At 41.2% G+C, this 573,426-nt stretch overlaps 4 protein-coding genes, 5 long non-coding RNA genes and 1 pseudogene across 16 annotated transcripts; 2 read left to right on the top strand and 8 right to left on the bottom strand.

Annotated features, from left to right (window-relative positions):
• Window positions 1-2,654: 2,654 nt before the first annotated feature.
• Window positions 2,655-4,444, bottom strand: LOC144311778 (uncharacterized). Its single transcript, XR_013377301.1, has 3 exons — window positions 4,254-4,444; window positions 3,542-3,708; window positions 2,655-3,014 (listed from the first exon to the last, which is right to left on the bottom strand). It is a non-coding gene; the product is annotated as an uncharacterized LOC144311778 (long non-coding RNA).
• A 33,199-nt stretch (window positions 4,445-37,643) lies between these two features.
• Window positions 37,644-89,899, bottom strand: MAP3K21 (mitogen-activated protein kinase kinase kinase 21). Of its 2 annotated transcripts, none has more exons than XM_077894479.1 (10): window positions 88,826-89,899; window positions 72,317-72,497; window positions 66,259-66,407; window positions 65,253-65,428; window positions 57,262-57,502; window positions 49,839-49,961; window positions 46,072-46,222; window positions 45,616-45,713; window positions 41,692-42,477; window positions 37,644-40,392 (listed from the first exon to the last, which is right to left on the bottom strand). In XM_077894479.1, exons 1-10 carry the CDS (start codon window positions 89,670-89,672, stop codon window positions 40,025-40,027), a joined length of 3,120 nt encoding a protein of 1,039 aa, XP_077750605.1. In that variant the 5' UTR covers window positions 89,673-89,899; the 3' UTR covers window positions 37,644-40,024. The 2 variants fall into 2 exon arrangements, with proteins under 2 accessions (XP_077750605.1, XP_077750604.1); XM_077894478.1 differs by having other exon boundaries at window positions 37,644-40,395.
• Window positions 89,900-91,935: 2,036 nt separating this feature from the next.
• On the bottom strand, window positions 91,936-114,169 carry LOC144312133 (uncharacterized). The gene is made up of 3 exons (XR_013377571.1): window positions 114,139-114,169; window positions 93,966-94,065; window positions 91,936-92,949 (listed from the first exon to the last, which is right to left on the bottom strand). It is a non-coding gene; the product is annotated as an uncharacterized LOC144312133 (long non-coding RNA).
• PCNX2 (pecanex 2) lies at window positions 113,703-402,384 on the top strand. 2 transcript variants are annotated; one of them, XM_077894480.1, is made up of 34 exons: window positions 113,703-113,887; window positions 143,972-144,177; window positions 144,768-144,888; window positions 145,561-145,597; window positions 156,081-157,379; window positions 162,176-162,323; window positions 162,463-162,608; window positions 164,619-164,712; window positions 178,130-178,265; window positions 190,820-190,965; window positions 197,958-198,111; window positions 198,198-198,230; window positions 205,675-205,846; window positions 214,189-214,299; window positions 215,074-215,165; window positions 242,939-243,048; window positions 244,637-244,733; window positions 258,151-258,243; window positions 259,020-259,170; window positions 282,401-282,542; window positions 286,770-286,947; window positions 319,621-319,729; window positions 324,507-324,636; window positions 347,204-347,262; window positions 351,518-351,733; window positions 369,526-369,779; window positions 376,284-376,517; window positions 378,009-378,121; window positions 391,528-391,672; window positions 392,164-392,394; window positions 392,920-393,194; window positions 393,885-394,069; window positions 399,829-400,277; window positions 401,481-402,384. In XM_077894480.1, exons 1-34 carry the CDS (start codon window positions 113,735-113,737, stop codon window positions 401,649-401,651), a joined length of 6,390 nt encoding a protein of 2,129 aa, XP_077750606.1. In that variant the 5' UTR covers window positions 113,703-113,734; the 3' UTR covers window positions 401,652-402,384. The 2 variants fall into 2 exon arrangements, with proteins under 2 accessions (XP_077750606.1, XP_077750607.1); XM_077894481.1 differs by lacking the exons at window positions 205,675-205,846; window positions 214,189-214,299; window positions 215,074-215,165.
• LOC144311978 (glutamyl-tRNA(Gln) amidotransferase subunit A, mitochondrial pseudogene) lies at window positions 154,296-155,868 on the bottom strand (annotated as a pseudogene).
• Window positions 176,792-198,735, bottom strand: LOC144312132 (uncharacterized). Its single transcript, XR_013377570.1, has 3 exons — window positions 198,586-198,735; window positions 197,919-198,102; window positions 176,792-177,077 (listed from the first exon to the last, which is right to left on the bottom strand). It is a non-coding gene; the product is annotated as an uncharacterized LOC144312132 (long non-coding RNA).
• Window positions 402,385-406,793: 4,409 nt separating the features above from the next.
• Window positions 406,794-435,556, bottom strand: NTPCR (nucleoside-triphosphatase, cancer-related). 5 transcript variants are annotated; one of them, XM_077894486.1, is made up of 7 exons: window positions 435,399-435,527; window positions 434,353-434,591; window positions 430,827-430,989; window positions 430,230-430,326; window positions 415,001-415,210; window positions 411,524-411,620; window positions 406,794-407,402 (listed from the first exon to the last, which is right to left on the bottom strand). In XM_077894486.1, exons 3-7 carry the CDS (start codon window positions 430,850-430,852, stop codon window positions 407,185-407,187), a joined length of 648 nt encoding a protein of 215 aa, XP_077750612.1. In that variant the 5' UTR covers window positions 430,853-430,989; window positions 434,353-434,591; window positions 435,399-435,527; the 3' UTR covers window positions 406,794-407,184. The 5 variants fall into 5 exon arrangements, with proteins under 5 accessions (XP_077750612.1, XP_077750613.1, XP_077750608.1 ...); XM_077894487.1 differs by lacking the exon at window positions 434,353-434,591 and adding an exon at window positions 431,265-431,391 and having other exon boundaries at window positions 435,399-435,518; XM_077894482.1 differs by lacking the exon at window positions 434,353-434,591 and having other exon boundaries at window positions 435,399-435,556.
• A 10,876-nt stretch (window positions 435,557-446,432) lies between these two features.
• LOC144312135 (uncharacterized) lies at window positions 446,433-470,583 on the top strand. Its single transcript, XR_013377572.1, has 3 exons — window positions 446,433-446,583; window positions 448,572-448,612; window positions 470,306-470,583. It is a non-coding gene; the product is annotated as an uncharacterized LOC144312135 (long non-coding RNA).
• LOC144312134 (uncharacterized) lies at window positions 461,688-465,395 on the bottom strand. The gene is made up of 2 exons (XM_077894488.1): window positions 464,518-465,395; window positions 461,688-461,826 (listed from the first exon to the last, which is right to left on the bottom strand). The coding sequence occupies exon 1, from the start codon at window positions 465,314-465,316 to the stop codon at window positions 464,582-464,584; it is 735 nt and encodes a 244-aa protein (XP_077750614.1). The 5' UTR covers window positions 465,317-465,395; the 3' UTR covers window positions 461,688-461,826; window positions 464,518-464,581.
• Window positions 470,584-558,922: 88,339 nt separating the features above from the next.
• Window positions 558,923-561,404, bottom strand: LOC144312138 (uncharacterized). 2 transcript variants are annotated; one of them, XR_013377575.1, is made up of 3 exons: window positions 561,197-561,404; window positions 560,428-560,548; window positions 558,923-559,222 (listed from the first exon to the last, which is right to left on the bottom strand). It is a non-coding gene; the product is annotated as an uncharacterized LOC144312138 (long non-coding RNA). The 2 variants fall into 2 exon arrangements; XR_013377574.1 differs by lacking the exon at window positions 561,197-561,404 and having other exon boundaries at window positions 560,428-561,173.
• Between the last annotated feature and the right edge of the window lie 12,022 nt (window positions 561,405-573,426).

The raw sequence follows: 573,426 nt of genomic DNA on the forward strand, positions 1-573,426 counted from the left end.
AAACCATATGATCTCACTCATAAGTGAAATTTAAGAATCAAAACAGAGGAACACCAGAGAAAGGAAAGGAAAAATAAAATAAGATGAAAAATAAATATGATATAGTCAAGTAAATGGATTTTCTCTTCTTTATGATTTCCTTAGTAGCATTTTCTTTTATCTAGCTTACTTTCTTGAATAATAATTCAGTGTATAGAATATGTATGGTGATAAGACTTGCTGGCATGAAAAAAAGTTGTTGCAGAAGAGTATTTACGTACTGGAAAAATAGCCATAGTATATTTAATATGAAAGACCAGGTGATCAAATCATATGTTATGTGTCCTAATTTGGATTTAAAACAATGTGTGGGCAGCCCCGGTGGTTGGCGGTTTAGTGCCGCCTTCAGCTCAGGGCGTGATCCTGGAGACCCGGGTTCGAGTCCCGTGTCAGGCTCCCTTCATGGAGCCTGCTTCTCCCTCTGCCTGTGTCTCTGCTTCTCTCTTTCTCTCTGTCTCTGATGAATGGGTAAATAAAATCTTAAAAAAAAAAAGAAACTTCGAAAACTTTAAAAATAAAATAAAACAATGTGTAAAAATGGGAAAACTATTGGGAAAATATGACCCAAAATACCAGCAGTGATTATATCTCTGAGTATTATGATAATGGGTGAGGTCTTTTCCTACTTTGCAGTGTTCAAAACATTTCAACTTGTATAAAGTGAAACTTTTGTAATTTTAAAGGAACATTTTATCAGCTGTGTTAGCATAGAGGAGGCTGAAAGGATAAATTCTGAAAAGGGATACAGACCTGTGTAATCAAGAGGCCATTGATTCCCGTCAAGGCTACAGTTTCTGTGGAGCTTGGAGAAGACAGATTTGTAAGGGATCTGAATCCCAGCAATTTAGAAGTGGGAGTGTGGCTACAGACCCTTGACACCTGAGACAGAGCAAAGGGAAGAAAATAAATATGATTGCTAGATGTGGCATGGGGTCAAATAAAATAATGCATTTATTTTCCTTTTCTAAGAGGCAGTGAGATTCACTCAAATATTTTTCTTTTCTTCTTTTTTTCCCCTTAAGATCAAGAAGGACCCTGAATGCGGGTTCTTCAGAGACACAGAACTAAGACGATATATGCATAGAAGTATATACAGAGAGAGAAACATAAGAAGGCAGGGATTTATTGGAGGGAATTTGCTCACAGGATTACGGAAGCTGATAAGTCCCAAAGTCTGTAGCTGGCACAGACATGGAGATCTGGAGGACAGGTGTGCAGTTAATTGCAGGTCGGGGTCTGAAGGCCTGAGACTCAGGAGAGCTGATGAGGTAAGTTCCAGTGCAGAGCAGGTAGCTGGAGACCCAGGAAGAGCCCATGTGTCCAGTGGGGTCCAAAGACTAGAGAAACCCGCTGCTCCAGCCCAAGCCAGGTGTGCAGGCAGCAGGATCCCTGTGACTTGGGATGAGGGTCAGCCTTTGGTTCTATTCAGGCCTTCAACGGGTTGGACCGGGGCCCACTCACATAGCAGGGGTGGAGGGCTGGGGGCAGGGCTTCTGCTTTATTCAGTTTACTGAGGCCTATGGGTCACATATAAAACTACCCTCACAGAAATACCAGGATAATATTTGATCAAATATCTTGGCACCCTGAGGCTCTATCAAGTTGATGAGAAAAATTAACTGTCATGGATCTAATAGGTAGAGACTGAATACAGAAGGGAAGACCTGGCTAATAGAAGGGGTTGCAGGGGTAAGATCATAAAGAACAGGGCCTGCGCGTCAAGCAGATGTGTGCAGCACAGGGGTGGCGAGCTAGCTCTGAGGACACTAAAAATCTCTTCTGTTCCAAAATGAGTAATTCTGCTACCTTGAGGGGATGAAAGTGCACTAACTTCATTCCTTTTAAGTGAAATATGAAAGTCTTTACCATTCATTTGCAAAATGACTACTACAGTCACAAGTGAGCTGTTAAAATTCCCAATTGTATTCAGTCTCCGAACAGGAAAGGAGAATCAACAAAGTATCAGTCTCCTCCAGGCTGTGTCTTATGTGGTCATTTTCATCAGATGTTAGTTAATTAAGTTAAATGTATTGCTTATTTAATTAAATATAACTTAAAACCGAAGCCTGAGCATTCTATTGAAATTCATCCCTGAAGCAGATCCAGAGATCACAGATCCCAACTCTGTCTCTGTGGCTATTGCTCCCATGGAGAAAATTAATCCCAAGAATTTGTAAAAGTGTGAAAGTTCTTTATTGTAGGAGAGCAACCCTGAAGCCTGCCTGTACAGGTGAGAAAGTTCATAAGGAAGATGACTTCATAAAATCTTATCAAATGATCCACATGGAACATGGTCGAACATTTTACTCCAAACCTGAAGAATCTCTTTACCAATTAATCTTACTGTCTACTGTTCTTTGAATAATCTAGACTCACTTTTAAACTCCTGCTATACCTAATGGGATACATAGTCTGAGAATGTTTTTTCCCCAAAGAGAATAATTTGAAATTTGTCACATTTGGACATCTGACCTAAGTTACAAACATGAGCATCGGATACTCTTGTGTGTGTTCTGTTTTCTCTGTCCAGTTTGGTTCTCTGTTCATCCCATTTCATCAAATACAGCCTTGGAGATTTATTTGCATATGCCAGAATAAAACCCCCTCAGTGTGGCTTAAGTAAAAGGGAAATATATTTGCTCGCACGGACGGAAAATGCTGGAAGTAGAGCTAACTTTGGACATGGCTAGATTCAAGAGCTTGGATGATATAATCAGGCCTCTGTTGTATTCGTTCCTTGGCTCCGCCTTCCACAAGGCTTCAGTCTGCTTGCACACAGGAGTAGTAGCTGGTTTCAGAAGTTCCAGCTCCTACACTGACTTTATTTTCAAAACCAACGGGAAAAAGGAGGCATCTCTCTTCCTGGGACCCCAGCAAGTCTCATTTCCATTGGTCTGGATTAGGTCACCTGGCCATCCCAGTCCCAGAGGCCGTCAGTATGCCAGGAGGATCTGGTGATGTCAGCCTGCAGGCACCTGTACAGAATCACATAGGTAGAGATACAGAAGGGGACAGGTACAGAAGAAGAAATAAAAGCAAGAGATAATTACTTTGTCTGTGAACACCCCCAGTTGAGGCCAGGCCAGTTCACCGGAGCTAGCTCATAGGCTCATTTCCCTTTAGCCTTGTTATCCCAGTACAGTGGAGACTGAAAATGATTTCATTTATAAAGGGTGGAAGGTATGGGCCACTCTTACTGCATCTTCAGTGGGGAATTTGAGATAGCCTCCTTCCCTTCTCTCCTGGCCACCCTCCTAACTCAATGCCAGTGATGCTGTGCCTTGGCCCGTTTTGTAAATAATATTCATTCATACCTTGCTTCTTTTATTCTCATCCACTGTTGTACCAATTTTTCCTAAACTTACTATTATGTGTGTTTGCATGTCCAACTAACCGCCCTTTCCCTGGATTATACATCCTCCCCTTGGCCCACGCTATTCAGCTGAATGCTTCTCAAGGTCTGAATGGACATGCAGGAGAAAAGGAATCATTGTTCACCTACCTGAGGTCCTTTCAGCTCATCAAACAATAACACGTCTGAGGTGTTTTGGTAAATGTCTACTAGAAGGTCTCCTAGTGCCTTGTGATGTAGGAATCACTCATGGCTGAGAATCTGTGGTAGAGCAATTATACTGATTCTCACTTCCTTGCTCCATCCAGCTGTACAGTCTAAACAACAACAAAGAGGTAATGAGGATCACTAGGGTCAATTTAATAAATTAAAACTCTGCAAAATTTGAGTATTTTTAAAAAATGTAATCGAGGTTTAGCTCCTAAGCTCTATAGAAGAAATGTTAATTATTCTGGAAATCCTGAAATTGTCAGAATTTGTTCAGCTTGACAACATCTTTCCCCCTCTCCACCACCCTCCAAATACATGCCAAAGGATTTACTTACTTAGTGCATTTTAAAATTTTTAATTGATTATACGCTTAAGATTCTTGTGTATTCTTATAATCCTTGAAATGAACTGAAGATACGTCAGATTTTAAAAAGCAAACAAGGACAGGAGTACTACACCAAGCTTCCTTTTTATTCATTTTTAGTGTTTTTTTAAATTCATTTTTAATTTTTTTATCAATCCACAGGAAATTTCAAGTCATCAGATTTATTAAAGGTATGAATAGTTGACACAGCGAATAGTCATTATTGTAACAGTATGTCCACCAATGTAATAAGAAGTAGACAACTTGACAGAATCTTTATTTACTTACCAGCTTCATTATTTATTACACCAGATCTCTTTATATAGGAAGGTGCAATGAAAAGTCCCGTTTCTTTTAAGATTCCGCTTAAGGGATAGAGGCAAGCTTGCTCAGGCTGCTCTGTAAGTGCCACACTTTTCAAAGACTTCTTTAAGAATGCTCTTCTTTTGTGCTTAATAGTCTTTCCTTTTCCACAAACAACATTGAGTAGGGAAAAAATAGAGACAACCTCAACCTTAGTATATAGGTTTGTTTTTTTGGAAACAATCAAGAAGCTGGAGGAAGGGACGCCTGGGTGGCTTAGAGGTTGAGTGCCTGCCTCCGGCTCAGTGTGTGATCCTGGGGTCCTGGGATCAAGTCCCACATTGGTCTCCCTGCATGGAGCCTGCTTCTCCCTCTGCCTATGTCTCTGCCTCTCTCTGTGTATCCCTCATGAATAAATAAATAAAATCTTTTTAAAAAAAAAAAGCTTGAGGAAAATAGAATTGGTGTTTAAAGAGCTAACTCTGAAGCTTGGTAATCACACTTGGCGGTGGGAAAGCTACGTCGCGGAGAGAGCCCCGGAACTCCTTTCTTCTGTTATGATTGATTCTGGAAGAGCCCTCTGTGTCCTAAGTGTCTTAGCCATTGGGGACTTTCTGAAGCTCTTTTTTCTTTTTAAGATTTTATTTATTTCTTCATGAGAGACACAAGGAGAGAGAGAGGCAGAGACACAGGCAGAGGAAGAAGCAGGCTCCACGCAGGGAGCCCCACGTGGGACTTGATCCCGGGTCTCCAGGATCACGCCCTGGGCTAAAGGTGGCGCTAAACCGCTGAGCCACACGGGCTGCCCTGAAGCTTTTGATAAAGGGAATACTTTGCTTATACTAATCTGCTTAAAGAGGGAAATTTTTATTGGAAACTGAGAAGTCAGTGTTGAAGTTTTAGGGTATGAGTTTTGTTTTATTTTGTTTTTAATGGTGGTAAATTTCTATGTTATGTGAAATTTACCATCTTAACCTTTTTGAAGTATAGAATTTAGTGGTTTTAAGTATATTCACTGTGCAATGATTAACCCCCCATCCATTTTCAAGACTCATCACCCCAAACAGAAACTCTATACTCATTAAAAACTAACTCCCCAGCCTCTGGGGGGAATTGAATTTGACTAACCTAGGGACCTCAGGTAAGTGGAATCATACAGTCTTTGTCCTTCTGTGACTGGCTTATTTCACTTAGCATCCTGTCCTCCAGATTGATTCATGTGGAATCTGTCAGAATTTCATTCCTTTTCAAAGCAGAGGAACTTATCCTTTCACCTGTCAATTCATGTTTGGGTCACTTCTACCTCTTGGCTATTGTGAATGATATTGCTATAAACATGCATGTACAAATATCTTTTTGAGTCCTTGCTTTCCATTCTTTTTCAATTCTATTGGGTGTGTACCTAGAAGTGGAATTAATTGATGGATCATATCATAATTCTATTTATAATTTTTTAAGTCACCACCATTCTTTTTTCCATTGGTGCCATTCTACATTCCCACCAGCAGTGCACGAGTGTGTCAATATCTCCTTATTCTCACCAATGTTTATTATTTTCTGGGTTTGTTTGGTGGTAGTGGCTTTTTTTTTCTTTTTTGTTTGTTTGTTTTAATACTAATCCTAATGGATATGAGATGGTCAGGATCACCGATATTTATTATCAAACTTTGTATTGGGATTTTATGTATCACTTTTGTTTAAATATCCCATTTTGCGATTATGATAGTAAGAGCTTAAAAGTCCTAGTATTCTTTATGAAGTCACCAGTCTTCTGGAATGGCTATGACATAAAGAATGGGATCTCAAATCCTTGAAAATTTGAGTTAATCCATTATAATCTTCATTGGGCCACCTTTGAGCAGGAATTTCTCTTAAATAATCTTAATTTTAAAGATTTTTTTTTAGAAAGACAATAATATATTTTAGTTAACAAGTTCTCATTTTTTAACAATTATTGCCGCTGGGAAATTTTTCAAAATGCCCATGATACAATGGAATATTACTCAGCCATTAGAAATGACAAATACCCACCATTTGCTTCAGTGTGGATGGAGCTGGAGGGTATTATACTGAGTGAAGTAAGTCAATCGGAGAAGGACAAACATTATATGTTCTCATTCATTTGGGGAATATAAATAATAGTGAAAGGGAATATAAGGGAAGGGAGAAGAAATTTGTGGGAAATATCAGAAAGGGAGACAGAACATAAAGACTCCTTACTCTGGGAAACGAACTAGGGGTGGTGGAAGGGGTGGAGTGCGGGGGGTGGGGGTGAATGGGTGATGGGCACTGAGGGGGGCACTTGATGGGATGAGCACTGGGTTATTCTGTATGTTGGCAAATTGAACACCAATAAAAAATAAATTTATTATAAAAAATGCCCATGATAAATTTCAGTTCATTTTTGAAATTATGCTCTTATGAAAATAAGATCAGTAAAACCAGAATAAATTTGTTTAATATCACCTGTTTTTTTCAAAGCACCTTCACAAATATTGTCAGGGTAAAACTCACAGCATCTTGTGAGTAAATTACTGAAAGAATCCTAATTTTCCTTTAAAGATAAGGAATTTGGACATCAGAATAAAAAGAGATTCATTTAGATGGCCCTGCTAGTCAAAGTCAAAGTCTAGATTAGGTCTAGAACTTATTCCTATAATTATTTCATACACTTTGTAATGTGAAACATGGTAAAACTGGTATGTACCTCCAGTGGAATCTTATTTTTTTAAAGATTTTATTTATTTCTTCATGAGAGACAGAGAAAGAGAAATAGAGGCAGAGACACAGGCAGAGGGAGAAGCAGGTTCCATACAGGTAGCCCGATGTGGGACTCGATCCCGGGACTCCAGGATCACGCCCTGGGCTGAAGGCAGATGCTAAACCACTGAGCCACCCAGGTGTCCCTCCAGTGGAATCTTAGAAAGAATTATGAGAAAATTTATATGAAGTGTTTAGAATATGCATATTATTTGTGCTGTGTGCCTCATAAGTAGTAAGGACTTAATAAATGTAGTTATAATAATAATTAATATTAGTTTAACCTTATTTATACCACATATGTCACACATTATTCTCTACACTAGTACTAAAAAAATTATTTGACAAAACCTATAGAATATATTTTACTTTATGATGTGATACATAATGTATTTATATAACCCTGAAATGCCTTCATGATAAAATACTAACTGCATGAAATCATTCTTTCTTTTTAAAGATCTTATTTATTTGTCAGAGAGAGAGAGAGCACTAGTAGGGGGGAGCTGCAGAGAGAGAGGAAGTAGCAGTCTACCCCCCTGAGTGGGGAGCCTTACATGGGGCTAGATCCCAGGATCCTGAGATCATGATCTGAGCCAAAGGTAGAAGCTTAACCAACTGAGCCACCCAGGTGCCCCCGGTCTATTCTATTCTATTCTATTCTATTCTATTCTATTCTATTCTATTCTATTCTATTCTATTCTATTCTATTCTATTCTATTAATTTTTTTAAAGGCCAATATGGGCCATCAAGTAAGGATTGCTGGAAAGCATTCTATACAGTTACACACCATGTGTTTTGGACTGGTAGTCTTCTAACAAACATCAGGTGTTTTGGATTCCTCCCTCCCACAGGTGGGTGTCCCAGCTCATTAATACCTTTTCTGGTTCTTGCAATCACTTTCAATGAACTGGAAAAATCCTGGTCTAGACACACTGATAATGATTTGACCAGCTGCCATCAGATGCTGCTCTTGTGAAGGTAGAGGAAGCTCATTGTCTGCTACCTGGAGACACAACTCACAGGTATCTCATGACATTTCATACAGGCAGACACATTTGTATGTTTCCTAAAACTAACAGTTAAGGTAACAATATAAAAATGAGTTATTTTCTGAAATGCATGCACTCAAGAGTTTTTACAACTTGTGATCCAGAAAGTCAAAAGTCAGTTTATTGGTCAGAACATTATCTTTTTTGAATTTGTGTGCTGAAACAGGCTTTCAAAAAAATTTAAAGATGATAGCCGTTATCCAGTCACCCTGTGACTCCTCCCTATGGTGTAAAGATTCAATATGACATGTATGGCAGAGACAGCTTTGTAGACATGGTGGCATTCAGAAGTTATTAGTACCTTGACATGCACACTCTTCATTGCTAGGGACCAAAAAACACAGAGCTGTGGCTGCTCTGTATGAGCAAAGGATTATTGGTGCAAACTGTAGTGAATGGTTTTTGAGCAACAAGAAACTTTTGCTTTTTCTATTGGATAAATAAGGAAGGGATATTCATAAATTATTATGAAGAGCAGACCAAAAATAAGGGCTGTCCTACCTCCCATTTATCCCCTTCTATACCAACAATGGCATATGAAGGAAACACACCTCCCTCCTTCATTCTTCTAATTGGAAAAATGGCCGAGAAGAGTTTACTTGGCCCTCAGTTCTTTGGATAAAGAACTTTCCTTTTCTAGGAAGCTACATTTAAAAATAAAATTGGAAGCACTTTTTTCAAAAGAGAAAATTTTTGTTTTTTTAATTGTCTGATGGATCCCCAAAGAGTTTTACACAAGCAGTACCTGATAGTATGAAAAATACTAAAGGAAACATCCGGAGCTGATTTTTCTTGATATTTTTCTATCCTGGTACTTACACACACACACACACACACATTTTTATATGAAGGAAAAGGTCATTTAGAGCAGTTGGTGTGAATGGGGTCTGTTCTAAACACTAGCATCTCCTAAGCATTGTTTCAGAATGGCTACATACTATCTGATAAAAATCTGTATTGTGTGCTTTTAGATAGGAATATTATTATATAATTAAAGGTAAGTGAGATTAAGTAGAGAACATTTTTTAGTGGAAAGTCTTTTTAATTAGGTTAAGAATCCAAGTAATATGTTATGGTAGTTAGGATGAAGTGTCTTTAACAAAGCAATTCACTTTCACTTCAAATTAAAGAATACAGTTTACCCTTGCCCAACGCATGGGTTAGGACCACCAACCTGAAACCCCCACCATGTAGTGGAAAATCCAGCTATAACTTTTGACTCCCCAAGACTTAACTACTAATAGCCTAGTGTTGTTGACTGGAAGCCTTGCTGATAACATAAATAGTTGATTAACACACATTTTGTATGTGATATGTATTCCATACTGTATTATTATAATAAGGTAAGCTAGACAAAGGAAAATGCTATTAAAAAATCATAAGGAATAGAAAATGCGTTTATAATACTGCACTGTATTTATTGAAAAAAAAAAAAAAACATGTGTAAGTGAACCCAGAACAGTTCAAAACCATGTTGCTCCAGAGTCAGCTGTATTTGTTTGGGATGCTATTGTTTGAAAATCCTTTCAGATCTTTTATTCATTGACATTCATATGTGCAATGAGTAATGATGACTGGAAAGATATTATTATTCTATCCTCAATAATGTATATTGTTTAATAAATATTTGTTCAGTGAATAAATAAAAAATTTGTGTGGTACAACATGGGAAGTATGGAGGATAAACATGGGAATTGGTAGTGAGATAAATTGCTAAGACAGATTCTGAAATCAATTTTTGTGAGTAAATTTAAAAATTAAAAAAGTTTTGTATCTTGAATTTTATTTCTTCCAAACTTTGCCATATTCACCAAGTAGAAAATGGAAGTTTGACACTCTGGGTGAATTTCTCATATGTTTAAAGAGTAATTTCATTGGCAATTAGAGAATGACCCAAATCTTGCTACTCACAATCTGGTCCCCAGAAGAGCAGCATTGCCTTCACCTGGGAGCTAGTTAAAAAGCAGAATTCCAGAATCCACCATAGACCTACAGAATTGGATTTGCATTTTAATAAGATCCCTGGTGATTTATCTGCACATTAAGTTGCACATAAAGAATCGCTGGCCTTAAAGTTTGGCACTGAAGAAGAAAAGAGATTAAAAACAGGGTGACCCATAATGAATATGTTAAAATAATACAGGTGCCATACATGTAGAATACGAAAGTATAAGCCTAAAGTGTCTTTAATTCAGCTTTGATTAATTAAAATTAAGTTGAAGTCAGAGCACCTGGGTGGCTCAGTGGTTGAGCATCTGCCTTGGGCTCAGGTCAGGATCCCTGGTTTCTGGGATTGAGTCCTGATCAGACTCCCCTGCTTCTCCCTCTGCCTATGTCTCTGCCTCTTTCTCCGTGTCTCTTTAAATAAATAAAATCTTTAAAATATATTAAGTTGAATATAAGGGAAGGGAGAAGAAATGTGTGGGAAATATCAGAAAGGGAGACAGAACGTAAAGACTGCTAACTCTGGGAAACGAACTAGGGGTGGTAGAAGGGGAGGAGGGGAGGGGTGGGAGTGAATGGGTGACGGGCACTGGGGGTTATTCTGTATGTTAGTAAATTGAACACCAATAAAAAATAAATTAAAAAAAGTTGAAGTCAAAGACAGCAAGGTTCAAAAATAGGAATCTCGAAAGAATTAGATGCTTTGAAATATGGAAAATATTATGAGAACACAAAAGAATGAGCAGATCTTGAATAGCTAAATATTTGGAAAACACTTATGTAAAAAACATCACACACACACACACACACACACACACACACTGCTGTGCTTCCAACCATGATGGGATAACAGGAATCTAACTTACCCTGCCATACACTTGAAGTTGTCTAAAACATGAAACTCCTGTTTTCAGACATTGACCAGTAGGTTATATTGGGCTGAGAAAAGGGAAACAAATTAAGAGAGTCTGTGAGTCCTTGTGGTTTTGCCTGGAGACACATCCAAGATTCATGGAACAGAAAGGTAGATCCCAAGCACAGCATGGTGGTCTGGCTGAGTTTCAGAGATGAAGACAGGAGTTCGTGGAGGCTGATGGCAGGAAGTTGAATGGCATGATGCTAAGGAGTCAGGAACTGTAAAAAAAAAAAAAAATAAAAGAGCTCCAGAATCCCTTGAATCTTTGCTAAATACTAAGACATCCATATGTGGGATGAAGTTCCATAGAGCCAGGCAAAGAGTAACTGGAGAAATGTGAACTGGACTATGACTAGTGAGGGGTAGAAGAGATATGAAATCTAGATGCTCCTCCCATGCCGTGTTGCCCAAGATCCTTAAATGGGGCATTTGAGGGGACAAGAGAATTACTAGATCTGCTCATCTCTGGATTCTCAAGATGCCTTGACTTCAAAATACATTTTTGAAAGTTAAATACGACTTTTCTCTTTGTCTCAGGCTTGGCTGGGGTCCAAAGGCTGAGAACCAAGGTAAGTGGCAGATAATTGGTCCAGCCAAGGAATGACTTCATACGGGTAAACCTGGAGATGGTTGAAGTGAAGAGTTTAGGGAGTGAAGCTTCTTAGAGTTGAGTGTGTTCTGTTTGTCTTTGTTGCCTGTCTTCTGTTGAGGTTGGGGTGGGGATGCCCCCCATTTTAAATGAGGAGGGCTTCAAAGGAACCATTCAGAGGGCTTGACATGCATCTTTGGCATCTGGGACTGCGGGAACCAGAACTAGTACTTATCTCACCTAAACCCCAAAGGAGAGGAGCCTCGCCAGAACAGTGGGCCTGGACACAGAGCAAGAACACAAGGCTACACTGGGAAGGGACACACCTCTGTAGTATGAAGGGACAAAGTTTCATGTTCCCATGGGCTAGATAGGAAACCTATACATGGAACCTTCCAGGGGCATCTCGAAAGAGACTTTCCAAATGGACTCCTGGAGAGTTGGAGTCTGACAGCTGGAAGTCAGGGACAGGCTGTGGTGGTCAGTCAATGGAGGCTTCTCTGGTGCCAACTGACTGCCATCAAAGGTCCCCAGCAGGGCCATCTCAGAGGAAGCTACCAGAGCCTCCCATTATGAGCAGGTCAGCTTTAAACACTGCTGTGTCAACCAGGCAACCAATACTAATTACAAATGGTCCCAAGAGTAAAATTCCCCTCCCTCTCTCCCCACTGGCCAGTTCCGCGGGGCCAGCAGAGGAGTGGGGGAGAAGTACGCAGGGCTGGGGCAAGAGGAGGAAGCCATGTGGATCTCCCAACTGACACAGTGCTGATCGAGGGAAGGACCAACAGGTACATTGACCAGAAATTTCAGATGGGCATTTTAATACATGAAACACTTGTGAAAGCATCCGATTGGCATGGGATCACATCCAGGGCAGGAAAATGAGTTGGCAGAGTGGGTTGAAATGGTAAGCTGTAAGAAAGAATAAAGTTGCTTTCTACTTACACTCTAGGCACCAGAAAATGAGAATTATCTCCATTTGAACCTCACCTGAGCAATATGCTAGGAATAAGGATATTCATAGGATTTCAACAAAAGTTCTGGAAAGCATCCAAAAATAGACAATTTATTGAAAATAAGTCACACACATAGCTTCTCTTTTCCATTACATTGCATATTATCAAATTCTAGCTCCTCAAGAAAATTTCTCTTTTGCTTCCAAATAATTGAAAGAAACATGCTGAACCTATAGATTACACATGATAATAAAAATGATTTTCATATCAGGTTTGAAACAGGAACTGATACAGACTTTTGAAATTTTGTTCAGAGCAGCAACTTCTGAAATATATTTCCAATTGCCATGTTTTCCCCCAGGGAACTGAACAAAATGTGCAAGACCATGATTTCCTCATTAAAAAAAATGTAGAGAACTCTATCCATTAATGACAATGGGAAGATTTTAAATATTTCATGTAAAGAATGAGAATTCTAGCGATTATCCAAATCAAAGTATTCAGAATATAATGTAGTGAAATTTCAAAAGAACAACATCCCAGATACCTGCAGGCTCTTATGTACACATTTAGCTGTTCAGCAGGAAACTTACAGCTGCATTAACTCTCAAAGATTCCTTCTGTAAGGAGAATATAAATTGCATATCAGAAAACCACATTTCCCATTAAGGGGCTGAGAACCTTAGTTAAATGCAGTTTGGTTTTCAAAGATCGCCAAGAGTTATGATACAGACAAAGGCTAGATGAAGGATGAGCGGTCCACAATGTGCTCATTTATAAAAGAAAAATATTCATCACGGCCATGCAGTTTCAAACTGGTAGCACCAGAAATACAGATTCCAATGTTAGAAGCAGTAATTCCATGAGTCTGCACAGTGTACGCAACTCAGTCCATTAAGCAAGCAACAAAAAGCTCAGCATATGGTTTCAGGTTGAAGTCTGAAGAAGCTTCAAGGGCTCTGCATGTTTTTGAGGGAAATGTTTAACATTACTTTACCGTGGTAAGAGGAGAAAAGTAGTCCTGACAATGGAGGCCAGCCTAGTCCTCTGGCCCAGGTCTAGGAGGTGTTGCCAGCTGGCCCACACTCCGGACTCACTCTTGGTTAAACATGGGCAATATCCCAGAACAGCAGCATCAGACGGGCCTCTCTGTGATGGTGATGGATTTTTTTTTTGTATAATTTTTTATTGGAGTTCGATTTGCCAACATATAGTATAACACCCAGTGCTCATCCCATCAAGTGGCCCCCTCAGTGCCCATCACCCAGTCACCCCAACACCCCACCCACCTCCCCTTCCACTACCCCTTGTTCATTTCCCAGAGTTAGGAGTCTCTCATGTTCTGTCATCCTCACTGATATTTCCCACGCATTTTCTCTCCTTTTCCGTTTATTCCCTTTCACTATTTTTCATATTCCCCAAATGAATGAGACCATGTAATGTTTGTCCTTCTCCGATTGACTTACTTCACTCAGCATAACACCCTCCAGTTCCATCCATGTTGAAGCAAATGGTGGGTATTCATTGTTTCTAATGGCTGAGGAATATTCCATTGTATACATAGACCACATCTTCTTTATCCATTCATCTTTTGATGGACACCGAGGCTCCTTCCACAGTTTGGCTATTGTGGCCATTGCTGCTATAAACATAGGAGTGCAGGTGTCCCAGCGTTTCACTGCATCTGTATCTTTGGGGTAAATCCCCAGCAGTGCAATTGCTGGGTCGCAGGGTAGCTCTATTTTTAACTCTTTGAGGAACCTCCACACAGTTTTCCAGAGTGGCTGCACCAGTTCACATTCCCACCAACAGTGCAAGAAGCGGCCCCTTTCTCCACATCCTCTCCAACATTTGTTGTTTCCTGTCTTGTTGATTTTCCCCATTCTCACTGGTGTGAGGTGGTATCTCATTGTGGATTTGATTTGCATTTCCCTGATGGCAAGTGATGCAGAGCGTTTTCTAATGTGCTTGCTGGCCATGTCTATGTTTTCTTTGGTGAAATTTCTGTTCATATCTTTTGCCCATTTAATGATTGGATTGTTTGTTTCTTTGCTGTTGAGCTTAATAAGATCTTTTTTTCACAGATAAATTTTATTAAACATTTAAAGAAGTTAATAGCTATTCTTCTCAAACCCTTCCAGTAAACAGAAGAGGAAGAAAAGCTTTTAAATTCATTCTACAAAGCCAGCATTATCTTGACAACAAAATCAGACAAAGACACTACAGAGAGAGAAGAGAGAGAGAGAAAGAATTACAGGCCCGTATACCTGATGAACATAAATGGAAAACTCCTCAAAAAAAATTAGCAAACTGAATTCAATGATATGTTAAAAGAATCATTCTTTATGATCAAGGGGGATTTATCCCAGGATGCAAGGGTGTTTTTTGTGTCAGTACCACACTGTCTTGATGTTCACAGCTTTGTAGTACAACTTGAAATCCAGCATTGTGATGCCCCCGGCTCTGGTTTTCTTTTTCAATATTCCCCTGGCTATTCAGGGTCTTTTCTGATTCCACACAAATCTTAAGATGATTTGTTCCAACTCTCTGAAGAAAGTCCATGGTATTTTGATAGGGATTGCATTGAATGTGTAAATTGCCCTGGGTAGCACAGACGTTTTCACAATATTAATTCTTCCAACCCATGAGCATGGAATATTTTTCCATCTCTTTGTGTCTTCCTCAATGTCTTTTAGAAGTGTTTTATAGTTTTTAGGATATAGATCCTTTACCTCTTTGGTTAGGTTTATTCCTAGGTATCTTATGCTTTTGGGTGCAGTTGTAAATGGGATTAACTCCTTAATTTCTTTTTCTTCAGTCTCATTGTTAGTGTATAGAAATGCCACTGATTTCTGGGCATTGATTTTGTATCCTGCCACATTGCCGAATTGCTGTATGAGTTCTAGCAATCTTGGGTGGAGTCCTTGGGTTTTCTATGTACAGTATCATGTCATCTACGAAGAGGGAGAGTTTGACTTCTTCTTTGCCAATTTGAATGCCTTTAATGTCTTTTTGTTGTCTGATTGCTGAGGCTAGGACTTCCAGTACTATGTTGAATAGCAGTGGTGAGAGTGGACATCCCTGTCGTGTTCCTGATCCTAGGGGAAAGGCTCCCAGTGTTTCCCCATGGAGAATGATACTTGCTGCGGGCTTTGCATAGATGGCTTCTAATATGCTGAGGATTGTTGCCTCTATCCCTACACTCTGAAGAGTTTTTTTTTTTTTGAAGAGTTTTGATCAAGAATGGATGCTGTGTTTTGTCAAATGCTTTCTCTGCATCTACTGAGAGGATCATATGGTTCTTGTTTTTTCTCTTGTTGACATGATCCATCACGTTGATTACTTTACAAGTGTTGAGCCAACCTTGCATCCCGGGGATAAATCCCACTTGGTCATGGTGAATAATCTTCTTAATTTACTCTTGGATCCTATTGGCTAGTATCTTGTTGAGAATTTTTGCATCTGTGTTCATCAGGGATATTGGTCTATAATTCTCCTTTTTGGTGGGGTCTTTGTCTGGTTTTGAAATTAAGGTGATGCTGGCCTCATAAAATGAGTTTGGAAGTATTCTGTCGCTTTCTATCTTTCAGAACAGCTTTAGTATAATAGGTATTTTTTCTTCTTTAAACTTTTGATAGAATTCCCCTGGGAAGCCATCTGGCCCTGAATTTTGTGTCTTAGGAGGTTTTTTAATGACTGCTTCAATTTCCTCACTGGTTATTGGCCTATTTTCTATTTCTTCCTATTCCAGTTTTGGTAATTTGTGGTTTTCCAGAATTGGGTACATTTCTTTTAGATTGCCTAACTTATTGGCGTATAGCTGCTTATAATACGTTTTAAAAATTGTATTTCCTTGGTATTGGTTGTGATCTCTCCTTTTTCATTCGTGATTTTATGGAGTCTTTTTTCTTTTTAATAAGGCTGACTAATGGTTTATCTGTCTTATTAATTCTTTCAAAGAACCAACTCCTGCTTTTGTTGATCTGTTCCACAGTTCTTCTGGTCTCTATTTCATTGAGTTCTGCTCGAATCTTTATTAACTTTCTTCTTCTGCTTGATGTAGGTTTTATTTGCCTTTCTTTCTCCAGTTCCGTTAGGTGTGAGGTTAGTTTGTGTATTTTTTTCCAATTTTTTAAGGGATACATGTATTGCGATGTATTTCCCTCTTAGGACTGCTTTTGCTGTATCCCAAAGATTTTGAACGGTTGTATTTTCATTTTCATTAGTTTCCATGAATCTTTCTAATTCTTCTCTAATATCCTGGTTGACCCTTTCATCTTTTAGCAGGATGCTCTTTAACCTCCACGTGTTTAGTTTCTTACAAATCTCTTCTTATGATTGAGTTCTAGTTTCAAAGCATTGTGGTCTGAAGATATGCAGGGGACAATCCCAATCTTTTGGTATCAGTTGAGACCTGATTTGTGACCCAGTATGTGGTCTATTCTGGAGAAAGTTCCATGTGCACTTGAGAAGAATGTGTATTCAGTTACATTCGGATGCAAAGTTCTGTATATATCTGTGAAATCCATCTGGTCCAGTGTATCATTTAAAGCTCTTATTTCTTTGGAGATGTCATGATTAGAAGATCTTTCATTTGCAGAGAGTGTCGTGTTGAAATCTCCCAATATTAGTGTATTATTATCTAAGTATGTCTTAACTTTGGTTACTTGGTTGATATACTTGGCAGCTCCCACATTAGGGGCATAAGTATTCATGATTGTTAGGTCTTCTTCTGGGTAGACCCTTTAAGTATGATATACTGTCCTTCTTCATCTCTTACTACAGTCTTTGGGATAAACTTTAATTTACCTGATATGACGATTCCTACCCCAGATTTCTTTTGAGGGCCATTTGCATGGTAAATTGTTCTCCACCCTTTCACTTTCAGGCTGGAAGTGTCTTTAGGTCTAAAATGAGTCTCTTATAGACAGCAAATAGATGGGTTTTGCTTTTTTATCCAGTCTGAAACCCTGTGTCTTTTGATGGGATCACTTAGCCCACTCACATTTAGAGTTACTACTGAAAAAATATGAATTTAGTGTCATTGTAATACCTATTCAGTCCCTGTTTTTGTGGATTATTTCTTTAGGTTTCCTCTTTCTTTTACAGGGTCCCCCTTAAGATTTTTGCAGAGGTGCTTTGGTGGTCGCATATTCTTTCAGTTTCTGCCTATCTTGGAAGCTCTTTATTTCTCCTATTCTGAATGGGAGCCTTGCTGGATATAGTATTCTTGGCTGCATGTTCTTCTCATTTAGGACTCTGAATATATCCTGCCATCCCTTTCTGGTCTGCCAGGTCTCTGTGGAGAGGTCTGCTGTTAATCTAATATTTCTCCCCATATAAGTTAAGGATCTCTTGTCTCTTGCTGCTTTAAGGATTTTCTCTTTGGAGTTTGCAAGTTTCACTATTAAATGTCAAGGTGTTGAGTGCTTTTTATTGATTTTTTTTGGGGGGGACCTCTCTATCTCCTGAATCTGAATGCCTGTTTCCTTCCCCAAATTAGGGAAATTCTCAGCTATGATTTGTTCAAATCATGTTTGAACAAATTCGTAGGTATTTGGTGCTCTCTGGAACCCCAATTATATGTAGATTTTTCCTTCTGAGTCTATCATTTATTTTCCTTAACCTTTCCTCATGGTCTTTTAATTGTTTTTTCTCTTTTTTCCTCAGCTTCCTTCCTTGCCATCAACTTATCTTCTATGTCACTCACTTGTTCTTCTACCTCATCAACCCTCATCGTTAGGACCTCCAGTTTGGATTGCATCTCATTTAATTGATTTTTAATTTAAGCCTGATTAGATCTAAATTCTGCAGTCATGAAGTCATAAAGTCCCTTGGTTCCTTCATGCTTTTTTCCAGAGCCACCAGTAGCTTTATAATTGTGCTTCTGAATTGGCTTTCTGACATCGAATTGTAATCCAAATTCTGTAACTCTGTGGCAGAGAGTACAGTTTCTGATTCTTTCTTTTGTGGTGAGATCTTCTTTCTAGTCATTTTGCTCAGTGCAGAGTGGCTGTATGAGCAGGCTGCGTCAAGAAAATCAACCATGACCTAAGTAAATTTCACCCTAGATGATTCTTGATACAAATGAAATCCTTTCTCTCTGCAGCATTCCAGCTGTTCTCTCTTTAAATCTCAGGTCGAATTCGTAGGTTTTTCAGGATGGTTTGAAAGTTATCTAGGTAAGTTGGTGGGGTCAGGTGAGTTGAGGACCCCTACTCCTCTGCCATCTTGCCCCGCCTCCTGGGATGGTGATGGATTATGACTCAGACAAGACTATTCTGTAATCACGTCTGAGCACACACAAACAGGCACATTGTTTAAGCCACAAAAACAGAACTCCTCCTGCTGCCTGGCAGCAGGCACTCCACAGCAAAGCCCTGCTTCCTCAACCCTCCCTAGCATCAGACTAGAGGCTGTAAATCCTCTCTAGCCCCTCCCACAGTTCCCCATGGGGTGCATTCTCCCTCTGGGCCAGGAGTAAGATACCCAACTTGCTTAATTACAAGTGTGTCTGGTCTTTGGCCAGAGGACAAATCTGGACGGGGTGTCATTTACACTCAATGAAACACACCTACCTCAAATACACCCACTTTCGATGAATTTGGACCAATGTCCACATCCATGCAACTACCACCAAATAAAGATGCAGAACATTTTTTGTTATCACTTTGTGCCACTTCCCAGTCAAACCTCACACCAGCTTTAGGAGCAGGCAACCTAACCTGCCAACTATGGTCGAGAATATACTCATGCTGTGTGTACTTTTCTCTGCCTGTCTTCTTCCTTTTAGTGTTATTGATAATAGACATTTTCTCTTTTTTTCCAACAGATAAGGTTTCACCTCTTTTCTTTGTCATATTGCACAAACTGAGATCTCTTTGGTAATACCAAATGGAAGTGACCAGAGTGGTCATATTTACATTTTTTGCTGATCCCAGGCTATCACCATTAACTGTGATATTAGCTATAGATTTTCATGGATTTTCATTATCAGACTGAGGGGTTCCTTTACAAATTCACTCAGAGTTTTTACTATTAACAAGTGATGAACTTTGTCAAATGTTTTTTATACATCTATTAAGATGATCTATGGGGTGTAAAAGTTTTCATCTGTTAATATGGCGAATTACAGTCATCAATTTTTTAATGTTGGCTCAACATTCAAAACAATCGATGTTTGTAATCCCAGAATAAATCCCTATTTGATATATGACCCTATTCATTACTTTGCTGAATTTGATTTGCTAATACTTTGTAAAAGATTTTCGTATGGATTTTTTTAAAAAGATTTTATTCACTTATTTATGAGAGACCCACAGAGAGAGGCAGAGACACAGGCAGAGGGAGAAGCAGACTCCCTACAGAGAGCCTAATGCGGAACTCGATCCCAGGACCCCAGGATCATGACCTGAGCTAAAGGCAGACTGAATCACAGAGGGGTCCTTTTTTTGTATTGATATTAATGAGGGACATTGATGTATTTTCTTGGAAAGCCTTTGATTTTTGTATGATAGAATGCAGATCTTTTCTAGAAAATGAATTGGGAAACATTCTTTACTGCTCAGTGTTCTGGGTTTTTTTAAAAGAATTTGTTTTGGATTGATATTCTTTCTTTTAAGATTTTATTTATTTATTCATGAGAGACAGAGAGAGAGAGGCAGAGACACAGGCAGAGGGAGAAGCAGGCTCCATGCAGGGAGCCTAATGTGGGACTGGATCCTGGATCCTCAGGATCACCCCCTGAGCCAAAGGTAGATGTTCAAACGCTGAGCCACCCAGGCATCCTGATATTATTTCTTTCTAAAATATTTGATAAGCTCATCAATAAAGACATCTGAATCTAGAGATTATGTATGGGAAGATTATAATCATGACTTCAATTTATTCAACTAATACAGGTCAGGTTTTCTATTTATTTTTGAGTCCGTTTTGGTAATTGTGGCTTTCAAGGCATTTGTCCATTTCATTTAGCCCATTTCAAATTTATTCCCATAATGTTATCCATAATATTTCCTTATTCTTTTCATATCTGTCAGATCAATAATATCCCCTAGTTCACTCAATATGAGTAATTTTCTCATCTCATTTTTTAAAAGATTCATCAATTCTATTTTTTTTTTCAAAAACTAGCTCTGGTTTTTTTGATTTTCCATATTCCATTCTTTTCTATTTCACTGATTTCCACCCATTGGCTACTGTGAATAATGCTATTATGAATCTGGGTGGTGTGTTAATATCTGTTCTAGCCCCTGCCCTCAATTCTTTTGGATAATATCCAGAGGTGGAATTGCTGGATCTTATCGTAATTTTATTTGTTATTTTTAAGGAATCATCATACTGTTTTCCATAACAGCTCCACCATATTGCATTCCTACCAGTGGTATGCAAGATTTCCAATTTATTCACATTCTCACAAACACTTCTTTTCTTCTCTTCTCCTCTTCCCTACTTCTCCTTCCCCTTCTTCTTCTCCTTCTTCCTTTCCTCCTCCTCTTCTTTATTCTTCATCTTCATCTCTTCCTCATCTTCTTCTTCCTAATAGCTATTCAAATAGGTCTAAAATGAAATCTCACTCTGGTTTTGATTTGCATTTCCCTAATGACTTCTTTTCATGTGCTTATTGGCCATTTGTTTATATTCTTTGGAGAGACATCTATTCCAGTTTTAATTTTTTTTAAATTGCTTTTTAATTGCTTTATTGTTGTTGTTGAGTTGCTGGAGTTCTTAATATATTCTGCATTAACCCCTTATCAGATATATGACTTGCAAATATTTTCTTCCATTATGTAGGTTGTTTTTTTCAATCTGTTGATAGTGTCTATTATGTATTTTTATATCTTTTATTTCTAGTTTTATAATGTTCATGTTTCCCCTTAAATCACTGAGCATATTATGCACACATATAAAAGCTTTTTTTTAACATCCTTACCTGCTAATTCTATCATCTCTGTCATTTATGGATATGTTTCTAATTATTTTATGTCCTGGTGATGCATTGTATTTTCCTGTTTCTTATCATGCGGTTAATTTAAAAAATTGGATTCCGGACATCGTGGGTTTTATATTGCTGAACTCTAAATTTTGTTGTATTTTTTTAAAGAGATTGGGCTTTGTCCTGTCAGGTCTTTTTTTGCAGATCATTTTGGCCCTTTGGAAACTTGTTTTTAAACATTTTTAAGATGGCTTTAAGGTAGCCTTTACCTAGGGCTAGTTCAGCTCCTCTGTTAAAGGCCCTTCTGTGGTCTCTACTGAATGTCTGTTTTCAGTACGGTCTTTCCATTGTGGATGGTGGGAACATAAATGATCCTCAGACCTAGAGGTGATTAGGCTTACAGTTCCCTAGCAGTTACTATTTAACTGGAAGCTGTTTTTGGTTTGGCTCATGGAGCTTTACTCTATACATGTGCAAACTGGTATTTAGCAAAAAACTTAAGAGGAATTTGGAGACCACATATAAATTAGCTTATTTTGTGCAGAGGCACGAACTTCTGACATCTGTGCATCTATACTTGAATTTCCCCTAATTGTTAACACTATTTGGGAGGATTATGACCTTGTACTTTATATTTTTAAAATCAATTTTTGCATATCTTCTGATATAAAATTATACAATCATGTTATTATTACGGCACACATGCTCTATGTTGAAATAGTTGCTCGAGAAAAGTGAGTATCTACGTGGCTTTTGTTCTCAGTAAAGTGAAAATTCAGCAGATGAATGTATGACAATTCAAAGTATAATAACTTTAGCATTTCCTGTAAGTTTGGAGTTTCCTTTGGGCCTATTTTTTTATTTATCATATGAAATTGGTATAATCATTAGATATTATTAGTAAGCCAATTTAAAGTAAAATAATTTCTATTATTCCTTTCTTAAGCTGCTAGGTCAACTTAATTAAAATGCATTCTGAGATTGCAAGGCTTACTTTTGGCAAAAATATATATTTGCTGTCTCTTATGTGTGAGTGAGGATTTTCTCAATTTATGTTCAACTAAAACTATTGAGATAAATTATATACTATCACTAATTTAAAATAGCAACTGTTAAAAAAATAAAAATAAATAAAAAATAAAAAAATAAAATAAAATAGCAACTGTTACTGAAACTCCAGTTTAAAATTTTGTGTTCTTTAAGGAGGACTTATAGTTCTCATTCACTGGTTTTATAACAAATACATGTTGTAATTTTACATACTCAGTATTTTACTGATAAAAAATTTAAAATCTATATTACTAGAGTACTAAATAAAATTTCACTTAATAAAAAAGGTCTCGCTGCTGAAACAAAAAGGTTAGAAAATATGGAACTTCAATTTGCTTTCTTTGAAGTCTCTAATTTCTGACTGGTTTTGAGGAAGAGTCTAAGACACCATACTGGGGAAAAAGAAATAGAAAAAAAATGTTTCCTTGTCATGATTTGAAAAATCATGACAGTTGACTCTTAAACAAGGTGAGGGTTACTCCCACATAATCAGAAAATTTGCATTTAACCCCCATATGGTCAGAAATCTGCTCAATTTAACTTCTGACTCCTTAATAACTACTAATAGTCTACTTTTGACCAGAAGTCTTATTGATTACATAGTTAACACCTATTTTGTAAATTATATGCAACATATACTAAAGTGGGCTAGAGAAAAGGAAATATTAAGAAAATCATAAATAAAACACATTTACAGTACTGTGGTATTAAAAATCTACATAAGTAGATCTATAAGTGGATGCATACAGTCCAAATCCATATTGTTCAATGGTCAACTATAATGTAATTCCACTGATCTTATTTTTTGTTGTTACAGAAAGTTCAATTGAAATTAGAAGAAAAATAGCTTTGATAGTTCAGTCACCAAAAGCTATCATGTTGATGTCATGTAAATGTCATGTAAGTGCCTTCAAACAATAAAAGTAGATAAAATTCTATAGAAATATGTGACAAAGTGGAAAAGATACATTGACTTACACATTAAAATCAATGTCTTTATATGATATCTAAGAAATATTTGATGATCTATAAATGGACATCAGAATTTCCCCAATTATATCAAAATATTGTATATATGTGTGCTTCTTCCAGGGAGAGGGCCCATGAATTCCATCAGATACTCAGAGAAGCCAGTGCCCCAGAATGTTAGGTATTGTTCACTTTTTAACTTTAAAAAGATAGCTTACAAATCTGTATCCAGAATTATGAATTATGCATACCTATGACCAGTAATTTCCACACAAGGCAATCATTTGATGTATGCAAAAAATTTAATAAGAATAATGGTCAACATTTATTGACAGTTTACTCTGTGCCAGGTACTGTGCTACACATTTGCATGCATTATGTCATTTAATCCTTACTAAATTGTTGAAGATAGGTACTACTGTTGTTATATCATTTTACAGACTAGGAGAATAAGACTGGAGTTTATGAAACTCCCTCAAAAGCACCCAGTTAGTTAGTGGTAGCATTGCGAAGATTTGAAGCCACGTAATTTGATTTTATGTCTGGACTCTAAACAATCACATGGTGTTGAAAAAGAATGCCTATCATATTGTTTCACATAATGGTGATAAATAGTAAATTATGATACAGCCATAATACAGAATATTCTATAGCCCTTAAAACTCGTGTTGTAGGAAACAATTTATTGACAATCGAAATGTTCTGGATGGAAGGCTGCATGAAAAAGTGAGTATAGTATGTTTTGTTTTTATAGACCTGTTCATGAATCTCTAGATAACTGGAATGAAAACTGGAAAATTTGCATGAAGCAGTAACCTATGGTTATCTCTGGGTGGTATCACTGTGCATTTTTGTCTTTGTGTTTTACCACTGGTTTCATATTTTCTCAGTTAAGCCTGGATTTCTTTTGTGATGATAAAGAGTTTATTTAGCAGTTGCGCTTTAGATTGCCAATCAAGTCATACAGAGCACACCAATAGTGTTATTTCACAAAATTCATCCATCTCAGTGGACAGCGGGGAGGTGTGTGGATAAAATGGGGCATTTAAAATGTGGTTTATGCAACCCTGCCACTTCTTGAACCTTCTGGGTTTGGAGGAAGTGTATGGAAAGAGACCTCTAATATGTGATGTCCATCACAAGAAAGTGAATATAGTTAGCACACGTAAAGCCAGTAACTATCTTTAAAAGGAGAAAGGTATTGCTTGACTTTACTTTTAATAATGGTAAAATTCTTGGGAACATATAATGGAATTGAAAGAGCTGATATACAGTCAGGAGTCAGATCAGTAGAACATGGGGTGTTGGCCTAAAAACACAGTGATGCCACCAATTAAAACACCTTTGGACATCACTCTTACAGGCTTTCACACTGGGCACACTTTAAAAAAAAAAGTTAACTTCCAGAGAGAAAGGAATTACGCTTGCCCAGAACATTTCAGGATAATTTCCAATGGTTAAATGCACCAAAGAGTATTGTAAACACAGTGTCATGACCAAAACAAATTAAGAGAGATTCCTACCATGATCTCCTATGTATTTTTATGATGCATAAGAGGGATTAGAATCTTTAACCAGTATTGAGTATTAGCATATTCCTTTTTTAAATACTACTGTTAATGAGGAAAATGTTAAAATTAAACGTTTTAAAAATCACCCTTCCTATATCCTGTAAGCATAAGATAACGACCAGAGGTCAAGGCAAGTTATTGTCCAGGGGGTTCCCTCTGTACTCTGCCTTTGTTTTGGGTGCTACCTACCTTTGAAGGTGAACAATTTTGCTGAGCTAAATGATTGTGGTGTTGGGTCTATGAGTATCTGTGTGTGTATGAGTACATGTGTATGAATATGTGTGTTCTGTATGTAAGTTTAAGTGCCCATTGTATTTATGTGTGAGTATGCATTACGTGCTTAAGTATGTGTTTATGTTGTATGAGTCATGTATTTGTGTGTTTAAGTGTGTTGTTTGTGTATATAAATGTTGTAAATGGTATGTATTGCGTGTATATGTTATATCTTGTGTGTACTGTGTGTATAAGTGTGCACATGTTGAGTGTATAGGTATGTTGTTGTGAATACTTATTTTTTTTATCTTTCAAGTTTTTATTTAGATTCTAGTTAGTAACATATAGTATAATATCAGTTTCAGGAGTAGAGTTGAAATTTATTGCTTACATATAACACCTAGCACTCATCACAACAGATACCCTCCTTAATCCTCATCATCCATTTAACCCATCCCCCCACTCCAGTAACCCTCAGTTTATTCTCTATAATTAAGAGTCTGTTTTGCTTTATGGTTTGCCTCCTTTCTTTTCTTTCCTCTATATTCATCTTATTTGTTTCTCAAATTCCACATATGAGTAAAATCATATGGTATTTGTCTTTCTCTGGCTGATTTTGCTTCATGTAATACACTCTAGCTCCATCCACCTCTTTGCAAATGACAAGAATTCATTCTTTTTGATGGCTGAGTAATATTCTGTTCCATATATATACTAAATTTTCTTTATCCATTCGTCAGTTGGTGCACATTTGGGCTCTTTCCATAATTTGTCAACTGTTGATAATGCTGCTATAAACATCTGGGTGATGTGCCCCTTTGAATCAATATTATTGTGTTGTGCATATGTAAATATGCATGTCTCATATGCTCCCACGGTGTTCATTACAGGATATAGTATGTGGTTAGTTTGTATTAATTAAGTGAATTGTAGGGAATATCTTTTAAAAGTTGAATTAACAAACTGTGTTATATTAGTCTGAGGTGTATAATGGGCAACATTTCTTAAGTAGATATTTTTGATGGGTTTTGGATTGGTTTGAACAATGGGGGAATTCTGTTTTCAGCCGGCATCTAACCGTGGGGGAGCACCTACTTGAGACATTTTGGTTCAATTCTGCCTGGAATGCCTATAAACATTTGGAGACTTGATGTAGTTTGCAGCTGTAAAATGTCCTTGTCTATTTGGAACAGACATATTTAAAAAGATCACTTTATAAAGATCATCTTCTTGTTGGTGTGTAACCATCACTGAAAAAATCATTTTCCTTTGCTCCCTTCACTTTCCCAATACTTTCCCAAATCACATCCATTATTTTTCCTTTTTCTTCTAAGGGTATAGATTTGGCTACAATTTTTCAAATAATCAAGCTATGTTGGGTTTCCTGGTCTGTAAAATACTATGTATATAGTGCCATCTACTGTGCAGAAAGCAGAAAATCCAATGCAGATATTCAAATGGCAGTCAATTTTTGAAACAGGTACTTTGGCTTTGGGTGATAAAGAGATTGGAGAAACACTTACCAATTCATTGATTTGAATCGCATTTGCACTTCTTATAAATAACTGCCTGTTTCAGAAGAAAAGACTTGGCTTATTGAAAATGTCAGTACTTATTAAGCCATAAGATGTAGAGATTTTTCTAGTTATTAGTTAGAGCTTTTACACGACCAAGGGTCATTATAACTCACATGATCAAACACATTTAAAAGAATACCCTTTTGTTCTTATAGAAGTTTTGTTTCTCAATAAATATTTTCCAATAGACTAATGTAATAAAATTAGATATGGATTTCATGTGGAAAACATTCCTTAATAATTGACTTAAAACTTTTTGGAGAGATGAGAGAATGTCTTCTGACTTTCTGACCTCCAGAGTGAAAAAATTGTACCTCCTTATTGTTCTTGTCAACAACCCATTTTGGGCGATCTCTACAGATGTGTCCTAGTGGTATCTCTTGGTACTAAACAAACAATGGTAGGCTGGACCACCACCAGGAGGAAGACGATATCACCACAGAGATCCAGCAGCCATATGTAGGGAGTGGCAGAGACAAGATGGCCATCAATGCCTGAACTAGTTGTTTGAGATCAGATAACACTAAAAATAGCATTAGTTCTCTATCATACAGTTTTAGGAATCGAGAACTTGTATATGCGGCTCATGCCATTATGCTGTATCTTTACCCTCTAGGAAAGAACAGAAAGGAGGGGGTGGTAACAGAGGGCAGTGGGCTCTGGGTCACGGTACTATATTCCTCTGAAAGAGCTCCTTTGGGATTTTTCAGGTAGGCAGAACTCAACAGGGCTGCTTCTTCTTCTTCTTTTTTTTTTTTTTTTGATAACTTTATTTTTTATTGGTGTTCGATTTGCCAACATACAGAATAACACCCAGTGCTCATCCTGTCACCAGTGCCCACCACCCAGTCATCCCCACCCCCCATCCTCCTCCCCTTCCACCACCCCTAGTTCGTTTCCCAGAGTTAGCAGTCTTTATGTTCTGTCTCCCTTTCTGATATTTCCTACCCATTTCTTCTCCCTTCCCTTCTATTCCTTTCACTATTATTTATATTCCCCAAATGAATGAGACCATATAATGTTTGTCCTTCTCCGACTGACTTATTTCACTCAGCATAATAGCCTCCAGCTCCATCCACGTTGAAGCAAATGGTGGGTATTTGTCGTTTCTAATGGCTGAGTAATATTCCATTGTACACATAAACCACATCTTCTTTATCCATTCATCTTTCGATGGACACCGAGGCTCCTTCCACAGTTTGGCTATTGTGGACATTGCTGCTAGAAACATCGGGGTGCAGGTGTCCCGGCGTTTCACTGCATGTGTACCCAATAGTGTAATTGCTGGGTCGTAGGGGAGGTCTATTTTTAACTCTTTGAGGAACCTCCACATAGTTTTCCAGAGTGGCTGCACCATTTCACATTCTCACCAACAGTGTTAAGAGGGTTCCCTTTTCTCAGCATCCTCTCCAACATTTGTGGTTTCCTGCCTTGTTAATTTTCCCCATTCTCACTGGTGTGTGGTTTCCTGCCTTGTTAATTTTCCCCATTCTCACTGGTGGTATCTCATTGCTCTTTTGATTTGTATTTCCCTGATGGCAAGTGATGCGGAGCATTTTCTCATGTGCATCTTGGCCATGTCTATGTCTTCCTCTGTGAGATTTCTCTTCATGTCTTTTGCCCATTTCATGATTGGATTGTTTGTTTCTTTGGTGTTGAGTTTCAAAAGTTCTTTATAGATTTTGGAAACTAGCCCTTTATCTGATACGTCATTTGCAAATATCTTCTCCCATTCTGTAGGTTGTCTTTTAGTTTTGTTGACTGGATCCTTTGCTGTGCAAAAGCTTCTTATCTTGATGAAGTCCCAATAGTTCATTTTTGCTTTTGTTTCTTTTGCCTTCGTGGATGTATCTTGCATGAAGTTACTGTGGCTGAGTTCAAAAAGGGTGTTGCCTGTGTTCTCCTCTAGGATTTGGATGGAATCTTGTCTCACATTTAGATCTTTCATCCATTTTGAGTTTATCTTTGTGTATGGTGCAAGAGAGTGGTCTAGTTTCATTCTTCTGCATGTGGATGTCCAATTTTCCCAGCACCATTTATTGAAGAGACTGTCTTTCTTCCAGTGGATAGTCTTTCCTCCTTTGTCAAATATTAGTTGCCCATAAAGTTCAGGGTCCACTTCTGGGTTCTCTATTCTGTTCCATTGATCTATGTGTCTGTTTTTGTGCCAGTACCACACTGTCTTGATGACCACAGCTTTGTAGTACAACATGAAATCTGGCATTGTGATGCCCCCAGATATGGTTTTCTTTTTTAAAATTCCCCTGGTTATTTGGGGTCTTTTCTGATTCCACACAAATCTTAAAATAATTTGTTCTAACTCTCTGAAGAAAGTCCATGGTATTTTGATAGGGATTGCATTAAACGTGTACATTGCCCTGGGTAACACTGACATTTTCACAATATTAATTCTGCCAATCCATGAGCATGGAATATTTTTCCGTCTCTTTGTGTCTTCTTCAATTTCTTTCAGAAGTGTTCTGTAGTTTTTAGGGTATAGATCCTTTACCTCTTTGGTTAGGGTTGTTCCTAGGTATCTTATGCTTTTGGGTGCAATTGTAAATGGGATTGACTCCTTAATTTCTCTTTCTTCAGTCTCATTGTTAGTGTATAGAAATGCCACTGACTTCTGGGCATTGATTTTGTATCCTGCCACACTGCCAAATTGCTGTATGAATTCTAGCAATCTTGGGGTGGAGTCTTTTGGGTTTTCTATGTAGAGTATCATTTCATTGGCAAAGAGGGAGAGTTTGACTTCTTCTTTGCCAATTAGAATGCCTTTTGTGTCTTTTTGTTGTCTGATTGCTTAGGCTAGGACTTCTAGTACTATGTTGAATAGCAGTGGTGAGAGTGGACATCCCTGTCTTGTTCCTGATCTTAGGGGAAAGGCTCCCAGTGCTTCCCAATTGAGAATGATATTTGCTGTGGGCTTTTCAATATGGCTTTTAAGATGTTGAGAAATGTTCCCTCTATCCCTACACTTTGAAGAGTTTTGATCAGGAATGGATGCTGTATTTTGTCAGATGCTTTCTCTGCATCTATTGAGAGGATCATATGGTTCTTGTTTTTTCTCTTGCTAATATGATGAATCACATCGATTGTTTTACGTGTTGAACCAGGCTTGCATCCCGTGGATAAATCCTACTTGGTCATGGTGAATAATCTTCTTAATGTACTCTTGGATCCTATTGGCTAGTATCTTGTTGAGAATTTTTGCATCCATGTTCATCAGGGATATTGGTCTGTAATTCTCCTTTTTGGTGGGGTCTTTGGTTTTGGAATTAAGGTGATGCTGGCCTCATAGAACGAATTTGGAAGTACTCCATCTTTTTCTATCTTTCCAAACAGCTTTAGGAGAATAGGTATGGTTTCTTCTTTAACGTTTGATAGAATTCCCCTGGGAAGCCATCTGGCCCTGGATTCTTATGTCTTGGGAGGTTTTTGATGACTGCTTCAATTTCCTCCCTGGTTATTGGCCTGTTCAGGTTTTCTATTTCTTCCAGTTCCAGTTTTGGTAGTTTGTGGTTTTCCAGAAATGCGTCCATTTCTTCTAGATTGCCTAATTTATTGGCATATAGCTGCTCATAATATGTTTTTAAAATCATTTGTATTTCCTAGGTGTTGGTAGTGATCTCTCCTTTCTCATTCATGATTTTATTAATTTGAGTCTTCTCTCTCTTCTTTTTAATAAGGCTGGCTAATGGTTTATCAAATGGTTTATCAATCTTATTAATTCTTTCAAAGAACCAACTCCTGGTTTTGTTGATCTCTTCCACAGTTCTTCTGGTCTCGATTTGGTTGAGTTCTGCTCGAATCTTTATTAACTCTCTTCTTCTGCTGGGTGTAGGATCTATTTGCTGTTTTTTCTCTAGCTCCTTTAGGTGTAAGGTTAGCTTTTGTATTTGAGTTCTTTCCAGTTTTTGGATGGTTGCTTGTATGGCAATGTATTTCCCCCTCAGGACTGCTTTTGCTGCATCCCAAAGATTTTGAACAGTTGTATCTTCATTCTCATTAGTTTCCATGAATCTTTTTAATTCTTCCTTAATTTCCTGGTTGACCCTTTCATCTTTTAGCAGGATGGTCCTTAACTTCCATGTGTTTGAGGTCCTTCCAAACTTCTTGTTGTGATTTAGTTCTAATTTCAAGGCACTATGGTCTGAGAATATGCAGGGGATGATCCCAATCTTTTGGTATTGATTCAGACCTGATTTGTGACCCAATATGTGGTCTATTCTGGAGAAAGTTCCATGTGCACTTGAGAAGAATGTGTATTCAGTTGCGTTTGGATGTAAAGTTCTGTAGATATCTGTGAAATCCATCTGGTCCAGTGTATCATTTAAAGCTCTTGTTTCTTTGGAGATGTTGTGCTTAGAAGACCTATCGAGTGTAAAAAGTGCTAGACTGAAGTCACCAAGTATAAGTGTATTATTATCTAAGTATGTCTTAACTTTGGTTATTAATTGATTGATATATTTGGCAGCTCCCACATTCGGGGCATATATATTGATGATTGTTAAGTCCTCTTGTTGGATAGATCCTTTAAGTATGATATAGTGTCCCTCTTCATCTCTCACTACAGTCTTCGGGGTAAATTTTAGTTTATCTGATATAAGGATGGCTACCCCTTCTTTCTTTTGAGGACCATTTGAATGGTAAATGGTTCTCCAACCTTTTATTTTCAGGCTGTAGGTGTCCTTCTGTCTAAAATCAGTCTCTTGTAGACAGCAAATAGATGGGTCCTGCTTTTTTATCCAGTCTGACACCCTGTGCCTTTTGGTGGGGTCATTAAGCCCATTCACATTCAGAGTTACTATTGAAAGATATGAGTTCAGTGTCATCATGATACCTATTCGGTCCCTGTTTTGTGGATTGTTCCATTGGACTTCTTCTTAAAGGGGAATTTTAAGAGTCCCCCTTAAAATTTCTTGCAGAGCTGGTTTGGAGGTCACATATTCTTTCAGTTCCTGCCTGCCTTGGAAGCTCTTTATCTCACCTTCTATTCTGAATGACAGCCTTGCTGGATAAAGTATTCTTGGCTGCATGTTTGTCTCATTTAGGACCCTGAATATATCCTGCCAGCCCTTTTTGGACTGCCAGGTCTCTGTGGAGGGGTCTGCTGTTAATCTGATATTTCTCCCCATATAAGTTAGGGATTTCCTGTCTCTTGCTGCTTTAAGGATCTTCTCTTTATCTTTGGAATTTGCAAGCTTCACTATTAAATGTCAAAGTGTTGAACAGTTTTTATTGATTTTTTTGGGGGGGGATCTCTCTATTTCCTGGATCTGAATGCCTGTTTCCCTTCCCAGATTAGGAAAGTTTTCAGCTATGACTTGTTCAAATACATATTCTGGACCTCTGTCCCTTTCGGCGCCCTCAGGAACCCCAATTAAATGTAGATTTTTCTTCCTCAGGCTGTCACTTATTTCCCTTAATCTATCCTCATGATATTTTAATTGTTTGTCTCTTTTTTCCTCAGTTTCCCTCTTTGCCATCAACTTGTCTTCTATGTCACTCACTCATTCTTCCACCTCGTTAACCCTGGTCGTTAGGACTTCTAGTTTGGATTGCATCTCATTCAATTGATTTTTAATTTCTGCCTGATTGGATCTAAATTCTGCAGTCACGAAGTCTCTTGAGTCCTTTATGCTTTTTTCTAGAGCCACCACTAGCTTTATAATAGTGCTTCTGAATTGGCTTTCTGACATTGAATTGTAATCCAAATTTTGTAACTCTGTGAGAGATAGGACTGTTTCTGATTCTTTTTTTTTTTTTTTTTTTTTTTTTTGAGGTGAGGTTTTCCTTCTAGTCATTTTGCTCAGTGCAGAGTGGCCAAAAACAAGTTGTATTGGGAAAAGGAGAAAAGGAGAGAAGAGAAAGAAGGAAAGAAAAAGAAAAAAGAAAAAAGAAAAAAGGAAGAAAAAAGAGAAAAAAAGAAAAAAAGAGAGAGGAAAAGAAAAAAAGGAAAAAAGGGGGGGCTGAAGCAAACAGAAATCAAAAAACAAAAACAAAAACAAAAAACAGGGCGAGTATTCTCTGATTCTGTATACTGCAAGTCCCTCGACTTCCCCTGGAACTTTCTAGTGCTGCTTGGTCAATAATTTGTTTTTCTGGGATCCCTGGGTGGCGCAGCGTTTAGCGCCTGGCTTTGGCCGGGGGCGTGATCCTGGAGACCCGGGATCGAGTCCCACGTCGGGCTCCCGGTTCATGGAGCCTGCTTCTCCCTCTGCCTGTGTCTCTGCCTCTCTCTCTGTGTGTGTGTGTGACTATCATAAATAAATAAAAAAAATTTTTTTTTTAAATTTGTTTTTCCCCTGTCTAGCTGGTGTTCTGGGGGAGGGGCCTGCTGTGCTGATTTTCTGGTGTTAGCACTTGGGGGCGCTGCTCAGCCCCCTGCCTGGTGCAGGGCTCAGTGAGTGATGTTTATCCTGTTTATCCAGTGAGCCCACTGTGAGGCTCAGTGGGGGGTGCTTTATCCTGTGAGGCCCCAGGAGGAACAACAACAGTAGCAGCGGTCAGCTCTCCAGCTCTTGAGTCAGCTCCTGCAGTAACTACGGAGCTCTCCGCCTGCAGGGGCCTGGATACTCCTGGGCGGCTGCTGATCTGCTCAGCTGGGGCAGGAGCACCCTTGCTGTCCTGGGCCCTCCCGGCCTCTGCCTGTCCCAGGGGAAGGCCGGATCCTGGGCTGTGTCCCGGTGCCCTGTGCTCCAGGGCCTGCGCTGTTGGATTTGCGCTCCTGGCCAGGAAGCCCCCTCTCCGCGGAGCTGCCGCCCGAGCCCCTCCGAGCTGCTCCCGGGTCCAGCCGTGTGCCATCTGCAGCCCTTTAGGGAGCTCGGCACACTCTCCCGGTGCGCAGTTGCTCTGTTAGTGTCCCAGGGAGCCCGAGGGCATCCCCGCCCTCCTGGGGTCCTGCTCCAACTCCCTGCGAGCGCCTTTCCCCCCAGGAAGATTGGTGCAGCTCCTGCTTCTCCGGGTCAGGCTCTCCTGTCCTGGGGACACTCGCCCTGGCCTTAGCCCGGCTCCTCGCGGGGCCCCTCCCCCTTGGAGGCCTTTTGTTTATTTCTCCCCCCGCCACCCCCTCCCCCCGTCTTCCTACCTTGATAGAAGCGCGAACTCTTCTCACTGTAGCATTCCAGCTGTTCTCTCTTTATCTCAGATTTTCAGGATGATTTGAAGGTTACCTAGGTAATTTGGTAGGGACAGGTGACTTGGGGACCCTACTCTTCTGCCATCTTGCCCGCCTCTCTGCTTCTTTTAATACAACTGATGAGCACCCACTTCCAGTTAGGATGGATATCTGTGCTGATGGGTCCCCCAAGTGGGCCAATTCTCAGATAATATTAACTTATTAAGTTTTGTTATGGATCAGGAAAGGTTTTTGAGAAGCTACCACATGATCTTCCACTGTTTTCTCTTCTTCAGGTCTTTTTTTTTAAATATTTGATTTATTTAGTCATGAGAGACACACAGAGAGAGGCAGAGACAGGCAGAAGGAGAAACAGGCTCCTCGAAGAGACTCTGATACAAAATTCTATCTCAGGTCCCCAGAATCACAACCTGAACCAAAGGCAAACACTTAACCACTGACCCACCCAAGCACCCCACCTCTCTGCGTCTTTTTTACAATGAGTTGTCTGGCCTCTTTGTATTATTTGCTCTTTCACCTTTTCCAGACAGCTTTTTCCAGCTTGCTTCTCTTTAAATTGTTCATTAGAGCCATTCAACACCTTCCAGTATCAGTAAAATTCAGTTGAATCCAGAATCTCTCTCAAACTCCAGTTTCTTTGTCAAATTTTAGCTCCACCTGCCAGTTGGATGTCTATAGAGTTTTTGGTTGCTCAGAACTGCAAACCGCGCTTGTCCAAAAAACACCCTCAATTGATCTAAGTGCCGATTCTTCTCTCAATACCTCAGTTCTTGTGGATGGCCCTCCACCTCCCAGGTGGTTACCTGTTCTGCCCTACCTGACTTCCTGAGCTTCCTTGCCTCCCACAGCCAACAGTCCCCCCAGCTTGGATATCAGAAACTTGGTCTCGTTTTCCTTTTCCTCTTTGGTCTTGCTGGTGTATCTGATGAAATCTACTCTGTGGCTCTAGTTCTGCCCTTGATATTACACACAACTGTCATATTTAATATTTCAAAACATGTTCCAGTCTGTAAAGGAATGAATTGTGCCCCCCCAAGGTTGTATATTGAAACCCTAATGCCCGATATCTCTGAATGTGACTGTATTTGAAGGTAGGGTCTTTGCAGAGGTAATCAAGTAAAAATGAGTCACTAGAGTGAGCCCTAATGCAGTACGATGGGTGTCCTTACTAAAAAAGGGAATTGAGATGCAGAAATTTACAGAGGGAAAACTAAAGACACAGAAAGATCAACAAGTCAATTAGAGGCCTCAGAAGAAACCAACCCTGCCAACATCTTGGTCTCAAAATTCTGCCTTCAAACTCAAGCTACAACATCAATTCTTACCTGGGTCTCTGGCCTGCTTGGCTTGCCTTGCAGAATTCAAATATCCCAGCCCCAAATCATTGGAGCCAATTCCTTCTCATACGTCTGTGTGTGTGTGTGTGTGTGTGTGTGTGTGTGTGTGTTAGTTCTGGTTCTCTGGAGAACCCTAATATACATTCCAAACTGAAACCGCTAATTGTTCCTTTATAATGCAAAATACCATGCCAAATCCTTAGCCTAGTATTCAAAGTCCTCCACAGTAATGCCCCAAAGTTGCATTCCAACTATAGTTTATACTACTTTCTTTCAACTATCCTTTGATCAACATGTTAACAGTAACATCTATTGAAAATCAACTATTTAACAGTTAACAAACTTTTTAAACCTCAAAGCATAGGCTGGACTCAGACTGGATTCAGATCCAGCAATTTTCTTGGTCTCCTTAAGCTTTAGTTTCTTTATCTGTAAAATGGGAATCGTTCATCCAATTATTCTAAAAATAGTTATTGAACAACTGTAAGTGACATAAGTGTATCTATTACATAGCTAGACATTGTAGAATAGCTGTTCAGGGGGAGTCCTGAATCTCCTTTGTGCTGGTGCTGTTTACTGAGAGGAAGGCTGAGGGAAGAGCAGATTTAAGGAAGGTAGTGAATCAAGAATGTTGGGCCATGCTTCGGTTGAGATGCCCCTTAGATATACAAGGAGAGATGAGAAGAAAGCAGCAGAAAATATATTAAATGGAGTTCTAAGATTAGGACAAGGCTGGTGATAGAAAACCGAGAGTGATTTGCCTTGGTAGGCATTTAGGCCCATGGGATAAACAACATAAATTTTGATGTGTGGTGTTTTATAAGCCACTAGGAGAAAAGCTTCCAAAGGAGTTAGTGATCACCTTTGTGAATTATACAAAAGATTCCACTTATGGGATGGCTATTTGAGGAGCGTACTGGTGAATTTAGAGCCTCTGGAAACATCTTAAGGGCACACAATAAGAGTCTGTGACATTTGAGCTATGACTTATTCCCTCCACCTGACCCCACCCCCTACCCAGCTTGGCTTGACATTCCAATCAGGTTTGGCCAAAAAGACAAGACTCTCTCCTGTCTCCCTTAGCTCCCAATCAATGCGGCAGGTATTTCAACGGGAGGTATAGGACACCAGCACTTCTCATCCTCTCCAACTCTGTATTTAAGAGGCTAAATTCCTAGTGAGTGTGACCAAGAAGAAAAGGCTTCCCTTCCTCCATCCAGCTCCCACTCACGGGGATAAGGCTCTACCCCAGTAAGAATATTGGATTCCTAAATGTTTTTACATGAGCTCACTTGGAGGGCACTGGTTCTACTCTGGGAGAAGCAAGCCAAGAAGATCACAAGTTATCACTCCACCCAGTGCCCAGCATATAGCTGATGTTTTGCTCCAGGCTGGAGGTGTTACACATTTACAGAGCTGCAAATTTTTCACCAAAGGAACTAATTTTATTTAAAACACATGTGGGAGATTTCAAGCCTAGAGCATTCTCAAAAACCATGGCTTCTCTTAATTAAGCACAATAAGCTAAACCACAGTTCAGCTGCTTTAACAGAGAATCAGGCAAGAAGGCATCTAGTAAAATCGTGCTTGGGGTCAGAACCAAAGCTTTAAAGACTGGCCCTAAATTATCCATGCCTGAAATTAATTGATATAGACTGTGGAGCAATTTTGTAGCCCAGGCATAATAAAAAAAATAATAGAGCAACCAGTCAGCCATTATTGGAACCTAACAGCTGGGTGTAATACCAAAACAAAGTACACAGCTTAACAGAGAAATCAGTGGAAGAGATGGTCAATGGGAATTTGTGCTAAAACTGTCATCCCAGGGTAGTCATGTGCAGAACAAGGCTCTATCTTCTGAGGAATGACACCAAAGGTCTCATACTGTAGGGGAAAAGAGACTTCACTAAAATAGTCTTGCCAAATCACAACCAACCAACCAACCAACCAAATACAAACAACAAAGCAAACCTGGAGAGGGGATGAGGGAAATCATTATCCACAATTACTACAATGTACTTCCTAAAATGTTTTCAACAACAAAAACAAAAATATGAGATATGCAAAGAAACAGGAAAGTAGGACTTTTATACTAGGGAAGAAAGGAGGCAACAGAAATGGCTCCTGAAAGATTTCAGACTAGATGGGTAAATCTTTAAAAAAATAAATAAAATTTTAAAAAAGTATTTAACCCTATGGCTCACTGAGTGATCTGCAGTTTAATGAAGTTAGCAGGCTAATACCTGGCTATTAAGCATCCATGATCTTTACTAATGTACTTTTTCTTATTAAATACAAAATAAACCACTACAAACTATAGTCACAATCATCAGAACGAAGCCAATGAGAAAGTAGACTAGCTATAGAAAAAAAGTTTATTAAAAAAATAGACAACTTATGTAAACATCTTTTTCAGTCACAAGGCTTCATAATACAGCATAACAGGCTCTGGCCTTCAATTTCTGCAGTGGGAGCACCTTCAATGTTGGTTAATAGTAAGTAATCAGCATAACTTCTCTTTCAATGAGCTAGTAAGTCTCTATGAAAATAAATAACCAGATTCTGCTAAGTATACTAATACACACAAAATCACAAATGTACAACAGATTTCAGCAAAAAACAACTATTTGCTACAACATGAGATTGAATCCTTGTATCGCAATTATCTTTTTAATGCAGCTTCATTTCTAAATTCATCATAATGTAGAGTTGACTACAATGAAGCAACATGGGGAAGGAATGGAGTAGAGGGACAAGACAGATGAACACCCACAACTACCCCTCACTCACACACACATACGCAAACGCATGTGCACAGACACATGGGTACACACACACACACACGATGTTTTGGCAGAAGCGAAACTGAGGAAGTTTCTATACTTCTTTCATGTACTATTTTAGGCGTGTACTTTCTTTACTTTTAGCAGGAAATACATGCCCCCAAATGACTGAATAGGTATGAAGTAGCCAACCATAGTTTTAAATGTGATACAATTTTGAGGAAACCAAATTTGGATTTCTAACTTCACCAATCTGTCAAAAGTGAAGCCAAATCATAGAATGGACCATAATACCACAAAACGAAGCTAAGTACCTGAGATTTTGCTGCCAGAATTTTAAAGACAGATTGTTTTCCTTGGGGTAGAATGCACTTATGTTAATATAATCCTTTCATGCTCTGTTCACCATCTGCTGGGACATATCTATGTCACTATGATGTTTCAAGTGGCCAAATAATATCATTTTCTTTTTTCTGCTATATGTAGATATTTTGTCACAGCTGATTTAAATTGCTGACATTTCAGTTATTCAGTAAGCCTTAACCAAGGTAAAATTTTAAATGAAATGTCAAGTGACATTTACAATTTAGTTTTTCCTTGTATGCAAAATTTTAAGTATTAATTGCCATCCAAAATAACCACATTCTAGTGACAGAAGGGAAGCATAATGAATTTAACAAAAGAAACCCAGATAAATTTACAAGCTCCTGGATAGCCATTTCTGTAGTTTAATAATTTAGTAGTCGATTTGTATCATAGATGTATGATTTTATAAAACGACTCATAAAATCATTTAAAATCCTGATCTGCTACCCCAAATCCATTTAAAAGACCATATCTGAAAATAATCTATATTTGTCATTTCTGCCATGTCAGCTTATCTTCGCAGATGTCTAACATTTATCCACCATTTACTGAAATGTGAAGATAACGATAAAATACTTATATTCTAACAGTGTTGCTGTTTCTTGATTTGGCAGTGTTTCTCTCTAACGGTATTTGGGATTATTAGAATAATCACAAATATATAGAGAGAAAAATAAGATTAAATGACATGAATGTTTACAATATGTGACACATCTGTCACTTATTTTTTAAAAATCCTACTACAAAATGAAAAAGCTTTATATTCTGGATACCAAATAAATGGCTACTGATGAAACAAGAACTTTTTCTACAGGAAGCACCGACAGATTAGCCTTGCTCAGGTGGACATAATGTGGTCTTAGCCAAATGTCCACGACTGACTTTTTAAAAATCTGTTTTGGGGTTCTGATGGAAAACATTTTTAGAAGTTACATTCAGTAAAACGTTTCCAGGTTACATTCAGTATAATTTCCTCAAAAAGAGAAACAGGCATAATTTAGGTGATACCTGGACATATTTATGCCTTCCACGCTACTACTGAGCTCAGGCGGTTTCTCTGGGATGCTCTATGTATCCTAGTCAATTTTGTTTTTTTAAATAGATACCTTTACTGACTAATATCACATTATTCTTGGCTTTTTGTTGTACAAATAAAAAAAAGAAATGAAAAGAAAAAGAGAGAGAAGGAAGGAGCGGCAAAAGGGAAGAAAACGAAGGGAGGGACACACCTGGTACCTGGTTCCAATTTGGGTGTCACCAAGAAGAACGTGGCCAACAAATGAAGCACTGTAACTATGCTTACCGGAATTCTACCCAGCACAGCTTTATACCGCTGCTCCTGCCTTGTTTTACATTTGTGTGCATTTCAAGTTCCTAGGTAAGAATCCAGCAGGGGAAAAAAAAATACAGCCAGCTAACAGCAATCACATACATGGTTTTCTAGAAGGCTGACATCCATCAGTACGTTAGTAACACGGCCACAGCTTTCCAACACCCAGCAGCATGAGACAGTTTCAAGGTAGACACAGTGTTTAAGTTTGTTCATCTTAAAAAAAAAAAAAGGGAAGAAAACGCTCGATCAACATAAGGCACTTAAGACAGAAATTCTTTCTCCAGCTGTTGGATAGGCGGTGGGCTAGTCCTGCTCCTCACGGCGCGCAAAGGCACCGCGCTGTCCCTGCTCTGGCCCGCGGCGCCGGCGTCCAGCAGGGAAGGGAGGTGCGCGGCAGTCCTGTCCTTGGCGCCGGTGGGGCCGGGGCCACGCAGGGCGGGCCGGGACTCCGTGCGGCTCCCGAGGGCCGCGAGGTGAGGCCCGGGCACCGTGCTGCCAGCTCTTGGCTTTCTGGGCGGGGCCTTCCCTGGCAGGTGCGCCTGAGGCCCGGCGGAGGAGTGGGGAGCCCCCGGAGCCGGCTCAGGGGGCAGGTCCCAGTCTGCAGAGGCCGTGCTCGGAGTGGCACCAGCTGCTGGAGAGAGAAAAGACAGTGCAGTTAGCGGCTTCTGAGACAGCATCCAGATAAGCAAGGAAGAGGACTGGTCAATTAGGTAATCCCTTTCAAGGGGACTTCAACAAAAAACCCTCAACACAAACGTTTTACAACTACTGGGATGCGAGGTTGGTTGGTTTGTTCAGGAAGAAGTGATGGAAGGTTGGAAAGAGTGTTTCTACCAAGGAAATGGGAACCATAACAACAGCCCGGTCACCTTCGTCGTGCTTGGGCCAATGACAGGCATGACTGTTTAATAATGGGGCAAGTTTCAAGATGGATTAGACTAGAATAAAGGTTTTATAAAAAATGATGGTTGACATGATGAAACTTCACGTTCAGATTATGATCTGAAAAAATGAGTGGCAGCAGGAAAGCAGTTAGAGTTTACATGTTGCCCCTTCTTTCTTGTCCCAAAGAACAGACTCATCACCTCTCTAGCAAATCATTATTGCCTTATGAGTAAGATAAATTGCACAGTTTCTCATGGGATTCTTGTCCTAGGATTTCTCCTTGTGCAATCGTAAATCATAAATTATCAATAGTCTACTGCATTACAAAAGACTAATGAATTTATCTAAAGACAATGGACAATAGACTGAAAAAAATATCAGGTCTGGGTAGGGCGCTGAAAGCAGAGAGAAAGAAACAGAATGAAAACAGTTTGTTTTAATATACTTTACGACTAACCATATAGAATAACATTGTACAACCTAAAAAGCATTTTTCATATACGTGACCTCACTTAATACTCATGACATATATTTCTAATTATTTTTATATACAAAATAAATTAATAGTCAACCCCTGTACAGTGTGCCGTTTGACTCTTACCCCTGCTAAATTCAACCTGAATGTCAGCCAAGCAGTGATGCTAGGTGATGCAGATCACATATCACAGAGGAGGCTAGGTGGTGACTACTTTTATTTCCAGCTCTCCCACTAATCATTGGTTCATATGTGGGCAAATGGCCTGTCCTCTCTACTATGAAGGCCTTGGGGTGGTTATTCTCCACATTCTTGTTCTGTTTCAGTGTGCTCTTATATACTTAAGTTGCCGAACTTGAATTATGCTTTTCCCAGAATTCAAATAATAGTTAAGGTCAAATCAAAGAGTAGGGTAAAATTCAAAGAGCTATACTAACTGGGCAAACAAATTTGTAAATGTAGTCACTTGGAAAAGAAACGAGCCGATGGCCATACAATTTTACATTCTAATCTCTACAGTGGCATTTGACCCAAACTAAGTACTTTGACCCAACTAAGGCAACGTACCTGGGGTCTGAAAAGCATTTCCATCAGACAGGGTTCGTCTGTGATGTGATGCTTGTTCTTTCGAAGAAGCATAATAAGGCACATTCCCATATATCTGCTCTAAGAAAGGAGGAGATGGGCTTTTCCATCTACTATGATCAGTCTCAAGTCTTGGCATAGAAGCTGGCTCACCACTACATCCTCTGATGGCGGCACAAAAATCTGGAGTGGGTGTCTCGGGGTCAGGAGTGATGTGTGTGCTACCTTCAGACAAATCTTCCCCGTCGGTCTGTAGCAAGCACTTTGTGGAAAGAGAGGACATGGACAGAAGGCTCATGGTGCTTGACAGAGGGAGTGGGGGTAGGCTGCTGGCCCTCTCGCCTGTAGATGGTGGCCTTGTACAGGGAATGGCACTGCCTCGGGCCTTGGGAGCCCATTGGAAGATTCCCTCACGTCTCTTCTTTTCTTCTTTGGGCAAGAGTTCTTCAGCAGCCTGTGCTTTATTAAGCTCTCTGATATCCAGTCCCAGAGCTACTGATGCCAACAACATGGAGCAGCCATAGAGAGCAGACTCTGTCTTCTTTCTCTGGGGGGATCTGCTCAGATTACTTGTAGGGGTCACCTGAGGAGTGCTAGCAGCAGGGCTCAAAGAGGGTCCCTCCTCGCAGCTTCCAGGTTCCACTGGATTCTCTCTCTGGCCATCTTTCCAAAGAGGTAGATCAACATAGGCTTGAGCAGGTGATTTTATTTGCTTTGGTTTTCTGTATTCTGATCCGTCAGGGGAAAGTTTTGACTCTTCAGAAGCACCTAAATTCAGATATAAACACATGTTAAATACAGTTTACAGTAAAAATCATTTACCTATAAAATAAAGTTAAAATCTCATAAATATCCTAAGTCAAAGCACATGGAGTCCTTTTCAGTTCAGCAAACCATTCATCCAGAAGGACCCTAAGGAAAGGGAACCTAGGGCACAGAACTCAAGGTTCTCTACAGAGGAACTGGCAAGCACACCATCTGCTGTTCCCTATCCTTCAGAAAATGGTTCTTCGTTAGCAAGGGAAATAAAGTTATTACAGGAAAAAGTCATCAAGATACATTAATGCACACACATACATGTAGGCACTGTAACGTGTCAGATAAAATGTGCCCTTTGCCTCTTCTAAATGTGTCAGGCCCCATTATCTAGAACTCGCCTGTGTACACAAGAATCATCAGGCTCCATATCAGTGGTCCTCAAAGTGTGCTGCCTGGGCCAGAGCGCCTGCATCACCTGGAAACCTGGAGAAATGTGAATTCTTGACCCACTCCAGACTTTGGAATCAGAAATTCTAGGGCTGAAGCCCAGTTGTCTGTGCTTTAATATGCTTTTACTCAAGTTTGGGAGCCACTATTATAGAGGATGATTCTCCGAAGAGGTCCCACAGGGTAACAAAGTGGATCAGCTGAAGAACAAGCTGACATTATCACATAGGTGCTTACCAGTGAATGAATGAAAACAATAAACTCCTTAATCCGTGCTCAAAGCAATCCATGATAGAGCATCTAGTGATTTTTCCAGTATTATGCCCTAGGATGCCTGCAACATTCTCTGGAATCCAGACAAGCCAAGATACCAGCTTCTCCCCCAATAAGCTGGTGGTGCTCTTCTCATCACTGCCTTCCTTGCCTTTGGGGTGCTCTATCTGGCCTCTTTCTACCCTCTAATACTGGCCCCAAGCTCCCTTTTCTTTCAGAAAGCCCTCTCTCAAAGTACCAACTGATGCCAAGGCAGTCTAACGTGGCCCATCCCCCCATACAATCTCAGCTTCCTCTGAACCCCCCTGTTCCATCTTTCACTTTTGTACTTTTACATCACAATCCAGATGTGCATGCCCACAGATGGTAGGCTTCTGCCCACCTGTTTGTCTTTTTAAATTTGGAGGGATCTCCCCTGAATAGTACCTTCATCAAGTAGGCGGGAAACACATTTGAATTAAATGAATATTCATTAAATAGATGCACTGTACATGTAATAGGTAGCAAATTATTAATCCGTAGTTTAAAAACCAAGAATGGGGGATGCTATCAACAAGTGAAATCACTGATTTAAAAGTATATTGAACATTTCCTAATGTATGTTCATGTGTGCCTTTACTTATCAGTAAAACATACTCTTTCCCCCAAAGTGGTCATGAATTTAGGCTAATCCATCATAATCTTCCCTTCTTATGACTGATGATGAGCATCTGCAGCCCCTGGAACCAAGGTAAATATCTGCATAAGATAAAAATTTTGGTGCACTTGGGTGGCTCAGTCAGTTAAGCATCTGCTTTCGGCTCAAGTCATGATCTCAGGGTTCTGGGATTGAGCCCCATGACAAGCTCCCTGCTCAGCGAGGAGTTTGCTTCTTCTACTGCTCCACCTCCCCGCTCATGTTCTCCATTCCACTCTCAAATAAATAAATAAAATCTTAAAAAAATATATCATTTTTAGGATTCACTTAGGCATTTGACAGATGGTGAGTGTTTGCTCTGTTCCAGGCATTGGGAGTGGTAAACAAAACCAATGAAATCCTTGACATTCCAGTTTGGGAATGAAACAGAACACAAACATTACAGGCATCAGGTAGACAAATAAAAATTTCAGGTAAGAGCTATAAACAAGTAAGAATGGGTCATGAGACACAGGGATGGGGTGGGATGCTGCTTCAGCGAAGGTGGTCAGGAAAAGTTTTCAGGAAACACTCGAGCTGAGACACAAATGCTTAGAAGGACAGGACAACACAGACAGGTGGTGGGAGGGGACCTGCAGGTAGGATGGATGAGTGTAAATCTTCTGCTCATTAACCCGTTACGTAAACTTCAAGAGTAAGTAACCTAATGGAGATTGAGCTGAGTCAGCCAAATATATCCTTGTATTTCCTCCAACTGTCCTTCGAAGGATGTATTAATGGGTCAGAACATTCTAAAAATAAATAAATAAAAGAATTAATGGGGGGGGGGAGGAAGACTTCTCTGATTAATCTGTTTAGTCAAAAATAATAAAAAATATACTATAGGAAGAACAGTTTTATTATTATTGTTCCTTAGTCTTCAAACCATATTTGACAATAAATTATAACATGTAATAAGAGGAGAACCTGTTTCATAGGCAAGAGTCAGCATGCAATCATGAATGTGACAACAGGAAGCATTTAGTACCTGTCTTGCATTTACCCAAATGTACTTGTGCATATATTTATACTGAAACCACACCCTCATGACAATGCAAAAAGAGGAAAACTGAATTCGTAAAGTTAAGCATGGCACTGATGAGGAATTCAAGAAATTTACTCAATGTTCTGCTAAAATATCTTTAATTAGGCCCCAGTGTCAAAGGGCCGTCTTAAATTATCAGGTATAAAGACCAATTTTCTCTTCTTTGGCGTTAACAATCCTTAAAGTTTTTCAACATGTCTCTTCAACATTTTAATATCTGAATATTATATTGCCATGATAAATATTAAAAACAATCACAATTCATCTAAATTAGAGATTCCAATGTAATTCTAAGCAGTGGTTTCCCACAGAGAACCTGCTTGACAATATTTCATTCTGTTAAGAGGTGGCAATGTAGCCAAGAGACCATCCCCAAATCTCAGGATGTCCTTTTCTTTCATATTTGCTATCTCCTATTCTACATTAATTTGATTCTACAGAATTAATTATGACACTAATTTTTCTGATAGAGAGTAAGAGTTACAAATTCCCAATAAACAATGTGGAGCCTAATTACTTTTCATCATAAAGATCTACAGAACAGCAAAGAAGTTTTGAGCTTAAGTAGAGGTATAAGCAATGCTACTTCTTGTTAACCTTCTCTATGCTACTTGAATGACCACATGAAACTATTAAAGCAAAGCTTCTAGTACACTCAGATGCTAAGTCTAACTCAAACAAATTCTATTTCCTGAAGCACATTTACCTGGCTGGTCCACAAATAATGATGCCAACGGCATGGTTTTCTGATTCTTTATTATGAGAGTTGACCAAGGACTGTTGCCGTCTGAGAGAGGTCTCATTCTAGAAGAGAAATATGTTTATTTTGATAGAACCATGTGATGTACAAATTAGGTTTTGACAGGTATATATCAACATTTGTTAAGTAGGAAAGAAACTACATTTGTATTGTTCTGAAGGGCTAACAAAGTATAAATAAAACCTTGAAATGAGACAAGAAATATCTCAAAGATTAACTGCTTAACTGCATAGTAACTAATTTTGTAGGATAAAATCATCCTAGAAATTAGATAAATATTCAGATATCTCTGTGCTATTCCAATCACTTTTTAAAAGTTAAGACTGGCCAATGTGGAATTATAAAAGGCACTGCTACCTGTCATAGTATACTCTGAAATGCTCCCAGATCTCACACATTTACCTTTCTTTGCTATCGCTTCTTTCTTTCATTTGAATTGAATTAGGTCCCCAGGTACAACCTTTTTTCTTGAAATTCTTTTTCACATCTTCAAATTCTTCTTGTCGACAGACAGTGTTCCTTCCCCAAGTTTTATTGCTTTCATCTGAAGTTACTAGGCAGAGAGCATCACTCATTAACCAATTGCAAAAAAACCTGAAGTTAAATGAATCAAATCAGTTGTACAACTATCTCACTCAAGATATGTCAACAATGAAGAAATGTGAAAGTGAAGATTTCTTTCTCCCTACTGATGGCAAACTTCTTTCTCTCATTAAATTAGCAAAAATGTGGAATGAGTTAAAAGATAAACTGAACTTAAGGAACAAAGTCTATTTTTAAGCCACAATTTATCATTTACTTATTTTTAAGATTTTATTTATTTAATTTAAGAAGTGACAGAGAGCAGGAGCAGGGAAGGGAAGAGGGAGAACGAGAAGCAGACTCCTTACTGAGCAGGGAGTCAGACACGGGGCTCAATCCTAGGACCCCCAGATGACTTGAGCTGAAGGCAGATGCTTAATTGACAGCTCTCCAGGCACCCCTTAAGTCCCAATTCAATCTGATTTTTCATTAGTCATCACAATTTTGCTCAGCTATCACATCAGTTTGGCTACGTTGCTTTTTAAAACTTCAAACCAGTTTGCAGTTGTCTCCCCTTGGTTTTTCTAATGGCCTCACAGGAAGGTTTGTATACACATTTAATATCCACATCTTGCTGACACACTTACATGATCCTTCTAGCCTAGAAGTGGGCTTGGGCTTGCATGTAATGGATTTGGACACCACTGGGGAAAATAGCTACAGTTACTATAGATTTAGAAAACCAATCCTGTGAGTAGATATTCTAAAGCACAATGTAAAACATTATGACATATCTATAGAGGGGAATACTCCATGGCCATAAGAGATGAGGTTCAGATAAAAATAGAGTAAAATGTCTTATTACATATATTGTATGACTCCATTTTACAAAAAAGTGTTTATGCATGCATATGTATCTGAATATAGCCTTTAGCCAGTCCAACCAGACCATGGGAAGCTTCATAGCCCATTCAACAGGCCTATGTATAGTAACCATATGTTAGGCCAGAAAACATGTCCTGGTAAATACAAGAAGACTGAAATTCTATCGAGTATCTTCTCTGACCACATAGCATGAAGCTAGAAATCAGTAACAGAAGAAAAACTGGAAAACTCATGAACACATGAAAATCAAACAACACTTTTCTGAACAACCAATGGATCAAAGAATAAATTACAGAGGGGGAAAAAAAGGTTTGAGACAAACAAAAATGAAACAAAATACACCAGGACTTATGGGATATAGCTAAAGTAGCTCTAAGAGGAAAGTTCATAGCAGTAAACACCTACAGTAAGCAAGAAAGATCATAAATAAGCAACCTAACTCTACACTTTAAGTAACTAAAGAAAAAATAATGAGCCAAAAGTTAGCAGAATAAAGGAAATAAAGACAACTACAGCTAAAACAAATAAAATAGAGAAAAAAGTGGAAAAGATTAACCCACACTAAGAGTTTGGTTCTTTGAAAAGACCAACAAAATTGACAAATCTTTAGCTAAACCAACCAACAGAAAAAGAGAAAGAACCCAAATGAACAAAATTATAAATGAAAAAGAAGACATTACCACTGATACCACAGAAATTCAAAGGATCCTAAGAAGCTACCAGGAGCAACTATGTGCCAACATAGTGGACACCCTAAAAAATGAAAAAATTCATAGAAATACATAACTTGCCAAGACTGAATCAGCAAGAATTCAAAAATCTGAATGGACCAATTATTAGTAAGGAGATTGAATTAGTAAACAAAAATCTCCCAAAGAAGAAAAGCCCAGGATCAGATGGCTTCACTTCTGGATTTTACCAAACATTTAAAGGAATGAAATACTAGCAAACAAAATTCAGGAGCACATTAAAAGGATCATTCACCATGGTCAGGTGGGATTTATTCCTAGGATGCAAGGATGGTTTAACATATACAAATCAATCAATGTGATACACATTAATAGAATGAAAGAAAAGAATATGGTCATCTCATTAGACACAGAAAAAGCATTTGACAAAATTCAGTATCCATTCATGCTAAAAACTCTTAAAAAATAGGCATAGAAGGAATATATCTCAACATAACAAAGACCATGTATGATGAGCCCATAGCTAAAATCATCTATATGGTGAAAGGTTGACAGTTTTTCTTCTAAGATTAGGAACAAGGGTGCCCACTCTCACCATTCCTATTCCACAAAGTAGTGGGGTCCTAGATAGAGCAATAAGGCAAGAAAAAGAAATAAAAGGTATAAAAACTGGAAAGGAAGAAGAAAATTCTATTTGCAAATGACATTATATATAGAAAATCCTAAAGATTAAAAAAAACAGTAGAGTTTCTATACACTAAGAAACATTTTCTGAAAAGGAAATATAGAAATCAATCCTATTTACAGTAGCATAAAAATAATAAAATACTTAAGAATAAATTTAACAAAGGAAATGAAAGATCTCTATTCTGAAAACTGTAAGATAGGGGCACTTGGGTGGCTCAGTCAGTTAAGCATCTGCTTTTGTCATGATCCTGGGGTCCTGGGATTGAGCCCTGCATTGGGCTGCTCAGATCTGTGCAGCAAGAAATCTGCTTCTCCCTCTGCCCCCACCCTGCTTGTGCTCTCTCTCACTCAAATAAACAAAATCTTTTAAATATTTTTTATAAGATATTAATGAAAGAAATCAGAGAAGACACAAATACAGGAAATGTATCCTATGTTCATGGATTGGAAGAAATAATATTGTTAAAATGTCAATACTACCAATAGCCACCTATAGGTTCAATGCACTCCTATTAAGATTCCAGTGGCCTTTTATACAGGAGTAAAATTTATATAGAATCACAAAAGACCATGAATAGCCAAAGAAATCTTGAGAAAGAAGAACAAAGCAAGAGGTATCACACTCCTCTATTAAGCAATATTATAAAGTTATAGTCATGAAAACAGTATGGTACTGGCATAAAAACAGACAAATAGACCAACAGAACAGAACAGAGAGCCTAGAAGTAAACCCAACCATATATGGTAGACTAATATTTGACAAAGTCACCAAGAATACTAAGTGGAGAAAAGACTCTTCAAAATGCACAGGTAAAAGAATGAAATTGAATCCATATATTACACCATTCATAAAAATTAACTCAAAATAGATTAAAGATTAATAGATTTTCTTAGTATTTTTTTAGCTTACTTTATTATAAGAATACAGTATATAATACATATAGCATGCAAAATATGTGTTGATTGACGGTTTATGTCATCAGTAAAACTTCTAGTCAACAATAGGCTATTAGCAGTTAAGTCTGAGGAGTTAAAAGTAATATGTGGATTTTCAACCACACGGGGTGATGTGAGTGGGAGGGTAATGTTCAGCAGCCCTAACCTCCATGTTGTTTCTGGGTCAACTGAATATACAAATATCAAATAATTATGTCGTATGCCTGAAACTAGTATAATGTTATACATCAATTATATCTCAATGAAAAAAAAAAAGGAAATTAGACAAAGAAACATGAGAACAAATTCTGTTTTCTGAATAGTTGTGACACCTACTGATGTCACGTGTTAGTGAGAGTGAGCTACAATACACCTCTCGTCGCATGGACTCCAAGTCAATTAAGGACAGAAATCCCCACAGGAGCCCCAGTGCCAGGGGAGAAAGCTTACGCTGTATAGCTCGGAGCCGAGGAATCACTGTGGGGCTACTCGGTGGACTGGAGCCATTGCTGTTCAAACTCCTCCGTTTGTCCAAGTTGGGAGAGGCCTGGACAGTGATTTTATGCTGGAAATCTGTTGGATATGCAAAGAAATGAGAATTGAGATTTCACGGTTATAGGCACTATTCACAGGCCCTTGGCCAGCATAAGGCAATAAGAGCAAAGTTTGCCAAAGGGTAAGAAGGATGTATTTCTGGGTCTGTTTCTTCTTATCTTCCGGAGTTCAGGTCAATAAATAATGACCCAGAACCTATGGTACGTTAGGTGCAGTCAGACACATCATCACAAACCATAGAGGCCTTATTGAGTACTCTTAGAACCTAACCATCTTCTAGGGAAGAGGAGTTACCTTCGTGTAGTCTAACATTGTTAAAAACAAATTTGAAAGAGGAAACACCCTGGATTTTAACGAGTCTTGGTTCTGTCACAAACTGTGGACCTCCAACTGGTAAGCAGCCCTTCTGAGCTCGTCTCCTCAAGGTTGGACAGAAACAATCAGTACTGCATAGCACTGCCGTGGTCATTAAAACAGAAAATGCGGGTCCTCAGGGGTTCAGGACATGCTACTCCTCCCCTTTAACCTATCACATTTCTTTACAACCGTCCACTCTTCATCAAACCTAGTATAAAAATACTCCCATCTGTTTCTTTAGGTCTTCATTTCCTGATGAAGGCTCCCTGTCATGTCAAACTTATGTTATATAATTTTTTATGCTTTTTACCCCCCAGTAAAACTGTCCTTGACAGTTTGATTTTCAGACCCAGCCTGGTAAATACCCCTAAAAGGGTCAAGGAAAACTCCCCCAACCCTGGCCCAGTTAAAAGGACTCTGTAGTCCCAAGACCTAACCACCATGTGGGCAACTGTCAGGAAAGCGTATGCCAACAACTATGGGAATATATGGAAGGAAGCATTAATATTACCAGAGGGGAGAGGACTGAGCGTCTGCAAAAAGTTTGTCAACTGTTGGAAAGTTATCAAAACCTCAGGCAGAGGTAAAATAAACTACTGGATGTTCTTTCAGCGCACTGCTGAGCTTAACCTTTGATTTTCTAGTGGCTGTTTTTACAACTTGGTAGGGGCAGAGGTTAATTTATAGATTCTGTCTGGTGATGATGTAAACAATTTCTATCTGGTATGAAAGATGATCCCAAAGGTTATAGTTTATGGCCACACAGAGCACTAACCAGGTCTGTATTTAACTTAGCAATCTAACCTTAACATTCCCTTATTAAATTGCCCATAAATACTCAGCTCCTCAAATCCTCATGGAAACCAATTTTAACTGGTTCTCCTAATTATTAGTGAGTTGGTTAAGAATCTTTGACATAGGGGCAGCCCGGGTGGCTCAGCAGTTTAGCGCCGCCTTCAGCCCAGGGTGTGATCCTGGAGACCCAGGATCGAGTCCCACAACAGGCTTGCTGCATGGAGCCTGCTTCTCCCTCTGCCTGTGTCTCTGTGTCTCTGCCTCTCTGTCTCTCATGAATAAATAAAATTTTTTAAAAAAGAATCTTTGACATATGTTCATATTGTATTTGCAAGGGAGCCATAATTTTCCTTTTTAGGAAAATTATATATATATACTTTTGAAAATTATGCTTTATACTTTTAAAGAACCACCTGGTATTTGAAATGAGGAGGAGCTGGAATTTGGTAGGCGAGACATCTCTTCAACCATTCATGCTAGATATCTGAAAATTTTTAATATTGTCTTCTTTTTCCTGACCCTCCATATCCAAGCAAACCCAAAGTCTCTTGTAAATTCTGTGTCACAGATTCATCTGAGAGCTATAGTTGAGAAATTTAGATTCTAGTTTCTGGAATTAGCAAGCTCCACATCTTAATCCCAGCTTAGCATTTATCAACCACATGAATTTTCAGGAGGCATCTCAGTATCTCCATGTATAAAAATGGAAAATAAGTCATGATTCCTACTTTGTAGGACAGCTATGAACAATTAAATACAAAGAAATATAGAGGGGCGCCTGGGTGGCTCAGTCAGTTAAGCGTCTGCCTTTGGCTCAGGTTATGATCCTGGAGTCTCAGGACTGAGCGCTGCATCGGGTTCCCTGCTCCAAGGGGAGCCTGCTTCTCCCTCTGCCTCTGCCTGCCACTCTCCCTGCTTGTGCTCTGTCAAATAAATAAATACAATCTAAAATAATTATAATAATTTAAAAAAGAAGTATAGAGAATACTTAGCTTGGGGCTCAGGACATAACATAGGCTCGATGCAAGTTAGTGATTCTTTTAGTTCACTGCCACCACCATTCTATGCTGGAGCTGCCACAGTTCCTCTTTTGATCTTCCTGATTTCCACTGGGACCCCTCTGGTCTAGTTCACAACAGCCAGGTGCACATTTTAAAAATGTATGCCATACCATGTCATTCCACCACTGATAACTCTTCAAAGGCTTTGCACTGCTTCTTAAGTTAACAGGGATAAAAATCATAGTACACTCTGGAAGCCTCTGTAAGTCCAAGCCTGGGGTCTTCATGCCTCCAGCTTCATCTTGCCCTGTTCTCCTGTCACTTGCTATGGTCTGAATGAGGGGTCAACAAACTTTTTCTGTAAAGTGCCACATAGGAAATATTTTAGGCACCATGGCCCATACGGCCTCTGTCACAACTACTCATCTCTGCTGATTTAGTGAGAAATCAATCATACATGACACATATATGCGTTCTAATACAAGTTTATTTGTGGAAATGGCATTTTACATTTCATATGATGTTCATGTGCCATGAAACATTCTTATTCTTCTCAAGTATTTAAAAGTACATGAACCATTTTTAGCTGTGGGCTGCACAGAACAGGTGAAGGCTGGACTTTGCCCATGGTGTGCAGTTTGCTGACCCCTGGACAAACCACAGAGGTCTTTTTCAATTCCTGGAGGAACCAAGCCTTCTTTGCATGTGCTCCCTGACTGTTCTCTTCCTTCCCCCTCTGTATTCGCTCAATTCTCAATTTCAGGTCTCAATTTAAATGTAACTACTTTAGGATGATTTCTATGATCTCCTTAGAGCAGGTGACATCTTTCTGCTAATCACTGTTATATGACCCTTCCCTCACAATAGTTAATAATTTTAGCAAGTAAATAAGTAATTATTAGCTTAAGGTTCACATCTCTGCCCCCAGTACAATGTCAGCTCCATCTGAGCAGAGGCTGTACAGTCTCCATCACAGCAGGACCCCACTGCAGGCTGGCACAGTGCCTCACCCATAAAAGGCACTTAGGACATCTTTGCTGAATCAATATTTTCTCTGTTTAAGATTATAAGTAACATAAGGGCAGAGATCATGTTTATTTTTTTGTAATCTCTACTACTTGATCATGGTAAATCTGCAAGTATTTGTTGAATGAGAGAATGGCATAAGGTTTTGCAGCAGAATCAAATTGGAGCTTACGGTCCACAGCTGAGAAATATATAGCAGGGTGTATGGTGGTTTGGAAGAAAAAGCAAGTGAAAATGAAGTACCCAATGGGAGGCTTCTTCCATCTATCAAGTAAGAAAAATTAAAGATCTAACCAGGCAGACTGGAAGTGAAGACTGGTGCAAGAAAACAGTTTAGCAGGACAGGGTGACTGATTGGACTGGGGGATAGGGTGAAAAGTAAAAGAAAGGAATATTCTTACCCATAGATACAAAAGAGTTTATTTTAGATTGAAGTTCAACTAGACCCGTGATATGTCACAACACTTTGGAAGCAAATTCTCTGGAAGACTCTACCCCAGGGCAGGAGGCAGGCGAGCTCTGGCTGCCCTCAGAACTAGAACACAGAACCAACCCACAGCATGTGAATGATAAACCAAGTGGAATAAATGATGGCTAGGTAACCAGCATAGAACATTTGTAAGGCCAAGGAGGAGTAACAAAGATCCAAAACTGGATTTCAACAATACCTAAGGTGCAGAGCGCTTCTGATCTTCTAAAAGAGTCTGACTTCTCTCAAAAAAGTGGCACTCCTTATGTTTTAAACATAAAGAAAAATATCATTTATTATAAATATCCTTGTCTCACCACTATAAAGTGGTGAAAGGTTGACTCTGTCTCAGTTACATGTTTAGGAAACTAGTTGAAGTTATTTTTCTTCATACTTGAGAGAATAATTTTCTCATGACAGATTTTCATGAGGTCCACAGGCTTTTGGATAAAACCTGTGCTAGTATTTTTATTGGCAATGTTTCAGGATAGTGTCAGTGGGAATAATCTTTTTTTGGGGGGGGGGAATAATCATTTTGACTCTGAAAGTAGTAGTAGTTTCCATTTACAGATACCCACTCTCACATTCGCATACCTGAGGCAGATGATTGTGGCAGGCTTTTGGCATTTTGGAAGTGGTTGAGATTGGAATGCTATTGCTTTAGAAACATTCCAACTTCTGAAGGCTTCAAAACCTCTTTGCTTTGTTTTATATGTTCTAAAATCACAACTTTGGTTTTAGATAAACATAATGCAGAGCGAATGATAAAAGTGGTCACAATAGAAAAATATCAACCATGATCACTTTTTTCTTTCCACATATTCCAAGAATTCATAAAATATAATTAAAAAACTCTTGTCTTAGATTACATTGTCTCATTTTGTAAGGATCTATCCTTATTTGGTTAGGCCCTCAAAAAGGACTGCCAGTGGGAAGAACTACATTTGAGTTTTCTAGCTGTCAGTCATCATAGCTATAAATAGCCTAAAATTAAAAGTTATCCTCGTGATTCTGAAAGGACAAAATTATGAGATAATTATTCACATTTAACAACAAGGTTTTGAAAGAGGTACAGGCACAGATATTAAAATTCAGCTTGTAGGAGTCTCAAATCTGTTTCTGAGAAAATTTTTAAACTAGCTACACAGAGGGAAAATTCTTGCAAAGGGGGTTTAAGTAACTTGATATACTGAAAGGAAAGTATCACTGCCATTCAATCTACTGCCTATCAGATGTTTCTTCCTTAATAGTACACCATTAAATAGTACTAACATTGGGTAACCCAAAGAATTTTCTAACAGATAGTAATCTCCTTGAACTTAAGGCAAAGATAATTGCTTTCTCTTCTATACTATGCAAAATTCCTGAAGAAAAAAATAGTATTTTATAGTTATCATTCTTCTCTTTGGATCTTTGGATCTGTATCCTGCTTCATTCTTCTCTTTGGATCTTTGGATATGTATCCTGGGGCACTGTGCAAGTAAAATGTGTGTGTGTGTGTGTGTGTGTGTAGGGAGGTGGGAGGAAGAGTTGGAGGATTCTGAAGAGAAAGTTTCCACACTGTAGCATCACCTTGTGGCCAGAAGAGGTAAAGGCCATGCTAAATTACGGAATTGAATTTCATTCCTTCAAAATGGATTAGGATTACAGCAGATTTGGCAGGTATGGTTTTTTTTTTTTGCGGGGGGGGGGGTTGTATGTTTTAACTGGAATCATTTATTAAGTGCCACAAGGTAAATAAATGTATAACTAAAATTATCATAAAGAGAAATCCAAATGATACAATCCAGGAAAGATACAAATCTAGCAAAAATAGTTAAATACATTCAGTTTCCCTTAAATGAATACAAGATATTGGCCAAATATGATTTGAGAAGAAAAACAGGAGTGAAAGGGGATCTCAGTAATAATGAGTAATAATATTTTTTTCTTTAATCATTCTACCACTGAAGATTAAATAATCACTGGAATGATTTGCTTTTTTCTACCAAGTTTATTCTTCATCGGTTTCTCACTGGCCACCCCCCTCCAAAGTTTCCCAAGGAATCAGGAATATAAGTCAGGATAACATAGTCACAATACAGATAGAAGGCTGATGTAGTTAAGAACTGGAAAAACCGCCTATGAGTGCTTCTCTGAATTGTTCTATCATCTATACTTAAAAGTAGAAGCCTCATCATAAATAAAATAGTCTATCTTAAATCATGTCTTACATACAAGACAGTACAGTCTGTGGTCACCCAAGTTACACTTTGGCTAAAAAGCAAACATCAGAAGAGAACCTGAAAAAGTATCTATTTTCCCCCAGAGGGGTCAAAGGTAAAATGAATAAGGACTCATAGCCTATCCTCACTTCAGCAAACTAAATAATCCATAATGTATACAGTGTACTTGTGATTGTCACATATCAGTGATTTTCTGATCAACTGAGGATTTCTGTAATAACCTAATGTTAAAATGTCACATTATGTTGCAAGCCTTCCAATACTCTGTAGTAAGTAATTTTCCAAGGCAATTTATACACACTTTATATAAAACAAAACTGTTGACAGTTATTTAAAATCAGTTTCCATGCCATTAACAAACATCTTAGGACACCAGCATCCTTAAAGAGACTCTATTATATGATACATATATAGAGAGGAGAAGAGATAGGGAGAACAGAAATAGAGATATTTAATGCACATTCCATAAAAGTGCCACCAGCTCTTGTTCTGCCACCATTCTTCCCCAGTATTAGAAACCACAAAATATGGGGGCAGGGAGGGTATATGGTTTCTCCTTAAATCAAACGTAACATGTAATGTTAAAGAATTTAATTTCACGAATTGATATTTGTTCTTTTCTTTCTTTTTTTTTAATAAAGATTTTATTTATTTATTTGGCCAGGGAGAGAACACAAGTAGGGAGAGCAGAAGGCAGAGGCAGAGAGAGAGAGAAAGAAGCAGACTCCCTGCCAAGCAGGAAATCCAAAAGGAGGCTCCATTCCAGGACCTGGGGATCATGATCTGAGCAGAAGGCAGATAGATGCTTAACCCACTGGGCCACCCAGGCACCCCTGTTTAGTATCTTCTAACACATTACATGTTTAAAACTGTCACAATGTTTTAAAATCCAGGAGGTATAAAAATGAACCAGTAAATCTAGGGAAGCTTTTAAAAATACTTGTGTCTCAGATGAAAACTAACAGGCATAGAATCAAAGTACTTGATACATTTTGTTGAAGGTGCTAACAGCATCTTCAATGTCCCGAATGAAGTCAGTTACCAGATGACATTAGAGATCTTTGTGGAAGCAACTTAATGACAAAATAGAAGTAATTCTGTTGTTCAGGATTTTTTCAACACGCCAGGCAATGCTGGTTCAGTGCCATGAACTAAAAGGAATTCTGCTTGGATTTCAAAAGGAGTCCATCTACTAATCCATTTACATGGAAGCATGCGGAGAGCTAAGGACTGGCCCCGCACAAGGCGCTGATGCTGTTTTGCATGTGAATGAGGACGTGAGTTAGGTCTTGATGTCATGGCCATGAACTGAAGCTAGCCAGTGAAGATCCTTAGCTACCCTTCTAAAATCTCATTCCCCCATCTCTTCCCAGGGCTGAAGGAGCAAAGCTGATTACACAGATGACTTTCAAAATTCTTACGAAACATGAGGACAGAAATCGTACCTGAAGGTAAACTGATCCGATGGCCATCTTTGAGCTTTAACCGACTTCTCCTGAACTTTCCCTTCCTCTTCTTGACATTGGGCTTCTCCTGGTTTAACTGGAATATCAGAATGTTCAGCTCCCGCTCGAGCACGTCAATCTCCCGCTCGGCGAGCTGCTGCTCCCGCCGCCTGAGCAGCGCCTCCTGGGACTTCTGCTGGAGGGCAGCCCGTGTCAGCTCCTCCTCGCGGGACCGCAGCTCCTGGGCAGAGAGCACACGGGGGGCGTGAGCAGGAAGCAGCGTGCCCCAGGGCTTCAGCTCACCCCTGGCCACTCTGCCCCTCCTGGGGGGGCTCTCCGGGCAGTCAGGACAGTCGCGGCTGAGATCTTCCTAGCACAGCACTGGCTTACACCACAACCAAAGTCTTGCATGGGCTCCGTCAAGCACTCTTGGTTCTATGGTCCTCAAAAGGCATCGCAATTATTTTACACCCTGTTTTAACATTTCTTGCTCATCTTCCAGCCTGTGTGATCACCCGACACATGAAATGAACATTAACACAGAGCAACTAAGTACAGGTGTGAATGACCCTTTTCCAAATAGAGCCAAAAGTTAAAGCTTGATTCATTAAAGGATAATTATTCTACTTATAAAAGACTGCAGTTCAGGTTTCTTTGGAAGAACTTTAGGTTATTTAAGAATTGGCTTAGGGACACCTGGCTGGCTCAGCGGTTAAGTGTCTGCCCTCAGCCCAGGGTGTGATCCTGGGTCTCGGGATTGAGTCCCACATTGGGCTCCCTGCATGGAGCCTACTTCTCCCTCTGCCTGTGTCTCTGCCTCTCTATCTCTCTGTGTCTCTCACAAATAAATAAATAAACTGTTTCTTAAAAAAAGGATCCGCTTAGAGATGGAAACATGATGGTGGAGAGATTACAGAGAAAACAAAGCTAATGTGTTAGAAGTAAGCTGACAGCCCAGATCAGAAATGGAAATGAGCATCTCTAAAACAAGTCAATGGAAAATGAACTTTTCAGGACCTCATAAATGAATGCAAAGTATCACTTTAGACATAGATCTAATGAATTAGTTATAAAAGTCCCTCTGTCACAATACTTACTGATTAAAGTCTAACTTTCTTTTGGTTTTGATTTCAGAATTACTTAACTTCATAGAAAATCTCTAAGTCAAAGAACATTGTTTATATGTATTATATAGTATATTCTCACACTGAAGTAAGCTTAGAAAGAAGAAAATGTTATTAATAACAATGAAGAGAAAATACACTTACCGTACTGTACTTATTGAAAAAAGCCACATATAAGCAGACAGTTCAAACCCATGTTGTTCAAGGGTCAACTGTACTTTTGTTCCTATTAGGAAACAGGTATTCAATAGTAAAACCAAGAGCTCTACAAAGTTTTTAAATCACATCTCCATTCTTATTTCATTTCTATCAAATGATCTGTCCTTTACCAGAGACATAAATATTCCTTTTAGTGCTGAACTACTTTTTCTTTTCTTGATTACTCTGCTACGAAACCGAGTACTCACACAGAAATCAAAGCATTTGCAAGCTTTATTTACACTGTTCCAGAAAATTTAATCTTAGGCCATCTTCATACCAATATCTTTGTTAGAAACAGTGGATGCCTTCTCAGATGGAGTTTTAGGCTGTGAGCCCTGGGAGCTCTAAGCAGTGGGCAAACACGTCATACTTTATATAACCAAACCACTTTACACAGCCCACCTCAAGAATACTGATGCATGAAAAAAAAAAAAACAGTATAAAATAAAGCTCATGGAAGAAACAGAGCTGAATTATGGGGCTAAACTATCAACTCTACCAATCCCTTGGACTTTTTATAGATGGGCTCAAAGAATACGTGGAGGATATTTGTCAGTACAATTATCATAGAGGAAAACAAAGAAGATCCTCCTTCTACAAATAAGTAATATCAAGAGGAGTCTAGAAAGCTCCAAAAAAACAAAATGAAAAATTATTCAGATAAAACTAATTCTGAATTTATTATAAATTTACCAAAGTGGGCTGAAATTCACCTTTGAAATTTCCTTAAATTTATTTTTTTTCTAAAAAATCTTCATAAAATTGCAAAAGCAAAGATTTGCTTCAGATCAGTTGATATTCAAGACATTTTTGGTGATAGGTACCAACTGATTCTTATTAATAGATCAGTATTTTTTCATTAAACTGCTTCTGGCATAAATTACTATATATTATGTGAAAAGGAAAAAAAAAGAAAATGGTACATATTAGAAAAAAACTCTGGACTCCATTATTTAACTGATGGCCTTCTCCAACCAGTTTGTCCAAACTAGAGATCCTGCTGTCGTGTATTTGGGAACAGAGGATACTTACTCTTTCCTGTCTGCCCTTTTTGTTAAGATATTACTTTTCAATGGTGTTGTTATCAATTCAATTAGCTATTGTGAAATGACATGGCATGAGGAACAGATAAGGGCAGCAAATTCAACTAGTTTTTTTTTGTGTGTTACTACTAAAAATAATTGAAGAAAAAACCACGTTTAATTCCAGGCCTGAGACTAAAATGTGAATCCTCTGACAATGACTTTATAAATTAAAAAAAAAAAAATCACTTGCCCAAGACTTTATAAGAGAGAGAGAAAGAGAGAGGGAAAAAAAAGCAGCCAAATATTCTTCCTTCTAAGTGAATTTTAAAACATTCAAAAGTAAAAGAAAAAAAAAAAGAGCCTGGGGTATTAGAACCCCATTGAATACTCTGAGATTATGAAGCACACCCAAAAATTCTGCTGGTTGCTGAGATGTCTAAGCAGTAATTTTTGTTTAATTGCTTGGCATGGGCCATTCTAGTAATGGCAAATCCAGATTCCTGGTAGTAGATGTTAATCATTAATGGTGACATGCCTACTCATAGTGGTTCAAAAACAGGTGCATGCACCCAAAGCACAAAGACAGACACAGAAAGATAAGCAGCCAGGAATTTAGGGAGGAACTGTTATCTGTGGCGGCTACAGTTTACTGAGTAATGCAGAGCACAGCCAAGTTACTGACCATTAATTCCAAGTCTGACGCCTCCTACCTTAAGCAATCAGTGAACAAGAAAGGGAGATAGTGCACGTACACTGTGCTTTTGACTCTGTCAAAAAAGATGCACTGAGAAACCTTTGAGGGGGGAAAAAAGCATTATATATTCTCTTTAATTTTAAGGCAAAGGCTCACAAGATACCACAAATGCTGTATTTTCAAGGGGCACTGTATAAAAATAACATAAAAAATAAAAAGCAAAGACCACTAGAGAATAGCTAGAAAATATGAATCCAAATATCCAATAAACTACTATAAACCTCCAAATGGAGAAAGAGAAAAGATGCATTCCTGAAGCACGTTTTTTGACTTTTACACCATGTATATAGTAAGAGTTAACTTACTGGATATGCTTCTCTTCTGTAGTGTCATAAATAATTATCAATAATTAAAATAAATAAATAATAGTTATTAATAATATCACCTCTAGGTTGTAAATCCTATGAATTATTTTTCCTCAAAGTCCACTGTCATTCCCCAAAATCTTTTTCTTTTGCTATTAAACATCTAATCTTAGAATTCCTCAGAAAAATATGGAAAAGTATTTTAAAAAGTCAATATTTTCTCTATCATATTAAGTCAACACAATGTATTAAAGTTTTCAAGAAACTTATTAATAATATCACTATTAATATCACTGAAAGTCATTCTTCAACTCAATGCAAGATTTAAAAAGTAATCTGGTCAGTCATTTTCAAGCATTTTATTGCTTGGAGGAGTCTGATTTACTGAATGCCTGGACCAGGGAATGGTAGTGGCCGCTGGAGCCTGCTCTGGTTCCAGTCAAAGCCACCACTTTCTTTGGCACTTGCTCAGTAACGGGCACTGCTCCGAGCACTCTGCATATACCGCTCAGTAAGCCTCCCACCACCCCAGGGAGACAGCAACCTTATTGGGACATTTGATGGTGAGAAAGCAGGCAGAGAGGGAACAGCCCTGGGTCAGCAAATTGTAGACCTCCAATTCTAGCCAGAGGTCAGGCTCCAGTCTTAACCACTCTGCTCGACTGCTGTAGGTTTCAGCACTCCGCTAAAAATGTGTTTAAAAAAACACGTTTAAAAAAGAGAGGCAGGGAGTCTATCATTGTTTTTAGAATCCATTTAGATATCCCTTAGTCTGCTTGAATCCCTCAAGGGAAGGAAGCTGAGTACAGTCTACCACACCATTATCTGCACTAAACATCTGAAAGTTGTTGATTCAGAGACTACATTTTAATCCTTGGAGCTTTCACCCAAGAAGTTCTACTTCCCAACTCTGAAACAACATGTAGCAGATTTCCTCCCTTCAAGTTCTTCCAGTATGCCAGGGTAGCCCTGAAATTACCATCCCCTTGTGTACCCCTTCTGTTCTTTGCTCAGCTTGGATTCTAGGTTCCTAGGTTCCTTCTCCTGCCTTCCAAGCCATACTTCTTGGGAGGCTCTTTAAAACTTGATTGTTATCAAACCCACCATCGCAGGTTGCATTCATCTGGTTTATATTTTTAAACTTAGAAAATACCGAAAGTTCGAAGAAGGGACTGAATTATCTATGTCTACCACTTGGAAAAAAAAAAAAAAACTTTAGGAAAAAACAAACATGTCAGCAGTTTACATATTTCTCTCTAGTCTTTAATTATTTAAAGTTATGAAATATTTAAAATATACTACAATAAGAGAGAATAGCAAATACCCATGCACTCATCATCAATATTTACTAGATGCTAAGTTTTTACCTTATCCATCTCAGATCTGCTGAAATCCTGTGTGCGGCCAACTCCAATTCTCACCCTTCCCTCCGCAGATCTGCTGTGCCTCATGAGCTTTCTACCCTTCCCTCATGCATGCCTTCACTCTTTGTACATTGGAATGGCACTGCTTTATGTGTTTTATAAATTTACATAAATGGTATCTAATGTAACTCTTCTTCTGCAACTCGTGTTTTCCACTCAACCTTATGTTTGAGATTTATCCGTGTTGAAATCTATAGCTAGAATTCATTCATTTTAACTAGTCTGCCGATTTCCACTGAATCAATATACAGCGGTTGAGGGGTCTATTCCCTGGTAAAGGACACTGAGGCCGTTCCCAGGTTTTCATTTCTACGAACCATGCTGAAGTGACCAACTGAAATTTCCCCATACACATAAGTGGGAGTCTTTCAAGGGCATATAAGCAGAAGTGAAAGAGCTGAGTTGTACACCTCTTTGATGGTATAAGATTCAGGATAGGTCCTAAATTCCTTTTCACTTATAGCAGTAATAATGTGATCACAATACTTGCTAATATCCCTCACTTATTAGAATATATATCAAGAGCATATTAAGAAATTTCATGTGGTTAATTCATTTCATATCTACCTTGTGCTGAGCACTTTCTTTATTCAATGGTGTGGATGAAAATGACCAAGAATAAGAGAGCACAGCTGATGAACTTATAATCTAGTGGAAAAGGCAAACCAAGAACAAGTATACAAGCAAACAGCAATGAAGCAGGACTAAGTGCAGCCTGACAAGAGACGTGTGGGAGGCTATAACACAGTCTATCTGGTAGTTCCTGGTGAGGGAAGGGAGCTTTGAAGGACTGACAGTAAAGGAGCCTGCAATTGTGAGGTGAAACTAAAGCTAGGGAGGGGACAGTACTCTGGACAGAGAATAGAATGTACGCCAAGGCCAAAAATCAAGAGCATAGTATAAGAGGAACTGAAGGAGATTCAGTATGGTTGTGACAAAGGGAGGCTAAATATGTTAGGACAAAGGAAATTAATAAGCAAAAGGGTTTGGCCATTGAAGAAGGATGCTAAGATTTGCACTGTAGAAGGGTCACTGGTGGTGGTGGGGGGGGGAGAAAAGCTGCACTCAGAGCACACAGGTGAAATGCTGACACAATAGTGCAGGTGCTAAGTAAGGACGACAGAGATGAGGGGAGGCATTCCCACTGATGGTCTTTGTCAGATAGGAGGCCACCAGAAACATCTTCAAAGACCTCCGAGACTGGGTACCTATGAGAACAGTAATCCCATTGCCCCCCCCCCAAAAAAAATAGACAAGAAAAGAAAAAGTAGAATGAAGGAAAATTGGGCAGGGGGTGAGGAATAGGTTCTGACGTTAGTGTTGGCCTGGAAAATGGTGCCAAGATACATAGCCAGCCCCTTTTAAAAACTTATCAATAAGATCCCAAATCCCTAGCCTGTAATTCTATGGACCTTAAGGCTATAGACCGTCATATCCATCTTTGTATCCCTGGACTCTAACACTGCTCCCACCACACAGTACACAGTCAACATGTTTGCTGAGGAAACAAAACAATAACACAACATAACCTTGAAACTCAGAACAAGTTCCCCATTAGACACATTTTTAAATTATATGTATTTTTAAGAAAACAATTTGCACTTTTGGGGATACCTATGACACGCCTTGTATTAATTTCCAGTTCAGCAAAACAACAGTAGACATAAGCTACTCATGAACAGAATGTGGGCATACGATGTCTTGGTATCATGTGCAGTATTATATATATTAGCCCAAGAAACACTTGGGCACATCTATTCACACCACAACTTGTTGTTTCCTCTTTTGCCCTGACCTTTGTGCTTGGGTTGACTACAGGCCTTTAGTATTACAGTCAATGGAAAAGTCTTGAGACTTAACAAGGAGCTGCACTACAGAAGTCCAAGTAATTCTAACATAGGAAAGTGATTCTCAACAATGTTTCAATGCCATCAATTTGAATCAGCAAGTGGACTCTATATAGCAAAGCATTACTGCCCTCTTAAAAAGAATTCTACCTTTTTAGAATCACAAAGGTATGAGGTATAAGAATTCCTTCCTGGATAATTACATGGCTTCACAAAGGTTATCAAAAGCTTACAATGTTGTACTTTGTCCAGACATTTATTGCACATACAACAGAATTTAACCTATTGAACAGTTACACACTTGATGAGCAGAATAAACCTCGACTCATCAAAGTGCTCAAGTACTACAAAAGTGTCCTTAAGAAAATAAGTAGTGCTATTTTAATATAGAACCATGCTATAAAGGTGGGGTCCTGCAAGGGCTGTGAGGTGACAGGGCCAGTCTGTCACCAAAGGAGACCATGCAAACTGAACTCACTTCCCAGCTAATCTGCCTGCCAGTGAGGTGTGCCTTCACTGTTCACATTGCACTCTGTACATGGTGATATGAATGCAGAATCAGCACATTTAATATATGTGTGTATTCTGTACTACTTCTTAAAAGATACAAAACACCTAGAACTTAACTCATCATATTAAAAAGTTAAAAAATTACAGTTTCCCAGTTTCTCCAGCAAAGCAATGCCTTAGAGTTAAAATGATGGGTATGTGTATGTGTGTTTGTGTGTTGGGGGAGGGGTCTAGCATAAAGAAAGGCCTGGCAGGGGAGATACCATGATCAAGAAAGGCTTAAAAGACATAACCAAAAACTGTAAAAAAAAAAAATACCCTTGAGACAAACTATAATATTTGAATATAGAATATTATATGATATCAAGAAAACGCTGTTACTTTTTTTAGATTTTAATGGCAAGAAAGTTATTTCTAAAATTCTAACCAGTTGGAGATACATTTGAAGATTTAAGGTAAAATGACATGAGTCAAGGATTTAATTTAAGGTATTCTATTTTAAAAAATGGATGATAATGAGAAAAAGAGATGAACAAAATGACAAGATACTGACAATTATATTTAGTATGCTGGGGTTTTTTTAGATTTTTTTTACTTTGAAAGTTCTCCTAATAAAAAGGTTGCTTCTTTTCTAATCATAAATTTCAAGCGCAGTTCTGTTTTCTTTTAACTGGAAGTTAAGAATCAATAAAGATTCACGCCTGGAAGTCTTTTACAATAATGCTAACAGAGTTCTTGAGTCATGTTTTCCATAATCTACATAAATGTGGGTATATTGTGCAATTAATATATATTTCTCACCTTTTCCTTTGTTCTTAGCTCATCGAACATTTGTTGAATTTCTAGCTTCCAGTCATCTTGCATGGAATGAAAAGATTCCTGAGGCATTTCGGTCATAACTGTCCCTTCAATAGCCGTCAGTTGTTCAAGAATTAAGGCAAATGAGGGACGAATGTGAGGGTCCTGTTGCCAGCATTCTAAAATCAATAAGAACCACATTAATTCCATGTCTCAGTATGGTTTGGATTATCAGCCCATGCTGATTGTGTCTGCTGAAGATTTTAAAAATCAACTGATAATGGTTTGGAAATTTTATTTTACACAGTGACCAGATCGGTGGCATGCATAATATTTACTATTAGGTAAGGCTCTTGTTGTTTATCTTATACAGCATCAGTATGTGGGTGTAAGCAGTCCATGCCTTACCATGAACCCTGTTTCAGGGGCCTAAGCTACTCTGGCCAAGTAATTTATAGATACAGAATTCTAGAACTCAACCCAAGAAAACCGAAGTTTCTAAAAGGTTACAATCATAAGAGAGGTTCTAAGAAATGGCCTAATAATGAAGGAAGGTAACTAGCTGCTTGCAAAAGGAACCAGTTAATTTTTAAAAGACAAGCATCAAACAGATAAGGTCACAGCAAAACCATGCCAGTTAAGATCATGAAACATTTTTGATCATGACGTAGAATTTAAAATAGGAGAATGGAGCCAACTAAATTTGGTCTTCGAATGCTACTAGTGTACTTGGTGAAAACTTTATTACCATTTGGTTGGATTTTATACATAAATGAGTCACTGATAAAACTAGATTGGTTTTTAAAAAGTTACTTAATCCACCAATACTCTACCTGACATCTTGGATTGAAGATAAGGTTTCTAATTCATAAACTAGGATAGTTGCTTAAAAGCATTTAAAAATCAGAATCACAGAAAGTACTGTTTGGGTTAAAAAATACCCAGATGTTCTCCTGAGTGATTCCCCTTGCCAATCCAGAGACACACAGAAACAGGTGTGCACAAATACCTTTCATGAGCTTGGCAAATGGCTCAGGGCAGGTGGATGGAATGGGCAAGGTGAGCTTATTGACTGCTACCCCATAAGCCACAGCGAGCCCATCAATGCCACGGTAGGGGACTTCTCCCGTGAGCAGCTCCCACAGTAGGACTCCGTAGCTGCAAAGCAAAATCGCCATACAGTTAAATAGGCTAAATGATGACTTTTCCTTATGACACAGGTGGTGGGATAAACCCATCAGAGCCCTCATCCAACTCTCATTAAAAATCTTCTCTTCCCACAAAATCCCTAAGTGACACTTATCCTAAGGTGGGAGGTGGGCTCTTCCAGCAAACCGCCCAAACACATACAAGTATACACCTTCTCAGACATCAGCTATGCATCCATTACAGGAATTAAAACTATCGAATGAATAGGAAAAGTGTAGGAGAAATACATAACTGAATTAAACCGGGTCGAGGACCAGGTAACACTTCAATGTGCTGGTTTTAATGTTTCTCCTTCTATCCCATTTTTCTATTATGGAATTAAACCGCTTGAGGATGGTCAGGACACTGAACACTAACTCCACAGAAATCTCATTCTTTGTACCACAGGGCTTAGATGAAACCATGCTGGATATTTTTATTTTATATTTTATATTTTTATTTTATATTTTATATTTTTTATTTTTATTTTAATTGTTTATCTTTCTGCCTCTCCATTAGCATTTTAATGTTTCTACCATACTGTTTAATAGTTAAGGACAAAAAAATCAGCATGGGCCTCCTTGTGCCTGCTGGTGGGACAAAACACATCCTCTTTGTAACTTTGTATCCCTTTGTACCTTAGTTTCTCTTTATCTTTGTCAAAACATAAATACAAATTATCTTTTGTTAATACATAAAACATCAGTCACTCCAGAAGTCCCTTTTGATTTTAAATTGAAACATATAAGCAACAGTCATATTTATTTTTTTTTAATTGTACTAACATAACTAGCATGGTCCTATATACATTTCTAATCTTTGAAAACATCATTAGCTTTAAGTTTCAAAAGAGTTTGAAATTTAAAGGGGTAACTTAATTCTCATTTCTTATGTTTGTTGCTTATATGGAACATTAAAGCATAGTTTTCACAATAGCAGACAGAAGGTAGTAAAATATGCCTAAAGGAAATTCAGAAGAGCTCGAGTAACACACACACACACACACACACTCACAAAACTATTTAAATTTGGCTATGGAATTGACTTCTGGGTCTCACTTGATTCTCTTATGATCTAAAGAGATGTGTAGGGACTCAGAGCTTCACAGCTATAATAGAACAAGCTGTCTATGGAGATCTGGTCTGCAAAGAGCTGGAAACTCTCTGGACTTCAGGTTCAGGTCACCCCAGATATGATAACCTCTCATTTAAAGACCTCTCCATTGGTGCCTATTGGACTCTAGACTATCTATGAAAAAACATTCAGAATAAGAATATAGAAACAACAGAACGTGCCCAGTCAATGGGGATCCTCCAGCTGATGTTTTCTCAGCTCTAAGTGAAGCTGTTCGAGTTCAAGGGTCCTGAGACCAGGCTCCTTCCCTGAGCCGGGGGAGTAACAGGGCACCCGTGGAAGACAACTGAACCTAGAAGCAGCAGACTTGTTTTGGGAGTATCACTACTTACTAGTTATGTCTCCACTCACAAAGTCCTTAACAGCTGATTGTGAATTAACTGATCTGTAAGTAATAGTGATGACTGCTCTACCCTCTCAAAGTAGTGTTTCATACTGAAAAAATGGGGGAAATTTATTTAAAAGTGTTTTTAAATTATATAATACTATAACTATTAGCAATTGAGTTGAAACTAGTATTTTTCAAAGATTAGTGTTAAGAAAAGAAACCTGTTTAGTTTCTTAAAAAATATCTACATTATGGTTCCTTAGCAGAGATACTTTAATTGCAAGAATAAATAAATTTAACTCACAGATCAATCAATAAAAATCACCTCAGAGCAGAGAACATAAAATATCCTTAAGATCACTGAAAACTGTCTAAATTCAAAGCCACTTTTTTGCTATTCTCATTAGCACATAACAAAACTAAAATAAACAATAACAACAACCTAAATTTGCTTCTTGGGAGTCTCAGAGAACAAATAATTCAAAACAGGTCATTTTTCTAGAGAGCAGAGGGCTTACTTTAAAGACCCATATGGGGAAAAAAAACAATGTGGAAAAAATAGAAATATTTTGATGGGACTATTCATAGAATATAATGCATTTTCTTTTGTTCTCTGAAACTGGGTAGGAAATAGTATAAATAAAGCTGCGTCCTGAGAACTCAGGTTGCCTGATAAGCAATGGCTGTGGTTGCAGGAACCTGGCTCCCAGGCCCGGGATATGAGTATGTTACTTACTAGCTTTATAACCCTGAGGAAATTTCTTAATGTCCCAGTGCTTGCTCACCGGCTCTGTGGAAGTGTGGTAATCTCAGGAGATATTGTAAAAATCTAATAGCAACGACTAAATTACTTTGTGCTGTAATAATCAGTAAGGAGGGAAAACAGAGAGATGATCAGTGAATATGCTAGTAAATGTACTAGTTCCTATGCTAGTATACTAGTCCACTGCACAGAGTAAAGTCACCTCTCTTGAATGAAATTATTTTTATGTGCATGTTATAAAAGGAGATTCTAAAGCAAAGAAATGTGCAATTCAGAGAGAGGGCCTTCCTGCCCTTCCGCATCCTGACATCAAGGACTTGAGTATGCTTTAGCAAATTAATGCACTCTACAGGTATGTGGAGATGTTTGGCCCCACAATTAGGTGGCTCTAAAAGTCAGTAGTTTCTACTCCTTTCCACAGAATTTCATGTTTTTTTCCCTCTTCTTATCACCTACCTTGTTTTCAGCTGCCAACTTTTACCAACCTAGAAACCCTCTTCCCTCTTCACTAGCTACTTTACTGAAAATCAGATAATCAACTTGTAAAACAGTTAGAAATAACTGTTTGGTTGGAATAATCCAAACTGTTTGGGATAAGATTTGGAAATAATCAACAAAACTAAAAGGCAACCTATGTAATGGGAGGAGATATCTGCAAATGACATATCTGATAAAGGGTTAGTGTCCAACACTATAAAGAATACCTGATGTATTCTTATATCTTATATAAGGAACTCATCAAACTCAACACTCAAAAAATAAACAATCCAGTCAAGAAATGGGCAGAAGACATGAACAGTTAAGACATCCAAATGGCCAACAGACACATGAAGAGATGCTCAACATCACTCATAACAGGAAAATATAAAACAAAACCACGACAAGATACTACCTCACACCTGTCAGACTGGATGAGATTAATAACACACGAAAAAACAGCTGTTGATAAGATTTTGGAAAAGTGGAACATACGGGAACCGGAAAAAAAGTGAGATGGAAATGAAAAGAAAGAGAAAGAGATGGAAGTGAAAAGAAAGAGAGAGAGGGAAGAAAACCATAAGAGACTTTCAGTGATAGAGAACAAATTAAGGGTTGATGGAAGGAGGTGAGTAGGGGAGGGGCCAAATAGATGAGAAGCATTAAGGGGGGGCACTTGTGATGAGCACTGGGTGTTGTATGTAAGTGATGAATCACTGAATTCTACTCCTGAAACCAAAATATATAAATAAATAGATAGATAAGTAAATCAATAATAAAAATTTATTGATATATAATCACCATAAAAAAAAAGAAACAGATTTTGAGAGATCTCTCCAATGAGTGTATGGACTTAAGGACCCCTGTTTGGGCTAGTTTTAGAATTCTTTTTGCTTATTTCTTGATTTTCCTCAGTTCACAATAGATGAAGTGCTATAAAGCATTTATACAGATAGTCCAGCATTTACACAGTTTGTAACTATACAGTTTATAAAAGGAGCACACAAAGTGAAATGGTTATAGTCTTAAGTAATATTATTTTGTTTTTTTGTTTTTGTTTTCATTTTTTAGTAATGTTACTTTGAATGTAAAACTGATGCATTGATGAATTTATTAGTTGAGTCTTGAAGTATAATTTCTCAAAGGAATCACCTATTTCACTTAAGTATTTTGGTGTTATAGTATGACCCCAAAACTATCATAATTAAATCAAGAAAGACACAATGTTTTATAAGAACACATCTGCTCAGGCTTTACCAGTAGAGTCTAATTCATCAAGTGAGGGATGAGGTTCAAGCCTCTGTGTTTTTCAAAACATTCCTAAGGCACTCTGGAACCCCAACACAGTTGATAAATTTCTTTTTTTTTTTTTTAAGATTCTATTTATTTATTGATGAGAGATACAAAGAGCGAGAGAGGTAGAGACATAGGCAGAGGGAGAAGCGGGCTCCCCGCAAGGAGCCTGATGTGGGACTCGATCCTGGATCTTGGGATCACGCCCTGGGTCAAAGGCAGGCACTCAACTGCTGAGCCACCCAGGCATCCCAGTTAATAAATTTTTTAAAAGCCATAAGTAGAACAATTAAGTTATATTTAAAATGCAGAGGATAAGCTTTAAATTTAAAGGAATTTTTGGGGACTTATACCAACCAACAGGGCTCTGCTACTAACTTGGTATGTGAATTTGAGAGAGTAACTTCTGTTGCATCCAATGGTTAAGGGGGAAAAACAATTTTTGTTGATCACAAATTTGCAAGTCACATCTGAGTTCTCATAGCAATTTTACTACTTATCAGATATAAACTTTTAGCAAATGACATTTTCCCTCTCTGGAGTCTTGACTGCTTCACAACTACTAAGATGGTAAGAATCACAAAGTCAGACACCAGCAAGTGATAGTGATGACATGGAGACGTGGGGCCTTGATGCACTGCTGGTGGGATGAAAGCGGTACAGGTGCTTTGGAAAACAGTCTGTTAGTTGCTCAAATGATGAGTTACTGAAGGGTATAGCAACTTCCTTCCTGGTGCAGACCCAAGGGAATTAAAAACCTGTGTCCCTATAAAAACTTGTTCATGAATGTTCACAGCAGAATTATTCAGAATAGCCAAAAGGTGGAAATGATTCAATGTCTATGAATGGATAAAGAAAATGTGGCTTATCCACTCAATGGAATATTACTTGGCAATAAATAGGAATGAAATTCTCATTCTACAACTTGAACCTTGAAAACATTATGCTAATTGAAGAGGCCAGTCACAAAGGACCACATATTGCATCTATATGAAATGTCCAGAATGAGTAAATCTAAAGATACAAAACATAATATTAATGGTCGCCTGGGACTGAGAGGGATAGGGTGTGGGAGTCGTGGCCAGCCAAGCTGCATGGATTTCTTTTTTGGATTATGAAAATGTTCTAAAAGTTGATTATGGTGATGAGTACATAATTCTATGAATATACTAAAAGCCAGTGTATTGTAAAGTTTAAATGGGTGAGTTGTATGATAGGCAAATTATATCTCAATAAAATCATTAAAAAAAAAAAACAGAAAAAAATCTGGAATTTTAATACTACCTACAGAAGATGAGCATTAAAAAAAGACAAGTAAGCTCCTGGTACACTGTAACAGAGTGATTTTTCTTTGTTGCTCTATTATTGATAGCATCTTTATGTCCCAGTGAGACACAGCTGAATGGAAAATCCAGCTGACTTGGGATCCCATTTGGTCCAGCCCTCTATTCTCAAGCTGGAAGCTTTAATCTTTAGATGATGCAATCTACAAAATGAGGGAGCAGATCTAAATTTCTTTCTCAAGCTTTTTCCATGAAATTACTGTCTGTTAATAATTATGAGAAATCAAAATTTTACATAAAAAAAGAAAGAATGTATTTTTGTTTATGGACAGGCCATGCAAAATCTTGGCATTACCGTTAACTCAAGTCATAATCCGTTTTAATCGAACAAGACGGTTCTCCTATCAAATGGAAGTCATGACAATAAAAACCTCAAGTTACCTGTTCCGTTGTAATTACACCTTGACCAAAGACACAGAATCTTCAAAAAAGATTTTGTATTCTCCATTACACTCAGTTACTGAAAACTCTGACTCATTTAAAGGGAGTGTAGCAACCAGTTTCTGCAGACATCTGTAAAAGCAAAAAGTGTGCTGCTTACCTCCAGATGTCACTTCCTTTAGAAAACAAGGAAGACTTGATGACTTCAGGCGCCATCCAGGCATAGGTGCCTGCTGCACTCATTTTGGTAGTCCTGTGCCATTCTCTCGCCAACCCAAAATCTGTAATCTTCAAAGTTTTATTGCAGAAGTCATCATGCTCTATCCTCTCAAGTAGCAAAACTAAAAATAAAAATAAAAAATAAAAAAAATTGAGAATTAAAAAAAATAAAAACGTGGGGTATTTTCACATTCTTATAATTTTATAGTCACACTGTTTCCTTGGTATTTAAGACAATAATCTTCACTTCAGTCAGCAGAGTAAATGAGAATGGGCTTGTATTTCACTATCTTGCCTTACTTACATCACCCATATCATAATCTTCATCACCAATATCGTAGGCCATTGGTGCCTGCAATTACAATTTTTTTTTGAAAATCCATAGGCACAACACAGCTTAGCACTCTTTATGAATGTTTCTCTTTATGAGAAAGTAAATAATTTCTAGGGGCAAGAAACATTTACTGAGGTATCACAGATAGGATCAGAAGTCTGTGAGAGTTTCCCTAGTAAGAATATAGTGTTTTCTTCCTAGAAGTTAGGTCCTGATGTCAATGCAGAGCCTTTTCTACTGAATGTATTAACGAATATCACAACTGATGTGTTACTATAAATTATTATTATAAAACAGTATCTTACAGTAAACTTGCAAAATGCGTATAGATTTTTTAACTCATAAGGGTATTTTATGAGCTAAGATTGCTTTACTAAAGCTCAAAATATAGCAAGAAGCAAAAACCCTAGAAAAAATCACCCTGGATGCTTGTTTTCCTAGGCCCCAGCCTCCTGACAAAATACAGAATGCTCAAGAACAACTTCCGGGAGCAGACCTCCCGCCAGAGTCAGCCCTGAGCTCTCAGGTAACAGTAGCTATGATAAACACACTTCTCTCTCTCCTCATCTGCACCCAGACACCCTGCCCTTCCCTGCACCTGGGGTTCTTCTCTCCTTCCGACGGTTGATTTTCCCCCTATCACCATGCAGAAAGTTCCTTAGGTTTTCCACATGGCTCTAATGCAGCCCCCCAACCAGGTTCCTCCTTCCCATTTGCCACAAAGTGAAGGGTTTAATCCTACTGTTTCTGCTGACTGACTTATCTCATTCTTTCCTTAAAATCCTGCATTCCAACTTGTGGCTCTGCTGTTCCACTTGACCTGAATCCCCCTTTCCAGTTTCTCTGTCATCATATCACTTCTGGCCTCATGGCCACATACAGGAATGACAGTGGCCCTCATGGGGCCAGATTTACTTTCCTAAAGTGTCATAGCTTTCCTTTATTTTTAAACCTTCCACACACAAACTACTGATATACACAATATGCGTGAATCTCAAAACAGTCATGCTAGGTGAAAGAAGCCAGAAGTAAAAGGTCACATGCTGTGATTCCATAAGTATTCTGGACAGGGAACAGAAATCAGATCAGGGCTTGCCAAATGCTGAGGGCCCAGGCTTCACTGCAAAGCTACACAAGAGAACTTTTTGGGGTGATGCAAATTCTCTGTCTTGGTGATGATGGTAGATTATACATATTTGTCACAACTCATCAAACTGAACACCCTGAGAGGGTGAATTTTGCTGTATGTGAGTTATATGGTAATAAACTCTCATTAAAACAAACACAAACTTCCATGATTCTGTGTAACTCAGAGATAATGTCAGCACTCCAAAATTGGGGTCACCATAGCCTCTACATCTGCACAGCAGCCTACATTTCAAACTATACCATGTGTTTCTTCCACTTAAACTCCTCATCCAGCCCAAATAGTGTCCTTTTGATGAAACTATTGAAATACCCATTAAGCAAAAGAAATGATTCCTGCTTCCATACTCACACGAACCTCACAAAGCATAAGGTACAATAAGTTCTTGTTTTCACCTGTGATTTCTCCTCCAGACTATTAGCTCTGAGAGAGTGAGTGTATGAGTGAGAGACAGAGATAGTGAGAGAGACAGAGATAAAGATAGAGTTGGTAGGGAGAAGAAGATGATGAGGACAAATATGTTCAATTCATATTAATATTCACGTATCTGCTCCATGTCTCATCTTTGTTCAGAGCATATGCTGGATGCTTGTGGATGAACAAAACATGCACGTTCTTATACTTGCCCTTTGCTCATGCCATTCCCACCTAGTAGAAATGACAACAAATTAATAAGAGAGTTGCTAACAAGGGCAGAGTTTCCTATATGCCTTGCATACATCCATTATTTCATCCAATTGTCATAAAAATCCCAGGGCATAGGCCTTCATTCTCAGAGGACAATTTATACTAAAAAAAACCCATAGCAACAGTATGAATCCACTTAGACAATAATCCCAATTTCAGAGTAAATAGGATATATGGGGGATTGCTATTCAGGTTTTACCTTGAAAAATAAAATGAAAGTAAGTCTACTTCATCCTTCTGTTTTTTAAAAAGGGCCGTTTGTGTCATTATTGCAACTACGTGCTAACTCGTAGAAGGATAAAAGCAAAACAGGTGTGGGAGGTCTTTTAGAAGAAATTATCCAAACAAAATTGGAGAAAAGCATAAGACATTCATCTTTTTTGATTTCTGGAACATGATCATAAAGAGGACCATTTCCCCAAATGTTAATTATAAGAATAATTAACATTTACCAAGAACATTCAATTTGTCAAACGCATTTACGCCTATTTTAATCATAAAATCCACACTGCAATACAATACAATAGGTATATTACTACTACTTACTGTCTGTATAGATAAGGAAGCTGCAACACAGGCATTATGTAAGCTGTCCAAGGTCACATGTCTAAGAAGCAGGGAAGCCCCAGCAGTCTCACCCCAGAGGAAGAGACTCCCAACTGCTGTCTACATTGCTCAGGTGAAAAGTTTTTATCAACTTCTCACAAGAGCTTTTTTTATCCTTTGGAGAAATCTCTCTCCATTCAGGTGCTCATTCTCTTCTTTCTGATTTCCTATCATTGGATAATTACCAACTGATGTCAATGGAAGCAGTATGCATAGTGAGGAAGGACGTGCACTCCAGGGCCACAACTGCTTGGTTCGGATTCCCTGCTTCTGTTTCTTTCCCTGTCATGGGAATTGTGATAGCCGGTACATCATGAGGTTGGAGTGAGCAGGAGATGAATACATATCAGCTGCTTAGAACAGTATCTGAAACAGCAGTTTGTGAAGATTACACACACACACACACACACACACACACACACCCTTTTATCAATATATTAGAAAGTGTTTTTAGTAAGTTTTTAAAAATCACTTTCATGGACTTCAGGGAATCTTTTATCTTTTTCAAGACTTAAAAATTTCACTTTGTAATGGATTAGTATTTTATTTGCCAACTCATATTGTCAAATGTTTACAATATTAAACAGCCATAAAAGTCAAAGAGTTAATGCAACTGGAGAGAGCCAACACTAGATTTAGACATGAAGAGGAGTTTGAGTGGGGATTTCCATAAGTTGCCAATACTGAAGAAATACCACTGTGTTGTAACATTTCTTTCCCCAACTGACCTCTAACTATGAGATTCAGAGAGCAAGGACCCCCTGTTCTATGATGGTCAGCTTTAAGGGGGTTTATATTATATGCCTGTCCATTATGATACAGTTGTTAAGTAGCAAGGCCAAAATTCTACCATTTTTCCTACTTGTGATCTCAATGCTGTACCATATGGTACACTGTGTATATACAGTGAAGGATGGAGGGGGAGACTCACTCCTGTTTGGAATAACCTTTTATTCTTTCCATTTATCTACACTCTACCAATTCTCAAGGTCCAGCTTCCTTAGGAAAATCTTCCAGAGCATCCTACAAAATAGTGACTATTTCATTTTTCTAACCACCTATTACCCATATATTATGTTGTTTTGTCCATTATCTTTTTACCTATGACTTATTACCCTAAATTTATATACAAAGCTGCTTAAATCCTATGATCTGAATCTTACAAATTTCCCCTATATCCCCCAATATCATCTAACAAAGTACCCGCTACACTGACTGCTCAACAGAATAGTGGGTATTAGTGATAATTATCACCAGTTCTAATACTAGGAATATTGACTACCATTTATTGATCCTCTTCCATGTATAGTTGTTTGCACACATTTAATATTTCATTTCATCTTCATACCATTCTTTGAAGTGGGAATTGTAATCTCCACAGTTAACAGTCTAGAAATGTTATCAAAAAAGTATGTGGCTAACAATATAGAGCCAGATTTTAGATCCCATCTGCAAATGACTTCCCCAGGCTTCTGCAAATTTGATAAAGCTACTGCTTGTAAGAAGGGGACAAAACAACCAGAAATTTCATTTTGTAGATCACTTAAGAGATTAATTTTTGAATTTTCCTTCCTTCCACATCAGCTTAGGGTAAATTTTTTTTCTCAGTCCTTACTCCTCACAAATATCAAAAAACCCAAAAATCTAATCCCTCAAAAACCTAAATATTTAAACCACAGAAACAAACAAAAAAAAATCAAATTAACCAGGTACTTCAGCAGCAGTATTACATTTTTCCGCTATACTACTGATTTCACTTTTGAAAAAAGTTTATTTATTTGAGGGAGAGAGAGCATGAGCGGGGGCAGAGGGAGAGGGAGAAGTAGACTCTTGGCTGAGCAGGGAGCCTGATGGGGGACTCAATCCCAGGACCCGGGGATCATAACTTGAGTTGATGATAGTAGATGCTCAACCAACTGAGCCACTCAGGCACCCCCTAATTTCACTTTTAAACAATGGTTATTCTTATCACCAAAAAGAACCCCAAATTAATGATCAAAATGGCTTGCAGTTCTATTGAACTCTGTTTTCCAAGACATTTTCATATGTGTTTTCACTCTTAGAAACATCCACATAGGAAGGCACAAGGAAGCACTGATTAAAACAAGAATAAAACTGGGATCCCTGGGTGGCGCAGTGGTTTGGCGCCTGCCTTTGGCCCAGGGCACGATCCTGGAGACCCGGGATCGAATCCCACATCAGGCTCCCGGTGCATGGAGCCTGCTTCTCCCTCTGCCTGTGTCTCTGCCTCTCTCTCTCTCTCTGTGACTATCATAAATAAATAAAATAAAATAAATTAAAAAAAAAAAAAGAATAAAACAAGAATAAAACTGATTGTCCAGACAGCCCTGGGGGCTCAGCCGTTTAGCGCCGCCTTCAGCCCAGGGCGTGATCCTGGAGATCGGGGATCAAGTCCAATGTCGGGCTCCCTGCATGGAGCCTGCTTCTCCCTCTGCCTGTGTCTCTGCTCTCTCTCTCTCTTTCTCTGAATAAATAAATAAAATATTAAAAAAAAAAAAACTGATTGCCCCTCTCCCAGCAGAACCCAGGAAGGCCTGGCAGCCCTTGAGAAGCAAAGCCAACAATGCCCCATAATCAGTGAAAACAGAAATAAAAGTGGGAACTAAAACTGAAATATTTAAAATTGATTGCTTTCTAAATACATGTCAGGGCACAATGTGCTAGAGCAGCCACAGTACTGACAGTTTTAGAACACCTCCCCTGTCCTCCCCTCAGCCCAAATTTCCACAGGAGCTAAGAGCCTCCACACTTTCAACAGAAAACAAGTTAAAATAACATTGTGAATGTCAAACGTTTGGAGTTCCATGAAAGCCCCATTGTTTTGGATTCAATTTCAGAGGTGTTCAGCAGAATTCCTGAAATTCCTTATCTTTTGGGCAAAGTGACCGAAACCAAAAATAGCCAGAGTCCTGACAGGTAGATTCAGGCACCTGGCCAGGTTTCAGCCTAAGGGCTCCAGGTTGGCAGCCAACTTCCGCTTCCTGCCCTTGCCCAGAAGAGCCCGAGCGCACCAACCCGCCACCAGCAATCATAATGTACAGACCAGGCAAATAAACTTGTTTGGCCACAGAAATGGTGAATTCTTGTGAGTAACCTAGCGACGCATGTTTGAGCCCCCTTTGTGAGACTTCAGTGAAGATTTCTGACCCTCGTTAGCTCTGTTCTTGAACAATCAGCCTTTACAACCTTGTACTTAGTCTACTTATTCAACCATGAGGCACTTGGTTTTTCCGGCTCCTTTGAAGTAGCACATTGCCATTTTCAGAATTATAGCATATAATGTATATTTTTTTTAAAAAAAGCAATTACACTGTATCCATTCTATTTTCTCAACATTTATGGGATTGCTGTGTCCAAATTCCATTTGAGTCAAATGGGTTAGTTTACATTAATCTTTAACTAGAAATATATTACCCAAAAAAAAAAAGGTCCTAAGAAAGAAAACAGGTTTGAGAAAAGCAAAATGTCAAAGAATATAGTATTAATAAACAGATTTTTCTCACTCTAAGGAAGGTTACTCTGAGAATTTCAAGTCTGAAAACAACTACCTATAGGGAATAAGTGCTAACTTTCTAAGTTTACTGAACAGTACCACATTTCACACATTTCTTTCCATCTATCCCTCACTGGCACCATGTTGCTTCCCCCAACACACATTCCACTCACTCACTCACCAGTCAGTGGAGACAAATGCAAACTGTCCCCCTGGCCTTCAAGCCCCTTTTGGGCCTCATTTGAAATGACCTTTCCAGGTCTTCTTGTGCCCTCCAGGATGAATGCTGCATCCTAACAATTCTGTGTCCTACTGGCCACCTCTGAAAAGCATAATGTTGCTGTATAGAAAGCTCTCCCCTCCCATCCTCCATAAAAGCAACACGGGGTGGGCACCCCACTTCCTGATGGGCATCAGGGCTTCGGCACCGCCTTCCCACCAAGGTGTTAACTGGGAGGGCATTTCAAGTCCATTAGCCTTTGGAATCTCCAATTCCCCCCCCCCCCCCAAAAAAGAACACCTCGCTTCCTCACTCTCCTCCTGCTCCAATATTACAGGAGTCAAACAATACCAGCTCCTTTGGGGGGCCTTCCCCGTGACCTCAGCTAGAAGCTCCCATTTCTAACGCATTGAAGTCGTATCATGATGTCGTATCCTGCTTGTTCCTCTCGTTTCTCTGATTAAATTATAAGCAGCTGGAGGATAGAATTTGCACCTAATTAACCTTATTTACTGATTTACTAAGGCTGCAGAGCAGCTAGCTGCTCTGTAGATATTTGTTAAATGAATGGGTACATCAATGGTGTAAGAGAGGAAAAAGGGAATAGGAAGAAGAATGAGTTATCGGCTTTCTGCCGTGAGGTCAGCAGCTACTACAGAAAACCAGCTCACCTCTGCACTCCTGAGACAGTATTAGGAAATGAAGACTATTTTAAAGAGAATTACAACAGAATAGTTTTTCTGAATTGCTATCTGTCTGCAGCATTTGACACAGCTGATCATTCTTCCCTGAAACACGCTCTTCACTGACCTCCAGAGCATCCAGGGCCCCCTGAGGCTCCCTTTCCTTTTCTGGTTCCTCCTTATCTCACTGATCTCTCATTACGGACTAGGGATGAGGGCCTCAAATCTTGGATATATCTATTCACTCCCCAGATAATCTCTGCCCACCTCAGGGCTTTAAATACCATCCATCGGCAGATGACTCCTAACTGCTGACCTCCGCCCTGGTTTCCCCTCCATCTCTCTCGATGCGCAGCCAGCTTAATCCTGCTACAGAGCATGTCAGATCCCAGACCTCAGTCCAAAACTCTTCAGGGTCATGCTAAAGTCAAAGGTCTCATAAGACCCCGCCTGACCCGAGTCTCCATCCCCCTCAGGTCCTTCAGTCCTCTCCTGTCACGCTGGCCTCCTGCTTTGGAGAGTTTGCAGTTTCTAGTCCCTCTACCACACTGTCCTTCCCCAGGTGACTGTTCCCACTCTCCTTCCGGTTTTCCTGATCAGCACCTTTCCTGGAAGGCCTTCCTCACCCATACAACCAGAACTTCAACTGCTCAGCGCAACAGATTCACCCTCTTCAGCCTGAGTTTTAGTGTTTCTACTGAGCACTTACCCACTCTCCAACATGCTACATCTTTTATTATTTCTTGTTTAACTTTGGTGTTGCTCACCGGAATGTAAATTCCAGGGGCGGGGGGAGGGGAGGGGCGCGGAGATCGCGTTTCTGCTTTGCTCATTACTGAGCACCAAGAGCTGCAGAGGGTTCCTGGCACATAGTAGGCAATCGATAAACAGCTGTCGCATGAATGAATGAGTTAGCTTACTAAATACAAGGAGATGGACTCCTATAAAGAAAATAAGAGACAGGGTCGACTAAAATGAGCTTCATATTGCTCTTGCACCAAAAACAAAAGCCACTGTACAAACCTTTTCATGGACATACACAATGCTCAGTTTCAATGAGAAAACTTCATACATTTCATTGTGTGTGCAAATATAGTTCAACATTTGTGTTACCTTAGTATTTCTACAAAGTAGGTATAAAGCAAACCGAGGGAGAAATTCTTCCACGATGTTCTACACTAATGTACTAGTGAACAGAGAGTCCTTTATGATATTATTTCATTCAACATTTGCAGAAAACTTGAGACTAAACTCCTTCAAATCATCTTAGGCCAGTAATAACTCAAACATTCCTATACGCAATCAAGATACTTCCCCAAGTGGCATGCATGTGATTTGGTCTTTTTCCAATAGCTTAGAAAAGTGACTAGTAATGAAACCTGGTAGTGAAACAGTTACAATAGCAACATAGTACTTCATGCCTCCTCCTTGACCCTCAACTTATCAACCCAAGTTACAAGCAGACCTGCCAAAGCACGCAGATGGCAGCACTCCTACAGAGAACAAAGCTCCAGACTGTTTCCTCATACTGCTGGCTGGCCTGAATCAAGCAAATTAGCCAAATAAAAAAGACCCTCACCCCTACGCAAGATGAATAAATATATGACTACATGGCACTACATATTGCAGAATGACTAATAATGTTCTTAAGGTTACAAAGAGTTGTGGAAAACTTTTAGGTATCAATGAGTTCACACACACACACACACACACACACAAAGGAAATATTCAAAGCACTCAAAGTGTTTCTGAACAATATATAAAAATGAGCATAGTCACCAACTTACACTTAGATTGTGTCTTACAGTTTATTAAATACTTTGACATATATACCAGGTGTCAGCAAACTACGTCCCATGCACCAAATCCAGCCCAATGCCTATTTTCTAAATAAAGTTTTATTGGAACACAGCCACACTCATTTGTTCACATACTGTCTGTAGATGCTTTTGGCTACAATAGCAGAGTTGACCAGTTGCAATAGAGACCTTATGCTCCACAAAGCCAAAACTATTTATTATCTGAATCTTTACAGGAAAAGTGTATCAACCCCAGGAGTACACTATCTCACTTTATCTTCACATCACCCTATTCAGGAAGCCAGGGCCCTGAACCCACAGCTGGTGAGCAGTGGAGTCAGAGGGCAAACCTCAGATACCACAATGACACTATTCATCACCCAATGTCAAAGGGACAAACGCTTAGAGAGCTTCCGTTCCCCAGAAACACAAGCCCATAATAGGCCACCCGTACTCTCACCTGGTGCCTTCAGTGGCAACCGTGCAATTTCATCAGACACTTAACTGGATTTGAGATCCAGGCTGTGTTCATGGAAGGATTTACAGATCAACCCAGATAACCGTAAGAAGAGACCCACAAACCTGGTCCTTTGAATGGCAGCTTCCAAACTTGGCTCTGCATTTAAATCATCCAGAAGCTTTTTAAGAAAATATATTGCTGCATCCAAAGCTCAGATGTATTAATGGATGGATACGGTCAGATTAGTGTTAAAGCAAGTTAGTAAAACAGTAATGGTAGAATCTGTGAGTATGCAGTGAGTATGTAAATGCTCGCTTGAAGTTCCTTCAATTCTGTACTTCAAGATTTTCTAAACAAAATGTCAGGAAAAAAAAATTCATTGCTTGTTCCCAGCCAAGGTCACCTAAATCAGAACATCCAAAAGTGAGGTAGAAATTTTATTTTTTAAAAGCTCATGAGGAGCTTCTGATGCTTTGCTAGGATTAGGAACGATTGCTCTAGAGTGCTATTCTTTGCCAACAGAACTGATCATCTAGCTTAGGGGGTCTCAAAGTATGGTCCAGGGACCCCTGGGCATCCCTAAGGTAGCAGGAGATTAAATACAGAAACAGATATGAACATTCATTTGTCTTCCTATTAAGTGTAGCATCAAAGTCATATGTTGTATGAAGCAATGTCACTCTCCTTCCTAAATTTCTTTTGGAAAAGAAGTTTTTTTTCCCATTGAATATGCCATGTTAACATGTAATGGGTCTGTTATTTTTATATTATTAAATATTTTTATTTTATTTTATTTGGAGGGGAGGGGCAGAGGAAGAAAGAGAGACTCTCAAGCAGATGGTGACACGGGGCTCTATCTTACAACCTTGAGATCGTGACCTGACTGAAACCAAGAGTCAGATGCTTAACTGACTGAGACATCCAGGTGCTCAAATTATTAAATATTTTTATTTTCATCATTTTAAGTTTCAATAGCAATAACCCACATAAATAAAAGCTCTTTGGGGTCCTGATAACAAACATGTGAGAACTGTTCATCCAGGCAATAGATGGAGAAGATAAATGCTCAAGTTCCAGGATTAGAGGCTCTAGATTCAATTCTCTGACAAGCCAAATGAGCTTGATAAAGGAAACTAAACCCTGGCTTTAGTTTCTCCTTCTGTAAAATGGGGATAAAGTACCTACCTCAAAAAGCTGCTGCGAAGAATAAGTGAGGATTGAGGTGGGGCAGTACCCAGTGCCTCATAAACTTTAGATATATGTGAGCCCTTATTCTCAATACAACTATTCCTTGGTTAAAGCACTTGAGAAGAAGCAGTAGTTGAAAAAGAAGAATTTAAAAAAAAAACTAAATTCACACTGATTGGAGGTCTCCTGTACAAATTTGTTTCAAGCTCCAAAATAAAACCAGCCTGTCTAGGAACCCTTCCTCTGCCCCCTAATACCCCTTTATGGAGGTGTTTCACCTTTTGGGAGCTCCTGAGGGCTGAGGAGGGTTTGGAGACAGTCACTTTGATATTTGGAGTGAAAAGTCATCAGCCTGGCATGGTAAATCTGGTCACTGTTTTTTAACTATAGTGAATCAGAGAGAGAAAATGCCCTAAACTAACTCACAAAATGAATATTGATTTTAAAAACTAGGTTCCGGTCATAAATGATAAACAATTTACGTCAAGCCAATGTCTAAGTATTTTAATTTTTACTGCCCTACTGATAATCTATGGTAGTACAGTCATAAAGCAAATTATCTCAAGTTTTTTTTTTTTTTTTTTCGGTACAGATGTTAATCTGTCAGCAGATCAGACCACTTGCCTCCTTAAAACCTCCAGTGGTTGTTAGTATGGCCTTCAAGTCACCCACTCACTGCTGACCACATGCTAAATGCCTGTTTCCTTCCCAGAAAACCCCTTGTCTACCTTTCATTCTAGTTGCACCCAACTACTCTTGGTTCCCTAAAAAAAGCCCTATGTTTTCATGCCAGTTCCACAAATGCATTTGATGGGTTAAAGAAACCTCAAACTTATTTTCCCTCCAGGACTCTGTCCATCTCCAAGAGGAGGATTCAGTAGACAGTATCAGAAGTCAAGAAATTCAGACTCAATGAGGTTATACAACCTGCCGAAGGTCACACAGCTCGTAAATGACGACACCAATGATGGAACACAGGTCTGACAGACTTTGAAGGCAATGCTCCTGCCAGTAACTGCACTATAATACTTGGGTGCTAGCGCAAGAAGAGAAAACAGGGCTTCCGGACACCTTCTGACATGGACAGAATGGTCTTCCCTTCTCCTCTTTCCTTCACTGTGCTTTGATAACACTTGACAATGACTGCAAACATGACTGGATATGTAGAGTGAAGAGTAAATCTGTATAATCCAGAATCAAATAACTGACCCCCCCCCCCCACTTACAACTATAAAAGAAATGAGTGGTGGCCTAGTTATTTTATATATTATTTCATGCAAGCATGAAAATGGTAGGGGACGGCGTGGGGACCATTTGTCATTGCTGCTCTTTTAAAAATATATCCTTTACGGGCACTGGGGGTTATTCTGTATGTTAGTAAATTGAACACAAATAAAAAAAAATAAAAATAAAAATATATCCTTTAAAAAATATATATATATATCCTTTAGCCTTTTTTTTTTTTTCAGAAGCAGATTAGTTCTTGCCACCATTGGGGTATCTATACTGATCTTCTTGTGCCCCTAGAAGTGGGAAGAGGCCATGGCATGAAGCTACATGTCTGGAGTAAAAGATCAGATGAGAGGAGAAAGAAGATGTGTGTTTTTAAACTGATAATAGCGTAATTAATAGCTCCTCCAGATCACTCCAATGAGCTATTTAAGGACCTTATTTGGAAATTACATTTCCTATAATTTTCTCAAAGAGTTCCTTTATTTACACTGTATTAATGAGAAAAACTAAAAAAATTGGATTTCTTTCGTAGTTTGTTTTAGTAAGCGCTCTAACCATTTTTACTATGCATCACTGCATAGCTACTAAGTATAACTATGCCTATTTATTGATTGTAAATGCCATTGCAAATAATAATATATAATAATTATTCGCCAGAAGGTTTAAAAAGATGCTTAATCATTGAAATAAGTATAAAAGTAGCCACCAAAACTTGTGGCTCAGTTTCTCATGGAATGTTAATTTTCCTAAACTGCCACCACGACCACAACAGAGTAAGCAATGTTAAAAAAACAAACATAAATTATGCCATACCATCTTTTTTTCAATTCTGAATTATGCCAGAATAAACAAAACACAGACTAAATTCAAATAATTCAAACCATCCTCAGTAATTTACATATTGTACTAGTTTATCTTCACTCCTCCTTGGTAACTTCCCTGAAAGCCTCTTCTGTTGCTAGCACCCTGGGTAAAACCAATGTGTTGTCTGGTGGGAGCAACCTCCATAGCCTTCACATAGGCTAATTTTAAGTACATCCTCCAGAGCAGTCAAAGTAATCTTGTAAACATAGAATCAGATCCCACGGCTCCTCTGCACAGAATGCTCCTAGCTCTGGACAGACAGCACTCAAAGTGACCCCCATGGGTCATGGCCTCAAGCCATACCATACCTACCTCTATTCCACCTCTGCCTCAGCCTCCCAGCCTTCCCTCCATTCCTCGGGAAGTGGGGCTTATTATTCTTCACCCTCCCTTTGGCCTGGATCTTTGCTTGACTTATTCTTCCTCCTTATCCACATCTATGTTGCACTCCTCAGAGCGGCTTCCATCCATCAACCCAGTCTGATCTGATCGGCACCCTCATCCTCAGCCCCATCACTATCTACCCTGATCATGCGTATTTTCTCAACAGCACTTACTAATATTTGCCACTGCATGACTGTTGTCTATCTTTTCTACTAGACTATGCCCTATGCCAGCGGGGATATTGTCATCTGGTTCGCCACTGTGCCCCCAGGGTCCAGAAGTGATGGTGGGGTGAGGGGAGGGCTCAAGATATATTGAATAAATGCACTGTGATTTTTCTCTCTTCTCTGCATTCACAGAAAACTGGCCATGTTCTCAGGAACCCAAAGTTGCTTCATATTCTTCTCTAGTTGTTGCATATAGATAGACTTAGCAAAATATTTTCTATACACTTTGCATCCTGGGAGTGACAGGGCCTAGCATATTTTAACAACATAAGTAATGCTTAAAATTTGCTAATTTGGTTCAACTTTCAGTCTTTTGCTGTTAGAAAAGGAACAAAGTTGCTTGTGCCATCACAACACAGCTATTATTTCAACATAAACACTGTCTCCCATATATGATAAAACTTTTAAAAAGACCAATGAGAAAAGACCAGGAAAATATGTCAAGAGCCATATCTTCCTATGACAAACTTAAACATTTGTTTTAAACAATAATTTCAATTAGCCTGGTTCCAGGTAGTTTTACACTGGCTCTTTGTGGACTCCAGCATGAAGATAAAATTCAATATTGATTTTTAAAACGTTGTTTACATTATCATTAACTCACTACCACCATTAGCAAATAACCAATAAATTCAAACAAAACACACTGTAATAGAGCTTCATCTGTTCTCAAAAGTCTGAACAAGAAGTTATAGTTTCAAGCACTACAAGAGAATTGTCTTGTAGTGTCTGAATTTATTCATTCAATAACGCCAGAGAGCAAGGATGAGCCAATGTGCTAGGCACTGGGATTTGCACATTTTAGACCCTATGCAAAATGTTCATGTTGTAGTAATTTTAAACTATAGTAATGGTCATATTGTAACAAATATTTGGCTAGGCTAGTGACCAAACCAATTATGTCTTTTCAGAGTGCAACAATTTAAAGCAAGGGAGACCTTGACTAAAATGTTTAGAAATTAAAATGCTCCAGGAAGTTTGGTAATTTCTTTTAAGCCTGAAAAGGCTTTTAAAAACTAAGTTGCAGGATATAACCACCTCCCAATGACATATCTGCCATCTGCACAGTAGTCTATGTTCTGCTGTTCAAGTTTCCTGCTGTCACTGAAAACTATTTAACCATGTTATTATTTGGGGGTCATGTTATTTCTTTTTACTATTTAATAGTATCAGTCCTTTGAAAGTTTTTAATTCATATAAAAAGGTTTATGATTGGAATATGGATTAATCTACCCATCTATGCTTTTACAAACATCAGCAAACATGTTAATAGAACAGATCATATGGACCTCAAACATTATCACAACCCAATAAAACAGACTAAGCATGATGAGGAAAATCATCGTTACAGTCCCTTTTGCTTTTTGGTCTAAGGACCAGTCTAAACCAAGTCATTTGCCTATGTTAGTAATCTGATGTCCTGCAAGAGAATGAGTCTGTAGAATGGCAGATGTTATGTGTATCACAAAACAAATGCCAAGACTGAGAAAGCAATGTTGTTCTTTTTTGCTGTCCTTAAAAGACCTGGTTTTGCAGAAAATAACCAGCAGATAAAGGCTTGCAGGACATCAGTGGGCAGAGAGCTTATGGGACCCACAGAGAGGGCACACAGGTCTCGTTCTATGGCAGCAGGTGAAACACAACTTTCAATGAAAGCACATTTTAGGAAATAAGCACCCATTGGTAGTGAAGACTGTAGGGTTTGAAGTATTTACAAAAATAAGTACATGGAAAACTGCGCTCTTTATTGTAACACAGTCCAAAAGCAAACAATTCCAGAGTCCTTTATGTGGCCTCTGTTCAAACTCTAAGAACACACTCTCTTATGCCATGTCTTGTTTGAATTTGCATCTAACACTTGAGAAGTTGTAATCTAAATTATAAGGTTATAATTTATATTGAGGGTTAGCAGGAGTCATAAAATAACATCTAAAACAAGTATCCAATGCTTGCATGTAGTTACCAACACTTACACATTCTGACTCCCATAATGAAAATGCTATCTTGGTCACTTTCAAGCGACTTTCAGGGCTGAAGAATTGTGAATAGTAAAAGGGATTTACACAAACATAAAACAAATACATCATTTCTTCTTGTCACTCTTCTTTCTGCAGACTTGGGGAAGGACAATGTTTCCGTTTGGGTTAGCACCTGTCCCAGCAGGTTTTACCAGGGTGAAAGACATGCAGCTGTAGTAGGTCAATGCCAGTTCTGGCTGCATTTTTAATCTTTCATGCGATTTCACCCCATCCTAGGAATATCGAAGAACCAAGTTTGAACAGCGATCCCATTACTGTTTTATAAGGTGAAATTTAATAGGATCCATGTTTAGCTCATCTGTCAGTTCTCTACTGACAGCTAGATAATCCACTCTGACTTATAAACCTGTAAACGATACAGGTCAAGTCTTCAAAATTTCAAGTACCTGTGTAAGGACCAAGAGCTTGCTCTGGGCCAGCAAGTGTATATTGGCACAAACTGGTGTTTCTTGTCCCGAGAGGATTCATCAACACTCAAGCCACCAAACCAATGGTAAAGTCATACTTCATGTGCAGAGATGTCTGAATGAAAAAAAAGTCTTTGGAAGTGTCAAAGGACATGAAGCCGTATTTAAAGTGGTAAAGAGAGACTTCAACTCAGCGCTTGTAAGCTGAAGGAAAAGAGTGTGATGAAGCCGAGAGGGGGGGCTGTGGGTTCCTCATAATCTGAGGAAGGTTCCAGTTCGCGCAGATCCAATTGTTGTACCTAAAGGCCAAACAGCACCGCGAGGTTTCCAGAAGATCCAGCTATTTTACAACTGTCTCATCAGCAAGCAAGTCTGATCTGCATTTCTTAAAAAAAAAGGAGCCCCCAAAACAACATAGCAAAGTCAAGATAAGCGTGTCACGTGCCCCAAAGCAAATGACCAGGGTCTAGCTGGACCTCCAGGCCCTGGAAGGGCAGCGCAGGTGGTGCTGCTAGCGCCGGGAGGCTGACCCCGGCCTCCTTCCACCTGGCTCTAGGGTGGGGTGGGGTGGGGAGAGGCCGGCCCAGGGCCAGCAACGAGGTGGGCTTCGCGGGGCAAGGCTGAGTCCCCCAACTCTCCCCGCCGTCGGCCCACTTACTGTTGCTGGACTTGAGGTCCCGATGCAGGATGGGCACGAAGGCCTCCTCGTGCAGGTAGAGCATGCCGCGCGCGATCTGCACCGCCCAGTTGACCAGCACGTGCGGAGGGATGCGGCGCGCGCGGCGCGGGCCGGGCGCGCGCGGGTCGGGGCTGGCGGCGGCGGCGGCCAGGGCGCGGTTGAGCGCTCCGCCGCGGGCGAACTCGAGCACCAAGCAGAGGTGCGGCTGCTGCAGGCACACGCCGCGCAGCTCGATGATGTTGGGGTGCCGCAGCATGGCGAAGAGCCTCGCCTCCCGCCGCACGCTCTCGGCCGCCGCCGCCGCGTCCTGCTCGGGGTCCCGGCGCGCCGCCTTCACCGCCACCTCCTGGCCCTGCCAGGTGGCGCGGTACACCTGCCCGAAGCCGCCGGCGCCGATGAGCTCCTGGAGCTGCAGCCGCGCGAAGTCGACGTGCACGGGCGAGCCGGGCCGGGGCGGCGGCGGCGGCGGCGGCGGCGGGAGGCTGGCGGCCCGGCGGCAGGGCGCCACGTAGTTGGCGGGGAAGATGCCGAGGCGCCGCTGCACCTGGCCGGCCCACCAGCCCTCGTCGCCCGACACGGCGGCGTCCTGGGACAGCACCTCCACCAGCTGGCCGCGCCGCAGGCTCAGCTCGTCCTCGCCGCGCGCCTCGTAGTCGTACAGCGCGGCCCACAGCCCCGCTCCCGCCGAGGCCGAGGCCGAGGCCGAGGCCGAGGCGGAGGCCGAGCCGCCGGAGGAGGCGGACGACGACGACGCGGAGCCAACCGGGCCGCCCCGGCCCGGGGACACCGGCCTGTCAGCCGCACCCTCGGCGCCCGGCCAAGCCATGGGGGGCGGCCGAGGGGCCGACGGCCGTGCGGGGCCGGCCCCTGGCTCAGCCTGCGGGGCGGCCGGGGGCGCGCATGGTCCGGCAAGGAGCGGGGCGTCGGGCTCGGGGACGCGGGGATTCACGGGCCCACTACCCGGAGGCGCCGGCCTCAGCCCCCGTTCCGCCTCGGCCGCCTCTGCTGCTGCAGCGGGCCCCGCGGCCGCGGGCGCTGTCGCACCATGGTGGCGCGCTGGGCCTGCGGCGGGCCTGCGGCTGGCTGGGCCTAGCCGCTGCCCGGCCCCGCCCCCGGGCCCGCCCCCAGGACCCGCCCCCAGGACCCGCCCCCCGCGCAGGCCCGCCCCGCCCCGCCAGGACCCGCCCCCAGGACCCGCCCCCCGCGCCGGCCCGCCCCGCCCCCCAGGACCCGCCCCCAGGACCCGCCCCCCGCGCAGGCCCGCCCCGCCCCCCAGGACCCGCCCCCAGGACCCGCCCCCCGCGCCGGCCCGCCCCGCCCCCGGGCCCGCCCCCAGGACCCGCCCCCCGCGCAGCCCGCCCCGCCCCGCCAGGACCCGCCCCCAGGACCCGCCCCCCGCGCAGGCCCGCCCCGCCCCCTCGGGGCCCGCCCACACCTCCGGTACGCCGCGCCCCCGAGGCCCGGGAGGCAGAGCCCGCTTTGGCTGCACGAGGTCTCCGGGAAAAATTATTTTAAACTAAGCCAAGGGAAAGGCTCTGGGGAGTCCGTGGCTCTCCGAAGGCAGTGCGGCGGCCGAAGAGGACCGGTGCGCCGGGGCGTGACCCGAGGGAGGAGGTTGCGGCGGTGGGACGGTCACTGCGCATCCCAGAGCAGGTAGCCCAGCTCTGGCCCTTTCCAGACTGTGGGCATTGGAAACGCACCGCGCGGCACGGAGCTGAGTAGGTTGCAGATCGCCGCGTAGGGGCTGCAGCCCTATAGGCCCCGAAGCCCCTTCTTCGTGACGGGTAACCCAGCGTTTGCCTTGACTGGTTCCTCCGGTGGGAAAAGGCTGCCTGCCCCCTGTGAACCCGCAGGTTTGGGTTCAGGAAGCCTTGGCCACGACTGAGTGCTAGAGTTCTTGGATGTATCTCTTCCCAGAAATGGCGAATAGAGCAAGACAGTCTGTGCACAGAAGCTCCAGTCGTCCCTGGTGTGCTGACTGGTCGTTTGCCGGCGTGTACCTGGCGCTGCGCGCGGACCAGTTGTGTACACGGACATTCTGGGAAGCAGGGCCTCCACCCTTCTCCGTTCGCTCTGTGCAAGGAACGACAGAGCCTCCGAACACAGATGCAAAGTGAAGCTTTTATGTCTGGGGGCACGGATCATTTCAAGTCTTAGCGATACAGTGGAACTTTGGGATTTTCTTGCAGGATCGTGTTTTCTTCTCTGTCATTTTTTCCATTATTATTATTATTTTTTTTTTTTGAAATCATCTTGACGGGTAGATAGCCCACCTTCTCTCCCTGCGCTACTGAAAGGGCAGAGTGCCCAGACCAGACTCATGGAGACTCATTTCTGTGCCCCATCGTCCCCGTTCTATCCCCATTTACAGTTTCCGCCCTGATCGTGGATCACCTGTCTATACTGATGGAGATGTGGGAAACCCCTTCAGGTTTCAGTACTTCTTATTTAACTAATGTTTAAAGCGATGAGACAAGGAAGAAAGCCTAGTTATAAAAATTCTAAAGAAATGAGAATGCCCTGTAGTAGGCCAGAGTTTTTCAGTGTGTGGGTCCTTTGCCACCAGTGAATGGAGTGAAGGTCTGGGGTTTTATGAGGACAGGGCATATAATAACACAGTGAGAAAGTCACTGCCTTTTCAGTTTTCTTTCATTCCTTCAAATTATACTGGTTACTGGCTGTGTGGTCCTGAACATTGTTTTACATCTTTGTGGCTCGGTCTCCTTATCTGTAAAATGGGAATAATAAGAAATAGTACCTACCTCACAGGGTGGTTGAGAAGACTGAAAGAGGTGATGGATGTAGAGAAGTGGAAGGTGCTGAGCACATAGAAAGTTCTCAAAAGTATTAGCTCTTATTAGTAATATCCCTTTTCAATAAAGAGAGCAAGTGCGTCTGTAGTCAGCCCCTTTGGCTAACATAGTTTCTACAATCATTCTGTTTTTCTAGCACTTACATTTATGGTTGTCTTCTATATATGTTTTTTTTTTCCATTTGCAGCAATGAAATTAAGATTCTTATGCAAACAAATGATATAAAGAAAGACGAGTCAACTTCAAAGAAAACACAATTAAAATAGTACAGTTAGTACATGGATATGGCAAATATGAAGAAGGTGGTACTAGATTGAATGGGGTTGGGAATACAAGGCTGGGAGCAGTGGGGAGCCTTGATGCTTTAGGACAGAGTAGTTATAGGATTAAATTGAGACTGCCTAAAGATGAGATTAGCAAACATGGAAGCAATAAATTTGACTAGGGCAAGGTGAGAAATAAGACAATCAGCAGATAGACCGCTAGGACAGTAAAAGAGAATTAAAGAGGGCTGAAACCTATGGTACCGGCATCAGGAAAGCAATAGACAAGTGCCAGATGCAATATGCAGAGAATAATCGAGAGGACTTCATCACCAATTACAGGCTCACAGCCCCTCCTCCCAATTACAGGCATCCAGAAAGTTCCAGAATTTAGAATTTGGAGGATTTTAATAAAATAACACATATCTTAATATTAACTCTTCCAACTGGGGATGGGACAGCACTCCATGATCAAATACATCGATATTTCTGCCTCCAAATATTAAAATAATCTCACCAGGTGAGGTAAATAAAGACCACAAAGAGCCTCATGACCTTTCAAGTTACATTTTGTTGCCAAATGAGTTCTGATGCCACCTTACAGAATCAGTTTTGGTTTTCGGAGCTTTCTGGTTTTAGAATTTTGGATGAAGGCTTGTGGGAAATGTTCAAGATAACCCCATCCAGGTTTCTAGCTTAAGCAAGTAGGGGCAAGGTAATGATGTCAAATGACCTGGGAAATGGTTTTAGGGAGAAGGTTATTTTTTGACTTGTTGAATTTGGGATGATTTGGGGGCACCTAGTTATATAGTTGGAATATCAGAGAATCAGGGACTCAGAAAGGAAATCATGGGTGGGGGGGCGCCTGGGTGGTCCAGTAGTTGAGCATCTGCCTTCAGCTCAGGTTGTGATCCTGGGGTCCTGGGATCAAGTCTTGCATCCGGCTTCCCGCAGAGAGCCTGCTTCTCCCTCTGCCTGTGTCTCTGCCTCTCTCTCTCTGTGTTTCTCATGAGTAAATAAATAAAATCTAAAAAAAAAAAAAAAAAAAAGGAAAGAAAGAAAGGAAATCAGAGTTGGAGGAAATTGAGTTTTGAAAGTAATTTTCTAAGGCGATGTCTTATGCTATAGAGAACTATTCTAGGCCACGCAGAGAGCAGGGGGACCCAGTGTGTGCCCTTTAGCTGGAAGAAGTCTCTGAGCATCCTTAGTTCTATCACCCTGGCAGACTTCTTGTGCCCTTCAGGGACTCTGCTGCCTGCCAGGACAGCCCTCTCCAGTTCCAGATGGATGAGTCAGTGAGGCCTTTTAACTTAGCTAAGCTTGAGCCCACATTTGACTCATGCACCTGATACTAACAGGAGTACCAAGTGACTATAACTCTCCACACCATCATTCAAGGACCCATCTTGGAGACCCTCCTTGAACCTCCAGCAGTGTGATCCCCTAGGACCTATTGCCTTTTTGGGACCTCTGAGCAACAGATGGGGTCTGCCTGAGCTTGATGATCCTAAAAGTCATCACTTGTTACTGTTGTGTCTTTTTTTAACCACCACCCCCCCTCCACCACCAAATCTTGCAGTTGGGGAAATAGCACAACCTAAAGATATGTGCTCTAACCATGCCCACTCTGTCTTGTGCAGCATGTCTTACCAGGAAGACAGTAACACAAGAAGAGCAGCGTGGAAATACAGAACTTTGGTGACAAACACATTTAAATGGAAGTTGACAAAATAAGAACCAAGAGGAAAAAATTAAAAGGAATCAGGCAAAGAGGACAACAGGCTAGTATGAGGGAAAACAGGGCATGGCTATATGGAATTGGTCTCTTGAAAAATTGTGTCTATCAGTGTTGGTTCTGGAAGGAGAGCCAGTCCTTAAGAATCATCTTCTCTTAGGGAATCTTGCTCTAATCAATTACCACTAACCCTATTATCTTAGGTCAGCAGTTCTCAAAGTGTAGTCTGTGGGCCCCAGGAGAACCCTGAGACTGTTTCAGAGGATCCACGAGGTCAAAATTATTTTCATGATTATACCATGATTTACCTTTTTCACTGTGTTGACATTTGTACCAAAGGTCAGTGTAGCAAATCAAGGAAGTGACACCAAATTGCACAAGTAGTTATTGTATTCTTCAATGTCACGACTTGCAGTAAAAAAAAAAAAAAAAAAAAAAAGTTAGATTCACTTTGAAATATCCTTGATAAAACAGTAAAAACTATTAATTAAATTTTTACTCTTTTTTTTTTTTTTAAAGAGAGAGAGCACATATGCAGTGGGGTTGGGGAGAGTAGGGACAGACAGCGGGAGAAGGAGAGAAAGAAAGAATCTCAAACAGGTTCCATGCTCAGTGCAGAGTCTGATTCAGGGCCTGACATAGAGCTGGAACTCACAACCCCAGGATCATGACCTGAGCCGAAATCAAGAGTTGGACGCTTAATCAACTAAATCACCCAGGTTCCCCAAATCTTCACTCTTGAGTATAGGCCTTTAATGTTCACTGTGATATAATTCTGCTGCATATCCAAATGTGATGGCTGTTTAAGAAAAAACACATGGGAGATCCTTTGAGCTGTTTGTAGACCTAGTCACTTTTTTTCATGGAATACTATTTTTACTTGAAAGAATGAGTGATAAGTTGTAGTTATTCAGAGACATTTCCCAGAAAATGAGCAGAGCAAGACTATCATTTCATGGAAAACCAATGATAGTATCTGTTGCCAATGATAAACTTTGAGCTTCCCAGCAAAAATCAGGATTTTGAAAAACTTGGAGCTTCTTTTATGAGCGCCATAACTTCCCAAGCACTGAAAGTCTTTTCTGATAGGATAGGCAGTGCTATTAACAAATGTGACTTCTTGGTATTGTATAAGGACCTAAACCAACATTTTAAAGATCTGTAGAGCTCAAGGAACCAGTATTTCCCCAAAGACCAATATCTTTTTGGTATCACAAAATCACAAATGGAAAAAAGACCGAAGCAGATTATGATTCATCAATAATGATTTCAGATTCTACATTGTAGCTAAAGTCTCAAAGAATACCACTTGTCCAGTTTTTGAATAATAATCAGAGTATCCATGACTTCCTTGAGAAGGCTATGAAAAATCCTTTTGCCTTAGTAAAGATTAGTGATATTAAGAGGTAGGGCAGTGGAGAGAGATTGGAAGGTGACTATGGTTGGTTTTTCAAAAGATTTTATTTGTTTGTTTTTATTTATTTATTTATTTATTTATTTATTTATTTATTTATTTATTTATTTCTGAGAGAGAGCACGAGCAGGGAGGAGAGCAGAGGGAGAGGCAGAAGCAGGCTCCCCCTGAGTAGGACTCAGGACTCGATTGCAGGACCCTGGGATCATTACCTGAGCCAAAGGTAGATACTTAAGTCACTGAGCCATCCAGGCATTCCAAAGGTAACCATGGTTATAAAACGATGGCATGAGAGACTTATGGGGTGGAAGTGTTCTGTGTCTTAACTGGGATGCTGATCACATGGTTATGCACATGTGAAAAAGTGGTACAGAATTAAATACACACACACACATGCATACACCGATGAATTTAAAACACAAAACTCAAGTGAGTTCACTGGATTTTATCAATGTTGCTGTCCTTGTTGTGATATTGTACTATATAGTTATGCGAGACACCACCATTAGGTAAAATTAGGAGTGGGGTACAGAGACTCTCTCTGTATTATTACTTACAACTTCATGTAAATCTATAATTATCTCAAAATAAAAAGTGGAAAAATGCTTCTGCTTATTCTAATCATATATCTGTACAAGCTGGAATTTCTCCATATATTTCCATAAGCACAATATTTTGCAACAAGTTGAATGCAGAAGCATAGAAGAGAATGCAGCTATCTCCTACTTAGCTGGGTGGAAAAAAGATCTTCAAAAATCTGAAGTGATGCCAGTCAACTTATATATATGTCTCAGCTTGGGGAAAAAATAATATGTGTTTCATAAAAGTATGTTACATGTTGCCATGTAGTGGTTTTGTTGTTATTTTAAAATAAAGCTATAAATGCAGGTTTTATGATTTTTTTCAGTTTTAATTTTCCAATACAGAAATTACTGGTAGGAAAAAAAAGAAATTACTGATAGTTAGAACACAAGTACGCAAAATATATAAAGATACACAAAACCTTTTTGAGGTCTTCAATAACTTGTAAGTGTGTAAAGGGGTCCTGAGACTTGAGAAGTTTAGAATTGTCCTAGTTAAAGGAAGGATTAAAAAAAAAAATCCCACACACAGTTCTGCTGATTAGGCTTTTATTTAAATGGGTGCACGAGACCCTTTGCTCAGGACCCTAGTGTACTTCTGCCCAGTACAGGCAAATCTGGGACATTTCAAAAACATGGCAGGAGAGGCAATAAGTCCACAAAATAGAAAAACCTTTACATTAAACCAGGAAAACTGGCTTTTTCTCATGGGCTTTGCCTTAGACCTGAAGACAAAAAGCTAAGAGAGTGATGTTGACTCTCCCACTTGCTTTTATTTCCAGTTTTCTACCTGAAGAAACTTCATTAGTTAATAGAAAAGATCATCCCTTTCTTGGCAGAGATGAAATTGTCTACTCTACCCACTGGGTAGCTAGTGGGATTGGCCTAGAGAAATCGCTGGCATTCAATAATTCAGCTTCAGTAGAGCTGAGATGTAGTCTATGATGGCATAAATGAGAGTTGAGAAAGTAAGGTGGTGATAATCTAGAGTGGCCCTTGCCATCGAGGATCTGGGAGCCAAGACTAACAGATTCCAGAAAATAGCCGTCTGCGAGAGGGCCGTATTTTGTGGAATGTGTGGAATGGCAGAGCAGTTGAAAGATGTGAGGATCAGTGAGAAAAGAGGCTGTTTGCGAGGTGACCGGCAGTTCCAGGTTCCCAGACCCTGGCTATTGAGATGACTCAACTGCAGGACAGGATTTTGTCTTGGGAAGAGCTGAGAAAGAAGACCGATTAGAAAGAACTTTAAAGATGCACTGGGGGGTCTGGGTGAGGAGAAGTGAGAAACTCTGGAGAGGTGGGAAGGAAAAAAACATTCCCCCCAAGAACTGTGTGTGTGAATTCTTTAAAAAATGGGCAAATATTTGAGATTAAGAGGTGGGATTAAAACTCTGGGTTTCCCAGAGTTTTTAGTTATTTTTCTAGATAACTTTATACTTTGAGATGTGAAATAAAGAATATTAGGAAGAGTATTAACAGCTCAATTTAATTGCTCCTATCTGGTACTATGCCAATCTTTTTTTTTTTTTTTAAGGATTTTATTTGTTCATTTGAGAAAGAGAGAGAGAGAGCGCCTAGGTGGGGAGAGGAGCAGAAGGAGAAGGAGAAGCAGACTCCCTGCCAAGCAAACAGGAAGCTGATGTGGGTCGATCCCAGTACCCAGAGATCATGACCCAAGCCAAAGGCAGACACTTAACTGACTGAGCCACCCAAGTGCCCCTGTGCCAATCTTTTTAAGACAACTAGCATTTTGATTGATATCCTGGAATTTTGCAAATGACACCTGTTGTTACTTACTCCGATTACGTTTAGGGGATGGTATGTGTGATGTTTTACCAATATGGTATGATTTGGTATAACCTGTCATCAACTGCTGAGCAACAAAATGGACTATGTCACTGTGATTAACAGCAAGCGTTAAACCAGTCCTGGGTTCCAATCCTGACTTTGTCATGACTTGATATTGGATCTTTGCTCTTCCATTGTCTCCTCTGCAACATGGTAGGACAATATATCTTCCTCCTGTCATTGTTTTGAAGATTTATTAAACTACCATACTAAAGCATTAGCACTTAATTAGGGCTAAGAAATGTTAGCTCATATTATTTTAATATGAGTTACTGTTTATGAAGGACCCATTAGAAGAAAAAACAGAAAGCCTATTTACCCTTTTTTTTCCTGTTTCCATTTTGTTTATTTTCCTTTGCCAAAAATCAATTTCATCTGCCAACAAAAGTTAAAATTTTTTTACAAAGTATGGGTGCCTGGGTTGATTGGGCATTTGCCTTCAGCTCAGATAATGACCCCAGGGTCCTGGGATTGAGCCCCATGTTGGGCTCCCCGTTCACTGGGGAGCCTGCTTCTCCCTCTGTCCCTCCCCTTTGCTGTGCTCTCGCTCGCCTGCTCTCTCTGTCTTTCTTAAATGAATAAATACAAAATCTTAAATTGTTTTTTCACAAAGTGGGAAGAATTAAAAGTTGGAATGGTAATTGCTAAGACTCTTGGGAATATCGCATCTCAAAACATAATGCTTTTTGAGCAAACAGAGTTATGAGTATATGTGACAAATTATAAATTTATCCTGATGTCATTAGATTTCGTATTTATCTGTCATGGATTATTCTACAATAAAACCAAGCAACAATACAGATAAGTTGTATTTGAAATAGGACAGAATATAGAGAATGAACAGGCTCATCATTCAACACTTGTTTTTTTGAGTTTCAGCCACTTATCAAGGTACTTGGGCTTAGAATATAACAAAGTTCTTTATCACAATGAAGCTTCTATCTTAGATGCAGTAGATGGGAATTAGAATACATAAATAAATTATGTAGTCTGTTAGAATTTGATAACTGCTATATAAAAATAAAAAGGAGAATGAGAAAACAGATCAGGAATGGGGACAAAGGCGGAATGATCAGGTCCATGTCTTATTCAGTAGGGTGGACAGGGTGGCCTTGTTGATAAGGTGAGATCAGATCAGAAGAAAACTAAAAGGAGATAAAGGAATTTGACAATAATTATCTGGAGAAAAATCAGTTGAACATATACCACAAGGAAGTTCGCAGTACACTTTGACTTTCCTGCCCTCTGGAAGACCCAACTCATGACTTCAACGTTGTAGTTGAGTAACTATAAAAGAAGCATGAGTGAAAAGTCACAAGAAGTACTTTGTGCATGCGTTGAGATTGTCAATTAGCATTTTTCTCTTGCATCTTGTTCTCTGGCTTCCTTTTCATGAACTTAAGAATGCGGGGTTAAATGAGTAATAATACGGTGATGATTACAGCCACAATGCTAAGTTAACACTCATTGATTTGAATTCTAAGTGGTAAAGCTTTGGATTCAGTCTGTGTCTGGTTACTAAACATTCCCAAAGTTTCAGCTGGCTTTTAGCTTTAGCGTAATCGTGAGTTTTAGAATCTCTGTAACTTTAATCACTGCACAAGACTGGAGCCTTGCCTGTCCATGCTTAAAGTTACAGATTACAGTCAGGGCTGCCCAAACGGACAATGAGCTGCTTCACTGAATAACACAACAATGTAAAAATCTGAGTTGCTTCACAAAGCCAAGGTCTTTTTTAAACCCTCCAAGATATCTCTTCTGAAGTCAAGCTACAAAGCTCACGACCTTGGACCTGATATAGGAAGGTTGCCATTCTACCCTGAGTTACCATTTTTGTACATTTTGTCCTATCAATATTTGTTTTATTTATACTTTACTGGACTCTTTTCAAATATAGTGACTAATTCTTCATAACCCGCTAGAAATATAAACAGAGGGCACAGAGACAGAGGTGATTTTTTTAAAAAAGAGCAAGTCATCATTCTAAGATCATAGTGAATAAAACCATAGAATAATGGGTTTATTTTTGGCATGTTTACTTTTTATTAAGGCCAGCAGCTTGCTATTTACATTACGAAACATACAGTAAGTTAATGTTCTTGATCAGAATGTCTGATTCTTGGACTCATGGGTCTGCTTTTATGAGTTGACTTTTCTACTCTGAGTAAACTTACTCTGAGGTTGCTCTTTTATCTTACTCATTATGAAAATGATGGTTTCCTGCATATCAGATCTATTTTCCTGCATATCAGATCTGTAAGCGTCCTAAACCAGACTGGGATAAACAACAAAAGCCAATTTACACACTGACCTTTGTAGTGACCTTGAGCTTTTGTTTATAGTCTCCAATTTTTAAAATCTAGGTATAAAATTAGAAGACTCTTAACCTGCTCCCTTAGGAAGTTGATGAATACCATGAGCATTCATGAAATAACAAAATGAAACCTCTCTTTTGAAATTCTTAGAAGAAAAACACTAAATAGATCCAAGCATTTCTTTCTAATTAATGCTGAAGTGTAGGCCAATTCAGCACTGATCCATGTAGTTGAGGTTTCTCTCATGAAGTGAAGACTTTTACTCAGTCTTTTTAAAATCTCTGCAGAAATGTCTTTAGAACTCTTCAACGAACACAGCTGAACTTCCTTGCTTTAAACACAAATGTGGAACATACCAGTTACAACTACTCTGGTTTAATCCATTCTTGTCATTCCTCATGCCTCAATGTTAGTTTTATTCTCTGCAAGAATTTCCAGGGCTTAAAGCCATAGCATCTGCGTCATGATGTGGACTTCTTGATTTTCTGGGTGTTACTATTACCTTGTTGGTTTGGTTATATTATCCTGAAGGACCTGATCAATGTGAAATCCTTTGAAAACAGTCCTGTGTCCTGTAAATGTAAAGTACGGTTTTGTGGTTGCTACTTAATCACAGGATTATTTGAAGTCTTTCTAATCTTTTCTCAAGTCACTTGATAAAGTTGAGGGATCAGTGAGGGAACGCTTCCAGTAAGTATCTCTTTCAGGGATGTTTTCTTATCTGATAATGCTCTTGGGCAAACTGGTTTTCTAGACTAACAGTAAGAATGCCCTTTAAGAAAAAAAAAAAAAAAACAGCTTCAGCCTTTCAAAGATTGGAAATTAAACATCTTGAAAAAATACTGGCAAATTATGCTGTTTTCAACAGGTAAAATCTGAGCTCTAGCTTCCACTTGTCCTGGATATTGATTCTTCTTAATATTAACCTTTGTATGGAAACCTTGTTTTTTTTCCTACTTAGATGGATTCCAATCCTGCATTAACAGTCTTCTAGTAGGTTATTTTCTCATGATTAGAGGCTTCTGTCTTGTTACATTCACCACATCTAGGATCCATCTAGAAGGAACCTAGAGAATCTTCTGCCTGTATTCTAATGATTATCTATATACATATTTTTAAATTATGCATATAAAAATATACTTTGAAAAGCTAAATTTCTCTTCTACACGCCCTCCAACTCCCCAGCCATGCATTTCTTTGCTGATGAATTAAATTTGTATCTCTCCAGACGTGGATTCGTACAAATCTACATTTATTTATGCATTATTTTAAACCTATTTTCTTTTATTATAACCTAGGTATCATTTGGTAGTAGAACATTGAAAGTTGTCTCTTTCTCTCTGACCACCACATAGTACTCACTGTGCTATACTTTAGTGGTGTCCTTTGATGGGAATTTATGTTGCTTCCAATTTTCTATTGTCACAAAGAGTGCTGCAGGGTCGATCCTCGTACATTTGCCATTCACTTAGGTGCAAGCACACAAGTGGGATAAGTTTCTAGGAGTCAATTATGGAATGAAAGGGTGTGTATACTGCTGTTTTGATAGATTTGGCTAACTGGTCCTCCCTAGAGGTTGTACCACATTGTATTCTCACCACAAAGTGTTTCCCTACATCCTTCTCAACAAAGGGCAAAATGGAGCTTTGCTCTTTGTAAAAAGCAAAGGACAGCTGATAGGGACCACTGATTTTCCATAGTTTTAAACTATATTTCTTACTGTGACTAAGACTGAACATCTTTTCGGATGTTTGAGTCATTTGAATTATCCTTCCTGTGAACTATCTATTCTTTTTCTTTTACCCATTTCTGGTTGGTCTTTTGTTGTTGATTTTTAAGAGGTCTGTATATGTTACATGACTTACCTATATGTCTTAAATATTAGGTTAGAATTACAAACACATTGTGTAACATTGACTGTTTCAGAAGAAGGTGGACAATAGCCATAGACCACAACTAGTGGTCTCCTGTACACATTTTTCATAGCATAATTATTTGAGGCTGTAAATTTGCCTTTGAGCGCTATTTTTTTTGTATCCATGGGTTCTCATATACCATGTTTTTTTTTTTTTATAGATATGTTTATTTATTTGGCGGGGGGGAGGATAACAGGCAGGAGGAGGGGCAAAAGGAGACAAGCAGACTCCCCGCTGAGCAGGGAGCCCAATGTGGGTCTCAATCCCATGACCCTGGGATCACAACCTGAGCCAAAATCATGAGTTGGATGCTTACCTGACTGAGCCACCCAGGCACTCCTGATATACCAAGTTTTTATAATTTTCTAGGTATTCCATTATTGTGACCTTTACCTCTTTTTTTTTTTGGACCAACAGGATTTGAAGAAATAATTTTTTAAAAGATTTTCTTTATTTATTTTGAGAAAGAGAGAGAAAGCATGAGCAAGGGTATGGGTAGAGGGAGAAGCAGGCTTCCCACTCAGCAGGGCGCCCAATGGTGGGGCTCAGACCCAGGACCCTGGGATCATGAAAGCAGATGTTTAACCCACTAAGCCACCCAGGTGTCCCAAGAAATAATTTTCGAAAATTCTAGATGACAGGGGTTGTTTTGTTCTCTAGATGGGTTTTTAGCCTCTACTTTTACTAAATTCAGATTAGAAAATACTATTTGTATTGTTCCTCTTCTTATTGAGATTTTCTTTTATGAGTATATGATCGGATTTATGAATGCTCTGTAAATGTCTGAAATGGTGATATATTCTATCTAAATGGGGTACATAATTGATAAATATCAGTTATGCTACTCATGCCTGTTTTCTTATTTATAAATGGGAATAATTACAGCTCCTACAGCAAAGAGTTGTTTTGTAGACTAAATGAGTTAATGTATATAAAATGCTAATAATAGTGCCTGGCCCAAGGAGACTATTCAGTGGAAGCCATTACTATGTGTTATAAAATTCTGAGATGGTAGCAAAAACTTACATCGATCTTGTCCAAAGAAGTTTGTAACCACGATGTCATCAATTTTTCACTTTATATGATTCTGAAGAAAATTCTGAGGGCCAATCTAATATTTTCTCTTAATAGGTATTTCTTTTCTTTCTTTCTTTCTTTCTTTCTTTCTTTCTTTCTTTCTTCTTTCTTTCTTTCTCTTTCTTCTTTTTTTTTCCTAGTCTACCCAAGATTCTTCATCTTTGACATTTGATAACTTTAGTAGAATCTATCTCTTTTTAAAAAATCACAATTTTAATATAGAGCACTCATTGAGAGAAATGTATAAAACATATATACACAGAGTAATGCATTACTGGAAAGCAAGCACCCTTGTAGTCATGGCCCAGGTAAAAATAAAGAAGATTTTCATGTTCCAGAAACCCTCTGGGTGCTCGTTATCATCATAGCTTCCTCAAAGTTGACAGAACTGGTAAACACCCCAATGGAAAATGAAACCTCAGAATCTAAACATATTCTTCACTATATAGTGTGAAAGTGGTCAGAGGCCTTTAAGTGTATAGTTTGGTTTGGTTTTATGTGGTTTTGTTTTTTTAAAAACTGCTTTATTGAGTATAACTCACACACCATACAGTTCACCCACTGAAAGCACCAGTTCGGAGGTGTTTACTGTGTTCTCAAGTTGTGCAACCAACAGCACTAGAATTCTAGAACATGTTCATCTCCCTGAAAAGGAACCCCAACTCTTTTAATTTCCAACTATTTTTATCTTGGAATTTGAGGTGTGTTTTGTATAACATATCATTTGATTATTCTTTTTAATCCATTCTGCCCATCTGTCTTTTGATTGCAGGTTTAATCTATTCACATTTACTGTAATCATTGATAAGGTAGGACTTATATCTGCCATTTTGGTATTTGTTTTTATATATTCTATGTCTTTTTTGGGGTCTTTATTCCTCCATTACTGCCTTCTTTATTGCTAAATAGATATTTTCTAGTACACCATTTAATTCCCTTATTCCTTCTTTTACTGTAATTTTACATTTAAAAAAATTTTTTTAAAGCAGGCTCCATGCTGGGTGTGGAACCCAATGCAGGGCTCAAACCCACAATCTTGAGATCAAGACCTAAACTGAGATTAAGAGCTGGCCATTTAACTGACTGAGCCACCCAGATGACCCTCTTTTACTGTAATTTTAAAATTTGGGTTCTTAGTGGTTGTACTGGGGATTAAAATCACCACTGTAAAACACTCTAAGTCAGATTAATATTAATTTAATTACAGTCTTATTTAAAAACTTGGCTCCCACATAACTCTGTTCCTTCCCACTTCATTTATGCTATTCTTTTTTTGTACAAATTATATCTTGGTCTATCATGAGCCCTACAGTAGCAGTTTTGTAATTCTTGCTTTATACAGTTGCCTTTTAAAATTTTTATTTATTTATTTATTTATTTTAGAGAGAGAGAGTGAGAGCAAGAGAGAGTGAGCGGAGGGAGGAGCAGAGGGAGAGGGACAAGTAGATTCTGCTGAGTGCAGAGCCCAACGTGGGCCTGGATCCCACTACTCAGACATCATGACCTGAGCCAAAATCCAGAGTCAGCTGCTTAACCAACTGAGCCACCCAGGCACTGCTACAGTTGCCTTTTAAAACAGATAGGAGTGTAAGGGGGTTATGAATGAAAGTGTGTTTATAGTGTGTTTATATTTACCTGGGTAGTTATTTTTGCTGATGTCCCTTATTTCTCTGTGTAGATTCAAGTTATTGTCTTGTGTCCTTTCATTTCAGCCTAAGGGACACTCTTCTATTTTACAGAAATATTTTACAGAAACAGGGGCAGGTTACTGGGCCCCTGTTAAGACAGCACAGACCCCACAGTCTTACCTACGTTCAATAGTTTCTCTTGGATAGATGATTTGCTATTCAATCCGTGGCTTTGGTTAATTTTCAGGGTTCTGAAATGATCGATTTCACATTTCATCATATTTGTGGGAGAGTGAGTACACCGAGGTCCTTACTCTGTGGCTGCAGATGTCATCTGCCTTAGCATCCATCTTGATGTCAGGTGTTTGTTTTTGTTATTGTTTTTGGTCATTTTAGGGTGAGGACCTGATGTACTGTTTTAATGTCCAGGAAAAATCCTCTTTTCTTAAAGTTTCTTTAATTAATTTAGAATATACCTTGGGTTCCAGTATTTTTATTCTGTTCTTCAGCGACACTAATTTGCACAGAAGTTAAGGGGAAAAAATAATGTAATAAATAAATAATAATAGTTACTCTGAAAAAAACACATTATACACTGACTTTCACAGGACATGAACAAATTAAACAGGTGAAAAGTAGAACTGTTATTTTTGGGGACAGGCTTTCTGGAGTACCAAACTCACCCTTTTAAAATCTTTTCCTGCTTTGTAATGAGAGCAATGTTCTATATATGAAGCAGTGTTCTGGTGCCACCTAGTGCTACAAATGACTGAAGGCTACTTGCTTTTTCTTTTTTTCCTTCTTATTCCATCTCCTCCTTCGCAATAGAATACCTACCCCTGAAACTAATAATACACTATATGTTAACTAAATTAAATTTAAATAATGAATTAAAAAATAATACCTACTCTATGAGCATCAGATTTAATCAATGGACGTTTGTGGAATGGACACTGCATCTTAAATGTGCAGATAATCATTCATTTAAAGCACATACAAAGATTTGCAAAACTGACCATATTCTTTGTCATAAGTCAAGTCTCAACAAATTATTGAAGTCATTTAGAGTATGTTCTCTAGAGTTAAATGTAAAATCATATATTATTATAAAATGTTCATTTATATTACTACATATATATTTCTAAAGTGATGTATTTCTAAATAACCCGTGGATTAAGGGAATCCCAATGGAAACTAGAAAGTATTTTGAACTGAACAATTATATATATATGTATATATATAATTATATATATATTATGGAATTTGTGTGAACTAAACAATAACATATATATGTAATTTGTAGAGTGCAACTAGTACCATGGTTAGAGAAAAATTTATAGATTTAATTACACAGGTTTAACTACATAGGTTCAAATTTATATTAGGGGTAGCAAAAACCAAATGAGTGTATCTACCTCAAAATGCTAGAAAAAGAAGAGCAAAGTAAGCTCAAATACAATAAAAACTGGAAAAGCAAATTAAGAATGTAAATCAACAAAATAACAAAGATTTGATAGAGAAGATCAACACAATCAAATATCTGTTCTTTATAAAGACTGGTTAACTTGATAAATCCCTAAGTGATCATGAAATCACAAATAATGGATTTTAGGGATGAAAAGACACACAACATTGTGTATTTTTTTTAAAAAATCACAAGAGGATGATATTAACAACTTTATGCCAATAAAGTAGAAAATTTAGGTGAGATGGACAAATTCTTTTTCAAAGTTTAATTTACCAAAAAGTTGAAAGAAGTGAAATATTTAAATAGACCTAAAATTGTTACAGATACTGCATTCAAAATACATCTTGATTCTTCATCTGGATTAGTTATTCTCTAGGCTCTGTTGTAAGCTGTTACACAGTAATTCTTTCTTATTTTCCTAGAGCTCATTCTTTGTGTTCTATAACTTTCCCTTCCCTAGTGTATTCATTCATTTTGATGAAGTGTATTTTCCAGGAGCTCCAAGAATGAGTACACAAGAGTGTAGTGGGTATTCATGGTGTCCTGTAACACAGAAATTAGGGTCATCCTCAAATGCTTAATTGATTTTAGAATGTTAAACCAACCTTGAATTCCTGGGATAACTCCTACATACTTAGGGTATGTAATATTTTTAATATGTTCTTGGGTTCAGAGTGCCAATATTTGATTGAGGATTTTGCTTTTGTTATAGAGGAATAAAGAATACTCTGTACCTTCCTTTTCCTATCATATCTTCATCTGTTTTGGCATCAGGGAAATATTTGCCTCATAGAATGAGTTAATAAGCATTTTTCCTGAAAATGTTTGTAAGTGATATTCACAAGCTGTGTTAATAACCGAAATTCTCTTCTACTTTCCAGTTTCTCCTCTTCATTAATGCCTTGTTATTTTGTTTTTAATTGGTCCAATATTCCCTCAAATCTCATGGGAAATATTAACTATAATTTTTTAAATATTTATCTATTATTTTGAGAGATGAGAGAGAGCAAGCACATGGGGAGAAGGAGAGGCAGAGGGAGAGAAACTTCAAGCAGACTCCCTGCTGAGCACAGAGACTTATGTGGTGTTTGATCTCATGACCCATGAGATCATGACCTGAGTTAAAACCAAGAGTCAGATGCTCAACTGACTGAGCCACCCAGCCCTCCCTATTAATTACAATTTTAAGGACCTCTTTTGTTTTCTTCATGCATCCTATTTTGGTGGGGACCATTTTCTTAGAATGGTTAGCTTCTGAATTTTTAATTATTTTGAAAATTTAAATTTTTAAATTTTTTGCTCATATTTATAAATGAGGTCCTCTGGAGTAATGAGGATTAATTGTCATTAGCTCTATGAGAGGTAGCTAATACGATCTCTATGACAAATCCTCTTAATCACTATTTTATTTCTGTAACAAATACAACTTCTTCCATTTGCTCACATGCAGAACCTTCTTAGAGGCCAAAGAGTCTTTCATCTAGAATAGTTAGTGAGCAAGAATGAGCCTCACTGGGGCCCATGAACCAGAAGCAGATTGGCAGACAAACAACATGGATCCTTGAGCAGCAAGATGACCTCTTCACTAGTGTTAGTGGGTAGGCATACCAGGATAAAAGCTGGCATGAATACTTTTATCAGCTTTTCCTTGTCCAGCACTATTGACTACTGGTGTTTGTTCACTAGGGTCTGCTTTTTGGCATAGCCATATTGTCATTCTCTGCTGGAACAAACTTCAGGTTGTCAGTATCCATTTGGAGTTGCAATTGATAGGCAAAGTAGTGAAAGAGCCTTGGAAAGCCAAGGACATTAGAAATTTTACTGCTCTGCCAAGCCATCTTACTTCACCTTACCACACTGCTTATGTCATAGTAACCCAAGCAGAGCTGAGTCACTCACTGCCCTCATTCCAGCTAGATGGCCCACATTTGGGGCTGCTAGACAAACATACTTCATTTAGCAGGCAGTTCCTATGGAATGAAGTCTGGATATGCTTCTGGTCATAAAGGGGTGCTGTTCCAGTTCCCATGTAAATTTTAATATTTCAACTCCAATTAATCCCAGTTCCATAATATTTCAGTTTTACATTGCCTCCCTCAGCCCTAGCCAATTAGATCGTGGCCTACACTGAGTGCTGATAGATAGTATGCAAAAATTCTACATAGAAAATGATAAAATGTTATTGGAAGGTCTTAATAAATGAAGGAATACATCTTGTTCATCAAAGGAAAAGCTCAATATTCAGAAGATGCCAATTCTCTAAAAACTGACGAGTGGACTTAGTTATAATCCCAATGAAAATCCCATGTGTGCATATGTGCGTGTGATAGATACACTGACATATATTGACTTGCTGAAAGAAAAGCATCCACACAAGCAGAAACGCATGAAGAAACATGATGTGTGCAAACGTAAGTAGTTTGGGTTTCCAGAGATGAGATGGTAGAAATTCGGTGAAGTCAAGGCTTTATGTGGCACTAAATTGGTTTTTGATTTTTTTTTCTGCAAGTGATAGAAAACATTTTAAGAGGGAGTAACTGGGTTGAATTTATATTTTATATAAATCTCTTTGCCTTTTCCTTCACCTGCCTAGATCTTTACTGCAGGTAATTACATTCCCTGGGTTTCTGTATACTATGGCTTCCAGGTAGGTTTGGCCAATGGAAGTGAGAAGTAGGATATTGGAAGTCTGGAGAAAAGAAGTCAGGGTATTCATGTATTACACCCACTGTTACCCCACCATGCCCCCATTGCCTGTCGTGGGGTTTGCTGAGGCAGCTGCACGTGCTCCAGGCTCCAGCTCTCTCCAGCCTGCACTACCATGGCTCTAACTCCTGTTGCCAATCCTTGACTTCTTGGTTCTGACAGTCCTACTTCCAGTCCTTGGAGCTCTGCTTCTGCTTTTGTTCATCTCCAGCTTCTTTATCATCCATTGCTTACTTTCTCAGCTTTCCCATTTGCCATGTAAAATGATCTCTGAAAGCCAGAGTTGTTTTTTCCCCCTGGGTGTACTTAATTGACATAGGGGGTTAAGTTAGAGATAGGAAAATCCATTAGGAAGCCACTGAGATAGTTCAAGGGAGAAATCTTGAGGACCTTTGGTAGTAAGGACAGAGCAAAGCATATCTAGTTAATGGTCACTTGGAGATAAAATTGATAGGACTTGATGATTGAAGGAGGTGGCAAGAGAGAGAGGGAATCTAAGATAGACCCTGCATTCTAAATGATTAGGTGGCTGCTGGTAGCTTTATTGACTGAGGTCCAAAATACAGAAGGCACAGTAGGAAAAATACCAACAAGAGAGAAGCCAAAGAGTTCATGTGTGAATATGCTGTGGCCTGGGGGTGGGGGGCACCCAAGTGGATGTAAATCTAAAGTTTAGAAAAGAGATCAGGGCTGGATATAGATTACAGATCATCAACACATGCATAATAGTTAAAGCCAGGAGAGTAGATTAAGACTATCCAGGAAAGGCAGAGCAGTGGAGAGGAAACATGCTTTATCTTTCCCCCGGTATTAAAGGCCAATTTGTAGCAGCAGTCTGTGCTAATTGGTTTCAGCATCCTTTCAACCAATCCTTAGATGTTGGGCCATTATCAAATCCTGTATGGAATGCCTTTTCTTAAAGCACAGATCTACAGCTGAACTTTGCAGAGCAACCGTGTCCTCCAGTGGTGAGCTGGTACAAAGAGAGGAGTATTGTGAATTCCTTGCAAATTCTCATTCCTTCTAAAGTGAATCCTAAACTTCAGCAGACAAATCAAATTGTCTGAAAAGATATTTCATAATAAACACATAGTACTATAGAAGGGAAACACTGTGATCTCCAGCTTCCTGTTTAGGTGGATGTCCTTGCCCCTGTTTGTGCATATATTAATCAATCCTTGATGGAAACAAAAAAGCCAGTCTGTTAAAAGGAATGCTTCATTGACTCTGTACCTGCACTTAGATCACATCTACCCTTCATGGTCTCTAAGGAGTAGCTTACTTTGGTTGCCTCTGCTTCTTTGCTACATGTTCACTCTTAAAATATAATGTAATTAGGCATCTGCCCATGTCACTATCTTCAGTCCTGAAGCTGCAGTGGCATAGGTCACTCCTAATGGCAATGTTCAGTCTTTGCATTTGGCTTCTACTATGGCACCTGACCCCATTAACCATTTCCTTTTCGAATTGCTCTTTTCCCTGTATAGTTCCTTGGTGATAACTGGTCCACCTGGGTCTATAATTCTCCTTTCTCCTTTCCTCCTGCCTGTGCCTTTAACCCTTGTGATCCACAGTTTTCCTGCTCTGTACTCCACACTCTTTTCCAGGAGATTGTCTTTCCCTTTTCTTTCTTTCTTTCTTTTTTTTTTTTTTAAGATTCTTTTCTTATTTGAAAAGAGAGAGAGAGAATGCAAGAGTGCACAAGCAGGGGGAACAGCAGGCAGAGGGAGAGGGAGAAGCATAGTCTCCTGCTGAGCAGGGAGCCAAACACAGGGCTAGGTCCCAGGACCCCAGGATCATGACCTGATCCAAAAGCAAATGCTTAACTGAATGAGCCACACAGGGGCTCCTATCATTCCCTTTCATGGAATTCCATGCTGTTCTCCCCCCAGTCTCTAATCCTATTTCAGACATCTCTCCTAACTAAGCTCCAGAACCATACTCACCTTGCCCTGCTTGCCACACCCCCAGGCAACTCAAATTCAGAGTAGTCATTTTTTTCACCCTGCTAAACAGCTTACATTCCATGTCTTGATTAATTTTATAGCATAGTCACCCCACCCTCAAACAGAATGTTACTTTATTATTTTGCTTCTAAATCAAATTGTTTTCCAAGTCCTAAGTCATATTTAATCCCTCAACATCACATCCACTCTTGCTGGCTTCAGTATTCAACATTTCCCCTCTGCACTATTCATGTCACATCTGTGCTTAATGCCTTTCAAGACCTGTCTATTGCCAAGGATAAGTTCAGAAGAATTTCATATGATCCAAGAAACTGACCTTGCAACCTTGGGAGTTCTCAGGGGAAGTTTGAAACTGGCCCCCATACGGAGAGGGCGAGGAGAGACCAAAGAAAGATACAGACCACTCTAGATTGGTAGGTGACAGCTCTTTCCTCCTTTCTTTCTTTCTTTCTTTCTTTCTTTCTTTCTTTCTTTCTTTCTTTCTTTCTTTCTTCTTTCTTTCTCTTTCTTTTTTTTTCAAAGATTTTATTTATTTATCTGAGAGAGATAGAGAGAGAGAGAGAGCACATGTGTGAGTGCATGAGCAAGGGGAGGGCCAGAGGGAGAGGGAGTAGCAGAGTCCTTGGGATCATGACCTGAGCCAAAGGCAGACACTTAATGGACTGAGCCACCCAGGCACCCCGGTGGCAGTTTTAATAAGCAAGGGAACTTATACACATGGCTGGTCTTTGGCGGCCATGAAATGTGTAGATATCTGTACCTACCCGCCAGAATCCTAGTTTATATAGAGGCCTTAACACAGTTCAATTGTGTGAACAGTCCAGATGGCCTCAATAACACATTTCTCTCTCAAGTCCGAATCCTTGATTTGGCTCTCAGAATGAAAAAGGTGGGTAGAACATATATTCCAAGTTTGGGGGTGGGGGTGGGGTATGTGTGTGGGGGTAAGGAGCCTCCATTAGCCCTGGCCCACCTCTCAGGTCAATCAGAGATTACAACCTCCCAATGACCTCCTATAACAGGGTACTTTTTTACATTTCTGTTATAGTACACACTATTTTGTTGCAAGTATTGTTTGATTTGCCTGATTCCTCTTGTAATCTGTGAACTCCTTCATGGTGATAATTATATTTTATCGATATTTACTTCCTCAGTCTTCAACAAAATGAGTGGCAGGTAGTAGGTGCTCAATAAATATTTGATGAATCAGGCACAAATGAATAAGGGCACTCCTTCAGTGCAGGAATGGACCTGTTGCACGGCCATTCCCCCTGGACCCATGCACATGAAAGTGATCCTTTAGTGTGAGTCTTCCTGTGGAGGTGATCAATACATTCATTCATTAAATATTTATAGAGCACCTGGTAGGTTTCAAGCCTCAAGCCATATAACAAGTATCCTCTTGACTTTGAGAAAAATATTATTCCAATATAGAGAGCAGCGTTATTACATTTTGGTTAGTCATTCCTGCAGATTGAATGCAGAGTAGATGAAAAAAATGGTTAATCCGAACAGCATACACACCAGTATGAGACTTCTGCTGTAATCCCATGGATTTACATGTTCCAGGCCTGTGCTTCAGGGTGGATCTTATCTTATTTCATCTCAGCATAGGACGGCTGGCATGCTTTTACTGGGCCTGGCTAAGGCAGCCATAAGCAAATGCTGCTGCACACTGAAACATGGTCCGGACATACACAGGTACACATATCAGAGAAGAGATGTGATGTGTTTGGGACAGAAGATACAGGAAAGGCCTGTTTGGGGACCATAGAATCTTCTAATCCTTGCTCTTGCCCAGAGGCCCTAACTCACACAGGACTTCCTCTGCTCATTCATAAGCAAGACAAGTTCCCCTTTATCTCCTCCCTTTCCAAAATCTGCTATCTTCAAGAATCTGAAACTCATTTACGTGAAGTTATCAATTCCTAAGAATGAAAGTTTCCTTTCCTCACTCTAAAGATGAGTTCCTCTTTATCTGTTTCTTGTCCAAAGCCTGCTTTCAGAAGAGAATTTGAAATTTATCTACTATAAAGTATGAAAAAGTATAAAAACTTAAAGATTACTAGTTCACTGTTACCTTCTAGTGAGTCTTCCTATCTAAACAGTATTGAAAGACTTAGACTAACGTCCTAAAATATTCATTTGATGACTGGGATTATGTTCTAGGCAAAATATAGAAAGACGAGTCTAAATAAGGCTCCTGAAATTATTCCAGGAAAGCAGTTATCTCTGCCAAGTTGGACAACAGAGGGGAAGAGGGGTTAAAGGTCGGGGAGGTAAAAAGGTCAGTGCCAAAGGCCCAGGTAGGCTGACTAGTGGAACATCTGAGATCAGTGGTTCATCAAGGAGAATGACATTGTGCAGGCAGCACACAGGGGGAGAAATTACATTGAGTGGTGTGTGAGAGGAGCTTGGTTACGTAAATGTTTTTGGTGCAGGTGGCAAAGGGGGAAAAGGCAAAAGATTGCGTCTTAATTTAGTTCTTCTGCATGAAAACATCTTTGGTTTTAGATTTATTTCTTCTGCATGAAAACATCTTCGAAAACAACCCCTAATAAGAGGATGGGGAGGAAAAGAGGGGGCAGCGGGCAGAGCCAAAGCCGAGAGGCTGGAGGGACTCAGAAATCCTCCTGACTCTGGGAAACGAACTGGGGGGGGGGGGGGGTGGAAGGGGAGGAGGGCGGGGGGTGGGGGTGACTGGGTGGCGGGCACTGCGGGGGGCACTTGACGGGATGAGCACTGGGTGTTATTCTGTATGTTGGCAAACAGAACACCAGTAAAAAATAAAAAAACAAATAAATCAAAAAAGCGCCCGGGCGCAGGCAGGCCCGTGCGGGATCTGGGCGGGCGCGGGGCGGAGCCTCCGGAGCATCCTCTGAGCGCTCGCCTCTGAGCACCCTGGGAAAATCCTTCCTCGCTCGGACATGGCGCCCACCTGCCCCGCGGCAGCAGCCGGGTCCGGCGCCGCGGTTCGCGGGTCGGGGCAGAGGAGCGGCTCGAGGCTCAGGCGCGGGGCGGAAGGGGGCGGAGGGGGCGGCGGCGGCGGCGGCGGCGGCGGCGGCCGGGGGCGCGGGTGTTAGAGCCCGGGGCGCCCGGGGCGGGGCGGGGCAGGGCAGGGCAGGGCAGGGCAGGGCAGGGCGGCCGGGCGGCAGGCATGGTGTCCCAGGCGCTGCAGCTGCTGCGGCAGGGCGTGTGGGCCGCGCTCACCGGCGGCTGGTACCACGACCCGGAGCACAGCAAGTTCACCAACAGCTGCCACCTCTACCTGTGGCTGTTCCTGCTGCTGCTGCCCCTGGCCCTGCACCTGGTGAGTTGGGGGCGGGGGTCGAGCCGGGGAGACGCGAGGATGGAGGCAGGTGCGGGGGGAGCCACCCGAACCCCGTGTGTGCCTGCTCCCCGACGGAAAGGCTTGGCGGTGCTTCTTAAGGGGTGGGGTTAAGAAGTATCAACGCGCTGTTAGAAGACGAGGAAGTCTCAGGGACGCAGCGTACAGCACGGGGGACTACAGCCAATAATACTGTATTAACTTTGTAAGGTGACCCCGGTACCTGGACTCACCGTGGTGACCATTTCGCTCTGTAGACAGATGTCGAATCTCTGTGTAATACACCACAAACGGATAGAACATTGTGTGTCGGTTCTAGCTCAATTTAAAAGAAAATAGGTGGACCGAAGAAGGTCTTCAGGAATTTGGGACAAGGGAAAGGGGGCCAGGGACTCACTGGCAGCACAAGAAGCAGAAAGGACTTTGGGAGCTCTGAGACTCATTAAGAATTGATGCTGACTGTTAGGATGAGTCAGACGCCGCTTGTCGCTGGCGGATGTTGAACCTGTTTTGTAGGTGGAAAATCCTAGGCCTCTGGCTGGTTAGCTGGGCATGAGAACCAAAATGCAAAATGAATTATTGAAAGCAAACCTGGTTCAGTTGTTGATCTTCTCTCTCCCCTCCCTTCCTGTTTGGCTTTGAGAAGGCAGGTTCAATAAGCAATTACTTAACTTCCAGTTTCTACACTGCTATGTAAAGAAATCTATAGGAAGATACAATAATGGGTAAATCTAATGTATTACAGCACCTGCTTGGGGCTTGACACTTTAATAGGGTTACCATAATTGAGTGCTTGCAGAATAACTGCATAGATGACCTTCTTGGGTAAATTAAATATACCCAATTGAAGCAATGCTTAACCTTACTTGAGAAGCTGTATAGGTAAGGTGCTTCCATGTCTTGTTAAATGTTATGTGCCAAGAATCTAATTTTGATGTGTCTCTTGAAGGACTTTATTCCTAAAATGTAGTTTAATCCTGTTCTCCCCAGCAAAAACCTCAGTCATTTTGCATAGCTGATGGGTTCCAAGTTTGACATTAGAGGTTGTGCATGATTTGGCTCCCATTTACTCTTTCTGGCATTTTATCCAGAGGGTCAGAATTCTGGCTCTAAAGCCAGGCTGCCTTCCTTAAATTTTGGCTCTACCTTTGACCAGTTCTGTGACCTTGGGGAAATCACTAGCCTTATCTTATTTTTCGTGTTCTTGGCTATAAAATGAGAAAAATAATGCTGCCAGATGTACGGTGTTGTTTTGGGCTTAAATGAGACACTGCCCATACAGCCACCCATCCATCTGGCTTGACCTGGGATTGGACTCACACCTGGTTTAAATTTCTGTTTTGCTGCATAGTAGGTATTTGGCCTGATGCTTGATCTATCTAAGCCTTAGTTTTCTCAGCCTTAACATGGATGTGATAATGATCGTATCACAGGAAAAGTAAATAAATTTTCAAATAAAAGGCATGAAGATACAGAAGCTGATCCATGGATGCACTTCAATAAATGTAAATTTCCATCTTCTTCCATGACCTTGTTCATCATTTTTCCCTGGCCTGTAGGTCTTGATGTTTTCTCCTTGCCAGCATAGTTGAGTGATGAGGAACACAAACTTGGGTTCCCATCCTGGTTCTTCTGTTTACTAGCTGTGTGAGCTTGAGCGAGCTTGAGCGAGCTTCAGCTTCCTGGCTTGTCAAGCAGGGACAACAGTACCTCCTTATAGGGCAAATATGAAGGTTAATTGAATGAATTAATGGTTGATTGAATGAATGAATGAAAGTACATCTCAGTACCTAGCACATTGCAACTGCTCAATGTGAACTGGGCTTCCCCCCCACTTTCTCATCATTCACTTGCCAGAATTTCCCCATCCTTCTCTCTCTCAGCTTCCCTGATTTCCATTCAGCCAGAATTTATTTCTCTTCTCTCTTGCCTTTCTACCATTCTGTATTTACTCTTAGTACAAAGCACAATTCTGCTTTGAAACATGTGTTTTACCTCTACTCCTAGATCATGTGCTTTTTGAGGGCATGGGTTTTGATTTTGTTGATTCATCTTGGTTTTTCTTGTTGCATCTAGCAAAATGCCCTGCATTTGGTTAACAATATTCTCATATATAATAAACTGGTGAAAATAAAATCAACCTGCATCTCTTCCTGTTCCATCCAGCATTATATTGTCTACCTCACTACATATTCTGAGTATTTCTGATAATGAAAGCAATATATATATTCCATTTCTCCTACTCCTCAGCAATACCACATTAGCATTTAATGTATATTCCTACAGATTTTTTTTTTTAGGCATATGGTCTCATTTCTACGCAACTCCTTTAAAGATTTGAGGTACGCATGTGATCAGAACCGCTAATTTCTACCTTATTATGCTCTATTGAGTACCTTGATTTCTAACTTGTATTTGTGAATAGGAAATTGCCCTTAGTTAAGTTCCTCTTTAATGCTATTTTAAAACAATTTTTGGCTAGATCTCAAGAGTTTAGAAAGTCAAAAGCCAATACCTTAAATAATTTTATATTGGATTTTTTTTTGGATCAAACCAGTTATACCAAAATTTTTGTATCTTTTTGCCAGTGTGCTTTTAAGTATTACAGAATGATTCTACATGAGTGCATTTGTTGTAATGCTACTTTTTAATATATTTTCCAAAAAAAAATGCAAGTTACCCTTTTATTTCTCTGGTCTTTTGGTCTCTGAAAATGACATTAGCAATAAAAGCTTCTTCTTCATCAGCTGAGGGTTCTGTTCTCCAGATCTTGATGTTTAAATACATTCTTCTGTACTTCAGTGCTGCCTGCAATTGTTAACATCTTTTTCAGTTTGTTTCACTTACAGGAACTTAGTCTGAAAAAGCTACCTGGCTGCTCACTGATAGCAGGGGCTTATTTGACATTCTGTTACTTATGGGGCCCTGGACTTTTCTGATTTTTGCACAATTTGGGTTTAACCATGTTTAATCAATGTTTCCCTACTATAGGGAAAAATCCACCTTTTAATGTAATGGGGACTTGGAGTATATAAGTTAAAACTTTATTATTAATTATTGAGGCAAACTTATCTCTGAGCTCTAGAGTTTACTTAGAGCTGGTTTATAATTCAGAAAGTAGATTATCTTTTAGCTTTTAGCATTTATATACCATTTACCTATTTTTGGGAAAGGCCCAAAGATACATAACTAAAACTGTTACATCAATTTGGATAATTTGGAAAGAGTTTTACTTTGATTTATTAACAGTCCGATTTTCTTTTAGACAAACTGAAACATGCGTTTGTCATTAGAGATATTTAAACTTTCCTTTATCACACATATTCTTGTACTTACCTTTCTGAGATACTGAACAGAAATTCATATGGAGCTTTAGAACAGGAATAGCATGATTCTGACCCCATATAAGTTCTGACAGCACTAGGCTGGGTCAAAAGGCATCCCTGCTTTCCCACCTACCATGTGACTGCTAGTCATTTCACTTCTGCATGCCTTGGCTTTTAGTATCTGTAAAATGAGGAGTATGGGCCCCATTTTATAAATTTAGCAACTGAAGTCTAGATGGAGTACGTTACTTGCCTAAGGTCATCTAGATAACAGGTGGTAAAATCCAGAATTTTACTTAAGATCCTTTTGTATGCATGTCCTTGGCCTTCCCACAACACTGGGCTGCCAGACCCATGTAAGAGCATTGGAATTCCCTAAATACTAGGCCCACATAAAGTGGCATTCTGATTATCCTGGTGATGGTATGATCAATCCGAGTAGACAAAAGAGTTGGGTAGTGGAAAAAAATGAGGTGGAACCTTGATGTTCTTCAAGACCCTTTGCAGGGCAACATTATATATGATTTTCACACAGAAAGCCTGTCTTTTATGTTATGACTCTAGCTTTATGTTTCCTTTCATTTTCCTTTATTTTAGCTAGACTTGCTCTGTTTCCAGTTCTGCTTTTTAATTTAGTGTTGGGGTCTTCCTTTAATAGGAACCACTTCGTTTCCTTTTTTAAATTATTTTTTAATTAAACAAATATTTTATTTATTCATTTGAGAGAGGGAGCACAAGAGAGCAGAAAGCACAAGCAGGGGGAGCAGCAGAGGAAGAGGGAGAAGTAGAGTCCCCACCAAGCAGGGAGTCCAACATGGGACTTGATCCCAGGACCTTGAGACTGTAACCTGAGCCAAAGGCAGATGCCCAACTGACTGAGCCACCCAGGTGCCATGGAACCACTTCATTTCCAATTGCTGTCATTATCAAAGGGGATTATCTATCTTGTGCTAGTGTAGTACTAGACACAAAGTAAGCACTCTATTCAGGCTAGCTGATATTGTTACAACTGGTCAACCACTCTGCTATTATAGTCTATATAATAGTAGACTCCCCCATTTGGGTACATAATTATTTTTCCTTAGGTTTTATATTTCTTTATACCCCTTCTTCCACTCCTACTTTTAACATATAAGATACCTTTGCATGATTATGGAAAGACAGTGAGTGTGTTAAAAAGGTCACCCTTTCCTGGCTCAGGACTTGGGGACTGGACTTCAGCCACCATTCAACCCTGTCAGCTGGTGGAAGCCTTTGTGCAAAGCGCAACCTGCACAACTTTACGTGGCAGGCCTGGCCTGGTCGGCTTGATTGTTGTCACTTTGTTATATGTACTTCATATGCTGCTGTTCCCAAAAGATTACCTCTTATTCTCGTCAGTCCTGGTGTTTATATTTAGTTTCTTCCTAAGGAAGGCTTTTTCTGCCGTTGAATCACATGGATCATACTATCTCTCTTTTGACTTCTGAGAAACTTGATATCTAGTCCTTCTGCCTCTGGTGGTTTATTTATTCTCATCTGACCCTTTCTACTTTCCCATAATTATTCGCATGTCTGAACTTCCTTCCTTCTGCCCTCCCCTGCTTCCTGCCCTCACCTGTCTGCAACAGACAGGGGTTTGAGGTAAAGCAGCTGCACCTTGTGGATGCTTAAAGGCATCCTTTCCTGACCCTGGGCCTCTGCAGAAGTGTAGACCCAAGCCTTCTAGATTTGGGCTCAAAGCCATCCCATGCAGTTGTCTTTAAAATTTTGATGCTCCAGATGGTTGTTTGGACTATGTGTGCAAGGGTCTTGGTTCTGTGAGGGCTTTGCTTTCCTGGTGTCAACCCTTTTACTAGACATGTCCTTCTATCCCTGGAGTATCCCAGGGCAGTCATCTTCAATCTCTCCAAGGTAAAGCAATCTTTCCTGCGTGATGATTGCCACCCTTCTGGGAAACTTCTCCTGTTCATCCTTGTCTTCTTCCACTTAGACACATGGATGTTGTGAGCAGGTTGTGTTTTGTGTCTGTGGCAACAGGATCAGTACCTGCTTTGTCCTGGGGTGTCAGCCTCTGGAGCACCCTACAAAAATAGTGTTCTTTTCCCTTTTCTTTCTGCTCTAGTATTTCAAGTTCATGACTAATTTTCTGGTGGTTAAATTTATGTTTCCCAACCCACCCCCACTTCCCTTAGAGCTTTTTGAGATTTCTCCCAATTAGTAACTAGTTATATTTGGATACTGCTCTCCTCAGATACAGTGTTAATTTTTCCATTTGTGATCTTTAATTCTTGAATATCTTTTTTTTTAATTGTAGAGAATTTGATACTCACCAAGTGATTACTGTTTTCCTGCTTTTGACCTCTTGGTGTCTCAGATGGTTACTTTTAAATATTACCCATTTTATCCTGTCTGAATCTCTTTCCCACATCCTCTGGAAGAAAAAAATGGATTAGCTCTTCATTGTATTCAGATTTTTCCTTGGTTTTTTAGAACTGTTCCCCTTTAATTCTTATTTTATTATCGTTATAAACTATTGGAATAGGCAGTAGCAATGCTCACCAAACACATCTAAGGCAGGCCCTCTCATGTGAGCTTTGCATGCACTCAGCTGCTTCGTCCTCGCAACCAAGAGAGACACTTCCATTATTCCCATTTTATGATTGATGGGTCTTAGCACAGAGAGGGTGACTTACATGCATAAGGATGTGTGGCCAGTTATGATCTAACAGAGTAAGAGTCCTAGCAGTTGGTGCTCTTATCACTGGGCCATTCCACCCAATAAGGTCGTTTCATAACATGGGCATTTATGACCTGCATGTTGGCATGAAGAGATACAAACACTGAAAATGTGCAAAAGACCATCTAGTAAAAAGTTAACTTCCCTTGTCTCTTGTCTCTAGTATCTCATTTGAGAGGCTACCACCATGTACAGTCTCTTGTGTGTTGTTCCAAAGGTATTTTATACACAGGTAGCGGGAAGTTTGGTGTGGGGGTACTGGGTTGAATCATAAAGCAGCCTTCTTTGTCTTCTGTTGCCCTTGTGGTTTGCTCTCCAGATGGTTTTATCTCTACTCCTAAATAAAAGCATGCACAAGCCCCAGGACTTCAGCTTACACGTAATAAAAATCCTATAGTTTCTTTAAGGAACAAAACACAGACTTGGCTGAGATTTCAGAATGTCCAGTTCTGTACAATAACCAAAGCCATCCGGTTATTTCTACAGGCAGGAATGAGTCTAAGGATGACATGCTGTGTCCCATTCTCCTCCTCCTCCACACGTCAGTTGATGTCTCTGATGACTTTAGTCTTGGTGAGCTGGAAGGTTCTTTGTTGACTGGCACAGTGGTAAGCTGGCTCTGGGCTCTGGAATAGAGCACATGTTCTCAGCTAAACCTTTCTGGCAAGGCCCTTCCTCACATTCTTCAGAGACTCTGTTCTCCCTATCAGTGCTCTGTCCCTTGCAGTTCCTTGGGGAAGGCTGCAGCATCTCGGTCCTGCCTGGTTGCTCACTCCTTCCAAAGTTTCTCAGAATTGGCAGTTTACCCCAGCAGCTTCTGTAGAGCCTCTCTACTCTGAGCCCTTTTGGACGTTATTTAAAGCAAACTCCTCCGGACTAGCACACAAAGCCCACGTGAACACTCACATACCCTCTCCCATCAGACCCTGGGAGGGAGGCCAAATTCACACATAGCAACTTCCCCTTTGTTGCTCAGTCAGAGCAGTGAGCCAGATGGTCTCTCATCCTTTAGCTCTTTTTGGAAGGAGCCAGACACCAGTCTACTGTGCTTCCCACACCCCATCCATATTGTGAGGAGACCATACTAGGTCCCTGAGTGGTCCCACTGAAGCTTTTCTGTCTTGATTGTGGCAGGCAAAGACACAGGACTCACTGAATACCATTGGTCCCCTCCAAAAATCTTCACAGATCCTCTCCTTTTGGGTTGTACTGCATCCTCATTTTGGGTGATAGATTTTAGAGTTATCTAATTTACTTCATAACCCATTTAGAAGTTTCTAGATGTGGTTTGCTCCAGAAATTGGTTGGAACCTAATTTTATTCTATCTTGGCTTTTTGGTCAATACTTCCAAATAAATATTTTGTTATACACACATGCAGTCACTTGTCTGTACATATTCCTAGTTTTCTACTTTAGGAGCAAATACCTTGGAGATCAATACACAAAGAACTACATCAGTATTTTTAATGTTTACATATTTCACTGTATAAGTGAAGGGAAATTTGTGTGACCTGTTCCCTATGAAGGATATTTAGATTTTCATATGATATTTAACCTAATGTGAATATTTGGCTATTTGTATTAAGTTTCATTGAGTACTTGAACACATATATATCATTCAGGGTATGTTAGTTTGTGCTGATGTAACAAATTACCTTAAAATTCTCTTTGGCTTTACCAAGTTTATTTTTTATTCACATTATATATCCAACATTATCAGTAGGGGGTGGAGGCATGGTTAGCTGGGAGCCTTGCTCTTTGTAAGCATGTGGGCACCTAGGCTAATAGAACCTCCAATTTGGGTTGGCTAGGGGTCTGCTCCCCATCATCCTCACCCTGGCTGGTCATTGCCAGTTACTGTGATGGAGGGAGGGAGAAAGAGAGGGTCATGCAGTAGCTTTTGAAGGTCTTGCCTGGAAATAGCAAATTCCTCTGCCCTCAGACTTGTCAGGGCAAAGTACATGGTCACACCTAACTCCAAAGGGAGAGAGGAAAGTGCAGTAGTACCTTGTGTCTACGAAGGGATCAGACATATTTGTAGGACAGTACTTATGTCTATGACAGCAAATAAGTGCCAGGTGTTCTGACAACAGAAAAGAACATAGATTGCTAACTCATGAAGATAGCAGATAAAGGCAAACAGACATAAATAAAACAATGATGATTATATGAGAAGTACAAAGTGCTGTAAAATCAAAATGGGAGACCCATATCAGCTTTAGTATTTAGGGAAGTCTTCCCAGGGGAAATGACTTCTGATCTGAGCCCTGACAAATGCCTAAGGAGAAAGCCAAGCAAAAATGGGTAGATTATGAGGAGTTTGGATCTAATTCTCTGTACAGTGAAACACACTGATGCTGGTTTTTCATTTTTGTTTCTTTGTGTGTTTTGGGGGTCAGAATTGAAGTAGCATATTATTTTTTTTATTCCCAAATTTTAATTTTTGCAAAATTTCTTGTGCATAAAAAAGTTGTAAAAATAGTGAATGAATACTTTATATATTCTTCACTTAGATTCAACAATTATTAATATTTTGCCACATTTGCTTCATGGTTTTCTTTTTACATTTATGCATTTTTGATTCTGCTGTATCATTTCAGAATACATTGCAGGCATTAAGACACTTTCTCCCTGGGGCATCTGGGTGGCTCAGTCAGTTAAGCATCCAACTCTTGATTTCAGCTCTGGTCATGATCTCTGAGTCCTGAGATTGAGCCACGAGTCATTCTCCTACATAATTATCATGTGCAAAAGAACTTTTGTTGATCTAATGTTATTGTCTAATGTATAATTCCCATCTAGTTTTGTATTTTCCCAATAATGCCCTACATAGCTGGAGCTTTCTGTTTTGTCTTCCTGTATCCAAAATTAATCAAGGATCATACATTGCTTCTAGTTGTCATGTCTATAAATTGCACTTTATTCTATTTTTTTTATAAATTGCATTTTATTCTAGAGTGAGTTCTTTTTTTTAAAGATTATATTTATTTATTCGAGGGAGAGAGAGCCAAGTGAGAGAGAGAGAGAGAGAGAGTGAGCATGAGCAGGAGAAGGGGTAGAGAGAGAAGCAGAGTCCATACTGCGCAGGGAGCTTGATGCAGGGCTTGATACCAGAACCCCAGGATCATCATCTGAGCCAACAGCAGATGCTTAACCCACTGAGCCACCCAGGTGCCCCTAGAATGAGTTCTTCAAGCCTTTTTGTTTTCTTCTGTGGCATTAAAGGTGTTTTACAGAACTGTTCCTTAATTTAGATATGTTGGATCATTTCCTTGAGATTAGATGTGTGATTATGCTTTTTTTGGGCATGAAATCTGCATAAGTAATGTATCCTTGTCATGCATAACATCACAGGCACGTAATATCATCCCTCCTCAGCACTGTTAAGTTTGGTCATTGGTTAAGGGGCCGTTGGGTACATTAATTTATTATAAAAGTACCTATTTGCCCCCTTTGTATTTAATAAGTAATCTGTGAGGAGAAATCCAGAGGCTGTATAGATTATTGTATTCCCCCAAGTCTTTCACTCAGTAGTGGTAATGTAAATTTATTCTTGTCTAAAATAATTATTGTAATGGTGGTTGCAAAATAGTGATTTTTCTATTTACTGGTATTCTTCTGTAAAGAAAAGGTTTCCCTTTCCCCCTGCTTCTGCACTTTTATTGTGCTTGTTTGTGGTCCTAGATTGTTTTTTAGTTCAATGGGTTAAAATCCATTCCTATGATAATTCTTTTTGATATTCAAATTGCACAGATTTTGGCAAGTGGGACCTTCTTGTTGCAGTTCCTGCATCCTTTGGATCTGTCCCCAGCAGGTTTTGAGGACTTTATTACTTGCTGGCCCAGCAAGGTAGTCCAGGCTTAGCTTATACATACCCCACCCCCAGCCCTGGAAAAAGTAGCCATTTTTCTAAGGAAACTGGGTCCTTTTGTGGGCAATGGCATTTGGAAATCAAGATTGAGGAAAGCAGTAGTTGTGTTCATTACTACTGGATTGTCTTTACTTTGGGTCCTTTTAGTAGACAGAGCTGGGAGATCTTATCTGTCTATCTATCCATCCCTCTATCTATTGAGAGTCTATTCTGAAGCCCTTAATCTGATCCAAGTCAAAGGATTCCTCCTCTTCTTCTATACTTTATCTATTTTTTCCCACATGGAGGACTCTAGTGGTCAAAAATATCATTTTTTCAATCTTGAAATACACACAGGCAATACCACTCCCGATACCACTAAGAAAACAAAAATTTTCAGTAAAATTCAAGATTGCTTTGAGTTTTTATTATTATTCTTTAAGAATATACCAGTAGTGTGTTGGGAGAGTATTGTGTTCTAAAGTTACTTGGATTAATTCTTTGAAAAAAATTTTTAAAGATTTTTGTTTTACTTATTTATTTGAGAAATATATATATATATATATATAGAGAGAGAGAGAGAGAGAAAGACATATATATATATATATATATATATAGAAAGATATAGATATATATCTCTGTAGATATATATCTATATATAGAAAAAGAGAGAGAGAGAGAGCTTAGGGGAGGAGCCAAGGGAGAAGGAGAAGCAGACTCCCCACTTATCAGGGAGCCCAACCAGAGGCTCGATCCCAGGACCCTGAGATCATGACCTGAGCCAAAGGCAGACACTTAACCAACTGAACCACCCAGGCATACCTGAAATTTTTTTCTAAATTGAGATTTAAAATTATATTAGTTTCAAGTGTACAACATAATGATTCAATATTTGTATAGGATTCATTTTTTACTTTTATTTTTCTATTTGTTTTTGTGGTTATGCTGTCAGTTTGATGTATGTTTAGGTCCATCTGTGGGCATATAATTTTATTTTTTTCCCTTCATTCTTGTTGCTCTAATAATTTTGGGAGGTACAAAGCCTTAACATGTTTTTAAAAACACATTTAAAAGATACATTGTTTTACTTTATATTTTCTCTGGCTGTTAGGTAGGAAGTAGATCAGAGAAAGAGCAAGAATAGAAGGGGAATTTCAACGGTGTTTTTAGTAGTCCAGCCAGGAGATGGTGGTGGCATTAAATGGAGGCATGTGAATGTGTTTTCATAAGATTTAGTGATATGTTCTTTTGGGGGATGGAGGAGTGAGGATGAGAGAGGAATCAAAGATGACACCTGGTTGTCTGGTTTGAGCAGCAGGCATATGAGGTACCATTGCCTAGGTAGGAGAGGACCATTGGTAGGAAGAGTTGGGAAACCAAACATCTATTTTTTTAAAAAGATTTATTTATTCATGAGACACACACACACACACACACAGAGAGAGAGAGAGAGAGAGAGGCAGAGACACAGGCAGAGGGAGAAGCAGGCTCCCTGCAGGGAGCCTGATGTGAGACTAGATCTCGGATCCTGGGATCATGCCCTGAGCCAAAGGCAGACACTCAACTGCTGAGCCACCTAGGCATCCCAGGAAACCAAACATCTAATATTAGACATGTTAGTTTGGAGTTTCCTTTTAAATATCAAAGTGGAAATGTTGGGTAGATAGTTGGATATATGTGGGGACTTTAAAGAAGCGATTGTAGCTAGAGATAAGAATTTGAAAATCATCCATTTAGAGATTATATTTACTGTCAAGGGACTGAGTGAAAGCTCCTAGAGAGGATGTGCAGAAAAAGAGATTTGATCTTCAAATCTTTACCTTTCTATGCAGGCACATGGTGATAAATGATACTAACATCTGGATGCTTATTACATTTCAGAAGGTGAGGTCCAAGGAGCTCAGATGTAGGGCAAAGAGGTGGTGTGGGTGGGGCAAGGAAAATATTGGAGACTATGTATCTTGCATTAAATGTTTACCTTTAGAGACATTGACGAGAACATTTTCAGTGACCTGCTGGGGAGTTGAAGCCAGATTGCTATGTGTTTTAGAGACAGGGCGTGAAGGAATGAAGACAGCTGGTAAAGATGGTTCTTTTATGCAAGGAGCAAGGAAATTGCACAATATCTGGAGAGAAGTTTGGATTCAGGAGAGGCTTATCCCTCCACCAACTTTGCAGGAATCTTGAGGGTGGGGATGCAGTTGACTCCCCCTCTGTCGTGGGTGTGTGGTGCTTTATACTCAAGGGATGATTAAACTTCTCTTTCCACTAATGGATCTAACTTGGTAAAAAAGACACATTTTTGGTAGTGCATGTACAGTTTGCACTCAGGCTTATTTCAGTATATTCACCATAACATTGTGGCCAGGCTCCAGATCATTAAAAATGGAGTTTGAAAACCGAGGTGTTAATCTTTGTGTTAGATTTCCTTAAAGTTCAAATTGCTATTTTTTCTAAGATAACCTTTGTTTTATTATTTAGCTGGCAATTATGTATTTTTGTGACATTTGGTAATAGTTATAAACCTTCTTTGCATCATGGGAAACTTGCACTTTAAAAAGAAGACCATTGGATCAAATGAAAATGATTTTAACTCATTTATTGATACTGACTGATCTTAAATATAGAAGGCAAATATAGAAGTTTTGGATTATGAGACACCTGAGTAATTTTTTGTATTGCGTCATGTGTATGTCTTATTTCCTTCCTCCAAATCTTTACCGTCTCAAAAGAAGATAAAGAGAACCAATGCTTATTTGCCATTGGTCTTCCTTATCTTTTGATAACATCTTCTTCCTTTCAAGATGGCAAGATGCTAAGTAATCAGGGAAGAATAAAAATCCCTGAATATAGGAAATATCCCTGAGCAATCCCTGACACAAATATTTTCCTAAGAAAACAGCTGTCTTGGCTTATTTCATAATTATTTTTTCTTATTATGTATTATTATTAATGCTTCTGGTTGTCTATGAAGACAATAAAAACATATGCTCTGTTGCCCTTTGCTCCACCTCAAAACACCGGACCTCAAAATATTTGACCTTTTTTATTCCATGGTTTGATGAATGATGCATAGATGAGGATGATGGTTATGGTGATAACAAGTGACATTAACATTTGCATGCTTATTACATTTCAAAAAATGTATTAATAAAATAATTAACAATCCTGTTAAGAATTTTTATTCCCATTTCACAGAAGAAACAGATTTACAGAGGCTAAATAACTTCCCTAAGTTGCAAAATTGTTAAATTGAGAAACATTTAAAACATATAGACATAAATATTTATTCACTAATATTTTTTAATAACCAGCTGGATACCAGGCTGGATGTTGAGAGTATAATGCAGAACAAGTCAGATGTGGCTCTTGTCCTCATTAGACTTAACCTTACATGGCTCTTATGAATAAGTAAGAATAAATAAAAAGTATATAAACACTTTAAAAAGTGACGTAAGTAGAAAGTTGACACAGAGAAATATACATATGTATATACACATATATCCAGTGAACATATGAATGATTATTTTACTAATAATCCAAGGAATACATATTAAAGTAATGTGATTTGGGCATATCTAGATGGCAGAGACTTAAAAGAGAACACCTAATGTACTTTATTTTTTTTAACGTTTAAAAAAGATTTATTTATTTATTTTAGAGAGGAAGGAGAGAGCATGCATGAGCAGAGGGAGAGGTAGAGGGAGAGCGAGAATCTCAAGCAGACTCCCCACTGAGCAGGGAACCCAATGCTGGGCCTGGTGTCAAGGCCCTAGGATCATGACCTGAGCTGAAATCATGAGTCAGACACTTAACCAACTGAACCACCCAAGCACCCCCATTTAATCTATTTTAAATAAATGGCTATTCTCAAAAATTTAGAGGCATATATGTACAAGGCGAGTCACTGAAGCACTAAATATAACTGCACAGAGTGCTGTGCAGTTATAAAATAAAGTGGGTGAGGAAGTAGGCTACTACGAAAATGATCCTTAGGACCCACTGTTGTGAAAAAAAAAACAGAATTTATGTATAGATTAAAAAGGAGGAGGGAAATATGAATATGAAATCCAGTTGCCTGTGTTTAAAGAAGACACAATGAAAGGATAAATTTTTAAAAATGAATAAAAATAGGCAGAGGGAAAGAATGAAGTAAGGCAACTGAGTTAAAAACAAGAAATGAACTTGTTTCATAGTTTGCTGGCACACTCAAAAAAATATTTCAAATGACTTTAAATATAGAGCTTCTAGGTCTCCTGGGGTATAACAAGGATAAAAAAAGACACAAAGAAATCTAAAATTGAATTAAGTTTTCTAACTGCCCTCAATGAAATTTTATATTTTTATATTATTATTTTTCAATTTTATTTTATATGTATGGGTAAAAAAAATAAGGACTCATGTTATTATTTTGAGGAATCAAGATTTTGGCAGTAAGAGAAAACATAAATCAAATCACAGAAGTTAACATAGAACCTTGTAATCTTTCACTGACTTGGAAATACCTAACTGAAACAACGATTTATTTATTTTTTTAAAGAATACATATTTTCTAGCTCTATTAAAACATGTAGAAACAATAATAACCCAATAAGAATGTGTGAATCTCATACCCGGGTTCTGGGCTCCAAATGACATTTTCTTCCAAAAGGAACAAGGGCTTTTTGGAGAAATGACACATCCCAGGTCTGGGCCAGAAATCGTAGAAGAGGAGTCTAAAGCCAAAGAAGCTATTAAAGAATACTAGAGCTATGTTAAAAGGCTATGGGGGCAAGTTTGTAGATGCCCATCAAAGATGGTTCCATTTGAGCACCCAGGAGATCATAATATGTTGATATGCATTTAGGAGTGGGATGCATCCTATAGGAAGACCAGACATTAATGCTGGAATATGGAAGCTATATAGGATGCCTAAAGGCTCATCTCTACTACCCGGAGCAGCTGCTATTAGTAAAACTTGCTTCCAGACCTGCAACTGGACTGTGATTGGCTGCAGAATGGAACAGACTGAGGGGCGTCTGTGTGTCCAACTGCAAAGGAGTAGAGAACCAGGGTTCTCTAAAAGAAGAGACAATCCTACTCAAATCTCTTGGTTGTCAGAGAACCTTCACTTCTTAGAAATCTCCACTCTCTCTCACAGAAGTGTATCTTATATTCCCAACACCAGACACAATTCTTTTTTTTTTTTTTAAGATTTTATTTACTTATTCATGAGAGAAACACAGAGAGAGGCAGAGACACAGGCAGAGGGAGAAGCAGGCTCCCTGTGGGAAGTCTGATGTGGGACTTGATCCCAGAACCCTGTGATCATGCCTTGAGCCAAAGGCAGACGTTCAGCCACTGAGCCACCCAGGTGCCCCCAGGCTCAATTCTGTAAGACCTTTTCTTGCTCTGATTCTTGAGATTGGAGCCCATGTCCCCCTTTCCAAGTAAACTGCTTCTTAAGGTGCTGGTCTACTTGACATGGTGTCTCTGCTGAGAATCCTTTCTCTCTCCACATATTCTGTACTGATCATCTCAGGAGGACCTGAAAGCAGCCCAGGATGGAAGCCCCAACACCTTGCCATGAGTCAGCAACTTCTCGCGACTTCTCCCTGCACTTAGCTTTGTCAGCTCCTGAGGAAAGCACAGTTTGTCCTTGCCATTGTTCAGGAGCCTTGAGCATGAGGGAGACCAGGGCCCAGTATAACTGCTGAGGCCAAGAAAGGGCACAGTGCTGACCATTCGCCAGGCACTGCAGGATGTACAAAGAGTAGACTCAGCCCTTGCATTCAGGGAGTTTATAATTACCAGAAAGGAGAGTCCATAAAAATGAGATAACCTTCTATGAGTGGCACAAATAATAGCTGATTTGAAAATCCGAGTGCTTAACATATAGTGTACACTAAACCATTTACTAACCAACTAATCAATAAGGAATGGTAAATATAACCAGTGATGTTGCAAAGAACGGTGTCTTCTGCCATCCCTCATCCTGCATTTGTCATTCTTTACTTCCTCGCCTTCTCTGCATGGCTTCATTTCCCCCTTTCTTCTTCTATCTAGTTCTGCATTTCATTATCTTCTCTTTGAGAGTCAAGCCCCTCTGATGGCTTTGTCTGTTGTATCTGTACTAATGGAATATGCCCAGCACCCATGCTTCCCCAACCTCCTGCTCCATTGTGTTGTATCTTTCCAACGTCATGATTGAAGCCCAGCCTCCCCATGCAGCCCTCCACAACATCTCCCCTTCTCCATGATTTTCTTCACTGTGTCTTATTAGACAGCCTCATGCTCAGCCTTACTTGAGTGAGCCCCTCAGTTGTGTGCCACTCTGTATTGTTTGTATGCCACTTTATGTGTGTTCGTTTCAACTCACCATCCAGGCAACTTACTCTTCAAGGCCAATTAGTTTGGGGTTTTTTGCCTTCAGTGGAGGACCCCAGAGCACATCCTTGTTATGCAATGATCAAGAGCCTGGAGGCTTATGGGGGCCTTGCCCTGAAAAGGTTTGGAAAGAATCTAAGAAGTGCTACAGAGAGTTAAGTGTCAGTGTTTGCATTGGGCAGTGATGTGATAAAATGGTGCTTGAGAGGGACTGCCTAGTATACCAGAGAGCAGAGAAGGGAAGAGGAGCAAGCTAGGCCCCAGAGGCCTCCCCACCGGGCTGAGGCATGCCTGAAGGGGCCAAACAGCAGGCCATGGCCTCTAGCCCTTCCTGGGTTCCTGTCTTCATCTCACTCCTTTCTCCTTCCACCTCTCCACAGGGTGGTCAGCTCCATAGAGCTTCTTTCTATCTGAGGCCCCTTTATAGCTTCTGCACCCATTCCCATGGCCTGAAATCTCCCCACTCACCTCTCCAAGTTACCTATATTTCATTCTTCAGTGTTTAAGTTCAATATCAGTTTCATACAGGATTATTTCCTGGCATCCCAAACTAGGTTAGGTCCCCTTGTTGGACAAAAATAATTTTGTAATTAGTTTGTGCTATAACAGATGCTCCTTGAAGACAGACCTTTGCATGTTTTGTTCATGGATCCATCCACCTTGCCAAACACAGCACCTGGCCCAGAGTGTGTATTCAGCACATACTTGTGAGAGGCTGAATGAATAGGTAGGCAGCTTGGTCACTTCTGTGGTCCAGCTAACTGTGTGGGGCTTTTACCTGTAGCTTACTCTGGGCAGCCGACACTTGAGTGGATGCAATTTGATCTTGAAGAGGTCTTCTGGGAGAATCAGCTGACATTCTGAGGAACTGGTCCCACTGAGCCTCTATTTTCAGGCAGAGGGACCTCATGTGTTCATATTTCTCAGATGGAACATGCCATACATAATCTCAAGTGCTATAAATAATAATTACTTTTAAAAAGTGTGGCAAAATACACATAACTTAAAATTTGCCATCTTCATCACTTCTTTTTAAAATTTTTTATTTATTCATTTGAGAAAGAGAGAGAGAGAGAGAATGAGTGTGGGGGTGGAGGAGCTGAGGCAGAAGGAGAATCTGATTCTCCACCCAACAGGAACCCGACATGGGGCTTGATCCAGGACCCCATGATCATGACCTGAGCCAAAGACAGATGCTTACTTAACTGACTGAAACACTCAGGAGCCCCAACTAACTTCACCATTTCTGAGTGTATGGTTCAGTAGTGTTAAGTATATTAATATGGTTGTGCAACCAATCTCAGAAAGTTTTCATCTTGCAAAATTGAAACTCTGTGCTCATTAAATAGCAACTCCCCATTCCCCCTCTGTTGGGTCCCTGGTAATCACTATGTGACTTTCCTTTTCTATAAATTTAACTACTGTGAATTCATCATATAAGTGTAATCACATGGTACTTGGGGATTTTTTGTGATTGGCTTATTTTCCTTAGCATAATGTCCTCAAGATTCATCTGTGGTTGTAATTTGCTTCCTTTTTAAGGCTGAATAATGTTTTATTATATATGTATGTGTGTGTGTGTGTGTATGCAACATTTTGTTTATCATTTTTGCATAGACACTTGGGTGGCTTCCACCTCTTGCTGTTGTGAATAATGCTGCTTATGAACACGGGTGCACAAAAATCTCTTTGAGACCTTGCTTTCACTTCTTTTGGGTTGAAGTGGAATTGCTGGATCATATGGTTATTCTATTTTTAATTTTTGGAGGCACTGCCATACTGTTTTCCATAAATAATAACTTTTTAAAATAAAAAAATGTGAGAACTTACCATATGGTACTTCCTTCCCAGTAGTCACCTTGTAAGATTATTCATTTATTTCAACAATCCTGCCATTGATGCTGGTGGTCTCAAGATGTTTCTTTTAGAGATTTCTTTGGGGTTTTTAATGTTAACATAGGAGAACAAAGATAATAGTTTAATACTTCATATTGTACTTTACAGTTTTTGGAGCAATTTTGTGGAAAATCATAGTTTATGGGATGCCTGGATGACTCAGTGGTTGTCTGCCTTTGGCTCAGGGTGTGATCCTGGGGTCCTGGGATCTAGTTCCTAATTGGGCTCCCTGCAGGGAGCCTGCTTCTCCCTCTGCCTGTGTCTCTGCCTTTCTATGTCTCTCATGAATAAATAAATAAAACCTTAAAAAATTAAAGAAAATCATAGTTTATGTTGTACAGTGGGCATCCACACAGATGATTTCATTAAACTCTACCAGAGAGTAGTCAGAGTCAGTCTCACTCCTCTGTCCAGCCTGCCATGCACACTGATGATCTTGTAGAATTCAGAGAGCAACTTTTTGCTTCCATGCTTAAACAGATTTCTATGCTCTTTTTTCATGGTGGAGATGGAATTCCTCAGTGTCTAGTGTGTGAGACTTTTCACGTGTTATCACTGTGCTCCCACTGAAGTGCCCCTGTGTCTTATTCTGGAATGCGTGCTTTTCCTGGAAGGCTCTGTGCTTCCATGTGGCATGCCTTCTGCCTGCCTTGTGTTAGAGTCCTTCAAGTTCTCAAAGATGACTACTTGCTCTGGAATGATCTCTGTGGCCTCTTACCCCCACCTCTCAGTCTTGGTGGACCAGAATGACAGCACTTGCCACTCTCTCTTGTAATTATCTCCTCATCTGTCCTGACCTTGAACTCTATGAGCATAGGGACTATATTTTTTATCTCTGTGTTTGGTAATCACATATACATTTATGGGCTAAGTAGTTGTTTCCAGTGAGGAGGTCAAGGCTGTACCCCCTCTAGGGACGTTTGGCAATGTCTGGAGACAATTTTGGTAGCCACACTTGAAGGGTTGCTTCTGGAACCTAGCAGCACCAGGGACAGTGCACGGGACAGCTCCCACAACAGAATTACTCAGCCTAAGGTGTCAATAGTACTGGGGTTGAGAAACTCTAGGGTAAAAGAATGAGGTGGATCATTATATAATATCAGTGGGTGATGTCCATGACTCTAGGGGAACTCACTGCAAGGTGGTAATATCTACTCCTTACGTTATAGTTAAGTAGGTGGCTCTAGATTAGGAGAAGTAACTGCCCCCAAGAAGCATTGGTAGTTTTTGTAAGGAGCATTTTGTGGTTCATCTCAACAACTTTATCATAGCGGTATTTCAATTAGACCTCACAATAGTATTTAAAGAGTAGGGGGAAGACATGCTGAACATATTGCACAATTAAAAATTGCTGGACCTCAAACACCAGTAGAACTTCCGTTCTATTGAAAAAACACCATTTTGAACAGGAAGCAGCAGAAGCCCACTGGGCAATCCTTGATAGCTATGGCCTATGGAAGAATCAGACTGAAGACACTTGCCACTGGGTAGAAGGAAAGGATTCTGAGACATACCAATATCCAGTTTCTTCCTAGCATGCTGAAAAACAGGCTGATCAAGGGAAGGTTTGCAAAATCTGTAGGTGGACTTGGAGCCTGTGCAGGGATCCCTTCTAGCTCAGTCTCTCATCTTGAGCTGTGAGCTTGCCATTTCTGTGGTTCAGACAGCATTGCAGCTTCTGCTTATTTGTGAAGCAGAGTGTATAAAGAAAAAGTCTAAATTCAATTCATTTTTGCCTCACTATTCCCTTTTTAAAAAAGATTTTATTTATTCATGAGAGATACAGAGAGAGGGAGAGGCAGAGATACAAGCAGAGGGAGAAGCAGGCTCCTCACAAAGAGCCTGTTGTGGGACTCCATCCTAGGACTCCAGGATCAAGCCCTGGGCCAAAGGCAGATGCTGAACCACCCAGGTGTCCCAGCAGGCAATTCCCTATTGCCTTTCGAAAGCAATATTACTGGCTGATTTTAATCTTTCCATATAATGGATTTTGAAGAATATTGCATAAGAATTAAGAAATGCAATATTTAGATTCATTAAATTTAAATATTAACTGAAACACGTTTGAAATTTCATGACACTAAACATTTTCCCTATCATTTTGTTTTTGTGGGTACTTAAAAACTCAAAGGAATTTAAAATTCCTTACGGAAAATCAATGTGTAAGTTTAGATTTGTATGTCAAATACAAAATTGATCGGATATGGTTTATATTTTGTAAACATTCACATTATTAAATTCTCATTTTAAGTGCAAAATCACAATTTTTTTTTTCTATTAGGAAACACATGACATTGATATTCAATGATATACAAACTCACTATCAGTATAGATTCCTGGCTGAGCTTATCTGTGTCAAGATTGACATCACTTTGCCTTAAATGAGTTTATTGATTGGTTCATCCTGTTTCGCTCAGTATACATTAAACACATAAATGAAATATTACCTCTTACTGTGACCATCTGAAATGGAAATGACAACATGCATCTAGATTTCTTGGCTGTACTAGACATCCATTGACTAAGCCATCCACCATAAATATTCTTTATGAGAAGAGGAGAGAAAGAAGGGATTAGGTAATTGCAGATGCCAGCTTTCTTTCTTTTTAAAAATTTAAATTCAATTAGCCAACATCTAGTGCATCATTAGTTTCAGATGTAGTGTTCAATAATTTATCAGTTGCGTATGACATTCAGTGCTCATCATATCACATGCCCTCCTTAATGCCCATCACCCAGTTACCCCATCCTCCTTCCCCCACCTCTCCAGCAACCCTCAGTTTGTTTCCTATAGTTAAGAGTCTCATTTTGTTCTCCCTCTTTGATGACTTCCCATTCGGTTTTCCTTCCCTTCCCCATGATCCTCTATGCTGTTTCTTATATTCCGTGTATGCGTGAAATCATATGATAATTGTCTTTCTTTGATTGAGTTACTTAACTCAGCATAATACCCTCCAGTTCCATCCAGGTCAATATAAATGGTAACTATTCATCTTTTCTGATAGCTGAATAATATTATATAGCATATATATATTGTCTCTCAATGAAAGACAAGCAGACTCAAATGCAATCAAGTAGCAGGCCCAAGAAAATGTGTGGTATTCTTCTTTTTGTTCATCTTACTTTATATATATATATATATATATATATATATATATATATATACACACACACACATATATACACACACACACACACACACACACATTTCTTAATCCATTCATCTGTCGATGGACATCTTGGTTCTTTCTGGCTATTGTGGACATTGCTGCTATGGACATAGGGGTGCAGATGCCCATTTGGATCACTACAGTTGTATCTTTGGATTGGTAGTGCAATTGCTGAGTTATGGGGCAGCTCTATTTTTAACTTCTTGAGGAACCTCTGTATTGTTTTCCAGAATGGCTGTACCAGCTTACATTCCCACCAACAGTGTAGGAGGGTTTCCCTTTCTTTGCAACCTCAACAACATCCATCATTTCCTGACTTGTTCATCTTAGCCATTCTGACTGTTGTGAGGTGGCATTTCATCGTGGTTTTGATTTGTATTTCCTTGATGCCAAGTGATGTGGAACACTTTTATCATGTGCCTGTTGGCCATTTGTATGTTTTCTTTGGAGAGATACCGGTTCATGTCTTCTGTCCAGTTCTTGATTAAATTATTTGTTTTTTGGATGTTGAGTTTGAGAAGTTCTTTATAGATAGATCTTGGATACTAGCCCTTTCTCTGATATGTCATTTGCAAATATCTTCTCCTATTCTGTACATTGCCTTTTAGTTTTGTTGACTCTTTTCTTTGCTGTGCAGAAGCTTTTTATCTTTATGAAGTCCCAGTAGTTCATTTTCTTTTATTTCTCTTCCTTTTTAGACATGTCTAAAGAAGTTGCTCCAGCTGAGATCAAAGAGGTTTCTGCCTGTGTTCTTTTCTAGGATTTAGATGGATTCCTGTCTCACATTTAGGTCTTTCATCCATTTTGAGTTTATCTTTATGTATAGTGTACGAAAATGGTCCAGTTTCATTCTTCTGCATTTGGCTGTCCAATTTCCCCCCCCCCCACCATTTATTGAAGAGACTGTCCTTTTTCCACTGGATATTCTTTCCCACTTTTTCGAAGATAAGTTGACCATGGCGATGAGGGTCCGTTTCTGGATCCTCCATTCTGTTCCATCGATCTGTGTGTCTGTTTTTGGGCTAGTACCACACTGTCTTGATGATTATAGCTTTGTAATAAAGCTTGAACTCAGGCATTGTGATGCCCCCAGCTTTAGTTTTCTTTTTCAACATTCCTGTGGCTATTCGAGGTCTTTTCTGGTTCCATGCAAATTTTAGGATTATTTGTTCCAGCTCTGAAAAATGTTGATGGTATTTTGATAGAGATTGCACTGAATACATAGATTGCTCTGGGTAGCATAGACATTTTAACAATATTTATTCTTCCAATCCATGAGCATGGAGTATTTTTCCATTTCCTTGTGTCTTCCTCAATTTCTTTGATAAGTGTTCTGTAGTGTTTAGAGTACAGATCCTTTACCTCTTTGGTTAGGTTTATTCCTAGGTATCTTATGATTTTTGGTGCAATTGTAATGAGATTGATATCTTACAGGTACCACCTTTCTAAATGGTTTTCAAAGCAGTCAGAGCCACAGAGATTCTCATTTTAGTGCCCCTGCCTCACATCTACCTGTGCAACCTTCAGCTGTTTTTCTCTCTTATCATTCCCTGTAGCATTGCCTTGTCAATCCAAACATTTGCCATTTCTGTATCCAGCATTCCCCTCATGAAAGCTGCACACAAAGCAGGAGGCCCAGGAGCTCAAAGAAATCAGAGCAGATCTGATAAACAGACAAGCAGACCCAAATGCAGTCAAGTAGCAGGCCCAAGAGAACGTGTGATATTCTTCTTTTTCTTCATCTTACTTTGTAATATAGAGATACAAGTAGGGCTGTTTTTTGGGAACCAGTCATATTTCTTGATTCTACTCACTTCACCATTTTTTGGCCAGTATTATTTTGCAAGGCTGGCCTACTTCTGAGGGTGCTGCATGGAGGGCTCCCTCCCCTATTCTGTCAGGAGTTTCCAACACCGTCTGCCTCCAGGAGTTCTCGGCCACATTCCCAGTATCCTGTGGAGGATACTGCTGAGCTCATTCTAGTTTCAATATAAAATACTAAGTTCCAGATTTTCTGAGAAAGTATTAAATGTGTTTTTTGTTGTTTTTTCATAATGGAACTTCAGGAACTGTTATTTAAGATGTGAAAACCTGTAAATCCCTTCATATATATAAATGCAGAAAAATGATTGTATTTCTCTATCTTGTGGCTTGATTTTTTCCTCTTCCAAGGGAGTTATAGTTTACTTAGATAAGACTCAAAAATCCTACCTGAATGAAGTCATTGGGACTAATGCTTTGACATAACACTTCACATATGTCTACTGAATGAATGAATGAATGAATGAGGAATGGATAGTCAGATGGACAAAGCTCTTCTCTCCTAATTTGACTAAATCATGAACAAGAGGGGATCTCTCTTACCTCTGAAGCAAATAAAGCAACTCAGTTGTTGAGTCTGTACCCTGTCTTTTTAGAATAACCTAGGATCTTCTTTTTTTTTTTTTTTTTTTTAAGATTTTATCTATTTATTTGTGAGAGGCACAGCAGAGACACAGGCAGAGGGAGAGGCAGGCTCAATGCAGGAAGCCCAACGTGGGGCTTGATCCTGGGTCTCCAGGATCAAGCCCTGGGCTGAAGGCGGCACTAAATCTCTGAGCCACCCGGCCTGCTCTAACCTAGGATCTTCTAATAGCCGTGAGCTGGTTAGGCTTCCGGAGATTTGAACGAGGAGGTTCCAAAGCCTGTTTCTGCCCCAGATGACACAGATACCCACACTGGGCAGTTCCTCACAGCCAGAGAGAATATGCTGGCACACAGAAGAACCAGCTGAACACTCCTTGATGGTGCATAAATGTCAGAAACAACAAAAGTGTTATGTTTAGCAGATTAATGATGCCTTATTCGTTAAGCCACGTACTCTGAGTAAAAACATTTTCTAAATTACTTGAATCTTAACCTTAAAGCATGAAAATTCAATTTGCTTTAACCACATTGATAGTTTTACATTTCCCTGCATTCTCTGATTGTATATTGAATATCATTGAACATTTTCTTTGTACTCCTACATATCTTATGTTTTTGTAGTGATGTCCTCAGAGATAGCTGAAGAGTGTGTTTCAGAAAGTGATTACATAAGTGACTTGCTTTTTCATTTTTTTTTTTTGGTACTTTTCCAACACTATTTACACTGTCATTAGGCATGTATTGTTACATTATTGTGGTTACTTCTATTTATTCATCATTTCTCCTTCTAATTCCTGCTATGGGCTAGGATACCATTAGGCATATTTTGTGCCACATAAGTAAATTATGCCTAGAGTAAGAGCACAAAGCTTCCAGCTGATGCTCTAAGTAATCTCAAGGTCATAACCTTCATACATAGACTTGGCAGTCCAGTAAATAGCACCTCCTTTTTCTGAGCTACTTGAAGGAGGCAGTAATCAAACAGATGGAGTTCAGGTATCACCTTTATTGCAAATTTAGTTATTATTTGGAAGTGTGTTATATCTGCAGGTAGGTGAACTTCCTAAACATGAACCCCAGAGTCATGGAACCTTATCTAGCTATTCAGGGGCAGTGTGGAAAGCATTGAGCCTCTCTGACTTAGGACAGATGCTGGAACCTTGTAGTATGGAGAGATGCTGCACAGACACACACCACCTCGATCAGAGTTGGGTTCTGAGACAGGAGAGATGGCATGCCCAATTCCTGCTTCCCCAAAATACTGGTCAAAAATCCCTGAGGAAAGAGCCAGAAGCACAAAGAGGTCAGCATGTAGAGGGAACAGTTCCCTTCCCTACAGAAACCATAGGAGTGGAGAGGAGTTTCTCTATAACAGTGGTGTGCCTTGACTGCCCAGAAGACATTTCAAAAATATTTTCTTCCTAGTCCTTGGTTCTTTGTCAGGTCATTGAAATGGCTAGGTAAGTAGCTTCCAGGTGAGAGGAGACACATGTACTTATCAACTTTGGAAGTATGACTCACTTGTGTTTCAGCTTCCTCATTTTTAAGATGAAAAAAATAACTTCCAGAAGGCTTCTTCAAAATTAGTTTGTGAAAGTAGATTGATGAAGTACCTTTATGAAATACACATTGATAAAAGTTGAACCCCCAAGAGTGCTTTTCTTTATGTCTGCACGTGGAAACCCTCAGAAGTGGTTTATTCTCACTGAACACCAGCATTATTATAGATAGCACTCACTTAGTTAGATTATTGATCTCTCTAGGCTACTCAAGAGATGGACAGTAATAACCCATTAGCCTAAAGTTAAAAACCAGAGTGGTATAAAATGGCACAGCTAGTACAGAAAACAGTATGGAGGTTCCTCAAACAATTAAACATAGAATTGCTAGTTTATCCAGCAATTCCACTTCTGGATATGTATCCAAAAGGATTAAAAGCAGAGTCTTGAAGAGATCTTTGCACACTCATGTTCGTAGCAGCACTATTCACAATAACTGAACTGTGAAAACAATCCAAGTGTCCATCAACAGATGAATGGTTAAACAAAATATGTAACAAGTGAATGCAGCATTATTTAGCCTTATAAAGTAAAGAAAATCTGACCCATGCTACAATATAGCTGGACCCTGAGAACATTATAGGAAGGGAAATAATCAAGTTACCAAAGGACAAATATTGTATGATTCCAATGATATAAAGTACCCAGAAGAATCAGATTCTTAGAGACAGAAAATAGAATATTGGTTGCCAGGGGCTGGGGGAGAAGGAAATGGGGAGTTATTATTTTAATGGGTTTAAATTTTCAGATTGGAGGATAAAGAAGTTCCAGAGATGGATAGTGGTGATGGTTGCACAACAATGTGAATGTACTGACTGCCATTGAACTGCACACTTAAAGATGGTTAAAATGGTAAATTTTAATGTTATATATATTTTACCACAATAAACATATTTAAAAGAGGGCATACACTCTATGAGAGAGGCTGAGCTATGAACCTCAAGGAACAGAGGTAGGTTCCACCTGAGGGGACTGTAGGGGATTTAGTTGTTCACACAGATACTTCTAGATGGCGCCAAATCCCAAGAAATCTAGTTTTGTGAGAAGTGCAAATGACTATTTGTAATTGCTTAGTTGATAACAGCATGTTGTTTTTCTTGAAATTTTATCAGAAAAAGTTTGGTGAAATGAGTTATTTTACTAGTTATATATTTTTTAAAGATTTTATTTATTCATGACACACACACACACACACACACACAGAGGGAGAGAGAGAGAGAGGCAGAGACACAGGCAGAGGGAGAAGCAGGTTCCATCCAGGGAATCTGAGCAGGACTCGATCCTGGAACTCCAGGATCACGCCCTGGGCTGAAGGCAGGCACTAAACCGCTGAGCCATCCATGGATCCCCTTATACTAGTTATCTTTTTTTTTTTTTAAGTTTTTATTTATTTATGATAGTCACAGAGAGAGAGAGAGAGGCAGAGACATAGGCAGAGGGAGAAGCAAGGTCCATGCACCGGGAGCCCGACGTGGGATTCGATCCCGGGTCTCCAGGATCGCGCCCTGGGCCAAAGGTAGGCGCCAAACCGCTGTGCCACCCAGGGATCCCACTAGTTATCTTAATAATATGTCAGAGAACAACATAAAGCATTTCTATGGACAAGGATATAATTTTGAAAAATATTGTCTCTTATTGTTCATTAGAATGTGTTAAAATGATAAGTTCATGGAAACAAAGAAAATATTGTGAGTTCCCTTGTAACAAATAAACCTGTATTCAGAATCTGAATATACCTAATATAGGGTGGGAGTTGAGGGAAATCTGTTATATAAGTTAAAAGTCAATTAAAAACTGCTCATCCACAACACATTTCTTCCCAAATTCTCCTCCTCTCCTTGCAATCATACTTACAAGAACAGAAAATGCTAGAAGCTGGGGATCTTTTGTTGACTGAGCATAATGATGTCAGCAGTAAAATGGCCTTGAAAGTAATTTTCAGTGATGTCCCTGGAAATTGGAGGAGTCTGAGCTGAGATTAATTACAGGGCATTTAAAAAGGGATATTTGGGAGGATTCTAGATTCTATTTGCAGGGTCTTCTGAAGGAAGAGGCTTTAAGTGAGATCAGGGAATTTTGGGAGGAATAATGTGCCATCTGTAGCATGTTGTAAAATTTTTCCTCTCTCCCTGGAAATTTTCAGTAAAATCACTGTCTTTCACTATGGCCTGGTAAGGTCTGTGGGCTTTCTGGGGATGTGACAAAGTCCCAGTAGACCTTCATAAAGATGAGGCAAGGACCTTTTCTTGTGTGGGTTGCAAACTAGATACTAAACCTCATAATTTCTTGCTTTCTCTTCATTTAAACACTACCAAGCCAATTCTATAATCCATATTTATGAGAGTAAACTGAAAAATAGTACTTTTTTTTTCAAAATGAATTATCCCAGTATCCATATGTAGTCTTTTCTCTCTCACCTTCCTTGGTATTCTCTTCTCAATACCTATAATTTGAATGGAAGCTTCCTCATGAAAATGGAACCCCCCATATTAGGTTAATCAGTACTGGCTGCCACAGCAGGCAAAGCCCTGAATTTCAGTGGTTTAATGAGTCAAAGGATTTTTTTTTCTCACTTCTAGTACATGTGCCTCTCAGGTCTGTAAGGGCCTTGTCCCAGAGTCACCTAGATACCCAGGCTGAAGGAAGTTCTGTCATCTTGCAAATGGATATCTAAGAAACACAGCCTCTGAGATTGTCAACTAAAGAGAACAGTGGGATGGAGGAGGCACCTACCTCCTAACTATCTCAGCTTAGAAGTAACACCAGCCATTTCCCCTCTTGGTCCTTTGGCCAAAAGTAGTCACATGGCCCTGGCCTGACTGGAAGAGACGCTGTGAACACATTTCTCGTGGTCTCTGCTAATCAGAGTACTATGAATTGCAAATTGTATTATAATTTAAACAACTTTTGAATATAATTTGTATATGATAGTGTGCTAATTTATTCTCAGGACATTTTCTGGGTTTTATTCTTCCTGTATTAGTTTCTTCAAACTCATTCTCTAGCTTTACCCTAAGTATTTTTAGACCTGAAATATGCAGACATGTTAAGAAAAAGCACTGGAGGGCAGCCTGGGTGGCTCAACGGTTTAGCGCCGCCTTCAGCCCAGGGCCTGATCCTGAAGACACAGGATCTAGTCCCACATCGCGCTCCCTGTGTGGAGCCATTCTCCCTCTGCCTGTGTCTCTGCCTCTCTCTCTCTCTCATGAATGAATAAATAAAATCTTAAAAAAAGAAAATAGGAAAAACATTGGAGACTGTGACCCCTATCGCTCTTTCTCTTTTAATTTCTCTTCGTATTGCTTGAAGTTCATCATAGCTTCTCATCAGGAGGTATGTGTGTAAATGGGAAACTTATCTGCTTCCAGGTAGGTAACCCGACTTTATTTCTCTCTCTCTCTCCCCCTCTCTTCTATCTATCTATCTGTCTATCTAATCTATCATCTATTTTATTTAATAAATCTTTCATTCACTTATTAATTTATATTTATATGTGGACCTTTTCCCCATAAAGTAAAAGCAATTGAGTGATGATGAAAATTCATTTCAGCTTTACTTGTTAAAAGTTTTTCTCTTTCTTTATTCTTTTTTTTGGCTATGTTGTTTTTGGAATGATCTTACCTAGATGATGGATTATCATGGGACTGTGGCATTTGCACAGGCTACTTGGGAGCAGACTTGGACTGGGCCATGTTGTCTACAGGCCTAGCAGGTTCCAGGTCAAAGGAGAGTCTATACTTATCACTGGATTTCTTGAGATCCTTCAGCGATGTGCATTGATAAAAGGATCTTGCTTTTTATGGAGGCTGTCTTTTATATAATCTTGAGACACTGTGATCTATTTTAATCTCCAAAGATAAGAAATTAGTTTAGGAAGGACTAGAGAACCTATAATCATCCATGGTCCTGGGAGAGAACTAGGAAGGTATGTGGGGGATCCTATAGAGTGGGACAATTGCATGGATCCCAGTGATTCTTTTTGTTTCTTGAGAGGATTGGACAGAATTGAACTGTCCTTCACCATGATGTCTATGCTCAGATCCTTCTACACTAATGTCCATATCCTTCTTCCTTTTAGAAGCAGTGTACCTTTTTGTGGCCCCTTGCCTCCGTCAAACCACTAGGGAAATACGTGGCTTGATGGTGTTAACCCAACAGAATATTCCTTCCTTCCTTCTTTCCTTCCCTACTCTCCTGTTGGGTAGTAGGAAGGAAACAAGGAAGGAAGGGGGGGGAGGAAAGAAGGAAAGAAGAAGGAAAGGAGGGAGGGAGAAAGGAAGAAAGAAAGGAAGGAAGGGAGGGGGAAGGGAGGGGATATTACATTAACCTTTCTCTTTCCTTCTTTCCTCTGTTCTAAACAAGGCTTCTTGTGTTTTGTTGACAGAAACAGAATCTCAAAGGCCTTTCTCCTGGCTTTGCTACAAGCAGATATGCAGGAAGGTCAGATCAGGCTATAGAAAAGAACTAATAGAACATGGAAAGGCTCACTATAAAACACCTTTTGTTCTGTGGGGCTACTGCCTGCAAATGAAATGTTGATCTCCAATGCAACTAGTACCAGAATCTGAGAAACAAAAAAGATTTTTTTAAAAAGATAAAAAGATAGCAGCTCTTTCTTCTCAGGTATCACAACCAGGAAAAGTTGTAAAGCCAATAAAATTTGAAATCTTGCCCAATTTGTATTCAGTGAGTAGTCCAACAATGCTTTTAGACTGAAAAACAAAAGATAATCCTGCAAATGAATGAAGTTTTTCTTTCTTTTATCTTCTTTAGGCTTTTCCTCCAAATGCTATCACTGCATTTTTTTACTGCAGTTCAGTGACTGTATTCTTCACAATAATCAAATTGGTCAGTTATCGCCTACACCTCATGTTTGATAAAGGAGAAGTAATTCAGCAGAGGCCCTCCAGAAAGAAAGAAAAACTAAATAAAGACAAAGAGGCCAACAAGGAACATATAACTAATCACAAAATCCCAAGGTAATGTTTCTTGTAATGTGTCAGTTCATAATTTAAATGTTTTAGTTTTGGTTAAATTTTGTTTATGAAAAATTTTGTTTATGAAAATACACAAGCATAGGCAGACCCAAATATGTATATTTTTTTCTACTGAAGCATACACTTAAGTATAAAATTGATATTGATAATCAAGATAGTTTAACTATTAATGTGATCTCATACCATGCTCTGGAGTTCATTTGCATTAGGCCTAGCAGCAAAATATTTTATTTTAGCATTTTTATCTTGTCATTTAAGTGCTTAGTTCATGCCACAGTATTTTCAAAAAGAACATTTATGTTTGTTAATATAGAAGTAATACATTGCACAGAACTGAAATATTAAAAGTGATCTTGAGTGTCATTGTCACTATTCTTGCCCTTATTTCTGAGAGCTCCGTAAGAGGGCATGTCTTATTTTAAAGCAATATTTATTATTCTCCCTTAAGAACAAAATCTGTATACAGTGAATATTACAAAATAGAATCTGGGGAAAGGAATTGGTTTGGGATGAATTGAAGGCATAGTTCTATTTGATAACATCACTGCTTTTGTGTTTTTTACATACATTAGCAATAACAGACAGATTAACAATGGCAAAAAAGAAGAGCCTCATCGAAACCTCTCCACACCTCCCCTCCGCTGCAGCTCCAGAGGGCAAAGTTTAAACTCTCATCACTCATCTGGGCCACTGGTCAGTGTGTTTTTCTCTTTCATTCTGTACTTGTTGTGTAGTGTTGATCCCGTCTAGAATGGGAACATGCAAGGGTAGCAATACTGCCCTTGTGCTTGTGGTGTACCACATCTCACAGTGTGTAGTGACCCCAGGGGAGTCCTTGAACCATGAGATAAACACCAGTCGTGTGCTGGAAGCAGCTCCTCCCCGCCCCTCCTCTGCCAGCTGCCTGCCACTCTGGCCAAAAGAACCTATCAGCAGATCTTGACAGCCCCCACCCTGTCTGTCATTAATTCACCATATTTGCCATGTCTTCCCCTGGAATCAATGGCGCCACTCGACATTAAATCACACCTCTCTCCTGGGAAGTCAATAAATCCCCTTTGCTCTAGATTAACCTTATTGGGCAGTACAAAATAGCACATTCTTCTCTCTCCTTTTTACTTTCTTAATTATCAAACACCCTTTAATCACAGTACAGTGGTCTTGCTTGAATATCTACATGTACCTATATTTTGTATTTATTTTTGCTATCCATTTTATTAGAAACTTTTGCAGCATGGACACTGTGTAGTCTCTTCCCCATGTGCCATTTGGAAAACTAGTAGCTGCTGCTCCATGTCTGCTGACTGCCTGGAGATGGGCACTGAGCTGAGTCATATATTGATTTTTGTTCTTCCATTTATTTAGGAGTTGCCGGCCCAGGAAACAGTGGAAGATCTCAAAGGTAGAGTATTTATTATCACCACTTAATATTTTATCACAGCATTATCTTCAGTGAAGTGATAAAGAATTTTTTTGTGAAACAGAATGCAGGTGAATTAATTCAAAATATGAACTGTGCCTAACACTGCATAGTTTTATTTCATCTTAATTCTTCAACTCTTTTTTTTTTAATTTTTATTTATTTATGATAGTCACAGAGAGAGAGAGAGAGGCAGAGACACAGGCAGAGGGAGAAGCAGGCTCCATGCACCGGGAGCCCGACATGGGATTCGATCCCGGGTCTCCAGGATCGCGCCCTGGGCCAAAGGCAGGCGCTAAACCGCTGCGCCACCCAGGGATCCCAATTCTTCAACTCTTAATTTTGATTTTTTCTCATCAGAATTTGTACATTGTGTCTAATTTTAAATTGTAGTATTTTATTGGATCATAAGTTATTGTCCTTTCTCCAGTTTGTGCTTATCTCATACGGCTCAGAGTAGCAGATAAAAAACAGGATATATTCACCATTAATGTACAAACTTTTTATTCTAGTACTCACACTGAAAAAGGACAGAGGAAATGATATTGCATTCTGTATACTGCATTTCCTTCAGGTTACAAATTTTTTTTCTGGGAACTTTCTCTTAAGCCCTCAGATTTTTATTTTCCTTTTCCACAAAGATTTCATTTTATTATCTTTTGATTGCCTTCAGAAAATTGAGAAAAGAGTTTTTGGAGACCTGAATTAACTACTGCTTTTCTCTGCAATTCTATTTTTTTGTAGTGCTACTACAAAGAGAAATTTAGGCTCTATTTAAATTTTGAAAGTAGTGTAAAATTTTATTTTCAAGAAAACAGCTGAAGTTAGCACTTGAGTAGGAAAATCTAAAAAGAAGTTTCTTTTGTCATTACTTAGCTAAATTCTATGATAATAATGTATAAAGGATTATTCAAATTCTTTTTTTTCTATTACTACTACCAAAATGAAGTGACCATTAAATTTCAAATATTTTGGGATCCCTGGGTGGCGTAGCGGTTTGGCGCCTGCCTTTGGCCCAGGGCGCAATCCTGGAGACCCGGGATCGAATCCCACGTCGGGCTCCCGGTGCATGGAACCTGCTTCTCCCTCTGCCTGTGTCTCTGCCTCATTCTCTCTCTCTCTCTGTGACTATCACAAATAAATAAAAATTAAAAAAAATTTCAAATATTTTAGTTACACACAAGTTTTCGTAACAGTATTATTTTATGTCTAGTTATACACACACACACGCATGCATTATTTTGTTCTATTAGACTACTTATTCCAGATCAAGCTATAAACACCATTACTTTACATCCTTTCAATGTCTGTTCTGGTCTTTTGACTTCACCATTCCAATTGAAACAATTCCTTCCTTCCTTTCTTGTACTAGGAATTACAGTGGAGATTTTGCATGTATCATTTCAGTCTGAGTCATAACAAGTCAACTGTACAGGTGGCATTTAGGCACACAACTGACTGCTAAACCCAATGTTTTTTCAACAACACTGCACTGAAACAATTTTTTTTTTCTATCCTAGTATTCAATTCTTTTCATTGTTAAAAGGTACAATCGCATTCTTTTTGTAACAGGTCTATTCAGATATAATTCAGATGCCATATAATTCACCCATTCAAAGTATATAATTCAAGGGCTTTTAGTATATTCACAGAGCTGTATGTCCATCATCACAATAAATTTCAGAATATTTTCAATACCTTGAAAAGAAACCTGATTGCTTAGTCATATTCCTCAATCTTCCCATCTTTTCCAACCCCAGGCTACCACCAATGTATTTTCTGTCTATGGATTTGCCCATTCTGGACATTTCATCTAATGTGTGATCTCTTGTGACTGGCTCCTTTCAATGAGCATTATGTTTTCACAGTTTATTTAGGTTGTAGCTTGTACCAATGCTTCATTTCATTTCATTGCTAAATTATACTCCTTTAAATGGCTATACCATGTTTTATTTATCCATTTATCAGTTGATGGACTTTGGGATCTTTGCACTTTTTGGCTATTATAAATAATACTTCACTGGACAATCATTGTAGAGTTGTTGTGTGGAAAATGTTTTTTATTTTCTTGGATATATACCTAAGACTGGCATTGTTGAGTCATAAAGTAACTCTCTGTTTCACCATTCAAGGATCTACCAGATTGTTTTAGAAAGCAGGTGCATCATTTTATATTCCCATCATCAATATATGAAGGCCACAATTTCTCCACATCTTTGATGACACTTGTTATTGACTGTGTTTGAATATAACCATTCTAGTGGGTGGGGTGTGGTATCTCACATGGCTTGGATTTGCATGAAATTAGTCATATTTCTAATGACAAATGATATTGATGTTTCATCATCATCGTCTTTAGAGAAATGTCTATTCAAGTCTTTTGCCCCCTTTTTAATCAGATTGTCTTTTTATTGAGGAGTTGTAAGAATTCTTTATATATTTTAGATACAAGTCCTTGATTAGATATATTTGCAAATATTTTCTCCCACTCCGTGGGTTGACTTGTCACTTTCTTATTGAGATCCTTTAAAGTATAGAAGTTTTTAATTTTCATGAAGTCCACTGTATTGTTTTTTGTTGTTATTGTTGCTTGGGCTTTTGGTGTCGTGTGTAAGAAACCATTGCTGAATCTGAGATCATGAAGATTCATTCCTATTTTTTATTTTAAGAGTTTTATAGTGTTAACTCTTGTAATCAGGTCTATGATCCATTTTGAATTAATTTTTGTGTATGATGTGAAGTAAGGGTCTGACTCGATTCTTTTAATGTTTATTTGTTGTCCAGGATCATTCATTGAACAGACTACTTCCCACTTCCCTCCCCCCACTAACTCATCCTGCTGTCCTGTTGAAAATCAATTGTCCATACATATAAGGGTTTATTTTTGGACTTTCTTTTCTGTTCTTTCGGTCTATATATCTACCATTATGCCATCATCGCACCATCTTGATTACAGTAGCTATGTAATAAGCTTTGAAATTGGGAACTGTGAGTCCTCCAACTTATTTTGCTTATTCTGGGTCTTGTATATTTTCATGTGAACTCTCAATTTCTGAAAAAAAGACAGCTGGGATATTGATAAAAATTATATTAAATCTGTAGATAAATTTGAGGAGAATTGCTATCTTAACAATATTACGTTTTCCAATCCATGAACTCGGGATGTCTTTTCATTTATTTGGATCTTTGGATTCTTTTGACAATATTTTGTAGTCCTCAGTGCACGTATTTTGTACTCTTGTTAAATTTATTACTAAGTATTTTATTTTTTTAGATGCTGTTAAAATGGTATTTTCTTAATTTCATTTTAGCTTGTCTATTGCTAATGTATGGAAATAGAATTGATTTTTGAACATGGATTTTATATTGTACAAACTTCCTGAATGTCTATTAGTTCTAATAGTTCTTTAGTGGATTCCTTAGGATTTTCTATGTACAGAATGATATCATCTGTGAACAGAGATCTTTTACTTTACTTCCCTTTCCAATCTAGTTGCCTTTTATTTCTTTTTCTTGAGTAAGTGCCCTGTGTACAATTTCCATTACAATGTTTATTGATGTTGTGAGAGTGGACATCATTGCCTTGTTTCAGATCTTATGGGGAAAGCATTAGGTCTTTCACCATTACATATGATGTTAGTTTTGAGTGTTTCATAAATAGCCTGTATCAGGTTGAAGAAATTCTCTTCCAATCTTAGTTTGTTGAATGTTTTTTTCATGAGAGGGTACTGGATTTTGTCAAAAGCGTTTTTTTTTTTTTTTTTTTTTTACAACTATTGACATAATCATTTAGTTTTTGCCATGGTGTTTTTCTTAACATATATATTTTTTAGTAATATAGTATGTTTTTATAGTTAAAGTGTCAAGGATAGAAAACAAATGACTATATTTGGTTAGATTTCATTGCTAAGCAATATGTTGGGGGAGTCATTTTAGGCCAACTATTTTTCTTGGTTTTCCAGGTAGGAAATTCATTTTGCCATTTTTGCTTAGGGTTAAGCTGGTACTGAGATATGACATGCTAATTTATTCACAAAAGATCCACTTATAGGCCACAGTATGGCTTTATTTTTTTATATGTAATAAGTTGTGGGCGACCAACTTTCTTCTCTTGGCTTTCATAATAGTGCATTTTCCTGAATCTCTTCCCTCTCAGTGTTCTTTGATTGATCCTCCTCTGTTGTTTGACATCTAAATGCTGGAGTACCCTTGGTTTTGGTCTTTGGCCCCTTTCTCTTCTCTAGATACCAGGTCTCCCTTGACAATCTCATATCTAGCTTTAAATACCATCTATATGATTATGTGTGTAAATCTATTTCTTCAGTGTTGACCTCTGTCTGGATTTCAGTCTCATGCATCCAGCTGCTTACACTTATTTCCTCCTGGATAAGATGTCTAATAGTCATATTAAATGGATCACCACTCGATCTCTCAATTGCTATCTCTAAATCTGTATCTCCTCTGGTTTTCTCCTTATCAATAAACACTCGTACCACCAATCTCATTATCAAAGCTTTAAAATCAAGTTCTCATTGGTTTATCTGTCCCTCACTACCCTTAGCTTCCATCTATCATCAAGTCCTGTCAATTCTACTCCAAAACATATTTTAAATTTATATATTTCTCTCCATGTCCACCACAACCACCCAAGTCCAAAACACCATTATTCATCAACTGTAATAGCCTCTTCCCCGTCTCTCTTCTTCAATTTTTTTTTCTCTATAAAGAAGAGGTCTTTTTTCTTTAAGGTTTTATCCATTTATTCATGAAACACACACACACACACACACACACACACACACTCACAGAGGCAGAGAGATAGGCAGAGGGAGAAGCAGGCTCTCTGTGGGGAATCCGACGTGAGACTTGATCCCAGGAATTACAACCTGGGCCAAAGGCAGATGCTCAATCACTGAGCCACCCAGGTGTCCCAAGAAAAGGTCTTGTAGTGCCCTTCTCTTCTTCCGATTTTCTCATGCTTCACCACAGTCTACCCCTCATGCAGGAGGCAGGGTTATTTTTTAAAAACCTAATTCAGGTCATGTGCTCCTTTGAAAAACTTCTTCAGGGTTCAAATTATTCATAGAATAAAACTTAAGCTCCATACTTTTCTTTTATATTTTGGACCCTGCTGGCCTTCCTGATCTTTCTTCCTCTCCTTCTCCCTTCACCTTTTCTACTCCAGCTTCATTGACATTTTCTCTCTTTCTCAAACGTGCCAAACGAGTTCCCATCACAGGGTCTTTGCATTAAATCCATATTTGTTTTAAAACCTGGGGTACTCTTTCCTCTCATCTTGTATGTCAGGAAATGGTCCCATTGGCTTGCTATCTGTACAATCACAGTGGTGTGGTATGGGAGGTAGTGAAGCAATAAAAATGCCTTATGAATATGTCCTATAGATCCAACCCAATGTCCTGTTCCTCAGGCCCTGCCTGGTAGTTTGGATTCCTCCTGCAATATTTTCATTCATTTTCAACAAGTGTACTTGATATTGAGTAGTCATGGAAAGCCTCTTTGATGAGACAACATCCAAGTTGAGATCTGGATGGCAAAGTAAAAGAGCCATCTACATAGATAGAGGGGCCATGTGAGGGAGTAGAGGATTGTCAGATTAGGACTCAGAGGATCTGGGCTGTAGTCCCAGTTCCATCGGTAGCATGGTGAACTTGGACAAGTTTCTTGACTCTTCTGTTCTTCTTTTTCCATGGAAAAGTATCTGCTCTGTACAGTAGGAAAACCTGCATAGGATTGTTACAAAGTAGAATAATCTTCGTTATCATCAACCAACATTCTTGGGTGTGGATAAGATAATTGGCTAGTTTCTTTGGAGGATTTGATGAGTATGAACTATGGTTGTTTTCTAGAACTCTGTACAGTCCAGTTAGGAAGATAATTTAAATCTATATAAATAAAGCTATAGTTTAAAAAGTTTATGGTAAGTAAAATTTATTTCTACAGACATTAATTGCTTAAAGGAGTGCAGAAGAGAGCTTATTTCTGGTTTAGGTGATCATGAGAAATTACATGTTGAAGGAGGGATATGAAAAAGACCTTGAATGAGGTCTTTAGTGGGTGAGGAGAAAGAACATTCCTAGTGGGAGACTTAAGTCCAGAGTTTGCACTAGAATCAAAGGTCTTCTGACTAGAGTAGTGGAGGGCAGGGCCTCTCAATTCTTTCTACCAAAGTACCCCTGAAGGCAGAGGAGAGTGAGTTCTAGGGCTTGTTCTAGGGCTCCTTGTGCCCCCAGAGAATACTCTTCATGATAGTGAATGAAAACTGAGGCTACTTACTGGTTGAATGATCATAAGGCTAGGTAAGAAAGAACAACCAAAAGATTACCCCAGGGTTTTAAGCGTAAGAGGCTTAAAGAGTGGTGGGGTCATTAACAGATACAGGGAAGCTGGAAGAAGGATGAAACTCACTTTCAGCCACCGTCATAAGTATAAATGATTACAGATAAAATTCAGACATGTTTTGAAAATATATGAGTCACGTCAGAAATGTGAGGTTCTTATTGTCCTCAGGTCAAGGCCCCAGCAAGCCCATTGCCAAGTCCTTGGCCTAGCACTTTCCATGTCTTTCCTTGTAGATCCTCATCGCAGCCTTAAGAGGATAGTATAATTAATTCCATTTTACAGATAGGAGGTTGAAGATTAGAGCAGTGGTTCTCCACTGGCAGGTTTTTCTCCCAAAGAATGTTTGATAATATCTGAAGGCATTTTCCATTGTCATAAGTGAGAACAGAGTTACAACTGGCATCAAGTAGGTAGAGGCCAGAGATGCTGCTAAACATCTTACAATGCATAGGACAGCCCCCACAGCAAAGATTTATTTGGTCCAAAATGTCAATAGCACCACAGTTGAGGATCTTGGTTTAGAGGGATTAGATAACTTGTCCAAGGTAACATAACTAGTTAGTAGAAGAGCCAGGACCTCTCTGATAATAAGTCTCAAACATGATATTGAAATCAGTCTGCCTCCCAAAGCCACAAAACAGCAAAATCTAAAAGTCTGAATTATTATTTTAAATGCAGAGATTTTTTCTTTAAAAAAATTTATTTCATATTATACACACATTAAGAAAAGACTGGGGCAAAGATTTTATCATTTGTTTGCTTTTTACATCATGTTAGCTCCTTCAGCTAAGATGGTTTTCCCTTGTTATCAAATAATGCAATTCTCTTTTATGAATTTATTCCTCTTTCAGGGATTCAGAATCAAGATTTATAAGAAGACTAGTGGGCCTGAAAGATTTGATACAAATGTTGTCAGACTGAGTGTTTGGGAGTGGAAAGATCCTGGGAGGAGAGAAAACTATTAATGAAAAAGTAACAAGCAGGTTAACTTCTACCATGCAACATTCCAGGGGCTCTGCAGAAGGTTCCACCACTTAGATTTTTCCGCTCATGTACTTCATAGTTAGAAAAGACTTTTTCCTTACTAAACAAAGTGAATTTATTAAAAAGTAATTCAGCTTTCCACTTATACTTATCAGTAACCTAAGTCCCAAATTAGAAGACCTGATCAACACGGGATGATGATGGCCAAGACAAATCCAATGATGAAATTTTATAGTAGGTAAATGTATGATTTTCATAAATTTTTTTTCCAATTGAATACAGATTGTTAATGTCTCTTTCAGTTCAAGGGACCCAAATAGAGAGCACCTGTAAAGAAAGGTAAGCTAAGGGGATAAAGAAACCATAAGGAATAGAGAATCCAGGGTAAGGGAGGAGGCTATGGACTTTTCTGTCTTCGGCATCCTCACCAAATTATCTACAAGTTTTTTACATTGGATGTACTTGTATATCTTGAAACTTTCTCACTAAAATCATGCTCCACTACCTACCAAGTTTCAAGTCCAATATGGTGTCTTAGGTTACAACAAATGTTTCTAGGACACCAGTGAGTTCATCTGTGAGTGGTAAATAGGAAAATGAAGTCAGTGTAACATGGAATTGTTCTGGTTCGTTGGCATGGGGTTCTGGGATAGCAGAAGTAAAATTTTCACCTTTAGCAAAAAAGGAGAAAGTTTTCAGTTATTGCAGCTCTATTTTTAGAGAAATAAAGAGTGTCTGCACCTGGGCTCTTCCCCAGAGAGACACACCCTCAGTCTTGCTTGACTCTGGGCCACAGCAGGTTGCACTTCCTCCAGGGCTCAGAGCTCAGAAGAGTCAGAAGAGACTCTTTTGTTCTGCACTCAGAAGCAAGTATTTCCATTTTATTGTTTCTGTGCATTTTAACATCCCCTGAGGAGCCTCTACCACATGTTGAATTGCCGATCTGCCTGGCTGTTCAGGTTCTCTCTGGAGGTACAAATTACAGCTCTTATTAGCACTTTGGTTATAAAGATTGTACAAGTTTTGAGAGGCTTATCCCTAAGCTTACTTTTACTCTAAGCTCTGTTCTTATTAATGAACATTTTTGCAGAATGCATCATTTTTCAGGAACATGTATCTTGTGTTAATGGAAAAATCCTGTACTTTACACTTAGTGGGTACTTAATAAATGCTGACAGATGACTTATTAATTAACTATATCACAAGAGTTTTAAAAAGTGATCCCAAGGAATTATTGTGTTGACAATTAACCAAATTATAGGAATTTAGCAAGATATCTGACTTCTCTAGAATATAAAATCTTTAAGTTATTTTAATTTGCATGCTATATTTATCACTAGTGTTTTAGAGAAACAGAAGCTAACTTTACAATTTCAAAGACTGATGAACAATCATCCATTAGTTCTTGAAGCTTAGTAACAAAACTACTTATTTTTCAAACCACTTAACAATTGTAAGAAGCTCCTGGTCATGAAATGCATATCCAATAAACTGTAGTCCTACTGGCAATCCTTGGTTTGAGAGGGCCATAGGGATGGATGCTCACTGCTGGCAATCCTGCCATATTTATAGCCTGTGTAAAAATATTATCCTGGGCACTTCGTGTTCTGTTGTCTTCTTTAATGAACTCTAGGTATGGGACAGCCTCACTTAATGTGGTGGGAGTCAGCAAGACATCTACTCCAGAGTTAAAAACATTCACAAAATCATTAGCAATGAGTTGTCTCACTTTCTGGGCCTTAATGAAATAATTCTTATAGTTTTCTTTCAATAAGAAAAAATTTCCTGGGAAAATTCTTCCTCTCACCGCATCATTAAACCCTTCTCGCCGGGTTGCAGCATACATGGCTTCAGTAGACACATTGATGTCACATCTGTGGCCATATTCTAGCCCATCAAATCTTGCCGTATTTGATGCCACTTCTGATGTACACAATACATGGTAGCAGACAATTGAGTAACTGGGATGGGGCAGGGACTCTTCAATTATTTTGGCCCCCTCAGACTCAAAGAAGTTAGCAGCTTTGGACCAAAGAGATTGCACTTCACTTGATAGTTCTGCAGTAAGATATTCCTTTGGGATTCCTATACATAGTTTATTCACATCTATCAAACTGGGAAGTGTAAATGGTTTAACAGGATCTTGAATTGTGGTAGAATCTTTGGCGTCATGCCCAGCTAGCATACTCAACACAACTTCTGCATCATCCATACATCTGGTTAAGATTCCACATCCATTGAATTCACTAGGGGAATGAGACCATGATGAGAACCTAAGCCATAGCTTGGTTTGAAACCAACAACCCCGTAGTGGGCAGCTGGATTTCTGGTGGATCCTCTTATATCTGGTCCTAAAGCCGCAGAGCTTGTAAATGCTGCTACTGCTGCCATGCTCCCTCCTGAGCTTCCTCCAGTTATAAGCCAATTTGAATCCTCATTCTCACCATGGGCCTTGTGCTTCGTCTTTTCTCTATATTGTTTTGAATAACTCCAGGTTTTTTTAACTGGTCCAAATACACCATCTGTGCTTCCAGATCTCATTGCAAACTCATCTAAATTTGTTTTTCCCATCAGGACAGCTCCCTGATCCAACAACTTCTGAACTATGTAGCATGGTGATACGTAACCTTTCAGCATGTTTGATGCACATGTTATCTCAATGCCTGGCGTGTTAAAGTTGTCTCTTACTGCAATAGAAACTCCATCTAAATCCCCAAGTGAATGACCTTTCTTGTTCTTTTCTCCAATTCTTCAGCTTGCTTTAAGGCTACCTCTTCTGATACAGTAATGCATGCATTTAGAAACTTGGTCTTCTTGTTAAGGGAGAGACATTTTTGACAGAGCTCTGTTGGAGTAATTTGGCCTTGTTTCAGTGCTGCAGAAACTTCTTGGAGGGTTTGGCCCAGCATGGTCCTTGTGCCCAGTCTGCCACCACAGGGCCCAGGTGACAAGAAATGCAGAGATTTTAAGAGCAATTTCACAGTGGGGGTGATATTTTAAAAATAAGCATCCAATCACATGCGTTGCTAGAGCTACTTTTAGCTTTGTTATTATGAGGTCTTGCCCTGGGACATTATTCGTCTGTTTCAGGAATTAATAAAGTTCCTGCTGTTTATTTCAGGTGTCATTCTCTCCGAAGACCAAGCTGTAGCACCAGTGTCATCTACCTCACCTGGTATTAAAAGGGAAAGCTTACCGGCTTGTGAAGAGGACGTGCCAGAAACCACGACCACGCCAGCAGTACCCATGAAACCAGTTGTGGCAGAAACTCGAATCAGTGGTAAAGGGAAGGAGAGAGGAGGCAAGGGGCAGCCCCCTTTCCGCCACAGATCTGAGGGTGGCTTAGTTGAGAAAGAAGCCTTGAAAAAGTTGCCACACTTGTCTTTGTCTCAGTATGACTTATTAGAAACAGATGTTTCTTTCCAGCCTTGGGGGAGTGAGAATTCAGTTCTAAGTCCAGAACCTGTGATCTATGCCCAGGGCTCCTTACGGGAACGGTTGCAGAGCCAATCACCTCCAGACAGCCTGAGCAGCAGCTGCCCTCAGTGCAACACTGTTATTGCCAGACCTGTGCACGAGCCACTGGATGCCTCCCGGCAGGTGGACCCAACCATGAACCAGGAAGTGGACTACTCGGACAGTGAGGTAGCTGTCACTCTTATCGATACTTCTCAGCCTGGAGACCCACTGAGTCTGCATGAACCCATTAAAATCGTCATCACCATGAGCAGTACCCCCAACTCCATGACAGACTTGGAAAGCTCCCTCCACCTGAAGGTCATTGGCACCGAGAGGGCCGGTTTAAAGTCCGATGCTGAGCCAGCTGCCCTGGAGGTGGCCAGTCCTCCCAACACAGAGCAGATGAGAATTCCTGTCATCACCCTTGAGCTCTCTGAGGATGGGGGAGGGGGTGCTATGTGTCCTGAAGGCAATGGAAGTGACAGGACCCCAGAGAGATTGATGGTGGAAGCATCATCCAATCAGTGTTCCGGCTATGAATCTGGGGAGGGGGGCCATGCCACAAAGGATGGCAGTCCTTCCCCAGGAGATTGCTGTGAAACAACTTCCCCATTCACTCCTCAAGTGGTCCCTGAGTCTGAGGGGGTAAGGGATAGCCAGGCTAACCTTGATCCATCATCTTGTAAAACTAGCCATGAAAAGAGACATACCCGGGTTCTCAGTGTGGACAGTGGGACAGATGTCTTCTTGAGCAAAAGTTCCACAGAAGTGATTAATGATAAAGAAAAAACAATGCCAACTTCCAAATCTGACCTAGAGGCTAAGGAAGGACAAATACCAAATGAATCCAACTTCCTAGAATTTGTCTCCCTATTAGAATCAATCAATACTTCCAAGCTGGCAGCATCCAACCAAAGGAATGGCTCAGCAGAGCAGAACAAAGACAGTGGGCTCCTTGGAGGTACGCTTCCACATCAGTTCTATCATGATGACACAAAGAAGGCAGTCCGTATCTTCATGAGCTTCTGTGATTTGGTTTTGCAAATAGCAGAATATTGGGTCATTACTGCTTGGTGGCGTTATTGATAATTGCCAGATGTGCCAATACTAAGCTGTGTGTTGAGCTTATATTAACATTGGCTTACTCTGGCAGGAAATTTAAGGCATAGTAATGAATGTTTGGCTTCCCTAGAAGGTAATAATATTTATTTCCAAGGAAATAAGCAATTGTATTTTATCACCATGACAAGAACTCACAGTAGATTTCTCTCCCTCTATGGAATAGATGCATTCTGGGAAAGTACATTATGGTTTGCCCCCAGAAGGTCCTCATCTACACTATTTTGTCACCATAATTAGTAACAGCAGTGCCTTTCACCCTTAGAGGTGTTCCCAGTTGGAACAATAAATTATATAGTTACTTTCATCTTCATTTGTTTACACTTCATAGAACCTTATGCTATGGGTACTATTATTTCTCTTTTGCAGATGAAGCTCAGAGAGCTTCCCAAGTTAGTCTAGGAGAAGTACCAGAACTGAGCTTTAATCCCAGGTAATCTTGATCCAGAGCCAGTGCTCCTACAAAGTATATTTCCTTTATGAATGTAAGATTCATTTCTTTTCAGGTTGCTTAATATCTCTGGGCTTAATATCCTGACTGGTAAAAGGATGTTACTGGACTAGAGTTTTTACTTTTACTCTTCTTCGTTTAGCTTTAAATGTCCATGTTCCTGTGATTTCTTAGTACGTTTCTGCCTATTTATCTGACAAAATAGTGGCTATATGGTAGGATTGCTTGCTGGCAGTTGTATTGCACATGGCAGCTCATTTTCTTTGTTGGAGCTCGTAGCGCTTAGTGCTAAAATTGTCCCTTTGCTGCCGGCTGTTCCCTGCTCCCTGGGACAGCCAGTGGCCCCTCTGGCTCCATGTTGGCAACTACCAGCAATTTGCTCATTTCTTTTGCTTTTCCGGTACTCTGCCAAAAGGATTGCTGTGCTTGCTAATTGGTTCACCTTTGCTTAAAAACACATTAAGTTTGGGTATTTAACTTATGTAAAGTGAATAATCTTCACTTTACTACGTCTATATATCTAAGATTTTGCATATACAGTAATAATAAGAAAGATCCAGGTAAACATTTTAATAAGCCCAGGCGGTACAAGAAAGTACTGGTTACTTTGAGATAAAAATCTTTCTGATATTGGACCTGGATGTTCATCTGTTTTATGTAAATACTTGTGAATCTAGATTAGCACTGTCCAACAGCAGCTTCTGCAGTGATGAGAATATCCCATATCTACTTGTCCAGGACAGCAGCCACTAGCCACATGTACCTGTCAAACACTTGAAATGGGGATTGTGCAGCTGAGCAACTGAATTTTTAATGTTATTGAATTTAAATAGCCACATGTGGCTACTGGCTACTATACTGGACAGCTCTGATCCATACATGTGTGTCTAACCAGGAAGCAGTGGGTATGATGGACAGAACACTTGCTTTAGGACCTCCAAGCCCATGGCCAAATTTTGGTTTTGCAGTACCAGCTGGGTGAGGTTCAACAACTTACTAAACCTACCTGAGTCTCAGTGTCTTCAATAAAGCAAGAATAACAGTATGTTACAGATTTACTATGAAGATTCAATTGGGAAAATATGTAATAAGTCTTGACCCTTCATCAATTTCAGCCTTTTATTCTGAATTTCCCCTCAGGCCACATGTAAGGTTTATTGATTTGTCACTTAAGTTTCTGCTCTTCTTAAATTTTTCGGCCAATCACATTCTACCTGAATGGTGTATAAAATTGGAAATCTAGGAGTATGCAAAGAAATATGGATGCTCTAAGGTTTACTATGGAAAGAAACAGGCTTGGTTGTAAGGAACTGCAGGTACATCAGGGAGGGAGGAGCTGGAGGGGATTCTGTGCCTCTTCCAGGAAAGGACAGAGGTTTTTAATTGAAGGATGAAAGAGAAGAATGTAACTCTTTTAGTTCTTGGAAGGCAAGAACTAAAGGTGGCAAATTTGATCTGTTTCAGGGGTACCTTAAGTCTGTGAGATCGATAATATCTTCTTGCTTCTGCTCCTCATAATAATTTTTTATGTGTTGTAATCTAAAAACCCAATTTCAGAGTGTATTTCTAAAACAACATGCCAGTGTTGAATGATATCGGCAGTCCAGGCAATATGTCCTCATCTTTCTCCTGCTTCAAAGTGAAATAATGTTTGACTGTTATGTGATTGTAAGATCCATGATTTCCCAGTTCTCTTTATGGAATTCTTATATTACTAACCCAGGTTCTCTCTGCAAGGGGCTTTATGATTATGTTCAGGCTTTGGGTATATACTAAGGTTCTGGGCTCTGGAAAACCATACGCTTATCAGAAGTCTTTAAAACTGTATTTTCATTTTGTTTTATTACACTTTTATTTTACTTTGTGGGAATAAACAAAGACCAATCAAATGACAAGAAACAAGGCTATTATTCAGAGCTTGCTATAACAAGGGAGTCAGCCTCTATTTCCTATGTTTTGGCAGAGACTCAAAGGCAAGCAGAGGATTGGGAAAGCTTCATAGTGGACAGAAAGAAGGCTTCAGGTTTGCTTTGACCAGAGGCTGGGAAGCAAAGGCAGGCTAATTAGAGCATCCTGTGTGATTGATTATGGGAACATATTTGACTTTCTCTGGTTGGAAGGGACAAAAATTAGGGAAGCTCTTAGTAATTAATCAGGTCCTGGCCATTTGGGGCCAATTATTACAGAGGTTATTGTTTGACTTCCCAGACTGTTCACTAGAACTAATGATCTGACTTCCTGCAAGTCTGATTTATACATAGTATGTTGGCTTCCTGGGCTAGTTGTTGTAAATTGTCGGTCAGCATTCTATTTTTATATGTATCATCTGGCCACTACCTATTTCATATTCAGTGTCTTCCAGAATTTCTATGAAAATAATCATGAATGTATGCAGAGATGATTTTTGAAGAATTATCCAAAGTTTGGAAAAATTGGAGCAACCTAAATGTACAACAATAGGGGCCTAGTTTGGTAAATTATGCTGTATCAATGTACTATTACATAATTATCATTTTTAGATGATATAGAAGAATATCTAATCTCATTTAATATTTATAATACTTTAACATAAATATAAAGTCATAAAAGACATCTATTTTATGACTTAATTTTTTATAAAACAAAAAAAGTATACATTCATAGAAAAAAAGACTGGTGTGGTATATATCAAACTGGTTCCTGTATCAGCATGGTGAGGTTAAGAGTGATTTAAATTTTTTTCTTTTCTCTAGTTTTAAATCATATACAATTGATGTGTACCACTTTTATAGAACAGAAAATTCCTATAATGTGTTATTTTAAAGGGGAAAAGGAAAACAAATAGTCCATATGTTGATATATGTAATGTACCCATTTAAGAGAAGGAGAGACTAAAATATGAGACAGACACCTGAACAAATGAGTCCAGATACTTATAACGTGAAGAGGTAGAGTGATCTGCCTTTGCCTTTCTGTAATTTTGTGTGCAATATGATCACTGGCCAAAGCTACTTGTTATGATAGCACTTTCTCACAAATGTGTTTTTTGAAAACTGTGAAAACTTCTATCTTGACAAGCTGTCAAATGAAAGGCAAACATTTTTGTATCAAAGAAATTCTAATGGTAGTTTCACAGATGTGCTGGGAATATTTATCTTTAGGACTCACATAGAAGCCAGCAATGTTTCTCTTGAAGTCTGAGGATGAAAACTTTGTTGTATACATAATGATGTGATTTATACCCCGGGGAAACTAACATAATTTTACTTTTTGAGGGCCCAGACAGATCTTGGTGGGCTTCCCGAACAGCATGTCTTGAAAGGGCCTGTAGGTTCAAACCACTCACTTCTGTTCTTGAGACAATTTATTCAGAAGATAACTCTTGGTATCTTTGGTCTTGGGAATAGAGTGATCATTGTAACCCTAAAAGTGGCTATTGGGGTATATCCTCAGACAACAAAGGGCTGCCCCTTAGGGGTGGATTCCATTGTGCATAATAGTGTAAGCTAAGCCTCTTATTTTGACCAGTGATTTAAGGAGGATTGTAAAAACTCCAATGACCAATCTGTACCTACTAATTTTGGCATTCTTATTCACCTTAAAATGTTCTCAGGACAAGTAGTAAGTGTAGTGTCCTACTGTGTCTTCCACAGGGCCAAGTATACAGTGCCAAGTCAACTATGCCTAATGAGTGTCTATTTTATGAAGGGACTGACTCTACCTTTACCTTGAAAATCCAGACATGGAGATGAGTGAGAAGAAATGATTGATAAGATTTTAAAGTGGTGGATGGCACCTTGCTCTAAACTAGGCAGATTTATTTATGAAATTTATTTTTCATCTGATGCAGTCCATTTATGCATTGAGAACCTTTTAGCCCCAAGTAATCTAAATGGGTGATTTTCAACCAGCTAAGTGGTCACTGGAGTTATTTTAAGGGAATCCCAGCATCTGCACATACAGTAGATAGTTTCCATAGATGTCTAAATAACTAGTCTCCAATATATATGCACTTAGGTTTTTTTTAATATATTTAGGTACTTTCATACTTAGCAAAATTAAAATTTACTTAAACACATTCTAAATTCATTGGAGCTATGTTGATTTTTCTGTCTATCCTTGTTTCAGTTTTGGTAATTTATTTCCAAGTGCTTTCACATTACTTTCTTTTCTAATATTATGCTAACACACAAAGCAATGTTTTTCAGATAACTGCTCCCATGAGAAAAAGGAGGAAATCCAAGAAAGTGAAAAGCCTAATGGACACAATTCCAAGCATGGAAAACCGGACATGCAAAGTCAAGATCACACTAGTACCAGCCCCGTGCTCACTGAGCCTGCCAAGATTACGACCCTGTGAGCATAACTTACTTAACTTAGCTTCGTATTGCTGCAAAGTGTGAAGCAGCTTCATTTTAGTAGCTGCTTCTTTTAATGATTTGTTAGGGATAAGGAGGAGTTCCTAATAGTTTTTGAAACTTCTATATATGTTAAGTTTCCAGGGCAATAGACAAAGACAAATTATCTACAGGGTAACTTCCCAGCAAGATAGTTCTGTCTTGCAAGTCATCAGTGGGCCTGAAACATCTGTGCAAGATGAGATGTCTGTGGATGCTATGCATGTCTTCATTGATGAACACGGTAAGTCTTTAGAGCTCTTCACTAATGAGGAAGAAGGGATAAAGTTGGAGGCTTTCTCATACCCTTGTGGTCTCTTAGCCTCAGTACTAGACTTTGAAACAGGAAGACTTAGGCTTATGATTGCTCACAAATAATGTTCTTAGAGCAGAGGGTGCTCCCTTCTGCATGTAGAGCCTTTGCATGTAGCATGTCTCTGTGCCTACTTTAATTCTAAAGATAGCTCTCCAGGAAAATCTTTCATAGACTTCCCAGACTTAATCAGATTCTTAAGCTTTTTGCTCTCTGAACACCCTGTCCATTTTCTTCTTTGATATTACTATAGCTTCTGATTATTCATTGACTTATAATTTGATTAATGATATTGTTCCCCTTACAACTGAACTTTAGGAAAGCAATGCCTAGGACCTAGTAAATATTTCTTGGGACCCAGTAAATATTTTCTTGTTGAAAATCTGACCTTGATATATATTTTTGGTGCCTTGTTATAAAAAGGATTTAAAGTAGAAAAAGAAAGAAAGAGAAGGAGGAAGGGAGACAGAAAAAAGAAAGAAAGGGAAGAAAGAAGGAATTAATTGGCAAGTTCAAAGTTCTATAGATAAGGGATATAGGTCCTTGTCTTTTGAAGATAAGTCTTTGGCTTAAATCCCTTATAGATCAATTAATGTTCGTTGTTTTACTTTCAAAAGGATTCTAGTTTGGATACTGAATTATATGGCCACCCTTTGTATAGATCAGTAGTTTACGGTTTGATATGCTTTTGCATCTGCAGACATACAAAACAGTTTTTTGCATTATGAAGAACAACACTAACATTTATATCAGAGCCTGGTGGGGTGGGGGGTGCTGTGGTTGTCTTATAATGTGTCTCTTGGTGGGAGGAGCCTTAAATTGAGGTTCAGTCCTTCAGCTCACATTCCAGCTGCTTGTAACCGACGTAGTTAATTATGCCCCTGTGTCACCTGAAGAAGGTACTCCTAAAACCTCTTCTGGGGAGAGACCATTTACATTTACAAAGTGAACTGATTTTCACACCTCAATACCCTGAACCTCTTTAGCAGGCTAATTTAACTCTGCAAATTAATTCCATCTCTTGCTTTTCCTCATTACCAGGCTGACACGCCAGTCAGCGTGCGGTGCCACTGCTCATCTGCGAATTCCAAGGTGGGGATAGTCTCGTGTGCTTCCCCGATCAAAACCACATGCTTGATAAGCCTTTTTCTTTGCACATGATACAAAAAACACTCAGTTACGGCATAATCAGATTATACTGACACATGCTGAAAACATGCAAAACAATGAATTGAAGAGAATACAGCTGACCCTTGAACAACAGGGGTTTCAACTGTGGCAGGTCCACTTATACATGGGGTACAGTAAATACAGTGCAGTACTGTAAATGTATTTTCTTTTCCTTATGACTTTCTTTTTTTTTTTTTATTTATTTATTTTTTTCCTTATGACTTTCTTAATAATGTTTTCTTTTCTCTGGATTACTTTATTATAAGAATACAATATATAAAACATGTAAAATTCAATATATAAAACATGTAACATTCAAACTATCTGCTGATTGACTTTATGTGACGGTAAGGCTTCTGGTCAACTAGCGTGCAGTAGCATGTTAGTAGTTAAGTTTTGGGAGAGTCAAAAGTTATATATGGGTTTTCAACTATGTGGGTGGTCATTGCCTCTGACCTCCAAGTTGTCCAAGGGTCAAATGTATATAAAAATGAATTAAGAGATGGTGCAAATTAGTTGATGAAAAGCAATTAAGTAATAGGTAACTGAGGCAAAGTCGTCTAAGCATATTTTTAGAGAGGTAGATCAAGAAGATATTCTTAGTTAAGTTACACATTCTTTGAAAAAATATAAAGAAGGGATCTAGATTACCAATGATTATTATTAAAACAGCCCAAAATGAGTTCTCTCTAACTTAAAAAAAAATAAGCTGAAATGATCATGGATCAATAATTTTCTAATATTTTCTGCTGACATCTCATGATTTTCTAGGGGAAATTAGATCTTGTTATTTAAAGTCCGGAAATCAGAAAGAAGGCCCTTTACAGCATCAGCCATCAAATTATGACAGTTTCTCTCATGCTCGGTAAGTGGAGGTCTGGTTTCAGGTTTGGGAGCTGTCGCATTGCTGGGGGACATGTAAATTACTCTGACTGTAAATGAAGTGAGGATCCTGGTGTAGAATGAATGTGTTAATCCATTTGTAGGTGTCAAAGCATGTGGGTTTTTCTTGAGAGGAAAAGAAAATCTAATGTAGAAGAAGAATAAAAAATAAACCGAACTGTTTTATAATAGCTGCATCCAAAAATGAATATAAACATGTAAATACAAATAGGAATCCTATGCAAACAATAGTGCTCCCTTCAGATAAAATAGTGATGCAGCTCCAGAACATGTTCTTAAATTCGTTTTGAGGAAAGGACCAGAAATATAGTTCTCATCCATGCTAGTGAAGGCAGGCGTTTTTGTAGATAGGTAATGTAAACATTTGTTCTATTTTCCTTCCTTCAGAATGTATTGAATAACTTTCTAAATTCTGTTAAGCTGATATTAAATTAGCTTGTATATTTGGAACATACCCGGATTGATGGCATCATTGGGCAAGCTGTAAATCTTACTAATGATGGACTGAATTCATTATTTTTTTTATTTTTTTTTTTATTTTTATTTTTTTATTTATTCATAGAGATGCAGAGAGAGAGAGAGAGAGAGGCAGAGACACAGGCAGAGGGAGAAGCAGGCTCCATGAAGGGAGCCTGACGTGGGACTCGATCCAGGGTCCCCAGGATCACGCCCTGGGCTGCAGGCGGCGCTAAACCGCCACCGGGGCTGCCCTGAATTCATTATTTTTTCTGGACTTCAAGATTCTCTTTTTTTATGATTTATTTATTTTAGAGAGAAGGAGAGCACATGTGTGCGTGTACACACATGTGTGAGCAGGGGGAAGGGCAGAGGAAAAGAATCTCAAGCGGACTCCTGGATGAGTGGGGGGCTGGGTGGCACTCAGTCTCGTGACCCTGAGATCATGACCTGATCCCCAAAGAGTCAGATGCTGAGCCACCCAGGTGCCCCTGGACTTCAAGATGCTTTGAGGATAATCCATGTGGACACACTTCAGTTGCTTGCTCTAAGTACATTTTTCATGTACATTTTGTTAGAATTGTATGTATACTTGAAGTCTTATGGGAGTCTTTTGTGGTGTGATTGGAATGCCTTAGGCTTCGTCTCTGGAGAGTTCAAAGGGAGTTATAGGAGCCTTAATTCCAGATCCTGTGGTTTAGTGCTCCTTCCCAAGATCAAAGTTTCCTTAAAGGATATGCCCAGGAAATTCAAGGAGGGCCTAGAAGAAAGTTAGTCTTTGTCCTTGAAGTCTGGTCTCTAGGTGGAATTTTGTTGTGTGCTAGCCGTAGGTGTTCTGTCACTGTTGTCACTGCTGCAGAAGGAGCTGACGTTGGCCATCCTGGAAGATCTGATGGGCGCTGTAGGTGGTGGCTCTCCCAGGCCACACCAACTGGGCCCCGACCCTGAAGCAGTCTGCTGTGTCCAGAGCCACTCTGATGGGGAAATGGGCATGCTCTCCATCGCTTCCACGTCTTCCACTCTTCTAATAAAAATAGACAGAAAACAAAATTCTTCTTCTGTAGCCAAGAAACATCCAGTCTCCCAAGAGGAGAGGGAGGTTTGCTGTCCGCATCTCAGCCCCAGCCGCTGGGACATTTACCTACAGTGACTTGATGGACTTAGGGATCTAGAATGGCAGCTTTCTTAGACCAAATGTTTAATTCTGTGTGAACACAGCTTTGAGAGCTGTCACAGTATTCTGCAGTCCTCTATTGCAAGCTGTAGTGTTCTTAAACTAAATATAGAACAATTATAAGCCCCGTATCTTCTCCCAAAATGAAATTATGAGATTACCTTATTTTGATTTTCCTGGATAAATGTGCTTTACTTTCCCCTTCGGTAAATACTTTCATTGTGTTTGCCGGGAATGCCTGGTAGCATAAGGTCACATATCCAGAGGCTTAAAAAATTAAAAATGTACAGTGTGCAAATCAGAATCAGAGCAAATGTCTGTATTGTTTCCAGTGGGCCCCACCTTCCTAGGCCATGCCACTTGTAGAGGGACCCTTTCACTCCTGTTCTCCCCTCAAGTGCTCTCTCTTTATTAAATTTTCCCAAAGTCTTGTTTCTTTCATTTCCCCTGCATTTCTTCCCCAGATTAGAGGTCTTTTGTGACCTGCCCTCCATTTCTAGAGCTGCCTGGGCTTCAGTTTGCTGTAGGGCATTTACAAGGAGGGCGAGAGCTTTCTGCCAGGTGAGACTGTGGCTGCACGGTACTGCTGGGGCTGCTAACCAAGTTTGTGCTGAGCGCCCCTGCGAAGCCATGTAGGGAGTCTTGGGTCAGTCCTTCCTGAGCTCTGCCTTTTCATCTACGTGCCACAGTTAGACCTACTACCTGCTGCACAGGAGAGAATCCGTGTCGAAGAGGGGGCACCACTGTGGGAATTCTGTTTCATCTAACTGAGAAACCTGATGATTTCAGGGATGTGGTTTCTCCTTCTCCCTCACCCTCCCATTCCTGTGTTTTGACACCACTCTCAAACACCCCACTCTGAGGTGGGGAGATGCCTATAGTAGACCCTTCTCATTTAAGTCCAGCGAGGACAGCATGCTTCTCCCATAAAAACCCCAATATAAGTCTTATTGAGTCTGATTGGTTCTGACTGTGCCATGTTCCCTGAGCCCAATCACCAAGGCACTTATAATTCCAGCTCTGCTGGAATTATAAGTTCCCCCAGAGACAGTTTGGGAGTGGCTCTTCAGAGGGAACTTTGGATGGATGGATGTGGGGCAGCAAAAATCAACAGATGACCCCTGAGGACTCTCTTTCTGGTAAAATGGTTCAATTAGATTAATTACTGACTTCTTTAAAGAGAATAATGATCCGGTTTTGTAAAAGCAGCTTTCCCCTTCAAGAAAAGCTTTATCTAATGTCCCTGGTCATCATTAACATTTCTTTGTGTGAACATGCCAATGGAGAGCTCTTGGCCCGCCGTCTCACATGCCAAGTTCTGTCTTTGACCACTTGTCTCTCCCAAAGGTAATTTGCCAGGGCATTTGTTTTAAGAGCTCTAGGAAAGCATGCCACATAGCCATGCCTATCTTCTCCTTGTCGTGCTTCACAGATAAAATGAACTAATATACATGTTTGCTATCACACGTACAGACTATTGAGACCATGTTCTCTATACTGTCTATGCTTTGAAATAAGTTAGTCATTTAGAGGGAACTTTGTTATGGGGTGTTGTGGCAATTCAATGGCTCATTTGGGCATAGGAGATGTATAGTGCTTCCTGTTTAATGCATGAGAACAAAACTCAAGTCACTTCACTTAGCAAAATTATAGCATTGAAGCGGTTCCCTTGGTAGTTCTGGGAAAGCAGTTAAGGGACTGCCATCTGTTTAACTCATGCTCAGGAAAAATGGCTCAGTGCTGTACAGAGTCAGAGGTGTTCTTCTGGATCTAAACTGTTGTCTGACGCACTTATGATGAATATTCCAACAGTCTCAAAGTCCTCCCCGGATTTGGGGACAATGAAAGCTATGCCACTCATCATGGGAGGCTGATTTATTTGGATTCATAATAAGCCTTGGCTTTTGTGGAAGTTCATGATGTAATGATGATTTGGGTATCTTTGAACTGGTTGTATGAAGGAAACACTATTGTAAATAGGATAAAAACAAGCAGGCTGGTTCAACTGAAACATTTTAATCCCTGCATTAGTGTACCACTATGTGAGGGGTGTGCATCGGGAAAGCTTCATCTATATCTGTAATGGAAAGAGTGATAACAGAGCAGAAGGCAGCTGATAAAGTGCAAGCCTGCAAGTGAGGGTTTTGCCACTTAGAAGGGTCAGGTAAGGTCCCTCATGCCTTACACCTGTGTCCCAACACACCTCTGGTCTTTCTATGGGAAGCTATATTATGGCAGTTCCTGGCCCCAAAGGAAGTATTTCCCTATAATAACTCTGGTAGTGGCAGCCTCCATTTGTTAAATATGTATTATGTGTGAAGTGCTAAGTCATGAATTATCTAATTTCACCTGCACGACAGAGGGGAGATGGGTGATATTCACTCCATTTCACAGAAAAGGAAGTAAGTCTAAGAAACATGCTGAATGTCAGTAGCTCATAAGTGGCCTCTGGACACTTGAATCTCCCTCCCTGCTACTACCCCTCCTCCCGGGGGAGGGGCCTATGACCTCAGAGCTCCTTGGCTTCCAGGAAGGTAGTATAGACAGGAGAAGCTGGTCAGTGTCAGATGGTAGGAGTGGTGGCTACTCCAGTCCACTGGAGGGCATTTATCCTGTCTGCAGAGGGCTGCTGCTTCTCCAGATCAGTAAGCCTGGCCACCAGATTTTCCAGTATTTTCTGCAAGGAGCCAAAAATCTACATTTATTTGTAAAATTCTGTTTTGTTTAATGTTATCAGTTTTAATTTTTTTTAAACACCACAGGCCACTGATGATGTGTGTGGTTGGCTGTGGCCTGTGGACTACTGGTTGTCCACTCCTACTCTGAAGCCCAGGCCTTCACCTGTACCCTGTATCCTCCTGTGGAGCAGCCCTTCCTGCAAACACATGCCATATGGAGATGCCCTTATGTGGTCCCCAGTGCACATGGTCCCCACTGCCTGGGCAGGTCTGCGGTGAGCTCGCTCCTCCAGACTGCTGCTTTACTCCCTCCATCCTTCCTACATTAGTCAACCTTCAGCTCTTCCCTTCTAAGCACCTGCTCTTCTTTGCTTTGAATGCCCTTTTCCATTCAGCTCTACCTTTTGGAGTAATCATCTCTCAAAGCACAAATTACAATCTGTCTCCTTCTACTTCTTTATCTTATCAATCCCTACTGTGAAAATAAAATGACTTTTCCATGTTACCATCAGAGAAGGGCTTATCACATTTATTTGTTTAGGACTCCCATCTCTCCTAGACTGTTCTTGTCTGGAGAAAAATGTGCCTGTAGAGCCCTCACTTAGCTCTCTGTAGGTAGATGTTTGGTACATATTGAATTGAATCAAACTGAATCCTAGGAAATGACACAGATAGCACAGCTGGAGTTCTGGACAGTGCACAGACCAGCTGGGCCTTTAGGGAGAGCAGTTGAGAAGCTGGATAGGATGGGCGGAATCGGGCCACAGGGGCCATGAAGCCTGGTTGGGAAGTTCACACTTTGTTCTACTTGCAGCATGAGCAATTTGACCTATTTGTAGACAGAAACAATCCAATGAACCTGGGATTATAAAGATAACATCAGCAAATAACTCCCTCACCTTGCGATGCTTGGAATGAAAGAGCCAGAAGCACTAGCAGTTTGCCTGGTCATTTGAATACAGAATGTTATCTTCTTTTTGTAAGTGGGAAAATGGACCCCCAGACGCCCAAAACTGAAACTAAAAACCCCCAAAACCCCCAAACCTGTGGAATGACTCTGTTTAAACCCACTCTACGTAGAAATCAGAGATTGCAACTGAGATTAGATTTTCCCTCTTTGTATACCACTCAATCCTGAGGAAGGCTTTCTCAGTCCACATGGAAGGAGGCTGTGATGATACCTCAGGATCCATAGTATCCCGTAGCATATGAGTGTCAGCCGTAGGCTGATCCAGATTTAGGTTCCTGCACTCATATAAACTTTTTGGTTGACATTGAGCAGCTTGTTTAGCCATTTTAGGTATTAGTTTCCTAATCATCGATATCTATAGTACTTAGGACGGTGCCTACCATAAGGAAGGACATTGTTGTTATTACCTGTAACCAGAAGCAGTAGACCAGGGACTCAAGGTCCCTAATGGCCTTGTAGAGCAAAGCATCCTGACTTGACCTAGGTAGAAGCCTTCCCTCTTGTGCTTTTTTGAGTTACTTTATGAGATTTTAAGTGGTTAAGTAGTCTGCATTCTCTCTGTCAACCTGTTGTATTCCAATGTTTTGGCCTCTGTTGTAAATTTAGAGCAGGTTGTTTAATATTGTATACCTAGCTTCTCATGCCATTAAATGTTGAGTTCTCCCACTACAATAAATATAAATTTTGATTTTGAACTTGGAAGGATTCCTGGTTAGGGCTGGTGCTAAGCCATTCAGCCATGCAAGATATTGGAGAGGCAGCTTTTTCTCTGTAAGGCAACTTCAGTGGCTGGGATTGCCTCCAACTAGGCCATTAAACCACTGATTCTTATTATTGGCAAGCAAGCCATTCCTCTTTGCTATTGTTAAGTCCAGTTACCATGTAACAGTTTTATATCCTTGACTCCCAAGCATGAATAGGGAATTGTTTGCAATGTAACTTCCATGTCTCTTTGGGGATTCCTGGAGGAAACCAGGACAGGAAACAAATCTCCCTCTTTGCTGTCACTGTCATTGTGGGAACCCGTGCATTTCTTATTCACTGCCAAAGAAATATAAGCAGCATTTTCCAGTTGCACATAACTGTCCATAAAGCAGGTACCTTTGGTAACACTCTCTAACATAGTTCTGTTTTCCCTAGAACAGCATTTGGAATTGCTATTTAAAAAAAACTTTTAGAGGATAAATTCACTACCCAGTACCTAGGTCTGACTCAGGGGCTCAGAGCCTAAAATGAGCTACTCTATCTAGAAATGTGTAGTCACTAGTTTGCCCAGAAAATCAAAGTTGGCATAGGCTATCTGCTTGGGAAGTTGAAGTACATCTTGTGTCTAAAAGCTTCATTACAGACTGGACTTTTGTTTCTTTCCTCTGTAGGTCTTACAATTAAAGCTTAATAGCTTTTTTCCTTTGTTCAGCAAAGATTTATGGTTCTTTTGTCTATAAATTCTTCCAAGTAACATCACAGAGCTTTCTTCTGAGAAAGCTATATCACCACACTTCAGTACTAATCTGGCTTTTCCAGTGTCATAAACAATCTAATGAAAATGCATACAAAATGCATATTGTTTGATCCCCAGTGAAATCTGATGGAAAGACAAAGTATTTACATTCATTTTGAGCATCTGTTATTCAAAAAGTAGACATGGTAGTCTACTGAATGGAAGACTGATTCTGGAGAATAGTAGTTTAGAGTTTATTTATTTATTTCAGAGAGAGCACATGTGTGCAGAAGCAGGGGGGAGGAGCAGAGGGAGAAGAAGAAGGACAAACCAAATCCTCGAGGAGTGCTGGGCTCCATCCCATGACCCTAAAACCATGACCTGAGCCTAAGCCAATTGTCTGATGCTTAACCGACTGAGCCAACCTGGAGCATACTAGTTTATAGGATTTTTATTGGAGGATTTTTATACTTCAACTAGTTTTTAATTGAAAAAGTAGAGTAGGTTGGGTAATAGTGTACTGATTTACTGATTCACTTATTTTTGGTTTTTATTTGCTTATGAATCATTGTAGTATATATCAAGGCGGATATTGTTCTGGTTATAAACTACACTTATTTTTGGACACTGCTGAGTCTCTAAACCCATTGAGTACTATGCTCTAAAGGGGAATTGAAGCCTTGCACTTACCTTTTGTTGCCTCTTCAGAATTCTTACTCTTTTGTTGATATTACTAGCCTTTCTTGACCTTTATCTTGTTAAAACTTCTCTTACTCTTTGAGATCAATTCTCAGGAAAGCCATTGCAAGCCACAGTCATATGTACCTGGTCCCCAAAGAAGTCAAGTAACAAATAAATTATGTAAAAAATAATTATCTTTTTTAGAGCTCTTATTTCCCCCCATTAGTCAGAAGAAATAGTGGTCCCTTGTTTGGACTAGTGGAGCTAGAGTATGGGGTATTGAAGTTAGTCAATTAGATCTTCAAAATGTGGAGAAAAATGTATGTTCTCCCAATATTGGATATACTCAGTTCTGTGTCCCATTCAAATTTAATGAAAATGTGAAGTCTGGTTATAAATATTTCAGAGTCTGCATATAGCTACATTAATATGTTAACTTGAAAAGGAGAGTTATATGTGTACTACTTTAAATTAAAAAACTTTTGGGGGGATCTGAGTGCTTTTGATCACACAGAAATAGAAGTAGTCTGAAAGAAGCATAGGAGCATCCAGAGGTTTGCCTCTGAAGAGTTTCTGCTATTCAAAATTTCTATGCCCTTTGTCTTTTGTTTTTTAGTTATTACTCTTCTGATCCTTCCACTCTGGTCTTTATTTCATTTTCTTGGACTCATGAGAGAGAGATTAAGTTTTCTTTTCTTTTTTTTTTTTTAATTTTTATTTTATTTTTTTTAATTTTTTTTAAAATTTATTTATGATAGTCACAGAGAGAGAGAGAGAGAGAGAGAGAGAGAGGCAGAGACATAGGCAGAGGGAGAAGCAGGCTCCATGCACCGGGAGCCCGACGTGGGGTTCGATCCTGGGTCTCCAGGATCGCGCCCTGGGCCAAAGGCAGGCGCCAAACCGCTGCGCCACCCAGGGATCCCTCTTTTCTTTTTTTTTTAAAGATTTTATTTATTTATTCATGATAGTCACACACACACAGAGAGAGAGAGAGAGGCAGAGACACAGGCAGAGGGAGAAGCAGGCTCCATGCACCGGGAGCCCGACGTGGGATTCGATCCTGGGTCTCCAGGATCGCGCCCTGGGCCAAAGGCAGGCGCTAAACCGCTGCGCCACCCAGGGATCCCCAGAGATTAAGTTTTCATCCAGGCACTGAGTCATAAAGATGGAAGATTCATGAATTTGCTTCTAGAAAGACTTCTGTTTGGGACACCTGTGTGGCTCGGCGGTTGAGTGTCTGCCTTCGGCTCAGAGCATGATCCCGGGTCCAGGGATGGAGTCCCACATCGGGCTCCCTTGAGGAGCCTGCCTTTCCTCTGCCTACGTCTCTGGCTCTCTCTTTCTGTGTCTCTCATAAATAAATAAATAAATAAAAATAAATAAATAAATAAATAAATAAATAAATAAATAAATAAACAAACAAATAAATAAGGCCTTTGTTCTGAGGCACCATCTCTGAATTCCTGGGAAGAAGGCGGGCCGCACAGTGTGCTTCTGTTTTGGTGGTCACAGCCCTGACTACCACACGGTGGCAGCAGACCCCATGCTCAAGGCCCTGTCTGTCTCCCTCCTTTCGCTCAACTGCGCAGGTGAATTTTACCCTCCAGTGAAAGGAGAGTTCTTTGCAAACTTTAAGTCTAGAATCCATGTTAACATTCAATAAGAAAGCCTATAGTTTTCAAAACAATGTTACTGTATTTAAATATCCAAATATTGAACACGTTGCTTGCTGTGACTTCTATTTTTAAGCTGTTCTTCTGGGTGGCTTGTTCCTATGTCCCCTGAGTAAGCCTGAAAAACAAGAAGGATCGACAGAAAGAGAAGTCCTCCTTCTCTAGATGGTGGGCCATAGTTTTTGGGATCTGGAAAAGATAAAGAATTTCAGGATTTTTTTTTTCCTACAGTAATGGGAAAATATAGAAGAAGCACATGTATTTTGATTGTTACTTGTAGAAACCTAGATGAATGAAAACTGGGGCTACGGTATGGTGGAATGCTGACACCATCAATCTGAGGCTCAGCTCAGCCGGTAGAAGAGTCACCATTCTGGCGCAGTCTAGCTTGCTCCTGGCCCATCTTTATCTCCTTCTAGTGGCTGCTTCTTTGGTAGCTTCTATCATGAGCCACTATTTCTGCTATTGCTCTGAGCTCAATCTAGTTTAAATCAATTTATTGATGCCATCACCCTGAACCACAGTAGCTTACCAGACATTAACCAGACAGTGGGTAATCAAGACCAGATATGCAAGTATTGTTCAACAGTAGTTCAGAATGTAGTTTTACTACAGGGTTGGAATATTACGTTTTAGAGAGTCACTTTCTCTTAAAACTCAGCTCTTTCACATTATATTTATTAATGTGAAGGGAAATCTCTGGCCTTAAGTTAGTAAAACAGAGACTTTTTATTTTTTATGTATTTATTTTATTTTTATTTTTTAAAGGTTTATTTGAAAGAGAGAGAGAGTATGAGAGGGAGGCGCAGAAGGAAAGGGAAAGAATCTCCAGCAGACTCCAGGCTGAGTGTGGAGCCCCCCCAGGGGCTTGACCCTATGACCCCAAGAACACAACCTGAGCCAAAACTGAGAGTCAGACACCCAACTTCCTGCACCATGCAGGTGCTACAGAAACTTTCTAGGTCATTGTGAAGCCCACAATGCACGGCTGAAAAACAAGCAGCAGGTAGTCTGGGAAGACCTGTAAATAGAAGATGGACAGGCATTCTTTAAGAGTTGGTAGGAAGACTCCTGCCCACTGTGTGATTTTTTTTTGTGACATTGTCACCTCTTTGGTTCTTGAGTGGGCAAGCTGGTGCAGGCGGATTACAACCAGGACAGCAGGACTCCAGAGAACAACATCTAAGTGAGGGGAGAAATCTGTTCCAGGTGAGCAGTTCTGCCTAACATTTAATCATCCTCTGCTGGCCAGAGAGGAAGCCCATCTATACATGCCAGGGCAAGCTTTCTGATGAGGACTTACCAATCATAAAGCTACGACAAAGCTAGTAACATCATCATGCTCTGCTTAGAATACTCAACTTTCATAAAAGAGGTTAATGAAGAGGGAACTTAATAAACTGTTTGGATCTCTTTTTATAAAATAGGGTTAGGTGCGAGTTGAGGGCTAGACACTCTCTCCCCATTCATGCTAATAGAGACAACTAAGAATTAATGTTATGTGTATGAAAAGCATAGGAATCATGTTGCTATTTAATATGAAAATAAAGTCAGGTTCTAAATCAACAGAAGGAAAAGAAACAGTAAGGTGTGGCTATTAAGTGTCTACTATATGGGAGATACCATTTGATGGTTTAATACTAGTCTGATTTAATTCTCACAACCTCTACACAGGAGGTATCTTCCCTGTTTTACAGGTGAGAGTTGAGGTAGGACAACAAATGCTTATAGACACAGATAGTAATCCGCAGAGCAATAATTCAAGCCTTGTTCTGTTTAATTCTAGAACTTATCCAAAAGATTTTAAAAAGAAAACCAAACCCTAGATTTTTACATGGGCTTTTAAAATGGCTTCAATTAAGAAACTAAAGTTATTTATTGTTATTATTACTTTACTATCAGAGACATGCTAAGTAACATGCAGATATTAAGCTGAGGTGTATTAACACTTCTTTTGTATCATATTTCCTGGCAGGAAGTACCAGCAGGGGGAGGCTTGCTCTAACACCTGTCTGTTAGACCTTATACAAAAGCCAGGTCTTAGTTTATTTCAGCTGGCAATAGAGGGTGCTATTCGCTTTCTGGGTTTTCGCACAGAAGCACACATTTCTATCCCATTCCTGCCTATTTATAGTCATCATTTACATTATCGATGGCAATGTCACATTAATCTTTTGGTTTTAGTGAAGTTCTGGCATTTGCTAAGATTTAGATTCTCCTGAATTTGTACAAGCAAGGCACTTACAACCCTATTTTATTTCGCTACTGAACAAAAGAATTATAGTATGCAGTGGTTTCTATACAAAGCAAAAAAATTTGAATGAGCATTGCCTTTATAAATTTAACAGTTTTTTTCCTCTGTTAACAAAAGATGTTGCACTACTACAACAGGCAGGAAACAAAAGCATTGTTTGTGAACAGTCATCCAAATAATGGAAGGATGGGACTTTTAAGTTTGCAAACTCCATGCACTTCTTGATTTGCTTCTTAAATCCTGATTTTACCATATGATATTTCTTGAATGGTTCTTTACAGAGACATAAGTGTACCATCAAGTAGTCATGAATTATGTCTGAAAAATGTACAGGAATATGTATGCATGCACACACACACATCTGTGTGTGTGTGTGTGTGTGTGTACAGTGGAACTATTTTAAACACTGTTCCAATGAAATAAGTATTTACATGTTGGTGAATACAGTAGTAGAGGGTAAGGAAAAAGAAAGATCCAAAAACCTGTCAGAGACTTTATAATTAAATATGAGGCTAGAAATCAGAAAGGCATTACATTAGTGTAGCATCTGCATTCTTGAGGCAGTTTGAGCTGCAAGTTCTATAAGACCCCAAAATCACAGCGGGTTAGTAGTCAGGAAGTCCAAAAATATAATCAGTGCAAGGTTGGTTAATTCAGACACTCAATGTTGTCATCAGGAAATGAGTTTCTTTTTCTTGTTTTTTTTTTTTTTTTTTTTTTTTTTTTAGAATTTATTTATTTATTCATGAGAGCTACAGAGAGAAAGACAGAGACATAGGCAGAGGGAGAAGCAGGCTCCATGCCGGGAGCCGGATGTGAGACTCGATCCCGGGACTCCAGGATCACACCCTGGGCTGAAGGCAGGCGTTCAACCGCTGAGCCACCCAAGCGTCCCAGGAAATGAGTTTCTTTTCTTCTCTCAGCTGTGCTCTCCTCAGCCTTGTTTCTCATGGTGACAATGTGGCTGCCCCAGCTCTGATGTTTTTAACTCACACAGCATCTAAAGGCCAGGAGTAAGACAGTGTCTTACTTTTGTTACCTTTTAAGAAACAGAAAAACTTGTACATGAGCTCCCTAATGTCCTCAGCCATCTCCCCTTTGCTCCACAGTGGCCTCTTAGGATATGTTCTCCTTTCCCAAAACCAGGCACTGGCACAGGGTCTATAGGATTAGAGTTATGGTATAAAATGACTAGGATTGACCCCCCGGGACTAGGGAGGCTCCTAGTCTTTTCTAAAGCCATAGTCCTGGATGACTGAATAAAATTAGAGTTATGTCAGCAAGAATTCTATTAGAAATGACTGTAGGGTAGGTAGTCGGTATTGCCCCCTCAAGGTTGTTGGCACCCTGCTAGAAAAGCAGATGGAGAAATGTGTCCTAGTTTTTGCTTCTGAGCCAAAGGAAAGATGCCAGGCTTGAGATTTCTGGAAGAGTTTTATTAATTTACGTCCTGTCAACCTATGCGTGATTAAAGACAATAAAACTATATAAATATAGATTACAACTAATTTAATAATGGCCTCTTTTCCAATTACCTGAGGCATTTCTTGCACCTTGTGTGTGTACTTTCTTGGCTTTGGATGGGGGTGGGGGCGAGGAGGGGATGCGGAGCGAGTTGGGGGCTGGGGGGGCAGCAGAGATGGTAGATAGTTTCTTCCAATTGCTGTCTCTGGAATTGTCCAGACCACTATTTATTGTTTTCACAAAATATGAAGCTAGAAACTATTGCTTCCACCTACCCATCCATTAACTATGTGCAAAATTAAGGTCTTCATCTCTAGGACACCAGGCATCTATCTACCTACCCCCATGCACACCAACTCTGGACTGCCTGAGTAACTTGAATGTGAGCAGGATAATTGCCCTTCTGCATGAGGATAGTATTGCAAATTACAAAATTCCATCCCTTAACTGCATACATAAGGTTGTAACAGTCATAAAGACTTAGCCACTACCTGCATCAGGGATCCCTGGTTTCCTTGTGTTCGCATGTAATGAACAGACAACTTCCATACTTCCATGTAACCAGGGGTTTCTTTTGTCTCTCCTCAGAGAGATACAGATCAGCTCCTCCAGTACCACCACTTCTGAGAGTCAGGATCCTTCTTCTGGAGACCCAGCAGTCAGTGCACTTCAACAGCAGCTGTTACTAATGGTGGCTCGGAGGACCCAATCAGAAACCCCACGGGTACGTTCCAGCATCACTGTGAATGTTCCAGAAGCCTGGATCTTGAAACCTGCTTTGTGGTCACATTACCTAACAGAATAAATCAGGTCTTATCCTGAAGTTTACATTCCTAGGTTGTGGATATATCACTGCATGGTAGCCTATGAACGTGGGAAAAAAATGCCATTTAGATAGCAAGTATCCTTCATTGCTACTAACAGGATTGCCATTGTCTTAATTGCTCTTCCAACCACAGTAGAAATTCATGTACATTGATCTTGGTTTCCAGGATGCACAGACCCCACAAGGGCTTACTTGGTTAGGTTGCCTTTTTTTCTCACCAAGGTTGGAAAAGATCTGAATTTTTATTAATTTATGATGGCCTTATATGTTAAACACTCAGATTCTTAAAAAGAATCTCGACTTGAAGAGAGACTTTATTCTTGGAGCAAATGACATTATCATCAAGGGACTTAAAAGATGAAGGCTCCCATTATTTTACTAAGAGATAACTTACTAATGTTCATTCACTTATTCACTACACCTTTATGAGCATGACTGTGGGAGAGGCAGAGCAAAGAATTCAGAGCAAAAGATCACACGGGAGATAAGACTTACCGCCAGATAGGAACCTAGATCTACAGGGTAAAGTGGGGCATTTCAGACAAAGAAGCTGGAGAAGGCTCCTTAGAAGAGAGGACACCTGGGATAGACTTTGGAGGAAGGTGGCTTCAGTTGGTGTAGGCAGAGGGGTGCTGTCAAGTTAGTGTAAAGTTTCTCCATTGTTGTATTTATCTTCCGTCAGGCAATGTTGTGATTTCTTCTAGACAACCTCACTTACAAAAAAAAAAATGCAGTTTTGTATTTGTTTTTATGATTTATTAACTACATTTTTCTACAAGATGCCTGATGACACAGTGGGTTGAAGTTGGTCAGATGTGTGAAGAAAAGGTCCTGTTACCTTGTAACTGACTACACATTGCTCTGGAGTCCTTACTCCTACTGACTGGGTAGAGAGGTCTGAGAAATGCCAAGCGAGTGGAGTCAGCCTTTCCAGGTTTGAAGGAGCTGCTGTGGGAGCAAGCATCCAGCTAATTCAAAAACTCAGTCTTTAGGGCATTTTTTTCCCCGTCCATGTACCAGTCTCCCCTCCCACTGCTCCCTTCCAGGGCTTCTGTAGTCTAGAAGGAATTTCCTAGTAGCAAGGAGGCAGGTGGACGTGGAAGGCCCCTCTGGCCATGGCTCAGATGCCTGGCCCCATCCTGATCATGGGGTGTGTTGATGGCACCTACAGGGAAATAGCTGCCCTGCCCAGTTAGGGTGTACTACTGGGGTCTCCCAACTGGCTCTGAGGATCTCAGATTCTATGGCTTCCTCCTTCCCAGCACTCTCTTTGGTTTCCTGGTCTTTCCTGTACCTTCACGTGCTCCAGTGGGACTGAACCTCAGCTCACTGTGCCCTGTGCCCAGCCCTACCTCAGTCACCAGTACTAGCTCTCACCCCAAGATGAAGTATGTGGGTTGATGGGGGCCTGGGAAATGCGGGTTTTCTCTGAGAAACTTCCCTGTCACAGGCCTGGGGAAGCTCCAGCTCCCTGCAGCCCTTCCCTGCCTGTCAGTATGGAGAGGAAAGTCACAGAAAAATATCTACATAGTTTGGGAAGATGTGAATATTATTGATTCCATGATTGGTGGAGCCACAGGGAACCTAGGAACTTTGGATTTATCAGAGACACAAACTCACAGGCTTGATATCTAAAAAACAGCCCAGGTAGAGCAGAAACTTGGAAGTAACTAAATATTGCATGAAAAATTCTTTATATTCTTTATATTTAAAGTTCTCTAAGTGGCATATATGACTGTATAAAAAACAATTCATATTTAGCATTGTTAATTATTTAATCAAATTCACTGAAAACTTCAGTCTTTTTAACTTTCAAAATTTTAAGTAAAGTTTAAAAACTTTAAAGCTTTGCTCCATGTAGGTGTGGAAATGGGAGAATGAAGATTGCTGTGCAGGCTCATATTTAGACACTGAAGAAATATTTACAAAGGTCTCATACCAGAAACAATTCTTTACTTCTACTGCTTGGCTTTCCAGATTTAATTGATATCACCAATTAGGTTTTGGCCACCAAATACAAATGAAGTTAGTTTCCTGCTCATTATCCCAAATGTATTTAGTGAAGGGTTATGCGCCATCAGGTGTACAGTGGCAAAAAGACTCAGCTCCTGTCTCCAAGCAGTTTAACTGCTGGTCAACTGATTCAGCTATATGTGATGTAGGTTATGGTCTGGATGGGCTCAGGCGCTGTGGGACACAGGAAGCCTGAGGTTGGGACGCAGGAGGTCAGGGAGGCTTCCTTGGCAAGGTGACAGCTCAACTGAGATGTGGAGGATGAGCTGATGCAAGGCAGGTAAACTGCCTGGATGAAGCCCGGTGATGAGACAGGAAAGCAGGTATGCTCATAGTCCTGGAGTGTGGAGGCATTGCAGTGGTGGCATGAACAGTGGTTCTTAGACAAGTCCAACAAAAAGTAGCAGGAAATAGGGCTCTGAAGACAAGACTGTTTAGTGACTCTCCTTTTTCTCCATCCTCCCTCTTCTGTCCTTCATGGCTGCATGAATGCTTCGAGTGGACTGAGTATCCCCCTGCCACCCACCATGTGCAAACTCCTCACATTGCAACAAGGGACCATATCCTACAGGCTCCAGTGGTGCCCAGGAGGTGGGCCCACACCAGAGAAAAGACCTTGAAATTCTGTCCTGGTACAAATGAATGAAGTAGTCCTGCAGGAGGAGTTCTCAGTGGGGCTGGTCAGCTTGCTTTTATAGGAGGCAGATAGTGGAAGAGGTTCTGCATTATCCCCATGGCTGCAGAGCTTAGTGCCTGAGCACAACGAGGACAGAGCTGGGGGCACACGTAGTGTTGGTGGAATCTGCCCTCTGCCCTCCAGATTAGCACTGAGGGGCATTGAGCATTAGCGGTCACAGCATCCCACGCATCCGTGTCATAAACTGAGACTTCTCTGTGCCTCAGTTTATCCATTATGTACCTCTAAGGTCATCAGGTATAACCTATCAATGCATAATCATGACCTTAAAATTTTACATTACCACTATGTTATATAAGTATTTGAAAAAAATAATAAAAATAAATATTTGAGTAATCACCTTAAAACAACTTTATCACACTACTGGTTGAGAGGCAGGCCCACCCAGTCCACTGAAAGTGTTGGATCCTTGGGAGTCTAGCATTTTCTGCTTCTGATTACCTTCACCTGGATCTGGCTTCAAACCTATTCACCCTGCCCCACATTAAAAATTAGATAGGATTGTATGTGAAAGTACTCTGTAACTGAGGCTTTATATAAGTCTACAGGAGTGGCATTATCATCATTATCATCACCAGGGGTGGCATGGAAGCTGGTGGTTCATTGGTCCTAAACCAATCAATGAGTATTGCAAAGATGTGCACAGCACTGGGTCTGGCTGACGGTCACTCTAGGTTAACGTAGAGGTAGCATTTCCATCACAATTTACTATCATTATAGGATTAATGCAAATGGAAGCTTTCTTCTTTTACCCTATATATCATTTGTATTTTTCCCCCATTATGATGTGTTCATAAATCGCTATTTTTAAATTTAAAACATTTTTAAAAGGTAAAAACATATTCCTGGACCTCTGATTTGCATGAAGTGCTGTATATAATGTTTTATAAACAATTCTGTATATAAAATATTGACATTTACTAGCAGATGAAACAGATGAGCTATCAATTATGATACCTTAACATAATAACTGATCATCTTATGTATTTATTTATTGGAAAGTGCATTTTGACTTAAAAAATGAATATTTGCATACTTTTCATTTATCATGTTCAGAGCTTTTTTTTAAATGTAAGATTTGTTATGATTTTTGGAATTTTGCAAACTCCTTTTTTTTTCTTTTGCAAAATTGTTCAAAACAGGAATTTTGGCTGCTAAATAGAGCCACCGTTATAATAGTATCCCATGTATGCTTTATGTTTTTTATCCTACAAAGTCTTGGTCATATCCAGATTTAACCAGCATTCCATTAGCATATTGGGAACACTAGTTATGTGCAGGGCACACATTAGGTGTCTCATCACATCTCATATTTGGTATCACATTATCTTTATAGAGAATCTTGGAGGTTAGGTATTATTTTCCCTTTGATTTTCCATCTAAGGAAGCCAGTGCAGAAGGTCCTGGTTTTTGGGGCATTGGCTTGACCCCTCCCAGCCCAGCACTCTTTTCACTTTGTCCTTTCGTCACTACTGGGATATCCATTTCTCCTCACCTCCTCCTTAGGAGCTTCCTGTTTGATGTCTCATGAGCCCATTTCTGACACCAAACAGAGTCCCTTTCAACTCCACCTTCCCACTACCGGGTTTGACAGATCTTAGGACGAGCAAGGAAGAGCGTGTGGTGCCTCAGAGACCTAGTGCCTATACTGTATCCTCTTCTCGCCTCTACCTCTCCCTTCAGGAATGTTCAAGACACTTCTGCCCTTCACAGGAGGCCTGCAACTTAAATCCACCCATGTCTGTTGTGATGTTGAGGGTTCTGTAGACCTGGTCACTTACTCCCCTCCATATAACAGGCCCTCCTTTATATTTTAGCTTTTAAATCTGACTTTGAGGATTCTTTTAAATAACATTATTTGATCTTCATTATTGCCTGACCTAATTATTTTTTATCAGTGTCCATTTTCAGATGGTTTCCTTTCTAAATTTGTGTCCTTAATTTGTGTCATCATTATTGGACTCATAGGAATTGCGTCTTGAAGCGTTTTGCTGTACAGGTGGCTTTTGCCTGATCAGTGAGCACTGTCTGAGCTGTGGATTCTCCTGGTTCCCCTAAGTGACACTGCAGAAAGAAATGAGGCTTCAGCATCCCACAGTCCTTTTCCTAGAGTAGGACCTCAGGGAGAAGTGACCTGACCTCTCAGAGACTCAGTTTCTCACATTTTAAATGGGGATAATAGAACCTCCGCAGAGGAGTTCTTGTAAGGTTTTGAGGATTAGAGATGTATATGGCAAAATTATGCCATATAATCAATGGCAATGACTAACATCATCAATTTTTTTTTTTTTGAAGAGAGAGAGAATGTGTGAGTGGGGGTGTGGAGGGGAAGAGGGAGAGAGAGAGAATCTTTAAACAGGCTCCACATGCAGTGAAGGGCCCAAAACGGGCCTCAACTCCTAACCCTGAGATCATGACCTGAGCTAAAATCAAGAGTTGGATGTTTAACCAACTGAGCCACCCAGGCACCCCCAAATTGTTCTTAGTTATTTTGAACTCTTGAAAGTACCATTATTTTGAATGGTAGAACTTTTCAGGTAGCTTGGGGGAGAGGGATGAACCTTTACATTCTTAAATATTTTAATATTGCCTTTAATATTACCAAAAAATATTTCTGAAATGTTCTCTCTCTCTCTCTCTCTCTCTCTATATATATATATATATATATACACACACATAGATATAGATATAAATATATATGTATATTTGCCTATCTTCTTAAGCCAAATATGCTAATCATCATTTAAGTTGTTACTGATAATTCAGATTCATGAAGAGAGTCTTGAATATTATGCTGTAAATATAGATCCATCTGGGGAGTGTGAGCAATGCATTTATCTTGTTTCTGCAAAAGGACTTGTGTTCAACTTACACCCTGCCACCCTATTTTTGCTAATCTCTTTTTTGAAATAGTAGAATAAAATTTGTGAGCCTGGCCTACTGGGTAATGTGACATGGTAATTCTTCAGTAAGGCTTAATTAATGAATCAGAGACAGAAATAGTGTTTTGGCCAGAGACTCAGTCTCCATTGTGAGACCTATCCCAGCCAGCCCTATCATTGCTGATTCTTTCCAGGAGCTCTGCCTGAGACCCTTATTCACTACTTTCTCCAGCCTTAGCTGTCGTGCACACTCCTAAGGCTCACTTCTGTCTCTTTTTCTACATATATAGGCATTGATATGTCTATACTTGTGTATGTGTGTCATGATGTACGCTCATGGTTGGTTTGCTTGTCTATACCCTGGGAGTTGTCAAGCCCCTTTAAGCTAAAAACTCTTATTATTCTTTGAATTCTCAGCATATAGAACTTACAGCATCTGGCTTAGATAATCTCTACAATAAATATTTGTTGGATGAGAGAATAAATGAATGATTGAACTGGTGAGAAAAAATGAATTTGAAATTTGTACCAGAAAACAGGCTATGAATAATTGCTATAACCCACTGAAACATTTAGCTCTGAGGTTCCTTGGTGTCTAAGGCAAAAAAAAAAATGAAGTTCCATGAACCTTATTTTCACATAAAGGAAGTTAAGTTATGGGCTGATTTGTACCTCAGAATTTGGCTGTATTTGGAGAGAGGATCTTTAAGGAGGTAATTAAGTTAAAAAGAGGACATTAGGGTTAGACCTAATCCAATATGGCTGGTATCCTTCTAAGAAGAGGGGATCAGGATGCAGACACACACAAGGGAAAGACCATGGGAGGATGCAGAGAAGATGGTCGTTGACAAGCAGAGGAGAAAGGCCTCAGCAGAAGCCAATCCTTGATCAGACTTCCAGCCCTTAATATATTTCTGTTGTTTTAGCCACCCACTCTGTGGTACTTTGTTGTGGAAGCCCAGGAAAACTGATACAGAAGTCAATCATTTTTTTCTTTGCATTAAATTCTGAGATTTTTTTTAAAACTAGGATTTTTATTTAAGGAGCAATAAATAGCACAGTTTACCAGAATTTTTAATAACTTTTACCAGCGATGTAGATGTCATCTACATGTGATTTTGTTTTTATACTGACTTTCCCTAACAGCAAAGGGTAGACTATTAAACCTCAACTGAGGGACCTTATTTTTCATATAATTCAGAAGAATACTGTCATCTTTGCTGCTGCTTACCCTTGACCTCTTTATGCATCCTCATGAATTCCCACATCACGAATTAGTAAACTGTAGTAGCCCTGTGTGCATCTTTTTTACTGGCCTAACCATGGAACATAAAGGAAAAAAGATCCCTTTAGTGGGGGGAGGTTTACTATAGACCACAAATTCTTTGGCATTAACGGAAGATGCTCTTCTTGCTGACACAACACCATTTCCACTATGTTCTCTTTCACGTCAGAATAGAATCCTGGACACAAGCAGCACTTCCAATTTCAACTTCCCTGTAATAATACAGCCAATCCATCCTGTATATGGCCATCCTGTATGCTGCCTTCATGATGGATCAACTGTCCCTTGAAATGCCTTTTGCATTAATATTTTATAATCTGAATAATAACTTCAGGTTCCATAGCTGAGTCAGTGGATTAGCATCTGGGAACAAAGAGGTGGTAAAATGTGCTTCCTTGGAGAACTCTTCCCTGGTCTCCAGTGAAGCAGGTGTGCTGCCCTTATGCAAGTCAGGCATTTTGACACCAGTGACTTTCACTGAATTAAGAAAAAAACCCTGCCTGAGTATAACCTTCTGCTTTATAAGTCAAAGAGAAATGTGTGCGACCTTTAAAAGACAGCACCACCTCCATGGCTGCTCTTCTGTACTGTCCTTATCCTTTTTTTGGTCTTGGCCCTTCTTCCCAGTCTCCTGTGTCTTCTGTGTGTTAGCCTACAGGAAATTAGAGCCTATTTTAAATCCTTTTTGGAAAAATACAGGGCCAAAGCAAAAAAATAAAAGTACAGATTAGAATGATCTAGCACTTCCACTTCTGGGTATATATTCAAAAGAATCTAAAGCTGGGACTCAAACAAATACCTATATGCCCATGTTCATAACACCATTATTTGCAATAGCCAAGGGCTGGAAGCAACCCAAGTATCCATAGACAGATGAATGAATAAACAAATGTAGTACATCCTTACAATGGAATATTCAGCCCTTAAAAGGAAGGAAGTCTGACACATGCTACAACATGGATGAACCTTAAGGCTATTATGCTAAATGAAATAAGCCAATCACAAAAAGACAAATACTCTATGATTCCACTTATGTGAGGTACCTAGAGTAGTCAAAAACAGAGACAGAAAGTAGAAAGGTGTTTACGAGGGGCTGAGGGCAGAATGGAGAGTTCGTATTTAATGGAGACAGAGTTTTAGTTTGGGAAGATGAAGAAGTTCTAGAGGTCTGTTGTACAACAATATAGATAGTAGTACTGAACTGTACTCTTAAAAATGATGAAGATGGTAAATTCTGTGTTTCTTTTTTAACCACAATTGCAAACAAGATTACAGGTTAGAAATAGAAGATCTACAGGGGGCTGGGGCATCTTGGGAAGTCTCAATAGTAGCAAGAAGTAAAAAAGCAATGGCCAGCAGCAAGGGAGGAAGAAGAGGGATTTGTCTTTTTTTTTAAAAGTTCAACTTAATTAATATATAGTCTATTGTTAATTTCAGGGGTAGAATTTAGTGATTCATTAGTTGCATACAGCACCCAGTGCTCATCACATCACGTGCCCTCCTTAATGCCAGTCACCCAGTTACCCCATCCCCCCAGCCTCCTCCCCTCCAGCGACCCTTAGTTTGTTTTCTAGAATTAAGAGTCTCTTACGGCTTGTCTACCTCTGTGTTTTCATCTTATTTTATTTTTCCTTCCCTTTCCCTATATTCATCTGTTTCTTAAATTCCACGTATGAGTGAAATCATGTGATATTTGTCTTTTCTGACTGACTTATTTCTCTTAGCATAAGACCCTCTAGTTCAATCAACATCATTGCAAATAGCAAGATTTCATTCTTTTTGATAGCTGAGTAATATTCATATATATATATATATATATATATATATATATATATATATATATATGTATATATCACATACTCTTCATCCATTCATGTCAGTGGACATCTCAGCTCTTTCCACAGTTTGGCTATTGTGGACATTGCTGCTATAAACATTGGAGTGCATATGAGGGGCTTTGTTTTTAATGGTCTCTGTGCAAAGAGAATGGCAGACAGCACAGTGTGGGAAGTCTAATGGGAGCCTCTCTACTTAATCTGGACTCCAGGAAGCCGCATACTCCTTTTACGATTAACTAACCACTCCCTTTCAGCACCATCCCCACTAAGGGGATCATGTAGAAAACTACCCCCCTCAAACCTCAGTGTGGATTTGCAGCCCTTCTTCACCCTGGATCACATGGGTGATCCAAGCACCTTACAAAAAGAATTTATTTAAAAATGGTGCTGGGTTGGTATTGCATTCTAGTGCTTAGCAGAAACAAAGGTAAATTTTAATCCAGAAGAACAGAGCTTCAATATTGCTGTCAAAGAATTCACACTAATAAAGACCCAAGGAAAATATGATAAAGTGAAAAGTTATAAAATATAACAGAAAACATGCTGCCATGAATAAGAGCCAGCAAAGTCAACAGAAAGCAGAAACAGACTCTTAATGGATTTAGAAATGGTAATAATTAGATTCAGAATATGGATTAACTATGTCTAATGTGTATAAAGAGATAAAAGGAGAGGTTGAAACTCTAAGTAAGGAGCAGAAGGCCATGTAATGAGCAAGCAGATCTGAAAAAGCACCAGATACTAGAAATGAGCAATAGAATAATAAAAATAAAACTTCAAGGGATTTAACAGGAGATTTGACACATAAGAGTAGAGACAGATTTGAACAAATTATTTAGCTGTAGCACGGAGAGATAGAGAGGAAAAGAGGAAAGAAGGTTAAGAAGCATGGAGGTCTGGGCCAGAAGGACTATTGTACTTCTTGTCAGAGTTCCAGAGGAGACAAGGTAAGACTGGCATAGCAAAAACAATTTAAAATTTAAAGTCTAAGATAACCCTCAGATATAAGCATTCATGTCCTGGCAAATTGATGAGGAAAGGGTGAACATTTCAATAAATGGCACTGGAGCAATAGTTTTCTTTATGGGAAAGAAAATGGACCCTTAGTTCATGAACAAAAATCCCCAGTAGTCTAATAAAGTAAATGTGAAAGTCAAAAGCATATAGTTTTAAGTAAGATGATATAATCAATTAGCCGTAGAAGTCTGGGGTAGGAAGGGATTTGGTAAATAAGGCACAGAGAGCACAAAACTTTTTGGGAAAAAATGGACAAACTATATTTCACTTAAATTAACATCTATTTATCAATAACACCTTAAGGAAAGTGAAAAGACAAACAATAAACTGGGAAAATATCTGTAACATCTATCATTAATAAAGGTCTTGATCATATATGTACATATATTTATAGATACACACACATGCACACATAGACACATATAACTAGTGAAAGACAAGCAACCCAACAGAGAAAAGGATAAATGATTTCATGAAGAAAACTAAAAGTGGACAAAGATGCTTAACTTCATTAATAATGAGGGAAATGCAAATTAGAATAAAATTGCAATATTTTATACATCTGATTAGGCAAAGTTAAAAATTACCTGACACTGTCACATGTTGGTGAGTATGTCAAGCAACATGACATTTACCTGATGTTGGTGGCAGTATAAATTGATAGAATCAGTTTAGAAATCTTATTTTTCCAAAATGTTTTCTAGTGAATTGAACCTTCCCATACCCAGTAATTGCATGTGTGATAGATTTGTACGTTTTCTGGGAAAGTCCATTTGTTTCCTAGGAAAGTTGAACATGTGGTACAGTTGAACATTTGCATTCTTAGCAATTCCATTTCTAAGTGTATGTTAGGTCTGTGTTCTAAAGAATCCTTGCACATATGTACCAGGAGACATTTCCAAAAATGTCCATAGCAGCGTAATAGTAAAAAAAATAAAAAAAAAAGACCCTAAATATCCAATATCCGAAAGTAAAATGGGTAAGCAAATTGTGGCATATCCGTATTCTACTGTCAAAATGGATGCTACAGCTGTAAAACAGCACGATTAGTCTCAGGAAGATAATGTGGAATGGAGGGAAAAAAGGAAAAGGTAAGTTGCAAAAGGATACATATGCTATGATTTCTTATCTACAAAGCTTCAAAAACGTAAAGCTAAATGTATAGAACTTGTGGATGTAAGCATAGTAAAACAGAAAAGAAGAGAGGGAATGATAAGCACAAAATTCAGGACAGTGTTGGAAGAGGATGGGACCAAGGAGTGGCCCACTGGGAATTTCTATGCTGAAGTAAATGCTCCTTTTCTTATAACTGGGTGATAGACACACATCCAATATATATGTGTATATATGTATATATTATATACATTTAAAAGCCGTATATTTGCATTGACTCCATATTTAATAAAAACATGTATTTTTAAAAAGCATGGTACCTAGTGTTATTCAATGTAGAAAAGAATACTCCAGAGTCTTGGGCAGGATGAGCACTGATGCACAGGAGCTTGACAGTGAGAAGGTGTTCAGGTTGCCCTATAGGTTCTATTTAATAGCACAAAAAGGGAAAACCACGTATTTTTTGAAGATGGTTAGGACAGAGGTCAATATTAAATTCATTAGATTCAAAGAGTGTAAGCTTTAGTTTTCTGAGAAATTTAGCAATATGGAACATCTTATTCCTCATTGATAAAAAATAAATGAAATAACTATCAACTGATATTTAATCTCTATTTGTCTCTAATGGAAATGCCATCATAACAGGCTGTTTTAACTACTTATATTTTAGAGATGGTGTCAGGTGTCAGAGGAAATAAATTTTGAGTTTTGCCCTCATAAGTTTTTCTCCATCTTTTCAGTCCTGCGGATCCTTCAGCTTCAGCTCATCAAGTTCTGCATCCCCTCTGCTTTTCTGGTGTAGAGTCCAGCTCTTGTTTTGTATGTGCGGTGCTTGGCCTGGATGTCTGGTTTTGAGTCTGCCCGACAATAGATAGATGTCTAAGGGGTGTTTTCTTACAGGCAATAGGATGCCGTGCATGGACTGTGTCCGCCATCTTCTTCCTTATATTCCTATTCCTGACCTTGTGCCAGGCTCCTAGGAGTTACTCATTAAGTATGTTAGGCAAATCAATCAAGACTTTTTTTTTTCAAAATTCAATTCTTCTCCACGAGATTAGCGCCATCCAGAGATGAATTTGGGGCTAAAACATTTTAAACCTAGAATTAAATTTTCCCCTGTTTGTTTCTGTTTTATTGGTTTAGACTTTTTTCTACAGAGATCTCAGTATTTCTTATATCAGGCCTTACCAATGACTGACAAAATTGACAATGAAAGTCTTTTTACTCTTAGTAAAATTTAAATATTTCGACATTACTTTAAATAACATACCTTTCAAAAATTAAGCCATTTCAAGTCTTTTGTTGAATTCTGATCTTTTAGAGAATTATTTTCATGGCAGTTTCTTGCCCTTAATTAACAGCAGTGCTTTGATGGGAGCAGCATAAATTTAGTGGTACTTTATAATGGAATTGAAGAGTGTTGGTAAGAAAGACTCTTTGTTGATCATTATCTTTCTCTTAGGGTACCCATTTTTATGAAATATGTTGGTTTACATTTCAGAATTTGAACATCTGCTTTTTGTACTTTTGTTATTATGAGGTATATTTATGACAATAACATGTCAGTATAAAACCCTTTCTCTCTTGTTTCTTTTGGTATCTGAAAGCATCTGAGTCAGGATCTGGAAGACTCATCATGTTCTTCAACACAAGGAAAATTTAACCGAGAGCAGTTTTACAAGTTTATCATTTTCCCTGGCAAGTGGATTAAAGTCTGGTACGATCGACTTACTTTGTTGGCGTTACTTGATCGGTAAGCTGCTGAACATGCAAGTGTCCAGATAAAAGATACAATGGGGGCAGAAGAGTGCACTCGCATGCTTGTAAAAAGAAATTGCCACTTGCTCAGGTTCTCTGGAATGTTTTCAAGATGTATACCTTTTGTGCTGCAAACTCAAAGGTGAAGCAGTGAGATCCTGACAACTGAAGACAGTGGGAGATATGAGAATTGGGGAACATGGTTTAGATGTAAGGTTAGCTCTGGGGACAGTGTTATGCATTGGTCTACTCCTGGCTTGCCACTTTTTTTTTTTTTAAGAAGGCTTGAGGTTCCATGGATAGCACAGGCTTGACCAACTAACTGGATGTGGGCCGGGGAAGAGGAGGGCAAGTGAAGCAATATACTTGGAATGTTCATCTTTCCTTTTAAACCCTTTGACTCTTTCACCCCTCTTCTTTCCATTGTTCCTCAAGATGAAATGTGGGGTTGGAGATGTCATCAGTGGATGGGGAGGGAGCAGGGAGGAGCTCTAGTGAGTTAAGGCGCAATGGAGATGGGGGCCGGGTCAGGGTCTTCCCATTTCTACCTCCACCCTCTGATCTCACGATGTACAAAGGACAGGATTTTGATCTCCAGGGGCCATGCAGTTCTGATGGGAGTGTTGATTTGAAAATTCAAGATGCTGTTACTGACGCTGTCATCAGCAAATGCAGAGTTTCACAGTTAAATGCCAGCCAGTGGGGGCAGTGGGAAGGCTGATTCCCTGACTTGCTGTAGTTAGTCCCTCCGTGACTACTTGTTATAGTAATGTTTTAAATGGTGTGATTACATACTAAGAAACTATAGTCATGCAAAATTACGACAGTAAATTCCAGGACCCACAAGTCAAGGAATGGAGTTACAATGGCTTTTCTAACAACACTATGTCACCCCAGGGGCATACACACAAGATGAACGTTTCAAGTGTTACTGAAATAGTCCAAGATAATACATTCTGTTAGATGATGCAGGGTTTTTTTATATTAATTTTATTTTCTGTTAAAAAGGAATATTGGACAACCTGATGTTAACCCTTCATATTAGAGACAAATATTTCTGTCGATTTTCTAGGTGTTATTTCAATCCACTCAGTGACAATAAATTACTGAAAATCTAATTAAGGTCTAAGAAAGGACAACGATGAAGATTATTGAGGTTTTTAAAAGTTTATGTTTTTATAGTTTTAATCACTTCTGTTGCAGGTCACACTGCGACACTGAGTTTGAAGGCAATGTTCAGGGATGTGTAGACATAGCACTATGCCCTGACCCTTGGGCTCCTCAGCTGATGTGGGAGCCTCTGGGGATCAGATCCAGGGCCCACCATTTACTAGTGCTGTGATCTAAAGATGGCTGTGAAACCTCCCTGTGCTTCAATTTCCTGTCTATTAAATCGGGATAATCTATATTCAGGAAGGACTGAATCAAGTTAGCTATAGCAAGTGTCTTTTAAATAATACTTGCTATTATCATTATTATGGCCTGGAATGTGGCCCAGAACCCAGAAAGAAGAGAAATAAATAAAAATAAAATGAAATTTAAAAAAAAAAGAAATTAGGATAGCCAAAGTGGATGTTGTCAAACCCAGACATTAAGATGTAGGCCCTTCACTCATAGGAGAAATCGCCCCATTTTCAGAGCCCATATAAGCCTACTTTCGCATCTATTTGCACACATGGGGATCTGGTTTTCCAGATCAGAGTCAGTTAAGAGGGGAGATAAGACAGCATGATCCCCGAGCTGACAACAAGGACAAAGGAGACCCAAACACTAATCTAGAAAAACCTGGCAGCTTGGGACCTTTGCAGGGAGAGTGTTTTCCCCAAACAGGACTGTGGATCAGAATCACCTGGTAGCTTTGTAAAAATACAGATTCCAGGAGTGAGAAGTCTGCATTTCAGTGGGCCTTGAGTAAGATGTAGGGCACATCTCTCACTAGCTTGCCTTCTTAGGACAGCAGTGATCTGGAAGGTCTGTTTAAGAAGCAGGAATTTACACAATAAATTATAGTTTTTACTCTGATAGTAAAATTTCAAAAGGCATGAATAAATTGCCTTTGATATTCATTGGGAGGACATTATATTTAAGGTCCTACATGGATTAAAGAACTTGAATTGCCAAGTTAAAGTTCATAAAGAAAAAGTATGCATAATAAAAAACAAACAGTACAGGTTGGGCAGGAAGTAGAAGAAACTGGTGAATTACAAGCACTGAAATTGATCTTTGCAATAAACTCCCATAGCTTAAGGACTTCTGCTTGATAATTTTCAACTTTACTCTGGAAAACAGATTGATCTTCCTTGAAAATATTTCCTTCTCTGATCGCACCTTCAAGGTTCCTATGATTACAGCCTTTCATGTTCGCTTTCAGTTTGGCATTCATTCTACTCACATACTTTTTGTCCTTATTCTCCTTTATTCTCTCTCTCTCTCTTTTTAAAATAAAGATCTATTTATTCATTTGAGAGAGAGAGAGAGAGAGAGAGAGGCAGAGAGAGTGAGCGAGCATGTAGGGGGAGGGACAGAGGGACAGGGACAGGGAGAGACTCTCAAGCAGACTCCCTGCAGAGCACAGAGCCAGACCTAGGCAGGGGGCAGGGGTGTGTGCTGGATCCCACAACCCTGAGATCATGACCTGAGCTGAAACCAAGACTTGGATGCTTAACCAACTGAGCCACCCTGGCACCGCTCTTTTACTTTCTCTTATTTTTTATTCTGCTATTACCCCATCTTGCATAATACGTAGGTTTTATTTTCATTTATCTAATTTTCCAGGTTGGCATCTAAAATAAAAAGCTGCCCATCAGGGTGTCATTTCATTCATTTGTTCACTCATTTAACAAATTAAAAAGCCTCCTGCCAAGCACCTGGTCCATGTGAGGCTCTGCACTGGGCACTGAATACATAGAGCAAGGGTGGGAGCAGGCAGGGTGCCTACCCTCACCAAACTGGCATTCTACCGCACAAGGTAAGCTGAGATAGCAGACTGGAATAGGTGCCATGAAGACACACATGAAGGCCTGAGTTAGAGGAAATTGGGGGAGAAATGACACTGATGTCAGAACAGCAGGTGGTTGCAGAAGCATTTTCTGAGGTGAAGCATACCAACGGAGATAGAAACAGAGAAGGAGCTAGCCATGTGACAATGCAAGAAAAGCATTCATGCTCCTCAAATGATCTCGTTGCCATCGTCATCATCTTGAGAATGCGCTCTCATCTCTCCCATCTGGAAAGGTCCTCTTGACCTGCTCTCCTGCCAGCTGCTCTGTCCAGTTTCTGTGTGCTCTGTTGCAGCAGAACTCTGGGAAGAGCTGCCTGCACTTGCTGGCCGCCTCTCTTCTCCCATCAACCGGTTCCGTTCACTCCCGACTCCAAGTCTGCCCTTGTCAAGGTCACCGTTGACCTAACCGTTCAGCCATCATTTTGCTAGACCCATACACAGCCTTTGACAGAGTCAATTCTCCTCTTTGGTGTGCTTTCCTCTCCTGGATTCCAGGACTCAGCCCTTTCTTGGTTTTCATTGTGTCTTGCAGGCTACTCCTTCATAACATAGTCACCTTTGCAGGTAACCTCTGCCTCCCGACCTCTTCATGCTGGAGTCCCCGGGTGCTGCACGCTTGAGAAATGGCCCTTCTCGGTGGGGCTTAGCCTGACCTTCTGCTTAAAATTACAACAGTTCCCTATCCATATGCTTGTAATTCTTACTTTGTTCTATTTATTTTTTGATTGTGCTAATCAACTCCAAATGCTACATAATATACTTAAATTTTTGTGCATATTACTTATTTTATGCCACTGCCCACTGGAAAGAAAGCTCCAGAAGTTTTGTTCACTGAGGTATTATTCCAGATATCTATAGTGCGGAGCAGTCTTACATGAACAAATGAGTCAACTTCCCTTTGCAAACAACTCTCTTTCCAACCTCTGCCATTGATTCTGCCATGATCCTTTCTTCCCCAGACTGACATCTTGAAATCATCTTTATTTCTTCACTCAGCCCTTCATTGTACACAATCCATTCAAGTCCTTCCCGCTCTGGTCTGTATTGTATCTCAAAGTCACATTGCCTTCCCAGTTTCCCAGCCAGGACACTCTTCCAGACCCTAATTACTTCTCCCCTGGAGTGTTGTTTATCGTTGCTCTGCTATTTCCCCTCTAGTGCATCTTGTCAACCTCTGCCAGATAAATCTTTCTACAGTACAGCCTAACCACAGCACTCCTTGCCCAGTGAGTAAACTTTTTAACCTGGTGTTTACATAGAGATGCATGAGAAGCTGTGGGAGTGGAATGATGGGGGCCTGGGGCAGAGGAATGGAGTTCTGCTGGAGGAGAATCTGGGGAAAATATTTTTCAGGAATGTTATTTCCCCCTAATAAGAAAAAAAGTCTGTTAATTTAATTGAAAATTTTGTTTAAAAAAAAATTTTGTTTTTTTTAAAGTTCCTAAGCCTTTAGATTTTTTTAAGTATACATCAAAATGTTATGAGCACACTAAAAAATACATAAAGAATTTTATGGACCTGAACTAACAAAATATATTTAGCTCTATAAAAAGTACACAGTGGAAAACAAACAAACAAAAACCCATAAATTTTCCTTTTTACCAAATATAGTTTGATTCCCCCCAGAAGTTTTTTTTTTAACTTCAGCTTGAACATCATAGTATCTGAGTTCTTCACATTTCTATGCATCTTGATTCTCTACATCTCAATTGTCTGATTAAAAAAATAGGCAAAAGATATGAACAGATACCTCACCAATGAAGGTATACAGAAGGCAAAAAAGCATATGTAATGATACTCCACATCATCATTGAGGAATTGCAAAGGAAAACATCAGTGAGATATATTACACACGTATAAGAATGGCCAAATCCAAACACTGACCACCAAGCGTGGGAAAGGAACTCCCATTCATGGGAATGCAAAATGATAAAGCCGAAGATAACTCAGTGGTTTCTTACAAAACCAAACGTATTTTTACCATATGATTCAGCCAGCATGCTCCTTGGTGCAAATGAATGGAAAACTTAGGTTAACACAAAAACCTGCACATGAATGTTTATAGAAGCTTTATTCATAGTTGTCAAAACTTAGAAACTATTAAGATGTACTTTAATAGATGAATGGCTAAACCATGGTACATCCGTATAGTAAAATACTATTCAGTGATAAAAAGAAAAGAGCTATCAAACCATATAAAGACACACAGGGGGATGCCTGAGTGGCTCAGCAGTTGAGCATCTGCCTGCAGCTCAGGTCATGATCCTGGGGTCCTGGGATCAATTCCCACATCAGGCTCCCTACAGGGAGCCTGCTTCTCCCCCTGCCTATGTCTCTGCCTCTCTCCCTGTGTCTCTCATGAATAAATAAATAAAGACACAAAGGAACCTTAAATGCATATTACTAAGTGAAAGAAACTGACCAGAAAAGGCTACCTGCTGTGTGATTCCAATTATCTGAAATTCTGGAAAAGAAAAATCTGTGGAGACAGTAAAAAGTTTTGTGGTTGCCAGAAGTCGGGGGAAGGCAGGGGTGAACAGGAACAGAGGATTTTTAGGGCAGTAAAAATACTCTGCATGCTACCGTAATAGTGGGTACATTTCACCATGTTTGTCTAAACCCATAGAATGTATGGCAGCAAGAATGAAATAATGATAATGATGTGTCACTGTTGGTTGGCTGATTATAATGAATGTATCACTTTGGTGGGGGATATTGATGGTGGGACAGAATTGTGTGTGTGTGTGTGTGTGCACACATGCGTGTGCTTGCACACACGCGTGCGTTTGCAAGGAGGGACTATGAGGGAACCCTTCTTTTTCCCTTAATTTTGCTGTGAATCTGAAACTGCTCTTAAAAAATAAAGTCTATTCATTTTTTTAAAAAACGCTCACAAGTGCCTACTTGCCAGTTGAAGTAGTTAGTTATGCCTTTATAAAAATAATGTAATGAAGGGACCTATATGTACATAAGAAAACTGGTGAGGCAAAATATGTGCTCAGAATTCTTGGGAATGACCCTTCTACACTCCTGACCATGTGGTCCACACCATGCTCCCTTACTCCATTTCTGCCTCTTCCTCCCATCACTATGTCCTGCATGTTGTCCTCCCATAGAAGTCTTTCACCTCTGAAGTCATAATCCCAGCCACTGATCATCCCCAAATGTTTTGCCAGGCCATCTGAGCACTTTGACCCATCCACCTGCTCCCATCTAGCAACCTCTCCTGTCCTCATTGCCTCCTGATCCTACTTAGTCTACAAGATCCAGCCTTCATCCCCTTGTCTCAGCATCCTCAAGCACCCTTATCTTGTCTTCCTTCACACACAGCAATAGCACCCCCTTCTGGGTGAGCCCACCTCCGCATCTCACACTTCTTACTCTGGGTCCCACAAAACAGAACACCACCCAGTGAGACTGTGGTCATGACACACCTCAGTCAGACCCTCTGCTTGTTAGCTGGAGCTCTCTGGTGGGAGCTCTCCTGGCTCCTGAACCTGGGAAGGAAATTCTGGCCTTAGACCTTGTATCTGGAAGGGATTTCCTGCTTTAGCTAGGTGTTAATGCACCTCCTCCCCCCATTTAAAGGAACCAGTGCAGCTCTTTGTCTTAAAGGCATTTTATGTTGTGCACAGAGTAATTAACTGTTTTCCCCCAGGAGACCCAGTTTAGGGATCAAGGAGACTCAATGGAATTATATTTCATTTATTTCAATGACAGGAAATGGGTTAAAATATGGATTTTGCTTATAAAATACAGAGGGAAAGAAAGAAAGAAGAAAAAGAAAGAAAGAAAGAAAGAAGAAAGAAAGAAAGAAAGAAAAAAGAAAAGAAAAGAAAAGAAAAGAAAAGAAAAGAAAAGAAAAGACCATTTTGTTCCCAAGTATAAAGGCAACTACTCTGCTATCGCTGTCAGTGGTTTCAGAGACGTTTGGGTATTATGCTTACCTTTTATTTCCTTTGTTTTTATTTGTTTATTTTATGCAGAACTGAAGATGTCAAGGAGAACGTGCTGGCAGTTTTACTCATTGTGCTGGTCTCGCTCCTCGGCTTTCTGACATTGAACCAAGGCTTCTGCAAAGACGTGTGGGTGCTCCTCTTCTGCCTCGTCATGGCCAGCTGCCAGTACTCCCTGTTAAAGGCAAGACCACATCTGATTCTTACCATCACTAAGGTATCCTTGAAATCACAAGATGATGACACAGACACTTGTGATTTGTGTTCTAGAGTGTTCAGCCTGACCCCGCCTCGCCAATACACGTAAGTCTCAGATAACAGGCAAGTAGCTTGTCTTGTCTGCTTGTGTTAAAGATAGGGGAACAAAACCTATTCAAGGGGCGAAATATATGTCAGTGTACATATACTCAATGTATAAATAGAAATATGAGTGCATGGTTGCCAGATTCGGGCTCGAGCTGAGAGCGTGGTGTGAGTGCCAGGGGGGTAGCAGGGAGGATACAGAATGCGGATTGCCTTTCCAACCCTGCTGGACTCTAGTCAGGGCCAACCATGCAGCCCAGAGCGGGAAGACTGGCCTCTGCAGTTGGAGTGCCTGCCTTTGTTTCCTGGTTCCTCCCCTTGAATGTGGGACCCTGAGCAGGATATGTCTACTCACCGTGTCTGTGTTTCTCTGCATGTCAGTAAGGATAATGAAAATGCCTGTAGGGATTAAATAATCTATTTAACTTCCTTAAAACGGTGCCTGGAACACAGATGTTGCTGAGCGAGTGGGGGCTATCATTATGGGTAATATTAGTTGTGTAAGCACGAGTCATGAAGCTGATTTGCTGTTCCACATTTTCAAGAGTATTGTTACCTTTCGTCCACATAACTGTGGGCTGACTTAGAGCTGAGATCTGGGCTTGCCATCCTGACCTGTTGGTGCTCTGGCGTCCTGCCATGAGCATGAGATCTGAAGCATGCATGGTTTCCACTGACCCAGCTGCCCTTCCCCTGCAGAGTGCTGGGGGGATGCGGTCTGGCACCCTGGCTACGTGCCTTTGCACCAAGCTCCTGCCTGGCAGGACCTCTCAGCTCTTTGAGAGGACTTTCTTTCCTTTGTTATGGTGAGCTGTGCACACCACCCCACCCGCCCCCACCCACCCAAACCCTTCCAGAGAAAGAAAGCTTGATCTTCCCTCCATTGTGCTTTTAAAAAATTCATATCCAGGATTTAGGACTGCTTTTAAATCTGTGATAGCTCCTGTTTAGCTCATAGTAATTAAGAAAAGCTTATAATTGGACGATCACATGGCATACGTTGCTATCTTGTTAAATTCCTCTGTTCCCCATAATTGGTTTACATATAATACATCTTCTTTTATTCCCGAGTCTGAATGTCAAGATAAGTAGAAGCAGCATAATTAGGGTATTAAGATATATTGTTGTGATTATCGTCAGAAATCTGGGTTAGGTGGTGTGCTCAGGGATGTGGAGCTCTGAAGTTTTTTGCTCAAGCCCACCCTAGATGCCATATCCTCTTTCTGCTTCAGTAAATAAACCCTCCTTTCTAGTAATGGCACTTCAGTGTCACCAGCTTTCCTGGGTGACTTGGGGGAGGGGTGTTATATGCTATTACACACTCATTTCCTGCATGTACCTTCAGCAGTAATGAAGAACATGCTGGGAGAGGTGATGGTGAGTACAGCTGCATAATCCCCGTGGATTTGTCGTGTCTGGTAGCAGCAACCCACTGTCATTTCTCTAAGCTGGAGTTATATTGCCTATAGAGGACTCGGTCAAGCAGCTCTTCTTGTACCTGAGCAAGTATGTGCATAGTGAGATAGTAAGAAATGACTTCTCTTACTGTCATAATAAGACAAAAGTCAGACATGTGTTTATTAACTCACTCACAAAGCTTTCTTGGTAGATTAGCCCCTGATTGGAATTGCCAGTTTGCTAACAGTTCTGGTGGGAAGAAAAAATACAGTAGCTACAAAATGTTTCCTTTTGCCATCTGCCTGAGCCATGTGGGCGTTTAGAAGGCAGATTACAATCTCCAGTTTATAAATGTGAAAACCTCAGAAAGGAGGTGGGCGGGGAGCAAACCAAGTCTGGGCACAAAGGCAGCTCGCAGGCCTGCTGCTGATGTCAGCCCTGGTCATCACATGAACCCAAGTGCTTTCCAAAACTATGCCGCTTATTAACAAATTCGGTCAATTCTTGCTCTTAGAGTGATCGGCTGACTTCTCTGCTTTATTGCCTTCCAGAGCACACAGGTGGCAAATTTTGAGCAAGTGGTTCAAATCAGAATATAGCAAAATAAAAAAATGTATATTTCAGATATAAGTGCAGAATTAATGATGTGCTAATAGATACGGTACAATAGACCCTGGGCACAAAAGAAATGCATCTGATTATAAAAGAAAACAGGTCTTAGGACAGCTTAAAATTTTTTTGATAGTTTGGTTGGAAACTGGCAGCATTTGAGGATCAGAGACTGGCCATATAATAATGGATGATGTGGCTTTTCACTAGCTTACCCAGATCTGTCCAAGACTCTAACTAACAGTAACCACTGATGATCACCTGGAAAGCAAAGTTCAGTAGGATATCTAAAAGGCAACAAAAAACAGGGCATGTCCTGCACAGAGCCAGACTCAGGAGCCTTTCCCAGCACCCACGGGGTCTGAGTGGATGCAGCTGGAGCAGCACCTGGGAATCTGCATGGTGCTGCTGATGGTGATGGTTATCTCAGATGACATGTGAGCAACACTAGGGTAGCATGCATGTTTGGGGATTTGAATCCAGCCTTATCATGTAGAAACCTTGAGATCTTGGGCAAGTTATTTCTCTGTATCTCAGGTTTTTTATATGTAAATGATGAAATCATGAAACCGGATCGTAAGGGGTTTGAACAAGATAATGTGATAATGTCTTCAAGTGCTCAGCACAGTATCTGGTACTGTGGAAGCACTCGACAAACCTTATCAATTATTTGTGGGTAAAATATGGATAATAAGAGCAACCTCAGTTAGATTTGGTGAACAGTAAATTACATAGTATCTATAATGAGCTGAACAGTAGGCCTCAAATACACTAAGTCTCCTTGTTTCCTTGCTCACAGTACATACTCCAAAGAGCAATGGCCATAACTTGTTACGTGTTCTATTCAGTGAACTATGGCTACTATATAATGAAGACATTTGGTACCACTTCCTGTTATATTAAGAATTATTAGGAATGATTTTCTTAAAGATTCTATTTACTTATTTGAGAAAGAGAGAGAGCGCACAAGCAGGGAGAGAGGCAAAAGGAGAGGGAGGAGTAGACTCCCCACTGAGCAGGAAGCCTGATGTGGGATTCTAATCCCAGGACTCTGAAATCATGACTTGAGCCAAAGGCAGATACTTAACCAACTGAGCCACCCGAGTGCCCTGGGAATGATTATTGTAAATAAACTTTTTTATTTTAGAACAGTTTTAGGTTTATAGAACATTTGGGAGGATAGTACAGCGGGTTCCCTTATACCCTACACATTTGTCACAATTACTGAGCCAATATTGATACATTATTAGTAACTAAAGTCCATTTTATTCAGATTTCCTTAGTTTTAACTTAATGTTCTTTTTCTGCTTGAGGACCCCATCCAGGACACCACACTGCATTGAGTTATCGTGACAGCCTTTCAGACATTCCTTATTTTTTGATGACCTTGACAGTTTTGAGGAGTGCTGGTCAGGGATTTTGAAGCAAGCCCCTCAGTAGGGATTTATCTCATGTCTATCTTATGATCAGACTGGGGTTATAGTATGTTGGGAGCAAGACCATAGAGGGCAAGAGCCATTTTCATCATGTCATGTTTTTTTTTTTTTTTTCATCATGTCATGTTGAGGGTACATACTGTCTATGTGACTTATCACTGTCGGTGTTGGCCTCGATTACCTCGTGTTTATCAAGGGAATGATTTTGAGCGACACATAAACATTTCTCAATCCTTAGTCCTAGAAATAAGAAGGTCAACTTAGTCTTGGTGGCTCTTGATTACAAGTTAAATTATATTTATCTCTTTAGTTGTGTGTTTACTTTGGTCAAAAAAAAAAAAAAAAGAAGAAGCATTCTTTAAAGTATGTGCCATTCCAAATTGCCTTCTTTGAATTCTTATCTACTGAATTTTTGCCATGAAAGAGGGGCAGAACTTAGGTCGCCACCCTTCCATCTGTCTTTCACTGCCACTGAGGGAAGTGGTGGGTAAATATGTAAAGTAGGTGGGGACGGAACTGATGGCCCCATGGCCACCCCTCTGAGGAGTACTGTCATCTCCACTTTGCTGCCCCCTGGTTGGATGACCCCATAGACCTATTTGTCACGATTCATGAGCCTGAAAACTGGGAAGTTGCCCTGAAATAAATCATTCCATGAAATGAGATCATCAACTCTATTAAATTATAAGCTGAGTTTAAAGGACCTCATTTGCCTGTGCCTTTATAATTTTTAGACTGGCCAGTCAGATTTCAACGTTATTTAAACTGGATTAGCATTTTACCAGGCAGCTGATAGGAATTATTTGGCCTTTTGATCTCTGCTTATCTCCTACATTGCCTCCTCTGAAATCTTGTGGATTCCCCTGTACACCACAAGTGTGAGTCTCAGAGTACTCACCAGCCCAGGTCTTCTTGGGGATCCACCCCCTATAGGGCATTCCTCCCTTGGCATCACACACAAGGAGAACTCACATGTATCCTTACAAATGCTCACGATGACACTGAAGGGACAGCTGAGTTGCTAATGCTAAAGTAAAGAACTCATCAAGAGGCACAGAGAGAAGAAATCCTAGTAAACAAAACTGCATCATCGCAAGAAACGACACACCCAACTCTTAGGTAGTGATGGGGGTTCAAGTAGGTGAACACAGTGTCCTAGAGTGGCGGGCAGAGCATATGGTTCTAGCTCTCCTCCTTCTCCACCCTCCAGAGCTCTCCTAGGAAAAGTCAACACTCCAAAGCTGTTGCTAATGCTTTCCCCCATACTCTATAGTTGCTTCACAGGAGTGGCGTTCATGTTATGTGTTTAAAGGATGACGATGACGAGTGAGATTTAGTCAGGCTGAGTCCTTGGGCATGGAAGGACCAGCACCAAGTGCACTCTTCTTCCTGGGTGTTGCTGGGAACCAACAACGTCCAGGCTCCAAATCCTTGCTCTGCCACTCTGCTTTCTGTCCAGGAAGCTGGGGGCAAATTTCTTAATTTTGCAAAAAATTAAGGCATAAAGCTTAAGCCTCAGTTTACTCTTGGCAGAATGAGAATAATAAGTACTTCATGGCGTGTACCGAGGATTAGCCCCATGGATGGAATGGTGCCTGGGGCAGGGTAAATGTCAGCTCTTGTTGCCACTGCTGTTCACAGCAGCCAACTAAAATACGGGGCCCCTGAACATAGCTGGATGTAATGTGTACAAACACCATAGGTCCGAGGGGGCCCTTTCCTGCCCTGCAGACTGGGGAAGCAGAGGATGCCTGTGTGCAGAGAGCCTGGAGCTGACACCTGCCCACAGCTGAGATGGGGTGGTGGCAGCAGGGCCCGGCTATGCCCAGCCCTGGTTTACTCACCGCTCAGGCCCAGCTGCACTCCGGATTCTCCCATACCCCATCTTCCTTATAATAGACGCCTGTTGTTGTTGTTGTTGTTGTTGTTGTTTTTCTAACAGTAAGTTTGAAGCATTTGACCAGCCCACTGTCTTGATGAGAGGATAACTCGAATGGCCTCATCCTTTAGCCGCGTGCACCAGCACTCTCCAGAAGCAGGGTTCCTGGAGGTGTTGATAGATTCTTGCACCTTCCCCTTCTGCTGCGCTGCAGCCAGAGCTGGGTGGTGACCTTGTTCTCATGGGTGAAGTTGATGGAAATACAGCTGCACATGCCACCAGCCTCCAAGATGCCCCACTGCTAAAGTTGGGGGCGTCCCCCCACCAGGATATTTTAAAGTTGAAATCACACGAGAAATAGTTGAATGTGTTGTAAAAAAAGACTGGTCAGACTTCACCTGGCAGAGCAAGGGGAATTTTTCTATTGGGAAAAAGAAAAAGCAATCCTCAGGGGTCCGATGATTGACTCACAAGTGAAAGAAGGAATTGGAGAGCTGGGGAATATTTTTAGTTGGTGTTCTTAAGAATCAAAAAATAAATAAAAGTGATGTCTATGCCTCACATTAGTGATATACTTAGAATGGTTTGGGGACCCAAAACATAGAATGAGAAGTGAGGTGAAGCCCTGGCATGATGATGAGGGCAGGCTCTTTGCAAGGGAGCCTTAAGTTTCATCTCATAAATTTCAATGACAAAAAAAGCATTCCACTTCCCATAAATAAAGTTTGACTTGGCAGATTTAAGATGATATCACAAACGTGTTCAAAACCAGACTTTCAATTCCTAGAAAATGTATTTTTAAACTTTTAGGAAAAGGAAGAATCAGGACAGCTCTTAAGGGAGGCAGCTCTTAAATTTTGTATCCTAAATGGTGTCACTTTGGGAGTGTCTCGTATGCTTGTGTATTTGTATACTAAGTAGCTATCTATACCGACCAAGTGATTCTGCTCTTCACTTGATAAGAAATGCATTAAGATTTCACTTAGGCTTTAGTTTCAATTTTTCTTTTAATGCAGAAGAGGTATCCCCAATCCCACTAATCTATGATCCAGTTGAATTCAAAAGGAAATTTCATAAGAGTGCAAATATTCCTTTCAAGACTGAGTCTGGACTCAGGGCCAAACATAGCCAGCCCCCATGGACAGCCTGTGTTTTCCTTCCTATTAAAAGATGGTCTCAGAATAGGACCATTTCTATTATAGAAGCAGTGGCAATTTAAATTGCATTTCTAAATATAACACGTTCAAGGCAGTGACTTTAAAAATCCACATCCGAAACCATATCACTTTAATCTTTACTTTTTGTACCCAAAGTAGCTCATGAATTGCAAAGAATATTCTTCTCCTAATTCATTTTTGTTGGTTTTTTGAACCTTATGAATTGTGCATTGGTTTGTGACATGCAAATTCTTCATTGGCTTTTGCCCTGGAAAGTTTGATGTTGTATCTTTTCCTTAATTTCTTTATCTATCCAAGGAGAGGAATAAAAATGTTTCTACTTCTCCTCATAACAATATTTTGAGAGCTAATATGAGATCTGTTAAGTTTTTGGTCCTCCTCAAAGGAAAGTGTATATAAATGGTGAGGTGTTTTTTTTTTAATTGTATTATTCCCTTGTGCTACACTAAGACATTTTATACTCTCTCTGAGGGTATAACTTTGCACCTGTATTGTCTTGCTTTTGAAGACAAGGAAATCAAAGACCACCACTTATAATTCTGTTTCTTATTAATAGCAGGGCTCAAGTTAGGCCATGTAGAGTGAATATGGCTTATATTAGTTTTGCACTTGAAACGAGCAATAGAAACAGAAGTTTTACTATTAGGGAAGCATGGAATTAGATCCATCTAGATTATATCTAAGGATGGTAATTAAATTTTCAGCTAAATCTTGTTGAGTCTGAGAGATATAACATTCTTTTTGATAGTCTTGTTCTTAACTGCCAGAATAATTATTGGAGATTTTTTTCTTTTCCCGGTGTTTTGTGTATATGAATTATGGTGGGGGGAGAAAATGTGATTTATGGTGTAAGTTGTATAATATGATATGAATTACTGACTATGAAGCTTTTGTCATTTAATCAAAATGATAGGTACCATTCAGAAATTGTGTTTGTTTTCTAGGGACACAACCAAATCATAACATATAGCAGACCAATCTATTTTTGTGTGCTGTGTGGCCTTATTTTGCTTCTTAATACAGGGGCCAAAGCCCGGCACCCTCCCACTTACATTGTCTATGGCCTGAAGCTCTTCTCTCCAAGGTCCCTCCAGTCAGCTAGGGACCTCTTAATAGGTGAGTGAATTTGAGGGTTGTGGGGGACATGGGGAGTGGATAAGTTTCCTCTTTATATTCTGAATTGCTAGCTGGAGAAAACTTATTTGATTATTGGATGAAGAGAGGTGCATTGCTCTCTTGGCTTATACACTTTCAGAAGACGGTCTGGGAGCTGGAGCCCCAAAGCATCCAATAGCAGAATTATTCTAAAGGATGGTGATGTCTATGATAAGCCATAACACTGTAGTATCTGAGGACCGGCTGCTGTGGGGCCTGGTGCGGGGTGTCAGTGGGGCACCCCAGGGGTGAGGGTGGTTTTGTTACCAGGGTGACAGCTTGCCAGAGTGGCACAGACACTCTGGGAATGCCAAAGTGCGCCTGGTTTTCAGTCCAGGTAGAGTCCTAGATACACTGGTCCTCCAGCCTGTCACTGATTTGCTTGGCGAGCCTTAAAGTCTAGGCAGTATTTAATGTGAAGGGCTCCGTTCTCACGGGTAACTCGCACAGGGTCATGGTTAGGCACTTGGCTATGTGAATTCCAGTTCTGCCACTTTGCTAGTTATGTGACCTTGGGAAGAATTCAAGAGTAATATGGGTACAAAATAGTACCTGACTTAGAGGTTGGTGCAAGTTTCCAATGAGTTGGTACATTTAAACATATGGACCACTGCTGGGCACCAGGTATTAGCTGTTATTATCATTATGCAGAGAGGCTACCCCAGCATTGCCTGCGAAGACCTGACTGCCTGCAGCTCTGAGAGTTCTTGTCGTGATATCCAGAGGTTGACATGCATGCCAGCCTGTAATTGACTGTGATCACATTGCCCAAATGAGGTGATAAAGGGCAGCTACCAAAGATACCAGCCCCTAGACCTACCACTTGCCAGCTCAATATCTTACTTAAAGGAGCTTTTCAAAGCCATAGGCCTCGTATCATTCTTTCTGTGGCCCCCATGACAACTCTCTGAGCCAGGGGGAGTGGCATATCTTTGTGTTCCTGATAGGTGAAAACCATGGTAGACATTCCACTCTCTGACTCTCTTTCCCTACCACCATCTGCCCATTCCTCTTTCTGCTGTTTTGGTAGCAAACTATTCCCTCCCCCACACCCAGCTCCCCATAAGCCCGCCTGTATCTGCATCCTCAGCCTTTCTCTTCCTATTACATCAAGTGAGGGGCTGAGTAACTTCTTAATAGCAAAAGGTTAGGCACCATTTTTAAAGATAATCTCTGTGCTCAAGTAGGGAACAGAAACATATTGAGGAAAGAAAAAAACTGATCCCATGATTACACTCCTAGGCAATGCTGCTTGCCCAAGAATATTTGCTACTACTTTTCTGATATTTTTCACTTTACTTTTTTATATTACTTGGAGTTCTGTCAGTTGGAACGCACACACACACACACACACACACACACACACATTTGCATGCACACCCCTCCCCCAAAGAAAGACTTTCAGATACTTTTACTTTCTTATAAATGAGCTCACCCATCTTCCCCCTGAGATTAGCTGCAATGAAAAAGTCAGAGTTTGAGTAGACACAGATGCCCAATCATGGTTGTGCATACTGGAGACAACCCTTTCCTGCTGTCTTCTTGTAAACAGCAGTGCTGGAGTCCAGAGCTCAGGGCATAGGAGGGCCTGGGGATAAGAAGTGGAGAGGGTGGGAAAGCATTTTGGAAAGTGTTCAAGAAACATGTGTCTAAGTCAAAATGTTGCCTCCTCTTTCTGCACCCCACACCCAGTCTTGGGTACCTTGTGGCCATCTTTCCCCAGAAACTGAGGCATGGGTTTGTGTTGATAGAGTTCTACCTATTACAGGTCACAAGGATTTGTGTTTTGACTTTGGCACCTCCTCATCTCATCCTCATGCCCTGCGTTCCTGTTCTGTAGTGCCCCTGACCCCTTGACCATACTAGTTGATGGCCCATTTCCCCTAAGCTTGGCCCCATCTCCATATTTTTCACAGCACCAAACCTAGTTTGCAGTCATCTCCTTCACTTGTGATATTTGACCAATGTCTGTGTCCTTGTTAGCTTCTATGATGCTGGATAAGGGCAAGGCAGATCCCTTGTCTCCTTTCTCACACTGAATCCCTAGTACCCCACACTGTGTCTGGTAAAGACAGGCACTGAAGAAATGTGTGTTGACTGGATGAACCAATGAACACAAAGTATGCTTTAAGTAGTAAGGAAATTAATGTGTGGGTGGACTTTTGGAATACTCATTCCTAAATCAGGGAAAGCTTACCATCATTTTCGGATGTTTGCCTCAACAAATAGTAAGTAGGGACTTAATAAGCATCTCTTGAAGATGACTTGTAGAAAGAGGGAGAAAAGCATGACATACATTCCATTTAGAAATTGTTTTTCTGTACACAGGTGTCCTTCATTTCTCTTTTTCTTTAATTTATTACTGTAAACAAGCCAATGCCATTGAATTCATGGAGTTGTCCTGGCTTAGCAAATATGCCATGACATCAGAATGTGAAATGTTAGTAGGGTTCAAAAAGTCTAAGACTTTAGTGTACTTGGTAAAAGCCTGAGGTTTTGATTTTTAGCAGAAACCCTTGTTCTAAAATAAGCTACTGGCCTGTGTGTATTTTCATTTTATTTTTCTTCAAACCTATTCCATTGAGGAGTGGAGATGGCTCAGGGAATATGGCCTTTCTTACCTTTCTATCTGGGATTCGCTTTCCTTCATTAAAGCTTTTCCTTAATGGATATTTTTGTCTGCTTGTCAACGGTAATGAGTAAAAATAGCAGTAAATAATCTGGCAAGCCAACTAAATGACTTCTGGGATACAGAAAAATGGAAAAATAGAACAATAGCAATCCCTGTAGAGTGAACGTGTTAAACACACTAATTTGCACTGAGCAGGAAAAGATTGTGGAAGAAATTTAGAACAATTGGGAATGAGAAGAAGGTGAGAGAGGTGGATGCTGTTTTTCTGACTCAATGAGGGAAAGCAAGGGCAATTCAAGGTCATTCCTTCTTTATGGAGCCTCTCCATCTGCTGTCCCTCACTACCAAGGGATCTGAGTGCGCATAACTGCTGCCATTATTAGGATCAGAAACTAACAAGGAGAGGAATAAAAATCAGGATAAAACAGAAGATTATTGGGAGGAAAGAATAGTGCAAGTTTCCTCTAGATACCATAGTGAGGTACTGCTAATGAGGGGCTGAGAACATCAGAGATTTATCGTCTCACAGTTCTGGAGGCCAGGAGTCTAAAATCTCTGAAGGCATGAGGGAGGAACCTATACTGGCCTAACTCCTTGGCTCCTAGATGGCTTTGTGCCTGAGTCTGTCCACTTTGTCTTCCCCCTGTGTCCAAATTCCCTGTTTTTTTATAAGGACATCAGGCATATTAGACCAGGGCCTATCCTAATGACCTCATTGTCACCTGATCATGAGTAAAGACAGACCGTATTTATTGCCGAGTACAGTCACATTCAGGTACTGTTTTGGAGGGACACGATTTAATCCTTTTAGCAAGGACCATTTTAGAAAAAGGACAAGAGAGAAACAGGAACTCAGCACAAGGTTCCGACCTTGTTTTCCACCGTGTGGTCAAAGGTGGTATGTGCCTCTCCTGCTGTGAGCCTCCTCTGGTGGATGCCGGGGAATGTGGAATATTTCTTAAGAGTTGTGCCTTATTGCTGATATTTCTGTTATCTGCTGCCCCTCCGGTTTTCTGCTCAACACCATCCACCTCTCAGAGGAAGAGGAGACAGCAGAGGAAGGGGTGCAAGAAAGGAGCAGGGAGTATCCGTGTCTGCTGCTTTCATGTACAGTGCACCCTGCCCTCTCTGCCTCCCTGGGCAGAAGGCTGTGAATATGAGCCAGTGGTGGGACATGAGTCAGGTGGAAATCGGGTGGTGGGAAAGATGGAGAAGCTCCTTGTCATATTGAGTGCAAGGAGAGGAGCATCTTGAAGGCAAGCATCTCAATCAGCTGATAGAACAATGGGAAAAGGTGGGATGTGAGATGCTGATGGGAGGTGAGGGACTTGGGGGCCCAACTTGGGGACACAAGAAGAAAGAGTCAGCAGCAAGGACTTGTCGCTTTTTATAGGCTGAGGGAGGGTGAACTAAAGACAGAAACACTAAGAGTAATATTCTTACATGATTTTTCCTTCTCTGACCCCTCCTATATATTCAGAATACCCCTGTGGGCACTTCTCTTTCATTATAAGGGACAATTTTTTTTCTTTTTATTTTCAGGAGTAAGGTGAAGGAACCTTTGTGTCAGGACTCCTTGCCTTGCTCAGTCAGAGATGGTAACCTCTGGGCTGGAATTTTTAATACTTTCCAATCGGGGTAACTTCAGAGAAAGCCTACAAAAGGAGGCTGGCTTTGTAATTAGCCCACAGATGAGGAGCCAAAAATACCGTACTTCAGTTCTTAGTACGGTATTTCAAAAGGAGCAAGAGCAAAGCTAGAGTGTGCCCTGAGGAACAGAACCACCTGGGCTGCACTGTGTCTGGAGATGGGGCAAAAAATGGGATGTCCAGGGGTGCCCGGGTAGCTCAGTCCATTAAGCATCTGCCTTCAGCTCTGCCTGGAGTCCTGGAATAGAGCCCCATGTCGGGCTCTCTGCTCCACAGGGAACCTGCTTCTCCTTCTCCCTCTGCCTGCTGCTCCCCCTGCTTGTGCTTTCTAGGTCTCTCTCTCTCAAATAAATAAAATCTTAAAAGAGAGAGAGAGAGAGAGAGAGAGAATGGGATGTCCAGCCTAGGGAAGAAATGCTCGGGTGCCAGAGGTACACATGGTGGTGGTTCTCTCACTGTAACCATATTAACTAGTCCCGGCCAATGGTAGCTGGATTACAGCTCACTGCAGCAAAGACATCTAAAATGGTTTGGGTTAGAGCTGCCCAGTGGTAGCACAGGGTTTGCCTAGTGCATGAGTTCCTGACTTGGAAAGAGCTCAGGCAAGAAGTGGCTGTCAGTTGTAGAAGGGCTCCAGGCTCTGCATGGGTCCTCTCAGATCTGAGACTTCGATGTTTTATGTTAGTCCATAGGTCTAACGCCCAACCTACAATAATGCAGCTTCCATAATGCCACCTTTAGAGGTTGGTGGACGTTTTGAGGACTACCTATGGAATGTACCGTCCTCTGCCCAGGGAGACCCCACATTTATCTTCTGTAGGTGCCTTCTATAAAGACTGTTTCCAGGGCCCAAAATAGACCACAGTCAGGATGATTAGTTAACACACAGATACGGCAGGTTAGAGACACATGATGTATGTGTTCACACCAACTCCATTAGGGTCCAGTTGTATTTCCATGTTTTTTTAAATCTGCATGTTTTCACCCCAAACCTGCAACACCAATAGTCATGGGCTAGAATAGTAACAAATATCATTATTCACATTTTAAAAAAGAAACAAGCAAGTTACAATGTTTTTATTTGTAAATGTTGCTTGTAAAGAAATGGAACCATACCAGGAAATTCTGCATTTATGGTAAGTATTAGAGAAAATGAGGAGTAGAAATGAGAGGAAATTATACACCCTCTCAGGGGTATTATGCTAAGAAAAAAAATCTTTGTTCACAGGGAAAATTGCCAACAGCCACAGGGACTTTTCTTTTCTTTTTTTTTTTTACTTTTGGAAAAAGGACAAAATGACCTCAGAAGCTTCAAGTGTGATTTTCTTTCTTTCTTTTTTTTTAATTGGAATTCAATTTGCCAACATATAGTGTAACACCCAGTGCTCATCCCATCAAGTGCCCCCTTCAGTGCCCATCACCCAGTCACCCCATCTCCCGCTCCCCCCCCCCCACTTCGTTCGTTTCTCAGAGGTGGGATTCTCTCAGGTGTGATTTTCTAATTTGCCCTACTAATGCAACAAGCATTTGGCTGCTTTTTTTATTCACATGAGCTGCCACCCAACAGATGAGATGTGTGGTGGCTTCCACGTCACCCTCCTTCCACCTCCCCGGCTTTGATTTTAAAGCCTAGAGCTCTCCTTCTCTAATACATCCTGGAGAGGACCTAGATCGGGGGCTCCTGTTGCCTGCTGCCCCTCCACGGTGGGTGCAGGCAGCTCCAGTTCTACATGGGCAGCACGGCACCGCGCTCCGGGGCTTGCCGTGTTGCTTGCCATCCCATCACCCTCAAGCCATGATTCCCTGCCTCCGTTCTTTCCACTTCCACAGTTGTGGTTTCATTACCTAATGTATTTCTTCGGAGAACACTTCCTTAACTCTGCTTTGCTGAACAGTTTCCAGTATTCAGCTGCCTTTAATTTTATTTCATACCCATACTTTTCCCTGGAGTTCTACATTCTTTTTTTTTTTTTTTTAAGATTTTATTTATTTATTCATGAGAGACACAGAGAGAGAGAGAGAGGCAGAGACACAGGCAGAGGGAGCAGCAGGCTCCTTGCAGGGAGTTCAACGTGGGACTTGATCCCGGGTCTCCAGGATCACTCCTGGGCCGAAGGCAGGGGCTAAACCGCTGAGCCACCCAGGGATCCCCTGGAGTTCTTCATTCTTCCTGTAGTTTTGCCACACACACAGCTCTTGAGAAGGTGAACCAGTGCAATCTCACTGCGCCTTCCATCCACCCCTATCCTGGCCATGAGTACTCCAGAGTATAGGGCAGCATTTCATCTTCATTTCTGGGTTTGAGTCTCAAAGTTGAGAGAAGTAGGAGCAGTCAGTTTGCTTGAAATTATACGGGAATAAAATGTTGGTGCTTCTATATTCTATAATTAAATTTCCACTTATTTCCTTTTTAAACAAATATTTATTTTAAAATTTATTTTAGAGATAGAGAAAGAGTGAGCAGAGGGGAGGTTCAGAGGGAGAGAGATAGAATCCCAAAGCAGACTCAATTGTGGGACTTGATCTCAGGATCCTGAGATTATGACCTGAGCCAAAACCAAGAGTCAACCACCCAACCCACTGAGCCACCCAGGCACCCCAAATTTCTATTTGTTTCTTATATCTTTCACATATCTGTGATCTCTATCCACAAAAACTGAAAGAAATTGCGTCCCATAAAGTTGTGTAAATTGCGTCCCATAAAATACTGATCTGTATTTGTCTTATTGTCTAATTTGATTGAAAAGTGTATTCCTCACAGATGCTCCAGGTTATTACAATATTGTTTAAACTTTGCCACAGAAAGCATTGCAGCAAAATCACCATGTGCATCAAAATATGACTCCAACCCCAGGAGGGTTGGGACAGTTCCTTGGGATTGTGTTTTGGGAAGGATTTGTCCCATATTTACTTTCGAGCCACTATTAGCAAGAGCATGGGATGTACAAATACTCTCGTTTCTACAATTTCACGATATAAAGTTTGCATTTTTGATTTTTCAGAAATAGCTAAAACACCTCCTCCCCCACCTTCCACCATCATCCCCACTCCCACTGTTGACTGCGGTCTACAGACAGTGTTAGCACACAGTTCCAGAGTTCGGGCATATGGGATTTCAAATCAAATTTCCTTAGTTTTATTAAGACTTACCAGTATTAGACTTCATTGACATTCTCCTCAATAAACCGAGACAGAAGACAGATGTATTACAGCAGAAGTAATGGTGTTTCTATGAAACCTAACTTACATAGACTTGAGGAAGAGAGGATGACAGGGATGCAGCTGTAAAATGCAGCTCTAGGACATTTTATTTCCTCTAACAAGTCGTGGAAACCTGGCTTGCAGACGTCTTCTCCAATTGCACTGTTACAATTTTAGGAAGGAGCAGAGCCTTCCTCTGGTCAGGCAGGGCCACCTTCATGTCCCACATGCTCTAGTCCCGAGGAGTCAGGCCCTTAATCACCACCCTCCCTTGTGTGTCTGCAAACCTGGAATTCCCACTGAACTAGAATCTGCAGGTGGTGTTTAGATGTGATGACTCTCCACACCTCAAGTGCTCCAGGTGATAGAAACACAAAATGAGGAGCCCCCGGCTCTAGTTTTTATACCTCCCACTTCCATGCAGGGAGAGATCTGCCCTACCCGTTTAGTTGCCTTTGGCTTTACCCATTCTTGGAGTTTCCCTGTTTCTTCCCCACCCATGTTCCCCAATTGGAAGCCCATTCTTGCAAACTGCAGACCTTTCCACTGCCTCTTTCACCACCCGAGGTCTCTGCTCCGGCCTGGGCTCCCTTGCATTCCTTGCCTGGACCTCTTTCCTCAGATGTGCCCTTTGTTACTTCCATGGGCACATTTCCACTTGGCCTGCAGACCTTCCTCCTGTGGGTGTGAGGAGTTCAGGATTGCCTCCAGGACGTGGGCAGGGGGCTCTGGGTGCTGGAAGGGGGGCAGGCAGGATTGCCTCAGGGACCCGGTGGCCATCAACTGCACACTTACCATCAATTTTGTCTGTTCACTTCCAGTATTTTTATATTGCTTCCCTGCAATTTCCCTCCTTGGGCTCTTCCCGCAGATCGACACTTTCTGCATATATCTTTTGGAACAAATTGACATGCTGTTTTTTGGAGGTTCTGGTAAGCCATTTACATCTTGCTCTTCCTGTAAAGAAGTCTAAAGTTCTGATAAGGGCTGAATGGAATGAGAGTCTGGACAGCTAGGTTTTCTTCATCCTGAGCACTGAGCTACTTCTTGTGTGCACCTGTATGGACAGGGGACCTGTGTCTCCCACCTGTGTGGACCCTCCCTTGACATAGCACTTTAGATTCCAACACCTCACCTAATCCTGACCTGGAGACTTTGTGCAGATTGCTTAACTTTAAAGTTTACTCTTCTCTAAATGGATATAAACACACGGATCTCATAGAGTTGCTGTAAGAATGAAATGAAATTGTACATAAAGCGTTACAGCATAGCTGGTGATCCAGCACTGTTACCACCTCATTACACACAGGCACACAGAGACACACGCGAGCGTGGCTTATTTGTTAGATTGATCTTTCTCACTCTACCCCCACTGTCTTCCATGGAAACCTTCATCTGTGATGTTTCCTTTGGCCAGCAGCTTTCAACTGTAAGCAAGGAGGTTTCCCTACCTCCATACTGGACTTGTTCACACGGTCCTCTAAGAATGTTGCCAAAAATTCCTTTTAAATGTTTTCCTCCAGAATTTTTAATAAATGTCAGTCTCTCTCTCTTTCGCTCTCTCTCTTTATATTAAGTCATCCAGTGCTTTTGACTGATCCCATAAGATATACTCTTTGCTCCTTTGGCAGGAATTTTGTATTTGAAAGGTACAACCATCTCTCTTCACTTTATTGATTGTGAGACTGTTGGTGTTTGTGTTCTAGCTGTTTCTGGGATGACATCGGCTATTTACAGCGTGGCCCGTAGTGCCACCGCCACTGCCCTGCTCCACGTGTTCTGCTTCAGTGCTGTGAAGGTAGGCGTGAGGCCTGAGAGCCTTCTCCCTTCTCTTTCCATTCATTAAATCAACCGGTGGTTTAAGTGAACAAACGTTTTCTTTTAGTTACAAAAGAAATGGGATTTGAGCACATCAGGAGTAGCAGGGCCTGGCGGGTGAGGCCTCAGTGGTATTTGAGGACATCTTCAAATATCTGATTTGCCAGGGAGCACAGAGCCCACATGGTCTGAGTCTCCCCCACATATGTCTCAGGCATGATTACTGACCCCTGCAGGGGCCCCTGCGGAGCATGACGGTCAGCAGGACCTGTGTGTTTACCTTCGAGGCTCTCTGGAATATTGCTCAAAAGATGGTAAAGAGGTAAAATTGCCTGAAGCTTTATGGGCAGAGACAAGAGAGGCTATGATAGCAACAAAACTTTAAAATCTAGAAAACAGATGGCCTATAGATTTATCCAGATGGAGAAAGCTGAAGCTTAGGCTGGCGGCAAGGGAGGTCCAAGAGGATGAAAAAACAGGATGAGCATTAAGTGTAGGAAAACAAAACGTTGTGTCCGAAAAGAAAGGTGACTATTGTGCATGTGTGGTTTGGCTATGGGTAACAGTTTGCATTTGTGGTGCTCAGAATAACCGGTATGTCTATAACGGAAGAATGTGTGGCTGCATGTGTGTATGTGTGTACGAGTGTGAGTGTGAGCATTGGGACTTCCTTTATCTCATCTTCCATACTGGAAAGTCAGCAAATAATATCTAAAACAGAAAAAAGGCTAGAAATAACCAAACAAGCATGTTACCTGAAAATAGGGAGGTACATAGGCATAGAAGAAATGGCTGGAAGGCATTGCCTTCAGGAAGCAGGAGTTTGAGCCACGAGGTGCTATGGGCAGGCGCCACGCCTGCTCATTTGCAGTGTTGGAGAAATGTAGAGCACCCATAATGCCTGAAGGAAGTAATGCACGTAACGTTGTCAGGGCATCCTCATTCAGGAGAAACGTTAGTTACTACTACACATATTTCTTGACCTTATGGACATCCTACATTTCAGTGTTTTAAACAACAGGCACTTCTTTGGTAAAATAAAAATTAAACATAAAAGAACGAATAAAAATAGTGTATTTTTCAAAAGGCTTTTAATATCTGTCAAATGACACTTTTTAGCTAACTTTTTAAAAAGAGTAACTTAAGGGGCACCTGGGTGACTCAGTGGTTGAGCATCTGCCATTGGCTAAGGGCGTGATTCCAGGGTCCTGGGATAGAGTCCTACATCAGGCTCCCTGCATGGGGCCTGCTTCTCCCTCTGCCTGTGTCTCTGCCTCTCTCTCTGTGTGTCTCTCATGAATAAATAAAACCTTGAAAGAAAAAGAGTAACAAAATCTTATTAAATGTATCACTGTGGGTGGCAGAAAGATCATTGTCCACTGTTGTGAAAGAGGATGAGTGCAATGTGATTATTTTTCAGGGCGTTTCTATGGAATCTGTCTTTGATCATCAACAGCATGCTTTCCTCGCTCACTCCTTCCACCCCTTCCATTTAATTTTCTTTTGGATAGAGAAAAGGGAGAAGGAAACTCCTTCTTCTAATACACAAAGGTAATTTACGTGCCAGTGGTGGCCCTGTCACCACATTTATACTACTGTGCAGAACAACATTTACATAACATATTAATGTTTCTGGTCTTCTTTCTTTTGAAATACATTCCTTTATTCTGTCACAGGACCCCAGGTATTTTATCCAGGAAAAGTACTTGGATAGTTATTTTCTGACTCCTTGCACTTCTGAGGACCTCTTTCTACCGCCTTTCGGTAAAACGGCTGCTTATAAAATATTGGGTTGTAAGCTCTTACTTGGCAGGACCCTTTGTATATTACTGACTCCATTGTATTTCAGTGTTTCTTTATACATGTTTATTTCTCATACTTTAAAAAATTTTTAAGATATAAGTGTTTTTAAACTTTTTTTGCTTTTGTTTTTAGTTTTTAGCTTAATTCCAGTTAACATATACTGTTATATTAGTTTCAGGTGCACAATATAGTGATTCAGCACTTCCATAGGACACCCGGTGTTCATCACAAGTGCCCTCCTTTATCCTCATCACCTGTTTCACCCATCCCCCATTCACCTCCCCTCTGGTGACCATCTGTTTGTTCTCTGTAGTTAAAAGTCTATTTCTTGGTTTATCTCTCTCTCATGTTTTTTCCCCTTTGCTTATTTGTTTTGTTTCTTAAATTCCATATATGAGTGAAATCATATGGCTGACTTATTTCCCTTAACTTCCCTTATTTCTCCTAAGTCCATCCATGTCATTGCGAATGGCAAGATTTCATTTTTTATGGCTGAATAATATTCCATTGTATATGTACACCACATTTTCTATAAACATTTATGTAAAGGTATTAGTGTGGATATGTGTTTTTATTTACACTTAGAAAATATCTAGGAGTGGTATTGCTGGGTCAAATGGTTAGTCAGTATTTAATTTTTTAAGAAACTACCAAACTGTTGCCAAAGTATGTAGCAGTTTCAATCCCCTCATAATCTTTGAGATTTCCAAATGCTCCAGATTCTTTCTTTATTAATATTTTAATAGTTTTTTAAAATAGTACTCATTCTATAGTACTCTTATAGTACTCGTCTATGAACTAGTATCTAATTGTAGTTATAATTTGTACTTCTCTAATAATGAATGTTGTTGAGTATGTTTCATATACTTGCTTGCTACTTACTTATGTATCTTCAATGGTGAAAAATCTGTTAAAGTCTTTTGCCCATTAAAAGCTACGTTACATGTTCTAATTGAGATATAAACATTTTTTGCATGTTCTGAATACAAATCTTTTGTCAAATATATATTGCACACGTGTATTTTTCTAGTTCTAGGCTTGTCTATCCATTTCATTAGTAACATTTTTCAAAGAGCAGAACTGTTTAATTATAAGGGAATCCAGTTTTTCAATTATTTATTTTATAGTTTGTACTTTTCATGTCCTATCTAAAAAGTATTTACCTAACACGAGGTCAAAAATATTTTTTCCTAGAAGTTTGATAGTTGTAGCTCTTATGTTTAGATCTGTGATCCACTTTGAATTGATTTTTATGTATTAGATGAAGTAAAGATTGAAGTTCACTAGTACAATTGTTGAAAAGATCAACCTTTCCCCACTAACTTACCTTGGAAGCTTCGTCAAAAACTAATTACTGACTTCCAGTTTCTGGTCCAGTATGTAAGGAGTTTGTTAGTTGTTACTGCATGCTAACAATAAGTAAATAGCTGAACAAGCTAAAAAGTCAACAACTTTTTTTAAATAGAAGGCAGGAAGCAAACAAATTGCTGCTTCTAAATTTGGAGAGACAGATAGATGGATTCAAGGAATCACATCCTACTGGAGCAGGAAGCCAGGAGCAGAAACCTCTGTGGGAATGAGTACCAGGGCAGAAAAACCTGAACTGTAATCAAAGAATTGCTCAATATGGACAACTCTGTGAGTTAATATCTCCAGGAGAACCCAGTCATCAGAGAGACTCCACACTTTTGTGAGTTTTACCTCCAGGAGCTTGAACAGTTTCTCAGAGTGAATATCAGAGAAAACTCCCCTCATTGTTTCAGCAGGTGGAAGGGAAGAGTAAACATTTTGAAGTACATCAGAGCATTGGTCTCTTCTTCTTAACAAGGCCTGCCCTCAAGCTTTCATCATAGCCTAAACTACTAGGATTTTTTTCAGAGCCTAACTAACTTGGAGGAAGGGAAATGGCAAACTCCAGTTGGCTCTAGCCTTTCAAGTGGGCAAAAGGAAATACTAACTCCAATCCAACCCATTCTGGCCATTCTGTCCTGCCTAAGGTGGGAGTGGGACTCAGAAGCACTTATGAAGTTCACAGTCTAGAGGCACAGGGTCACTAAAAGATTAAGAAGTGATCCTAGGACTATAGAATACTTCTTCCCATACACCTTAACACCACATCAGCAAAGACCTGTTTACCACAGTTCATTTTACCGAGTATGTTAAAAATTTTGAGGCATATTTAAGGCATGAAACACAGTTTGAAGGGATAGAACAAGCATCAGAATCAGAGTTAGATATGGTAGGTATGTTGGAATTATCTAATTGGGAATTTAAAATAATTATGATTAATATACTAATGGCTCGAATGGATGAAGTAGAGAGCCTACAAGAAGATGGGCAATGGAAGCAGAAAGATGGAAATTTTACGGAAGACCAAAAGGAAATGCTGGAGATTTTTTAAAAAGCAACATTGTAACAGAAATGAAGAATGCCTTTGATGGTCACAGCTGAGGAAAGAATCTCTGAACTTAAGGTTATATCAATAAAAACTTCCAAAATGAAAAAACAAAGAGAAAAAGACTGAAGAAACAAAATATTCAAGGACTGTGAGACAACTACAAAAGGTGTAACATATGTGTAATGAAAATACCAGAAAGAGAAGAGAGAAAGGGGCAGAAAAAATATTTGAAGTACTAATGACTGCGAATCTCCCCAGATTAATATCAGACACCAAACCACAGACTCAGGAAGCTCAAAAAATGCTAAATAAGATGAATTCAAAAACAACAATAACAACAAAAACAAAAACTAAACCAGTGCATATCATTCAAAATGCTAAAAATCAAAGGCAAAGAAAAAAAATCTTGAAAGAAACCAGAGTAAAAAAAAATCCTTATTTTACCTTTGGAGGAGCAAAGAATTGTATCTGACTTCTCCTTAGGACTTACTATGGACTGGGTTGCTTCCCTCAAATTCACATGTTGAAATTCTAACCCCCAGTAGGATGATATTTGGAGATGGACCTTTGGGACATAATTACGTTTAGATGAGTTCATGAAGGTGGGGCTCTCGTGATGGGATTACACTCCTATGTAATGACACAGAGCATGTGACCATTTGCAAACCAGGAAGAGAGCCTGGATCAGCATCTGACCAACCAGGCCAGCACCATAATCTCTGACCTCCAGATTTCAGAACCATGAGAAATAAATTTATGTTGTTTAAGACAACATATTTAGTGATACACATATCATATTTTGTTATGGCAGCCTGAGCTGATTATGACAGAAAACTATTCAAGCAAGACAAGAGGAGAGTGAAACAGTTAAAGTATTGAGAAAAATAACTCCACCAACCTATAATTCTGTACTCTGAAAAATTATCCTTCAGAAGTGATTTGTTGAAGGAATAAACAACTTTCATTTTTTTTCTAATTGCGGTCATATATTCAAATAAATATAAGTATATAATTATTTTGAGATACTCCCACTACCCATAATGTGGTATAGTGTATTTGAAAGTAGACTTTAAGAAAAAGAAAGAAAGAAAGTACACTCGACTTTACTATAAGTGTATATTACATATACTAGGGCAATCACTAAAAAAATGTTTTTAAAAAAGAAGTATAACTGCAGTATAATTAATAAAGGAGAGAAAAATGAAATCATATAAAATCAATTAAAACCACGAAAAGCAGAAAAAGAGTGGAAGACAAAAATGGGAACAAATACAAATATAGCAGATATTAAACTATATCAGCAATCACTGTACAAATCAATGGTGTAAATACACCAACTGAAAGGCAGAGATGGTAAGAGAGGATCAAAGAACAAGACATGGATATCTATTGTCCAGAAAAAAAACACTTTAAATATAGACACATATATCTGAAAAGTAAAGGGGTGGAGAAATATACCATGCTAACACTAATCAAAAGGAAGCAAGAATAGCTATATTCATTTCAGACTTCAGAGCAATTGAGCAGACTTCAGATTAAGGGAGGTTTTCAGAGATAAAAACTAGCATTACATAATATGGAAAGGATTCATTTTCCCAGAAGATGTAACAATTCTTATTATGTATGCACCTAACAACAAAGCATCAAAATATGTGAAGGGGAAACTGATAAAATTGCAAGGAGAAAAAGATGAATCCACTATCACAGTCAGAGACTTCAACACCTTTCTATCAGAAATGGGCAGATTCAGCAGGCAGAAAATCAGTCAGGGCGTAGTTGGACTCTACAGCATCATTAATCAACTGACTATATTGACACGTATAGACTACTTCATTGAACAACAGCAGAATACATATTCTTTTCAGATTCACATGCAACATTCACCAAGAGAGACCACATTCTGTGCCATAAAACATATAATAACCAATTTAAAAGACTAAAAAGCATACAGTGTCTGCTCTCAATGGAATTAAAAATTCCCAAATATATGGACATTAAGAAACAAATTTCTAAGTAATAGGTCAAAGAAGAAATCTCAAGAAGAATTTAAACAATATTTTGAACTAATTGAAAATGAAAATACAACCTATCAAAACAAGTGGGATTCAGCAAAAGTTACACTTAGAAGGAAAATAGAGCATGGAATGCATATATTGGAAAAGAAGAAAGATCTCAAATCGGTAATTTAAACTTCCTCCTTAGGAAGCTAGAAAAATAAGAGCAAATTAATTCTGAAGTAAACAAAAGAAGGTAAATAATAAAAATTTGAACAAATATCATTGACATTGAAAAATGAAAACTGATAGAGAAAATCTATCTACAAAACAAAGAACTGTTTTAAAAAAAAAAAAAAAGATCAACAAAATCAATAAGCCGATAGCCAGGCCAACAAAGAAAAAAAGAGAGGAGATGCAAATTATTAATTACAGAGAGATATGAGGGACTATTACTACAGATTTCATGGACATTAAAAGAATAATAAAAGAGTATTGTGAATAACTCTATGCCCACGACTTCGATAACCTAGATGAAATTGACCAATTCCTAGAAAGATATAATCTACCAAAAACTCACACAAGAAGAAAGTCTATCTGATTAGGCTTGCATATATTTTATAAACTGAATCAATAATTAACACATTTCTAAAATGAAAAACAACAGGCTTAAATAGGCTCATGAATGAATTCTACCAATTATGCCAATTCTCTACAATCAATTTTAGAAGGTCAGAACCACCCTCACACTAAAGCCAGACAAAAACATTACATGACAAGAAAACTACAGGTCAATAACATGAATAGATGCACAAGTCCTCAACAAGGTATTACCCAGTCAAATCCAACAATGTATGAAAAATATACATCATGGCCAAATGCAACTTATCTGAGATATGCAAGTCTTGTTCAATATTCAAAAATCAATTAATATAATCCATCACATCAACAGGCTAAAGAAGGAAAACTCACATGATCATATCAATAGATGCAAAAAAACATTTGAAAACATCCAGCATCCATTCATGACAAAAACTCCCTGCAAACTAGAAATAGAGGGGAACTTCCTTAACTTGATAAAGAACTTGTACAAAAAACCTATAGCTCACATCATCATGGTGAGAAACTAGGAGTTTTCCCACTAGTATCAGGAAGTTGGTAAGGATGTCCTCTCACTACTCCTTTTTAACCTATCAGAGGTCCTGCCTAATGCAATAAGAAAAGGAAATAAAGGTATATGATTGGGAAGTAAGAAATAAAATCACCTCTTCTCAGATGTCATGATTTTCTATATAGAAAATCAAAAATATGACCACCCAAAACCCCTGGAATTAATGAGTGATTTAGCAAACATTGGAGGATATAAGTTTAATATACAGAAGTTAATCACTTCCCTATACACCAGAAATTAACAAGTGGAATTTGAAACTAAAAGCAAAATTTATATTAGTACCTCCTAAAATGAAATACCTAAATATAAATCTGACAAAATACACGTACAATCTATATGAGGAAATCTACAAAACTCTGATGAACAATATGAAATAATGAAACCAATGGAGAGATATTTCTTGTCTATGGATAGGAACACTCAATATTGTCAAGATGTCAGTCCTTCCAACTTAATCTATAGATTCAATATAATCTCAATCAAAATCCCAGCAAATTATTCTGTGGATATTGACAGACTGATTCTAAAATTTATACACAGAAAAAAGACCTAAAAATGGCCAACTCAATATTGAAGGAGAATAAAGTTGGAGGACTGATGCTACCCAACTTCAAGTCTTAGTAAAAAATTATTATAGTCAAGATAGTGTGGTGTTGGTGAGAGAATAGACAAAGCAATGGTATAGTGCAGAGAGCCCAGAAATAGATCCACATAATTATAGTCAACATACCTTTCACAAAGGAGAAAAACCAACACGAGAGATCAAAGATAGGCTCTTCAACAAATGATGCTTGAACAACTGGACACCCACATGAAAAAAATGAATCTAGACACAGACCTTGCATTCTCTCCTAAATTATCTCAGAAGGCAAAATAGATTTAAATGTAAAATGCAAAAGTATAAAACTCCTAAAAGATAACATAGGAGAAAAAGTAGATGACATTGGTATGCCAATGACTTTTCAGATACAGAATGAAAAGCACAATTCATGAAAGAAAGAATTGATTGGCTGGATTTCATTAAAATTAAAAATGTGTGCTCTGTGAATGATGCTGTCAAGAGAATGAAAAGACAAGCTACACGCTGAGAGAATTTTTGCAAAAAGCCTATCCAATACTGTTATTCAAAAGACAAAGGACTCTTAAAAATCACAATAAGAAAAAATAACTTGATAAATGGATAAAAACCTGAACAGACACCCCACCGATAATGATATACAGATGGCAAATATAATCATGTGAAAATATGTCCAACATCAAATGTCATTAGGGAATTGCAAATTAAAACAACAATAGGATATTACTATGTAGCTATAAGAATAGCCCAAATCTGGAACACTGACAACACCAAATTCTGGCAAGGATGTGCAGCAACAGGAACTCTGGTTCATTTAGTGGGGGTGCAAAATCATATAGCCATTTTGGAAAATGATTTGTCAGTGTCTTTCAAAGGAAACATACTTGTATCATACAATCCAGGAATTGTGCTCCTTGGCATTTACCCGAAGAATTGGAAACTTAAGTCCATGCACAAACCTGTACACAAATGTTTATAGAAACTTTATTAATAATTGCCAAAACTTGGGTACAATCAAGATATTCTATAGTATATGAATGGATAAATAAACAACGGTACATTCAGACAATGGAATATTATTCACTCTCCTCAAAATGAGATATCAAGCATGAAAAAACATAGAAGAATCTTAAATGCATATTCCTAAGTGAAAGAAGCTAATCTGAAAAGACTACATATTGTAAGATTCTAACTCTATGAAATTCTGGAAAAGGCAACACTCTGAAGACAATAAAAGGATCAGCGGTTGCCAGCAGTTAGTTTGGAAAGGATGAATAGGCAAAACATGATAAAAATGCTAAGGACAGTGAAACTACTGTGTATGATACTATAATAATAGATGTCTGTCATTATGCATTTGTCAAAACTTTTAGAATGTACAACACCGAGAGTGAACCCTAATGTAAACTACAGACTTTTGGTGATAATTATTTGTCAATGTAGATTCATCAGTTGTAATAAATGTAGTACTCTTGTGCAAGATTTTGATAGTGAAGGAGGCTGTGTATGTGCAGGTGAAAGGGGTATATGGGATCTCTCTATTTTCTACTCAATTTTGCTGTGAGCCTAAAATTTTGCTATGAAACTCTAAAAACTAAAATCTATTAAATCAATTATCCAGATCTGTATGGGTCTATTTTTGGAGTGTATTTTATTCTGTTGTTCTATATGTCTATCTTTACACCAATAGCACACTATTTTTATTACTGTGCCTTTAAAAGTCTTGAAATAAAATGGTGTGTTTCAACATGATTCCTGTTTTTCAAGAATTTTTAGCTATTATGGATCTTATTTCTTTCAGCATAAGTTTTAGAATGTGTTTGTCAATTCCTACAACAAAAGACTGCAGAAATTTTGAAGAAATTGTATTCAATTTATAGAACAATATGGGGAGAACTGACATAACAATATTGAATCTTCTTATCCACAAACATAATATTGCTCCATTTATTTGAGTCTGTGTTAATTTCTGTTGGGAATTAACCTACAATTACTACATATATTTTTTTTCACATTTATTACTGTTTTATGTGGTTTTTGCTATGTAAGTGGCATTGTGTTATATAATTTAAATTTCTGATTATTCATTGGTAATATATACACTTAATATTACCTGTATATTTAAGCTAGTATCATGAAATCTTGCTAAATACTTGTCCTAGTAGATTTTGTTTGTAGCTTCTTTGGGATTTTCTATATAGATAGTCATGTTATCTGTGAATAAAGACAGTTTGATTTCTTTCTCCAATCCATATGCCTCTGATTTCTTTTTCTTTCTTTATTGCACTGGATAAAATCTCTAGAGCAGTGTGATTAGAACTGCTGAAATCAGATATTCTTGCCATGTTCCCAATCTTGGGGGACAAAACACTCAGTCTTTCACTATTAAATGTAATGTTAGCTGTGGGATTTTTCTAGATTCCTTTTTATAAGACTGAATAATTATCCTTAGATTCCTAGTGTGCTGAGAGTTTTTCATCATTAATGGATATTAAATTTACCATATGCTTTTTCAGCATCTATTGAGAATCATATTAATTTTTCTTTTAATCTGTTGACAAGATGAATTGCACTTTTTGAATGTTTAATTGATCTTGCATTTGAAAGATGAACACCAGTTGGTCATGATATATTGTCCTTTTTATACATTGCTCAATTTTATTTACTAATATTTTGTTGAGAAATACTGTATCTGGAGTCCTGAGGTTTCTAGTTTTCTAACTTTCTTTTCTAGTGATGCTTTGTCTTGTTTTGTTATATGATAATGGCCTCATAAAATGGGTTGGCAAGCATTTATTTTTCCTTTATATTCAAAAATTTTGTATAGAATTAGTATTATTCATTTAAGAAGTATTTAGTGGAACTCACAGGTGAAGCCATTTGGGCCTGGAGTTTTCTTCATGGGAAGGTTTTCAACTAAAATCCAATATATAGAGAATTATTCAGATTATCTACTATTGAAATAGTTGTGTCCTGCAAGGAATTCGTCCATTTTTTCTATATTTTCTATTTATTGACATAAATTTATCCTTAATATTCTTTATTATCTTTTTAATGTTTTATTGTTTATAGTGATATTTCCTCTTTTATTCTCTACATAGGTAACTAGTGCCTTCTCTTTTTTTTTTTTTTTTTTCCCTGATCAGTCTGGGTAGAGTTGTTTTTTTTTTTTTACTTTTAAAATAATAATACTTTATTTTATTGTTGTTTTATTTTAAATGATTTCTGCTCTTTATTATTTCCTTCTTCATGTTTACTTTAGATCTAATTTGTTCTTTTTTTCTTGATCTCTTAAGGCGGATCACACATTATTTTATATTCTTATTAATCAATTATCTTATAAAGAGTTTCAAAATAAGGACAGAGGTATCTGTTTTGTTTAACCTGATTTTTACAATTTCTGTTAACGTACAGTGCTTTCTGCATATCCTTCTTCCTATTTGATGTCATTCTCTTTTTGTCTGAAGAACTTCCTTTAACAAAGCTTATAGTGCAAATCCACTGATAGTGAATTCTTTCAGATTTTGTCTGAAACATTTCTCATTTTCCCTTAATTTTTTGAAAATGTTTCTTGGTACAGAATTCTGCTTTTTTCCTGTTAGTGCTTTAAATATGCTATTAAATATCCCGTTTTCTTTTGAATTGTATAACTTTTGATCAAAATTTGTTATTCTAATATTTGTACCTCTGTTAGTAATGTTTCTTTTTTCTTTGGCTATCATCAAAATTTTCTGGTTTCTTTTCAGCAAATTGACAGTGATATGACTAAGTTTATAGTGTTCATTTTTTAATTTTACTTTAGGTTGTCTGAGCTGTTTTGATCTGGTTTTTTTTTTAATTGATTTTTCCAAGTCCTCAGCCATTGTCTCTTCAAATTTATCTTCTGCCTCATTCTGTTTCTTGTTTCCTCTTGGACCTTCAATTATACATATATTAGATGATTTAATGTTGTTCCACATCTTTTGGATGCTATGTTTTTTTTCCACTCTCTTTTTCTTTGGGTTCTCTTTTGAATAATTTTTATTGGCCTATCTGGAAGTTCATTAATTCTTTTCTCTACTGTGTCTAGTCTGATGATAAGATCAGCAAAGGAATCTTAAAATCTCTTATGGCATGCTTTTTTATCCTTAGAATTTTCATTTGATTCCCACATGTAATTTATATATATATGGTTGTAATTCCTCATCTTTTTGTACATATTTATGTTCATATTTATAAATATTGTCCACCAATTCCTAGATCCTTTCGTACATCAATCATAGTTATTTTGTAGTTGAGATTTTATAAATTACCTGATGTTTTCTTGTTGTCAGAGTGAGAGCTATAGTCATGTGGATTTTTACATCTGAAGTGCAGGAATCACTCTTCAGTATTTTGTTTTAGGAACAAGAATGAGACCAACTTGAATTTTTCCTGAATTCTTAAAGAATTATTTCTTATCTTCTTAAGTTTCAAAGAAAAGCAATAGAATATTACTAGACTTGGTTCTCCTTGGTTGGGTTTTCTGGATATTGTGCCTATTCTCACTTTTCATACTGAAAACTTACAAATGGGAAAAGTTTCCTGCTCTTTTTTTTTTTTTTTTTATTAATGACATTGATTTTATTTACATGACCTGTTGTTTTAGTTTTTCATAGGGTTTCATTTTTGTTTGTCTTTCGTTTCTCTTATTCCTTTTAAAATGATTTCCTCTTTTTATATTTTTCCTTTATTATCTGGAAGAGTTTCTAGAGTTTCTCAAGGCTAAAGCAACAACAATAACAAATATTTGTTAAGAAGTTATTATGAACTAGAAACTACTAATTATTTTACATACTTATATATATAATGTACACAGCATTCCTGTGAGATAAGTATTATTATTATCCTAATTTTATTGAAGTTTGTAACATGGTGTTCGTGTTCTTTATAATTACTTGTTTACCTTTAATGTGTTCATATACTTTTTAATCTCTTAAGTCAGATCCTCTCCAAAAAATATTCTTGCTTTTTTTTTTAAGTAAATATGTTTCAGAAAGCATTTTTAAGTGGTTTCTTTAGAAAAATATGTCATTTTCAGTGTGCCTTTTGTCTTACATTTTCCCGTTTCCTCACAGGTTTTCTTTGACAACCTACTATTGTCTCTATTCTAAGCACAGACTTGTTTTGTTTTTGGTCTCTTAGTATTAAAATTAATTTAGAACCAACATTTAAAATTAGGCCACTTGCTATAAAAATATAACTCTCCTAGTTAAATAATTTGAAGCTGTAACAACACCGGGCTCACAGTCCCGCATGGTAACACCCTGCTAAAATGGAATAGTGAGTCACCACTGTGGCATACTCACAGATCTCATCATGCCCTGTCATGTCATCATTTCTTACACCTGACGCACATACTGCATTTATTTCACCTGTCTGCTCGGATGGACATTAGATTTTGTGACCTCTGTCTTATTAGCCAGGTACAAATTGAGCTGATTTCTGCCAGATAATTTTTAGGCTCCTGAACAATGTTTCTAGAAGTACCTCAGGTCTAAAATACAGGAAGAGAAGAAAGCAAAATAAAACATGTTCCAGTAACATAGTACCAGCTCAGACATGATTTCCCCTGGTAAAGTGTCCTGCTGATGGAGTTTTAGGTGGTTATTTCAGGAAGCTTCATTACAAGCAGTAGATGTGCTTGCGGAAAACCTTCTCTACTCTGACATATGCTCTTTACTCTGACATCTTCACCCATGAACCGGACAAATAAAACCTGATGCTTCCAAGAAAGTGGAGGTCTGCAAATACTACCAGTCCACAAATGTGCAAGTCCAAGTGTCAGGTAGCCTCCCAGCCCCATGGCTGACCTCAATTCCAATTCTCCCACTTCTGATTTAGGTGATAACAGGAGGGGGTATTCCAAATCTTTTCCTGCTTACTTCCCCCAGTACACTACTCTCTCTCTCTCTCTCAAGTGGAAAGTGGGAGCTGATGTCATGTGTTGACCTTCAAACCTTTTTTCAGTGCAGTCTCCTTTATAAGATGAGGTTTCGCATAACTTCTTAGAGCCTGTGGCTTATGTACAGGTACCTTCTACTGATCCTACTGCGGATTTATGTTTTTCCCTTTTTGAGTGTTTTATTGGACATTTCATTGGGAGGGGGAAAGCTGATTCCTTCTGTTTTTCATGCCATTTTGATCAGGGCCCCATACTTCTATACCCTTCTTTGCAACCCTGATTAGCAAACAGCATCTGATGTGTGTGTAATTTTTTTTTTTTTTTTTTTTTTTGTCGATGGAAATGGGAATGTGCAAGTTTTCTGTAACAGGTGTAGGAGCTGAAAAGTTCATGACCACTGCTAACCAGCATATATTTATTTCTTTAGAAATCTTTCTGCCAGGTCCTATAGAGATAGGAAAGGAGAAGTCAGTTCAAAGATGATGACAAGCTGTGGATGATCAGAAAAGAGAAAGTCAGTCTGAGAAGGTGGTCATTCAGCACAGCCTTCAAACATTTTGTCTTTGGCCTAAGAACTCCACCATAGAGTATGCAGTCAAGCATGGGAACCATTTTCATCAGAGTTAGAAATGAATGAGCACGGCAGTTGGACAGAGTATAAGGAAATTAACCTGCTGATGGTGAATGAGGGAGAAGATTGGATATCTGGGCAGTTATCAAAGTTATTGAAAATGTTGAATGTAAGGCTAAAAATACATGCTTTTGATACAGTGGGCATGTTGTGCATCCTCAGAATAGTGGCTACATGAAGGGAAGTTATAGAAAGTCATCCACTCTAAGATGTTGAGTGCCATAGATGAGCTCATGGCCCCAATAGAGATGGAAACAAAATCATTAAAATATCCCACCAATTGATTTCCCAAATTACTCTATGAGTGTACAGATCAAAACCATAACTTTGTGAGTCCCCACCAGCTAAATTATGCTAGCTTTCTCTCTGTTAAATCACATCAACTTGCTCTAAATCTTTGACTTATGGCAAACCTTTGTCTCGTGCCCCATGCTTTTGGGCATGTAGGGCTCATTTGATAGTGAAAAGTAACTCATTGATAATAGAATCATGGTTGAATCTCTGGAAGTCAGAATATTCTTCCAACCTTAAGATGCTCTCTGTGAAGGAACAGCTCATGGGACTTAGATTAATTTCTAAAGGAGAAGTTGTGTGCTCTGAAAAACCCATTTCATTTGACAAGTGCTGAAGGCTCCTTATTACCAGTTCAAATATTATCAAAAGTAACGTACACTCCTGGGATGTTAAATGACTTTTTCTTGCAAAATTCTTAGAGAGTTTCAGAAACTACTGAAGAATCTGACACTCAAAAAGGCAGAAGTTTTTTTGACTTTTTGCCTAGTTGTGATTCATTTGTTATCATCTGTTCAACTTCTCCTAACTCCTTCATATTAGACATTACTAAGTGACCACAACATTGTTCTTACTGAGGTCTGCAGGCTGCCCAAACGGTGCTACAGGCAGCTAGTACTAAGTGATCAAAACTGTCCCAAGAGATTAAATTCACTTACAATCCTGGGCCGAGACTTCTGTTTATTTGTTTTCCATTCTGTTTATGGCATGCTATAAGCCTAAGTAACTTTTGGATCAGAGTAAACAGATATCATTTTGAAAGCACACTGCTAGCTGTGTGATGGGAATGAACACTTCAAAGGCTCTGGAGTTTACTTAGGTGTTGAAACAGGCTTTTTACCAGGTGGAACTGGGGTACTTTGAAGAGATTTATTTCATCTTAGAGAGGTACTGACTTCCCAAGCTCAGCATAGAATAAGCACTGTCTCGATAAGTAGTAAGATCTGTTGTTACAGAGCCTCAATGTTCTATCTATTCGGTATTTTGAAAACATCTTTTGGTAAAAATAGAGCAATTTGCATTTCTCCTTTCTTATTTGTAAGTCTTGCATTTTCTGCTGGTCACAGATTGACTCTCCACTTTAAAATGCAGCACCTATTAAATGCTGTGAATTGAAAGAATGTGGTTAGCAAATTGGCAAGAGAGTCCTTCAGAAAAAAAGAAAAGTTCACCCATCTTCAGCCTAATGCACTTACCCAAAGCTGGGGTTCCACTTCCTGTTTAACGATGCTTTTGTTTATGCCTTTTATGCTTACTCTTTGCATTGCTGGAATTGATTTTCCCCCCTTTTTTCTCTGCTACACCATGATGAATTGATGAGCCCTTGTGAACAATTTCAGCATGTCACCTGCCTTGCCAGAGATAGATTTATTTTATGGGTCTTGATGTATATTTATGTCCTTAATTTTTATTATTCTCATTTGGTAGAAGCAGATTGAGGGATTATGAGTTAATTTTGCCTTCTGGAATATTAATTAGGGGAAAATTTGATTCCCTCTTTAATTTCATATTCTCTTTGAATCATCCAATATGGTAGCAAGTGACATAGAAATGGACTCTTCATCAACTTAAATATTTGACAGTGATATACAGAAATAACCAGAATATTTGCTCCCTGGAGAAATGGCTTAGTCGTTAATTAGCTGGGTTTTCTATATGTCTGAATAAACCATGATTTCTGTTTTTTTTATTACCCCTTACAAAGAGATTCTATTTTATTGATGGTAAGGGGATCCAGAGGTTGAGGCACATTATTATAATTTAATGTTTCCTAGCATCATTAACAACTGCTTGTGAAAGAGGTTTTCCCATATTTTTTCTAGGTACTATAAGGTTGCAGCTAAAACAATGACATTTCCCCTGTGTTCAGGATTTAAAATCTAATTGTAGATGTAATACAAACTCAGAGTCCTAGAATAGTTTTAATTTGGAAATGGACCTTAAATATCCTCTAGCCCAGCCCCTTCATTTTATTATTTAATATGAGAAAATGTGGGTTCAGAGAGAGATTGAGTGACTCACTCAACCTCACATGTCACAGATCCCAGATCTTGTATCTTTTTAGGATTATTTCTGTGCCCTCCTCTTTAGCACATTTGAAGTGTAAATATATTTTATAGCCCAAAGAACAACTCACAGGCATATAAGATACCTTGCAGATCTATGAGACTTTAATTTTTGAAATAATTTCCCAAGTGTTTTCTCATTTGCCCTTTATTACAGCTCTATGTAATACATGAGGAAGATAATAGCATTTCTATATTCTAGCCATGAATGTGAGGCAGAGTGCTTAAGTTATTTGCCTAGGGGCACGTGGCTAATTCACATTGTTTTTTCAATTGTAAAATGGATTAGAAATACCTCAGATGAATGTTGTTAGAAGTAAATGAAATTAAGTTGATAATGTATATAAAGTATCTAACTCAAGGATTCTCATTACATGGTGTGGTGGGCAGAATTCTAAAATTGCCCTAAGACTCCTGCCCCCTGGTGTGCCTATTCTTGAAAATTTCCAGCCCCTGAGGGTAGACAGGACCCTGAGGTGTGATGGGATGTGATTAAGTTACATTATCTGGTAAAGTTGGAGAGATTTTTGCCAATATAAGTAAGGCCCCCTAATCAGCTGACTATATCAAAGGGGAGGTAATCTGGATTAGTCTGATCTAATCAGACCTGTCCCTTAAAAGAAGATCTGGAGGTCAGAGCCAGAAGAAGCCAGGAGAGCCTCCCCTGTTGACTTGGCAGAAGTGAATAGCCATGTTGTGAACAGCTTCTGAGAGGGCCACATGTCAACAACCTGAGAATGGCCTCTCTGAGCTAAAGCGGCCTCCAGCAGATAGCCAGCAAGAATGAGGACATTAATCATATAGCTGCTAGGAACTGCCACCCACTAGTGAGCTTGGAAGAAGACCCCAAGTCTGAGGTAAGGTTGCATCACATGCAGCCTCGCCAACACTGTGATTTCAGCCTTGGGAGATCCTGAACAAAGGATCCAGGCATGCTGTGTGCAGACTCTTAAGCCCTGGAGACCAGGAGGTCATACATTTGTGTTGTTGAAGCCACTAGGTTTGTGGTCATTTGTTATGCTGCAATAGGAAACTAATACAGATGCTAGCTATTGTTAGCAGAACTAGTGGATGGTTATGATAGTCATGAGCATAATGACAATAATGTTAATAGTAAGAAGTTTGAAAATGAAATCCAAGTTTTATTTTGCTTTTATTAGACTGGACTTCAGATTGTTTTTTGGTTAGAATCATGTCACTTCTAGCTGCAAGGGAATGAGAATTACCAGTCTTTTAGCTGTCTGAACAACTGGTAAAGAGGTTATTACTGGTGGGGAAGAAAGGAGAAATAAATGTATATTAGGTAGGCAGCTAGTGCTTTCTATTACACTCCCTTTCCTAGGGAGTTAAAAAGGCATAATTGGTCTGCAAGCCCAATTAACACTGGATTGTCATGACCTTCAAACTTGGCTTGGTTGATGTTGACAGTGGCAATTGACGCTGATTTGGGGAAAACAGAAAGAATAATGATAGTTCAGTTGTTCAAAATGGAAATCAATTGTTGAGTGAAAATCTTAACTCAGGTTTTGGTAGTAGGCACAGAGTATGAAATGGTAAAATCCAGGAAATATAGTGAAATCAATATTAGTAGGATTCAGTGACTGTCTAATTTGGAGTGATAGGGAGAGGGGCAAATGCGTGGAACAGAAAATGCGAGGCCTGGAGTGTGAGCTGTGGTGATCCCAGTAGGCATGGAAGCCTGTGCTTGGACCAGCCATGTCAGAAGGAGTATATTTTTCTCTCTTCCAAAAGCCTGTGGACAGTATTGTCCTTTTAGTGTTCACTCAATATGCATTGCTCCTGTATGTAATCAGTTCTATGTGGAAAATACAGATACCATAACAGCTAGTAAAATATAAGCCTCTGTTTCCTCCTGTTTAAATATGGTACACTAAAAACTAAATGTGATAATACATGTAAAGTGTCCAGTCAAGTCATAGGGGCCATTACTGTGGTTTTTGCTGTTTGTGTGTACATTTAAGCATTCCTAGCTTGACCATGAGCTCCTCAAAATCACAGACTATGGTTTACATATGCTTCTTTTTATATCCTATGCAAAGTCACTCTTACATAAAAGAATTCTACAAATGTTTGGAATGAATAAGTACAGGTAACGGAGAAGAAAGCTGTAGAAGGAAAGTAAATGTTGATATTTTTCAAAAAGTATACATATTTGTGTGTATGTGCTGATGTGTATTTATCTATATTTATCTATGTTCATATGGGCAAGTTTAGATGAATGACACCTATGCATCTGTCTTGCTAGCTCATGATCTCATTTTTCCTTAATGCCTATTCCTAAAACTATAATATTTTCTTGAATCAGAAATATGTGATGTCTTTCAGCAAAATGAAAAAGAATGAAACAAGAAAACTCTTAGTAAACCATGAAGTCTGATTTGTCATATTTTAATAGGATTGTTCATTTATTTATTGAATGCAAAGTGATTACCGACTATGAATTAGACTCAGTGGGGGACTCTGGAGGAGGCAGAGAGTGTTCAAGATCTGAGAGGGACATCAACACATGTCAGGTTGTTGACATGTGGCCCTCTCCAGAAGCTGTTCACAACATGGCTATTCACTTCTTCCAAGCCAACAGCGGAGGCTCTCCTGGCTTCTTCTGGCTCTGGGTGTTGGGGGAGCCCAGAGTGTGCCCTGTGCATGCATGCTCCCAAGTGCTGGTGTCATGGTGCCTTGTGAACCATGTGGGGAGGATGAACAGAGCACACAGTACAAGGACTAGGAGACATAGCTTATCTTACTGAATTTCTGGAACAGTAGGTGCACAGAGTTCCTTCTACTTCAAAACAAGATTCTCATCAAAAGCTGACGTAGAAACAGGACTTATATCAGAGTCAAAGTGATATGATCTAATTCTTATTTTAGGATGTATGAAAGCCTGGATCTTGGGACTGCCCCATGTTTAATGGGGGGCTAAGAAAATCCATTCATTTTTCCTTAAAAAAGAAAGCATGTGACCTGATATGAAGGACTTAGCCAAGTGAGAATTTGGTCTGTTTGCATTCATTTCATAATCAAACACTCAATCTTCTCTGCAAATTCCATCGTAGAGATGTCTAACATTCCCGAGGAAAAAAAAAGGCTGACACTAAGACTCTCTTCAGAGAGAAGCTGAACTTCCCTATGCATTTCATCAAAAGAATTCCCAAATGCATGGGAAATCCACCACAGAATTGTAGGACGATTAGACAGTTTTATTTCTACCTTATAAAAATATTTCAAAACCTGTGGGAGTTTTATGAAGCTAGCACTCATCTATCCATATCATTCCCAAGTCAGGTGCCCTTGAGACATATCTCCAAGCAATTAGGGATGTTAATTTTGAAGCAAACTGTCACATGGTATATACTTCATTATCGGTGAGTGATAGATTGTTTAAAACCTTATCTCCCTCTAAAATCTTCACACACACACACATATATATTTGTATTTTATTTATATATCTTTATATATAAATCTTTATATATATACCTGCATATGTATATAGAGTGTACATGTACATATGTGTGATTGTGTCTGTGTGTATAAATAACATATATTAAATTCAAGACTAATACATATATGTTTAAAATAGAGAAGTTTACTTACAAAAATCCATTAGTAATGTGAGTTAGTACTTCACCTCTTCCATTCTGCTTCTCTTTGTGGAAATGAAACTGAACTATCCTAAGATAAAATACACAGTGCATTTCTTTGTTTCCTTTCAAAGGTCCTCTTTCTTTCAAAAGTTCTCTTCTTCCTCAAATATCAATATTACCTTCTTTATCCCCCAAATAAAGATTAAAATAAAAAGAGCTCAGCTCCTTCTAGAAATGTGGCTGGGATTGCTCCCAATGCAGTGGAAAGCTGTTGCCCATTTCACCAATGGTCTTCTACAGGGCAGGGCAGTGCAGTGCTGCCTGAGAGACTGGGTAGGGGGAGAAGCACAGGCCCTGGAGGGAGGAGCAGGAGGGTGGTGATTAGCAAGGGGGCAGCCTGGACAGCAATCAGAAGATTAAGGAGAAAGGAATAAAAAAAAAAAAATGGGACCAAGGCAGTTTATCTTGTTGCTCTCTCCATCTTAATTCTATAAAATAATTCTGGATAGTTTCTTCTTCTTCTTCTTCTTCTTTTTTTTTTTTAGTTATACTCAATTTGTTTATTAGTTGTGTATGCACTTCACATGCATGTGTATGGACGGTAGATAATGGAGCTGTTAGGCAGTAATCTGTTCTATGCAAGAAAAGCATGAGGAAAGCTTTCAGTAAGCTGCCCTCCCTTCCTTCCGTCCTTCTTTCCTTCCTTTTTTTTTTCCTTCCTGGCATGCTTCAGTCTTTGGTCTCCAAGGAAAATATCTGTGCTTTAAACTAATGCATAAAAAGGAAATGCTAGTATCTCCCTTATTGTAACTTGATATATTCATCAGTGTCAGGAAGTCCTTACATCACATTCAAGTTCCACCGCTGATGCCAAAGCATATTCCCTCTTGTTTGATCATCAGTCGATGGCACCCAACTGCCTCTCTTCCCAGCATGGAGAATTATGGGATGATAAACCCTAAAGGTCATTTCCCTACCATGTATCTCCTCCAAGCTTAACTACTTCCCATTCTTTTATCTATTTCTATAATCTTCATCTGTGTTTTAGGAGCTGTACCTTTAGAATGACACCGAGCGATACCCATACTGCAACATAACCAGTTCCCTGGAAATGTCATGCCTCTTCATGACTTGGAGCACACTCCCCACATTCATTCCTTTTCTCCTTTTGCATCCCAGCTCCTTTTTTGGTCCTCCAGAGGGTGACCCTGAGCTCCTCCCCCAGATTACTTTTTTGGGCTCTGGCTCTGCTGTGTGTCACAGCAAGCCCTTGAACATGCAGTTACCTCAGTAGAAGTCCAGCACCGTCAAACAGGGGAATGAATAAAAACAGCCTATGAAGCCAGGAACTGTTAATCAAATGATCATACAAAAAGTACTAACATTTTTTATGGAAGGTGGTGAGATATGCTCATATTTTGTCCAATTAGCTATATAAACATTTAGGGTAGTGGAGTATACACAGCACTAAGCTAGGGGCTTCATCATGGTCTTCAGACCTTGGGTAAGTCTTTTCCCTTCTTTCTATCTTCTTACTTGATCAATAATTTGAACTGGTGTGTCTTGCTCAGCTATGAGATCTCTTCTGAAGCTAAAATAATTTTTCTTGAAGATAGCATAGTTTTGCAAATTTTGACACCCTGCATATGAAAGAACTCATTTTGATATCCAAGTAGCCAAGTAGCTCTCTCTATATATATACAGTGAGAGTGAGAGTAAGAGTGAGAGAAGAATCTATCTATATCTATATCTGTGTCTGTTGAAAATATGAACAAGGTTAAGAACTTGGAGTTGAGGCTGTTCCCAGTAGAGAGCTGAGGAAGATCCAGGTGGTCTGCCTTTTTACAATCTGCCAAAGTTCAGGTCAGCCCAGGTTCCAAGACTTGATTGTATGAAGATCTGAGATTGGGCTGGAAAACACTCAAAGTTGTGCTTGGAATATGGACCCCTTGTCATCCTTCATCCTACCCTTACTCTGGGCAAAATGCATAGGCCTTCTGGCATCTCTCTACTTTATACTGTTGAAAGAACTATTCATTACTTGTGTCCTGTGGCCACACTGCCGTTTGTTCAGGTCTGACAGTTTAGCCTGAAGCCATTAGTTATGCTTAAAAGAGATCACATGTATGGAGGAGTGAGTACAGATGTTTGCCACCAGATGGAATGGAATGACTTAAAATAATAAATGAGAGGCACCTGTGCATTCAGACAGTGCAGCTTGGGATACTAACACCATGTCTGGGTAAGGTCCCATTCCTATCTCGGAGAAGAGTTCCCCTTTCCCTACTTTCTGTCTGGGCTATAACAACAGAAGGATAAAAGGGATCTACAAAAATCACTGTTTTTCATGGAGAAGACTAAAGGTCAATCTTAAATGTTTTCAGGAAATGTGATTTTGCTGCCGTTCTTAGACCTCTTATATATCTGCCATGGTCTAAATGTCTGTGTTCCCCACAGATTCATATGTTGAAATATTGGCATTCAGGGTGATGGCATTAGGAGTTGGGGGGTCCTCATGAATGGGACTAATGCTTTTATAAAAAAAGACTGAAAAACTCCCTTACTCCTTTCACTGTGTAAGGACACAGCAATAAGGAGCCAGATCTGGAGGGAAAGTAGGTTTTAGCCAGACACCACATATGCTGGAACCTTGATCTGGGATTTCCCAGCCTCCAGAACCCTGAGCAATACATTTCTGCTCTTTATGAGTCTATGATATTTTGTTACAGAAGCCCAATTGGACTGAGTTGGTATTTTAGTAAAGATTATAGTAACAGCAGACATTTATTGAGCATTTCATATACTGGCTACTCTAAGTACTTGACGTATAGTATTATATACAATATTTATAACAACCCAAGGAGTGTGCACTATGAAATTCTCTTAGATAGGGCAACTGAGGCTTTGTGGCTTGCCCAGTGTCTTAGAAAAAACAGCAGAGTTAGGATGGAAGTGTCTTATGCTTGAGCCGATGCTGTGCACTGCACAAGATGGACATCCTGTGTACTTATAGATATGTAAAAAGATCCATGCCATTCCCCTTCTTGAGTCTGCATTATATAGTAAGGAAGTAACAGCTGCTCAGACCCAGTACATTGGTTCCATCCACATTTATTAAATGCCTTTCAGGGCCAGGGGCACAAGGTCTTCAGAATACACTGGGGTAAGGTAGATGAGTCCCTGTTGTCCATGGGCTGGGCCCAGTGGAGGAGTCAGATGTCAATCGAATGGCCACTTATACAGATCTGTCATCACAGACCGAGACAAATGCTGGGAAGTAGAAGGAACAGGGACACCACTCACCTCCTCCTCCACTGTTTCTGACTTGATATTTTTACCATCCACTGGCTTCTTCCAAATGCTATCTTAGCAGGTAAGGAGGAAGGGTCCCTCAGTAACAACCTTTCCTGTTTGCCTTGGAGAGATTTAGTTAAGTCAAGAATAAAAGAGAGAAGGTTAGGTAAAGGGTATTGGGCAGGTAAAGTAGGTAAACTTGATTGTTTAAATAGATTTAGTCCGGATTGAATTTGTTGTCTGAAGACCATCCATCACGGGTACTCCTTTTCCACTCCTGTGCTGCTTTGCAGTGGGCAGGGCTGAAGTTCATATCTCATTGGGTCACGACAGCAATACTTCAAAAAAGGTGCCATTGTTACCTTTCACAGCAGAGGAAGCTGACTACAGAGAAGGGAAGGACCTTCCACAGGCTCATTTTTTCCGGAAAGTGATGAGCCTAGAATCACCTCTGGCCAGGGCTTATTCCCTTGGCATTTTCTCTGTTCCCTGCAGTAACAGTTATTTCCATGGTCGAGGTTACTAAATCCTTCTCAGAGTGATTCCCCGCCTCCCCCCCCCCCCCCCGCCCCAGTATTTGCATATTTGTGGGCTGCATGTAAAAGGAAGGCCTCTACCTTCACAGAATGGTGAATTAAATACACAGCATAGGTAAGGGCAGAGGAATCAATGGAAAGAATAAAATTTTGCAGGTTTTTCCTTCCTGGAAAGCTTTTTGTCTTTGTTTTTGTAATAGCCAAATATGAAGCCTTAGGTGGGAGGCCAGAGCAGGGAGTGGAGTATATGGGAGGAGCGGGGTGGCAGCTCCATCTGCACACAGGCATCCAAAGAGCTGAGAGCTTGGCCTGTCCAGAAGGCCCCAGAGAGGAAGGACCACCTGCTCCTGCATTTCTTCTGTGCAATTAAAAGCCACTTGCTTGACGTACCTCTGCTTCCTGCTCTGCGAGTGCCTAGCGCCTCCTGCCTCACCATAATGTGGCTTGCCATACCTTACTGCAATGTTCCTCCTCTCCCTGTCCCTGAGTCCGCCCCCTCACAAGTGTGCACCTTGGTGCCTGGCATATAGCAGGTAGCCAATAAATGTTTCTTGAATGTACTCTTAGGAAAGAAGAAAGCTCTCAAACTTCAGAATAAGTTTTCTGCTCTTGGGGCTGCTATTTCAAGGAAACATGAGTTCTAAGATCAAAGAATAACCTTTTCTCTGAGAGTCTAATTATGTCATTGGCACTTTACTGCCTGGACGACATTTGATTTAAGCTACTTAATTTTTTCACCTTTTTCTTGCTGGGAATTCTTTCCCACACAGGTCATAGAGGAAGGCCTGATGTAACCGTGAAAACTGAGACCTTGTAGTCACTCACTCACGGACATATTGATGTGCTAACATTTGTGCCAAGTACAGGGGAAAGAGACTCAGGGCTCTTTCCCCTCTGGAGACTGTCCTAAGCACAACTGTGGTCCACAGCTCTGAGATGAGAGAGCAAGTCCTACCCATGCCTACAACTAACTGAAGTGACATATCTTTTGTTCAAGTACAAGTGTTTAAAGGTGTTATTGAGGAACAGAGAAGGGCTCCAATCTGCCTAGGAGGAGGGGAGGCTGTGCCAAGCAGGTGAGACTTCTTATCCTGGGTTCTGAAGCATGGATAGGAGTTCACCAGGTGGAGGAGAGTGGAGTAGGGCCAGAGCACAAGAGCCCTTGTACAGATGGAGCCCTGTGTGTGAAGGCAGTAGGGAGGAAGCAGTGTATCTTTATGGATTTGTTGCTGTGCATATTCTAAATGCAAGGAATGAGGCTGAAAAGTTGGGCTGGGGTCAGATCCCAATTGACCTTTGTTGCTTCCTGTGGAGTAGATTTATTTGGTAGGCAATGAGGAATCACTGGAAAATGCTGAGTAAAGGGCACTAATACGATTGATGTGCTTTTGAGGTGAGAAGGACCGTTCTGTTGCCACGTGGAAAACACATTGTGGGGACTGCAAAATAGGGAGCACCGGGGGGACTGGTGTTTGATCCTCTTGCTATGGAGCTATCAGCAGTAGAACTGGAAAGAGAGATAGTGGAGGCCTTAGCTAGTGAGATGCAATGCAAGAAGGGAGGACTGGACAGGTGTTGAAGGATGTAATGGTGACATGTGAGGATCAGCCTACTGGGGATGAGGGAGAAGAAATATTTCTCCAGATGGCCAGCTTTCTGGCTCAGAGCCCTGCTGTCAGTCACCACGAAGGGGCTGCACTGGACCCTCCTGTATCAAAAACTTTAAAAAATGGCCTGGGGTACAGAAGAGTACCCTTGCAGCCACTCTTGGGTAGTATTGTGTTCTTCGTCTAAAGAGGAGGAAAGTAACCTAGTATTCAAAGGTGTTGAGTGACTTAGCCAAGGCCACATAGCTCATCTGTGGAAGGACCGGGGTTCAGATTGAGGTCTCCCCAGCTCGAAGCCCATGCTGTGATGAGGTGCTGCCCTCATGGGAAGGAAGCTCCAAAGGCAGCAGAGAGGAGCAGAGGACAGGTATTCCCCGCAAATTGTGTGTATTGCGGGAAGGCATCTGCAGGGAATCAGGGATGTCAGGAAGGCTGCCATGGCCCCCTCAGGGTGCTGGGGAAGTTAGAGGAACACTTGGAGTTGGTCTGAGTGGCTTGCAGGTGTCCCTGGGGGAGGCTGCTTACGAGCAGGGTATATGTGGAACCGGTCAGTGTCATCTCCAGCCTATTTAGCTGTTTTGGGGTTCCCAGCCAGCACCAGGGCTGCTCTCTTCATTTCCCCTCCAGATGCTGCTGTCTCAGGCTGCCAGATTCTCATAGTGGGCGAGATAAAGAAATGCATTTAATTTCTAGGGAAATGAGGCCTGTGAAAACAAAACTGCTCCCTCAACTAAGCGTAACATTTGTTTTTCCTGCATATCTTAGCCGTCACAAGTACGAAACCATCACAGTTGACTCATCTATTGGTATATTTTGTTTTAAGTCTAATGAGCAACTCTTCCATCCCTGATGAAACATTTGGTAAGTTAAAGGATCAAAAGGTTGAGAGGTGTTGAAGGCCTGTAGTAGATTTACCTTTTGGAAGGCACCAGTAGATCCTGTCCGTGGACACTGAAGGGCTGAATGTATTGCAGGTTTCTGTGTGTATGACACACGTGTGTGTTGGAAGGTGTGCCAGGTACAGGTGGATAAGAGTGGCTTCCCATGCCCCCCACACCGCTCACAGTGGGGACACATATTGTCTGCATTCTTCTCTTCCACCCAGAGTACAGTGGATTGATCTCTGGCGTCTATGGTACTATCGTGTTAAACCTGAAGTGTCTGGCTCTTTTCTTTTTTTTAAGATCTTATTTATTTGAGAGGGAGAGAAGGAGAAAGAGAGAGAGAGAGCACAAGTACAGAGGAGGGACAGAGGGAGAGGGAGAAGCCGACTCCCCACTGAACAGGGAGCCCGGTGAGGGGCTCGATCCTAGGACCCTGAGATCATGACCTGAGCTGCTCAGGGGCTCAGATGCTTCACTGACTGAGCCACCCAAGTGCCTCTGGCTCTTTCCATTTCAAGCCATTTTTTCTCTTTCTTCAAGGGACTGTCTTTAATTTGTACTGAGTTTCATTCATCCCCCAGTTGATCTCTTATGCCTTGCTTAGGTGTTTTATACCTTTTAACCATTGATTAAATAAACACTAGGAAGTACCGTTCTTATCATTATCTTTACTATGAATTCAAAAGAGGCAACACGTTTAATGTTTCATCTTATAAATCCTAAACTGAATTTCAGAAAAGGATTAAGTAAAAAATAGATTAAGTAAAAAATATTCTCGGAAAAGAGGAAGTAAATGTGTGCAGTTAGTTTGCCCCGTCGCGGCCCGGGCCCTTCCCGTGTCAGAGTGGTCGCGCGTGACCCCGGTGCCCGCGTGTCTGCTGGCGGGGCCGCCTCCGCGCTCCCTGGGCTGTGGGCCCTCCCGGGGCCTGCACCGGCCCCAATGACCCGGTATCCGGTATCCGCTGTCCTCCCGCAGGAACCCTGGAGCACGCAGCACATCCCGGCGCTGTTTTCCGCCTTCTGCGGCCTCTTGGTTGCGCTTTCCTACCACCTGAGCCGGCAGAGCAGCGACCCCTCCGTGCTCCTGTGAGTGAGCAGCAGGGGTGGGGGGGGGGAGGGGGGAGGGGGAGGGGAGGGGAGGGGGGAGGGGAGGGGAGGGGAGGGGGGAGGGGAGGGGAGGGGAGGGGGGAGGGGAGCGGGAGGGCCGCAGCACAGTGCTCCGAGCTGGGACCCTGGCTGCTCACCGCGGACCCGGGGCGGGACGGGGCGGGGGCGGGAGAAACCAATGAAAATCTAGGCTCAGCTCTCAGCAAGTTTTGGAGCAAAATGCACAATGTGGGGAACAGATGACTGCTAGCTCCCAAGGGCTGCTTTTGACTCTCCCTTGGGTGAACGTAGGCAAACTCCCACCTCAGCAAGGGTCCTTTGTGGGTCCATTAGAGCAGCTCCATTGGGCCGTTCCCCTGAGGACAGGAGACCATGGGCATCTCTGAAAGGTTTGCGTTTTGTTCTGCTGCTTTTTGTTCCCAACACAGCTGTGCTGCCTGGGTTCAAAGTGAAATACGCGCCCATATTTAAAACGTATTTAATGACTTTCAGCCACTTGAAATATATTTTTCTATCTCCTCTTTAATCTTTTTTTTTTTTTTTTAAGATTTTATTTATTCATGAGAGACACAGAGAGAGAGGCAGAGACAGAGACATAAGCAGAGGGAGAAGAAGCAGGCTCCATGCAGGGAGCCTGATGTGGGACTGGATCCTGGCACCCGGGGATCACGCCATGAGCCAGAGGCAGACGCTCAACTGCTGAGCCACCCAGGCATTCCTTACCTTTAATCTTATCTTTGAGATCATTGATAAATATGCACTTTGGAAGTGGAAGCGCTTTGTGGGACGCCAAAGTTTCCAACATCAACCAATTGATTGTAATCAGATAATCCGTCATCTCATGTAATTTTTCCGAACTTAACAGAAGATTTTGACTTAAGATAGCTATACCTCTTTGGAAGCCGGAGAAACCATCATTTTAGGCTGCCCACATGTAGCAAAATGGAAGGCACAAGAAGTGAGCAAAGGCTAAACATGATTTGCACAGGGTTTCATGTCAAATATTTTGCTGAAGTGTTGAGTTTTGCTGCCATTTTTTTTTTGTGTGAGGATGAAGCCCTGGTGGGCTGATCAAAATAGAGTCTTGGAGAGCTCAGCCATGGCTGTCTGGGTGCCAGTACCTCTTGAGGTACTTGACTCCTTGAACTAGGAGACTGTACCTTTCCAGGTACTTGAATCCTTGAACTAAGAGGGAATCTGAAAACCAAAGCAGTGTATTTGTGATGACTTGAATATGTACCTCTTTTCCTTTATTATGAATTAATTAGAGAGGCCTTGCTTTTGTCATTTGAGAGTGTGAGGTGTCAGGTGAGGCAGTTTACCTTAAGCATTGTAATATGTGCATTTTTAAAAAAGATATATTTATTTATTTGAGAGACACAGTGAGTGAGAAAGAGAGAGGAGGAGCAGACTCCTCACTGAGCAGGGAGCCCAATGTGGGATTCCATCCTAAGACCCCAGGATCATGACCTGAGCTGAAGGCAGGCATTTAACCAACTGAAACACCCAGGCACCCCAGTATGCACATATTTTAAAAAGTAAAACCTGTGTGTTTATTTCTTTTCAGATCCTTTATTCATTGTAGATTGCTTCCTAAATTTTTACATCAAAACCTGGAAGAGCTGGCCGCAGACCCTCTCCCCAAGAAGATGAAAGATTCAGTGGTGAGATATTTGTATGATATAATGTACGGAAGGGTTTTTGCTTAACATGGTGTGGAACTTGCTGGCAAAGCTCAGGTCCTCAGTGGGGCTCTGGCTAGCTGGGAATGAGGGTCACCAGTGCAGAAACAGGTGCCTTGTCTTGGTCTACAGCTGACACGTGGACTGTTGAGCTGTCTGGTGGGTGTGTGAACCCACTAGAGCCTTTTGAAGGCAGATTGCTGTACATGTCACAGGCAGTCTTGTGGTCCTCAGCTGACAACAGTTGCTTGGATCTTCAAATGAAACAAGTTCAGTCAATTCCGCCCCCTGCTGGCACCATGCAGCAGGCCAGCTGTACACAAGTAAAAGCTTCTGCAATAAACCTTGGGCCAGGCTAGTCCCGGAAGCGCTCCAGGCAGCCCTCTCCACCCCTTATGGCCTCACCCTCGTGCTGAGCTCAGCTTACTCTGCCCACATTCAAGGCTGACATTTGCACAGCCTTTGTTAAGAGCCCTTGGCAGTGATGTTGGAGAAGGGAGCAACTATGTGTTCGTTGGAGCACATGAAGGGAAAAGAAAAGAGTAAAAGAAAGAGGAAAGAACAGAATACAAAAACTGTTAGAGAAGGAGACCCTTTCTTAGTTCAGCAGGAAAATGGTGTGGTGTGGTTCCAAACATTCTTGGAGCAGGTGTAGCCTCTTTGGTATCAACTGCCAAACATTACGACTTTCAAAAGCCATGTTCCTTGATTATATAATCTCCCATTCCTTTGAGTGTTGAGCTTGGAGCGGCCTGCTGTCTCAAAGTCATGCTTTTCCTTGTTTTTTTAGAATGACAAATTGACAGAAAAGCAGTCAATGACTCAGTGATTGCAAGCTCCTCCAGCCAGGAGCCCAGGTCTTGTTTGGCTTGGCCTCCACAGTGCTCACACCTGATGCATAGTCTATTCCATTGAATTTAGGGGAGTTAAACTGCTGTCTGCAATTTCAAGACAATGTGAGAGACTCAGTCAACATGATAACATTTAAAAAAATTCGTCCTCAGCCCCCGGTGCCTTTGAGCGTGGCTGCAGGCAAAGTTGAAACTTCCACGCTTTTTTGCCACCACAAAGGAACCAAAGCACGGTTTCTTTGAATAAGGGCATGGTTTATGAATTTTCAAAGTAGAGGTGTGTTTGCAAGCAGGGCAGGAGGTGAAACGGTGGGGCTGAGGTATGGTCGGCTAAAACGGGAGGAAAACATTTGACACTGAAACATGGCATTAACAACCTGATCTCTAAAGTTGATGCCAAGGAGACTCACGAGGTCAAGCTGACATTCCCAGGTCAGTTTCTCTAAGAGCCAGGGAATGGCCTGATGTTAACCTAAAAGTTTTCCCATGGACATCTGAGAAAGACCGTTCTTCCCAAATGTTCCTAGATTTCATGAACGATGAAGATGCTTTCTGATTTATTGCATTGAAAATAACATGCGAATAATGATGAAATCCGGCAAGAAATTTGCTTGGCAGATGTTGCTAGCATTTCATTAGGATAATTCATGCAGTGCGCTAGGTGTTGCCTTAGTAAGTTTTCATACACTTGGAAATGCTCTGTATAATGCAGAGCACATAAGCTTATAGGTGACATAATGTGATATGTGTGTTCTTTGCTCTGAAAAGTCTTCTGGTTTAAAGATGATAATATTTTAACAGGACTACCAGATTCAGTTTTTACAGTTTGGTATATAAAACCTTTTGTGACCTAGTACAAGATTTCCCTTCTTGTCTCGGATTTTGTCTCTCTTGCTTTCTCTCTCTCCTTAAATTTCACTTCGTATGAGTAGTCCCTAAGGAGCCTGCTTAGATCAGGTTTCCAACCCCTCTTCCTATTCCAATTCATTTGGCCTGTGATGGGGAATCTGCACGTTTATAAGGCTGTCTCTAGAGACTGAGCTTCCAGGGACCTTGATCTAGAAAAAGAAATACCTAGAACTCCATCAGGGGGCTGATACATTCCCATATACCCAATGTGAACTATGCACTCAGTTCATTAACAAAATGCAACAGATTCCTCCTATCCACCGGCCTCAGGAGCCTGGTCATTCTGTTTCTATTCTCACTCATCCTCATCAATCTCAATCCTCTTCACCCATTTCACATATTCACCCATTGGATATGTTACTTCCACTGTATCTATTTTTCTCAATTCCTAGAAGCAAAAAATAAACAACAAAACAACCTTCTTCATTTTTATCTGTACAATTCAAACAGCTTCTTTTTAACCATTGGTTGTTATCATCTAGGTTTTTCAGGGGCCATGCTATATAGAGTTGCTGGATATATAGTGTGGGACCAGGGCTTCTTTTTTTTTTTAAGTTTGGAGCATGAAGCGCTACATAAAATGTCACAATGGATTTAAAACGTTCAATGTGCTAAGTGCCAATATATTTATTAAACATGCATGGAATCACCATTAAAATAGGAAGCCAAGATATTCATATTATTGAATATTGTTTTGGAAGTGCTGGATAGTGTTGTCTTAAAAGAAAAAAAAAGTAGATTACATTATTTTATACATCTAGAATGCACAGAAAAGTTCATTAAAATCAACTGATCAATATGAGAATGCATAAATACCCCTAGAAAATTTAGAAAAGCAAGAGCATTCTAACACATCAGAAGTAAACTTAGACAATATAATGAAAATGTGATCCTACTCATAATAGCAACAAAATATATGAATTGATAATGGGAATGATTTTACAAGTACTGTCAGAAATCAAGGAAACCACAGCAGTCTATTAAAATGTAAATGAAGTTCTGAATAAGTTGTGATAAATAGACATAACCTGATTTTGGATAGGAAGGTTGAGATTTATTAAATGCCAATTCTTTCAAATAAATTTATAGGATTAATATTGTTCAAAACAGTTCTGGAGGAATTATATCCACAACTTGGGGAAATGATTCTAAGGTTCATTTAGAATAGTGATTAATAATAGCTTTAAAAAATCTGAAAAAGAAGACTAAGAAAGAGGAACTTAGTACTTTGGGATTTAAGTATATAATAAAGATTGAGTAATTGGAAAAAAAAAAAGATGCAACTCATCCAAGACTAGAGAATGGGATTAGTGAATCAATAAAACACAAAATGGAGGCAAATTATTTATACAAATGTATTATGTGAAAATTAAATGTCATAATCAAGAATGGATTAATCAGCATATGGTGTGGAGGTCATTGTTTAGTAGTGGGAGAGGAAAAAGAATTCTACATGCTGATTCCTCACCAGACAGCAATATAAGTTAGAAAGACACAGATCAAATGAGAATTTTCCATCTCTGATACTATGCCAAGCTGAATTATTATAGCCAAACTCTCTTCTGATTAAAACTGAGAATTCTGAATAAAGTAAAAAAAAAAAAAGTCCCTCTTCAGTGTGGCACAAAACTGACAAAAGGATAAAGAATTATTAAGTTATAATTTGAGTGAATCAGAGAATGGTGAGGAAGCAGAGCAGGAAGCTTCTTTTGCCTCAAGGACATCTGCTCACCCGGGGGATCCTGATCCTCACTTTTCAGCCTTCAAACTCTGGGGAAGAGAAATTACAGCCCAAAGCTGCCAGAGTGGGTATGCAAAGGGAGACCATTTGCTTGTCAGGCTGGGACACTGAAGCACCCACCCTCAGTGGGAGGATGAACCACAAGAAACCACTTCCAACCTCCTTGGCACCACGGGAGTGCTAGCAGATGCACCTGTGTTGGACAACAACAATTGAGTCCTTGAGATGTTTAGTCTGCAGTGGGCTTTCTTCCAAGTCCTAAAACCTGCATGGCACAAAACCCCTAAATTTAGGAATCGAGTTTGAAGTGGCTCCCAACTGGAAAAACACCTCATGGCCAAACCAAACATGAAGTCTCTCTAGAGGATTCTTTCCTTCTAGGTTTTCAGGTGTTCCCCAAACCAATTTTCTAAGGGAAATGAGCAGCTCTCAATTAAAAAAATAAAATAAAAATAAAACTTGCACAAGGAAACAAGGAACCAGCAGAAACATATCTTCAAGGACATCAAATATTGGAACTATTGGACACAGATTTTGTTCTGTTTTATTATTTAAAAATGTTTTTGAAGATTTTATTTATTTGAGACAGTGTGAGAGAGAGAAAACACGAGACAGAGCATGAGAGAGATTGAGAGCAGAGGGCAGAGGGAGAGGGAGGAGCAGACTCTCCACTGCTCTGAGAGCCCCATGTGGGGCTTGATCCCAGGACCCCAAGATCATGACCTGAGCCAAACGGAGATATTTAACTGACTGAGCCACCCAGGTGTTCCTAGACACAGATTTTAAAACAACTATACTATATATGTGTTTAAAGGAATGAAAGGTAAAATTTATAGACAATAGAAAATATTAAATGATCTTTGTATGTTTGAAAGAACCAAACAGACCTTCCTAAACAAAAAACAAACCAGAAAATAAAGCAGTTTAAGAAAACAAAACAAAACAAAACAAAATACACACATACACACAGGGGGGATTAGACACCTCTGATGAGACAGTGAACTGAAAGACAGAAGAAAGTTTCCAGAATTGCAACACTGACAGACAGAAAATGAAGAAATACAAAATAAAGACAAAGCCATGTGAAAGACAGTAAGAACATCTCACATGTATCTAATCAGAATTTCAGAAAAATGGGAGAGAGACATGAGCATAATCGGTATCTGATGAGATCGCATCTGAGAATTTACCAGAAGTAATGGGAGACACTGATCTAGAGATTCAAGCATACCAGTGAATCACAAGCAGGGTAAAGTGAAGAAAGAATCCACAGTGGACAAACCACCGTGAAACTGCAGACACCAAAGACACAGAGCATGAAACAAAGTGAATGGATTATATTTAAATGAATGACAAACGGAAAGCTCCCTTTATCAAAAGCAATCAAAGAAGCCAGAAGTTTGATGTATTAAATGTTCTGTAAAAAAAAGTAACTGCCGCAGTAGAGTTCTATGCCCAGTGAAAATATCTTCAAAGAAGAAGGGCATCATAAAAATATTTCAGACAGAGAAGCTGAGAGACTCTCGCTAAATGTAATTCTGAGGGATATTCTTCAAACAGTCTCAGATGGAAAGTCTAATTCATGCAAAAATGCAAAGAGAAATTTAAACAAACATTAACCCTATGAAACCAGAATAAGAGGCTAACATACAACTTTGGATGGAAGGAGAAATGGGCTCCAAGACTTAAACTTAGTAATGTCCAGGAGACAAATAAAGATACTGATTAACTTAAGACTGTGATAAGTGAAGTATGCATGTTGGAATGTTTAGTGTAATTGCTAAAGGAATAGAAACACGGTGGTGACTTCCTACTCTGTACAAAGGGAAAAATGGAATGATAAAAATGAGTTCTTCATCAGTAGTGAAATATAATAGGATTCCTGTGTGACACTGCTTAAAAGTCAATTCCAGATAGGCTATAAACCTAAATATGACATAACAAAACCTGAAAGTACTAGAATCATAATAAAGGAAGTTATCTATGATAGTTTTAGTACAGGAAAGAATTTTTTTTTAAGATTTTATTTATTTATTCATGAGGGACACAGAGAGGGAAAGAGAAAGAGAGAGGCAGAGACACAGGCAGAGGGAGAAGCAGGCTCCATGCAGGGAGCCCGATATGGGACTTGATCCCAGGACTCCAGAATCACACCCTGGGCTGAAGGTGGTGCTAAACCACTGAGCCACCTGGGCTGCCCAGGAAATAATTTTTTAAACAAGAAAAAAAAATTGAAGTTCATTAAAATTATGATCTTTGACTCATCAAATACCCAAAAAGAGACTTTAAAAAATAAGCCACAGAATGGGAAACAATTTTTAAAATATTTAGTAGCTAAAACACTAGTGTTGTGCCAAATATAAAATTACTATAAATCAGTAAGAAAAGATATCTCAATGAAAAATGACCAAAAGACTTGTATGTGCACTTCACAAGGAGGAAATAAAAATAGCCAAAACATGAATATGCATGCGAACTAATTAAAAATCAGGAAACCATTTCATACTTACTAGACTGACAAAAAATTAAAAATTCTCACAATATTAAGTGTAAAGCAAGGGGACTCTTATGTACTGCTGGCAGTAGTGTAAATTAGTATCTGTTTCAGAAACAATTTGGTACTATAAAGTTGAAGAAATATATACTACAATCAGAAATTCTACTCCTAGATATTTACCCTGGAATAAATATTTTTTTTTTAAGATTTTATTTATTTGAGAGAGAGAGAGAGAGGGAGCTTGAGAGAAAGTACATGAGTGGGTGGTGGGCAGATAGAGAAGCAGACCAAGCAGGGAGCCAGACATGGGTCTCGATCCCAGAACCCTGGGACTATGACCCAATCCAGAGGCAGGTGCTTAACTGACTGAGCTACCCAGGCACCCCTCAAATCTTGCACATTTGTATCAGAGTATACATATAAGATTGTTCCTCATAGCATTTATTCATAAGGGCCCTAAGCTGAAGCCATTGGAAGTTGTACCAGCAGTGGAATGTGTAGTATCCAGCAAAGGAAGAGACCTTACCAGAGCCATATGCAATGATATGGGTGAGTCTCAGACACAAAATGTTGAGCAGAGGAAGCAAGACACCAATATGTCTAGTCTAGTGCCATCTCTTGGATAAAATTAGGCAAACCAAACTGCTTATAATTGCATACACAAGGAACAAAATCATTCTGTTTAAAGAGCAAGAAACTTATTTTCACCACAGTCAGGATAATTGATATAGACCCCCCTAAGAGAGGAAAGAAGGGTTTGTGATCAGGGACCACATAAGGGAGTTCTTGGTAATCAATTGGTTAGTTACTGAGATTTCACTTTATAATTATTTTTTAAAATTGTAGATATGTATTTTAAGCACTTTCCTATATGTCTGGCTCACGATTTTTAAAAATGTAAACGAAATCTTCAAAAGTGTGAAATAAAATCAAACATTTATTCAAATTCTAGAAAGGGGATGATTTTCCAGGCTTGGAATCTACAAAATGAAATAATCGCACATACACGCACAGTTAGATGTGAGTACATAAAACTTTTAAACTTCTATATATTTAAAGGCAATAAAATTGATCTGGTGAAATATCGCAAATTTGACAAAAGTTAAATACCTTTTTATACCAACAATTCAAAGGTTAATTTTTAAAACTCCATAGCCAAATGATATGAAATGATACCTATATATATATATATATATATATTAATTGAAGGACGAACTATTTAGAATTGTTAGAATTATATTTATTGTACTTATGCAGAAAGAAGTGCAAATTAAAGTTAGATGGCTTTTTTTTTTTTTTTTTTTAAGAGAGAGTGCATGCGCATGCACTGGAGCAGGGGGCTTAGGGCCAGAGGGAAAGGGAGAGAGAGAATCTCAAGCAGGCTCCATGCTCAGCGCGGAGCCCAACACAGAGCTCCATCTCATAATCCTGAGATCATGACCTAAGCTGAAAGGAGATAGATGTTTAATTTACTGAGCCACCTAGGCATCCTAGATGGCATTCTTTTTTGTCCAGTCAACCAGCACAAGATAAATTAATATTAATATTGCCAAGTAGGACAAGATGAGATCTCTTAGATATTGTTTATATATTGTGTAAATTATTACGATCACCTGAGAAAGCATAACTGATCAACTATCAATATGAATTATACAATTCATAACCTATAATATAATAAATTGATTTACCAGAGTTTGTCTAGGGAATGAATTCCAAATATGAAAAAAGATCTAGGTGCATAAAGATCATGACTGCAGCATAATTCATCATGGTTAAAAAATGGAAGACAACCTAATAACCTCACAGTCAGGGAAGGCTTGTACTAAATATGGCACATTCACTTTCGTTCCTGAAATTATGGTTTCCAGTTTCCACTATAGCACTGTTTGTATGTATCTGTGTGTGTATGTTTACCACATCACAAGATGGAAAATTAGTTCGTCACTATTAGTAAGTCTTACAATAATATACAAATATATGTATATATATTGCTTATGAAAGAAGTACAGTTGAAAAAAGTATAAAATTATATGCATTCTATGATTAGACCTTTATAAAATATGTATAGATAATGCCATATACATCGTGATGACAGCTAGAACCATGTCTCAGCATTCACAGGCAAAAATACTGGCCCAGAAAGCATAAAAATGCTAATACTGTTTGTGTCAGGATATAACGATCATGAGTGATCTATATTCCCTTTCTTCTCTGTGTGGTAGAGCACTGCAATATTATGTTATCCTATGATGGAAACATTAATTAATACTAAAATATTGCAGAGACCTTCTAAATTTGCATTTTGCTCAGATATTTTGTACTCTAATTTTTGTAACACCTAATATTGTATGGTTCACTTTTAGGGCTTAGGATATTTATCAAAATGAAGCAAAGATTCTAAACCTCTTGTTTAAATAAAGTAATTCAACAGAATTGGAGTTATTAACCTTCAAGCATGTGAAGGGAGAAGGTAGCACTAATAATTCTTTTGTATAACCAAACTAAAACTAAAACCTCACACTTACTTAGATCTTTTAGAAAGAGGAGTATAATATATATTAAAATCAGCAAAATTATTTAATAAGAAAACCAAAATTAGAAACGTTTTACAGTATTAAAGGCTACTTTCATAGGACACAACAATAGTCTCTGAGGTCCAGGTGTTTTCAAGATTGCTTTTAAACATAACATTTTCATTTTTGTTACACTGTACTGCATTTGAGGCATGCAATTCAATGCCCATGAAAGAGGCCTTTGTAAGAAGAGTAGTTGTACATCAGTAAACACACTGTTGTTTCACTGAATGTGTTTATCAAAATCTGCTGCATTTCATACTTTTTGTAAAGGCACATGCATAAAAGATGTTTGTAAGAAAAAATATTTTCAGGAATAAACTTTTTGGAGGAGAGTAATAGCCTTTTGGTGGCTATAGGGGAAGAAGGAGCTATTTTCTTTTTATTTTGCTGATGTTACTTTTGCCGGTATTAACAGAGTGCTCTATGGTTTCATTAATTAGCACTAGCTTGAAAAGCTCAATAATTATCGTTTGCCATCATGCTTGGTGAAGAGTCTGTTCAAAACTTTGCCCATATGCAGCTAGGAATGGGGGTGGGCGGAATTGTTTGACTTCTTATTGATTTGTAGAGTTCTTTTTTTATTTGTAAAGTTCATTATATATTACAGGTAAAAGTTCTTTGTTGGATATATGTTTCGCATTTATTTTTCTCAGTCCCTGGCTTGCCTTTTCATTTTATAACAATGTATTTTGAAGAGCAAATGTTTTAAATTTTCATGAACTCCAATTTAATGACTTTTTTCCTTTTAAAATATCACTTTTAGTGTTCTATTTACGAAAACTTTGCCAAACCCAAGGTCATGAAGATTTCCTCTTATGCTTTCTTTGAGTTTTAATAATTTAAGTTAGGTTTGTAATGCACCTTGTGACGTGAAGTGTCAAGGTGTTTTTTTGTTGTTTTGTTTTTTGTAGATAGCCAGTTCCATTTGTTGAAAAAATTATCTTTTCTCTCATTTAGGGGAAAGCTGTCATTTCACCTTGGCATTCTTGCTTAAAATCCATTGCTGTATATATTTTTTTTGGTCTATTTCTGGGATCTTTCTTCTGTTCTCTTGATCTAGATATATATTTTGCTCCAATACCATCAGTACTTGATTCCTGCAGGTTTGTAAGAAGCCTTGGAATAAAATATTGCATATCCTCCAACTTTGTTCTTCCTTTCCAAAATTGGTTGACTCTTGCTAGATCCATTGCACTCCCAAGCAAATTTTTGAACTAGCTTGACAATTTGTACAAAAAAGTTCTGTTAGGATTTGATTAGGATTCTACTGGATCTATATAGTTTGGTAAGTTTGGTAAGAATTGACTTCTTAAGGATACTGAATCTTTAAATCCATGAAGATGATATATCTTTCTATGTATTTCTTTAGTTTCTTTCAGCAGAGTTTGTAGTTTTCAATGTACAGGTCTAATACATTTTTGTCAAATTTATCCCTAATGATTTCATATTTTAAAATTCTTTTTTAAATGGTATTTTAAGAACTAAGTGTGTGAAATGGTGGTCAACATCATTAGCCATTGGAAAATGCCAATTAAATCCATAATTAGGCACCACAGCACCAAGGTTTATCAACCTCACACTATTGACTTCCTGGGCCTCTTAATTCTCTTGTCAGGGACTGCCCTGTGCACTGTAGGATATTTATGTGCTGCATCCTTTGCCTCTGCCCACCAGATGTCAATGTTACTCCTCCTTCTCCCTGAAAAATAATAGTAAAAAATATCTCCAGGCATTGCCAAATGTTCCTGGGGAGGTAAAATTTTCCTTGGCTGAGAACTGTTGTACTACACAACCACTGGAATGGCTAAAATAAAAAATACTGACTACACCAAGTGTTGGCAAGGATATGGAGTAATTGGAACTCTCATACACTGCCAGTGAGAATGCAAAAAGGTTACAATGACTTTGGAAAACTCTGGCAGTTTCTTAAAAAGTTAAGTCTAAACCTATCATGTGGGAAGCCCAGGTGGCTCAGCGGTTTAGCCCCGCCTTCAGCCCATGGCATGATCCTGGAGACCTGGGATCGAGTCCCACGTCAGGCTCCCTGCATGGAGCCTGCTTCTCCCTCTGCCTGTGTCTCTGCCTCTCTCTCTCTGTATCTCTCATGAATAAATAAATAAAATATTTATAAAAAAAATAAACCTATCATGTGATCCAACCATCCTACTAAAAGCATTTACAAAGAGAAATGAAAGCACATGTCCAGAGACATGGCCATGAATATTTATAACAGCTTTATTTGTAATTGCCAGAAATTGAAAATAACTGAAATGTCTACTCATAGGTGGATGGACTAATGCACATGCCATATGCTCACAAAGGAATGTTACGTAGCCATGAAAGAGATGGACTATTCATACAGACAACAACAAGGATCACTATCAGAATAATTACACTCAGTGAAAGAAGCCAGATCAAAGAATATATATTCTACGATACCATTTATAACACATCCTAGGGAATGAAATAAACCATCATGATGGTGCAGATCATCAGTGGTTGTCTATGGACAGAGTAGAGAAGGGGGCACAGGTTAGAAAAAGTCAAGAGAGGAAACTCTGGGGTGTGATGGCTGTGTTACTTACCCTAACTTTGGCAATGGATTTCAGAGGGATATACATATGTCAAAACTCATCGAGTGGTACATTTTATACATATGCAGGGGTTTTGTACATCAGACATACCTCAAACAGGGGTATGTACATATACAGGGGTTTTGTACATCAGACATACCTCAAACAGCTCATACCAGCTGTTTAAAAAGTACAAAACAGAAATGAAATGGGCAGGAGGAACATTTTAATAAATAAAGGCTGTGCAGTAGTTTTATTTACAAGGGATACATAGGACACTGACGAAAATCAGTGGAATTCCTGAATGTCATCCAGCTATAGGAAAAAAAATAATGATAATCAGAGCTCATTCTCCCTCTTCCACAAAACATAAAAACATGAACCTCCTCCCCACAGTAGCTGCCCTGATGGCCCACTATTTTCCCTTCAGGCAAGGATGGATGGGCAAGTATAGATAACACTTCATCTTAAATTAGAATATTTGGGAAAATGTGTATCTTCCTTTTAATAAGCATTCAGCAATTTTTAAGGGACATAAAACCATGCCAGTGAAAAATGGGAAGGAGAAATTAACTTCTCTTTACAGCCTAAAGACCCAATGAGTTGCAGTTCTTTGCTCTGGGAAGGTCTGACCTTCTGTAAATCTTTGGAATAAAAGGAGATACTTGAATTTTGGTTATTTATTAATAGTAAATTTTTGGTAAAAACCTGCAATCACAAAATTTTTACAGATTCAGAATTAAAAACCAGTGATTTGCCCTGCTCAAAAATCAGGGAAATTCTTACCACTTTTTAACCCTATTATTCATATCATTACTAAGAATAAATCTAGAAGTTAATTGCTATATGGTTCCTCCAGTATTCAATACCTATACATGAATTGTAAAACAACTTTAGTAGATAATTGATAAATTGATGTTGAGAATATATCTCTTTACTACATTATCATTATTTTTTAAAGATTTTATTTATATATAGAGAGAATCTGTGCACATAATGGGGGGAAGATGAAGGGACAAAGCGGGTAGGGAGGAAGAAGGAGAGAGAACCTGAAGCCAACTCCTCACTGAGCATGGAGCCCAATGCGAGACTCGATCCCATGACCAGTTACCTGAGCCAACACCAAGAGTTGGATGAGCTACCTGGATGTTAATGTTAACCAAGCTGTGTTGATATTTTCATCAGATGGTTCAAGGTCATTATTACTCCATTTAAGCTGTCTTCCTGATTTCTTCCTACTTGGGTATTAATTCAGTCAGAAAGCCAGCAACAGCACGGCTTGCAAGAACTCTGCACTTTAATTTTAAAAACAAGAAAAGCAAAAAGGGGGAGGAGGACAGGGGAAACAGATGTACACAGCTAAAATTTTCTGGCAGAGAACATTCAAAACAATTATTTAAGAGGCATAATTCTTTTCAATATAAGATATTGATATATTTATAACAATGGTTTCAGAGTTTTCAGGGGTGTGGTACCTTAAAATGTTCAATAATTGTGTACTGCAGCAAACTGGCCTCTGTAGAAGAACATAATTTGATGGTCCTTTGTGTCTCTTTTAGATCTATCAGCCAGCAGTATTGTGCTTGATTTGCATTAACAGGCCATTCCCCATATAGTATTAATGCAGTACAAATAACATTCTTTGGTCTAACTTTGCTTTGTTTTCTTTCAGCCCCTGCTCACGCTGCAATTTTATGTGATAAAACATTATTAGTAACTGACATTTCATTTTCCGCAACTGTGTCCATAACACATATATATTTAAATTATTTGGAAGTGGCCTTTACTCACTCTGGAGAATTAAAATGTGAAATCTGTTCTGGTCCAAAGAAATAAGTGAATGTGTAAGAGGCTTCTGTTTGGCAAATAGCCTCCATACAAGCAAATCTAAAACCAAGTCAAGATGATTAGCCCTTTACCCTCCTTTATTAATGAGATCATGGGACCTTGTATGTGATCTATGTTTGTACAGAAGAAGCTTATGCCTCTTGTACATGTAGAAAACCTTTTTCCTACTGTGGTTAGCTGGTGGAGGTTAACCTTGGAGTGTGCATTCCCCATTCTCCACCCTTTGCCTTGTTCTCCCTTATGGTCCACCCAGGTGTGTCCCTAGGAACCTATCAGGTAAGTGATATGCTGAGAGAGTATGTTATCCAGAGTCAGTATCCTGTTACTTGACTTTCCTGCTGACTACAGAGTTGCTGAGAGAAACACAGACGGGCAGACTTTTACAGTTGGTTCTCTCTTTACAGAAGGATATCCTAAAATCGGATCTCGTTATCTGCTCGGTGGCTGCTGTTCTGTCATTTGCAATCAGTGCCAGCACTGTGTTCCTGTCCTTGCGAGTACGTATCCATTCGGCTTTCTAGTCTCCCCACCGCCTTCTTTCCTGAGTAACACAGCCGGTTGTGGAATCCCAAGGTATTGGCAGGCTAGTGGAGCCAGCTAGGAGGTTTAAGGGACATATCTATGTGCTGTGAGGAGTTGCGTCCCAGATGAGAGTTGGTTCACATTGCAGACTGGGTTCAAGTGCTTTATCCTTTGTCTTTCTGTGCTTGGGGAGCTGTGCAGTTTGCTAGAGCAGCAGCAGCAGCAGCACATGTCCTGGAACCCAGCGGTAGTAAGACAGGCTGACTGGCACTGTACCAGGAGCAGGGACAGGAGGTATTACCCTATCAGGAGTCAGAAAGAGGTCCTGGAGCTAAATAGAGTTTTGGAAAATAATTTTCAGTTAAAAAAAAAGTGGAGAGCCCTAGATGGGATTTCTGGCTTGAGGCTCGAACAGTTACTGCTTCCATATGAAAGTACTGTATGCTTAGGAGCTCTCCTTCTAACAAGGAAAGTGTATTGGTTACATTTGTCATTCTCAACCTCTTTAAAAACAGCAGTAAAACTAGAGAGCAGGTTTCCTTGGCCTTTGCACCTTGTGGGGCCAGCTCTCCACCCCGACCTGGTGGCTCCCAGCACAGGTCAGTTTCAGCTGGAAGACATTTTCAGAAACCCGAAACCAGCATGGGGCTTGGAGGGAAGAGGGGAAGGGCAGTAGTGTTATGTATTATCATGGGCGTCCCTCCCCTCTCCTGCCAGGCTAAACACTTTGAATTGCCCTCTTGTCTCACAGCCGTTTCTCAGTGTTGTGCTGTTTGCCCTGGCGGGCTCGGTGGGACTTGTGACCCATTACATGCTCCCCCAGCTCCGCAAGCACCACCCGTGGATGTGGATTTCACACCCTGTTCTCAAAAACAAAGAGTATCAACAGCGGGAAGTGAGAGGTCAGTACTTTATCCCTCATTAAAAAAAAAATGATGTAGTGGTAGGCATCCTTTAAACCAGAGTGTACGCAACTGATGTGAATGTACTGGATGCCATAGAACTATGCACTAAGAATGGTTACAGTGGCAGGTGTTACATTATATCTATTTTACCACAATAAAGAAAAAAAAGGAGAGTGTACCTTGGGGTATGCAGTATTGTTCCAGAACAAGAAAGTTGAAATAGAGTGAATTAGAACTATGGCTTATAAAATCGGTTATTAGTATTGTGGAAAATTAATTTATATCATGCAGACCTGAAAATTATGCTATTCCAGCTCAAGTAGACTAGGTTCCCATCCTCCACAAAGTGTTTGGAGGGGGTGGGGTGGGCAGGAATGTAGCAGAGACTGCTGGACCTTTAGGACCTTTAAGCCCTTAAACTTTGTCATTGGCTATGGTCTCTTAGACCTGGATGCATACTTGATTGCCTTAGGAGTTCTCCGGGCTATTTCCGGTCACGACCATGTAATAGCCTGGTGATCCAGACAGTGTCAGAGCTTCTAGATAAGAAATCTCAGGAATTTCTCCGGTAGCTCTTCCCCTGCTCTGTGATCCAACAGATGGAGGAAGGATTGCTTTATCCCCATTTTCAGATGCATTGAAGTCATCGGTCACAGTTCACAGCTAGAGTTTATAACAGCTTGGGCTGATTATAACTTTAGAGCCCATTGTAACATCTCTGTTATAGAGGGAGATATTCAGTTGTATGTCCAGGCACAAGTGGCGCCAAGATTTGCTGACTTGCAGGAATGTATTAGACTCGCCAGGTTGGTCAGCAGTAACCTCGGTAGATTAGTGTGACAAAGGGGAAAAAGGGAAAAATAATTTAAAAATGAAGAAGTGAAAGAATTGCTTAAAATTCTGTCAAGAGCATTTCATCAAGGAACATCTTTGGGTGGGTATGAGGAGCTGCCTCAATTTAAAACAGCCAACTCATGAAGATTGTCGATTGTTTAGTGGAGAAATATGGCATCGTGGGTCTGCTGCCCGGATAAGGTTTAGAAGGTGGAGAAGGGCCACCCTGATGGCTCTGCCCTCAGAGACTTGCTCTTCTTACTGGCAACCCCAGTGGCTAGCTTGAGGGTCAAGCTTAATATATTTGTGCTTGACATATATATGTATATATATATGTGTGTGTGTGTGAGTGTGTGTGTGTGTGTACATATAATTTTAAAGGCTCTTTTCAATTTCAGGTACTACTTTAATGCAAATTATTATCAGTATTATAAAACCTGAAGGAAGATGGGCTCAGAGTAGATGCAATTTGTAATGGTTAGTTCATGTGATAGCTCATTTGTAGAGAGAGGTGCCTCCCAGATGGGTGCGGGCTGGTTGACAGGTAGAGCAACTGGAGGAAATTGGTTTCTATGGAGCTTCTCTGTAAGTGTTCAGGTAACGATCCCTTTCATTTTCTAAATCTTTAGGGAGACTATGTTTTGGTGAAATTAGTGGAGTATTTGGGGGTTTCTTATTTTGGTGTCATTGATTTTGGGTAGAGATTTGAAGTGTGAGGCTTTGCCTCAGGAGCCTGCATATCTCTATCCATATCAGCTGCACCTCTACCTATACTTACACATTTAAATGCCCTGGCCTGAGCACAGAGAACTTGTCAAATTGAGAGAAAGAAAAATAAGACAGATTAGGCTCCAGCTAGCTTACTATGGCAGTTCAGAGTCTGGAAATTCAACAGTGAAAATACGGAATTCAACATTTAGTTTAGTTTGGTTTAGTTTAGTTCAAAACCTGTTTGTTTTGTTTATTCATTTTGGTTTTGGTTTTTTGTTTGTTTGATTTTGTTAGTGTGGCTGTTTCCTTCCCTGAATCTAAGGGATCCCAGTTTAGAATAGAATAACTTAGATATTTTAAACTTGCATGACAAAAAAAATAAAATAAAATAAAAAATAAATAAATAAATAAATAAATAAATAAATAAATAAATAAATAAACTTGCATGACCCTTTCAGTACACAATTCAAGCCCAAGTTCTGTGAGTGTATTTGTTGATGGCTCCTCTTTGAGGGGCAGGTGATCAGTCAGCGCTGGCCTCTGTTCCATAAGGTGGGCTGGGAGCTCGGGCTCAGGCACAGGCTCTGTGGATGTTTCTCCCTTGCCTGCATTGTCTGTTCATAAGCCACCTGAAATCTAGCCAAGAGTAATAGATTTGACACATTAGGCATGGAGTGAAGAACAGATTGCATTTCAAAATTGTGTGTGTTAGAAGGAAAATCCAAATATTTAAAATATGTTGGTATGAAGTCATTGAAAAGCTATTATTCATTTCAGTATCATGAGGTCCTGAGTTTTCTTCCTCCTTGTCCTGGCCTTCTGCCTTCTAGATAGTTCACTCTTTATTTCTCCTACTCTCAAGAAAACACGCACAGGAAGTTTAGACCAATCATAGACTTTTTAATGTGAAAACTGTGCTCAAATCTTCTTTCTCATAGCATCACAGAATATTATAACTGGAAAAGAAGATAGAGCAGAGCAGAGCTAGCAGGTCTGTAACATACAACTGGAATGCTCTGATCCCATGCCAGACATCACTAACTGAGAACAATCCTAAAACTCAGCCACTGGCACGAATTGGCATGTAAGATGAGGCATATGTGCTGTCCGTGTTTTAGAGTTTATATAATGCCACCCCACCCTTTATGTAGGAGGAGACAGAAGTTCCAGAAGTCAAGGCACATAACTTGGCTCCTAGCAAGTCTGTGGCCAGTGAGTAACCAGAACCCAGGGCATCTTACTCCAGTCAGGTGCTCTGTTTGCTACTGATCTGCTCCCAGTCTAGCAGGCGGGTCGTGTGCAATCCATACAAGGCTCTTCGACAACATAGTGCTGTAGTCATTGTTACCCAGAAGGGCCACATCACTTCAGTAGGTCCTGTACAGTCCAGTGTGCTATAGTTTAATGCCAGCTCTACAAAGCTTTAATCCTTGGGTCGAAATAGACTCACCACAGTGAATTTTCAGCATTCTTGCAGATTCTCAAATACACTCTATTCTCTGTCCTCTCTTTGTTTTTCCCTTTGCCTGTGATGCTTTTTCTCAAGCATCACTATACTCAGGCCAGATGATTCATCCTTCAGGTCTCTGTTTAAAAATCAGGCCCATTAGAAGCCCTTCCCTGACCACCTGGATCGGACAAACTTCTTGGCTGCTCCTCTGAACCTCCCTTTCCATTATATTCTCTAAAGTGAGTAGGAGCAACATTTCTGCTTGTTCATGCTGGCCATCCCCTGCTTACTGTGCTGGGCACAGAAGTGTGTTTCCTGAACTGCACTTCATTTACATATCATCAGCCCTCTATATGCTAGAACAAATTTAAACTTGAGGTATACATTTCTTTCAGTTTACTTTTCTTTCTGCATACCTCTGATTGTAATTTTACTTGACATATAAAATTATATAGATATACAAAATAAATTTTGATATAAAATTCAGACTACAACTCAAGTTGCAGACTGTAAATTGAAACATGTATTTTTTAGCCAACTGACTTCTTTACTTTGGAGACTAATTTAGGTAAACTTTATCTCATTCCAGCCCCAACAAGATGTCTCACCAATATCTGAACTAAAAGAATAAAATTCTGTCACTCATAGTACAGTTAAGCAGACAAATGGTGAGGTGGCTATAGATGGCATATTAATGGAATATGAAGCTGTTCAATCTAAGTGAATTATGCTGAAAATAACAAGATAACAAAGTAGACAGCACTACAGATGGCACCATATTATTTAAGTTTGGAACTTCCAAGACCAAATGTTTAGGAGAACTAGAGTTTTAGAAAATAAATCCATTATCCTGAATGATGATGGTAATTCCAGACAAATGACTTCATTTATTGGCCTCTGTTGTAAGAGAGTCTCTAATGGCAATAATATGTATCTATCAATAATTACTTTGACTTTAAGTGGATGAAATGCTCCAATCAAAAGACACAGGGTAACAGAATGGATTAAAAAAAAAAACAAGACCTACCTATATGCTGCTATAAGAGACTCATTTTGGCCCTAAAGACAGCTGCAGATTGAAAGTAAGGGGATGGAGAAATACCTATCACATGAATGGATCTCAAAAGAAACATGGTGGAAATACCTACATGAGCAAAGTAGACTTTAAGACAAAGACTGCAGTAAGAGACAAAGAGGGGCACTATATCATAACAAAGGGGACACTCCAACAAGAAGATCTAACAATTGTAAATATGTAAGCACCCAACCTAGGAGCAACCAAATACATAAAACAGTTAACAAACATAAAGGAATTAATCAGTAATAATACATTAGTAGTAGGAGACTTTAACACCCTACTCACATCAGTGGACAGATCATCTAAAACAGAACATCTACAAGGAAAAAATGGCTTTGAATGACACACTGGACTAGATAGATTCAGTGGTATATTCAGACATTCCATCCTAGAACAGCAGAATACATTCTTTTCTAGTTCATACAGAACATTCTCCAGAATAGATCACATATTGGCAGACAAAATGAGCCTCAACAAATTAAGAATGTTGAAGTCATACCATGCATCTTTTCTGACCACAACACTCTGCAACTAGACATCAACCATAAGAAATAATTTGGAAAGATCCCAAATACATGGAGGTTAAATAACGTGTTACTAAACAATGAATAAGCCAACCAAATTAAAGAAGGATTAAAATATACATGGGAACAAATGGAAATCAAAACACAATGCTCCAAAAACTCTAGGATGCAGCAAAAACAGTTCTAAGAGGGAAGTTTATAGCAATACAGGCCTATCTCAAGAAGCAAGAAAAATCTCAAACAACCTAACCTTATGCTTGAGGGGGCTAGAAAAAGGACAACAAACAAAACCTAAAGACAGCAGAGGGAAAGAAAGAATAATGAATAAAGATTAGAGCAGAAATAAATAATATAGAATCTAAAAAAAAATAGAACAGATCAATGAAACCAGGAGCAGCTTCTTTGGAAAAAAATCAATAAAATTTATAAATCTCTAGCCAGACCTATTGAGAAAAAAAAAAGAGAAAGGGCTCAAAATCACTAGTGAGAGAGGACTCATAACAACCAATACCACAGAAACACAAATAATTGTAAGAGAATACTTTGTAGAACTATATACCAGTAAATTGGACAACCTAGAAGAAAGGAATAAATTTCTAGAAACATATACACTATCAAAATTGAAACAGGAAGAAATAGAATTTGAACAGACTGATAACCAGCAAAGAAATAGAATCAGTGATCAAAAAACTCCCAGCAGACAAAAGTCTAGGACCAGATGGCTTCACAGGCAAAATCTCCCAAACATTTAAAGAATTAATAGCCATTCTTCTTAAACTATTCCTAAAAATAGAAAAGAAAGGAAAGCCTTCAAATTCACTCTATGAAACCAGCATTACCCTGATACCAAACCAGGTAAAAACACCACCGAAAAAGAGAACTCTAGGCCAATATCCCTGATGGGCATAGATGCAAAAATCCTCAACAAAAGACTAGCAAACCAAATTCAACAATACATTAAAAAAAAATCATTCACCAGATAAAGAACATGTGATTATATATACAATGGAATATTACTCAACCATCAGATAGGATGAATACCTACTACTTACACTGATGTGGATGGAACTGGAGGGTATTGTGCTGAGTGAAATAAGTCAGTTGGAGAAAGACAATTATCCTATATTTTCACTCATATGTGGAATATAAGAAGTAATGAGAGGGACCACAAGGGAAGGCGGGGGGAAACCAGTGGGGAAAAATTAGAGAGGACGACAACCATGAGAAACTTCTGACTCTGATAAACAAACTGAGGGTCGCAGAAGGTGAAGGGGATGGGGGGATAGGATGACTGGGTGATGGGAGTTAAGGAGGGCACATTATATAATGAGTATTGGGTATTATACTGTGTGTTGGCAAATTTAAATAAAATTTGAAAAAAGATAAACTATAGAAAAACCTCATTCACCATAGTTAAGAGGGATTTATTCCAGGGTAGTTTGATATTCACAAATTGATCAATGCAATACAACACATCAATAAGAGAAAAGATAAGAACCGTATGAGCATTTCAATAGATGCAGAAAAAGCATTTGACCAAATACAATATCCATTCATCATAAAAACCTCAACAAAATAAGTTTAGAGGGAACATAACTCAACATAATAAAGGCCATCTATGAAAAACCCACAGCTAACATTGTCTTTAATAGATAGAACTGAGAGTTTTTCCCCTAAGGTCAGGAACAAGATGAGGATGTCCACTCTCACCATTTTTATTCAACATAGTACTGGAAGTCCTAGCCACAGCAATCAGACAACAAAAAGAAATAAAAGATATACAAACAGGTAAGGAAGAGGTACAATTACCACTATTTGCAGAGGACATGATACTATATAATAAAACTGGAAAGTCTCCGCCAAAAAATAGCTAGAACTGATTAATTCAAATAAAGTTGCAATTATACAAAATCAGTGTGTAGAAATTTGTTGCATTTCTATACACTAAAATTGAAGCAGCAGAAAGAGAAATTTAAAAAAAAATCTCACAATTATGCCAAAAATAAAAAAATACCTAAAAATGAATGTTATCAAAGAAGCAAAAGACCTATACTCTGAAAACTGTAAAACACTGGTGAAAGAAATTCAAAAGGACAGAGGGATGGAAAGACATTCCATGCTTATAGATTAGAAAAACAAATATTGTTAAAATGTCTATACCAGGGATGCCTGGGTGGCTCAGCAGTTGAGTCTGCCTTTGGCTCAGCGCATGATCCTAGAGTCCCAGGATCGAGTCCCACATCGGGCTTCCTGCATGGAACCTGCTTCTCCCTCTGCCTATATTTCTGCCTCTCTGTGTGTGTGTGTGTGTGTGCATGTCTCATAAATAAATAAATAAATAAATAAATAAATAAATAAATAAATAAATTCTTCTTTAAAAAAGTCTATACCACACAAAGGAATCTCCGCATTTAATGCAATCCCTATCAAAATACCACCAGCATTTTCAAGAACAATGACAAACAATCCTAAAAACTTTTAAAAGATTTTATTTATTTTTTTGAGGGAGAGACAAAGAGCACATGAGCAAGCTGGGGGAGGGGCAGGGGGAGGCAGAGAGAGAGGGAGACAGAGAATCTGAACCCTACTCCATGCTGAGCACAGAGCCACTGAAGAGCTTCATCCCACAACCACAAGATCATGACCTGAGATAAAACCAAGAGTTATATGCTTCACTGACTGAGCTACCTAGGTGCCCCCAATCCTAAAATTTGTATGGAGCCACAGAAGACCCTGAATAGCCAAAGCAGCCTTGAAAAGAAGAGCAAAGCTCAAGGAATCACAATTCTGGATTTCAAGTTATAATACAAAGCTGTAGTAATCAAAGAAATGCAGTACTGGCACAAAATAGACACACAGATCAATAGAATAGGAAACCCAGAAATAAACCCACAGAGATAAGGTCAATTAATCTTCAAGAAAGCGGGCAAGAGTATCCAATGGGAAAAAAATAGTCTCTTCAACAAATGGTGTTGGGAAAACTGAACAGCAACATGAAAGAAAGAAGAAAGAAAGAAAGAAAGAAAGAAAGAAAGAAAGAAAGAAAGAAAGAAAGAAAGAAAGAAAGAAAGAAAGAAAGAAAGAAAAGAAAGAAGAGAAAGAAAAAGAAACTGGAACACTTTCTTACAGCATACACAAAAGTAAATTCAAAATGGATTGAAGACTTACATATGAGACCTGAAGTCACAAAAATGCTAGAAGAGAACACAGACAGGAACCTCTTTGAGTCTGTCATAGCAACTTTTTTCTAGATAGGTCCCCTAGGCAAGAGAAACAAAAACAAAAACTACATGAAAATAAAAAGCTTTTGCACAGTGAGGGAAACAATGAACAAAACTAAAATGCAATCTACTGAATGGGACAAAATATTTGCAAATGACATATCTGATAAAGGGTTAGTATCCAAAGTATGTAAAGAACTTATAAAACTCAACACCCAAAAAAACAAATAATATGATTAAAAATGGGCAGAAGATATGAAGATATTTTTCTAAGGAAGACATCCAGATGGCCAACAGACACATGAAAAGATTTTCAACATCACTCATCATCAGGGAAATCAAATTAAAACCACAATGAGATATCACCTCACACCTATCAGAAAGGCTAAACTCCACAACACATGAAACAACACGTGGTGAGGATGAGGACAAAGGGGAACCATCTTGCACTGTTCGTGAGATTGCAAACAGGTGCCACTGTGGAAAACAGTATGGAGCTTCCTCATAAAGCTAAAAAGAGAGCTACCTTATGATCCAGTAATCACACTACTGGCTATTTACTCAAAATATACAAAAACACTCATTCAAAGAGATACATGTATCCCTATGTTTATAGCAGCATTATTTATAATAACCAGGATACAGAAGCCGACTGACTGTGCATTGACTGATGAATGGATAAAGATGTGTATAGATGTGTAATGAAATACTATTCAGCCATAAAAAAGAATGAACTCTTGCCTTTTGCAATGACACAGATGGATCTAGAGAGTATAATGCTAAGTGAAATAAATCAGTCAGAGAAAGACAAAATACTGTATGATTTCACTCATATGTGGAATTTAGGAAAAAAAACGAATGAGCAAAGGGGAAAAAGAGAGGGACGAATAAAGAAACAGGCTCTTAATTATGGAGAACACACTGATGGTTGCCACAGAGAAGGCGGATGGGTGGACAGATGAAATATGTGATGGTAATTAAGAAGGGCACTTGTGATGAGCACTGGGTAATGTATGGGAGTGCTGAATCACTACATTGTACACCTGAAACGAATGTAACACTGTGTGTTAGCTGAAATTAAAATAAAACTAAAACATCCCCCACACACACACAAAAAAAGAAAATATGTTTTATTTAAGAACTTTCAAAAGGAATTATATCATTCTGAAAAGGACTAATGGAGTTGGGTCATATTTTCACATGGTCCTCAGAGAAGAAATTTCCATATTATTATTTTTGGCTCTTAAGAGCTTAAGAAAAATCAAAGTGTTCCAATTCAGTGACCTTACTCTTACCATAAAAGTGGGTTTTAATGAGATTAGAAAAGACTGAGTTAAAGAATAATTCCATTATTGACATTCACTTGTAATTTATTCATTTGGAGAATGCTTATGAATATCCTATTTATTAAAAAAAAGAATTACTGAGTTCCTACGTGATATGTAGCCTTTAAACCAGTGAAATAGGATGGCTAAGATGTGGTTTCTGTTATCAAAAAGTTTCCGACCTATTAAGCAAACACTCTGGCTATGCCAGAATGGAAGAGCCATGACTGCTACACACATAGTGATGTGGGGCCAGCACCATGTTCATCCTTACATGAAATACAAGGAGGTAGAAAGTGCAGACCCTAAGTGTAAGGATTATAATTAATTTTATGTTCAGTGAGTAAGTTTTCCAACTGGTTGGATATGCATATAAAATGGAAAATTATGAATTTTTAGGATTAAATGTTGAATTAAGGTCTGGTGCACAGTAGGTGTTCAGTGATATTGGTTGGACGAACAGATGAGTGATCAGTTGATTAGAGAAGACGTTCCTATAGGCTGATGTGGGCAGAAAAAGCCTTGTAAGATAAAAGCTGGTTTGAAGGACTCAGGTATATATGTGTATTGTGAAATATACACAAACAGGCTCATTCCTCTGTAAAAATATAAATGCCTGCTAAAAAAGCTTAAGCTATAATTTTTGGATGTACTACAATAAATGGATAAAAGATTATAGAAATTATAAAAAATACTGATTGAGAATCTCATCAAAATTGTAATTTAAAAAAAATCACTACCACAAAAATAATTTACAAATGAGTCCTGATTTTGTCATTTTTAAATTTTTTATTTATTTATGATAGTCACAGAGAGAGAGAGAGGCAGAGACACAGGCTGATTTTGTCATTTTTAAATGTGATTTGCTTTGCTTGTTGGCAAATCTTGCCTGTTGATTTGCAGATAGACTGGCTCCTACATGTCAGAGACATAGTTCTGAGACATGTTTTTCCTAATGTATTTTTCAGTTATATCAAAGAAATACATAGATTAAATGTCAAATAGAGAAAATTGTAACAAGCAACAGAGTTTTGTTAAGTTTCTCCCCTGTCTGATTCTCCCTGTCCATTAAAAATTACTTTCCATTCTTTAGATATTTCTTTGGTATTTACCAAAATTGTTCTCCATGATCTGCATCTTTGCCATTTCTTGATAGCTCAGATTTGCTATCTACTGACTTCCTGTTATGAATGTTGAGGATTCCTCACTTTTATCCTCACACATTAACATTTTCCCTTTCTTCTTCCTCACAATATAGTTAAATATTCTTTGAACAAATACTCAGGATTTTTTTCTATTAAGTCTAATTGTTGTTCACTTCTAGTCCAGTAGTATATCATGATTACTTTTGCTTTCTTGTTCAGATTTCTGTTTTTGATTTGCTAGTCTTTCCAGTATCTATGGGAAATATCTCTCAGGTCAGCTTTTCATACAGGCAAATCTATTAGGTCATCCATTGGTCCCATCCTCCCCAGACTCCCTTCTGGAACCTGCTCCAGTTGTCCTTTGTTTACTCCCTCTTTGTGAATGAAGCACATCCTCAGGATCACTCCAAGGAAAGGATGGGTGGGAAGGAAACTTTTGGAGACTTTGTATATCTGAAAGTATTTCCATTCTACTTTGCATGTAATGGATAGTTTGTTTTGTGTAGCAACTAAGGATGTAAACACTTCCGTAAGGATTCTAAGGTAATGTCCCATTGTCTTCCAGCTTCCACTGCTGCCTTTGAGAAGTCTGATGCCTTTCCAACCCCCTGGTCCTTTGTATATAACCAGATTTTTCCTTGCAGGAAGCTTTTGGAAAGCTAAGGAGGGAATTAAAGTGCCATGGCCCAGAGAATGGACTGAAACTTTGGCTTTGTCACAAATTAATTATGCTTAACCATAATAATTCATTTTTGTCATTTATAATTGGGAGTTCCTATAAGAAAGATTTGCTGAGGGGGGGTGGTGAAATTAATCAAGATAATAATTGTAGAGTATTGGCATGGTCTTGGCAGGCAGAATGTATTCATTAAGTGCATACTCCTCTCAGAATTCTGAAATTCAATCATTTTGTATCTTGCTTTGTGTCTCATTTCATCCACTGTGCTAGGTGGTTGGTGGGCCTTTCCAATTTGGATCTTTATGTTCTATGGTTTTGACATTTTTGTCAACAGGTGATAGTACCTGTCTGGGAACGACTTGTTCCCAGAATGTCAAAATCAAACCCAGGAATCTATGTAAAAATCCTTTGTGGCACGATGGGCATTGTTTGATATCAAAACACAAAGGCTGTGCTCGGGTCTTTGGGAAGGTCTCATCTTTGCATGTGTAATGAGAAGATGCCATAGTTCTGGGAAGAAGAATATATTCCTTACTTCCCCTCTTTTCTACCCTACATAAGAAGATGCTAAGATCAGATGTTAGACACCTGGGAAAACCCTGCAAAGTCTCTTTAATTCACAGCAACTAAAATTGTTTGAGGCATGAACTGAATTAGTGTTAGCTGGGTAGCAGACTCATTTGCTATGATGCTTCCATGGGAAAGTACATTCTGAGTGCCAAAGAAGTGGCTTAGAGATGATGTTTAAAAAAATAGCCTGTTAGAAGCCTGCCTTATTAATGATTCCCTCTGTTGTTATTCCCTTCATGTACCCTCTCTTTCTCTCCTCTTTCCCTCCCTGCTAGGCACTGCTCCTCTGTACTCTCCCACTCTGGCTGGTCTCCCTTTTAGTCAGCTGGGGAACTTCTCTTTCTGTGTCAGTCTCCACGAGGCAGGAGTTGGCTGCAGGAAACTCGCAGTGAAACCAGGTTCACACTGCAGCAGCACAAAAAGGAAAGTGGAATCCAGTTATCTCTGCTCAAGGTAGCCTCAAAGTGAGGCTCAAGGAAGCCTGAGGAAGTACAGGCCAATGCTGGCCAGCATCAGGAAGGAGAGGGTTTGGGGACAGAGATCAGTGGTCAGCTGCCAGCGTCAGGTCTCCAGCAAGCCACAGTGTATTTATCCAAGTCCCCAGTGGGATTCTCCTAGACTGCTGATAAATCTCAAATAATTTGGAAATCAAATGAATGGCCAGTAAGTGGAGAAATGCAAAAACACTAACCCTGAAAATCAGGAAGTCTATGTATGCCTGTGATTTATGCAGGATAGAACATAGCAGCTTGGGGTTTTGTTGGCTCAAAGCATGTGCACAGACTTATGCAGGCTACCTGGAGGAACGATGTTAGTTCTCAGCTACAGTGGGTGAGGCCACCATGAAGAGCAGCTAACTTAGTCTCCCTGATGTTCATCCACTGGGGTCGTATCTGAAGTAGCTTAAGCCTCAGAGCACCCTATGATAGGATAATATATGGAGATGCCAGTGGAAAAGCAGAAATAGTGTTTCAAAGTGATCTTGTAATTTAAATAACATAGAAATCACACTTCACTTGGGGGGGGGGGGAGAAATTGTGCTCGATGCTGAGAATGCAAAAATTAGTAAGAGCATAATCCTTTCTCTTGGCAAGATGGTTGTTCTAACAAGAAGTATCTTCCTTCCTGTGCTCATCGTGAGAACATTTGGAAGTTGCTCTTAATGCTTTTCACCTGAAAATTTCTGACCTAACCATCTTCATGTGAAAAAGTAATAAATGATTTCAATAGTGTTTTTAGTTTTAAATACTATGGTTTTATGTTAGCAGAGGGCCTTTCTGTCAAGAGGAGAAAGCATATTAACGCATTGATTCTCCCGAGAGCTTCTCTATCCCTTTGAGGAGACGTGAAGGATGCATTTTTATTCTCATCGAATTAATGAAAAAAAAATCAGTGGGAAGTTTTGGGAAAATGAGCTAAACATTTTTAAAAATTGAGTTAGACTTTGTATCAAATGAAATTCCAGATGGATTAAAGATTTAAAACATTTTTTAAAAGGAGGAAAAGAAGAAATAACCAGAATAGCAGTTGCAAGGAAATATAGGTCAAGTTATATAATCTTGGTTGAGAAGAGAAAAATAATTTCCCTAGCATGACCCAAAGTCAAAAACCACTAAAGAAACAACTAAAAATTGTGTTCTCTGAAAAATGTAAATTTTAGTATTCTAATGGCTGAATGTTGCTCTTCACTACCTTGTATTTCTCTGAGTGGTTTACCTAACCTGATAATGGGTATTGATTCCTTCAAACCAGTGATAGGACCTGTCACATACCAGGGCCTGTTCAGAACACTGGGGAGGCACTGGGGAGCAAGGCCAGCATGGTCTCCCTCTGGGGTGAACCCTCTGAGAAAGGAAATGCACTGTGGCCAAGAGTAAAACTCAAATTTCTGCCAGGCAGGCAGTACCACACGACAGCTTCTCCTCAGACTCTGTTCTACTGGGTGTCTGAGTTATTAATCAATTAATTGGTAATATGCCTGAATCTACTAAGTGGCTCCTGTGGACGAAGATGATGGAGAAAGACAGGCCTGGCCCCCTGGCTGTAGTAGAGGGATGGACATTCATCACACAGATTAATGTACACGTGCAGTGTTTAAAGTACAATGAAAAGAAGGAGTATAAAGAGGCAAGGAAAGAGTGTAACAGGATCCTGGTTTAGATTTGAGAGACAGAAAAAGGCTTCTTTGAGGAAGTGACGTTTAATTTGAGGCTTGAAGGATAAAGAGGAAGTGGAGGAAGAGGATCCCAGGTAGAAGAGGAAGTCATGGGCACACGGTGCATTGACCAATGGGAAGGGAAAGGCCTTGCGGACTTTGGGTTTATCCTAAGCAGGATTATAGGGCTTTGAGCAACAGCATAATGTGATTTGCTTTACATGTAAGAATGATTACTTACCCTCTTAATGCCACTGGTTTTGGAAGTGAAGCCAATTTCTGGAGAATAAACCATAACACATGTACAAGATAGCGCTAATGATTTTATAATCTGAGATTTGGCACAGTGAGAAAGATGAGAAGGAAAAGCCCTCGTAGGGAAAAACAATTGCCTATAATAAGGGGGTGCCACTGGCCTGGATGTGGTAATTCCATTTTGCAGGATGTCTCTGCCTTAGGTGCCTCAGGGTGACAGGGCCATTTGAACCGAGCTGCACATGTCTGGAATGCTTATGAGCACGCCTGGCTCCTGTAAAGCAGAAGGCCTCGTGCCCTTGCAGCTTAAATCGTAATTTAAGATTTGAATCAGAGAAAATTATCTTCCTAAAGATAAAAACTTCCTAGAGATTTTTTATTCACTTTTAATTATCGAGAAGGACTTAATTTAGTAACATAAGCATCTAAATAAAACAACCTAAAAAGCCTTTAAGAAAATTTAAAGTGCTCACTTGTATTCAGTCGTATATAATTTGTAAATGGCATAGTTAGTTTGCATTCTTTTCCTCATGGGCCTAATATTCCTGGGAAAAGAGAAATACTGATGCTCAAGTGAGGTGTTTTAATGGCCTTTGTGTGTATTCAGGACACTACAAAAAAGACAGTTATAAAATATCACTGCAAAGGTTTTCCTTCTAACTTGATTTTGTATGAATACTGGAACAGTTTGAGGCCCTAATAAAAATGTTTACCATGCTATTGTATCTGTGAGTTATCCTTTTTATTAGCTTTCCATTGTCACCCCATAAAGACTGAATTTTGTCATTTAGAATTCAGAATTCTGAAATGGTACTATGGTTTTACTTCCCTCCTGTATTATTATTCATCTTTCTATTTGCTTCCCCTCCACTTCCAAAGGTAAAACATTCAGTATGAAAATGATCTAGAGATTGTAACGTTTCTTTCTTTCTTTCTTTCTTTCTTTCTTTCTTTCTTTCTTTCTTTCTTTTTTTTTTAAAGATTTATCCATTTATTTGAGAGACAGAGAGGGCATGAAGGGGGGAGGGGCAGAGGCAGAGGGAGAAGCAGCCTCCCTGCTGAGCAGGGAGCCAACACAAGGCTCCATCCCAGGACCCCGGGATCATGAGCCAAAGGCAGACACTTAACCGAATGAGCCACTCAGGTGCCCTAGAAATTGTAACATTTCATTGGAATGAATTATTGAACTTGCTAGAAGAAGTCTAGAGGTATGTAAAATTTAAAGGTAAATTAATTTTTTTCAACATAAAGGATTAGCAAAACCTGATGTCAAAAGTTTGGAGGTGATGATGATCTCTGGGATTTGCTCTCTACTCTGTCATCCCTATGTCTTTATTTTAACCCCCCTTTCCACATCCTTCTCCACCGCTGCTTTGGCTAGATGTTGTTCTGAACATCAACCAGGGAAGTCACACCGTGGGATGCATCTTTACCTAGAATGATTTTCCCTTAACATATGGCCTGTGTATCTGAGCTTCTAGGTGTATGCAGACAGTATAAAGTGCACTCCCTGTCCTTTCATCTAGCGATTCAGAATTCTCCTGTGGGTTGCATTTCACATTTGCTTGTCACCTTCATTCCCCAGCAGCACCTCAGGTAGTAAACTAGAGATACATAATGCAGTGTGACCTGGCTTACGGCTCAGTCTTTTTTGGGGCTCTGAGTAAGGGTGCTATTTAAAAAATAGTAGAAGTTTTTATGACTTATGAATGAATTGGTTTCTAGTTTTTTTGGAATTTCTTTGTATCCTTCATAGAATTCCTTTGTAGCTATCATCTGTCGGCTTCTAACTAGAGAACCAGTTGTTACCTTCAAAGATCCTTATCTGTTCATGTATGTTATTGTGGTCATACTGAATGAACTTCTAATGACTTTGCTCTTCTAGGTCAGATGATGGAATGATGCTCGTGATCTAAGACTTCCTAGAACCTGAATATCTTGACTACCTGCCTTAAAGCTATGTCTATGATACAGTTTCTCACACATGTCCCCCCACACCCCAGGTACCACAGAAGGTTAAATCTCAATGAATAGCTACTTTTGTTCTCAAATATTTGAAAAGACATGGATGGTGAATTCAGAGCTTATTAGTGATTGCTGTATTTTTTGGGAATTCTTGGCTTTTTGTGTTTCTGGGATAAATTAACTAAAATTCTTATGGAAAACTCATTGATTAACATTATCTGCAGTAAATCCTTGGGAAGTCTGCAATGGGATTGTGTCCCTATACTCAAATCAGCCTTATCCCCACTCACTGGAAAATATCATCTAAAAGCAAATGTGACAAGCGTTTGAAAGCCTGGATCACACTCCCCCATCCAAATGGCATCAGGCATTCTACGGTGATGAGCTACTCAAATGTTTCTTTAATTCAGATGTTTTTCTAACAACCCTGCAGCATGAGGTTGGCTTGTATTTATGTAATTTACATATTTTTGCAGGAATCTAGCTAAGGTTGTCATGTTTCTCTGAATTGATGACAAATGTTGATAGAACTCTGTAAATGTATTTTTATAAGCAGGCTGAATTGCATTGGATGTGACGGCCTCAATCTGACACCGTTGATTTCATATAAATTGAGAAATCAGAAAAAAATAATTTGTTTAGAAGGAAACCTAAATGTAACTGATTGTACTTTATGAAAGATTAAAATAGGAAATATTGCTTGATATGTTATAGATTGAAAGCTTTTTGTTTTGTATTCAAAAAGTAATTCTGGGAGTGGGGGCTGCTTTTTTAAGCTTCTCTTTGTTCAATTTAACTACTCGGAGTTCCTCTGAACACAAAAAAAGATAAGATTATAAATGAACATTTACTGAACCCCAACTCTAGGCCAGAATTCTGTAGGGACTTGAAATACTAAACCAATGAAGACATGACATCTACTCTTGACAAACGCACAGTCCACTGGGGAGATTAATATTTAAATGAATACTCTATGGTGTGACAGGTACTATAATTATAGAATTCACAGTGCATAGCAATGGCACAAAGGAATAGTGTATTTTGCCTGAAAACAAAAGGTAATAGGTACAGAATGCCTGGCTCAGTGTCTGGCAGATGCCTAATGGGTTCTTGCTACATGGCAGTGCAGTGGATCCATCGATGGTGAGGAAATGGCAGGGTCCACCCAGAAGCAGGCAGAAAGGGAGAGGTGTATTGTTTATAAATAATTTTAAAACAAGAATAAAGCCAATTAAAATTTGGACTCCTTTTTATTCTCTCGATGTACTGACAGTTCTAAGCTCTGTTGGTATTTAAACTCTTCTACTAGGATGGACATTTTGAGTGCAGTGCCCTGGCAAACAGCTGGTAGTGACAGTACTGGGAATGGCAAAGAAGGTGGGGGGTTAGGCAAGAAAAGCTCCAGATGGCCAGATGCCAGGTTCTGCAAAAAGGATGAGGAGTTTCTCAAGTAGCAAATACAGAAGGACATCACAGGAAGGCACCTAGCCCATAGAAAGGCATACACAACAGTGTAGTTCACTGCTGTGCAGGAGGAAATAGAAATTATTTTCATTAGAAGTGACAATTAGGTATCCACAGGGGAAGAATGTTGTTCTCAATCCCTATCTTACACTATAACAATAATCACTTCTAGGTAGCTTGCAGATCTAAACATAAAAGATAAAACAATAAAGTCTAAGAGGAAAACATAGAATGTGGTCAGGATCTTTGTCTTTTAAACAGAGTACAAAAGACTCCAAAAGGAAAAAAAAAAAAGAAATTGGAGCATATTAAAATAAAGTATTTAATTTCTACAAAAGGTACAACCCATACAATGGGAGAAGAGCTTTCTGATGCATACAATGGGAGAAGACTCATACCTGAAGCATACAAAGAACTCCTAAAAATCAGTAAAGTCATATAATCCCAAAAATCAATAAATAAAAGGCATATCCAATAGGAAAAAGAACCAGGCAATATACATGAAGAGCCACCTCAGAAAAGTGTCTATCCAAATGGCCAGTAAACATATGAAAAGGTACTTAACCACATTAGTCATCAGGGAAATGCAAAATAAAACCATAACATGATACCACTCTACACCCACAGTGTAGTTAAAGTGAAGGAGAAAAAAATGTTTTGGCAGGGATGTGAACAAACAGAAGGAACTCTTTGCACTGTTTGTGGGAGTATAAATTGGCTACATAACTTTGGAAAATTTTCTAGACCTTCCTATACACATGCTCAATGACCCTCACAATTCTATATGTAGATGTGCACCCTGCAGAAATGTACACATGTTTATCAGGAGGCATGTAAAGGAGTTTTTGTGGCAGCACTGTACATTAATAGCTATAAACTGAAAACAAAACGAATGCCTGTGAACAGTAGCCTGGTGCTCACTGTGCACAGTGAATCTGTGAATACACACAGATTATTACGTAACAGTGTGAATGAATAGATGACAATCACACACAAAAAATGTGGCTGAATCTCATGAAAAATTGTTAAGCTAAAGATACAAGAGAATAGTAAGCAAAGTAAACAGTGGTGTTTGGGGTTGGGGAAGTGGTTATCTCATGGAGCAGTGACTATAAGCAGGCCAGGGGGGCTTCAAGATCATTTCTCCATCAAGGTGCTAGAAACACAGCTCTACTTGTATGATTTGTGCAGGTTTCTGTAGATGGAAAAGCATGAAAAGGTTTTCAAAAATCCAGTGTGGCTAATTCAGGTAACCAGTTAAGTATAGGATACAAGTGCAAAACTGATCGTCATGACTCCAGGGAGTGATGAAGTAGCACTTGCAGAAAGTCTGGCTCTGCTCCAGACCCATTGAAACTGATTCTGAGTTTTAGCAAGTGAATTATTTGCATTTCAAATTTTGAGAATCGCAGATCTTGGACAGTATCTTTTAGCCTTGTCCCCAGGTAATTCCAACATGCAGCTGTGATTCAGAAGAACTGGCTTAGGATGACTCCAAGGTATGCATGACTAACATGAATGTAAGTGTCATTAAATAAGATGAAGAATGTATGAGGAACAGTAGGTGTGTGAAAATCGACAAATTCAGTTTTTGACACATATTTGAGGATTCCTTAGGGACATCAGATGAAGCTATTCAGTTGAATATTGAGATTTAGAGGCCAGGAGACAGATGGAAGGTTGAGTTACAGATCTGAGTGTCATCTGAGTTACAGCCTGGAAGTAATCTTTAATGTTAAGGGTATTGATGGCACGAGATCAAGAAAATGAGAAAAATAATAAAGAGGTCCAATGAAAGCAAATGACCAAGTAAGGGAAGAAGATCTTGCAGAGAAAATGGAAAGAGTAGGGTGGAAGGTTAAAGTGGGAGCAGGAGTGGGTGGCATGAGGAAGCTAAGGACAGTGGGTTTTATTTTATTATTATTATTTTTTAAGATTTATTTTATTCATGATAGACAGACAGAGAGAGGCAGAGACACAGGCAGAGGGAGAAGCAGGCTCCATGCTGGGAGCCTAACGCAGGACTCGATCCCGGGACTCCAGGATGGCGCCCTAGGCCAAAGGCAGGCACTAAATCATATTATATTTTTAGGGAGAGAGAGTGTGTGTGCACAGCGAGGGAGGGGTGGAGGGGGAGGGAGATAGAGAACCTTAATCAAGCTTCCTGCTCAGCAAGGAGCCTGATTGATCTGAGATCAATGACCTGAGCCAAAACCAAGAGTCAAACACTTAACTGTCTGAGCCACCCAGGCACCCCTAGGACAGAGAGTTTTAAAAAGAAGGAAGGACCAATGATGTACCTAGAAAGGTCCAGTAAGCTAGACCGAGAAGGACTAGTAATTTGTCATTTAGGAGGTCACAGGTGGTTGTGCCCAACGCAGGTGGTTGTTTCCCAACGTTTGCAGGAGTAGGGGCAGAAGTTGTAGCAGCAAGTAGGAGTCAAGAGCCTGGGATTGTCAGGCATTGATACTCTTTTCAAGAAGCTGTGCAAAAAGGGCAGAGTGAGCACAAGAAGGAATGTGCAGAGTGGAAAGCAAGTTTTCAGTTTGGCAAAGACTGGGATCTTGCTCTTTGCCAGTAGGAGAGAGCTACTCTAGGGAGTGAGACTCCTGAACCAGATGTCAGCTTGGCTTCAGGAGGACCGAGAAGGCGGATGTGAATACAAATAAACTGGTAGTTGAAAGGTGGGAAGATGAGGCAATTCATGCCCTATAGCCTCAATTTTCTCTAGGAGTAGGAGTTAACATCATTTACCTGGAAGAAATGGGGGATAGATCATAAAGATTTGTGTTTCTTAATTTTCATATACTTTTGCAAAAGATGAAAACCTTTTTGTCTATATGTAAAAAGTATAATACACCTAGATTTTATTAATTACAAGTAAAAAACTTTATTTCCTTATGAAATAACCCATTTCCAAATCAACACCAGAGAACACCACACACTGACCATTAAGAATACCCAAAGTTAAATTCCTACCCAACATCCTTGCTGTTTCTTATTTACTGAAGTATAGTTGACATACAATGTTGTATTAGTTGTGGGTGTATAACATAGACAATTCCATATATTATGAAGTGCTCAGTCCCCTAAGTGTAGTCACCATCTGTCACCATATAAAATTGTTACAGTATTTCTGACAATATTCCTTATGCTGTACTTTTCATCTCTGTGACTTATTTTATAGCTGAAAGTTGGTATTCCTTAATCCCCTTCTATTTTGCCCAACCCCTCTCCCACGCCTCCCAGCAATCTAGTTTTTCTCTATATTTAAGGGTCTGTTTCTGTTTTTTTCATTTGTTTATTCATTTGTTTTGGTTTTTAGATTCCACATTTAAGTGATATCATATGGTATTTGTCTTTCTCTAACTTGTTTCACTTAGTATAATACCCTCTATGTTCATCTGTGTTGTCACAAATGGCAAAGTCTCTTTTTATGGGCAAGTAATATTCCACTGTGTGTATATATGTGTGTTTGTGTGTCGTATATATATACACACACTTTTTAAATTGAAGTATAGTTAATGTACAGTGTTATATGAGTCTCGGGTGTACAATATCACAATTCAGCAATTGTATACATTACCCAGTGCTCATCATGACAAGTGTCCTCTTAATCCCCTTCACCTATTTCACCCATCCCCCCATCCATCTCCCCTCTGGTGACCACCAGTTTCTTCTCTGTATTTAAGAGTTTGGTTTTTTGTTTATCTCTTTTTTTTGTTTATTTTGTTTCTTAAATTCTGCAGATGAATGAAATAATATATTTGTCTTTCTGTGACTGATATATTCCACTTAGCATTATACCCTCTAGATGGACCCATGTTGTTGCAGATGGCAGGATTTCATTCTTTTTTATGGCAGAGTAATATTCTGTTATATATTTTATATATAAAATTTATATGTATATAAACATATGCACACACGCATACCACCTCCTCTTTATCTATTCATCAGTCGATGGATACTTGGGCTGCTTCCATAGTTTGGCTATTGTAAATAAAGCTACCATAAATACAGGGGTGCATATATCTTTTTGAATTAGTATTTAAATTTTCTTTGAGTAAATACCCAGTCTTTCTTCCTGTTTCATTTACCACTAAAATTTCTTTTTATTTTTGTCTTGATAATTTCTCATTGCCTCTCTTTTCTATTTATTAAATTAATCACTGGGATGTTTTCTTATTATTTCCCATGTCATGAAGTATTCCTGCTCTGTCTTCACCATTCCTGTCTTATTCAAATTAATTCCTTTTAAGATTTCTGAATGATGATCCCTCTTCCTATTTTTATCAAGTGAAGATAGCTTTGGTGTTTTTGAGTTGTAATGATAATACATTCTTGCACAGATATGTAAGCCACATAAACAAGAAATTAAAATATCAGTTTCCAATTTTATGTGTATGGTACATGTGTGTTTGTGTTACTTCCTGAGATCCTTTACATAAAGTCCCAGTGGAAAATGTTGGAAGCAGGTAATTTGTCTCCTAAAACTGGTTAAGACACCTGGAGGGGCCAGCCCATTTTACCTCACTGCTGTGTCACTCTACATGGTGAATGTGAACTGTTTGTCTTTCATGAGTTAATTCTTGTGCAATCCAAATAATATAAAAACTACATGGCTTTCTTATCTTTTACTATAGATTATTGGGGGTGTAAGTTTTATATTATAAATTGTGGAGGAACGTGGTTCCAGAACTTTGATGGAGTCGACTTTTCCCTTTGGAGACTTGGCCTCAGAGACTTGCAGCAGAGGAAATTGCATCCCAGCATATCTGAATCATTTTCCTGGCTCTTTGTGGTGGACTGGGGTCCCCCTCAGCCTCACAGTTCCCAGCAGAGAGATTCAGCCGGGAATGAGATAGGCCCACCCTCGAGTTCTGGGCTGAATGGGGTGTGCTCTTCTCACAGAAGCCAGAAGCAGAGGAGAGCTCCACCCTGACACAGAGACACAGTGTTTACCTCTCCCGCTGACACTATGGCCTAAGGAAGTTTGTGCTCTGGCCCATTGGACCAACCACCCCATCCTCACAGAGAAAAGTAGTCAGAAATGGGCAGCAGACACTGCAAGTGTGCGTTCCACACTACCCCATCCTGGGGGAGAGCAGATTTCTCCCCTGTCAGAAGTGGATGGAAAGAGGGGCAGTCAATTCACCAGTAGCAGACTCAGAGGATGGGTGGGGCACACAAAACAGGCTCAGGAAGATCAAGTTAACAGTTTATTGGCACACACCAGTGGTTAGTAGAATCTGAATGCAAACCCAGATTGGTCTGACCCAAAACCTTAGCCCTTGTGGGAATAGGCTTCATTCCTTATAGGGAATAGGCGTCACGAGGGTTTGCAAGGATGTCACACATTCATAGTAATGGGGCTTGGGGATTAGCTTTCTCTTATTTGTATATATTGCAAATGATCTGATTGTAGATTTGAAGACTAAAAAAAGGGAGAAGAAAGCCCAGCCTTGGAAGTATCCCCAGCTTAAGAAGCGATGGGCCCATTGATTGTTTTTCAGTTCTTCATGTTCACTGTCCACCCTTCCTTACTCTGAGATGCCTTGAAATTAGATGACAGCTTATTTCATTGGCCCCAGTAATAATTATATATGGAAAAATCACTTGACTTGAAATGTAGGGATACTGGCCTAGATAGTAATCTATATATTATTATTTATGATCTATGTAGAAACAGAGCTAAGAGTTGCTGCCTACAAAGAAAATGGTATATCTAGCATCTGGAGTTCTGAATCAGCAGCTTTTGAATTAAAGAGGGGGTATTACTTCTTATTACATATACTTAAAGAAAAATAACTTGATCAGTGACTGTCCTAAGTGGTTTTTGTGTTTCTTTCAGATGTCGCCCATTTAATGTGGTTTGAAAGACTCTATGTTTGGCTTCAGTGTTTTGAAAAATATATCTTGTACCCAGCAATAATTTTGAATGCCCTCACTATTGATGCGTTTTCAATAAGCAATTACCGGAGACTCGGTACCCAGTAAGTGGATAATGGTTTATTTTCATAATGGTTTTGTTACAATGATCTCAAAATCCAGTGAATTTTCTCTAAACAGGGTATAGCAGAGGCCAGCGTGCATCTATTAATTTACTGGCAGCGTACAAGTTAGCCCTGTTGGTCTTTTACTCAAACTCGCTAGAGCTTGATGGTTATTGTAGAGTGACCAGGCTGAAAATAAAGTTAGATCTGCTTGAAGTGATGTTGTGAATAAATAAGTCAGTTTGAAAATCCTCCTGCAAAAGCTTAGTCAGTGAGCCTTAATAGGATGACGGAAGCACAATGTGGTTCTCAGGGTTCCTGGAGTTCTTACTATCATGCTCAGAGCTTTATGAACTGCTTCGTGTCATTTCATTTAGCAAATACTCTATCATTTTGTGCTTGAAGGAGGGGGAGATTAATCACTGTCACTGTTTTCCCTGCATTTATCGGGAGAAGCCTCACAATTAAAAAAAATGGAACACAGAGATGTCATGCCATCAAGATGCCCCCATGTTTTTGCAAAGCATTAACAGTGTGCAGTTGAATTACTGCTTTCATGTATTAAAATGAACTCTGGATTTGCAAATGGAAATCCTACTTGATAATTTATGGATTTGTTGTTCCGACAAAACATTGAAGTTTCTGGTCAAATAAATTTGAGTAGGAGAGTACAAAAGAGATTCTTTCTTGGATTTGCGTTATTAAGTCACGTTGCTTAAACATTATGTGCCCAAGTCACCTCTCGTGCATAATCCCAAGCATACTAATTCAAACCTACTCTTCCTTTCAGGGTCTGATGAGGACAAATTAATTAATATTTGCCAAAGATTGAGCAAGCTGAGATAAAAGGCATTTGAATACTCTGTTGGACTGAGTAGATTCATAGTCACACAGAGCAGACAATAAATGAAATGATTGTGTAACCTTCCTGTCTTTATCAGACTCTGCCTTCCTTCTGGTTCAGACCCATTTTAGATAGGTCAGGGCAAGTCATGCCTTTTGGTATTTAAAACCCTAGATTTCAGGGGCACCTGGGTGGCTCAATGGTTGAGCATCTGCCTTTGGCTCAGGGTGTGATCCCAGGGTCCTGGGACCCACATCAGGTTCCCTGCAGGGAGCCTGCTTCTTTCTCTGCCTATGTCTCTGCCTCTCTCTCTCTGTGTCTCTCATGAATAAATAAATAAAAATAAAATAATAAAATCCAGACTTCAGATCCAGGGATGAAAATCAGTCTCACTGGATAAAGAACACAGACAATGGGAATGCAGCTTTCTTGCACAGTTTGGGTGGGACCCAATCCAGGAGATGCCTCCGCATCCAGAACAGTGTTTTCCTAGTGGCAGGTGTCTCCAATATGACACAATGCTGGCTGATTCCAGTGACCTCCCGGAACAAGGCCAAGCCTCGGTTTCTAAAATGAGGGCTCACAATCAGAACCAAAGTGACAAAAAAAGATACCACTGCAACACCCAGGGTAATGAGCCGAAGGGTTTAAAGCCGTCAATTTCCAACATTAGGACTGGGACCTCAAGCTAAGCCTTCATGTTGAGATCCAGCAGTTCTGGCTGTTGGCAGAGGACAGATGCAAGGGTTGGGAATCAGGCAGACTCAAACAGTTTGCAGAGAGTCCAATTTGGAGTAATAATACCCTCTATCCCCTGTAATTTTTTTCCAGACACTTAAGTTAGAAAGTTGCACCTTAGCTAGGTACCTCCAAATATTCTCAAATCCCAGATGATACCAGAATTACTCTTCTCAGAGCCACAAACTGATAATTCCTTTGTATTCTTGAGGCATGCATCTGACCACTTAGAAAATAATTTCAAGTACCCCATTAGACCAGTTGTTCCCAAGCAGGACAGCAGGAGGCTGTAAGTCAGTATCACCTGGAAACCTATTCCCAATTATAGAAGCCACACCCCCTTACCCCCACCACCCCGCTGGCTGCATTGAAAACCCCTGTACCAGATAGTCAGGTAGTGAGTCTTCAATAACAAGCACTGTTTCTTATTCAAGACCAACCCCCTAGTAAATGGTAGAAGGCTGGATGGATGGATGAGTGAGTGGGAGCTGATAAATGGATCAGTAAGTGAATTGTGATATCCTGTTAGGTATTTATATATCTCAGCCTGATAGAAATGGATGCTTTGCAGCTGTCCCAGGCCATGTTCACTGATTGCTACATAAGCCTTTATTAAACCTTCAGCTGAGTCTACAATCCTCTGCGAATGGTTTTAACTGTAACCACTACTATTGCAATGTTACAAATATTTTTGTATAATTCTACAAACTATAAACATCATCCTTAAGATCTTCCATAGTCTTAACCAGTCATCATTAGTAAACATAAAATTAATGCTCTTCATTTGAACTATAGTTACAAGAAAGTTAGAATTGACCCTCATCTAGATTTAGCCTAAATAACTCAGAAAAATCACCAGTCTCCCCTGAAAACCCAAATACTCCTTATCTTGAGATGCCTTGTCATTGGGCTTTGGTATCCCATTGGGATTCTTTTTTTTTTTTTTTTTTAAGATTTTATTTATTTGAGAGAGAGAGAAAGTGAGAGAGCACACCAACGGAGGGTGGGGGCAGAGAGAGGGAGAAGCAGACTTCCCAGGGAGCAGGGAGCTGGCAGGGGCTCAATCCCAGGACCCTGAGATCACAATCTGAGCTGAAGGCAGACAGACACTTAATGGACTGAGCCATCCAGGCGCCCCTTCCACAGGGATTCTTGTCAAAGGCAACAGCACCCAAAGTCATATTTTTACATGGTATTTTTGTCAAGGGTATTAGTTTTCTACTGGAAAAGAAAGACAAGTTAAGGAGCAGTGCTCAACCTTGCTGCAGGAACCCTGAAGTTTTTTTTGTTGAAGTTACATGAAAACATTCCCACTCAGCCCAAATCTGCATGTAGTCAAGGGCTTATTTTTCTCAGAAGAGCCTTGAGCAAACCTTATTGGGCACATCCTGGGACAGAGTGAAAACAATTGCAGCCCTAGGTCTAAAGGCATATGAAATCTCACATGGAGGCAAATGGAATTGCCAAAAGTAGATTTTTTTTTAAAGTAGATCTTTTTGACAACAAAAATGACATGCTTTAAAAACATGTTTTGAAAGTCCTTATCCTGGGACAAGATGATAATACTGATAAAGGTCCAGAAACTAGGATCCCTCTAGGCTTAAGGAAATTAAGGCATAGCTCCAGTTTTCGGTATTTAACCAGAAAAAGAAAATCTCTTAAATGTCACCATTCTCTGGAAAGTGTTTCCATCTCTGTCTTTCGAGTTACTAAATTTTTATAAGGGGTGGGGGTGGGGGGTAGGAATCTGCCTAAAATGTGCAAAGCCTTCCTTCAGAAAGGAAGTAGTCGCTTGCCATCTCAGACTCTTCTGAGCTGTTATCATTAACATTGACCTTGGTGTCTGTTGGACTTGTACATATAACACATATAGGCTAATAACCTGAGTCCCTAGACAAGAGCATCCAGGAGTCCAGGCCTCAAAGCAAAGTCTTGGTGTCTCTTTGCTGGACTACTTTGGTGAATTCCTTAACTAAAAAGACCAGTGCCATGGGGGAAGAATGTTGACGGTATCATTTTCAGCAGAAGAAAAAGGGAGTCCAGAGAGCTTATGTTCACTGGTGTGATAAATACACTGAAAAATACTGGAAATTAAATTACTGTTCATTGTAAAGGCAAAAATGGCTTTATTAAGATACTGGGGTTTTTTTTTTCTTCTTTTCAGAATTTAATATTAACTATTATGACATCACCGCATCAGTAAGATTCTTTTATAATAAAAAAGCATATATGAGCAGACTCTCAGAGGGACATCATGCTCTGTCTGCCGGAGTCCTTCAGATATGCTCCAAGGGAGCCCCGTGTCCTTGCTAAAGGACAAAGAACTGTGGAAATCATGTGGCAGAAAGGAGCTGCTTCTCGGGGCAAAGGGTCTGCGCTCGAGGTTCCCCTGGGATTGAGTTTCAATCCTTGCTCTGCCCCAGACCTCAGACAAGGGACCCAAACCCTGAGACTCCCTTTGCTCTTCTGACAAATAATGACAGAGCCCCTCCCCCTCTTCCCTCCCCCACACTCTGCTGCCCTCTGGGCTTTTCATGCCTGGAAAGTGCACCCCGCACAGTAAAGGAGCAGGAAACTAGCTGTTGTGACTCACCTGATAGTTGGCAGGCTGCCCTTGACCAACTCCTTTCTCTCCTCTTCAACAGCTGGGACATTCTCCTGATGGTCGTTGCTGGCATGAAGCTGTTGCGGACCTCTTTCTGCAACCCGGCTCACCAGTTTATTCACTTGGGCTTCACTGTGATCTTTTTCCATTTTGACTACAAAGACATTTCAGAGAGTTTCTTATTGGATTTCTTCATGGTGTCCATTTTATTTAGCAAGGCAAGTTAATTCTCTGTTTTCTTCTTTTTAAAATTTAAGAGGTGAACGTCTCATCACAGGTTTTACTAATTATAAATACTTTCCTTTTTTAAAAAAAGTTATGGAACAAAATTAAATTGAATTACATATGCATGTCACACTCCTGCCTCCATTTCAGGAACATTTCCCCATGGAATACAAATATGCCATGTCATTTGCCAAAAATCACTAATTAAAATGAGTTAGCCATTAGTGTTGCTTGAAATTTTGAAATTTTATGATCTTTGTCTCTGTTAACAATCTCATTATAGAATTTCCCTAGACCTCAAATTGCTTTGAATAAAAGATTAGTGACCAGACTGATTTTTTTTTTTTTTTTTTTAATTAGCTAGCATTTGAGGTAAACTTGTGACCCGGTGCTCGAGAGCCAGGTCCCTTGGAGTATTTTCATTATCTTGACTTGTGTCAGGTCAAGATTTCATATGTTGTAATTGATACATGAGCAATAAGAAATCCTAATCACAATTCAGGCAAATATATGGAGGTGGAATCCAATGTCTAACACAGCGGGGGCAGGGGTGGGGAGGGATAAAATCCTCTGGATACTTGCCTGAGTGTATTCTGAGCACCTAACAAAGCCAAGGTTAGTAAACAGAAGTGAAAAAGAATTTGGAACAACTCTTGGTAAATAAACTGACACACAGCTCACTTCACATCTGGCTTCCTCATGCACTCAGTTTCATATGGCAGATGTGCATTCCTACCCTGAGCTTGACTTAACCAATCCCTCCCCGCTTTTGTTAATAATTTTTAAATTCTAAGACCTTTTCCCCTGAACTTCTTTTTTTTATCTCTTTTTTTAATCAATTCTGTTAATTTTTCTCTTTATTACTTATCCTTTCCTTCTACCTTTTTCTCTGCTTGTTTTAGGTAACAAAAGCTCAAAACTCTGATATTGTCCTAAAGATGCCCCATGAATAATTATCATCACCCTATCAGGCAGGTGCATTTCCTCTGATAACTCTGGCTGAACACTGATTTTTCAGTTGCCTGAGTCCCTCCTTGTGTCATTTGTCACTTGCTCTGTGCTATCACTTCTGCTGCCTACATCATATTCCAGAACCTTAGCTCCTTTTCCCAGAAACATTTCTTCTCTCTTTGAGTTCTGTTTGGTCTTGATAAATTTATCCTAGTTCTCTGATGGTTCAAATAACAGGCTTCAAATTCTATTTTCCTTCATTATGTATGAATTCCCTTTATCTCACATAATAAATGTAAAACTATATCCTATAATCTTTAAGCATTTATGAAGTTATTATAAATAATTTTACCACTTGCAGGAGTAAGATCTTATTATCAGGCGCAAAATGTGTTTGGATATATCAAGTTCCTGACTCTGGCATTATTTATATTTTGACATGGTGATATTTATATCCATCTCTGAACCTCAGTTTCTGGTAAAATCAAAAATGAGGGTGGCAGTCTCACCTGGGTGTTGAGAGGAATAATTAATACAACTATAAAAGAAGTCTTCAAGTAAGATGTGCTTTCCAAATCCGAGGCAGTATTTGCAGAGCCACTGTAAGTAGAGAAACAGAAGCTACACACTGTTTAGTATGGGAAGGAGTGTGGTTGCTTTTCTACACTGGACTCCACTTAACTGTCGTCCTGCAAAGTGAGAGGCCCCAGGTGAGCAGAAGCGTGACAGAAAGGAGGGAGGGTCTGGCTGTAAGAGTGGTGAGGGCGTGGCTTCTAAGTGATTGTACATGTGCAGCAGGAGGAGTGATTCTCATTTCCTGGAGCTTGGGGGCCTTTCCCCGCTGATACCTGGTACTATCCTGTGTGTGATGGCAGGAGTGGGGGGTGAGGAGGGACCTGAAGGGACACAGTCTGAAACTAAACCCTTACAAACTTAGTCACTGCTGGCATTTGACTTTTACTTAACACAATCTTTTTTGAAGTACCAGTTCAAACACTAGTAATTTCAGGGGCGCCTAAAACTGAGCCTGGGTAGCTCAGTTATTGAGCATCTGCCTTTGGCTCAGGTCATGATCCCGGAGTCCTGGGATCGAGTCCCACATCAGGCTCCCTGCATGGAGCCTGCTTCTCCCTCTGCCTATGTCTCTGCCTCTCTCTGTGTGTCTGTCATGAATAAATAAATATATCTAAAAAAAAAACAACTAATAATTATAGGCACAGCTATCATGGCCACATCCTTGTTTTCTCTAATTGTGGGAGCATTCACACACGTAATTTGAATAGTTTGCTTTAAGACTGGGGATAAGAACAGAAGCTAGACAAATCAGCATATGATCTAGTGAGTCAGTCCTGATACATCCCTAACTCTTTCTGATGCCTGCTCCTTCTTGATCTTGAAAGAACTGGAAACCATGCATTTTCTGGAATGAGAAACAAAATAATAATATGTAGTTAAAGAGACAGCATTTGAGATCTTCCTGGAAAAGAAAAGCCAACAGAAATTAGTGACATAAGATAGTGGAGGCAATGAAGGGGCTCACAGTTAATGTTTCCTGTAAATATCCTGCCTACAAATCCTAGCTGATGCCTCCTGTCCTTTGTCGTTATTTAAATATATCTTTTAAAAAAACAGTCTCTATTAATATGTTTCCTAGAAACCCCTTATATTGTTCTTACTGGTTCTAGTGCTTCTTAGGGTTATTCATTGCACAGTATAAAATTATATTTGTTCAGTGCACTCATCAAAGTCTCACTTATGATGTGTCCTCCCCTCTGGGAGATGTCAGTGCAGACATCTCTACACCCCTTTCCCCAGCCTGGCTCCCATTCTGCTAAACTGAGAGTCACTGTTACCTGGGCTGCCCACCCCACAGGAGGGCTGCAAGACTAATGAAGAGACACAGAAAGAAAATCCAGTTCCCCTGTAAGAAAGGAGCTACATGAATCTAAGACTCATTGTTATTATAAGTCAGTGGCCCCTAATCCTTCAGGCATAGAAAGGAAGGGGAGACCTGGTTAGGGGGATGATCTACAGAGTGAGGTCACAGCACCTGGAGGCCACAGCGTGAAATAGGCGGCTTCTAGAGGGCCCTGCTGCATGCATTCTCTACTTCCCTAAACTCCCGAGTCCCCCGAGGTCTGGAGGGTGGATGTTGGCTACTCTCTGCAGCCTGCCAGACCTAGTGAAAAATGGGACATAATGAGTTCCAGGGCCAGAGTTCCATGGGAAAGAATTAGCACCGTCCATGCATTGGCTTGGAGAGTGAGACATTCACCGTGATGGCGTCCTGGGCTCGTGGGGAGTGGCCAGAGAGGAAGAAGGTCCCCCCCCCCACCCTCCGCATATCCCATATTGAGCCATGTGGTATTCTGAATGCACACCCATGAGGCCCATCACCTCTGAGAAGTCAGGCCATCCTCCCTCACTTCCTCTTTTTCTCAATCCCTTCCTTCTTTCTGTTATGCCTCATCCGTCAGCCTTCACTTTCAAGAATTAAGTACTGTAATTAATTTGTCACATTTCTGGTGTGCCTAGGTCCCGGCGGGGTGGGGAGGGATGCGCAGAAGGTATGCTCCAGGTGCAGACACTTGGTTGTGACAAGAACAAAGATGACAAAACTGCTTTTGTGCTCTCCCACTGGTCTTGAAAAAGTTCCTAGAAACCATCCTGCCTTCACATGTTTAGTAATGTTTAGTTGTAGAAGCAGGACTTGAAAAAATCCTGCCAGAGAATAATTCTGTCAGCATTTCCAGAATGCGTTATGTATGAAACTCTACAGGCCATTGGTTCAACATGGTTGCTAGCTCTTACCATCTAGCAAATGAACATTAATGAGTGAGGTTGTTTTTACACAAAGCTGTATGAATAATCACAATGGATCCATGATGTTGGCTATGTTATAGATGACTGCAGTTAGCCTTCAAATCACTTGAAATTGAAGTTTCTAAATGGCATTTTCCTTATATTCTGTACGTAGGTAAAAAGTTTTAAATGAAAAATAAACCTCTTGTTTAGGAACACATGCTGTTACAGAGGCATTTATTCAAAATACTTTCTTCAACGAAGTAATTGTTCATTTATTTAGCACTCATTAAGTGCCAGGCATTGTATTAGACCCAAAGAGTACTAATTCTTATGAATGATAGCACATCTTTATTTGGTACTTTCCATGGGTCAGGCAGCCTTGTCAGTGCTTTACACAAAATTGACATGCTCCATCCTCACCACAGCTTTGTGGTCAGGTGCTCTTCATGGTACAGATAAGGAAACAGAGGCACAGAATTTAAGTTAATTGACCAAAGGTCTCACAGTTATAAAATGGTAGCATAAGATTCTTTGAGCCTCTACTTTGTGACACTGCCTCCCCCACTCAGGGACTCTGGAAAGAAGGCAGAAAGATAAGGAGATAATGACAGTAAAGTGTGAGAAGGAAGATGATCATGGCAGAGAATTTCAAGAGGCCACATAAAAACAGTACCCAGTCCCACCCAGGAGAATCCAAAACAGTGATGCTTATTACCTGGAGCCTTGAAGAGTGAGGGAATGAGTCAGGCAAAGAAAGCAGGGAAAAGTGAGCTATGCCAGGGGAACTGCATGTGTATAGTCACAGAAGCAAGAGAGAGTTTGGGCATGTTCCAGAAACTGCAAGACCTTTGGCAAGCATGAGCACATGATGGGGATGGTGGGGTGGCAGGTGTCATAGGCCAGATGGCAAAGTGCCGAACAGGCCATGCATCAGGGTTTGTACTTCATTCCTACTTTGGCTGAAGGTTGCTAAGTGAGGAGTAACAGGATCAGAAATGCACCTTAGAAACATATCTTTGTGGTAGTTGGAGTCTTGGGAGTTGGGTAGGAGAGGACTGCACTCATGCAGGCAGCTCATAATGAGAGCTTGAACTGCAGTGGCAGGAGTGGGACAGAGAGGGACACTTCCGGGAGGGGTCTGGGGGGCAGAGGTGATCACTTTAGGGGCCCCTGGGATGCTGGGGAAGTGGCCTACAGGAGGAAGAGCCCCCGCTGCGAGCTCTCAGACCCCTACTCCAGCTAGTGCTGTCACTAACTAGATGAGGGCAGAGAAAGACAACTGAGGGAAGAGTATTGGTTCTAGATGTGCTGATTTGTGGAATGAGAAGCCACATGGACCAAAAGTAATGACCTTGGGAACGAGATTTGTTTCCATTTAAAAATTTTAATTTTGGGACGTCTGGGTGGCTCAGTGTCAGTGGTTGAGTGTCTGCCTTTGGCTCAGGGCATGATCCTGGGGTACTGGGATCAAGTCCCACATCGGGCTCCCCACAGGGAGCCTGTGTCTCTGCCTTTCTCTGTGTCTCTCATGAATAAATGAAATAAATAAATATTTTAATTTGCATAAGTAATGCATAAATATATACTCAAAATAATAAACTTAGAAAAACAATGGAAAAATACAAAGAAAGTCTACCTTATACACATTCCTCACTTCTTAACTGCCTCCTCTCCCTAATGATGACCATGGTAAACATTTCAGAATCATTCCTTCCATTCTGTTTTCCTACCAATTCTTACAACACACACACACATACCTACACACACACACACACACACACACACAAACATATTTATTTTTTTTAAGATATTTATTCGTGAGAGACACAGGAGAGATAGAGAGGCAGAGACATAGGCAGAGGGAGAAGATGGCTCCCCATGGGGATCCCAATGCTGGACTTGATCCCAGGACCCCGGGGATCACAACCTGAGCTGAAGGCAGATGCTCAATCACTGAGCCACCCAGGTGTCCCACACACACATTTAAATAGGATCATTCTTTACACATTTTTTACTTCCCTTTGTTGCTTAAAAATATATCTCAGAGAACTTCCATGACTGCGCATCTAATGTGGCCTCCTCTTTTTGATGTCTGCATAGTATTCCATACCACATATCATAATTTGGTTAGCTATTCCCCTACTGGTAAATATTTAATTTGTTTATAGATTTTCTTCTATGATACTTGGGACTTCTGTGCTCACGAACTCCAGAAATCTATATAAAATTGGCTTAATGAAAAAAGGGAATTTACTAGTTCACATACATAACTGATTGGATGATCCAGACACTTAAATGATGGCCCTGAAATTCTGTTTTTATTTCTTCTCACGTCCGCATGCTCGATGCCCTTCTCTCCTCTGTTGGCTTCATCCTCAGATAGGCTTATCCACACGGTGTAGCCATGGTCACTAGCAGTTCTGGATTCACAGCCTTCTTATACCTCAGAATTCCAGAAAGAAGAGAAATCATCTTTCCTAATGACTTCAGCCAATGTCCTGGGGACAAATCTCATTGACTCCTTTGGTGTTGCGTGTTCATTCATGAACCAGGGACAGTGGTCAGAACTATGTGTGTCCTCTAGTTAATGAAGCCTAGACTTCTGCCCCTTCTTGAGTCCTAACCAGACTTAGAGGAGCTGGGAATCAGGGAGGGAAGAAAGAAGAAATGTCTGATGCTACTGCATCCAACCATGCAAAGATCAAACCTAACATCCTGGTGTTAGGAAACACACAAGTGTCTAAAATACATAGATTCCCATCATGAGAATTGCTGGGTTGATAGCATATACATGAAAGAGTCTCAATAGAGAATCCTTCCAAAAGATTTATATTCCTTCCAATAGGGATGACCAGCATTTAAGAAATAGATTTGAGAAGTGACTCTTGAAACAAGATAAAGTACAGCATAATGGTAAGCAAAAAAAGAAATGGGACTTGTCAGTTTTACTGATCTTTTTCATAACTCTGGAATCTTCAGCAAGGCCATCTTACACTTTCTACTAGACAAGACTAACTCCCGTAATAACATCAAGCCATAAGGCCTGGAGTGTTCTTTATGCCCTACAGTGTCCTGTTTTTAAGGAAATGAAGTCTACTGTGATAAAACTTTCAAATCCTCTGCAACTTTCTATAGGAAATCTATCTGGATCGCCTACTAGCATCCCAGTTATCATTTAAAAGTATACATGAGGAAGAAATGGTGAGAGAGAAAGAGAGAGTGGGAATGAATGGGAAGAAGGATCACAGTCCAGTAGAATCTTTAAATTCAACTAAATTTGGTGGGTAGTTGGTTGGCTAACTGAAAAACTTAAACAGGAAATTAATAGTAAGTGATAACAACATGCCTATCAGGTAATTTTATAACAGCACAAAATTTATACATGAACTCTTATTATCACTCTTTGGAAGCCTTTTCTTTGAGTAGGAATCTACAGAATGAGGACCATTTGGTCTTATTCCATGAACCATGCCCATTATGTGTTTTCTAGGGTTTTTCTGTTCCTGTTTCTGATTTTTTAAATTCTACTTCAAGGGAGAAGTGAAAGTTACCTGTTAAACAGTCTGAAAGCAGTTCCCATTTTCTTTGTTCTCAAGTCTCTTCTCATTCATGCCATTAGTCCACAACAGTATTTTTAGAGATGTCTTCCTCAAATCTTCAGCATTCAACTTTGCTGTGATAGAAACACCCCTCGTCCGTTGGTACTCATATTGTTTGTACTTATGTTGCACCAGTTTATATAATATTTAATTGAATAAAATCACCATCCCAACTGGTAAAACTGATACAGTTTGGGACCAGCATAACCACCTCTTGTTAAACTTTCAACTCAAGTGGTGGGACTGATCAAGAGTCTACAAATAAATTTAAAAATATCTCACGGCTTAAAAACAATCTTACTGGCCTTCAGTGATCACTGGGTTGTGGGACTCATCAATAAGTTCTACAGTGAAAATATAAATATCAGTCAATCTGAAAGTTAATTAGGTGGGATTTATTTATTTATTTATTTATTTACTTAGGGAGAGAGTGCATGGTTGCATGAGTGTGCACACACACTCGCATGCAAGTGGAGGGAAGGGGCGGAGGAAGAGGGAGAGAGAGAATCTTAAGGAGGCTCCACGGCCAGCATGGAGCTGACTTGGGATTTGGTCTCACAACCCTGAGACGATTACTTGAGTCAAAATCAAGAAACCAAGAGCTGGATGCTTAATTACTGTGCCACCAGGCACCTCAATTAGGTCAATTTTTAAAAGACAGTGTCTCCTTTGGTAAGATAAATAGGGGAGATGAATTATATTCACTTTGGTGTTATCAGTGTTCTGGGAGGTGCTGTGCCCAAACTGAGGTAAGGGGACACGCAGGATCTCATCACAGGACATGGAGAATTTGATTCTGCAATTATTATTTAGTGTCTATTAGGTATGCTGCCCAAGTAATTGAGGTGCTTTGGCAGAAATGCCCTTGTAGAGCTTAGTTTGGTGGGAGAGATGGTATAGCTACAAGCAGCAAAGGGTTGTTTCCTCATCAAGCACTCTAAAATTGCTTTCTCTGCTCCTTACTCAGAGATCAGCCTTTGAAAATATACCCAGGATCTTTCAGTTTTCACTGCCCACTGCTGCCACTTTAGTGCCAGCATCTCCATCCATCCCCTGTGCTATGGCTGTAGCCTTCTAATAGGCCTACCTGCCTCCACTGCCACTCCTCCAGCCTGTTCTCAATGCAGGGCCCAGGGGAGTTTGTTTTATATAAACTAATTTTGGAATAATTTTAGATTCATGGAGAAGATGTAAAATAGTACAGAGTTCCCACAAACCGCATACTCAGTTTTCCCTACTATTAACATTTTATATTCATATACTACACTTATCCCAATTAAGGAACCAAAGTTGACTGTTGTTATCAGCTAAAGTCCATATTAAATCAAATTTCCTTGGTTTTTCTATAATGTCCCTTTTCAATTCCACCCAGTACTGCATTTAGTTGCCATGTTTCCTTAGGCTCCTATTGGTGGTGATAGTTTTGGTTTTTTGTTTTTAAAGTTAATAGTTTTGAGGGGTATTGATTACGTATGTTTGTAAGATGTTTTTCTGTAAGAATCTGTGTGATGCTTTTCTGTTGATAAGCTGGAGTTATAGGCTTAGGGAAGGAGGATGATAGAGGTACAGTGCCACTGTGTAGTCCACACTTAAAGAGTAGGAAATTATGTTCTACTTCCTTGATGGGAATGGAAACTATAATAAATTTATTTACTCTGAAAATTATTTAATTTTTTTACTACATCAAAAAGCTTTAATTAACAACTAATTTATTTGAGAAAATAAATTACCTTATTGCGAATAAGTTTATTATTATTATTATTTTTTGGCGTTCAATTTGCCAACATATAGCATAACACCCAGTGCTCATCCCATCAAGTGGCCCTCTCAGTGCCTGTCACCCAGTCACCCCCACCCCCCGCCCACCTCCCCTTCCACCACCCCTTGTTTGTTTCCCAGAGTTAAGAGTCTCTCATGTTCTGTCTCCCTTTCTGATATTTCCCACTCATTTTTTCTCCTTTCCCCTTTATTCCCTTTCACTATTTTTTATATTCCCCAAATGAATGAGACCATATAATGTTTGTCCTTCTCCAATTGACTTATTTCACTCAGCGTAACACCCTCCAATTCCATCCATGTCAAAGCAAATGGTGGGTATTTGTCATTTCTAATGGCTGAGGAATATTCCATTGTATACATAGACCACATCTTCTTTATCCATTCATCTTTCGATGGACGCCGAGGCTCCTTCCACAGTTTGACTATTGTGGACATTGCTGCTAGAAACATAGGGGTGCAGGTGTCCCAGCGTTTCACTGCATCTGTATCTTTGGGGTAAATCTCCAGCAGTGCAATTGCTGGGTCGTAAGGCAGGTCTATTTTTAACTCTTTGAGGAACCTCCACACAGTTTTCCAGAGTGGCTGCACCAGTTCACATTCCCATCAACAGTGCAAGAGGGTTCCCCTTTCTCCACATCCTCTCCAACATTTGTTGTTTCTTGCCTTGTTAATTTTCCCCATTCTCACTGGTGTGAGGTGGTATCTCATTGTGGTTTTGATTTGTATTTCCCTGATGGCAAGTGATGCAGAGCATTTTCTCATGTGCTTGTTGGCCATGTCTATGTCTTCCTCTGTGAGATTTCTGTTCATGTCTTTTGGCCATGAAAATTAATTTTTCTTCATGAGAGTTTTGTAAATCTATCATCTACCTATTTTTATATCAGTATGGACTCATAGATATTTATTTAATAAATTAGGTAATAATACAGTATTACTTTACTCATCTTGTTGCTTTTCTTTTGGAGCTCTTTCAGCTGGCTTTTGTGTCCCTTTGACATAGCCCCATTTTGTGTGTGTGTGTGTGTGTGTGTGTTAACACTTTATACCTTCTGGCACTATAAGATATTCTAGATATGTCTTGCATATTTCCTGCCCTAGTTCTAAAATTTGGCATTTCTCCAAGGGAACCCTGCCTCCCTTTATTGGAGAATGGTATTTAGAAACCAAAATCTGGACTCAGTAAGGTGTGTTCTTGATACTTGAGAGTCATTGATTCCAAGCACTCTCAGCTGACAGAGCAAAGAAATATACATGTGTATACTCATGTATTTACACATATCTAGAGAGGATTCTATGTGTAACCCCCTATATCTACATTAAGCTAAACACGAGTTCATACTGATATCTCCAAGTTGAATCCAAGACCACAGGGATCATTCTGGCCAATTCCCCTTGCTTACTGTTACTTCCTGCTCCAACAGTGAGAAACCTGGCATCTACCATCTGTCATCCATTTACTTGCTGTTCACTTCTAGTGTGCTTGTAGAGTAGGTTCATAATAGTCCACCTGTGCGCCGTGGGAAACAACCTTATCAACTAAAGCACAATGCTCAGGTGCAGTGATGTTCCTTTTTGCCTTTAATCTTACAGATTCCACTCATTTTTAGAGTTTCTTGAATAAGCACCTTCTTTACTTCCCTTAGTGAGGTTGTTTCTTATATTTATAACAGCTACATTGCATTCCACTTGGGTGTCCCCCAGTCTCCTAGATGATTTTTAAAAATTTGCATTCATTGCATTTTCTCACATTATAAATTTCTATGGCTTTTAACAAAGGTATTGTGTCATGTATACACTATTATCATATCTTACAAAATAGTTTGATTGCTCTAAAAAATCCCTTGTGCTTCATCTATTCAATCCTTCTTCCCCTTCCCCAAACCTGGCAACCACTGATGTATTTATTTGTTACTGCTTTCATTTGGCCTGTTTCCAGTGTGCCATATAATGACAATCATGTACCTTTTTGGATGGGCTGCTTCTACTTAGCAATATACATTAATGATTTTATCTGTGGCTTTGCATGGCTCTGGCTTGATAGCTTATTCCTTTTTAATCACTGAATAGTACTCCATTGTATGGATGTTTATCCATTCATTTTAGTGAAAGAAATCTTGATTGTTTCTAGTTTTTGCTAATTATGAATAAAGCTACTATGAACATTTGTTTCAGGTCTTGTGTAGACATAATTTTCGGTTAGATTGGGTAAATACCTGATAGCTAAATTATATGGTAAAAGTAAGTTTAGCTTTGTAATATACTCTGCCAAAGTATCTTCCAAAGTGCCTTCTACTGTTCTACATTTCTACCACAATGAGTGAGAGTTCCTGTTGTTCCTCCACCTCATCAACAATTTAGGCTGTCAGTTTTTTTAGATTTTAGCAATTCTAGTAGGTATTTATAGTGCCATCTCATTTCAATTTTAATTTCCCTAAAAGCAAATGATGTTTGTGTTGTCATGTATTTATTTGCTGACTGTGTCTCTTCTTTATTGAAGTGTCCAGATTTTTTTTACCTATTTTTAAATTGGTTTATTTTCTTATTGTTGAGTGTAAGAGTTCTTTGCATATTATGGATACAAGTCCTTTATTAGGTATATGCTTTCTGGGCTTGTCTTTTAATTCTACTAATAGTGTGGATTTTAGATCTCCTGTGATGTTTGGCTGGAGTAGAGAGGTTATTTATTAAAAATTTCTGTCCTGCTAGGCTGTGCTTTTTCTGGTCATTTGACTAGAGAGAGCATACTTTGTTTTTATTTTTACTGTGGATTTTTTTGGTTTATGCCTCTTTCCATTTCTGAGTTGCTGGCTTGCATAGCTCTAAATCTGTGAAATATGTGGTCAAAAGAAAATCCAGGGAACACACTACCATTTATTTTCCTAGATCTTGGTGTCTTTAGCTGGTTTCCCCTTTCCTCTCCAACTTCCAGAGTCTTTTTAGGTTTATTTAATAAACCATTTCCAATATTTTCTATTGTATTGAACAGGAGAAGTAGAGAAAGATGTGTTCTTCCTCTTCTCTGAAGTGGAAGCCTACGATGTACATTTTAAGCTAATCTGAATTCATCATCAAGTGATGCTATACTGCTTCATTTTCTAATTCAGATAACTTTTATCAGAGTATTTTCAATTTCTCCTTCCTGTTCTTTCTGATGTTGAAATTATTCATTTCTTTATCCATATTTTAAAATCACCCAACACATTATTCCTATTATTTCTTTAAACAAAAAGTTATATTTTCTGTCAATTGAAAATACAAATAATAAAATATTTTACTTTTATAGACTTAAGTTTCAGACCTGTATCATTTTACTTCAGCATGAAATACTTCTAACATTTCTTGCAGGGAAGGCCAGCTGGTAATGGATTTCCTCAGATTTATCTACAAAGTCTTTATTTCTTTTTCCTCCTTCAATTTTGGAGAACAATCTTGTAGGCTGTAGAATTCCAGGTTGGCAGGGCTTTTTCTATCAACACTTTATAATAAATAAATAGTTCATTCCCCTTTCTCCATGTTTGCAAAATTTCTAACAAGAAATCTCCAATTTCTATCTTTGTTCCTCTATACATAAGGTATTTTTTCCTTCTGGATTTCAAATTTTTTCTCTCTTTGGCTTTCTGAAGCCTGAATATGACATGCCTAGGGGTGTGTGTGTGTGCGTGCGTGTGTGTGTGTGTGCATTCAGTCTTGCTTGGTGACTTCACTTTTCTGGGTTTGTGTTTCCATGTCTGTCATTAATTTTGAAAGTTCCTGGCTGTTATTGAAATATATCTTCTGCTCTTTCTTCTTCCTCTGGTATTGCAATTATGCATATGTTACACCTTTCCTTATTGTCCCATAGTTCTTGGATATTTTGGTTTTGGTTTGGTTTTTTGTTTGTTTGTTTCCATTTCAGTTGACATATCTTCAAACTCACTGATTCTTTATTTGACCAAGTCCTGTCTATTGATGAACCCAATAAAGGGATTTCTAGTTGCTGTTACAGTGTTTTTAGTTTCCTTTTTACCCTTTCTTAAAGTTTCCATTTCCTTGTTTACATTACATCTGTTCTTGTGTGTTATCTACTCTTCCATTAAGCTCCAGACATATTAATCATAGTTATTTTTGATTCCCTGTGTGATCATTCCAACATCCGTGTCATTTCTGAGTCTCATTCTGGTGCTTGCTTTCCCTCTTCAGAGACACACTTTTAATTTTTTGTTGAAAGCAGAACATGTTGTATCAGGTAATAGAAAATGAGGTGAATAGGTCTTTAGTGTGAAGATTTCCATTATTCTGATTAGATGAGAAATTGTGTTTAATGTTTGCTATAACTGTAGGTCCCAGAGGCTTCAAGTTTTTCTAATGTCCTTGTTTTTGTGTCTCTTGATTTTTGGCTTCCTGAAAAACTCCTCCTCAGAGCAAGTTGTATCTTGTGTCATTTTAAATGTAACCTAGTGTTACTATACTGGATCTTTGTTGGTATGCTGGTAAGGTATGGGACAGGAGGATATTCTATCATCTTCCAGTAAAATCTCCATCTCTTATTGGACCTGTGTCTCAGGGCTGGGATCGTCATAAGTGTTTCCAGAATGGTGTAGCTTTTTACTCCCCATGCCCTGTACTCCCTTTGCTGGTAGTAGCATTCCTACTCTATTTCCTTAAAGCCCTGACTCTGTTAACTGTGTTTTTTCCTCTTTTATGTGAGGTAAGCTGGAGGGGGAGGAATCTCCTTCCCCTAGCCATGATAAGGCTCAAGCAAAGCCCTTTGTCATTTGGAGTGGGCCATTGGGTTTCACAGTGGTTAATTTCTTCCCCTTTCCAGGCCCATGAGGATATCTTTCTTGGCTCTTCACCATGAGAACCTGCTGGGTTTTCTGGGGTATGAAAGTATGGAGGGATCCTAAGACTGTGGTTCCAGGGGGTTCTAAATTTCATGCTCGTCCACACTCAGCCTATAAGAGTTTGCCAGAATCACAGTTTAAGTGTCCCTACCAATTTATGGATCCAGCGGCTTCTGCCCCAGATGAGTAGGTATTACTGACCCTTCCAGAGAGGCAGCTCTCCGTTGGACATCAGGTGTCTGATGGGTCTAAGAGACATCAATATTCAGTTTGTTTAGCTTTTTCTTCTTGGAAAAGTGAGAGTGACAATTCTTAATCTTTTTTCATGTTAGAGCTAAAACTAGAAGTCCCTCAAGTTTTTCTTCTAAAAGACAAACCGTATCTTGTCCCTGCTCAGAACCCTGACATGGCTCCCCATTTCACACAGAGCAAAAGCCAAATCCCTTACACTGGCCCACTGACTGACACCAGCTGACTTCCCATCACTGCTCCGACCTCCTCTCCTATTCTCCTTGTGTTTAATCTAGCTCTCTTTGACATTCCTTCACCGTGCAAAGCATGCTTTCATGTGGAGTCCCTTGCTCTAGCTGTTTCTTTAGCCTAAAAATGCTCCTCCCCCCTCCCCATGGACTTCCACTATCAGCTCTTTCTGGGCTTTGCTCAAATTTCACCTTCTCAAATCAGACCCACCCTGACTACTGACAGCACTCACCACCTCCTAATATGCTCTATCATTGACTTGTTTATCCTTTGATCTTCCCTTCCACTAGAATATAAATTCCATGAGGGCAAAGATCTTTGCCTGGTTTGTCTACTGATATGTCCCCATTTCCAGATAAGGGTCAGGCACACAGTAGTATACAATAAATCTCTGTGGATGTTGCTCCTGTGCACCGGCTATTCGGTACTTTATCCAGAGCCACTCTCTCAGTGAGTGACTTGAACTCAGTCTCACTCTTCCCTGCCCAAGGATAGCAGTACAGACTGGCTTGCAGGAGGTTGACAAAGCTACTGTAGAAACATAACATACCTTCCAGGTGCTGGGGATACATTTTCACTTGGTAGCTGCCACTCTGGATGGTTCAGGAGAAAACTTCACAAGCTGTACACTGCATCTAGAAGCAAAGCACACAGTCCAATAGGTTTGTGTTCCCAGAGAGATTGTCAACTCCTCAAATGGTGGGACCATGGGTGTGTTTATTTGTTTCCTGCTTCCTGCAACATGGAACAAAATGCACCATCATTGTGATTACTCAACACATACTAATTGAAATCAGTTGAGAGCTGAGAGATGGAAAAACTGGTTTTTGAAAAATGAAATCTAAGCTTAAATGTAGTGAGTGGATGACATTTTATTATTCTAGAGAGATGATGATTCACAGTGCAGGGGCAGGGGAGGATGTGGGAAGAGGGAAGGTTTTAGACTGAGCATATGGGTCACTTAGAGTTCCCTCCTCCGGCTTTTCATGGTGTGTGTTTTTATTTTCTTGGCTTCCTATCAATCCTGTTTAGCTGTGTCACTGCTCCCTGCCATCCTGTTCACAGTGAGGAGTTAACACATGGCCCAGCAGCACTGGCTGCTCTGCTGGAAGTGTGTTGCTCTGTGCTCTCTAGTCAGCTGAGTACCTGCAGGGTAAATCACAACCCACATAGAACTGTAGATCTACCCCAGTGGTGACCAGCTGATGTCACCCAACTGGCCAGCTCTTAACTGTGTCATGTAACTGCTGGGAAGTGCCCAGACAGCTCCAAACACCCTTTAGTTGAGATTTATAGCCTAGCACATCAACTTTCTTGTCTTCCACTCCCCAGTACACCACCCACACATCAAAAGGATGAGTTACCCTTAACTCAAACCATGCAACTTACTGTAATTTATTTCCAGGGAAAGGATGCAGGGCTGAAATGAATGTCAGCAGCTCCTCTTAACCACTACTTTCAAAGTAAGGATCAGTTTTTCCTGATCCCTGTCTGGGATCTCAAGCCTGGTGTGCACAGGCTATACCCTGTTTTCTTTCAGGCTTCCTATATTCTCCTGTAAAAGCATACTATAAAAAAATTCATGGATTTAGTAATGTTAAGTGTGTCCCTGTTAATGTATTTTTCCCCTGTTAATGTATTAAAGAAATATTTGCAGCTCCCCCCCCCCCTTTTTTTCTTAAAGTCTATAGATTTCTCTCCTGAAGGAGGCTGCCTGCTGGCTTAGTATTTGCAGTTCTCCCGTCAGGGCAGTGGTGATGGTTCATTAAACCAGAGCATTGAAGAGCCACTACTGATCAGTCTTCCAGGAATGGGGAAGGGATGTGGGCCTAAGGCACACAAAACCTACATAAGTGGCTTCAGGGAATTCAGGGAAGGTGACAACTCTAGACTCTCTTCACTGAAAGAATTTTGAAAACTCACCTTACTCAGCATTAGGGGAAGCCCTCCTTAAATACTTTCCAAAGGCAGAACTTGATTCAGTTGCATCAGGCCACATTTTCCTTATAAGGCTGACCACTGGCATTTGCCATCCTTTATTGGTTGGAAGCTTCTGGTTTTACAGGATGTAAGTATATGAACCTGCAGGTTCCCAGTCGTGCCTTTTGCCAGGCTCCCATATTTAGGACAAGAACTTGGAGGTCACAGACTTTCCCATTCTTTCTTTCCTTGACCTACCAGTTTCAGAAATACTTTAATGGACCAAACCACAGTCCCTCTGACTGAAGAAAGGGTATTGATGATTCTGAGATGGTTGCTATGGTAAGTTTAAAGTCTTCAGAGGGAAAAAGAGAGTAAAGACCTCTCTTATAAGGGAAATCCATGGCTATTGCAAGGATTTGGCATGTAAATGAGAATCAGGAAGCAACAGGAACATTTCCACTGGACCAATGCCCACTAGAGCCATGGCTTATATCACTTGATGAGCTAGGGAAACACCTGAAAGTTTCATTCATTCATCGTTTCACTTTCTGGAAAACTTTTGCTGCACTTACATCAGCCATATGCCTATACTACTTATCTGCTAGAAGACAAATAATAAATATATACTATAAATAATACCTGGTGTCTGCTGCCAATGAGTATATGCTCCAGTGGGGGACAAAGGAGATAAAAACATATAAAAAGTACTTTTGAAACAATACCATAAGGGCCGTAGTAAAGTAACCTATATTTATTGAGAGTATAATGTAAGCAGAGTCCTGAGATTAAAAAAAAAAAAGTATCTGGATTATGTCATTTAATCTTCACAATAAATTTCTCAGGTAGGTACCATTACCATATCTGCTTTTCAGAGGAGGAAACTAAGGCTCAATGGAGTGAAACTTGCCCAAGATCACACAGCTAATGAGATGCAAGGCTGTGATAGGAACACATGTCTCTATGACTGCCAAGTCCGCCCTTGTCACCAGGATGCTATGCTACTTTGTAGTGATTTGAAGTTATAAGCCGCAGATAGTGAGGATCTCCAGAAGGAGAAAGTAATTGAGGCGGTGGACAGAAGGGTCACAGGAAGTACTTTGGAGAGATGTCACTTTGAACTAACTACTTTTTAATTTCATTTTACTTCTTCTGTTGACTTATTACTTCTTCCGATTATTTTTAAGTCATTGCTCTTACATTAAAAATATAAAACTTCAATTCCTAGAACTATACCTTCAAATAATATTATGCTACTTCATGTGTAGGGTAAGGAATTTCAACAGTTCTTCCCATTCTTTGTGCTGTCACGCATTTAATTTTACATATGAGATGAACACATAATACACTGTTACTATTTATGCTTTAGAGCAAAATTACTCTTTTAAAGCAATTGAAATAAGGAAAAAGTATTTTATTGCTACTAATTCCATTTATGATGCTCTGTTTCTTTGTGTAGATCCAGGTTTCCAAACGATATCATACTTCCTGTACCTGAACTTTCTAGAAGAGTTCTTTTAGTGTAGGTTTATTGGCCATTAACTTGGTCAGTTTTGGTTGTCTGAGAAAGTATTTCTTTTTCATTTTTGAAAGATGGTCTCATTGGGTATAGAATTCTATTTTAACAGTCCTACCCACCCCCACCCCCTGTAAAAATATCATGCCATTTAGGAGTGCCTGGGTGGCTTAGTCAGTTAAGCATCCAACTCTTGATTTTAGATCAGGTCATGATTTGGGATCCTGAGATCAAGCCCTACATCAGGCTCTGTGCTCAGTGAGTAGTCTTATCCCTCTCTTTCTTCCCTGTTTGCCCTCTTTCTCTTAAATAAATAAATAAATAAATAAATAAATAAATAAATAAATTCAAAAAATGTCATCCCATTTAGCACTTTTAGCACTTAAAAAATGCCACTTTGGCCCTGCATTGTTTCTGATGTAAGTCTTCTGTAATTTTAACTGTTGTTTTTCTCTGTATAATGTCTTTTTGTAGTTTTTGCCTCTAATATTTTCTTTGTCTTTTGTATTCAGCAGTTTGAATAGGACATGCCTAGTTTTATAGGCTTTGTTGTTGTTGGGTATTTATCCTCCTTGTCATCTGCTCTTGAATCTGTGACTGAGTGTCTGTCATTATTTTGGACAATTTCTTGGCCATTACTTCTTCAAATGCTTCTTTTGTCCTCCTGTTCTCTTTCTCTTTTTTATAAGGTTTTTTTTTTTTTTAATTTTTATTTATTTATGATAGTCACACAGAGAGAGAGAGAGGCAGAGACACAGGCAGAGGGAGAAGCAGGCTCCATGCACCGGGAGCCTGACATGGGATTCGATCGTGGGTCTCCAGGATCGCGCCCTGGGCCAAAGGCAGGCGCCAAACCGCTGCGCCACCCAGGGATCCCTCTCTTTCTCTTTTTTATTTTTTTTATTTTTTTTATTTTTTTTATTTTTATTTTTATTTTTATTTTTTTATTTATTTATGATAGTCACACACACAGAGAGAGAGAGAGGCGGAGACATAGGCAGAGGGAGAAGCAGGCTCCATGCACCAGGAGCCCGATGTGGGATTCGATCCCGGGTCTCCAGGATCGCGCCCTGGGCCAAAGGCAGGCGCCAAACCGCTGCGCCACCCAGGGATCCCTCTTTCTCTTTTTTAATCTGAGGTTCAAACTATGTATATGTTAGATACTTGATATTGTTATGCAGCTTTTAGATACTCAGTAATATTTTTTTTAATTTTTAATTTTAATTCCAGTTAACACAAAGTATTGTATCACTTTCAAATGTACAATATAGTGATTCGACAATTCCTCACAATACCTGGTGCTCATCACAAGTGCCCTCCTTAATCCCCCATTACCTATTTTACCCATCCCCATTCTTCAGGCAACCATCTATTTGTTCCTTACATTGAGTCTGTTTCTTGATTTGTCTCTCTTCTTTCCTTTGCCTATGTGCTTTATTTCTTAAATGCCACATGAGTAAAATCATATGGTATTTGTCTTTCTCTGACTGACTTATTTCATTATACTCTCTAGCTTAGCACTATACTCTCTAGCTCCATCCATGTCATTGCAAATGGCAAGATTTCATTCTTTTTTTATGGCTGAATAATAGTCCATTACATGTGTATACCACATCTTCTTCTTTTTTTTTTTAAAGACTGTATTTATTCATTAATGAGAGACACAGAGAAAGAGAGGCAGAGACACAGGCAGAGGGAGAAGCAGGCTCCACGCAGGATGCCCAATGTGGGACTCGATCCCGGGTCTCTAGGATCACACCCCGGGCTGAAGGCGGCGCTAAACCCCTGAGCCACCGGGGCTGCCCCCACATCTTCTTTAACCATTCATCAATTGATGGGCACTCCAGCTGCTTCCATATCTTGGCTTCTATAGATAATGCTGTTATAAACATAGGAGTACATATATCCCTTCGAATTAGTGTTTTTGTATTCTTTGGGTAAATACCCAGTAGTGTGATTGCTGGATCGTAGAGAAATTCTATTTTTAATTTTTTGAAGACCTTCCATACTGTTTTCCACAGTGCATGCTTCAGTTTGCATCCTCATCAACATGTGTTGTTTCTTGTGTTGTTGAGTTTAGTTATTCTGACATGTGTGAGGTGATACACCATTATGGTTTTGATTTGCATTTCCCTGATGATGTGTGATGTTGAGCATCTTTTTATGCTTTGTTGGCCATCTGGATGTCTTCTTTAGAAAAATGTCTTCATGTCTTCTGCCCATTTTTAAAATCATATTATTCATTTTTGAGGTGTTGAGTTTTATAAATTCTTTATATGCTTTGGATACTAACCCTTTATTGGATATGTCATTTGCAGATATCTTTTCCCATTCTACAGGTTGCATTTTGTTTTTTTTTTTAAATTTTTTATTGGTGTTCAATTTACTAACATACAGAATAACCCCCAGTGCCCGTCACTCATTCACTCCCACCCCCCGCCCTCCTCCCCTTCTACCACCCCTAGTTCATTTCCCAGAGTTAGCAGTCTTTACGTTCTGTCTCCCTTTCTGATATTTCCCACACATTTCTTCTCCCTTCCCTTATATTCCCTTTCACTATTATTTATATTCCCCAAATGAATGAGAACATATAATGTTTGTCCTTCTCCAATTGACTTACTTCACTCAGCATAATACCCTCCAGTTCCATCCACGTTGAAGCAAATGGTGGGTATTTGTCATTTCTAATAGCTGAGTAATATTCCATTGTATACATAAACCACATCTTCTTTATCCATTCATCTTTCGTTGGACACCGAGGCTCCTTCCACAGTTTTGTTAATTGTCTCATTCACTTTGCAGAAACCTTTTATTTTGATGTAGTCCCCATAGTTTTTTTTTTTTTCTTTCTTTCTTTTTTTTTTTTTTTTTTTTTTTTTGGTTTGTTTCCCTTGCCTCAGAAACATATCTAGAAAAAAATCACTATGACTGATGTCAGAGAAGTTACTGTCTATGTTCTCTCCTAGGATTTTCATGATTTCAGGTCTCACATTTAAGTCTTTCATCCATTTTGAATTTATTTTTGTGTATGGTGTAAGAATATTTTCTTTTTTGAATTCCCTCAGTTTTATCCTTTTGTTTCAGTTTAGGTCATTTCTATTGACTTATCTTCAAGTTCATTGATCATTCCCTTGATTGTGTTAGTGTGATGAGCTTGCTGAAAGTATTCTATGTATCTGTTATAGTGTTTCCATTTCCATCATTTGTATTTGAGTCTTACTTTTATAGTTTCCATCTCTGTCCTGAAATTATCCATCTACTCTTTCATATTGTACACCTTTTCTATTTAGAGCCCTTAACATATCATCATAGTTCTTTAATTATCCTATCAGATAGTTCCAACTTAAGTGTCATATCTGAGACTTGCTCTGTCACTTTGTCTTTTAGGAGTACATTTTTCTTGCCTTTTTGTATACCTCATATTTTTTTTTTACCTCATAATTTTTTATTGAAAGCTAGACATCTTGTGGTGAAAATAGCAAATAAAGTAAATAGTTTTTATGCCAAAACTAAGCACATCTTTCCTTCTGCTAGATTTTTAGTGCAGGGATATGCCTGTTGTCTGTATCTCAGACCCTGCTTATTCTGGCTTCAGTTATCTTGTAGTGAGGGGAGAGTTGTAGCCTGATATCCCCCTCTATACATGATTAGAGGGCCCATTGCAGACCATGTGTCCAGTGGTCAAGGTCTGGTGAGTACACTGGATTAACAGCCACTGCACTGGCTTTGTATGATGTCTTAGATAAGTATATGGAATTTTCTTCAGCCGTGGTTTTAAACTAATTTTTGCAACTAGATAGCTATCAAATAGTGTAATGATTCAATAGATTATCTAGCCAAATAGTAGAGTATTAAGCAGCTAATTAGATGTTAGGTAGAGCAATTTGTACCAATGTTGGATATATGAGGTAGAAATATCAGAGTTTCTGGGGTGCCTGGGTGGTTCAGTCAGTTGAGCATCAAATCTTTATTTTGGCTCAGGTCCTTGGATCAAGCCCCCTGTCACACTCCATGCTCAGTGGGGGGTTTGCTTCTCCCTCTCCCTGTATGCCCGCTACCTGCTTGTGTCCTCTCTCTCTCTCAAATAAATAAATGTCTTTAAAAAAAAGAAACATCAAGTTTCAGAGAAGTATATATTGTTAATCCACTTTGGACTTCATATATATATATATATATATATATATATATATACACACATTTATACATATTCACGGGTAGAAAATGCCAAGAAGGGTAACTCCTCAGCCATCATGAACTGTGGCTTGTACTGGAAGTTAAGTCAGAATGAGGTAGGTAACAAAACTTTTTTGCTTACACTTTATGTAATTCTGAACTATTTGGTATTTTTTAAGCGAGGCTATATTATTACATTTTTATTTAAAAAGAACATAAATTTTGAAAGTCTAGATGCTTAAAGCAGAAAGCTTTATCATATGGAACATCACTTTATGAATCATTTTATTTCTACTAGGAAATAAAATTTCCTTCTATTGAGGAAATGTTTGTACAAGTATCACATCTCAGGAGGGTACATAAATGAGAGGTACTGGAGGCATGTGGTGGATGGCATGGGCAGGGGGGCATTCAAACCTGATGGAGGAAAAGCTGCCTCATAGCTGCGTGTAACAAATAATATTATTTGTCTCTCTCATTAAAATGCTAAACGTGCACAGGCAGCACCTAACATCCTGATAGAGGCTTATGAACCTTGCACCTTCTTCCTAAAGACAGTATTTGCCACATGTGGGATTATAATGGATCTTTGAGAGAGAAGAAGCCCCCAAAACAGAATCTGGAAAGCTGGCTTTTCTAAAATAAAATCCAAAACAACAGCAGGAAAACTGTCCTATGTAGAGTAATTGAATGAAGCCTAACATAAGGCATTGAAAGGATTAAGGAATGGAAAAGGAAGGCTGGGTGTGTCCATAAACTACATGGTTTCTACTGCTTGGCTCCAAGATCAATGTGAACAGGCTGCTTAAAGAACAAAAGTTAACACTCGCTCACTCCTGTTTCTCCCTTGTTGAATCTGCCCTGTCTCCTTCAGTGAAGCCCCTCCCCACCTACCTAAACCCGCACTCCTGCTAGCCCCCAGGAGCAGAAACATACTCACGGATGCCATGCTTCATTTAATTCCTAGTACTCAGGGGTGGTGAGAAGACCTTTTAGTTTTGTGCATTCATAGCCCTTGGTAGATTATAAAATTTCAATGTGCAATGGTGACTTCATTTGCATTTATGGATGCACTAATGAGCAGTTATGGAATAGGAACCTAACTAATATTTTCTGTCTTGTTCTCCTAGGGGTTCGAATTTGGCTGCATAAGGGCGGCTAATCAAAGCATCAGAGCTTGTTGCATTTTCTTTTATTAGCTGCATATTCATTTGCCTAAGTAGCCTACCCCTGCTGGGTACTCTCATCCTCTATCATCCCTATTTCTCTCCTCAGTTACATTTTTCCAGACTGCTCTTCACAGATGATAAACTAAAATTATTACCCCAGGTTCCTTTTTTTCCTTCCTTAGATTTTAATCTCACTTAATGTTTCTAGTTTCACTTTTCTGGTGTAGGTTAATCAGATTCATCCCACGTGATACCTCTTGCCTGAATAATTCTGATATTTTATATTTTACTATTAAATATGGTGTTGAATGTCATATGACACCGATATCCTTTATCAGGTATAAGAAGAACTCTTTTATTACTAGATTGGAAGGGATTTGTTTCAATGTGTGTTGAATTTATTTTTCCTCATCCTTCCTGTATGAATTGAGTGTCATATAGTTTTTCTTTTTTTACTTTTTTCATGTTGTGAATAATACTGACATTCTTCTAATATTAAACCATTATGATAGGAAGCAAATTTGATTATGATTATTCTTATACATTTGTAGATTCATTTTGTAAATGTCTTATTAGAGTTCTGCATTTATATTAATAGATAAGAACATCTATATTTTCCTTTCTTATGACATTCTTGTTCATTTTTTATAGTAAAAATAGCCTGTCAAGATAAACTCTGAAGTTTTCCTAAGATGCACATTTTAAGGCTATTTCTTTTCCTCTACAAAGTGCTTTAGCTGAGTCCCACATGTTATGATTGATACTACTGCTCTTTATTGTCATTAATTTTTTAAAAACATTTTAGTTATTTATTTCTTTTTAGAAAGAAACAGAGAGAGTGTCAATGGGGGGTGGAGCAGAGGGAGAAAGAAAGAATCCCGTGCAGACTCCATGCTGAGCATGGAGTCTGACACGGGGCTCAATCCCAGGATTCTGAGATCACAACCTGACTCAAAACCAAGAATGGGATGCTTAACCACCCAGGCACCCCTTATTGTCATTCATTTTTAAATATTTTCTAAATGTTACCATTTTAATTAGTTCAGTGTTTTATTTGTTGATGATAAATCTAAATGCAAAGTTTCAGATGGTTGCTGGTATTATTTTGCCATCATTTTCTTATTGACACCTAATGTCATTGCAAAGCAGTTTGCGTGATATCAATTCTTAGCACTGATTAAGAATTCTTTTGCAGGAAGTCATCAATTCTTATAAATGTATATATGCTTCAACATTTTATTTTTCTCTTTCGGTTTACTGCAGGACTCTAATACATACATCTCTTAGACAAAGCATATGAATTCTATTGGCCAAATGTTTTTTATGCTTATTTATTATCTAATTAAACTATCATTTTCTGAGATGCATGTCCTAAAAATCTCCCCCTCTGATTGTAGATTTGTAATCTTACCTTGTAATTCTATTTGCTTTGACCTTAGGTACTTTGAAACTGTTTGGCTAAGTGCCTAAATTCCAATCATGTCATCTTCCTGATGACTCTTCCCTTTTATTATGATGTACTGATTTTTATCATTTTATTGAGAGAATCAATTTTGTCTAATATTAATATAGTTAAGCAAGCTTTGTTTTGATTGGGATTTACCTGGAAAATTTTACCTAAAACTTTCTAAGTCATATTAATATTTCTTACAAAGGCATTTAGCAAGACTTTAAAAAAAATACACACTGAGAATCTTCACATTTTAATAGGCAAATTTTATTCATTTACATTGACTACAATTACTGATATGTTTGTAGTTTTTTCTATTTTTTCCTCCATATGTATGGTGGGTTTTTTTTGTTTTTTTGTTTGTCCTCTTACCCCTTCTTTCTGGCCTTTTGTTGGATGGAATGGACTACTTTTTAATTCGTTTTTTTCCTCTAGTGCTTTGAAAATTGAATACTGTGCTCCTGGTCCTCTAGTGAAGTGGATCTCAATGTGTGGTCCCCAGATAGGGAGCATCAACATCACCCGGGAAGTTATTCTTAGGCTTCATCCTAAACCTACTAAATCAGAACCTCTGCCACTAGTTCTTTGTTTTACAAGCTCTCTGGGTGATTCTGACACACATCAGAGACTGAATACTTTGGTGCTTTAGTGGTTACTCTTAAATTATTAATAAGCACATTTGATTAGCATATAAAATTAACTAAAATCTCTTCCCTCCTCTCAAACAATCCAAAGACAACACTTTAATTCCAAACTTCCCTCTCATATCTTAAATATTTATGACATGCAATACTTGGTTATGCCTTCAAGTGAATTACTAGCTTTATGATTAATTGTACAATTCTAATATTGACATTCTAACATTTTAGCTGTTTTTTTCTCTCCACTGTTATTCTTGTATGTTCTATTTTCCTTCAAGGTTAAAATTTCCTTCTTTTTTTTAAGATTTTATTTATTTATTCATGAGAGACATGGCAGAGGAAGAAGCAGGCTCCATGCAGGAAGCCTGATGTGGGACTAGATCCCAGGACCCCAGGATTACGCCCTGGGCCAAAGGCAGGTGCTCACCTGCTGAGCCACCAGGCATCCCCTAAATTTCCTTCTTATTGAAGCACATTTTTGTTGTCTTTTTTTCTGCAAAGTTATATGAGTAATCAATTCTCTCAGATGTTGTTGGAAATGGTCCTTATGTTTTCCTCTTCACACTTAAATTATACTTAAGTTCTCTACAAGATTCTAATTCAATAGTCTTTCTTAAAACCTTTAAAACATTATTTCATTGTGTTTTGGCATATATTTATTGCTAATGAAAAGTCTGCTATCATCCACATTTTTTTCATCCACATTTTTTATAGGTAATCTGTAAGAAATATTTTTCTTTTTGATTTTGATGTTATACATTTTCACTATGATATGCAGTAAGGTGTGGATTCTTTTTATTTAACCTGATGGGACTCGATGTGCTTCTTCAATCAATTTTCCTCAGTTCTGGAAAATTCTGAGCCATTTTCCCTTCAAATATTTTCTCTCCCTTTTCTCTCTCATATTTTCAGGAACTCCAATTGGACGTATGTTATGTCTTCTTATTCTGTCATGTATGATTCTTAACCTTTGAGATTTTTAAAAAATCTTTTCCTGTCTTTGTGCTGTGTTCTGGGTAACTTACTCAGATCTTCCATTTCTCTATTTTCTGTTTTGCTGTAGCTAATCTGCTTTTACACCATCTCCTGGAGTTTTACTTTAATGCCTTCATTTTTCCCTTCTAGAATTGGCATTTCTTTCTTTTTCAATTCCAGTTGTTCTTTCTTCATATAATGTTACTCTCTTATTATTGCTTACTTTTTATGTCAACCCTTACTCATTTATTTAGATTCTTTTTTGTTGTTGTTGTTGTCATCATTGTCATCGTGTTGTCCCCCCCCCGCCCCGTGTCCTCCAGGTCCCCGCCCAACCCACGGGTCTAGATTCTTTTATATTGCTGTATTACATAAGATTCTTGAGATGCTAAGTATCTTGTGCATTGAATTTACTGACTTCTCATTTACCCATTTTCCTTTTATGTTCATAATTTTCACTATGGACTGATCTTTAGTGGGAGGTTGTTGTTTTTATCTGTGGGAGACCTATATATTCCGGTTGTAGAAATGTCCCTGAAGACTGTATATGCATTTACTTTTGCAAGAAAGTTTTGTCATCCTCCCTTTTTGTGTTATGACCATTTGCTTCTGCATTCCCATGCTTCTGGAATATTTTATTTTTTTTATTTTTTTATTTTTTTATTTATTTTTTTTTTCTGGAATATTTTAAATTTAAATCCCACTCCCCTGTATTATGATGGTTAAGGTTTTGGTGTATTATGGATGACAAATTCTACTCTACACCAAGAAGAAGGCAAAGTTTTTTTTTGCTTTTTCCCAGCACTGGTAGGTGGGGTTTTTTCTAATTCACCTTTTTGTGGACATGGCAGCCAGCCTGTCAAGTCTATTAAAATCCCAAGTCCTTAACAGCAAAGGCCCACATCCATATTTGTATCCTCTTGGGGTCATTCCAATGTCAGTTCAGACTTATTTTTCTCATTTTTCATTCTGCCTATTGGAAGTTTTCTCTTCTTTTGTCTTCAACTATTAATTACATTTTTTCTTACAATCTTTTAAGTTATTTCTATTATTTTTATAGTGGAATAACCTTTGTGTATAACCATGCTCCCCGAAGCACATCGATATTTTGCTAAACTGTGTTCTATTTAATAAATTCTCAATGCACATCATATACAGAGGTAGAATCTGTTTTTGATCTTCTGAAATTCAGTCTTGTAACCAGTTGTAACCCTGCCTTAACATGTTTATTCAACTTATAAAATTCTAACTCATATTGTCAGCTTTTAGTTGAAAATATTTGTTTTAGAGCTAATGTCCCTATATTTAAATGATCACATTTGCTGTTATCACTCTATTATTCTATAAAAGTGGTGCTTCCCCTTCCCCCAAAACTGGTACCCCCCAAAACTGGTATCCCACATTTGAGGTGTTACTAGCTTTACTTTTTCCATTCCTTCTTGAACATTTTTCTGCTCCTCACATCACCTCCTTCCTGAGCATGCCTTTCAGCTCTGCATGCCTCTTCAGGTTCAGACATTCATAATCACAAGTTGCATTACCTTTCTGAGAAGGCAACAGGCTGAATTTAACAACAGAATGCAAGAAAAGAAAAAAAGATAAAATGTGCATGATAGAAGTAATCTGGGAGACAATAAGACTAGGGTTAGGATTAGAGCAGTAGGAGGAAAGGTGGTGATTGGGGTTGGGAAGGGAAATTACACTTTAATCGAATGAAATATCCTATGTGCAGCTCCCTAAGATAGTGTTCAATATTAAAATGTTCAATAAATTGTGAGTTATTTTGTTGGTAGAGGATGCCCTGTGGAAAGATGGCATACATATTATTTCAGAAGGTATTAGCAAAGAAATGGGTTGGGTTGTCTTTATTTAGTGACATTTTTCTAAAAATAATTTGTGAATTTATGCAAATTGAGTTTCCTCTCTATAGCAGAGGTATGACAGCATTGTCTACACCTAATTGAAGAGATATTCCCCAAAAGGGTCATTGGAAGTGAGAGTATTTATGGTGTCTTTCTTTGGGAAACAGCCAGAATCACTCCACTGTGACTTCATTTACTCTTTTACTAGTGTTTTTGGTGGAAAAGACCCAAATGATTTTTGTTTTCTCCTATAGTCATACTTGGATAACTTGTGAAGTTTATTATGCTTCCATAGGGCTGAGATTTAAGATCGTGGCAGGAGAACATAAGGGGTGAGTTAAGCTTCATAAAAACAGAGGCTTTGAACTATCTGCAGAGATGCAATTTCATAGGTAATCTAAGTGGGATTTCTATTTAGAGTGCTTCAGTGCAATGTTATGCTGTATGCAGCAGTGCTTACTAGAAAGGTGTTAATGCTGCTGTTTCCACTGAATCAATCTTTTCTCTCTTTTTTAAAAGATTTATTTATTTATTTTAGAGAGAGTGAGCATGAGCAGGAGAGACAGAGAGAGAGAGAGAGAGAATCTCAAGCAGACTGCGCTGAGAGCCCAACTCAGGGCTTGATCTCATAACCCTGAGATCATGACCTAAGCTGAAACCAAGAGTCAGATGGTTAACTGACTGCTCCCTCAGGTGCCCCTCCACTGAATCACTGTTATTTTAGATGTTTTTTGATTTTATACACGATGGTCTAATAGGAAGTAAAGTGCCTCTTATATATACTTTCCATTAATGATCGATACTTGAGTTTCTTCCTTTTGTGTTAGGCATCACCTTTTGAATACCCACAGATTTTTCATTTTTTCACTTGATTTCACTTTTGAAGAGAAGGACAAAATGTAGAGGGAAAATATGGTTGGGTCTTTTTAACCTGAAATATACCTCTCCACACTTCTAGGAATAAAATACATAAGCCATATCCTCCTTCTTGGAGCTGTGCATTCAAGAAGCTCGGAGAACCCAGAAGCCTGCCTTTCTGAGATCCACTTGAATGTTGCCAGACTCATTGGATGGTGTCCTATTTTATTAATTGGGCATTGACACTGAAAGGGACGTTCCAAGATAGATCCGAGCTCTTTGTCACTGTGCACGCAGAGAAGAGGTCCCTCATAGTGGCTGCAGCCACATTTGTCATGTCCACACTTGTGACCCTTGTCCCTTGCCCATTAGCAGGAAGGCTTAGGTAGAGGAGTTGCTGTCCCTTGCTGCTGCATGTCAGACAGGTTTTCCTACTGCTGTCTTTAAAAGGGCTCCTGGTCTTGAGGAGACATGGTGAGATTTGGTGGTAGGTATTTCTACCACCATGCTGAGAACCCACAGGTGGTACTTGGACCTCTGGTTTCACATGGGCAGCCCATGGGGCCCCATGAGTCTGGTTTCTTCCTCCAAAAACTAGGATGACCTAGACTTGGTAAGTCTCAGTTGTTTTAGATGGGGGCTCTAGAATTTCCTGATTGTGGGCTAAGCACATACTCAAAATAAGACCTCCATTTATCCTAACATCTGTCAAATTCTTATTCTCATATTGCACTTAAAATTGCCAGGCACTGTTCTAAGTCCTAAACAAAGATGAAGTCACTTCATACTCAGATGACACTATAACTGTTATCATCCCCATGATGGATGCCAGCTGGAATTCAAATTCAGGCAGCTTGTCCTTAAGCCCATGTTCTTAAACATCGCACCATGTTGACATCTGACACATCTATAGCGTCTCCTTTTTCTGGTGGTCTTTGGGGAAGGAGATTAAATTACTGTGTTGTGGAGGGATCCTAGATACACAAAGAACTGGCATTCAGGAATTCTGATTTTTTTAGTGAGAACAGCAGAGTCTATTTTATGAGATGCATATTGAAAATCTTTCACAAAACTTGTATTTTATTCTTCATGATGTTTATGAAAAAGCTGAGACATCAATACAGGAAAAGAGCAAAGATACCTGGGGTCTCAGCTGCAATTAGAGCATGAGAATGCATGTGCCTGATTACTGGTTTTGCTTATATGTAAATACAAGTCGCTGTGCTAAGCAAAAAATAATTATAATAGATTCATTGAATCATAATGCAGCCAAGTTTCACTTAGAGCTTTAAACTTGCAGATGAGGCTTTCCCTAGGGCTTCTGTCTGATTGTAGTTGCTATGTCTGACCTACTTATCAGCTTTTCACAAGGTGGCTTAAAAGCCTCCCAGGATATAGTCATACACAGAAAAGGAGAAACTTTCCATAACCCCTGATTCATTGGTGGGGTATTCGGGGGGTTGTGCATCACATAAGGTAATCTTGTTCATTCTTGTAGTTTTCTTCTAGGCATGAGTCACAAGGTCAATTCTGAATGAGTAAACTAAGATTTCTTGACAGTTGGAGGAACTAGTGGCTTTCAAACCCAGAGGCGTCTTGTGTGATAGAATTTGGTTAGGCATAACTGAGCAAGTTCATGCAAGAGAGCCTGGCACCACTTTGCAGGACTTCAGCTTTTGATGTCATCCAGTGTCATGTGTTGATAGTCTTCCCTTTTGGTGATTAGCATGTGCCTCCTCTGGTTGGGTTCATGGCAAGGGTGAAAGGAAATGATATTGGCCTTTAAAGAAAATATCTTAATGGAAGTGAGTCAAGAGTTCGAATCTGTTCAAATCTGTGTTAGAACGGTCTGTCTCAGTCCATCCAGGTCACCTACTGACTGGGGGAAACTCAGGTTTTCAGTCTTCTGAGAAAAGACTGTTTTTCTTTTCACTCTTGTGAACCCAAGAGATGCTATCTTTAGTAGACAAAACAGAGTAAGCCGTCGTCTTCTCAATTGTCAGAATGTCTAAGGCCCTGGGAGCCGGCAGTCCCATCCAGAATAGACTTGGGAAGCTTCAAGCAACCCCAAGATGAGAACCAAAGTGGCCTTTCTGAAAGACCTTGGAAGCCAATAGGAGTCAGCCCTCTGTGATTGATGCATGAGCAAGAGTAAAGAAAGTGAAAAGTCATCAGCAAAAACTAGACGTCTGTGTTTCTTTCCCGGATTCACATCCTTTGAGGGTGATTCAGGTCCAAGCATGTCATCAGTCTCCCATTTGTCCTTTCCTTGTTGGCCCTCCCCACTTTCTCTGTTTTGTTCCTGTCCCCCACCTTGGGTGGCCCTCCCCACTCCTCTCTACTTCTGCTGCTTCATCTCTGGGTCCCTGGGCACCACGACACCCCACGGGTTCTGTTCCTAACCAGCCACCACTAATTCCTTAAGAACTCCATGTTTGCTGTGCCTTTAGAAGACTTTTACCCTTGGTCCTCTTCTACTCCTGTCGGATGAGGTTTAATTCCACTCTGAAGTTAACTCCCTAGCACCGGGATGTCTGTGATAGAGTGGGGAGACTAGAGAGGCAAGAGGAAGATTGGGGAGACAACTCTGATGGGCCTCATCTGTCCCATTCCACTTTTATGGAACAACCCAGAAAAACCTCATCTTTGGATCCCCAAATCACAAGGTTGGCCTTCTGTTGTCTTGCTAAATTATCTCAGGGCTGGCATCCTCTCCTTAATGGTCCTGCTTCCCAACCTTTTCCTTCTTTTCCTGGTGCTCTTCTGCTGTCCTACATAACACCTGGTGAGCCTAATTTAAGAATTCCATTTTTTTCCTCTTTTCATATCCTAGCCTCAGGGAATGTATTGTATTATCACGTGTGCTAGCAAGTCTAGGAACAGACACATAATGCCTGAAGTTTCCATTATGCATGAAGAGTGTATGAACTTGAGGGAACATGCTGGTAGGATACGTACTGCACATGGGAGCACCAGGAGTGGAATTCCTCATCTGGGATTCATCGGTTGCTTCTTCCTACAAAGCAGAGGGCCCCAGCCAGGCCTGCCCATTCTTCTCCATCCTTCTTGGCCCATTCCTCTTCTGAATCTCTAGCCAAAACCTCTGAGTGTTTCCCCTTCATGGTCACCCTGAGTCTGCGTAAAGTCTCTCCTCTTCACCCCCCATAATACCCCAGAACTCCACATTTTCCTGTGCTGGCTTGTTGAACAACCATAGCAGCATCTACAGCCTGTGTCGGCTTTCTAAAGCACCCTATAGCTGGCGCTTCGGTGGTACGGACCTCTTTCCTCCAGCAAGAGCTGCTGAAGGGTTTTAAGTTAAACCTGCTACATAAAAACTCAAACAGTGGCAATGATGATAGGCGTTTGTATGAATCTCCTCTAAAAGACCCAGTGGGAAGGATGAAAGAGCAAACCATGAGTGCTCAGACACGCTGCACCTGTTGGCTGGATAATGAACCTGGAGACACTAACCACTCAGGTTTCCTAGGATCATCTTGTTGCTGTTACAGATTTTCCCAAACAACGGCCTTGCGTGTAGGACCAGGGAAGGTAAGAGCAAAAGGGAGACGAATAGCTTCACTGTCCCCCTCCTCCTCACTGTAAGTGACCTAGACTCAGCTACTACTCTGGTTGTCTGATGAATCTTTTCCTTCTGCTTTCAGCTCGGGGACCTGCTTCACAAGTTACAATTCGTCATGACGTATGTGGCTCCATGGCAGATGGCTTGGGGTTCTTCATTTCACGTGTTTGCTCAGCTCTTTGCAGTGCCTCGTATCCTTTGGGCTTCTATTTTCACCTGTGAGCTGAGAGTCACATTTTATGGATGCCAGCTTTTCATTGAACCCTGGCAATGAAAAGATTTGAAAGTCTTTAAGATTGCATTTTAATGGGGACGTGGGGAGGCACTTTGGATTCCCCTTAGGCCACTTAGCCTTAAAAGATGTTGCTTAATTTTGAACTCTTCCTGCTTCTTAATGCATATCCAGGATTACTTTTTTTTTTTCTTGATTCTTTCCATTTTCAATGCACAGGTCTGCATTAAGATACCCTTTTAAATAGAAAGTTACTGCTTAACTGGTTCAGTTGACTTATACAAAATAGTGTAAATCGATCTGCTGCTACTAAACACTGCAGATAGGGCTGATGTCTCTGATAGACTATTATTGATTATCTCATACCATATGATGATGGAGTTTAATGATCACATATGTGAGTGATATTCAAAACTCAGAATGTGATGCACATAGAAATTAACCAAAGTTTTCTAAAACCTAAAAAAATAATTGATGGTTTTTATAGCTGCTCTTAGCCAAGAAGCCTAGTTTTATTGTTCAGAGTTTCATTTGGTTTCTTTGTCGATTTTTAAGTGTTTTCATAATGATAATTAGTTTTAATTGACTTCAAAACAAACTTGAGATGCTGCTCCTAAAGATCACTTTGACACAGATAGCTTAATTGCATGGGGGGTGGGTGTGAGTATGTGGAGAGATATATTAATAAAAAATAATCTTGAAGAGTGAGAGTAAACAAAAATATCCTTGACTCAGGCCTAAAATTTGCCCTCAAAGGTTTTCCTTCCCATCCAATTTATACTTCCTAAACTTGTGCTTTCCATGAGGTATTTCAAGGAGTACTTGTATTGGAATCCCTGGAGGAGCCTGTTAAATAATGAAATCCCTGAGCCCAGCCCATACTTTTAAAATCATGTTTCAGGGGGTGGATCTTGGAATGTTCATCTTCAGAAGCTTGCCCAAGATTCTTATCCCCTGGCATCTGTGACTCCCGGTTCTAGAACTTCCTTTTGTACAATGTTCACATGAGGCTCATTAAAGACGATTCATGAACAGTTTCTGGGACTTACCTTCGTGTACAAGCATGGAAACATATTTGGGATAATCGTTAAATAATATATTCTAGGTTTTTAAAAATGCCCTTCTCCAGACTCATTTGTTTAAAAGCATCTTTGTAAACCTACCAAGAGCTGGCTTCACAATGCACATTGTTCTGTGCACCTATTCTTAGACCTGCATTGATATTTCTGAAGTATTTCAAGGTTATTTGGCAGAACAAGCTGAGGGAAAATAAAATTTGGGGAGTGTAGCTTTTACACTCTTTTTCCCTCTTTCCCCCCTTTAACTGCAATCATTTTCTATAATAACAGTAATTTTAGTTTTTCTAAATAGTCATTTAAAACACAAAGACAGTGAGATGAAAGAGTGAGGTGATTTTTACTTATTTCTGAAATGTGTCTGCTTAGACACACATCTGATCTTGAGTTTAAAGTGTTTAAAAAATAAAGTCTGTTTATTAAATAAAAATTATTGGATGATGCAAATTTGTGGTTGAGGTGTTGCACAAAGAATTTGAAACTTGACATTATGATTCCTAGTTTTATCCTAACTTTGGTCCCATGCAGATTTGTAGCATTTCTTGTGCTTCCTATTCCTTGTTAGGTGAGTTCAGGGATATTAATTACTCCTTGAGGTTCCACAGCTGAGTTAAGACCCTTCTGGGAGCCATAACTTTCAATTACCTGACCTGTTTGTGTGTTGAGGGTTCACGCACAAGCACTTCATATCTGGCGCTTAATATCTCCTACAAGAATAAACATGGTGTTAGCATCTACCTCAGATTTTACCCGGTGCATATTAAATCTAAGTGCTTTCTTGGTGGGTGGACTTATTCTCAGGAAACTGAACATTTGAGATGTAGATTTCATCTGGCAATTGGTGGCTCTGTTTTAGGACACTCTATTGATCCCCATGCCTTGTTCCTAAAACTGCTCCTGATAGTGACATCCACTTCCTCCCTTCTCCTAAGATACAGAGCCTTTGAAGTGACCTTGGAGCCTGACCACCTCCATTGTGTGACAGCTTATGGTACTTGGAGCCTCCCACCCCCCAAATAGTTGAGAAAACTGGATATATATGCTGTCAAGGCAAAGTTATGAGGGTCCTAAGCTACCAGCCCTGGATCTCGACTAATTTTGAAACATTAATTATTTTATCACTCTATTAAGAAGCTGTGGGTTCAATCCTGGCATCAGGAAGGGACTAATTTGCTCCATTTTGGAACTGAATTAGCAATCAGGCCAGCGGGGCACTGTTTAGTAAATTGCTTTTTCCAGTACTAGCATGTTTTCTCCCTCGGTAGCATCTCTTAGTTTCCGAGCTTGTAACCTCCAGGGACGGATGAGAGGGCTCACCCTTTTACAAGTAGAGACCATACAAAACCATTGTCTTCCAGTAATTACACAGACCCGGCCAGATTATCTCTGTTAAATGTATATACGGGGAAGGCAACTTTCTATTTGGTATATTCTTTTGAGCTTCAAATGATTTGTTTTTAACTTTAAGGACTGATGTAAATGTTTTCATTTTACAAGCTTTTGACAGAGTCACCCTCTCCCTATTGGTAAGAAGCAAAGAGAGCCCCGTGTGCCCGTTCTCATCGGAGTCCCTGTTTCTTGGCATTGCCTGAGCAGTTATACTCACAGGCATTCATATTTGTCTTGAGAATGCTGGATTTCTTCATCAATTTCCCCTAAATAAAATAACCTCTGAGGCCACCTATTCACTTCTGCCCTATGTCTGACCTGTTAAACTTTATTTCCTTTCCTACCACATTGAACTTTATTTACAGGCTCAGACTGCTTTCCGGACTTAAATTCTGGGTAATTGTTTCTGGCATTTAAAAAATGGACAACATGATCTTGGGGGAAATATATAGAATCAAAAAGAAGAGCAGTGCCAGCCCCTCTAGCATCCTGCCCAGCCCCAGCGCCATGTGGCTTTGTCCTGGTTTTTCTGCAAACCCCCCAGTGTCCTCCTGTCCTCCTCCTGTCAGAAAAATCTGCGCCCACCCCCACTCCCACCATGGCTCTGCCTTCTTACATTTTTTCGGTACTTTTATTCCATGACATCCCCCATGCAGTTCCCTTTTCTTCCCGTGACAAGGGGCATGGTTAATTTGGTGTGTTTTGTGGCCCAGGTTTTCAAATATTTTCAGCTTTCCAATGAAGAAAAAACTGATGGGTGATAATAGATTTCCCAGTAGCTCATTGTTCTGTAGCTCTCCATGTGCACGAGGTCAAAATAAAAGGAATTGGATTTAAATTCTAGCACAATAGAGATCTTTTTGATACCCAAACAATTCCACAACGGAATGGATTATTAATGGAGGATATGTCATTTCACTTCTGAGGTTGCGTGGAGGTAAATAGCAAGTTGAAAAAAATAAAATAGACACAATTATTCTGAAAGCAAAACTTTGAGTTTAGGTCTGTGAAAATGCATGGGGAAGTGCCCATGATAGCACAAGGCTCTTCTTTTCTGGATTTACATGTAAGTGGGTGGTAAGGTCCCCATGACCAACCCCCCCAGCCCCCAGCCTCTAGCACCTGGCGGAGAGTATAAGAAAGCATTTGGGTGCCTGGATCACTTCTATCTTCTGATTGACAGTGACACATGGAGTCTTCCTATCTGTGCCAGGCATTTCTTTTTTACGTTGTTCCAGTACTTTTTGGAACACAGAGTAAAGAAATAAGACCTCAATTTGTGCAGTGGTGAGAAAGTCCCCTTCCAGGCAGGGAGATCAGCCCTGTAGGAGGTCAGATCAGACCTGTAGCGGGACGCTCTGAGCCCCGACCCGCAGGGACAAGGGATGAGGCACAATGTGCCTGTGTAAGCCCTGGACAATCTGGCACCACAGTGGCCTCTGTCGCCTCAGCCACAGTCCCACTGTCACCCCTGCACCAGGGTGACGTGTGAGATTGGTAGCTAGGAGCAGTCCTTGAGTGATGGACACAGACTGGGAAGGGACCAGCCTTTGTGACACCTTCCGAAGATTTCTAGAGATCAGTTAATTGGTCTTAATTCCAAAAATGACCACAAAACCAATTTTAATATTGAACAATTATGTTTCTGATTAACTAGGGTGTGTAAAAGTGAGTCCCACCAGGACGTGAGAAACCCATACAGAGTGCAAAATGCTGTGACTTCATCTGTATACATTTTTAGCTTATAAATCAGACATGACTTGAGTCATTGGTGTTCAATATATCATAAGGAACATATTTTTTTGAATAGTGGGAAAAGATTCTTTGAGAAATGGAGATGCTACCTTCTCAAACAGTGCTATTTATTTCTCTTAAAAGTGTAATTTAATTTTAATTATTTATAAAGCTACTTAATACTTTAGTAAATGTAGCACAGTGTGTTTTGTCCTGCTAATGATATCCTAGTAAAAAGAAACTGTTCTTCCCAAACCTTAGATATTAAGTCTTTGCCATAAATCATACTCTGGGTATCCCAGGCTGCTGGGATTTTTATGAGAATCATTTGGTTTTCATGCTGGCGAAATAAGACCTAGCAGGATACTACTGAAAGTTTTATATTCCTGACTGTGTACACAGAGAGATCAAGTGTATGCCCTCCTTTCTTTCCTTGGTGAGAAAACAGCTTTAATATAAACGAGTCAAAACCTGAGATAATATTTCAATGTATGATAACACTGAAAAATTTTTTTTGCCTTAACTCAAGACTCTCAGATTCTGCCATGCTTTTCTTTCAGACGATTGTCACCTCCATCTTTTCTACTCCACTGAGCCCATTTCTCGGGAGCGTCATTTTCATCACCTCATATGTTAGGCCAGTGAAATTCTGGGAGAAGAGCTACAAGTAAGATCCTAAAGTTGATGCTCACGTGCTTTGCTAAGATTCATGCTTCTGGATGCTCCTTGACCTTCCTCCAGGTTGAGGCTAGGCTTCATGCCTCACCTGCTGGGAGCTGAGCATGTCCCCCAGGGGCTCCCTCAGTTCTTCGCTCAGCATGGGAGCTTCCAGGCTCTGGACAGAACAGGTCTGAGCACATATTTGCAGTCACGTTCCAGTCCAGGTTTCACCGATCCTGCAGGAGAAATGGGTTCTCGCTGCCGAGTATTATTAGTTGCCCTCAGGAAGGTGGTTGGGGGAGCTGACGTCATCCCATTTGCTTGGCGGAGATTGCCCCCGGAAGGCACGTGTCCCCTCCCGGCAGTACCCCTCTGTGAGTATCCCACATATGCCTGTCACACGCAAGTGTACACACTTCACAGCTCAGCATAAAGGAGGACACTCATTTCTCTAGAGCGCTATGAAACTTGTAGAAGATGATTTACGTATTTTCTTGACTGGACTGGCTGGTCATAAATTTCCTCCAGCAAACAGTGATGGAGTGGGGGCAGTTAGTTCTTAAGGAAAGGTGTGAGGACAGAGTCATGGTTCACTAAGTAATTTTCCAGAGCTCCTCGGACTTGGGGGGCCGGGGAGAGGGAGCTGAGGACAGGTGGCAGAGGAGCCTGCTGGCCAGTGGGCCCATCTTCAGCTGGGGGTAGAGGAGGCAGTCTTGTGCTTTGGAACTCCTCCCCCTAACTTTAGCCTTACCTGTCTGAGCCCATAAACCCCAGTCCACCTTCAATAGTATGTCTGCATTTTGCACGACTCTGGCACTTTACCATGTGCTCTTTGTGTCTCATGCAAGACCCCTTTAACCTAGGAAGTCTGTGATTTCTTTTTCTCCGCTTCGATGGTTTCTGTGACGGTAAAATGCACACCTCCGCGGGACTGGCAGTAGCGGGTAGTGATTAAAACTCAGCCTGTGGTGCCGGCCCCCCTGGGCTCATATCTCACTCCTACCACTTAACACCGGTGACCTCAGGCCTCTCTCTCTCTTCTGTAAAATGGGGGCAAAATGAGAGACCTACTTCACAGACTTGCTGTGGGGAGAAAATGAGTTCATAGACATAGAGCCCGTGGAACAAGGCCTGGTGAAGAGCATCCCGTGTGAGCCTGTGCTGCTGTGCTTCTCTGACTGCTCTGCCCAGATGTCCGTCAGTCCCCACTTGGCCCACACTGACAGGTGTCTACCATGACGAGGTGCCGCACCTCCGGCAAGCCCACCTTTGGGGTGTCCCTGCGGGGAGAACCAATGAATCCAGAGTCCTCCATGTGAGGCCAGGGTTGGGAGGCCAGGAAGAGGTGGGGGGACCCTTTGGGTTCCTGGCAGGTTCCTCATATTCTAAGAGAGGTGGGCTTTTTGCAGTAGGACAAGTAGCTGTGTGAAATTTTGCACATAAGCGAGAGTCCTGTTTTGTGTTTGTTTAAAGAGACACTGCGCGTATTTACGGGGCTAGAGAGGAAAAGCAAATGCTGGGCACTGGCTTGTTACTTTACCTTTCTTTAGGGGAAAACAATTTGGGGAGGGGGTCTCTTTTTGGAGCTCTGAAAACCACATTTAAACTTGTAAATAAGAGTGGCCAGGCCTTTGCTCTTAACCAGGCAGGAAAGTGCAAGATATTTTCAACTTGATCGTTAGTACCAAAGATTCCTCTTGGTCTCCTATTCTCAGGTGAGTTAGGAGCCAGTCTTTCTGGCCTGCAGTCTGACATAAGCAAGATGCATGTTGAGCCAGAAAGGGTTTTAAGCTTCCCCAACAGAAAGGGGAATAGACAAGCTCCGTGGGAAGATTTTATTGCAGGGAGGCATCTTAACGCTTGTGCAGAGCAAGGGCTTTCTTGTGTTCTGTGTTTTCTTATTTAGTTTCTCCGCCTCCAGGATGCAGTGTGGTACTTGAGCTGGCAGCTTGTGTGGGTTACTTAAATGTGTGGGCCTCTAGAGTAGCGTTAACATTTCCTTACTTGGTGTCACAAATAATGGATTATGTTGTGAGCTGTTCTGTCCCCAGGTTAGCGCTGATATGTGCCGGGGGCGGTGTCTACCTTTGGCTGTGGTTGGGAGGGGACCTCAGGAACTGGGGTATGTATAAGGCTGTCCAGCCTTTACTGGGTCTCTCTCAGGCGGCCCAGTTAGAGAAAATGTTCAGTCCCACTGGGGGAAAAAGTTCCTGATGCAAAACCCAGGCTTGTCACCGTGCATTAAGCATCAGAGTATGGAGTCCTGTGCCTGGCTGCTTAAAAGATCAGTGGTGGAGTTCAGGACATTTAAGGGGTAGGTATTGGGAAAGGAAATGGCAGGAAATCTCATCTGGATCCCTGCAAATGCTCTGGAAAGCTCATTCTATCTTAAACTGTTGGTTTTTATTTCAAATGCTAATGACTACCCTACCCGTGTTCTTGCTGGAGAGCATCTACACAGCTGCTCCGTTACCTACAAAGGAGCACTTGGCTACAAGGGCTATTGATTCTATATAGTTGTTCACTACTTGTCCCCTCACTTTCAAATGCTGATGAAAGATACTCTTCCTGCAGAGATTCAGTGGGCACGTAATGCCAGTGGGTGTACCTCTGCACCCCACCGCCAAGCTGCGCTGTGACTGGTGCACTTGCAGTCCCCTGTCCTGGGCCTCCTCTCCCTTCCCACCCCCACTGCCTTGCTTGCCAGCCCTCCCTGTCCTCCAGGCTTTCTGTTGGGCCTTCAAAAGCTGACTTTAGTTTCTCCAAGTCTCCAGTGAGCCCAAAGCTGTAAAGAAACCATTTTAATACCCCAAGGAGCCGATAAGTACATCACCAGCCACCTGGTAACTATGGCAGGTCAGTTTTCCCCTTTCCCCAGCCCGGACTGTCTCAAAATCCACAGGCTTCCTGTTCCCCAACACTGCTCCTCCCTGGGGGTAGATGACAAATGTGTCCTCTGCCCTCCTGACTCCCCTGCACTCTCGTCAATTCTGCACGCATCGCACCAGGTTCCATGCTGTCTCAAAGGCCTGTGGTGAATCACAGTTGCCTGAGGAGGAGGAAAAAATACCATGTGGACCAGCACTGTCCAGTAAGAAGCTCTGCATTCCTGGAAGTGCTCTGCATCTGCACCGTCCCATACGGCAGCCCTATTGGCCACATGACCATTTGAAACAGGGCTAATGTGATGGAGGAACTGAATTTTTACTTTTTATTTATTTATTTTTTTTAGAGAGAGAGAGAGAGAAAATAAGAGAAAGCTGAGGAGGGGGGTGCAGAGGGACAGGGAGAGAGAAAATCTTAAGCAACTTCCCTGCCCAGCCAGGAGTCTGACACAGGGTTTGAATTCAGGACCCTGAGATCATGACCTGAGCCAAAATCAAGAGCCAGATACATAACCTACTGAGCCACCCAGGAGCCCTCTGAATTTTTACTTCTTCTATTTAGTTGTAGTGAATTCAAGTTTCAATACCATATGTGTCTAGAGGCTACCACATTGGACAGCACAGATCCAGACCCTCCTCCATCTTAATCTCAATGTCTAGCTTATTTCCAAAACATTCTGGATACCTCACATATTGTAGATTATGGATCACATATTGTGGATCCCCCAAGCCTTGCCTTGGGTAAGCCTTGCCCTTCATGAAACTACCCAACTTCTCCATTTCCCACAGTCACCCACAGTCCCTCTTTTGATGTAAGAGTGATGAGGTTCAGGAAGGCCTTTGGAATGAGAAGTATTATAGCAGCTGTCTTTGGAAGATAAATTTGCCTTGTGGCCATCAGCTACTTCTACCCAGGATTGGCATAGACTGTGCTTCTCTCCAAATCTGGACTTGTTTCTTTTTTATCCTGGGTCTCATGGAGGCCATGCACGTAGTAGGTGTTCTCTATTAAGTAAATTGAGTCCCAAAGTATTGTGTAAAAGGGAAAAGAAATCTTCATCTGGGTTCTATTTGCCATTATTAGAAAGGTCACTGTTAAACCGATGGTCTCTTGACTAATATGGGCTTTAAAGTCTGTCTTGATGAGCTCTGCCTGGTGTCTCCACTTAAATTACAGGCAATGACAACAAATGCACTGTAATAATAGTGCCTTTTGTGTTTAAATCCCCTTATGTCAGAGTATTCTAAAAGCTTTAGAAACACATTCTGATATTATGATCTATCACCCTTCTCTTTATATATAAACAATTGCTAGATAACCAAACTTTGTCATTAATGTGAAACAAATGTTTAGGCTAGAAATATTAACTCGTGTTTTTGCTTATCTCGGCAAATATCTTGGTCCTAAAGGAGTTGACTATCGTTAGCCCTGATGAATGAAAAGTTCCATTAATAACGAGTTTGTTTGGGATGCCTGGGTGGCTCAGCGCTTGAATGTCTGCCTTCGGTTCAGGGCATGACCCCGGGTCCAGGGATTGAGTCCCACATCAGGCTCCCTGCGAGGAGCCTGCTTCTCTCTCTCTGCCTGTGTCTCTGCATCTCTCTCTCTAATAAATAAATAAATAAATCTTTTTAAAAATGAGTTTGTTTGGATATATCAAAAGTCTTGTATAAAATATAAAATGCCATCGCTATGAGGAGGCACATAGAACAGCTATCTGAAAGTATAGCTTTCATGGTGGTTATATTTCTATCAGATTCTCCAAATTGGTTTAAAATGTTAAATCAGGGGCACCTGCATGCCTCAGTCTGTTAAGCATCTGCCTTCAACTCAAGTCATGATCTCAGGGTCCTGGGATCGAGCCCTGCATTGGACTCCACGCTCAGCAGGGAGTCTGCTTCTCCCTCTCCCTCTCCCCCTCCCCGCCCTGCCCCCTGCTTGTGCGTGCTCTCTCTCTCTCTCTCTCAAATAAATAAAGTCTTTCAAACATAAAATGCTAAATCATTCCAGGCATTATCCTTCTCCACAAATAAGTGTTAAGCATTTATGGGAGGGCACCATGCTAGGCTTTAACTCATAGGAGTCTCTCTATGTGACTGGTCTGTGAAAACCTCCAACTCTGTATTCCTGTAGTCCTTGGTCCCAGTCTAGTTAGCAAGAAGGTAATCAGCATTACTTCATCCCAGCTCTTCCTGAGACAATGGTAGTACACCAGAAAGTGGGAGCTTTGTAGCCAGCCAGAGCTCCATGAAAACCCCAGCGCATATGCTTGGTTAGGTGTTTTGACTCTGGGAAATTATTCAGTCTGTGAGCCTCAGGTATCTCACCTGTAAAGTGGGTTGACTGGCTCTCTGTGCCTCCCAGAAGTCGTAAATACTGAACAAGACATGGTTCACTGTGGTAATCCTGTCCCCATTTTGTTCTCCTTCCCAATATTACTATCTTCTCTCATTCAACTTTTAATTCAGCTATGTCTAGACATATTTCATATGTCCTTGCAACCTATCAGAAATCCCTTCTGAAATGGCCAAACGCAATCATGCCAACTGGTGAAAGGACGCAAGTGTAGACCATGTAACATCTACTCCACAGTGTGCTTGACATGCCCCTTAAATATTAGTCTTCACCTTTTAGTGAAGTGAATATTTATTAGTGTTTATTCTGATGCCTCCACCCATTGCAAACCCGGTCCTGTTCTTTAAGCAACATTGCTGCCTTAGCGGAAAAACAACATCTCTAGGGAGTCACTATTTTGTATTTTATCAAACAACAGACTATATGATCTAAATATTTCAACTAGTCTCTGTGGGCTTCTATGAATCATACTGTGTTATTTCCTAGGGCCTCTGTGGGTTTGTAATATTGAAGCGAGGCTAGCACAGACCCTTGGAATTACAGAACCCCCACAGAAAGGAGGCTCCCAGCCTCCTCTACTCTGGGTGGAGCAGCCCTCGTGCCTTCTTAGGCAGCCCCGGTGAGCGGGGTCTGCCACAGCAGTGGGCTCTTCACATGCTGGGTCTGCTCCTGTGTTCTCACCTGCACACACCTGCTGCTGCTGGAGCAACCAGCATCCTCACGCCGCCTACATCTCTTGTCCTCCTACAGATCTCTCCCTTCACTGCCTTCTTTCTCAGGCTGAACAACCCTACTTTTTGAAATGGTCCAGACCTCAGGCATCCTTGCTGCCCTCATCCAGATGTTTGCTGGGTTGGTTCTAACCCTCCCCTCCAGCCTGTTCCAGATGTCATCTACTCAGCTCATGGTAGATGTGACTTCCTGTGAGCCAGATGTTCTGCTCTCATTTATGCCTTCTAAAATCTAAAATCTCTCGATTATTTTACTAAAGTATTGCCAAGCCAGCCGTTCATCATCCCAATCTTATGTGTGTATTTTAATGAAAATCAGAAATTTACATTTCCTCTACCAACTCTTGACCCCACTGGCTTTAACATTCCAATCCTTAGAGGCCCATTTCAATGACGCCCTTCATCATCTCCCCAGCCCCTCACTTGCACACTCTGCAGGCCTGGCACCATCTCTGTCTTCACACATGGTTAATGACGATGCGCAGGACAGGGCCAGCGTGCCTGACTCAGGGCAGGCAGTCAAAGAAGTTCTCAACATCTCACTTTACTTTTTACCTTTTCACAATGGGGAAGATTTTTTGGATGTTCTCTACCCACTGAGCTATTTTTTTTTTTTCCACTGAGCTATTTTAAGCACGATTCTTAAGATCTTTGTGCAAAGCATTGGAGCTTCTCAAAAGGTAGTTTTTATTTTTTTTTCTCGAATGCAAAGCAGAAAGTTTATTTGGCTTGTGGTTTGATAGTAAAATGCAGCACTATAATTAAAATTTGCAATTATGCAGGGGTGGGATTTACATATCTCAACTTGCAATTAAGCTACTCTACAACTTATTTGGATATGTTCACAGAGTGCCTGGACATAATGAGATGAAAGTCTTGAAGGTCCTTTATCAGATGTCTTAGGGCTGTTAGAGCTCTCAGATCCATGCCTAGGTGTGTGTTGAGCTCACCTTCCCAAATATAATCATTCTTGTCCATATACCCATTCTAGAAGTAGAATTTCATTTTTCTCATTTCACAGATCAGAAAAAGAAAACTCGGGAAGTTAATTCACTTGCCCAAGGTCACAGAATGAGTCAATGGCAGAGTCAAGACGTTAAACCAGGTTTGGTCTTCTTCTAAGCCTTGAGCACGTTCCTTATGTCCGGAAGCCTCTCACATGCCTCCCACACTAAAAAAGCTCAGTGCTGCCAGTTAAAGGGTTTGTTTGGGACAGGAAAGAGATGCTGTCACAAGAGCCCTATTTAGTGGAGGAGCCTGGCTGGAAGGGCAGGCAGGGCAGTCCAGGCCTCGAGGCCACCTCACTGAGCCTCCCTGACTCCAGAAATGACTTCTTTCAGCCCGAGGTGCCATGATGCAGTGGGTCTCAGCAGGGCTCCCACCCTCACGGGCCCTGGCCATGTGCTGTCACCCAGCTGGCTTTCTGAAGCTCCAGAACCTGAGCACGGAGGCATGAGGGGTACCCCTTTGGGTGTGGCCTGCCGCCTCCAGTGCTGCCAGACCTGGTCACGTGGGACCTCTTAGACTGGGAAATTTGTGGTCACCAACAATGTGAGGCGGGTGTATTGGTTCCAGGCCTTTCAGGTCTGGAGCTGTGAGATTAGCACAGAAATGAAGCTTTGGTGACCTTCAGGGGCACTGAGTGACCACCTGCAAGCCTGAATGAGGTCTCAGGCCCAGAAATGGGGGTCGAACTTACCCAGATGCAATTTTCTTTTTAAATGGCTGATATGAAAAATTCTTCTTGGGGGCCATCACCTGCCCTTAGTTTTACGGGGTGTTCAATAACTTCAGACACCTGTGAAAGGAATCAAAGAATACCCTGACTTTTCCTCGGAGCTAACGGTAGGTCTTTGCGAACCTCCCTCCACAGAAGGGACGATGCAGGGCTGTCTGGGTGCATATATAAGTGTGAGAATTTTAAGTAGTTTTAAAATGCTTAGGAATCACTTTGAAATTGATAAAAGAAATGTGCTTAGGGGTTAACACAGCTCAGCCACCATGGGGCCACATCTGGGAAGACTGCGGGTGCTGGGACTTGTGGGTGTAGCCAGGACAGGATTATGGACCAAGTCCCAAACTTTCTAAATGGAACAGAAGTAAGGAGAAACATTTTTTAGCTATAGATGATAAAATGAAGGTGTCAAGGCAGCCCGTGAAGCCAAAAGGGGCTCAGTGAAGCTCAGCCAAATGGTGCTGATGGAGAACTTACAGCCATGCAGGGCCTGCCTCAGATTTCATTTCTTTCTGCTGAAACTTGGCTCTGCATTCAATGTTTCTCTGGACTCTAGGCCTCCGGTAAGAAACCGAGAAGGAAGTGACATTGTGGCCAAAGGGCCAAGGCAATAGAAAGACAGGGTTCACACCTGAGTCCCAGAGATCTGTTGTTTCTGCCTGGCCTGAGGGGGTTCTGGGGCTTCCGGGCAGGGAGCCATGCTGGGAGAGTTGGTCCTTTCTTTCCCCCTAGCCTGAAGGGGCAGGACACAGGCTGAATGCTGCTGGCAGCCTTCTCGTCCCCACAAAGCAAGCTGGGCCTGAGTTTAGCAAACACAGAAGAACACAGGGCCATGGGACATGGGACCATGATTCCTACTGACCCGCCCTGGCCCCTGAGTCTGCTGGGCCTGACCGAGCTCTGGGCTGCATGAGCCAGTGTATTCCATATTTTGCTTACACCATTTCCAGTTGGGTTTTCTGTCCCTTGAGGCCAAAAGGTTCCTAACAGAGGTGCCTGGGTGGCCCAGTGGTTGAGCGTCTGCCTTTGGCTCATGTTGTGATCCTGGAGTCCTGGGATCGGGTCCTGCATCAGGTTCCCCACAGGGAGCCTGCTTCTCCCTCTGCCTGTGTCTCTGCCTCTCTTTGGTATCTCTTACGAATAAATAAATGAAATCTTTAAAAAAAAAAAAAAAAGGTTCCTAGTAAAAACAAGTGATGGCTTTTTTCCAAGGGATCCTTCCCCTATACCTTTTATTTCCGAGAAGTGGCAGCATGATGGTCAGACCTTTATTGCCATAATGCTGTGGTTCTAACTAGGTTAGACACCAGGGAAGGTGCCAGGCATCCCCCATTGCACCTCCAGAACAGAGTGGCAGGTCAGGAGTTGAAGCCTTCCCTGGCTCTATGGCTGACGGGCCCTGTGTCTGAGGCCAGTTGTTCCATGTCCCTTCTCTGGCTCAGATTTCCTTAACTGGAATTTCTGGTCTGTGTGTCAATGCTATTATATCTGAGAAACGAAATGATGAACTTGGCCCCATCCTGCTGTTTTGCTGACGGATGAGAAAGCTCTCGCACACATACCCAGGGGTAAAGTTTGACACTTCAGGTGTGGCAATAAGCTATTATGCAAATATATTCCAGAAAGATGATGCTTTTGAGGAACTCCAGTGTGGTGAATTTCTCAAATAGCACTGGTTTGAGCTTATTATTCATTATGCTGTGGTGCATAATTTTACTCAAGGTCCTGTTACATTTTGCTGAGCAGTTAAAGAATTTGAAAAGTGCAGAGTAGTGAAGTTGACCATGTGCCTGCAAGAAGGAGTCCAACATGCCCACCTGCTTCCCCGCTGTCTGGGGCTGCTGACTCTACACTTCAAGGTCACGCAGGAGCAAGGCTTTGGGACTGAATCAGATTGATAGATGGTTTCAGGGGGTGTAAGTCTATAACAGCATGTGGGCAGAACCCTTTTCACTGCAGCAAGTGAGGGCGGGGGTGGGGTCCTTTCCCCACTTTTAGGGGAGTGTTGGAGATCGGGCTGACTTCTTCCAAACAAAGGAAGGCAGGATATAGTCAGCTCTTAAATCCACGTTAAATCTGCAGACTCTTTTACTGCATGGGATCACATATCCAATGTAGGAGATTTATTGTGTAGACTCAAGGCATCTGTACAGTGTAGGTTTACTCCCCAAGAACCCAAGAACCCTGAGCCCTTCAGGTCTTTCCTGTGATCAGCCAATGCTCAAAATGGATGTTGTTGGCCATGGTCAGTATGTTCTCATTCTTCCCATGACTGATGGAGTCAGCTGTGGTCAGGCCACTTTGGGTCCTAGGGAATGTGTGCATTTGAGGCTCTAGGTGAAAACTCATTCCTTAGCATTGTAGTGATCAGATGGGGCTCCTGTAATCTTGTTATCTGAGTATATTTCCATGACTGACTTTAATCCTATTTTACAGAGAGCCAAGAGACCTGGCCCAGGCTTCGCATATGGTTGCTGCTTCTTGGTACACAGTGGTACCAACTGATTAATGAAATCTGTACATAATGTGGACATATAAGCCATATATATTCTTTTTTTTCTTGTCCCTTTGGGAACACTACCATCATCACCACTTATAGGGTTTATAATACTTTCTCATGTCTAGATTGCTGTGTTTCTCTCTTTAAACTGTTGCTCCCCTTCAAGATTTTTAGATGAAAAATAATCAATAATGGAAAAATAATCACATACATGAGAATAAGAAAAAATGTATTATCTGATAAAACCAAGGGTAATTTAATGTATTACATTCCTCTTTTCACATTAAAGAAAGTATTTGTTTTAGAGGCTATATAGTTAGAGCTTATCTTCCTAGTGTCAGGGTAGGCTTTGGAGAGAGGTATACTTTGAAGCTTGAGGAAGAGGTAGGAGAGAAAGGTCTTAGTGGGTTTTAAAGAAAATTGGGTAGGAAATGAAGTTTTTAAAAAGCAATTTTTAAGAGCATTTCAGAATGATAGAACACTAGCTTTCTATGTAAAGTTGTCATGGATAAAGTACAGCCACCAGGGAAGCCACCAGAGAGGAGATTTCCTTAGCATTGTCAAATAACCTGTTTGGGCACTATTTTGAAAAGATTTGTACACTCCTATGTTTATGGCTTTATTTATAATAGCCAAGGTATGGAAGCAACCCAAGTGTCCTTTGATAGATGAATGGATAAAGAATATATATATATATATATATATATACACACACACAAGTATTACCACTTGCAACAACATGGATGGACCTAGAGGGTATTATGCTAAGTGAAATAAGTCAGAGAAAGACAAATACACAATTTAATTAATGTGTGGAGTCTAAAAAAGAAAACAAATGAACAAATTAAAAAACAAATAGTCTCATAGAGAAAACATACTGATGGTTACCAGAGTGGGGAATGGGTGAAATAAGTGAAGGGGATTAAGAAGTACAAACATCTAGTGATAAATAAGTTACAGACATGTAAAGTACAGCATAGGGAATATAGTCAATAATATTGTAATAATACTGTGTAGTGACTACACTTAATCGTGGTGAGCATTATGTAATGTATAGCATTGTTGAATCACCCCATTGTCCACCTGAAACTAATATAACATTATATGTCAACTACACTTCAGTAATAAATTTTAAAAAATCACTTGTTTGGGAAAAGGCTGGGGCAAATGCAGGACAACTGGGAGAGATGAATGAACTGATTATCTGTTGCCTAATGCCCTTTTGCTCCTGGAGGCAAGATTCGACCCAAACTATTTTAGTATTTGAAAAATCAATTTGAAAAACATTTTCAGGATAAATTTTACTGTTCCTTTCCCCATTACAGAAAAATCTATACCCAAATGTCCTGATGCAGTGATATCAAAAGCTTTTTCTATTTACCCATCATCTCTCATGGTTCCCTGGGGTAACTGGGCTGTTACAAGGCTAAAGCAATTCTTTATTTAGTTTTCTAAGTTGGCGGTCATGGACGAAGCTCTTTATTTTAATTTCCTACCCAAAGTCCTGTGCAATGTGCAGTTGCCATTTTATGCATGAGAATACTAGGGATCAGAAGAATTAAGTGATTCTCTTCTTTTCATCCCTCAAATAGTTTAATAAGTTATTAACCAAGTTAGAAACAGAAATCAGGTTTATTGACTTAAAATTGCAGTTTTATTGTTGGGGTTTTAAGATGGAAGGTGAGCAAAAAAAAAAAAAAAAAGATGGAAGGTGAGCAAAAAAAAAAAAAAAAGATGGAAGGTGAGCAAAGTATAGTGGCATACTCTGGAAGTAAAAAAAAAAAAACAGCAAAGGAGAAGTGGGAAGTCCATCTCAGTGGGAAGCATACTGGTGTGCTTTTATTAAGTGCAACATCCCTTGGTGACAAAACGACACTCTGTTAATGGCTTCATGTTCAGAGAATGTGTCTTCTCATGTTGCTGCCTCTCCTGAGACAAGCAGTCATGCAAATGAGAAGACCTGAGTTAATTCATAGGGGCTGTGTGCGTCACTGCACAAATGGGATTCATTCATTGCCAAGGATGATCATGTCCTTTTTGCTTGTGTGTGGGGCTCATCTTAATCCAATCCTGTACATTCTACTGGTCACTAATGAAAAAAAAAATACATGTGTCTTCAGGAGAAATTTCACCCACAGTTCTAAAACACTGTCACATAAATACCATTAGGCATCTTGCTACCAAGATATAGTACCCAGAAGTCAAAACCCTAAACCAAACATGTTTAGCTTGGGGAAAAAACAGCACCTCTTTGATAACTTAATTTTTATAAATCAGTTATAATCCTCTGCATCTCTATTTATTCAAGTCCCCCCTTGCCTGACTCTTTGCCCAACTGCAAGCAACTCGAACTTTTTTATTGCTATTTTTATTAGTTGCATTTGCAGAAAGAGAAGAAACACTTTTCACCCCCTAAATATTTATGACCTTCCAGTGAATGAATAGTTGGATTTCATATCCTGTATTTGAAATGTTGAATAATCTTGGACTCTTCTGGCTGAAATGGGAGAAGCAATCCTAATTGGAAATGTAAGCAGGTTCAGATCAGAAATGAGAATTGCACACGAATGCATTATTATAGTAACTAAATTCAGGCCTGCTGTTAGCTAAGAAGATTTCTTAAACTTTTTTAAAGCTCTTTATAGATTCATGTATAGTTGAGAGAAATAATACAGAGGGATCCCCCATATGTCCTTTACCAGTTTACAGGTGTTAGCATCTTGCAAAACTGTCACAGTCAGGGTATTGATATTGATAACAGTAAAGATACAGAGCTTTTCCACCACCACAAATGTCTCTCCTGTCGTCCCTCCATAAACACACATTTGTCCTTCTTGCCCCTACCCCCTTCTTAATTCTTGTCCACTACTAATCCATTCTCCAACTCTGTAATTTTGTCATTTCAAGAATGTTATGAGACTGGAATCATATAGTATTTAACCTTGTGGGGTTAGCTGTATTCACTCACCATAATTCAGTAGACATTCATTCAGGTCATTTTATATATCAATAGTTTGCCCCTTTTTAAAGCCGAGTGCATGGATATACACACTCTCTTTAACAGCTCAACCATCGGAGGACATCTGTGTTGTTTTCAGTTTGTGGCTATTATGAATACAGCTGCTATGGACATTAGTCTACAGCTTTTCGAATGTAAGTCTTCACTTCTCTGGGATAATTGCCTACGAATGCAATCACTGGGTCATATGGTAGTGTTTTAAGAAACTGTCTAACTGGGACGACTTGGTGGCTCAGTGATTGAGTGTCTGCTTTTGGCTGGGCGTGATCCCAGGATCCACGATCGAGTCCCACATCCGGCTCCCTGCGAGAAGCCTACTTCTCCCTCTGCCTATGTCTCTGTGTCTCTCATGAATAAATAAATAAATCTTAAAAACAAAAAGAGATAAGAAACTGCCAAACTTTTTTCAGTGGAGCTGTATGCCATTTTACATTCCCCTCAGCAATATATGAGAGATCCAGTTTCTCCAGATCTTTGGCAGGTGTTTTTACTATTTTTTTCTTTTAGCCATTCTGATAGTGTATAGTGATCTCTTGTAGTGGTTTTCATTTCCATTTCCTTAACTACTTGCTATTCACTATGGTGTTGAATGTCTTCTGCAGAGCTTATTTGCCATTGGTATCATCTCTTCAGGGAAATGTTTGTTCAGGTCTTGTGCTTGTTCTCTAATTGGATTTTTTTAACTGTTGAGTTTTGAGAGTTCTTTATATATGCTAGATAGTAGTGTTTTGTTGGGTATGTGACTAAAAATATTTTCTTCCTGTGCCATGGCTTTTTAGCCTCATAAGAGTATTTTGCAGGCAAAAGTTTTTAAAAAGATGTTCTTGTCAAGTGCACATGGACTATTCTCCAGGTTAGAACATATGCTAGGCCATAAAACAAACCTCAGTAAATGTAAAAGGATTGAAGTTGTACAACATGTTCTCCAACCACAATGAAATGAAATTGTAAATTAGCAGCAAGAGGAAACCTGGAAAATCTTCCAAATATTTGCCAAATAAAACATTCTCAAACAACCAGTGGGTCAAAGAAGAAATAACAAGAGAAAATAAAAAATTATTTTATGGTGGATGAAAATGGAAACATAATATATCAACAATTATCGGATGTAGCAAAAGCAGTGCTCAGAGAGAAATTCATACCTGTAAATACTTATATTAGAAATTAAGAAAAATCTCAAATTAATCACCTAATCTTCCACCTCAAGTGACTAGAAAAAGAAAAGCAAACTAAATCTAAAGCAAGCAGACAGCAGGAAATGATAAAGATCAGAGTGGGAACAAATGAAATGGAGAATAGAAAAATAATAGAGAAAATAGATGACACAAAAAAATTGATTCTTTGAAAATATCAACAAAATTGACAAATCTTTATCTAGAATGACCAAGAAAAAATTAGAGAAGACAAATTACTGTAATCACAAATAAAAGTGAGGGCATTACTACCAACCTTACATAAATACAAGGATTATCAGTAGGTTCTATAAACAATTGTATACCAAGAGATTAGCCTGAATGGACTGGAAGTAGAAAGCATGAACACCAAAAACTAGGAACATCACTGAGAGAAATTAAAGAAGACAAATAAATGGAAAGACATCCAATGTTCATCAATTTGAAGAAGGTAATATTCCTCAGATTGGTCGACAGATTCAATTGGCTCCTGTCAAAATTACAACTGCCCTTTTTGGAATAAATTTATACATTTGCAGGCAATTGACTTTCCACAAGAGTGCTAAGACCATTCAATGGGGGAAAGGACAGTCTTTCAGTAAATGATACTGGGACAACAGGATATCCATTTGCAAAAGAATGTAGTTGAACCCTCACATCACATCCTATACAAAAATTAAATCAAAATGAGTCAGACTTGAGTATAAAAAGCTAAAACTGTAAAACTCTTGGATTTGCAATGAATTCTTAAACACCAACGTCACAAGATACAAAAGAAAATTAGATTATTGAAATTAAAAGCTTTTTACATCAGTGAACACTCAAGAAAAGACAATTTCACTCTGACGTATATGCCAAAGAAAGTTTCAAAGAAGGTTTCCAAGCAAAAACTTGTGCACAGGTGTTTCTAGAATCATTGTTCATACTAGCCAAAAAGTGAAAACAACCAAATGTCATTATCTGATGAACTGACAAACAAAATATCATATATCATACAATGAAATATTATTTAGCCATCCCAAAGAATGCAGTATTGATATATGCTACAATGTAGACGAACTTTGAAAACATTATGTAAAATTAAGGAAACCGGACACAAAATGCTGCATATAATGTGATTCCATTTATATGAAATATTTGGAACAGTCAAATCCACGCAAAAGACAGATTGGTGGTTGTCAGGGGCTGGGGAAAGGGATGAACAGGGAGTGACTGCTTAATAGATAAAAGGTTTCTTTTGGGGATGCTAAAAATCTTCCAGAATTAAATAGTAGTGACAGTCACACAACATCGTGAGTGTATTAAAAGCCAATACACTGTTGCTTTGAAATGTTAAATTATGAATCTTATGTTATGCGAATTTTACCTCTATTTTTTAAAAAAATAAATAGGGCATATTTGTGTGGGTCTATTTCTGGGTTCTCTGTTCTGTTTCATTTATCTATATGTAATACCCTCTACCAATCCTAACAGTCTTCATCACTGAAGTTACATAATATACCTTGAAATTAAGTAAATTCCCACTTCTTTTTTAAAAAAATTGTTTTAGCTAATATTTTTCTGCCTTTCTGTACAAATTTTAGACTAATTTATATTTATAATATATATTTTTGCACCTAAAATCAATCTATCTTTCTTTCTTTCTTTCTTTCTTTCTTTCTTTCTTTCTTTCTTTCTTTCTCCTTTATACTGCCTTTAGTTTTGTTTTCAGAATAATACTATTTTCATAAAGAATTGGGAAGTATCCTCTCCTATTATTTGGAAAAGATTGTGTTTGATTGGTGTTTTTCCTTAAATATCTACAAAAAATATTGTGGAAATTTTGACAGGAACCATGCTAAGCCTTTCTATCAGTTTAGAGAGAATTGACATCTTTACTGAGTCTTCCAATGCATTAATATGGTACATCTCTCCATTTGGTTAGCACTCCTCTTATTGCTTTCATCAGCATTTTGGTATTCTTCAGCATATAAGCCCTGCATATACTTTCTTAGGTTTAACAAAACCCAAGTATTTTCTCTTTTTTATGAGTGATTTCAAAATGTATTTTAAAAAATTTTGGTATCCATTGTTAGTACATAGAAATACATTTCATTTTTGTAAGGTTATCTTGTACCCTGAGACCTAACTGAACTCACTTTCTAGGTCTGGGGTTTTGTTTTGTGTTGTGTTGTTTTTGTAGATTCTCTGAAATTTCTCTATCGATAATCATGTCATCAGCAAATATGCACTGTTTCATTTCTTTCTTTCCAAACTGTGTGCCTTTTATTTGCCTTTCTTGTCTCAATCCATTGGCTAGAACCTCCAGCACTGTGTTAAATAAGAGTTATTAAAGTGGACATACTTGCATTATTCCCAGCTTTATTGGGAAAACATTCAATCTTTCACCATTGAGGGGCACCTTCGTGGCTCAGTGGTTGAGCGTCTGACTTTAGCTCAGGTCGTGATCCCGGGGTCCTGGGATCGAGTCCCACATTGGGGTCCCCAGGGGGAGCCTGCCTCTCCCTCTGCCTATGTCTCTGCCTCTCTCTGTGTCTCTCATGAATAAATGAATAAAATATTTTTTTTTAAAAATTTCACCATTAAGTATGATTGCTAGCTGTAGGTCTTTGTAGACAGTCTTTATCAGGTGAAGAAGTTCCTTTCTATTCTTATTTTTCTGAAAGACCCACAGCTAATATCATCCTCAATGGGAAAAAAAATTGAGAACCTTTCCCCTAGTCAGGAACAAAACAAGGAGGTCCACTCTTACCATTACTGCTTAACATCATACTGGAACTCTTAGCTTCAGCAATCAGACAACCCAAAGAAATAAAAGGCCTCTAGATCAGCAAGGAAGAAGGTAAACTTTCATTCTTCGTAGATGATATGATACTCTATGTAGAAAACCCAGAATACTCCACTAAAATATTGTTTGTTAGAACTAATACATGCATTCAGCAAAGTTGTGGGATATAAAATCGTTCAGAAATTTGTTGCATTTTTATATAGCATTAATGAAGCAGCAGAAAAAGAAATTAAGGAATTGATTCCATTTGCAATTTCACCAAAAACAAAAAGATTCCTAAGAATAAACCTAACCAAAGAGATAAAAGACCTGACTCTGAAAACTGTAGAATACTTATGAAAGAAATTGAAGAGGACACAAATAAATGGAAGATGATTCCATGCTCATGGATTGGAAGAACAAATATTGTTACAATGCCTGTACTACTCAAAGCAATATACACATTTAATGCGATCCCTATCAAAATACCACCAGCATTTTTCAGAGTTAGAACAATTCTAAAATTTGCATGGAACCACAAAAGACCCAGAATAGCCAAAGCAATCCTGAAAAAGAAAAAAATAGAGGCATTACAATTCTGGATTCCAAGCTATATTACAAAGCTGTAGTCATCAAGATATTGATGACTAGCACAAAACAAACATGATGATTGTTTGTTTGATACTAATACAAAAACAAACAGATCAACAGAACAGAATAGAGAACCCAGAAATGGAATCTCAACTCTACGGTCAACTAATCTTCAGCAAAACTGGAAAGACTATCCAATGATAAAAGACAGTCTCTTTAAGAAATGGTGTTGGGAAAACTGGACAGCAACATGTAGAAGAATGAAACTAGACCACTTTCTTACATCATATACAACAATAAATTCAAAATGGATGAAAGACCTAAATATGAGATAGGAATTCGTCAAAATCCTAGAGGAGAACACAGACAGAAACCTCTTTGACCTTGGCCACAGCAACTTCTTACTGGACATGTCACTGTAGGCAAGGGAAACCAAAGCAAAAATGAACTGTTGGGACTTCATCAAGATAAAAAGCTTCTTGATAGTGAAAAAAACATTCAACAAGATGAAATAAAAGGCAGTCTACAGAATGGGGGGAGGTATTTGCAAATGACATATCTGATAAAGCGCTAGTATCTAAAATCTATAAAGAACTTACCAAACTCAACACACAAAAAATAAATAATCCAGTTAAGAAATAGGCAGAAGACATGAATGAATAGATACTTTTCCAAAGAAGACATCCATATGGCTAACAGACGCATTTTTTTCATTTGCTTCCAATGTATTAATTGCTTGTTGAAGAATTTTATGAACACTAGTTCTAAGTCTTTGTCAGATAGTTCCCTCATTTCTGTTATCTCAGTGTTGGCATCTATTGTCTTTGAAATCTGAACATTCTGAGTACCATGTTATGATATTCTGGATATCATTTAAACCTTCTGTTTCAACTGGCTTTCTCTGACACCACTCTGGCAGGAGAAAGGGAGCACTGTTCCTTTCACTATCAAGAAGCTTATTTTTGGATGAGGAGTTAGAAGTCAAAGCCCAGGCACATCAAAGGTGGCTATATTGACAAACACCCCTCAACTTTTTTTTTTTTTTAGGATTTATTTCTTTATTAGAAAGAGAGAGAGAGAGAGAAAGAACACATGTGGGAGGGGTAGGGGGAGAGAGAATCTCAAGCAAAGTCCACACTGGGCTCAGAGCCTGACATGGGACTTGTTCTCACCACCCTGAGATCATGACCTAAGCCAAAACCAAGAGTTGGATGCTTAACTGTGCCACCCAGGTGCCCGCAAAGACTCCTTTAATTTGGGGTTGCAAACAACTACTCCCAAAGGTACTGGAAACCAGAACTAGATCAGACCTCCCAGATGGTACTAAGGCTGGAGGTTACCTGAATGTCTGTCCTCAGGTGGAGCCCACTATGCCAGTTGTCTAACTCTGTGTCTTTAGGAATTTTCTCTCATGCCAAGTCATTCTGAAGCACATAGTGACCCAGCAGCCAGAAGATCTTCTCTGGATTTGAGAGAACTAATCTGATTATCAGTGGCAGCAAAATTTAAAGATGCAAAATAAGCCTGAATGAACTTTGTGTATATATCCAATTTAAAAGGTGACAGTGTCCTATTGAAGGTCTGGCTATCTCGTTCATGTAGATTTTTCCAAGGCCATCCTATCCCCTAAATAGAACTACAGTCCACCCATAACTCCATTCTGGGTTTGTTGCATGAATAGAACAAACTTCTCATTCCAACCAGTCACACTTTTCCATAAAAAAAATAGGAATAATTCTCCCATACATAGCCTATGTGTGCTGACAAATGGGAATTTGAAGCAGTATGATTAAATTACTGTTAAATTATTTAAGTGCCTCAGGTGAAACCATATAAGAGAGATGGTGCTTGACTTAGGGAGACACATCAGAAGGTGAGAAAGCAAAATTTGAAGGGAGGAAACTAGCTTGATTTTCTGCATTCCATATTAACATAAGGAAAGATGCTTCAGAGTAAGTCAACCTATCTGGAAAGGCCTTTGACTAGACTGTTGGCCTGTGGCCCTCAGGACGATGTTGCCTAGCAATGAACAGGGACTTGCCAGGCAGGTGCTAGGAAGAATACGTGCAGATAAATGCACACCCAACATGTACCAGCGTTCTGTTCCCCCCTTGAGATTGAGGCGTGAAATACAAGCCCCCGTTTTCTCTCTGCGCAAACAGAATTGATGTTGATGCAATTGGACAGTTAAGGCAGAAATCCAATTACTGAGCTAATTAGCACCTTTGAATGGTAAGCACCAAATGTACAGGAGGAAAGCACTGGAGAAAAACTCAAATTACCCGTATGGCTGACAGTTCACCTTCTTAGTCTGGTGGAGAGCCAGAGGCCCTGGGGTACACAGGCAGTGTAGCTTAGTTGTTGCTGATCGAATTTAGCACTCTGCATTCTGTAGCCTTTTGCAAAGATAGCTTTCCAGTTAACATGGTTTTAGAAGGTGTTTTAATTCCCCAAGGAGTTTGGTAAATGACTTTCTTTTGGCTCAGCCCCACTTTAAAAATTGTTTATTCTGCCGCTGAAAATTTCATTTGTCCTAGGTCTTCAGGTGAAATTAAAATTCCATTTAGGGACTAACTATGGCGACATGGGATTTCTGCCTTCATTAGAAAGAATTTTGGTGCTTGCTTTATTTTTTGCCACCCTGGGCTCTTTTACTTTCAAAGCTGATCTGAGGGTATTTGGAAGGAAAACCGACACAGTAATAGAACAGAGTGGTAGGATTTACAGCCTTTTTGAGATGCAACAGAATTATTTCTTCTCTCCAACCCATTTGCAGACTCTGTCCCACAAAGCTCAAACAAGATCTTGCCTAGATGGTTCTCAAATATCTGAGACAGGTGAGGAAAAGAGAATACTTTTTTTTCTTAGTTCCATCTAAATACTTATTTTCTCTTCTGATTCCCAAGAGACAAGTTCACAACAGAAGTTTGCATTCTGAGGTTTCTTCTTAAGCACTCTTACTAACAAGTGCTTGTCATTTATTAAATCATACTCAGGATGTCAGCGATCATGTTTAACTCTAAGTTAGTGGCAGCTAGTCTCCTTTCTTCTTAGTGGGTGTCATGAGATAAAAAATAACTTAAGAAACAGCATCGTATTGGGCTCTTTATTCATGCCAGTTGTAAACAAAGGTGTGTCTTCATGCTGCTTTGGGTGTAAGAGGTGAATATAATAAAATGATCCACAAAGAAATACCTGACAGGGTAGAGTCAGCCTACTGGGTTCAAATCTGGCTCCATACTTATTAGCTCTGTGACCTTGGGCTCTATAGTTGATCTCACTTTATCTCAAGTTCCTCCTCAGACTGAATGGGTGTAATAAGAATACCCATTATTATACGGGTAATACCCTATGAAAGCAGCTGTATAATGAGTTAACTCACATAAAGTGCTTAAGCAGAGAAGTGCTGTGGCAATATTAGCTGTCATCATTTTTGGTAATATTAACCATGACAGGTTACCCAAAGGAGAGGTATGATGTGTGAAGACTCAAGTATGACATGAGTCTCACCTATAGCAGGTGTCAGGAACTTGTCCCTGAGAGCGATACTTGGGCCAGACTCGAAGCACTATAGAACTGTGTCAGGAAAGAGGGTGGGCCAGTAAGGATTCCAAGTAGAGGACACAAGGGTCACACAGAGTTCTAGGGGAGGCAGGGTGACAGGAATAGGAAATCGGAGCACACTGGAGAGATGGAAAGAGGCTAGCTAGCATGGTTGGAGTAGAAAAAGCAAAGGCAGAGGCCAGGCATGCTAAAGATCAGTTTTTTCACAAATGTTAGTAGGACCCTCATGATATTCAAACCTGTTTGTAAACCTGTATGCAATGATATATTTCTAGTGAAAGCCATTTCTTTATGGCTTAGGTTTAACCATATGAAATTGCCATCTTTGTACATCATGAACAGTTAAACTTCCAAGCTCATGTGATTGAAGTCAACCTCGTATTTCATCCTTCAGTGGATGAAACCACTGAATATCTGAAATAAACAGACAAAGCGGGTGAGGCACAGTGTCTCTGAGCAGAGTTGACTGTTGCACTTACCAAGGGCTTCTGGGACGTGTAAAGTTCAAAAATGGCTAAGGTGCTGGGGCAGAGTGGGTTGATAACACTGACACATGCGATTACTTGGGGATGCACTGTTGATTGGTCGGCCCTTAAGAAGTCTGGAATGAGTCTGTCCCCCATTGGCTGGCTTGCAGAAGCAGGGGGCCATGGGTTGGCTGGCTTACAGAGGCTACGGACTGAGGTGAGTTGAAATAGCTGAAGAGATTTAAAACTGGTTCTGACAGCTATTTGTTGCCATGGCTACGGACAATCTATCTTCTTCCAAGTTTGTAAGAGCTGATTTCATTCTTGTGGTTCAAGCGAAGAGAGGCCTAAAGAATATGCCCAGCATTTGACACCAAGTGGTGGAACACTGACTCGCTCACCACAGTTTTGTGGGATCAATTTTAAAAGAAAGATGCCTGTGTGGGTACTGCTTTCAAATTCGGAAAGTGAGTGACCTTCCATTGGCAGTTCAAGTACTTGCTTTTATTTTATGGACCTGGTGCCCAGAATTGATAAGGCATCAGGCTGGTCTCCCAATCCTGAGATGTCATCATCCCTCCCCTCCATGTGTTTCTTGTACCTTTCCCTCTCTGTTATCTTAAGACACCTCTCTCTGCCTACAGCATTGTCACATTGGAGCAATCACCCTGATATGGGAGCTCCATATCCCCTGCGTTCCCCAACACACAGCCAATTCTGTAAACCAACTGTTTCTCATTTGTAATGATCCAGTCATGACCTTTTACCCCTTTGTGGTCCCTTCTAGCACAAGGCGTGTGGATAATTCTAACACAAGGCTGGTGGTTCAAATTGAAAAGGATCCAGGTAAGAAGATACCTTTCTTCTCTCTTTGTAAACTCTTTATCTATTTTCTTGTATAGATGGAGTCCTTCAATCTAAACAGGGGAAATGAGTTCTCATTCTTTTTAGTCATTGTAGAGATAATGCATATCTTGGTAATAAATATGCTGACTAGGAAAAGAAAACTATGCAAATAGACTGACCGAGCATCCTGATTTGGTTTGGAAATGCTTTTCTCCATTACTTAGAATTGATGTGGTACCTGTAGAAGGACCGTCAATGAAGACATTTTAGTGTGTGACAAAAGGCAAGTACAGACTCTCAACCTTGCTATTCGTCTTGTAGCAAAAAAATTCTTAGGGAAGCCATTGGCATTATGATGTCCTCAAGGAAAATCATTCCAGGATCTAGGATCCAGAAATCTTCAGAAACTTCATTTAACATTAAGCTATGGACAATTTACTTCTAGGAAATTATTTTACTTTTTGGCTTTCTGTAATCCATCTTATTTTTAACCTTCTACCTCTTTTTTCCCTCATATCAGAAAGCAAATGTTCCATTTTTATCCTCCTCACTCTCTCCCCTGTGTCAAAAGTTTTGTCTAGGAAGAATTGTATCATGTCTTTATCTATATTTGAATTGCATATACATGACTAATTTGAAATGGGAAAATACCTGGAGATATGGGTTTATATTTTGTTAACGTAAAGTTCAACTTGTCAGTAAGTACAACTTCGGGCGGGGCGCGAATAGGCTATAAGTAAGTGTCTTTATGTGCAGCTGTGGGCCTCTATGACATTGCAGGGCCATTGACCTTAGGCATATGGATAGTTTCACAAGTGCATCTTCCCTCTAGTTATCCATAATAGTTGTCTCATTTTAATCCAATTATGTGGATCTCTGGTCAAGGTGTTCTACAAAGACTCCACTTCAGTGGTTGAAATTGTTCTGTTTTCTTTAAATATCAAACAGTTTGAACAATTAAACAAAAGTTAATTCTCTCAATAAGGCCTTCCCTTTAAAAGTGGCAGAGACTCAAAGTAACCTCTAATTAGTGTCTCGGAATGCATGCTGATTCATCATTGAGAATGAACTGATGGCAGGTCAGGCGGGCTTCATCTACACAGAGGATTTAGCATACTGATATTTCATTAGACTATGTGACATGACTCAGCCCACAGAGTAGTTTATTTCTCTCCATTAATTATAATCATGTTATAAATGCACCAATTTCAATTTGACTTTCAACAGTCATGAATGCCCTGCGAAGATATTCATAATTTGATGATGTTATTTTATAGATTTCTTACAGGTGGATCAGTGTTCTTCCTTATGTAGGTACTTTCAGGGTCAGTCTTTACCTTTCTGCACCCCCAGTCATTCTCCCTTTCCCCAGGATATGGAGCAGGGGGAGTTCTGTTCAGATCTGCAGTCTTTATCTGGACCTTCCCTAACTTTGCCTCCACTCCAATAGACAGTCTAGAAGGGAGACTTGAAGTTTGCTTTAGGCATTTCTTCTTTAGAGCAGCTATGCTTCTCTGACTTTCCAGAGCCAGAATTTTCCTCCTAAACATAAGAGGCTCCTAAAATAAAAGTACAGAATGCAAACGTTTCTTCCAGACCCTTCCGGCGCTTCCTTCACCCACAAGACCCAAAACCACAGCAGGAGGATTTCCACATTTATCCAGTCTTCTCTCTAAAGAACGTTTCTGTGCTTCATTACGAGAGATCAGATAGAGGGAGTGGAAAGGAGATTAAAGGAAACACACCATGAACCTCCAATTCCACACTCCCTCCAACATTCCCTCTCCTCTCCTGTACCCTTCCTTCACTCCTTTCATGGTGTTATCATCCACCAATTAGAATGGCTAAAATTAAATAAGCAAACACGCAACTGCCGACAATGCCAAGTCTCAACAAAGATGAAGAACAATTTGAACTCTCAATCATTGAGGCTGGCGAGGGTGCAAATATGATACAGCCACTTTGCAGAATGGCAGGCCCATTCCCAGGTTTTACACAAGAGAAACAAAAACTTACACTCACATAAACTTCCACTCATGAATATTTTTGGTGAATTTCCTCCTAATCACTAAAACTGGAAACAACCCAAATGTCCTCCAATTGATGAATGGATAAACAGGCTCTAGTACATGCATATTACAGAATACCACTCAACACTGAAGCAGAACAGACTGCTGGATGCCACAAAATTGGTGAATGTCAATTGCGCACTAAAAAAGAATTTTTATCTTACACAGATTATCCCTCAATAAATCTGAATTATATGTATATATAATTTCAAAGCAGCAAATGACATCTATATAATATCTATGTTATTATAATATATAAAACATGTATTTGTATATGATATATAAGACTAGCAGTAATTGTTTATATTGTAGCATATACATATGCATTGATGCTGTCTATTGTCTCTAATCCTCAATGATTTTGATTTCAAAAAGCCCCAGGAGTTACATGACAGTTGTGCTCTTAAAAATAAAATTCTCGGGCAGCCCAGGTGGCTCAGCAGTTTAGCGCTGCCTTCAGTCCAGGGTGTGATCCTGGGGACCCGGGATCGAGTCCCACATCGGGCTCCCTGCATGGAGCCTGCTTCTCCCTCTGCCTGTGTCTCTGTGCCTCTGTGTGTGTGTGTGTGTGTGTGTGTGTGTCTCATGAATAAATAAATAAAATCTTTAAAAATAAAAAAAAAATTCTGGGATCCCTGGGTGGCGCAGCGGTTTGGCGCCTGCCTTTGGCCCAGGGCGCGATCCTGGAGACCCAGGATCGAATCCCACGTCGGGCTCCCGGTGCATGGAGCCTGCTTCTCCCTCTGCCTGTGTCTCTGCCTCTCTCTCTCTCTCTCTCCCTGTGTGACTATCATAAATAAATAAAAATTAAAAAAAAATTCTCTTAAAGAGGCTGTATGATCCATGGTGTTATCGATGATTCAACAGATATTTAGCTAGTCCCTTGTGCATGGTAGGACTTCTGTGAGTGTTAGGACCCAGAAATAAGCAAATTCAGACATGGATCCCATTACCTTCACTACATATTTTCTTCACTTTACGTTCTCCACTGCATTGAATCAATCAAATGTGAATCAATTAACCATATACACATAAAAACCAAAAGTCAGATTCCAACTGTGACACATGCTTCAGAGCAGAGGCTCATGGTGCTGAGATCCTGTGATGGGGGATTTGGCCCAGTGAAGTGGTCAGTGGAGGCTTCTCTGAAGTAGCCATGAAGACGAAGTCTGAAGAATAATAAGTGTTAAGAAGCCAGAGAGGCATGAAAGAACAACCAGGGCAGAGAGACCGGTGTCTACAAAGGCCCAGGGTGGGCAAGACATGAGAGTCTCTCCATTGAAAGAAGTTCTATGCAGAGCATAAGGGAGGAGAAGGAAGTTTGTGGGAAGTAAGGACGGAGACTGAAATAGGAAGCAGATCCTGCATGCTTCTTGTATGTCCATATAGCCCAGATTTGCTCCTAGCTTATACCTGTGACTGTCCCAGCTTAGACCTGGGAATGCTAAATTATAGGGAACCCCATTATAGGTGGTATGAAGAAGCCTCATCTCTATCCCAAGAGCACTGAAAAACCACTAAAGGCTTGAAGTAATGGGGTTGAGAGGTCTTAGGAAGTACATCCAGCTTCTCAATTTGAAAAGCTCATTCTGGCTGTGGTGTGGGGAGTGGATCAGGCAGCTGGTCCCGGTGAAGATACACAGGTGAGTCATATAACTAGTGTGGCTGTCCATTTGAGAAATAATGCAGCTTGGAATAAGGTAGGGGTAATGCAAATGGAGAAGGATGCAAAAGAGTATTTGAAGAAAGCAAAGTTGAGAGGCTGGCGTATGAAGGAGGGGGAACAGAGATCCCTGCTTATGGCTACCCTGGGGGGTGGTACCATTTGCTGAGATGGGCAACGGAAGGGGGAACCCGATGTGGGTATGTTGAAAATGAGGAGCATTTGAGACATAAAAGAACAGATGTTAAATAAACAAGTCAGTATATAGGTCTAGTGTTGAGACAAGAGATCTCTGCTGGAACTATGAATTTGTAAGTCATCTGCAGTAAGACAATAATTTAATCCACTTATATATGTATTGTCCCTGGAAAGACAATAAAGGGAAAAAATAGGAGGGTCTCACAAAGTCAACAAAAATGAGCAAAGTATCTAAAAAGCCTGATTTACCCTTAATCAAAATGACAACTCACTGTTTCCTAGGTCTGAGCGTACTCTCTGAGCGTATTTCCTGTTCTGTCTTTAGGGAATGATGACAACAATCTTAATTCCATCTTCTACGAGCACCTGACCAGGGCTCTGCAGGAGTCCTTGTGTGGAGACTTAGTCCTTGGTCGATGGGGTAACTACAGCTCTGGCGATTGCTTTATTTTGGCCTCAGACTACCTCAATGCTTTTGTTCACCTGATTGAAATTGGAAATGGTCTTGTCACTTTTCAGCTTCGAGGACTGGAATTTCGAGGTAAGAATCTCTTCATTGTGGAAGGTGTTGGATGCCAGTTGCCTCATTTAATTATCGTGCAAAGCTTTAATAAGTTGCTGTGAAAGAGCAATAATTGAATGCCTGTCCTATAGACCGAGAATTAGGGAGCTGGTTACAACTGCCTTTATTTATGTATTCTGATATAGGCACATCCCAGTTGACTGAGAGGGTAGTGAAGGGAAATGCATCATCAGGTGTAAACCTTTGGAGCGGCAAAGTCAGGGCTCTGGTTTTAGTCCTTCTGGGAAAAACTCAGAAGTGACAGGAGGTTGTGGAACATGCATGGGATCCATGTGGAGGCCAGACCTGGAACAGAACCTGCTTCTGTGGGTTTCGGGTGTTGAGGTCTGTAGTGGGCAATCATTCAGGGTCTGAGTTTTCTCTTCCACTGTAGAATGAGAGGAGGAAGAAGAATAGTGGCCTCAAAAAGTGTAACTTAAATGAGATCATGTATATGCGGGCACTCTGTGGATGCTTATTGCTTTGTATTTACTGAGTTGACCTGAATCTTGAAAGCGTGACCCCGGTTTTTCCATTAATCCGATGCTGGAACCTAGTGGTGGAGCCTGCAAGGATTAGCATAACAGATGTGCTCCAGGTCCCTTCTCCTATGGTCTTCGTTTATTCAATACATGTTTTTCTAATACCTCCTCTGTGTCTGGCCAACTTCTAATGCTGGAGGTGCCATAAGCACATGGCCTGAAAGACTCTCAGCCTCGTGATGTTGACCTTCAGTGGGAGATGCGGAGAACGAACATATGAACAAATGAGCAAACTAATCACAATGGTGGAGAGCGCTATGAAGGATGTAAATAAGGCTTCTGTGACCATGATCCCTGCAGAGGCAAGGCCGAAGCACTGCTACATCAGACAGGCGGCCAGGAAAGGCAGGCAGGAAGAAGGATGTTGCAGATTGGGGGCTGGTGGGCGCTGTGTGGCTGTGGGGGAGCGCTGACGTGACCAGAGCTAACCAGCATGCTGGCAGTGCCATGCACAGGAGGAGGTGGGAGCCTCGGCAGGTGGGGCTCCTAGCCAGGGTGAGGGGCTGCAGTTATTCTGTGCATAACAGGGAGCTGTGTATGGGTTCCGGAAATGGGACAGCTGACCTAATTCATGCTTTCAAAGATTGTTCGTGTAGCTGTGTGGAGACTGTCCACGGGGGGCAAAAGCAGAAACAGAAAAGCAATATAGGAGTGTCTTAGAGTCACCCAAACAGGAAAGGAAGGTGGAGACAGAGAAGCACAGGGAGACTTGTAGATGGAAAGGGCCGGGCCCAGTGTTGGGGGGTGCAGGAAAGAGGAGGCTCAGCATGCTCCCCACTTTCCAGGTTGAGTGCCTGGGTGGACAGAGGTGCGTTTACTGAGACTAAGAAGCCTGGATGAAGAACAGGACTTTCGGGTTTGGGATGTAATCAAGGGCTCCATTTTGGATATTTATTTTTTAAATGCCCTTGATTCATCTAAGTGAACCAATCAAGTAACCATCTAAGTGAACTGAACATAAGAGCCTTATATTCATTCAGAAGACACTTATCAAGCTATGTGCTGTGAATACAAAAGTGCAGGCCCCCACTTAAAGAAGCTTGGAACCTTCCTGACAAGAGACACATACTGAGCAATGAGGGTCATGGCAGTGCCATGCATGGGGTGCCATGGGGTCCAGAAGAGGCACTGGGATCAGACTGGGGTTGTGGGTCAGCTCAGCAGAGGAGAGGCTACAGTTGGAGGGGAGAGGCAGGCACATGATGATAAAGAGGCACAGAGTAGCCAGAATGTGGTTTGGAGAAAGGGGTCCCAGACAACGCTGGAAAGATGAGTAAGAGCCAGGTCCTCGCCATCCAGAACTTCACAGGGTTAACAATATACCTTTTAGCTGAGAACAAATCACCATTATTTTATATCTTTAGCACAATTACCTAACTCTTTAACCCAGTTTTTTGGTTCCAAGCATTAGTTTTGTGAATATCCATTACTTTTATTAGCATTCCTATATAAGTTTGTACAATAGATTTTTGGGGGGAGGGGAATAGTGGGTTCTGTGGCTTAAGCATGGATTCTGTGCATTCTTACAAATTTTAAAAATCTAATTCAAGGAACTTACTTTGGGGATAGGCACCATGTCACTCCCATGATGTTCTATTGGCCAAAGCCATCCCCAAGGACAGCTCCAACTTGTGTGGTAGAAAATGGCCCTGTCGCACTGCATGAGTCACTGGGAGCCAATCTCATAACAACACACTAGACTCTGGAAGCTGCCACAGGTGAAATCTGGAAGGAGCTTCAGAACCAAGATGTGTGTGCTCGAGCGTGAGATAGAGGCAGTTGTGTTATGTGAGACTGCCCAGGAGGGTCTCCTGAGGTGGTTTTTCTTCCTCCTGCCAACCACGGTAGAAATGTAACCTGCCTGTAAGAATAGCCTAAGCCTAATAATGAAGTCTTGGGAACAAAATGCCAGTTAACCTGTCCTGATACCACTCCTCCCATAAAATACATTTTCTTTGACCTAGTTCTACTGTAGTCTAGAACAGCCCTATTAAGAGAACATGACAAAACCATAAGTTATGTTTTAGTTGCCGGAGAAATTCAGTTGACCTAAAGTGACTCTTTCTTTTTATATCTTTTTGTAATATATATTACAGTGTTCCCAGGGAAGATTTTGTTTTCTTTCTCCTCCTTGAATATTTTTCTAAGATATCCCCTCAGTATTTCACTATTCTCTCCAATTCCCTATTTTCCCAAATAGCAGGCTTTATTTTGGTTTAATTTTACCTACTTCAGTATGACCTGGGGCAGTTAGAATCCAGGTGTGCTGGTTCTCATTTCTGAAGGACACTGAAGCCGTCAGTGAAAAAGTGAGCTGCTCACGGCACAGATTGACTCTCAGGAAATGAATAATGCACTCTGGATAGCCTCCCGTGGCCAAGGAGCAAGAGAATCACCTGTTTATTTCTCACTGCAAAGGATGCAGTTGTATCAATAGGAGTTTTTAGTTGCAAGCAACAGAAATCAACTCTAGCTAACTTAACCAGGAGAAGGGTTTATTGGAAGATATTGCACAGGGAACAGACTTTCTGAGAAGGCTGGAAAAGCAGGCTTGGTGGCTATAAGTCAAGTCAATGTCTAAAATCACACCACAGCACTGATGCCATGAAGCAGTCACATCTTGGTGGAGGGACCCAGGCACTGCCCTTACTCTATCGACACCATGATCCTGGATACTGGATGCTGCTGCTGCCCCTGCAACCCCCTGAATCTGGATGAAGAGCCCCTACCACCATCTCCCTTACAGAATATATCCCATGCACCTGCTTCTTTGTGACACTAGCTCATTAGTCAAAGTCTGGGGTGCATCTCATGGATGAAGCTGAGATGCATATGCTCTAGATGCAAGGGAGGCTGGGAAAGAGAGTGTCTAAGTTCTCAGTTCCAGGTGGGGGGATGACCACTCCCTCTTGCCAAGACTCATCATCAGCTGAAGTCATGCTAGCTGCTGTCATAGTTAAGTTCCACATCTCTGTGGCTGACACAACAGATGCTTATTTTGCACTCACATAGAATCTGATCAGTGAGAGGAGGTGATAGAATAGAGGATGGTTCCCTTTCACACCATCAAGGGTCCTGGCTAATAGAACCTCTGCCCTAGCACATTGCTTTTGAGGTCACTCTGAGCTTAAACATCAAGCTGGCAGGGAGTGGAAGATTGCCTGAAAGGTTGTTTGGGGATAGGCCTAAGCCTGGAATGCATTATTTGCTCTTATATGCTATTGTTTAGAAGTAACATAACTATAAGAGAAGCTGGGAAATGTCTAGCTGAGTACTCAGGAGAAAAAGTAAAAGTAAAAAGTTAGTGAACAGTTAGCCAGTCTGGCATATACTAGGTAATTTTCCAAACATACAATAGAGGTTTAGATCCTGAATAGTCCCCCAGAATAATTAGGGCCCATGGCACATCATTTTTCTGTTAGCTGATACCATAGAGAATGATTGAAACAAATTCAAGTCAAGAATACAAATAAGGAAGGCACATTTTTCTATCCTACTTCTTTTGACTCATGCATGCTAAAATAGAAATAAATTCTTGTTAAATGTAAAGAAACAGGACTCTGGTGCCTTTGCTGCTCTTGGGTTTATGGGTATTATTTGCATCTACCTAACCAGGGAGCCTTTTGGAAAATCATTCAAGACCTGACAGACTAGTCATTGACTTTACATCTAAGTCAGGGTAACAGATAATGCACTTTAGAAGGCCAGCAGTGTGAGGGGCACCAGATTCAAGGTCTCTCAAAAGAAATGGAATCTATTATATTTTAGGTCCCTTTTAACCATCATGACACAGAAAAATGGAAAAGGGAGAGTTGATTATCTGTTCAATCCATTTTTGTTCTCCTTTAGTCATCCAGGTGACCCGGGCTGATTGGTTCACCTATTTCTGTCAGAGGAGAGACAAAAGAATGAGGAACCTCACTGTTGGAAACAGGAGAAGCCAGGCAACTTGAGAATATTGTCTGAAGAGAGGAAGGCCCAAGAGTAGGAGCCAAAAGTAAAAGGCACTGGAGGGAGGCTCTATGAGATGCGTGTGAACTCCAAGCTAGGGAGAGGGCACTGGCCTTTGAAGATGACACCTACCCTCAGAACAGCCACAATCCCATCTCTTCATCCTGCTTAATGAATTAACAAATGGGAAAGCAAGGCACCAGGAGAGGAATACTTTCTGCAGGCTCACGGCTAGTGAGCTGGAACTAGGCAAACCCACGTGACTCTGGCTCTTAACCAGAACTTCTCTTTCTACCTGACCATTTTCCCTTCTTCTTCCCTTTCAGGCCTTCTGGATGTGTGTTTGGATTTGGACTGTGGTGCTCATTTAGTTTACAAAACGCTAAGTAACTGGGGCAAAATGCCTTCAGTCACTTGCACATCCTTTCAGAAGCTCCACATATTTCTCTAGTTGCCAAAGAAACAGCAACCAAAAGATATTTAAGATATTTAACAGAGCATCACAAGTGTCTTGGCCTTTCAGATTCTTGATTCCATCATTGGAGCCTTGGTGTGATTTCCACATTCCTAGTGTCTTTCTAGTTCTGACAGTCTATTAGGTCAGGCAATATAAACTACTTCCACCATATAATGCACTTGGGGGAAAGTCAAAACCCTCCTCTCTGCTGGAGCCCAAGTACAGTTCTCTCCCGGGGAGTAGGTGCTGTTGGTGGACATCCCAGTCTTGAGACCATGGCTGGTGTCAAGAAGGAAGCTGAGCATCTGTGGACTTCTTGCTAATATAGCACCACACAGGGAAGGTCGGCCCTCCTGAGCACTAGCACACCAGCTGCTGAAAGGACTGGGCATCAGAAGCACTATCACAGCAGTAAAGCAGAGTGGCAGGATTTCAGGCAAAGGAAAGAGGAGGGCTTGCTGTGATGGCAAGTGATAGAATCCCAGGGGCTGAGAGGATGGAATCCATGGTAGCTTATCTACAGTAGCAGGAGAGGAGAGCGAGCATATGGCCCAGATGCAGGTAAGAGATGGGTGTGAGGGGGAAGAATGGATGGAGTGGGGGTGGGGAATATATTTGACCAGTATGAAGAGCCCACTTGAGGTTAGGGATTGTGATTTTTTTTTTAAGTTTTATTTATTTATGATAGTCACAGAGAGAGAGAGAGAGGCAGAGACACAGGCAGAGGGAGAAGCAGGCTCCATGCACCAGGAGCCCGACGTGGGATTCGATCCCGGGTCTCCAGGATCGCGCCCTGGGCCAAAGGCAGGCGCTAAACCGCTGCACCACCCAGGGATCCCCGGGATTGTGATTTTAAAGGAAGGTGTGTTAATGTTGCTCATGGTTTCCCTAAGCCACATTCAGCTTCATGGATGCAGGTATAGAACAATAGAGCTGGCCTTAATCAAGATAGAGACTGAGTCAATTGAATGCCATAAAGTAAAACAAGGACAAGGGAACTGACAGTGTGTGCAAGGGTGTGATGATGACTGCAATGCCTGGCCACAGAATGCAAGCTGAGGGAGAGGGGGGGTGGTGAGGGAATGAGAATAGGGGGATAGGACCTGGTGAAGGACTTTCTAGATCCAAGAAAAGTGTCAGGATTGTTGACGTTGCAATGTTAGAGGGAATGAGCTGGAAAAATAGGAGGTGATTGCTGGAGAGCAGGGGGTTTGAACATTCATAAGGGGAGACAATGTTGGGTAATCACAGCCTAGGGTCATGGCCGTGGAAATGAGCAGTTGAAGCTGAGTGGAGATGAGATCATTAGAGGAATGGGAGTCTGGGACCAAGATGCTGGAAGGATCATCTCTGTGGATCCTTAAATCTCAAGACGGATGGCTAGAGGTATGCTGGGGAGTGACAGTGACCCTGAGCCGGAATCTTCATGGACTTGGAGTGACCCTGGAAGGGCCCTGGAAGGAGGCAATGAGGGAGAATGATGTTGCACAGACAGAGAATGGCCTCACAGCATCATTGGGAAGCAAGAGGAGGTCTTCCATCCTCCCAGACCTTGGGGTTGGAGGACTGTGGGAAAATGACGAGCCCCATTTGGGGGAGCTGCAAAGGAGACAGGGAGAGCCAGCTCTCCAATAAGATACCAAGGAGAAGAGGAGAACATGCAGAGAAGTTGAGGAATAGACCATGAGTTCCCGAGGGCAAAGCAAAAGGATCTCAAGGATTTGTAACCTGGGTGGAGGCTGGGTGGTAGTTGCGATCAGGTCAGAAAATGTGATTTATACAGCACTATGGAAATTAGGCTACAGGGGGTCCTGAGCTCCCCATGGCAAATGATATGAACCACCATAAAGCAGTGTTCTCTCAAGGGTGATGAAGCGGATCCTATCATCTAAGGCTGAGTCACATGCAAATGGAAATTTTGGGGCTGCTGAGATGAAATTTAGTTATGCATGCAGCTTTCATTAGCCTCATTAATACAGGACTGCTACATTTTTGTCACAGCAAGATCAGTTTTCCAGAAATCTTCTTAGGGGAGGCCTTAGGAAATATTAAAGTGTCATTTGATAAAGTGGAATTTTGGAAAGCGGTAACAGAAATGCATGATGTTATGTGGACATTTACCTTTTCTATTAGTTGCCTAACTACAATTTTCTGTCAATTAATCTTTTCTCAGTACTTTTTTATGATGAATGATACTGCATTTATATATATTTTGTTTTGTATATACATTTCCATGGGATCAAATACTTTCAGTGTTTGCTCATACAGTAGTTAAACAACAAAGCAACCAATATAGATTACTTTGTCCTCTTATTTAGAACAAAGTCTGGATGTTTGTTTTTAGGTCCTTGTATGTATAGGTCATGAATCTTTGGGATCAGAATGTTACCATGATGTCAGACATGTGGCCACATGTGGTGGGTGGTCAATAATAAAATTGATAATAAAATAATAAGTAATAATTTAAAAACCAAAGCTTATTTTCAGTATTCTTGCAAAGTTTATATATGCAGTTCTTTATTCATGCATGCTGTGAAATATTGATTAAACCAAGTTCTTTTAGACTGTGAGGCTCTCAAAGGTGGAGACTCTTTGTCTTATTCATGTCCTTCCTACCATGTGTCGATGGGCTCATGTGGGAAGTCCAGTGAACATTGGTGGAGGGAGAAAATAGAAACCATCTAAGGTTTCCTGAACATCAGTTCTTTGCCAGGTACCATTCTAGCACTTTAATTTTAGTCCTCATAATATTCTAGAATATTTTGTATTATAACTCTATAAAGTGAGCTGGTGTTATTATCCCTATTTGAGACATAAAAAAGTTGAGGAAATGAGATTCAGTAAGTTGCTCCAGGCCCCAGTGGTGGAGGAGGGGTAAGCATCTGGATGTGGATGTCCCTGAAGTCCATGACCTTTGCAGTAGAACACACTGCCATGGAGGGAATGGAGAGGATGGAGGGAGGGAGGGGGAAGGAGGGAAGGAGGGAAAGAAGGAAGGAAGGAAGGAAGGAAGGAGGGAGGGAGGGAGGGAAGGAGGGAAAGAAGGAAGGAAGGAAGGAAGGAAGGAAGGAAGGAAGGAAGGAAGGAAGGAAGGGAGGGAGGGAGGGAGGGAGGGAGGGAGGGAGGGAGGAAGGAGAAAGAAATGAATAAGTAACCATTATTTTTAAATCTCACTGGTTGTTGAAACATAAAAGTTTTACATGAAAGTGCTCATAAAAATTAAGATGGCGTCACCACTGTTAGCAGCTCAGTTTCTTGAATGATCAACTGCCTTAACAACTGTGAAATCTGAAAGGCTCTTGCAGAGTGAATGTGGGAAGCTAAGGCAGGGTGTAGCCACACATTACCAGTGGATCTGGAAAATCCTATCAAATAAAGGATTTATGTGCCTGTTTGCATGAATTGGTCTCAGCCATCTCATAGTCTGGCTAACACTCCATAATCACTGGCCTGTGGGGACATTTTTAAAATAATTGTGTCACTAATCTTATCTAAAGTTCATCCAACCCAAACCTTTCTCCTAACTGGCAAATCCATGGAGAGCCATAGCTACCCCACTAATCTTGAAACTAGAATTCTTTCTTCTCTATGGCAACATTCAGGTCATTAGCGCGTCTTTAGTTCCTACTCGGCTTGAGTAATCTGTTCAATCCCTTGGGTCCAACCTTTACCCATAAAATAATAGGTTCTCCATTTAGAATTCCTTAACACATATTCTTCTTCATTTCAAATTATGTGACTTGTTAGTGAGAGAGACAAAGCCATGCTTGTCTAGATATAGCCAGTCTGTGAGAAAAAAAGGAGGCTTTCCTGTTGAACATTAACAGAGTCTGCATATTTTAACAACACTCAAAAATAAGTTTGTTGGAGAAAAGTAAAATAAGACAACTTGGAATTAAATATGAATGAGAAAGTATCTGACTCTTCTGTGTAAGGCGGAGTGCCTTGGTTTTCTCATCTGTGAGTGGGGCAGGAGCAGGAGAAAAACCATATTATTCACAGAGATAATTATTATATATTTCAGTGTTTCTTATACCTCATGGTTTCAAACCCACCCAATATAAGGTACAGTGTACACAAAGTGACTTGGTTCATTTCATTTTCTCCTATGGGCTGGTGTAAATTCAGAGGGCTTTTGCCTATGATTTGTATAGCTTTATTAGACAGTGTATGATAAAGGGGAAAATACTGATTTTAAATTCAAAAGACCAGACTGTTCTACCAGAGAAGTTGCTTTTGAGACTCAGTGTCCTCATTTATAAAAGGAGAAATTACACCTGCACAAGCAGGTTAATGTGTGCGAAAAATGAGATGCTATCTGATACATCACTTTTCAAGTTGATAAAAATTACATAAATAGGTGATGTTTTGAAATAAAAATTCTCCGAGAAGAAACAATGCTGTTTAACTGAAAGGTATTTCACCATGTTTAAAATCCAGCTTGCCAAACAGGACATAAGAGAATTTAATTCATATGGAAATGTCTTAATACAAATTGAGTCTCCTTGAAATATAAAATGGTTATATGCTATGCTGTGCCCACAAAATCAAACAGATATAAATTATTCTAACATATTTTTCCCCTACTGCACACTGGGCCAATACACTTCTAGATTCTCCTCATGCTCTTGTCCAATGCTGATGAAGGCTTGGAATTTGGGACTAGGGGAGAAATTATCCGGTAAAATAATAAAGAAATAAACTATTCAGTGTCTCAATAGACCAGTCCTACTCCTGGATTTCCTTCTGCTCCGTAACCTTGGTCGTGTCACATATTCTTGGCAATCATTTTCTCCATCTTTCAATTTGGATTAATTTCGAGGGGCTATTATCAAATGGATGTTTAGCCATCAGGAAATGGGATGAGTCATAGGACAGCTTTATGTATAAACAGATTCTTGCTATAATAATTATTTCTTCCCAGAAATTAAATCTGGTGAAGTCTAGCACCTATAGGAGTGAGTAGCTGGGGATAGGTGGGGATAGGGCAAGTAGCTGGGGAAAGGTGACCTGAATATGCCTGTAAGCTCTTGTTCCAGGATTATGTCCCAGAGTAGTACGGGGTAGAGGAGGGGCAGAGAAAAGCATCTCTGTGACTATGAAACTGTAGAAGAGGTTTTGCAATGGGGGAGTGTGGGGGAAATCACACTGTGACTTCCCTGAAAATGACAATAAATCAAAAACCTTTAAAGTCTTCTCTGATATTATTTCTTTTGGTCACATAATGGCCCCTTGCTATAACCAGTTGGCAAGAGGCAATGCTAGTTTAGATTTCCTTAATGTTATGGATGTTCTTCTCGTTAGCATGTCTATCATTATATGTGTGGCACGAGATGAGAAGTGCACTGGGATGGTGGAGGGGTGTTTCCCCAACGAGAGCTGGCTGGGGCCGAACCCTGTCTCACACCTCTTGTGTTTCCAACATGTAATGTGCATGTGTGAGGTCCAAACGTTCGTGCAAGTGATCTGCTTTGAGTGTAGCTTTGGCCATATCTGGTGGCCTTCTCCTTTTGTGGCCCTGGACAACTTAGGAACAAGCTTAACTGTGACCTCAAAAGGGAATATGATTTATAAAATCCACACACATCCCAAAATGTGTGTCTCTAAGTCTGCCCTGTAGCTTGAAAAGCAATGGCTAAAATCCGATCTGTGCCTAACTGTAGTCCACTCCGTGGCCAGGGACTGCTTCTCTTCTGCCGTTCCCTGCTGGCCTCATTGCTCAGCACATGGAAAACACCAGCCCAGTGTCTGGCATGCTGGGGTGATGAAGGCAGTGATCATTCAGAAACTCAGCTCAAATAAATGTCCAGTGAAGTTATTTTAAACTGTTATTACTGGGGACGCCTGGGTAGCTCAGTGGTTGAGCGTCTGCTTTTGGCTCAGGTCATGACCCCGGGGTCCTGGGATGGAGTCACCCATCAAGCTACCTGCATGCAGCCTGCTTCTCCCTCTGCCTGTGTCTCTGCCTCTCTGTCTCTCATGAATAAATAAATAAACTCTTTAAAAAAATAAAGATAAAAAAATAAACTGTTATTACTGGAGAACACTAAACGTAGTAATGGTGATACGAGGGATTTTCCGTGGAATCCAGATAGTCTTTGGGACCCCTGAGCAGTGTTTCTCAAAGTACTCATGTCAGATGAGGAGGAACATGGGAGGGTCAAGAGGCCCAATCTTTCCAGTATGTCATGCATTTAGACTTCATCTTGCATGTTCTCCCTGGAAGGTTGTAAAGCAAGCTGACATTTTCTTTCAATGAAGCTTTCTGCTGCAGGGGACCATTTATAATGTGTCTCTTTGAAGTCCCCATTATCACTTTTCACCTGCAGTGGGACTGTGGGGGCTGATGTCCCCCTCACCGGTCTCTTTGCTCCCCCAAAGCTGCCGGGGAATACTTCCTAACTGCAACTTTACTTGTTTTTCCTTGAGATTCAAAAATCCCCACTATGTGCCTGTTTACTACAAAATTAAGTTTCAATGAGAGACTCCTAACTCTGAGAAATGAACAAGGGGCAGTGCAAAGGGAGGTGGGCGGGGAGTGGGGGTGACTGGGTGACAGGCACTGAGGGGGGCACTTGATGGGATGAGCACTGGGTGTTATGCTATATGTTGGCAAATTGAACTCCAATAAAAAAATTTTTTTTTTAAATTAAGTTCAAGTGCCTCCATCAGGAGTCAGGTCTCCACTCCAGTGGGGCTGCCCAGAGCCCCCTTTCTTCTGGCCCCAGGGCTTCTCAGCCCAGATGGTACTCCCCATTCGGTTGTGATGCAGCAGGGGACACTTTGGGTTAAGTTTTGGTTACCGGACCTTCTGTCAGGCAGCCGTTCTCTCTGGCACTACCAAAGACAATTGGTAGAATGTCAGCTCTACCTCCAGCCTGGCTGACCAGGAAAGCGGGACGCCTGCACTCACCAGCCACACAGAATATCTGCCTTCCTGGGCTTGTCAGGGAGAACATATTAAAATCCACTGCCCCTCAGTGCACAATAATTGTCAGCATTAGGTGGAGAGTAAATAATCCATAGCGAGGATTTCCTCAAAAGGATGAAGTTCTCCTGCCCTCAAGAGTCTCTAAAATCTGCCCTTGGGAGATACAAGACCCACATACTCAAGACTGAATTGTTTGGGCCACCCCTAGACATGCTTTTACTTTATGGCACTTTGGCTAGATTAGAGCAGCTTGCTGAAGCTTGTGTTCATATTCTCTGGGCAATGCTGTTAAGGATGATGTTCACCATATTGTACAATATTCCTTTTATTAGGGTCCTGGGAGCATTATCCTTCTGGTGTCTTTGCCAGAAATAGCTGTGACCCTTGCAGGCAATTATTTTGCTGTTATCTTAAGGACAACAAGAAACTACTTAAGTTTTCTTTATGCATTGGCTTCTGGAAAGCCCCAGTGCCATCTGTGGCCCACCTTTAGTAAATATATAGGATATCACAGAATGCAGTTAGGGTCTCTTGACATTATTATGGCTTCATCATATTTTTTTCCTTGTCCCCATTTTTATACTTAAATTTTGTTATTTGCCATTGTGCCATGTATGCCTTTTTAAAATGACTTCATTCCTTTTGGGATTAAGTGTGAATAAATAAGCCAGGCCTGGCCTGTCACTGGTAGATCCAGCAAAGAGCATTTAACGGGGAGCAGTGCTTGCTCATTGGGGAACCAGCAAAGGGAGGAAGAAAGGGTCAGTTGTTAGGAGGGCAGCCAGGTGCAGCAGCAGTGGCTGCCATATGCCACACTCGGGAAATTGATACATATCCTATGTGGCACGACATCTGGGATCGAACAGATATATTTTCAGTTCAAAAAAATTAATTTCCTTTAATTAGGCTTTCTCAGCTATCAGAACTAAGACCCTAAGACACTCTCAAAATAATTTAAGAATTACTTCTTGAATGCCTTCCTATGTCCCACTGACTTAGACCATGAGAACACCCCAACATAAAAGATGCCAAGAGTTAGTTTCAATGGAAACACCAGACAGAAGCAGCCAGCCAACTTGTCATTCATTGACACCAATGGTGCAAGAGGTCACAGTGTGGGGGCGGTTGACCTTCAATGTTCCCTTGGGAGGGAATGTGCTCTAAACTCCCTGAGCCTCTCTGAGAAGACTATGGCCTTGATTTGCATTTGAGCAGCAAATTAGTGCATGTATAGAAATGACTGGGTTTTTATTTTCATATTCTTTTACAATATGATCCTGACTCTGCATCTTTTGTTCCATAGAGGAGGTGCTGAGACCTACTTAAAGTGTTTGTTAAAAACCCTCGGCAGTTATGATGTCTCTGTCAAGTGGCAGTCCTTCATTACACACTGTGTCCTCAACTGGCCTTTCGTCAATGTAGAAACATACCTAGGCTCCTGATAGTGTTTGGTTTTACTTATCTCATTCACGTGATGGAAATCTAAACTCTGCATTGTATCGTGTGCGACAGTGTGTGCATATGCGTGCGCACACACACAGACACACAGACACACACACACACACATCCCTTCCAGTTTGTTTGATGTAAGGGGATGGGGGAACCACCCTGACATTCAGCCCAACATGATAAATGCCAGGCCTGGACGGAGAAGTATGGAGAGAGAATTTGTAAAGAAATGCAGATTTTTGAGACATTCCATTTAACTAGGTTTGCTAATCTATTTGAGGTGAAAATTCATCCTTTCTGCTTCTTCCTTGAGTAGTCTAAAAACGGTCTCACTTCTTCATTGAAAGAGAGTTTCGTGCTGAATTATAAAAACCAGTGTTGTCAGTGTGCCATTTGGAGGGATGAGACATCTCCCCAACCTGCGGGGTCTAGTGCCTGCAGTACTAGGGTCCCAGTGGGTGGATTGGTTAGGACACTGTGGTCATTACTCACTCTGGAAGCCCCAGAGTGTGCCGCCGGAATTACTCACTGCTTAGAGCTCATGTTGTATTTCTATACATCTGTACCAGTTTTATTTTGCAGAATGAGCTAAGAGACCCTTGAAATGTTTAAAAGAGTGCTTTCAGCTAAAACCCAAAGTGCTTTCAGCTTTACCCAAAGCAGTAAAGTCTTGGGTTTCGAAAGACAAATGGAATAGCAAGATCTGGGATCAGCCTTTCACTGTTATACTTTATGTTACACAACCTGCTTGCTTTCCCCTTTCTGATCAACTCCAATTTCATTGACTACTATCCTAACAGTTCTGTATGTACATTATTATTTGAAGATTGTGATTTTCCATTTCCATTCTACAGAACAAATGACCATCTCATGTGTATTACAGAGTAGTTTAGTACCAACATTGACTTTCTTTATCTGCCACATACATAACATAATCTGCTGTGCATTTTCTCAGTAGGGTATCTGTTGCCTGTGCATGCAGTGATCTGGATTAAAATCTTTCTTTCATTTATTCATTCAGTCATCCCATCAGCTAGTTTTTAGCACCTACTGAGTACCAGACATTGTGAATAATGATATGAGATCTTGGAAAAAATGAAAGGTGTGGAAATGGATGTAGGGACAATTTTCATGTTTGAATTAAGTCTCAAAAGACATATCAAAGGATATAGAGACTTACCCTTTTGGCCATGACTGAGTAACAAGTACTGGACTATCTATCCTTCCTGCCAGAAACAGTTTTAATACTGGGAAAAATATAAATCAACTGTTTTCAGATATCGAACAGACAGTGCATGGTTGAGAGAAAGGAGACACCCAAACTAAGCTCCATAATAATTACTCTTGCTCTCTTTCTGCAGGCACTTTCTTGTATGTAGTGGAAGGGAGGGGCAACACTCCAACAGAGTGCTGAGCTAGGGAGGCAGAATCAGAGTTCTGGACTGCTAATATAGCTGGATTTTGTGGGTCAGAGTATCAGATAGGAGTGAATTTCACAGAGAAGATACTGCAAAAATCTGTCCAAGGATCATCTTGTGGTTGGATGAATATTAACCTATTGAATGTTAGAAGCAAGTCCTGACAGAGACTAGCACCTGGGGAGGTGTGAGCTAAGTAGAGAATATGGAGGGCTCTACAGTGGCAAGCCGTAGAAATTCCAGTCATCCAGTGGAGACACCTTGTTGAATGTCCCAGGAATTCAGCCAAGACCCCAGAAAGACCAAGCTTTAGGACTGGAGATAGTACCACCCTAGAGATCTACTCTAGACGGTCTGAAACAAAGATTAAAAACAAGTTTCAAAAGGACCAAGCTGACAAGCTGAGGTGCAAATAAACTGCTTAACAGAACATAACTCTTTCTAAAAAAAAAAAAAAAAAAAAAAAAAAGACCAAAAAAATCCAGACTATCAACACTATATAGCATCAACCATATCCAGTGTATAACAAAAGTTTCTAGATATTAAAAGAAGCAGAAAAAAAGGGATCCCATAACCAGGAAAAGAAAACAATAAATAGAAACACACCCCAAGATGTTGGAAATAACAGAAAAGAAGTTTCAAACAGTTATGAATATATTTAGGAAATCAGAGGAAAGATTACCATGATGAATGAACGACGGAGACTATCAATAGGAAAAAAACTCTAAAAATGAATAAAATACAACATCTGAAGTGAAAAATTTAGAGGGTAGAAGAAAAGATCAGTGAACTTGAAGACAAGGCAATAGAAACTATTCAAACTAATGCAAATAATAAAAGTTTAAAGAAAATAAACAGAAACTCAGTGATCTGTGGGACAGTATCAAGCATTCTAATATATGTGTAAAAATATAATAAAGCCATAAAGATTTGTAAACTCCTCAGAAGGGCTGCCTACACTAACTGTCCCTGCTACTTTCTCTCCCATGGTCTTGAATTCACTCCAAGCTGGCATTCCCTTCCCCACCCATCATGACACTGAAACCTCTCTAGCAAAGATTATCCTTCACTTCCATATTGTCAAATCTAACAGTTAATTCTTCATGTAAGTTGACCTATAAGCATCATTTAACATAGCTGATGTTCCCTCTTCCGTGAAACTCTTACTTTCTTTTAAACTTGACTTTTGCTACTTTCTGGTTTTCTTCGGACCTCATGGGCCACCTCTATTCCTATTCAATCATTTTGTTGGTAGCACCTCACATCTCCAGCCTCTGAATGCAATGCTCAGAGCTCAGATCTCAGACCTGTCCTCTCTCCCCAGATAACTTTAAATAACCCTGATATCCTGATAATTTTCTCAGATGTTGTGAATCTCTGGCAGAACCTTTCCCCTGAACTCCAGATTTCTTAATCCAACTGTCTGCTTGACATCTCCATCTTGATTAATCAGGAACAGGGATCCCTGGGTAGCGCAGCGGTTTGGCGCCTGCCTTTGGCCCAGGCCGCGATCCTGGAGACCCCGGATCGAATCCCACATCGGGCTCCCGGTGCATGGAGCCTGCTTCTCCCTCTGCCTGTGTCTCTGCCTCTCTCTCTCTCTGACTATCATAAATAAATAAAAATTTAAAAAAAAATCAGGAACAGCTAAAACCTCACATATGCAAAAGAAAATTCCTGATCTTCCCATCTGCCCACCCAGAGGCTGATCCCCTTGCAATCTTGCCCTTTTCTCTGAATGGTAATTTCACTTTTCGCCTTGCTCAGATCAGCATATTTCGCACCATTCTTCATGCATCTTTTCAACATCTCATACCCAAATTGGTTTGCAAATCCTATCAGACCACCTTTAGAGAGATCCAGAATCTAATCACTTCTCTGTACCTCCCCCAATGGCCTTTGTCCAAATCACTGCTGTCTCATCTGTGTTAACTAATAGCCTCATAACCAATGTCCTGGCTCCCACCCCTGCCTCCTCTACAGTCCATTCTCTGGACAGCAGCCAGCATGATCTCCTCCAAAATAAATCAGAACACACTTCTCCTGAGCTAAAAACATCCAAGGGTTCCCCAACCCATCCCAAGTAGGATCTTTCCCTTTTCCTACTTCTGGTTCATACATACCATCAATGACACGACTGAAGTATTTGTGAAATATGCTACTATATATTCACAAACTGTGTGGCTGGTTTTTTGAAACCAGATGCAGGATATTCTATCTATTCCTATTAAATTTCAGTATATCCAATCCACCATCCTGTCTGCTGAGATAATTTTAGGTCACAACTCTGCATTCAGGGTGATGCCAGTAACTCGTGTCATTGGCATACTGTGTATGTCTCCCTTCAAATCATTGACAAAGATGTTAAAGAAGATATTCTGTCTCATTTTTAAAAATGGTTGACACCCATAATCTTATCCTATTTGTGGAATGAACTCCTTTGGAAGTGTACTCAGGCCCCCAACATCCTGCTCTAGTCACACGAGGTGAGGTGGCATGTGAGGCAGGGCGGCACACATGGTGTGCCCTTATAGTTTGGCAATGGAGCTCTTCCAGGGAAAGAAGCAGAGAGCTTCCCTTCTTGAAAACACTTCAGCATGTACCTACTTAGCCTCAGACATCTCCACCTGCCACCTTTCCTTAGCCTCCTATCTGCTCAGCTGGGACCTGCAGGTTTCTACAAAAGGGAACTCAAGGGTATAACCATCCCACATTCAACCATTGGGGTCCATGAGCATCGTGAAAGTCTGTCTTCTCTAACACACACACGCACACACACACACACACACACACACACACACAATGGGGAAGAGATGATAGTCAGAATGAATACTAGTGAAGAAAAGAATTAATGATGATGAGCATTGTGACCTTTGTGGGAGTTAAAGAATTAAACAATTCTCCCGATTCCTAGACTCTCTTCAGCCTCTTCCTCTCTAATGAAGGCAAGGGGAAAATCCATTCGGAGCAGAGGTTACCCAATGACTCCTTGTATAACTTCCATTGTGTTTGCACTTTGCCAGGAACCTACTGCCAACAGAGAGAGGTTGAGGCCATCATGGAAGGTGATGAGGAGGACAGAGGCTGTTGTTGCTGCAAACCAGGTCACTTGCCCCACCTGTTGTCCTGCAACGCCGCATTTCACCTCCGCTGGCTCACCTGGGAGATCACACGAACACAGTACATCCTGGAGGGCTACAGCATCATAGACAACAATGCAGCCACCATGCTGCAGGTGTTCGACCTCCGAAGGATCCTCATCCGATACTACATCAAGGTATCACTGCTCTGGGGCCCCAGACACTTGTCTGAGTAATCGTTTTGGGCTGGCTCAAGGGGCTCCTGAAAAGCTTTGCAGAAAGCTAGATTCTTCTCCTTATCTCCTGAATCTGAGACCCAGCTAAGTTTGGGAACCACTGGTTTTGTGAAAAATCCTCAAGGGCTTTGGTTTAGCCTGGAGTTCATGCCTTGAGTCACATTCTAAACCTGGGCACTAATTGGCAGTTCCTTTTCTTACCCAGATCTGTTTCTTCACTTCTAACACTGCAGAGCCATGGTGGGGATGGTGATGATAAATTGCAACGTCTTGAAAATATCACCAGGCCTCCGTGTTTACCTGTCAGAAGTATTGATTTAGATGCTCTGCCATTTAGATGCTACTTTAGAACCCAAGTTATTTTTTAAGCTTTAAATGAAAACTCAAAAATATCCCGATTAGGATTAGTTATGACAGCCTTTCTTCCTCATTCGTGTGGGGACTAATAACATATTTTTCCCATTGTTCAGTATCCAGGTCTGCCCAACCTGTATTCAACCTCGGAAAATGTGCTGGTTTGGAGTTAAGTCTCCTTAACTAACGTGAGCTTTGAACGACAGTGTGGAGGCCAGTAGGGCAAAGGAATTTCTAAAGGGGGAGGGATGGGTAGGAGCAGCCCCAGGCTGAGGAAGTCTGTGCTGGCTCCTGTTCTGAGGGAGCACTTTGTATAGGTGAGAGCCCTGGATCCCGGCCCTCACAGGGTCTGCATTTTAATGCCACTAACAGTGAGGATGCTTATCTGCCTGAGATCCCAGACTCCCTGCCAGCTGAGGCTGAGAGAGGGGGTCCAGCAGAAATGAGGAAATACAAAATAGAAAGATAACATGGGTGCCTGAAACTTCGGTAGTTTCCACCAACTGAAAAGGAAGATTTTAGAAATTTGGAATAGCTCCTTAGAAGGGCCCCATGTGTGCATCGATACTGCTAAAGTTTACAGGAAACAGAAGACAGATTGTGAAAACTTGGAAGGTGAAATAACTCTTAATTACCACATCCCAAGGCAGTTGCAACAAGAAACGATTGTGAACCCCTTTCCGGTGAAGACTATTGAAAACAGATTTAGTGGCTCGTACTCACCACCTTCATGCGTGCTGAAAGGATACAGAAGTCTCCATCCATACCTCATATAAAACTGTAGGTGTTTTGCCCCGCCCTACATACACTGGGGAAGATTTGGAAAGCAAATCAGAGAGTGGTGAGCTCCTGCCTCATAACTCCATGGTTTGTTCCCTGGGCCATTGTTAACTAGACTACAAGAAGTTTTTCCCGCAGTCAGTCCTCGGCCAACTCAGTGTTGGCTCCAACTGGCAGTGGATTTGGCAGTGGGTCGTGAAAGAACTGGTACCTTCATGTGAGAAGTGTGTTTCTCTTACATCTAAACGAAGACTAGGGTGGTAGGTCTGTTGCAGAAAGTCCTAGCTAGGTGCCTTCCAGCTGCCAGCTCCACCATTTAAAGGGGCTTCCCCACCTTCATGTTGCAAGATGTAAGCTGATGGAAGAGAGGACACAGGAGATGAAGAGCAGGGGCCTGCACGATGGTCCCCTAGGAAGGCTCCTGGAAGACCACAGTGCATCCCTGTTGTATCCCAGGTGCCAGAAGGTTGCTCTGTCCCATGCCAGGTGTGAGGGGTGGGGAAAGTGCATTCTGGGCAGACTTGAACACAGATGGAAACCATCTAGAACACCCATTGTTGTTTCCAGTAGAGTTTCCACCCTGCTGCCCCTCCTCTTTGCACACACATTTCCCGCACTCCCCGCCCCTCCCCTGCCAGGAACCCTCTTCCTGCTCTTCTCTCCTCACTTTCCACCTGCTCACAAGCTGCCCTGTGGCCCGTGCCGACATTCACCTGGCCTTGCTCTGAGATCTTTTCTACTCACCTTCCAGCAACTCCCTAAGCATAGGAGCTGCACACACCTGGCTCCTTTTTGGGTCCCCAGAGTTCAGTGTGATGACTTGAGTACGGAAGTGCCCAATGCATTTTATTGGATTGCATGAGCAGAGGTGATGAATGGGTCCCGGCCATGCAGTCTGGGCGGACAAGATTCAGGTGGAGGGGAGAGTCTGAATGACCTGCTGTAGGCATTCATGTTGAGAATGGGGTTCAGTACCGAGCCACATCTCTGTGAATCAGGAGCCAGCCAGACATGTGGGCCAAAGCGACCTCACGTGATAGAGCCAAGAAGTCACCATGAGTGAGACAGAAGAGAGAGAGAAGGGATGAGATACCTTTTCTGTGTGTATTATCTTGGCTTTTCCAGAGGCCTTGGGGGCACTACCTGGGATCTGCTTTTTGATACTTCCCTCCCTTGAACTAATAAGTGAATCGTATTCATGTTCCTCCTCTCGTCACTCCAAGGAACATGCCTCCTGATCCTCGGTATGTTTTCTAAAATGACCATTTGCAATCTGATATACAAGGCCAGGATACTGTGTAAATGGTAGAGGCTGAAGGACCCCCTGCCCCCAGAACTTGCCAGGAATATTTAGTTTGTGAGAGAACAAACTTTAACTCTGTTTTCCAAGAAAAAGGGCGAGTGATGCCAACATGAGAGTTCAGGTGGGGTAGAGAGGCTCAAAGTGCAATGGGTCATTACCTGGTGGGACTCTTCTCACCAGCTGGGGGCAGCCCCATGGCATCAGACTCCCTGAATAAGCCAGCTAATTATAGGTTTGCATGTCCCACCCAGAAATTCTGATTCCATGGGGCAGGAGAGGGACCCTAGCACCTGTATTTTTAAATTAGTTTCCTAAGTGATTTAATATACAGTGAGTCTTGGGAGCGACTACATGCATATTTGTGCTCAATAGAAACAGAATTCTCTTCAGTTCCAAAGCAGTGCTCAGGAGCAGCTGAGATCTGGGGGCAGATGGGGCCTTATGGCACCTCCCGGTTAATTCACATCAGCACCCATGGGAGTGTTCACACCCGCTTTCTCTAAATATCACACTCAGGGCTTGCCCACCCTTTGGTGAGGGGTAGCCCAGAACTTGCACGCATTCCCACATGGAGTTAGTTAAAGAAAATTTCAGGAGTGCCAAGCGGTTCTTAGAACAGGAGAAGCAACATTCTCGGGTAAAAACGAATGAGCGTTTTCTTCTTTGGCCTTGGTTACTTGGTGAACAAAATCACCTCTGTAGTGCTGAATTGCTTCAAGTTTCAAGAGTTCGGTTTCATTCTTTTGATCATTACTATTATGATTTTTATTGGGCAGGCAAATCAAAAAGGAAGAAAAGCTTGGAATAATTCCGTTACACAAAAGGATTTTTTTTTATCTCCTAATAAACTGGGTCAGTTCCGCCACCCTCTATGAATATATTTGAAATAATTTCCTTCCTGATGACTGGAGGTTTTCCCTGGTGCCTCCTCCACCTCCCCTCCATTTATTACTATTCCAAACCCTCTGAGCAGTCAAGAAGACATCAGCTTTCGGCGAGGGCCTGGCTTCCCTTCTGCCATTGTTCCTGTCCAAGGCTTTCGTAAAGGAGAGGTGCTTATCACTGGCTTTGCAGAACGGGGAGTGGGAAGCCCGGGCATGTGGGGCTGCCTGCCAGGGCCCCTTTCTAGAATGTGCTGTCTGATAGAAGATGCTGATCTACAATTGAAATGAGGAACCAGGAGCATCCCTGCTGGAGGAGCCAGATACGGTGAATTAATTCAGAAGAGGTCTTGCTTTCAACATGGATCAGATTCCATGTCATCAATTCACTGGCCCCATCCTTACTTAGCAGTTTTACTTAGTGTTGTACCCATTGCATCCTGACAGATTCTAAAGGATTTCACACTGTTCACTGACTCCGTCTCTCTTGACAGAATTTCTGCCTAAGTCAAGTGGAAATGGGAGATGACTGGGTGTGGGTGTGTTCTGGGGGCCAGAGGAGCGGGTTCCCCTCATGCTCACGCAGGGCTGTGAACAGGAGTCCAGCTGGGGGGTGTGCTTGGGAGCCGACGCTGCCAGGTTTTGCCAGACCTTGGGGAGGACATTTTAACCTCTGGAATTCAAAGTCCTCGTTAACTATTCTGACTTCATTGGTCCAGAGGCTTATTTTCATTCCTCCCTAGAAATGAACGAAAAGGTAAACGTCCTTGGAGCTTTTGTTTGTTGTTCCTATCTGGTACACGCAATTAGGACACAGTGGGAAAAACTAGACCAGATGTTTGCTAGAGCCAGATGTTCACATGGGCCCTGTTTCTTTGTGGCCTTTGTGACGGTCAGTGGAGATGCCATGCCTCTGGCCAGTGTCACAGATCCACTTCTGCTTGTAACTTTGGGTCAACTGCTTATGTGGCCTACCTCCTAGGAGCGTTACTTTTTTCTTTTTTAAGATAGATAGATTTATTTATTTATTTATTTATTTATTTATTTATTTATTTATTTATTTATGAGAGACACAGACTGAGAGAGAGGGGCAGAGACACAGGCAGAGGGAGAAGCAGGCTCCATGCGGGGAGCCCCATGTGGGACCCGATCCTGGACCCTGGGATCACAACTGGAGCCGAAGGCAGGCGCCCAGCCGCTGAGCCACCCAGGCGACCCTCCCAGGAGCTTTAGATCACCCTGCCAGCAGGTAGACTATTCTCTGAACCCTCCAGGTTCAGAATTGATGTTTCTGAACATCAGATTGCTGTCTCCTGGCCTCCTGTCATCCGTGCCTCACACCTGCTCCAGACCTCACCCGGGCTGCTACATGCCAGGCCTTGTGCTGAGTTCTTCACATGCGTTCTCTCCTTTTTAAACCTCAAAATAATGCAGGGCAGTAGGCTTCCCTGACGCTTCTGCCCTTCACACCTGTCACTCTCAGCTTCTGGCGGCCTCTTCCTCCTCACACTGAAGGTACTTCTGGGGGCAAGTGTGGCTGTCCTGGGTGCAGCAGGGCAGAAATGAGAGCTCGTGAGCCGTGGATGTCATCTAACCCGCTCCCCCGCTTGGGGGTCAGGTGGGCTGTGAAGCCCAATAGAGACTATGCCCCAAGGAAGGAAGGCCCCACGGCAGAGCCACAGGTGCGCCTTCCCAGAGGCCGGGCTGCCGCGGTCCCAGCAGTGGAGAACAGCCGAGAACAGCCAGGCCAGACGCTCGCCTTTGCTTGGCCCCCGGCAGGGACCTGTGTGTCCGTGCGCTCACCGGCGCGGACTCCTCAGATAACCCGAAACCAGACGCTCCTCGGCAACCTCCGCCCTTGGTGCTCCAGATTTCACGTCCCAGCCCAAGGGGGGGAAGGGCAGGAGGGAGGGAGGAGGCCGTCTGGAAAGGTGTCTTGGCCCACACGGGTCCTGGGTGCCAGCCACCTAAGCCCTGGCCGGGCCCAGCCCTTTGCGTTCCTGTCGGTCTGCTCCCTTGGGAGGGATGTGTGTTTACTCAGAAAGGCCATGGATTAAGGCTTGAGGGCACGAGAGCGTGCATCCCTACCCCCGGCACCAAGCCGGCCCCTGGTGATTCCCGGGGAGATGCCCCGGGCCGAGCCCTGCGCGCTCCCGGTGCTGGTCCTCTGGCACCTGCTGCTGCTCCCGGTGCTGGTCCTCTGGCACCTGCTGCTGCTCCGCGCGCGGCAGCTCTCGGCTATCTGCGGACCCCTCCGGGCCAGGAGCTCGCCTTTGTGAAGGATGAATTCTTTCACAGACTACGAGATGGCTTTCAATAAAGCTGTGACTCAGAGTAAGAAAGCCTGAGGGTGGTATTTTCGCCAGTTGGGATTCCTCAGTGGCGTGTCTGATGGAGGGGAAAACACGGGTTATTTTTGAAGGCATCGCAGATGTCCACTGTCTGGGCACCTGGGAATGTGTGTGCATGTGTTTCAACAATTCTACATCGTAAGTTCTTTCCATAAGGACTTTGTAGTTTTTGTTCATTAAACATTCCTGGGCTGGGGTCCTGGGAGAGGGTCTGCCCCAGTGTCTTTTGGCTGCGTCAGCACACTTGGCATCCACAGAAGCCTGCAGTAACCCATGGGTGTTTTTGTGTGTCTCTCTCAGAAAGGATTGGGCTGGCTGTCATTCTTCCTCACCACGGAACTTCTGTTCTGGTACATTCTGTTAGCATTCTGTTCTCACTTCCCTCATCCCTGTGGAGACCCTTAGGAGAGGACATTTTAGAATGTCCCAAGTGAGTTCTCTGCATCAAATCAAGCAGCAAAGGGGAGCCTGGGTGGCTCAGTTGGTGAAGCATCTGCTTTCGGCTCGGGTCATGATCCCAAGGTCCTGGGATTAACCCCTTGTCGGGCTCCCTTCTCAGCAGAGAGCCTGCTTCTACCTGCCCCTCTGCTCCTTCCCCTGCTTGTTCTCTCTCTGTCTCTCAAGTAAACGAATAAAAAATCTTTTTTAAAAATCCAGCAGGAAATACAATGACACCACATGTGGGGAGTTCATGTCTCATACTTCCCTGGAGTTACTTTACAAAATGTAATAAGTAAAAAGTCTTTCTGTCTTTAGAATGGCTATATGGGCTCAAAATCTTGCTTTCTCTCTGCAGAGTATAATATACTATATGGTAACGTCCCCCAAACTTCTCTCCTGGATCAAAAATGAATCACTTCTGAAGTCCTTGCAGCCTTTTGCCAAGTGGCATTACATTGAGCGTGACCTTGCGATGTTCAACATTAACATCGATGATGACTACGTCCCATGTCTCCAGGGGATAACACGAGCCAGCTACTGTAATGTTTATCTAGAATGGATTCAGTACTGCGCACGGAAAAGACAAGAGGTAGGTCAGGGAGGTGGGGGCCAGAGGTGTTGAATTAAATTTTAAAAACAAGGAACATTTTATATAAAGTCCATCTCTTTCTTATATTGCATGGTAGACTATAATAAAATAGAGGAGAGAAAACATTAGTATTTGGATAAATGTTTATTTAACAATTAAACAAAATTAAAAGGAAGAATTCATATACCCTGTCTCCAGTGAAGGAGCCTTGGAGGTATATTTCCCTCTATACTGGGCTCAGGACTAGTGCAGTTTTTAGCCTCTGCCATAGCTCTAAAACTCTGGAAGCTTCTTTGTTTAGAGTTGCTTTTTGAGATTTCCTTACAAAGGATATCTGTGCTGAAATGTGGAGGATTTACAGGACATATTGAATCATGGACAGGCAGCCAATCTGTTTAGCAATCAGGATGGTCCCACCCACTCCTGCAGTTGCGTGTGTCTTGTGCATATTGCTCACGTGCTGGAGACACTTCTGGAGATGAATGCAGCCTCTTAGAAATGAAACCGAGGACAGTGACAGCTTCTAAAAAGAAGAGGAGGAGGGTTGGCAAGGAGAAGGAGCAAAGGGAAGAGAAGGGGGAGGGAAGCAAATGGAGGGAGTCAGTTGACTTTGCTTATGGGGATTTGAAAAACTGGATTAATAAACTGTTGATGGAGACAGTAGATTCAAGTGGAAGACAAGCTCCTCAGGGGTGAAGTGTGTCATTGTAGGACTTGTGGGAACAAACCAATTTACAACCCTAATCCAAGTCCTGGACCTTTATGTGAGTGATTAAAAACAGGTTGTAGAAGGAGCAGGCAGCAGAACCAGCTTTCTCCAAGGAGCAAGTGTGCTGATTTCTTAACCCATGCTTGGCCTCTTCAGGTGGCTGAGGTATTTAAAGAATCTATTGCTATCCCTAGCTATCCTCGTGATGGCGACTTCCCTCATTTCCTTCATGAAATCATTTCATTTTTCTTGCAAAAGATATTTGACTCTTTCTTCTGCATCTCCCCCACCCCTCTCTTTAAGCTGACTTTGAATGACCTCTTTAATTTAGTTGTTGATTGCGGACTTATGGTCAATTCAGTGGGCTCCTTGTTCTAGGGAGAACAGAAAACCCTCCCCTGCACATGATCCCTGTACTCCGTCCTTCCCTGTTAGTCATGCCTCTGCTCTGCATTGGACAGTGTTCAGGTGGGTATTCATTTGACCATAAGCTCTGCCCATCCTCACCCATGAAATGCCATATTCAAAATTCCAGAGAATTAGGCCAGCAAGGCACATGTCAGCCTCTTTTCTCCTCTAAAGTATCTTCTCCATTTCAATTTTTTTTCCATGTCTAACCACAAGAGAAAGTGTTTCAGGGATCAGAGATTTCCCCATCCCTGGGGCATGCTGGTAGGCGGAATGACCAAATGGCTGGCCTACAAAGTTCCCTGGGATGCGATCCTGTGACAGTGCATGATGGAACCTGAGGGAAAGTTGAATGAACATCCTTGCTCTTTCAGCCCTCCAAGAACCTGGACAGTGATGAGGACTCTCCTTTAGTGACCCTGTCCTTTGCCCTCTGCATCCTGGGGAGGAGAGCTCTGGGAACGGCAGCCCACAACATGGCTCTCAGGTACCTGAAGACACAGTTGATACAGGCACTGACATTTTATATTTTTGACAGATATTTATCAGTCATTTTATTTGAAAGTTGGACTGCTTATATAAATAGTTCTTGCCATAATAAATTATGTTGGACCCCTAAGGAGGCTTTTTGATCACTGGGACCTTTGGAAGTTCTGCATGTGGAAATGGCATTAACACAGAACAGCTTAAAACCCCAGAATCCTGGGTACAGAGCCTTCGGTGTTCCAAGGGTCCCGGCAGATTTGCCAGAAAGATGAAATGAAATTATTTATTGGAACTACCTAGCCTGGTCTCTAGCAAAATTAATGCTTAATACAGGCTCATTCCCAGGGCACCTGGGTGGCTCGCTGGTTGAGCATCTGACTCTTGCTTTTGGCTCAGGTCATGATCTCAGAGTCATGGGATCAAGCTCCGAGTCGAGCTCCTCGCTCAGCATGAAGTCTGCTGGAGATTCTTTGTCCCTCTCTGTGCCCCTACCCTTGCTCATGCTCTTTCTCTTTTTCTCTCAAATAAATAAATTAACTGATTATTAAAAAGAAAGTAAAAGTTCATTGTCTTTCCCTGTTTTTCCACACCAAAGAAAATTATCGCATCTGTGCTCTAGTCTGGACCCTACCCTGCCCTGTCTCTGCGGGGCTTTGATTAATTGGCTGTCCCTTCAGCTGTTTTTTCAAACTCTCTTTCTACCAGATCTTCCTGCTTTGTATGCAAATAGCTCAAGTTTCTCTTCTTTTTTAAACAATTGAGCTATAACTGGCATATAACATATTAGTTTCGTAATGATTCAATATTTGTATATATTGCAAAATTATCACCACCATAAGTTTAGTTAACAGGCATCACCATATGTATTATGTTACAAAACTTTTATTTGTGATGGGAACTTTTAAGGTCTACTCTCTTGGCACATTTCAAATATACAATATGGTATCCTTAACTGGAATCACCATGCTGTACATGACATCCCGTGACCTATTTATCTTATGATTGAAAGTTGGTACCTTTTGACCCTCTTCACCCATTTCGTGCATCTTCTACCTCCTTCCCAGCACTCCCCAGTCTGTTCTCTCTATTTTTGAGCATTGTTTTTATCTTGTTTTGTTTTTTAGATTCTGTGTACTTAAGATTGTATGGTGTTTGCCTCCATCTGTCTGGCTTATGTCACTTAGCATAACACCCTCCAGGTCCATCCATGTTGTTATAAATGGTTGGGTTATCTTTTTCTTATGGATAATAATATTTACAAATTTTTCTTCTTAAAGAACCAAAACAAAGTTAAATTCTCTCCTGGCCTTTTCACCCTCCATCCTCTGTCACCTCGGCCTTCTGTTGCATTCACAAACAAGGTCTAGGACTTTCCTTCACAAATAACACTGAGCTCAGCAGCTGCCGCCACCCCACTGCCAGTTAGCCTTCTGCTCCTGATCCTCCTGTGAAGCTGCTCTCATGACTTCCATGCCACCTTCTCATCACCAGGATCATTGGCCATTTCAGACCTTTCCTTTGGTACTTAGCACCAGAGACAAGGTGTTCTGGATTCTGCTTGGTCATCAGGACCACCCTGATGGATGCACATTAAAGTCTTTGGGGGGAGGGTTAAATATCCTGGTGCCCAGGCCCTGTCCCAGTCCAGACCAGTTACATCAGAACGCCTGTGGTTGATATAATCTCTTCATTTCTCTCTGGAAGGCTGTAGCCTTGAGTCACTAAGAGGGAAAGGTCAGCATAGAAGTAGGTGGAATGTGTGATGGTAACTCTTTCAACTCCCACGTCTCTGGATTTTATGATTTTCTTCACAGGTGAGAAATGCCAAGTGATCTACCATTTTAGTGTTGAGTTAAAACCTGTTCTAGGAAATACCCCAGGGCATAGTTGACTGTCTTCTCCTGCCTGACTCAGCCTCCTGCTCCAGCCCTGAGCGGTTCCCTCTGTGGTCGTCTGGGACCCAACTTGATGATGGAAAGCCTAGCAGAAGTCTTGTGTGTGGGCTTTGTAAAACAAGGTGATGTGGTTACGGCAGGGCCTCCTCATGAAACTGTAAGAAGGGAATGCAGTGGGGAAGGCCTTCAGAGGATTCTGGAATCACCGAATGAGTCTTCAGATAGTCATAGCATCTAGGCAGATGATCTTTTGTTTGATCCACTTGAAGTTGTTTTTTTTTTTTTTTAATAAATTCTGAATTTTCTGTACAAATTGCAGATAAAATGCTTCAAAGACTTATTCTTTCAGTTCCTACCTAAGCTATTGGCAAGGACTTCTTCAATCTTGCTCTTTGCATAGCTTGTTCAAATATTCCTGATCCAGGTGTTTCTTGCTTGGTCTGCTTTATTTATTTTTTTTCCTTGATTAAGCACCAGGCTCACCAGCTGCTTTTTGAAACCTTGTTTTGATGAGATTTTCTTTGTTTCAAACAGTTTTTCATACTCAGCGTCAGCTCTGCTTGTTCCAAACATGGTGATGAGATAAATCTGGGAATAATATGCTTGGTACTCGAGGGAAAGATTTGATTATCTGGGACTGGTTCCCTTTACTGAGAGGTCTCATACCATAGCAAAATCCTACAGCGTGCTTTCATTTCAGTCTTTGACTAACAGAGGTAACTGATTTCACACACTGCCCTGGGCCAATGGTTTTGGGGCCTGATGTCCACAAAGTTCTGACTTAGCTGGGTGTGTTGTAGGACATGGGGAGGGACACAGTGCGAGGGTAGGTCAGAGCATGACAGGGCCCCCACCTCTCCTGCCAAACAGCTGTGCTCTGCATTTTATATGCTAGAATTCAATAAATTCAATAGGTTTTGATTACAAAAAAAAAAAAAAAGATTCCATAGCTCAAAAAAATGTTTAACTGTAATTTTTAGATATAGTCAAATTCCTCTCCAAAAAAGCTGCCCCAATTTGTAGGCTCACCAAGAGTGTATTGTCATACCCTCACTAATGCTGGAGATTTGGTCTTAATTTTTCTAGTCTCATGGGTGAAAAATGATCTCATTCTCATTTGAATTTGCATTTCTATTTTTAATACTGAGGGTAAGGATCATTTTACATATTTATTGGTCACATGTTTTTTCTGTGAATTGCCTGCCTATTTATGTGCTTTACCATTTTTATTAGGCTCTTCTTGATTTTTAGGAGGTATTCTTATATTATAATCATATGTGTTAAAAATATTTTCTATCAAGGTGCACTTGGTCTTTATTTTTATCTATAACATCTTTTGTTTTAATTTACTTTATAATTTCTGGATTTTGTGTCTTTCTTAAAAGGGTTTGTTGTTGTTGTTTTTTCCAGCTCTAGAATATAAAGGTAATGCCCTCTATTTTCCTCTGATACTTCTATAGTTTTACTTGTTTCTGTTTAGGTTTTGAATCCTATTGTGTCCTGGGATTTGATTTTACTCTACTTATTTTACTCTACTTATTACCTATCTTGTTACATTTTCATGGATTCTAGCAAAGGACACAAGACTCCTGGGTCAGAGACAAAGGACTTTATCTCTCATAGCACAGGGGCAGCATGAGCTTCAGGCTGTTTTTTTCTGATCTCCTTTCCCTCAAGACTCACAGGGATAATGCAGAGCACCATTTTCCATGACAGGAGAAGAGCACTTAGCTCAGGGAACCAGCAGTTTTGTAGCAGAGAGGTATGTCATTTCATCACTCAAGGATACTCACTGCAATCATGGCCCTGGGGAATGGCCCAGGCCTTGCCTTCTTGGTGAAGCCAGTAGGATATGTTGCAGAAGGAGCCTGCTAGACTACTGGCTCCCAACAAATTCAAGTAGAATATATTTTCATTCATGATGGGAGGTAGGGATCCATTTTTCCCCCCAATGGATAGCTAATAGTCCAATACCCTTTGCTAGTAGCTTCTCATTAGTGATTCAGTCAATTAGTTAAAAACACCACTAACTTGAAATACCAATTAATGCCATATGCTATATTCCCATTCATAGGTGGGATGTTTCTGGATTTATGTCTGTTAAAGTGATCAATCTCTCTATTCTTATAACAAAACCATGCTGCTGGGTTTCCTAGAGTGATACATTGTTTTGAGATCTGATAAGCCTAGTCCCCCTATTTTGGCTTTTTTCTTGTCCTTTTGTGGTGGGTGCTATTCTTGCTCATATTCTCCTCAGGTGAAATTTAGAATCAATTTTATAAAAAGCTTTGCTGGCATTTTGATGGATGTTGTATTGAATTTGCTTATTGAGAAAAATACAAACATCACTCAGTAATATGGTGCATCTTTGTGATCATTCTGTTTTTTAAATGTCTTTCAGTAAACTTTTATCATTTTTTTGAGATGTGCAATCTCTTGATGGATTATTTCTAGATATTTTTATAGGTTTATTGTTTTGGGGAATAGAACCTTTCTTTCCTGGCACATTCTTGATGCAGGAATATAGCTAAGTGACTTATCTTTTTATTTGATCTCACTTTGAGCACCCCTACTGAACTCTGTTATATTCCAATTAATCCTCTTTGATTTTCTGGTAGGAACACCTGTCTGCAAATAATGACAGTTACGGCTCTTTTTCTTCCCAATATTTATCTTCACTTCTTTTTCTTATTACATTGGTTATGACCTCCAGGGTAATGTTGGAAGTCTGTGCTAGTGTCCTATTATTGCTGTAACTAATTACCACAAATGTGGTGGGTTAAAGCAACATAAATTATCTTATAATTTTGGAAGTCAGAAGTCTAAAATGGGATTCACTCAGCTAACATCAGGGTATCTGTCTGGCTGCATTCCTTCGGGAGGCTCTGAGGAGGAGAGTCTGTTCCCTGTTCTAGAGGCTGTCTCTTCCTCCATCTTTCGAGCTAGGAATTCAGCTTCTTTTGATCTCTGTCTGATTCAAACTTTACTTCTCCTCCTTCCCTCTTTCATTTATAAGGATCCTTGTGAGTACATTGAGCCCCCTCACATAATCCAGGATAATGTCTCCATCTCAAAATTCTTAATTTAATCACATCAGCAAAATGCTTTCTGCTGTTGAAGGTAACATGTTTACAACTTCCAGGGGTTAGGATATGGACATCTTTGGGGGCACATTTTTCTGCCTCCCACAGCATCCTTACTTTAATCCACATTACAGAGAACAAGAATAATATTTTAGCATTAAAATGTAAGGTTTGTTTTAGAGCTCTGACATGTGACCTTATGGTGGGTCACTCTTGTGATTTGAGGTCACATCTGCCATTTGTAATAGACCATTTTATCAAGTCAGGGAGTTTCCTCCTCTTCCTAGCTTGCTAAATAAAACTTTTATCAGGAAAGGAAGTTGAATTATTTTAAAACGCGGGGCACACATTCAGATGATATGCTTCTCCTTAAATCTATTAATGTAACAAGTTACATTAATAGAGTTCTTCACATTAAAAGATCTTTAAAGTTCTGAGATAACCTTTATTTGGTCATGATATGATAATCTTTTTATATAATGATAAATTCAACTTGCTAACTTTTTTAGAGAAGGGACAGGGAGCATAGAGGGAGAAGGGGGAAAAAATCTTAAGCAGGCTTCTCACCCAGTGTAGAGCCTGATGTGGGGCTCAATCTCATGACCCTGAGCTGAAATCAAGAGTCAAAGACTTAACTGTGTTTGTGAGTTTGTGAGCCACCCAGGTGCCCCACAACTTGCTAAAATTTAGTATACATAGTTACACCTACACATGTGTAGCCCATGACCTCTGTGTGTGTGTATGTGTGTGCAATCTACCCTTACATAATTTTAAAATCAGGAATATGCCTTTAGGTGTACTTTATAAGACCCCACAGGTCATTCTCACATATTTAATGTTAAAGAGTTAACAAATGATTTTTGAACAGTAACTCCCTAGAGATATCTTACACAGCAGGCTAGCATAAGTCACAAGCTCTGCTTTATTAGATGGATTTGTTGGGGAAATGTTTTTGACTTTACAACAGTGACATGGCACTGAGACAATCCTCAAGAAATAAAAATATGTATATGCAAAATTAGGGAGAATGAGTAAATGGAGAATCATCGTAAACAATAAGCTGAGTGCAAGCAAGCAAAGAGCACAAGTTTATACAGTGTCTTAAAATAAAATGCCCATGTATTTTGGAGATAGAATGAGTTAATATGGACATACCAAGCAAATATGGATAATTTTTTTAGATTTGGAGTTTGAGGCCCATCTTCTTTGGAGAACTATGTCTCCTGCTGAAGAAAGGCACACATCCATAAAGATATACTTTAGCAGGAAGTCAAAATAGTTTCACTGATCCCAAGCTAAAAGATAGCTTGATTGCTGTCTTCCATGGAAGGTGGTGAGTGGATCCTGGCTGATGCTCCATTTATAGAGATAAAGGTGAGAAGATGGTTGCATTTTACAGCAGCACCATGTTTGCTTGAAGAAGCAAATGAAAATGAAATTTTACTATCTCTCGGCGTAGACTAGGGTTCCAAGAGAATAGAGAACCCCAAGATCAACATAGTCTTGAAAAATGGTTGGCAAACAAGCCAGCCATAGTGTGCTGTGCCAAGCCCTGTGCAGGAGACTGAGAGCTCTGATATGTGACCTTATGGTAGGTCACTCTTGTGATTTGAGGTCACATCTGCCATTTGCACATCTCTCTCACCCACAGTGGATAGAGGAAAACAGCGTTCCTCAGAAAACCAGGACATGATCTCTGTTTCTTCTCCCAAGCTTCCTTTGGAGATGATGCCCAAACTAGGGCCAGATGTCATACAGGATCATCTTGTTGACAAGATTGAGGTCCACTTTCTCCTGTTGGAAACTTGGAAGCCAGAATCTAGGCGAGAAATAGACAAAGTAAACATGATGCAAGATCCTGATTAAAATCAGGTTATCCAGCTCAAATAAAAGTCTCAGAGCATGTAAAAAAATCTATAAGTTTAAAGCATAGGAATGAATTTATAACCTAGAAAAAGGAGCAAGCATTTCTGGGACCTTAAATTGTAAGACTGCACAGGAAGTTCTTCTTCTACCTTGGCCTGGTGGATGGGTTCCACTCCACAGCTTTTCTGACACAGCTGGACGTCTTTAGGAGACACTCAGATTCTCTGGTCCCCTGATCCCCAAATCTCAGGATTACCTGGGCAGCTTGATCAGAATATAAACTCTAGGCGCCCTCACAAACCACCAACTGAGGATCTCCAGGAACTGGGTCGGGAAACCTACTTTTGATTTTGAAGGGCCACCATGTGCCTGATTCCTTGAGTCCCGAGGTCGGCCTCCCAAAGCATGTTCACTGAGTAATGGGAGATGACTCATCGATATGGAGGCTCAGGAGCACAGAAGTGTTGAGTGTTAGAACATCATGAAGTCAAATGTATTTTTAAAAAGCTTTTCATCAGGGCTTGCCTTTTAATGATTTCTCACTTGGGAATTAGTATTTCATAATTTATTTGGGATTTATTTGAAATAACAACACCTGCTTTCCAGTTATTAGGTGGGATTCTGTAGCATAAGCATCCTTTGGCTTATATCTGAAGTTTACGCTAAAATGCAACTAAAGGTGGCAGCGAACACCTACAATGTGCCCCCTGCATACATACTGGGGACAGTGCTCAGAGCTTGACTTGAGTTCACACATTTTATCTTCCGTGGAGGCTTGAGAAAGGATGAAGTGGATACTGTCACTGGCCGCATTTTAACAGCTGGAAAAACGAGGGCACAGAGAAGTGACTGGCATAAGTGTTTCACCACAGCGGAGGCCTGACCAGTGTCCAGAGTCCCACTCCTGACCACCACTCTGTGCCACCATTAACCCCTTCTGCTCCATAGGAATTCCTCAATGGCCCCGCATCCCTGAGGTGGCTGTGCTATTCCATAGCACCCACATTTCCCTCCTCACACCCCTAAGCTTCCTTTGTGGACAGTTCCCAAAGCTCACAGTGGTCCATGCCCAGGGATGCTCTACCCTCTGGGCTGCACCTTGCCTGTCCTGCTGGCCCAGGCCCTCTCTGAAGGGAGTTGCTTCCACCTTGCACTCTGAGTGCCCTCGATCAAGAGATAGAGACATCTTCTGTGTCTTTCAGGACTCAGGCCTGGATCCCGGAGGACAGAGGAATGCTGGACACTGGAGTGTATTTGTCCCTCTTCTCACAGACCCATGTCCATTGTCCTCAAACCACACTTATGCACCCAGTCCTTGATATACAGTGATCGTAGCAAGCCCCTCATCCAGCCTCCACATGTCCCTGGACAAGCTTGATTTTAAGGAGGAACACAGAAAGAAAGATATGATAATGAGGACGAGGGACTTGCCAATATCAACAAATATCAGAGCCAAATGGAAGTGTGGGTTTAGGTTTCTGGCTCCCATCCCTCCAGCTCTTCTGGGCCATATGCTGCCTCTCTATGTGGTACCTGAACTCTAAAACCAAGCGAAGCACCTTGGTCCTACCTGAGGGACACTGCTACTTTCTTTCAGAGTGCCCTCTACCAGAGAACCAACGCCAAGGGTTGGCTCCATTTTAGAGCTTCCTGGATGAAGCGTACATGAAAGAACTCTTAATACTCTATCAGTTCAGGGTGTGTGCGGAGTAAATACACCAAATTAAACTTGTGGAAATCGCAGGTGACTGACCTCAGGAGGGTGAGGTGGGGGTGAGTTCAAGAGTTAGTTCATCCCAGCACAGCCTCTAGGCTTGTCCGTAAGAAGACGGCTCCAGTTACATTACACATTCTCGAAGCAAGTCTGAGTTTCCTGGACAGGTGGGTAGCCAGAAGGCAGCCGTGGCTTTGCTCTGACGCATCTTCAGTGGGATGAGATACTGAGTCTTTGTTCCCCACCCATCTTACTCTTTTTCTTGTCCCTTTTTGGCCTGTTTCTTCTCATAGGAAAGGGCTAAAATAGTATATCTTGTGCAGGCACCCACGAGAATGAGATGAGCTCATGGGATGGAAAGCGCTTAGTAATCTACAAACCATCAGAAAAATGGAAGCAGTCAATCAACCTTTAAAAAAAAAAGATTTTATTTATTTATTCATGAGAGACACACAGAGAGGCAGAGACATAGGCAGAGGGAGAAGCAGGCTCCCTGGGGGGACCTGATGTGGGACTCGATCCCAGGACCCTGGGATCACACCCTGAGCCAAAGGCAGACGCTCAAACACTGAGCCCCCCAGATGTCCCTTAACCTCCTTTTCTCATACTTCTAGTTGCTTCGAGGTGGTGCCAGTCACCGAGATGATTCTTGTTCAGTAGTGGGGTGGGGGGAGCTTCAGCAGGAGAACGTGGCTGCGCAGTGGAATTAGCTGGGCGGAGTGCTAAATTGCACAGACAGAGTACAGCGCACGTAAGGCTTGCTGTGCCCCGGAGTGGACCTGCTCTCGGAGCCCGGAATACTGGCCGCAGCAGACTGGCGCAGCTCCCTGCGTAGCTCCGTTACTAATCAGGAAACGCAGGGAAACCCAGCCTGCAAATCACACCTAATTGTTGCCATATGTTCTACAAGCTCTCCATTTACTGCGCTGCGCTGCAGCAGAAGGCTGTGCAGGCCTGGTCTGTGAACACGCAGTACGTGGGCCTGTTTGGAAGGGAGTGAAAATGAACCCATCAGTCATTGGAGTCATCTGGAGAGCCCACTGTGAGTCCTGCAGGAACTGTCCCAGCATTGAAGTTGTTTCCCCCCTGAGCCCTAAAATTCCTTAAGCCTGGATTCAAGATAATGACCCCATTGTCCAAAACTGAAAATCTGTAACCTCCCCTGGTGCTTTGTCTCAGAAAGAACGGGCTTCTCAGCACAGGCACTGCGAGCATTTGGGCCGCATGGTTCTTTGTCTTGGGGGCCAGCCTGTGCTTTGTAGCAGCAGATCTGCCTGCCTTCTTCCACCTGGTGCCAGAGCACACCACCACCTGCACTCCCGCCCTGCCCCAGCACAGTTGTGACATACAAAAAGGTCTCCAAGTATCCTTCAGGACCAAACATGCTAGCAGTTGAGAACCAGTGAGAGACGGTACAGGTGAGAGCCGGGCTGAGCCAGTCAGTGATGTCGATATAAGTAGGAATCAGAGGGGTGTAAGCAACCTCGGGCTAGAATAGAGCCAGGAGGACTTCTCTGTGAATAAAGAAAGCAGGGTTACAAGACGGTGAAGACAGCCTTTGCTTCAGCCAGTCATCCTCAAATGGTCCTTGCTGTGAAAGGTGATGGAGAGGTGCGCTGCAGTGAGCAGGACCAGTTGCTGAGCGCAAGCTAGCGTGCCAGCAGTGACGGGCTCTGCAGGCGACAGCCAGGGCCTCGAGCCAGAAAACAGCCTTTTCTAGAGGGGCTGTGAGCAACGGTACTTAAGTACCAACAACCCCAGGCTCTCATCTATGTGTGTCACCAGCAGCCATGTCATTATTCACAGGAAGCTAAGGCAGGAACCAGAAAGACAAGAGCAGGAATTCGGGCAATCAGAGAATCATTTGAGACCCAGCTTTATGGTTGTTGGCGTCTGCTCGGGCTACAGAGTCACTCGGAGGCAAAGGCAGGAACATCTGTTCTAACACACACACGCACTTCTCAGTGAGAAAGGCAAGACCATGGCTCCCATCCTAGCTCCGTGGAGTGTGGATTGAGCCTTAGGAGAGGAGCTCAGGGCCAGGCCAGAAGCAGTGCAGACACAGTCCCTCTAACGGAGCTGGGTGGAGGGGCAGGATGCTAGGTTTGTTCTCAGGTCGAGTAGCATGGTGTGACAGCCCAAACAATACATGCCCACTCTTTTCCATTAAAAAGAAAATGCACTCAAGCACCAGCTACTCATCAGATTAAGGAGCAATATCTTTCTAGTGCTGTTTTTATTGAATTATGAGCACACATCTTGTCCCACGGCAGCCCCTGCACATCTCGCCGTGTGTGGTCTTTGTTTTTTTTTTTAATATTTTTAAAAATATTTTATTTATTTATTTATTCATGAGAGACACACACACACACACACAGAGAGAGAGAGAGAGAGAGAGGCAGAGACACAGGCAGAGGGAGAAGCAGGCCTATGCAGGGAGCCCGACGTGGGACTCGATCCTGGGTCTCCAGGATCAGGCCCTGGGCTGACGGTGGCACTAAACCACTGAGCCACCCGGTCTGCCCCGTGTGTGGTCTTTGGTTCTCTACGTGTGGTTCTGCTTCTGTAACACACTACTATACACCTGTGGCACCTGCTCTGCCCTGTCCCTGACCTAATCCCACACAACTGGTTGCAGTTGCCCCTGAGTGGGTGATTGCGTGGCCAACAAACTCTATGGCAGGACAGGATGAGGCAATCTAGGTCACTAATATCCCAGGTGGGGGGTGGGGCACCGGAGGCAGGGGTGGGGGGTGGCTGTTCAGTCCCCATGAAGGCGACAGCTCCAGCTGTTGGCTTGGGGGTGGGAGCTTGTCATCTCCCAGTGAAATCTTAAAAGACAAAGCACCAGAAAGCTCCCAGTCAGAAACGTGCCCCAGGTGTCCCAGAGCCCTGGCTCCCTCTGCCGCTCAGGGCCTCCCCTGCTCATCGCATCCCTGTGCCTTCCTGCTCTTCCTTCTCTTAAGGATAATGAAACACCTTTCTTTCGGGATACCTTTACCTTTAAGGTACGAGGGATAATACTGCCAATCCAGTGGAATTCTGGTTCAGGCTTTGTTTTTTACATTGCAAATCATTTAAAAGGAACAGCATTAAGTGTTCATTTTCTCGGAGACATGAGAAATGGCAAGTGAAGCATCTGTTGCTGGGGCCCTTCCCTCGGAAGCTGCATTTGCCCTCCCGATAAGTAAGCAGTCTGTGGTTGTTCTGCACCGGTGCTGAGCAGACCAGAGCCCCGCACCCTCAACTCCTTGCCGCTCTGGGTCCCTGGGCGAGCCCCTTGGTCTTCCTTTGCCACCATCCCCACCCCTACGTCTTGGAGGAGCATTTTGTCTTCCTGTGTATGCAAGCAGCCTGGCATTCCTAATGCTTTCCAGAATAAAACCCACCCATGTCCTGCCACTTTGCTGTTCCTTCACAGCACCTAGCCCCCACCTGATGACAGGGGCACTTCTGATGTTTTCAGCTGATAGCAGGTAGTACTCGCTACTGCAAAGCTTCTGCACTTGGCATTTGCCCTGCCGCAGCCGGGCCTTCGGTCTTGCACCTCCTCCTTCGTTGCCTCCCGGGTAGTCGCCAAAGCTCCCAGCCCCAGGAAGTCTCTGTTGTTCTGTGAGGGGGGAGCCTTTCTGGGAAGGCTGCCTCCTGGGACTCTTTCTGGAAGGTTCTGGGCTCCTCAGGCCATCCCACCCCAAGCCCCACCTGCCTGGACCTTGGCTGCTTCCGTTTCCCATAGTCTGCTCTGACTCGAAGCCTCGGCATCCCTCTCAAGAGAGTTCCAGAAGGAAATTAATGATAGTGGCACATTTTGCAACGAAATGCTAAAATAGCAATCAGTGGAACTATTTCCCTGACGTGCAGGACTAATGTGCTGTGTTGAATCAAAGGCTTGCTCAGTGAGCCAACTCATTAAATCCTTATGAGCAGCCATCCTCAGAGATTCTCCTTCTCGCACAATTTTCCTGCTCATTCTGTCCCGGTTCAGCACTATCAGGGCTGCTGTTGCTTGTGCTCACCTCATAACTACCTCTCAGGGATGTGAGAGGCCAGGGTTGCTAGAAGGGGCTGTGACTGAGCGTATTAGTGGAAATAACGAAGGAAGGAAGAACAACTCCTCCTGTTCCCATCGTACAGGAGCCGTTGCCTTCCAACCCAGGTTCGTCCAAAATGTAAAGCGCCCAGACCGCAGAAGATTTCTCCTGGGTAGACTCTCGTGCTCCCCATCCCAGCAATGCTCAATTATGTGCAGGAAATGGAAGCAGCGTGGGAAAAACCTAGAAACTCGGAAACCGGGATAATCCTGAGAAACGCTTCAGTCAGTCACTGTAACCCCCGCGGCGCCTCTTCCAGCTCTCTTGGCAGCAGGGCAGCGCTGGCCAGGGGATGAGCTCGCACAATCCAAACGACCGACTTGAGATTTCTCTGGGCTCCATCCTTTTCCTCTCCACCCTGTGGCGGGAGAGCAACGTGAGCCCCTGGGCTGTTGGGCAGGTGGCCCCGTCAGCCACCCCCTGAGGAGGACACCCCTGGGAGTCCTGGGACAGGCCGCTGCACGTGGAGGCCCACGGTGACCAGCACCTGAGATCAAGCACAAGTGGCTCGGGTGGCCCCCCCACCCCCCAGGTTATGGAGGCTGGCACTGAGGCTGGCCATCCCACCCACGGCTAGTCAGGAGGGTGTGGGTGCAGGGGCCCTGGCCGGGTGTGGGAGCACCCCACCTTGGTCATCTATTAGAGGCACAAAGGTCATTCCCGACTGGACAGGTGGGAGGCACAGGCCTTGCTCAGAGTGACAGGTTTCCAAACACTGTTCAGTGTAACCCAATGGTCATTCGGGCTTTGCTTTACAGCCTGGATTCCTTCCTGTATGGCCTCCACGCCCTCTTCAAAGGTGACTTCAGGATCACAGCCCGCGACGAGTGGGTATTTGCCGACATGGACCTTCTGCATAAAGTGGTGGCTCCGGCCATCAGGATGTCCCTGAAACTTCACCAGGTAAATTAAATAAATAAATAAATCCTTTTTTTTTTTTTTTTAAAGGATAAATCTGAAACAGGGGGAAAAAAGAACTTTCAGGTCCCTTTTCTTGGCATGGCATTTGTGAGTGGGTGTGTTACTTAGGTAACTAAACATGGAGGCCATCCAGATAGTCTTGACATCAGCCAGTGGCCACTGCCCTCAAGATTGGCTAGAAGGTGGCGATCCCCCGCTAGGACAGGAAAGGAGAACTGACCAGAGAAAATGACAGCTCAAGTGCCCAAACCCCAGGCACAAAGCTGTTTCCCAGGGCCTGTACCACCAGTCGGGGCAGCGGGACGAGGAGGTGCCCCCTACCCAGGTCTGGATTCGGACAGAGTGTGGAAGGAGAGCCCATGTGAAAGCGGATTTGACTCTTCGGGTCGTTGGCCAAGTCGCCATCCACACATTCACCCACGGGTCAGCTCTCTGGCCCTCCCCGAGCCCACAGACGGACTTCTTTCTGCCAGGACCAGTTCACTTGCCCCGATGAGTATGAAGACCCAGGGGTCCTCTATGAGGCCATCCAGTCCTTTGAGAAGAAAGTAGTGATCTGCCACGAGGGTGACCCGGCCTGGAGGGGCGCCGTGCTGTCCAACAAGGAGGAGCTGCTCACCCTTCGGCATGTGGTGGACGAGGGCGCCGACGAGTACAAGGTCATCATGCTCCACAGGAGCTTTCTGAGCTTCAAGGTCATCAAGGTACAGTGGCCCTACCCCCTGCTTGGCACCCGCACCCGTGCGCCAGCATCTCTTTCTGGGACACAGCCTCAGAGGAGCAGAGATGGGCCTCAGGGCTGGGGTCACTCACGCCCTTGAGAACCAGTGTGGAGGCGAGGGCTCTGGCAAGAAGTCCCGGTAGACACACATGTAGATGAGGCTCAGGACCCAGCTTATTTGTAAACACTTTCTTGTTCTCCAAAGTTCCAGAACTTTGATAATCTCTTCTTGGACCTGGGGTCTTTCTTACCAGTATTTCTTCTCTTTGTATCACTTCAAACTGCCAGACAGCTTCCTTATTTGCCCTGTTACCCCTGGGAGTGGCACCCCCCTCACCTCATAGGACTGCTCCTCCGGCCTGCCCATGAAAATGGCGTTAGGCCAGAGGGGTGTAGTCGGAGATGATCAGATGCACAGCCCTGCTCATGGTCTATAGGCTAAAAAAGCATCAAACTGAAAACATGCACCATCATTTGCTCTTCTCCTCGCCCCTTCCCCGACCTACAGGTTAACAAAGAATGTGTCCGTGGCCTCTGGGCAGGGCAGCAGCAGGAGCTCATCTTCCTTCGCAACCGAAACCCAGAGCGTGGAAGCATCCAGAACAACAAACAGGTCCTCCGAAACTTGATTAATTCCTCCTGTGACCAGCCTCTGGGGTACCCCATGTACGTGTCTCCACTAACCACATCCTATCTAGGGACCCACAGGCAGCTGCAGAGTGTCTGGAGTGGCCCCGTCACTCTGGACAGCATCAGGACGTGGTTCCGAACCAAGTGGTTAAGGTAGGTCTTCCTCACCCAGGCCTTCATCCAGATGCGGCCAGGGGTGGTGCGGTGAGGCGTGGAGAGCTCCCCACTCTGGCTAGAGTTTCACTGTTGACCGCCGTTTCCTTGTATGATTAAAACTGCTATTCCCAAGTGGCCTAACAGGTCATTTGTTTCCACAAGCAGTTTCAGATGATGATGAGTCCGAGGAAACCTCACACAGAGGAGGATCTGTGCCCCTCACACTTGCCCAGGCTGAGGTCTGGCTCGCCTCCTTGCAGAGCGGCAGAGGTCATGGGTCTGCGGGAGTAACTGCTGCACATCTGGCCCGGAGACCAGGCCTGAGCTCCCCAGCACATGGCTCTCATCCAATAAGCCCCTTGACCTGCTTGTAAAAATGTCCCTGCTTAGCTGGAATGAATTCGAGGAGGTTTGGCCACAGAACGGCAGAACTCTGTATCTCAGACCTCAGAGCCCAGGGTTCTTTCAGAAGGTCAGGGCTCTAGCTTATCCATCCTGGTGGGTTTATTCATTTACCAGATACTGGAGTTTGGGGAGCAGAACCCCCTTCTCCCCCCACCCCCAGCATCCCAGCTGTGCTGCTCACCCGCAGAATGCGGTCTTCCACCCTGATCCACATGGGCATTGGGGCCACTGAAGGGGTAGAAACGTCTGGTGGGAGTCCTGGAGATTCCTCTCTCCTCACAGGGTGCGGAAAGGCTGTGATTCTGGCCAGCATGGGGCTGGCCACATTGAAGATGTGGATAGAAGGTCTGCTCCGTCTGCAGGCGGCGGCCAGGCTCCAAGTGGCGAGAGCCAGGAGAGCAGTACAGAACAGCCCAGAAAAGATGGGACCCACCACTGGTCGCCCCATGAAGGGACACAGAGGACAGGTGGGTACAGCAGGGCCTCACAGTTACTGATCGGGGCTCCTTTGGTTCCAGTGACTGAGGCCGCGGGTTATGCTGTCATTCTAACTTCCAAGAGCTCCTTCTCGAAGAAAGAAATAAAATCAAGATCGGGCCAAAGGATGCCCCAGATTTACTGACTCTTGTAGGTTCTACTTTTAAAAAAATCTCTGTTAGACTCAGCTTTTATCCTTTATCCATTTCTTGTCTATTACCTTGGCCAGCCATCTCTCCGTCCGTCCATCCACTGGCCACCTCCTCCCATCCCACCTCTCACACCTTCGGTGGCCATTGGATCATGTGCCTTCTGTGTCTGGCAGTGTTGTAGCTCCTGATCCAGGCTGGCATGTGCATCCTTCTGAGAGTGGAGCCACGTCCCTCTCTGAATCTGTGGGGTGCGCAGACAGGCTTCCTGTTCCCCCATTCCTGCTTCTCTCTGGTTCCCATCTCCCCCGTGTTCACCTGACATTTCAGAGGACAAGAGGGGATAAGGGATGCCAGCAGATGGGATGGAGGAGCTGCATTGGTCCACATCTGGGATGGATTTAAACTTTAGAATCACTTTTAAACTAACGGCCACCAATGAGTTAGGCTCATTCAGATGGATGAGGTTCTGGAACCCACTCTGCCGAGGGTGACTGAGTGAGGAAAGGTGACATGGAGGCCTCACAGAGGACATGCCAGGTGACTGGAGGCAGGAGAGGTGGATGCTCTGTCCTGGTTCCTACCAGCCTCAGTGCTTGGCTTTGCCCTTCGCAGCCTGTGAGTGATTCTACCTTTTGGCTTGAGTGCTTCCTCACCGTCCAGAAGCCTTCATGAAGCACCTCTTCATGCATGTCCTACGGGCCAGCTCTGCGCCGAGTGAGCAAGCAAGGAACAATCCCTGCCTCCTAGAAATGCCCCACACCAGGTGGAGGGTGTAACTGAAACAAGGTTTATATAAACCACAGGCAAGACGATAGACAGGTGGTAGATAGATAGATAGATGATAGATGATAGAATAATATATATACATAAGGAGATAGAGACACAGATGGTCGGTGGATGGCCAGGTAGTTGAGATGGAGAGATGCAAGCGAGGAAGGAAAGCAGATAGGCAGGGAGAGAGAGGGAGACGGGTAGCTAGGCAGAGAGGCTGATCACTCTCAGGCTGGGAGTTTCTTACTGCTTCGTGAGCACTTGTTTTTCCTGCATGAGGAATGGTAGGTTCAAAATCCCTGGAGTGCTTTTCCGGATGGGAAAATGCAAGGTAGCTTCCAAATGGAGAAATGGCTGCGTGCCTGGCACATCTGTCCAGGTGACTTGTCGCACCAGGGCAGCCTGGAGTCGGGGGGATCTGGCTGGAGGAGGCCGAGCTCTTAAAGAGCTGGAGGCGGGTGTGCTGGATGAGGCTGGGGCTCCCGGAGCCACCTCCTCCTTTCGTGAGTAAAAAGGTGCCAACGCTGGTTGGCCTGGCAGACGCCAGTGTTCCTCCCTCCCCCGGAACCCGGACACCGTGGGGAGTGAATGTTCTTCCCGTTTACAGCCAGAGGCCTGCAGCTGGCAGCAAATGCAGACTTTTGTGGCAGATGTTGGAGCAGGATCTTCCAGAGCCCCAACCAGCTGTTAAGTTTTCATTATTGCTCCTTAAAACTGCTCCTACCAAGGTCCGCCTGGCCTTCCGCGCTCTACACGGTGCCGAGGCAGGCCTGGGCCCCCCTCCAGGGGCCTGGGCTCCGCCAGCCCCCGCCCGCAGGCCGAGGCTGCCCCGGGCTCTGAAGCAGCAGTCCTCCCGTTCAGGGGCTTGAAGAGGCGGCCGCCACGCCCCAGTGGCTTCGAAGCCACCTGCCTTGCTGCCGTCCCCTTCTGCTGTCCGCCCGCCCACCCAGGTCGCATCGGGGGCTCCCCTGCTGCGGTGACAAGCGTGATAATCAGTAACGGTCCCCCGGCCCTCGCCAGGTGCCCAGCGCGGTCCTGCGAGCTTTCCAAAGTGCAGGTTCACTGGTCCTCCCCGTGACCCAAGGCGGAGGCCTTTCCTGTCCTCCCCTTGCAGCTGAGGAGACGGGCATGAAGCTAGGTCACTGCCCAGAGTCACCAGCTGGGATTCAGACCCAGGCAAGATGGGCCCGGAACCTGCCACCCTCACCCCATGTGCAGTCCCGTCATGATGGCCTCGGGACCCTGGCAAGGGCTCCTCTTACAACTGTCCCTCTGGCCCACACCCAGGGCTCCCCGAAGCAGCCAAGCCGGGCTTGTCCCCACTGCCCGCCGGGTCTCCCCTGGGCTCCACAGGCTGACGCACCTGCAGAAAGAGGTCAGCGCCCTCCCGGCAGAGGGATGGAGGGCGGGGGGCAGAGGGGAGCTGCACCGAGGCCTGCCACCCCCTCCCCACTTCGAACACCGGAGAACCTCCTTCCTGCTCCCCCGCTCTCGCTGGCCATCCCCACGGCCCTGACAACCGCCCAGGATCATAAATCTCTTTCCAGCGAGCAGCCACAGTGGTGCCGTTTTAACTTAAGACAGTTCGACTGCTTCTTGGGGTGGGTAGCGGCTTCCCACCTCCCAGGAAACCTGTATCGGTCCACGGGGGCGGCCGACACACAACTTGTCTCTCCCTCACTCAGGACGCAGACGCCTCCCCCTCCTGCCCCCTAGAAAAGTTAAATGTTACCTTCTTACCACCACCGTGGTTAAAGCCACACAGGGACACTGGGCATCTTCGGCCGAGGTTCCTTGCCCCTGCTCACTCCCTGTGGGTGGGACAAGGACAGAACCTTCTCGTCTAACCTCCCTGTCCCTCAGCAGCTAGAGACACCCTCCAACTTATAAGCAGCATGTTGGAGCCCAGGACTCAGAGGACCCAAGCCCAGGAAGATGAGCGCTTCCTGAGGCTCCTACACTGTGGCCCCTTGGCACCTGGTAGGCAGCAAGTACCCGCAAGTGCACACGGTGTGAGGGGACAGCCACACCAGCTGGCCCTCCAGGGACTGTCCCCTTCCACCCACCTCCTCCTCGGCTGGTGTGGATGTGTGGATGGCATGGGCACTCGGGGTGGGGGGTGGGGTTCTAGCTTGGAGAGGGCTCCGGGCACAAGGTTTTCCATTCCATAAGGCTCAGGGGGTCCCAGGGACAGCGGGCCCTGAGAAGGAGCCCCTCGTGGGGAGGGGCAGCCCCCACACCCCGGCTGGCCGGCCCTGCCCGGAGCAGCCCTCACCTGCTGCTGAGATCTTTGGCACGAGATGCAGCCAGGGGTGGGAAGCCACCACCCGCCGTTCCCAGCGGGCCAGCTTTCCCGATTCCCGAAGGGCCGTCCCGTGGTACTGTGGCTCCGCTGGCTTCCTCGGCTTCCGCCCAGCTGAGTCACCTCCGTGCCCACACGAGAGGAGGCCTGTGGGCCTGGACGGGAAGCCAGGAGCCTGCCCCGCCAGCTCGGGGAAGTTACAGGCCGTTCGCCAGTCAAGGGGAGGCTACTCCTGCACCCAGATCTCTGGTCATGGCCTAGAACAGCAGGGGGACCCCTGTCCCAGCTCCCAGCACGGTAAGGGCCCAGGGGCAGCCTGCGGGGGCATCCCCACGGTATCAACCTCCCTGGCAAAGCATTTTCTAAGCTCCCCAGATGGTGCTGGCCAAGGTAAAGGAGTCCTGTCCCCACACTGAACTGTCCAGGGCTAACTTTATTCGTACTCGGGGACTTCGGAAGCTCTGGGTCTCCATGTGAGGTCGGTGTTGCACGTGAGTCCCCACCACACTGTGCGGCCTCAACTACGGCCCGACGGCCGGCAGTCCTCTCACCTTGCTGCAGAGTAGAGTCCCAGCGGAAGGGGCCTGGTCCCCGTGGGGGAGACTGGTGACCTACTTACGGAAGGCAGGTAGGAATTCGTGGCTAATGTGCATCCCAGACTAGAGAGGAAGACTGTACCCTCCAGTGGGCCAGGGTGCACCACGGCCTCTCAGAGAACCAGCCACGGTGAGGGAAAGGTACCAACGTAATGAACCCAGAAGGGTCATTTATACAGGATTTCAGAATCTCGGATCTGAGGAGGTTTTCCCGGGAAACACACATAATTTGATAATGAAGCAATTGGTAAAGTTAAGTTAAATTACAAAATAACAATCCTGAGTGGCACAAATGCATTTGCATGGTTTGCCGACTTGCTCTGCTTGCAAAATTCATTTAGAAAAAAATCAGGAGCAACAATCACAGCAAATAGCTCCGAGAAGGCCTGAAGCAGGGCCATGGGGGGAGGACTTCTGTCTCGCGCCGAATGTAGCCCCTTCCCCTCTGACGCGTGCCCTGGTTTCTGGAATTAGCTGAGAAGTCCCCCACCAAGTGCGGGTGGTCCTCGATCCAGCATCAAAATCACCGACTTGCGGATGAATGGGGAGTATTTCTGGGCAGCAGTCAGCACAGCAGTATAAATCACAAACAGATGTTCGGCCTTGTCAACTCCAAATAAACTAACAAATGGGCGGTCTCTGCCGATTCGGACTCGTCAGGGTCCCTTTTCCGTTTTTTCCTCTGTTGGCGTAACTCCCTCAGCTTTTCAGCAGCCGTCGGCCAGAAGGGCCCCAGCTCCGGGGGAGGGCGCTGCCCACACTCATGCCAGCCCCGAGGGGGGCGCCCGGGTGACCCAGCAGGCGGGCGGGAGGCAGGAGAGGCCAGGTGGGGCACACCCGTGGTGAGGGGCACCCCGCTCCGCACTAAGGTCCACACGGGGCTGCAGGGGACCCCTGGGATCCCCATATTAACACGTTCCCTAAGGAGTCCTCTCTCATGTCACCTCTTGGGGCCTCCATAGACACACGTAAGTATTTTAGAATCACCAGATGCACAATTAATAATTTGGGTTGAGGTGGAACATGAGAAAATGCACGGGACCGTCCTCAGGGCGCCCACCCCTTCACCCCCTCTGCTTTTATTGAGTGAATGCCTAATTGTAGCAGCTTCGGGAGACATGTCGCTAAGGCAGCTGGTAGAACTGTGACGTCCGTCGCTGGTCGCTCCCTTCAAAGTTATAGTTTACAACTAGAGCCCAGTGATTACCGACGCTTAAGAGCTGGAGTGTTGCAGCAGCACACACGATCCTCCTCGTGCTCCTCTAAAGCCACAAGAGTAGGCTCCTCTCCCGGGGTGTGGGCAGGACCAAGTCCTTGGGGCAGCCCAAACCCTTCTGTCAAGAGCGGGTTGTCTTGCAAGCCTGGGCAAGGGCTGGGCCAGGAGGGGGCCTGTGGGGAGCAGCGGCCGCACAAGGGAGCTGGGCCGCATGTCAGGGCAGGCCTGGGCCTGGCCAGTTGCGTCCATGGGGGCCTGTGAGGGCTTCTTAAGATCTTGATTTTAAGGGAAAACTTTTGCAGAAAGCAAAGACTCAACCAGCATATGCCCCCCCCCCCCCCTACACATACACCTTTTTAAGGCAATTAAAATGATAAAAGCCTGCTGATCAGAGGAGCACAGGAACCAAGGTCCTGTGGCAGCAACCAGGTTCTGCTGCTGGTACATTCTGGGTCGCCTAGGTCTGGGGCTCCCAGGGAAGCAGGACTTGCATCAACTGCCCTGGCCACCCCTCCCTGTGACAGCATGTCCCACTTGCCTTGGGATGCCCTGGGGTCAAGCCCTTCAGTCCTTGGGGCCCCACTGGGGCCATCTCGGCCTTGACAATGGTGGATCAACCTGGGCTCCTAGGGCCCAGGCTGCCCGCCCCGCCGCACGGCCCGACGTTGGTAGGCACCTCTGCCATGGCAACCTGTTGTGCTTTCTTCTAAAGGCAGGAGGAAAGGCAGGAGTCAGTCTGTCCAGGCACATGGGGCATTAAGTCAAAGGCCAGCCGTGCTGAGCTCGTCCGGCCCGAACCTGGAAAGCCACCAGGCCTTCCTGCAGACGTCCACGTCGGTCCATGAGTTGGCCCAGCGGCTCTCGGGCAGCCGGCTCTCCCTCCACACCTCGGCCGCGTCCCTGCACTCGCAGCCCCCACCCGTCACCACCACAGGCCACCTGAGCGTCCGCGAACGGGCCGAGGCGCTGATCAGGTCCAGCCTGGGCTCGTCCACTAGCTCCACCCTGAGCTTCCTCTTCGGCAAGAGGAGCTTCTCGAGTGCTCTGGTCATTTCTGGACTGTCTGCCGCGGAGGGGGGCAACACCAGTGACACCCAGTCATCCAGCAGCGTCAACATCGTCATGGGCCCCTCGGCCAGGGCCACCAGCCAGGCCACACGGGTAAGCGGCTGGGTCGGCGGGCCGGGCAGGTGGGTGTCTGTCGGTGGACTCCCACGGCCCTGTCCACAGGGTTCCCAGGGTGACAGGCGGCAGGAAGTGCTAGACAGCGGGTGTTCTGGCCATGCTCAGAGGCAGATAAGATACACAGGACAAGTCCTGGAACTAGTGACGCCGGGGTGGGTGGTGCCGCAGAACACTGTCCCCTCAGCCCTGGGCTGGGGATGTGAGCAGGAATGTTCTCCACGCATCCACAGAGCAGGAGCAGGTCCTACTTCATCCCTTTTCCCATCACTCTGGCCTGGGGGGGAGGACAGGACACATGTCAGCAGGGGAGTTAGACCCTCACCGGGTCCTAGTGCCAGATTCGCTGCCCAGGTGCCCTCCTGCTCTTATGTATTTAAACATTAGAAAAAGAGAGGTTGAAGGACTTGCCCCACATAAACTGTTACTCCTCCAGAGCTCCAAGCCAGCTGATGTGAGAGGAGCACTTGAGCTTTGTCAGAGAAAAAGTGAGTAGGTAAATAGAGCCCCTGCCTGGCTCCGGCTCGGGGTTCGCTATCTGGAGGTGAACAAGGGGGGCCGCACCCACGGGGCAGCTCCCCAGGCCACACTAGTGGCCCCATGCAAGCAGCCCGCTGACTTCGGGAGCTTCAACTAGGTTTAGTTAGGTACATGGAAACACACCTCGCTCCGTGTTTTCACTTCCTCTGAAAAATGCACAAAACACACTTTTCTCCTACCGTCCCCCAATCTACTAAGATACCGTCTGTGGGTGTGCTTCTGGGATGCTGGCAAATTCTCTTTGCCTCAGGACAATAAGGTCCTCGGCAGTCTGTGCGCCCAGGATAAAAGGGCTTCTGTGTTCCTGTTTGGGCACAAACCTGCCGGACTTCGTGCTTCTGCCAGGAGCCAGTGCACTGGGCGGGGGCGGGGGGGGGACACGACACTGGCCGGAACCCAGGACACCCAGGCACACAGTGACCTCTTAGCCGAGGGCCCCGGTGCCCGGCATGTCCATATCCCCTGGGGAGGGGCCCCCGTGTCCAGAGCCCCCAGCCCAGCCAGCACTGTGGACCCGTGGCTTCCTTCCTTCGGGCCGAGGCCCCTGGACCCCCACACCTGCCCCCCGGGCCGGTTAGCTCAGGCCCCGCAGCGGCCCCACGGGTTCGCTGAGCCTCCCCGCTTCTCCTTTCTCTCTGGAAGCACTTCTCGGAGCCGTGTGAACCCACCGAGGCCACCGAGCTGGGGCAGCTTCGCGACGGCCTGGCCGAGGCCGCGGCAGAGAACGGGGGGCTGCTGTGCAGGAGGGCCAGCCAGGAGGACATGGGTCTGGACGACACGGCCTCGCAGCAGAGCGCGTCCGATGAGCTGTAGGGGCCGGGGCAGGGGCCGGCCAGGAGCCCCGGCTGGGGAGACTCGAGAGCTGCTGTGGAAACCAGTGCCTGCACCTCAGCTTCTCGAAGCAACTCTCCCGTGACGATACGACACCTGACAGCACACCTCCTTCCCCCGACACCGCTCCAAGCTGCCCCCGGAGCTCCCCGGCGTGGCTCGCACAACTTCCAGAATTTGCAAATTCTAACAAAAGCCATGTAATATCTTAAAAACAACTAGAGTAAGTAGAGCGCCTGAGTAACTCTTTCCTGCCCTGAAGAAAACTGCATGTTAACCAATTGGCATCTTACACATCACTGTCACCCACGTCCCAGAAACGGACAGCAGCACGTGTCCTACCATCCACTGGTCAAACACAGTAGGGTCAGTCCACGCCTAAGGGCAGCCTCAGCTTTTGTAGCATTTATGCAGGTGTGAAGTATAAACCAGTGGCAGCTTTACTCCAAGAAACGTGGTAGTGCATGCAGTCACGTCTAAAGTATCCTGTGGACACCCAGCGATGCTGGCGACCCAAGTACAGAAATCTAGTCCCCCGGGAGCCTGGAAGGCCATCGGACTCACTGACGCTCAACCGCCGTCAGGCGGGTTCCACGAGCCCGGTGGTCCTGTCCACGCGCAGAATGTCCCCTTGTTTTCCGAGCCAGGCAGTCCTTACCGTGCCACACAACACTCGCACACCCCTTTGTTTTTGGGATTAAAATGTTTACAGTCACTGCCGTGTGTGGAGTTCTGCTGTATCCTTGATTAAGAGAACGGCATTTACACAAGTTCTGGGACTTTCCCCACATGAAGGCTGTCACCGGGTAAAGCAGAAACCTGGCTTCTTGTGGATGTACGGGAGGGTGAAGGGGCCCGGAAACACAGTCTGGGGGGAACACCGTCACCGACGCGGGGAACTATCCCTTCTGGAAAGACGACAGTTAGAAATAGTCGTTTCCGAACTAGTCTGGCAAGGTTCTTCACGGTGCCTAGGCTTCAGGCGGGGAGGGCACGGCACAGAACTTCTTTCCCCTTGGAAGTAGATGGGAATGCTTTTATTTTTCTTTCAAACTAAGAATTGCCAATTAATAATAGGTGGGCTCTGTAGTCAGACACTGTACATTATTCTAAAATCAGCAATCCCTGGAGATGCAAAGTTGGTTATTATTAATTTAAATGCAGGTCTAACGAGCAGCTGATAGCAGCGCCCTGCAGTTCTCAGGCCGGCCGAACCACGCCTGGCCGGCAGCCCGTGCAATCTCCTTGGGCAACTTCACAGCCCAGCCCAAGCGCTGACTGGCCAGCTGTGAGCTGTGAGCTGTGAGCTGTGAGCTGTGAGCGTGGCCTCCCCACAAAGGGCATCTCTTTGAATCAAATCAGACAGATGACGACCAGCTGGCAGCACCCAGCCTGATGTGGGCTGACCACCCCCTTGGGCATCTGGAAGCAAGACATCCAGAAAGCCACTGTGTCCACAGAAAGTGGATCTTCTGACAGAGCTGGAAACCTGATAGGGAGAGAAACGGTAACACGAATGAGAAGCGCAAATGCTCCGGGCCCACGTCCTCCGCTAGAGACTCGGGAGCTGCTTCTCCACCCGCTGACCCGACCGCTCGTCCTGGTTCTCAGTGCAGAGCGAGCAGACGAGGATGGCTGTGGCTGTCAACAGTTAGGCCAAAGTTCTCTGATCTGGATGCAGGTCTGCATTGTCAGAGAGAGTAAAATCATCTTGGGCGTGCATGCTGGGAGTGCCTACACACACACGTGCAGGGATGTGTGTGCCCACAGAAGGGAAGATGGGATTGGATACGCTCCCGTGCCCTGCATGCCTGGCAGCAACGCAGTCACAGTTTTTCTCTACATTGTGGCACACAACCTTTATATTTACAATAAATGACCTTGATTGATTGATTTCGGAGACAGGGTGCATCCGTGCAGGGAGTGGGGAGGAGCAGAGAGAGGGGGAGAGAGAATCCCAAGCAGACTATGTGCTGAGCACAGGGCCTCAGAACCTGACGCTGGGCTCAATCCCACAACCATGAGCTCACGACCCAGGCTGAAACCAAGAGTTGGATGCTTAACTGACTGAGCCACCCAGGTGCCCCAATAGACACAAACTTGTTCATCTGACCTTCAGCCAGTCAGCTGTCTATCAGAGTATTTCTAGCAAAAGACTGGATTAGCCTCCATTTAAGAAAATATTCCTAAGGTGACATCTCATGCTGGAGTTATTTAAACGTGCTGCCAGCATACAACCACAGGGTTATTTTTTGCATTTGGACACTGAACAAAATTGTTTCTCCTCTAAAAATGATCTAAAAACTGTAGTGGTTGGTTTTATATAAATCATGTGGCTAATCTGGCATTATTGATTCTAAATTTTGCACTGTGTCTTGAAACCATCTGTCTGGCAAGTAGTTTCTAAAATCATTTGAGGCTCCAGCTTCTCCTTGCCCCAAGTGTGTGCAACGCGAAGACCCCTGTTTACTCAGCCCTTTAGGCCTCCTCCACCGCTGGGGGTTTTGTCTAAGTCATTACACTCCAGGGACATGGCACCTGCCATCAGCATGCACGTGTATGCACACAAGCACATGCACACGTGTGTGATCTTTCCAGACACAACCTTCATGAACTCCAAGACAGGAAGAGAAAGAGGAAGGCCCATTCCACTTTTTCTGGGCCACCATGGCCCCCCACCCTGCGCTTGAGGACTTGAGGGCTGGGAATGGAGTAAGCCGCTCAACAGCAACTGTACTGGCAGCCACGTACATCAGCCACAACAGCCAGATGACAGTCGATGAATTTGAAAACTTGTCCATCCCTGTACATGTACATTCAGAGGCAAAAAGAAATTGTTTTTTTTTTTTAAATGTGTGTGTTAAGTGGCTGGTGGTACAATCTACTCCGGGAGGAAGAGGAAGGATTTGGTGAACTCATTCTCCAAATCAGTTCTGCTCTGTCCCATCCAGCCATGTTATTCCAGCTTAAATTCGTCATCCAGCCATACGTACATCCATTTCGTGCTTTTCAAAGTGAATTCTTCCAAGTCTGGCCTCAGACCCAGGGGTCTGTTAGGTGTCTGGGTTTGCTTGCAGAGTAGCCATTTCAAGCTCAGGAGTAAATGAGAACTCCTGATGCCAGCCTGTCCTTGCCACCGCACCCCTCCCGGCCCGAAGGGAGCAGCGCAGATGGGGGGGCGCACTTGGCTCCTCCTCTGGTCCTGGCCTGCTCAGTAGGCAGGCCTCAAACGGTGCTCTCCCTCAAATGGTGCCCTGCCTCTGAGTCTCTCCCTCCTTTAAGCCTCAGCAGAATGCCCTTTCTACAGGCTGCGCATGCGGGGCCCTGAGTCAGAGTCACTTGTGAATTCATCCTATCCCATATGACAGAGTAGGGGGCTTACGCAGCAAACACTTATTTCTCATGGTTCTGGAGGCACCAGCAGATTCCAGGCCTGCTTCCGGGTTCACTGACAGCCAGCTTCTGGCCGTGACGTCACAAGGCAGAGGGGAGAGAGCTCTCCGGGGTCTCTTCCATTCATGAGGGGTCCACCCTCAAGACCGAATCACCTCCCAAAGGCCTCTTCACACCATCACACGGGGGGTTAGAGTTTAACACATGAATTTATGGGGGATACAAACATTCAGACCGTAACATTATCCTTTTTAGGTTTCATTTCTTAAAATACAGGAATTGCACTGAGTATCTTCACACATGCCCCTGATCATCCTGTTTGACAAAGTAATACAGTAATTACTTAAGGACTGTGCGGTAGCTAACACGCCATGCTCTTCCATCTGATAGCTGCTAGTTTATTGCAGCTAAATGTCAACTCTGATATCTGGGGGTGCATGATGCCCTGAAAAGGAGGAGAACACCAACAGGAATACAGTGGGACAGAGGAGGAGCATGGGCTCTGGAGCACAGGGACTTGGTTCAAACTCTCTGCCAGTAAAGGCATGTTTCTTTACCACTGAAGAGAGAGTATGCAGCAGCTCCCAGCCCCTACGTGCTGGGGGCCACCCCGAGTCTGTTTGGCACAGCGGACATCTCCAAGGGGCTGTAACCCTGGAGGGCCAGTGAAGGCTCCGTCTGATGGGCTCCATCAGCTAGGGCAGACCAGCTGCTCCAGGTCTGGGGCTGGGTCTGTCTCTGTGGCACATGGGTGACACTTACTCAGCCTGTCCTGTTTCCTGAGTTCACCTGAGGCCAAGTGGGGCTCTTCAGCACCATGGAGTTGAATAAGTAGGTTTGATGCAGGGGCCGGGCTCCCAGACCACACCTGTATGCAGTGCTCCTTCAGTCCCAGGGGACCCGTCAGATATCATGAGCTCAGTCTCCCTGAACCACCCAATTGGGCCCAGACAGTGAGAGAGACGCCTTCTTCTGCATATTGGACCAGGCACCCTTCCTATTAGTTCACCGTCTAGTAGGCCTTTCAGATGGCATCCCTCTAAAGCTTAGCAAATCCACACCAAGCTTCAGGAGGCTCCCTTGGGGAAAAGCACTGAGGAAAGCATGCTCACCAAAAAGCCCGTAATAGGCTACCAACCATCGTCTTGGCTCAGGGACGCAGGTGCTTCCTGCACAATGCAGTGTGCCCAGTGCCCAGGGCACCTTGCTCCACACGCCTAGACTGGGCCGTGATTACAGACAGGGGCACAGCCTGGCATGAATGCTAAAGGCTAGCTGCTAAAATATCCTGGAAATTCATAGATCTTTACCAAAAATGACCTGAAAGCACTGTACTGATTATCACTACAGTACCATCAACCACTCAGAGGGCAGTGCTTACCCTTCATGGATTCTGGGGTTTCTGCAATTTTGTCAGCACTTGCCCTGCTGGGGGCAGAGGGTGATCTTTGTCCCATTACTGACAGCCCCTGCCCCTAGCCCCAGGCCCACTCTGGGGATCACACAGATGGCCGTTGATGGCGTCCTCCCATGCTGCGGCACTGCCCTCCTTTGACACTCATTTCCCACTTTTTCTCGGACTCAGGACACAGAACGGTTTAAGGCCATGTCTAAGTTGATTTGGCGAAAGTGGGGGGCTCTGACCTGAACCCCCAGGCCTAAGCCTGCGGAGTACCGCACACTGTCAACATCTCTCACGACTCTACGCCCCTCCCACACAGGGCTCACATGTTTGCAACCACATTTAGTTGTATTTTATTAAGCAATAAGCAATCAAATAAACAATGAGACGGGTGGGGAGGACCTCACATGGCTTTTCTCTGAAGTAACCAGTTTTAAGCTAAAGCTGCACCTGGAGAGGGCTTTAATTTTCATTATGTGCAGAACTGATTAGATAGCGAACGCTCCCCTCCCCCTTCCCCAGAACACCCTTATAAACTTCAGTGGGGGCAAGTTCCATCTAATACTCTGAAAACCATTTCTCATTTCATGATCTACCAAAATCATACGCACAACTGCAAGAGGAAATAAACAGAAACCTCTCCACATAAATAAAGCGCGGTGGACTGTTCATCTTGTCGCGCCAATCCAGCATTTGGGCTAATTTGATCTTTTAAACATTTTATGGAAAACAGCTGTCAGGCTTTCTCTGGAAAAGCCCATAAGGTTTCATAAGCCTGAAGGCATGAATCCTTGACAGGCAGGGCACTGATGAGGCTTGGTGTGAACCAGCGCATCCTGAAGTGCACGAAACAGGAACACAAACCATCTTCACTTGCTGCTGCTTTGCACACACGTCACAATATCTGGCAAAAGGTGGTTTCTGTTTTCCTTGGTGACCTGTGGGAAGAAGCAAGAGAGCAGGCTTCACAGTTCTTTCCTTCTCTTCAAACCTCAATAGGCAATATTCTCCAGGAAGAGCCTGGAAGGCCTGGAGGGGGCGAGGCAGGTTTCATGACTGAGGGAGGGAGCCCCGCTCCAGAGCACTCTGAAGACAGGACAGGTCTGGTGGAGTCCCACCCCAGCTTCTGCGAAGGGACAGCTCAAGCAGTGGAGGAAGTTTGCGGACTAGTTTTCACAATAGGCTGTGAACTGAGATGGGACATCGCCCCCGCCCCCGTGTGACCTGAACAGAAGTGACTGCCTGGAACAGCCTACGAGGGCCTGACCGGCAGCAGCCACGCAAGGCCACAAGTCCCACCCCTGAATTCAGGGGAGTCCCAAAGGCCAGTCATCTCCTCATCTCTGCACAAACTTAGAAAAACGGAGTGTGGCGAGGAGCCCCTGCCATGGGTCAACGCCACATCTGAAGGATGGAGCAGCTGAGCCCAGGGAAGTGCAGGGACATCTTGAGATCTCAGAGGTAGCTGGGGACGCAGCATAGACTACAACTAGGTCTCCAGACTCCAGGAGTGTTCTCTGTAATTCCTACCCTCACACAAAGTAACCAAAAGTTTATTCAAGCTTTACCGGGTGATCTGTTTTTCTCCCTCTCCTGTACTAGTACAGTCCCGACGAGTACAAGGAAAGCATTCAGATGCCACCTGGGCGTTTGGATGGTGGGCAGTCCCCCAAGTAAGGGCGGGGCCACCCCTTCAGCCATCACCAGGGCCTTCCTGCTTGGCCACCGCCACATTCATTCAACACTGATAGGGCGTCAACCAGAACCGAGCAAGGTGCCAGGGACTGAGAGAGGAGTCCGAGAAGGACCCTGGCCTCATGGAGCTTGCAGAGCAGAACAGAGGGACAGATGTGGGACAGGGAGAGCACTGACCGTAAAGGGTCTGGGAGACAAAGTCTGGAGAGGCGTGTGGGAGATGGGGCAGGATGGGGTGAGGAAAGGCTTCCAGGGCGGTTATGCCCGAAGGTCACCCAGACAGGGAAGGACCCAGGCACAGAATCATGGTAAGAGAAAGTGAGTGCACCTCCAGTCAGTGGTCAGTGCAGGCGGCCCTGAGGGGAGAGATGGGCCTGCCCGCTGTGGACTCCACACCTGCCTGGCACCCTGGTGCACAGCAGGTGCCGGATGGATGTCTGATGAGGAGATGCACAGGGGGCTTCACCTCATGGCTCCTCTGCATCCACCCACCCTCCTCCTAAGAGCACCCCTGACTCCCTTCTGGGAAAGGACAGTCTAGGAAACTAGCTCTCAGCCCAGGAGTGCAGGCTGGGCCCTGGAGATCCGGAGCACCTGAATCCTGAAAGGAGAGAGCTGAAGAGCAAACGGCTGGGGCCACACCCCCTAGCAGTAAGTCCAAGGACACGGTGCACCTGTCCTCACCCCATCCCTTCCCTTGCAGTTCTGGTCCCTGGACGTGAGGACCTTCAGCTTCTCCTCAGCTTCATGAGAAACTGCCACACAGCCTTGCAAGGTTTTTTGTTGCTGTGTTTGCTCAAATTAGCTAACATCCCCTTCTGCTGTTTGATGTCAGGGGAGTGTGCTAACGTGGAGGGAGGAGAGGGGGTGGTGGGTGGGTGTCAGCGGTGGTGGGAACTCCCGTGGTTCACAGGGCCCCTAGTTCCCGTTCCTGCACTCTGACTTCACCGGGAATGACACCAGGCTTCGCCCCCAGGGTCTGTTTACTGTGTGCCTCCAAGGGAGGGTCCCCAGATGAGGGGCATCTGGGGCCACTTCCTCTCCCCAAGCTCATCACTTCCTCCAGAAATGTAACATTCACGAAGGGGGAAGCATGGAACTGGCGGAAGAGGAAGGTGGAGGAAAGGAAGGGGACACTCTGACTTGAGGGGAGGAATGCACTCCCGCTTCGCCAGGGTGAGCGAGGAGGAGGAGCACGGATGCACCGCACCCTCAGGACAACACAGCGGGGACCACCCCTGAGCCCCATTCCTCCATCCTGCCAATAAAAGGAGTGCCAGCAGGTCTGGGGTGTCTGGCTTCTCCAGGACTGTGGCTGTGCAGGTGTAAAGGAGAGCTGCTTGAAGACCTCTGCGGGCGGGAAGAGAATCCGCAGCCTGCGGGGACAGATTCCGAGGGGTCATCGCTGAAGCTCCATCTCTGCTCGGCAAACCCCCAAGCCTTCCAGCAGAATGGGGGGTAGGGTATGGAGGGGAAGACTAAGGAAAGGAGTTCATAGGCGTGGGGCTGCCGAGCTCCTACAAAAGAGTCCCAAGCAGTGCTGTGTGCGGTGTTCTTGGGGGGGAAACGCCCCGCCCTCTCCATTGGCACGATGACTCAACGACTGTGGGGAGACCCTGGTCTCAGGACCCAGCTGCAAAGCCCCACCTCACCTCGTTTCAACTTCCTGGGGACCAGACGGTGAGACATGCCTCCTCTGTCACCAGGGCCGTGGGTGAGCCCCCCAGTCCACACCCCCCCTCTGCCAGGACAGGGGCAGCAGCGGGTATCCCACACGCTCAGGGAGCTCACCGTGCCTTGGTTCCATAGACAAAATAAAAACTGGAAAAGATACATTTTGGGGATGTTTTCAAGTTAAAACTTAATGCAAAACGACATGAATATTTGGCTCTCCCGCTCTGATTTCCCTAAGAGGATTTCTGAGAATTCTGCAGTAAGAGGTGCTCAGTTATGATGCTCCTTGTCCAGTGAAGCCAAGCTCTCAAAAGCGAGTACAGGCAGAGCATTGCCTGTGGACCTCGGGGCCTGCCCTGCACGCACAACCTCCCTCTTAGAGTCAACCACTAGGATTTGGTTACAAAGTCCTTCCCGAGAGGCTGGCTAGGAGGGGGCCTGGGTATGGAAGAGAACAAGGTGAGGAGGGCCCAGGAAGGAAGGAAGTTGCCCACCCTCCTCTGTATGTTGTGGCCTCCACAGAGAGTGAAATCAGAGCCCCTGCCTGGCCCAGGGGCCCCTGGTGACTTGGTGATTAGAGCCTGACTTCCATGGGGACAGGGACATCCCATTCATCCTATGCCTGGCACATGGATGCTCAGTAAATGTTTATTAAATTCTAAGCTGGGAGGGTCTTTGAAATATAGTCGAGTAAAGACTGACCATCTCATACAGCCAAGTTGCTCTGTGCTGCCTGCAGGGGCCACCAAAGGCCTGAGAGTTCCTAGTCAACAACCCAAACACCAGGAATCAGGGAAGCTGTGAATATTGGACACAGAGACAGGAAGGAAAAAATGCCCCTAAGTGCATATACACTACATGCAAGAAAGCAAAACAAGACCACACATTTTCCTGAAACTGTGGGAAGGATACTGACAAGTTCCTAGTAATCACAGGATTAGAGAAAGAAATCTGACAACACCGTTACTGTAAGTTAACACATACCAAAACATTACTAGTTTGTTTCATGCTGTGTCTCTATTTTATTAAACCTAAAAATATGGTTATTCCTGAACCCATCTCTCTAGCTCTACTTTTTCCGTAACAGTTAAAGTTTCTAAACCAAGAATTATTTTCCTGTTGTATCAACTAAGACTTTGCCTGACCCAAGTTTACAAAGATTTACTCCTATATTTTCTTCTAAGAGCTGTAGAGTGTAGCAGAATCTGCTTCTCCCTCTTCCTCTGTCCCTCCCTGTGCATACACTCTCTCAAATAAAATAGATCGAGAGAGAGAGAAAGGACGCTGTAGAGTTTAGTTCTTAAACTTAGGCTTAGAATCTACTTTGAGTTAATTCTGGTATACAATGTAAGAGTCCAACTTCCCACTTTTGCATGTGGATGTCTAGTTTCCCAGCACCATTAAAAAACAGTTCTTTCCTCATTAGGTTCTCTTGGCATGCTTGTGGAAAATCAATGGATCCTAGATGTATGGGTTTATTTCTGGACTTTCAGTTCTATTCCATGGACCTGTGTGTCTAGCGCCTGGCTGGTACTACACCATCTCAATCCCTGTAGCTGTAGTAAGCTCTGGAGTCAGGAAGTAGGAGTCTTCCAACATTGTTTTTTTCAAGATTTAGCTGGGTCCTTCCCATCTCCACATGAATTTTAGGATTAGCTTGTCAGTTTCTACAAACATTCTGCCTACTGACCTTGGATCCAGAGGCTGACAGACCTTCTCTCACTCGTGTAACTGTAGGAGTCCATGGACCCAGAGGGCAGCATCGAACTCCCGGTGAGATTAAAATACTTTATGCAAAAAAAAAATAAAAAAATAAAAAAATAAAATAAATAAAATAAAATAAAAATAAATAAAATAGTTTATGCCCTGCTTGATGAGAAAAACGCATAGCAGGAACGAGTAAGCAGAGGTCTAAGAATTCCCAAATTGGAGTAAGTTCGGTTATTCTTGTGTTCTTACAAAACACATGTAAAAATTAAAAGGATAAAAACTGTTTTCTGGAAAAAAAAAAGTGTAAAGGACTTTCACTATCCTGAATTCAGGATAGTGGAAGAGACTTTAGTAACATTTTATAAAGTAGAAAAACCAAATAATTTCTAGGAAATCTGAAGACTTTTTTTAGCAAAATCATCTGAATCATCCCTATCAACAAAGGACACAGTACAGCAGGGTTATGCTAATGCTCAAGCGCTGGAGGCAGACAGATGGAAGTGTGAATCCTAGCTCTGCCACCTACTACTAGCTGACAACCCTGGACACACTATGCAGCCTCTCAATGAAATAAAGATGATGTGATATATTGCAGCAGGTACTGTGAAGTCTATGTGCTCTGGTGGATCTACAGTACCGAGCACAGCACCTCAGTCCAAGTGCTCAGTGCCTAGTGGCCAAACTGGCATCTAAGTCAACGCATCTAAGAGACTGGATTTCAGCTGTCTCTTCTGTCCCCTCAGCAGATAACATTCTCCAGCATTTCCATCAAGCAGGTATTTCAAAGGAAATCAAGTGAAATATGCTTTCTAAGACAATCAAATTAGTGTGTGTGTGTGTATGTATGCGCGCATGCAGTAGGAAGTGACCAGCAGGGATAAGTATTTTCTTCATGTTGCTAGAGAAGCAGGAAAACAGTGCACACAGCTCTTTCTAGTTATCCTGATCCATGAAGGTCTTTATCCCTTGCCTCAACAGCATAAACGTAATTACGCTCAAACAAGCAAATGTGAAATAAATTAAAAACATTTTTCAGTGGCCACACTTAGAGACCAGTAAACTCTACAAGACATGAGAAAAAAATTTAACCAAACTCCAAAAGAGAAGCATAATTTTGAGGAAGGCAACTGTCAATACCCACACCCACACCATGACAGAAGTTTCTAAATTGCCAAAACCATCCTCCAATGACATGAATGTTAGATTTTTATTACAGTATCACAAGTCTCTGAGGCTGTTCTTTTTCTCCCCCCAAGTCTACTCTTTGTTGGGCACTTTCTATTGTTCTACCTTCAAGTTTACCAATTCTTTCCAGAGATTTTCTCATTCAGTTATTGTATTTTACAGTTCTAAAATTTTTATTTGAGGGACTCATGGATGGCTCAGTGGTTGGGCAGCTGCCTTGGCTAAGGTCGAGATCCCAGGATCCGGGATCGAGTCCTGCATCGGGCTCCTGCGAAGAGCCTGCTTCTCCCTTTGCCTATGGCTCTGTCTCTCTCAGTCTGTGTCTTTCATGAATAAATAAATAAATCTTTAAAAAATTTTTTATTTGATTCTTCTTTGTATCTTCCATCTTTGCTAAAACTGACACTTTCTACTTTTCAATTGTTTCAAACATGTTTGCAACTGATCACTGAAGCATCTTCGGGACAGCTGTTTTAAAGTCTCCACCCTCGAATTCCAACATCTACGTCATCTTGCTATTGGCACATGTTGATGTTTGTTTCATTATGTGAGCTCCTATCTCTTTCATAATTAACCAAAAGCTAATCACTTTATTTACACATCATTAGGAGCAATGATTACCTTGCCTGGAGAATAATTTCCAGTCTTAGCAGAAAATGTGGCATTATCTTAAGATGTAACATTTCTTCCTGGACATAACAGCCAACCTCTATCAATCCCATCTAGGACTTGGGAGATTCCACTGGTTTGCAGAGGCAGCCAATCTCCGGAGTTTAATGCCAGGAACTCCCCACCTTCCAGGCTGGAAGCTGGCTGGCCTGAAGACTAATTGACTTTCCTCATCTCTCTATACACTGCCTCTACCTCCACAGAAACTCTAGAATCACAATGCGAACTCTAAGTTGGAGGCCATGGAAAGTGAGAGACAGAGCAACATAAAACTCTGAAGACTCCCACAGACTTCAGAGACATCACAGAGCATGTGACGCTGCAGGGCCCTCAGCACAACAGGCAGCTCCCTAGAGAGACCTTGCCTGTCAGTAGCGCCTCCATCCCCAACTGCCTCCAGCCCAACAACCACACCACCCCGGCTGTTTTCTATGCATCTGTCAATATCTGCTAGGGCTCCACTGTTTGTTTACACTGTTGTGAGATTAGACTGTCTGCTCTGGAGGACGAGGACCTGGTCGACCTTGTTCATCATCACGTCTTGGCATGCAGTGATGCTCAGTTAATGCTGAATAAATGAAGGAAGGGCTGCGCACGCACAGTTTTCCAAGTCTGGCTGCTCTAACCCTAACATTTGTTTACTGCCGGAGGAGTACCCCTGGATGCTCCGCTGATGATACACAGACATCCCACTAGGGCTGGCGAGTCACGGTGGTGGCATTTTAGCCAGCGATGTTAGGACCTCACTCTCCACCCTCCACAGCAGGAGTCACCCCGCCGGCTGACTTGCTCACTGGCAGTCGCAGGGCAGGTGAGTGTTTAAACAGGGGTGGGGAAAGAGGGGACAGGCAGAGCTTGGCCAGGAATACGGCTCTCTCACTGACAGACAAGGCAGTGCGGGGCAAGGCAATTACCTGACTGAAGGATATGAGGAGACAACGGGAAATCAAGTATGTGGGCAATGTGCCAGCGGGGCTGTCAGAGGCCCATCCACGGGCTCGTATGATGGAGTGGGTCCTCTCTCATACGTGCTCTATGCACAACCCCCAACAAGCATCTGACAACCACCTGAGAGCTTGTTCAAGCAGACTGTTGGGCGCATGCCCAGGGTCTGATTCATTGGGTCAGGGCGGGCCTACAACTCTGCATGTCTTAGGAACCCCCAGGTGATGCCCACACGGCTGCTCTGCATACATCACTTTGCCTGACAGGCTTTGCAGCTGTGCTGTCCATGTGGCCAGTGTGACTGAAGAAATGAGTTTTTTATTTTATTTAAACATAAATAGTCACAGGTGGCTGATGGCAACTGCACTGGCCAGTGCAGACAGGACATTTCCATCCTTGCAGACAGCTCCATTGGACAGGGTTACTCTTTTAGCAGCTGGGAGCTGTGCTTCAAACTGTGGCCACAGGGAAGTGTGTTTTTTTCACCGAGGACTGGCAAAATTTAAGTTCCATAAATTCCTAGAAAATCAGACTTACCAGTATTTGGCCTCAGAGGAGAAAAAATGGTAATTCAGAGCAAAAGTATGTTTCAAAGCCACCCTGCTCTTTGAGGTCAGCTGCTCCATTTTTACAGACACAAGGAACTAGCTGTACTCACACTGAACACCTGAACATCGTTTCTGTTCCTGATTTCTTCCACGAGGGCCAGCGGTTTTCCTTTAGGTATTGGGATCGTACCCAGGACTACAGTCCCTGGGGTGGACAGCGTCTGACGAACAGCCTGGATAAAAGGTTGACTGAAGAGCTCCATCTTCCCAATCTCATCGATGACACACACCCTCTGCCCTGGGCCACTGCTGGAACCTGCCTGAAGATGACGAAGACAGCCAAGTCACATTAAGCAAAGAGCCCCGGGGTCCCACTCCCCCGTCACTCACCAACTAAGTCAACTAAGCTTTAGAAGGCAGGAGACCTATTCTCAGTCAACATGGGACGATTCACAGGCAAATGTATCTGGAAGAGCTCCCCTGGATACCAGAGCAACCAGGAAATTCAGTTCCCAAAGCAACCCAAGTTCCTGGCAGTTTTCACTCTTTTAGAATGGTTCCAGTAGTAACTCAGCTTTGTATTTATATACACCCAGGAAATAAGCAGCACCCACATGCCCTAGGTTTAAAAGAAATGAGACAGCATTTCCCAAGCTCCCCCTTGGGAGCCTTATTAATAATAACACTAGCCCCTTTTTTGCGATTCGTGAGTTGTAGGAGCTTCCCTGTCTGGGAGGACATCAGGGCTGCAGGCAAATAAATGTCCGTATGTTTCATAATCTGCACTATGAGGGATGGTGGAGAGAAATGAGCAGTGAAAGGAAAGGAGTCTTGGTTAAAAGAAAAACACATGAGCAGGGCTGTGCGCTTCCAACCACAGATTCCCTAAGGACTTATCCCTTCCAAGACCCCCTTGGAACAGGTGTGGCCACCAGCTTCCACGGGCCCTAAAACCTCACAGCCTGAGGCCCCCACCTTTGCACAGACCCCCTCCTACACAGTTCCAGGACTGGGCTCTGCAATCAACAGAATGTGCCAGAAGGGATGGTACGTCCCTTCTGAGCTTAGGTATAAAAGACTGCTGCTTCTGGCTTGGTCTCACTCTCTCAGAAGGCCTGCCCTGGGGAAGGCAACTGCCATGCTGTGAGCACGCTCAGGCAGCTGATGGCCAAGTCCACGTGGCAAGGAACTGAACAACCTTGGGAGTGAGCTGGGAGGCGGATCCTCCCCAATCAAGCATCAGATGACTGTCACCTCATGACCAACCATGAGCCTGAACCAGCCGGCTAAGCCTTTCCTGGACTCCTGACCCAGGAAAACTATGTGAGATAAAGTCCTTGGGCTTAAACTCCTAAATTCTGGGGTCATTTGTTACACAGCAACTGATCACTAATCTACATGCCCTCTCTGGAAAGCCTTCCCAGAGAAAGCTGAAAGGACTGAATAGTCTTTCCACACCAGGGGACACAAAAGAACACACAGCTCTTCAGTGAATGCTAAGTGACAAGTACATTTTATATATCTTTGTATAAATGATTACTTTGAAAACTATACTTTTTTACAAAAAGTGCTTTTCATTACATTTCTTAAGACTCCTTAAGACATCAGTACAGTCTCAGAATGTACGGCTGAGTTCAGCTAGATTTGTCTTGAATTGCAAATCCCGAAGCCACAGCACACTGCGGTTGGTGGCGTGCGTGTGGTAGCTGGTGAGGGATGGGGCTCAGAGGCAGATCCTGACACTTGTATGGTACACAAAGGGCTATGGGTTCTATCCAGCATCTGAGAGATACTAAGCCAGGGAGGATCACAGGCTGTACCTGAAAGGCTGTTAGCTGTGTGGCGTCAGGGACAAGTTAGGCATTTTTTTGAATAGACAGCATGAGATTGTGGGGTCTAGTCCAAGGCAGTTATTGAGGAGAAGCATTAGAGCAGTGGTTTTCAAACATCTATGTAAGTGGTTCTCTTATTATTTTCTGACTTAATGGCACATACATACTTCCCCACTCACTTTACTAGCAGAAAACCAGGAAGGGATCCACTGTAGTCATCCAAGGAATGGTCTATACACTTACTCAAACTTCCATTTTTCTAATGCACTTCATTTTTAACTTTCAACAGCATTTATATGTGCATGTGTGTTTGCATGGGTGTGCGCACACACATCCTGCTTCCCCCTCAGGGGAAGGCCAAGGTCATATTCACCTTTTTATTTTCCCATGGAAGCACATGAGCTGAAGCAACTGATGCCCTCCACTGATGGGGTGAGGGAGGAAGGCCAGCATCTGTGGAATCAGCCACTGTCATTTTCAAATTTTTCTTCAAAAATGAATGCCGAATTTGGGAGAAATTTGAAAAGCTCTCAGCTACCTGCTCATCAGCATAAAAACAGCCAATCCCACCAGAGCAAGCCATTCCAATGACCTCTTATCAAGGAGTATTTGGGGCATTCTGCTGCCTCCAGAAACTAGGAATAATTGTGGATGTCATCTCCCCACAGGTCAGCAGAACTCTATTCTGGACATTAAAATGAGAGTTTGAAAGCAGTCAATTCAGACAGAGAGAAACCACATGAAGAATGCATGTGTGCCTGTGTGCATATATTTATTTGGGTGTACATACGCGGGTAGTAGGGTGCATGTGGGTGTGTCTGTAAATACACAAGTGGATAGAAACATAAAGCACGAGGCCCCCAAACCAGCCTTCCTCAGATTCTCTACGACATCCACCAAGAAGAGCTCACTGACATTGTTTAAACTTCTGCAAAAAAATATCCGGACACACACACGCATATATTATATTCTACCAACTGGAAATGCTCATTTTAAAACCTTAGTTTATATAAAATCCTCTCTGTCTAAAACTAGGGACTTTATTATCCAAAAACTGTAGGAACCTCAAAAATAAGTCTGGGATTTTTCATGAAAAATCTAAGTTATTGATGCTCAACTGAGAGGCAGATATCAGATGCAAAACTACTGAGAAGCTTGCATACACTGGTTTTTCTAAATAACACATGAACATATATTCCAGACTGTAATAAAAGAACCACTACTGGGGTACCTGGGTGGCTCAGTTGAACCCCATATCTGGCTCCACACTCAGCAGGGGGTCTACTTAAGATTCTCTCTCTTTCTGCCATTCCCCTGCTCCTGCTGTCTCTCTCAATCAAATAAATAAAATCTTAAAAAACAAAAATGAAATAAAAAAGAACTACTATCCTATCCAAAATTGTTTTATTTTTTTTAATTGTTTTATTTTTATATAAATTCAAGCAACCCAGTCAGTGAGCACACATCATGCTTACATTGTTCTAAATTCTAAGTTGGTAGGGATGCAGCCTGACAGTACTGGGGCCCAGGTATGAAAGAGGTCAAGAGGGGATCCCTGGGTGGCTCAGCGATTTAGCACCTGCCTTTGGCCCAGGGCGTGATCTTGGGGTCCCGGGATCGAGTCCCGTGTCGGGCTCTTGGGCATGGAGCCTGCTTCTCCCTCCTCCTGTGTCTCTGCCTCTCCCTATCATAAATAAATAAAAATAAATAAATCTTTAAAGAAAAAAAAAAAGAGGTCAGGAATCTCCCCAGTCCTCCCCAGTGCTGGGTGTGGAGAAGTCAAATGGAGCCCCTGGAGCGCACATACTTAAAGTTACGCAGTAAGGAGCTCATGAAAAACTTCGGGCAGCCTGGGCCACGAGACAAAAATCACTATGTGCACACGATCTGGAGCGTGGCCTTTCTCCCCTGGACCCCCTCTGTTCACAGAGGGACTGCAAGGCTGCAGGATGGCAGACACTACCCTACGGCCCCTGAAGCCCTCACCACTTCTCACCCAGGCCTACATGTCACAGCACCATACATTTTCACTCTTACAGAGAGGGAGAAACACTTTGTGCAAGGCATATTTTAGTTCCTCTGTTTTTAGGGAGATTATTTCCTTGGGAGAAAGTCCTAAAATTGACCAGCCAGTGGTAAGGGAAGCTTTGAATAATTTTGTAACTTTGCTTACATGCAGCTAGGTTGTTTTCCAGACAGATTAAATCAGTTTAGAGCAACAACAAAATATCTGTGTACCAGTTATGCCAGAAACCTGAAAACTATGACTTTTTTCGGTCTTTTGTTTAATCTTTATATGCACGTTTCAGAACACAAAAGAAAATGTAGACATAAAATAGGCACAATTTCATTTAACCAAAATATTGAACTGAGAAAAAGCTAATTAAAGTGGCTTTTGCCTTATAGTGAATTATTTACTTAATAAGTATTTCTGGTGGTATTAACTTTATTTTTTTTTTTTTTTAATATCAGACACAGACTGGCTTCTTAGCTGGCCTAAGACAAAAGATATTGAAAGTCATGGGAAAGAACCAGGGAGCATCTGCTAGAAGTCAGGCAGCAGAACTATGGCCCTTCCCCACAAATAGCCACAAGTTTGGGCAGGAAAGCAAAGGGTGATAACAGTGGCTACAGCCAAGCCAGCCCCAAATTCCTCAAACCTCTGAAGTTATGAGCTAAAAGTGAAGGCCCAATTAGACTTCTATCTGTGCTTATTCCAAGCTGAAAGTTTCAGAACCCCTCAGAAGTTCGGTGGCATGTCGACTGTGTGTCCCCAGGGATGAAATCACAGGCTGGCAGCCAGGACCAGATGTCTAGACTGCCTGACGCGCCCTGCAGCTCAGCCCTTCTTTCCTTGGGTGTGCTCTGGGTGGGAGCTGTCCCTACCCAAATGCCAGAGATTCTCACCCCAGGGCCCAGCAGACTAGTGCTAAGGCTCCTCCTGGGTGTTCTAACTGGCCTCTCTGGGATTCACCCACATGAGTGCCTGACCGCAGAGCACAGAACAGCACCCTCTGTATCTTGCAAGCTACGAGAACTATCCCAAGGACTGAAACAGGATCTGCTGGCTGACAGCCTATTGCATGGAGAACCCACTACCCCTTGTGATCCCAGTACCTTGGGACCAGCCTGGACATCTGAGCTTGTGGGTCTCCATGACAAAGTCACAGCTTGCTCTGGTCCCCAGGTACGTGGCAAACTGTTGATGTGAGGCTCCTCCCAAGGTTCTGCTGTCCCTCACCTCACTCGCCTTCTCAAGAGAAATAATTATACTCACCTCTCTGTACTCCCTAGCAGCTGAGGACACACAGTCTACAATGTCACCTTCAGTCCTAGTAACTCTGTCCAGTAGGTATCTCTGTCTCCGTGTTACAGATAAAGAACACAACTGATTCAGACAAAGTCACTAAACTCCCAAGTGAGAGCAGAGAGTCAAACCCAAGATAAGCTGAGAGCAAAGCTCCCTTATATCCCCCACATGCAATATGACCTGCACATTTTCAGTATGAGTAAGGCAGGACATCAAAGGAAAGAATCAAAGAAACTGAAGGAAAGAACTGCAGAAATTCATCTAATTGTAAAGAATCTACTTTTCTCTCCAATGAGAGGCAGGAGCACTTCAGGTTCTAGGGGTAACAGAGGCACAGCCACAAAAACCCTCATCTGTTTTTTGGAGTAAGCATATTACCTTCAGTTACTCAAAAAGGATGACAGGTTTGGGGTCTCAGGACAATGAAGGTAACCAACAGCACCAGGATGGAGGATGGCCTGCTTTGGGAGGCAGATGTGAGCTGCAGGCAAAGCCCCCTCTCCCCCTTTACACACAGCCAGAGATGGGACTGTGCCTCAAACGTGCTACCTCCCTTATCAGCTAATGGGTGTTTAAGGCGCTTGTAAAAACTCCTCTTGCTTAGTAAAAATCTTACTTTGATTTTAAACTTTTGATTCAAGTTCAGTAACTTTGAGGTCTCATATCTTTTTACTAGATACTAACTAAAAGAGAGAAAGCTGAATGTCTTAGCGACAGTAAAATAGTGAGGACTTCTTGTCTAAATAATGAGAAGACTGAGTAGACATAAACAAGTGCAGCTTTGATGAGGAAAAGTCAACTGTTATGGCTCTTTTAGTTCAGCTTTCAAATACACAGCGATTTGACTATTAAATAAAAGCTTAGCTTGTTACAGAAAGCATTTCAAAAGGCAGTAGTTAAATTGGCTTTCCAGGTAAAGCCTTCAGTGAAAATGATTATTTTCAGATAATCCAGTAAAGTTAAAAAATTAGAATTGGGAGAATTTTTGATGAGGAAGATGTACATGGTGTTAAAGTATCTCCCCATTCATTGCTTTCATCAATTTCAAAAGAAAAAAAAAAAGGTGCACAATGAAGAAACACTTTCTCAGCATGAGATTTGAGCAAACCACCACCTCATCACCTGCAAGTTTGCTTCTGAAGGAGGCAGGGCGGGCCTTGGACTGATGCAACCAGGAGGAAGCAGCTAGTGGCATGGATTGGGAAATGGGACAAAGTGGCGGAATGAAGGGGAGGAAGGCAGCAGGTTATACAAATTCTACCCCAGTCCCACCAGCGGAGCACCTGCTTTTGCTGGGGCTCTGGGGAGTGGGCTACAAGAATTGCCTGAAGAAGGTAAGAGCAACCCAAGGCCAGAGCTGGCTCAGCATCTAAATCACAGGCCCTCCCTGAGGCCAGCAATGAGACAATGAGAAGTAAGAGCATCAGACCTGCCCCAGGGAATGAGGGGACTGCTGGGAAAGGTCACGGAAAGACCGACCCCCAGCTGATCCACAAGCCAGACCAAGGGATCAGAGGCTTCTCACCCTCTCCTGTCCTTGGAGCGTGGGTCTTGCTGGCTTCTCCTGCTTGCAGAGGCTGCTGCAAGGACACAACTTTGAGATAATGATGTGGTGCTGAGAACACCTGCACTGTCTACTTGACTGAACTCAGTTAAGGCCTCTCTATATATAAACTTAAGAGGTGGTGGCCGGGGGGCAGGGGTATTCATCTTGCTGCATCCAACACAAGCCTTGTGTGCAAGTTCCCTCTGCTTATTACAACAGCCACTTCCCAACCAGGAGTGGCCTACCTGTTTTTGGTCTCCCTCTGCCCTCCGAAAGAAGGGGGCTAGTTTCATGTTTCACCAGGAAGTTCAGACAGGGTTGCGGACCAACAGAGATTACCAGTAAGGGCTGCCATGGCAAATCCTACAAGATAAGCCACAGAGTCGACCTTATGCTGAACTTTGAGTTTATTTTCCTCTTTTGATTCAGTGCAGGAACGTTTCCACTGACAATTTTTACATTAATTTTTATGTTTGCACCAGACAGCTTTTTGTTTCTCTGGCTGATCCTGCAGTGCATATATATCATCATGAGGTCCAGAAACAAGAGAGTGAGGAGGAACAAAGAAAAAAAGTCACATTCACGAACAATGAAGGAACCTCAAAAGCAATCCTTGGGCTCCTGTCAACCTTTCAAGAATGGATCCTGACTAGAAATTGATTTTTCTAAATTCTCTCTAAAGCCTAGTGGCCTGAAATACTAAGTGGCAATTCCAGGTCAAGTGGTAAAAAATAAACTTTCCCCAGTCAGGAACAACCTTCAAATGAATTTTTCAAAGATCTGAAGACGAATCTCGTTTCAGAATCAAAAGCAGATCCTGTTCTTGAAAACAAATATACTCCAAGGCCTTATTTTGATCAAAACAAGGTTCAACTATGTTGATTTTCCCTGGGTGTCCTGGTTCTAGCTTCCTATTCTTTTCACGGATCTTAATTAAAAATGACATGGGTAAGCCTAGAAAATAGGGCTTAGAGTAGATACCTTTTGTTCTTAAAAAAAAATTATAATCTGTTGTTAACTTTTGGTGTGAGTAGCAGATACAAGGGGAGCCAAAAAAAAGTTAAATCCTATACTGCAACAAATGCTAATGAAGCATTCAGTGTGGAGGTCAAAAAGACCATTATGAAAAAGGCCAACACTATCCTGCCAGCTCTTGATGACTGAAAAACTGGAAATACAATCCAAATTACAGAAGCATCAGAAAATAGAAGAGACTTATAAATAACCTTAACAAAAAACAATTTTTCTTTTTTTTTTTTTTTTAAGAGAGAAATGGAAAAACAATGAGATAGTAGGTTTTGGCTATGGAGCTATTATCTAAAAATTTAACATATTTTTTATATCTAAATAATTACAATTTTGCATTGTTCCAATCACTCCATGTAAGACCTTTTGTGATGGATAATTAAGTCTTGATTCTACAATTCACACCAGCTCTACCACTAACAGGCTGTGTGCCTTTGAGCAATTTACTCTCTAGTCTATTCCTCCGTTTCTCCATCTTCTACAAGAGGAACAGAGTGATAGTATCACTCTGAGGATTAAATGAGTTAGTGCCTGCTGCACATTTTGCACTGGTAACTGTTAACTACTTATACTACCACCATCACCACTGGTAACATTACCAACAATACTACTACAATGCAGAAAAATTAACAAAAAAGAATGTATAAGGCAACTTTTTAAACTATAATATAGTAATTAAAATAGTATGGTACCGATGTACCAGATAACCCTGAAACATTATACTTATACACACACATACTTCTTATTATAATTAATGAAGCATGGGAAATGAGTTATGGGAAATGAGAAATGAGTTAACAAATGGTTTTGGTAAACTGGCCAAGTGTTTGGAAGAAAATCAATTGAGAGTCTCATTGTAGATTACATTCGAAATAAATCCAGATGGATTAAAAACATGTTAAAAGAAAAAAAAAGATACCATAGAAGAACCTAATTCTCTGTTAACTTAGAATACAGACTTTCTCAATGTTGAGAAGGAAGGAAGGAAGGAAGGAAGGAAGGAAGGAAGGAAGGAAGGAAGGAAGGAAGGTAGGTAAACCATCATCAAAGTGACAAACTGAGAAAAATACAATCAATAAATATAAAAAGGTCATCTGCCTTATAAAAAGATCTTTTTAAGCCAAAGGGAAAAAAAATGGGAAAAGGAATAAAAATAATTTAAAATAATTAGGTTAAAAAATATTCAAACTCAAAAACATTTAGCCTCATTAGCAACTTAAAAACATGAATTAAAGCAAAGTGTATTTTCATATGGAAATGGGCAAAGATGCTGGAGAGGAACACAAAGGTGTCCACACATTGGCAGGGGGTTCAGAGTCACACAGCCATCTCAGGAGCACCTCAGCAGCACAGCTTTTCACCTAATCCGTCCACCCTCTGGGCTGAGAAAAGACTGGTGTACAAGGGGGTTTACTACAAGGATACCTGCAACAGTGGTAAACATCTGCCACTGAGGGAATAAGGCTTAAGTCAGAGGTGAAAACCCATGCCAGGAAACATTGTGTGATCATTACAATATCGCAGTTGTGAGGATTATCGTGTTGTATGGCTACTCCCATGTTACTAAATTGTATTATTGGGAAGCCCAAGCCTGTAAAACAACACACAGTATTTTCCCCCATTTTGGAATGACAGAATAAAGCTGAAAAGGGGAGCACCTGGGTGGCTCAGTTGGTTAAGTGTCTGCCTTTAGCTCAGGTCATGAGCCCAGGCTCCTGGGATGGAGCCCCTGAGTCCCTGCAGTGGGCTCCCTGCACAGTGGAGAGTCTGCTTCTCCCTCTCACTCTGCCTCTCTCCCTAGCTCCTATTCAACACACTCTCTCTCTCAAATAAATAAATAAAATCTTTAACTAAATAAAAAGTTAAAAAAGGAAAGAAACAAAATACAATAACAGCAGTTAACCCAGGGATAAGATTATGAATTATTCCTATTTACTCCTTTATTTTTATTTCATAATTTTTACAAATTTGCTACTTTGTGTAGGGAGAGCATTAATATTCAGAAACATAATAAAAATGCTGTCAGATGTGGAATGAAAAAAAATGTCAACACCAGCCAAGCCTACAAAGGACTTTCTAAAAACCTTACTGAGTCTAGAATGCTTCCCAATCTTACTCTATTTTTCTTTACTATCCACGTGTGCCCAGGAGAGTCCCTACATCTCCATTCCAGCCTGAGGACATGAAACATGAGACCCACAAGCCCCATGAGCCCTAAGGCTGGCTGGGGCCTAGCTCCCCTGAACCTTCCATAGCCATGCCCTGCTCTGACCTCCCTGGGGGCATAGCAGGGACACCCCTGCTGACTCCAAGGATTATCTCCCTTCTATTTTACATGAGACATAACTTAAAATATTTTTCATGCACAGTGAGATTTCCTACACATAGGAGGCACTTATAGATATTTCTTAACTTAGAGTTAGGAAGTGTTTTCAGATGTTCCGGGCACTACAAACTAACACACTATCTGTACCAAGGCTTTCACCGCCCTAGATGTGCTTGCTGCAGCTTTCATTGTACTTGTCAGTAGTAACTGTCTTTTTACATTCCCCTATTTTTGCTGCAAAGCTACTTTAATTTTTTTCTTCCTAAAGGTAAAACACCAATTCCTTTTCCTTTCTTCATCCCACTAAAATATATGAAAGGGGAGGAAAACCTGTACTTCTGGAAAAAAAAAAAAAAAAAAATCTGTGACCTTGACTGGGTAGGTCTGCAGTCTGGGAACTTTCCCTAAAATACGGATGTCTGGGTTTGGTAACCAAAGTATGAAAAATTGGGGAGAAGTCTGCTTTCCTTTATTTTTTAATTAAGAAAGATTCAAGCTCTTATTCTAGTCAGCATATGATTTCTTGTATCATCTTGCAGACAGACATCAGGCATGTATGTGCACACTGCCCTCCCAAGATTCAGTCTGTTCTAAGCCAGGTAAATAAAAATCAATTCTTTGTATCGATCCAGGGCCTAAAGCCAGAATCTCCACCTGGAATTTCATTTGAAGTACTTCACTTGCCCTCTGAACATTAAGTAGAGAGGTATGCGTTTGATGGGAAAAGAGCCAGGGAGAAAAATGTCATGTTCTCTTAGTGCTCCCACCAATACAACGGCCACAACAGACCTAGCACTGGGGCCCAGGAGGTGAGAGGAGCAAGATGGGCTCTGGGGAGTGGTGGCCCCCTACCAGAACAGGGACCCTTCCAGGATAGAGCGCAAGCCCCTGCCAGCCCTCAGAAGTTAGCAACTAACTGCCCTCTGCAGGCTATGGTTAAAATGTTCAGCAGCTTTGAGTAATTACCAAAGCCCTTGACATGGCACATTTTTGCTCAGCCCCAAATGTCAAAAAACAGCAGAGAGGCAAAGATAAGAGTGTGCCAACCAAAGAAAAGGGCCAGGGCCAAGCGTCAAAGGCCCTGCCATGTGCGGGAAACATGTCTGAGCTAGTATGGCTGGGGAATGGTGACAGGAGGCCAGAGGTGAGTGGGCCAGGCTGCACAGGGCTCACCAGGCTGTGAGAGACACCCTAGACTTGCCCGCTGGTATGTCTCACACCTCCAGAAGATTCAGACCTGCCTGGGGAGACAGGTCAACACTGTTCAATTTCTACAAAAATAAATCAAAGCAGTAAAGTCTATCACAGATTAAATGAAACTCTACTTACTTAACACAGTCCATGAGGCCCTGATCCCATGGCCTCACCCACCTTACCTTCTTCCTTACCTGCTCCTGCCTCAGGACAGTGGGGCCGCAGCTTATCTGTTCCCCTCAACTACTATGTTGTCCACAGAACCCCCCTCAACACACATATCCAGTATTCTCTCTCTGAAGGGACGATGCTTTCTCGTCTTCCCATTTCAGTTACGTGTCACCTCCTCAGAGCTCTTTCCTGGCCACCTGATCTAAGCTCCTGGCACCTCTCACAGCACCTAGCTGGTCTCCTACACAGTGTTTAGGACAATCGTACACTTACTTCTTTAATGTCTACATCTCTCCCTCGAAAATAAGTCTGTTTTGTTCATGACTATATGTCTAAGATTTGATAAACATTTGATGAATGAACACAAAAAACACGTTAATATATAATCCAAAGGCAAAAGTTGCAACGTTCTTTGAAAAGAACGACTAACTTGACAAACCTTTTCCACTTTTCCTTTTCCTGGCCAGAAAAAGGGGAGAAAGAACTTAACTAAAATAAGACATGAAAGAAGGGAAAACACTACTGACCTTACACAATAAAAGGGATCATAGTGGAATATATGAACAATAATATACTAACAGATGAGATATATGAAACAGACAAATTACTAAAAGATTACTACAATTGACTCAACCAGAAATAAAAAATTAGCAGACCTATACAAGTAAAGAGATTGAATTCACAATTACAATGCTTCTTGCTTCCCATGAAGAAAATCCCAGGTCACAGGGCTTCACTGGTAAATCAAACATTCAAAGAAAAAATTTAATACAAGTCACAAACTCTTCCAAAAACCAGAAGAGGAAGGGACACTTCCCAACTTATTCTGAGACCAATATTTACCCTGATACCAAAATCAGACAAAGACAGCACAAGAAAGCTACAGACCATATCCCTTAGAGATACAGATACTGTAATCTTCAACAAAATACTTGCAAATATATAAAAATCCAGCAATACATAAAAGGATTTGCATATAATATTTTTGAATCCATCAATGTATAAAAATAATTATATACCCTGACCAAGAGGGATTTATTCCAAGAACCAAGGTTGGTTTAACATCCAAAAATCAATTAATGTAATACAAATACATTAATATGATGAAAGATAAAAATCACATCACATAGTCACTTCTATAGAAGCACAAATATAAGAAAAACAGATAAATTGGACTTCTCAAAAACAATCATGCTTCAAAGGACACCATGAAAAAATAAAGGCACCTACAGAATGGAAGAATATACTTGCAAATCATATATCTGATACCAGACTGGTATCCAGATCTCATGAAGAAATCTCACAACTCAGTAATAAAAAGGCAACTAAGCCAATTTAATAATGAGCAAAGCAAATGAATAAATATTTCTCCAAAGAAGATACACAGATGGCCAAGAAAGACATGAAAAGATGCTCAACATCACTAGTCATCAGGGAAATGCAAATCGAAGTTATATGATAGATAATGCATCACATCTGCTAGGATGATGAAATTAAAAGAGACCATAATTGGTGCTGGCAAAGATGTGAAGAAACCGGAATTTTCATCTACTGCTGGTGGAAATGTGCAGCTAGTCTGTAAAAACAGTCTGGGTATTCTCACAAAGATTTATATAGACATACCATATGACCTAGCATGTCTACTCCTAGGTGTATACCCAAGAGAACTGAAAATATATGTCTACCCAAAAACTTGCACACAAATGTTCAGAGAAGCATTATTCACAATAACCAAAAACTAGAAGCGATCCAAATGTCCATCAACTGATGAGATCAACAAAATGTGGTATATCCATTCAATGGAATATTACTCAACAATAAAAAAGAATTATATGTGCTAAAGTGTAAATAAACCTTGAAAACATTATGCTAAGTGAAATAAGCTAGTTACTAAAGACACCATTGTATATGATTTCCTTTTTAGGAAATGCCCAGACTGGACAAATTGGCAGGCAAAGAACGTAGGGTAGCAGTTGCCAGGAGCTGGGAGGGACAGAGGAAGGAAGAATGAGTGTTTGATGGGTATGGGGTTTCCTTTTTGAAATGATGGAGAGGTTCTAAAATTAGATAGTGAGGTTTGGTTGCACAATCCTTTGAATATACTAGAAAAAGCTGAATTGTGTATTTTCAATGGGTGAAGCATACGGTATGTGAATTATATCTCAATAAGCTATTAAAAAAAAAAAGGTATTACAGTGATACATAGTATATCAGATGGTCCCTGACTTAAATGATTTAACTCATGACTTTATAGTGGTGAGAAAGCAAAAAGATTCGGTAGAAACCATAGGTCAGATTTTCAATTCTGACCTTTTCCTGGGGTAGCAGCAGCATGCAGTATGATGCTCTCTTATGATGTTGGGCAGGAGCAGGAGTCCAAGCTCCCAGGCAGCCACGTGATCATGAAGATTGTAAACAACCAATATACTGACAACCATTCTGCACCCATACAGACATTATATATTTCCCTTTCAGTACAGTACTCAATATATTGCATGAGATCTTCAACACTTTATTATAAAATAGGCTTTGAAACTGTGGAAGGAGCCTCGGTGTCCATCGAAAGATGAATGGATAAAGAAGATGTGGTTTATGTATACAATGGAATATTCCTCAGCCATTAGAAACGACAAATACCCACCATTTGTTTCAACGTGGATGGAACTGGAGGGTATTATGCTGAGTGAAATAAGTCAATTGGAGAAGGACAAACATTATATGGTCCCATTCTTTTGGGGAATATAAAAAATAGTGAAAGGGAATAAAGAAGAAAGGAGAAAAAATGAGTGGGAAATATCAGAAAGGGAGACAGAACATGAGAGACTCCTAACTCTGGGAAACAAACAAGGGATGATGGAAAGGGAGGTGGGTGGGGGGTGGGGTGACTGGGTGACAGGCACTGAGGGGGGCACTTGATGGGATGAGCACTGGGTGTTATGCTATATGTTGGCAAACTGAACTCCAATTAAAAAATATGTTAAAATAAAATAAAATTAAATTAAATTAAATAAAATTAAATTAAATTAAATTAAAATAAAATATAAAATATAAAATATAAAATAAAATAAAATAAATAAAATAAATAAAATAAAATAAAATAAAATAATAAAATAAAATAAAATAAAATAAAATAAAATAAAATAAAATAAAATAAAATAGGCTTTGTGCCATATGATCTCGCCCAACCATAGGTTAATGTTCAGTGTTCTGAGCATGTTGAAGGTCAGCTGGGCTGAGCTATGACAGTTTGTTGGTTAGTTGTATTACATGTGTTATCCACTTACTATATATTTTTTAAGATTTTTTATTTATTCATGAGAGACACAGGGAGAGAGAGAGAGAGGCAGAGACACAGGCAGAAGGAGAAGCAGGCTCCATGCAGGGAGCTGGACATGGGACCCGATCCCGGGTCTCCAGGATCACGTCCTGGGCCAAAGGCAGCACTAAACTGCTGAGCCACCTAGGCCGCCTTCCACTTACCATATTTTTATGTTATGATGGGTTTATCAGGAGGTAATCCCATAAGCTGAGGAAGATCTGTAATATGTTAGGTGCCTACCATTATATTTATATAATGACATTTCCCCTTCCTAAATGTTTATTTGTTGTGCTGTGAAAATACGGTGAAGATATAAATAAGAGGAAGGTCTTCGTAGCTGGGCATCAGAGCCCTCCCAGTATAAAATATTTCCATAAGCTGAATATGTGTGACAAAGAATTTACGTGTAGTTTAGAGTGACATCAAATTATGGTGCATTAAAAAAAAAATTATGGTGCATATATCCTTTTCAAGGCTCAGTCACTTGAAAACTTTTCAGTTGTAAAATGCAAAACTGGCCACTCTTTGAAGCAAAACCACTCTGTTCCCAGGGTCAGTAATTCCCACAATATGCTAAGAAGAAATGGGCTCAAGAGGCAGAAATCACATACTTACATTCCTCAAGACTGGAAGTGCCAAGAGCTCAAAGGAAGTCAGATCCACCACATACTGTCCGACTCGGCATTCACGTTTTCCAGGCGGAGGCTCTGACCTGAATGAAAAGACAGTGCGTTCTTTGTTAAAAGACCCCTGTATTGATTTCTGGTTTGCAGCTACTCCAGGGAGGGTCTGGCCTTCCACATATGCTAAATCACCCTTAAAAATCACCTACACAAAACGTGGTGGTATGCAAAGCTAACCTACTTTCATGTTTTTTCCTGAAAACAAGAGTGCAATCCACCACAACCACCACCAGCCCTGGCAGTTACTTTGGGAGCCAATCCCAAAGCTGCGGAGAGGCAGCGTAACAACAGAAGAGTAGCATAAGAAACAGGATCACAGATTACAAGATGCTAAAAACCTATTATTTGTTGAGGTAAGTTTTAAGTGAAATATGATAATTTTATACTTTGTTTTTCTTAAGATGGTTTCAATCTCTTTTTTCTCTGAGAAGTCCATAAAGGCCCAAGATTCTTTCAAGATAGAAGAGATCATGTGGCTAAATCCTGTGCCCAAGGAGAATAAAATACCATAGAAATGAAATATCAGTACCCAATTCTAGACAAAACTCCCCGCATGCCGGATAATGTGACAACATCGAATCCTATTCTTCTCCCTCCCTGTCTGACTTCTTCGGTGTAAAATCCATCGACAGGCACACCAGAGGATTTTAAAACCTCACTGGCTTTCTGGATCAATGTTGTTTTTCCAACTCCTAAAGAAAAACAAAAACAACACAAAAGCTCATTAGGAACCAGTCCCTTGCTAGGACACACAGCACTCACTGCCTCTGAGAGCAATTACTGCAGGAAAAGAAATGGGCTGCAAGCGGATTTTATGAATATTAAGTTCACTTCAATTTTTATTGCTCCAGGTGTTAAGACTTTGTAATTCCAAGCATAATAAAAATAGGAATGGGATCTTAAAGTTTAATTTTGAAATTCTAAAACACTTTGTCACATACACACATATACGCAATCCCAGAACCACCTGAGGGGCTCTGTGGCAATAGTCTGCATCCTCTGAGATGAGCTTCTAGAACCAGGGTTACTCTCCTCGTGGGTGGCCACACCCTTTCAACAGGTCATGCGTGGGTCACAGACTGGGCACCTTAAAACTAGGATTTCAACCTTCCGAGCACTCTGGACCTACATTTATCCGTGAGAGAATCCCATCACTCCTCCATGGACTTACAATGCTAGGTCTCCCCAGAACAGCCCCTTAAATACCACTACCACCACTGGAAACGGTAGTTTTTAAACTTTCTCCCAAGAGCAATACTGTCCGGTTGACAACCCCTTCTGTGACCTTTTCCAGTGTCCTGAAGCATTCCTCTGGCTTGCCCACACTCTCCCAAATTACAACTCAAGCGCCTCCATCCACCCCCTCGTCCACCCAGCCTATTAACTCCCCTGATGGACTCTGATGTGTTTACAAGCACCAATAGGTGCACACTAGTCACCAGCCCTGTGGAGCTAGGCACTATCCTAGCACGCTCCACAAGCATTTCCTTGGTTAAATTCTCACAACTGCCCCTCTTGGGCGGTTACCATTCTCGTTCCCTCGTTCCTGTTTTACAGATGAGGCCCAGAGAGGTCAGGTAACTTATCCAAGTTTATACAACTAGTAAGGACCATACATTTTAACAGGGGCCTTTGTGTGTCACCATGACTTTGTTTACAAGTCTTGTTCCATACAGACTGAAGTCAATGGCATCATGATGACCCAAAAACTGAAAAACGGGAAGCCTCCAGCAAGTCTACCAGAGACTACCGTGAGATACCACAAGGCTGTAACTCATATTATATCTTCGGCTGCTGACACAGAGTCATCAGGGTTCCCCAAGAACCCTTTTAAGCTTCCTTGAGATAAACCATGATCTGTTCTCCAAACGTCACATCAAGAGACCATGGCAGCTGGCCTCTTGGGACATGAACAGCAACCCAGCCACATGCTCACTGTGGCTAGAAAAGAATCATGTACGGTTTCCATCCCAGCTCTGTCCCCCAGTAACTGCTGCTTTAAGAAAGACACTGAGGGGGGTGCCTGGGTGGCTCAGTTGGTTAAGCATCTGCTCAGATTATGATCCCAGGGTCCTGGGATGGAGCTCTCTGCTCAGTGGAAAGTCTGCTTCTCCCTCTATCTCTGACCCTCCTCCTACTTGTGCCCTCTCTCTTGCTCACTCACTCTCAAAAAAATAAAATCTTTAAAAAAAAAAAAAAGTCACTGAAGAACCTGTTTAAGGTAGGTCAGTGGCCCTGGTAGGTATGTAGGTTGGTACTTTTCTGAAAGGCATCCTCCATGTGCCCTCCACAGCACGCAGCATTCCTATCGCTATGAATTCACCTTTAGCAAGAATCTGACCACAGCACAAAGATATAATGAAGCAGGTTGTGTGTGTCAGTATTCATTATAATAGCAAAATATAGAAAGCAACCTACATGTTGATCAGTAAGGGAGTGATAAATTATGGTACTATGTATATAATGACATATAAACATGCAGGAATGCCACGCTGCCATTAAAGAGAATACTGTTTACCTAGATTAGCCCAGAAAACAGACCACAATATATGGATATCTGGAGAAAAAGCAGGTTATAATCACAGTAGGAATGTACAGTATTATTCCATTAAGCTTTTTAAAAAAAAAAAGTGAAGTTGGGCAGCCCAGGTGGCTCAGTGGTTTAGCTGCTGCCTTTGACCCTGGGGGTGTGATCCTGGAGACCCGGGATCGAGCCCCACGTTGGGCTCCCTGCATGAAGCCTGCTTCTCCCTCTGCCTGTGTCTCTGCCTCTCTCTCTCTCTCTCTCTGTCTCTTATGAATAAATAAGAAAAATTTTTTTAAAAAGTGAAGTCTATAAAAGATGTTGCGAGGGAATTGGGAAGGTTCATAGCACTTATTTCTGTATGTTGCAAATCCTTGTGATTGCCATTTTCTTCTTTAATATCTTAATTTTTTTGGTCTTATTCTATCTCATTCTAAATGTAAAAAAAAAGTTACTACATTTTGAAGATAACACAGAGCAGCTGTAATAAAAGGGAATGCTGTGCATCCTGCATGTTGGATAGAGCACCAGGAAGCAAGAGGAGGCACTGGCTGAGCCCCTTCCTCTCAGCTATAGAAATCTTGGTTCAATTACTTTTTCATCCCCATCAATTAAGCTGCTACCCTAGTGCTGTCTACACTAAGAGGTAACACCAATGTTGAAGGAGACCCCAAAATGACAGCTCCACACCACGCACAGGCAAGAAGAGCAGGTCAGAGAGCTCCAGAATCTGTTTGGTTCTAGTTCTCGAATAAAGCTGACCCTGAGATAAAGACTGAAGTGCAGGTGGTTTAACTTGGAAAGCGACCCCCAAGACCTCAAGGGAAGTAACTGCATTATCAAGCAAGTCACATTTGTGGGCAGCTAATCCCACTGGGGAATCCTAGGAGACAGTTTTAGACAGTGACTCCATTCTCCTGTCTGAGGGGTAAGGAAGTAAGGGAGTTTACCCACTAACTTCCATCTATCACGGGTTCCAGACTGCTCCTGGGGGGCAGGAATCCCTGGCCCTTTCAGGCCTGCCCTGTGCACAGCTATAGTAGAATCTAGTGACCAGAGAAAGCCCTCCAAGATCAGTCACAGCTGGAAGTTGGGAAAAATGCTAAGTGCCAAGGACACCCTGGTGGGGCACTGACAGGTCACTCAAAGTGACCTTTTTGAGAAGATGGATTACCTGATGACCTGAGTATGTAGATTAGATTTAGACAGCAGGCAGAGTTTGAGATGGAACCGATGATAGAGGCTATTAAAAAAATACCAGACTCTAACTCCAAAGGGGGAAAATAAAAAGTTGCACATAAACGGAAAACTATAGATCACTGGCTACATGGCTCTTCTGTGATTAGCAGCTATTACATGTATTGGGCTAATCAAATTACACTGTAAGTGTACCAGGAAGATGGACAGAAAGAGGGTGACTGGGCTTGAACACAGGCTCAGCAGAGCTGTATCAGAAAGTTATTTGAGTCTTTCAACTGTGTGTACATAAACCTTTCATAAAAAAGGGGCAAGAAGAAGAACCAGTGGTGACCTGGCCAACCTCAGGCCCAGCCACCCCCAGGGCCCAGGCAGGAATGATGAGAGTGACAGATCACTTCTGTTATGAAACACAGTAGATGGTGTGGGGCCAGCCTGCTGAGCAAACGGCATTCCCAGTTTCCGACAGAGGACTGACAAATCCACTTCCAGAGGACAGTCTTTTGCAGTATTGCGGAGTTCTCTGGGTATCAGAAATTCCTCCAACCACACTCTTCACAGCTTCCCCACTGCCTGGTAAAAAAATAAGATTCCAAAGTCTACAATATTAAGTGTGGCCTTTGCTACTTAAGACAAAACACAACCATTAAAATAAAGTGAAAAGACAATTCTAGGCTCCCGGTGACAATCTCGGACATCTGAACTCTCAGCTACCTTCAACACTAGGCCCACGGCCTTTCTCCACGCCAAGCCCATCTTTCTGCCTTACCGTGTGGTGCTGACCTTCCTGGGTCACACCTCACACGTGTAGGGCCTCGGTTGAAAACGCGCCTCCCCCCTCAGCGTCTCGTCGGAAGGAAGGAGCACGATCGCCCGCATCTACTCACAACCCCACGGGGACAAGGGCTTTGCCCCCGTGGAGTGGCCGCAACGGAGGGGCCATTCCGCTCCCGCGGCCTCAGCCTTGCAGGGGCCTGGGAAGGAGCGGCCGTTTCATCCCGCGTTTCTCTATCCTTCCGGGAGGAAGCAGCGCCCGTGGCCGTGGCCGTGGCCGTGGCCGTCCCGTCGGCAGAACCCGGCGTCCCGGGGCTGCTCTCTCACAGGTTCACAGCCCGGAGTCAGGCGGCTGCCGGCGGACCCCGCCCTTTAACACCGTCGTGGACAAGCCCGAATTCCACCAAGATGTTCTTTTTCTTACCAGCGTCGGCCTCAGGTCTAATGGCATCTTTTGTACTTAAAACCGCGCTTTCTGGGTCCGTGATTTAAGCTGGGAACCTGAGGGCCCGCCGCCCCTCCCCGGGAGCACGGACGCCCCCGCCTCCGCCCCCGCCCCGGCCGACCCCCGCGGCCTCCCGGGAGCCGACACCTGGGCCAGGTTACCTGGGGGCCCCGTCAGGAACACGTGGCGGGCCATGCCCCTGGGCCCGGTGGGGGCCCCCGCCGGGGTCGCGGTCTGGGTCACATCCGGGTTCCGCCCCGCAGCGTGCCCCGGGCCCCGCCTCCGCCGGCCGCGCATGCGCCTCAGGGCCCCGCCTCGGTCCGCGCCGGTCCCTCCGCGGCGGCCTGGCTCGCGCATGCGCCCTTGGCTGCTGGTGTCTGCTCCGCGGGGTCCGCCCCTACCCGGTCGGTGGGGAGGGTGGGCGTGCGGGCTTCTCCCGGTCCCGGTGCTCAGACCTCGATGCGGGGCCCGTGCAGGGTGTCTCCGAGGAGACGTGCCCTGGAATGTCTCTTCCTAAACAGCTGCGGGGGCAGGTGGGCGCGGCCCTTGACCCAACGCCCGGACCCGAGGGCTGACACTCCCCGGGGCTGCGGGCTGCGGGCTGCGGGCTGCGGGCTGCGGGGACAGCCCTTCTGGAAGTTAGGTCTTGGGAGCCTCCCTGCAGAGGGAGGAGGCTTTCACCGATCCCACCTCTGCCCGGTGCTGTCAGCCTTGGCTGCGAGCAGAATTGCCAGTTACAGGAGCTTGGTGCCTGGGCTCCACTTCCCTCAGTGCGCGTGCTCGCTCCCGGGCGTGTCCTGAGCACCTGCATCGGTTTCTGTTGTTTTGGACTCCCCAGCAACTTCTAAAGTCCACTGTGGCTGAGAACCACTAGTCTAGGCGGACTTTGCGCACATGGAGGCCAGAAACTGGCCTTTCTTACTTCTATACCCTAAATGGAAACCGAGGCAAGATCCAGGTGCAGGATCTCAGTGTACAAAGAATTAAGTGGCTTTCCCCCAACTCACTTAACCACCGGAAGTGTTTCAGCCAGCGAAATGAAGTGGCAATGGCCTTGGGCCAAATTTACCTGTAAACTCTTTCAGTCTGACATGTGTACGGTTTGACTTGTGATCAATCATTCTCCATCCTGGCTGAGAAAGCAATTTCACTGAGTGCTCAACTTAATTGGTTTGTGCCCACACAGGACCTCCAGGGCTCCCCTTAGCCTGCTCTATACATCAGTCAGATGGCCTCAGGTTTTTAGCTATTTAAAAAGTAATCATCTAAAAAATAAGATTTGTACGGTGTAGTTGTTACCATCATTTTGGCGACATTTATAAAGCTGCATCACTGGTAATGTAGGGCTTTCCACCTACATTTATCTTTAACCGCATGCAAATTGGAATCAAGAACAGCTGATGCAGCCTAGTAAACCCATGGTAGAAGTTTCCAAAAGAAAGGAAATAAGTACACGGTCATAAATGCACTCTTATTTTTATCAATAACATTTAAACATTAAATGCTAATTATGTAAAAACTCCCATCAATAAAACCCCATTTATAATTTGCAAGGATCACTAGAAGTTGGATTCTTGTCTTTTGACGTTATACCTGGCATTCTGGTAGCTACTAATGGGCATTAGTTTAGGTAACTCAAGGAACATACAGATTCCAGATGTAGAGAATAGCTGTCTCAGAGAGCAAAAAGAAAATTCTGTAATTGGATGTCAGTTTTCTTCCCCATAAAAATGATTTATTTTGGGGTGATTACATGGTGTCTTAACTTCCTGATAATTCACTGACCTGAGTCTTTGGATGTGTACAGTTTCTTCTATGTGTTATACATCAATAACAGATGAAATATTTTATATTAGAGAATAATTAGGAACACATTTTAGAATAAATAGGTTATTATAGTATTGTGATGAGTCTAACTTTTGCTTGAAATTGAACCATGGTAGAATTACTTAAGGAACAGGTGATTTCAATTCTTTCTTCCTGTAGCACCTGGGTGTGGTCTCCCTTTTGATAAGATGTGATATAGTGCTTTATTAAAGCAGTTTGTAAGTACATGTTTAGATTTCCTATGATTTCAGAATCCTAAAAGTTCTAAAAAAACACAGGTTTTTTTTTTTTGTTTGTTTGTTTTTATATCTCTGCTTTGCCAGGACTGTGTTAGTTTTAAAACTGTCTTTGGAACCCCTTCTATCCTGGGCAAAACAGGATGGCTGGTCGTTCTACAGTTAAAGGATGGAGCAGGAGGGCACCTGGGTGGCTCAGTGGTTGAGTGTCTGCCTTTGGCTCAGGTCATGATCCTGGGACCCTGGGATGGTCCCTCATTGGGCTCCCTGCAGGGAACCTGCTTCTCGCCCTGCCTTTGTCTCTGCCTCACTCTGTCTCTCATGAATAAATAAATTAAATCTTAAAAAAAGAAGCAAAACAAAGGGCTTTCTCCAAGTAAATGATATAGGTTGAATGTAAATGAATTCATATGTTGAAAACTAATGTCTAAAGCGAGGGTGTTAGGAGGTGGGGCCTTTGGGAAATGATTAGGTCATGAAGGTGGAGGCTTCATGAATGGAATTAGTGCCTCTCTAAAAGGCCCCAGAGAGATCCTTAGTCCTTTCCACCATGTGGGGACACAAGAGAAGTCTACCACCTAGAGGAAGGCCCCCATCCCATCATGGCACTCTAATCTCAGACTTTCAGCCTCCAGAAGTGTGAGAAATATCTGTTATTTATAAGTCATCCAGTCTGTGTTTTGTTATAGCTGCCAGAACAGATAAAGGCAGTGTGCAAGCTGTTTTCTTCTTTAATCATTCAGTTGTTCTGGATATAGGATCTTATTCCTGAAGAAGTCATCTTGTCAGTACATAACTACAGAGCCTATTTAACACAGTCTGTGTGTGAAGCCTGATCCATTGGTCCTCCTGGCCTCCTCACCATAGAGAAGCAAGGATGGCTTACACCCTCCATACCACCTCTTCCTGTCCAGCATGCCTGGATGCTCCCGCCACATCAAGGCATCACAACATCACAACATCACACACACACCCTCACTAACATCCACTGGTATCTCCCTGGCCTGGATACGGAACAAGAGTTCTGAAATGTAGTTTGTGATACATCCTGAGTACAAGAAAACTGAGACCAGAACAAAGATTACAGCTACCGAGAATGTGAAAAGAGGAAAATGGGAAAATCAAAAGTGATCACCATGTTTTGCCCCCAGCATCTATTTCCCCATGTAGAAATAATGCCTATGTTTCCTTTTAGGGCCATCCCTTCCCCAGGCCCAGCCCCCTGTGGTTGAAGAGTGGATTTCCTTCTCCACCCTTTCTCATGGGGGGCAGGGAGGAAAAGGGGGATGCATATGGCCCCGGCCTGGCCAATGAGAGCATTCCATCTTTCTGGCTCAGTGATTGGTTCCAGGAAGCAAATGATCCAAAAGAGTTCAGAGCACATAAACTCAAGATTTTATTTGACCTCTTCCTCTTGGTTTTAACCATGTCATTCCCTGCACCTCAGGAGTGAAGACAGCCATCAGCCAATGTGACTGAAGCAGAAAGTCAAGGGGAGTCCCCTCTCAACCTGCAAGACAGGCTCAAATGTCACTGCCCTGGGACGGCTATTCTGATTCCCCGACCCCTCACCAGTGGTCCCTCAGCACCCCATCTGGTGACACCACAAGAATCTGTTTATATAATTCCTCTACTCTTGCCACCCAATTATGAAGCCCTCAAAAGGCAAGACCCCGAGGGATCGTTTCTTATCCATCTCTTTTTACACAGCATGCCTCGTAGTACTTACAGCACATTCATCCACCCTCTGCATGCCAGGAAGTGTTCTAGGTGCTGGGGGACACAGCAGGAAAGAAAACAGAGTCTCCCCTCATATAGGTCATATTCTAGTTTGGAGAGACAAACAAATAGACAAGAAAGTATGTAGATAGAATGTAACATAGTGGTAAGGCCATGGGAAAAAGAAAACCAAAAGAATGGGGAATGCAAAGGGTGTGTATGCATTTTACAGAGAGTGCTCGAGGTGTTTACATTTTTCAGGACAATAAAATGGTACTGTGTTTCATTATCCTGGAGAAGATATTGCCTGAGCAGAACTCTGAAGGAAGTGAGCCTTGTAGAAGTCTGAGGGATGGCAATTTAGAAAGACAGATTGGTGTGTGCAAAGGTCCTGAGGTAGGAGTACTTGGCTGAAGGAGGAACAGCAGCAAGCCAGCGTGGCTGGAGAAGATTGGGAGAGAGAGCTGGATCAGAGATGAGGTCAGAGTAGAAGCAGGGGCCCAGATTCTTCAGGCTTTATAGGCCATGGTGAGGACTCTGGCTTTTACTATAGCTGCGTGGGAAAGCCATTGGAAGGTCTTGAACAGAGGAGTAACATTATATAAGTTACTTTTAGGAAAAGATCCTTAGGCATCTATGTGGAAAATAGACTGCAGATGGGCAGGGTGGAAGCAGGAAGACTGTCAGAAGGCTACTGTAATAATCCAGATGAGAGATGATCATGCATTCACTGACACCTAAAATAGGTGCTTGGTAAGTGTTTTCGTGAGTAAATGAGTGAGTAAGTGAATGCAATCCCTGAAAACAGCACCAGCCTGACAGGGAAGAGGCAGAGCAATGGCAGAGGGGTGGGAGAGTCACACAGGCTTTCCTGGCCTTACAGAATTGGTGTAATTTAGGTAACATTAAACAGTCATACTCAGGTAGTGATGTAGCAGTCGTGAGACTTTGCTTGACCAACAAATCGGGCAGGGCACTCACCTACAATAATTCCCTTTCTAATACAGACAATGGAGTTGATTAGTGTGACATCCTAAATACTGGAACAGCAGAACCCCAGCCATAGCCCTGTGGTGCCCCATCAGGGTCACACACACTGTCCCATCCATCTCTCTTCACCAAGGTCACCTGAAGTTACAGAGGTTGGCTGGAGAGAGAGTGCCAGTGCGCTGGCTGGAAGAATCGCTCTGAGGAGCCCCCAGATGTTCTCTGCTGAGAACAAGAATGAGTCTGAACATGGATTTTTCCCCAGAGCTCCCAAATGAGCACCCAGCCCAGCGCACACCTTCTGAACAGAAACCCCAGATGCACTTGTGACTGGACTTTTGACTTCCAGAACTGTCAGCTTATAAAGGGGTGGGATGTTAAATTGTTAAATGTGTGGTAATGTGTGACACAGCAGTGGAGCCTGATAGACCACTCACACATCTGCACGTGTGCACTCACCTACATCACCATCCTAGAAGTTTCCAGGCCAGCTGCAGTCCCAGGCTCTGGTATTCTGCTAGTTATATTTGAAGGGATACTGGGGACATAGACTGTACTCTCAAACCAGATAATTGTTAAAAGAGCATATTTTAAAACTACCTTAAAATGGACCTCCCATGAACTAAGCACTGGACATATATTAACCCTATGAATCTGTATATGCCCTGTAAGGCAGAGATTGTCACATCCACCCAAACCTCACTTTACAGGTAAATCAAGCCTTGGAGAAACTGAATAACCTGCCCAACCAAAGTCCGAAAACTATTAGGTGCTAAGGGTGAGACTAGAACCAGATTTGGTAACATTGACCCCCATGCTGTGTTACACATTGACTTTTGTGATGGACTGTGTTTACATTTTTCAGGACAATAAAATGGTATTGTGTTTCATTTTCACAGAGGGACAGTGTTCATTGATTCCTTTCCCATCATCACCTCCTATCACGATGCGAAGTCTGAAAGCCAGTGGGGTTGGATATATGGACTGTTGATTTATGACAGACAAGTAAATGAGGTTCTGTTCTTACCCCCCTCCCCCCTCCAATAAACAACCCCCTACTGGCTAGTGAAACAAAGATCCTGGATTCTTGATTTTGGTCACCCCAGTGTGAGATAGGGCAGATTTTCATAGAGACAGAATCCATTCTAACTGAAGACCCTCCTCTAGTCCTTACATAGTGACGATGCTCTGAACTGAGTCAAGAGTAGAGTAAGGAGTTATTGGGAAGAGACTCAAAGCCTGGCCTGTTCACTGCTCCACTGACCCTCACCTTTGAAGAACTGAGGATAATTGGCTTCTGGGCTTTCCTGCCTGGTTATAACCCAGCAAGACACTAAGAATGTGCTCATACTTCCTTGGTGCAGGAGAGTAGAAGTGATGGTATTGCTGTATGGGAGGGTTAGCCCAACCTTGGGTTTCCTAGGGCTCCTGCTTGGTGTGGAGGAGATGTTAAACATTCTTACATGCCCAGAGGAATCATATGCTCTCTGTCACAGGCCTTTGCATATGCTATTTCTTCTTTCAAATCCTCTCTCTCTCTCTCTCCCCCCCCACCCCGCCTCTCTGTCTCTCTTTTATCATCTTCCCCTAGCTAACACTTATTCATCATTCCTGATTTCCCAGAACATGCCAAGTGTCCATAATATAGCTCCTTTGGCTTCTTGTACTTCTAGTTCACTTTACTTACCACAGTTGCAATGAATAATTAGTTATTTAAATTTAATAACTTTCTCCTCTGCTGGACTGAAAGCTTATGAGAGAGGGAACTGAATCAGGCTTATTCACTTAGGATCTAGGTGTTTAGTAAATGCTCGGTAAGTAAGTGAATTTCTAACTCAACAGTTTATGTTTCAGTGGAACACTTTTGAAAATCTTCCTCTACGTTAAATACATTTGGGAAAGAAATATAAATGAATAGTAGAAGCCTACTGCTCATAACAGCATTCTGAAGAAATGTAACGTCAGTGTCATCAGTTGTATTTATCGCTTCTGTTTACAGAGTGCTTAAAAGGTATTCTAGGATAATGAAGGTGTATATGAGAGGCTCTGCCCTAAAATACATATGATCTAGTTTGGAAGCCATACTAACACATACAACATAATTAGATAGTCACAAAAATGGAACCTGTATAAAAATCAATATTAGGGACACCTTACACCATTAGTATGGCTGCTACTAAACAAAGAAAAACAGAAAAGAACAAATGTTGGTGAGGATGTGGAGAAATTGGACCCCTTGTGCACTGGTGGCGGGGATATAAAATGATGCAACTGCTGTAGAAAACAGTATGAAAGTTCCTCCAAAAATTTAGAATTACCACCTAATCCAGTTATTCTATTTCTGGTATATATCCAAAAGGACCAAAAGCAGAGACTTGGAGAGATATTTATACAGCCATGTTCATTATAGCATTTTCACAACAACCAATAGGTGGAAGTAATTCAAATGCCCACTAATGCATGAATGGATAAACCAAGTGGTCCATCCACACAATGGAATATTAGTCTTAAAAAGGAACAAAATTCTGACGTGTGATGAACATTGAGGGCATTATGCTGTATGAATTAAGACAGATGTAAAAAGACAAATGTAATTGACCCTTGAATGACACAGTAGTTAGGGGTGCCAACCCCCTGAGCAGGTAAATATCCATGTATGACTTTTGACTCCCCCAAATTTAAGTACGAATAGCCTCCTGTTGACCAGTAACATAAATAGTCTATAATATCTACTTTGTATGTTATACATACTATGTGCTATATTCTTACAATAAAGTAAGGAGGAAAGGAAAGTATTATTAAGAAAATTGTAAGAAAGAGAAAATACAAAAAAAAATAAAAAATAAAAAAATAAATAAAAAAAAGAAAGAGAAAATACATTTATAGCACCGTATCATCAAAAAAATCCACGTGTAAGTGAACCCACACAGCTCAAACGTGGATTGTTCAAGCATCAACTGTCTGATTCCACTTGTGTGAGGTCCCTAGGAGAGTCAAATTCATAGATACTAAGTAGGATGATAAGGGGGATGGAAGATATTGTTTAATGGAGACAGAGTTTGAGTGTTGCAAGATGGAAAGCGTTCTGTGCATGGATGGGGGTTATAAAATACCAGCAATGTACTTAGTGCCATGGAATCTCACATTTAAAAATGGTTGAGATGGTACATCCTATCTTATGTGTATTTGAACACAAAATTAAAAAAAAAATCAGTATATAGAAAGTCAGGCAAAAGATAAGAGATCAGTAAAGGCTGTGATGGTCAGAGAAGGGCTCCTGAGCTGGGCTGCAGAGGACACATTGCCAACAAAGTGAGGATGAGAAAGGGAGGCGAGCCCAGGTGGGGAGATCCTCACTATTGCGGATAACTTTGATTTCCAAAGGCGAACCTTTTATCCAGCGAGAGCTTTCACTATAGCTGGAATCCTGGCAAATGGGTATCTGAATTTAAAGGCTGGTGAAGATCCTTGAGAGAAATATCTCCAGGGCCTCCTCCTAAGGCCCCACAGGCCTGATTAGGATAAAGACACGTGTGTTCCCCATCCCTGGGAAAGAGCCCCAACTGGATACTTCTGGCACAGATGGCTGGAGGGCCCAGGATTCTGCTCCTTTCTTATAGCTGCCTCAAGTCAGAGTGTGTCTGAAGGGATGACAGAGGACTTTGAAGGGCAATTCTCCCAATTGTGCAGACTGGTTAGGCAGGGAAGTGAGGGTGGGAGGGGAAGTGGGAAAGAATAGGACCAAGTGGTGTGGTGGTGCTTGAGCTCATGGGTAGGAGGAGTACTGGGCTGTGTAGTGCCACACTGCACATTGCACATTGCACCCAACCTTGCACACATATGGCCCCTACACCCCAGATAGGCAGCCCCCTGCCATCCTGCAGACCTGAAGCTTCATAGTGGAGACCTTGCTCATCCTTACCAAGCAGGATGTGACACTCCAAACCTGCAAAAGCAAAACCTGAGCTGCCTCTCAGCCTGGCTTCCCATCCTGCCATAGGCACATGAGTCACAACGGAGGGTAACCCCTTTTCATGGAAATAAACATTTGGAAACATGAAAGGAGCACTGAACGGGGAATTCAAGTCACTGAGCTGGGACCAGATTATTACTTTACCCTAGGCAAGTCGTTCAACTTCTTTGGGCCTCAACATCCATAACTGAAAAAAATAAAATTTCTGCCTGGCAGGACACTCACGTGTGCTATAAGAATGAAGCGAAATTATTTATAGAGAAGCTCTTATAAACTGTAAAGTCAATCAGAGTTCCTCTGTGCCTGGAAGGGGAACATGCCAGTTGTGTAACTGGTACCTTCTCTTAGGACTTACATTCCCCCTAAGAAACATCTCTTAGATTTGTGTTTATATAAGGTTGCTTTGCTTTTTTTTTTTTCTTTTTCTAAAATTCTATTATGTAAAATTTCAAACATGTAAAAATGTAAAGAGAATAGAATCAGAGGCCTGATGAACCCAAACGCAGCTTTAGCGATTATCACGTTGTGGCTAATATGATTTCATCTGTGCACCCCCCCGCCCTTCCCTCCTCCTCCTCCTCCTCAACCCACTCTGGACTTTTTCAAGCAAAATACTAGACATCATACAATTTCATTAATAAATGCATTAACATGCCTTTCTAAAATATTAGGGTACTTAATGAAGACATACCCGCAGTATCATTACCCCAACTAAAGTATTATTTTTGAATATTGTAAAATACTAGGTCAGTGCTCACATTTCCCTAATGAGCTCATTAACTTTTTTTTGTTTACATCAGACCTACATAAGTTTCATAGGTTTTAATTAGTTGAAACATCTTGTATCCCTTTAACAAAAAGGACCCCTTCCATCTCTTGTTTTGTTCTTGTTAAAGAAACTGCTAGTGTGTCCTATATGTTTTCTCAGTCTGGGTTTTGCTGGCATGTGATGGTACCGTTGAGGCTGTTCTCTCGCCCTGTGTTTCTTCTGGATTGATAATACATCAAGAGACCACCAGGATGGCCTACTCCTCAGAAGCCACTGCCTCTTCCTGTGTCCAGATATAAATCAGATTTGAGGAGATTAATCTTTCTTAAACAACACTCCTCCTCCTCCTCTTTTTCATCCTCCTCCTCTTAATCGGATTTAAAGTTTATTAAGCTCACCTCCTATGTGCCAGGCACTGTGCTAAGCTCTTACAGACATTATCTCATTCTGTTTTCCCGAATTCCACATTGATTTTCATTGTCCAGCATGTAAACCCTTTTTCATTTTTGGGGACTGCTTCCTGCTCTGCTGCAGCCTGGGGGCCCCTGGCCAGGCCAGCTGTCCTATGAGATTCCTCCAGAGTCCTCCCTGAGTCTCCCTGGAGTCCCCCATAAGCATGTGGAGGCCTGGAAGAAGCTGGCATTGCACATCACAGCGGAGAAGCAAACCTGTTCCTTGTAATGAGCCTCTGAATCACCCACACCCAGAGCCAAGGCATATGAGATTAGAAAGTCTTCCTGTCACTTAAGTCATTTGCAAATCAGAAAAATTTTCATTGATAAAATGGAAAGATACTATCAAGTAATGTAAAATAAAGGAAGCATAGGATATTACAAGTATAATGGGATTATAACTATAAGGAAAAATCAAATTAAATGCAAAACGGCTACATGAAAAAGGGTTGGGAAGAAGTAATCCAAAATGTTAACAGTGATGAGGATGAGCAGTGGGAAAATGAGTTATCTTTCATCATTATACTTCTCCACATTTATTGTTTTCCAAATCATGAATAACATTTTTGAAAATATACACATAGCACCCCCACCACCACCACCACCAACAACACACGCAGTGTTGTGGGGTTTAGGCACAGCCAGGAATTAAGGCCCTAATTCCCTACAAGTGCACTGCATCAGGTGAAGAAAGGACATCATCTGGCTTGTTCTAGTGTGTAACTTGATTGATTTTATATCGCTATTTGCGAGGGCTTCACTGAAATCCAAATATGTTGTGTTTGGATCCATCACTTGGTGCGGCTCAGTCACTGCTCTGAACATGGCTAGTACATAATTGTTTGGCACAGCTATGAGCCTCTAGATGGGCTCTGTGCAGTGACCCGGGGCAGCAGCTGTAGGTTTGCAGGTGACACGGGAGATGCACGAAGAGAGTAGGAGCAGCGCGCTGGCGCAGGCACCTATGCATACGCACACACCTGACCACGTGTAGAGCTCCGCTGCTGCACCTGCAGCTCCTGAGAAGGGCTCCCTGTCCTGGCTGGGTGCTGGGGGGCTGTGGGACCCCCGACTGCACTGCCTCTGCAGGACCAGGAACTCCTGGTCACGGACTCGGCAAGCACCCGAAGCTTAACTAGCACCTCTGCCCTATTAGTCCTGGGGGAGCACCAAGATTAAGGGGACTTACCCCAGCAACATTGTCATGGAAACAAAAATTTCAGATTATGAAGTCATGCTTTCTGTAGTCCTTAAGGAAATTTAGGGAACAGAGACCCAGAATTGGTGGGAGAGGCTAGAGAAAAGAGGTGACCTGTGTCTCCAGATGCAGTGTTGGGGGGTGAGGAGTGCACGACCCAAAGGAGCAGGACGCCTGGATTACGGGTAGAAAACGCATATTTTTTTAGCCATTTAATATTTGAGACATTTAGCCATTTAATATTTGAAACTAAAAAAATATTTTTTTTCTCTCAAATTCAAATGAAGAAAGGCATCCTATATTTTTCTTGGCTAAATCTGGCAATTCTAAGGGTGCTGTGTCACTAACTGTGCCCTGGCAAGTGTCCCCTCCCCACCCTTCTCATTGGCAGCCTTTGATGTTGGACCAGAATGCCTCTATGGGGTCCTTGGCTCTCAAATTCTGTTTCTGAAATACAACTGGGAGAAGGAAAAGCGAGACCTGAGGCTTAGAATATCTGTAAAGGAAGAAAAAAAGAAAAGAAAAAGAAAAAATGACAGATTTTGACAAGAAATTTAGCCAACATCTCTACAGTACCAAACTAATTAGATTCACTGAATTTTTTCTCTTTTCACATCGCAGTTTGAGTATTTGTAGGCTTAGCTTAAGATCAAAAGGCAAGGTTAGTATGAAAATATTAAAGGAGGCTCGAATAATAGCAAAATAAAGGGGACTCAGTCAAATATTTATGAACAAATAGCTCACTTTGTGGTTACCGATTATGATGAAGTGGAAATGGTTTAAATATCCTAAAATAAAGGTATGATTAGATAAATTATGGTACAATCATACTGTAGAATATTATGTTTCTTGTAGCAAGAAAAAAAATCTGCTTATGAAGAATTTTAATGAGCCTAGGAAAAATATGTTAAACTTTTAAAATAAAGGAATCAAAACTATATAAAATCTAAAGTATAGGTGTATATAATCTATATGCCTAGAAATAAGCCTAAAAGGTGAATGATTTAAACTTTGGTATTGATTATTTCTGAATAATTGGATTTTCAATGATTTTGATTTTTCTCACTTATGTTTTCCTGCTTCCTGTTTTCTACAAAATCATGTATCATTTTGGTTTGTGTGTGTGTGTGTGTGTGTGTGTGTGTCCCTGAGCTGGCTCGAATGTTTCACTTTTTTTTTTTTTTTTAAGATTTTTTTTATTTAGTCATGAGAGACAGAGAGAGAGAGAGAGGCAGAGACATAGGCAGAGGGAGAAGCAGGCTCCCTGCAGGGAGCCCAATGTGGGACTCAAGCCCAGGACCCTGAGCCTAAGGCAGATGCTCAACCACTGAGCCACCAAGGCATCCTCCTTTTTTAAAAAGGAAAACCTTAAAATCTTATTTATTTATGCAAAACACAGAGAAAGAGGCAGGGACATAGGCAGTAAATGTTTCACTTTTTTAAAAAAGATTTTATTTATTTATTTATTTATTTATTTATTTATTTATTTATTTATTTATTTATGAGACAGAGAGAGAGATTGGGGGAGGAGCAGAGGGAGAGTGAAAGAAAATCCCGAGCAGATTCCCTGCTGAGCATGGAGCTGGCCTTGGAGGCTCCATCCCACTGCCCTGAGATCATGAAACAAGCCCAAACCAGGAGTCAGAGACTTAACCAACTGAGCCACCAAGGGCCGCCTCAAATGTATCACTTTTCCAATTAGAGAATAATGGCATTCTGTAAGAGAACTCTTTGACAAGTATCAGTGTAGAAACCACTTGTATCAGTGTAAAAACCACTTGTAATGTATTTTTAGAATCCTTTAAATTCCAAAGTAACACTTCTGTGAAACAGATTGAAGGCAGCCCGGGGCTGGGGGTGGGGTGTTCTCCGTGGTTTAGCGCCGCCTTCAGCCCCGGGCCTGATCCTTAAGACCTGGGATCGAGTCCCATGTCGGGCTCCCTGCGTGGAGCCTGCTTCTCCCTCTGCCTGCGTCTCTGCCTCTCTCTCCGTGTCTCTCATGAATGAATAAATAAAATCTTTAAAAAAAAAAAAAAAAAAAAGAAAAAAACAGATTGAGAACTGGAAATGTAATTTTTTAGATATAAATCAACATTTTTTGGCCAATTTTTTCTCTTTTGGTTACTACAAAATTTCATGATCATTCATCCTTCCTGTCATTTTCCACCTCTAGAAATGAAACCTACAGTAAGCAGTTGGTCTTCTATGTGTCTGGTGAGTCTTCTTGAACATGAGGAACCAGTGTGGGGGGTGAAGTGAAATTTCAGATGAATGGAGGGTAGGGAAAGCCTCTGTGGACTCATTTGAGCAAAGCTCTGAAGAAAGCAAGGGAGTAAGCCATGCATGTATCTGAGGGAAAAGCATTTCTAGTAGAAGGAATAGCAAATGCAAAGTCCTTGGGGGCATATTTGGGGACTGGGAGGAGGCTAGGATGGCTAGAGCAGAGTAAGCTAGAGGGAGAGTAGTGGAACAGGATTATAAAACATTGTGTGATTTTTTTTTTTAAAGATTTTATTTATTCATGAGAGAGAGGCAGAGACACAGGCAGTGGGAGAAGCAGGCTCCATGCAGGGAGCCCGATGTGAGACTCGATCCCAGGACTCCAGGATCACGCCCTGAGCCAAAGGCAGACACTCAACCACTGAGCCACCCAGGCGTCCCCATTGTGTGATTTTTAAAAAGTATTGACATTTAACAAATTAAAATGTAAAACAAATGTAGTATAACCATGCTTCTTTTCACAAAACAATTACCATAATTTTTCAAAAATTAATTTATACTTCAGCGTGGGTTTATTAGTCATGGTTCTCCAGAGAAATGGAACAGAATCACATTACAGAGACTGGCAAGTTAGAAAACCTGCTAGATAGGCCACCAGCCTGAAGGCTCAGGAAAGACCAATATTACAGTTCAAGTCCAAAGGTTATCAGGCTGGAGAATTCCATCTTACTTAATATACATCAGTTTTTGGTCTATGCAGACCTTCAACTGGTTGGATGAGGCCCATCCACATTATGAAGGAGACACTGACTCAAAATCCATTGGTTTATATGTTAATCTCAGCCCTAAACCACTGTCATAAAAATATCCAGAATATGTTTGACTGAATATCTGGGTCCTATGGACCAGCCAAGTTGACACATAACATTAACCGTCACGGTGGGTGTCATGTCTGTTTTTATCAGGTCCTACCAGTGTGTTGCTATGACTGTGCATTCAGAGATTATTCGAGCCAGAGCCAAATGGTCTTCCTGTATCCTTTTGTGGAGGGTCTTTCACTTACTCTCTCTCTCTCTCCCTCTCTTTTTTTTCTCTCTCTCTCTCTTATACACACACACACACACACACACACACACACACAGGCATGCACACACTCACCTGCTCTTCACTGAGAGCCCACCAGGCACAAAGGGACTTACTGGATGCTTTTCTCTGTGGCCTGAGGGAACCTCTCCTGGCCACCCGATTACTATTCTTGTTCCCTTATGTGTATTTCCTCTTTTAGCAAATTCTGTCCTCTCTGTTTAAAAATGACCCCACTAATAATGCTACCTTCTGTATCAGATATAGTTTGGTCAAAGAAACCAAACTTCTGTGGGTGACATAGAACAAGGGAATTAGGGTTAGAGCTGGTACAGTTGTGGGAGCTGGTGGAGCCAGCTTGCCTCTGTGTCCGGTGTTCAGCTTGGCATCCCTAAAGATCACTGAGACTGATGTTGGGAGGGGAGGCTAGGCAAGGATGAGAGCCAGGACACTCTGTCTCTCACCACCTGTAACCTCACAGGTATGGGTGACTGGGGGAGAAGCTGACCCTCGCCCTGGAACCACACCCTCAGGCCCTGGGCCTGGAGAAACGGAAAGAGGAGATGTGCCAGGAGCTGGGGGAGCCAGTAGTCCGGCTATGCCCCCAGCAACAGAGGGAGCTGATAGATCAGGGATGACATGCAGAGCTGACCCTGTGCCTGGGGCGGTGAACTGACTCTCAGAAGGCAAGACACACAGCTGCTGCTTGGGACTGCCTTCAAATCTTTTCTTTTTTAAGATTTTATTTATTTATTCCAGAGAGACCTTTTTAAAAAAGTATTTTATTTATTTATCACACAGAGAGAGGCAGAGACATAGGCAGAAGGCAGAAGGAGAAGTAGACTCCCTGTGGGCAACCCAATATGGGACTCAATCCCAGGACCCCTAGGATCATGATCTGAGCCAAAGGCAGATACTCAACCACTGAGCCACTCTGTGCCCCTGCTGCCTTCAAATCTTGCTGGAGATGCTTCCTGAGGCCAAAGATAACCCAGAAGAATAGAGGAAGGATGGGAATTCTGGAAAATGTAATTCTAACTTAGTTAAGGGGACACAGCCCAAAGTCGTCACAGTCTACCCCATGCAAGCAGGTCATCCACATGCACTGGGCTTTGTAAAATATAACCTCCAAGTCAAGATAATTGTGGGCTCAGGCCTCTCTGCTTGGTGTGAGGTAGCAATTCCTTGAGAGATTGAAACAAAGGAGGATGTGCTAACCCTTTATTCACATTGCCCTGGGATATCCCTAACTAGTGTTGAGATCAGGGTTAGCCACTATTAACACTTCTTATGTGAGATAGTAGGGGAATGGAAGGGAGGAAGAAGACATGCTTAATGTACACATATTAAAATAAAGAAATAATTCTCAAACTCTTACACTCTTCATGTCTATAATTGGTCACATGGCCACAGCTGGTATTTAACTGACTTCTTTCATTACTCGTTCCAAATTCCTTTTGCCTTCAGCAAGCACCTCTGCTGATTGTGATTCCTCACTTGGTGAAGTGACCCAAACCGTCATGGGCTTCATTTCAGAAAGTTCTGGTCATTAGCAGTCTTGCTATAGTGGGCTGCTGGTCTTTGTTGATACTGCCCAATGGGTACATTCTCCTTATACTCTTTTCCTCCTCTTCCACACCCACAGTGTGTAGTGACAACCCAATTTTTCTTTGATGGACAGGATCCATCAACCCAGTCAGTATAGTAACTCCCTCCTTTGCTGGTTGATTTATTGGCACTCAATTCTGACGTGATGTACCCAGAAACAGCATGAGATTCCACAGGTTCTGCAAGGATATGCCCTCCGCCCCCACTGCAGGTGCCACCTAGGCTTCTGACCCACAGCTATAAATTAGATGTTCTAAGGAGCCCTCCTTGGATTTGATTAATTTGCTAGAGTGGTTCACAGAACTCAGAGGAACATTTTACTAGGTTGTTTATTTTTTTAAAAAGATTTATTTACTTATTTTAGAGAGATTGTGAGCATGGGGAGGCGCAGAGAGAGGGAAGGAGCAGAGAATCTCAAGTAGGCTTCCTCCTGAGCATGAGCCTGGCATGAGGTTCAATCTCAGGATCCTGAGATCATGACCTGAGCTGAAATCAAGAGTTAGCCACTCAACCAACTGAGCCACCCAGATGCTGCTAAGTTGTTTATTATAAAAGCATGTAATTCAGGAACAGCCAGATGGAAGAGATGCACAGTGCAAGATCTGGGGAATGTGTGTGGAGATTCGACACTCTGAGTGCCACTTTTCTCAGATCTCCACAGGTTCACCAACCCAGCAATTGTCTGAACTTTCTCCTTTTAGGTTTTTATGGAAGCTTCACTATATAGGCATGGTTGATTAGATCAGTGGCCATTGGTGATTGAACTCAAGCGCCAACGCTTCTCCCTCCCCAGAGGTCAGGGGTGGGACTGAGAGTTTCAACTTTCTAATCACATGATTGGCTCCCCTGGCAACCAGCCTCCATCTTTAGACGTTTTCTAAAAGTCACCTTGTTTTCATAACAAAGACATCTTTATTGTTCTTGTCATTTAGGACATTCCAAAGATTTTGGAGGCTCCTTGCCACAAACAGGAACAATGACCAAATACATATTTCTCATTTTAAATCACAATGTCACAGGGGACCAATGCAGCAGCTTATTCTTCATCTTGAAAGGGACATTTCAACAGAGTCCAAATTACTGGTCTCCTGGAAATTTAACCAAGGAGGTAGTATTTTTGTGGGCTTCATTTTCTATCTTTTGTATTTTCTCAAAGTATCTAGAGTAATTGCTGTTAATAATTGTGAAGGCTTTGAGATTTTACACTACTTGTAAGCTAACAATTTACCTGCCATGGTTTCACGGATGCTGGTAGAAGACATGAGATTCCTAGATCAGAGACAAAGGACTTTATGACTCATGGCACTAACCATGACAAGAGTATCAGCATTTCTTGTGCCAGTTCCCCAAGCTCAGGTTCCTATAGAGCAACACGAAGAGGACCAAGTAACACCTGTGTAGATAGCAGGTTGCATCACAGAAGAACCCTGAATTTAGGGAAGGTGAATCTTTTCTAATGGGCAGCAAGTGTGTCTGGCTTTTGCTTCAGAGGGAGATATTATCATTATTATGTCATCCTATAAGCATGCCTACCTTTTGCTTTGGAGAGAGACACTATCTCTATCTTCCAAGGCTAGTCATTATACAAATTTCCTTGAAAAGATAGTTTAGAATAAAGGCAATCAGTGCTTCTGCTCATAAGACATGCAGATAAGTGAAAAACCTTATAGTTGCCTCTTTTGTTCACCAAGGAAAAATCAGCATGATATCTTTACTATAATGGACAGGTGTGGTATCCTGCGTGATGGCAAGGTGTTTAGGATATGACTTAGGGCTGCAGAGTGAATATAGCTCTGAGATAGGACAGTCGAGGTGTGTTTCTAACTCTACCACTCAAAAGTAAATGGCTTCTTATGGTCTTTGCTAACAGGTGTAGAGAAAAAAGCATTCACTAGATCAACAGCTATATACGTTTGCAGAGGATGTATTGATTCAATATAGCAATAAAACTATGTCTGAAATAATAACTGTTGGAATCGCAGCATGACTAGGTTTGTCATAGTCCATCTTCATCTTCCCAGACTCATCTGTCTTTTGTACAAACCAAATAGGTGAGTAGAATGGAGACACATCAGAATCACCACTCTTGCACCTCTTCAGACCTTGATTAGGTGGCAGTGATCTCTGAAATCTCTCTATGAACGTAGTTTTGCTTTTTGTTTACTATTTCTTTTATTAGAGGTTGTGTTAGTGGCTTCTATTTAACCTTTTTTAATCCCAATGTCCTTACTCCAAAGATCAGGGAACCAATGTGGGGAGTTTGCCATTTGCTGAGTATAATTCCAATTACGCATTCCTTAGGCATGGCCTGTTGCTGTCTTCCCATTATACATTCCAAACTTAGGAAATCACCAAAGGGTGGGTTTGGGGCCTACTGGGTCTACTATGAGATGGACTTACATCAAAACTTAATTGGTCACCTGACTTCATAAGCCCTGGTTCTGACTAGTGGATGGTGGTGTCTTGGCTCCAGAAATGAGTTTCAGTTCAGAGCCAGTTACTTGTGATCCCTGAGAGGTCTGGTAATTTACTTTTCCCCCCAATACAATTGCTCTGGTAAATGGCCACAGTTCCTTGTGGAAGAAGTACAAAGTACAAATGTTTGCTCTGTAGCATGGTCCTTCCTCTAGAGGGCTTAGCCTCCCTTGCATTCAAGGAGTTCTATTGACCCGGGATAGGGTGAGGCAAGAGAAAGACTTGTGCAAAGAATTTAAGGAGGTGATTATTCCTTGCAGATGCCAGTCCTGTATTTACATAACCCTGAGAGTGAGTGCCTCCTTAAATCAAAGGCCTTAAATTTCTTGCCTTGCTCCAGCCCCAGTGCTGGTTGGACATGAGCTGACGGCAAGTCTGGGAAACTGGTTGAGAGGCTGTAACACTCTCTTTGTGGTGACTCAGCTCAGACTTCTGTTCACCAGACACAGAGCTTTTCTGCTTATAGAAATTAAGATTTTAGTACATGCACAACTATTTTAGTTCTAGGGCCACCATGACCAACACTAAAGACATTGCAGGACAGACTCTTCTAAATACTGAATAGTCTGATTACTGAATAGCTTTGTTTTTTCTGTCCACTATGAATCCCTGTCTGTGACTCAGTGCTTCTGCCTAACCCCAACATCCCAGGACTCTTAAAATCCTCACTGAATGCAAAACATCTGGTTCAGTGACAACAGTTCTCACTGGCATTTCTGGCCTAAAGAAAATGTCACCACCACATCCTCTCTAACAAGTGTCAAGTGACTTAGTAAGCTTAATATAAGAAAAGTCCCCAAAGGGACACATGCACAGTCTACAAACCATAGCAGTTTGTGTAAGTAGAAAGATGGCTATTGGCACTGTTGCACAGACCACACTTGCAAAACACGTCAAATTTGCAGCTGAATGGTGTTGCCACACAGCACTGTCTCATTGTCTGGCTGCTCAGCTGGCTGTCTACTGATGTTGCCCTGCTTTAGGGGAGCCTAAGATTTCAGTAGAAGACAAGCCTGGCTGGGTAGGGAACACCAAGTGACCATGATGGCACCAGGAGGGAGTCCCAGCACCCTTTATCCCAAGACCAGTTGACAAGGCAACAAAATCCAAGCCCTGTTTGGTTCAGACCCTGGGGTGGTCTTGGGTATATCTTGAGGGGCCTGTTTGTTTCAACCCAACTACAAAAGCTAGAGAAAACAAAAGGAAGAAGAAGGAACACAGGCTGATGCATCACAGGGCTTGAAATATAATTAACTCTATGAATTTATTTCAAAGAAATTCTCAGAGCCACTTTTATACTGAGGAATATGGCAGAAATCTGCACTTCTGCTCAAAATCTCTTTTCGGACAAAATAACTGCTTTCAAATTCCCCTTTGCACATTTTAAAGGCTAACCTAGTTTTCCTGTGTGCCAGGTTTGATTTGTTCTGGTGGTCTCTGGATTTCAGAGTAACTAAGCATCCGTGTGTGTTTATATGGCTATAAATTACTGTTAAACCACTTGTGCACTCTCTGCCTAGAGCCCTTTTTAGAAACCTGAAGGATTGCACTGAACTACTTCATAGTCTCATACTGTAATTTAAAAAACAAACAAACTTATAATTAACGCTTTTCTTGCTTTATTTAAAACATGTTTTGTTAAATTGCAAATTCTGATTGTGTGCATTTTGCCTGTCTACCACGTCTTACAAATAAGTGGTAGTTTAATTATACAAACAAAGAGACTATTTTAAGTTGCAAAGAAAATTAATCTTTCCTTTCTTCTTATCTAAAACAGAGAAGCTATTTGCCTTCTTCTTCCTTCCCTTAATTCATTCTCCTTAAAGCTTTTAGACTGGCCTTTTTAAGTCCCAAAGACTGGGGGAGAAGTTTTAAAATGATAACTAACTTGCATAATACATGTTTTTCTCTAATTTATTACGGCTTCCTTTTGTTCCTTCACATTTTTATTTAAATTCTAGTTAGTTAACATACAGTGCAATATTGGTTTAGGAATAGAATTCAGTGATTCATCACTTATATACAACAACCCTGAGACTTCTGCTCAACAGAAGTGCCCTCCTTAATACCTATCACCCTCTAGCCCATCTCCCACCCACCTCCCTCTATCAGACCTCAGTTTGTTCTTTATCTCTAAGAATATCTTATGATTTGTTTCCCTCTCTGTCTCTCTTCTCCCCCTCCCATATGTTCATCTGTTTTGTTTCTCAAATTCCACATATGAGTGAAATCATATGGTGCTTGTCTTTTTGTGACTGACTTATTTTATTTAGCATAATACACCCTAGTTCCATCCACCTGTTGTGAATGGCAGGATTTCATTCTTTTTGATGACTGAGTAATTTTCCACTATGTATACCACCTCTTCTTTATCCATTCATTAGTCAAAAGACATTTGAGCTCTTTGCATGTTTGGCTATTGATAATACTGCTATAAACATCAGGGTGCGTGTATTCTTTTGAATTAGTATTTTTGTATCCTTTGGGTAAATACCTCGCAGTGCAATTGTTGGGTCATTGGGGAGTTCTATTTTCAACTTTTTGAGGAACCTCCATACTGTTTTCCAGAGTGGTTATATCAGTTTGCATTCCCACCAACAGTATAAAATGGTTTCCCTTTCTCCATATTCTTGCCAGCATCTGTTGTTTCCTGTGTTCTTAATTTTGGCCATTCTGACTGGTGTGAGGTGATATCTCATTGTAGTTTTGATTCACATTTCCCTAATAATGAGTGATGTTGAGCATCTTTTCATGTGTCTGGTGTTCATCTGGATGTCTTCTTTAGAAAAGTGTTTGTGTTTTCTGCCTATTTCTTAGCTGGATTATTTATTTTTTGGGTGTTGAGTTTGATAAATTCATCAAAGATTTTGGATATTGACCCTTTATCATATATGTTATTTGCAAATACCTTCTTCCATCCTTTAAGCTGCCTTTTAGTTTTGTTGACTGTTTCCTCTGCTGTGCAGAAGTTTTTATCTTGATGAAGTCCCAATAGTTCATTTTTGCTTTTGTTTTCCTTGCCTCTGGTGACATGTCTTATAAGAATGGCCAAGGTCAAAGGTTTCTCCCTGTCTTCTCCTCTAGGATTTTGATGGTTTCCTGTCTTACCATTAGATCTTTCATTATGGTTTCCATTTGAAATCAGAAACTTCTAACATGATTTCAGAAACTGGACCTATTCTGTGTTGGGGTCTGTGCTTATGCTTTACAGGCCTCATCTCATCTCATCTAATCCACATAACAACACTACTGAGGTGGGCACTTTTTAAAATAAAAGGTGTACATTCTTTAATCAGTTTTGACAAATACATACATATTTTTTGTGTGTATTTGACTCTATTCACTTATAATATCTGTGTTGTTGGTTCTATGAGTTATGCCCTGGGAGACTCATCTGTATAAATTCAACTACAAAGCTAGAGAAATCAAAGAGGAAGAAGGGGCATAGGCTGACATTGTACAAGCTACAGAAAGAAACAGCTCTATGAATTTATTTCAATGAGCTTTTTACTCATTGCTCTTTTTTTCTGAATAGTATTCTATTGTATCCATATAGCAGGATTTATTCATCCGCTGATGGACTTTAGAGCTGTTTCCAATTTGAGCCTGTTACAAACAACAACGACAACAACAGCAATATAAAACCCACTATAAACATTCATGAATCTGTCTCTGTGCAGCTATGTGTTTTTGTTGCTCTTAGGTATTCACTGAGGAGTGGAATGGTGGAGTCATATGGCAAGTGTATGTTAATTTATGAGAAACTGACAAATAACCAATGTGTTTGTAAAATTTTACATTGTTGGAATGTATGAAATTCCATACTGGAAATGTATAATAGCTCTGGTTGTTGCACATCCTTGCCAACACTTGGTATTTTCAGGCCTTTTAAAAAAACATTATCCAAGAAAACATTCTGATGTGTTTAATTTACATTCCCTGCTCACCAATGATGTTAAGCATTTTTCATATGCCAATTGGCCATTCCTGTATCTTCGTTTGAGAAGTACCCAAATTTTCCCCCCATTTTAATTAGATTGTTTGTCTTCTTGTTACTGAGTTATAATAGCACTTTACATACTCTGGTTAAAAATTCCTTGTCAGATAAATAGCAAATGTAGGCTCTGGCACTTATTAGCTGTGCTAGAATTTAAGCAAAGCATTAAGTAGACATTTTGGAAACTTGTTGAAATCTTAATTGATTAAACATTTATAGACCTTAGATAACACATTACAAATGGGAGGGGTATAAGACCGGAAGGAGTCAGTCTTCCCAGATCAGACTGCCTTTGTGATTTCCATAAACAAGAGGTCACAAGCAAAGCCCATTGTTGCTGAACTAAAAGCTATTGACTCAAGCCATGGCCATGTAAAAGTTAAATTAGCAAGATTATTATGCAAATACATTCTGGTTAAACCTGGAGCAGGGAGAAAAAGCTGGTTCCAGGAGGGCAAAGCACTTAGTTACATAGGAAAGCATAAAGTTGAGGATAATTGTTTCTGTCTGCATCCTAGAAGGACCAAGAAGAGAGGTCATTCAGTGAAACAAAGCTGCCTTGCATGGCACAACCCTGCCTACACAAACAACCAGTGGGAAACCAACCAGGGAGCCCTTCAGTAAAAGTTATAAAATAATAAAATAAAATAATACTAAAGGCAGCAGAGAAATGATTTTAAAGGTATAGGCACTACCTGTTCTTCTACTCCAGGACCCATTAACCGAGGATTAGATGCCTTCTAAAGGAAAGAACTTGCCTATAGAGCATTGCTGAATCTAGACAGCTCCTGGCCAGCTGTAGCTCTCTGCTTGGGTAAAAAGCTAAAGAGACTTTTAAGGATATACAGATTTATCTCCTCAAACTATGACTTTACGGGTTAAGAGTTTTTTACAAAAGGGTGAGGTTTCTTCATTCCTCACTGAATCTGTGGTCCAGAGATTGGTAGAAAGGATCAGTCAGAGAATGGAGGAAAGTGAGCATGGGTTTGTCAAACTGATATAAGTCCTTGAGAAGGTGGCTTTTTGAGTAGACCATGGTATATCTTCCTCTCCTTCTTATGTATTACTCTAATTTGGCTTCCCAGGGATTTCTACTAAATATTATATATTAAATTATAGTAATATAACAAAGTTACAAATAACATTTTTTAAAGATTTATTTACTTTTAGAAAGGGGAAAGAGGGGCCTAGGAAGAGAATCTTCAAGCAGATTCCCCCTCTGAGCATGGAGCCCCACATGGGGCTCCATCTCACAACTCATGAGATCATGACCTAAACTGAAATCAAAAGTTGATGCTTAACCAATGGAGTCACTCAGACTCCCTATAAATAAAAATGTTTATATTACAATAATTTTCAAACATCACACTTTTCGCTGTTAAGTTTTTTTAGTAACTAGACGGAAATGAGACCGCCAAGGCAAGCGAGGGTCCAAGAACAGATTTTATTGCAGGCACCCTCGGGCGAGGTTCCCCGACTCACGGGGGAAAGAGAGTGAGTCGAGGAAGTCGCCCCAAGACAAGGTGGTAGGGGGTTTACATAACGTTGTAAGGCAGAACGGTTTCCTATTGGTTGGCTCATATGCAAAGGAAGGATTGCAATCCAACCAGTCAGAGTGACCCTCACTATGCATAGGAAGGATTGCAATTCGACCAGTCAAAGGTGACTTCCTCCTCTGGGGTTTGAAGGGCATTGGGTTCGGTTGAGGAAGTCCAAAGGAGAGGTGTAAGGGTCTGCTCAAGCTGTCATCCCAAGTGGAGGTGGTGACAGGAACTTCAGCCATTTTGGCGTATCCGCCATCTTGAGGAGTTTCCCTTCCCGCCTGGCCCCAACATTCCGACCTTTTGTTTTATATAATGGTGTCGGGGGCGTCGACTCTGCTCTGGCTACTTCCTGCTGACGGTGGGGCGTCGTTGTAGGGGTAGTCGGATGTGGGCAGGCGAGAGTATGGGTGAAGTAAAAGTTGGTTGACAGATACCCGGGTGAGTTCTTGCAGGCGTTCCTGTAAACATCGAAACAAGCAAGGGGCGACAGAGATGAGAAGAAGGATTAGGCATAGGGGTCCCGCCAAAGGGAGTAGCCATGTTACCCAAGTGTGGGGGTCTAGGCCCCAGAAAGACGAGCCCTGGCGCCTGGTCTGGATTCGGTCTCTGAGTTCTTTAACTTTGGAAGTAACTATACCTGATTGATTAACAAAATAGCAACATTCCTCATTTAAGTACAGACAGGTTCCACCTTTTTCGGCGGTCAAAAGGTCGAGAGCCCGTCGATTTTGCAGGGTAACAGCTGCCAAACTAGTGACCTGAGTCTGTAGGGCCGTGAGGGAGTCAGCGATCCGTTCCATGTCATCGTTCAGAGCTTGGGAAAGTTTATAATAAAAGTCTATGGAAGTTCCCATTCCCGCCACTCCTGTAGCGACCCCAGTAGTTATTCCTGCTCCTATCAGAAAGGGGAGAAAGGCAGCCCTTTTTCTCCGGTATTGGAGAAATAATGTGGACTGGAGCTGGGAATCGGAGTAAATGTTGGTTGAGGGAGACAGGAGGATAAACGTGCAGTCTAGGGAATCATTAGCAGTTAAACAACGGTAAGTGCCCTGGGGGCATGAGAGAAATATTCCCGAGGGGGCGCAGTATGGAAGAGAGGAATTAGTAATGTTGGCAGCTGCAGGAGTGAGAGAGTTAGAGGAATTAATGATCGGTATATTCCCCCCAATAGGTCCAATATGGACTGTCTGATTGGTGATCGTGGAGTTGGGGAGCGTCCAATTAGTTGGGAGAGGGATTCCTACGATATTAGAGAGTGTAGAGAAGGGAAAACAGATCCAGCAGTTGCTGTCCCCGGTTTTGGAGAAATTTCGCCATAAGTTATAGCTGGAATTTAGGAGGGCTGTCGTTAGCTGCTCGGTGGTGGGAACTTTCTTGATGTCATCAAGGGAAATACTCTTATAGGTCAACTGGTTTGAGGTCTGGAGTTGGTGGATGACCCTCTGTCGGGTCTGCTCCTGGCCAGCCTGGTCTTGGACTCCCCCCCCATCAGAGAGGCCCACATGGCTTAGATAAGTCCAGCATACTTTACCAGTCTTGGGGTACCGGCTGCAAGGGGATCGGCTGGTTTGAGAAAGTTCAGACATCCAAAAGGTTCCTTCGGCATGTCTTGAAGTACAGGTGATGGGTGTCTTCCCTGAGTAACAAGTTCTGGGCATGTGGGTATAAGATGAAAAGTAGCGCGAGGTACCGCTGCCTTTCATGCAATCACATTCTACCGCTTGGATCGGGGGGCTCAGGAGAAGTATGAGAAGGAGCCCTAGCCAGGCGGAGTTTGGTGGGTCCCACCATCTGGGAGGTCCATTCGATACCTGTGGGTGCCCGTTTAAGGTTGTTGATGTGCACCCATGCCGTATGTCCCAGCAATTTTGCCGCGGTTGGGGTGGTGAGGATGACCGTGTGAGGTCCGGTCCATCGGGTCTGCAGGGAGCCTGGCTGCAGATTTCTGAGAAGGACCTGGTCCCCTGGGGATAAGTCTCGTGGAGAGGCTTCCTCGGAGGCATTGTCGGTCGGGGCCGGAATGACAGCATCAGCATGGGCTCTCAAGAGGGCCCGGAGGAGGGTAAGGTAAGGCAGATAGGATAAAAGAGGTGGAGGAATGGCCGGGAGGTTGTGGTTGATAAGGAAGGGCCGACCATACAGTAACTCAAAGGGACTCAAACCTGATGGTCCTCGGGGGGACGCCCGGAGTCTGGTGAGAGCTATAGGTAACAGTGTGGGCCACGACAGGCGAGTCTCCAGGGTAAGTTTAGTGAGTTGAGCCTTAAGTAGCCCGTTGGCCCTTTCCATCTTACCCGAAGACTGAGGGTGGTAGGGGATGTGCAGCTTCCAGGTAATGTTGAGGCTCTCGGCCACCTGTTGGGTCACACTGGAGATAAATGCCGGCCCGTTGTCTGACTGTAGGGTCCGGGGTAACCCAAACCTCGGGATGATGTGCTCAATGAGGATTGTGGCCACCACATCTGCAGTCTCTCTGGCTGTGGGGTATGCCTCAATCCATCCTGTAAAAGTATCAACCAAAGTCAGTAGATAACGAAAGGCTTTATGGCGGGGCATGTGAGTGAAGTCCAGCTGCCAGTCTTCACCGGGCTGATGGCCTCGGAGCTGATGGTTAGGCCCCGGCCTGCGGATTCCTCCCTGTGCATTTACGGCCGAGCAGGTTTTACAAGCCCTATGGACAGCCTCAATCACCTTAGGTAGGGATGGATAGTAAAACAGGGGCTGGAGAAACTGGTTCAGTGCCCTTGGGCCAATATGGAGAGATTGGTGGATATCAGTAATTAGGGTATGGGCCAGGTTTTCTGGGAGGGCAATCTTCCCTCGGATGTAAATCCATCCTTTACTTTCTGCCTTTCCTCCCAGGGCCTGGAGGGCTTGAGTTTCCTTTATAGAGTAGAAAGGTCGATGAGGGGTATTAAGGAAGAGGATGGGAGATATTGGGTTACTTAAGGCCGTTTCCCTGGCCACTGAGTCGGCCTTATTATTTCCTATGGAGACCATGTCTTTAGAAGTCTGATGGCCCCTACAGTGAACGATTGCAACCTCAGTGGGCAGACTAAGGGCCTCAAGCAATTTGGCAATGAGAGGTCCATTTACTATAGGCGTCCCCTTGGTGGTTAAAAATCCCCGCTCCTGCCAGAGGACGGAATGAGTATGAACGATGAGATAGGCATATTTTGAGTCGGTGTAGATGGTGACTCGTTGTCCCTTAGATAGATGTAGAGCCCTGGTGAGAGCTATAAGTTCAGCCCTTTGGGAAGTAGTCCCAATTGGGAGGGGGACTGTCTCCACTACCGTCTCTGGGGTGACTACAGCATAGGCGGCGTGTCTCCGACCATCCGCAGCCAGGAAGGAGCTGCCATCTACAAAGAGTATACGGTCAGGGTTGGATAATGGCTGATCAGAGAGTCCAGGGTGGGGAGGGGTGAGATCCTCTATGAGCTGCGGGCAGGAGTGAGTGGGTTCAGAGGTAGGCGAAGGTGTAGGCAACAGAGTTGCAGGATTTAAGCGGGGAGAGGTAGAGAGGGAGATTTGAGGGTTTTCGATGAATAGCAGATGGAAGAGTTGGAGACGAGAGGGGGTTAGGTGGGCCAGGGATCGGTGGCTAAGAAGATCCCCAAGTCGATGGGGGGAGTAAACCACGAGGGGTTGTCCCAAAGTCAATTTGAGAGCCTCCTTAGTTAAGGAGGCAGCAGCTGCGAGCGCCCTAAGGCAGGGCTGCCATCCGCGGGCGGTGCTGTCTAGCTGCTTAGATAGATAGGCTATAATCCGGTAAGTAGGTCCAACCGGTTGGGCCAAAAGGCCAGTAGCTGAACCCGACCGCTCCTCAGTGTAAAGGTGGAATGGTTTTGAAGGGTCAGGCAAAGTTAGTATCGGCCCAGCGGTGAGACAGTCTCTTAACTTGGAAAACAGGCGGCGGACCGAAGAGGGATCAGTGAGAGGACCCTGGGGAGTGTCCTTTGCCGCTTGGTATAAGGGGCGGGCCAAAATAGAAAAGTTTGGAATCCAGTGTCTAAAGAAGCCAGCCAACCCGAGGAAGGAAAGTATTTCATCTGCCGTCTGAGGGGGTTGGAGCTCTCGTAGGAGGCGGATACGGTCTCCGGTAAGAGATTTAGAGGTGGGGGTCAGGTGGATTCCCAGATAAGTGACCGAAGGGGTGCAGAGTTGTGCCTTAGAGGGTGTGACCCGATACCCTTTGCTCCCTAGGAAGTTAAGTAGGGAGGTGGTGTCATCCTGGGAGATGGTGAGGGCAGGGCTGCAGAGGAGGAGGTCGTCTACATATTGTAGTAAGGTACTAGCCTTAAGGAGGCATTGTTGTAAATCCGCAGCCAAGGCCTGACCAAAAATATGGGGGCTGTCCCGGAACCCCTGGGGTAGGACAGTCCAGGTTAATTGTCCAGAGGTATGTGTGTCTGGGTCTTCCCAGGTGAAGGCGAAAAGAAAGTAGGAATCGGGGTGTAGGGGAATAGTAAAAAAGGCATCCTTCAGGTCCAACACCGTAAAGTGAGTGGTGCTTGGAGGGATATGGGATAGCAGGGTATAAGGGTTAGGAACCACTGGATGGAGAGGGACTATTGCCTCATTAATGAGTCGGAGGTCCTGAACCAATCGATAAGCTCCGGAGGGTTTACGGACCGGCAGGATGGGGGAGTTACAGGGAGAGCTTATGGGAATCAGAAGTCCCTGACGCTTTAGTCGTTCTATGATCGGTTTGAGGCCGAGGCGATGGAGGAGGGAGATAGGGAACTGGGGTCTAGAGGGGAACTTGGAACCGTCCTTGAGTTTTATTTTGACGGGAGGGTGGTGGGAGGCCACTACAGGTTCCGAGGTATCCCATACTTGGGGGTTCACGAAGGGTAATTGATCCGGGGTAGGAGTAGATGGAGTGGAGAGATATAGGATGAGACGAGCTGAGGGTGAGGAGGGAGGAGAGGGGGACAAATGAATAGTTGCCCCTAGCTTTTGGAGGATATCCCTACCCAGCAGGGGCACTGGGCATGAGGGAATCACCAGGAATGAGTGAGAGAAGGGGAACCCATCCAGGCTACAAGTAAGGGGAGGTGTGGCCCTAGGAGTGGAGGAGTTCCCGTCGATCCCCATAACAGCGACTGGTGAGGGTTGAGTAGGTCCCGCGTAGGAAGGCAGAACAGAATAGGTAGCCCCCGTATCCAGCAGAAAGGAGATGGACTTACCCGCTACCTGGAGCATGACCCTGGGCTCGGCCTGGGTGAGAGGGGCGGCCGAGGCTGGGCTCCGTCAGTCGTCCTCCAACCCGAGCAGTTGGAAGGCTGGACTCACCGTCTCGGGTCTTCCCCCGCGTTGAGGCGCCGAGGATTCCCTGAGGCCAGGGCAGTCGGATTTCCAGTGGCCCATCAAATGGCAGAGAGGGCATGGTCGAGTTGGTGCCCTCGGGGTGGGGCACTGCCGGGCCCAATGGCCTTCAGTCCCGCATTTGAAGCAGGCCCCGGAGGGGTGCGGGTGGGTCCCCCTCTCTGCTGGCTCCTGGAGCCGCGGCCGCAGGGCTGCTGCCAAGGCCTGGGTTTGTAGCTGGACCTTCTGCTGGAGTCTGGCCTGTCGCTTCAGCTCTGCGGCTTCCTCACGGGAGTTAAAGACCTTAAATGCCATTCTCACTAGGTCAGAGATGGGGGTCTGAGGGCCTTCCTCGACTTTCTTTAATTTTTTGCGGATATCTGGGGCTGACTGAGAGATAAAATGTGTGGCTAGAACCGTGGCCCCCGCGGGACAGGCCGGGTCCAAGCGAGTGTACTGAATTAATGCCTCGGTCAGCCGGTTAAGGAATATAGCCGGGTTTTCGTCAGGGGCCTGTATGATTTCTCTGATCTTGTCATAATTTACGGCCTTATTAGAGGCCGCCCGCATGCCAGCGATGAGACATCGGACCACGTGGTCGCGGCGCCGGCGGCCATCTTGGCCGTCTTGGTAATCCCGGCCTGGCTCTACGGCGGGGACCGCCTGAGCACCGACCGCCATTGTGGGGTCCGTAAGGTGGACCTGATCAGCGTGTCCCCGGGCAGCAGCCTGGATACGTTCCCTCTCCTCAGTGGTGAGGGTGGTGGTCGGGATGACATGTAAGTCATGCCAGGTTAGGTCATAGGCCTGCGCCAAGTATTGGAATTCCTTGATGTAGTTGTCGGGATTGGCCGAAAAGGAACCTAAGCGTTTTTCTATTTGGGATAGGTCTTGTAGAGAAAAGGGCGCATGGACTCGGACAACCCCTTCAGCCCCTGCAACCTCCCTCAAGGGGCAGACCAGGTCCGGGGAAGAGTTTTTGGATCTGGTACGGGCAGAGATAGGAGGAGAAGGGAGGGGGCTGGAAGGTATGAGGTTCTGGGGCTGGGAGGAGAGGAACGGTTGGAGAGGGTATGCTCGAGGCTGGGCCTGGGCCTGGAGTTTCGGAGATTGAGGAAGGAGTCGGGGACACAGGTTGTTGGGGAGCCGGTTGGTAGGGAGGAGACAGGTGTGGGGCCCTTACAGGGGGCCTGGAGAGATCTTCAGGAGGCTCCACGAGGGGGGATGGAGGGGCCAAGTTGGAGTCTCTAGAGGTGGAGTGGGGAAGAGTCGGCGGGGGAGAGCGGGCTAGGAGTACCTGAAAGGTTGAGCAGCTAGAGCAGAGTTCTGGTCTGGAGCGCAGGGTCCAGAAAGCCTGGACATAGGGCACCTCAGACCATTTGCCTTGGCGTCTACAGAGATTATCAAGGTCCGTAAGTATCTGATAATCAAAAGTGCCTTCAGGTGGCCATTGCGCTTGGTTATTCAGCCGATATTGAGGCCAAGCGATGGTACAGTAATGGATAAGGCGTCACCTTCGTAAGTCCTGGTCTAACTCCAGAGTTCGGAGATTAGCCAGTAGGCATCCTAAAGGCGTTTTGGAATCGAATTTGGACTGGGAGGTTCCCATGGCTCCTTCCTGTATCAGCTCAAGACTTGGAGGAGGGCGTCCCCTCGACTGTGAATTGAGCTGCTGCTTACAGAAGTGGTCACCGTGGAGTAAGGACGTCTCCTTTACTCCCCGGAACCGCGGAGCCACCAGGTGGCGGAGGAGGGTTTGCCCTGACGCGGCCGCGATTAGGACAGGGCGCCCCGGGAGAGGGTCGGAAACCAGGGAACACTCACCGCGAGGAGTCCGGTGACCCCAGCAGAGAAAGAGAGCGGAGTTCCAGTCCGACGGAAGAGGAGAGAGCCTCCGTGCTGTTGCAGGGGCTCGATCTCCTCCCGGGTTTCGGCACCAAATGTTAAGTTTTTTTAGTAACTAGACGGAAATGAGACCGCCAAGGCAAGCGAGGGTCCAAGAACAGATTTTATTGCAGGCACCCTCGGGCGAGGTTCCCCGACTCACGGGGGAAAGAGAGTGAGTCGAGGAAGTCGCCCCAAGACAAGGTGGTAGGGGGTTTACATAACGTTGTAAGGCAGAACGGTTTCCTATTGGTTGGCTCATATGCAAAGGAAGGATTGCAATCCAACCAGTCAGAGTGACCCTCACTATGCATAGGAAGGATTGCAATTCGACCAGTCAAAGGTGACTTCCTCCTCTGGGGTTTGAAGGGCATTGGGTTCGGTTGAGGAAGTCCAAAGGAGAGGTGTAAGGGTCTGCTCAAGCTGTCATCCCAAGTGGAGGTGGTGACAGGAACTTCAGCCATTTTGGCGTATCCGCCATCTTGAGGAGTTTCCCTTCCCGCCTGGCCCCAACATTCGCTAAGTCACTTTTCACATGGGTGGGGGGTGTACTCTGGGCATTTATGTCTGGTCATCAGTTCTTGATGATCCACACCAGAATCCAACCCAGTTTTACATTAGCACCACTGAATGTGTGGAAGTATTCCTTACTCTCCTCTGCTCTATGGAGAACATAGCTTGAACGATGGAGGGACATTCTATGCTTGCATCTCCTGGGTGTTATAGGGAGATGTGTCCCACACATTATCATCCCCTCTTATAGAGAAGGAAACAGACCACTGTCTATCTCTCTATCTCTCTGTGGTTTTGAATCATCTATCCTGGGCTCTTCTTGCCACATTTTTCACATAGCAAAAAGCACTTGTGTTTTTGTTTCTCCTCCTAAAACTGAAGCTACTTAGACTCTTGTTGATCCATTACCAAGTATATAGAGTTAATGAAACACATTTTTTTCTCAAGGCAGAGGTTCTTGCTTTTGCTCATTGCCTGGTGGCATCATTCTTGGTCTGGCTGTATTTTAGGAGGCAGAATAAGAGGCATTTGCAGTGCAATTCCAAAGCCTTGACCTTCAATGTTCCAACTTGCACAATATATTCCTGATTAAATTTCAATCAGGGAGTTTGGTTCTTTAAAAAAAAAAAATCAGTGAAAGAATTTATACCATACATTAGCTCAGTTACAGTTGGACAGTATATTCATCCCATTTCCCTCTCCTGTCTCGAACTTCGCTGATTGCTCAACTTCTACTTTTGGCTCCTGTATGACCTTGGTAAGCCCTGTCACCTCCATGTATCTTAAATTTCCTCACCTGTAAAATGAGAAAACCCTTTGCTCCTTTGTATGCCTGCTAAGGCTTCACCAGGATGCTGCCATTTCTTTAAAATTCTGAGGGAGATAAAAGTGCCCAGTGAGTGTTACATGGTAAGTTGCTCTGAGCTTGTCATGCTTAAGACTCTTCATTACCTCCCCACCTCCTTGAGGACAGAGTCAAAACTCTTGGCTTTCTTACAAGGCCCTCAGCAACTGACCCCTGCTCAGCTCCCTGGCTTCATCTTTGGCTCAGTCCTCTGAAACAGCCTTTGAGCTTCTACATTCTACAACCATCCCCCTGGCCTCTGGGCCCTTTTACACACACTCTTATCTGGTCAGAATCCCCTTTCCTCTATATCCACTTTTGCAGGGCCATCTCCTACTCACTGGGTTCAGCTTTGATGTCACTTTTCTAGGATTTGTTCCTTGGACCCAAGATTGGGTACAATGCATGTAACAGAATATTTCCCCAGCCTTTTTTCTTTCCTGTATTGATTATAAATTCCAGTGTTTTTTTCATTGACTCCCCTGCACCTATACATACATGGCTGGTGCTCAATAAATATTATTGAATTATAGATTGAATACAGGAATGAGTGTAATTTGGGGAAAGGGTGGGTTGTTACAATTCCTCCCAAGAGAAAAAAAGATGAGAGCTCCATAAATGTCTATTTACAACAAGAGATAAACAGAAGTTCCATAAGTGTCCATTTTTTTATGATCCTGGAAAATTATCTGGAAGGCAAGGAGAAGGCTTGGGGCAGAAGTGAAGAGAACCTGAATTGTAACATGCATGGCAGTGAAATTAGGAATGGTGGGGATATTTGTCTGAGTGCCAAGGGCAGAGGGGCCTGAGAGCCATTGTCGAGGCTTTGCTGTGTGGCAGGAGATTGTTAGTTGGGAAAAGCCATGCAGTCACATGCATGAACCTGAAAAGTTGCAGAGACCCAAGAGCAAATAAGACCAAGACCACCCCATCATTAATCATATGTTTTCTTTTGTTTTTGTTTAGACTGGATCTCATCACAAAGGAATCACTGTCTGTCACAGTCAAGTGGCTCTTAACTCCCTAACAAGACTAATAAAACCTTACTTGTCCAGACAGGATACTACACAGAAATTAGTGCCATCTAGCGAAGTCCAAGCCAAATGCCTCCCACCAGGACAGCTTCTCCTGGAAAGCTGTACCTGGCCCCACAGTTCTCTCCCTCCTCAGACCCATGACAAATAACATTATTTGATTTAGTGGATCACCGTGCTTGAACATCTCTTCTTGAGATATTATTTTGGCTCTTTTATTTTTTAGTTACTAATATGTTCATGTTTTAGTTGCCCATCTAGGTGATAAGGGAGTTGGTTTAAAGTTGCAATCACCTTTTGAGAGCAAGCTCTGCCCGGCCTTTTGCTTCTTGCACATGGAAGGTTCTTGGTAAATATTTATTGACCTTGACTTAGTTGATTCCTCTCTCTGGCTCAGGACAAGGGTCACAAGGATGGCCATTTTCCATCTCACTATTTGGTTTCCTAACAGCCCTTTCTTCAATGAGTCTATTTGTCTGTGTGTGAAGAATTTGGCTATCTGTACCCCCTTCCTAACTTCTGGCCATGGGCCCTGTCCAAGTGGCCTTATGTGGTTGAGTTTTGCCAACTTACTTCAAAGGTCTAGACTTTTGAACAAAAGGCACAACAGGCCAGGCAGGACAACCCGGCAACATAGCCGAATATAAATGCATCTGAGAATGAGATGCAGATTCTCCCCCTCACCACAGCATGGTGCTTCGAGGGCCTTTGGTGCGCTTGAAGAAACCCCAGACCCTTTTCTTAGAGCTTTGATGTGCCATTGGAACTAATGCACAGCAGGGCATGGCACCCTGTTTTGAATTTAAGCCGTCCTGTTGAATTTGAGCAAAACTCCTTTTACAGGAGAATTAAACAATAACCACATCACAGGGAAGTCTTCAAGTAGCAGCAAACATCTGCTGCAAGTAGAGTGACAAGCACATGGTCCTAATGACCCACAGCCCCCACTGAAGAAATGCAGATGTCTATATAAAGGAAGAATTTTGTTTGCAAGATGCTTTGGGTCTGGACTGGTTGTTTGGCTCATGTTAAATGGAGGGAACTTTGCAATCTATTGAAAGAAGCCATGTTGTCTCCACCCTGCAGGGCCAAATTGTTTCCTTGCTCCTCCTGGCTTCCTGACTGATGAAGTAAGTCTTGGTCTATCCCAATCAGTGAGTGCAGCATGCACACGCCAGACCTGCTGTTGCCAGTGGAGTAGTGCAGACTTTAAATAAAGCCCAGAGTAGGAGTTCAGACCTGGTTCCTGGTCCCTGCAATGCCCCTGTTAGCTGTGTGGTCCTAGGTTAGTCATTAGTCTGAGTGTGTGCAGATTCCCATTTGTAAAAACCAGCAGTGGGACCCAGTGGTGTCTGTGGTTTCTTCCAGCCCTAACATCTGGCATTTCTCTCCTAGGCATGTCTCTGGGCTAGAGAATTACTAGTGTGAAACTGGATCAAGGAAACCTCATTTAAGATGGAGCCGGGAAGCCACAAGGGGGAGCTCTCATGCCTCAGTGTTGGTCCTTGTCAATGACAGACCCACCAGGAAGAAACATACCTTGCATGCCCAACAGGAAAAAAAAACTTACACGTGACTACCACAGCAGGGGAAAGAAAGATTTTCCCCTCACCCAGCAACAGCCCAGCCAAAGACTGACTGTTACAACTCAGCCAATGAAAGCCACTACACTTCTGGTTCTCAGTTTATTCCAATGGATTTTTTGTTTTTAATAGCCTGTCCCTAATTCCCTTTCTTCTCCTTTGTTCTGCAGGCTTGCCTGTGGTTTTGCCATAGTGTACATGTCCCAGACTGCAATTCTCTGCTCTTCTCAAATAAGTCCATTTTTGCCAGTAAAATAGCTAAGTTTTATTTTTCGGGTTAATACTAGCAGATTTTGACTCTGCTCACACCACTGATATGGTGTATATCCATCAAGAGGTAACACAGAGCTGTAGCAATGATCTGGGAAATGTAGTCAATTCATTTTAAATAACCAAAGGGGGTTAATCAGGCTCCAGAAGGTAGCTCTGAGTGGTTTGTTTTTGTTGTCTGTCTTGGAGACATTCACGAGGTATTTTCTTTTTCTTGTTTTTAATTTTTTTTTAAATTTTTTAAATTTATTTATGATAGTCACAGAGAGAGAGAGAGAGAGAGAGAGAGAGAGAGGCAGAGACACAGGCAGAGGGAGAAGCAGGCCCCATGCACCGGGAGCCCGATGTGGGATTCGATCCCGGGTCTCCAGGATCGCGCCCCGGGCCAAAGGCAGGCGCCAAACCACTGTGGCACCCAGGGATCCCCACGAGGTATTTTCTACATACATTTCCCTCGTGTGGTGTAGTCTCTGGGAGTAACTCAGGAGCAACAAAACCAGAGGTCACAGAAAATGTTAGGCCATTCCAACTCATTGAAGTTTGTCTGCAGCCATGCATGAGACACATCCCAGAAATACAGAAATGAACAAAGCAGAGGAATCTTTCCCATCCACTCTATGTTTACTCATACAGACATAGCCAGGCAGATGACTCTGCGACCTCTCACCCCCGATACTCTTAAGATCCATGTCGCTGGAGTAAACCATGTCCACATTCTCTTACCCTAAACCAAGGGTGAAAATGTTTGAAATCTCAACCCTCTTCCAGGTTCTATAGGAATCCTTTAATGGCCAAGCAATATCATTTAACAAGTCATCCCCATGAAAATGCAAGATGCTGGTTTGCAGTCATTTTACATCGGCTACCATGAGTTCCAATGTTGCTTTGGGAGATCCTAATTACAGTGTCTGCATTTACCAACACCCTTGAAAAGTCTTTGGAGCCTAAAGGTACCATCCAGGTCAAAGTCATGTTTGCTGCCACAAGCCCAGTAAGACAGCCAAGGATGAATTGGTCATGTGGACTTGTTTTGCCCTCCTTTCTGAACTATGTTTTGATTTAGTGAGTGGCTTGGAAATTAAGGATGGTTTTGTTTATCATTATCAGCTTCCAGAGATAAAAATGGTAGCTGTAATCCCAGTTACAGGGCAAGATGGCATACCCTTAGGTTGGTCTCTGGTGAAATTTTTTTTTTTTAAGATTCTATTTATTTATTTGACACAGAGAGAGAGACAGAAAGAGGGAGAGAGAGAGAGAGAGAGAGAGAGAGAATGAGTACACAAGCAGGGGGGAGCTATAGAGGGAGAAGCAGGCTACCAGCTGATCAGGGAGCCTAAGGCAGGGCTTAAACCTAGGACTCTAGGATTATGACTGAGCCAAAGGCAGTTGCTCAACTGATTGAACCACCCAGGTACCCCAGTCTCTGGTAAATTCTAACCCCATTGATGCCAAACACTACATCTATGCCTGACTCAACAAGTAAAAACAATCAGTGTCACAGAATCTGATCCTGTCACCAGGGGATGCTCCTCTTTTGGAAGGGCATTCCTCTGCCTTTGCCCCAACCTCACAGTAAATGCCACCTTCCCCCCACTTCCCAGCCACAAGAGGGAAAGAGCCATGTAACCTAGTAACTCTTGGATAGGGAGGTGGGCTGGAAAGTTCCCTTTGCCATGGGAGTGGTGGCGTGTCCTTACTTGCTCTTGCTCCAGGCCTGCTACCCACTCTCGGCATGCAATCCAAGCTGAGTGAGTCAGGTTTTCTTCTGAACCTGAGGGACTGAAGTGGCAATTTACTACATGGAACCAGAGAATGTTCTGGAAGAGTTCATGAATGCCTACTATTGCTTGACTCTATTTTCTGATGCAGCCTTCTGCACTGTTGTATCTGACTCAAGATCTGTCAAGTGCTCTCACAGAGCATATTTTAAATAAATGTTCCCCCAGACTCCCCTTATTACCAAGGAAGACACTACATTTTTTTGAGAAAAGAAAGCAAATATTCTAGTAGAGTGCTATTCACCTTGCTTAAAACATAAATGGAATACCTGATGTATCATTGGATTACCAGAATTTGCCATCATTATGCCAAAATATGAATTCATTTTGGTCAATTAAATCTAATACCAATAAAGTGAGGAAATTTTAAAAATCAACTTTTTACTTGGCTAAGTCATCATGCAAATTTTTTCAAAACAAGCAAATTACTATTCCTAAGTAGATACATACAAGATGCCTTTGAGAATTAGATGCCTCATATCACAGTATCTCTAGTAAACTTCTGAAATTTTGAAGTCAGACAGCTATTTTTGTTTGTGCAAAAGTCTTGCAACTTCTAGTAGATTGCTCAACACACAGTAGGTGCTCAGAATTACTTATAGAATAAATGAAAGCAGAATTGGTATCACCAACTGGAGTTAATGAAGACAATAATTGATCATAGGCCCAGCTTTATTCACAGATAGCATAAACAGTAATGGACATGATGCAAGTATTAGTCAGACTTCTCTAGCGAAACAGAACCAACAGAAGGTGTGTATGCAGAAAAGTGTGTTTTAAGGAATTGGCTCACATGATTGTAGGGGCTGGAGATTCTGAAATCTGCAGAGTAGACTAGCAGGCTGGAGACCCAGGGGAGATCTGATGCTGCAGCTTGAATCTGAAGACTATCTGGAGGCAGAATTCCTTCTTCCTCAGGGGATCTCAGTCTTTCTCTTAAAGCCTTCAACTGATCAGATGAGGCCCACCCATAGTCATCTATTTTACTCAAAGTTAACTGATTTAAATATTAACATCATCTGAAAAATTCCTTCAAAGCAACATCTGGAGTTTAGTGAGAGCTATGTGACACCATAGCCTAGCTAAGTTGACCCCTAGAATTAACTATCGCAATGTGATTTGAATTGCACAGGGTGAAATACTCAAGTGAGAAATATCTCTCCACCAACAACTAAAAGGCTACCTTTAGAGCAGCAGTTCTCAGCTTTAAGGTACATCAGAGTGACCATGGAAGCATAATAGAGATACAGATTTCTGGACCCCTCTCCAAGACAGTCTTCCTCAGAAGCTCGCAGCTGGGGTCCACAGATTGAAACATTCCAATAAAGACACTTCTGTAAGATGTACCTTGGGCAACCACATTATTTTCTTTATTTTAGATTTTATTTATCTATTCATGGGAGACATAGAGAGAGAGGCAGAGACATAGGCAGAGGGAGAAGCAGGATCCCTGCGGGAAGCCCAATTCAGGATTTGATCCCAGGACCCTGGGATCATGACCTGAGCCAAAGGCAGATGCTCAACTACTGAGCCACTGAGATGCACCTTAGTGACTTCTTAATATCTAGTAGGTTCTCTTTGAAATTACAACCAGTAAACAAAACCATAATATTCTCTGTGGCCACTCATAAGAGAAAAGCACATTAAAATACTGTTGCATTAGGTTGCTAGAGCTGCCCTGACAAAGTACCATGGACTGGATGGCTTAAAAAACAGAAAGCTATTGTCTCACAGTAATAAAGGTCAGAAATTCAAGATCAAGGTGTCAGCAGAGTCAGTTTCTTCCGAGGGCCATGAGAGAAAGAGCTGGCCCGTGCCTCTCTCCTAGTTCTGGCCACCTTTCATGTTCTTTGGCTGATAGAAGCATCATTCTGATTTCTGCCTTCATCCTCACATAACATTCTCGTGTGTGTGTGTATGTGTGTGTATGTCTGGTTTTAGGACACCAATTGTATCTGAATAGTGCACACTGTAATAACCTCCTCTTAGTTAATTACATCTGCAAATAACCCTGTTTTCAAATATGGTCACATTCTGAGGTCCTGGGGCTTCAGATTTTAACATAAGAGATTTTGAGGGGCAGAGGGGAACACAATTCAGTCCATAACAATAATAATTATATTGTACCAATTTCCCTCAGATACATTCAATAAATATTTGAAGACCACACCTATATGAGATGACACAAGGAAAAGAGTTAAAGCTCCCTACACAGTGTAGGGGGTAGGATGGGGAGTTCTCTATCAACTCTTTAGATTCTTTGTTGGATTATTTCTTTGAGGTCTTGATTATCCTGGAGGTAGTACTATTAAAAAAAAAAAAAAAAACCCAAACATTTCCCTAGAGTCCTTCTCTAGAGATATTCCCCATGGAAGACCTGGACTATACAGATTAGGCCAGTTCTGCTCTAAACCTTAGAGCAGGGATCCCTGGGTGGCGCAGCGGTTTGGCGCCTGCCTTTGGCCCGGGGCGCGATCCTGGAGACCCGGGATCGAATCCCACGTCGGGCTCCCGGTGCGTGGAGTCTGCTTCTCCCTCTGCCTGTGTCTCTGCCTCTCTCTCTCTCTCTCTATGTGACTATCATAAATAAATAAAATTAAAAAAAAATAAAATAAAATATTAAACCTTAGAGCAAAACTCTTCCCTCATTTTCCTGGAAATACTCTTGCTACATTCAGCTTTGGCTTATCAACAAGGCTGCAGAGAGGGGTGGAGAAAGGTATCAACGTGGTCTGAATGTCCTAGGTAGTGTGAAAAGATAAGAATAAAATAAATAAAGGTTTAGAGATTGAGAGGAAACAAATCAATATGTCATTACTCACAAGAACATGATTGTGCACATAGAAAATCCAAAGGCAACGACAGATAAAATACTAGAATTAAGAGAGAATTTTGTAAGGTCAGTGAATATAACATTAATCGTATTTCTATATAACGGCTAATAAGCATTTCTAAAATAAAACTGTAAAAATGATGTCATTTCCAACAGTATCAAAGCATCACATACCTAGGAATAAATCTAATGAAAGATGACAAGAAAAAAAAAACCCACCCCACATTGTTAAAAGAAATTAATGAAGACCTAAAGGCAGAATGCTATCAAGTTCAGGGAGCACAAGGCACGCTATTGTTAATATGTGACTTTTTTCAAATTTTTTTTCTGCAGAGTCAATGCAATCTCGATCAACATTCCAAGAGGATTTTGTGAAATTTTGCAAGCTGGTTCTAAAGTTTGTGTGAAAATACAGGTGGCCAATAATAGCTAAGGCAATCTTGGGGAAGAACAAAGTGGATGGAATTTCATTGCTGGGTTTTGAGAATTACTGTGGACTACAGCAAGTTAAAAAGGTGGTATTTGTGCAGGGAGAAACAAATATGCTGACAGATGAGGAAAGAGAACCCAGAAACAGACCCACTCATATGTGGACACTTGGTTTATAACCAGATGTCATTGCAGAACACTGGGAAAAGGGTGGTCTTTTCAATAAATGGTGAAGGATCAAATACATATCTATGTGGAAAAAGGGGAAACTTGACTCCCACCTCACACCACGCACAAAAATCAGCTCCAGGTGGAGCTGAGAACTCAATGTGAAGGTTAGAACAATAAAATTTCAACAAGCTAACAGGAGAATATCATCAACACCTTGGGATAGGAAAAGATTTGTCAGAAAAAAACCCAAAACCAGAACGAAACCCCACCAGCTATAAAGAAGAGATGGATAAGTTGCAATGATGGGGATCCCTGGGTGGCGCAGCGGTTTGGCGCCTGCCTTTGGCCCAGGGCGCGATCCTGGAGACCCGGGATCGAATCCCACGTTGGGCTCCCGGTGCATGGAGCCTGCTTCTCCCTCTGCCTGTGCCTCTGCCTCTCTCTCTCTCTCTCTGTGACTATCATAAATAAATAAATAAATAAATAAATAAATAAATAAATAAATAATGTAAGTTGCAATGATGATACTAAAATTCAGAGCTTCTATTTATCAAAGACACAATTTAAAAAAAAAAAAACCTGACAAGACCAGCCACTGAGCAAGAGAATATGACCACAACAAAGAGCTCCTATCCAGAGGATACTTTGTAATTAGGGAAATAGTCAGATAAACAGAAAAATAGGCAAGAGCTTTGATTAAGTAGTTCATCAAAGAAGATCTCCAAATGGCTAATAAAGATTTGAGAAAGTGTTCAACGTTATTAGTAATCAGGAAAGTGCAAATTAACTATACTAAGATTCAGACACTCAAAATGGAAAAGATAGTACCAAGTATTAGCAAAGATATGGAGCAACTAAAACTCTTATGTGCTGTCAATGGGAGGGTAAGTTTGTAGTTGGACCCTTGGACATAGTTTAGCACTATTTACTGAAGTTTGATAAACTCATGACCAATGAAGTGATTCTGCATGTGCATGCATGTGTGTGTGCACCTGTGTGTATGTAAAGACTTGTACAACAATCATCATAGTAATGCTGCTAGTACTGGCCAAGAGCTAAAACAGCCTAAATGTTTGTCAACAGAATAGCTAGATCAATAACCTACAGTATGTATCTATACAATGAAGCACTATAAAGCAAAGCTAAGAAACAAATGTTTGCTGCTACATTTAACAATATGGAAGTATTTCACAGTCTTTACTTTGAGTGCAAGAAGCCAGAAATGATAGTCTTCATACAATCTGATTTCATTTATATAAAGTTCAAAAGTGGGCAGCCTGGGTGGCTCAGCGGTTTAGCGCCGCCTTGAGCCCAGGGCCTGACCCTGAAGACCTGGGATCAAGTCCCGCGTCCGGCTCCCTGCATGGAGCCTGCTTCTCCTCTGCCTGTGTCTCTGCCTCTCTTTCTCTCTCTCAGTGTCTCTCATGAATAAATAAATAAAATCTTTTAAAAAAAAGAAAAGAAAAGAAAAGTTCAAAAGAAGGCAAAATTAAAAGTTGGAGTTTGAGTCAGAATTGCCTTTATCTTTGGAGAGGAGGGGAAGGCAGTGCCTGAGAGGGACTCACGGACTCCTCTTGGGTGGGGATGTGATTTTATTTCTTGATATGAGTGATGGTGGCAAGATGTATTAAGTTGGAGCTAACTCATCAAGCCACATGTTATGGTTGCATGCTACCCTTTCATAAAAAGAACTTCTTAATTCCTTAGATTATTTGGTAGAAAAAGTAAAAGGAATTTGAAATAGAGAATCAAATAACAAAGAAACTGTAAAAACAGAAAAAGCTTAGGAAGGCAAAGGATTCATCTTGAGCTCCACATCCAATACTAAGAGTTTCACAAAAAGATTTCAGAGGAAAAGTGAAGGAGGAAATTTTCCAAGAAATAATGCAATAAAACTCCTTAGAACTGAAATTCAAAGTAGCCTCCTACTGCTCACTTGAATGGGTGAAAAAAAAAAACAAAAACGAATATACCAGGTACATCATTTTGGAATACCGGGAACAAAGAGTAGATCCTCAAATCTTTGAAAGCGGAAAGTAGAGGATGCTTGCCACAAGCCCATACACCCTTATTAGTGCTGGGGCAAACAATCTGCAGCAGATCCTGATGGAAATCAATCCTGTTAAAGCAATATTTTGTTTCTTATCATCCTGTGAAGGTCTGCTTCAGGGACACAGCTCAGCCCAGGGCTGGCAGGCCTTCCCAGTGTCTGCTTTGCTGAGAAAGAAGGGATATTTTCTACAAGTTTCTAAAGATCATCAGCTGTATTCTTGGGTGTGGCTTTCTGCTCCAGCTCTGTCTCAGTGCTTTTCCTCCTGTGCGCAGCCTCCTGGTTGGTTTCTGCACCAGATGACATCCTCAGGTGGTCTTCTCTCCGCCCCTGTCCCTTGGTGTCCTCCCGTCCTCACCTGAGTGGTCCTTCCTTATGGTGCCTCCTCCCTACCTTCTGCACTTCTCAGGGCTTCTCTAGTTTGGCCAAGCCTCCTCAGAGTCCAGCTCATCTTCCTACAGCTCTGCGTCTGTCCAGTGGTGGAGGGGCTAGTCTTCCCAGTCGCACTGGCCACAGGGTCCAGTGGCAGCAGTAAAGACATGTTTAGACTGGCAAGATCTCCAAAAACAAAGACTAAAAAACAAAATAAAGCAGAAAACCCTCCCAAGCACACTTTCTTAAAAAAGCATCCTAGGTACTTTGTTGCAAACAAAGAAATAAATGTAGGAGAAAGACATTCACTTCATGGATCAGGAATCCAACAGGAGAGAAATGAAATAATGGGCAGGAAATGCTGGGGAGAGCTGCTTGGTGTAAAACAGACCCCGAGAGCAGCCTCTGCACATGGGGGGCATGGCCAAGGGGTCAAAGGGGGAAGGTCTCTGAGAAAAGAATGAAACTGGTAGATGACCTCTTTCGCACTATTCGGATGGATGTATATGTCCGGCAGAGAAATTTACTAACTCCAGGGAAAGCTTAATTTGCTCAAGAAAGGAAATGTAATCAGAGCTCAATAAATTGTTATGCTGCAAATATTTACAGGATCATAGTATGAACGCTAAGTCTAAAAATTGTTATGTAGAACAGTTGGGTGGAAGGGAACATGAGTGTGGAAGGCTGTGGAATTCTTCCTGGGAAAGTGGCCGATCCATACAAGCCACATCTGAACTAAGCAGCAGAAGTCCCTCATGCTCACCAGCCAGGCAGCCTTCCAGCCAGGCCGCGTTTTTGAGGAGTTCTCAGGCAGACGTTGCTGAGGGCCGTAGGTACCCTTGGTGAATGGAATCTGGGTACTTCCAGCTTCAAACTTCCTCTGAATCCCCCTTTCCACCCTGTCAGTATCCTCTTCTGACATGAGGCTATAAGCTCTCAGGTGGTGAGAAGTCATCTTTTCTCTTTGCTTTCGTCTTCCCAAATCCATGCTCCCTCTTTATCTGCATGAACTGTACACTCCATACTGACACCTTGTTGAGAAGTCCTATACTAGCTCAATGGGTGGATACATCAAAAGGGTCTCCCGTGGGTATTGGTTCATATCTTGAGAGATCGTATTTCGTGAGCAATACCCAAGCTGTTTGGTAAAGCAAGGTTAATGAACGAAGCAGCTTACTGTCCCCACTGCTTACTGAAGGCAGTGATGGCAAGAGAGGGAGCCCAATTTTGCTGGAATCTGAAGGTGACTGGGGTGTGATTTCTAGTCCTGTCTTAGTGAACATCGTTGTTCATTGTTTTCTGACTCTGTTTACCATTCCTTCTCCCAGACAGGTTTGGAGTTCCTCAAGGGAATAAATTATTTTAGTTTTCCCTTTAATGCCTACCAAATTGCCCATAATGTAGAACCTTCTCAAAAATTTTTCTTTTTGAATTGATGAACTGAGTAAATTTAGTCCCTATGACAGTAACACAAATAAAAACCCTTCCCTCCACCCCATATTCTTAGGGGCAGAATCTGAGGATTCTTTTACTGATAAAGTTCTCTGTTGATTTTTCCCGCTCCTTAACTCTATGTCACATTTGTTCTCTGTTGATTTATTTTTCCCTCCAGGCTCTGTGTCCCATTCATTCCTTTGAATGTTGCCTTAAAATTATGATTTTCGGCCTGTAGTAATAGCTCCCATTATGTGAAAGGATATTGTAAAAGTGCCTAGAAATTTTGAGAACAATAACAATGTAAATTCCCACCCATTAAATATTAAATAAATAAAGCATGTTTAATTTGGGTGGAGGGAACTGGAGAGGAAGCTACAGAATCAAATAAACAACAGGATGTTGCAACTTCCAGAAAGTTGGGAAATGTTTGCCCCAGAGGACCAGAAATAAACTCATGTCCTTTTATTAGTACTGGGCCCAACAGTCTGCAGCAGACCCTGTTGGAATAAATCTTATTAAAGCAATATTTATTTTGCAATTTTTTTAAAGCAATTGTCAATTGGTTTTAATGTGGTTGTGGGGTGTCCATTCAGAGGACACTGGCTGCTAGGATATTGTCATGGGAGGTTTTTTTTTTTTAAGATTTTATTTATTTATTCATGAGAGACACAGAGAGAGGCAGAGACACAGGCAGAGGGAGAAGCAGGTTCCCCAAGGGGATCCCAATGCAGGACTTAATCATGACCTGGGCCAAAGGCAGACGCTCAACCACTGAGCCACCCAGGTGTCCCTGTCATGGGAGTTTAAAAGCAGATCAAAAGAAGAAGAGCAGCTTAATGCATGCATTCACTAGAAAGTGTCCATACTCTTGTTGCAACTAACTATTAAAGAAACAGGTGCCACTCACTGGTTGTCCATACTGAATGTTGGAATCATGACAGCTCGTCACAAAGTGGCCTCATGGTTCAAGCGGTCATTTCAACAATACTCAGAAGAGTTCCAAAATTCAGTTATTCTGAAGTCAACAAAAGGTTCCTGGAAAATGACTAAACTTTTTCCTACTATATATAAAAATATGGAAACTATCCATGCTATTTTTGTTCTGTTAGTGGCAACACTCAAGAGGTAGACCAGGAATATTTTTTCTCTATTCTCAACATCTGGAATAGAACAACATCTTTCATCGTCTCTGCAGTTTTTATTTTTTGAAGTGTTTTCCTCTCTCCCAGACTGCATTTATCTGAGAACTAGTAGCTGCTGCCCCCACCACCCAGCCAGCAATGGGACCAGTGCAGCCATGTACTACATGCTGCATGTGCCACATACGCCGTACTGGGGTGTGGACAGTCCTTTCCTGGGCTTCACTACATTCTCTGCCGTTGTGTGTCATTCCCTTTCTCCTGAATATAATCTGAGGAATAACATTCAATCAATTAAATTATTTAAAAATTTAGGTCACTTTTGTAACATTTCTTTCAATGACTATATTGACCTTTGTACCGAATTGGTTGGGCTTACTTAGCTAACCCCGTTTCACTGGTATTATACTGAATACAGTTCTCTTTTTTAAAGTTCAGTTTAATTCATCTATCGGTTAGCTGGTATGTAGAAAGAAATGAGAGTACAGGGTAATTTATTCTCTGGATCCTTCCATAGTTTAAGATACCTTCCTATTAATGTCACACATAAATGACAGTTTGGCTGGACATAGCATTCCATTGTAGCTCCATTCCTATAGAATGGAGTGCAAAGAGAAGCCTGTACATTCCTTTGCAGATAGCTTTTCTGTTCTATTTCCTCGGTTATTCCTGCCTGGATATATAAATATTTTTTACTTTAAACTTGAAATTCAAATTCTTCTCCTTTCTTTTATTTTTCTCTAGTACTCAATAAACCTTTTGATACTGCTACGCCTTTCCCTTGTTTGGAAAGCTCTCTTCCAATTATTAATTATCTCTTTTCACACGCTTACTCTCTTTTCTTCTTCCAAGGTTCTTCTACATTGCTTGCATTTTACTCTTCAGGCCTACGTTATTTTCTTCCTTTTGTGTGTATGTGTTCTGGTGTTGTTTCTCCTTCTTGGTTTGTAGTTACCTAGTTGATATTCTACAAAACCATGCCTGTGTTGCCCTGCCTTCCCTGGGGTTCTCCATTTAGTGATAAATGTGATCATTTATCAGATCATTTGTCATCTCTGTTTAGCACTTTATGATTTTAGAAAGTTGTCTTCCGTAGGTTTACAGATGTAAAGTTCCGTTACATCTTTTGAAGATCTGTATTCGAAAATTTCCCATTTTTTCTTGTGTTTCTTGTAAGTGACATCTTCAGAAACCTTTGTTCTAACTCCTGGGAATGCACCTCTTAGCTTTAACTACATTATCTTCTGGGGTGTCAGGTGGGTTTTCTGTTCAGTCACCCTGACAGGAAAGTCATACTTATTTAAGTCCCTGTCTATATCTGTGAGACAATCTTTTGGCCCAGAAAAAGGGAAGAAGGAAAGGATATGTTTTTCTATCATTTTCCTTTATCAGGCCAGAGACTCAAAAGTGGGAAAGAAGAAGGAAGGACCTGGAAATTGAGCCATTTGGCCCAGGAGTCAGGAACTCGCTGAGACAGCATCCTTCAAGTTCCTTGAATGTCAGCCTCATTAAAGTCAGCCATGAGGTATCTCAACTCTGGCCAGTGTTGACTGAAAACAGCCCTCAGAGGAGACAGGCTAGGTGCAAGGATGGAATCAAGGAACAGTCTGTTCTGATAAGGCACAGGGAGTGAGAGTGACCAATCTCTGGATATAATTTTAAGCAGAATGGACAAGATCTGCTCTTGGCTGGGATATGGCGAGTGGGAGATTCTAGAATTATTTATCTGAGCAACTTGAAGAAAGATTTTGCCATTTGCTGACATGGGGATGGACTATGAGAGAGAACATGTTTGTGGATAAAAACCAAGAGTTTGGCTTTGAACATGTCAAATTTGGAAGGTTTTTTATAGACCCTCAGGGGAAATGTCAAGTATGTGAGTGTGGAATTCAGCAGGCAGGTCCAACACGGAGACGTAAATATGGAAGTCTTCCTTCTACATGTGCCTTTAAAGCCAGGGGACATGGAGTAAACACAGAAGGGACAAAGGATTCTGTTTTTAAAGGACTCTAACAAAGGACAAAGAACAATAGAGTCCCAGGCAACTCAGAAGTTTCTTAGAAGTTGGGAAAGGAGGGGAAACCTGCAAATGTGAGAGGCCGAGAAGCAGAAGGCAAGGAGCCAGTGTGTGTGTCCTCAGGGCCCAGGGGAGAAAGCCTTTTGAGAAAGCAGGAGCCCTCAGAGACAGACCCGGTACCCTACAGGCAGCAGAGGAGGCGGGAGGGATGCAGGTGGTGAGACACTGGGAGGGCGCCGGTGGAATGGGCAGGTGTTGTCACCCCTCTGAGGCCAGTAGCAGGAAGAGGAAGAGAGAAGTCCAGCAGTGGGGAGAAGGGGTGGCCCCAGGCCACTTCACATAGTCTGATGCTGCCAATGTGAGAGCTTTGGGGGTGTTCACAGGCAGTGATGATTGAAGGCTGAGTTCCCAGGATGGAGGGAGGGCTCGGGGGCTCTGCATCAGGGACACACAGAAGTGGCCCTTTCACTGAGATATGTGTGAAAGTTCTCTTCTGTTCTTCCATTTTCTCAGGAAACAGACCCAAGGATGAGAGAAGAGGGTATGGGTCCTAGAAGGTCTGATGCTCCCCTTCAGTCCCTCTTTCATGACTCTCTCTTTGCTTCTCTATCGAAAACAATCTTTATGAGCTGAGTCATCAGCAGTTGATGGTTTCCAGAAAGTTCTCTCTCCCTAATGCACTTTGAAAATGCTGCTACTTCATGAGTTAATTGGATGACTCGTGATGTGGCGGATCTCCACTCACTCTGTGCTGTGCTTTTGTGATGGGAGTGGTATTTTAAGCCCTATTTGGAGGAGGAATCCATTCAATTCAATAACTCAGCTCAGCAGCTAATTACCGAGTGCCTTGTACCGGGCACTTCCAGCCCAGTGTCCAGCTAGAGGCTGCCCCTGCACACAGTGGCCTCATTTGTTTTTAAGTGACACAGTTAAGTGCCTCCTGGAGCAGCAGCTGTCACTGTGCCCTTCCTGGCGCTCTCTGCTCAGCCAACATCTGCCCAGGTCACCTGAGCTCCAGGGACAGACACAAGAGTGCCCTGTCCTCATGCTTACATGGGGGGCCATTTGCCTCTGAGGAAAAAAAAGGAGAAAAAGAAAGAAAATAAGCTCAGGTGACTTCTCCCCATTTTACTCCTGGCCTCTTGTTTTGGAGGGCAGGAGGAGGCTTCATGTTCTGTCTTCAAGAGAAGCAGGGCTTCGGCTGCTCTCTATAGTAAAGCCTCGGTGACAAATCTCACCAGAGGCTTAAAAAGCACCATTTAAAAAACTAGACATGTAGAGACCCGATTTCATGTCGCTTTGTACCTACTTACCACTGCTGGCTGCCATCCAGAAGCTAGGAAGCAGTCTAAAAATTACAGTTTTAGAAAAGGCTATCCTTGCTAATATAGCCTGCTATTCATCACTGGGCCCTGAAGGTCAGGGCATTTGAGACTGTTTCTTTTGAATAGCAGCAAGATTGGGGCAAGAGGGAGAGGACCAGAAGGTAGAGAAGCAGGGAGATGTGAGGGGGAGAAAAAGGAGAAAAATAATTTGATCTGTTTGGGGACAAAACTTTTTGTTAGAGCTGCAAAGAAAAAAATCTAGAGATAACAAATGGGAAATGGGCTCACCTTGAATTATTAGTAATCACTTAATTTCCTAATGAAGTAGCTCCAGTGCAGCTGCTATCATGATAGATACTATTAAGGGGAAAGGAAATATTTAACTTGTAGGTACCACTCCCACTATTTAAAGTTGCTTTTTTTAAGTCAAGTAACAAAAGCCTGGAAGGAGCAAATTAAAGTACCAGGAAAAGAAAAAAAAAAAAAAAAAAAGAAACAAAGAAAAAGAAAATCCAATTTGTGGCTAAATTTTCCACAGAATGATTCTTTGTCCCTGCCACCTACCTCATTCCCCCTGATTTTTTTTTTTTTTTAAGAGCATTCAGCTCCCACCCAGGTTTATTCCAAATTAAGCTGTGGTTTTCATCCACTTCAGTGCAGATTCCTGGAATGCAAGTCACTCCACATTAACAAAGAATAAGAAATCCCAATCCCCAAATTCTCCATGAAATTGCCTTCCCTCCAAGAGTGCAGGGTATTTGAGGTGTTGTAATACAAAAGAGAGCAACTCTGTTTATCTGGCCATTCCTGCTTAGTAAGAGTTGTCAGGTATTCAGATGGGAACTTACCAGGGCAGAGGTAAAGCCTGTCCCCAAGACAGGCCGTGTGTGTCCACACCCCTCCTGAAGTTCAGCGCTGGGTTTTCAGCAATTCCCCAAGCACCTGCTGGGTTCCAGCTCTGTGCCAGGCATGGGGTGTGTGTAGGGAGGACATTCAGAACTGATTGACACTTCCTCTTTCCCAGAGGCTCTGGGTGTAGGAGAGGAGAATGACACACGTGGAAATGACCATAAACATACAGTGACATAGACTTGGGGTGCCTCGGGGAGAGAGGGTCTGACCTAGGAAGCTCGGGTGGAGGACGGCTTGGAGATGTTAGTGGGTCTTTGACAAGGAGGTGCTCAAGAAAGACATTTTGCCCCTCTGCAATAACCACATTTCCTAGTTTCTGTACTAGACGCTTTGACATCCAGTTCCTTGCTGTCCCTGAAGGACTGTCCCCCCTCACTGCAAGTTGGTTCCCACAGATAGCAAACAACTCAATCGGGAGCATGCCCTTCAAATGCCAACCAGCCATTCCAGAGCCCACACCCCAACCACCTCCTCCATGGGGCTTTCACTGTCCCCCTGCGATCATCACCCAGGGCTGGGTACCAGACCACTGGGCACAGCCCTATATCCCAGAGCCCTGAAATTATTCCAGCCAGCCAATCACCAGCCTGCATGCTCTGCTTTGCCTGTTCCTTCTCACAGAAACCACAAGGGCTCTTGTCCATGTTTTCTCCTTGCTTGTTCTGCCTCCCATCCACCCTGGTGCTTCCCCAGGGGCCTCCCTGTAGTGTGGTATGCTGTGTCCTCTCTCTGGGAGCTGGAACAAACTCCCTTTTCAATAGCACGAGTCTCTTGATATGTTAGACTTGCCACGCCTACGTAATAATAGAACCTACATTTTAAAATACCTTCCTTAGAATGCACTCGACTGTAGAGACAAAGACAATGGGGAGGATTTCCCTTCCTGGTCTGAAGGGCAGCTCTGAGCAGGATCTGCTAACGTGGTCCCCAGAACTACCTGGTGGCCCCTACCTGCTCTCAGGCTGCTGCCACTTCTTTCTACCCATCTTCTGGTTGTCACCATTCACATAGTGGCTTTAGGAAATCATCAAAGGAACTACCTGATAAAGTGAAATTTTTTTTCTCTTTAAATGCATTCACCTTTCCTTTGATGAGAAAAAAATATAGATTATAAATAAAATAAAATAAAATAAAATAAAATAAAATAAAATAAAATAAAATAAAATAGGTTAGGATGCTTCTGGCAGAAACCCTAGCTTGAACCCACTAGCCTATTTTATTTTATTTTTATTTTATTTATTTTATTTATAATCTATATTTCTTTTCTCAATTATCGGGAAGCCTAGAGGGCTGTGTGTTTGAAGAGGGGCAGAATCCATGAAAAGCCCACAGCAAATATCATTCTCAATGGGGAAGCACTGGGAGCCTTTCCCCTAAGATCAGGAACAAGACAGGGATGTCCACTCTCACCACTGCTGTTCAACATAGTACTGGAAGTCCTAGCCTCAGCAATCAGACAACAAAAAGACATTAAAGGCATTCAAATTGGCAAAGAAGAAGTCAAACTCTCCCTCTTTGCCGATGACGTGATACTCTACATAGAAAACCCAAAAGTCTCCACCCCAAGATTGCTAGAACTCATACAGCAATTCGGTAGCGTGGCAGGATACAAAATCAATGCCCAGAAATCAGTGGCATTTCTATACACTAACAATGAGACTGAAGAAAGAGAAATTAAGGAGTCAATCCCATTTACAATTGCACCCAAAAGCATAAGATACCTAGGAATAAACCTAACCAAAGATGTAAAGGATCTATACCTTCAAAACTATAGAACACTTCTGAAAGAAATTGATGAAGACACAAAGAGATGGAAAAATATTCCATGCTCATGGATTGGCAGAATTAATATTGTGAAAATGTCAATGTTACCCAGGGCAATATACACGTTTAATGCAATCCCTATCAAAATACCATGGACTTTCTTCAGAGAGTTGGAACAAATTATTTTAAGATTTGTGTGGAATCAGAAAAGACCCCGAATAGCCAGGGGAATTTTAAAAAAGAAAACCATATCTGGGGGCATCACAATGCCAGATTTCAGGTTGTACTACAAAGCTGTGGTCATCAAGACAGTGTGGTACTGGCACAAAAACAGACACATAGATCAATGGAACAGAATAGAGAACCCAGAAGTGGACCCTGAACTTTATGGGCAACTAATATTCGATAAAGGAGGAAAGACTATCCACTGGAAGAAAGACAGTCTCTTCAATAAATGGTGCTGGGAAAATTGGACATCCACATGCAGAAGAATGAAACTAGACCACTCTCTTGCACCAGACACAAAGATAAACTCAAAATGGATGAAAGATCTAAATGTGAGACAAGATTCCTTTAAAATCCTAGAGGAGAACACAGGCAACACCCTTTTTGAACTTGGCCACAGTAACTTCTTGCAAGATACATCCACGAAGGCAAAAGAAAAAAAAGCAATAATGAACTATTGGGACTTCATCAAGATAAGAAGCTTTTGCACAGCAAAGGATACAGTCAACAAAACTCAAAGACAACCTACAGAATGGGAGAAGGTATTTGCAAATGACGTATCAGATAAAGGGCTAGTTTCCAAGATCTATAAAGAACTTATGAAACTCAACACCAAAGAAACAAACAATCCAATCATGAAATGGGCAAAAGACATGAAGAGAAATCTCACAGAGGAAGACATAGACATGGCCAACATGCACATGAGAAAATGCTCTGCATCACTTGCCATCAGGGAAATACAAATCAAAACCACAATGAGATCCACCTCACACCAGTGAGAATGGGGCAAATTAACAAGGCAGGAAACCACAAATGTTGGAGAGGATGCGGAGAAAAGGGAACCCTCTTACACTGTTGGTGGGAATGTGAACTGGTGCAGCCACTCTGGAAAACTGTGTGGAGGTTCCTCAAAGAGTTAAAAATAGACCTGCCCTATGACCCAGCAATTGCACTGCTGGGGATTTACCCCAAAGATACAGATGCAATGAAACGCCGGGACACCTGCACCCCGATGTTTATAGCAGCAATGGCCACGATAGCCAAACTGTGGAAGGAGCCTCGGTGTCCAACGAAAGATGAATGGATAAAGAAGATGTGGTTTATGTATACAATGGAATATTCCTCAGCTATTAGAAATGACAAATACCCACCATTTGCTTCAACGTGGATGGAACTGGAGGGTATTATGCTGAGTGAAGTAAGTCAGTCGGAGAAGGACAAACATTATATGTTCTCATTCATTTGGGGAATATAAATAATAGTGAAAGGGAATATAAGGGAAGGGAGAAGAAATGTGTGGGAAATATCAGAAAGGGAGACAGAACGTAAAGACTGCTAACTCTGGGAAACGAACTAGGGGTGGTAGAAGGGGAGGAGGGCGGGGGGTGGGAGTGAATGGGTGACGGGCACTGGGGGTTATTCTGTATGTTAGTAAGTTGAACACCAATAAAAAATAAATTAAAAAAAATAAAAAAAATAAATAAAAAAAAATAAATCCTAAACATTACTGTTAAACTGAAAAAAAAAAAAAGAGGGGCAGAGAAAAGGCTTCAGGATTGCTTGTTATAGCAGCCCAATTATACTCCTATCTCCTCTCTGTGGCCCTTGGCTGATAGCTACATGGCTGCTGGGATCCCAGACATCATATCCAGACTCAACAACATCAGGTGGGAAAAAGCTAACCCCCCTTTTTAAAGTGAACTCTCATTTATCAATCTTTTATGAAAGTTTTATCTTTCACATTTCTTCTTTTATTTTTTTTTATTTTTTTAAGGAATCCACTATCTTTTTCTTCTTTTTTTTTTTAAGATTTTATTTATTCACTCATGAGAGACACAGAGAGAGAGAGGCAGAGACATAGGAGAGGGAGAAGCAGGCTCCCTGCGGGAAGCCAGATGCAGGACTCAATCCCAGGACTCTGGGATACCAACCTGAGCCAAAGGCAGACGCTCAGCAACTGAGCCTGCCAGGCCTCCCTTATTTTTCCATTTGAGTACAGTTGACACACAACGTTACCAGTGATTCCACAAGTTTATAAAGAGCTAGAGACTCTCTTCTACAAATTCTCTTCTAGGAGGAGGAGGATCCCTGCAGATCTTTCTCTCAGTTACCATTGGTCAGACTGGGTGACATGCCCACTCTTAAATCAACCCTCCCCCTAGCAACAGGAAATTACATCAGCTGATTTTTTTTTTTTTTTGGAGCTGGGGGTGGGACCTGCCTATCCTGAGGCTGGAGGCTGAGGAGGGAAGGGTGGATAACTGAGCAAAATTAAAGTTCTGACTGGAAAGAAGTGATGCTGTATTTGACCTAATAGTATGAATTAATAAGCAAATTATGACTATGTGGCCTAGAATGAACAACATCCATTCTGTTATTGAGAACAATGGTTTTCAAACATAGCTTTGCCTGATCCAGTTGAGCATCTATGGCAGAAGATGGTGACTCTGAGGTTGGCTCACTGTGTGGTCCTGGGGTATGGCCAGATTTCTAACCCTTGATGGGGTACAGCTTTGTACTGGTAGCAGGACCTGGATCTCCTGACTGCCACTACCTACCTGCACAAACATGGACAGGTTTCTTGGCTCTCCTAGTACTTCACTGAGCACACAACTCTGGAGAGCTGGGCTGTGCTGCCCTTGGCACTGCAGTTGGGGCAGGTGGGGAGGCAGACTTGGGCCTTCAAGGAGCCTCTGCCAGGAAGGAAGACATCAACCAATAAAGAGCCACACTACTAGGAGATCCTGATCAGGAATGCATTTGAGAGCAAGTAATAGGCAACCCTATTGAACACGGAAGGATAATCTCTATTTTCCTTGCCTGTTAAGCTTGAAAGAAAGAGAGCCAAAACTAGTGCTGCTGTTCGACAATGGCAACACACACCTGGGTTCTCTTTATGTTTCTGCTCAGCCCATGGGACAGCCGGTAGGAACATGGATGAGCAAGTGACCCTGGCATGGTCTCCCTGTAGGGAGGAGCACAAAGAGACCAGGCAAAGGTCTTGCCTACCATAGTCCCCAGGTCTGGGCAGTGGGCTCATTTCCATAGTGGGTACATCTAGGTCAAAGTCCCTTCTTACCAACTTCTGAAGAAGTTTGGTGCCTTGACACTCCATAAATCAGGTGAAATGGTCTGGAACACACAGTCTCACCATGGAATGCAATGTATGCAGTTTACTATAGTACTAATGTCAGCATGCGTATGTTGTCTCTAGGACTGTGTATGGCTCAGTCATTCATTTTGTTGTATTGATAGAGGTTTCAGTTAAGCTTCTTAAGCATTCTTAAGTATGTGTCTGTATGTAGACATACATGCACATACAACAAATAATGTACAATGTGATTTTAGTATAGAATTTACTCCCTTCACGCTGGTTGTGAATAGATTCAAGGGAAGCACAGCAAAACCCCCAGTAATATTACTTAAATAAGGAGCACCTGGGGGACTCAGTCAGTTGCGTGTCTGACTCGTGATTTCAGCTCAGGTCATGATCTCAGGGTTGTGAGATTGACCCCCAAGTTGGGCTCCGTGTGTGGGGACCCAGGAAATCTAACAAAAATTCCCTACCCCTGGACAAGCAGAGCAGGACTAACTACATTTTGTGCTACACCCGCCATCTCATGTAAAACCCCCCCACACGACCTGCTTATTGTTTAAGGCACTCCCTCACCCTAGTTTAGCTATTAAGCACCCCTTATCAGAAACTAGCACACCTAGGAATGCGGGACCTCTGACCTTTAACCGCCAAGGAATGAAAACCCCTCTTTTGGGGGATCCCTGGGTGGCTCAGTGGTTTGGCGCCTGCCTTTGGCCCAGGGCTCGATCCTGGAGTCCTGGGATCGAGTCCCGCGTCGGGCTCCCGGCATGGAGCCTGCTTCTCCCTCCTCCTGTGTCTCTGCCTCTCTCTCTCTCTCTCTCTCTATGTCTATCATAAATAATAAATAAATATTAAAAAAAAAAAGAAAAGCCCTCTTTTGCCCACCAAACCTGCGCGACAATTCTAACCAGAATAATAGGCTAGTTCAAATGGTCACTATAGGGTGAATCGTAATTCAATTGGCCACCTGCGTGTAGGCCGACGTGACTGTGCAACTTTCTACGTATGTTACAATCTCATTGGCCACGGACCCCTATAACACTACTATGCTTCTTAGTCTCAGGGTCCAAGTCCCTGCTCTGCTGTATGGAGTATACTTGGACCCAAGCTCGAGCTTGTAAATAAACCCTCATGTACTTGCATCAGCGTTGGCTCCTTGGTGGTTTCTTGGATTCGCGATCTTGGGCACAACACGTGTTGGATATGAAGCCTGCTTAAGATCCTCTTTCTCCCCCTCCCTCTGCTCGTCCCTCACCCCAGGTGCTCTCTCTAAATAAATAAACAAAATCTTAAAAGAAAAAGAATAACCTACATAAGACAGAAGCTTATTTCTCTCACACAATAAGTCTCAAGAAGGTAGTCCAAATCTGGTGTTTCTTCTACTTCCTAAAATCCTCAGTGATCCATATTCCTCCTATTTTGCTGCTTTATTAAATGTGGCTTTTAATCCCAAAGTCACTTCCTGGTCCAACGTGGCTGCCCCAGCACCAGTCATCATGTCATGAGTTCATTCTAGACAGCAGAAGCATGGAAGGGAAGAAGGGCATGCCTTGGCATCTTAAGGACCTTTTCTAGAAGTCATATATCACTCTTGTTTATACTCCATTGGCCAGAATTCAGTCATATAGCCACACTAATCAACAAAGGACACTACAGAATGTCGTCTCTACTCTGGGTAGCCATATAGGTTGGGATGAAGTTCCGTGTCTCTATTGCTAAAAGAAGAGGGGGACAGCTAGCAGGCGCTGCCTCCCTTCTCACCAAGGAATCACTGAGCCATCTAGTGAGATGTAATATGGTCGAGCACAGCCCTTCCAAATTCCTGTTTCTCCTCATTCCAGCTGTGGGTATCAGCAATTCTCTTCTGTCTTCCCTGGGGAACCCTGTCCATGCAGGTTGGCACTGAAATAACATTTCCATATATTTTCAAGAGAGAGTAATTGGGGAATTTGGTTCTTAACAACCATTAGAGGCATGCAGGTTGTAATGCCGGGGAGGGCTGACGAGCTAGCTGGCTTGGAGGACCCCACAAAAGGCAGATTCTGGTGATTTCTGTTCCTGAATTAGCATCATAGAGTAGATTCTTTCTTGGCTTTTCTGTGCATTCTCTCCAAAGTGAAAGCTGTAGTTACTGCTTATTTTAGGAAATGGTTTCCTGTCTTCTGGTTTCTTTTTCTGTCTATATAGTTCAACAGTTGGAGTGGTGACATGGGCTGCTCTGGCTTTTGACAGAGAGTAGCTGCTAGACAGTGGAACACCTGAAACAGGCCCTCTTGCTTTGCTGAAAGTTGGGCTCTCTGACTGGCTCAAGCAATCAAACATCCTTCAGTATCTTGTAAATTTGTTCTCTAATTAGTATATATGTATTATATATAGTCTATGTCCCCACCCCCTCCTTAGCTTTCGAGAATCAGCAGGGCAGACTTGGGATTCCATACAGAACCGAAAAGGATGTTGTTGCACCAACAAAGAAATAGATCAAGTTTCCAAGCTGAGCAGTGACACCGCCTTTGGGTAGAGATTGCCAGAGAGCCACACCACAGCACCACACTCAGCCACAGCAGAGCTGGCAGGCAGCTCGGGCAACCCGTAGGTGGGTGATAGAAACTTCCCTATCCCTGTTTTCTTTCTGGTTTCCCAACCATGGAGTGGGGCAGGTCTTGCTCCAGGAAAGGCAGTGCTTGGAAGGCTTCCACCTGATCCCACTGAGGGGGTGGGGCGGGCTGGAAGACCGCCCAATCCCAGGACTAATTGTGGTCCCCACCCTGTCCCCTCAGGGGCTGCATCCTAAGTGACTCCACAGTATGCATGCCCTGAAGGGCTTACATTCAGTCTCAGCGGGGGGAAGGTGAGGACTGAAATTCAGAGCTCTGGTTCCCAGCTCTGGTAAGTTAGCAGTAGGTTCTGCAAGAAAATCCTTTTTCCTCTCCAAAATTTTCACGGGGTGAAGGGAAAAACAGCCTATTCTTTCTTAAGGCCTAGATTTTTCCAAGAGATTTGAAGTCCTTGTTTTCAGCTATTATGTGGCTGCATTTCTATATAGAAATACCTCCTGGAGATATTTCTTCCATTTCCAGGGTTTTTATGTCAATTCCATGTCGATGAACTTTATATCATATAAGCCTTTGTCACCAGAACTACTTCTTAGTTTGGTGATCTTGTTCTCTGAACCCCAAATCAGGATTCATTATCTAATACATGCTTAGCCAATGAATAGTTTATAAATAGAGACTTGTCTGGAAAATCTGGGACATTCGGTTGACAAGTCTCTCGGGTCCGGCTAGCCGGGGCTCTGCCCTGTGGCGTGAGTAACAGTAACATTTGTTGTGTACTTGCCACGTTCCCCGTGAGTGAGCTAAATGCTTCAAAGACAGCTCCTTGGCAGAAATGTGGTTACTGGCTTCGGAGTGACAGTGTGAAGGGACGACCTACATGCCATGTTGACCCTCTCCTCATCCTTCTCTAAGTCAAAAGCTGGCAGCAGACAGAGCAATCTTCCCATACCCCCTTGCAGCTAGGGATGACCAGGTGACACCTTGCCTAATTCGATGGATCCAGGCATTTCTGAAATTTCTTCTCCTTTGGACAAAACAGTGAAGCTTCACAGCAGAAGGCTTTGCTTTGTCTTTTCTGCCTTCCCCCTACCTGGTCTGGAGACACCAAGCCTGAAAAGGCATCAGGACAATGAAGTTATGAATCAAAGATGGCGGAAAAGGAAGTTAGAACCTGCCCTCTTGGCGCTGCTGCCCACCGTCCTGCCAGCCCCGGATGGCACTCCCTGGGGCTTCTGGTTGTGTGAGATGAATAACACCCTTTCTGTTTAAGCCTGGGGTAACCGAATGCTCTGCATTTAGCTCTAGCTAAATCGTAGCAAATACATACCTTATTGTCATTGAAGGACTCCAGGGTTCAAATCATTGTTTCTTGCTCTGTCCGCACAGTCTGCCAGTGATAATACTAGGGGTCCAGGTGGGTCCGACTCCAGTGCCTGCACTGAACCTGCGTGTTCTTTTCCTCCTTAAGAACTAGAAATCTAGAGTTATCTAGGGGCTCAGGAGCTTTCTGAGGCAATCTTACCAATTCCCACCCAACTCCCCTATAGTCTGTGACTTCAGCTTCCCCAAGGAAGCACAGTTCAGAACTTTCCAGAAGTGGTTGGGCATATCTCTCCCTACCAGTGTCCCCTCAGAGAAGGCAGATGTCCCAATCCCAGCCATGCTTGCATCAGGCAATCTCCCTTTTGCCTTTACTAATCCCATGGTGTACACTTCTGTGTGGCCTGCAGGTGAGGAGCCCAGGCCTTGTGTGTCTCCTTCTAAGGAGAGGAACCCAGTTTTTGGTTACCTTGAAAGAACTCTTGCTACCTTTCCAAGAATTCCTCAGGGCCCCAGGCTGAACCCTTGCTAGTGATCTTTCTCTGCCCCTTGCAATAGGTCAGCATAATCAAATCCTCTGGGCCTTGTCTGTCTGAGTGGGTCCTATCGGCAGTTGAGCTGAGGGGGCCCATCTGTGTCACACCAGGCCTCAGGGGTTCCTGACTTCCAGCTCTATGTTGCTGCCCATCCCAGTATTTATACCAAAAGGTTGGTGAGGAACCTGTCCACATACAACAGCATCTCTCAAAAGGCCCTGAGAAAAATAGGTTTTAAAATCTGATGGTAAGAAGAAATGCTTTTCTCCTGAGGAACTGACTGAATTATATCTCATGGACACTGGGTTATATTTTCCTGACTGACTTGTCTAAAAGGAAACCTTGTGCCCAAGTAGTATTTCACTACTTCTTTTTGTTCCTATTTTCCCTTTACTTTGATTTATTTTGAAAAATCTGTTATACATATATTTTCAGAGGCTATCTGAAATCCCCTTTCTGTGAGTGTTTGTAAATAAATAAAATTACACTCAGTTCAGGAACTCATATGCTCCTTTTTCCATTGCCAACTTTCCTCCAGCCTAGAAGGGTCTCCCGGACTCATCCAAAATCTAATGGGTAGTGATAGTGTGTCCATCGCTCACCCAGACTGCAGCTGGTATCAGCTGAGAGTTCTGGATCTAAGAAAAGAAATCTGAGCACATCTTGTCAAAAAGAACAATGGACACAAGGCGTCTCAAATGCAATTAAGTGTTTTGACAGGCAATTATTTTTTTTTATTCAACCTAACGGAAGCATTCACAGCTTGGCAGTGGATTTGCAGGTCAGCTCCCTTATCGGCAGAGTGCCTGCCTCTCTGACACCTAGAGACTCTGGCCACTGGGTCTCAGAGATGAGAGACAGAGTCAGAAGTATTGCTTAGTGGAACCGCCTGCAGCCTGAGCCCAGGAGAGGCTTGGCAGAGTCACTATCTTTGCCAAGGGGCCCTGCCATTGAGGTAGATTTTCAAAATGTGTAGTGGATACTTTGGGATTTTCAGAGTGGATCTAAATGTTCAATGAGGGGAGAAATCTCTTACAAACAGAGATCTTGATCCAGTTCCCATTATCCATGGTCTTATTTTAAGAGCATCTCAGCTTTCCATTGTAGATGGGACCCTGTTCTACTTAGCTAAATGATATTGTAGGAGTTCTCTGCTTCTCTTTTTAACATGGTGGGTTATTTAGGCATGAATCCTTTGGACAGTGTTTTAAAATGCTCTTTGTATTTTTGGTTGATAAAACTCACCTTCAACATGAAATATTGCCAAGGAACACTCCTTTGTTCTCAGGCATGGTTATTTTCACTTGTAATATTGTGGCAAATTATACAAACAGTCACAAAGTCCTCTCCTTCCTGTTATATATACCTTGCATATGGTTTTGTAACTCCTTCCATCAGGGGATGAAGTCTTCTTCCACCCCTTATATCTGGCTAGCCATGTGGCCCTCTTTGGCTAACAGGATAGTAGCAAGTATGACGGAAGCAGAGATTTGAGAAGCACTTACCCCATTGCTACACTGGGAGCCTTTCCATACCATGTTGGTAAGCCCAAGCTATACTACTGGATGATGAGGGGTGTCAATAACATAATCCTTTCATTTCTTCTGTCCAGTCCCAGAAGCCTATCCCCAGCAACTGAGCCTGAATGGCAGTGGACAGATCACAAACATATGAGTGAGCCCAGCCAAGCAAATAGAGAAAAACCAACCAGCTGAACCCAGCCCAGATTGGCAACCCACAACATCATGTGCTAATAAATGATTATTGTTTAAACAGCTGAGTTTTGGAGTGATGTGTTACCTAGAGAAAATTGGCTATTTCCAATATTCAGCTCTCATATGGAAAAGAAAATTGCAGTGTGAATTTCTTTAAACCCCATGCTATAGGATACCTTGGGGCCACCTGGTTGGCTCAATCAATTAAGCATTTGCCTTCAGTTCAGGTCACAATCTCAGGGTCCTGGATCAAGCCCCACATCATGCTCTCTGCTCAGGAGTAAATCTGCTTCTCTCTCTGCCTCTCCATCTATAATCTCTCTGGCTCTTGCTCTCTCTTAAATAAATAATAAACTCTTAAAAATTAAAAATAAATAAAAATTAAAAAGCATAAATGAATGAAAACATCCTATGTTCATGGAATGGAAGGCTTAATAATGTTAAGATGTTAACACTACCCAAAGTGATCTGCAGATTCAATGCAATCTCTATCAAAATCCCAAGGATATTTTATGCAGCAATAGAAAAACCTAGCCTAAAATTCATTATGAATATACTCAGCACCATTGAACTATACACGTAGAAATGATTAAGATGGTAAATTTTGTGATATGTGTATTTTATCACAAAAGAAACTACAAAAACTCTATTGAAACATTATGCTGTCAAATGAGTCCCTGAATAACATTAGCTCCATCTGGAACCTTGATTTCCCTTTGCCATGTGCCCTAATGTATACCCAGATTCCAGGACATGGACATTTGTGGAGGCCATTATTCTGCCCACCACACTGGATAAACTCTGCCTTTGCTTTAAGAACCCATTCTTCCTCACATACATGGAAACTTGGAATTTTGAATATTATTTATTTATTTATTTATTTATTTATTTATTTATATGAGAGAGTGAGTGAGAGGTGGAGAGTGGAGAGAGGAGAAACAGAGTGCCCCACTAGCAGGGAGCCCAAATGGGGCTGGATCCCAGGACTCCAGGATCATGACTTGAGCTAAAGGCAAACACTTAACCAACTGAGCCACCCAGGCACTCAAGGAAGCTTGGAATTTCAATGTCAGAGAGCCATTCCTGTTTGTCAGAGTGCGCCTACAGAAGATACCAGTGAGCCTCCAAGATCTTTTAATTATTTAGCTCCTATAATTCTGATGTCCATAGTCTAAGTAATTTTATTAATAGAGTTACAACCCACACGACCAAGTATACACGAAATCATATTTTCCTCCAAAACTCATAGTCCTTCAGCCCCCAGACTTGTAAAGGGTATTTTTTGGGGAAGGAGAGGGGTTGTTGTTGATAGTCTCTGCTAGAAGCTGTCTAGAGGCTGTGAATCTTCAGCTCTCTCAAGCTAGTATTAGAGTCTAGGTCACACAACTGTCAGGAGAGAGACACAGATTGAACCGGGTTGCTTCTTTTGAAATCCTAAGAATTCCAACTGCACCTTGAAAACCTACAGTGCATAAAGATCAGAATGATATTGTGGAAGAAGCATGTATTTTGGAGCTGAAAGAGCTAAATAGAAACCCATCTCTATGATTTATTGTTTGTGACCTTTGGCCAAAGCTTACAAAAGTAAGCTCTTTCATACTCAGTTTCTTTATCTGCAATATATTTTTCACATACATTGTAGAGTTAGTTGTTTTAAGGATTACAGATGGCATAATTAAACTGTTCTCATAGCCCATATTCAACAAATAGTAGCTATTACTACAGTTTATTCTCCACGTGTGTATGTGCATCCAATAGAGTAGGATTATCTTCCCTGCTGGTCTCTGCAATGAGTTCAAAGAAGTATAAAAAACAACCCTTGCCATTTGAGGCAGTTGGTACATATTGATGACTCGCAATGCAAACCAAAGAAGGATGTAAATGATCTTGACCAGTTTGTTTTTCTGGGCTTCAGTTTCTTAATCTAAAAGACCAATCAGCTAGTTTAGATGATCTTCAACGTTTCTTCCAGAGCTGACATTCTGTGGCACTAAGAAGTATCCTGTCTGTGAGTAAATTGGACTGACCCATGAAATAAATAGGACTTTGACAGATTAAACATACTGGTTACGTATGGATTCCCAAAGATGGGTGCAACGAATGAAAAGTTAGCGTGTCCAGTTCTGACCTCAGGACCTTACAAACAATGGAATGGTCACTCAACCACATCGCTTTTAAAGTGTCCTTTGGACTCACAGTATATCTTTGGGCCCAAAGGCACCGTGAGCTGGAACCAAATGGCAGGCAGCTGATTCGAGGAGAAACTGCACACGAAACACAGAGGAGGCGGCAGTCACTCCAGCCATGAAAATGGGCCAAAAAAGGAAGCATTAAATACAATTGACTTAGCATGGAGCTAAATGATGGCCCCTGGAATTCCAGCAGGGCTGAGCTGGCCATCCGACACTAATGAAAATCGGCCATTTGTTCCCAATATTTTCTGATACATTTTGGTTTTTGTCCTTCTCTTTGGGAAATGACAGGAGGATTTCAGCTTGGGTGCTGTTGTATTCAAGGCTTTCTTTTAACGTGCAATTGTCTGCTAGATCACAGAACAAATGATATGTCAGCCAGTGATTTCATAACAGGACTAATTTCCATTTGAAGAAAGGGACGAAAGGTGGCAATGTACTCCTCCCCAGAAATATCCTCTCATGCAGGGTGATGGGCTCCCGTACAAAGCTTAGGCAGATCAAGCCCAGAAAGAGCCAAAAGAGACAGGTTGTGAATTAGAGGCTGCCCACAGTGACAGCTCCCTGATGGAATAAGAAGGGTTGCAAAGATGAGCCTGGGGAGGGCAACTGACATCTGTTTGTGGAAGTACTAACAGGAGAGCCAGTAAACTCAAACTCCATGGAAAATAAGACCCCATGTCCGGTGCCCACAAGGAGAGAGGAGGTTGTCCTAAGTGTAGGGCCTACAAGAGTTTGGGAATTCAGAGCTCTTTGTTGGTAGAGATGCACAATAAATGCTAACTGATAAATATTTGCAGACTACTTATTAAATCAACCCTGTTGGGTTGTCTCTCAGTGTCCCACAGGGAGGCCCTGCTATCAGAAATGACCAGCTCGAGTGTCTGGACAAAGATGGTAAAAATAGAAAAACAAAACAGATTTGTATGGCTTTTTCTATATCTCATCCTAATTCTCTTCTAGCTAGCAATGATGTGAAGTTGATCAGAAACTATTTTTCAAGGAATTAATTATAGACACAACCTCTATTTCCCTGCTTTTGGGGTTTTGCCTCTTCCATGACCCAAATTGTCACCTTTTATTTTTGTTGAGGTGTGTCCAAAGGGAGATGTAGAAATAGTTGAGCACATCTTAGAGTTTACTTTTAAAACAATTGCATCGGCTCTTTTCTTGGCAGTGTGATTAAATTGGTACAGGAGCAGGAAGCCTCCAGCTCACTCAGGGTTGGCATGGATCCACAAAATTGGCCTCTTTATTTCTAGCCTTTTTATCCCTAGGTCCCAGGGTATACACAGAAGTTTGAAATTGGATAAGAGTGAAAATACCAGTGTTTTGAAGGTTTGCTTTGTGTAGAATTGATCACCAATAAATACTTATTTGATAAGAGAAAGTAAGACAAGGACAGAAAGAGAAAAAGGAGAGGAAGGAAGAGGTAGAGCCAGAGTGGGCAGGAGGGAGGAGCAAGGGAGCTAGAGAACTTCCTGCCTAAATGTAACTGCTTCTAATTACCATTTAATGTAATTCTGGTATTATTTTAAGGAAAGCACTTTCGATCTAATCAAAACCACATTTTATGCTGGGAAGTCCACTGGACTTAGGCTTGACTCGATTCTGAGTGTTTGTTTTAAAGAAATCTTTAAAAAATATTTTATTTATTTATTTTAGGGAGAGAAAGAGAAAGAACACAGGGGGCGGGGCACAGGGAGAGGAAGAAAGAATCTCAAGCCAACTCCCTGCTGAGCACAGGGCCTGACATGGGGCTCAATCTCACAACCCTGAGATCATGACTTGAATCGCAATCAAGAATTAATCGCTCAACTAACTGAGCTACTGAGGTGTTCCTGTTTTCTTTTGTTTTTGTTTTTATGTATCTTTAATATCAAAGCTTTTTTATCTCCTTATCTTCAGCTATCCAGAAAGAAGATATCAATTTCCTGATATACCTTCCTTTTACCACTTTCTTATCCTGTGTCTCTTGATCTCTTAGTTATTAGGGGCAGGGACTTGGAGGATGCTTCCTAGGAGGGTTGCCAGGTTAAGGATGGCACCAAGTTAAATTTGTATTTCTGATTTAGTTTTAGTGTAAGTACTTCTTGAAGATTCCATGGGACATACTTATACTAAGAAAATATTTGTTGTTCATCAGAAATTTGAATTTAACTGCTGTATTTTTATTTGCTGAATCTGGCAACCCCTTCAAGCCTTTCTGCCTCATGTGGCTATGCTTACCGTGTGGTCCTTGAGCTCTTTGCCTGGAATCATAAGGTCAATGCCCTCTGACCCCAGACTCAGAAGGGATCCCCCATGTCTCCAAGGTGCTGCAAATCTGGCACAATTTGTTCTAACCTGAGGAACAAACATTTCTTTTCTATCACCCTGCTTTTCCTGCAGGATTTCCTGCCCCTTTAAAATTAGCATTTGTCTCAAAGTTGCATCTCATTAAATGTCATGCTATGCATAAATCATTTGAACTGGAATTTTTTATTTAATGCTGTACTTTTTGTTTCTTTTTTTCCATGATCTGAATTTGAAAACACACGTATGTAGAAGTGTCTGAACTTTTACAGAAGAGCAGAGGTCTCCTTCCTAGTGTCCTTCCACTTGGTGGCCACAGGCATGCCCCTTGGATGCACCTAGCAGCTTTCTGTTCTACCCCAAGAGGACCACCAAGATCTGTTTCTGCGTAGCCCAGGACATGCAGGACTGCAGGGCCTCTAGATGAGAAGAGAGAACCACATACATCTGAACTTCCATGTGGACAACTGCACAAGAGCCTGAAAGACAATTATACTCTTCACTTTGGTTTCTTAGGAATTATTGAGACATAGCATTATTTTTACCAAATAGTGTCCATACAACCTATTCATTAAGAGTGGCATGAACACAGCCAATGATTTGATAATATGTGTGAATAAAAAGCTAACACACATACACATATACACAGACAGCTGGCCACACATCTTACCTGCTTCTGAGACAGTCTGTTGGTGGGTGAAGGCATGCAGGAGCCCAAGGAGCCACATACAGCTCCCCCAGAGGGGAAGGAATCCTACCCAACTCTGTAGGGGATTATTGACAAGAAAAATCAGGGACCCTGAGACCAAAAGGCTTAGTGACTATTTCTTTGTTGGTGAGGACACAGGAGAAACAGCTGTTCTTGAGATCTGTTACAGCAGGCTTCTGCTTGGACTGGAGAGAAGACGAAAAGTGGAGGGGTCTGTATGAAGTGTCCGTCTGAGGTGTCCCTGGAGTCAAGATGCCCTGCATATGGCTCACACAGGGTATCTTGGGGAAGATGAGCAAGAGGTGGCAGGAAAGTAGATGGGCTGCTGGGGTTGGGGGGAGAAGGCTAAATCTGAGCAAGAGTGAGGCTAGGAGAGCATGCCTCTCCCCGTCCCTATGCTCTGTCCCTCTGGGCACATCAGGCATGAGCAAGAGCAAGATCAACAAGGTGCTGCAGGGGGGGTGGTGAGGCCTGTAGAAGGAGCCCGGAATTGGCAGGCAGAACATCTGGATCAACCGCTTCCTCACAGTCTGAACTTAAATGAATGAGCAATCAGCTTACAGAGAACCAGAGAAATGAAACAAAAATAATGGAAAACAAACACCATCTTTGCAGATTCAGTTTGTTCAGATAGCCAATCTCAGACCCAAGAGAGGCTGGTGGGCAGGGGTTCCCCCCATTTATCCCTCTTTGTCCTGGGACAAGTCACTTACTCCAAGAAGCCTCCAAAATCCTCATTTGCAAAGGAGCAAGGGGTGGGAGCAATCTGCTTATTGGGAGGACTGAATAAGGTGATGGAGGGAATGCAGTACTAGCTCAGTGCGTGGAAGACGTGATTGTGATGATCACAACCTGGCTCTGACAGGGTCCCTCATTTTCTGTTCCCAAGTGCCTACTTGGTTATTTATGGGGAACAATCAGAAAGTGGGGGGGAATTGTTATGCAAATTGCAAATTGCTCTATGAAGAGAAAAACATGAATCCACTCTTAGAGCTGCACCATCTGCCCAGATGCCCATGGTCTCCACACTTAGGCATCTTTTTCTGAATTTGTGCCATGGCACTCTTTGGGGCAGCAGAAGCCCTGTAATGTAATCTGGGAGGGGAATACAGTTCTGCCCCTCAAGCCTAGCCAAGTTTCAGGACAGTAAGGATGATTCTAAGAGGATCCCTCTTTTCCTGGATGCCTCCAGCTTTCCGGGTCTTCCTGGCCTATCCTCATTATTACACTCCCAACCCCATGCCCAGCTGACTACAATGGAGGTAAGTCCGAGTTCCTGGTCAAGGAGATGGTCAAATCTCCAAGGTGACATTATAACCGGGTCCACCATGGTCCCCTTGTACCACATGAACGCTGGGACCCATACACTGCAGGTGTAAAGGGGAGGACACCTCTCAAGTCTCTTTCTCTCAACCCAGCACTACTTCCTTTCTCTACTTCTTTCTTCCAGGTTCCCAGCCTGGGACCTCCAGCCCTTCCCTCAGGAGATTCCACACTTTCTTTAAGGAGACAAGCTTCTGAAGTTCCCTCTTCAAGTCTGAAGCTTCAGGTTCCATCAATGGGCACAATTCCTTCTGTCAGGTGTTCTGCTCTAGGAAAGGAAGACACAGCATAGAGTTTGAGTCCTAGGAGTTAGGGGAAGGTTCATTCCTACATCTGTGTCCTGACAAGCCGCTTTGGAGGCCGGTTACCTCAGGCAGGGGGCTGAGGCTGGCATTAAATCTCTGGGAGCAACATAATCTCATTTTGTTATGGGAAAAGAACATTCTTTCCATTCTCGTGCTTAGGACTTTGCCTTCTATGAAATAAAAGCCCCAGCGTATTCAGGATAAGAAATACTTGAGTCTTTCATGGACCTGGCTTAGGATCCAAATAACACTTCAGCTGACACTGTGCTTTATCTCCATCCATCCATCCATCCATCCATCCATCCATCCATCCATCCTGGCAGGGAAGCCCAGCTAATATTAGATTATATGTTTTTAATTCCAAAATATTCTTCCTAGTTTATGGGTTCTCAGTTTTTTTTCTGTGAGTTTATTCTGCCACTTTTATTAATAACAGTCTGTCACTAACTCGCAGTCCATATTCTGAGAGAGTCTGGGAAAGACAGAAACTCTTCTTTCCCTGACAGTTTCAGAGAGATCCCCTCAGGTGGAAGTCTAGGACTCTATCTGTGAAATAGGGCAGAGGAGCTTCCTCCTTCCTCTTCCATGGGCATTTGAACTCAGGGGGGTGAGTAGCTGGAGATGTGGGGGTTCCTCAGAAGACCATGTCCATGTAGAAGATTTGAGCTGTAAGTTAAAATGGGCATGGAGGCTACATATTCTACTCACATGATGCTATTTATAATACATTAGCAGGGCAGTGTCTGGTCAAGGTGTGTGGGACTTACGAATCATGTCTGCTAACTTTATAACCACTTTGAAGAATGACCTGGAATGAGGTACGTGTTGGGTAAGAATAGACCATCTCCTTAGGGATGAGGGGCATACCATTCTTGATAGATTTCTACTGCCGGGTCCCCAGTGTACAGTCCTTCCAGTTACCTTTGTTGTCCCCTCAACACAGACTCTGGGCTTAGCCACGTGAACTGGCCAATGGCACATCCTATAGAATGGGTGTTGAGATGAAAATGGATGTAAGGCATTAGGGAAGTAACCCAGATGGTTTCTTAGGGGGAGATCAGAAAGCTTCTCTGCAGCTTGCCATTTGCCAGTAAAAAGGCCCCAGCAAAGATGTCCTACAAATCCACGTAGGCAGCTTAGAGATCAACTTGTACAAGTATTGGCTGCAGTTACCAGGTGACTTGGCTAGGGAAAGGATTGGGGCTACAGAGCTGAAGATAATTATTAGACATTGGAGAATCTGGAGTGAACTGTGGATGGGCAGAAGCTGAAGTCATGTTGTCATGCAGGCAAATGATGTGTTACCTTGTTAGTTAATGTCCATTTAGTACATTCATTTTGGGTTACCAGATGCTGTGCACAAAAGTACAGTTGGCATCCATTGGAAGTTCAGGAGCTAGAGGAGCCCAAGATGAAGAGGCTTTCATCTTGATGATGGCACCTCATATTCCTTCATTCATCAAATAAACATTGACAAAAAAGAGTTATTTTGGTTAAGGTATTCTGTGGAATTAGGATAGCATAATGGTCTTGTGATGGGTAGATCTTTAAAGTTTATGGCAATTGCTTCTCAAGACCAATAGGGTGAGTGGTTCAGTGGTAGGTTTTATTGAAGTATAAAGGTAAGTGACTAGCAGAAACTAGGTGTTGGGGCCAAACCCCACAGTCCTCCAATTACCAATGATCAGTTTCTGATCAGTGTGATTCACATCCCTATAAGACTTGGGGGTGGGGGTGCGCTAGTTGCCATGAATCTACACCTAAAGGGCAGTTTGGAGACCAGTTACCTCAGATTGCATGGAATTGTCAAGCTGCAGTCTGATCTCCACTCGGGAACCCAAGGTGCTGTATCCTTTCCTGGTGCTCACCAGATCCCAGGCAGAAAGGATGATGAGTCTTTTCAGGTGCCCAACACTGCAGATTAGGAGGGGCTTTTAATGAAAACATGAGATTTGGCTCTCATGCTTCAGGACCTGGGTGGAGTTGGCTTTCCAGATGGCAAACATCACTTAAGGTCTTTGGTGTATCCTGTGGCAGGTGGATGTGGAGATGAAGCCCTTTCCAGATGGAGAAAAGATTTTTAGCAAATGAACACAAGTGGGGAAACTTAGGGTGTGTTTGGAAGAACAGAAAGGAGTCTAGTTAGGAAGCCCACAAAGTCTACGAATGGAGACATAAATCTGGGTGTGATTCAGAGAGCTTGGAATTCAGGGTGTGGCATTTCTATTTATAATTATTATAATCTCCGGTTTTCTTCCTGAGAAGGATCCAGGTAGGGATGGGGAGGGAAAGTACTAAGTTCAATTTCAGCCTGTGAAGTTAGTTTTCAAGTCCACTGAACAGATCCCAGAATAATTTCTTCAGTGGAATATGTGTTCAGAGATGCCCTCAATCCTTCCCCCTGCTAGCGAGCACCCACCCATCTGAACTAAGAGAAACGGGAATCATTCTTCTTATACTTGGTGAGTTTTGAATGGGAGGAGATCCTCGACCTCTTCTCAAAGAGCCAGGGCAAGGTGGAAACCTTGACATTTACTTAGTAAAGATTAGCTGGGGAGAGAAATATAGAATGAAAAGGGATAAGAGAGAGGGGACTCCAGGGGTTTTCAAGCTATTTTTGGCAACAGAGTCTTTTTTGTCCCCCCAGAGAAATCTTGCACAGAAGCTCAGGTGCTGGATGAGGAAGACAGAGCTGCTCTGGGTGGGGTCACTGAAGTTCTGCCTCCTTCTCCTTCCCTGGTGAGGCCTGTCATCAGGCTTCTCAGGGGATCTCAGGCTGGTTGTCCTCTTAGCAAAATGAGGAACGCTTTAGGAATTTTATGCTTTAAAGTTCTATTCTGTATTCGCCCTTAGGAGGAAGGAAATTCTGACATTTGCCACAGTGTGGAAGACAGGATGCTGAATGAAATAAGCCGGTCACAGAAGGACAAAGACTGAGTGAGTCTACTTCTGTGAGGTCCCCAGAGGAGTCAAATTTAAAGAGACAGAAAGTGTGTCTGTGTGGGGGGTGTCCAGGCACTGGGGCAGGGAGGGAAGCAAGTTAGTGTCTCATGGGTAGACAGCTTTCTGAGAAAGTTCTAGAAACATATGGTGGTGACAGTAGCACAGCAATGTGAATGTGTTTAGTACTGCTGAACTATACACTTAGACATGGTTAGGAGGGTAAATTGCATGTTCTGTGTATTTTTTAAAAGATTTTATTTATTTATTCATGAGAGACACAGAGAGAGGCAGAGAGACATAGGCAGAGGGAGAAGCAGGCTCCATGAAGCAGGAGCCTGATGTGGGACTCAATCCTGGGACTCCACGATTACACTGTGGGCTGAAGGCAGGTGCTCAACCACTGAGCCACCCAGGTGTCCTGTTCTGTGCATTTTAACATAATAAAATAAATCTATGATTTTGAGTTGGTGAAGAATGTAAGGGAGTGATGGCCACAGTATCACTTCAGATGGCCCCTTCAGTGACATTCTCAGAATGGAAATTGATGACCCAAGTGCTTGTCTTTCTGCTGAAAACATCCAGCCTCTCTTACTAGTCCCAAAGGCTTGGCTTCAGTGCCTTAGTGGGCCCTGCTTGCTCCCAGCCGACCCCACGGCCTGCCTGCCTCAGTGCCTCTCTGGGCGGGAGGGTTGAGCACGTCCTCATTACTCTACACTGTGGTGTGGCACCCCCTGTGGGTGAGGCTCCAGAGTCACCCTGACACAAACCTGACCCTATACCTCTTTGTGTTCTCTTTCTTCTTCCATTTCTTTTCTCAGATCCAGGGTTGGATTTGGAAAAGGTACGGAGGAATTAAAGAAAAAAACATTTCTATCTTTCTTTTCTTTAATATTTTATTTATTTATTCACGAAATACACACACAGAGAGGCAGAGACATAAGCAGAGGAAGAAGCAGGCTCCCCACAGGGAGTCCGATGCGGGACTCAATCCCAAGACCCTGGGATCATGACCTGAACCAAAGGCAGACACTTAACCACTGAGCCACCAGGTGCCCCTGGAGTACTTTCCTTCTAAGGTTGTTTCTGCCCGCTTGTCATTGTTTGTGATGGCCCAGAGGTTCAGGCTTGGGGGATGGACACAGGGTGTTTTGGAAGTATGACAAACTGAATAGCAATTATTGGAAGCTGAGCTCCTCCGATAAAACTCCAGTTTGTTATCTGTTTAGAGACTTCCAAGAAGAAAGGGATAAGTCCTCAACTTCTAACAATTAATAACCTCAAAATTATAAATGTATACATGTGACAGGGACATAGCACGTGGTAAGAATCATTTTCTAAAGTAACTTAGCAAATATAAAATCATTTTTAGACTAGCTGAAGTATATCTCATTTGAACAATCAGACTGTATCAATATTGTAAAGGAAACACTTTCAAGCTTACCTACTGGCAGCAAAATGTTGCTGCAGATTCTATGCGGCAATTAAGGTTCTTTCTGTCGCAGGTGCTAGAAAACCTGATCGGCTCGATGGAAATAAAAGATGGTGTGTATTCTCATGTGACTTGGAGGTCTAAGAGTAAGGCATGCTGGACTGCCATCCTAGTGCGGGCACTCAGCTATTGTCACCAGGCCCCTATGCTTCATGATTTTTAAGCTCTTACTTAAAAGAGGAAAGTGCATGAACAATGCAGACTATACACAGACTATATAAAATTCATGTGCTCTATTGACTCAGCAATGGTGAAGAATGATCATTTTATATCAAATCAAAGGAAAAAAAAAACAAAAATAGAGGCAACTATAGATAATCTTCAGCAGACACCACCAATACTACATACAGTCTCTGAACTTGCTACCCTGTGCCCACGATTCCTTCTCCTGAACTAAAACCACACCACGACTCAATCTGTTGCCCATTTACTCATGCCTGGGCCTCATGTCCTAGTTTCCATCTTGGCTTATTCTAAGACACTCCAAGCCTGGATAGGTAGGAAGTGATGGATGGGGCAATTGGATATATGGTATTTTGGCCTGGGTTCCTCAGAAATACTGCCCGAGACCAAAGTTACTATGCAGTTGCTTCATTAGGCATTATGCTCCCAGGGAAGCAGAAAAGACGGAAGGAGAGTGAGACAGGAAAGGACAGAGAGCCACAGCAGGATATATTACTAACCAATGGTCGATGACTGCATGGTCCTGTGGGGCCAATAGAGGTTATCAGAATAAGTGGGTCTCAGGACAATCACTGCAAAGAAGAGGAAGGAACAAGAATGTATCCTTTAGTTTTTGTGTCTTATGGATCATTGTTTGCCCCACAGGTGTTGACCCTCCCCCACTTCAGGCTGAGCATGTGTAGGCACCTAATGGCTCACAGAGCATCCATGCTACAGTATGAACTGGGAATGAAATGAGGGGCCTGAGCCTGGGTGAGGCCTCAAAGACTGTGCTGGTGGAGCTAGTCAGAACACACGCAGAGCTGGTTGCCTCATGGTGACAGCTCAGAACAGTGGCCAATGGCCCTTCGCAGAAGGTGAGGCCGGGACATGTGAAGTGGCTGCAAGAGCTGTCTGATTCACACACACAGGTAAAGAGAGTTGACCAGAGAAGTGCCAAATGCATGCTAAAGAAGCTGTAGACACAAACTGCTGTGAGGGTCTGAGGAGGCAGGTCAGTGGGTCAGCCCCCGGGGTGGTGGTGACTGCAGAAGCTTTCCAGAACGAGAAAGAGAAGAGGTCCGCGTGTCTCTCATGCACCAGCTGCTACATCTGTTGAGGGACTTGAACCAGGCCCCAGAGCACAGATAGCATTTTGGCAGATTGTCCTCTTTATTAAACTAAACATCCATGTAATTTTGTTGTCAGTATTCATTTGTTTTGTGGAAACCTTTCTTTGTAGAACATAAGCCACAATAAAACTCAGCTCAGCCCAGGTGGAATTATCAGGAATTCCAAATGAGTGAAATCTGAATCACATGTGCATCCAGAGTTGGGTCATCAGGATACAGGGGACTCAGGGGACCAAGGGCCAGTGGTGGTGACCAGACCTGAATAAAAAAAAATCTCGAGGGGGTAAGTGTGCTGAGCTGATACAGGGAAGGACAAGGATTGGTAGGAGGAAGGCTAGGGGAAAGCCAGCCTACAGAGATCAGAGGACCCTGGAAAGAGGTAATGCCATAGATCCTCTTTTGGCAAAGAGAACTAGCCATTTTCTCTTAAAAATGACTTCAGGGGATAATTCAATTGGAGTGGCTGATAAACTGGAGACCAGATGACCAGGCCGAGCATCTTTGTTTTGTGTCATTGCTATTCTTCCAAAGCTCATCAAATGGCTCCCGGGCCTTCTTTCTCCATCTCCGGCAGGGACTGGAGGGAGGTCTTGAGCTAGATTTGATTAGCAATTTGGTAGTTTCTCCAGTGAACTCCAAGGGTAAACCCATAGCCAGGTCTGTTCCAGGAACACAGAGGGAAGGCAGTCCTCCTGTATCATCTGTATATAGTCCTCAGTGATGAGTGAAGTCATGGGGTCCAGGGAAGAAGGCAGTTTCAGGCTCAGGGAAGTGAAAGGCACAGCTCCCCAGGGTTGTCTCTGGGTGAAGCCATGATGAAGACAGGGTTCATCTGGTGATCCCTTAACCACCTTTGTGGAAATTCCCCTGCAGTGTCCAACCATCCCACTTAACTAGAAACTTCCCTGATTTTAGCACCAAAAATTCCTCATCTCAGGAAACCTCTTAGATCCAGGAAAACATGGACAGTGGGCCACCCCACTCACTTCTCAATTCCAGAAGCCCTTTTACTATGTTTTCTGAAATCTGCTTCGAAATAGGAATGCACAACTAAATTTTAATTTTATTTAATTTCTATTTTAATTTTTTAAAAATTTTGTTTTCCCATGAGAGACACAGAGAGAGGCAGAGACATAGGCAGACGGAAAAGCATGCTCCCTGCAGGGGAGCCTGATGCAGGACTCAATCCCAGGACCTGGAATTACAACCTGAGACAAAGGCAGATACTCAACCACTGAGCCAAAGATTTACTTATTTATTTTAAAGAGAGAGAGTGCTGGGGGGAGGAGCAGGGGGAGAGGGACAGAAAAACACAACAGGGGGCTCCATATCACAACCCTGAGATCAGACCTGAGCTGAAACCAAGTGTTAGATGCTCAACTGACTGTGCCACTCAAGTGCCCATAAATATATTTTTTAAAGATTTGTTTATTTGAGAGAGAGAGAGACAGAGAGAGAGAGAGAGGAGAGAGAGAGCAAGCAGGGAGAGGGACTAAGGGAGAGGGAAGGAGAGAGAGAATCTCAAGCAAACTCCATGTTGAGTGTGGAGCCTGATGCAGGGCTTGATCTCACGACCCTGCATTCATGACCTGAGCCGAAACAAAGAGTCAGACACTTAACTGACTGAATCACCCAGATGCCCCCAACATAGTAGTCTCAAAAACATAGTGTGGTCTAACTTTGTGGAGGACAACCAAAATATATCTATGGGACCCATCTAGCCCATGTGTGTGCTATAGATTAAACTACACAAGCCATTATTGTAATTTCCCCCTCTCTAATCCCTAATTTGTGATGTTGGCACCTTGACACTTTAAATCTTATCTGTAAAAATCAATCAATCAATCTTCTCCACAGACATCTGCTGGTTTTCAGAAAGCATCAGTGTAGTGGGCTTGGGGGCAAAGTAGCAGCCCTCTCCCATTGTGCTGTCTTTCCCCCTGGGGCAACCATGAACATATCTGCAGCCCCAGAACTCACAAGCTTATTCATCCTTCCGTTCCTTCAAGAGCATTCAAGGAAAAAGAAAAAGAGTAAGCAGATGAAGGAACCCCCTCCACAGTCTGGGAATATCATCACCAATCATCTCCCCCACTTCATGTTTCTGTAGAGAGCCATGCCACAGAGTACAGCCAACCTCCTGAGCTAAAAACCACCCCCTGCCCCATTGGAACAAGTATAGTCCTGCTTCCAGAGTCATGACCCAGGGAGGTGTCTCAACAGGCAGCGGCTAACTCCCTCCAGTTTGGAGAGAAATGATTTGAGGAGTCAGCTATTAATGTAGAATGGAGGAGGCAGTCTTATCTGGATATTTAATGATTTTAGCTTAAGGTAGGAGAGAAGGAAGGAAGAGAAAATAAAACTTTGCACTTCAACATAGTCAAAAGAATTTTCTGTTGAAATGATCTCTGGTTGGTCTTCTAGAAGAAGGCACTATCTTCCTTGTAAAATAGTAGCAGCCCAAGCAGTAGCATGATCCCAGTTTGGGGTTATTCAGCTAATGGACCACTGTGATAGGCTGAACATCTGTAGATGCTTTGTAAAAATAATCATTAGAAACTCATTTCAAAGATCATATCATCATACAAAATTAGCTTATTATACTGTGTTGACTGGGATCTGTGTCTTATGACTGGGAGCCAGCAGTGACATCATGATATTTAATGAGTTAGTCAAACCAGATCTGAAAAGCGGGAATCGGCTCACTGTGGTTGTTAATCTAAGCCTATATCTGCACATCACCTTTGCACATAAGAAGCTAAAACCTGCGGCCGCCATTATCTTGTTGGTCTAGAAACAGTAACCCTGTGTGTGGTCAGCCATCATTGAAGAACGCCCTTTCTCAACATATCTAGGGAAATGAGACACAGAATTCCTCCAGTGGCAAAATCTTCAAAAGCATAGACAGCTGTCTGGGTATTTTCTTGGAGTTTCAAAGGCCACTCAGTCCTACAAAATGCCAGTCTAGGAATGGTGGCCCACTCCCAAGATTAGATTAGAGGACTGTCTGGCCATTTCGTCAGCTTTTCCCTTAACTTTAGGTTTCCTTCTTCAATCTCCTTTGGACACGACTTCTTTCCATAGAAGTTATTCCTCAAAATTTATTGCTGACACACAAGATCCTCTCTTGGTATTCTGAATCAAGTGATATAATTCCTTCACTTTATAACAAACTATGGTATCTGCTGTACTAAGGATAGTGGTACATGGATCAGATGTTCCAAGATCCACTGAATTCGATGAATATTTCTGCATGAGTACGTTTGCATTTTATGACACAATGACTAGAAAATTGAGTGGCTGATAAATCGAGCACCAGGTGAAAAACAATAGACCAGGTCAAGCAACTTCAATTCTGTGCTACTGTTGTCTTCACTAAACCCAGTTTGGGATTGAACTGGGAGGGCCTCGGGATCTGCTTTAATCTGGAATAAGTCCTAGTCTACGGCCATACCACCCTGAACGCACCCGATCTCGTCTGATCTCGGAAGCTAAGCAGTGTCGGGCCTGGTTAGTACTTGGATGGAATAAGTCCTAGCATGCACGTGCACGCACAACACACACACACACACATACACACAATCTATTTCCTTTGTCAGGTGCTCATCAAATACAGATAAACTGAAACAATCTCAGAAAGTTATCAAGTAGATATTCATCTGATGAATAGATCAAACAGTAACTACACTAAGTAAAAAATCCTAGCATAAATCTTTCGTATACCATGCATTTCAGAGTCCTGTGCTATGTGCTATGGTGGATTTTTTTTTTAAGGCATAATTCAGACATTATGGAGTTGACATCTGTATCAGACAGAGGCAAAACCAGAGGCAAAGCCAGTAGGAGAGATGGATGATAAGTAGATCACAGTTGGCCAAACAGACAGATAGATTGATGGTTCTATGACAAGAAATTGGCTTATGCAATTGTTGGGCTGGTAAACAAATCCAGTCTATTAAGGCCGATCATCAGGAGAAGAAGTTCAGGAAGAGCTAGAGCCCAATAGTCATGGGCTGAAATCCTTATCCAAAGGGAAAAATGTCTCTCTTCAGGGAGGGCCTAAGCTTCCTCTTAAGAAAATTCAACTAATTAAGGCCCATCTAAAATAATTTCCTTAACTGAAGATCAATTGATTAAAGACTTTCAGTACTTTTGCAAAGTCCTTTCACAGCAGCACTTAGTGTTTGACTGAACATCTGTGTGAAAGTGTGGATATGCTAAAAATGCTTGCTGCTTCTCTTCACCTCTCATGAGAGAGCATCTTTTATAGTTTATCCTTCCCACATACTATAAAGGGAACTTGGGGAATGTAATTTAGCCTAGCCAAGTTGACATGCCACAAAGCTCTCATAACAGCATAGTTAAAAAAAAAGTATAAACCCTCAAAACAAGACAGGAAGTAGCACAAGGCAATGGACCTACCAAAAAGAATGGAGTCTAAAATGGATGAACGTGTGCACGTACCTGCACATTGGTGATCTCCTTTCCTCTGGTCCTTATGGGAACAGGGCTTCCCTCAGCCTGGCTGAGGTGAAGGATGAAAGTGCCTCTGTGTTGGCCACTCTCAGAAGGCAAAAGATGCTCACCGAACCCCAGCTCGACCATCTGGGATTCTTGCCCATGGGTAGCAGATGGCTGTCATTTTGAACAACAATAACCATAAAATATATAGTGAAGCATATTGAAAATGTCCACAATAGCTCCACTGGGAATGGTCTGATTTACCAAGCATGAGTTTTTCTCAGAACACCACATTTCGTTTTGGTTGGGGAATATATGTTGTCATTTTTCTGCCAGGCTAGCATTCGTCTGCTAATTTGCCCTTGCTGTTGATACCAAGGGTTGTTGAAACTTGTCCTATACAGAAACTCTAATCTGAAGAGTAATATCGAATTCCAGGTGCTTCATAGCATATCCACTTCTATTGCATGGTTGAAGGGAAGTGACACCACTGCATTCCTAGTGATTAAATATCCCATCAGGTCAGAGAATTGAAACAAAACAATCCAAAGATGGAGGACAGGGGGAAAGAAATCCCAGCTCTCCCAGCTGTGGGATAATTATTTCTTAGCACACACTTAGTAGTAGTGAGAAAGCATGGTGGCCATTATTGCTTTGCCTGCTTGCAAGTGTTTGGAACTCACCCTAACATAATTGTCTGTTTACCCTTAGGCCTGGCACTTTTACTAGATGAGGCAATAGCTGCAGCGTTGCAAGAAGCCACATGAAGGGCAAAATATTTGTTGGTTGTTGCTATTTTCAGCCTTGCCAGAATAAACAATGATGGGCTTAGCCATAGCAGATCATTTTTAAAATGTAACTTGAGTGGTGCTGGCACACTCCATGTGAGATGCATACATCATTGGTCATAGCACAGGACCGTAGCAAGAGCTTGCTGAAGAGTGTGAATCAGGTGAAGGTGTTGCAGCTTGATCTGTTCCACCAGAGTCAGAGCCAGGGAGGGATTGCATATGTGGTCCTTTTTAGGTGACATGTACAAGGTAGTGTTTTCAGCCTCATAGTGTATATAAATAATACCTGTAGGAAGGAATTCATTTACCTATGGGTTTCTGGTGCATCCCCAGATATTCTGATTCAGATTTCAGGGAGACCTAGGAAGATGCATTTTTACAAGTATTTTACCATATGATTTTTTTTTTTTTACCATGTGATTCTGATGAAGGTGGTTTGAGAAGCACTATTCTAAATAATAGAGAGTCTAGAATGTCAGGACTGAATAGAATCTTGGAAGACTATTTTTAATTTTTGAAAAAGTTTTTTCATCTATTAAGACACTGTCACCCTGATACCAAAACCAGATAAAGAGACTACAAAAAAAAAAAAAAAAAAAAAAAAAAGAACTACAGGCCAGTATCTCTGATGAAGAGAAAAGCAAAAATCCTCAACAAAATATTAGCAAACCAAATCCAAAAATACATTGAAAAAATCATTCATTACATTCAAAGTGGGATTTATTCCAAGAAGTACAAGTGTGATTCAATATTTGCAAATCAATCGATATGATACATCACATCAATAAATAAAAAAATAAAAACCATATGATCATTTCCATAGATGCAGAAAAAGCATTGACAAAGTACAACATCCATTTATGATAAAAACTCTCAACAAAGTAGGTTTAGAGGGAGCATTCCTTGACATAATAAAGGCCATGTATTAAAAACTCATAGCTAACCTCATACTCAATGGTGAAAAACTCAAAGCTTTTCCTCTAAAATTAGGAACAAGACAAGGATGTCCACTCTCATCACTGTTATTTAACATAGCACTGGAAGTGCTAGCCACAACAATTAGATGAGAAAAAAGAATAAAACACATCTAAATCAGTAAGGAAGAAGTAAAACTTACATTCTTTTTAGATAATGCAATACTATATATAGAAAACCATAAAGAGCCCACCAAAAAACTGCTAGAACTGAAAAATTAATTCAGGAAGGTCAAAGGATAAAAAACAATGTACAGAAATCCATTGCATTTCTGTACACTAATAATGAAGCAGCAGAAAGAGAACTGAAGAAAATAATCCCATTTACAATTGTGCTAAAAATAACAAAATATCTGGGAACAATCGTAATCAAGGAGGTGAAAGACCCGTACTCTAAAAACTATAAAACACTGATGAAAGAAATTGAAGATGACACAATAAATGGAAAGACATTCCATATTCACTATTAAAATGGCCATACTACCCAAAACAGCCTACAGATTTAATGCAATCCCTATCTAAGTACCAACAATGTCTTTTTACAGAACTAGAACAAACAATTCTAAAATTTGTAAGGAACCACAGAGGACCCCAAATAGCCATAGTAATCTTGAAAAAGAAAAACAAGCTGGAGGTATCACAATTCAAGATTTCAAGTTATATTACAAGGCTACAGTAATCAAAACAGTATGGTACTGGCCCCAAAACAGACACATAGATCAATAGAACAGAGTAGAAAGCCCAGAAATAAACCCATGATGTTATAGTCAATTAATCTTTGACAAAAAAGCAAGAATATGCAATGGGAAAAAGACAATGTCTTCAACAAAGGATGTTGGGAAAATAGCTACATGCAAAAGAGTGAAACTAGACCACTTCCTTATACCATACACAAAAATAAACTCAAAATAGATTAATGACCTAAATGTGAGTGGGATCTGGAACCATAAAAATCCTAAAAGGGAGCACTGGCAGTAATTTCTCTGACATTGGCCATAATATTTTTTCTAGATAATGTCTCCTGAGACAAAGGAAACAAAAACAAAAATTAATTATGGGACTACATCAAAATAAAAAGCATCTGCAAAGGAAACAATAAACAAAACCAAAAGACAATCTCCTGAATGGGAGAACATATTTGCAAATGATATATCAGATAAAGGGTTGGTACCCAAAATATATAAAGGACTTCTACAATTCAACATCAAAAAAGCAAATAATCCCATTAAAAATAGGCAGAAGACAGGAACAGATATTTCTCTAAAGAAGTCATACAGATGACCAACAGACACATGAAAAGATGTTCAACATCACTCATCATCAGGGAAATGCAAATCATAGCTACAATGAGTAATATCACCTGACACCTGTCAGAATAGCTAAAATGAAAAACGTAAGAAACAACAAGCATTGGTAAGGTTGTGGAGTAAAAGAAAGCTTCATGCACTTTTGGTGAGAAGGCAAACTGATACAGCCACTATGGAAGATAGTATGGAAGGTCCTCAAATTTTTTTTAATTAAAAAATTAAAAACTAAAAAATTAAAAATAGAACTACCCTATGATCTGGTAATGCACTACTGAGTAATTACCTAAAGAATATGAAAACATTAATTTGAAAGGATATATGTATCCCTATGTTTACTGCAGCATTATGTACAATAGCTAAATTATGGAAGCAGCCCAAGTGTCCAATCAATAGATGAATGGGTAAAGAAGATATGGCATATATATGTATATATATATATATATATATATATATATATATATATACACACACACACGTACAATGGAATATTATTGAACCATAAAATTAATGAAATCTTGCCATTTACAACAATATGGGTGGATCTAGAGAGTATAATGCTGAGAGAAATACAAATACCATATGATTTCACTTGCACACAGAATTTAAGAAACAAAACAAATGAGCAAAGGAAAAAAAAGAGAGACAAATCAAAAACAGACTCTTAACTATAGATAACAACCAGATGGTCACTGGGAGGGATGTGGGTGGGGGATGGGTGAAATAGGTGATGGGAGTTAAGTGTACGCTCATCTTGATGAGCACTGAGTAATATATGGAATTGTTGAATGACTAAATTGTACACCTGAAACTAATATGACACTGTATATTAGTTTCTACACTGGAATTAAAATAAAAAGAAAATAGCTGACTTTAAAAAAATTCATTGCATTTATATAACAACTTCTTTTGCTTCTATTTACTTATTTATATGGGAACGTGGCTTTTGGTATTTATATCTAGAAAACAAAAATATAAATAAGAGTGATTCTAGCAATGAGTACTATTTATTTATGGATTCATAAACTAACTGGACAAAAAAAGCCCTAACTGGACATAAACTAATAGGACCTCTTGTCCTATTAGTTTTATTAAGAAACAAGTTTCTTCAAAAACGTTACTTTTGTGTTTAAAAGTCACTTATCAAAAATTTTAATTTTTAATTTTATTTTGATTAATTGCGCAGAAATAATCATTGTCGTGGTAACTCAATTCAGAAGAAATTTTTGTCCCAAAATTATTTAGAAAGGATATCATGGTAAGGTCAAATTTAGGAAAACAACTTAATTTCAATTTACATACGTATTTTTCTTACGGAGACATGTAGTAAAGTGATCAATAAAAGAATTTCAAGCAGAAAAAGACATTACATCAGGATAAAGTGCTCTGCGGGAAATGGAATGGAAATAAGTCCAGAATAAGTGGAGTGATGTAAAATTTCTGTTAAAGGAAACTTCATATGTATCCTGTAAATAGGTGATGGAGAGAACCCAGTCTCTAAGGCTGGAAATGTTTTCGAACAATGTAACAATGAAAGTGGCCAGAAATTATAAATCATTTTGAATAAACTTACAATGAAAAAAACTATCAACATAAAAACATTGGGGTGCATTTATGTAAATTTTCAACATTCTTTTAGTGGATTTGAGGAAAAAAAAATGTAACTGTTCCTCTAGTGAATATTTCTCCCCACTACTCTTAGGAAGAACTGGATTCCTTTGCTTGTCAAACAAGACTCCCTTGGATAATGTTTGTTGAATGGGTTTAAGCCCAAGAGAAGGGGAATAGATTTCAATTTTGAATTACCACTCTGCCTTCTGATGCCCAGGGAAGATCATAAAAGGACACAATGATCTATGATCAGAAATCCCACGCACAGGCTCAGCTGGAGGCCAAGAACATTGAAATTTTCCACTTCAGGCAGAGGCTGGAAGCAAGGAGGTAATTTTTAAGTATTGTTTAGATACTGCACTTACTTAGAAATAAATATAGCTCATTCTCAATGAGATTTTAAAAACTGGAGCAGTCTGACATAGAGAAAGTGATCCCCCAAATTTAGGCAGTATATATATTTAGAAAGGCATTTTGGTTTGAAGTTAGAGACCATTTTGAAGTCTTCTGCTGAACAAGAGACCCTCTGTAAATGGTCTGAAGAACAAATTTAACTCCTTCAAATGTCATTGCAATTTTTGAATTCTTGAGAATCTTGATTATATATATATATATAACTTGAATGTCTTTGAGGTTAAAGATCTTGCCCAAGTCACACAGTATTTTAACAAGAGTTTAAATAGATATAAACATGCATAAAAATTTAAAAATAAATATAGTTTTAACATTTAGCAGGAAAAGGACAGGACCCATGGAAACAAACTATAAAATCTTCTTTTTTAGGATTTTATTTATTTGACAGAGAGAGAGAAAGAGAGAGAACAAGCAGGGGGAGGGGAAAAGAGAGAGAGGGAGGAGCAAGCTTCCCACTGTGCAGGGAGCCCCACATGGGGCTAGATCCCAGGACCCTGGGCTCATAACCTGAGCCGAAGGCAGATGCTTAAATGACTGAGCTATCTAGGAGCTCCAAATTATAAAATCTTACTGAAAGACACAAAACAAGAACTGGAATAAACTAGGAGGTTTACACTGTGCCTGATGAGAGACCTTAAAAGTATTAAAGAGAAAGACGGAGACAGAAATCAAGAAAGATATATATGTCATCAAAGGATACACACCAAAGTGCTCTCTGCAGGTAAGATTGAAGGGGAAACAGGTGAAATTAATACCTTTTTCTTGGTCAACTTTAGATTAGGTCAGCATGCATTAAGAGACTAATTAAACTATAATAGGATAGGATCACCTGGATGGCTCGGTCAGTTGAACATCCGACTTTGGTTTTGGCTAAGGTCAAGATCTCAGGGTCATGAGATCAAGTCCTACATCAGGCTCCACATTCAGTGGGGAGTCTGTTTGAGATTCTCTCCCTCTGCCCTTCCCCTGCTCTGGTGCTCTGTTTCTCACTCTCTCATGTGCTGTCTTTCTCTCTCTAAAATAAATAAATCCCTTTTTAGAAAGTTATAATAGGATTGAAAGAGAGCAACCAAGATGGAGAGATGTATAAGATTGAGAAGATAAGGCAAGCAAAGCACAGTGTAAGCACATAAGCACTCATTAATAGTTGGCACAGGTAGGTTTAAAGAAACTCCCAGTTTAACCTGGAGAACAGACATTGTTAGAAGAAGACTGATAATAGTTTCCAAATGTCTGCAGACTGTGTGTTGTCCACTTTGAGTGGTGGTTGCAAGAATCAGGTTGCAGGTCATTGAAAGGAAGGATTTCCACTCCGGTGGTCAGTTGCCACAATGTGCCACCATCTCCATCACTAGTTGAGCTCCATACGATGACCTGTCCTGGCTGCTGCATGGGAGGCTGAACCAGCCTGTGTGAGGAGGGCACCTTCCAAGTTGAGCTTTGCATCAGTGTGCCTCAGATCAAAATGAGTTGATTGATTGGAAAGTGGATCAAAGATTCAGCCCATGCTTATCCATCCTACTTATGGTCAATCAGTATCAGAAAAGGAGAATTAAAGGAACTATTACCCATGGCTTCATGTTGAGATTCTTAGACTTGCCACAAATGTTTATTTTTACTTTGATAGTGAGCTAGTTAACATGTGCTGTAGTATGGTATACACTGAACCTCAATATTATGTGCATAGGGGTTTTATAAAAGGTCCAAAAGGATTTTATTAATTGGGTGGGTTTGCAACTCAAAGGGTAATGAAAGCATGGCCTTATAAGGCATTTGGGGGGCATTTACTTCCCATGGTCAAGAGAAATCACAATAGAAAGGCCCAAGAGAAACAGTGATTACAGGTGACTGACAGGTTGTCTGTGTCACATCAGACTGCCTTATTTCCTGTAGAAATTGGGATAATGCAGTGGGGTAGAGTGGAAAGAGCTGCAATTTTTAAGCTAAGTTCAAGCCCCAGCTCTGCTGTAGCTTATCCTCATGAACGAATTTGTGTCAGTGTCCTTATCTGCAAAATAGGAATGATACTAGGTTATGAAGAAAAAAATGAGACAATACACATATCAAATACCTAAGCCATAAACAGGCACTTCCTAAACATTTTTCTCTTTCTATTCTCTTTTTTATAGGACATTCCTGCCCACCACTGTTTTCTCAGGAAATCAAAGTGGAAGATTGCAATTGTCCTGGATGACCCCAATAGCACTCCGTAGCACTTGCCAGGGTTCTTCATGGCAGCAGCGACTCGGTGCAAACGGACACATCGGTGTACTGCTGGTATGCATACCATGGGAGAGACAGATGTCAGGCTATCTATGAAATCCCATGGCTTCTGTAATTGGGATAGGCATATACCATTTATGCTCACATAATAGATCCTGCTTTCAGTTTACCAAGTGTTGCTTTTACACAAGTAAAGCACATTCTTGATTCAAAAATTTTAAATTACCCAAAAAAGCAAATAGGAGGACATAAAACTCACTTATAATTAGACCACTTAGAAAGACCTTCAATATTTAAGCAGACATCCTTTGATTTATATGTATAAATAAAAATACTGACATGTATCTCAATAGGTATAGAATAACAAGTGCAGTAGAAATACACATGTGCTATTTGATATGTACACTGACTTATAAATAGTGCAAATAGGAAATACAAATAGTTCTGCTTCTGGGGAAATGTAATCTTAATGATATACTCACCTACTCTCTCTCCATGAAGTGCCAAGTCTGAGTGATGACTTGCAATAGGAAAACAGGAGAGAAAAATCATCATCTGGCTTTCTTGCCCCCCACACAGAATGTGATTTCTTAATATTGGCCAATGGGTAGCAGGGCTCAAATGTTCAAGTTTAGAATTAGTGGTAAGTGGGATTCCAATCAACAGTTCCTGGTCATATCATTGAAGATATTTAAGCAACAACTTTCTCTCTGGCTATCGTTGGAAAGAGAGGAGAATGTCACTGTTCAATAAGTCTTTAAGAACATGTGATAGACCAAAGGAGATGTGTAAAAGCATTGATTGGGTAGAATGCGAGGGGGGCCACCTGCCTTCAGATATGTTGAGATGGTTGACAACAAGGAATAACCCATCACAAAATGCAGAGGCCAATGAAACATTGGGATGTGGAGAAAGCTCTGTGAACTAGGGTTGGGGAAAGTCATCGAAAAGATGCAACTGCTGATTGACCCATGAGCTCAATGGAGACACTCAGAAGGCTCCTCACCGTCTCCCCTGTCCTTGGAGTGTGGGTTCCACTTGTCGTTCTCACTCCCAGAGACTGCTACAAGGACAAAGCCTTGAGACAATGTTGTGGTGTTGAGACACGGTCTACTTGACTGAACCCTGTTTATTTAGGCTTTTCTCTATATAAACTTTTAAGATTTGGTGGGCAGGTGTAGGGATCCATTTGTCGTACTGCTGCTCAAGACAAGCCTTGTATGTAAGCTCCCTTTGCTTATTAAGTCTGCCACCGACTAACCTGGAGTGGCCTGCCTCTTTCTTCGGTTTCCCCCGTCCTTCAAATAAAGGGGGCCAATTTCAGATTACAGCCAAGAAGCTTCTGAGAGGATTGCGAACTACAACTTGGTAAAAAAAAAAAAATGCTGTCATAGATACATAAGGCAGCCTGATTCATAGAATCCCACGTATTCTAACCACAGAGATGGACTTTAGAGACCACAATAATTAAATGTCCATTTTTGTGACTAATGATATGATAGCATATGGGCATATATCCTGTGAGATGAATATTTTATCTACTTAATCTTACTTATTAGAACAGCTTGGATGAGTAGATTCCTTCAGGCAGTTCTAAGGCATTATTCTGCATCCAGGAAAGCCAACGTCTTCTGGCTATTGTGTGAACAGATGGGAAATGCTGCGAAAATCTGGAGATCAGATGATTTGGCAACTATAGTCCCCTATTAAATTGGTTTATACAATGATGGATACTCACAATAAACTAACATGGTGGTTTCTGATGTTGCCAGAATTTACTTTTTGATACTTCAGATATAAAAGAAGTACAAATAATCTGTGGATTTATCTTTGGGCATATTCTAAAAAGATCCTAAAAAGATGAGAGAAAGAATAAAGAAACCCAAGGGCTCTCTCATAATTCTAAGGTCATCTTTGCCCTGATTCCAAGAAACCCTTTTATCAGCTTCATGCTGCCCAGCCCTTCTGCTAGCTCATGCTCAGGGAAGTGGTGCTGTACCCAAAATGCAACTTCAGAAACCAGTTAATCATTTCATGCTTATAAATTATGAAAAGAACAGAACCATGCTATTCATAAAGATAGGAACTATGTTAGGATACAGTTAGGATATGTTAGGATACCTCAAGTGGATCTCTTCTGTGGAACTATCCAATTAGAGGCTAAAGGTATCAAAAGTTGCTAATGAGGGCTAATATGATCAATGCTACGCTATTCCATTACAAAGCTAAACCTAGATTGAATCCAGATACCCTCAACAAGACATTTTATTGAGTAGAAACTACAGTCAGTACATTGATTGCTTTACCTTTTACATCAAGACATTAATTTAGTGGAATCTTCAAAGTGATCATTGTATTCAAATGACCTGTTAGGAGAGAAAAGCAGACATATTTTGAAAGCCATCAGGGATATAGAGATTTTAGAGACCTCAAGGTTGATTCCTAAATGATGATGACCTCCATAGGTGGAGCCAGGCCATCCTTACTGGCAGGCTCAAAAATGTGCTTTGTTCTCGTAATCAGTTTTGTCGGAGGCAGAAAACATTAGGCCAGTTCCTAAGGTGATATTTTAAGGATATGATAGATAAATAGGTAGGAAGATAGGTAGGTAGGTAGATAGATAGATAGATAGATAGATAGATAGATAGATAGACAGACAATAAATATGCATGTATATAATTGTCCTTGGTGCTAGTTTGACCAGGTGTCCTAGTCCTCCAATACCACTAACCAAGCTTCCATCCTAAACTTACTTGTAGGTTCCAGTCTAGGACCCTACTACACTGCTAGTTCTGGGTCTGTAGTTGGATCTTGCTTTGTTAGGGCTTCTCCTGGGACCTGAGCCTGCAGCCTATTGGCAGATGTCCTATGTACTGACTACTAACGAGAAAACTCTTAGGACTACACACGCCGGAGTACCTTCCTTTTATGGGGTCCTTTTCTTCTTCTTTTTTTTTTTAAAGATTTTATTAAAAAAATAAAGATTTTATTTATTTATTCATGAGAGACACACACAGAGAAAGAAAGAGGCAGAGACACAGGCAGAGGGAGAAGCAGGCTCCATGCAGGAAGCCCAATGTGGGACTTGATCCCAGGACTCCAGGATCATGCCCTGGACTGAAGGCCACACTAAACCACTGGGCCACCAGCGCTGCCCATGAGGTCTTATTATGAGACACTAATATCTTGTTTGGAAACCATTTTGAATCTTGTGCTTACTTATAGTGAAAACTGATGGCTGTACCAAGCGGACACTGTGTCTTTCCCATCAGACCACCACTGTGGAGTACTTTTAGTTGGTTCCATTCACTAATGTCCAGGTGGATCTTCTTCCTTTTCTCTGCCATTTTCCATTTTCCAGGCTAGCATTTTAGAAAATATTACTGGAAAGTCACTGGGAATGAGAGATACAGATTTAGCAAATAAAGGTAGAGGAGGACATCCAGTTAAATTTGAATTTCAGGTAAACCCAAAGCATTAATTTTTAGTACAGACATGTCCAATGCAATCCTAAAAAGTTTGTCATTGTTTATGTGAACTCCAAATTTATCTGGATGCCTTGGGATTTATCTGGCAACTCTAAGTGGAATGTCATGCTGAATTCACAAATGCCTTTTGAAGATTGCAGCCACTGGAACCTGTTCTATTCCTGCAAGTTTTGCTTGCTGAAGTTGGCTCCACCATCCTCCGCATTGCCTCCTACAGAAAGAACATGGTTTGTCCTGTCTGGCAACATTGCCACCCTGTGAAGAAATCCCAGGCCTTTAAACTTATCTTGCCTTTGGATTTGTTAGAGTATTTTGGAGTTAAGAAGTCTCTTGAGATCTTTGTCTGAAGAGACCATTGTCCACTGAGGTTTGAAGTTTCTTAGAGATGCCCTCTGCTCAAAGAATTCCAACAGTACCATAGCTCTTGGGCTGTGTCCCTGGGCTTCAGGCTATTGGAAGTGATGATCTAGCTCTCTTTCCCATTTGAACAAAATGTGAACAATCTCTGGCTCCTCCATCTGAAAACTACCACCTCCTGTTCTCTTGTATTGATTTTTTTCTGACCCTGTTCCCACGAGCCTCATCTCTGTTCTTTCTTCACAGACAGTTCAACAGGCAATTTCATTTGCTGTTCTGCTTCTCCCAAGGGCAATGGTCTTCAGCTCTGTCTGTAAATTGCAATTGCCTGGAGAGGTTTGAGAAAATAGCTATGCCTGGTCCCCATCCCCAAAGATACTATTAAATCGGTGTAGAGTGGACCCCAGTCAGTGATAACTGTAAAAGGTCCCCAGGCAATTCTAACATGCAGTGGAGTTTGGAAACCCTGCCTTAGGGCATCCCTCCAGAATGAGGACTTACAGGTGCAGCTGCAGACCAGGTGTTGGGGCAGCCTTCTGACCCAGCACATTACAGCTACCATATTCACAAGAGAACATAATCACCCTCTCCCATTAGCATTATAAGTGATTTCCAACAATGTTAGCAAACATCCTCAAATCTGTCCCAGTAGAACAAAAGCAGAAAATTATAGAATTACAATCCTTCAACATTTTTCAGTAAATTCCATCACAATTTGGGTACAATTATTCAAATTTTTGGTATGGACTAAGTAATCCCTGTCTGCACTGCCAAATTCAGATTAGGTTGGTATATTCAGTACAGCTTATGAAATAAAATGCCTAATTCTATAATAATGATTATATTCTAAATATATGTATGGATGTATATCAGATGTAATGTATCCAATTTATATTAATAAAGTAAAATCTTCATAGCTCACTCAATTCACAGCTCTCTATTCTACTATAATATTTTCTATTTCACTCTCTCTCACTCTCTTTCTGCCATTTAAAAATATTTCTCTTTAAAGTGATTTGCCAAAATAAATTCACAGTTTTCCATACTTATTGCTTTTCCCCTCTAATCCATGGATTATTTCTCCCTACAAAGGACTCTTTTATAACTCTCAATAGCCTCAAACACAGAAAGATTCTTTTGCTTACCCATAAAGAGAGGCAAAGAAAGTTCCTGGAGATAAACTGCTCTCAACCCAGATGTCCTCTCAAGTCTCCTTGCTAACCACAATTAGAGATAACTCTCCTCCTTCCCATCTGCTCTTATTCAAGTAATAAAGCTCCCAGTCTCACTCCCTGCACACATCACCACTCCTTTCTGTCTCTGAAGCTCAAGAATTTCTGGGCAGTTGACTACTGCATAATTTTGTTTTCTCTTAACAAATATTGGGGAAATATTTGCTAAATGAAGGAAAAAATAAAGGAAGGAAGGAAGAAGGTAGAAAGGAAGGAAGGAAAGAAGAAATTTACTTAGGAAAATCTGGAAATGGATAATGTTTAGTAAAAATAAATAAATCCAGTTTCTAATAACTTCTAATATTCCATTGGTCCTGGAATTGTAGTGTTCTCCAGAAATGTATTGGCATTGAGATTCACAGAACTATCAATGTCCAATAGTTGAAAATTAAAAACCTTAATCAGTTTCCCTAAGAAAATTAAAGGGACTTCAAACCAATTATCCAAAGCTAAAAGTCCAACATCCTACAGTCTTTGCCATGCAAGTGTGATTCAAGCCAGAAAGGGCTATCATTATATCCTTACATTTTCAGGTCAATGCATGCCACATAATACAGAAATGGATTGTATCTAACCATTACTATTTTTCACAATTCACCTTGATGCTCAAAGACATCCCTCGAGGGGTTGACCCTTTCTTAACACTGTCACTTGAACTTGGATCAGGCATTTGTTGGATTTCCTCATATGCTGTCACTTTCATTTCTGATCTTGCTTTAGAGAGTACTGTCTGCATCATTGCATGTAATCTGTTGACCAAAGATTTGGGCTCTATCCTGACCAAGGCATAGAACAGGCAGTCAGATTTCATTGTTTTGGGAATTTAGGATTTGAAAGGGTGAAATCACTGTGAAAGTTCTGCCCATCTCAATTTCTAGAACTCATTTCAAGATCTTAAAGCAAAATGTATTTCATGGGAGCTCTGATAAACTAGCTGGCCCATGGTTTAGCTAGTTGCTCTTAATTAAGAAGAGCTATTGTTGTTGTTTTTTAAAGATTTTATTTATTTAATCATGAGAGACACAGAGACCGAGACATAGGCAGAGGGAGAAGCAGGCTTCCTGTGGGGACCTGTTGTGGGACCCGGTCTCAGACCTAGGGATCACGTCCTGAGCCAAAGGCAGACACTCAACCACTGAGCCACCCAGGCGTCCCAAGAGGAGCTGTTGTTTTTGACATGATCTTCATCTTTGAACTTCTGACATTCTGTTTCAAATCAAGTCAGTTCCTTTGGAGAATTTGGAATTCTCTTCTCGTTGGTTGCTTCTCCCCATAGATAAAACATCCAAGCCACTATCCTGCATGCTGGCTGGGGGTATCTTTGGTCTTCTTGGCTTTGTCCTGCTGATGTAGAATCTCCTTATTATCAAGATGGGGTGAAGCAATCAGGACCCCAGTATTTTTAGCTTGCCCTGCCTGCAGTAGACCATTCTCTGGAGAATGACTGAGTGTGAAGGAAGGTAGCCCCAACTTCTCAGGCACACTCACAAGGAATGTAGCCTTTTCAGTTTAGAGTCTGAGGTGATGATAAATGCTGAGGAGCCTTCTCCCAGTAAAATACTATAACCCTGGATTGGGAGCTGAGGAGAGAGGGAGCTCTGTCTTTTTGGCCACTACCTACCTGGAACAGAGGTTCTATCAAACTAAGCTGAGTGGGATGTGGGAGTATAGGTAAAAGTGGGTCATTGTTCAAACATCGTAGACTCTTGCTGCTCTTACTCAGTTTTAGTAGATTTTCTTGAATAAATGTTTCTTTATTTGTTGTATACCCTTGGGAAAACTTTCAAAGACTTTAAATGGCTGGATTTTTTTTAAAGATTGTATTTATTTATTCATGAGATACACACACACACACACACACACAGAGAGAGAGAGAGAGAGAGAGAGAGAGAGAGAGAGAGGCAGGGGGAGGAGCAGGCTCCATGCAGGGAACCTAACATGGGACTCGATCCTGGGTCTCCAGGATTAGGCCTTGGGCCGAAGGCAGCACTAAACCACTCTGCCACTAGGGCTGCCCCTAAATGGCTGGATTTTAAATATAGTTTTCACTAGTTTTGCTTGTTTCCCTGGGAAGGGTGCCCACAGAGCGTCTCACAGTACCCTCCATGCTAAAAAGTTTTACTTTATTGTGCTATATTGGCTAAGATCACAGGCTTGGGAATCTAATGCATCTGAGTTTGATTCCTATCACTGATTTGATGTATGATTCTGAAAAGTTACCTACATTCTCTAAGAGGCTCATATGAACCTTATCTCAGAGTTTTCTTGGCCATGTAATATGATAACAAAATAATGTACCTAATACCATCCCTGGCACATCATGAACCCTTCATAAATATCAGATGTTACTTGTTTTAATCTTATAGGAACTGAGGAGCCACTGAAGGCATTAAGATAGGAACGTGTCATGAGGAGGCCTACATTTAAAAAAAAAAAATCACTCTTAGTGGATAGATCAGGTGATTAGGAAACCATCCTAGTGATATAGATAACAAGTAATGAAGGACAAAAATAAAGCATAGAAGTTAGGAAGGAGTCCTTGGACCCTGATAAGGGAGGTGGGAAGGATGTAGAGCATCCAGAGGGATGTAGATAGTGAGAGAGGGAGGAGGGGGACTTGTGTCTTAGTGCCACATGAGTCCTGGCCCCTGGCTTAGATATGGGTGAATGCTGTAGACTTCTTCCCCTGAGTCACATCTTCCTGCTTTACAGCTGGGCCTTGACCCCTGAAGAGTGGTCACATTTCATATCCAAGTTCTTTACTTCCAGACTTTAGACCTTAGAACACTGGGTTGTTATTTTTTTAATGTATTGGAAGTAACTCAGTTTCTACCTACTCACTAGATAGACTGAGACAAAAAAATGTTAACAACATTAAATGTTGGTGAAAATATGGGATGATTTGTGGGCATGTAAAATGGTATAATAACTTTGAACACTGGGGACTTTCTAGAACGTTAAACATATATTTACTCTATAAGCTGGTAGTCTCACTCCTAGATATTAATCCAAGAGAAATAAAATGTCCTCCAATATTGCATGCAATAATGTTTATAGCAGCTTTATTCATAATAGCTCCAAGCTAGAAACAGAGCAAGAGTCTATTAATGAAAAGATAGATAAACTCTCTATTGGTCTATTTATGCAACATAATATACTCCTTATCAATAAAAATGAGTGAATGATTGATTTTGCTACATGCAATATGGATTAATCTTTAAAACCTCTTTCATAGAAGGGAAGCCTTCTTCATGAAAGAAGTCTTAGTCAAAAGAGTATACAATGTACGATTCCATTTATATAACATTCTCTGATAGGGAAAAAAGCATCTGTGATGATAAAAATCAGATCAACAGCTGCCTAGGAGTGGGGAGCATGGTGATTGATTGGGAAAGGACATAAGATAACTTTCTAGTATGATGGAAATGTACTACATATTAATAAGGGTGTAGATTACATGAGTATCTTTTGTCAAAAATGGTTGAACACTTATTTACTTATTTTCACTGTTTATAAATAACATCCCCATAAAAAATTTTTTTAAAGTTAAGTAAAAACTCATCTGCAGTCCTGACACCTGTTTGCTATTCTGGTGCACTCCAATACTAGGCATGGCCTTAATGCCACGTATACAACGTACTACTTTTTCTATCGCACCTCCAAAACACATGTGGACTCGCACAGCCTGAATCCAAGTAAAAGCTTATTTTTGTTTGTTCTTGTCATCTGCTCATTCTTTTTCAAAAGATAATACCAAAAAGGAAAAAACATAAGAACAAAAAACAAACCAAGAAGTCACTCTCCATTAAAAGCTAAGGGGCCTGGGTGGCTCAGTCCATTAAGTGTCTGTCTTCCGCTCTGATCATGATTCCAGGGTACTGGGATTGAGCCCCACATCAGGCTTCCTGCTCAGCAGGGAGTCAGACTGCTTCTCCCTCTGCTCCTCACCCTGCTGGTGTGCTCTCTCTCTCTCAAATAAATAAATAAAATCTTAAAAAAAAAAAAAAAGAAAAAACCAGAAGAGCTGAATTAACAGTAAAAGCCAATGAAGAATTCACTTTCTGGCATGTGATATCCATTCAGTAGCCTTTAAATTTGGAAATATCCAGACCCAGAGGAGGTAGGTCACCCAGCTTGAAAATGCTTCTGGCAAATCCTGTCCAGGGCTGGATTCTGGCTACTACATCATGTAGACATTACTTAGCAAAAGTCCTGGAAGACTCTGAATAACTTTCCAGGGGTCCACAGCTGTGGATGATGCTGTACTTAATTTTATGTTTTTCAGAAGAGAAATGGCTTGAGATTATTTTTAGCTTATTTATGGGAATGAAATTTGACTTCTTGTTGACCACACTCCAAGTTACTACTTGAGTAAGTAGAATTTGGGATTTATTTATTTATTTGTTTGTTTATTTATTTATTTTCCTATCTGCAGCAATGATAGATATTAATGATGACAGGTTAGAAAGTAAGGATGCTGTTTGATGAGTTATGAGATATATTTCACTGCTAAAAGCTACAAGCCCATTTGTTCTCCTGTTAATAACCCATTCCCTTGTCCAAACACTTGCTGACAGTGTTAGATGTTCTCCTTCTTGGGATGATGGGGAAACCACAGCTGAACCACTGCCAGATACTGACATCAGTTTCTTCGAGTTGTGTCTTGGTCTTTAGGCCATGGATACGCGGCTTCCAGAAAATCACCATTTCAGAGACTTTCGAGATATGATTTTTTTGTTTCTCCCCTTTCAAACCATCCTTTTATCTCCTGTATGATTTAACTGCAGTCTCTCCAGCTAAAGTGGTGAATCAATATTAACCAGACAACTCTGGACTCTGTCATACAACCATTTCAATTTACTTCCCATATGGGCATCTCTTAAAAAACAACCACCGTGCTCACCAGCAGTACTTGTTTCCAAGAGCTGGTAACAAACACATTATTTACAAAGTATGTAATCAGGGAACCTGATCCAACTCATTAACTGTATGACATCCCACTCTTTATTTAGACAGTTTACTGGCTATGGACTTTCGTATGGGATCTGTCATTTACACTTCCTGATAATAAAACTTAATTGAAATTTCATTCCTGTACAAGCATGATGCCAATTTAACAGATGGCCTGTAATTGTTATGTCCACATATTTTATATTGGATGGTATCACACACAATTTCACACAACTGCTATTCATTTAAATGCTAGGTTCATTTAAGGCATTACTTTCATATTAAAAAACTTATTATTTAATATGATTATAAAATCTATCATTAAAATTAATCAGTTAAAATGGAAAGAATGATTAAAACAGTCCTACTAAAACTAAAGAATAATTAATGATTAAAATCTGGGCTATGTTCTTGAGGAGAATGGGAATATTTGTACAGAAATGTCTAGGTCCGTGTATATAAGCCAGGAATTGACACATGGGAAGGGCAGAGTATACACTAGAGATTGTCATATTTTAACAAGCGACTATTTAACTGTCTCTAAATTTCAATGCTTCTTAGATCATTCCAAAATCCTTTTTTAACGTTTTTCTTTACTCTTGATTTTGAGTCCACTAACTGCAATACCCGGTACTCTGAATGTCAGAAATTCCACCTTTAAGATTTGGGTGGGGAGGGGCTTGCAGGAAAGAATACATTAGCAACATTGAATGTGAGTGAGGGATTCCAAATTTTGTCATACAACTTGTCATTCTACCCTGAGTGTTATATTCAGTGGCATTTGAGTACTTATCATGAAGCTAATTTTAACTGTTAATGTCATGTTTCAGAGAGCATTTTAAAGGAACTTAGTGCTATAGTTTGGAGGTACAGTAAATTGAGTTCAGCTTGAAGATGGGGCTTATTTCTCTTCTGTAATGGTAGTATCTTCAACCTATCCTTCTCTACCTCCTCTGCTAATAATTTCAGTTACCAACTGCTCACGGTTTTTTTTTTTCCATGTTTCCAACCAAAACCTGTCCTCAGAAAAGGCTTAAATAAATTCATTCACCCCCATATGGTAATGCTCAATAAGACACCAAACAATGATTTTCCCAGGGATATTTATATTTTAGTCAGAATCCACACCTGTCAGAAACAAGAATCTCTAATTATGAAATATCAGGCATCGATGAGTAAAGAAAGTTGTGGAGTCTCTGAATGGTATCATCCCCTTGGTGGTGTTCTTTATATATTCCTATGTCTTACCCTGCCACCTACATTTAAGGGACAGACCACTTCAATAAACACATGCCAGCATGTTTGTTTGCTTGTTTGTTTTTTGAGGGAGTGAGAAAGAACAAAATAAATGCAAAAGAGGAGAAAAGTGGAAAGAGTCTATAGAAGTCCTGAGCGAAATTCTTGGAGAAATGAGATACAAGTGGCCAAGAGAAGACTATAAGAGGATTATTTGAAAATGTTTTCCACTTCTCCTCAGAATTTGCTGTGTGCCAGGAGATATTCTAGTGAGAGTACATCAGTATATATCTATTACCAGAAGGTTGTGAATAAGGCACTCTGGTGACCCTGTTTTCATTTTCTGCTTGGATTCAAGTCCTGTTTACTTCCTAAGAGGGGAGGAGACCATGCTTGTCTTTGTCACACCATTTCCCCAGCACTTAGTATAATGCCTGGCACAGAGTTAGTATTCAATACATATTTGTTAAATAAATAAATGAATGGGATACCTTGGTGGCTCAGCGATTAAGCATCTGACTTTGGCTCAGGGCATGATCCCGGAATGCTGGGATTGAGTCCCACATCAGGCTCTCTGCATGGAGCTACTTCTCCTCCTTCTTCCTATATCTGCCTCTCTGTGTCTCTAATGAATAAATAAACAAAATCTTTAAGTAAGTAAGTAAGTAAATAAATAAATAAATAAATAAATAAATAAGTGGATGGTTTAACAGCTTTCAAAGGTCTGTAACACATTAAAATGATCTACAGTACAGTAGACATAGTTTTAAAAAAACATAGTTTCCCACTATTTTTTTTAAAGATTTTATTTATTTATTCATGAGAGATACAGGGAAAGAGAGGCAGAGACATAGGCAGAAGGAGAATCAGGCTCCCCACAGGGAACCCAATGTGGGACTGGATCTCGGATCCTGGGATACCACATTGAGCTGAAGGCAGATGCTGAACCACTGAGCCAACTGGGCATCCGTCCCACTATTATTTTAAAATATATATCTCAGAATGGATTTGGGGCTTTTAAAACGTCCCAATCTTATTATTAAAGTGATTATTATATATGTTCAGAGATTTGGAAATTGCTCTAAATCTATACTAACCCAGATATAGGCACTCAAAAATTATAAGATTTCATATCTAAACTGAAAGGTATGTTAAATTTCCACACATAATTGACAATTTTCTGGTCTATAAAAGAGTATAACCCCAGGCACAGTCCAATGTTGGCCCCAGGGACCTTCCTTTTTCCCAGCTGAATTATAAATTACAGAACACAGGGCACAGTATATGAACAGACAGTAAGGTCAACATCTTTTTTTTGCATGTCTGATATGTGCCAGACCCAGTACTGGGAAATATTGACAAATCATAAACAAGAAAAAGTTCCTGCTATTAAGGATTTCAAAGTTGAGAAAATGTTGAAAAGTTTTAAATTCAGAAAAGAGAAGCCACATCTTCTATTTTCCACCTGTATACCTATAAAATTAGAGCAGTTGACTGGATGAAATTCTGAAGTTACTTCCAGCCATGACATATATAAATACATTTGGGAGTTTGTTGTAGGTGAGAATGGCCAAGTAAGAACACCTGAAAATCTGTTCCTCTATGAAAGCAGTAAGAACGTTGGGGGGTGGGAGGGAGGTCACATATACTTTGAGAACACAGGAAATTAACCAAAAGCCTGCAATGCTATGACTTCCTTGCAGAAACTGACAAGATGATTCTAAATTTCTTTTTTTTTAAATAAATTTTTATTTATTTATGATAGTCACACAGAGAGAGAGAGAGAGGCAGAGACACAGGCAGAGGGAGAAGCAGGCTCCATGCACCGGGAGCCCGATGTGGGATTCGATCCCGAGTCTCCAGGATCGCGCCCTGGGCCAAAGGCAGGCGCCAAACTGCTGCGCCACCCAGGGATCCCAATTCTAAATTTCATATGGAAATAGGAGGTGCCCAGAATAGCTAAAGCATTCTTGAAAAAGAAGAACAAAGTCAGAGGATTCACAGTTCCCAATTTCAAACTTACTACAAAATTGCAGTAATCAAGATAGTATGTTAATGACAAAAGGATAGACATATAGATCAATAGAGTACAACTGAGAATCCAGAAAGAAAACCTTATATTTATGGTCAACTGATTTTTAACAATGGTGCCAAGAAAATTCAATGGGGAAAAAACCCAGTCTTTTCAATGAAAGGTGTTGAGACAACCAGATATTCACACATAAAAGAAAGAAGTAGTATGCCTTCCTCATACCATACACACATACAAAAAGCTCAAAATAGATCATAGACATAAACATAAGAGCCAAAACTATAAAACTCTTAGAAGAAAACATAAGAATTTTCATAACATTGGATTGGGTAATAGTTTCCTAAATATAACACCAAAGACATAAGCTACAAAGGAAAAAAATGAATAGGTCATACTTTAAAAAAAAAAAAAAGATTTTATTTATTTATTCATGAGAGATACACACACAGAGAGAGAGAGAGAGAGGCAGAGGGAGAAGCAGGCTCCATGCAGGAAGCCTGATATGGGACTCGATCCCGGGACTCTGGGATCAGGCCCTGAGCCCAAGGCAGACGCTCAACTGCTGAGCCACACAGGCGTCCCAGTAGGTCATACTTTTAAAAAACTTTTGTGCTTCAAAGGATACCATAAAGAAAGTGAACAGCCAACCAATGAGAGTGCAAAAATTTTCAAATCACACATTTTTTTTAAGGGACTTCTATATTGTATAGAATGTAAAGAACACCTACAATTCAGTAACAAAAAGACAATCAACCCAGTTTAAAAATAAGCTAAGGATCTGGAAGGACATTTCTCCAGAGAAGATATACCAATGGTCAATAGACACATGAAATATTCTTTTTTTTAATAATTTATTTTTTATAAAAATAAAAATTTTTTATTTTTTTATAAAAAATTTATTTTTTATTGGTGTTCAATTTGCCAACATACAGAATAACACCCAGTGCTCATACCGTCAAGTGCCCCCGTCAGTGCCTGTCACCCATTCACCCCACCCCCCGCCCTCCTCCCCTTCCACCACCCCTAGTTCGTTTCCCAGAGTTAGGAGTCTTTATGTTCTGCCTCTCTTTCTGATATTTCCTACCCATTTCTTCTCCCTTCCCTTCTATTCCCTTTCACTATTATTTATTATTTAGAATGAGAACATATAACGTTTGTCCTTCTCCGATTGACTTAGACACATGAAATATTCTAAACATTATTAGTCATTAGGGAAATGCAAATCAAAATCATAATGATATACCACTTCATACCCACTAAGATGACTATAAAAAGGGGGGACAATAACAAACATTGATGAGGACGTAGAGAAATCAGAACCCTCATAACTACTGCTGGGATAATAAAATGTTGCAGCTGCTTTAGAAACAATTTCACAGTTCCTCAAAAATGAACATAAAAATGTCATATGACCCAGCAATTCCACTGCTAGTTATATACCCCCGAAAAATGAAAACATGGCCACACATAATATTGTACATGTACATTCATGGCAGCATTATTCATCATAGCCAACAAGTGGATACAATTCAAATGTCCATCAATTGATGAATGATTAAAAACTGTGGTATATCCATACAGTGAAGTATTATTCAGTTAATATAAGGAATGAAGGGCTGATACATGCTGCAACATAGATTAATCTTGAAAATTTATATGAAGTGAAAGAAATCAGTCACCAAAAAAATCACATCTTATGTAATTTCATTTATATGACATCATATGACATGGTTGAGTGTCTGCCTTTGGCTCAGGTCATGATTCTGGAGTCTCAGGACCAAATTCTGCATCAGGCTCCCCATGGGGAGCCTGCTTCTCCCTCTGCCTATGTCTCTGCCTCTCTCTGTGTGTCTCTCATGAATGAGTAAATAAAACCCTAAAAAAAATAAGAAAGTTTTGTTAGAGATGCTTCTATGTCATGGCATAGCTGGTTAAGTGTCTCAGTTTCTACTCAGATCATGATCTCAAGGTCATGAAATCAAACCCTGCATTGAGCTCCACAGTCAGCTCAGAGTCTGCTTGGGATTCTCTCTCTCCCTCTCCCTCTGCCCCTCCCACTCATGCTCTCTCTCTCTCCAAAATAAATAAATAAATCTTAAAAAAAAAAAAAAGGTTCATGTATCTATGTAAAGAGCTGGAGAGTAGGTCTAAGCCAGGGTAAAGTTTACCGTTATGTGCCCTACACATACTATGGATCTATATGTGTCATGACATGAAAATCTTCGAGAGAGAAATGAACAAAGCAGAGGGCATATGATGATGCTGGAAAGGGGAGAGGCATAGGCGACCTAAGAATGGATTTTGCAGAAACTCATGGGCCCAAATAAAAATGGTAGATTTTAAGTGCAGAAAAGTTCCTGAAAAATTGTAGGAAGCAAAATAATTCATTTATTCTTGTATTCATTTAATGAATATTCTTTAGCCTTTGTTCTGCTTTTATATTTACATTTTTTATATTTACATTTTTAACAGTTGACTTAGGCTGTTATTCAGAGAATGGATAATAGAAAAAGTAAAAGCAAACAAACCAAAAATCCTCATAAACTGGCCCTTTCTACTGATTTTAAAACAAAACCACTGAAAATAGTAAGTATTAAACAAAATTTCTGAAGGAGTTTTCATTGGTTTGTAGATGAAAGAATAGGAGAGAGAAACTGAGCAGCATACTTTTCATGGCCAAAAAGTAAGTTACAATGGAAATTTAAAAATATTTGAAATGAAAGAGACTGAAAACATGTGCATCAAATTTAAGGGATGTAGCTTTAGTTGGAACTTACAGGGAAATTTACAGCAGAGATACTTATTTTAGAAAAGCAGAAAAAGGTCTACAATCAATGATTTAAGCCTCTACCCTTAGAAACTAGAAAAAGAAAATGATTTTACTTGAAGCAAACATAAAGAAGAAAAGAATAAGATCAGAAATCAATTAAAGACACATTTCTTCTCCCTTCCCTTCTATTCCCTTTCACTATTATTTATATTCCCCAAATGAATGAGAACATACAATGTTTGTCCTTCTCCGATTGACTTACTTCACTCAGCATAATACCCTCCAGTTCTGTCCACGTTGAAGCAAATGGTGGGTATTTGTCGTTTCTAATGGCTGAGGAATATTCCATTGTATACATAGACCACATGTGGGAAATATCAGAAAGGGAGACAGAACATAAAGACTCCTAACTCTGGGAAATGAACTAGGGGTGGTGGAAGGGGAGGAGGGCGGTGGGTGGGGGTGAATGGGTGACGGGCACTGAGCGGGGCACTTGACGGGATGAGCACTGGGTGTTATTCTCTATGTTGGTAAATTCAACACCAATAAAAAATAAATTTATTAAAAAAAGAAATCAATTAAGGAAAACAGAAAAACAACAGAGTAAATGAGAAAGTTGTGCTTTGAAAATTAGTAATCTACCATCTTCATATCTTTTCTTTATCTGTTCTTTCTTCCCTTTTCATCTTTCTGCATAATCATTTGGTTCCATTTTTCTTCTACTATGTATGCCTTTTTAAAATATTTTTCAGTGGTTGCCCTAAGTTTCCAAATGCATCATTAATTAATCACAGTCTACTTTAAATCATATTATACTTATCACTTACAACTATGTGGTTTCAATTCCTCTCTGCTGTCATATCAGCAATGTAATAAGGCTACAGATTTCTAGAATATACTTTCCCATCAATATGCATGAGATGACAATCACCATTCAGGAATTGAAACCTTAGCTGAGTGATGTGGCCAAAACTCAGTTCTAGGATTACAGATTGGAAACATAAAATAGATTTATCTTCATATAATGTTTTGCCCTTCCAAATCTCCGGCCTTTGAAATTTAAGTTTAGTCAAAATGAATTTCCTATAAAACCCTGAAGATTACTTTTCAACTATTCTGAGTGTGAAAATGGGCCAATACAGATTGAGTATCTGCCGTATGTTAGACCAGTGTTTCTCAAGTTGGTGTGTATCAGAATCACATCTCAGTAAAATACAAAGAACCTTATCCTGCCTCAATGCATGTGGACTTCTGTATTCTTCAATAATTTCTAGGTGATTAAGGTACACATCAAAGTTTGAGAATCACTTATTATACATGATCTCATTTAATTCATTCTTCTACTAAAGAAAATAGTGTTATACTTATTTTTTAAAGATTTTATTTGTTTATTCATGAGGGACACAGAGAGAGAGGCAGAGACATAGGCAGAGGGAGAAGCAGGTTACCCCATGGGGAGCCGGATGTGGGACTCAATCCCAGGAACCTGGGATCATGACCTGAGCAGAAGGCAGATGCTTAAACCACTGAGCCACCCAGGTGCCCCTACTTTTTTTTTTTTTTTTTAAAGATTTTGTTTATTTAGAGAAAAACGGGATAAAGGGGCAGAGGGAGAGGGAGAGAGATGATCTTAAGCAGTCTCCATGCTTGTTCAGAGCCCAACATGAAGCTTGATCTCAGGACCCTGAGATCATGACCTGAGCTGAAATCAACAATTGGACGCCTGACTGAGCTACCCAGGTACGCTGTGTTAGACTTATTTTTATAGATGAAGAAATGCTCAGAGCGACTGAATCACTGGGCCAAAGCCACAGACAAATAAGCAGTGGACCCAGTATTAAAACCCAAGTGTGTTTCCCTCTAAATTCCCACTCTTTTAGCTCCACCACACAAAGATCCAACACTCTTATGGTCTGTTTCATAAAGAAAGGCAGCAAAAGCCAGACTGTCTCCATTGAGCCTGTAAAGCAGACCAATACTGTTTCCCAAGACTTGTAGCAATCATTTTATTTTGTTCTTTTTAAAATACAAACACAGGGGATCATAAAGGGCTTTTCTCCTCCGGCATCCATTAATTGAAGCCCCACTGCATCCCCGTCCACATGTCTATAGGAAAGCTGAAGAACTCTCTGAAACACATAATTAAGACCCAGAGGGGAAGCCAAGATGGAAAAAGAGCTTCCAAAGGACAGAGTGACTGCCAGTAAAGCTTCACAGGGGAATGCCTGCAGACAAATGAGGTGTGAACATAGGTGGTTTCTTTAAAAAAAACCACCCGGAAGGAAGAGGGATAAAGGGTCCCTAGGAGTATAAACAACGTCAATTAAGGACAAGAAAGAGGAAGAAGATATTTTTGTCAGCCAGAGGGATAAAGGGAAGTAAGATGCCCTTTCACTGTTGTGTCGGGAGAGAAATGAATCCCGGAGAGGATCATTCTAAACCTATTAAGAAGTGAAGGGAGAATTATATCAACGGGCCCATTAGGAAGCTAAGACAAGCAAAATGGCTTCTTATGCATCTGCCAGTGGGAGAGCAACGCAACAGAAAACTAGAACAATTTATAAACATATTTATCCAAGAGATTTGGACTATTAGGAATTATAAAAAGATTCTAAGAAGAGATGGTCATTGAGAGAAAAATCTGGAATATAAATACTTGATGTGATTAACATTTAGTCCTCAAAATCAATCCAACTCTGTCTTAGATTAGAACGCTCATGATATATTTTCTGCCAAAAAGAAAAAAGAAAAAACTTTTTTTGAGATTCCTGCAGTATGCTGGCATTATTCTGAGCTATCAAAATGGTCCACTGGATATTTCCCACACCTAGAATCCCTAATACATTTCCTCAGCATGTCCAGAGGTCTGTGTTCTGAGGAATATAGAAATCAAGCAATGACCCCGGCAGGCTCAAATGGACAATTTTCACACTTTGCTTCAGGCAATGGTACCTTTCCACCATGTGACTGACTGCACCTCCATGGTATGACCAGGCCCCCTGCTGGGAATCTCCCACTTTAAGAAAAACTGTACTTAACTCTGTTCTTCAAGAGTGTACCATGCTTTTAGGATCTCATCTGCTTATGTTAATTGGTTATTTATCTCCAGATCGGTGCTTCTTTTCTTTTTTTTCTCAGATCGGTGCTTTTCAAATTACAGGCTATGACTCATTATTAGCCAGTCATAAAATCAATGTAGTGTATGTAGCCCACCCAACATTACTAGATAAAATAATAAAATAAAACATAAAGAACAATTTTAAACAACAGCATACTAATATTACTTCTGTATTGTTTTGTGACAGACATGCGTATGTGACTGTGGTTGTGAGTAAATTGAGTTACAACAAAACACATGTTTTTCACTTGGACAAAATGTGTCGTACTGCACCAGGCCTCCCAACTGCTGCCCCAGGTCTGCCTTCCTCTCGTCTAATTCGTCCTGCTACCTACTGTGAAACATATCTTCTTTACAGCGACGCTTTGATGATAAAACTCTCAGACATTCATTCTTTCCTTCATTCAGCACATGTGCAGCAAATCCTCATTCTCTGCCAGATTCTGGGCTTTTACAGAGACAAGTAGCACCTTGGCCCTGTCCCACCCCTTCCTCCCACAGGAAGAGAGAGACCTTAAGCACCTGCATGCATGCTGGTGTACAGAGCCAATTCTCGGTATAGGACTTCTCTCTAGCTCCCTATTACCCATTATTTCCCAGAGTAAACTCTTCTCAATTTCAACAAACTCCTCTGTGACCTAAATCTACTCTTTCCAATCAAACTTCTTTTCCATTTTCAGTGTTTGGTGCTAGCTGGCCTTTTCTACTGATCTGAAAATCCCTGTCTGTGTTAATGTTAATTCGGAGTCTTGTGTTCCTCACACCGTGACTGACAGGGTCTTGCTTTTTTCCTAAGCACATCTTCTTCAGGACTCTGGGATCTCAGCCCGCCCTCCTCCCTTCAGAGCTCACAGGCTGTCTATGGGCCACATCTGGTCATCATCCCATTCCCCTGCCCCCTTCCTGCTCCAGCTATCAATGCAGAATTCTCCTCTGCAAAGTACTTTCTAGTCCATTGTCCCTTTATTTAGAATGTCTCTGGGGATTGTATTTCCATCACTTTACTTGAAAGCCTATTTCACAGTCTAGTAGGTCTCACTGTCTGGAGAATTTTTCTTATCTTCCTCTAAAAATGTTCTTCTCCTAATTTTAATCTATTATTCCTAGTTATACCACTGATAGGACCATAAATAATTCTTTGAGTTTGGGCCCCCCAAAACCTTTTCCTCACTTAACTCAAGACTGCCTATTTAAACTAATCCTGAGTCACCACTTCATCTCGATGTTCATTACTGAATTCTAGCAGTTAATCATCATACATGTTGCTGAAAACAGAGCAGCCCAAACTACAAGCAGCTGCAGTCGAATATGAGGAAGGCGATCTTCTTACTGGAAAAGTCCGGGAAAGAAAGTGATCTATCCAATCTTTGATAACCTGGCCTCATTTGGTTTTCTTCTGGCTCTATCATAAAAGGAAATGAAAACATTTTAAGGAAAACATTTAAAAATTTTGTCATAACATAGTTTCATTGTATGTCATCATCTGCCTGCTTCATTAGTTCATTTGACAACATTTGTTGAGTTTCTACCTGGTCCAGGTCCTTTTAGTAAGTGCCAGGAATCAAAAGTGAATAAGACCACCCACTCAGGCTGCTGACTGCCTTGTTTGGGAAAAAGATTTGTTTTGCCAGCAGGTGATGACTACACAGTATAATACAACTTTCAGGAGGGTAGGAAGAGTGGTTGCCATGGTGGGGAAAAAAATCCGCCCAGTTATGAGAGTCAGAACCATTTCCTCAGAAAAGCTGACATCTGTACTAGCTCTTAAAGGGATGAGTAGAAATTTCATAGATAGAAAGAGGAGAAAGAATATTCTGGACAAAGGAGCACAATGTATGCAAACGTGCAGAGTTTTGAAAGATGTTCTGTATCCAGAGAAAAAGACAAGGTCAGAACCTATGTTACATAACTAGGAATGTTTGGAAAGACCTTGAATATCTGTGAAGGACTTTATGCATGCTAAGGAGTTTAGCACTCATTCTGAAGCCAACAGAGCTTCGGTGGAGGTTTTTAAATAGGGGATAGGGTGGGGGCTGGATCAGGTTTATTTTTAGGTAAGCCCATTGTGAAAGCAATATAGAGAGCACTCTCTTTGAAGAAGGCATTATACGAGTACCCTCGATGTGAAGATTATTGCAATACTGCAGGCCAGATAGTATTTTATAAAGACAAAAAACCCCACACTTAATTTGCCTTCAGGGAAAAAATAGTTCATTTTTTAAAAAAAGAAAATAACTGTTTCTTTTCAAAAGAAATTTATTAAATGGAAAGAACATCTTGAAAATGGATGTTTTGAAATGTTTCCATCACTGTGTAGTTTTATTGCTGCTAATGTGTGTCACTTCTAAAAACTCTCTTTGGATATAGAATTTTTAAATATATATTTAAGGTTCTTCCATTTGAAGATCAATGGGTTTTAAACACATTTTTGTCTCTGTATATATGCATGCTTGTGCATGTGTATACGTATATATGTGCACATTAGATAAGAATTATACATATAAGGGGACACCTGGGTGGCACAGTTGGTTAAGTGCCCACTCTTGGTTTCGGCTCAGGTCATGATCTCAGGGGCATGAGATCGAGCCCCACATCAGGCTGTGCACTCAGTGTGGAGTCTCCTTGGGATTCTCTCTCCCTCTCCCTCTGTCCCTCCTACTCATATTCTCTCTCTCTCTCTCTCTCTCATGTATATATACTTTCAGATCAGTCTACAAGATAAGATATTAGAGGACATAGATTAAGTTATAAGGCAAGTGTTGTACAAAAAATGGTATGTAAGATAAAAAATAATTTAAAAAAACACTACAATGATATCAGTAGTCAGCAACGTATGACCGTCACTTTGATGAATTTGTATCTGTGCAGTAATTTGTTCAACTATGACAGGGATTAAAGTCCATCATCAAATTCTGAACAAAAAGAATTTGAAGACCTCTGCTCAATTAGGATGTAGAAAATCTTACCTTTGGCTCATGATAACAACAAGAAAACTCAGAAAGGCCAAATAATATTTCTCTATGTGGTGAACAAAGAGTTTTAGGCACAGGTAATTCTGGGTGAATGGAATTGAACAGAAAAACAAGCCCTTCATAGCTGATCAAGTAGCTGAGGCAGCATCATAACCTGAGGGTGGCAGACATAAAAATAAGCCTGCCTTAGATAAAAAGATTTGGAGGGGACAAGGAGAAATCATGTAACCCTTAAATGACAGTGTAGACTAGAAGGACATTTTTATATCTAGAAGAGTCCAAATATAGAAACAAATCACTCAATCTACAAATTCTCCTGTTCCACCCCAAATTATGTCAAGAATATGGCAGTGGAGCATGGTTCTGAGCATTCCCATGTTTTGGCAATACAAATTTCACTTAGTTATCATGAAGATATCTTGGAAAATTAGAGTATTAAAGAGAGAGATACACAGATACTGTACTAGTGGGACAAGTCTACTCCTGGAATAAAGGCCATGCCACAATTACCATAACAAAGTGTTTAAAACAAGCCTTGAGAAGATCAAGCAACTAAATTTCTTACCAAAACACAGTTCAGTACTTTTTAAAAGGAAGATAATAACACTCATCAAATTAACATTAATAATGTCCAGCATCCTATCAAAACTCCTACCAAAAATTTCTAGGCATGCCAGGAAGCAGGAAAATGTAATTCAAAACTGGAATAATAGGAGGAGGGGCAAGAGGGCGGAAGAGTAGGGTCCCCAAATCACCTGTCTCCACCAAATTACCTAGAAAACCTTCAAATTACCCTGAAAATCTATGAATTCGGCCTGAGATTTAAAGAGAGAACACCTGGAACGCTGCAGTGAGAAGAGTTCACGCTTCTATCAAGGTAGGAAGACGGGGGAAAAGAAATAAAGAAACAAAAGGCCTCCAAGGGGGAGGGGCCCCGCGAGGAGCCGGGCTGAGGCCGGGGCGAGTGTCCCCAGGACAGGAGAGCCCCGTCCCGGAGAAGCAGGAGCTGCACCGACCTTCCCGGGGGAAAGGGGCTCGCAGGGAGGTGGAGCAGGACCCCAGGAGGGCGGGGATGCCCTCGGGCTCCCGGGGACACTAACAGACACCTGCGCCCCGGGAGAGTGCGCCGAGCTCCCTAAGGGCTGCAGCGCACACGGCGGGACCCGGAGCAGCTTGGGGGGCTCGGGGGCGGCTCCGCGGAGGGGGGCGGGGCGGGAGCAGCTCGGGGGGCTCGGGTGGAGGAAGAGGCTCCCAGAGGGGTCTGCGGGGCGGGAGCAGCTGGGGGCGGGGGGGGCTCGGGGGCGGCTCCGCGGAGGGGGCTGCGGCCCGGGAGCGCGAATCCACCAGCGCAGGCCCCGGAGCACAGGGCGCCGGGACACAGCCCAGGATCCGGCCTCCCCCGGGACAGGCAGAGGCCGGGAGGGCCCAGGACAGCAAGGACGCTCCTGCCCCGAGCTGAGCAGATCAGCGGCCCCGCCACGGAGCCTCCTGGCCCTGCAGACGGAGAGCTCTGGAGTTACTGCGGGGGCTGAATCCAGGTTTCCAGAGCTGCCCCGCCACTGGGGCTGTTCCTCCCGGGGCCTCCCGGGGTAAACAACCCCCACTGAGCCCTGCACCAGGAGGGGGCAGAGCAGCTCCCCCAACTGCTAACACCTGAAAATCAGCACAACAGGCCCCTCCCCCAGAAGACCAGCTAGACTGACTGACAACTTCCAGGAGAAGCCAAGGGACTTAAAGTACACAGAATCAGAAGATACTCCCCCATGGTTATTTTCTTCTTTCTTTCTTTTTTTTTTTTTTTTTTTTGTTGTTGTTGTTTTGTTTTGTTTTGTTTTGTTTTGCTTTTTGATTTGTTTCCTTCCCCCACCCCCCTTTTTTCCTTTCTTTTTCTTTCTCTTTTTCTTCTATTTTTTTCGTATTTTTCTTCCTTTTTTCCCCCCCTTTCTTTTTTCTTTCCTTCTTTCTCTCCTCGCTTTTTCTCCTTTTCCCAATACAACTTGTTTTTGGCCACTCTGCACTGAGCAAAATGACTAGAAGGAAAACCTCACCTCAAAAGAAAGAATCAGAAACAGTCCTCTCTCCCACAGAGTTACAAAATCTGGATTACAATTCAATGTCAGAAAGCCAACTCAGAAGCACTATTATACAGCTACTGGTGGCTCTAGAAAAAAGCATAAAGGACTCGAGAGACCTCATGACTGCAGAATTTAGAGCTAATCAGGCAGAAATTAAAAATCAATTGAATGAGATGCAATCCAAACTAGAAGTCCTAACAACGAGGGTTAAGGAGGTGGAAGAACGAGTGAGTGACATAGAAGACAAGTTGATAGCAAAGAGGGAAACTGAGGAAAAAAGAGACAATTAAAAGACCATGAAGATAGATTAAGGGAAATAAACGACAGCCTGAGGAAGAAAAACCTACGTTTAATTGGGGTTCCCGAGGGCGCCGAAAGGGACAGAGGGCCAGAATATGTATTTGAACAAATTCTAGCTGAAAACTTTCCTAATCTGGGAAGGGAAACAGGCATTCAGATCCAGGAAATAGAGAGATCCTCCCCTAAAATCAATAAAAACCGTTCAACACCTCGACATTTAATAGTGAAGCTTGCAAATTCCAAAGATAAAGAGAAGATCCTTAAAGCAGCAAGAGAGACAAGAAATCCCTGACTTTTATGGGGAGGAGTATTAGGGTAACAGCAGACCTCTCCACAGAGACCTGGCAGGCCAGAAAGGGCTGGCAGGATATATTCAGGGTCCTAAATGAGAAGAACATGCAACCAAGAATACTTTATCTCATTCAAAATGGAAGGAGAGATAAAGAGCTTCCAAGACAGGTAGCAACTGAAAGAATATGTGACCTCCAAACCAGCTCTGCAAGAAATTTTAAGGGGGATTCTTAAAATTCCCCTTTAAGAAGAAGTTCAGTGGAACAATCCACAAAAACAAGGACTGAATAGATATCATGATGACACTAAACTCATATCTCTCAATAGTAACTCTGAATGTGAACGGGCTTAATGACCCCATCAAAAGGCGCAGGGTGTCAGACTGGATAAAAAAGCAGGACCCATCTATTTGCTGTCTACAAGAGACTCATTTTAGACAGAAGGACACCTACAGCCTGAAAATAAAAGGTTGGAGAACCATTTACCATTCGAATGGTCCTCAAAAGAAAGCAGGGGTAGCCATCCTTATATCAGATAAACTAAAATTTACCCTGAAGACTGTAGTGAGAGATGAAGAGGGACACTATCTCATACTTAAAGGATCTATCCAACAAGAGGACTTAACAATCCTCAATATATATGCCCCGAATGTGGGAGCTGCCAAATATATCAATCAATTATTAACCAAAGTGAAGAAATACTTAGATAATAATACACTTATACTTGGTGACTTCAATCTAGCTCTTTCTACCCTCGATAGGTCTTCTAAGCACAACATCTCCAAAGAAACGAGAGCTTTAAATGTACACTGGACCAGATGGATTTCACAGATATCTACAGAACTTTACATCCAAACTCAACTGAATACACATTCTTCTCAAGTGCACATGGAACTTTCTCCAGAATAGACCACATACTGGGTTACAAATCGGGTCTGAACCGACACCAAAAGATTGGGATCGTCCCCTGCATATTCTCAGACCATAATGCCTTGAAATTAGAACTAAATCACAACAAGAAGTTTGGAAGGACCTCAAACACGTGGAGGTTAAGGACCATCCTAAAAGATGAAAGGGTCAGTCAGGAAATTAAGGAAGAATTAAAAAGATTCATGGAAACTAATGAGAATGAAGATACAACCCTTCAAAATCTTTGGGATGCAGCAAAAGCAGTCCTAAGGGGGAAATATATTACAATACAAGCATCCATTCAAAAACTGGAAAGAACTCAAATACAAAAGCTAACCTTACACATAAAGGAGCTAGAGAAAAAACAGCAAATAGATCCTACACCCAAGAGAAGAAGAGAGTTAATAAAGATTCAAGCAGAACTCAACGAAATCGAGACCAGAAGAACTGTGGAACAGATCAACAGAACCAGGAGTTGGTTCTTTGAAAGAATTAATAAGATAGATAAACCATTAGCCAGCCTTATTAAAAAGAAGAGAGAGAAGACTCAAATTAATAAAATCATGAATGAGAAAGGAGAGATCACTACCAACACCAAGGAAATACAAACGATTTTAAAAACATATTATGAACAGCTATATGCCAATAAATTAGGCAATCTAGAAGAAATGGACGCATTCCTGGAAAGCCACAAACTACCAAAACTGGAACAGGAAGAAATAGAAAACCTGAACAGGCCAATAACCAGGGAGGAAATTGAAGCAGTCATCAAAAACCTCCCAAGACACAAGAGTCCAGGGCCAGATGGCTTCCCAGGGGAATTTTATCAAACGTTTAAAGAAGAAACCATACCTATTCTCCTAAAGCTGTTTGGAAAGATAGAAAGAGATGGAGTACTTCCAAATTCGTTCTATGAGGCCAGCATCACCTTAATTCCAAAACCAGACAAAGACCCCACCAAAAAAGAGAACTACAGACCAATATCCCTCATGAACATGGATGCAAAAATTCTCAACAAGATACTGACCAATAGGATCCAACACCACATTAAGAAAATTATTCACCATGACCAAGTAGGATTTATCCCCGGGATACAAGGCTGGTTCAACACCCGTAAAACAATCAATGTGATTCATCATATCAGCAAGAGAAAAACCAAGAACCATATGATCCTCTCATTAGATGCAGAGAAAGCATTTGACAAAATACAGCATCCATTTCTGATCAAAACTCTTCAGAGTGTAGGGATAGAGGGAACATTCCTCAACATCTTAAAAGCCATCTACGAAAAGCCCACAGCAAATATCATTCTCAATGGGGAAGCACTGGGAGCCTTTCCCCTAAGATCAGGAACAAGACAGGGATGTCCACTCTCACCACTGCTGTTCAACATAGTACTGGAAGTCCTAGCCTCAGCAATCAGACAACAAAAAGACATAAAGGCATTCAAATTGGCAAAGAAGAAGTCAAACTCTCCCTCTTCGCCGATGACATGATACTCTACATAGAAAACCCAAAAGTCTCCACCCCAAGATTGCTAGAACTCATACAGCAATTTGGTAGCGTGGCAGGATACAAAATCAATGCCCAGAAGTCAGTGGCATTTCTATACACTAACAATGAGACTGAAGAAAGAGAAATTAAGGAATGAATCCCATTTACAATTGCACCCAAAAGCATAAGATACCTAGGAATAAACCTAACCAAAGATGTAAAGGATCCATACCCTCAAAACTATAGAACACTTCTGAAAGAAATTGAGGAAGACACAAAGAGATGGAAAAATATTCCATGCTCATGGATTGGCAGAATTAATATTGTGAGAATGTCAATGTTACCCAGGGCAATATACACGTTTAATGCAATCCCTATCAAAATACCATGGACTTTCTTCAGAGAGTTAGAACAAATTATTTTAAGATTTGTGTGGAATCAGAAAAGACCCCGAATAGCCAGGGGAATTTTAAGAAAGAAAACCATAACTGGGGGCATCACAATGCCAGATTTCAGGTTGTACTACAAAGCTGTGGTCATCAAGACAGTGTGGTACTGGCACAAAAACAGACACATAGATCAATGGAACAGAATAGAGAACCCAGAAGTGGACCCTGAACTTTATGGTCAACTAATATTCGATAAAGGAGGAAAGACTATCCATTGGAAGAAAGACAGTCTCTTCAATAAATGGTGCTGGGAAAATTGGACATCCACATGCAGAAGAATGAAACTAGACCACTCTCTTGCACCATACACAAAGATAAACTCAAAATGGATGAAAGATCTAAACGTGAGACAAGACTCCATCAAAATCCTAGATTTGAACACAGGCAACACCCTTTTTGAACTCGGCCACAGTAACTTCTTGTAAGATACATCCACGAAGGCAAAAGAAACAAAAGCAAAAATGAACTATTGGGACTTCATCAAGATAAGGAGCTTTTGCACAGCAAAGGATACAGTCAACAAAACTAAAAGACAACCTACAGAATGGGAGAAGATATTTGCAAATGACACATCAGATAAAGGGATAGTTTCCAAGATCTATAAAGAACTTATTGAACTCAACGCCAAAGAAACAAACAATCCAATCATGAAATGGGCAAAAGATATGAAGAGAAATCTCACAGAGGAAGACATAGACATGGCCAACATGCACATGAGAAAATGCTCTGCATCACTTGCCATCAGGGAAATACAAATCAAAACCACAATGAGATACCACCTCACACCAGTGAGAATGGGGCAAATTAACAAGGCAGGAAACCACAAATGTTGGAGAGGATGTGGAGAAAAGGGAACCCTCTTACACTGTTGGTGGGAATGTGAACTGGTGCAGCCACTCTGGAAAACTGTGTGGAGGTTCCTCAAAGAGTTAAAAATAGACCTGCCCTACGACCCAGCAATTGCACTGTTGGGGATTTACCCCAAAGATACAGATGCAATGAAACGCCGGGACACCTGCACCCCGATGTTTCTAGCAGCAATGGCCACAATAGCCAAACTGTGGAAGGAGCCTCGGTGTCCATCGAAAGATGAGTGGATAAAGAAGATGTGGTTTATGTATACAATGGAATATTACTCAGCTATTAGAAATGACAAATACCCACCATTTGCTTCAACGTGGATGGAACTGGAGGGTATTATGCTGAGTGAAGTAAGTCAATCAGAGAAGGACAAACATTATATGTTCTCATTCATGTGGGGAATATAAATAATAGTGAAAGGGAATATAAGGGAAGGGAGAAGAAATGTGTGGGAAATATCAGAAAGGGAGACAGAACGTAAAGACTGCTAACTCTGGGAAACGAACTAGGGGTGGTAGAAGGGGAGGAGGGCGGCGGGTGGGAGTGAATGGGTGACGGGCACTGAGGGTTATTCTGTATGTTAGTAAATTGAACACCAATAAAAAAAATAAAAAAAAAGAATTAAGCCCATCTCAATGAAAAAAAAACTGGAATAATAATTCTTCAATAGAAAATAACCAAGAAATGTCATAAAAAATGGAACATTCAAATTCAAATTATAGGTATGTTCAACAATTTAAAGGAAAATAAATCTAATAGGAAAGAAATGAAAGATCTAACAAAGAACTAAATGGATAATGTAGGTATGAAAAATACAATACCTGGAATTTAAAAAAATCAGAGTGTACTTAAAAACAAATTAAGTATTACAGAAGGAAAGATTAGTGAACTTCAAGATATCACAAAAGAAACTATTCAAATTGCATTGCAGGGGAAAGAAAGATGAAATAATAACACATAAAAATGCATCTTGATTACCTATGGGACAATGTTAAATAGTGAAACATACACATAATTAGAGGTCAAGAAGGAGGAGATAGCAGACAAAACATTTAAGAAAAGATGGCTAACATTTCCCCAAATTTTGTGGAAATGATGTAACCATAGATTCAAGAAGGTCCAAAAAAAAAAATCCTTGGCAGAAAAAACACAAATAAAACCATAATAATGCACATCAAAACCAAATTGATGACAATCAATAGTAAAGAGAAAATCATAAAATGGCAAGGGTAAGTGGCACATTACCAACAGGGGAACAAAGCTAAGAAGAACTTTGACGTTCTCACAAACAGTTAACAAGCCAGAAGTCAGTTGAATGGTTTCATTAAATTGCTGAAGGAAAAAAAGAATGCTGATGCAGAATTCTATATCCAGCCAAAATATCCTGTGTATTTAAGAGGAAAAATAGATATTTTACAGCAAAACAAAAGAAAGAGTTGGTCTCCAACAGACCTGAACTTTAAAGAATATCAAAGGAAGTTCTTCAAACAGAAGGAAAATGATATTAGGTGGGAATGAGTCCATACAAAGGAATGAAGATCATTGAAAATGATAAATATGTAGATCAATATGAGATTTTTTCTTATTTTAAATATCTTTAAAAAATAGATAACCAATTAAGCCCAAATAAAATAATGTACCGTGGAGACTGTAAAATATATAAAAAACAAAATGAATAGCTAAAGGAGCAGGAAGGAAGAAAGTGATACACTGGCTGTGAAGTTCTTTCATCATAAATAGGTGGCAAGTTGCATTTAGAGGTAGATTATGAGAAGTTAAGATACATACCATTAATGCTACAGAAACTAAGGAAAAGAAAAGATAAGCCATGGAGGCAAAAAAGTGGAACTCTGAGAAATGATGAATCCAAAGGAAGCAGAAAACTAGGAAAAGAAAGGAACATAAAATAGATAGGAAAAAAAATTAAAAATAAAATAAAATAAAATAGATAGGAAAGTAGAAAATACAAGCAAGATTTAGTCCAAGAATATTGATAATTACATTAAGTATTCATAGCCTAACTTGTCAATGAAAAAGCAGGAATATCATACTGGATCCAAAGGCAGGCCAGAATGATATGCTATATAAAAGAAAGTCTTTGTTTTTGTTTTTGTTTTTGTTTTTCTTTTTCTTTTGAGAGAGGTTTGGGGAGGGACAGAGGAAAAGGGAAAGAGAATCTTAAGCATGCTACATGCCTACTGCAGAGCCAATGCAGGTCTTGGTCTCATGACAGACACTTGACTATTGAGCTACCCAAGCACCCCCAAAGAAAGTCATTTTAAATAGAAATTATATGTAGATACTCTAAATGTAAGAGGATGCAAAGTAGACTACATAAAACTGTAATAATAGGAAAGATAATACAGCTCTATAAATACCAAGAAAAGTAAATTTCAGAACAAGAAATATTTCTCAAGATAAAGAGGGATATTTCATAAAGATAAAGGGTCAATCAAGAAGGCATAGTGTGTGATGTGCTAAGCTAATAAGAAAACTTCAAAATATATGAAACAAAAAAATACGTGAAGCAAAAACCTGACAGAACTGAAAAGAGAAATCGACAATTTCACGATTAATAGTCACATATTTAAACACTCCATTCTCAGTGGACTCAGAATCAGCAAGGATATAGAAGATACGAGTAATACCACCAATCATGTTTACCTAATTGAGATTTATACAACATTAAAACCAACAAAACCAGAATATATATTCTTTTCAAGTGTACATAGAACATACAATATAAATAATATGTTGAGTCATAAAAATTTTCAACACATTTATAAAGATTGATATCCTATACAGTATGTTCTAGAATCATAACAATTAAATTAGAAGGCAGGACACAAAACATATCTGGAAAATACTAAAAATTTAGAAATTAAACGAAATACTTCTTACCAGAGATGGAATCAGAAAATTTTTGAACTTACTAAAAATGAAAATACAGCATATCAAAATGTATGAGATTCAGCTAAATCATTGCCTAGGGGGACAAATTTTGGAATGTGTACACAATGGAATACTTATTATTGGAGGAGAAACTGGGTCAGAGAGAACCAAAGCAATAGAAGCATAATTTGTAAACTTTTATAAAGGTACCATATCTCTACTTCTAAATAAAACCTTGTGTAGAATTCTGATAATGAAAACAAATAGAAGAAGCCAGGACAGAGAACCAGGTATTCTAATCTTGTTGTCCTTTCTCACGACCCTCCCTCTTCCTGATCCCGTATGTTCCCCACTATAATTCCTGAGTCACTTATATGGTTTTCTTGAGTTTTCACACACAGTGAGAAATGCTCTACATTATTTTTTTTAAGATTTTATTTACTTATTCATGAAAGACAGAGAGGGAGAGAGGGAGGGAGAGTGAGAGGCAGAGACACAGGCAGAGTGAGAAGCAGGCTCCATGCAGGGAGCCCAACTGGGACTGGATCCCGGGTCTCCAGGACCACTCTTTGGGCTGAAGGTGGCCCTAAACCGCTGAGCCACCCAGGCTGCCCAGAAATGCTCTACATTAAAACCAATTGCTTCCACTGGTCAAATGACTCAAAGCCCAGGCCCACTTAGAATTGTGCAGAATGTCTCATCTAAATGCGAAGGACAGGAAATTATTGCTCATTCATTGAGCTGGGAGAAAAAGCAATGTTTTCAAGAGGTACCTGCAGCCTGAAAGCACTCTTAAAATATAGAAAACAAGATAAATGCAGAGATGATAGAATATTAAAACTATCATCTTTTGGGGACTCCTGGGTGGCTCAGCGGTTGGGCACCTGCCTTGGGCTCAGGTTGTGATCCTGGAATCCGGGATTGAGTCCCCCATTGGGCTTCCTGCAAGGAGCCTGCTTCTCCCTCTGTCTATGTCTCTGCCTCTCCCTCAGTCTGTCTCTCATGGATAAATAAATAAATCTTAAAAAAAAAAAAACCCTATCATCTTTTGATGTCATCCCATCAAACAAAGTCAGAGGAAGAGCCTGGGTCTTATGACACATCCTCCTAAAACTCACTTCCACATACCAGTGGGGTTTTTTTTTTGTGAGATTTGCTCTTAATGCCTCATGAAAGAAAGGCTCTTTATCATAATAAAGCAAAGGAGCATCAACTACATTTTAAAAAATCCATATTTTGGGCAACATTAGAATGTGCTCTGGTGGAAAGTACTAGAATTTTGTCCTGATTTTTATAGACTGAAGTTAGTACAAAGTCAATGAGCACTATCCCTGATGAGTTACAACTGCCTTTCTCCAGTTCTGAATCACGTACACTCTTAAAATCATGACCCACAGAATAAAACATGGTGATAAGTAGTGTCATAGGAGGTTGTGTGGAGCTTTTTTTATGCTTAAGACTCAGGTCTCACACTAAGACAAAGAAGCCTCAACTTCCCTGCATTCTCAAGAGAGTTGCAAGCAGTAGGTCTCTGGACACCTGCGTTAGGGCTTATTGAGAGATATGCCAATCCATTCTGCTCCCTGCACTGAAACTCCCTCCTACCATGCTCTTCTGCCATCAACATGAGCAGAAACCTCAGGGTGAGGGTAATGGAGGAGGATGGTGGCAGGAGAGAGAAGCGAAACATCTGGGTCCTGAGTCCACCACTTGGTGCAGAAACTATAGGATGCTCACCACAACTCCTGTGTCAAGCCAAATGAGGGCTGCTCTGAGAAAAAGACTGGAGGGCTACAGCTTATGGGCCAGATGCAGCCTGTTATCTATTTTTGTAAATAAAGTTTAATTAGAACACAGCCATGCTCATCAGTTTCCATATTTTCTATGGCTCATTACCATGGCAGAATTGAATAGTTGAAATAGAAACTGTATGGCTCACTACTATTTGGCCCTTTGCAGAAAAAGTGTGCTGACCTCTACTCTGGAAAAATCATTTACAGAAACTATGGGTGCTGGCAAAAGTGGAAGACAGGCCCCCATCCTGTGTTGGACATCTGCTGGTGCTGTTGGTATCTGTGCCTATCTACACATAGGAAAAAAGAAGTCAAAGAAAATGGCAAAGTGAGGAGCCACATATGACCAGGGAACTTCATGTATGACCACTTCCCAGCATTAAAAAGATGCAAGGGTTTCCAGGTGGAATGATGGGAAGTTGTGGAGCTGGAAGCCATCCTGGGAGTAGCCCAAGGTAAGAGGTCTGTTATTTAGCAAGGGGTACAAGCAGCAGCAGTGGATGGGGCATCATTGTACTGTAGGGGATAATTGGAAGAGAGTGAACTGATGTCAGAGCCTTGGGCATTGGGAAGATCCCTTTCATCCAAAAAGAGCTCCTCAAAGAACTCACCCATGTACACCATGAGAGCAAATTTTTGTACACCTGTTACTTAGTGGGCCTTGATGGCCACCTAGCACTAACCAGGGAAGCCAAAGGAGGACTACAATAACACCATATATGTGAAAGACACTGTGTTGTCATATATCCTTTCTTCACCCCAACCTAGAAAAGCTATAACCAAAAGAAGGAACAAGGAGCAGAGAAAGATCTGGCCCCTTCCTCATCTCACTTCTGATCACTCCTGCAGAGGTCTGGCCTTCCTCATCTCACTCCTGCCTCCTGGGGAGGCAGAGGCTGAGCAGTGAGCTGAGGATGACACGGATTGGTCTGCCTTCAGATGAGGGAAGGGGCTGAGAAATCCCTGGGAAGCACAAAGGGAGGATTTGACAAAGTACATTTGATGAGTACAGGACTGGAAACTAGAAGATTGCTTGATGTTTTACCCCACCCATTCCACATTTACACACAACAATGTAGCCTGTGAACTGTGCGGGTAACATTAATTTGGGTTTTGTTGAATAATTATCAATTTTAATTTATTCTCCTTACTAGCTTTCTTATTAGGTTAAAAATAATTTGCTTTTATTTAGGAAACTAGAAATGTTTTGTCTCAGCAGTCCTTAGTTAATTGTACATTTGTAGTACTGAATATCTGGTATCCAGTAGCATATGGCACCAGAAACTAAATGGCTGAGCAAAAATCCTTAGCTACAATTTTAAAAGCTGAGGTTTTAAAAAGAAGAAGAAGAAAGAAAGAAGGAAAAGAAACTAAAGTTAAAGAAAAGAATTCCTTCAATACCCTAAAACGATACTGGTAGCTAGGGCATCATACCTGTGTATCATTTGTCACCAATTATGGTACAGAGTATTGTTGTTTTTTGTTTTGTTTTTTACTATTAAAGAAAGTTATTTAAGCTTTTAGAAGATGGATGAATCAGAGAAATTGACTATATTTAAAAACCCTAATACAGAAAATCTTTTTGAGGAAGACTATTTTGTGTTTAGTGTCTCAAAATGGATATTTCAAACTATCAGGTAAGATAGAAGATCACATTGACCCTTCGTTCCAGATCATTCATTCTATTCTGGACATGATTTTGTAAGATTAAATTTGTGCACTTACAAAACAGAAGGAAGGCCCCAGAATTTATAAACCAGTTGAGTCTCAAACACCAGAGAGAAGTCTGATCCACAGGGAGAATTAAGGCAGCAACATGAACATGTCTTATCTATAAATGAAATTACATTTCACTCTTGACATTCCCTCAAAGGTAAGAAAAAAATCAAATATTTTCTTCTAACTTGATATATTTTCCTAGAGTTCTTTCTAATGTTATAAAAGTAGTTAGAATCAGAAACTGGAATTCCATAAGTGATATTTTCAGCATGTTATTATAATCATCTGGTTTGTTATCTGTATCTCACAGTGGAATATCAACTATGTGACCAGAGACAGTGTGACTGACTACTTGTGTATTTCTAGAGCTTTTTGTAATGTCTTGATATGTGGTAAGTACTCTAAATTTGCTGAACAAATGGGAGTTGATGAAAAGTTTTGAGAGTAGGTACCATGCCTAGAGATAGCTGGAATATTGTAAAACTCATGATTTATCCCACATTGCTTAGGAATCAGTACAGATAAAAGAAATATGGAGTCTAGCTGTTTGATTATAGATCTCTTCTAATTGTCCTTTAAGTAAGAAGCATCTCATATTAAAAATAGGGTATTTGAGGGGTGTCTGGGTGGTGCAGTAGGTTAGGCATTGGACTCTTGGTTTGGGCTCAGGTTGTGATCTCAGAGTTTTCAGATCAAGCCCTGCATCAGATTCCACATTCAGCACAGAGTCCACTTGGGGCTTTCTCCCTCTCCTGCCCTCTCTCTCTCTCTCTCAAATAGATAAACAAATCTTGAAAAAATTGAATATTTGAATTATCAGCAACTAGGTTTGGTTTCATTCTGAATGACTATTAAATGGTATGCCTCTCTGAAATAAATAAAAGTACTCAAACCCCAGGATCTCAGCACTAGAAATATGTTCCGGGAAATATTTTAAAGGACATTTCCTATGTTAGTAAATTGAACACCAATAAAAAAAATAAATAAAAAAAAAAGGACATTTCCTAAACATAGTGCCAGGAAAATTCATTTCAAGGGGAAACTTTTTTCCACTGGGCAGTATATTGTTATCAGAACCTGGAAAATAAGCAAAGTGCATCTGAATGGAAAAATTACTTCTTTCAATAATTCTAAATTTCAAAGGGTGTGTAGAAAGGAATTCAGAGCTAATGGATTGATTTTAGCAAGCTTAAGCAAAAACTGATTTAGAAAACCTATACTTCATTTAACCTGGAATGAACCTGGTGTTGCAGAAAAAGGATACAGCTTAATAGAATACATTACATGATGCTTTAATTAACCCAAGAAACAGAGAAAGAAATCTGTCATCATGTACCCTTTACATTGTGAAAAACTTTGAGTACTTTTCAAAATATAAATTTGTTTCAAAAGAGCTAAGTAGAAGTTTTGTTCTCCTTATTATGTATGGATATAAAGACAGCCTGTACAGTGTGTAAAAAAAAAAAAAACAACAAAAAACACCAATTATTCTTTCCCTGTGCCCACCCTCTTGTGCAATATGAATCTGTAGCTCCTTGCATAAGTGTCTACATCTCTTTGCCCACTGCTTATATCTTAGGAGACCTTGTGACTTGCTTTGACCAACAGAATGGAGAAGATGCGACATTGTGCCAATCCCAAGTCTAGTATCAAGAGACTGCATAATTCTCTTCCTTCTCTTAGATCCTTGCCTCTAGGGTATAAATGAGCTTGGTGCAGCAGGTGGCTCTCCTGCTGAATGTTGGAAGAGCATGTGGAAAAGAGCCAAGACACCCCAGCTGAGGGACAGTACACCCCAGAAGCAATTCATGAGTGAGCACAGCAACACAGCAAAGTCACAACCACCCACCTGTAGCTAGAATAGGGAGCAATAGTGAATCATTGCCTCAAAGTTGTAGGTGCTTTTTTTACAGAGCAATGAAAAACTGATAGTTCACCCATTTTTAAAAAGTTGCATTCCATAGCTATGAAAGAAATTCAAGCTAAAACAGCAAAGTATGACCATTTATCACTTATGATATGGATGAAATTAAATAAGAATGTTCATATATAGGATTTTTGCTTACATAGAAGGCTGAATTTTGCAACCTTTTGAAAGGCAACTTGGAAATATGTACTAAATTTTAAAATATGCCAGTTATTACTCTTTGGATTTTATTCTTTTTGGGGGGTGTAGAGGGAGAAGGAGAGAGAGAATCTCAAGCAGGCTCCACGTCAAGTGCAGAGCCCAATACAGGGCTCGATCTCACAACTCTGATATCATGACTTGAGCCCAAATCAAGAGCCTAATGCTTAACCAACTAAACCACCCAAGAACATCAGTGGATTTTATTCTTAAAAAATTATGTAAAGTATGATGATTTATCAGCCTCATTATAAGAAGTAGATAAAGTCAGGGAATTAAACAATTTTTTTTTTTTTTACAAAGGAGATGTTTTAAAAAGATATGGTATATCCACACAATAGAATATGTATATTGACATGGAAAGACTGTCACATCATTTATTGTTATTATTAAGTTTATAAAGCATATAGAGAGTATAAATAGGACTATTCCTTTTTCATTATTTAATGAAAAATCTCTACATATAGAAATTGTATAAAAAGATGTGTCAAAATATCAGTGATTATCTCTGGGAATGAGATTACATATGATTTTCTTTTTCCATTGACACATCTGAATCGCTAGACTCAAAACAAAAGTATTCATAAATTCTAAATTCTGAGAAGTCAACTCCAGTTCTTAACTAGCTTTACACTCCTTCATAAGTTACAGTATCAAAGTCAATTGACCTATTTGATGAGGAACAGTTGGTGACAAAAAAACAAAGAAACACGTTTTTAATTTTTCAAAGTAGAACATTCTTCTGAATAAAGAAATATGTTCCAATTTTAAACAAGTATAAAATTTAGAGGTTTACTTCCCCCCCCCAGAAATATCAGAGGGAAAATTTTTCAGACATCATGAAAACATAAAGGACAAAGCAATATATTAATAAATAATTTTGTGTATTTCAAATAAGAAGATTGTCCTAGAAGAATTAAGGCACATTTATTGTGGCAAAGGTTTATTTTTCCATTTTAATCAAATCAAGAGAAACTTTTTAGATTTTTGTAAGAGACCTGGAAATGAAGACAGAACTGGTTAAAATTAATCAAAAACAATAATGAAGTGCCTATTATATATAAGAATTATTTTGGTTGCAATGGACAGAATAAACAATCCAAAGGTCTTTATTTTTTAAAAGCTAATTTACTTGCTTATGTAATGTTAAGAGTACAAAATTAACTCTTTTCAGATGTATGACACAGGAGTCAAACTTGACCAGGACTGAGTTTCCTTGTTTCCATTTCCTAGTGTTGGCTTCACGTCCAGTCAGTCTCTCTCTAACGACTGCTTCCAAGATGGCTTCCAATATACTTCATTTAGACCCAGTGGGAAAAAGAGAGCGTTTCTTCCAGAACAGTTTTAAAACATTTCCTGATGCGGAATCATGTGTTCAACCAATTACTGCTGCCTGGAAGAGGAAATATGCTTGTTGTTTTAAACTAGCAGTGGGGTTAAGCTCATCATATCACATTGGTCAAGAGCAGAGGTAGAAGGGTTTCTCTAGAGGAAAGTAAATATTGTATCCAAAGAAAAGTGAACAGATTCTGAGTAGCAAGACTAATAGATGTTCACTACAGCCCTCTAGATTATTTAGACAGTGCAAAGAAGCTTAAAACACATCTTTAGCCACAATATTTATTACATAAAGTTAAGAATAAACCACAGGTATGTAAAAAAATAGTTGCAATGGAAGATTAACAATACTCAATGGTAGGTGAGTTGTACAAATAACAAATACATCTCAGAGGAGGAAACATTGGTACTCTGTTTGGATAATTAGCCAGACGTCATCGCTTCATTTCATGGTTCTAGTATTAACACAATGGTTTAAAATATTTCTGCTCAATCCAGGGTTCTTTTGATTCTCAAGTTTCCAACCACATTATTAAGTGAGTAGTCTTAAGGACTTAGACCAAACATCTGAGACTTTCAAACAATTTTCCTGTAATTGCAACAGAGGTAATAGTTTGGTTGCCATTTGAAATGCTTTTCCATTGGGTTTCATGTATTCCTTTATTTCTTTTTTTTTTCTAGAGCATATATAATGGAAAATATCCTTGTAATTACTCCCCAATGCTGAAACTTTAATCTCCATTGTGTAACTGAATTATTCTCCGCAGCTAAGTGGTTTTTCTGGATCCTCAATAGGCTAAGAACATCCAAATGCTTATCATTCCCTGGGGCAAGGAGGAGAAGAGATGTATATGATGTCTCTCTCTTTCCTTCTCTTTGATAAGAAAATTCATCTCCTCAGTTTCCAATGCCATTTCTTGTGAACCTCTTCAGAAAACACCCCACTTCATGAATATTCAAGTATCTATGCATTGAACAAATATTTATTGAACACAATCGTGTGCCAGAATATAAGGAGTTGTTTTTAAAGCTGGGTATATATAGTGGTAAACAAAATAGTCATAAGCCTCTGTCATCAAAAAATTTACAGTCTAGTGAAAAGACAGAAAATACATAGAAATAAATAGAAAATAAAGAAAACCAAAAAGAAAAAATGTACCAATCTACATAATTATATCTTATTATAAACTCTAAAGGAGTCAACAAGGTATAATGATAGGACAAAATGAGGCATGGGCAAGGTGAGATCAGGCAATATACCTTGATTAGGTTGTCATGGGGCCTCTCTGAGGACGTGACATTTAAACCAAAACCTGAAGCATCAGAAGGCACATGTGAAGAGCAGAGTAATAAGTGTTCTATGCAGGGAATCAAGAATTTCCTATAAAGGGAAAAGTATAAACAAAGGTCCTGAGGTATGAATGAGTTCACCGTGTTTAAGGAACAAAAGGGAGGACAGTGTGCCTGGGGCATCAAAGGGCAAGTTGGAGGGGTAGGTATGAGATGACTTTGGGTAGGTCAATAGGGAACCAATCATACAATGCCTGGTAGGCCTGTGATGAGGAATTTGGATTTTACACAAATTCTAAGAACACCATTAATGAATTGTAAGCAGTGAAGAAATATGATCTGACTTTTAGTTTTAAGAAGGGGTTTTGTCTGCCCCACAGTGAGTAGATTGAAAGAGAGGCAAGAGTAAAAATGGAAAGACCAGCAAAGAAGCTACCAGTTAGCCATGGCAAGAAGAGATATGTCTAATTTTAAGGTGTAAGTAGAAAGTAGCAACAACATGGTTGGATAACGGGTTGGATGTGGAAGGTAACCAGAGGGTGCCAGAGAGGTGGTGGCAATGTCCTGTGGCTTGGAAGTCACATCAGTTGGAATCTTGGCAGGAAATAAGTTGTCCCCTCCAATAAGGTAATCGAGAAATGTTTAATGGGAGAATTATTGATGAAAATGTAACAGAGTTAAGGGAGCCTGACAAGGGATGGTGAAGGACCTCAGGACTAATAATGCAAGGAGCTTGTACCATCCCCGGGCCTGGAAAGAACAAGGAGAGTGAGTGACCAGTTCCTGGAACTCAGAGAGAACATAGTAGTCATAGCTACAGCTATAGAAGAGTGTCCCATGGAAACTGTGACCTTCTTCCTATACTGGAATGCAGCCTCTACCAACCCTGCCAAAGGCAGGCAGGAAGGGACTCAGGGAGCTATCCAATCTCCTGCTGGCAACTCTGCCAACAAACCTAAAACAGAAGCCAGAATCCACAGCTTGCCCATGGCTGCACTCCATAAAGGTGGCAGAGTGGGGTGGGGAAAGGTAGAGTCAGTATGAAAGTACAACACAAAAAACTAATATGGAGACTGTTTCGGGAAGTGAGAATCAAAAGTCAAGTTTTGTACCTATTAGGTATAGAAGACTCTTCTGAGACTGGAACTCAGAAGTGAGATTTGTGCAGGAGATTCAAACAGGGTGTTTGAAATCACCATCTAGGTGGTTTCAGAAATAATTAGAAAAATGACATAATGTAGACCAGAAGTTAAGGTGGGATGAAAAGGAAGGGCAGGGTGAGGGCTGGGGAGTCCAGTATGCAGATGCAGAGTAAAAGAAAAGAAAAGATTGGTTCTGAGAGTCTAGAAAGGGAGGGAAAAACCGAAAGAATGTGATGTCAAGGAACTGAGAAAGAAGGAAAAGTATGTGGGCAAACATGTTGTATGCAACTGGGAAGGCAGTAGGATGAACACAAAAATAAGTCTTATTGGAGTCAGGGAAAACTCAACATCTTTGTTACTTTTCAAACTTGTATGACAAGCTTTAGTCAGTTTTTGCACATTTTATAGCAGTAGTACACTACATTTTTAAACCTTTAGGAAACAACAATCCATTTGGCATTTTTAATCACATAAAACTAGGTCCCCAACACAATCTAAGCAACAAATTCTCCCACAAGGAACAGCAGTCCTAAAAAATTTTGCATGCAAGCTATACCAACCCTTAAAGTTCAGACCACTCTTACTTCATCCAAACCAATCCAGAGAACAGAAATGAGAGGTTACATGATTTATTTTTCAAGGCTGTTATAATCTTGATATGAAAAATAAAGACAGTACAAGAAAGGGAAATTTATAAATAAACTATCAGCAAGTGAAATACAATAATATATATGCAATAGAATGCATCAAGACCAAGAAAGGAAAGCAAGGGTGATTCAACCTTGGAAAACTCTCTTCTTTAATTCACCACTAGATTAGAGAATAGAAAGCATATATGGTTAGCTTATAGACACAGAAAAGTGTTTGATAAAATTCAAGACAAAATCCCATAATAAGGTATTAAATAAAGTATTAAAGTATTAAATCCCATAATTTAAGTATTAAAGGGAACCTCTTTCCAAAATGTACCTATCAAGCACCTAAACACTGGAACATTCTTTCTAAAGTCAGGAATAAGAGAAGGCTGCCCATTACACTGCTTCATTTAACATTGGGGAATCCAGCTCTAGGCCAGAATAGGTATGACTTTTCAGGCTCTACCAGTAGTAATCACCAGGGCTTCATGTGGCAGGATTCATGGGAGAAGGCTGTCACAGCAGACTTGGTGAACAGTCAACAAGGAGGACCTGCTGTCAAGCACTCAGCTCTAGACTCTGCCTCAGTACTTTAATGCACATCTCCATTTCTATCCTTACTGCCTCCATTGAGAGGCTACCTTACTGGGCGGCCCTCTGTGCAGGCCTTCTCAGGTGCCTCAGCCAAGACCACCCTTGTGTAGGGGTGGTGACTTCAGATACTTCTCTCCACTCCGACTCAGCATTCAGGACTATCCAAGCCCCTCCTGTCTCCCTCCCCCTGACCATCCTAGGTCCATAGGTGGCAGGAGCCTTTTGTAGGGGAGAGGCTTCCAAGGAGATGGAATGCTTCCCTGTCTGTGCTGATACATCTGAGCAAAACCTAGTGCCATTTTATGGGGAGAAATTAAACACTGGAGGACCAGCCTCTTTTCCTGTTTAGATTTTCACTTATACTATAGGTGTGACTATAGTGTTACTCTAATTTTGTCCTGTTTTAACTGCCCTGTAGTTCAGCTCAGCTCTTGACATATGTTGGACAAGAAGATGTCCTTGCCAACACAATTTATTATCTTACCTTGCACCCTCCAAGAGGGATAAGAGCTTCAAAATTGCTGTTATTACTAGATCAGTGTGATTGTCTGCATAAAAGAAACAAGAAAACCTGAAGCCCCATAGGGCACAGAAGAAGAAGAAGAAGAAGAAGAAGAAGAAGAAGAAGAAGAAGAAGAAGAAGAAGAAAAGAGAGGAGGAGGGGGGAGGGGAAGGGGGAGGGGAGGAGAAGAGTAGTAGTTTAGGAAGATTGCTGGAATGAACATTAATGCACAACAATCAATACCATTCCAATTATACACCAGCAACTAGCCAACTTGAAAATATGTGTTTTTTTAAAGATTTATTTATTTATTTGAGAGAGAGCATGAGCAGGAGATGGAGGCAGAGAGAGGATCTCAAGTAGACTCCCCACTGAGCATGGGGCCCAACACAGAGCTGATCCCACAACCATGAGATCATGATCTGGGCCAAAATCAGAAATCAGAAGCTTAACCAACTCAGCCACCCAGGTGCCCAAAAATATGTGTTTAAAAGGGTCCATTAAAAATGGTGAATTAAACACAATGTGTAATTAATTAATTAAAACAATGTACAAATATAAGACAAAAATGTTAAATCACTATTGAAGGACATTGGAAAGGTCTTAAAGTTATAGATGATCTAAGTGTCTATGGGTACCCAATATCATAAATATGTCAATTCTAGCAAATTAATCTGTAAATTCCATGCAATATAAATAACATTTTCTGCCTATTTTCTGGAACTCCATAAGCTGGTCCTAAATTTCTTAAGTAAGAGGACCAAGGATAGCCTAGAAGAGCATTTTCAAAGTGTGAATCTTTGGGTACTGGAGGTGGTCCATGAGGTCAAAACTATTTTCATAAAAATGCTGAAACTATTTTCCTTTTTCATTCTCATTTTCTCACTAGTGTGCCATTGAGTTTTCCAGAGGCTATGTGGCAGGTAATAAATATCACAATAGGGTGAATGCAGAAGCAGATATGAGAATCTGTCTTCTATTAAGCCAGACATTAAAAAGATTGCAAAAGTATAAAATATTGCCATTCTTCTCATCTTTTTGTTTTGGAAGGTTATTTATTTTTTATTAAAAAAATGTTATTCGTGTTCACATGTAATAAGGTTTACTAATGTCACTTCTAAATGAATTCATAACTAACCATTTCAAAACTTCTCACGTAAATATAGATGGAAAAAATCCACAAAAACAGAAGTTCTTTGGAGTACTCAATAATTTCTAAGAGTGTGATGGGTTCCTGGGACAAAAAAAGTTTGAGAATTGCTGGCTTAGACAATATCAATGAAGAAGAAGGGAGTGGACTGGCCTTTCCAGGTATCTGTACTTATTGTGATGCTACAGTAGGTAAATTTAGCAGCAAAAAATAAAATGTCTAGTATTTACCAACTTTTGTGGTAGAATATGAAGAAACAAGAATTCTCATGCTGCTGGTAGCACAGTAAATTGGTTCAACTACTCAGAAGAGAGATTTGGCAGCGCTGAAGATGTGTTATTATAGTCGAACCTGGCAAATCCAACTCTAGGTGTAAAATCTTAAGGAAATTTAAGCACATGTGCAAAGAGGGACAAGAAGAGTATTAATTGCAGCATTTCTGGTAATAAGAAAAATCCAGAAGCAGCTTACATGTCCCCCAATGCGAATGGGAAGGGAATACAATAACCCCAGAGTAATGGTTATCCCTGGAAGAGAGGGAAAGAAATGGGGAGATGAAACAAAGGGGTTTTCTGTTGTATCTGCATGTTCTGTTCTTGAAGGAGGGAGTAGGACAGGGAGAGGAAGAGTGGGTCTGTCAGAGAGGGAGAGACCAGAGCATAGCACAAGACCAGCCCTGGTTTAAATCTGGGAGATGTATACCCAGGACTTCCTTGTATTTTTTTTTTTATTCTTCTGAATGTTTAAAATATTACATGATAAAAACAAGTGAACAGGTCTGCAGATTTGAGATCAAACATATTCATTTACACTCCTGTTCTTTAAAATGCACACAATGAAACTGGTTGCCTATAAAGGGAATGTTAAAAATTTAAATCCAGGTACAAAGTGGTCTAAATACACACCACAGTCTAGCTCTTCCTAACACCCTGGGAGTGTTAAAGGAAGTTTTATTTGTTGTGAGTTTTATAACCAAGCTATTTCGAGAAATGCAGTCGAAGCATGGAGATCAGAATATTTCAATCTTCTGGTGCTTCTTAGGAGGTACCATATGTTGAAAGAGCTGTCGGCCAGGAAAACATCCGCTGCAAAAGTGCGCGCAGGCTTCTGGGGAGTCGGCTTGCGTAACTGATCTCTAGAATGAACTCGGTGAACAGAGGTGACATCAAGAATGGGTAGAGGTATTTTCCTGGTCTGTGCTCATCTCTATTCTTAACCCAAGTGGACCTAGAGATTATGAGCTTGAAGAATTAGTTGGCGGAATCAAAGAGTTTTGGTCTTGGTTTATTCCTTAGGACAGCAGGTTGCCAAGTAAGTGAGTTTCATGGATCACCATTCCCACTGCCCTAGCCCCCAAATTCTTTGGGTGGCAGAGTAGCTCCTGGCTAAGCAGCAAAGCAAAGTATAGACCACCTGACTTTTTAAACTATGAATAGTTGCTGGCTTTGATTATTGTTTCTATTCAATTCCACAACATCCATTCAGCATGTACTTTATGAAAGGCATGAGGGTAGGTTCCTGGTGAGGGATGAGGAAGAAAAACAAGACTGAATAAGATAGTCTCAACACTCAACAGGAGAAGATGCCCAGCACAGGTAAAGTTAGGTTTAGTTATCCAGCACTGCCAACTACTTTTCCATAACGGGACACAGAGAACTCATTAGGGAAGTTCTTGGACTCTTGTCCTGAGATTATGAAGATCCCACTTAGTTTTGTAAATGTAAGTAAAATATACAATAATTGGTCTTTTAAAACATTGGCCTTAAGGATCAGAACCTTCTTGTGATTTGATGGAGATTGAGAAGGTCAATAAATTTGCCATGGCTCAAATAGGCTTCAGAGAAGAACAGGATCAAGCCCATGATTCCTCCTTTTTAGATGCCTGAAATGATTAAGCATTCTGATGTTTTTAGGATAGTATCTGTCCACGTTCTCTCACAAGAAAGGATCCTAAAGACCCCAAAGTCAATGGGAAAAATAAGAGCCTGTCTTTGTGATCCTTGCTCTTAGATCATCACAAGGGATTTAAGGGATTTAAGACAACTCCAGATTCAGCCACCTTGTGAATGTGAACTTATGAGTAAGAACCAGAATAACCTGTACCCTCATGAACTGTGCTGGAATCAGGACCAGGGAGGGATGGACTTCAGATACAACACTGCCACACAAATGGGAGCCACAGAAGCCGAACATCAAGGCCAACTTGGCAAGTCATATGGCCTGGCATCTATAAGCAGGAAAGGCCACTTAAGCAAGACCAAGTAAGCTTCTCAGAACTTGGACATTTGGAGTGATGGTTTTAAAAGTCAGATGCTGGATTTCCTGCTAACATGAATGTGTGGAGCTGGCACCAATGTATTGGAATGTAGAAGAAGAATTTGTACCCCAAACTAGGGAAGTGGGTCACACTGGTTACATATACATATCCCAAAACATCTGCAAGACAAACCATTTTGAGGACATGATACTCTAAAAGTCTGCAACTGGTGCTAACAAAGCATTGTGGAAAGAGTTGGTCTTAAAAAACAAGTCCATAGAAATCATTGTAACTGACAAGAATAAATAGGAACAGTTCATAAATGGTTAGGTATTGTTCAATAATTTTATGTTATGCACTGAAAATATTATATGCAGAATTACATCGATTCTACCTCCAGAGAATTGCTCTGAGTAATTCTGTACGAAAGTTTTAGAGACCAAATTTGTCATTAGTGTGAAATGTAGGCATTTTAGTTCAGACTGTAAAATTAAATTTTAAAAGATAATGTTTGTATTCTACAGAAGAAATGTATAGCCTTCAACACAGTATTCTCAAGTATGATACACATCAACCATGGCCAAAAAGGTTGTGCCAAATACTATGTGCACTTAGGTAATACAGTGGAAAGCCTACAGGCAATCAGATTGCCTTCTTCCAGCTTAGAGTAACAGCCCCAGCCAGCTACAGAATTTGGGGGGCTCAGTGAAAAATAAAAATGCAAGACTCATTGTTCAAAATACAGGGAAAAAGTGTGTAAAGTATAGAGCTTTTTCCTTTCTTCCAGGGTCACTCTGGATTTATCATGGTGTTTTGTATTGGCATTTTGTATAAATTTTCTGTTGCTGGATGGCTAATTACCATAAACTTAGCAACTTAAAACAACACCTGTGTATTATCCCATAGTAATTGTGGATTAGGACTTCAGAAATGTTAAGCTGGGTCCTCTGTCCAGGGTTTCATAGGCTTCAATCTCAGTGTTGGGTGGGGCTGGGGCCCCATCTGATGTTTGGAGATCTCTTTCAAGCTCACACTGTTGGCAGAACACATTTCTCTTCAGCTATATAATTCATGGCACGAGAGGCCATGCAGGAGACGGAATTCTCACTTCCAAACTCACCTTTAAATGGTTCACCTGAATAGGTATGGCTCACCTAGGATAATCTCCCTTTTTATTAACTTAAAGTTAACTCCGTAGGGGCTTTGATTACATCTGCCAAACCTTTCCACCCCCACCATATTCTATTAGAAACAGATTATAGGTTCCACCTACATGTAACAGGAGGGGTTATACAAGGGCATAGGTCACCGGGAGTCATCTTAAAATTCTGCGTATCACACCATTAAGTGTTTTTCTAAGTAAAGAAAAATTAAAAATTTAAATGATTAACATAAATCTTACTGTTCATCTTTATATTCTGCAGTATCAGTTTTAAATGTACTAGAAGAACATTTACTTGTATGTGGAATCATCAGAATTATACAATTGTTATTTTGTAATAGTTATGTGTGCATGGGCAGTGGCCCTAAAACCAAACTAACTCAACTGTTCTATTCACTTCTTGATACCTGTACATTCTACCAACACCCTCTGCCATTGGCCTACTGATGACTAAGGAATAACTGCAAAGATAAGGAACTTGGGGTTGCTCTGCCTTTCCCTTTCTAATGTCCTCATTTTCAGTATAATTGGTTGGCTAACACAGGGAAGTAACATGAGTAAGAAAGGATATGAGGGGGTTCCTTGATCATTCATATTTCTTAGAACACTACCACCTTCTTTCTTCCTTTTTTTATTTTTTAAAGGATTTTATTTATTTATTCATGAGAGACAGAGACAGAGAGAGAGAGAGAGAGAGAGAGAGAGAGAGGCAGAAACACAGGCAGAGGGAGAAGCAGGCTCCATGCAGGGAGCCTGACGTGGGACTTGATCCGGTATCTCCAGGATCAGGCCCTGGGCTGAAGGCTGCGCTAAACTGCTGAGCCACCGGGGCTGCCCTACCACCTTCTTTCTGTGTATGAAGCAAGTTCTTGTTTGAACTGAAGACCTGGTCTCTCAGAGTTATCGGTACCTCCATCTACTCAGTGTAGATGTAACACGTGGACCTGGCACTGTTTTGAGTTTCACGGAACTCTCACACACTGTGAGTCCATTGGAATTCTGCGCACATGGGTATCGTGAATGAACACTGTATGAAACAGGAAAACAGAGAATGATAAATTCCATATTGTGCATATCTGTTCTACTCGAGCACATGCTCCATTGTCCCATCAGACTTGAATTTGTATGTTTACAAAACACAAATTCAAAGATAAAATGGTTTAGAATTTCAAGACAGTGATAACAGGGCATTACAGCAAGTGCAGGGCTCTCCTGAATGTGGGGCCTTGAGCACAAAAAGGTTGTATGATAGAAGTTGCTTAAGATTGTACAGCTTCATGGACACCTCTTCTGACCTATACTACTTCCAATGAGCCATACCTGATGCTTCCATCACAGCTGGCAAGGATCTCCCTTCTTTTCTACAACTTAATTGGATTCCTCATTTCTTATTTAAGGGCCCAACAATGGGTCAGAGAATGGAAGGTGAGGTTTAATGGCAAAGTTCACCAAGGAAAGAAGTATAGCATTGAATTGACATGTGTATTAGTGGTTAAATTCAGGATGCCAGTGGGTTCATGCTTTACTGTAATTAGAAAGACTCAGGTGCCAGGTGTCCAGTTTCTGGTAAGAGCAGAGGTACCCATGAGTCAGGGTGACTGATACTACTGTGTCTCACCCTGATATCCTTATCTTGAATGTACCTCCTATCTGGACCTCACCTGTACTAATACTACAAGATAGTGAACATTCTTAAGAAAATCATTTTGGATAATGTCACTACTGCTGTACTTTCACCATGATGATTCATATCTATGTCCTTTCTACGTCCAAAAAGTAAACAGTTTACAACACCAAAAACATGTATACTGTTGGTACAACCACTTTGTTAAACTATCTAGAAGAATCTACTAAAGTTCAATATCAATTAATGCCCATTAATTGTATTGTTACCAATGGAAATGTGTATGTGTAGTTAGAAATAAACACCTATGCCAATGGCATGATTCCTAAAACCAAAATACTAGAAATAACCCAAATGTTCATTGACAGTAGCATAGAAAAATAAATTGGGCAATATTAACACAATGAAAAGCCAGAAAACAATGAGATAAACTACAACTCTATGCATGATATAGGTGGATCACAAACATAAGATTGAACAAAAGAAACCAGACACCGACGTGTGCACATGGTATGGCCCTGTGGAACTAATCTCGGTGTTGGATTGTAGGATAGAATTTCCCTTTGTGATGGTTGGAAAACAGCTGGAAGGGAGCCTGAGGAGGTTGACAGAGTTGTGATAATGTTTTATTTCTTGACCTGGAAGCTGTTACACAGAAATGTTACTTAGGGAAATTCATAGAGCCACACTCTTGTATTTGTGCACTTACATGTATGAATATTATACTTCAGAAAATTTTGCATAAGACATATACTACACAAAAAATGTAAGGGGAGAGAGGGAGAGGCAGGAGAGGGAGAGCAAAGGGGTAGAGGAAAGAGGAAGAGAAAGAAAGACTAGAAACAAGCTAAAAAGTTAAGAGATAACTGTATTAGTAGTAATTAGTGGTTACTAAAAAATATTTAAAATTTATATCAAAAAAAATAAAAGTAAAAATGTATGTCAGCCTTCTGGCAGCTAATGTAAAGTTTTGGGTGATATAAAATGACTTCTCCAGGTATTAAGATTCATTCTGAAGCTATATGTCCAAGAATGTGGAAAGGTAAGCATTCGAAACATAAAGTGCTTCAGAGCATGGATGAGACAATTTTGGCTTAGGGAAAAACGTAAAGGTTGGTGTTATCAATAAGCTGCCCAGTCTGGAAAAAGTCTGCATATCATCAGATTTTGAGACATAATGATGGCCTATAATATAGCTTCATAAATATCAGGAATTATGCTAATCACTTAGGTACAATATTTCCTCATTCAATCCTTATAATCTTAAAAATACTGTTAATTTCTTCATTGTACAGATGTGAAAATTGAGTCCTGAAAGGACCTGCCCAAGGTTATAGAGAGTGAGCGGAAGGGCCAGGACTCTAAGGTGTGCCCGCTCCTAGTCCTAAACATAAATGCCTTTTCTGTGACAAAGAGGATGAATTCCCACATCTCTGAGTGAGTTCTTGGTTAGTGTTTTCAATATAAGCGTTATATCATCCAGACACACTATTTGGGTTTACTATGTTCCAAATTTGATACATGAAATGGCATTTTCTAATGGAAACAGTCTTGTAGTAGTGAGTGAGAGACTAGCAAACTCCCATTTTTTGGCCATGTTCCGTAGCTATAATATGAAGGAGCTGAATTAAATGATTTGTAAAATCTCTTCTAGTTAAAAATTCCTGTGAATTCAAGTTTTCTTTTCTGACAATAATTGCAATAAGCACTTTCCGCTGCTTTTTAATACCACACCTGGATTTCTTGAGAGTATAATCTTATTCTTAGCACACAGATGGGCACCTCCTTGTTGATGCAGAAAAGCATACAACTGGTTTAGTAAAAACAACAGAGTTAGCAGATAAAAACAGAAGACACCAAAATAATAGGGAGGGTTGAAATACAGCACAGTTTTATAAAGTTCAAAATTAAACTTTTATCTATTTGTAGAGTATTGCTATCACTCTGATTCTGGAAATGATATAAATAATGAAGGAATATCAACTTCCTAATATCTATACCAAGAGCCTTTCAGTTTTTCCATGGAAATAAGAAAGGCTACAGATATGAAAAACAACCTCAGCTTCCTTGGTTATTTATATTAATGCTTACCTCACAGCATTCTTCTGCAGATGATGGGAGATACTGGAAGTCCTTCATCAGCTTTAAAGTGCTATTTGGTGTCAGGAAGTATTAGTATTAAGTTAATGGCAATGGAGACCATGTAACCAAAATACTTTTTTTAAAAAGACCAAATTTATTTTCTAGTGAAAAGCTAGACCATAATTTTAGTAAAATCTTACCTCTAACAGTGGTTTTTAAAGATTGACAGCATGAGCTCATGCTGTGATCAGTGAAATAAGAAGAGAGCACCATGAAATCACATATTCCAGAAAAGGAGCATTAGAACGGAAGGAAGTTCCATCTGAAAATAGAAGTTCTGCCCTCTTAAACACTTGGCCTCCAGCTATTACAGAGAATATCGGGGGTAGGGAGTACTTTGCTAACAAAAAGCCAATGTTCATACTTCAGACTTTCTTTTCAGAATATTAGAAACATCTTTTCCCTCAGGTTAACAAATGCTGTCCCAATGTACTTGGAAACATTCTTAATAATTTTGGATATGTAAGCAATCATCTTTGGACCAAATCTTCTGACAATAGGTTCCTCCATAGCTAAAGCAATCCATTATGTTTTATGTCATTCTGAGTCCAGAATTCAGTCCCAAATCACTCCACAGGATTGACACTGAAATCACAAGTAATGAAATACAGTACTCCAGGCAGTTGTTGGGTGTAAGCTCCGAAATTGAACAGTTTCCCTTAATAAATCAAAAAGAAAAACCCTCTAAGGTCTTCAGGAGAGAATAAATAGCTAAAGGACAAATTTTGGGGTAGAAAAGAGGGACTGTCTAAGGGCCCTCATATCTTCTTTCTTTCAGTATGTAGACCCTGGGAGTATCCTGCTCATCCATTAGGATTTCAGCTCAATTATGAGCCATAACTCAATCCATTTCCTATTGCTCTTGTGTCTCAACCAAAAGATCCTTCAAAAGAACTATATTAAAACCAAGAAGAAAACAAACAAAAATAAAAGAACAAAACTGATAATATTCTAAGTAGTCAAGCTTACAAGTGTAGGTTTCTGATCCTACAGTAACTAACTCATCTACTGACTCACAGACCTGTTCCATTCCACATTCTTTCTTTACAATATATGGCCTCAGCTGTTAACTTTTTCCTACTATTACTCAGAAGCTTGTCTGATCTCCTATCCTGGCCTGTTCCTGAGCAAACACAAATATTCTTTATTAAAACCTAAACCTTTTGATTCCTGTTACCAAGGGTTTTCCTATTCAGTTACAATATCAGGTCCTAAAGCTAATTCTCACCTTTTCCCTACTCATTCTCAAAGCTTCTGATTCTTTTATTATGACAAATTACTCAAATCTTCTTCCCCACTCACTGCATCCTCACTTCCAAGACATTTAAAGGGGAAAATATTTTTGTGCATCTAGTATGGGAAGACTTCAAATTTCCAGACAAAAAAATTAAAAAGAATTTTTAAGATGTTTTAAAAGCAACCTCCTGTAGTCAGGACCATCTAGGTTTGCTTTCTTAGTATTTTCAGAACATTTGTCTTTATTTATGCCCTGGCTCAGAGTTCCCTTTCTTAATGAACAGGAAGGAAGTTTTTCATACTCTTCTTCCACCATCCCCTTCTCTTACCACCCCTAATTCTAGGCACAAAACTACATACCCCACTGCCTAATATTCTGAGGAGGGTTCCTTCTTCTGTTTAGTTTTGTGGCTCTGCTCTGTCCTGAAGCCTTTTTCCCTGGCCAAAAGCCTTTGTCCTGCTTTGTCTCCATGGGCCTCTTTGCTTTGCTATCTCATGGAAAATTCATTTAAACATTTTGAAGGA

The sequence above is a fragment of the Canis aureus genome, chromosome 4, assembly GCF_053574225.1.
Source record: "Canis aureus isolate CA01 chromosome 4, VMU_Caureus_v.1.0, whole genome shotgun sequence".
NCBI lineage: Eukaryota > Metazoa > Chordata > Mammalia > Carnivora > Canidae > Canis > Canis aureus.

Coding starts and splice junctions, on each gene's coding strand:
- LOC144312134 (XM_077894488.1), bottom strand. CDS start 465,316: ATGGCGGTCGGTGCTCAGGCGGTCCCCGCCGTAGAGCCAGGCCGGGAT.
- PCNX2 (XM_077894480.1), top strand. CDS start 113,735: ATGGTGTCCCAGGCGCTGCAGCTGCTGCGGCAGGGCGTGTGGGCCGCG. Junction 205,847..214,188: donor AGCTAGGGACCTCTTAATAG/GTGAGTGAATTT, acceptor GTTCACTTCCAG/TATTTTTATATTGCTTCCCT. Junction 391,673..392,163: donor TGTCCCTGAAACTTCACCAG/GTAAATTAAATA, acceptor TCTTTCTGCCAG/GACCAGTTCACTTGCCCCGA.
- MAP3K21 (XM_077894478.1), bottom strand. CDS start 89,672: ATGGCTTGGCCGGGCGCCGAGGGTGCGGCTGACAGGCCGGTGTCCCCG. Junction 45,714..46,071: donor AGAAGCGATAGCAAAGAAAG/GTAAATGTGTGA, acceptor TTTCTCTTCTAG/AATGAGACCTCTCTCAGACG. Junction 42,478..45,615: donor ATTATTTGTGGACCAGCCAG/GTAAATGTGCTT, acceptor ATCTGAATTTAG/GTGCTTCTGAAGAGTCAAAA.
- NTPCR (XM_077894482.1), bottom strand. CDS start 435,534: ATGCGCGGCCGGCGGAGGCGGGGCCCGGGGCACGCTGCGGGGCGGAAC. Junction 430,990..435,398: donor GTTCCTGACGGGGCCCCCAG/GTAACCTGGCCC, acceptor GTTTTTCTTTAG/GAGTTGGAAAAACAACATTG. Junction 407,403..411,523: donor TGTCAGCCTCTGGATCCAAG/GTCAGTAGGCAG, acceptor TTCTTCCCACAG/GTCACCAAGGAAAACAGAAA.